Source organism: Pan troglodytes, chromosome 18, assembly GCF_028858775.2.
Source record: "Pan troglodytes isolate AG18354 chromosome 18, NHGRI_mPanTro3-v2.0_pri, whole genome shotgun sequence".
NCBI lineage: Eukaryota > Metazoa > Chordata > Mammalia > Primates > Hominidae > Pan > Pan troglodytes.
In genome coordinates, this window is record NC_072416.2 from 68,962,054 (window position 1) to 69,538,769 (window position 576,716).

The 576,716-nt window shown below is 42.1% G+C and overlaps 3 long non-coding RNA genes and 1 other non-coding gene across 4 annotated transcripts; 2 read left to right on the forward strand and 2 right to left on the reverse strand.

Annotated features, from left to right (window-relative positions):
* Window positions 1-22,978: 22,978 nt before the first annotated feature.
* On the forward strand, window positions 22,979-446,158 carry LOC112205884 (uncharacterized). The gene is made up of 4 exons (XR_002940002.2): window positions 22,979-23,042; window positions 246,661-246,916; window positions 384,880-384,976; window positions 446,075-446,158. It is a non-coding gene; the product is annotated as an uncharacterized LOC112205884 (long non-coding RNA).
* TRNAK-UUU (transfer RNA lysine (anticodon UUU)) lies at window positions 224,488-224,560 on the forward strand. The gene has a single exon. It is a non-coding gene; the product is annotated as a tRNA-Lys (tRNA).
* Window positions 281,791-316,402, reverse strand: LOC100615821 (uncharacterized). The gene is made up of 3 exons (XR_128945.3): window positions 315,953-316,402; window positions 282,956-283,093; window positions 281,791-282,520 (listed from the first exon to the last, which is right to left on the reverse strand). It is a non-coding gene; the product is annotated as an uncharacterized LOC100615821 (long non-coding RNA).
* A 39-nt stretch (window positions 446,159-446,197) lies between the features above and the next one.
* LOC104002673 (uncharacterized) lies at window positions 446,198-471,502 on the reverse strand. The gene is made up of 4 exons (XR_675056.4): window positions 469,959-471,502; window positions 449,970-450,158; window positions 446,930-447,020; window positions 446,198-446,497 (listed from the first exon to the last, which is right to left on the reverse strand). It is a non-coding gene; the product is annotated as an uncharacterized LOC104002673 (long non-coding RNA).
* Window positions 471,503-576,716: the final 105,214 nt, after the last annotated feature.

A 576,716-nucleotide genomic window follows, 5' to 3' on the forward strand; every position in this document is an offset into this window, starting at 1 on the left:
AGACATACCTCATTTGTACTGTCCTGAGATTTATGGAGGGATAAGGAGTGGGGGCGGGGGGGCGCACCCTTCCAATTTATTACATCTTAAACGAACTGCTCCCAAAGCAAAAACAAAACAAAGCAAAACAAAAGAGGCAGGAAAGCAGCCTCTGCATTACTGTTTAGTTTGATGTTTATTGAGCTGCATAGGGGATTGCTGACTAGTCTAAGATTGGATGGCAAGACGTATCATTCCATTTGAATCACTTTTTGGTTTTCTGTTTGCTCTCAGCTCTTTCTCCTCTTTCACTATCACCACCATCACTATCATCGCTGCCTCTACTGAGCCATGGTAGTGTTCCTTCCATAATTATACCGGCACCATTAGGTAGTTATGAGGTTCATTTCACCATCACTTGAATTTTTTGGTGGAAACAAGGTGAAAGGGGACTCTCTTTATTTCATACAGTTCGGCACAGTGGAATTAGCTCTTAGATACATGATCTCAAGAACATCTGTAATTTAAAAGAAACTCTTTGTCTTCCCCTCTTTTTGTACAGGTATTAGAAAATTCAATTGAATTTTCCACTGAAGTCCTACCTTATAATCATCTATGGGACCCAACCCCTGAATTCTGCACTGTCTCATCTTTTCAGGCCACATATAATGAGGAATCCTCCACCAATCCCACAGACTTTTCACCTGTGCTGTGGCCAGCTCATTGTGGAGGGGCCGATAACTGCACAGGTGATATTTCGGGGCACTAATCTCATGCGATTTTTATTCCCCCTCATTTGGGCTTAAAGAGTATGTCAGTTTCGAGGAAGGTTCCAGAAACCTACAGGGACCTGTTGTTTGCTCTTGTTTACCTGTCTGTGAATCCTGGAAGAAAACACCGCCACTCATCACAGTTCTGAAACACTGCTGGGGAGGTCAGGATTGTCTGCCGTGTGTCCCATCTGGGCTGTGCTGATGCTGCCAATCAAATGTCCCCACACCTGCAGCCCCCAGGCAGCCCCTTCTCTTTGCTGTGTCCTTACGTTTCAGCTCAGGACTTTTCTACTTGGTCACTTGGGTCTATCCTCCCCTTTTGCTATGGCAGTCTTTTGCCACCCAAATTCTCCCATAGTGAGTGTGAACGGGGGGGTGGGGGGTGCGGTTGTTATTACCCATAGTACTAAAGCAGACTCTGAACTTAAAGAAATTGCTGCTCACGGCAACACTGCACTCTCCACCTCCTTGATTTGGGAAATGAGGCGTTTCATTTCTAACCATGGTTTGAAGACTATATAAATGCATTTCACACAGTACAAAACATCAGCTGTGTATAGATTCTAATATTTTTTCATTAAAAACCCTTTTGCTTCTCTTCTCCTTGCTTTTTTTACGGGTGCAGTGATAGAAATCGCCCACATACTTAAGATTTCTTCTGCTTTTTTTTATGACTCAAACTTCAGAATATTTTCAATATCTGCAACATTATCTTTTGAATAATAATTACCTCTTATATTAAATTATAAGACAGCAGGATTCAGGATTAGATCTCTCCATATTATTCTAGTGAAGGAAATTATGACAGGGGTCATTTTTTAGAATTATGTAGCAGGGTAAAAGGTCCCAGACAGCATTAGAAGGCAAAGGCGTTTATAATTAAATTGTAATTTAGGCCAGTGATTTATCGTTTTCTCAATGAAAAATTTGGTGCTGCCAAGAGATCCTAAGAGGAACTTTAGTGAGATACAACTTAATGAAATAATAAAAAGAAAAATTATTCTGGAAGAGATTGTATTACAGTGGCAGAACAATTGCAGCCTGCCTTCTGTGGGCATTTTCATTATCAATCCTCTGTTTCATGATTTTCTAATTTAACTCTAATTTTCTTTTGAGGGTAAAACATGGTACAGGAATTTTGAGTTTTATGTCTAGGACATTTTTGAAGACTTTAAACAATATAATTAAAATCTTTCGTTTGTGTTGTTAATGTTTGCAAATACATTTAGAAACATTTGCCAGTTTGCTTAAAAGCTACTGAAATTGAAGGAATACTGTCTTATAATAACAATAACAACAAGAAAACCAACATCACTTGATTTATTTATTTTCAAATAACAGACGACTTTGTTTTGCTTATTTATTGTCGAGGCTTATGCTCATGAAGGTGGACCTCTGGTATTTGTTCATTATTTTCCTTTCCATTTAAACTTCTGCATCTCCCTTGGGTGTGGTATGGGATCTGATCTATATGAACACACAAACCAGAAGAGAAGCTGCAGAATAAAACTCATTATTCTGTTGTGAAATAAATAAGGGCAAGTTTAAAAGAACAGAGTCCTTTGCTTAAAAAAAGACCTTTCACAAGCTTTTGGTATGAAATCAGCAATTTTAGAAAACTAATTTTGACCAAAGATGTTGCTCACAATAAGGCCAATTCAGCTGGTGTTTTGAGGAGAGAGATTAAACATTTGAGTTACTAAAAAAATAAAAGTACATCTTGCACTTGTGATGTGATCCTTACATGTATTGGAATTCAAATTGTTTACTTATTGTTACATTTTAATTATTTCCCTAGAACCTTGATTGCTTTAATAATCTTAGTGGTGTTTCTTTAAAAATAATCACGCTAATAAACTTTTAATGGCATGTGTTTTAAATAATTGATTGAAAATGGTTTAAATATCTGTTTATCCAATAGTCTGTAATAGCTTCTTCACTAAACACCTAATCTATTGGGTAAATAATGTGTGTTTCAGAAAATCTACTGTGAATTTACATAATAGACTTTAGGTGTATTAAGAAAATAACATGTATTCTACAAATCCTTTAAATATATTTTCTTTAATAGCAGAAATTGTTGCCATTCATTAAGTAACACACGCTTGAGGAATTATCTAAATTTATAATTGTATGAAAGATCATCGTGTCTTGCAAAGCCCTATTAAGGTTTGTAAGTCTCTGATTACTTAGTAAGTTTTGTCTTTTTTACTTCTTAAAATCTGTCTGGCAGGCTTTGGGATATAATTTAGGTGAGAACAGGGTTCTCAGTAACATCAACTTTTTAGAAGAAAGGAATTTTCTTTTCTTTTTTTTTGAGACAGAGTCTCCCTCTCTCTGTTTCCCAGGTTGGAGTGTGTGGCATGATCACAGCTCACTGCAGCCTTGACTTCCCAGCTCAAGTGATCCTCCCACATCGGCCTTTCAAGTAGCTGAGACCATAAGTGTGTGCTATCATGTCTAGCTAATTTTTAACTTTTTTGTAGAGACAGGGTCTCACTATGTCACCCAGGCTGGTCTTGAACTCCTGGGCTTAAGTGATCTCCTGCCTTGGCCTCCCACAGTCCTGGGATTACAGGTATGAGCCACTGCACCCAGCCAGGAATGCTTTTTAATGTTCAGTATATGCCATGTAACAATATCCTTGTTATCATTTTAATATGAACCCCAAATTTCTTATCCTGTGGTCTTTTTCTGTCTCCCAAACTTGAGGCAGACTGGAACTGTTACGATGGCCCTACATTGTTGTACAGGCACGGTCATTGGTGTGTAAAAGTACAAGTAAGAGGTACCACCTGGGGAACTATCAGTTAAAAGAAGTGATTTAACTGTTTCTCATCTGTGAAAATAGGAATAATAATAGTGTCAGCTTCATAGGGTTGTTGAGCAGATTAAATGAATTAATACACTTACAATGGCATTTGGGAGAGTAAGTACTTAATAAATGCTAGCTAGTGTGTTTGTTTTCTTAAATACAGAATATGACTGTTTTCCCTGGATAGATATTGACAGAAATTTTTAATTAAAGTCGTGTAATAAAAAACTTGGCAATCTAAATTTTGCCCTATATGAAAAGCTTTTCAAAGTAAAAACAGTAGAGAAACATACACCACTGGGGACGTGACTGAGACAGACAGGCAGTCCACAAAACATTGCTCTTTTATTTTTGGGAAATATGTCCATCTGTCATTTTATATTCAGTTTTATATCTATTTTTTCTTTTTCTTTTCAAATAATTTCAGACTTAGAGAAAAGTTTTAACGTAGCAGAGAGAGTTTCCTTACACACCCCCACTATCAGCTTCCTCTCGATATCTTGCATAATTGTGGTAAATTGCCAAAACTAAGAAATTGACATTGATACAATACAATTAACTAAACTTAAAACTGTACTTGATTGGGAGGCCAAGGTGGGCGGATCACAAAGTCAGGAGACTGAGACCATCCTGGTCAACATTGTGAAACCTTGTCTCTACTAAAAATTCAGCAATTAGTCAGGCGTGGTAGCGGGCGCCTATAATCTCAGCTACTTGGGAGGCTGAGGCAGGAGAATTGCTTGAACCCGGGAGGTGGAGGTTGCAGTAAGCTGAGATCATGCCACTGCACTCCAGCCTGGCTACAGAGGAAGACCCCATCTCAGAAAAACAAACAAACAAACAAACAAACAAACAAACAAAAATAAAACTGTATTTGAATTGCATTGGTTTTTTCCACTAATATGCAGAACCCAGTGCAGGACCCTACGTTGCATTAAGTTGTCGTGACTCCTTAGTCTCCTTAGTCTCCTTCTATCTGTGACATTTCCTCAGGCCTTAACTTCCATGACCTTGACAGTTTTAATGAGTACTGATTGGTTACTTTGTAGAATGCCTCCTCAACTTGGATTCTTCCAGTGTTTACCCATGATTACATTGAGGTAATATAATTTTGGCAGGAATACCCTGGAGGTGATGCGCCTTCTTAGCCTATCATATGATAAGGTGTGTGACAGCAATATGTCTTATTACTGACGACGTTATCTTGGTTTCTTGGTTAAGATGGTAACTATTGGGTTTCTTCCTTGCAAAGTTACTAATTTTCCCTTGGTGATATCAAATATTATGAGTTCTTGAGACTCAAATTTTCACCCACCGATATTAGCATCCATAAGTGGGCCTTACCTCTAACAATTCTTACTATGGTGTTCTAATGGTAATTTTCCATTTCTCTTATTTCTTCCACATTAAGTAATTGGAATTCTTCTGAAAATAAGAGCTATCTTTTCTGTTCCATTTTTTATTCAGTTATTAATTTATACCAATATGAATTCATGGAGGTTTATTTTGTTCTATAGATACTATTAATTTTTTTTCTCAAATTGTTCCAGTTTCAGCCATTGGGAATTGTACCATAACCATGGTACAATGACCAAAACTAAGAAATTGACATTGATACCATGCAATTAACTAAACTTAAAACTTTATCATTTCCTATGTTTTTTTGATATGGCTCATCCTCTTTTTGAGTTGTCTCTTATGCTGTGGCACTACAAAGATACCCCACACTCACCTTGGATTTAAGGAGCCCTGGTTCCTTTCATTGGATAAATGATTTTGTAGAAAACAAAATCTGGGTGGGCTCTAGGTGTGTTCACTACAGTAGTGCCATTGCTTATAGGCTGTCTCCACAAACAGAGCTTGGAAATAAACATACGTTTTCCAGCCCATGCATACAACCATACCAGGATTTGTTTATAGATCCATAAATGATTTAGAATTGTTTCTATTTTTTTTTGTGACCACAGAATAAAAGTGGTGAAACATTTTTAAGAAGACAATTAGTAGGTAGACAAATAAAGCAGAAATATTTTAAAACTGGAATTTAGCATATATCCAGGTCAGGACTGTGAACTTAATGTAGAATTTTAAGCCAAGTCTTGATTCTTGGGTATATGAAACAAAAACAAGAACTTCCTCACTGTATTTGCATATCAATGACTTGGAGACCTGGGGATGACTCACCTTGAATTTCATTGTCAGGTATATAGCAACTTGGGAACAATGTTGAATCAGTGATTTATCCAGTAAAAATGTAATTAATAATTGGGAAGATATTTTAATAATTGAGTGACAGGTCAATATATGTGCTAAATGAAACAGTCTGCATCTGTGTTTTGAAACTGTGATTCATTTCTCTTTATACCTGAATTTATGACAAAACTCTTTATTTTCCAAAACTTTGTCCATTCCAAATACTTTAAACACCTTATATGTGTCGTGACACTCACATGATCTCTACTTTCCAGATTGTTTACTATTGCTAAAAAAAAGAAAAAAGAGGTTAGAATGCATGATAGATGTTTTCCTAATGCCATGGAATCATTTGTCTTGAAATAAACCAGAAATAAGTGATATCAGAATTGGTCTTTCTAAGAGCTAATTCACTTAAAATATTTTTTCCATTCTGCATTTCTATAATTTCTCCAACAAAAAAATTTGTAAATAACTGCCACATTTTCTCTTTTTTCTACATTTTCCCCTTTCTTTTCTAAATTAACTATCGTGTCCCTTTTTGATGGTCTGTAAGCAAACAGATGCTATTAGAATTAATTGCTACATCCTAGACAAAATGCTCACTATTGATTGTTATATAATTTAAGCTTGGAGTTCATCAACACTTTATTTCTACCTCACAACCTATGTTTAAATAGCCTCTTCACTTTCCAGAAGTCTCAGGGAAGACCAAAGATATGAAAGCCACAGCCAAGCAGATGGAATGGAAGTTAAGGAAGGATTTTTGTGTGGGGATTGCTGTGGAAGAAGGAAAAGGGCTAGAGAATAAATCAGACTGCCACTTACCAGGGTCACAAATCTGCTGGCTTTGACAGGGCTGACATTACATACAAACCCACACAAGGGAAAGCAATGAATTTGGAGCTGAGCAACATGCCACTTTTAGGCCCTGTTGGTGCATCTTCACCTCCAAATTGTATGAAGAGCTTTCTAGGCTGAGTGGTTGTGAGTTAGAGATAGCTTAATATATCTTTTATGTATGGCTCTTTGGTTCAGAATCGTGACCCAACCCAACACACTGTTTCCTTGGCTCAAGGTTATCCCAACAGTCTACACAAAAGTATATGTGTCACAGTGCCAGCTTCAGGATGAGTCTGTAGGTATGACTCTTAAATCCACCTCTTTACTACTTGAAAGCAATCTTAATTACTGTGGCAGACCCTGACAGTGTTCTGACCATATCTTATGGGGAACTCACCTCTCTATACTTAAGGCTGCTCATTACTAACTCTCTGCCTGACTTGTTCGTTTTTGTTTGTTTGTTTCTGGCTGCAGGTCCTTGGCCAGCATAGGACAAACCTGAATTAGCAGAGGGTTGATGCCACTGAAAGCCCTCAACCAATGACAAATGAAGGTTTAGTGGATACACCCTACCTCTGCCCTTGGCTGGAATTACTCTGGGCCATGTAATATTTCATCTCTCAGAGTCCCCAGTGGGTTTGAGCTGCAATTTCCCTCTTACTCTGTTTTGTGGAGAACCCAAATTATAGTCAGGACAAGTGTAAGTTATCTCTTGGCATAAGACAGTTTCCACCTCCCTTACCCCCTCTCCTTTGTTGCTCCTACATCTGCTTTGTTCTTTGGGCCCCTTACCCAGCTGAGTCCTTCTTGCCGAGCCTGGGTGTGAGTGGGAGAGAAGGCAGTGGAGATACTGAGGCAAATGGGTACCCTAGAGTCAGACAGGGAAGAGGGATCAGGCACTTCCTGAGCACCTGCTGTGAGCCAGGCACTGCCCTGTATTCGGAGCTTCACAAAGGCCATCTTCTCGCATTCTCTTGGCAGCCCTGGGAGGAAAGGGTGAATTATCCCTATTTAGGAAATGAAAGAAGCTGAAATGACAAAGCTGCTAATAAATGGAACTAGGTTTGGAGCCTAAACGTATACCCTTTTCTCCCTGTTCTTTTCCTTTTCTAGAGAAAGACCTGGACTCAATGCCAGAAAACCTCACTTTGAATCCCAGACCTTCTGTTGACTAGTTCTGTGGTCTTGGGCAAGCAATTTGATTTCTTCAAAGCTGTTTCTTCATCTATCAAGTGGGAAATGACAAATGAGAGGAGATTATTATCATAAAACGTTTTATTTAGTCTCAGCCAGTTCGGTGCCTATAATCTCAGCTACTTGGGAGGCTGAGCCGGGAGAATTGCTTGAACCCGGGAGGTGGAGGTTGCAGTGAGCCGAGATCGCACCACTGCACTCCAGCCTGGCTACAGAGGAAGACCCCATCTCAAAAACAAACAAACAAACAAAAAACACACACACAAAAACTGTATTTGAATTGCATTTTCTGCAATTTTTAAGCAAAGAAGAAAAATAGTATAGATATATTTGGCTAAAAGGGCTCTTGAAAAATATTTACTGACTGGCACCACCCCATCGGGGTATAGGAGGAGTGGCTTGCCCTTAAATATACAGCTCTTTTGTAATCCCTTGTGTGAATAGGTCTGCAATAAGGAGGCAGCGTTGTGCCTCTGAGCAAGTTACCCTCGCCTGGCTTGGAGTTAGCCACACCGTGGCTCTCAACTGCCTCAGCTTAGTGGAGTACTTGGCTTTTGGAGTTCTTGAGTCAATCATGGCTGTTTTTACCATTGGTCGGTAAATGGTTTAATCATCATGTGGCCTTTTGCTTCATATTTGTCACTGTCAGGTTGACTTTGTATTTTGGAGAGCTTCCAGCATTCGTTACCATAATGAAAAAGGAGAGAGATGCGGTGAAGAGCAGGCCAATGGCCATTGAGAGACATTCATATTCTCAGCACAAAAACTTGGAAAAATGCACAGAGGGGCCATTCTTGCTATCCACTGTTACCTGTTCAACTAAAAGAAACTGAAAACACATGTTTTTTAATAAAAATTTTTGGCCAGGCACAGTGGCTCACGCCTGTAATCCCAGCACTTTGGGAGGCCGAGGCGGATGGATCAGGAGGTCAGGAGTTCAAGACCAGCCTGGCCAATATGGTGAAACCACGTCTCTACTAAAAATACAAAAATTAGCCAGGCATGGTGACATGCGTCTGTAGCCCCAGCTACTCAGGAGGGTGAGGCAGAAGAATTGCTTGAGCTCGGGAGGTGGAGGTTGTAGTCAGCCGATATCGCACCACTGAACTCCAGCCTGGGTGACAGAGCAAGACTCCATCTCAAAAAAAATAAATAAAAATAAAATAAAATAAAATAAAATTTTGAGATAGCCTCGCTCTGCTGCCCAGGCTGGAATGCAGTGGTGTGATCTTGGCTCACTGCAACCTCTGCCTCCCCAGTTCAAGCGATTCTCCTGCCTCAGCCTCCCCAGTAGCTGGGACTACAGACATAAGCCACCATGCCTGGCTAATTTTTATATTTTTGGTAGAGATGGGGTTTCACCATGCTGGCCAGGCTGGTCTTGAACTCCTGACCTCAAGTGATTTGCCTGCCTTGGCCTCCCAAGGTGCTGGGATTACAGGCATGAGCCATTGTGCCTAGCAATTTTTTTTTTTTTTTTTTTTTTTTTTTTTTTTTTTTTTTTTTTTTTTAGCTAAAACGAAACACCCCATCATGTTTATTTGAGTCAGCAGAGTTGGAGACAACTTTGTCCAGAATTGGACCATAAAACTGACAGGCTTGAGAGCAGAGCTTATTTTGGTACTAATTCTTGAATAGTTTTGTTTCTTCTTACCCCGAGAGCCATTTGTAGGTGTTTGATAATCCATCATGAGATGTGGAAACGCACAGGTTACTTTCTTTAGCAGTTGTAAGGCAGGCAAAGGATTTCGAAGTCAATCTTGTAAATGGAAGGTGGATATTTTATTTTGTGTAATGTAATTGAAATCCTAACTGAAGGGAGGGACTGTTTACATTGATTTGGAGGGCTTTCCTTTATGGTACTCTAAGAACCCGAGTTGGTGCTTATGAGACAGAGGCCAGTGCTAAGCCCTTCTTTTCTCTCGTTCCCGTGGCCTTTATGTAGTGGAAAGAACCCAACTTTCCTCTTATCCTTCATGAAAGCGCAGGACATAGATTGGTCTATATTCTCACTTGTCACTTTCTTGCCTGCCGCGGTGCTGGGAGCTATCCGGGAACACTTCTCAGTGCAGCTCAAACGCAAATGTCTTGAATGTCTTGAGAAGCCCTAATCCAAAGTGAATCTTCTATAAATAATAAACAGCAAATAGGCTCCATTTAGTTATATTAACCCTCAAATAGGTCAGGCACATTGTTTAAAAATGCAAACATCACAATAAAACAGATTCCCCAGATGCAGAGTTTGATGTGTATGTGCAAATTTTCTGGACATGGTACCGGAAAAAATAGCCCACACCTATATTTGCTACTTAAAATATTTATATATTATCTCTGAAAAGTGCTACTTTTGAAATGCTATTTATTATAAGCTGATGAAGCCCAAGGGCCCTCTGTCCTTGTATAAGTCCTTCTTGTTTTTCCTGATTGCCAAGTAGTTACTGCTAACTTTACTTTTAGAGGCCTGTGGTATCCCCTAGAGAGTCATAGCTGCTGCCAAGTTTTTCGTAATTTCTTGTTGAACAACTTGGCATTCATCTGCGATCCTATTTTGTTTCTTCAGTGGGTCTAATTTCATGTGTTAAGAATCTTATTGTTTGCCAGCCAAAATAAAATGGTATAGTTCAAAACTATTTATAAAATTTAAAACATTTGTTTCATTCGGAGCTCTGTTGGCTCCTCTTTCTGCCTTGATTGGATGTTAACTTTGTTTCTTTCATGCCAGGAATAATTAGACGATTAAGTGTCAATGCTCTAGAAATGAGATGGCATATTTTCATTGAAACTCTCACCTACAAAAATACCTACTTTAATTCACGTTCCCCCTTAGAATTGGATGGGTAAATTGTTCCATCGTGAACTCTAACGTATCGATCCCAAAGTATTTGCACTTGGGCAAAGATGCGACACCATAATTCAGTTGAGAAATGGCAGTAATTTCTTTTTCCTAGGGAAGAGTAATTCTTGCAATTAAAAATATACAGAGGCAACCTTTGTTACTGTGTTGGAATCTCTTGGCTCTTTAAAAATAGTTACCTCCTTTAATTCTTCCTTTAATTCCCTCCCTTCTCTCTAGGAATGCCATAGTTAAGAAATAAAATAGAAGCCCAGTGTCATTGGCATCTGGCTGTACATCTGGGTGTATTCGTTTATATAAAAAGGGTGTTAAACACCTCCTGGCCTGGTCCTTGGGTTCTCTTCTGTAGCTCCCCATCTGAAGATTGTACCGATTTCACATTACAAATGAAACTCTTAGAGTTTCATTCAGGAGAGACATCCTACCTCCTGTCCACACTTTTGCCCTCCTACGCACTATCATTTCCACCTCAATCTATTTATTAGAAGTGTCACTAAGTCCAGGACAGAATCAAGGAGAGGAGAATTAAGGTCCGCTTCTTGAAGAGAGGAATATCGAATAATCTGTGGACGTATTTTTCAAACCACCAGAATCCTGGAGGAGGATTTCAGACAAAGCAGTGACATTGATCTGCAACAGGAAAAGGTCAATCTGAAAACAGGGTTCATGGTGTGCTGATGTAGGGAGAGGCTGAGTTATTTGATGATAATCTCCTTTACCTTCTAAATTTGAAACCCTATGAAGTCAACAGCAATATTACCATTGATGTCCCCCAGCTCTTCAGATCTTTCGCATAGAGGAGGTGCTCCTTAAACATTTTTAGAAGGACTGAATCAATGAATCCGTATCTCAATAAATTTTAAAAATTAATGAAGAACAAGTGACTACCTTATATAACTTGAAAGACAGCATGCTGAAATATTGTAGAAGATGCTTTCTGGAATCATATTGTCTGGGTTCAAATTCAGGCCCAGTGAGTGTTTTTCTTGGGAAGTTACTTAATCTCTGTAAGCCTGATGTAAAATGGGAATATTTATAGAATCTATCCCATGGAGTTGTTGTAAAGATTATATGATATCGATTATCGGGTACAATATTTGATATATGATAAACAATAAATGTTAGCTGTTATTACAACTATTTTGAATACGGAAGTTCTCCAGCTATAAACATGGTAGAGCCAGGATTTAAATCCATATTTGTCTTATTCTAAATAAAGCCGATGGTCCCACCTTCTGTTCCTTCAAGGTTGGAGATAATATTACTCTTTCATGGACAGCAATGTTGAAGCTCTTTGAGTTCCTTCAGTCAATATTTTGATAGCAGTACTATAATACTTGTTTTTTTCTTTTTACCAAATCTTAAGCTTTTTATTCAGTTGTAGAGGAAGAGTGTGCGGCTTCTGGAGGTTTGCTGATTTAGAAGATTTTTTTAGACTAGTTCCTAGAAAATGGTAGAAAATAATACCACCAGGACTGTCTTTAGAAAACACTTGTTTTGATTGGTGAACTTATATAACAAGAACAGTGGCAGCAGCAAGAGCTCACTCCAATTTGTTGTTAATAACCAAGAGACCCTGTGTAATCTGTGTTGATGAGCTAGAGAGAAATGTTTAATTGCTTATGGACAACAGTTCCTTTTGTCCTTTTACAATGTCCAGTCTTATGCAGGTGGAAAAATTGGTCTGTCTCTTATCTCTTGATGAATAACAAACTACTCCAAACCATAGAGGCTCAAAACAATCACCCTTTAATTTGTTCACCAGATTTGGGCTGGAATTGTCCAGGCAGTGCTATTGGTATCACCTGGGGCTGGATGGCTGGAGTGCGAGCAGATGGTGTAAGGTAACCTCCCTCATTTGTCTGGCACTAGGGGTGGCTGTCGGCTGGGCCACTTGTCTTCCAGTATTTAGCAGGGCTTATTCACATCAAGTCTTCAGGATTCCAACAGCAGCCAAAAGAGGAAAACTCGCAATGCACAATTTATTTTCAAGCTTCGAACTGCATCACGTTTGCTAAAGTAAGTTGCATGGTCATGCCCAGATTCAAGGGGTGAAGAAATAGACACTACTTCTTCTTGATCAGGAAGCTGCAGAGTCACATTGCAAAGGGTGTGCATGAAGGGATGGGAGGAAACTTTGCAGCAGTCTTTGTAAATAATTGCCACAGTGTGAAAGATAGTTTCAAGTTCATGTTTGCAAGGTGTTAAGCAATTCCTTGAAAAGTTTTTGATGAGTGTGCAGCTCAGGATTGCATGTGGCCCAAAATTGATTTGAAATGTTCTTCTTACCTAGTTGCTTCAAGCAGATTCCTAGGGACCATACCATGTTAGTTGGTAATCACAGAAGCCTGAATGCATAGGCCCCGTACATGGATGCTAAGATACGAACAGATCTGAGTCTGCAAATCTAGTTTGGGATTCTTGGGATGGATGTAAAACCTTGTTTGTGCTTCTTAAATAGTGTATGTCCACATGTAATCCCAGCACTTTGGGAGGCCGAGGTGGGAGGATTGTCTGAGGTCAGGAATTCGAGATCAGTCTGGCCAACATGGTGAAACCCCATCTCTACTAAAAGTACAAAAAAATTAGCCAGACGTGGTGGTGTGCACCTGTAATCCCAGCTACTCAGGAGGCTGAGGCAGGGCAATTGCTTAAACCAGGGAGGTGGAGGTTGCGGTAAGCCGAGATCGCACCACTGCACTCCAGCCTGGGTGATGCTACTCAGGAGGCTGAGGCAAGAGAGTTGCTTGAACCTGGGAGGCGGAGGTTGCAGTGAGCGTACACCACTGCACTCCAGCCTGGGCGACAGAGCGAGACTCCAAGTCAAAAAAAAAAAAAAACAAAAAAAACCAAAAAACAAAAAACTGTATGTCTTCAGAGATGGGTAAGCTTTGCTAATGAAACCTGATAGTCGTGTTTTCCATGGTTTCTTAAGAAAATTAATAACCCCATGAAACTTTCAAAAATTTCATTTATTCTATCTGACTTGTAACACAGAACTGCCTATATGGCCTTCTCAGGGACCTGCCATGCTGCGCCAACCCTTCCCTCTCTGACTTCACATTCCCTTAGCCCTCCCTCTAAGTCAGGCAGCTGTTTAGATGTGGAATGAGTGGGGGGAGGGGCAAGAGGAAGATGGGAACAGAGGTCTAATTTTTCCCACAGCGAAGGAAGCACCTGAATGGAGCCTGGGCTGCTCCTTCACTTGCTGGATCAGAAAATGTAGCTTTTACAGCCCCTCTCACCCCTCTTTACTTTGAGCACATAGCTCAGGCATGATGCAAAATCAATGACTCCAGGAAGTTCACCTGAGGGACCATGTGGCTACTTCTCTGGGATGTCTTGGATGAATTTAGAAATTTGGGGGCTTCCTAAAACCCCCCTGTCCCCAGAGCATAATGTGAAATCATAGCAGTGTCCCTGATAGTGACATAGAACTTTAGAGGTTTCACATAACTAGATCTTATTTTGATATTTTGAATTGAAAGACATACAAGATTATCAAGAGAATTTAAGTTCAATCAGTATCAATCCTTTGGCAAGTATTTATTGGATCATTTTAAATGGGTTGGTTTGCATTAAACCCAGTAAGTTTTGTTTGGCCATTGTGTTTGTTTGGGCTTGTATTAGTCTGTTTTCACGCTGCTGATAAAGACATACCCGAGACCAGGCAATTCACAAAAGAAAGAGGCTTAATGGACTCACAGTTCCACATGGCTGGGGAGGCCTCACAATCATGGTGGAAGGTGAAAGGCACATCTCACTTGGCGGCAGACAAGAGGAGAGAAATGGTGCAGGGAAGCTCCCCTTTATAAAACCATCAGCTCTAATGAGACTTACTCACTATCATGAGAATAGCATGGGAAAGACCTGCCCCCATGATTCAATTATCTCCCACCTGGTCCCTCCCACAACATGTGGGAATTATGGGGGCTGCAATTCAAGATGAGATTTGGGTGGGGACACAGCCAAACCATATCAGGGCTGCTATGAAAAAATACCTTACACTGGGTAACTTCTAATCAACAGAAATGTGTTGCTTACAGTTTTAGAGTCTGGGAAGTCCAAGATCCAGGCACCAGCAGATGCAGTGTCTGTTGAGGGCCTGCTTTCTGCTTCATACAGGGCGCCTTTGCACTGTGTCCTTACATGGTGGGATGGGCAAGGCAGCTCTCTGGGGTCTCTTTTATGAGGGTGCTAATTCCATTCCTGGGGGTGTCCCTCATGACCTAATCACCTCTCAATGGCTCCACCTCTTAATACTTGCATGGGGATTAAATTTCAAGATACAATTTTTTTTTTTTTTTTTTTTTTTTTGAGATGGAGTCTCACTCTGTCACCCAGGCTGGAGTACAGCAGTGTGATCTCAGCTCACTGCAACCTCTGCCTCCCGGGTTCAAGTGATTCTCCTGCCTCAGCCTCCTGAGTAGCTGAGATTACAGGCATGTGCCACTATGCCTGGTTAATTTTCGTATTTTTAGTAGAGACGGGGTTTCACCATGTTGGCCAGGCTAATCTTGAACTTCTGACCTCAGGTGATCCACCTGCCTCAGCCTCCCAAAGTGCTGGGATTACAGGCATGAGCCACTGTGCCCAGGCTCAAGATGTGAATTTTGGGAAGACACAAACATTCAGACCATAGCAGCCATAATGTCCCATGTTCACTGAAATGTGCCTGCTCTATTGTGAATTTGGGTCTTACGTTGGAAAAAGAATTATTGTCTTAAAGATAAAATTACAAGTATTATGGAAATTTTGGGGTAAAGAGCACAGTGACTGTCAATATTAATAGCTACTAAATCTGTTTTTTTTTTTTTTTTTTGAGACAGAGTCTTGCTCTGTCACCAGTTTGGAGTGCAGTGGCACAATCTCGGCTCACTGCAACCTCTGCCTCCTGGGTTCAAGAGATTCTCCTGCCCTAGTCTCCTGAGTAGCTGGGACTACAGGCATGTGCCACCATGCCTGGCTAATTTTTGTATTTTTAGCAGAGACGGGGTTTCACCATGTTGGCCAGGATGGTCTCGATCTCTTGACCTCATGATCCACCTGCCTTGGCCTCCCAAAGTGCTGGGATTACAGATGTGAGCCACCGCACCCGGTCAATAGTTACTAAATCTTAAGAGGATGCTAATGATGGCATTTCCCTTTCTGATGTACACCAACAGAAGATGCGCTGTGGGGCCACTTTGTAGCTTAGCTTTTATTTCTCCACATGTAACAACACAGGATAAATTTATCTAGTAATAAATGACCCATCGTTTGGAAACTTTTTTTTTTTTTTTTGAGACAGGGTCTCTCTCTGTCACCCAGGCTGGAGTGCGGTGGTGCTCACTGCAGCCTTCACCTCCCAAGCTCAAGTGATCCTTCCACCTAAGCCTCCCCAGTAGCTGGAACTACAGGTGTGCGCCACCATTCACAGCTAATTTTTGTACTTTTTTTTTTAGAGATGGGGTTTTACCATGTTGCCCAGGCTGGTCTCAAACTCCTGAGCTCAAGCAATCTGCCCACCTCTGCCTCCCATACTGTTGGGATTACAGTTGTAAGCCACTGCAACTGGCCTGGAAATGTTTTAAAATAAAAAATAAGACTTAAAGCTGCAAATATATATATATATATATATATATATATATATAGCTGCAAATATATATATATTCTCTCTCCTTCTAAATGGTGGTGCTACCGGTTAAGCTCTGCCTCTCTGGAAGGTGTACAAAAAAGGGTTCCATTCTGGCAAGGGTGGTGAATACAGGGTGAACCAAGACCAGTGCACCCCAAACAACTTGGCTGTGTTATACTCCTTTCCTTTAAGCTTAGTCTGTAAACTTTATAACTCTCCTAGATAAGGTTTCAATCCAGAAACATGTGCTACAAACTGAGTAGCTATTCTAGTGGGTCTCACACAAGTCTAGGCCTGACTGCTTTTATAGTTAGTACAATGGGTTCAGTCTGTTGAGGGGAAACCCTGGAGCCCACCCTAACCAGAGGGAATACAGCCTGCGTGCTTGGATCATGGATAAGAGGCTGAGACAATTATGGACTCATCACGCTGGGCAGCTCCAGAGACCAACCTCTTGACTTCTCTGAGCATGAGTTTCCTTAGCATTCAGAGAACATGCAAGAATTCCCCAAGGGTCAGTTGAGTTTTTTCATCACTATAGGTCCAAGTTTTGCAAAACGTGTTATGCAAGACACCCAACTCATGATACTTCAGGAAAAAGAAAAGCACTCACAGTTAGAAATGTCTGAATATGACCAGGCGTGGTGGCTCACGCCTTATCCCAGCACTTTGGGAGGCCGAGGTGGGTGGATCACGAGGTCTGGAATTCAAGACCAGCCTGAACAATATGGTGAAACCCTGTCTCTACTAAAAATACAAAAAATTAGCCAGGTGTGGTGGTGGGCACCTGTAATCCCAGCTACTCAGGAGGCTGAGGCAGGGAACTGCTTGAACCCAGGAGGTGGAGGTTGTAGTGAGCCGAGATCACGCCACTGCACTCCAGCCTGGGCAACAGTGAGACTCAGTCTCAAATCAATCAATCAATCAATCAATAAATAAGAAATGTCTGAATATACTATTACCCTCTTGGAAATTCACATAAGCATGTTGAAGATTCGGAGAAGTTCAACATAAAGACAACTGTTTAATTTTGCTTAAGCCACCTTTTCCTACACATACATGAACACATTTCTTTTTCTTCTGAAACAGAATAACATCCCACACTTCCGAGAATGTTGATCTAGATATTCTACATTTTATTCTCACATTAAGCCAGACTCTTAGAGAACAGCCTATCTGGATCTCACATTGTCGGGTGCTCATAAAAGAGCATTTGCTCTTCTGTGATTTGCTGTTTGCTCTCAGCCTGCTCAAGGGTTGTTTTAGGGAAGAGGTACAGGAAACTTGCCATTAGAATCATTGTGGGCATTTTGTTGATTATTACATAATAGGCTCATTATAAAGACCCACAAAGAAATTTCTACTCTATGTTATGAACTGATATAATAGATTCCTATGGTTGCTGATGCATGCTACCGCAAACTTGGTGGCTTAAAACAACACAAATCTATCATCTTACCATTCTGGCTGTCAGAAATCTGAGAGGGGTCTCATTGGGCTACAATAAAGAGGTTGGCAGGGCTGTGATCCTTTCTGGAAGCTGCAAGGGGAAATTCGCCTTCTCACCTTTTCCAGCTTTTAGAGGCTGCCTGTCTTCCTTGGCTCATGGCCTGCTTCAGTCTTCAAAGCCAGTAATCACCTGTCTATCTTCATCATGATTCCAACTCTGGTTCTCCCTCTTCTGCCTCCCTCTTACATTTTTAAAAGACACTTGTGGGCTGAGCGTGGTGGCTTACGCCTGTAATCCCAGCATGTTGGGAGGCTGAGGGGGGCGGATCACGAGGTCGGGAGATCAAGACCATCTGGGCCAACACGGTGAAACCCTGTCTCTAGCAAAATACAAAAAAATTAGCCAGGGGCATGGTGGCATGCACCTGTAGTCCCAGCTACTCGGAAGGCTGAGGCAAGGGAATCACTTGATCCTGGAAGGCAGAGGTTGCAGTGAGCCGAGGTTGGGCCACTGGACTCCAGCCTGGCGACAGAGTGAGACTCCGTCTCAAAAAAATAATAATAAATAAAATGACCCTTGTTGGGCCGGGCACAGTGGCTCACGCCTGTAATCCCAGCACTTTGGGAGGCTGACATGGGCAGATCATGAGGTCAGGAGTTCAAGACCAGCCTGACCAACATAGTGAAATCCTGTCTCTTCTAAAAAGACAAAAATTAGCCAGGTGTGGTGGTGTGTGCCTGTAATCCCAGCTACTCAGGAGGCTGAAGCAGGAGAATTGCTTGAACCCAGGAGGTGGAGGTTGTAGTAAGCTGAGATCATGCCACTGCACTTCAGCCTGGGTGACAGAGCAAGACTCCATCTCCAAAAAAAAAAAAAAAAAAAAAAAAAAAGGACCCTTGTGATTGCAGGGGCACATGCAGATAATCTGGGATAATCTCTTTATTTTGAGGTCAGCTGATTTGCAATCTTAATTCCATCTGCAACCTTAAATCCTCCTTGCCATGTAACCCAACATATTTGTGGGTTTTGAGGAGTAGGATATGGATATGTCTGGGGAGCCATTATTCTACCTACCTTAATCCAATATGCACATTCCTCTTTTTGATTTGGCTTCTAGGATGCTCAGAGTTATCTAGCAATTGTACAGGACTTCATCTTATTTTTTTATCCCAATTTTCCTTTATTTCCTATAGTCTAATTCGCTCCTAAAGTTCATGTCATTACACACATACACACACACACACACAAACACACACACATGCCATATCAAAATATAATCAAAGTAATCATATTAATAATGGACCCCTAGAGCAGGAATTGGAAAACTACAACCCATAGATTAAGTCTGGATTCCCTTGACCTCCTGGGCTCAAGAGATCCTCTTATCTCAGCCTCTCGAGTAGCTGGGACTACAGGTACCCACCACCTCACTCAGCTACTTTTTAAATTATGTGTAGAGACAGGGTCTTGCTATGCTGCCCAGGCTAGTGTCAAGCTCCTGGGCTCAAGCTGTCCTCTGGCCTTGTCTTCCCAAAGTACTGGGATTATGAGCATGAGCCACTGTGCCTGGCAATGTTTTTGTAAATAAAGTTTTATTGGAACACAGCTACTGCTTTCCTTCTACAAGCGCAGAGTTGAGTAGTTTGGCACAGACTGTATATGTGGCCCACAAACAAGAAATATTACTACATGGCCCTTTACAGAAGAAGTTTATGACCCTTCTCTGAACAACAAATAACATTCTATTTTACTACTCTGTGGATTTCCTTACTGTGTATCTCATTCATTTCTAGAACAATGAGAATCCAGAGTTGCACTCAGTTTCAACTCTGAGGCTTAATGGCTGCTGCTGTCTTTTGCTGCAAAGGGAGATGATGGGTCACCTAAAATCCCTGAAACATGTAATCCCAGCTACTCAGGAGGCTGAGGCAGGAGAATCACTTGAGTCCAGGAGGCAGAGGTTGCAGTGAGCCGAGATCACACCGTTGCACTCCAGCCTTGGCAACAAGAGAGAAACTCTGTCTTAAAAAAAAAAATCCCAAAACATGTCGCATGGTTAGGTCTTTTGTCACTTTTAGGTTTTGGCTTTTATAGAGGGTTGGAAAATTATCCAGGGGATTTGAGACAGTATGGACCTAATCACAGTCACTTAAAATACAATGTTTATTAAGACAGACTATGTCTACATATTTATAAAAGGTTATCTCGTGGCTTAAGGCTCTGATTAATTTTATTTATCAGTAGTTACCAACCTGACTGCCCCCTCCTCTGGCCAACACACATACACCCTGCTCTCTTTCACTCAACCTCTAAATCTGAGAGGGAAGTGAACGGGCTTTGAGCTAGTCTACTATTTCACAAGACTTGTGGTAATTGTACACTCACCCATTATATACATCGCTGATGGTTTTTAAATAGAACTACATTTTAACAAACACCATTTCTTTACTAGACAAAAGTATAATAAAAGGCATGTGTAAGAGTAAAAATGTTGGAAATATCTGATGTATAGTCTATCTTCAAAAATCATGCAGTTGTTATTTCCTTCCTTCTCCCTCCCTCCCTCCTTTCTCTTTCTTTCTTTCTTTCTTTCTTTCTTTCTCTCTCTCTCTCTCTTTCTTTCTTTCTTTCTTTCTTTCTTTCTTTCTTTCTTTCTTTCTTTCTTTCTTTCTCTCTCTCTCCTTTTCTCTTTCTCTCTTTCTTTCTTTCTTTTGAAATGAAGTTTCACTCTTGTTGCCCAGGCTGGAGTGCAATGGTGGGATCTCAGCTCACTGCAACCTCCACCTCCCGGGTTCAGGTGATTCTCCTGCCTCAGCCTCCCGAGTAGCTGGGATTACAGGTGCATGCCACCATGACCGGCTCATTTTTTGTATTTTTAGTAGAGACGGGGTTTCACCATGTTGGCCAGGCTGGTCTCAAACTCCTGACCTCAGGTGATCCACCCACCTCGGCTTCTGAAACCGCTGGGATTACAGGCGTGAGCCACCGTGCCCGGCCTACCTTTCTTTTAGATCAGTGTGCAATAGATGCATTATGATTTGTCTAGATGGTGACATTCTTGACCATTTCAAGGGACGTGGATTTGAATTTTCTTCTTACTTCATTTTGAGTAATCTTTCTCCAAAACAACATTCCCATGTGCCTTATGATTAAAACCCCTAATTTTTATATAAGAAAATTTATTTTATCGTCAAAATATATATAATTTTAATAGAATAAATACAAAGATTTCAGGATAATGATAATTGAGCATGGCAAACTACATTTATTTTGAATTAATTAGTAGAGTGACACTCTGCTAAACAATTTCCAAATATTACCTTATTTTATCCTCATAAGAGCAATGGCAAATGATTTTCAAAGCCAGATTGCCTGACTTCAGAGCCTAAGTTCTAAATAAGTACACTACTGCTTTGCTGTGGCAGTTTTCTGTATGTAATATTAGCCTTTATTTGTTAAGCATCCATTATGCGTCAGACACTCCGTTAAGGGCTTTATGTACGTGAGCTCACTTGATCCTCATAGCTAGATAGGTATATATCATTATCCCTATTTATTAGATACCCTCTTTGGGGAATCGTATTTATTGGAAATTTAAAATTGATGATTACAAATAGAGGAAGTCACTAATACATAGATACGATTACATTTTCCAAACAGGGGCTTATCTTAGGAAGAAATGCAAGCCTACCCTTCCATTGTTATAGTTTTCAGATTTTCTAGCAACAATGCATATGCTTACAAAATACTGTAAAAACCATAATTTTGAATGCAGTTTGCACATGGAAGCACAGGATATTAAGTCCGGAGAACAGGATCAGGTGCCTTTCTTTGGGCAACTCCTGTCTTAGGGAATGTATGTTAGATGATCCTAAGCCTTGCCAGACTTAGCCGTTAGCAAGGTGCTTCCCTTGCTAGAATGGCTTAGAAACGCTAACCAGAAGCCCAAACCTCAGGGTGCTCTAGACTCATGACTATTCGAATGAAATTTCATTCTTTATCTCTCGGCTTTCTCCCCATTTTGGATTAGCCCTGCCCTTTCTCATGGTAATCTTCCCATGTTTCCGATAACTATAATTTTAATAAGAATTCTTTTAAGGTTCACCTTTTACTTTCAAAATTTACTCTATGCCTGCTGCATTCACTTGGAGAGACACTTCTGCCTTCGCTTTGGATGATCATTCTTAAATCTGGCTTGTAGAGTAACCAGTAATTGGATCAATCACTATTTATCACTCTTCTAAAAACAATTGTCACCTATTAAAATGCCTTTCTCTCCCATGTTGCCTTAATTTGTTTAGCCATTATAGTCTGGAAATAATAGCAAGATGCTTATGCATGCAACCATCTTCTGTCATTTTTGACCACCTCAACTTTCACTTTTTTACTTAAATAATAAATAATAGGTTATTCTCTCCCACAAGACCAGACATCCACTGAGAGGTGGTCTAACATTGTATAAAATAACTAAAATCTTTCTAATCAGTTTGTGCTGGTGCTGTTCTTGCTAGATTTCTGGACTTTTAATTTCTTCCTTGGCATTCAGGCTTTGCATATAGTATCTTTCCCCTATACTCTGTGTGATCCTGCTCACTGGAAGCTAGTAATTATGTATGAATAATGGTTTCCACACAATATCTAAGGCACTTACTCCACTCACATGCACAGATGAAGCAAAGGTACAATTAAATCCAAATCATTTGCCAAAAAGATATAGTTTAAGATTCACCATTTTTATATAAAACTTTCATATTAGGATAAGACGAATTCCGTGATATACACCTACCATTCAGTTTCATCCTTAACTTAGGACCTCTGTCTAATTATTTTGGGAGAAGAAATTTCCTGTCACTTTCTTTGTACCTTTCCTAGATGCAGACTGATGAGAAAATCCCAAATTCCTTTCAGTCATTTCCTAAATAGTGTTTAGTGATAAATTAAAATGTAACCGGTTAATATTAAAAATGTATTGGTTAATGTGAAATGGTTTTCCGTTGCCATCTTCTACCACTTTCTTGGAAGGGGAGAGCACAGGCTTTCTTTGCAATTGGAAACAGTGCTTCTGTTTTGAGATGAGCTGAAACAGTCAACATTCATTCGAGCCGTGACCTCCATGACTTTGAACATTTTTTAGCAACTTTCCACTCAGGATGTGCCTTATTTTTAGCCAAGCACACACGTTACCATTTTCAATTGCCTTTGATCATCTTGATTGATATTTTTCTAGATCTTTTCCTTAAACTTTTTTTTTTCATATTTACAGGCTTCTGGACTTTTTGAATTCTGAAACCAAAAGAAGAATAAGTCGAAGAATTCTTACTTTGGTATGTAGAAGCGTTCCAATTTGTTTGGTCTAAAAGTTATCCATGGAATTTTCTTCAGAGTGCTCTGTTTCATTCAATGTAGTTAAAGGTTGATTTCAGGTAATTTCTGAGATGTGATGATTTGGAAAATGTAAGACATAAAAATGAGGAACTTACGCGTTAATGGCTTTACTTTCAAAATGCCTATGTATCTTTCTGGCATGAATTTGACTTGGCTCATCACAGCTCTGATATCCTCTGCACATTGAGGTGTTGTAGTTACTACTTAATATTTGGTCTGGAAAAAATGAATCCAGTTGCTAAAGATTTTGTTGGTGGGTAGTCCGCAGCAGAACGATTGCTACGGGAGGTGCTGGCTGTATAAGTCATGAGCTTTGATAATTTCAGTGCTTAACGTACGGCTGCTGGTCTTGATAAAGTACTACATGATGGCTCATAGTTGCATTCCTAGTTGAAACTCAGCACAACTCTGGATTCTGATTGTTCTACAAATGAATGAGATACAATAGTAAGGAAATCCACAGAATAGTAAAACAGAATGTTGTTTGTTGGAATTCATTTCTGTGGCTGTAGGTAGAAGACGATATGGCAAATTCACTCACCAGAAAATTGTACTGTGAGTTTTTTGTTTTTGTTTTTGTTTTACATAAGAGAAAAGAAGGTAAAAAAAAGAGAAGAGTTTGAATGTCAAGTTTTGTTGGACGCAGAACCAAGTTACCATTTGCTGTTCCGGAGCCTCTTTGCTGTCCCCATAGGAAGAAAGTGTTCACAAAATGCTTTTAATCCTAGGAGCATTCCGTTGTTTAGCAAAAACATCTTTCTCACTGGCCTGAAATATACAAGGCAATTTTTTGTATGGCCATAGAAATATACTTTTCAATGCTCTGATTTGAAAATGGCGACATTGTTAAAAAAGAGCAGGGACTTGGGTACAGTGGTGAATGCATGAGACGTTCATTTTGATGAAGTGTTGAGTAGACCAGATGCTTGGTATCAAATGCCTTGATAAAATATTTTGGAAATGAGAGCTGGTTTCCATTAAAAAAAAAAAAAAAGCCCCCCTGGAGGGATTGACTTATGACTTTCACCATTTTGTTTTCATTTACTTCAAGTAGTTTTTAAAATTAAGTTTATCTATGAGCACGAGCCAGGCTTGGACTATAGATTTTCAGAAGTCAGTGTGCTTGACCCTAGATATTTGATCCCTGTTTGTGATTCTTGGTCATCTGGTGTTGTGATCCTCGTTAGCAGAACCACATCTGCATAGATAGCACTTTGATGCACATCAGAGCCCAAAACACTTGAATTTTCCAACAATGAGAACATTGGGTGTTTCTCTTGGTGTGTGCTAATGGTATGGACTGATTTTGCAGAATCACTGCAGCAAGCTGTAAATGATGTATGAAATGAAAAATTCCTGTCCAGTGCACAGAGCGAATATATACAGTTCTGTGTAATCACTGTGGTGCTGGGCTATTTGTTTTAATATTTCCTTCAGACATATAGCAGTTTTTTTGGTGAGTCATATCCAGACACTTGCCATTGGCACATAGCTCAGGTTTCTGTTACATATATTTTAAATAAATTTCAATGTTGTATAAGTGTACTTGAATTAATGCAATACCAGATTTTAGAAGACTTGACCTTTATAAAATAATATTTTTATGAAAACAATATCAACATTTTTGTTCTGAAAAATTTGGAAAATACTGAAGAGCCTAAATAGCAAAATTGGAAATCATTTTATGCCATTATGGAGAAATAGCCATTGTTTACATTTTGTATATATTCTTTAAGGTATTTTTTACCCACTGTAATTAGAATATACTCTTTGAAAAAATTATCCTATGCACTTCTTTTACACTTTCATTCCCAATAACCAATAGGGCTTGAACATCTCCCAATGGTCTTCTACAGTGTGACTTTTACTCACTGCATGCTGTTCACACATGCGCGTAACACAGAGAAGTTATACTCATTCCTATTATCGAAAAATGAACATTTAGTTTTTTCTGATTTTGCTAATATAAATAATTTCCTGTATCACTACTGTAATGTTTATGTGATTTCAGTAATTTTGGTGTATATTTGGTAATGCCAAACTTGTCTCTGTTCTCTTACAAAATTTTCTTTACTTTTGCATTTGTTTTTCCCTGTTGGGTTTTGACAATGACTGGATTATATTTATAAATTATTGGAGTAGACTGGTATCTGTGTAATATTGAGTCATTCCATTGGAGGACATAGAGTGTCTCTATTTATGGGTAAATTTTCTAACATGAATTCATCCTTGTGTACCAGAAATAAACCTCCCTAAGTCACAAGAGTATTTTATTTAGGGTTTCTGCATATTATATACCAGTATAATTCTTTTTTTGTGCCATCTTTGTTTAGGAGGAGAAGTTGTTTGAAGCCTCTAATTTTCTTTCAAGATTAATTGACCTGTTCAGGTTGTTTTCTATTTCTATTTGAATCAAGTTTGATGATTTATATTTTCCTGTTGAAATAACAGTTCATTTAAATTTATTTTTATAGATGCATACAAAATATTGTTATAGTTAAAATAATTCTAGAAATCTATTGTTAAATCACTTTTCTTATTCTTAATATATCTTTTTTCTTGATTAGCTATGCCAAAGGTAGTGTGGAAGAGCCAGGTCTAAAGTTTACTATTTCCAGTTGTTCTGTTTTCCTACTAGCTTTTAAAGTTGCATGCTTAGTTAATTCATTTTTTGTTGTTGTTGTTTATTAATAAAAATATTTAAAACTATGAACTTTGCTATGATTTTTAGCTTAGCTGCATCATATAACTTTTGCTGTTATATTCTTACTTTATTCATTGTTTAATAACCTAAAGTGATATTCTGATAGCCTCTAAGATCCAAAATTCTTTTATAAGAGTAATTTTAAATTTTAAAGTGGTTGATTTTATGACATCATCTGTTATTATTAATTTACAGTTTTATTTAATTGCCTCCTAAAATATACCTGTGATGACTTTTACTTAAATTTTGTTGACATATTTTGGGGATAGTATGTATAAACATCTTTGGAAAAGAATCCATGGTCACTGGAAATGAAGGCTATTTTCCTTAAGATAGAGAATTAACTAATTATAAAGCTCCACTATATCCTTTGGTCTTCTTTGACCAACTGTGAGGAATGTTAAAGTCCTTTATGAAGTTGGTCTTACTATTCTTTAACTTTTACTTCTAGAGATATTCACATTCTGAGAGTCAGTGTTGCGTTATTTGACACATGAAGATTGCATATTTGTGTTGAATTGTATTCCCTTAATATAAAGTCTGTCTTTGCCCACTTCATGTGTTTTGCCTTGCATTTTTTTCTCTAATACTAATATTAAAACTCTTTTTTTAATTTGTATCTCTTTAGTGTATGTTCACTCATCTTTTTACTCATCCTTTCTGTACTTGTTTGTCTTAGGTGTATTTCTTCTAATTGATACATAATTGGATTTGGTGTTGCGACTCAGTCTTCTAGTCTTTGTCTTCTCACAGGGAAATTTAAGCCATTTACGTACATTGTTATAAATAAAATATTAGCCTTATTGCTTTCTTTATATTTTCTTTTTGATTCTCTGGGTGTCTTTTATTATTTTTTGTTCTCTGTCTTTGGGCATATAGACTGTATGATTCTTTATTAGTATTTTATAAAGTATATGTTGGTATTCAATTTTTTTGGATCTAATTTCTCAAAACCATTATTTAATCTCTATATCTCCAACTGTCAAATTTAAGGGGAAAAAAAGTCATTATGTCTTTTATTTAAATGGAAGAGTTTAGCATACTTCTCATCTCCCCCACCCTGCAACATACATTCCATTGCTCTCCCCAGCCCTGTGTCTTGGTCTTTGTTTATAACCTCAGGTTTTAGAAAAAGTGTTATTTAGTAAAAATCATTAGTCTTAATGCATATGTTTATTTTTCAAAAATAATTTATAGTCAAAAATAATAGAAAACAGTTTATAATTTCTATTTAGCTTTTAAAATTTTTGCTATAATTAGTTATTGTTATGTTTAATTGGTTTCACTGTTCTCGATATGATTCTTATACTTTTTCCTTATTATTTTTGAGTTCTTAGTTATTTTTAAATCTCTCAGTGAGTTTGAGTATGGCTTTAGATAATTTTTCAAGAAAGATGGATGGTTGGTACGTTTTCTGAGTTCACACATTTGTGTGGATTTTTTTAATTCTTTGTTTAGATGTGCAATTCTTGAGTTGTACCATTTCCCCTCAAAATTTTATAATTTTGTTGTATTAATTTTCATATCTGAGGCAAGGCTGATTTTTTTTTAGATAATTGAAGGCTGTGTCAGTGTGTGTGCATATGTGCGTGCGTGTATGTGTATTGTTATTTTTCTATGCTCAGATATTTGTGAGACTTTATTTTTGTGTAACTCAGAATTTTTGGCCAGATCCAGGTATGAGTTTGCCTTGATAATGGTCATTCTTTTTATCTGTTACATGGAACTTTTTCAGTTGATAAGTATTTTCATCTGTTTTAGCTTAAGTTATTCACTTGGTTCCATTTATCCTATTCTTCTTTTCAGGAACCGCAGTAATCTAAGATGCTAAAACAATAAGTTCTATAAAGGCAGTGAAACTAATAGGGAAATCCTATCAGTTTCATTCACAGCACTTTACTGGGGTATATAGATACAGAGCCCAACACATTCTAGACCCTCAGTAAATCCATTTGTAATGGATAGATGAATGAACAAATGAATGAATGAATGTAAGATAAACCCCATATCTGATTTTATTTGTGTCTTTCTTCACTGATAATTTTTATCTTACATTTTTTTCTTCTTTTTAGGGAGGTTTTGGGAAATGAGCTCTCTAATTAACCATAAAACTGAAGGCTAAGATACTGCTTAGAGGGTACTTGGGCTGTGACTCTGCTTCCCTGGTCTCCCTCCCATGCCTTGTGAGAATATGGCTTTAATACTGTCTTTGCTTGAGAACCAGGAAAGTCTCACAAGTCTGAAACATTCCCTCTTAACATAAAACTAGCTCAAATTCTTTGCAAGGAATGCTTACTTTCAAGTATAAGGAGGAGGTGTTGGGGCTGGAACTGAGCTCAGACCCAAAGCTTCCTCTTGGGCAGAGTATCACTGACAGCTGGCTTGCTTCTGTGTCCATGAGCTTTACTGCATTACAAACCACCAAATGTAGCAGCTTATAACAGCAATCATTTATTAGGACATGCATGGTGCTGTAGGCCAGTAATTTGGGCTGGGTTCAGCTGGGCAGTTCTTCTGTAAGTCTCACATATGACATATGTGTCATTCCTGTGGTTATAGTCAGCTGAGAAGTCAACTGGGGCTGTTTTTTTCCTGATAGCCTCCTGCACATGTCTGGTGTTGGAGCCACATATCTGAGGGTTTCTAAAGCAGCAAGATAGGGCAAATGTCAACATATAAGCACTTTTCGAGACTGATTTAGTCACTTTGCTTAGATTCCATTAGTTAAAGGAAGTCACCTGACCAACCCAGATTCAAGAGGTAGAGAAAGAGACTCTAGGTCTTAATTGGAGAAACTGTCATGTCCTATTGCAAGGGCATGGATACAGCAATGGGGCAAATGTGAGGCCATCTTTACAATTCACTGCATTCCCACTAGGGACTCTGAAAACCAAAGGAATTCATGCTGAGTGTTGTCTATTCTTGACTGTGTTGCCCTCTTGGCCAATTAAATTGAAACTTAATCTAAGCTTACACAGTGTGTTTGATCTCTTCCAATTGATTTTTAGTCTTCCTGAAATGTCACACTGTGCACTTTCTACCTTAGCATTCTGTATTTACTGCCTTTAATGTGGATTTGCATTCTGCCCATGCATTTTTGGTTGTGCACAGCCTCTCTTCTCATTCATCTTTCTTTTTTCATTCTGTTACTTTTTTTGTATTCTATTTTTTTATAATTTTCTATGCCTTTTATAGTGAGGTCTATTTTACACTCTTCTGTATATGCAAAACTATTTAAGAATATTCATCACATGCTTATTTTGTGCAAAGTACTGCTTTCATACTAGAAACACAATAGCAAACAAGATTTGGCCCCTTCCTTCGAGGAATTAGAGTTGAGTACATTTTCTGATTTCTTCAAGTATATTTTCAGAGGCAATGATCTGTCTCTGAGTTTGGGAGATGTTTTTGTTTCCTTTTTGTGTAGTAGTCAATCACAGATGCTTTGTTTGGTGTTCGTCACCTGACTTAGGGGTTTGCTCTCATACCTGTCTCCTTGTGTGGTGGTCAGATTTCCTTCTTGGATCTGTATCTGGAGGGTGTATTGATGTGCATACGTTCTAGATCAATTCCTAGTTTTCATGGAGCTTCACTGCCCCTATAGTCTAAATCTCCATTCAGGTGGAATACATAACAAACTCAGGTTCCAGCCTGCCCTGCTGTTATCCCTGTTCTGCCCCAAGTCCAGCTCAGCACTTCAATTTTGAGGCTCTTTTCCAGGCAAATGCCATACCCTCTTCCTCCTTTAATTTTTCTAAGGTTGGTGTTTCTGAATGGATGGCAGGTAACTCAGTAGATATATTTTTGTGGAAAAATAGTCTAGTTTCTCATGAAATAGTTCTTGCCTAATCTTGAGACAGCTGCTAGCTTTTTTATCTCGGGTGGCAGACTGTGGGAGCCCAAGGAATCTTACTTCTTGGTGATAGCCTGGGAGGGGGAAGAGAATGAGGTTCCTTTAACAGCAGGATAAATATAAGGCCTTTTCCTATCTTCTCTCTGTGTGTGATTTTATGATTTTGGGGGGACTATTTTTATTAGTAATATTTCATACATATGAAACAAACTATGTCATATATATGTAGGTAACACAGCATAATAATGAAATGAATACCCATAACTTACGACCCAGCTTAAAAGTAGGAAAATTAATGGGACAGTGGCCTCTACCTGTGTGCCCCTTCCCTATTCTTATCTTGATATCCTCCTCCCCACTTAGAGGGGACCACTATTTTGAATACTGTGTGTTCACTGTTCCCTTGCCTTTTGAAAAACAGTTTTATTTAATATATTAATTTGAACTAAACAATATGTTGTTTAGATCTTTCTAATTTTTGAGTATTATAAAAACTGTGTCACAGCAAATGTAGACTGATGGGAGTGACAAATTTTCACTCAATATGATGTTTCCAAGATCCATTTATGTTGTTGCAAGTAAATGTATTTCATTCATTTCCACTGCTGTATAATAGGCCTTTGAGTAAATGTATCATGTTTTTGTAATCTATCAATTAAATTTAAAACAATCTATCTAATAAAAATAATGTCACTTTGAATATTTGGGTATAGTTCTCCCAGTTTTCATGTGTAAGAATTTCTTTTGGATATACAGATTCCTCATATTCATAAAAGTGTAAAATTATAAATGTATAAAATATAAGGTATAAAAAAGCATATAGTCTTTCTTCTGATCCTTTTAATGTCCACAAAACCTTAGTGTTGATCCTATGTGCCTTCTCTTTTATTATTCTCTCATTATTCTTTTGAAAAATAATAACTTTTGATTTTTATGATCATTTTTTATGATGCTCAGTTTCTATATTACTAATTTCTGTTCTTTATTATTTGATGTTGGCTCTGAATTTGGAAGGGTAGGTACAACTTGGCCAATCAAAAATGCTTAAATATTTGTCAGACATGAAATGTTCTTGAGAGCATTCATCAGAATATAGGAAATGCTGTTGTAATGGCGTTTTTGAAGTAGTTAGTCCTATTGGGTCCCCTGGAGTTCAGAAATGGTAACACGGAAGTCTTCAAATCTTCAGATCATTTGATTTCATTTAAGGGTTAATATTGGTGATATATTTTGGTTTTGTATATCTTGCCTTGTTCCCAGAATGATCTTGTTCCTTTCTCTTTTCCTGGTTGTTGATGAAATCTGATTCTGAGATGGGAATATGCTTCCTAGGGGTGTCAGAGTAAAGATTATATAATAGATGGTGTTTTTCTAATTGATTTGATCTGCTATCTGAATCTGTCTTATATACACTACTCTGTCCTTAAACTATCATTGATTTTTATTTGCTTTGGTTACCTGTGTTTCCTTTTATGTATTTTTTTTCCCCTCAGATCTGTCCCTCATTCTTGGGTAGTGTCAATTTTCTTTGCCTGGTATTTCTGTTTTTGAAAAAAAAAAAAGCAGAAAGATGACACTCTTCAATGGGCCATTTAGCTGAAGATTGGCAAGTGAGACATGCTTTTTCTATATATATAATGAGAGAGATGTATATAGGTTAATGTATGTATTTATAGAGAGGAATATTACAGCTATTTTATGATATTTAAAACTAAATGCCACAGTTGTATTTTTTCCTAAGTAAGTCTAAACTCCCCTTAAAGGAAAGCCAGGAAAAGTAGTAATTTGGAACTAGTTGGCTTAACTTAAAAAGCTCCCTTGTGACATTGGAGTGTGTTTCATGCAATTGCTTTCTTAGACTTCCTCATTAAAATATTGACTACTCCTTTTCTTCAGTAAATGCTAATCCCAGCTCCCATGTACATGTATTTACATTTCACTGCAGGCACCCTGCCAGGTTAGAAATAAAACCAATTTGTTAATATCACTATTTCCTTTTCAGCAAAGAAAATATGCATTAAATTAAAGGTTTTCTAAAAATAATCAGAAAAGGCTCCTGTTGGTACCAACCATGTATTTGTCTCTCTGGCTGAGGTGGTGATGGTTCATCTTTATCTGCCTGTGTTTCTCTGCTCATCTCAGCTCCGGCCGTCTCTTTGCAGAGCTCTGGATTCTCGAAGGCCACTGATGCTGGCTTTGCTCCGCTTTCCTCCCTGTTTCCGTTGCTGTTCTTTCGCTGGTCCCTGCCAGCACCCATCCAAGGATGCAAAACACTATTTTTAAAAGAATGTGAGCAAATGTGGTTAATCCTGGCCAATAACACGCTGCTGTGCTGGAGCATTCTCCCCAGAAGTCTTGGAAATCTTCGAACTGCAAAAGGGTTCCCATTTGATTTATGATTCATAAGTGGATCAGTGTTATTAAAATCCACAGGAGTCCTTTGTTCGTGTAGTCATTGTGAGGACCACCCATCATGCACTTCCATACACTGTTTTGAAAAAGAACATCCTCCTGGAGCCCATAGCTGTTTCTTAAATAATCCTTCTGGAGAAACCAACTAATTATGCAACTGAACATTAAGTCATATTAGTAACTGTAGAATGTTTGTGCACATCGGGTTATCTAAACTTGCAAACTTCAAGTGAATTTTCAATAAAAGCTAACCTTATTAGCATACTTTGCCTGGCTGGATGCTACTCTTTACTTTGTGGAATATTTTATTTATAAAATGGATTGATTGACATTTACCATTATTCCCATAATCCTTAAGGAAAAAAGAGTCATTTGCAAATGTCACAGTATAGTTTGGTGCTGGGAGAAGTAAAATCTAGCATCTAAAAATTTGGTGCATATGTTTTGTTAGTTTTTCCTGTTTTTACTCCTTATTTCATTACGTTTTCCCCATTGTTTTTTCCTGCAGTCAAATAACGGTCTTTGCTCTACCAAGGTTAGAAGAACAAGGTCTTACTGATAATCTTCATGCTACATTTCTACTTTGGGGAAAACGCTAAAGTAAAAAAGATTAAGCTTAAAGTAGTCGATTGATGACTTTTCTTCTAATTTTGTCTTAACTGGATTTCAGATTTGGAGCTCTGAGTGTTTTACTGCAAATAATCCATATTGGCCAACAAAGTTAGGAACTGTTTCCCTCCTGAGCCATTTCATCTTTATAATTTTATACCATTTTACTCCTATTCCTTGTGAATGGAGGTGTTGGCCTCTCTCTTGCATCATGATTTTCAGATTTCAGATTGGCGTGGTATCATACACTTTCTAAATTCTGTAAAAACTTGGGCTGGATGCAAACCAACAATGTAAAGATCTTTCTGCTGTAGTCTTTGGTCCTGGAAGTGGTCAGCATTGAGATACTTCTCAGGAAAGCATATTTAGCAGTGCAGTGTTGTTCTGCGAGGGAAACCACCTTATCCAGCTGGTAAGCAATTTATGCCCTGAAGCATGAAGATTTCATAGCCCTTGTAATTTTATCCTTCCTGGTGTCGCTGCAGGTGCTATTTTTATTCATATAAATATTTAATCTTCTATAAAACTTATTAAGCTGTTGGCCTCAATAATATTTTTTGGCAGTGAGTTCCCTAGGTTAAAGGGACACAGTCAAGTACAACAGCTTAGCTCAAGATCAGTTTTAAATAAAGGTATAAAAGGTGATTTTCTGAGATTTAAAAAAAATACCCCAGCAAAGCTGTTTGGGGTTTGACTAGGACATTTCCCAGTAATGCTGCCACGGTCTCAGTAGCACTGAGCTGGCATCTGAGAGACCAGGAAACAAGCTTAGTTGAAACTAAAGTGAAAGCACTTTCTGTACATCCTAGAGCTAGTGAAAAGAAAAAGCAGGCAAAGCCTCTATAAAGAGTGTTCTTCACTTTCATGGCCTCCAGGTCTTCATGTTCAGATTTTTGCATGACTTTTAATTCACAGAAATAGTTCTGCCTATCAGATTTTCCTAACCCTTTTCAGGTGGTTGGCTTCTTTTCATGGATACCCCTTTTTATCTTAAAAACTTACAAGCTTCCCTGAGTCTTTTGGTCGCACAGGAGCACCAGCCAGGAATATATGGTGGTGTGTTCTACTTCCCTTTAGAAGGTCATCTAGAGATCACATGGGGGTTTCTCCAGTTGAATTCAGTTAAACCAGATCCACATTAGAAAATACAAAGATCGGCCGGGCATGGTGGCTCATGCCTGTAATCCCAGCACTTTGGGAGGCCAAGGCGGGCGGATTACCTGAGGTCAGGAGTTCGAGACAAGCCTGGCCAACATGTTGAAACCCCATCTCTACTAAAAATACAAAAATTAGCAGGGCGTGGTGGCACATGCCTGTAATCCCAGCTACATGCAAGGCTGAGACAGGAGAATTGCTTGAGCCCAGGATGCAGAGGTTGCAGTGAGCCCAGATCGCACCACTGCCCTCCAGCCTGGCCGACAGAGCTTTAAAAAAACTAGAAAATAGAACAGAAAAAAAAATAATAAATAGAAAAAAAATAGAAAAGAAAAAGAAAGAAACAAAAGAAAATACAAAGTTCACACTGTCTTCCACAATGGTTGAACTAATTTATACTCCACCAACAGTTTAAAAGTATTCCTATTTCTCCATATCCTCTCCAGCATCTGTTGTTTCCTGACTTTTTAATAATTGCCATTCTAACTGGCATGAGATGTGGTTTTGATTTACATTTCTCTAATGACCAGTGATGATGAGCTTTTCTTCATATGTTTGTTGACTGCATAAACGTCTTCTTTTGAGAAGTGTCTGTTCATATCCTTTGCCCACTTTTTGATGGGGTTGTTTTTTTCTTATAAATTTGTTTAAGTTCTTTGTAGATGCTGGATATTAGCCCTTTGTCAGATGGATAGATTGCAAAAAAAAAAAAGGATGAGTTTATGTCCTTTGGAGGGACATGGATGATGCTGGAAACCATTATTCTCAGCAAACTAACACAAGAACAGAAAACCAAACACCACATGTTCTCACTTATAAGTGGCAATTGAGCAATGAGAACACATAGACACAGGGAGGGGAATATCACACACTGGGGTCTGTTGGTGGGTGGGGGCTAGGTGAGGGATAGCATTAGGAGAAATACCTAATGTAGATGATGGGTTGATGGGTGCAACCAACAACCATGGCCCATGTATACCTATGTAACAAACCTGCACGTTCTGCACATGTATCCCAGAACTTAAAGTATAATTTAAAAAAAAAAGAAAGTACAAAGATCAGCAGCTTGAGGTATGTGCATTTACTGTCTAGGTAGACATGAATGAACTCTAGAGTTGTACATTTCTTTGTCTTCCTGGATACTTACAATGGCTAGTACATTTCCCTTTCTCTTGACCATGATAGACACTTGTGCCGCAGAATAGTCTGGCACACATAGATCTGCACTGGCTTAGAGGGTGGTCCGGATGAGTCCATTCTTTTGGCAAGCTTCGTAGAGGTGGCTTATCATTTTCAAGAAGGAAACATGAATATGTTAATATGTGTTATAAATAGAACACAAGCCATTGCATATGTAATGAAACTTTAAATGAGGAATTGTAAGTGCTGTAGGAATTCAAAGAAATTGCTAATTGGCCAGAATGCTCAAGAGAAGGTGGCACTTGAACTGGTTCTTCAGGAAACCTGAGATTTGGACAAGGGAAGTGGAAGTGAGGGAAGATGAGATGGTGCAAGTCAAGCAAGGCTACCGTCCAATAATGGCAAAACTTCAGTGCAGTAGGTTTTGTGGCTTCTCAAGTAAGTTCTCACCTTAATCTCAAAATGAGATTATGTGTTGGTTCAGTCTATATTATGTGCAACTAAATTTAGTGCTAAACTTTTACTGATTGTTATCCTTCCTATTGGTATAGTTCTTTTAAATGTTCTCATAGTTCCAAATATTAGGGACCAGTATCTTCCTGAGCATTTTTAACTCATTCTTACTTAGCAGGTCTTTACCTTGTGGCAAATAAGCAACCGAACTGTCATACACGCTGGTGGAATACAAAATGGTACAGCCACTTTGGAAAAACAGTTTAGTAGTTCTTAAAAATAAACTGAAACATATATGTATCATTTGATCCAGCCAACCTACTCCCAGGGATTTTCCCAAGAGAAATAAAAACTTATGTTCACACAAAAGCGTATGTTAACATTTACAGTGGCTTTACTCATAATCGCCAAAACCTGGAAACCGTCCAGGTGTCCTTCAACTAGTGAATGGATAAATAGTTGCATATCCAGCCGGGTGTGGTGGCTCACGCCTGTAATCACAGCCCTTTGGGAGGCTGAGGCAGGTGGATCACAAGGTCAAGAGTTCGAGACCAGTCTGGGCAACATGGCAAAATCCCATATCTACTAAAAATACAAAAATTAGCCGGGCATGGTGGCGGGCACCTGTAATCCCAGCTACTTGGGAGGCTGAGGCAGGAGAATCGCTTGAACCCGAGCGGTGGAGGTTGTAGTGAACCGAGATGGTGCCACTGCACTCTAGCCTGGGTGATGGAGTGAGACTCCCATCTCAAAAACAAATAAATAAATAAGTTGTATATCTGTACAATGGAATATTACTCAGCAATAACAAGAATGAACTACTGATAAACTCAATAACGTGGATGAATCCCACAGGCATTGCGTTAAGTGAAAGAAGCCAGACTCAAACATCTCCATGCTGCAGATTCCATTTCATTGCATTCTGGAAAAAGCAAAACTAGGTAAAGAGAACAGATCAGTCGTTGCTAAGGGCGGCACAGGGCAGAGAGATTGACTTGAGAGTACAAGGGGATTTGGGAGGAGTGATGGAACTTTTCAGTATCTCGGTTGTAGTGGTGGTGGCATGACTGTGCATTTGACAAAACTCATACACCCGTACACTAAAAAGAGTGAATTTTATTTCATGTAAATTATACTTCAGCAAGTGTGACTATAAAGAGAAGGGTCCAGCAGTCTGGGAATTACAGATCTGACGTGATGTCCTCACGTTTCCTGTAGTAGAAACTTCAAGGCTTCATATGGGAGCATTTTCTGTCTCAGGAGGTTTTGTTCAGAAACTTTCCATCATCCCTTCAAGGAATCTTTAAAACTCCCTTAGTATTTTTGTGGAGATGCCCAAAGACCTTATATTTGATAATAAGAGCTCTCTGAACACAAACATTTTGTATATGAAAAAAGAAGCACAATTTTAGAAGGTTTAATTATTTCATATCGGAACAGGTAACTCTTTTGAGACATGAATATGACATGGTGTGATCCCATGTAACTTCTCTGCTATGTGAGTAATGGATCTGCTGGCTTTATAGGACATGGAGATTTAAATCCTTTAAACCAATCTGTATGTCCATTTTTCCATATCCGATCAAACTCTCCAGCCCACAAACTGCCACTCAGGTCGCTTAAAAGTTATTGAAGAAAAGTCAGCTGGGTGCGGTGGCTCACGCCTGTAACCCCAGCACTTTGGGAGGCTGAGGTGGGTGGATCGCAAGGTCAGGAGATCGAGACCATACTGGCTAACACGGTGAAATCCTGTCTCTAGTAAAAATACAAAAAAATTAGCCGGGCGTGGTGGTGGTCTCCTGTAGTCCCAGTTACTCATGAAGTTGAGGCAGAAGAATGGCGTGAACCCAGGAGGCAGACCTTGCAGTGAGCCTGGGCGACACAGTGAGACTCCACCTGGGTGACAGAGCAAGACTCTGCCTTAAAAAAAAAAAAAAAAAAATAGTTATTGAAGAAAAGTCACAAAACTGGTCATGTGGTACAGTAAAAAATCATTTGGTCCACAGTGATGCCAAATCATCTCTCTATTTATGTGGGGTTTTAAAATTTATTTGTATCTCATCTGCTTTTAAAATGAATTATCTTAGTAAAGCAGATATCCTGGAATTTGTTCATTTTCTTAGGTCACAATCCCACTGCCATATCCTTCACTTTGGTGGAGCAATCTCTGTATCACCCTGGGCAAATCACTGCCATCTTCCTGGGTCTCAGCATCCTCTTCTTAAATGTACAATGATCAGGCCAGGCATGGTGGCTCACGCCTGTAATCCCAGCACTTTGGGAGGCCGAGGTGGGTGTATCACTTGAGGTCAGGAGTTCGAGGCCAGCCTGGCCAACATGGTGGAACCCCGTCTCTACTAAAAATACAAAAATTAGCTGGGCATGGTGGCTGGAGCCTGTAATCCCAGCTACTCGGGAGGCTGAGGCAGGATAATCACTTGGACCTGGGAGGTGGAGGTTGCAATGAGCCAGGATGGCACCACTGCACTCCAGCCTGCGCAACAGAGCGAGACTCTGTCTCACCAAAAAAAAAAAAAAAAAAAAAAGTGCAATGATGATCAGAAAGATCATCTCTTCAATGGTCCCCAAGCACCTGTTATGACTACTTTCATTGCATTTGTCACACTATATTTAATTACTTACTTTTGTATTCATCCTCTACATTAGACTGTAAACTCCGTGAGAGCAGGGACAATAGTGCTCTTAATCACTCTGCACTCTTCAGCAGACAAGAGGCACTAACACAATATTTGTTAAATAAATGAATAAATACATCTGCCTTCTCTAATGGACCATGACTGTGCTGCTGACTATGTTTATCCCATTACATATTTTAAATGGAATAAAACTCCTGTGGAAATGCATTAACTAAGTGTTAGCTATGTGCAAAAAAATATTGGTATATGGAAAGGAAAAGTTATTGTCCTTTATAATTACTTTCCTCTGGGTGTATCTGAATGCTCTGTTAAAATTTCCTCTTTGGTACACCTTATACATGTCTGCCTCTTTTGGTCCTGCTGTAACCAGGTGGTAGCTCTTCCAAAGGAGTGTTTTTATAATTTGTGCTGTATCTCATCTTAATGGACATCTAAATGGCACCGGGTATATTGCTGGTGATCTCTTGGTAGATGAATGAATATGGTTGCTCCTTGTGATGGGAAGTCCAAAATGGCAAATACTATGGGATTTCAAATTTCAGTATTTGGTGACTATTTGTGGATATGGATTGATTTTTTTAAATCACTTGCAATCACTGAATCAGGGACTAGCATTATAAAAAGCAAGTTTCTGAAAGAATATAAACATGTGGTTGTTACATAGAACGAATATATGTACTGCATATAGCACTGTGCTGGATATGCATCCTTTAACCTTAAGCCATCTTCGATTTTTGTATTAGATATTGATGCAATTGTCAAAGCCCAGTTTCTCCATTTATGGTAGTTCTTTGTTTTTCGTGGGAATTAGGTCAGCACTAAATAGTGCTAGCCATCTCAAGATTTCCCTCTAGAAAACAAGGCTTCTAGATGTGCAGAAAAAGGTCAGCAATACTGTTTGGCAAAGTTACGTTGCCCTCCTAGGTGACAGCAGTGCCTGGTTCAGTTTGGAAAACTGACTTGCAAAAGAGTTTTCTTTTTCTCACACTTCTTTCCTTTTCTTTTTTAAAAATGACATTCCCTTCCCAGAGTAAAATTATTTTATATTCAGTTCTCTTTGAAAACAATTTGTCTATCTAGAGAAAAGTCTGAAGTTACTCTGCTGCATCTCTAAATGGGTGGTGTTCCCCAAAGTTCCTCTGAGCTCGATGGCCTGCTGAGGCTTTGAGTAGGTTGTAAATGTGTCAGTGCATGAGACTGAGGTGGGGGTGGTTACAGAACATAGAGGTTAATTGCTCCAATGAGAAAGAAATACCTGCCATATCCTAAAGTCAGTCCATTTCCCTCTCAGAGATAGTGGATTCTTAGCACTACCCATCTTGGTTTTGTTTTAATATCTACTATGACAGTTTTACTCTGATTTTCATGGCTTACGCTTCCCCAGATGCATTCATTCCTTAGTTAACAAACATTTATTCAGCATCTCCTTTGTCCCAGACACATTCTGGGTCTTAGGGATGCATTTATGTACAAAATGAGCCAAGGGCTTTCAAACCCGTGTTGCTTTCTGTTATCCTTGCTATCTTGGAAAGCCAGTAGGACTTCTATTTTTTATTCCCACTAGGAAATGAGAGCGAGTTTGTGGCTTTCCTTTGGATCATACAGGAAGTTGTTGGCAAAATTGGAACTGGAAACTAGATCTTTGTGCTCCACATGAACTGTGCCATTCATTGTACCAGGCAAGACCTGCAGGGTGGGGAGTGGAGGTGGTCAAGGTGCCCTTGGATGAATGCCTGTTGCATTTGTCTTTAGATCGTGACCTGCTAAAGGGCTACCTGACAGCTTGGCTTTGAGAAATGACCTGCCATTTCCAAACAGCATCACGGAGAGTCAATTAGACAAAAAGATGGGAAGCAAGCTACTGAGTTTCAGGATGTTCTTGTTGTGTCTTTGGAAAGGAAAAATAGTCAAGGAGAAGGTATGAAATGCAAACAGTTTTCTCAAACTCATGTCTGTCAAGACGGTACAAATCAGAATGGCTTTCACTCCTCCCCCACTCAACCCAACCTCTTTTCTTTTTTATTTTATTTTATTTTTTTGGAAGGGAAGAGATGACCCTGCTGAGTTTTGGAGTATGCCTATAGCAGCTTTTAGCAAATCACGATCCCAGCAGTAGGTTCAGCTTTGAAGAAAGATTTACAAATCTCTCACTGCTTTATAAATATCTGCATTTATATCTTAAAGAAGAAGAAAAAAAAGCCCCTCACGGTTGGCCTCTGCCTCCTCACCCCTTCTCCCCCGCCCACTTCCCCTTTTCTTGCCTTCTTCTTTTAGAAATTAAAGATTGTGATGTGTGCAGGAAATGAGGGTCTATAAAATTGTGATAAAATGTTCTTGCAAAATTGCCTTTGAATTTTCGCCTTGAATTGCAGGCGAAATGAAATTGTTCGCTTTCAGCATTGCTTTGTTTTTGACCCCTTTTTGTGAATTCTCAAAGGAAAGAAACATATTCCCATCTTTTATAGTAATCAAATTTATCTGGCATCTCTCAGCCTCTTGAATTACTTATGCTAGAGTTGGCCAGCCTCAGGAAGGCTGTGGCTGGTTTATTTATTTATTGTTCTAAAGTGAGGGTTTTTGACATAAGGTTCCCACATCATCCTAGGGGGGTATGGAAGAAAAATCGAAAGTGTTTTCTGACATCCCATATGTATGTTATGTATATACGTGCATGTGTCTCGTCAAGGTAAGAGATATCCATCTAATGAGAAATAAGGGAGAAACGCTGTGACCGTGGGTCATGGATATTTAATATTTCTGCATGAGAGAGAAAAAAAAATCTCATCTCACAGATGTAAAATTCTGTGTATGAAGCCAAAAAAATCTGGGAAAAGGCTTTACACTTGCGCAAAAGTGCTAATAATTGGTTGTAATGCTATTTAGTAACTAGTTGATTTAACAACTATGTCTGTAACAGGTGATTATATCACCTTGTAATATCAGGGTTTTAACATAAGTCTCTTTCACATAATAATGCATGATCAGAGAGTGCACCTCAGCTGTCACCTGCCACAGCATTTTATCAAGTACAGCCTGGCCTGGCAACCCTGAGTTCTTGTGTAACATGATTCTTTCTTAAAAAAAAAACAAAAAAAAAGAATGACCTACGTTATAGGTGCAAACCTGCAAAAATCAGATTTGAGTTTCTAAATGAAATCTTTCTTATGTAGAGAAAACAGAGTAATATACAATCATCTGGGAGAATACATAAATAGTACTTTTTATTGTCTGTGACCTTAAACTCCATCTGGCTCAAGTTAAAATTTAGATAAGAGAAATTATTGTTTGAAACCATTACTAATGCCTCACACATCCTTTTTTTTTTTTTTCTGAGATGGAGTTTTGCTTTGTTGTCCAGGCTGGAGTGCAGAGGCAGGATCTCAATTCACTGCAACCTTCACCTCCCAGGTTCAAGTGATTCTCCTGCCTCAGCCTCACAAGTAGCTGGGATTACAAGCACGCACCACCACGCCTGACTAATTTTTTGTATTTTTTGTAGAGACAGGGTTTTGCCATGTTGGGCAGGATGGTCTCAAACTTCCAACCTCAACTGATCTGCCTGCCTCTGCCTCCCAAAGTGCTGGGATTATAGGCGTGAGCCAGCACACCCGGCCATACATCCTTTATTTAAAATCTGTGCTTGGAAAAGTATATGATGTATCCAACTGTTGAACTCCTTTCATGCTTATATGTTCCAAATTACAGTGAGTTAACTCTGCAAAGCTCCAAGCAGGTACTGTATTTTCTTTCTGTTTTTTGTTTGTTTTTTACAATTTAGGCAAACTGTGTTTACATCATAACCTACTCTTCATACTGATTTTTCAAAGGCTTCTTTGCTTCTGGTTTATTATTTATAAGTTTCTGAAATAGGAGCTCACACAAGAAACAGGACCCTTTATTTTCAGATATTCTTATTTAAGTCAGTAAAATGTCCATAGAAGTTTAAGAAAATGTTAAATGAAGATCCTTAGGAACAGCTGTGTTATGTGCAATTTAAGCATCTCTCATACAGTCTTCACTTTTGTGACACTGTGAGGATTTTAGAATCATTGGAGTAGATATGGGTATGCAATTCACCCTCTAACTGGTCAGTAGATACATGTAGATCAGCATATTAGTAGAACAGATAGATCCTAGGATTAAAGCAAAAGGTCAGCAAGTTCTATGCAAGTGGGAAGGTTTGCATGAAGTTAACTAACAAAATTAGGTTTAGTTTAGAGATGTTTATTTTAACAATCATTATCTATGACTTAATTTCTGATTAACTTATGCAATAAAGGAATTAACTAACCCACCTGTCACATTTTGTTTTTGATGAAAAAGAGAAGAAAATGGGTTTTCAAGAAGATTTAAATGCAAAAGCACGTTTTCATTGTGTTTCTCGTGGGGCTACAGATTTCAAGAGGATGTAGTATCCCTTATGAGCCGTATACAACAGATCAGCAACTTGCATTTCAGTTTCTCCTTTTTCCCTTTTAAAAAAATCTTTAATGTTTATGTAAATGGTTTAATCCACAGAAATGCAGATTAACATGATTCTTAATTGTGGCAGCAAAGGAGCAGGAAGGATTGATATTTATTAGAAATAATTTTAAAAACCATTTTCTTCTGTGCCCTCAGAGAAGGCAGCACAAATATTTTTCTGGTTCATACACAGTAATTTAAATGTGTCCAGTTTTGCAGTTGTGACTACAAATCAATTTAGTGTGGGTTTGTTCACATCTAAAGGAAAGTTAAATGCTGACTTTAAAAGTAGAGAAGCGTTCCATAGAAATCCTTTGCTTTTAAAAAGCACACGTTTGACTGTGATCCTTAAAAGCTTTTTATTGAACTATTTTCTTTTTCTGTTTGCAAAATTCACAAAGGGCTGTTCTGTAAGCCCTCCTTGTATTTTCCCTAGTTCATCCTAAATTTTGCCTCGGGTGAATAAACAGCAACAGTGTTCAATTTCCCGTTCTGAATGTATATGCCAACACAGAGGGCTTTTATTACAAGGAAAGAAATCAAATCATTGTCATCTAAAGTGCTAATTATGTCTGATGTATGTATGGCATACACTTAATTCAAAGAGAGCTTAGGAAATGATACACCTTCCGTAATTACAGTGACCAACCTCGCTCCATCAATCTAAATTTTTTTTTCAATCCATGTTCATTTGAGTGGCTCTATTTTTATTAAATGGCTTTCTTAAGCTTCAACAGACCCACTTGCTGCTAATAAGGAAACTTGAACGAAGTATTTTGGAACCGCATGCAATAAGAAGGCATGTACACGATATACGCCCAGATGAGTATACACAGATAAACCACAGAGAATGCAGTTATACTCTTCTCCCATTGGGGCACAGAACTGCAAACGGAGGATAGACTTTGCCATGCTTTGCTTGCTTAATGAATTTGTGTATCCAGTTAACTAAGAATACTGTATTTCTATTTCAGGGGAGCCTGAAAGCTCTCCATACAGCTGACAACAGAGCCTGTAGCCACCTCCCCAGGGACATTAAGACCTTGTGAGTGCGCATGGTGCCTTGGGAATCTCTGAGGGTAACATTTAGGAATGACTTCTCTTCCTTTGTTTTTCTTCATGAGAGAAAGCTACCGTTCTTCTCAGAGCCAAATTGTACGTGGCTTCTAATCGAACCTGACACCCTTATATAAATGAAATAAAAGTAGGTTTTAATTAGAGTGAAGGATGCTGATGTTCTTTGAAGCTACTTCAGGGTCCTTCTCTTCCCTGAGTCCTGCAGCAGACAAGGTTGTTTTTGCACGTATGTACATTTTTGGCTGCAGAGATGTTGTGTGAATCCCTGCCTGTCATAAGGACCAATTGGCCAAATGTGATGCTCGGTTTTGTCCTGTCACCCTTCTGTGTCTTTCTTCCATTAGTTACATATCCATCCAAAGTGCATACTGTGGGAACCATATATATTTCGGTAGATTTTCTCAGCAAGAATGAAATCCAACCACATCTCCTTTCTATTGTTTTTCCTTTTTTGCCATCTCTCTCCATCTCTTTCTCCTTAATTCCTATCAACTCTTAATTTTTCCGTTTCTCTTTGGTTACCTATCTTAGAATCTGGGTGGATTTGGTGGGAAAGTTAGTGCCACCTGATTATAGTAGTTCTTGGTAAATAATGCATCCATTATTTATGTTTATTTTTAAGTCAAAATGGTAATACCAAAATTGGAAATTTTGGTTGTTATACTGCTATGCAAATAGATAAATCTCGAACAAAGATGTAGTTTTACGGAATACTTTTTAAGAAAATCTTAGTTAATAGTTTTGTGCTAAATTTTCAAATTATCCATTTGTTTTAGCCTGCTTTTAAAAAGCATTTTAAATTACAGAAGACTTGGTATTATTAAAAAATAATAACCATATTTGGAGTTACGCAGTTGGGTTCTGACTATACAAGTGGATGATACGTCATAAAATTTCTATTTCTGGCCAGGCACGGTGGCTCATGCCTGTAATCCCAGCACTTTGGGAGGCCAAGGAGGGCAGATCACCTGAGATCAGGAGTTTGAGACGAGCCTAGCCAACATGGTGAAAACCTGTCTCTATCAGAAATACAAAAATTAGCTGGGTGTGGTGGCGCATGCCTATAATCCCAGCTACTCGGGAGGCTGAGGCAGAATTGCTTGAACCCAGGAGGCAGAGGTTGTGGTGAGCTGAGTTGGTGCCACTGCGCTCCAGTCTGGGTGACAGAGCGAGACCCCATTTAAAAAAAAATTCTATTTTTAAATAAAGAAAATTAGAAGGATTTTTATTTTAGCCTGGAGAATTCTCAATAAATGAGAAACATTTTTTAAAATTTCCATGAATTTAAAAGGCTAGTATTTCCTGAAATTCATATATTCCAGTCGAACAAATTTGATTATAGTGGTCACAAGAATAAATGTAATGTTAATTGTAATGTATTATCACAGTAAAAGCTATATGTACTTCCAAGTGATGTGATAATTAGCTTTAGAAAACTAAATAGAAATTTATTTCACAGCATCTACTCTCTATTAAAATGAAGTATTATAATTTGTCTTCTGACTTACAGTCAAATATTAAAATATTAGCATTAATTCCATTCGTCAACATATACCCAAGAGAAAAATAAGTGTTCATAGAAAAACTGGTACACAAATCTTCATAGCATCATTTTTCATAGCAGTCAAAAGGTGGAAACAGCTCAAATGTCTGTCCACTGATGAATGGATAAACAAAATGTGGTATATCCATACAACGGAATACTATTCAGCCATAGAAAGAAATGAGGTACTGACACATGCTACAACATGGATGAATCTCGAAACCTTATGCAAAGGGAAAGAAGCCAGACAAAAAAGACCACGTGTCATATGCTTTCACTTACATTAAATGTTCAGAATAGGCAAATCTATATAGATATAAAATAAATAGTGGGTGCTTGACTAGGACTGGGGGAGAAAGGAGATGGGGGTTTGAGAGGGTGATTGCTAAAGGGTACTAGGTTTCTTATGGAGATGATAAAATGTTCTAACATTGATTGTGGTGATGGTTGCATAACTCTGAGAGTACATGAAAATCCAATGAATTGTACATTTTACTAATTTTATTTTTGAGATGGAGTCTTGTTCTGTCACCCAGGCTGGAGTGCAATGGTGCGATCTTGGCTCACTGCAACCTCTGCCTCCCGGATTTAGGTGATTCTCCCTGCCTCAGCCTCCCAAGTAGCTGGGATTGCAGGCATGCACCACCACGCCCGGCTAATTTTTGTATTTTTAGTAGAGACAGGGTTTTGCCGTGTTGGCCAGGCTGGTCTTGAATTCCTAACCTCAGGTGAACTTCCTGCCTTGGCCTCCCAAAGTGCTGGGATTACAGGCATGAGCCACTACACCCAGCCAAATTGTACATTTTAAATGGGTAAATTCTACAGTATATGGACTACATTTCAGTAAAGCTGCTACTAAATAATTAGGAGCCATTTTTGTATGTTTGTATACTAAATGCTAATAAGCAAAGGAAAAATATGATTACTTTTAAAAAGGAAAACTTGTTTTCTTAAAGCTATTTTGGCAAGAGTGGAATTTCTGTGTTAACACTAGCTAATATGTTATACACACTGGCATTCTATCCCAGGATTTGCATTTCTAGAAAAGAAAAATAGTTTATTATGTGACTGAAGCTTGGCAAACAATTTTCTTTGCATTGGCTGTTCTTAACATTTTGATATAAATCATGTTTGAAATTTAGAAAGAATGAGAAAAGGGTAATCAGAACTTGAGTCTATTGTTATTTTTATGTATATAGGACTAAGTCTTTCTTGTTTAAATTTGAATATAATTGAAACATTTTACTTTACAGTTTGCTTTAAAATTATAAACTAGATAATGGTGGAAGTACTTTATTGTTTTTTACTTTAAGTGAAAAATTTAGCATACAACCAGAAAATTATGTAAAACACAGGCACACCCCCACACACACTAAGGTTATTGGATAAAGTTCCTATGTATCTCCTGCCCAGATTAAGGAATGTCATTGTTAGCTCCCAATTCCCTTTGATTTCTTCTCCCATACCAACCCCTTGATCCTCCCTAGAGGTAACTCAGTTCATTCCTTTTGAGATGATCATTTCCTTGTGTTGCTTTAAAATTCTACAACATATGTATGCATCCCTAAACAATATAATGTAGTTTCATCAGGTTCTTAATGCAAATGAAATAATTTGGTATATATTCTCTTGGTTACTTTTTTGGGGGGTCAACATTATGCTTGCAAGATTCATTTAAGTTAGGAGTTGACATCTCACTCTGTTAAGGGCCACCTGGTGAAAATTTTTGGCTTTGTGGACCACATGATTTCTGTGGCAGGTACTCAGTTCCGCTATCGCAGCTTGAAAGTAGCCACAGACAACATGTAAATGGATAAGCATGGTTGTGTTCCACTAAAGCTTTGTTTACAAAAACAGATCAAATTTGGGTCTATAGTTTGCCAACCCCTGATTCAAGTGACTGAGTAGCTATAGTTTGTTCATTTTCGTCATTGCATAGTACTCCATTCTATAATTATACCAATATTTATTTACATATTTTATTCTCGACAGACATTTGGGTTGTTTTCAGTTAGGGATTTTGCAAAAATGCTTCTATGTATACATTCTTGCATAAGTATTTTGGCGCAAATGTACAATAATTTCTCTAGAGTGGATGTACCCAGGAGTAGAAATAATGGGTCTTCATGAAGAAGTCATGACATCTTCAGCATGACTATTAAATGTCAAATGGTTTTGCAAGGTGGTTTTTTTGTTTTATACTCTCACTAGTATTGTTTTAGAATTCCTGTTACTCAGCAGCTTCCTCAATGCTTGGTAATATCAGGGTTTTTAGTTTTAGCCAATTTAGTGGAAATGGTATCACTTGCATTTTTAAATTTTACATAATCATAATTGTTTGCATAACCATAATTATTAATGAGATTGTTTGTATTTTCATGTATTCAATTTTGGAATAAATTTTTTGTTAGATTTATTCTTACTCAACCCTTTTGACGTTAATGTAATCAGTATCTTTTAAACGTTATTTTCTAACTGCTTTTGCTGATGTATAGAAATGCAATTGATTTTCATATGTCAATTTTGCATCAGGGGACTTGGTAGAGTCTCCTATTCTAATAATTACTAGATTAGTTTGGATTTTCTACATGTACAATTATATAAGAATAATGGCAGTTTAGTTTCCTTCTTTCTAATCCTTATATTTTATTTCTTCTGCTTTGCCTTGTACTGGCTGTGACCTCTAGAACAATGCTCAGTAGAAGTGAAAATGAATATCCTTATCTTTTTCCAGTCTCAAAGATGGAAAATCTCAAAGATGCGAAATGAGGAAATCTCAGTATTTCATCATTAAATGTGATGATTACGGCCGGGTGTGGTGGCTCACCCCTGTAGTTCCAGCACTTTCAGAAGGCAAGGCGGGCAGATCATTTGAGGTCAGGAATTCGAGACCAGCCTGGCCAACATGGCAAAACCCCGTCTCTACTAAAAATACAAAAATTAGCCAGGCATGGTGGCTGGCTCCTGTAATCCCAGCTACTGGGGAAGCTGAGGCAGGGGAATTACTTGAATCCAGGAGGCGGAAGTTGCAGTGAGCAGAGATCACGCCACTGCATTCCAACCTGGGCGACACAGTGAGACTCTGTCTCAAAAAAAAAAAAAAAAAAAAAGATGATTACTATTGTTTAGAAGAGAGATAACCTATTGTTTTTTTAAAAAATTATTTTAATTTCTAGTTTGCTAAGCTATCTCTTTTTTTTAGTAAAAATGAGTTGTTACACATTTATCACTTTTTTACCTCTTATTGAAATAATTATGTTTTCTCCTTTAATCTATCAATATAAAATACATTATTTACTCATGTTTAATTTACCTTGCATACAACAATAATTTGGTTTACAACCAAATTATTCATGCTGTATTACCTTTTTAAATTGCTGGAATTGTTTAAGTAATAAATTTTTTAGGAATTTCATATCTTTGTTCATGAATGACATTGACCTATAATTTTTCTTGTGTGTATGTCATCATTAGGGGTTGGTATCAAGGTAAAGTTGCCCTCATAAAAAGAACTGAAGAAGAGCTCCTTTGTTTTTCTATTTTGGGGGTTAATTTTTATAGGATTGTTTTGTTCTTGAATGTATAATAGAACTCACTGGTGAAGCTATCTGAACCTGAACTTCTATTTGTCGGAAAATTTTTGAGTATCGTTTCAATTTTTCTCAATAGTTATTAGACTACTAAAGTATCTAGCCAATTTTGTTAAATATTGTACTTAAATACTTAAATGTGTTGAGAGGAAGTTTTTTGTAACATTCTCTTTTTATCTTTTTTTTTTTTTTTTTTTTGAGACTGAGTCTCGCTCTGTCACCCAGGCTGGAGTGCAGTGGCACGATCTCGGCTCACTGCAAGCTCCGCCTCCCAGGTTCATGCCATTCTCCTGCCTCAGCCTCCTGAGTAGCTGAGACTACAGGTGCCCGCCACCACGCCCGGCTAATTTTTTGTATTTTTAGTAGAGACAGGGTTTCACCATGTTGGCCAGGATGGTCTTGATCTCCTGACCTCGTGATCCACCCACCTCGGCCTCTCAAAGTGCTGGGATTACAGGCGTGAGCCACCGTGCCCGGCCCTCTTTTTATCTTTTTAATGATGGCACCATCTGCAGTCATATTCTGTTTCATTCTTCATATTTCTTTCTTCAATGCCTTTTACCTTTTCTTTATTCTTTATCACTAAATGTTTTACAATTTTACTCCTTTCAAGGAACCACCTTTAGTTTTTCAACACATTCTGTTTTATTAAATCTAGCTTATATACTATTTTACTTTCACTCCCTTTTGTTTGTTTTGGGTGGGTTTTTTTTCTATTTTTACACATTTTAGAAATGGGAAAGTAGTCATTGCCCTTCATAACTTTTCCGAATTTTCACTAATAAATTTGTATTGCTTTAGTTATATCTCACAAGTTTTTATATGTAGTGTATTTCATTACCATGTATTTTTAGATGTGCAATTTCCATTAGATTCCTTTGTTGAGCCATAGTTATTTAGAACAATATTTCTCTAATTTCCAAACTGATGGGAGATTTTCTAGTTTTATTTTTGTTTAATGATTTCTGTTTAATTGAGGTCTGATCAGACAAAATGCTCTGTATAATTTCAGTTCTTAGAAGTTTTTTAAAACTTGCTTTATGGATCATCATATGGTGAATTTTTGTAAGTGTTCTGTGTGTATTTGGGGAAGAAATCTGTTGTGTAGTTGCTGAGTATAATGTTCCACACAGGTTATTAGGTCAAGTTTGTTAATCATGTTATTTAAATCTTCTTTATTCTCATTGACTTTTTTCTGTCCATCCAATAATTAGCAAGACAAGTGTAGATTAAATCTTTATTACAATAAAGTAACATTCTTTGTCAATACTTTTTGTTTTAAAATCTATACTTTTGCTAATATAGCTACAGCACTTTTCTTCTGGTTGATATGTTCAAGTTCTTTCTTTTTCTATCTTCTTAGTATCAATATTTTGTATCTTTATTTTGTAGATATGTCTTTTATAAACATCATTATGAATTGATTTTGTTTTTATTCAGTCTGCCATTTATTTTTTAATTGGAGAATTGGGGCTGTTGGTTCATTTACATTTGTGTTTAATGCAATCAGTGTTAAATTTGCCATTGTATTTTGTATTCTCTAATTATTTTTCATCATTCTATTTTTTGTATTCATATGGAAATAATACACTTTATTTTCATTCTTTTATTGATTTTTCCTAGAAATTACAGGAGGTATACTTATCAAAATCTAAAGCTGATCAATACCTTTACAGTTTCCCCAGACACTTTCTCCAGCTAATCAATACCTTTAACACGTTAACTTCATTTACTCCCTTTCAAACATACATAATTTTGTCATACATGTGTCTAAATTCTTTCCAAGAATTGTCATTAATTGCGTGTCAATGTTCATTTGAATGAGTCCACATATTTAGCTCTTTCTTTTATCTTCTTCTTGTATCTGAGAACTTCCTCTTGGGATTCCTTCTGCCTTCTCAAAAAATTTTATTTTCTTTAGTGAGAATATTCCAGTGGCAAATCTTCAGTTTTTATTTGTTTAAAAGAAGTCTTCATTTCCTCTATTACTCTTTGTAATAAGGACTCTAACTTCATTTTTTGGTGTTTAACTGCTGACTGCTTTTAAGCCTGTTCTTATTTTTCTTTCCCTATGATCCACAACTGGGCAAGCTTATAAAAAAGCCAAAGTGTTCTCTCCTTGGTACAAGTGGTAGCACATAAGCTCCTGCCCACATGTGGGAGCCCTCACTTTGGGTCCACCTCCTTACCACTATAAAAGCCCCATTCCAATCTCCTTTCCTTGCCCTGTAAGCTCTCCCCAGAAAAGACTCAATTACATAAGTAATACATCTTTTCACATCTTCTTGGTGTGTGTATGACATCATCAGTCTCAACATCCAAACCAGATTTTTGGTGAGGGTCTATCCTGTCCCTGTGTAGAGGGTTTAAAACACTCTTAAAAGATGTTTTCTCTGGATATGGAATTCTAATTTTTTAAGTATTTTATTTTACCATAATGAAGATTAAATCTACTGTCTTTTGACTTCCAGTGTGGCTATCAAGATGTCAGATGTCCAGTCAATTTGTCTTTTTTTTTTTTTTTTTTGAGACAGAGTCTTGCTCTGTCACCCAGGCTGGAGTGCAGTGGCATGATCTGCGCTCACCGCTCGCTCTGCCTTCCGGGTTCATGCCATTCTCCTGAGTCAGCCTCCCGAGTAGCTGGGACTACAGGAGCCTGCCACCACGCCCGCCTTTTTTTTTTTTTTTTTTTTTGTATTTTTAGTAGAGATGGGGTTTCACCATGCTAGCCAGGATGGTCTCGATCCCCTGACCTCGTGATCCGCCCACCTCGGCCTCCCAAAGTAGTGGATTACAGGCGTGAGCCACCGCGCCTGGCCTTGTCTTTTTATTATGTTATTACTGTTCTTAAGATTGTATATATTGTCTTTAGTATTCTGTAGTTTCATTGTGATGTTTCTTAGTGTGTGTTGCTTTCTTCCTTTTTTATTTAATACTGCTTTGGATCTTAACAGCTTCTCAAACTGAACCTGTGGACAGTTGTTTCTTATTACTTTCTAGAAAACACTCATTTTCTCTTTAAATAATTCTTGCCAATTCTCTCTATCCTCTTTATAGAACTCCCATAAAATAGATTAGGCCTTCTTACTATATCATCCCCTGAGTCTTAACTTCTTCATTTCTCTGCTTTTTTTTTTCTCTCCTCTGTATTCTGGATAATTTCATCTGACTAACATTCCCATTTGCCTACTTTCTCTTTGGCTGTTTCTAATCTGCTGTTATATGGATTTATTGTGTTTTTTATTTCAATTTCTGTATTTTTTATTTCTAGAAGTTCTCTTTTGTACTTTATCAAATCTGTTAGAACATATTTTTATAGTGTCCTGCATATATTTTAAAGCTTAATTTTTATTCTTATTTTGTTTATTACACCTTGATAATCGTAAGTGTCTTATAAACTGTGCCTTATAATTTATGTGTATAGGTCTGTTTTGGTCATTTGTCTTTTTCTATTTTTCTTCCTGACATAGTTGTTCTTTTGCATTTTTCCCTAACATACTTGCATTTCTTTTTATTCTGAGCTATTTAATGTCCTTGAAAATCACTATCTGTGGGTTTTGAGACCTAGGATAAAGGTACTCCCTCCATACAGGAGTTAAATCTGCTTAGCCAGGCACCTAAGAGAATTACCTTCAAGACCACCCTAAATTGAATTTGTCACCTTAATTTTTGTTGTTATTGTTGTTTCGTTTGTTTTTGATTACTTAGCTAATGTGATTACTTAGCTTTAAAAAATGTTGAAGGGCAAAATTATCCATCCAAAGGGTGGAAGTGATTTTGGAGGAAAATAGCTGATTGGTAAAAATAAATTAGACTATTTCTAATCAAGGAATTATTATTCTGCAAATCTAAGTGAGGATAGCTTTTTGATGTCATTTTTTTCTCTCTGCTCTATTCAGTGCTCAGACAACTTTCAGTCAGTCCCCTGAGAGTGAAGGAGGGCTGGGGGTAGCACTTACTCTTATTCTGAGGGTGTTAAGTCTTTGAGATCCCATTTAATTTAGAGAAGTTTGCTTTTTTTTTTTTTTGGAAAATGCGCTTAGGGCAAAAAAAGCTTTAGTACTCTGCTTCCATCTTTGGGCTTCTTCTGCTTTCTCTGATATTTTGAGCTAATTTTTTTGCTATGTTTTCAGATCTTTGATAATCTTAAATAGCTACTTAAAGGTTCTTATTTGAACCATGATTCAGGTTATGAATAACAAGTTCTGCTATTCCACTTTGGGAGAAAATTGAGAGTTATGGACAGAAGGTATATGATCAGAGCCTGCCATTTTAAGATCTTGACTCCAACTTTTTGGGAACCATGGTCTTCACAAGACATGGTTACCATTATTTTTCTCATTTTAAAAATGAGTAAACTGACGCACAGATAAATAAGTTGTTTATCCTTATACAACTATTTTTCTTCAAGTGCTAGAGCCGTGACTCACATCCAGATCTATCTGAACCACACCTGTGCTTTTGATCAAATGCAGATTTCCTCTTGCCAGGGTCAGAATTACTCTAGCTACCCTTTTGATTCTACCTCCCTCCTTTGGCCTTTGGACTCTTATGAATTATTGCTATGTTGAGTACCATTAGGCATGAGATATTCCTGAGGCTTGCCCAGCTATCTGCCTCTGGCTTCAGAAATTTCAGAACTCATCATTAGATAAGCTTATTTATTTTCCAAAGATGTTATAAAGAATCTAACTGGCTAGGAAGCACAGTGCACTGGATTTGCTGACCCAAACTCTCTGTAAGTCTATAGGTAGAACAAAAACGAGTTTATTAAAATTTTTTAAAATATAAAACTCATACATATTCATTATAGAAAATCAGGATATATAAATAAGCAAAACCAAGAGACCAGAGAATACCTATAATCATACCCAAAGACAATCACTTGAAAATCCTTCCAAACTCTTCATGCATATACACACACTCTGTATTTACATTTATGTTCTGAAAGGGAATCATGCCATACCTGCTGTTTTATAGCTAGGTTTTGGCTGCACTGTATCACATGCCTTAATGATGATTACATGTTGAGTAGGGAACAATAGAGATTGAGACCAAAGCCAGAAACCAACAGGAAGCCAAGCCAGAAGTCTTTTCTAAGACATTGCAAGCTTCACTTTGGGAAAAATGAGTATAATGTGACTTATTTTCCTCACTATTTTCTAATATTATGCAGTAACTCATTACTTGCCTATGGAACTTCATTGTAAAGAAAAAACACTTGTTCTCTCTGAAGCAGAAATAGTTATGATGGTTAACATAGAAAGTATTATCCCATGTGGTTAAGGCTATTGTGATATTTTGTTCCTGTTGATCTCTTTCTTCTGAGTAGTTGTTTCAAAGCATGTAATATTGAAAATGATAACCGTAATCTCTAAATGTAAAGATATCTGCATCTAGAGGACTTTTTAACATAGCACTTAAAAGCCCTAGAAAATTAGTCTTTATTTCCATTAAACATTTGAAAATCAACCCATGTTGAAGGGCAAAGTTATCCATCCCAAGGGTGGAAGTGATTTTGAAGGAGAAGAGCTGATTGGTGCAGAGAAATTAAGATATTTTTAATCAAGAGATTATAAACAACTGTGGAAACCTTAGACTATCAATTGTCCATCAATGGGGCAAAGCAAATTATAATATTATTTTAAAATTAGCGAACTGGGGTGAGCACGGTGGCTCACACTTGTAATCCCAGCACTTTGGCAGGCCAAGGCGGGCGTATCACCTGAGGTCAGGGGTTTGAGACCAGCCTGGCCAACGTGGTGAAATCCAGTCTCTACTAAAAAAACAAAACAAAACAAACAAACAAACAAACAAAAATTAGCTGTGCATGGTTGTGCACGTCTGTAATCCCAGGTACTCAGGAGGCTGAAGCAGGAGAATCACTTGAACCCAGGAGGCGGAGGTTGCAGTGAGCCGAGACTGGGCCATTGCAACTCCAGCCTGGGTGACAAGAGTGAAACTCTATCTCAAAAAAAAATAAAAATTAAAAACTGCAATTAGCAAAGTATGTTTTTTAAAGCTCAGCTTTTTCTAGTCCTATAAACCCAATTGATAATAATGTGGACTTTGACAAATCATTTAATCTCTCTGAGTCTGTTTCATTACCTGAAAAATGAGTAATTTAGATTATTTCTATTTATTCATTATAATTAAAATAATGTATCAGTCGTCATCCATATACATATATCCTGCACATTTGCTCAAGTGTTTCTGTAGTATAGATTCCTAGCAGGGGAAATAAGTGTATCATAGGGTGTGTGTATTTTAAATTTTGGCAAATAACTGCCAAATGATCCTCCAGAATGTAGCCCCAATTTACATTCTCATCAACAGTGCATGAAAGACCACACTTTTTGACGTTTAATATTAACATTTTTCTAAGCAGATCAGTTAAAATTTTTTTTTGTTTATGCATCAGTTGTATTGAGCATATGTTTTATATGCTTATGGTTTGTTTGTATTTATTTTCTATAAACTGATTTTGTATATTTTGACCCATTTTTTCATTTGGGTTGTTTCTTACTGATTTATAATTGACATTTAGGTATGTGTATAATAAATACATTTTGTTTATTTGGGAACATGCGTCAGTAGGCATAGAATTTTCTTCCTTCTTTTTTGTTTTTTCTCTTCTGCTTTTCTTGACTCTAAACTGGAAAACCCTTAATCTCTTTCTAAACTACGATACAGTTTTCATAACTTTAATGTATAGTCTGTTTCCATACTGCTCTAAAGAACTACCTGAGACTGGGTAATTTATGAAGGAAACAAGTTTAATTGACTCACAGTTCCACAGGCTTAACAGGAAGCATGACTGGGAGGCCTCAGGAAACTTAACAATCATGGCGGAAGGTGAAAGATGTCTTAACATGGCAGTAGGAGAGAGGCAGTGAAGCGGTAAGTGCCGCATACTTTTAAACCATCAGATCTGACGAGAACTCACTATCACGAGAACAGCAAAGGAGAATCTGCCCCCGTGATCCAGCCACCTCTCACCACGCCCCTGCTCCAATCTGACATGAGATTTGGGTGGATACACAAATGCAAACTATATCACTTAGAATTATTTATCCTTTAAAAGTTGGTACAGCCGGAGGCTGAGGCCGGCAGATCACAAGGTCAGGAGATTGAGACCATCCTGGCTAATACGGTGAAACCCCGTCTCTACTAAAAATACAAAAAATTAGCTGCCTGTGGTGGCAGGCGCCTGTAGTCCCAGCTACTCCGGAGGCTGAGGCAGGAGAATGGCGTAAACCTGGAAGGCGGACTGTGCAGTCTGCCGAGATCGCGCCACGCACTCCAACCTGGCAACAGAGTTCCGTCTCAAAAAAAAAAAAAAAAAAAAAAAGGTTGGCACAACCAGTACTGCCATTTGTCCTAATTCGCCTGAAACGTCTCCTGTTTCTCAGATCCTCCCTGCGTAATTACGTTCTTTCACTCTCCAAAGGGTTCCAGTTTGGAGGATAAATTATACAATCCCTCCAAGACGAGCTCACTTATAAAACTGGCTGAGTTTGAGGCATTTGGCAGTCTAGATCTTTTACAACTTTTTCAATTTCCCATATGATTATTATCTATTGAAATTTTTTGTTTATTTTTGAGCCAACTTAAAAATGTATTTATTTTCTTAGACAATCTTTCATTTCACGGAGGTTTCGAAGTTTGTCAATATACAATTGCACAAGCTACTTCTTTCAAGTACCTTGTAAGTAACATCTCATTTTGGCTCCTGCATATGAACAGATAAGTGCCTTTTCTATTTCCTAATATTAATTGTCTTTCCTTTCTTTTTTAGGAGACATTTATGTATCTTACAGATCTTTTCATCTATTTTATCAAATTTAGTGTATTTTTATTTTCATCAATCTCTGCTTTCTCTGGAGTTATTATTGTTTTCTCTTCTCTTTCTATCTTTTTAAATTGAATGTTCAGTTAATTTGTCATTCTTTCTTATTTTCTATGAAATACAATATAAATAATAAATTTTGATCTGTGTATCATTTTGGTCATATATCTTAGATTATGAGGTGGGTACCCTCATTGTCTCATCTCTAAGTAGTTTTGATTTTGCAACTGTCTTTACATATCAGTAAATGTGTATCAATCTATCATAGCATTCCATTGTAAAGACACATCCTACTTTCTTTAATCTATCACCTCATGTTGGAAGTTGTTACTGTTCCCAATTTCATTACTGTTATGAATAATGTTACAATGAATATATTTGTTCACCAGTTCACTTATTTCTTTAGAATAAAATCTGAGAAAATTTTGATCAATGTATATGGTCACATTTTTAGTCTTTTGAAACACATTTCAAAATTTCCCATCCAAAAGGCTATATCGATTTTCAGACTGTCATCAGCAAAGCATGAGAATTCTCATTTCCTCACATCTGCAACACTAAGAATTCCTAGGGTTTGGCTTTAGGAGAATGAGCTACACAAGACTAAGATATGGTCATCCCTGTACAGTTACCATCACCTCCAAGGCTGATAAGATTAAGAAAGAAAGAAATGAAATCATGGGACCAAAATGTTGGACCTGGAAGGACCCCAAAAATCATGTCATTTAGCCACTTTATTTTTACACGTCGGGAAATTAAACCAAATGGCTTTTTATGCTTTTCAAATTTTTCTACATTAAGAAATTCTTGATTAAATGTTCTCAAAGCATTATTAATAAATGCTTGTTAAACTATCCATGCTATGTATTTTTATAAAGAAGGGGAAACATGACATATGTATAATCCTCTCATCATCAACATATTTATTAAGGGCTAACTAGGTAAAAGATTTAAATGCTTAGAATAAATTTCGTCGTTAAAGATGGTCCTTTACACTTTGGGAGGCCAAGGCGGACAGATCACGAGGTCAGGAGATGGAAACCATCCTGGCTAACATGGTGAAACCCCGTCTCTACTAAAAATACAAAAAATTAGCCGGGTGTGGTGGCGGGCGCCTGTAGTCCCAGCTACTCGGGAGGCTGAGGCAGGAGAATGGCATGAACCCGGGAGGTGGAGCTTGCAGTGAGCCGAGATCATGCCACTTGCACTCCAGCCTGGGTGACAGAGTGAGACTCCGTCTCAATAAAAATAAAAAATAATAATGATTTAAAAAGATGGTCCTTTAAATGCTACATTTGGAATCCCCAAGAAAAATTTTTAAAAATTTATTGTTAGAAAATTAACCAGGATTTTTAGCAGTGAAAGCCTTTCTGTTCACCAGCTTTCCCTGGTAATATCTGGTTGCTCGACTAAAATCCATCACTGTAAGTCCCATGAGATGCTCTGGCAAATTTAACATGGACCCCATTCCTCTCTCCTGCCTCCCCTAAACTGTGTTCAGTCATGCCAGTGAATCAGGTATTCAGCACTATTTCCTCATCAGTGCATTCATTTCTTCATCAGATAGGTCTTGAGAATCTTCGTGTCAGCCTCTGCTGTGGCTTCTATGAAGAACAACATTAAATATGTTGTGGCTTTGAGGGGGAAGTCACACACGGGGGCTCACTTCTTCCAATGACATGAGAAGTTGTATGAGGTGCCGCAGAACACACAGAAAAGGGAGCCTCTACCTATTTGGAGGAGTTGAGGGTGCTTTGTAGAGGGTAATGCATGCAGTCCTGGAGATGTGCAGGGATGTGTCTTATACTGGAAACTGCTGGGGTTTTTTTGTTTTGTTTTGTTTTGTTTTGTTTTGTTTTGAGGCAGAGTCTCGCTCTGTCGCCCAGGGTGGAGTGCAGTGGCACAATCTCGGCTCACTGCATCCTCCATCTCCTGGGTTCAAGCAATTTTCCTACCTCAGCCTCTGGGGTAGCTGGGATTACCGGCACCCGCCACCAGGCCCAGCTAATTTTTGCCCTTTTAGTAGAGATGGGATTTCACCGTGTTGACCATGGCTGGTCTCGAACTCCTGACCTCAGGTAATCCGCCCCCCTCTGCCTCCCAAAGTGCTGGGATTACAGGCATGAGCCACCGTGCCCAGCTGGAAACTGCTGCTTTCAACCGGTGGGTGGTTAGAGAATGGAAAGGAAATGCAGTCTGGGGATGTCTTAAGTTTACAGTAGCTGGGAGATAACCAAAGGGAGATGTGCAGGGAACTATGCCGTGGAGCTTCAGAGCAAGGAAAGGAGGACTCGGAAGTCATCAACATGTGTTTGCATTTTAATGCCTTAACCAAGAGAGAATGGGTATAAACCGGAGAGAAAGGGATTAAATCAGAATCCCAGAACCACCTAGGTCAAAGACCAAGCAGAAAAAGAGAAATAGACATGTTATTTGTGGTGGGTGGATGGGGTGTGTGGTCCATCCTGCAGAAAGATGAATGAACCTTAAGTCTAAAAAACAGGCCATTGGATGTGGCAATTAAGAGGTTGTTATTTTCAATGTGATGATAAGGACAAAAGCTGATAGCAATATTATTTTGAGTAGAAGACTTAGAAGGAGATGGTGTGGATTATCCTTTCAAGAAATATGCAAGCAAGGAGAGAAGGGTGGAATGGGGTATGACTCAAGAGGGAGATAGAACTGAAAAAGAGCTTTTGTTTTTGGGAGAATTTAAGCTCATTACCAGTCAAAGGACTGCAGAGAAAAGAGGTGCTGAAGAGATACGGTGGGGAGAAAAGACTTGGCAGAGTGAGCATTCTGTTAACAAATATAAGAAACACTCCCTCAACTTTAGCCTGGACTTCATGTCAGTGGAAACACTGGAATTGCTCAGAAGGAACACACTAGGATGACTTTTCAGGTTGAGTTTTGAAGCAGTCTTCAGCAGAGAGAAAAAGGTAACTTCACCTTCATGGAACATGAGTTTAAAGCATAGTTCAAGATGTCACTGACTGCAAATGTATATAGCATTTTTTAAAAAGTGTGCTGTGCCTAATATCGTAGCCACATCAGTAGGTAAAATAATTTTGTGCATCAGATTCTGGTTCATTTATTAAATTGGTGGTTGTCTTTGGATACTGGTTATAAAATCTCCTGGCATACATTTTGTGATAATTGAGCTGAGGGAAATCATCACCCTTAAAAATATCTCCAGAAAAGGGTTCATTCGTATCTGTAATCCTGAAGGGCTGATCTCATTTGCAATTGTATTTTAACCAATAGCCATTCCCAAAAAAATTCTGTGAGGAATTAAATCTCTTGATGATTTCTTCACTTACTGATAAAGACTTTTAGTGTGTGCTACAGTGCAAATGACTTCAAACTGTTTTGCCTAAAATATTGTTTTAGTTCTTTTGCACAAGGTGCTGGCAGAGCCTCCAGATAGCAAAATCTCTTATGCTTAGCACTCCTTTTATGTGACCCTAAGAGTTAAACTGCTACACTGGGGGATTTTTCTTTAAAATTAATTTAACTGAAAATCTCTTCAAATTCTATTGTTGGCTTTGGTGCAGGGCATGAAATAATTTTCCATCGTACCCCACCATTCCTCGAAGGTCAGACTTCGAATTGGGCTGTTACTGTCTTGCCGCGGAGTTTCCAAGCTACGTTCATTTTGGGCCTGCCGTTGATGGATGGAGCAGTTTGAATTTTGACATGTAGCAGGCTGACTTGAATGACCTTTAGAGGCAGATGTCAGCCTGTTATTTCATGCCCGTTTGTCAGGAAGGAAAAACAGCGTCTATTCAGGCTGTTCTGTTCTATGGTGCCTATGTGGAAGGGTGCACATATGTACTATGCTTAATATAGGTTGTGGGGGCAGGAGGTATGTGGTATTTATACAATGTGTTAACACATAAAGGAACACACCAGTGGTGTGTGTGTTGCATTTTTATATGCTGTTTTATATTTTGGTATATGTAAATATTTCAAGTGGCTGTAAACAGAGCTGTTTATCTTTGAATATATGCGTGATAAAATTGCTTTATGTATTGAGGAATGTATCCATTGATTGTGGACTCATGCATCCTCCCATGATTATATACCTTCCCCATGGAGGTCACTGAGCATGTCAATATGACAGAAGTAAAAAGAGAGCGTGGATCCTAGACAACAAGAGAGGCGGTCCTCTGAAGTCAGGAGCCTGAAGGTGGGAAGGGAGGAAGTGGGAAACCAGACAGACTGCAGAGGAGAGGCTCCATCTGTATCCTCTCAAAGACTTAGAGCAGAGCTGCAGGCAAAGAATCCATCGTAGAGTAGGAATCGTCTAATGAACCATGTGCTTGAGTAAAAGAAAAAGAGTTCCACTGGGAATCTGAGCTGCTTTCACGAGAGACTGGGAATTAAGTCTGAGTTCATGAACCAATGTGACCTGATGTCCTCGAGGCCACAGACCACCTTCCCTCTTTAAGCAGCTGCCTTAAAGAGAAACAAATTTGGTGGAAGGGTCCCTCACACTGCCTGAATTCAGTATTCTCTGCAGGGAGGAGTCGGAGGAGCATGTGGACCAGCGTCTCCATCCCTGCCCAGAGCTCGCGTCACCTATCTCGTTTGCATCTGAGAATTTCACAGAGAGACCAATTTGCAGAGACTGATGTTTGCTTGTTTACTAATTTCTATTTTTGTAAAGTAATGCAGGCATATACTTTTAAAAAGCCAAGTAATACTAAAAGGCTTATGATTACCAATAGCAGTTCCCATAATCCATCTCCCACCCCAATCCTATTCCCCAAAGGAAGCTGTTTTCCATTCACTTACCCATGTCTTCTGCTATTTATATATTTCTAAATAATGCTGCTTTTACTCATTGTGTCCATTTTATACATCTAAGGGCTTCTATTTTAGTAGGTAAGAATCAACTCTGTCCCCCCTCCCATCTTCCCTACATCAGTGTATATCTTTTTGCTGTTTATCTTTATGCTGAATATAATAATGTATTCCATAAAAGTTATATTGCTTTTCTGACACGTCTTTTCGCCTGCTTAATTTTCTCAGAGATTTTACCCATATGCTCCAAGACCTTCCCAGTAGAACCTTCCATCGGGTCAGATCTATGGGACAATATGTAAGCGTGCACTTCAGGGGACCGCATGTCTCCACTCCAGCATGGGCAGTTACTTTCTAGGTCTGCTCCAAGACCACTTCCTCTTGTTCTCACTCCTTTGTCGTCACCTTGAAAGCCCCATTTCCTCTTTCCTGGTTTTGTTTTTCCTGAAGTTTTTTTTATTGCTTTCCCTGGATTTTATGCTTTCTTGCTTGTCTGTTTCTTCTCTCATTTTGTTAGCATACTTCACTGGTAGCTTCCTCAGAAAACATGTGCTGGGAGGTAAATGTCTTGAGAACTTAACTGTCTAAAAATATCTTTATTCCAACCCCAAACTAGGTCGATATTGTGGGTGTAGAATTGTAGCTTGAAAATTATTTTACCTCATATTGTTTAAGGTACCTCCCTGTTGTCTTTGAGCTTCCAGTGCCGCTGCTGAGAAGATCGATGCCATTCTGGTTCCGGCTGCTTTGTATGACCTGCTTTTCTCCTTCTGGAAACATCTAGAAGCCTCTCTAAGATTCCAATATTTTGTGATTTTGCAAAGCTGTGCCTTCATGTGGGTCTGTTTGCGTTCACTGAGCTGGGTACCTGGTTGGAACCTTTTAATCTGAAGTTTTTGTGTCTCTTAGTTCTGGGAAATTTTTCTGAAATAATTATCTGATAATTTCTTTACCTCGGTTTTCATTTATTCTCTCTTTTGGAGATTTTTATTAATTAGATGTTGAACTTGCCTGGATATATTCTCCAATTTTCTTATCTTTTCTCCTCTATTGCCTTTTCATTGTACTTTTAGGGAAACTTCTTCAATTTTATCTTCCTACCATTCAGTTTGATTTTTAAACAATTCTGAGAATGTGGTATTCTAGTTTTTATTGTTCATATGTGTATAATGTTCTGTTCATGTTTTCTAGAGGCAATGTCCTCTGTTACCTTTCTAAAAATATTACTTCTACTTGAAGTTTTTCTTTTGTTCTCTGCATTGTTTGTTTTTGACTGAGTTCTTTCTCTTTTTTTGGCAGTTTATTTCTGTCCCTGTGATTCAGCTTCCTCCAAATATCTTCCGTTATTTGACTTGCTGTGTTCGAGAGCAAGGCACTAAAAAGTTGATTGGGTATGTTTGTCTACTGTAGGATGAGGCAGGGAATGACTGTTTTCACTGGGAGACCACCAAGTGATAATTCTCTTTTTGGATACTGTTGAGTTTCCCTAGAGAAACCTCCTGTAATCTCTTGCCTGGGGAGCATCACTGTCCAGCTTGCAAACTTTTACTGAATGCTCCAGTTCCATTGCAGGCCCCAGGATCTCTGAATCTAGAGTCACTTCTGCTTAAATACTTCCTAAAATAAGCCTTCTGTCTTCTGAAGAAATGAAACAGGAGTTGTCTCCTGGCTTTGAGGCATGGAGGAGAGAACGTAGAACTCTAAATGCTCTTTCCACGAACTTTTGGCCAATCCTACAATTTTTAGCCTCTTTCAGATCCTGCAGGGAGAGTCAGTTTCCTTCTCATCCCTCTGCAGAAACTTATTTCAGTTTCCTGTGCTCTGCTAAGGCCATTAATACTCTTATCATGGCTTTTTTTCCTTAAAGATTTGTTGACATTTCTAATCCATTGTTGTCTTTGTTCCCAGTTTCCTTTTCCTTGTGTGTTTGTGCATTTTTTAATCTTTTTACTATTATTCCTTTTTTATTCTCATTACTTTGGTGGGATTGGGAGAAGAAGAAGAGATAAACACATGTTCAATCTACCATGTTTAACTGGAAGTCTATGAGGCTTTGAGTTTAGACTTGCTTTTAATGCCATTAAATTTATACAGGGAAACTCCTGCTTTAGGAGAAAAGAAAAATCCTCATTTTTCATTCTGCCCTTGCCACTGACTCTCAGTGCAACTCAGTAAGGTGGCATGTTTCTGTTTTAATATTAACTTTCATGAAAAAATATGATTAAAACCACTCTGCTCTCAAGAGCATGTCAATAAAGATCTCTTCAATGACTATTTAACCTCATGGGGCTACTGTAAACCCACGGTTTAGAGATTCTTGGTTTGGAATTTTCTATTTGTGGACAAATGGGTTTATCTTCTCCAAAACATATTAGTGGATTTTCTTGCATAAACAGTAAAGAATAAAAGCAAGAAGGAAAAAAAATACTCCAGTGCAATATATCTGAGCAGGGAAACTGGTACTTGCAGATTCAGACAGGACCACAGCAGCAAATGCTGCTGTGGACTTGATTAAGCTGTGGATAAAGGTTCTAAGATGTTCTACAGTGGGTTCTTGGGTATGAAGAAAGAAGAGTAGAAGGAATAAAAGAAATAAAATAATGTTTTCCCTTTTCTTACTGCAAAGGACCGTTGCATGGTATTTTTTTCTGTATGGCTTCTGTTAGACAGACCACTAGCTCATCTATTTCTGTGTCTAGAAGTCTAACACAATGCTAACATATAACTCTTCCTTTGTTTTTCTTTTGCTTCTCTCTTCTCTTTTCAGTAGGTCTCAATGAAGCCTCAGTATCTCTCATCAAGATTAAAGCCATACCCCAAGACCTACTTTCAGATGCCTTCATTTTTAGACTAGTGTTTTGGAACATAGATATTTAAAAAAAAAAAATTTAGCAGAAAGAAACAGGGTTCTTGATTCCTTCATTCAACAAACATTTGTTGAATACCTTTTATATTTGTGGCACTGTGCTTTGTAATAGGGATGTAGAGATGAGTGAATGCTTGACCCTGCTCTCAAAGAGCAATCAGTCAAAGAGAAACACAGACACTTGGCCAACAAAAACACAATGTAACAGGTGCTATAATAGAGGTTTGTTTATTTAGCATATGTTTATTGAAGGCAAACTGTATGTAAGCATACAAAGTACTAACATTCTTTCAAAGGATGATAACATGCTAACATGAACCCTTCAAAGAGGTCACAGTCATTTGAAACTCATTTGAAGTCATTTAAATACTTAGGGCAAATTCAGGTGACAACCTTTATACTGTATGTCTAAATATTGAAAAGTGACAAGTAAGAACCAACCTGTTAAATAAGGTATTTGCAATTTGCAATGCCTAATTGGGCTGATTCCATTCGTGCTCCTTGACAATCCATTCTGTACAAAGCAATAAGAGCTCCTAATAAATAAATATATGTATATGGTTAAATTAGTTACCTGCCCAAATCAAATCCTCGATTAATTTCCAAGTTGAGAAAAATTAAATTAAACTATCATTGAGCATTCTTATACATATATCTTTACTTTACATTCAAGATTATTTCCATGGAATAAAATTCTCTAAGAATGTGATCATTTTGTGACTCTTGAAAGATATGGCTACACTGCCCTCAGGATGTTGTATATAAATTTATACTCATATTAACAGTGTAAGAAAATATCTGTTTCCCTGTATCCTACCTAACACTGGGTATTCTTAGTTCTTAAAAATATTTGACAATTTGACAGATTAAAATGACACATCATTGTCTTATTTTCAAGCCTTTATTTACCAGAGAAGCTGAAAATAATTTTATATTTTCTGACCCTTTTATTAAAATTCTTTTTACAAAATTGCCTAAGTCAGTTCTTGTCTTATTTTCTAGTGGGGGATTCACATTTTGTACTGTTTTTAAGTACTTTTTATATTTTGCAGATTTTTGTGTTTTATGCAATATGCAAACTTTTTTTTTCAATTTGTTCATATAATATTTTCTAATGTGTAAGTTTTATATCTGAGTTAGTTAGGCTAATCTATAAATCTCTTGCTTAATGGAATCCTTTAGTTTTTAATTGTAAATAGTGATATATTTTAAACATTTAAAAAATAACATAATAGCTACTCATGTACCCAACACTATAACATTTAATAAACACATACTCACATTCTTTTCAACCTGTCTTTTTAAAACACAAAATAGTCCGGGCGTGGTGGCTCACACCTGTAATCGAAGCACTTTGGGAGGCTGAGGTGGGTGGATCACCCGAGGTCAGGAGTTCAAGACCAGACTGACAAACATAGTGAAATCCCGTCTCTAGTAAAAATACAAAAAATTAGCTGGGCATGGTGGCAGCCACCTATAATCCCAACTACTCAGGAGGCTGAGGCAGGAGAATCACTTGAACCTGGGAGGCAGAGGTTGTAGTGAGCCAAGATCACCCCGTTGTACTGCAGTCTGGGCAACAGAGCAAGATTCTGTCTCAAAAAAAAAAAAAAAAAATATGGTTTTAACCTCATTTTCTCCCAATTAGTCTGTGGTAGTCAAGCATTTATTAAATATTGGCCCAGCTTTCCTATTGATTTGAAATGCCACATTAAATTATACAAATTCTTATATATATTCAAGTATATTTTTATATATTTTTTTTCTGTTGATCTGCTTATTTCTAAACCAGAACTTCACTGTTTTAATTATTGTACTTGTATATATTTTAATATCTTCTAGGATAATCCTTCCTTATTATATCATGTTTGTTCCCAAAATTTCTGGCAAACCTGTGTATTTTGTTCAGTTAAGCTTTAAAATCATTTTATTAAATTCTACCCCTAGCCCAAATAAACTTAGAGATTTTTATTGTAATGGTATTAAAGTTATAGATTAATTTACATGAAATTGATAGCTTTACTATTGCATATCTTTCCATATAGCTACAAACATGACTTTGTCTATTTATCTTTTTAAACCTTCCTTTATGTTCCACTGTGAAGCATTGTAGTTTTCATCATATAGGTGAAACACATTTAATACATTTTAAATACATTTCTAATAATGAAATCTTTTAATCCCCATGGTGAATGAGATTTTTTTTTTGAACTGGTTATTGCTAATATATAGAAAAGCTATTGTGTTTTTTAAATTAACTGCATTTTACAATTTCCCACCTTGTTGAACAGGTTTCATTTTCACAGCTTTTCAGTTCATTTTGTGATGTTTTATCAGGTAGACAATTATGTTGTTGGTAAACAATGATACTTTTGCCTCTTTCTTGCCAATATACATTACCTCCTAGTTATTTTTCTTATCTTATTGCTTTGGCCGGAATTTCTAAAACAAAGTTGAATATTAGTAATACAATAAAATTAAGCATCCTTGTTTTATTTTTGTTGCCAGGGTTTCATCATTACAGTTATATTATTTGTCAGTTTCTGATAAATATCCTTCATTATGTTGAGCATGTATTCTTCTCGTTTGTTGTAATGAGTTTAGTTTTGAAGATAATGATCTTGAGGAGTCTAGTAATACACAGTTGGAGACGTCAAGTTAAGGAAAGTGATCTGCTCAGGACTTTCATTACCTATATGAGAACTGAAATTATAGGAGCAGATCTGAAAATATGGGAATGGATAAGTTCGCTCATGCAGAGTATGTTAAAGGGTGAAGAAAGATCAAACAGGGTGAGGAGCGAAAATAAGCTGCCCTGTTTCAATAGTCTGAGGTCAATGGTGATGCTAAGAGGAAATGACTAACCCTATCAAGAACAGATTGAGTGCCATACACACTAAGACCTGAAGCCAAATTACATGAAATCAGGAAAATGCATATCCAGAAAACAGAGATGCCAACATAAACAACTCTTTCAAGTAGTTTTATGGTAAAGGAAATGAATGAAATAAGGTAGTAGCTTCAGTGGGAAAGTCAAAGGAAGTGTCTATTACTGGAAAAAAGGTTGAAGACAAAGGAGAATATTTGATGGAGATGGATGGTAGATGGGAGTAGTGAGATCGCCAGTGGTCAGCAGGAGACAATCAGGATCACAGGGTGAGAGGTTAATGAAATCAAGATCACAGGGTGAGAGGTTAGCTTTGAAACCAGGATCACAGGGTGAGAGGTTAGCTTTGAAAGGAGAATAGGGAAAAAGAGGAAATATTTTTCTGGGATAACAGTAGAGGAAAGCTTCTTTCACTTCCAACCCACCATTACAAACCTATTACAAGCCTAGGACATCAGCTCCCCTCACAAAATCTGTTGGAACACTGAGTTGCGTGTGGGTGTATACGTGTGTGTGTGTCTGTTTCAAAAGGGGTCACTTCTTGGGCTGAGAACTTGAGTAACATGCAGCTCTGGCAGATAGTTGAGTAGTTAATAACCCACTAAATAATCCAATGTCTTTTGGCTTTGGGAAAGAAGGGACATCAGTGAATTATGCAGTAATTTGATAGAATACAACGTGTGCCTCTTCCCACCAGTAAAAATCCTCGGGAGTTTCTTACTTTCCCTTTGTAATTATACCATATAAAGATCTTTGCCTGAATTTCTTTTTAGTGAAGAAACTTTGACAAGATTACCTAGGAAAAATACATGATAGTTTGCAAATTTGAGTTTTCTCCTCCACCTCTTCCACCTCCACCCATCACCTCAAATTATTACTTTTCCAGTTAAATTGATCTTTAATGATAAATGACTCGACACATTGTAACATCATAAAGGAAATAATTTTGGAAAGCAAAAAGCAGATGGATTATTTTATTGCTAAGGTTTTGGTAGACCTGTACTTTCACTTTTTTGCTTAGAAGTAATTTTAGAAGCTCATAAATACACACACACACACACACGCACACACACAAACACAAACACCTCTCTTTTCAGTTAATAGTTATACAGATATCCTGGAATAAAATTTCAAGATTTTACGAAGGAGAAGGTAGTCCTGTTCCTTTATCTTTGTCTCTAATTTCTTTGTCACCCAGTGCTATTATCATTCGTGACTTGGAAGGTCTTGCTTCCTCTAAAAACTATTCATTAATATCCAAACAGCATGTATTTCTATACTGTAGGCCCCTTCTGTTGGCTGTCCTCAAGAGACACTATGAAGAAGATACTGATGTGCCTGTCTTGCTTGGAGGACCCATAGGTGCTAAATGGGTTAAATAACCTGCTGATACAAAATGCTATGAACACAGTCTATACTTTGTAAAAACTGTATCTGTAAAATATCTGGGGAAATAGGCCAACAATGAGTGTTAATGGGGTTATGACTTTTACATATATATTTTATATATATATATATATAATATACATAATAACTGGTTGAGTTGCCTTCTCCATGACTATATATTTCCCCAGTAAAAAAAAGACCCTAAACTCATCTCTTAAATTTCAGCTAATTCTTCATATAAGTCACATCGACTTATATGTGAAAACTTCTCTGAGGGAAAGGAGTAGAATTCATCCCTTTTTTCCAGAGAAGAAAATAGCAATGTGAAATTGGAGTTCACTGGTAAAACATGGTAATTTCCCAATTTTATATTACATATACGTCTCCTTTTTACAGTATTGACATGATACAGTGTGTGTGCATAATTATGTATGTATATGTATGTACACATAGATAGATCTTTGTATCCTGCTTCGATAATATATTTTGTTCATTTGTATAAATAAAAATGTCAAGAATATTATTTCAGTCATTTAATAGTTGCTCTTAGATGTATTATAATTATTGTACTATTCCTCTTTTGTTGTACATTTAGGGTATTTTAAATATTTTACTATTAGAAATAATACTTTGCCAAACATCACTGCTCTTAAATAAGCCTTTTTTTTTTTTTGTGATGGAGTCTTGCTCTGTCGCCCAGGCTGGAGTGCAGTGGCGCAGTCTTGGCTCACTGCAACCTCCGCCTCCCGGGTTCAAGCGATTCTCTCGCCTCAGCCTCCTGAGTATCTGGGATTACAGGCATGTGCCACCATGCCCAAGTAATTTTCGTATTCAAAAGCCATTTTTAAGGCCCTTGGTGCATGTTCCTGATACTCTGAAGAAAGTCCATGCCAATCCATGCCACAATCACAGGCACTAGTACTGAGCAATATTATGTTTTGTTATTTCCTTTTTAAAACAAACTCCTTCAGTTATAGAGAAAAGCTAGAGAATAATGTAGTCAAACCCCATATACCCACCACCCAGCAAAAGAAATAAAACATTACGAATAGTCTCGAAGTCCTGATCATTGCTCCCTCACTTTCCGCAAAGATTACCCCGGCCTGAGGGTGGTTTTATCATTTTTGCATGCATCTCTGTACTTTTACTAAACTAGTGTTTCTTACACATTTATTAATCTGACAGAGGACAAAACAAGATTGAATTGCTGGTTTAATTAGAATTTCTATGGTGACTTGTGGGTTTGAACATACTTCATATTTTTTGGCCAGTCATACTTTCTTTGATGTGAATTATCTATCCCTTTTAAAATGGGCCTCTGGTGGTTTCTCCTTCTCAATTTCGATCTCCTTCATATATTAAGTAGATCAACCTTTAGCCATTTAGGTGGAAAACACTTTTCTTTGTTGTCTTTTAATTTTAAGATGATGTTTGAAACATAGAAATTAAAGTACAGCAAAGATGTCAGTCTTTCTTATTTTTTTTCTTTTTGAGACGGAGTCTCGCTTTGTCGTCCAGCCTAGAGTGCAGTGCAAGCTCACTGCAAGCTCCCAGCTCACTGCAAGCTCTGCCTCTGGGGTTCATACCATTCTCCTGCCTCAGCCTCCCGAGTAGCTGGGACTACAGGCCCCCGCCACCACACCCGGCCAATTTATTTTTGTATTTTTAGTAAAGACAGGGTTTCACTGTGTTAGCCAGGATGGTCTCTATCTCCCGACCTTGTGATCTACCTGCCTCGGCCTCCCAAAGTGCTGGGATTACAGGCGTAAGCCACCGTTCCCAGCCAAAGCTGTCAGTCTTTTTATGTTAACTTCGTCCATTGCTTTTATGCTCATCAAATCTTTCTATTCTGGAGTCCACATAATCATGACTTTCTTTTCTTTTTTTTTTTGAGACAGAGTCTTGCGCTGTTGCCAGGCTGGAGTGCAGTGGCGCGATCTCAGCTCACTGCTACCTTCACCTCCCAGGTTCAAGCAATTCTCCTGCCTCAGTCTCCTGAGTAGCTGGGACTACAGGTGCGCGCCACCATACCCAGCTAATTTTTGTATTTTTAGTAGAGATGGGGTTTCACCATGTTGGCCAGGATAAGTCTCAATCTCTTGATTGACCTCATGATCCGCCTGCCCCAGCCTCCCGAAGTGCTGGGATTACAGGCGTGAGCCACCGCACCTAGCTCATATGACTTTCTGTTAACTTCTTTTGTAGAGTTTTGTAAGGCCAGGCACCTATCTCTTTGGGCTTAAGTTTTAGGTACTGATGGGGCAAGAGTGAGCTTTGATAATCCAACATATATTCATCTTTACCAATTAATATAACCACTTCAAGGGTAAGAACCATTTCTTATTCCTTTTTCTAACCCCATGCCCAGAACAAGCCCTCCAAGAAGACATAAATTGCTCAACACATGTATATTAAATAAGGAAATGACCATTATATTTTGCGTGCAGCCACTTTAGTGAAAACATTTTATGACTCTTTTGATAATCTGTCCTAGGCCATTTTCTTTCTTCCCAGCTCCTCTTTTCTTTTTTTAATTAGATTTGTAGTTTTAAAGAAAATTGCTTACTTGCTTTATTTAAAATAAATGTTACTTATAATTAGAGATGCAAAACTTTGTGTGTGTGTGAGAGAGAGAGAGAGAGAGAGAGAGAGAGAGAGAGAATCCCACTCTATCACCCAGGCTGGAGTGCAATGGCATGTTCTCGGCTTACTGCAACCTCCACCTCCCAGGTTCAAGTGATTCTTCTGCCTCAGCCACCCAAGTAGCTGGGACTACAGGCATGCACCACCATCCCTGGCTAATTTTTGTATATTTTTTATACAGACGGAGTTTCACCATTTTGCCCAGGCTGGTCTCAAACTCCTGGCCTCAAGTGATCCACCTGCCTCGGCCTCCCAAATTGCTGGAATTATAGGTGTGAGCCACTGCACCCAGCCAGAGATGCAAAGCACTTTTATTACAGAAAAATATAAAATATAAACACAAAGAAAAAATTAATGTGTTGTTTCTAACCCAGAGATGATGACTTCTTGTTGTCATCTAACCCCAATTGTGTGCATAGATTTGTAATTTATATATAGATAGAAATGATCTCTAGCTAGATGACATATTGATGAAAAGATAAGATGGTAGATACATGGAGATTAAATATTTTAAGTTACAGAAACTACTGGTTTGAAGCTTGAATTTCCTTGCTTTTGTACCATTTATTTTCTCTTGAAATCAGAAGCAGTGTATGCTACATTTCGAGTTGTTAAAGAAAATACCATTTTTTAAAACATATCTGGAGGAGGAATTAATATTCTCATATAACACTGGGTATTGTGGGCCATGTTAGTTTCAGAGCCTTTACATATAGATACTCAAGGAGGTGGGTAAAATTCACACCTAAAATTCATACCTGACCTAACAGCGTACTTCAAGTTTCTCTTTGGTGTCCTCAACAACTCTTACTGGTAATGGCCCATTTCACCCATCTCAGGAATCAGGCCTGTGGTTTCTTACCGCTGCTGCAAGTTGAAACATTCTCAGGGAAAGCACTGATGCTGGAATGCGAACATCACTTTTAAGTCAGTAAAGCCTTGTGCATCAGCAACCAGGCTCTTATTACCGAGTTAAAACAAACCAAGGAAAACAAAAGTAGACATTCATGTCACCTCTTTCTCTGGGGAATGATTCCCGATTGCATAGCTACCCTTTCTCCCAAAGAAATGGCATTGTCAAAAACATATTTAAATAGCAAGATTGTCATTTCTCCTGAAAACAACCAGGAAATTACAAGTTGAGCACCACCATGCTTTGCCCTTAACCTGGACTTTTCTTGCTTCTTTCTCTGCCAGTTTATGAGTGAACAGTGAAACGCCAGCTGAACGTCCTGTTTCCTGACTGTTGTTCTCTTATGTCACAACTTGGTGGAAATACAACTTTAAAATATCATTAATGAACTGTTGTTTTGTTGGTAAAATGTGGTGGCACGTCCATTCCTCAGATTTGGTCTCTTCCTAATTTATTGCCACTCTTTCCTTTCCTAAGTATGGAGTTGCGTGAAACCCTGTTCCCTGAAAGGTACTGAGCAGCACCTGAAATCATTGGTTAGTGTAAAATTGTCTTAAGCTGCTCCATAGCAAGGTGAAGTTGACATTTGAAACCCTATCTATTTAATTTTGCTTGCTATCGCTCTAGAAAAGCAATGTACATGAAGTGAGATCCCCAGATAAAACTTGTTCCTTCTGAGAGCAGGGTCACCCTCTCCAAATGATCAAATTAATTTCCAATTTTCCTGTTGATCCTCTAAAGGGCCTTTTTGGAGGCGAAGTTAAATCTGGAGATGTTTGTTTGTCTTTATTTTCTTGTTAAATGCAAACTGTTTCAAAGAATGTTGAAATTAGACTAACGTTTTCCAAAGTGTCTACCTTTCAGTCTCACTGAAGAAAACCTCTGGAATTTTTTTTTTCAATGTGCTGAAATATCATGACACCTGTCTAGACCAATTAGAGAGAGAGAGTGGTTGAGTCTCTGTAATAGAAATGATGGATGGGCCGGGGATGGTTTTAGTGACTCATTAGCCAAATGCTACAAGGATATAAAAGTTGTTGTGGTTTTTATTTTCATTTACATCAAGAGCTTGCTTAAATCTGCACCATTCTCTCCATTACCTCTTTCTTGTGCGGTTGAAAGAGACTATCAGTTCAAACCACCTTGAATTTTGTATGCAACCTGTCTTGTTGCCTGTGCCTTTTTAGTTATCCCAATCATATTTTTAACTAGTAGGATTTCCAAGCTAGAGGAGAAAAGTGTCAGGAATTTAAGTGTGCCTTAAATTCATCTCTTTATGTCCATCTCCCAAGCACAGGTGATGGACATGCTGTAGGGTTTTTCCCCCTTTCTTTTTTCTTTCTTTCTTTCTTTCTTTTTAACTTCATGTCACTTTATGGCATTTGGGTTTGCTTTTGTCTTTCATTACCTTCCCAGCGTCCATCTTCTTCTCATTCCCTCCTGTGATTAGCTCCGTGGCAGGTGCATCTTTCTTTGGTGCCTTGGAAAACACTAGACCTTGGCCTTTATTCACATTAAGTCCACAATATCATAAATGAAATTTCGATTTGGGTGTAGAGGTTGCATTGCTTGTAATATGAATCATAAACACCAGCAATGTAATTTTAAGAAGCTGACTTTTTTTTTCCCTAAGAAGGAGGGAAAATAAAATCTCTGAATCTGCTGGAGTCAGACTCCCCTGCTTACTTGCTCTGAACAAAAGGCTGGGCAATCTCGATCCTTCTGAATACCATATGAAATTCCAGGCAACATACAGGGCAGGGCTGGAAGCGAGTGTGCAGCAGGAGATGGATTACACTTCTCTGAGTATTTACGTATCAGCGGCCTTGTTTGTGCACACACACAGATGACACACGGAAGGTGGGAGGAATGGCTGGCTATTGATACAGATTTATAGTTTCCATCACTGCTCTCTATCCTTTGGGATCAACTTTGTCACGGGCACACCGGCGGGGGTTTATTACAGTGTGTGATAGCAGGTGTGGGCTGTGTGTGCATTGTGGATTCATTGTCCTCCTGTATCAGGATTTATACAGCCACACACCCCTTCTTTCCAAGGGCCTGCCTGGTGCACAGACATTCATATATCTGCAGGACTGGGTCCTGGTGGTGCCCCTGGAGTCAGTGGTTGGATATCACCCCTGAATTCAGGTTGCTTCTATTACATTTAAACTTCATCTCAGCAAGGGCTGGGAGCACATTTTAAAAGGTCTGGTTCCAAACGCTTGCTGCTTTTAGTATTATATTTTAGATTATTTAAGGAACATAAACACAATGGAAAGAAATAGGGGAGGCTTACCATGCAATATGAAACTTGGAGGTTTACCAATATGATTCAGAACAATTAAAAGAGACACAAGTGCTCTCTAAAGCTACAAATTTAGTCAAATCTAGTGTTAATTTACTGAGTATCTACTATGGGCAAGGCAGGTCCAGAGCGTGGTAGTAAAAGGAGTGCAAGATAATTTCAATTTGAGAAAATTCAACTTCTCAGGATTTAAATGGTTCAAGTCCCTTACCTTCCTGCTGGACTCTTGTTTTCTGGTGAAGAAATCTTATTTAGGATCAAATATAAGCTCATTTTGGCTGGAGCCCTTTTCTGCAGACTATTTCTGTAAGCTTGAAAAATAGGGTTGCTTTATGAAATGGATGCTCTTATAGATCCATACATTTGAACTCTAGGAATCATCTACTTTTTAAAAGTCTGCTTAAGGGAAGAATTTGAAAAGAAACATTTGAGGGGAAAATTAGGGTCACCTAGTAATTTTTAAAAGATTACAGTACCTCTCAATGATGTGATTATTAATGAGAAAGCTTATAGACTGCATTCCTTATCCCCAGGTATGTGATAGAAGGAGTTAATGGGTTGGAGGTAGACACGTTGGGCAGTTACTGAGTACAGTGATTAAATAGATACCATTGTGCTAGGATCTGGTTACTAAGAAAAACAAGATGAATCTTTGATCTCAAGGAAACTGTAATTCTGGGGATACTTTGCACTCTACCCCACTAGCTTAACCTGCCTCTTCATGCTGCTTCTCATGCCACTTCCCATTAACAGCTGTTTTCTTTTCTTTTCTTTTTGAGATGGAGTCTTGCTCTGTCACCCAGGCTGGAGTGCAGTGGCACAGTCTCGGCTCACTGTAACCTCCACCTCCTGGGTTCAAGTGATTCTCCTGCCTCAGCCTCCTGAGTAGCTGGGATTACAGGCACATGCCACCATGCCCAGCTAATTTTTGTTTTTTAGTAGAGACAGGGTTTCACCATGTTAGCCAGGATAGTCTTAATCTCCTGACCTCGTGATCCACCTGCCTCGGCCTCCCAAAGTGCTGGGATTACAGGCGTGAGCCACTGCGCCCAGCCCAACAGCTGTTTTCTTAAAGCACGTCAAGACTTTCCCCTTGTGATCATTAATATGAACAAATAGATTAGAAGGGTACCCACTGCAGGTTTTTCTCAACATCCTTCATTCAAAAGAGTTTAAATCATAAGAATTAAAAAGCAGGTTTCTCTTGACAAGCTGATCAGTCAGTCTTTGAGCTGTTCCTGTCTCTGTGCCTCAAACTTTCCGGCTTGCAAAGGACATGATGAAGTTTAGGATATTCACTTCCACTATATCAATAGTATCTGCAAATCTGATCCTATCTGGCCCGGTTGACACCTTTCCTGAGCTTAGCAAATGGGACTCTTCATAATATGGCTGCTGCCAACCTCTTCAATTTTATCTCCTCCTGCCTCTCTCTGTCCCCAAGTTCTAACAATCACAGACAGTTTGGAGCATGTGGATTCAGTTTGCTATTGCCTACATCTGTGTTTTTTGCATGTCTCTTGCCCTTTACCCTTTAGTGAAATTTTCTTTGCTTAGGTATTCTTCTAACTTGGAAGATAATAGGAAAAATCTATCTTCTTCAAAACTTTGCATATGCCTCTACTTTATAATCATAACAATATATTATTTTTGTTTCCATGTCAATCTTCTCTACAATATAATGATGGGTGTATTTTTGACATACAGAACAATAGTATTTATGGCTACAGTAGAAGTATAAGTCCCTCTTTATCCCAGATGCTAAGCAGAGAGTCTGGCACAAAACAGCTGCCAAATAAATATTCACTGGGCTGAACATTGAGGGAGATTATACAAGTTAAATGAAACGACTAGAAAGCAAAGCAAAGCAATAGTATAATGAAAGGTTTAGAGCCCCAGATATGAGTTGCGAACAATTTAAGGAGTGCAGAGTCAGTGAAAAATGGGGGATGGGAGGGATAATGAGTCTTCAAGGAAGCCTCAAGTTGGACATTAAAGGTAGAAAGAGTGTTTGGCAGATGGAAAGAGGGACAGCATTCCAGAGAAAGATGGTACTGACAGCAAAGGTCAGTAGACCACTCCTTGGTGATCCTATGGCTAGGTCTTCTAGGTGGATCTCATCTCACATCACTGAGTTCTTTTTACTGGAGGTCATTGATCAAATGAATGTTTAAATGTAATTTAATTTCCATACCTTTGTAAGTTTTTTCATATCAATAGATTTGCAAATCAAAATATATATTCCAATATCGATGAGGAAATATGGGTACAAATTTCCTATGAAAATTTGCATTTAGAGATGAAAATCTCCTTTGGCGGGGGGAGGGGGCACACATGGATTCAAGGAAACCAAAGGCGTGGCATTTTCCTTTGTGGCTTTGCTTTGGTTCACTTTCTCGTCAACTGCTTCCATCCTGGTTACGGAAGATACAGAGAGGTCCCTGCCCAAGACAAAGTGAAAACCAACAGATTTGTCATAAAATGTGTGAAATTTATTATGTAGTCCTATGTTAATATCCTTTAAGAATTTTATTTCGGCCGGGCGTGGTGGCTCACGCCTGTAATCCCAGCACTTTGGGAGGCTGAGGCAGGCGGATCACGAGGTCAGGAGATCGAGACCATCCTGGCTAACACGATGAAACCCCGTCTCTACTAAAAATACAAAAATTAGCCAGGCGTGGTGGTGGGCACCTGTAGTCCCAGCTATTTGGGAGGCTGAGGCAGAAGAAGCATGAACCCGGGAGGCGGAGCTTGTGGTGAGCAGAGATCGTGCCGCTGAACTCCAGCCTGGGCAGCACAGTGAGACTCCATCTCAAAAAACAAAAACAAAACAAAGAGAAAAGAATTTTATTTCACAGAGGACAGGCAGCTTTTAGAGCTTCGCTGCTCGGTGGTTCTGGGACCACCAACATCAGCATCACTTTGGGAGCTTGTTAGACATGCAGATTCCTGGGCCCCACCCTGGACCTAGTGAATCAGAACCTGCATTTGAACAAGCTCCCAAGTGACACAAATGCCGCTGGTCTGCAGACTGTACTTTAAGTAATGAGGCTTGCCTCCTTTTCACAACCAGCCATCCTTATCTAAACCACAGAAACACAGAAGGTGATTTGAGAGGCTGTTTTCTCACTCTTCCAAAAATACACGAGTATTACACTCTAGGTGCAGGGGTAAGAAGTTCGTTCATTATATACATAATGGATATCTTGGAGGATGACGGCTTAATTCTTTCATAGAATCCCAGTTGAGAAAGGCACCCAGAATCCTGAACTTGAAGATAATTCAGGTTGCTTCTATTACATTTAAACTTCCTTAAGTATGAACGCATTGAGTTAGGCAGGTGTGAGCTGTAATCTTACTGTGAGATGTGTGCCTTCCCATTGGTGAAGTGGCTGTTTTTTATTATTCTGAATGATCAGAAAACATAACCAGCTCACTACAAACAGCAGCATTCTAAAAATTTAGCAGACTTTGCATGCGTAATTTACAAACCCAAATGGTGCAGATCTAGCTGAGGCTGAGTTGAGTAAATAAAAGTATGATATGTTTTTTGCACAGTTCCACATATATATTGTATTTAAATAATTTTAGAATCCAAAGACATTTTTCTCAGACACCTAAAATAAAAATGACTCTTTTTCCTCTAGAAAGTGTAGAACAGCCACTGGAAGTGTGGTAACAGGAAAAATGAAATTTGTCCATCTTCTGGGCCCATGAAAATGGGACCATCAGCAATACATTTTGGCGACTTTGTCCATTAGCGTTCATTACTATAGCACATCCGTCCTGTGCATGGAAGTATGTGTAAGATCAGATTTGGGGAAAAATGAAGCATCTTTGAGCATGAAGCAGCATCTGGCCTCACTACCTGGAGTAAGAAATCAGGGAAAGCGGAGGCACATTAACAGCCAGGGACTTCTTACGGTGACCTCCTGCAAAATTGGATCAGGCTTCTCCCTGGCAGTTGTATTAAGCTCACACATTTGATGAAATGTGCTTTATGAAGTCGGCATATTTTGCTGCTTTCTTTCTTTCCTTTTTTTTTTCTGGGGGATAGATTCTTTATTATCTGCTGAATTCATTTCACTCTGTCAATATTCTATAGAAAAAATGATGGACATTCTATAATTTTGACTTTGATCTTAATTCATAATGTTGATGGTTCTAGCTTAGGGCTGCTTTCTCTCTCAAAGCCTTTCTTTCTTTTCCTCCCTCCTGCCCCTGACTCTAGGTCTCAGGTTGTTCCATTCAGCAGCTGAGTTTATGACAGCTGCGTCTCTCCTTATTGCCTTAGCACACGGCAGGTCTTTTTTCATATTAAACTCACGATAACGGCAATGAAATTCAGATTTATAGCTTGAAATCAGCCTATTTGTAATATAAACATAAACATTGGTGCATTTGAAACAGCTAAAGAATTTTTTTTCCTTCTTTGTATTTTTCCTTTCTTGGAACTTCATGACTTGAGTCTCAAACAAGTGCTATTTTAAAATTTTCTGGCACCATGTAATGTAATTGATAATAATGTTTAAGCAGCATCTAATATCATCCAGCACAGTGCAAAGTGAGCCATCCTAGGATATGAGCTTAAAAAATTACATTAACACTTAGACAAAATGAAATTTTTATACTTGATTTGCTCATGGTTGGACGGATGCAACTAAACACAATTTGAGCTGTCACTTTGCAAAGGGGAAAAATATATGCAACTTTGGAATGTTTCAAATGAGCCCAATATTAGATTCTATAACTCAGAGTGACACAGGAAATACTATTTGCAACATGATTGGTTCATTAATATTTGGTAATTGTAGTACATCATTTTAAGGGGGAAATAAAGTGCAAACAAATGTTCCTAGCTTCCAGTCAGTCACGGCTGCTCAACTGCCACCACCAGGAAAGGTTTGGAAGCTAAAGGATACATGGATTGGGGGATGTTATATTTTCCCCTCCCCATTTTCATTTTGGAAGAATAATTTTCATCATAAACCAACATGTCAGACAAAGCATCTACATTTAAAAAAATATTTTTTCACGATTTTTCACATGCACATTTGATGTAAACCCTGGAGGTGTATTCCCTGAGTACCTATTACCTCCATTTTAGGGAAATTACATTAAATTATTAGTGACAAATTTACTTGTCTGCCAATGTATTTTTCTGGAATTTTACTACAACATCAATACTTGGCTGTTTTATATGGGCCCTCATTTACCTGTCTTTAAAGGCAGCCACCCCTTGGGGAGCTCTGTCTGTCACTAACAGAAGCTGGAAAGAGTCTTTAAGTTTAACATTCACAGTTTTGAATTAGATGGAAAAAAAAAAATATGTTGCACTTTAAAAATACAATGTGCCCGGCCGGGCGCAGTGGCTCAAGCCTGTAATCCCAGCACTTTGGGAGGCCGAGGCGGGCGGATCACGAGGTCAGGAGATCGAGACCATCCTTGCTAACATGGTGAAACTCTGTCTCTACTAAAAATACAAAAAATTAGCCGGGTGCAGTGGCGGGCGCCTGTAGTCCCAGCAACTCGAGAGGCTGAGGCAGGAGAATGGTGTGAACCCGGGAGGCGGAGCTTGCAGTGAGCCGAGATAGCACCACTGCAGTTCGGCCTGGGCGAAAGAGCCAGACTCTGTCTAAAAAAAAAAAAAAAAAAAAAAAATACAATGTGCCCTTCTGAATTTTACAATTAGGCAACTTGTTTTGTAATCTATCGCCTCACATTTTGGACGAGGATAAAAACAACGTAGCTCACCCCCAGGTACTAGGGTAGAAACAACAGGCATTATTCTTAGGTGTGAAATATGTCTGCTAGGTAGCGACAAGACAAGACAGGAAAGATGTTCACATTTCTCCGGTTTATTTTAGGGAAATTCTCAGAGCGAGTTTTCCGTGATGCAAATGAGCCGTAGACTTCAGGGTCCCTCTTGCAGGGTGCCCTTAGAGCTGCTGGGAGTCATGAAGGCTGTAGGTTGGGGGGCGATACCAGAGTGTCACTGGGAAGCTCCCAGAAATCTCAGAAGAGAGGGACCTAAGTGTCCAAAGCCCTAGCACCTGATTCTGATTTTCTCATTTTAAGTAAATGTTAATGTTGGAAGCTAATTCCAAATTCTTTCTTTCTTTTCTTTTCTTTTCTTTTTTTTTTTTTTTTTTGGAGACAGAGTCTCACTCTGTCGCCCGAGCTGGAGTGCAGTGGCACGATCTCGGCTCACTGCAAGCTCCACCTCCCCGGTTCACACCATTCTGCCGCCTCAGCCTCCCGAGTAGCTGGGACTACAGGTGCCCGCCACCACGCCTGGCTAATTTTATTTTTGTATTTCTAGTAGAGACAGGGTTTCACCTTGTTAGCCAGGATGGTCTCGATCTCCTGACCTCGTGATCCACTCGCCTGAGTCTCCCAAAGTGCTGGGATTACAGGCGTGAGCCCCTGTGCCCGGCCCCATATTCCTTTCTTACAGAGAACTCTCCAAATTCTGTAAGCTTCAGGCCTCCACAAAACCTGGATCTGTGGCTAAACAAGGATGCTATTTTTCTTTGCATCCTGGATTATAACAGAGTTCTGGTAAGCAGAAGATGCCTGTCTGAGTCATAGAACAAAAGTTACATGTTAAACTGTAAAGTCCTGTTGAAGGAAGTTTTGGGTCAGGTGAGCCAGAAATACATGGAAAGCTTGAAACAGAAACAAAGGGGAAAATGAAAAATAATAAGCAAGAATGTAAGTTTCAGGGAAGGGCTGTGTCCATCTCTCCAGTTTCCTGTTGATGTAGAATTCTCCTCCATTAGAATTTACTGAAGCAGTGCTTGGCCCTGATGACATTTCATGTCCTCCTGTCTTGTGCTGTTCCTGGTTCTCTGGTTTGCATATCTATTTTTATGTTTGAAACTCCTAAGCTGTTCGGTGGAGGATTTCGGTGCATTTTTAATGGAAGATCTGGGGTCTTCAAGCTGATCAAACCTTTCTCTCTCTTGGCATTACCAAGAATATGCTAATAATTTGTTATTGTAGATATATAACCTGGAGTTGAGAATTATGCAGACTCCTTTTTTCCCCCTAAATTCTCAGGAACTATTTTTCTGAGACGTGTGCAGCTCCCTGTGGTTCAAACTTTGGTGAGTTACTGTTCTCCCTCCCCGATGCTGTGCTAGCCAGGAGCCACTATTTGTAAAGGCCTTTCCCTTCCTTCCTCAAATAAACACAACCATTTAGATCAAATTAACTAGAATATCTGTTTCAACTGACCTAAATCCATCCTCTGCTATGGCTTGGGAGATTTGACCTTAATTAAACCTCTATTTTGCCAGGGAATGAGACTGCTGGAGGGAAAGACCATATGAATTTCTACTTTCATTTCAGGTGAAACATTTGTAGCACCTGGGGACAGATTGTTAATGAAATATTTGCTTTATCCAACAGCATTTTATCGAGACCTAGAAATTTGGCAGTTTGGCAAATTTTAAATGGGGGAGAATCGTAGGTAACGCTGCGGAAGGGAAACGATAAGAGGCCAGTACTCCTGAAGGAGTTAAAAGGGATAAAGACTCAGGATACAGTGGAGGGAGACTTACAGATGTTATGACAGTAGGATTCCCTTTCTAACTTCCTCCCCAAGACCTCTTCCTCAGTAATGGCCGTTGGTGCTAGACCACTAAAATTCAGTACGATTTTAATAATTACAACCCCCTTGGAAGATGGATGCTACGATCCCCATTTTTCCCACAAGGAGACCAAGGGGCAGGAAGATGTAACAGTTTGCTTAAAGTCATCTAAGGGTCTGGCTGGGATTCCCACTAAGCTGTGTCTCACCCAGAGATCTGGTCCTTTTCTCTTCTGCTCAACCATCTCTCGTGCATCTACTAACTTTGAATGTTGACCTGTTTTGAAATGTTTATTCTTGATTTTTTAGCCAATTTTAGTATATCTTGAATGGTACTTTGTAGGATTCAAAGATATTATCAGAAGTGGAACAAAAAGAAGTTAATAAATAAGGATGCACTTCAACTAACTTTGGTCCCTAAGGTATTGTCGTCACTTAGGGGAAAAGAATCAATTCTGAACTTGGGAATGAAATTTCTCAGAAAATTGGACAAACTTGTACTCACCATCTTAAACTGCATCAATTCTGAAAGTATGTAATAAAGCACTGTGGGTTCACGTTTATTCAAACCAGGAATGCTGCCCTAAGTGTTGAGACATTTTTGCTAATATCTCCTGTCCCTCCACCCCTGACAGCCACTGAAGCTTCATGATTACTTTAAACCAAAGGTTGGAATTGGTGAATGACAGCCACCTGGTGGAAATGTCGTCAAAACCTTTTGTTTTTTTCCCCCATTTATTGCCATAAGAACAATATTTATGTTCTTTGACACTTGAAATCAGTGCTTCACTTTATAAGTCTCAACCTGAGAAACACATGTGTACTATTATACTGGTGCTTTTGTGCTTTTGTCCTTAAGGTGTTACCAAAACAGAACCTTCTTCTTTTGCTACCTCTAGTATCCTGGGTGCCCCCACCCATCAAATGCAATTGTAGCTCTGGGACTGAAAAGGTAGCTTGTATGCATAAAACTGGACCATGACTAAGTATTTATTAAAGCCTACTAAGAGCCTGCATGGTGGTGCACACCTGTAGTCCCAGCTACTTGGGAGACTGAGGTGGGAGGATCCCTTGAGCCCAGGAGTTGAGTCCAGCCTGGGCAACATAGTGAGAGCCCCCACTCTTAAATAAAAAGCCTACTAGGGTGCTAGGTATTTTGGAGGTACAGAAAAAATATAAACCACATTCCTAAATTTAGTTAGAGAAACAACCAATAGTAAGGTTTATGGAGACTCACATGAGAAAAACTTGAGACGTGGGATAGAGACTGTTGTGCATATTCAGAAAAACCATGTGGGAGCCAGTGATAGTTTTGTGGAAGTGGGTGGGAGTGGGGTTTGGTAGGCAGGAAATGGGGTAGGCTATTCCTGGTGGGAGGCACAGTTCGGGCTGGAGGGAAGAATGTCTGCATTTAAGCCTGGGCATCCAGAAAAGGTAGAAATACACTTGGATTTGGATAAGGAAGCCAAGGACCATAAGCTTTGCAGGATGTCCATCATGAGATATTAAAAGAACATTGACTCTCTGAGTTCAAAAAAGGCAACGCTATTGAAAGAAATGCTGATAGCTTACAGACATATGTATATATATAATTTTTTTTTTTTGAGACACAGTATCGCTCTGTCACCCAGGCTGAAGTGCAGTGGCACGATCTCCGCTCACTGCCAGCTCTGCCTCCCGGGTTCACGCCATTCTCCTGCCTCAGCCTCCCGAGTAGCTGGGACTATAGGTGCCCGCCGCCACGCCCGGCTAATTTTTTGTATTTTTAGTAGAGACGGGATTTCACCGTGTTAGCCAGGATGGTCTCGATCTCCTGACCTCATGATCCACCTGCCTCAGCCTCCCAAAGTGCTAGGATTACAGGCGTGAGCCACCGCACCCGGCCACAGACCTATATTTTTATTTTCTCCATAGTGCTTATTTTTATTAACATTTATATAGCTTTGGGAAGAATTTTGAAAGTGTCCTTGTCTTGCATCTTCTCAGAAGACAGCTTTTATATTGAATTTTTCTCATCTTCCCATCTTAAACACCCATTGATATGAGAGCTAATCAATGTTTTAATAAACTAGAATGTTCCTGACTTAAAATATGCTCTTCTTTCCACCTCCCTCCTCCAGAAGTACCCTCTAAATTATCCATGGTAGTCAGCTGTGACAAGTCATGGTCCCATCACATCTCATGCCCCTTGTCACAAATTAGGCCAGGATTCTAGTTCAAAAGTGCGATTTTCTAAACTACCGAGGGAGAGCAACAAAACATGAATGAATGTCCAGGATTGAATCAATTGGTACCAAAGATCTAACGTGTCCACCTGGCCTCTCTGGGGTCATCCTTAGTTTAGGTGCACTGCTTCACCTTCAAAGAATTATCAGAGCTTGTTTTGCCTTTTTCAAAGTTCAAATCTGTTTCCATCAACAGGAGACTTTTTCAGATATAAACTAAGGGAGCTGGAGTTGCAGCCATCTGTCTCTGGTTTGAAATCCACATGTGAGTCTTGACAAAGCACTTCTCAGCTCTTTTATCTCTCCATAAGGTGATAGAAATAAATCTAATTTTGAATATCAACCTTGTCATTATGAGCTGTGGAACCTTGGGTAAGTTACTGAAATTTTCTAAGCTTCAGTGTCCTCATCTGCAGATAGAGAATGACAATAATCCTCCCAGGCTTATTATTTAAAAATTACATTAAAAATGTCAAGAACCTGGCCAAGTGCTTGGCTCTTCAGAAGATCTCCTGAATCTTATCTATCTTTGCATTTGTGGTGAGATAGAATTTTCCAATCACAGGATGTGTTACAGTTTAAGTTGGTGGAGAATCACCAGCGGGTTTTTAAGGGCACCAGAGGATGGTGATGGTCACCTAACCTCTTACAGTCTGGCATCCTCAGATAACTCAAATATGAGGAATTGCCCTGAATGTTGAATACTGTAATAATGATCATTATCGACTGGACTATAGACGCCGGACCACACTGCTGGTGTCCAGTTGTAACAAATTCATTTGCCAGGCGCAAGAAGACCCTGTGGATTGCATGGATTTTCCATTATGAGAGATCTGACAGTGCCTGAACATTAGTTAATGATGTAGAAAGAAGTGGCTCTATTGCAGTGTAGGCCAATGTGCAGAGCCAGAGGTTCATGGGTAGCACTGCCTTGGGAGTCAACGTGAGATGACAAGGACATTATTTAAGACACTCAAGGGGGACTGCATGAATAGAAAGGATAGCATCTGGGTAGCTGAAGGGAGGCGTTGTCATTTTCCTACCCAGAAAAGATGTCAATTCTTATGATTTGAGTGAGATTTTAAAAAAAAAAAACAAGTTAACATTTTGAGAGCCCTCCCTATGGTATACTTTTTTATAACACAGTTGCCTATCAAGAAGGTTTCCTCCGTGATTTTCTCCTGTAAACACAGTCCTAACAAAGACAATACCTTTCGCTAATAATGGCTCAAATGACTGTATTTATTTTCTTCCATAAATTTTAATAAAGAAACAATTTTTAGGCATGTACATCTCATGGAAATATCTGTTAAGTAAATTGTAGAAATGTATCTTACTGGTAAAAAGCATTGAAGTAGATGGTCAGTTTTCTTGATTTTGTTTTGTATATTGTATCATATAACTGCTAAGCTATCAGGACTACCTATTTAGTATACAAATAATTATGTCGTAGATACCTATGTACCTGCACGATCCCCAGTGTATATTTCAGCAACTTCTCTGGGAAGAATTCACATCCTGAATTGGTCTTAAATATTCAGTGCCTTTGATTTGCCCTTTTCTATTTCCCTCACCTCATTGTCAGAGCTTGATCAGAAGTCAGCCACCGCGTGGTCTGCAGCTAGATTCCCACCTTATAAGCAGCCCGTCATATCAATTACAGCTGATGATAGGGCCCCTTCCTCCCAGTTGCAGGACTTCTGTACCTTTCAAGATGGTGGAGAAATAGGGGTTTAGTTTAGAGCAGAAAGAACTCTGTGCATTTGCTGTTTACGAACTCATCTGCACCTAATCTCTCATTGCAGCTCAAGATGGAGGGTTTATGATTAATACAGTTGACACAGAAAATGGCCGAGTGCTTGGCTTCTTTTAAATATATCATGCTCAGTGCACACAGACCTTGAGCATCCGTTAGAGAGAAGTGACAGCAGACTTGACCTTTCTCTCTGAATCGCATGTGGAAGAAGGGAATTAGCTTGCTACAATAGCACTTGAACTTGCTTTAACTTATCGCCTTCCTCTTTAGAAGGAGGAATGTACGTTAGAAATGTGAAATCACCTTCAGGCCTCATGTTGTTTAAAATGAAACTAAGCTTCTTCATAATATTAAATCGGATGTGTCTTTCAAAAGAATTTGCTAAGGGGATCATAAATAACATCCAAGATTTCTTTTCCCATTCTTTCTTTCTTTCTTGTGAAGTAAACCAATATTTACATTTAGTGTTGACATGCGTTTTATACATGTGCATATATGTACACACACACATTGAATTTTGCAACGGCCATTGAGCTTCCCCAGGAGAACACAGGAACAATAGGTCCACTAGTGAGGTGTGAGTTACAAAAGCTTTTAAATTGGCTTCCATGTAACTGGAAACCAAATAAATGGCTATGGAAAATGCAAAAGGAGACCTAGCAGCAATGGTGTTTTTTTTTTTTCCTCCATAGTTGCCAATTACTGCTATTAGATCTAGTATGCTCCACTTAGACCCGAAACAGCTGTGACTGACACAGACTTCAGCCAATCATAGTGTTTCCTTGTCAGCTGTCATTAACCTGTGATCAATTACCGTGATTTTAGACTAACTTGAATGGAAAGTAAAAGCACATTGTTACCCAAAAGCTCATCAGGTAAATATGCCATATAAAGAAATAGATCTCTGACCTCTCTGACATTTTCAAACTGTTTAAAAGCTGAAGTTAATTCTTTCTGATGGCCTTTCATCTCTAGTTGACAACAGAGAGCCCCAGAGTGGTGACAGCCCTTGTCAAGTGGGACCGTCTTATCAAAAACAATACCTTCCGGATCTTTCAATCCAAATATTCTAATCTAAAATAATTGCATTTAAAATTTCATGTTGCTTTTATGTCTCCCCTGAACCGTCCTGGTATGAAATCACACAAATCTCTTCCTTTAGCCCACGTGAAGCTTCCGTTTTTCCATATGGCTAGTTTAAAAAAGCATCATAGAGGGGAACAGGCGAGTGTTGAAATTATAAAACTGTAGCTGGAGTGAACGGTTACAATTTGTTCTGCTGTGTCTTTTATTTGTATCTACATGCTTCCAAGGTGTTTCTGCAAGTGTCAGTCCCTGTTCTGTCTCTGTATCACTGTACTTCGTGTGCTCAGCCCCAGCAGCATAAAATTACGTCTCTGCAAATATAGCAGAGATCCTGGATTTAGTTGTGAGTTGCTGTGAATCATCCACTGAGTATTTAGAATTTTAACACTGTGTTTTAGTTATATCTTCTGAACTCTCTTCAATTTGGGATTTGGAGGAACCCTGTAATTGACATGTAATTGTAAACAAAGTGATTTCAGTGCACAGCTGCACTGGATCCCAAGTCACTTACAAAAGGATTTTGCTAGTTTATAGATTAGATGGCAAGTACCCCTCACCTGTTACCAGCCCCTTTGAGAAAGATTCCAAAGTTGCAAAGGACTGGTTTATATTTTGGTTTCAGAATGTTTCTTTTTTGACAGGATTCTGCCACAGCCCTGTGCTTGTCTTACCTCCTGAGAGCTGGAATCGCCTTTCTTACCCCTGACCAAGCCCTGTCACATCCGTCATCTCTGGCTATTCTAGTTCTGGTCTGCCCTCAGCAGTTGTCTCGGGACATGCACGGTTCATTTGCCTGTTCCTTCCCCTCCCTCCTCCTTTCTTCTAGGCTAAACTCCTGCCCGGGGCCCCTCGTTGTGTCAAGCTTTCTTTTTTTCTTTAATAGCTTTGCTCCCTTGAACATGTTGTTTAGTGAAATTTGTTCAAAGAGAGAATCGCATTTTAGATTGAAAGAAAAAAAGTGGCCAGGCGTGGTGGCTCACACCTGTAATCCCAGCACTTTGGGAGGCCGAGGTGGGTGCATTGCTTGAGCCCAGGAGTTCGAGATCAGCCTGGGCAACATGGCAAAACCCCATCTCTACCAAAACTACAAAAATTAGCTGGGCATGGCAGCATGCACCTATGGTCCCAGCTACTCAGGAGGCTGAGGAGGGAGGATCATCTGAGCCTGGGAGGTGGAGGCTGCAGTGAGCTATGATCATGCCATTGCACTTCAGCCTGGGTGACAGAGGACACCCTGTCTCAAAAAAAAAAAAAAAAAAAAGAAGAAGAAGAAGGAAAAAGTTATCCTACTCAGATCCGTTTTTATCATGAAAACATAGCCGACACACTTTCTATTCATAAAGATGAGGCAGGGCTACCCAGTCTTTTCTCCTGTAGAGCGGTCAAAGGTTCCAGATTCCAGCAAAAAGAGCCAGGAAATAAGATCCTTTCAGATCTTCCCTGATTTCAACACTGAGAGAAAGCAATAAAAGTGAAGACATGTATTCCCTTCAGTGTTAGCTCTTCTCTTAGATATATAGTGCCCGTGGAATCTTTTCATTTTTTATTTTAAGCTTTTACTCAAGATAAAAAAGGAGAAAAAAGGGGACCAAATGGTATTTACATCTTTCAAAAAACCAACAAGAGAAAGAAATGATGTGTTCAAAATAAGAAGCTCTATTTCAGAGCTGGAAGTCTGTCCACTCCTGGGAAAACTGCATTCCAAATCTGAGCTGTTTCCATATCACATGCAAACTCCTGAATTTTATTTGTAAATGGCTGGATGACCAGTCAGAGATGTTCCTGACCGGACCAAGGCTTTCAACACCAACCTCACTTTTGCCCCGTACACATCACATACGTTCACGTGTGAAATGTTGCTGGACAGCTTCCCTCTGTTCACACCTATTCTTTTTCCTTTCTTTTGTCAGGAAGAATGCTTCATCCTTTTCTTTCCAGGCATAGATATCACCAAGGATATTACCTAAACCTTAACATTTAGCGTTACATTTCAGGCGGCAGAAGATGGAGGTAGCAGAAAGCTCGGATTCATTGTATTGCTTGATCTTTGGATCTAAAGAAAAGTTCTAATAGAAAACAGCAGTGTGCTGAGGGTGTCAAAGAGGTTAGGGTTCAGATGCCAGAGGCTGGTGTTAGTAGGACATTGGTAGCGCTGTGACCGCGCCCTCCCCCTGCCGCAGCAGCAGGAACTCGGTTCTTGACTGTTTCTGCCAGATTAATGGGCCTAGGGTTATTTACACAATACTACTTGTGAAATGCGCAGATGCCGGCACCAATCCTGAGCACCATGCCCGGTGAAACGGGGCACACAATCTCTATAGAATAGACCCTCCAGAAACATTTCAAAGTAGCCATAATACTCCGTTTAGGACCCTGTGAGGTTATTTTTAGGGAGGACCAAAGTCTCATCAGGCCTGTGCTAGGGCAATTTCTTTCAACTTTACTTTCATATAAATCAAGTCACCTTTGTTTCAAAAAGAGCAAATCACAACCATCCTGCTTCTGGAAACTTCCACCTGTTTTCCTAGTAAGTGCACTGTTCAGTGTGAATCTCAGACTTCTGCCTCACATCCAAAAAACAAACAAAAAAAAAAGCAAAAGCTAAAAACAATTTTGATTTTCCTTGTGTAAATGAAAATAAATAATGAGTCAATATTTTTTTCTTTGTTACTTTATCCAGATGTTTATCTCTCTTACGAACATTAAGGAAAAACCCTGAGTGGGGGCCCTGGGTGGATCAGAGCTTAAGGAATGGCATTATTTATGTTCCACATGAGCCTCAACTACTCCAAAAGAGGATGCAGCTCTGGCGGGTCCAGGTGAAATTGTTTTGACCCATAGACGACAAGGGAAGTCTGGATTTGTTTTTCTGTATAACAAATTACCAATATTAATCTTCTAAAATCTAGGTTTAATTTTCACTATATAAATAAAAACTTGCTTTCTATTTCATCTGTTTCCCAAATTCAAATAGAAGGAAATCCTCCAGCTTGATATCTTATTAGTCTTTCCTCTTAGAGAATTTTCTCCTCTAATTTTTTTCTCTCAGAATGAATAATAAAATATATGGAGTTTCATTGAAATATGCCCTCATCTCCTCCTTTTTTTAACCATCCTAAATCCCTACTTCTTTTTTTTCATTTCATCGAAATCATTTTTTTCTATTATATCGAAAGCTATCAAAAGCAAATGATTTTGCCACGTTTGCAGTGTGTGTTTCTCTGCTTTCAGAATGCAGCTAATTTCATGTAATATTTGCAAATATTGGCACTATTTTATGAGTTTTCTTGTAGTTTGAAAATCCCTCATCACCAAGTAATCCTTGTTTTCTGATCACTGATAGGATGGTCCTCACACTCTCTTCAATTCTTGTTTGCCCCCAGTGGAAATACACCTCGTTTTGTTTTGTTTTTAAACAGCTTTATTGCAATGTAATTTACATACCATACATTTCACCCATTTTGAGTATTTTGAGGAAACAGAAGCATTCCTTCTCATTCAACTGCATAAGTTTATTTATTATTTGAAACTGGAAAAGCTACAAAACATGATCAAATAGAAATCTTAAAACATTCTAGGAACCCCATTCTGTTTTAATGCATAATTTTCCTATTACAGCAGCGTGTTTGCACCTCTGGAGTTAAGGTCATGGCAGCGTTTGCATTATAAACCCTTTTTTCAAGGGTTTATAAATGCAGCTGCTATTGTTTGCCTAAGACTGAAGCTTGCCTCATGAGGTTTCAGTGCAATAGAGCAGCTTTTTGGGGTTGAGTTTTCTTTAACTAAATTAAAATTTTAAAACACCACATTGCCCTTTAAAAAAAAAAATCATTGCAAGTGTCAAAAAGCCTAGGTAAGAATTTCTCCCCAAATAACTTTTTTATGTATCTGCAGTTTTTAATTGCCTTTAGTTTCCCAAAACTCTCCACCATGCTCAGTTTGTGATTAGTTATTTGCCTCAAATATTTACAAACCTAAATCCAACTCAGTTTATAAACTAAAAAAACATGTTATGTACAGTTGCTGTCTTTCAGCATTATTACCAGAATTATTTTATAGTGTGTAATATAGCCCAAAGATGGTTTCAAAAGATAGATACCCTGTCACATCTTGTGAGAAGTTGTGTGTGTGTAAATGGATATTCTCTGGAAGATTTAAAATATTTAGAAAGAAAACCATTTACATTTTTAGGATCATATTTTGCCCTTTTCAAAATAATAAAAGTGGGTGGTGGAGGGTGCAGAAACAACTATAAATTATTAAATTGGCTTTAAGTGTTAAAGAACAAAAAAAGATTAAACGAAATACAATATTAGAATGGCAGCTTAAATGAAGTATAATTGAGAATCCTGACTTTGTTTGCACACAATTGCCAGAAACTCCTAATTAGACCTTCACTGGATAATTTTAGGAGGTGTTTTCTTTTCAATCACAGAAGAGTATGTGGTTGCTTAACTATCACCTTATGCTTCAGAAGTTGAGATTCATCTAGTTTAATTTTATTTAATTTCAAAAAATATTTTACATAATATTTTTCCAGCAAATTTATATCTTCTGTGGAAAAGATGAATAAAATCAAATAGAAAAGATAATTAATGAGTATTGTGTTCTAACATGTATGGTTTCATGAGAAACAGCTTTCTCCCCCAAATCATCTACAGTGCTCAAGAAAAAGCATTTTTTAATTCACGTCTGTTTTAGGGGAAACTAAAAGCCCTCAGGAGTCAGTGACCCCCTTCTCCCCCACATCTATGTCTTGCCCATCCATGGTCCCAGTGCCTTGAGGAAAGGTTTGTTGAATGAATAAATGATTGTCCTGCCTATCTGAGAAGAACCCGGGAAGCTTGTGGACAGTCATCAAAAACTCAAAAAAAACCAAAACTGCTTTTCTAACCCTCTTTCTTCCTCCTGCTTTTCAAAAACAAAATAAGATCAGCAAACAGAAAGGTTTAATCTGGATTTATGAGACCTATCACAGGGGTGACAGCTTGAGTTGATGTTTCAGCTGTTTCTGCTCGAGTTGAGGTTGCAGCAGCGGCTGACAAAGCCTCCATCAGATAGGTGCAAGAGAAAGGTTGTCTCAGAGTCTTCCTGTTGTCAGAGGCTGCGGTGCTGTCCTAAGCCCTGAAATACAGTCGCTCGGCTTCCCAAGCCCCTGGCTTTTGACAATCCTTTGAATTCAGAATCTATGTATCTAAGCCAAAATTGTTGTCACCCAATAAACAGAATCCTAAACTAGTGTTGAGAAAATAAACGTATTTGTTCCTTGCTAAGATATGTAACAATCCCTTTCTATCCCAGCCTGATCATTTTTATTGGGAGGTTCTATTTATCATCCTGTTTCTTTAACAAAGTATTGTTTAATTTAATCATACTCTAAACTCAGGAACATTCGAGGAATGGGAAAGATAATTTTGTAAATTCAGTGCTAAGAAGTTTATCCTTTAATGTAGTGTTTCAGTTAACAGACTGTTTGTTTTTCCTGTGGGTAAACAATAACAAAAAGGTGCCTTGGAGTGCTTTTATCCCTAGCAAAGCAAAGCATTTTCAGAGCAAGAAATGTATGAAGCAGAGGGGGAAAATGCACAGTGTTTCTGTATAGTGATAGCTTGCGAACAAACATGCCTCCCTATACCCGACATTCATGTGTGTGTGAAGAAAAGGGGCACACAACACCCGGAAAGCAAATACGACGATGGAGGTGTGAAACCATCTCCTTTTGTGAGTGATTGCGTCAGATTTTCATTCTGGAGTGAAAATAAATCCATCAGGCCCGGCCGCTCTCCATTTCCCATTAATCCCTGAATCGCTATTTTTTTTTCCTCTAAAGTAAACGCTTCTGAAAGTGCATACTTTGGCTCTTGAAAAATGCAGAGTGCAGGGCTCCCTAAGAAAAATTAAAATCCTGCTTTCTGTTTTCTCTAATGCAGTGGGACGAAATATTTTCGGGTCTGGCTGAGATGAAGAGGAACGAGGGACATTGCCCGTTTGAAATCTCAACTCTACTACACAGAATCAGTAACAGCCAGGAGCCATATTGCCTGACTGTCCCCACCATCCACCCACACACACACCTGGTCTAAATATGTATTTACAAAATATACATACATGTTTACACATTTCAGATTGACCAATTGGAGTAACAACTCTGGAATTTTCACAGCTTAGGCAATTTGAGAATAGCGTCTCTTCTTTCTATGCCATGTGCTAGAATGAAATTAGGATTCAACTTGATTGGGTTTGAATTTTTGGAGGTAGCTGTTCTTATCTGGCATGTCTACTGAGTTTTCTTAAATGAATATACATATGCCTTCAACCAATTACCCCTCCTTCCTTCCCTTCCTTCCTTCTTCCCTCCCTCCTTCCTTCCCTCCCTCCCTCCTTTCCTTCCTTCCATCCATCCGTCAAGTTACCTACGATTTTCCTGCTAAGTCATCCCCCAGTGGCTGAGGGTAAAATCCACAGTCTGAATCCTTTTTAAATTTTAATTTAAAAGTAAAAATGTGGGTGCTTCCGATTGTGTCCGCTGATACCCTTTGTTTAAATCAAAGCATTCTAAAGGAAAACTCCTTTCTATTGTTGACAACCCTTTCAATTTCTAGTCCGCTCTTCTTAGGGACAGTAATGAAGGGCTTTAAATTGATCCCTTTATTTTTTTGAAATGGAAGAAGTGTCAAATATTCGAATTTGTCTTGATCATTTATTTTCCACGAGCAGGGAGCAAACACTGTGTGAGTGATACGTGCACATTCTGTAGGTGGTTATGATGAATAAATTGGTTGTACGATGCAGAAATCAAATGATGGAGTGATGATGATGATGAGCAAGTCAAATGTATTTGCATCGCCTTCTCACTTCTGAAATGGCGTTAAGTCAGGGATTTTACTAGAGTGAATCCACACGTCTGCATTTCTACCAGAATGAAAGCTGCAGCTTGTGCATATAGAGACTGGGAAAAGCAGAGGGTTTCCTGCCAATTTAGAGGAGGAAAACATCAGATTGTTACAAAGTTTATGAGTAATTGAAAGTCAGTCACTACTGCTACAACGTGTAGAGTCTGAGCACCCACAAATAGTGAGGAGAAAATAGACGGAAGATAGAACCTAAAGACTAAAAAAGAGTAATTAGAAATGCTAATAACTCAGTGGTATGTATGTTCATTGGGCAATTTTCATGGCCAAACTCTCTATTTTGTTCGTTTTAAAGGTTGTTGTTTTTTTAAAAATACCTTTGAATACTTATTAAATCTGGATCTGGATGCCATTAAGCAAGAGCTCTGCTTATGGACCAAGGCTGACAAACATACAGTATCCTTTTGAAGATACAGCCTGAATCTATTGGCGGGTAATTGCCATGGATTTAGTCATTAGTTAATATCGCATCACATCAAATAGAGGAAAAGACACGAGAACGCATTTCTCCTGAAAAAAAAATTGTTGTTTTCTGCTTTTGAATAAAAGCATTAATAAATATTGAGCTCCAGAGAAATTTTTTCAATTTCATCAAGATAAAAAACAATGTTGTTGTTATTGTTTTGTACTTTTCAATAATCTCTGAAACTGAGCCAATAAGTCATTTTACCTGGTCTGTATTTGTAATCTGTTCCTTCAAAGCAGTCAGCTGAATTATATTCCAACACACATGTTTTTAGTGCCTGCTGTGTACAAGTAATATTAAGCCAAGTGTGAGTTAGAATCTCTTATGTACACTGTCTTGCCATGGTGGGACGCTCTGAGCACTTATCTTTTGGATTTGTGGTCAGAATATGGGACCAGCTTCAAGAAAGCACATGGGGAAATGGGAAGGAAGTGTGGGGTTTGTGGACAAAGAAGTGCTCTGGGGCTTAAAGCCAATTTCCACACATTCTGCCCATCTCTAATCCTCAGTCTAGGTGGGGATTGCAGTGTTATTTCTCAGGTCATCTTTATGAAATACACCCTTCTCCTATTCTCTTTTTTTTTTTTTTTTCTTTTGAGACAGAGTCTTGCTCTGTTCCCCAGGCTGAAGTGCAGTGGCATGATCACAGTCCACGGCAGCCTCAACCTCCTGGACTCAGGCAATCCACCTACCTCTCAGCTTCCTGAGTAGCTGGGACTACAGGCACAGACTTCCATGACTGGCTGAATTTTTTGTACTTTTTGAAGTGACAGGGTTTTGCCATGTTGCCTAGGCTGGTCTCGAACTCCTGGGCTCAAGGGGTCCATCTGCCCACCTCAGCCTCCCAAAGTGTTGAGATTACAGGCATGAGCCACCGCACAGGACCTTCTCCCATTCTTTATGTGAGAGTGTTCAGCATATATTTTAATCTTTTGTGATGATTGCCAGTTAAGAGGACCCATGTCAGGATTTTTATGATGAAACTTGCCTGTGGGTAAGTAGTAGTATTCATAATAATACCTTGTGTTGATATAGAAATTTTAGATCCATCACAGTTTTTTTCACATTTGTTCCCTCGTTGGATCTTCAAAAACAATCATGTTGGATAATTAGGGATACCTAGTATTTTCCGCATTTTATAGAAGAAAAATGGGCATTTGGGTTGATTCTATGTCTTCGCTACTGTGAATAGTGCTGCAATGAACATACGTGTGCAGGTATCTTTATAATAGAATGATTTATATTCTTTTGGGTATATATACCCAGTGATGATAGACTGGATAAAGAAAATGTAGTACATATACAGCATGGAATAATATGCAGCCACAAAAAGGAATGAGATCGGCTGGGCATGGTGGCTCACGCCTGTAATCCCAGCAGTTTGGGAGGCCAAGGTGGGTGGATCACGAGGTCAGGAGTTCGAGACCAGCCTGGCCAACATGGTGAAACCCCATCTCTACTAAAAATACAAAAATTAGCCAGGCATGGTGGTAGGTGCCTGTGATCCCAGCTACTCAGGAGGCTGAGGCAGGAGAATCAGTTGAACCTAGGAGACGGAGGTTGCAGTAAGCCAAGACTGTGCCATTGCACTCCAGCCTGGGCAACGATCAAAATTCTGTCTCAAAAAAAAGCAGAGAGAGATCATGTCCTTTTTATTTGTTTTTTGTTGTTGTTGTTGTTGTTTGTTTGTTTGTTTGTTTTCTGAGATGGAGTCTTGCTCTGTTGCTCAGAGCTGGAGATTACAAGAATGAGCCACTGTGCCCAGCCGAGATCTTATCCTTTGCAGGGACATGGATAGAACTGGAAGCCGTTATCCTCAGCAAACTAACCCAGGAACAGAAAACCAAACACTGCATGTTCTCACTTATAAGTGGGAGCTGACCAATGAGAACACATGGACACATGTGGGGAAACAACACACACTGGGGCCTGTCAGGGGAGGGCGGGAAGTAGGGGGAGAGCATTAGGTAAAATAGCTAATGCATGCTGGGCGTAATACCTAGGTGGTGGGTTGATAGGTGCAGCTAACAGCCACCGTTTACCTATGTAACAAACCTGCACATCCTGCATATGTAGCCCAGAACTTAAAATGAAATAAAATAAAAACTCATTTACATTAAAGTGACACTGAGCTGGGGGTCCATACACTGAGGCCCTAGGACCAAGACAAGCATGGATTTTTTTTTTTTTTTTTTTTTTTTTTTTTTTTTGAGGCAAAGTCTCACTCTTGTCCCCCAAGCTAGAGTGCAAAGGTGCAAACTCAGCTCACTGCAACCTCCGCCTCTCGGGTTCAGGAGATTCTCCTGCCTCAGCCTCCTGAGTAGCTGGGATTACAGGTGCGCACCACCACGCCTGGCTAATTTTTGTATTTTTGTATTTTAGGCTGGTCTCGGACTCCTGACCTCAGGTGACCTGCCCACCTCGGCCTCCTAAAGTGTTGGGATTACAGGCGTGAGCCACCACGCCAGCCCAGCATGGATTTTTTTTTTTTTTTTTTTTTTTTTTTTTTTGAGACGGAGCCTCGCTTGATCCCCCAGGCTGGAGTGCAGTGGCGCAATCTCGGCTCACTGCAAGCTCCACCTCCCAGGTTCACGCCGTTCTCTACCTCAGCCTCCCAAGTAGCTGGGACTACAGGTGCCCGCCACCACGCCGGGGTAATTTTTTGTATTTTTAGTAGAGACGGGGTTTCACTGTGTTAGCCAGGATGGTCTCATCTCCTGACCTCGTAATCCGCCCGCCTCAGCCTCCCAAAATGCTGGATTACAGGTGTGAGCCACTGTGCCCAGCCCCAGCATGGATTTTTTAAATGGCCCTGTGAAGAAAAAACGTTTTTTATATTTTTAAGTGGTTACATTTTAAATGGTTTGATAAGTACCCATATGATAGCTTTCACTTTACCTCTTGGCCTAGACCGAGAAAGCCCCAGGTATTTACTGTCTGTTCCTTGAAGAGAATGTCTGCTGTTCACGACATCATTCTTTCTCTCCAGCCCCCCAGTTCTATGCCCTAGACCAGCCTTCCCCCATAGCCTACCCCAGACTCTCCCCCTATGTTAGATTATTGACTTTGTAAGCAGATATCCGCTTGCTTTTTCCTTAGTGTTTGGCATACCAGGTACAGGACTCTGTAGGAATTTGGCTAATACTATTTGACCATTTAACTTACCCAGACAAACCCAAGTATGCCAGCTATGCCTGGAATCCTGACTTAATTTGGGGCTAAGGTTAGAAATAGGGATGTGGTGGAAATGTGAAAGATTAGCTGATTTAACGTTAGGATCTGATTTCCAGCGTAAAATGTGTTTCAGGCAAACCTAGGATCCCAGAGATAGTGTTTTCTCTTGCGCACTTTTATCCTAAAAGGGAAAATGCTTGTCGTGTTTAATTTCTTACTCCTTCCACGATGAGGTTTTCAGCGAGCTTCTTTTAAGTTCCCTTGCTGCCGTGAGTGTTTTGAAATAAAGACACCAGAGGAGACAGTGTTACTAGACATGGTTCCATTTTAAGAGTGTCTTGAAAGTGTTCGAATGACCACGTCCGCCACCGGTAGATGTTTCTTAGGATGAAACTCTCAGGCCTAAATCATTCCTTTTTTAGTTACAGCAGAGCCCAAGCAAACTTTAAAGCAGAATGTGGTCTTGTTGGGCAATCAGAGCTGGGGTATAGCAGTTAGTCTTGGCTCAGCAGTCCACAAGAAGGGTAAATTCAGCTAGGCACATTTAGTAAATTAAGTGGAATTTTAAAAGAACAGAAAACACATAGGTGAAAAAAAATGGACTTTCTTCTGCCTCAGTCTACCCCAGTAGAGATTTTAAAAAAGGTCCAGACATGGTGACCAAAACTGGTATCTTATAGGAAGCCTGGAGCCAACCATTCTCCCTGCACTGTTTAGCACGGGGCACAGAACAACCAGCAACTCCTGATCATGGGAGATTTTTTTTTTTTTTTTCACGGAGTCTCCCTCTGTCGCCCAGGTTGGAGTGCAGTGGTCCCATCTCTGCCCACTGCTACCTCCGCCTCCCGGGGTGAAGCAATTCTCTGCCTCAGCCTCCCAAGTAGCTGGGATTACAGGTATCTGCCACCATGCTCAGGCTAATCTTTTTGTATTTTTAGTAGAGACTAGGTTTCACCATCTTGGCCAGGCTGGTATTGAACTCCTGACCTCATGATCTGCCCACCTCAGCCTCCCAAAGTGCTGGGATTACAGGCGTGAGTCACTGTGCCTGGCCCATGGGACATTTTAACATGGCAACTTGCTAAGCTAAGGCGTATCTGATTAGTTGACCCATGTTTCCAGTGGATTAGATTTGAAATTGCCTGGGGAGGTGATTTTGGGCAATAGCGACTTCTCTTTCTCTTTTAAAAATAGTGTTTATTTGGTAATTACTGAATTATAAAATGTAACCCAATATAGAAAACTAGGGGGAAAAAATAGGGGGGAAAAAAAAAACTATTTAAAGCCATAATCCCTCTATCCAGAGCCACTAGAGGTACTATTCCAGCACATTAAATTTTCTGTTTATATAATATATCTGTATCTATCTATCTATATAAACAGTGTTGAGATTATACTGCATTTGGTTTTCTAGTCTACTATTTATTTTAATTAATAATATAGAATGGCTGGGCTTGGTGGCTCATGCTTGTAATCAGCACTGTGGGAGGCTGAGGTGGCAAATCACCTGAGGTCAGGAGTTCGAGAGCAGCCTGGCCAACATGGAGAAACACTCTCTACTGGAAATACGAAAATGAGCTGGGCGTGGTGACACATGCCTGTAATCCTACCTACTTGGGAGGCTGAGGCAGGAGAATCACTTGAACCTGGGAGGCAGAGGTTGCAGTGAGCCGATATCATGCCACGCCACTGCACTCCAGCCTGGGTGAGAGAGCCAGACTCTATCTCAAAAAAAAAAAAAAGCATATTTTTTTCATGAGTATTTTTAACAAGCATATTGATCGCAAAATATTCCATTTCATAATGATATAATAATTAATGTATTCATTCTCCGAGTGTTGGCCATGTAACTGACTTTTGTGTGTTCATTTGTTATAATAAGTAATGTTATTTTGAATTTTTGTAGGAGGGATTTCTGGAGGTGGGATTACTGGTTTCAAGGTTCTTAGAAAGTTTTCGTCAACTTACATTCTTATTAACTGTCATGGGAGCACGTCTCACCAACTTTCAGTATTCTCATATTTTTAATCTTTGCCCATCTTATTGTTTAAAGAATGCCTCAATGTCTTAATTACATTTAATTTTGTTATAGGCTTATTAGCCAGTTGTATTACATCTGAGAGTTATCAATTCCTGTCCTATGCCCATTTTTTACTGACATGTTTATCTCTTTTTCTTTTTTTCTTTTCTTTTCTTTTCTTTTCTCTTTTTTTTTTGAGATGGAGTCTCGCTCTGTTGCCCAGGCTGGAGTGCAGTGTCGCAATCTTGGCTCACTGCAAGCTCCACCTCCTGGGTTCATGCCATTCTCCTGCCTCAGCCTCCTGAGTAGCTGGGACTACAGACGCCTGCCACTGCGCCTGGCTAATTTTTTGTATTTTTTAATAGAGACAGGTTTTACCGTGTTAGCCAGGATGGTCTCTATCTCCTGACCTCGTGATCCACCCGCCTCGGCCTCCCAAAGTGCTGGGATTACAAGCGTGAGCCACCGCGCCTGGCCTGTATCTTTTTCTTATTGACTTGCAGGATATCTTAAGGCTATCAGATGGTGATTTTTTTTTTTTTTGAGTCAGAGTCTCGCTGTTTCACCCAGGCTGGAGTGCAATGGAGCCATCTCGGTTCACTGCAAACCGGGTTCAAGCAATTCTCCTGCTTCAGCCTCCCGAATACCTTGGATTACAGGTGCCCGCTACCACGACCAGCTAATTTTTGTATTTTTTTAGTAGAGATGGGGTTTCACCATGTTAGCCAGGCTGGTCTTGAACTCCTGACCTCGTGATCTGCCCCCCCTGAGCCTCCCAAAGTGCTGAGATTACAGGCTTGAGCCACCGCGCCTAGCCGAGATGATAATATTTTGAAGTTATTTTTCCATAAAGTGTGAAAGAAACTTAGTGGAAGTGGTCAGAATTAGGAATTCATAGAGGTTGAGGCTTTACATGGAAGATTTAAATACGTGCACACAGTTCTTCCTAAAAGTACTTTTTGGGGATGTGGCATATATGGACAATTAAGGCAGGATAAAGGCCTTGCTTGGTTTTCTCCCCTGCCCTTTGGAGGAATCGTCTCATGAGACCAAAGAAGTTCTCGTAATAGAAAGACGTTGCTTCCTTGCACCTACCTCACATTCCATGGTAAAATGGAAGCTGTTCGTTCTGCAGTATTCATACGGTCTCAGCACTGTGTGATATACATTTATCTCTAGGACTAAATTTTTCGTGGCCTCCCAAATTAAACAACTGAAACATCATTTTAGAATAAAATATTTTAGAAAAAACCCACCAGCCAGATTTTAAAATGTTTCACATGTTGTTATAGTTGCTTCAGAACATGTTTTTTCTGTTCTTCTTTTCTTTTCCTTTTTCTGTTTTGTTTTGAGACAAGGTCTCACTCTGTTGCTTAGGCTGGAGTGCAGTGGTACCATCACAGCTCACTGAAGCCTCAGCTTCTCAGGTTCAAGCAATCGTCCTGCTCCAGCCTCCTGAGTAGTTGGGACTACAGGCATATGCCACCGCACCTGGCCTCATTTTCTTTATTACAAACAAAAAAGTCACAGCCCCCCAGCCCAGTCCCGTTCCTCTCTCCTGAAGTTGGTGTGTTTTGTTCCTGACCATGTTATACTTTTGCTACACTCAGATGTTATTTTCCAGCATTTCCTTTATTCTGTGTTCCTAAATGTTATTCTAAGCATCTATTTCAGTAATGTGCTTTCCATTCACTTAACATTATTTTCTAGATGGCTTCACCTTTTAAAATATTAAAGTTCACATTGGAAAAAGCTCTAGAAGTCAGGGAATATCTGATGGGGTAAAGGTGGAGAAAGTGACAAAATTGAAGGAAGAACAGTAGTGGGCTACACAATCAGAAATCAAAAGAACTGTATGTTAAATGCCCATTCTGTTGGATTACTATGTAGGATGTACAAAATCATAAACATATTTTCTGCCCTCAATGAGTTTTAATTGAAGAAAAAGGAAAGTAAAAGTAACCACATGATGAGTTAAAATAGAGCGCCAAACAATTTTTTGTTGTTGTTGTTTTTTTGAGATGGAGTCTCAGTCTGTCGCCCAGGCTGGAGTGCAGCAGCGTGATCTCGGCTCACTGCAACCTCCGCCTCCCAGGTTCAAGCGATTCTCCTGCCTCAGTGTCCTGAGTAGCTGAGATTACAGGCATGTGCCACCACGCCCAGCTAATTTTTTTTTTTTTGTATTTTTAGTAGAGACGGGGTTTCACCATATTGGCCAGGATGGTTTCAATCTCCTGGCCTTGTGATCCACCCGCTTCAGCCTCCCAAAGTGCTGGGATAACAGGCGTGAGCCACTGTGCCTGGCCCAAACAATTGTTAAATAACAATAACAGTACAAGTATGTTTACATGTCCCAAGGCAGTATATGCTTCATTATCAGGAGATGAATTGGGTTCTCTCACACTTCAAAGCCAGACTGGAAATATATTTGCTAATAAAACGCTCAACATTTTTTTTTTTTTTTGAGAAACAAAAAAGGCTATCACTCATGGTGCTGAGGTTTTCCTCAAATATTTGCTGACCACCTGCTTTGGGCAGGGCGTTATGCTAGGTGTAAAGAATAGCTTGTGGATCTGGAGTTAGACTGGGTTCCAATCCCCATGTTCAGGGCAGTGGTGTTCCATGACAAACCAGATTTGGGTATGTGCCTACTCTTCTGGAAGGGATTGGGTGTGAGTGGTAGGCTAAGCCTATGTTGACAAAGACAAGCCTAATGGTGTAGATTTCAAAGATCCATGATGCCATTAGAAGAGAAAATGGCCAGGCATGGTGGCTCACGCCTGTAATCCTAGCACTTTGGGAGGCCGAGGCGGGCAGATCACGAGGTCAAGAGATCGAGACCATTCTGGCTAATATGGTGAAACCCTGTCTCTACTAAAAATACAAAAAAACATTAGCCGGGTGTGGTGGCGGGCGCCTGTAGTCCCAGCTACTCGGGAGGCTGAGGCAGGAGAATGGCTTGAACCCGGGAGGTGGAGCTAGCAGCGAGTGGAGATTGCGCCACTGCACTCCAGCCTGGGTGACAGAGCGAGACTCCATCTCAAAAAAAAAAAAAGTAGAGAGACCAAGGTCTATACACAGAGCTAAAAGATACAGCAGCCATGGAAATATGGGGCAAGGAGCGACAGAATGGGGAAGAACAAGTCCAGTGCCTTCATATTTCTTGGTGATGTCCCAGGTACCATCTCTTGGGAAGTTTCTCATGATTTCTTCCCAGGGATGAAAGGGATGATGCTGCTTCTTTAGAAACAGTCCATTCTGGATCCTTCTCTCTGGCCTTTAGTCTGATCTTGTTAATACAACCTTATCCAGATTTGGAGGTTACTTACAGTTTGTGTGCAACTGCAAGGCATCCTACATTCTGATACAAAGAACATCTCAGAATTCCCTTACAAAATGTTGGCATGGTCCCGTGTACAAATAAGATGCTCCATATCCAAAGTCCAGCAACTCCAGCCCTCCCAAACTTACCCCAAAAGTGGGTGGGGAAAACGAAGAGACAAGAGCCATCACCATCATCAATAGCTTTAGGCTGACATCTGCAGCAAACTCCAAGCATAAAACAGAGTAAACCATCTATCTAATCAACAGTAACTGGCCTAAGAATCCACAGAGTAAGAATTCTATTCTCCAAAGAGAGGCCTCATCTTTTTCTGCCCTGAAAGTGAGTCTCATTATACCGGTAGAAGTGTATTCACCAGTGGGCTGTTAAAGGTTTAGGTTGTTTTTTTTTTTTAATGACATTTTAATCTGGAATTTATTATTCATTGTGTAAACCATTTATATAGTTCTCAATCAGCTGCCATCATTTTTGATGATCTCTCCTAATGGAGGGAAGCAGTGGTGGAGAAAATCCAAAGCAATTTGCAATCCAAATGCTGTTAGTGTTTGCTTGTGAAATGTAACATCTGGTTTTCAACTGGAGACAGGTCGAGCTTCATGGGCAGGCAAGCTGTGCAGTGGCATGGAGCCCTGTGCCCAGAAGGGCCCCACTTCTGCTGTAATGCTGTGCAGTCATTGCCTTGAAATCTGAATCATTTTTGGACAAGGAGCTCCACATTTTCATTTTGCACCAGACCTTGCAAATTATGTAGCTGGTCCTGGTTTTAGATTGACTTTTCTTGGATAGATTGTAATAAGACTTTGCATCTCAGAGGACATCCACACTGATGGAAGAGACTTCCAAAAGGCCGGTTGAGTGGCTGACTCCAACTTATGGCTCTCCTCTACTGACACCCCCATGGCTAATGGAGGGATAACAGACATGCAGTGAGATCCACTGAGGGCTTAGACCAGGAAGCTGGGTATTACCTGTATCATCAAACTTGAAAGATCACAGAGAACAAACTCATCCTCTATAAGAACTATGATAGTATGAAGAAACCCTCTCTTTAAGATAGTATTCAAAGGCCGGGCGTGGTGGCTCACACTTGTAATCCCAGCACTTTGGGAGGCTGAGGCAGGTGGATCACGAGGTCAGGAGTTCAAGACCAGCCTGGCCACGATGGTGAAACCCCGTCTCTACTAAAAATACAAAAATTAGCCAGGCGTGTTGGCAGGCTCCTGTAATCCCAGCTACTCGGTAGGCTGAGGCAGAGAATTGCTTGAAGCCAGGAGGCGGAGTTTGCAGTGAGTGGAGATTGCACCACTGCACTCCAGCCTGGGCAACAAAGTAAGACTCTGTCTCAAAAAACAAACAAACAAAAAAGAGAGTATTTGAAGAAATGGGTGATCAAGAATCGTGTTCTAGGCCAGGCACAGTGGCTCATGCCTGTAATCCCAACACATTTGGTGTCTGAGATGGGAAGATTGCTTGAGCTCAGGAGTTTGAGACCAGCCTGGGCAACACAGAGAGACTCTGACTCTACAAAAAATTTTAAAAATTGGTCGGGCGTGGCGATGCGTGCTTGTGGTCCTAGCTACTCAGGAGGGTGAGATGGAAGGATTGCTTGAGCCTGAGAGTTTGAGGCTGTAGTGAGTCAAGATCACGCCACTACGCTCCAGCCTGGGCAACAGAGTAAGATCCTGTCAAAAAAAAAAAAAAGAGAAAAAGAATGGTATTCTAGTATCACAGTGTGAAATTTACAGCCTACTCTTGGCCTACAAAAGAAAATACATATGAACTGAGATTTATGGAGTAGAGGTGATATGGCTTGACCTAGATAAACCAGAAGAATTTGTCCTGGAGAAGGCATTTGATGGAGAGAAAACAACAGAGAAAATAAAAGTAGATACAAGCTGGTAAGCTCTCTGAAATGCAGAAATTTGTTATACTGAGAAGTCTTATATCTCTCATAGAACCTGCCTTCCCCAACTGTCCTGTCCCTCCCTTCTGAACTGCACTGGAATCCAAGGCTCCTGGAGTTCCTTAGCAGCCTAACAGGAGCCCTTGGTCCCCTCCCTCATATTGAATCACATTTGAAGTACCCCCCTCATGAAGAGATATTTGGGAGCCATTACTGACCATCCCAAATCCCTACAGTCATAGCAATAATGTCACTATGTGCTCCAGAGTCATGCAATGCCAGCTTCAACTTTTATTCATTTTTTCATACAGCAGTTACTGAACTTCACACCCAAGGGCTATACTGAACTCCAGTGGGTGCACAGTGTTAGCTTCCCAGGTTTGCTGTACTACATCAGCATGAACTATGTGATTTAAAGCAATAGAAATTCATTTTCTCACAGTTCTGCAGGCTAGAAGTCTGAAATCAAGGTGTTGGCAGAGCTGTGCTCCCTCTGAAAGCCTAAGGCTAGAGTCTGTTCCATGCTTGTCCCCTAGCTCTTGGTGGCTGCTGGCAGTCCTTGGCCATCCTTGGCTTGTGGATGCATCATGCCAGTCTCAGCCTCCATCTTCCCGTGAGGCTCTCCTCTCTGTGTCTTCTCATGGCCTTTGTCAAAAGATGCCAGTCATTGTATCTAGGGCCAACCCTTATCCCATATGTTCTCATCTTAACTAATTACATCTTCAAAGTCCCTATTGTCAAATAAGGTCATATTCTGAGGGGCTGGGTGGACACGAATTTTAGTGGGACACTATTCAACTCAGTACACACAGATTTTCAAAAAGATACACTAACTGCCCTTGAGGAGCTTGCCCTCCTGAGTGAGAGAAGGCAAACCTAAATAGATAGTCTACAGAGTGATGAGGCCCATAAGAAATATACAGACCAAATGTTATGGAAGGTCAACAGAAGGGGAAGTAATTTCCAGAGGGTAAGATCAGGGAAGGCGTCATGGAAGAGTTGACGTGGTTGCTGGGTTCTGAATGAGAAGTTAAGTAGGACTGAGATGCACAGAGATAACGTACTGAGAGAGTTTGGAAAAGAACCTGAGCCAGGGCAGGGAGGTGCAAATCGGTGGTGCACACAACCTTGAAATATGAGTCATTCAGGTTGACTGGAGAACAGTACATATGGTGATGAACAGTATCCAGAAATGTCTGGTGGAACAGACTGTGGACACCGTCAAGGCCTAGCTAAAACCTCTGAACTTTTGTTTGGCATTTACTGAGGAGTCACTGATTTTCTTTTTAAGAGAGGTGCTTTAGGCTTTAAGTAGAATCAATATGGCAGAAGAGTGTAGGATGCCTTCATTCATTTCTTCATTTGTACAGCACATATTTATTGTCTACTAGACACTAAGGACTATAGCAGATCTGAAATAGCATAGTGAGTTATAGTGACATTCCTTACCCACTAGAAGCTTACTGTTCAGTAGAGAAGATAGAGTAATAGATCATGGAAGCTGAGTGTCATGATTGAACGTGCTGTGATGGATGCTATGGGAACATAGAGGAGAAATGCTTATCCTAACCATGGAAAGCTTTTTGAAAAGAGTAATATTAAAGCTGAGATGGGAGCACAGGTGGTGAAGAGGGCACTAATGTTGCCCTGGGCAACATGTTTGGAGGTTCATAAGCTAGGGCCATCAGGGAAGGCTGAAAGAAATCCTCTTGCAGGAGGAAGAGTGGTGGGTGGGGATGACCAGCACAGTGAGGCTAGAGGTGCAGGAAGAGATCAGAAAGGAAGCTAGAGAGAGACAGGAGCAGGCTGAAACTCCACCCTGGAGGCAATGACAGAGCTATAGTTTAGCAAAACTCTCATGTGGAGTCTTATGCAAAAGAGATTAGAAAGTAATGGTCGAGGCCAGGTGCGTTGGCTCACGCCTGTAATCCCAGCAGTTTGGGAGGCCGAGGTGGGTGGATCACGAAGTCAGGAGATAGAGACTAACATGTGGCTAACACACTGAAACCCCATCTCTACTAAAAATACAAAAAATTAGCTGGGCGTGGTGGCATTTGCCTGTAGTCCCAGCTAACTCAGGAGGCTGAGGCAGGAGAATTGCTTGAACCCGGGAGGCGGAAGTTGCAGTGAGCCGAGATTGCACCACTGCACTCCAGCCTGGGTGACAGAGCCAGACTCTGTCTCAAAAAATAAAATAAAATAAAATAAAATAAAATAAAATAAAATAAAATAAAATAAAATAAAATAAAGTAAAATAAAATAAAATAAAATAAAATAAAATAAAGTAATGGTTGGGAGAGAGAAAACAGTGGTCTGGTATAGGGCAGTGGAAATAGAAGCTACCTGATTTGAAAGCCACTTCGGAGTTATAATCTACTGGGATTTGGGATAGATGGGATGCAGAGGTGAGGGAGAAGAAGGTGCCATAGATGGCCCTCAGGCATAGGTAACCAAATGCCTAGTTTGGTGAGTTACAGACCAGTTCGGAGTGGTGAGTATTGAGGGGAAAGATGGTAAAGTCAGTTCAAGTGACTTCGTGGCTCTTGGGAGATATTTAAGAAGAGATACCAGTAAAGTGACACAAATTTAGGTATCAGTCAAGATAATCTGGGAAAATGTCAAAGCCATCAGTATATCTGTGGTAATTGATACCATGAGATGTATCACACGCAGAGAGTGTGAATAGAGTCAAAATGGACAAAGGCCCAGCCCAGAACCATGGAGCCTGAGCAATTATGGAATGAGCCCATGAAGGGAAGCAAAGGCTGTGGCCAAAGAAGTAAGGTAAAAACCAGAAAAAAAGGAGTCATGGAAGCCAAGGGAAGATACTGTTTCGGGAGGGGAACTGTCGATGCTTTTGATGCAGCTGAGAGGTCAAGGAAGTTAAGGACTGAAAATAGTCCATTGGATTTAGCAAGCAAGCAGTCCTTGGTACACTTTGCTAGAGGACATTGGAGGCCATCATCTGGCCCATGGGATGTGCTGACCCGGAAGAAGAGAGTGGAGGCAGAAATAAATATGATGATGGACAGTCGGGTAAGCAGTCTTGAGCTTGGGTAACAGGGATGATGGTGATGTGATTGACAGAAAGAGGGATACAGAGGGAGAAGTTATTTATGTGTGGGAAAGGAGAGATAATGAGCTCCATTACTCTCAGGGAAAGCATCCTGTGTAACATTTTCCTGCTTTTGCAAGCAACCCCATAACAAAACCCCTCATGTTACTCATCCTCAAGGGACCACGTTCCCTTAGAGACCTGTGCAGGGACTTCTCCAGGATATTGACAAGAAATGGAATTGTGGGGCCATACCTGAGTTATAAGAACACTGGCTTCCCACATGGTTAAAGATGAAATTGGACCCTGTACTCAGACCATACACAAATATTAACAACAAAAGACGATAAGAAAAACATGAAAACCTTATCTTGGAAACAAAAGCACATTTCTAAGTATTTCATGGCTCAAAGAGAAACTATCATGGACATTAGAAAATATTTGGAACTACACGACAAAATATCGCATGCCAATGTTAGGCTTGTGGGCGGCCAGTGGTTCCAGCATCATTTATTGAAAAGGTACTCCTTTCTGCACTGATTCTGCAATGTCACTCTGTTACCTATCTAGAGCTCTATATTCCCAACTCCACCTCTAGACTCTATTCTGTTTCATTGGCCAAGTTATCTTCTATCAATTAGTGTCACACTGTTCTGATTAATATGGCTTTATGAAAATTCTGGCAAGATAAGTCCTATCACCTCCCAGTCTTAATTCTATCTTAATTACTCTTGTAAATTTGCACTAATAAAATCTCTATTGGTTGCGATTTTCATTGAAATTATCTGCAAGCTACACATCCATTGGAAGGTAATTGATTTATTTTTATTTTTGTATTTTTATCTATTAAGCCTTCCCATTTATAAATATGGCATTGTTCTCTATGTAGATCTTTTAAATTATTCCAATAAATGTTTAGATTTATTTCTAGATGTATTTTATGCTATTTTACATGATATCTTTTTAAAATTTAATTTGATAACTCAATTTAATTATAAAAATATAACTGTTTATTGTCCATTGATTCAGTATATTGCCAAACTCTCCTATTAATTCTAATTTCAATTTAGATTTCCTTTATCATATTACTTTCACAATCATATCTTATATAAATAGTTTTGTTTCAGCCTCTCAATCATTTTTACCTTTCACACCTCTTCTTGCACTGGCTGTGACCTCCAGTATAATGTTGAATAGGAGTAACAAGAGTGGGCACCCTTTCTTAATCCCCGTTTCACATAGGAAGCTTTCAGTATTTGACCATTAACAAGAGTTTGACATGGGCAAATATGTTGTATCAGACAAAGGATATTTAACACTATTTCTAATTTGCTAAAAGTTTTTATGTTGAATAAATAGATTTGAGTTTTATCAAGTTCTCTCTTTTTTGATTTATTGGGTAAACTGTTATCATTTTTCTTTTAAATGTGCTAATGTGGTGACTTACAGTACAGTCATCCCTCAGTGTCCATAAAAGATTGGTTCCAGAATCCCTGCAGATACCAAAATCTGCAGATGCTCACAGTCTTTATATATGTCATAGGATTTGCATATAATTTCCTTCCTTCTTTTTTCCTTCACTTCCCTTCCTTCCTTCCCTCCCTCCCTCCTTCTTTTCTTCTCTTTTCTTCTGAATACTATATTTCAATTCATGCTTGGTTGAATCCACAAATATAGAACCTGCAGAAATGGAGGGTCAGCTGTAATTAATTTTCTAATGATAAATAAACTCTTCATTTCTGGGATAAAACCTGTTTGGTTATGACATATTATCATTTTTATTTGTTGCTAGATTTAGTTTGCTCATCCTTGAGTTAGAAATTTACACCTATTTTTTGATCGATGTTTTCCCTAATTTTTTTTTCTCATAATGTACTTGTCAGGGTTTGACATCCAGGTTTTGCTAGCCTCATGAAATCTGTTGGAGACTGTTCCCTTTTTTCCATTCTTCAGAATAGTTTGAGTAATATTAAAAGTGTTTGTTCCCTGGTTATTTGGTGAAACTCATTGGTGAAGCCATTGAAGGCTTCAGTTTCCTTTGTGGGAGGATTTTTGATTACTGATTCAACTGGTTTTTAAATGTTCATGATGAATATTTATATTTTCTTTTTCTTTTTGGACCATTTTTGGTAAGTTGTATTTTTTTTAGGAATTTGTCCTTTTTATCCAAGTCTTCAAATTTATTCATATAAACTTATTTATGATATCGTCTTATTTTTTACATCTGCACATCTGTAAGTCATTTTCATTCTCATTACTAATACTGTTTTCTATCCTTTTCCATTGTTTTCTTGGTTTGTCTTACCAGTAGTTTCTTTGCTTTTATTAATCTTTTAAAAGTTAGAGATTCGAGTTTTGTTGAATTATTCCTCTGCATTTTTTTCAATTTCCATTTGTTTCTGCTCTTTTATTGTTTCTTTCTATTTGTCTCTATTTAAAAAAACCTTTTTATTATGAAAAATTCCAAGCATATGTAACAGTAGCAAGAAGAGTAAAATGAACCCTAAGGCCCCCATCATTTACATTAAACAGTTACTGACATATGGTCAATCTGTTTCATTCACATTTCCTCCTACTCTCCCCTGCCTCAGGATTATTTTCAGGGTATAAGGCCAGCCAGCATGCCATTTGCTTCATAAATATTTTAGTATATATCTCTAAATAATATGGAAAGTTGGTAGTTTTTATTTTTTATACTTTATTTTGGAACTTTTTAAATATATATAAAAGTAAAAGAAATAGCATAATGAACCTTCATGTACCATCATCCAGTTTTAGCAACTGTCAATCATAATATCTTATTTCTTCCACATCCCACCCCCTTCTCTCTCCCACAGATTATTTAAAGAAAAAATCTGTACATGTTTTTATTTGCAACCATCTGAGTATCTCTGCAAAAGCGAAGAACTTCTTTTGTTTTGTTTTTTTGTTTTTTGTTTTCGTTTGTTTGTTTTGAGACAGAGTCTCACTCTGTCGCCCATGCTGGAGTACAGTGGTGTGATCTCAGCTCACCGCAACCTCCGCCTCCTGAGTTCAAGCAGTTCTCCTGTCTTGGCCTCTCCCAGTAGCTGGGATTACAGGCATGCACCACCACGCCCAGCTAATTTTTGTATTTTTAGTAGAGACAGGGTTTCACCATGTTGACCAGGCTGGTCTCGAACTCCTGACCTCAGGTGATCTCCCCACCTCAGCCTCCCAAAGTGCTGGGATTACAGGCATGAGCCACCATACCCGGCCAAGAACTTCTTTACAAAATATAGCCACACCAACAGTTCATACCTAAAAATTATTAACAATAATTATTTAATATCGTCAAATATCCACTAAGTGTTCATTTTCCCAATTGTCTCAATTTTTTTTTTTACCATTTCCTTGAATCAAGATCCACATCCATTACATTCATTGATAGATCTCCTGAGGCTCTTTTGATCTGTAGATTCCCCATCCCTCCGTTTTCTTTTCTTTTCTTTTTTTTTTTTTTTTTTTTTGAGACAGAGTCTCGCTCTGTCGCCTAGGCTGGAGTGCAGTGGCATGATCTCGGCTCACTGCAACCTCTGCCTCCCGGGTTCACACCATTCTTCTGCCTCAGCCTCCCAAGTAACTGGGACTACAGGTGCCCGCCACCATGCCCTGCTAATTTTTTTGTATTTTTAGTAGAGACGAGGTTTCACGAGTTAGCCATGATGATATCGATCTCCTGACTTTGTGATCTACCCGTCTTGGCCTCCCAAAGTGCTGGGATTACAGGCATGAGCCACCGCACCCGGCCCCCTCTGCTTTATTTTCTGGGTTTTTTGGTTTTTTTTGTTTGTTTGTTTTTTGTTTTTTGAGGCAGAGTCTTGCTTTGTTACCCAGGCTGGAGTGCAGTGGTGCCATCTTGGCTCACAGTAACCTCTGCCTCCTGGATTCAAGCAATTCTCCTGCCTCAGCCTCCTGAGTAGCGGGATTGCAAGCGCCCACCACCATGCCCGGCAAATTTTTTTGCATTTTTAGTAGAAACAGGGTTTCACCATGTTGGTCAGGCTGATCTCGAACTCCTAACCTCGTGATCTGCCCACCTCAGCCTCCCAAAGTGCTGGGATTACGGGCATGAGGCACACACTTGGCTTATTTTCTAGTTTTTGAGGCATTTGTTCTGTAGATTTCTCCCAAGATTTGGATTTTGCTGTTTGCACCCTCTTGTCATTTAATGTGCTTTGTTCCTGTATTTTGTGTAAATTCATAGTTAGATCTACAGGCTTAGCTGGATACTGGTTTGATTTTTTTTTCCCAAAAATTACTTTATAGGGGATGAGATATCGTCCCCCATCAGGAGATGACACATGATTCTCATTTTCCTTGTTGTGACATTATAGCCATTGGTGATCATGACCTTGATCCGTTAGCTCACTAGTGATTGTGAAATGGCAATATCCTATGATGTGCCTTCTATATGTTAATTGGAAAACTTCTCAAAACAAAACTAAACAAAATGATTTCTCCCCAGCAAATATCTCGTTACAGGTAAAATTTGTATGCTGACAAATACTTGATTATTTCCCTTCATTTACCAATTTTCAAAATAATGAGTTGGTTCTCTAGAATATTCTAATGATGGCTAGTGTCATCAAAAATGTTACTGTGAACTCTTGGATTTAAATATATTGATGTGTTTCAGTGTGCTCAAGTTATTGTTACTGTTGCTGCTCTTGACCCACTTGTAGCCAGTGGGAATCCCTTTAAATTGGTTCCTGTGTGCTTTTGATTTAGCCTTTGTCATCAATGGCACCATCCTTGTTTTCCAACATGTCCCATGCTCATCTTGTACAATTCCTGTCCCAGATGGGGAATCAATTATTTTTCCAATGAGCCCTGGTTCCTGTTGGTTGGAAAGAATAATTAGAGACACAATCTGGATGTTAGACTTGCTCATTGGTAGCAGGCCAGTTATGGTTTTTAGGAGTCTTTAACAGACAATGTTGGAAAATGTTTTCTTTATATCATGAGTTCACACAGATACTCCCAATTCAGATTCAGGGCTGCAGGTTTTTACTCACCTACATCACCTCTACGTCTGCTGGTCCTTTTTCCCATGCCCAAAATTCCCATGCCAATAGGATTGCTTCTTTTCTTTATCCTACAATATGTGTACAAAAGTCTCAGCATAACAATACTAACACTACCACCACCAATACAATTATTGAAAACAGTGAATTTTTTAGAGTGCATTCCATTTAGATGTACTGTCAACTTGTTTTTTAAAAACACTTTGAATAGTTCTTCTCTGAGAGATAATGTTTCCAACTAGTTACACAGTTAGCGTCCCTTGTTTCATTTTACTTTCAGTGTTTAGGCATTGCATTTCTAGTTTATTGCTGTTTTATACTTTTACCAGGTTCCAAAGTCAAATGCACAAGGCAGGGTATATTCCTTTTTTTTTTTTTTTTTTTGAGACGGAGTCTCGCTCTGTCACCCAGGCTGGATGGAGTGCAGTGGTGCGATCTTGGCTCACTGCAAGCTCTGTGTCCCGGATTCATGCCATTCTCCTGCCTCAGCGTCCTGAGTAGCTGGGACTACAGGCACCCACCACCATGCCCAGCTAATTTTTGTGTTTTTAGTAGAGACGGGGTTTCACTGTGTTAGCCAGGATGGTCTCGATCTCCTGACCTTGTGATCCACCCACCTCAGCCTCCCAAAGTGCTGGGATTACAGGCGTGAGCCACTGTGCCCGGCCTTTTTTTTTTTTTTTTTTTTGAAAGAGCGTCTTGCTCTGCTGCCCAGTTTAGAGTATAGTAGTGTGATCATAGCACACTGCAACCTTAACCTCTTGGGCTCAAGTGATCATCCTACTTCAGCCTCCCAAGCAGCTGGGAATACAGGTGCCTGCCACCACACCTGGCTTTTTTTTTTTTTTTTTTTTTTTTTTTTGAGACAGAATCTTGCTCTATCGCCCAGGCTGGAGTGCAGTGGCACAATCTCAGCTCACTGCAACCTTCCCCTCCGAGGTTCAAGCGATTCTCCTGCCTCAGCCTCCTGAGTAGCTGGGATTACAGGCGTGCGCCACCACACCCAGGTAATTTTTTGTATTTTTAGTAGAGATGGAGTTTCACCATGTTAGCCAGGATGGTCTCGATTTGCTGACTTCATGATCTGCCAGCCTCAGCCTCCCAAAGTGCTGGGATTACAGGCCTGAGCCACCATGCCTGGCCAAGGTCATTTTTTAAAATCAATTTTATTTGAACCAGACTCTGGGCTCTCTTGTGTTCTATATGTTTCTCCTCTGTCTCTGTCTCTCTGTCTCTGTCTAGACCTCTCCATGTTCTCTCTCAATCTTTCTCTCTCCCCAACCCCAGCAGTTCATTTGTTAAAGAGAAACTAGTTGTTATAGAGAATTTTCTACAGTCTGAATTTTGATGATTGCATGTCCTTGGGGGTGTTGACTATATTCCTCTCTCGTTTTCTTGTTTTTTTTTTTTTTTTTTTTTTTTTTTTTGAGACCGAGTCTCACTCTGCTGCCCAGGCTAGAGTGCAGTGGCTCAATCTCAGCTCACTGCAAGCTCGGCCTCCCAGGTTCACACCATTCTCCTGCCTCAGCCTCCAGAGTAGCTGGGACTACAGGCGCCCACCACCACACCCGGCTAATATTTTTTTTATATTTTTAGTGGAGATGGGGTTTCACCGTGTTAGCCAGGATGGTCTCGATCTCCTGGCCTTGTGATCCACCTGTCTCGGCCTCCCAGAGTGCTGGGACTACAGGCGTGAGCCACCGCACCCGGCCTCCTCTCTCTTGTTTTCTTATACAGTCATAGTTAGATCTAAAACTCCAAGCTTTTTGGACATACTATATTCTTTTTTTCTGTTTTCTTCAGATAGATGTGTATTCCTTTGTAAACATTTCAAGTGGTATCATTTCTTCTACATACAACTTTATCTGCATTCTTTAACTTTTAAAATATAGTTCAGCATTTTCATTGTCATTCAGTTTTAATATAGTTGCTAATTTGTTGTGATTCTTTTCTTTGATCTATGGATTTTCTTCTTTAGGAATGTTTCCTAAAGTCCTAATTCATAGCGGTTTCCCTAGTTACCTTTACGTTGTTGATTTTTAGTTTAACTGCATGTATTCAGAGAACATTGTCATTGCAGTCCTTTGAAATTTGCTGATATTTGCTTTACCGTTTGTGGCCCAGTGTGTGCCCCATTTTTGTAAATGTTCCATAAGTACTTGAAAATAATATATATTCTGTTCTGTGGTTGATAAGTTGTACTATGTTTATTTAAGTTGTATTATATGAAATTGCTGTTTGTACAGGTCAAAATGAAAATTCTGCATTTTTTTGAAAAGGATGTTTTGTTTATTTAAAATGTATGCGATTAGCACTGATAGTTTTTCTTGGAATGGACTATTACATGATATATTTCATTTTAATAAAATTTGACATTTTTAAACTATAAATTACTCAAACTCTCCAATTACTATTTCTCCATTGGGTATGTTTTCTTTATTGGAAAGTGCTCCAAATCCTGAGAAAAGTGGCAACACATTGGATGCAAGTCTGGTGAGAATGTTAGACACATGTCGTAGCCCAGTTCTGCTGCTTTTGCTATGGGAATTTATGATGAGTGTGGTGGAGTGTTGGCATGCAAACGTTTGGGAATGTGTCTGGTAACAGCCAGTGTGGGTTGCTTTTTGTTCAATTTCTGTTGCTTAAATGCAGTCAACTAAAAGCCTTTTGGCAAAAATTATGGTTTTGGTCATGTTTGGTGCAGCTTCATCAACATCTAACCATTGTCCAGGTCATTTGCAATTGTTGTACAGCCAATTTTTGTCACTAGTTATGGTTCCCTCTGAAAAGTAATATGTATACCTCTAAACATCTCAGTTTTTTAAAAAGTCTTTTATCTGCTGGTATATTTACTTGCCTAAATTTTTCACCTTCCCTATTGCCGATGTTAAGGCATTGTCATAAATCTCAAATTGTAATTTGTGAAATAGCTTCTATCATGGTTCTGAATTGATGTTTTGAAACAGAGTTGGGCCTCTCCCAGGCCTTTGAGAGTCAGTTCTTCGAATATAATTTTTGAAGAACCAGGCAAAAATTTCACTCTTTCTTTCACAGAGCCATCTCCAAAATTGATGCTCCAGCCTGTTTCAGTGGTCTTGTGCGTGTTTACATTCATATTTTTTAAAAGTATTCAGCATTCTTTGGAAGACATCAGTATTTACATAGTGGAAAAAATAATAGCAAAAACAGCCCAATTAACAAAGAAAATTAAGGAATAGAATTCTATTAAAAATGCTAAACAGACTATAGAATATATATTAGATATGAATTTCACTAACCTCAGACAATTTTTAAGTCATCTAACACTAACTGTTTCATGTGGTAAAACAATATGTCCGTTAGGTCAATTTTAGTTTTGTGTTTTTCAGATCCTCCATATATTTGTTGATCTTCTGTCTGCCTCATCTGCCAATAACATAAATGAGTTAAAACCTTCATCAATGACCGTTGATTTGCTTGTTTCTCCTGGTAATCCTATCAATTTTTATTTTATATATATGAGGCTGTGTCATGAAGTACATTTTATTTTTTTCAAAAATCTTTCTGAGGAACTGATATTCATAGTACATTTTTAAATTAAAGTCGATTTTATCCAATAATAATAGTATAGCTGTGGTAGGTTGTTTTTTCCTCCCAGAGTGTTTCATTTATGGTTTTTTTTTTTTTTTTTACCTCCAACTTTTCTGTATGGTTTTTTGTTTGTTTGTTTGTTTGTTTGTTTGTTTGTTTGTTTTGAGATAGAGTCTTGCTGTGTCACCCAGGCTGGAGTGCAGTGGTGCGATCTCAGCTTTCTGTAACCTCTGCCTCCTGGTTTCAAGTGATTTTCATGCCTGAGCCTCCTGAGTAGCTGGGATTACAGGCATGTGCCACCACACCCGGCTGATTTTTTTATTTTTAACAGAGACGGGGTTTCACCGTGTTGGCCAGGCTCATCTTGAACTCCTGACCTCAGGTGATCCTCCTGTCTCAGCCTCCCAAAGTGCTGGGATTATAGGTTTGAGCCACCATGCCTGGCTTTTGTGTATGTTTTAATATGTCTATTAAAAACAATATATAGTTGTAGTCTGTGTCTATTTTCTTAGTTTAGAATTTTCTTATTTTGTGTTATTATCTTATTTTGTATTTTATATTTGTGTTTCCATATACATTTTATTTCCTCTCTTACCTTCTTTTGGATTAGTTGGCTATCCCATGTTTATTTTTTTCTACTACTACTTTGGAAGTTAAATGCCTTTTTTTCTTTCTTTTTGTTAATTAGATATAAGTTAATCAAATTCTAAAATTAATCAATACATTTTCCTACTCCTGAATCATCCAAGACCTTGAAACATTTTAACTGCACGTACTACCTACCAACTGCTCCTGCCATGATTTGTTTCTACTCATTTCATCCCACAAGTCATTACATATCAAGTCAATGTTTCTTTAGTTTCACACACATAGTTTTCACTCCCTGTGCCTTTCCTTCCTTATCACATCTTTTTGTTGTTTGTTTTTGCTGTTTTTTGTTTTGTTTTTGTTTTAAGTTCTGGGATACATGTGCTGGATGTGCAGGTTTGTTATATAGGTAAACATGTGTCATGGTGGTTTGCTGCACCTGTCAACCCATCACCAAGGTATTAAGCCCCGCATGCATTAGCTATTTGTCTTTTATACTCTCCCTGCCCCCACCTCCCGACAAGCCCCAGTGTGTGTTTTGTTTGTTTTTTGAGATGGCGTCTCGCTCTGTTGGCAGGCCAGAGGGCAGTGGCACCATCTCAGCTCACTGCAACCTCCGCCTCCCGGGTTCAAGCGATTATCCTGCCTCAGCCTCCCCAGTAGCTGGGATTATAGGCACCCGCCACCACGCCCAGATAATTTTTGTATTTTTAGTAGAGATGGGGTTTCACCATGTTGGCCAGGATAGTCTCGATCTCTTGACCTCATGATCCGCCCACCTCAGCCTCCCAAAGTGCTGTGATTACAAGTGTGAGCCACCGCACCTGACCTGTTTGTTTTACCAAGAGTGTAAAAGTGATCCTGTCTCTCCACAATCGCACCAGCAGCTGTTGTTTCTTGACTTTTTAATAATTGCCATTCTGACTGGTGTGAGATGGTATTTCATTTTATGATTTGCATTTCTTTAATGATTAGTGATGTTGAGCTTTTTTCATGTTTGTTGGCCACATGTATATCTTCTTTTGAGAAGTGTCTGTTCATGTCCTTTGCCAACTTTTTAATGGGTTTCTTTTCTAGTAAATTTGCTTAAGTTCATTGTAGATTCTGGATATTAGCCCTTTGTCAGATGGATAGATTGCAAAAATTTTCTCCCATTCTGTAGGTTGTCTGTTCTCTCTCATGGTTGTTTGTTTGCTGTACAGAAGCTCTCTAGTTTAATTAGATCCCATTTGTCAATTTTTGCTTTTGTTGCAATTGCTTTTGGCGATTTCATCATAAAATCTTTGCCCACGCCTACGACCTGACCTTATCCCGTCTTCATCTTTGACTTTACAAAAATTTTCATAATGTCCAAAGTATATCCTTTAGACTTTCCTTTAGTAATGCCCTGATGTTGGCAAGCTGTTTTGGGTTTTCACCTTTGTTCTTAAAATATTTTCCCCCCACTATCTGTTGAAGTGTACACTTCTAGTTACTTTCTCTTAACATATTGCTGATTTTATTCTGTGGGCTTCTCACTTCCATTGTTGATGATCAGCAGTCAGCTGTCTATCTGTTTCTCCTCTAAAGATACATTATATACTTTTAAGGTCTTTTCTTTGTCTTTGCTGTTCTGAAATTTCATTATGAGAGGTTTAGATATGGATTTACTGTTATTTGTTCTACTTAGGATTTACTAGGCTCTATTAATCTGACTTCCATTACTTGTCTATTATTTTAAACATGTCCTCTGCCTCATTCTCTTTCTTTCTCATCATCTGGGACTCCAATTAGATGTATGTTAGAACTTCTTCCTCTAAATCTTACTTAACCACTTTTTCACATTTTCTGTATTTTTGTCTTTCTGTACTATGCTCTGCATGAGTTATTCAGATAGATCTTCCAATTCACTAATTCTGTCTTCACCTATTTCCAATCTGCTCTTTAGCCTGTTTTTTGAGATTTTAGAATTCAATGTCTAAGCATATTTTTAAAAATTTGTAAATGTACTATTTATTTTTTATTTGCCCTTTCATGTTTCATAGTGAGTAATTTTTTCCTATTCTTTTTATTATTTCTTATATAGTGTTAATCATTTTGTATACGTTCATATTACAGTCTATCAGAATCTTATCAGAATCTGTCCAATTTTACTAGAAGTTCTAGAGGGTCTTAATACTCTGTTTATTGGGTTTTGCCGATTCTCTTTCAAGATAGTTTTTTATGCTATATTTTGTCAATTGTGAGTTTATTTACAGTGGGACATTTGTTACATGAATTGAATTAAGCATGATAGAATTGAACATGTCTATCCAGAAAGATTTTGTGGTGCATTAATTTCTGGGATTTGCCTTGCCTATATAAGTAGAACTTATTTTCTACCCAAATCCCAGGTAGTGATAAATTTCATTGTTATCTCCCTGAGGAGAATGGCAAAATATCTTTGATGATCCCAAATTATGTGGGCGTTATTTTAACTCCACAGCACACAGGACACACAATCTTATTTTCTATCTCTACCTAGTCATTAAAACTGGTATCTCTGGGGTCCTAAATTTGAAATGCATGCCCTATTCTTACTACACTATCCACAGTGTCAGCTCATGCAGTTAACTCTCTGGTTTTCAACCTGTTTTTTCCTTCTTAGTACCACAGGTTTCTTCTTTTTTAAGATTAGTTGCGGATTTTAAAAACTTTTATTTAGATTTTCTAGGTTTGTTTCAAATAGGAGCATATTTATCTGGAATAGATATTATAGGCTCATTTCTTGGGGAAGAGGGATGTACAGGAATGGGAGCAGATGAGAAGGAAAGGAACCTGATTGGCCCAGATATTGTCAGTGCAGGTTGAGTTTTCTGGAAGTATTTTCCAAGGCCATGTCAGCATCTCCATAGCTGGGAAAGCTGTGGTTTGTAGACACTTCCCACAACCCTGCAGTTTTAATTTTCTTACATCCTAAGACTAGTGCAAAAAAAATGAATCTTATAGCCTTTTATGTTTAGATGAGTCAAATGCTACAGTATACTTAAAACAAGGCAGTACAACAATGACCAGAGCTTCACAAGGTTGTTACTACTTGGAACAGACTCCCAAATCTGAGCATGTAGATTTTATATGGCTTCTTGAGCACTCTTGCTGAGTATCATCTTATATAACTCCAATGCAAGAGTTGGGTTCAGATGGGAAGTCTAGATAAAAAATAGTTAACGGCCAGGCACGGTGGCTCATGCCTGTAATCCCAGCACATTGAGAGGCCAAGGTGAGTGGATCACCTGAGGTCAGGAGTTGGAGACTAGCCTGGCCAACATGTGAAACCCTGTCTCTTCTGAAAAAATACAAAAAATTTGCTGGGTGTGGTGCTGGGCACCTGTAATCCCAGCTACTCAGGAGGCTGAGGCAGGAGAATCGCTTGAACCCAGGAGGTGGAGCTTGTGGTGAGCCAAGATCATGCCATTGCACTCCAGCCTGGGTGACAAGAGTGAAACTCCATCTCAAAAATAAAAATAAATAGTTATCATTAGATTTAGGCTTAATTTTTTTTTTCTGTCTTCCTATATCCTAACTGTGAAGAACGTTAGAAGTATGTAGCAATGAGATGTTATTTGTCCATTTGGGGTTTTATGGAAGTGAATACATCACAACTTTAGGTTTATAAAGTTTAGACAACCCCATGGAAGACAAATGAAAGCTAGTGTGAAGAACATATTCATAAGGGTTCCCACTTCGCCATGGTAGACTTCTCCAGAACTCCTTTAGGGAAAATACTCTTGCCTGTCGTGTTTTGTGCCACAGTTTTTCTCACTCTGACTTCTCCAGTAAGCTGAGACTCCATTTACTTTTTGTATTCCAGAATTTCTAGCCATTGTTTAGGTCTGTATCATCTCTTATAGTATAATTATGCTACCATGCTTTTGAAAAACAGTAATGTAGTTATTTCAATGGAAACTTGAAAGGAAGGGGAAGCATGTATACGTACCCAGTTCACGATTTTGAATAGAAAATATGTTCTAAGGCTGGGTGCGGTGGCTCATGCCTGTAATCCCAGCACTTTGGGAGGCCAAGGCAGGTGGATCATGAGGTCAGGAGATCGAGACCATCCTGGCTAACACAGTGAAACCCTGTCTCTACTAAAAATACAAAAAAATTAGCCAGGTGTGGTGGCACATGCCTATAGTCCAGCTACTTGGGAGGCTGAGGCAGGAAAATCGGTTGAACCCGGGAGGTGGAGGTTGCAGTGAACTGAGATTGTGCCACTGCACTCCAGCCTGGGCAACAGAGTGAGATTCCATCTCAAAAAAAAAAAAAAAAAAAAAAAAGAGACATTTGAAGTTTTATGCTTGACCAGTGATATGGATGTTAATGCAAATGTTAGCCATTTACAATTCTTGTAATAGAATTAATAACTATTTAAATATAACACTTCAAAAAATCACTGCGGTACTTAAACCCTTCAGCTTGATTCTTAGGACCTATCTGAAAGTAACAAGCATCCATTTGTGTAAAACAATTTTTATTCCTGCAAATGACAAATCTGGTTTCAAATGTGAATAAAGGAGTCAGAAGAAAACCACTTATACAAACAGCATATGAAAGTAGAAACAAGTAAGTTTTGTTTACAACTGCTATAGTTGAAATTTTAATGTAGATAGGACTTTGGAAGGAATTAATATATTTCATATGAAATCATATATATAAACAAAGGTGAACCATTCTTTCATTAATGCCACTAGTTTATTGTCTATGTTGGTGGGTTTCTGCCTATATTATAATACAAAATTTTCCTCTCTTGAAAATACTGGGAGAAGGCCAGTAGTTTGACCGTTGCTTAATTGGGAAAGTTAAAAAAAATTGAGAAAATAAAGAACATTTTTCTAGAAAAGGCAAGACGAGCATTTCCTAGATCTGTCCACTGAACAGGCCTAAAATAATGGCAACCCCAAAGTAATGAACACACCTTGTGTCCAGATTGTGATCTCTAAATACCATTCCCCACTGAAAGGAACTAAGGCTTCTGAAAAGGCTGACTGGGTTCAGCCTGTGGCAAGAAATATATAAGGTCACAGCAAGATATCTTGTTGTGCCAGGAAACAAAGAAACTATAAAGTCTAATGGGTCATGTCAAAAGAACACAAAAACACATGAATGGGTTCCTATAGGCAATAAATGGGACACTGTGAGCATCAAAAAGAATAAGGAGTGGAAATACATTAAGCCCAGTGACCTTCAAATAAAAGGTGGCAGGGGAGTGCTTGACAGAGAGAGACAGAGAGAGAAAGCAAACCCAAAGCAACCACCACCAATGCATCACTAATTGAATACCATTAGAATTAACTCCTTACCCTGAAAGATAGGCAACTAAAAGAAACCAAAAAAAAAGCATTTATCCTGTCTTTCTTATATGAGTGGTATTTCTAAGTAACTAGATAGTCCCAGTTAGCAAAGGAAATTTCTCTGTTTTTTTTTTTTTTTTTTTTTTTTTTTTTTGAGACGGAGTCTCGCTCTGTTGCCAGGCTGGAGTGCAGTGGCACGATCTTGGCTCACTGCAACCTCTGCCTTCTGGGTACAGGAGATTCTCCTGCCTCAGCCTCCCGAGCAGTTGGGACTACAGGCGTGCGCCGCCGCACCCAGCTAATTTTTGTATTTTTAGTAGAGATGGGGTTTCACCATGTTGGCCAGGATGGTCTCAACCTCTTGACCTTGTGATCTGCCCGCCCTAGCCTCCCAGAGTGCTGGGATTACAGGCATGAGCCACTGCGCCTGGCCAGTAAATTTCTCTTACAAAGAAAAATTCCAGCTAACACATAGAGAGGAAATTATAAAATTATATGATCACTATTTTAAGACACCTAATAGAATAATTATTTCTTCATAATACTAAAGACAGGATGCTTTCATTTAATATTTATAACAGGTAAATTTTTTATATACTGTCCAAGGATAATTTTTATACATTTATATATTTAAAAATATATGTGTATTATAATACATTATATATTATAATGCATTATATTCTACATTATAATATATTACATTATACATTATACTTTATAATACATTATATTAATACATTATATGTGTGTGTATGTGTATATATATATATATAATCTGTATAATATATATTTGTGAACCCAAAAGTATTTGAGAATTTTTTTACATATATAGGAGAATATTTTTATAATTAAAATTTATACACTTTGGGAGGCTGGGGCGGGTGGGTCACGAGGTCAGGAGATCGAGACCATCCTGGCTAACGTGGTGAAACCCCGTCTCTACTAAAAATACAAAAAAATTAGCCAGGCATGTTGGCGGGTGCCTGTAGTCCCAGCTACTCGGGAGGCTGAGGCAGGAGAATGGCGTGAACCCGGCAGGCGGAGCTTGCAGTGAGCCAAGATCACACCACTGCACTCCAGCCTGGGTGACGGAGTGAGACTCTGTCTCAAAAAAAAAAAGATTATAATAATTAGTAATTTATATATTATACACATTTTATTATAATGTGTATGATACGTATTTGTGAACCTGAAAGTATTTGAGACAGGTCTCAATCAATTTAGAAAGTTAATTTTGCCAAGGTTAAGGATGCACCCATGACACAGCCTCAGGAGGTCCTGATGACATGTGCCCAGGGTGGTCAGAGTACCGCCTGGGTTTATACATCTTAAAGAGACATAGGCATCAATCAGTACATGTTAAGATGCACATTGGTTAGGTCTGGAAAGGCAGGATAGCTGGAAGTGAGGGCTTCCAAGTCATAGGTGGACTCAGAGATTTTCTGATTGGCAATTGGCTGAAAGAGTTATCAATAGAAAGTGATGTCTGGGTTACGAGAAGAGGTTGTGGAGACTAAGGTTTTGTCACGCAGATGAAGCTTCCAGGTGCGGGCTTCAGAGAGAATAGATTGTAAATGTTTCTTATCAGACATAAAGAGTCTGTTCCATCAGTAATTCCAAATGGGAGGAGAGTGTAATGAGGCATGTCCGGCTCTCCCTTCTCATCACAGCCTGAACTCGTTTTCCAGCTTAAATTTGGAATGCCCCTGGCGGAGAGGAGAGGTGCATTCAGATGATTGGGGGCCTTAGAATTTTGTTTTTTGGTTTACATAGACATAAAATATAAAGCAAAGAGTGAAGCAAAATCTAGAGAGTTATTGAATCTGATTGATGGGGTTATAGATGTTGCTGTCTATTTTCACTACTTTTAAATATGTTTGAAAAGTTTCATAATAAAAATAAAAATAAATGCATTTGCCTCAGTCAAAACGAGTAGAGTGGGCATCTGGAGGCCTGGATTCTAGTTTAACTCCTTATAAGTGGGAGTATTTTTAAAAAAACACATCACTTCCTTGGGTGTCTGTTTCCTTGTCTGTGAAATAGTTTGTATTACATCTTAGTGTTTTTGTTGAATATAAGCTTGGAAGAACCTGCATATTATATTCTCCTCTTTTAGAATCATAAAGCCTCTTAGCATTTTAAAGCCTCTGAGCAAACTAGGAACCAAACAACTGAATTTCTTTGCTCAAAGTTTCCCAAACATATTTAATGAAAATATCCTTCCCTTTGTTTTCTTTTTTTTCGTTTAACATCTACGAAACTTGAGCAAAAGCCCTAGACCATATACGATCTCTAAAGACATCTCTAATGCTAAAATTTTATGTATCTATGATTCTATAAGTCTTTTCAATGTGTATAGAAAATCCAAATAACCAGTTAATACAGTGGGAAAAAAATCAATCTAATCAGTTGTCTGACAGAAGTACGTATTTAACTCAGTCCAAATGTTTTATCAAGTAACCCCAGGTAGACCGGCTTGAGTGTTTAAAAAAATAATCTTGGCAGCATCCTATGAATCTGAGCTGTGTTATATTTGTGAAATGCTGGGCTTGAGCAGAGCCACACATCCATTTGGTTTGTCGTAGTGATCAGTGCTGATTGTTCAACAACCAGTTTGGCCGGAGTGATTGACGTCAGTCAGCAAGCTCAACATTAGAAAAGTTTTAGAGTCTGCATGTTGCTGAGAATCAGTGAAATGACCACTGTAGCCTAATTTGGAATGGGTTTGATATTTGACCTGGAACGTGTTTGTAACTATGATGTTTCTTCCATACAAATGATTTTGCTACTCTTCACTCAGTTATTAAATTCGTAGGGTAAAAACTATAAAACTATGGCGGAACATAAGGAGAAAACAAGCTGACTACCATTTAAATCATTAATTTCTTCTAAAAAATTTAGATTTTTCCTTCTTTTATTGAAGATAAGTTCAGAATTTTAAAAACAAAAGTATACCTTCAGTCCCCTGATCTTGAGGAAAGAGAAAACTGTTGTCCACAGTCTCCTAGTGTTTGCTCTTTTTAGAATTTTTTGGGAGGTTGGGAAGTGGGGTCTGAGGGACAGGCAGGTGAGCGAAAGTGATTAATTAAAACATAAGAAACAGCCTGCTCAGTTCTGTGTCTATTCTATAGCTATACAATTTATGAGCTTTTAAATGTAACTTTATATATTTTGAGATAATTGTAGACTTGTATGCAGTTGTAAGAAATACTACAGAGAGATATGATATACTCTTTAGTCAGTGTATTTTGTAAAACTATGCAGTACAATATTAGAACCAGGACCATGTGCCATTTTAAAGGGTTTACAGGAGACACCAAAAGTAAAGAAGAAGGAAGTGCCTGAGATACAGTTTCTACCTGAACTTCCTTTCAATTGCGTACCTGTCTCCCATATTTTAAGGGAAAAAATATAAAGTATTTTTTTTATCATTAAGAAGACATCTTGATGCTTTCTCTGTCTGCATTTGTGTAAGTAAATAATACATGTTTTTGCTGGTAGAGACCTGTTCACATACTCAGCAATCACACCTAGAAATAAGCAGAGCCGGTAAAATTTTGTGACTGCTCCTACACCCTCCTCCCCTACAAAATACATTGAGTTCCAAAGTGTCTCAAGGTGCAAACCAAAGCAAATTTATTAGAATCTAGGTCTAACTAAAAGATCCCATGGATTGAATCTGCTGTCTTATGAGGTTTTAAACATGTCATTTATTTTGCACTGGGGCCTACTTGAGGGTGGAGGGTGGGAGGAGAGAGAGGAGCAGAGAAAAAACTAACTGTTGGATACTAGGCTTAGTACCTGGGTGACGAAATAATCTTTACAACAAACCCTCCTGACATGAGTTTACCTATATAACAAACCTGCACATGTATCCCTAAACCTAAAATAGAAGGTTTTTTTTTTTTTTTTTTTTTAATGTTCTTTAGTTTGAATGTTCTAGGGAGGATTACACAGAACAGCTCTCTGCTTTGGGACATACATGTTAAAACAGAACTGTCAGCACGGTGTTGGCAGGTCCCCATCCGTTTACCTTTAAAAGACTTTTACTTCCGTGCGTGTCTATGATGACGGAAGAATCATTTCTCGTTTTTCCTCCCTTTGTAATAATTATCTGTCCACATACTTGTGCCAGGTGAAACGTGCTGCAGCCATAGGTGCATTATCTATTCTTGACCATCACTCAGATCCTTTGGTGCTGCATACGTGTGAGTGTGCCCAGGGTAAATATTTGACCACTGTTCCAGCTACCATTGCACAGCCCTCAAGTGACCTCGCATTAATTAGCTGAGAATTTCAAGGCTTTGAATCTGATTGAATCAAAATATTGTTTTTACAAGTTGATGAAGGCTCTTGATTGATGTGGGCCCTGCTGATTCTTTAAAGGATTAAATTGTATGTACAGATTACGGAGTCCTGGCTGTCATTGCTTAAATGGGGATTGTTTTTTAACAAACGTTAAAAAAAAATAGTGCCATGAAGTGTTTTCTTCCCAGTGGGTGCCATGCTCATTTTAGTGAGTGTGTATAAGTATTAAAGATAATTAGAAAAATTGAGGGAAATGGTCAAGAAAATTATCAAGAGGCAGAAGAGAAAGACAGAAAAATGGATGAAGGAGAAAGACGGGGCTTGGCTTCCATTCATCCTGAAAATCCGTTTTGTGTGTACATCTCCCATGGTAAAGCCTGCCATATTTCTCCCTGGGTACAAGAGAGAAACACAATCATCGTGGTGTGAACTGGTCAGGGCTTAGAGGAATTGAATGGCACAAAGCATCTCCAGTGAGATAGACTCACATGGCCCCAGGTCACACAGCTCTCTGCCTGCTGAACCTAACAGCCCCACGGCATGAGTGAGATGTGACAAGACCCAGAGTCAAGCCCTCGTCCAGAGAAAGGGCAAGACAAGCAAAGCTCAGGAGGGAAACTGACACAAATAGAGATGGAAGAAGAAGGAGCACAGATTTTCTCCCCCTGAAAATCCTTCCGTGTGAATGAGAAATATTCACATGCCCAAATAAGACAAGTCTTAATATGTTGCCCTGGATATTTCTCTCACTCTAGACCCCTTCTATCGGTCCCATGTTGATGTTTTTTCCACCTGCAAATTTACCAAACTTTAATCTAATTTCATCCTGCACCTGTTAACTTGAAAAATGACCTGTTCTCGTGGACCCTGTGTTGTGTAATGAATCAAAACCAATCAACATACAGAGGAAACAAACAAAGGACAAAACATCATGTGCCCGGAACAGGGAGATTGTGAAAGGTCCTAGCCAGCAACTCCTTACACAGCTTCTGAGAATGAACCTTTGGTTTTTAAATACTTTTGGGAACCTGTCGCTTTCCATAGGTGTCTTCTGGGACAAATTAGTTGGAATCCTGGATGACTTTTGAAGTTCTATTCTCACATATTCCAGGAGCAGGATTCTGAAAATTTAATGCATAATATGTTATGGGGTGGGTAGGAGCCCTCAGTAGATAACTGTGATGTGGAACATAGGAAGAAGGCAGCTGTAAGAAGTCAAACTGTGCGCCACTGGCTTAGTTTTTAAAAACTAATCAAACACACAAAACGGCATGAGGACCATTTAAAAGAGCATATGGATAAGTGCAAAGTGATAGCTTGAAAGTTAAACACTTAAAGATGGAACAAAGGAGAGTGCTGAGTAGAACGTCGTCGGTGGGGAAGACTTCCAGGGGGCTGTGGGTCATTAGAGGTACCTTGAGGTACATGGTGGATGTGAAGGCAGTGAAGCAGAGGGAACTGTCCTGCATGACAAAGAAATCATGGCAGTTGGTGGTGGTTTGATTTAGTTGAAGCAGGAGAACGACGTGGATGAAGGAGCAGAAAGATAGTTCAAGGCGGTGGCTCTTGACCGAGGACCTTGACTCTCAGACTAAGATGCAGAAAACAGAGGTGATGAAGACCCGCCGTAGAAATCCATGCAGAGGGATGACAGGAGGAAACACCCCTGTGTTAGGAATCCCTTCACCCATTGTCACTGTCGCTGTAGAAACCACACAATTCAAACCTTCACTGGGCACGTTTTCAATCTGGAGGGTTATCAGGTCATCTGGGGAATTCTTTAAATGTACAAGTACCTGGTCTCTACTCCCAAAGAATTTGATTTAGAAGATCTGAAGTACAATCCAGAAATGGGCAAATAAAAATCCCCTAGGCTAAGTCTTCCAAACTAAGGTATATGAAAATGATCTGAGGATCTTGTTGAAAAGTAGGCTCTGATTCAGTGGATGCTGGGTGGGGCCCAAGAAATGATACAAAATTTCACCCGGGTCCGTTACAATGGAGGCATAGTCACATATCCGGATGAAATTTTGCATCATTTCTTTAAGCAATGAGAAATAAAGAGGTGATTTCTTTAGAGGGCTTCAAGCACATCCACAAAATAATGAGACCATTTCTTTTTTGCATCAACATATGAAATCAGTCTCATTGTACTTTAGCCTCACATTTAGGGGAAAGGGATAAGAAAACAGAAGTCTTAAAGTTTCCCTGGAATTTATGAATAATGGATTACCCTTCTACATTATTCTTCCTGTTTTAAGGACAAAGCTGGCATTATTTCAAAAGAAAGGAAAAAAGGAAGACAGAAAAGAAGGGAGGAGAGGGAAGGGAGGAACAAAGAGAGGATACAGGTAAGCGGGCTGGAGAGTCACGGTAGGTATGGGTGGACCAGTGAAGAATATAGCTGTGGTGAGAAAATGGAGATATAAAGCTATACGTAAATTTTATGTAAATATGTACACACACATATATGCATTTATACTGTGTAATAGATCATTACATTGTGTATGGTTTTCTGTTCATATACACAGGCATAACAGAAACAGAAACAACCACACTAGTGGAAAATAAACCGTTTGATTCTAACACAGTTGTTAAAAATATCATAGTTATATACAGCATCTGTATTAACATAGGTTAATATAATTTAATAAATTAAATCATCATCATAAAGTTAACTTTACTTGATACCTGCCAGTGGCAGCAGCACTGTATGAACCATGACTGTAACGCACTTGACCAAAACATTTTGAGTCCAATGCAACTACAGCTAAGATCACTGATCACTTTCACTCCCATCTTCTATTCTAAGCATATGCTAGTTCCGTCCTCTTTTTTTTGCAGGCAAAACTCCTGCTATTTTCCTGTGAAGGGCTGGGGGTTTTCTGTGCTGTGGTTTCTGTTGGTGCAGAACCTGCATCCTCTAACCCAGAACAGCGCAGGAGAAATGACATTTGACCATCACCAAGAAGTTCAGATCCTCCTCAGGTTAACTTGCCATCCCTTCACATTGGGGAGGGTGGTGAGGTTCACATTGGGGAGGGTGGTGAGGGTCTTCTGTGTCAGAGCACAAGTGAAAGCATGGGAGTGAGGCAGGGACTTCTGGGGGCGCCTGCGGCAGGTTAAATATCATTGCAGAATAGCAGTGCATAAAATGCAATAAAACGCACCCTGTCCCCTCATTCACTATAACTCTCTTATTATCTTGGGCTCAGGTGTGTTGTACGAATATACAATAATGGAGCTAACAAGATGGTTTGGGGTCACGGAGGGATAAACCATGGCATAATCCAGCTTCGAAAGCTGTTCCGATAATGAAAATTGTAGAGCGGTCTTGTGGCTAGTTTTGTAATAAAGATATACAAAGATGAATATAGGTTTCCAGGAATTAATCTGAGAGCATTTGATCCAATTTATACTGGAGTGGCCGCATTGAAGGCAGCTCAGTAGACAGGATTCCAATTTAGGTTGATAGAGTGCTTTGGGATCCCAGGGAGGAAGGGTTCCCTGTAATTGGGAGATGATTTTATTTTTGAAATGCCCATCTCCTGGCTTTGTCAAAGGCCACACATCTGTCTGCCTTGCCTGTGAATACAAGCCAGGCACAAGGCATCGAATCCCGTGGTGCGAGCTTCTGGTTTGGTATTCAGCATGACAGACAGGCTTCCAGTTTTATTCTTTCAGAGGGGACCCCAGGACACACTGCATTTTATTGTTGTGATTGTTCTGTGGACCAAGCAACATTAGACCCACGGAGAGGGGAGGCTCAAGACAGCTTTATGTTGCCTTCTGCTTCCTCCCTTTCTGTTTCTGACCTGCTTAAAGGTACTCAGGTTTAAGGCTCCTAAGAGTTTTCGCTCTGAAGCCAGGAGCTTGGGTCTGAGAAGTGTGTGGAAAGCTGTTCTTACTTTGTCCTTCAAAGTATGTCATTCTTTGGCAGATGGCCAGGTCGGGGACAGAACTGAAGACAGCTGAATGCAGGCTGTGACTCTTTAAGAACTGGAATTCCTAGCACACTCTTAAAAAAACAGCCCCAAACCACCCGAAGAATGTTGACTATGCCTACCTTATTGTAATGTTATCAGTTTGATTCTCTGAGCTGCCAATTCAGAAAAAGTTTTTTTTTTTTTTTTTTTTTAAGAATATTTAGATTCAAAATCCATTTGATGCTTTCGGTTGACTTTTCTTTTTTAAGTGGCATTAGGGAATTATTCTCCTCAAATCCTGCCTGGGTAGCTGTTAAGAGAGGCTTGTGTTAAAACTCCTGTTCTGCTTAAGATGAATCAGAAAGCATTTTGACTTCTGGCATTTTCCCTTAGAACTTCTGGGCTGCTTATTTGTAACTGTATTTAGTCCTTTTCACTGATTTAATTTTTACTATATGGGTGATCTTATATATTTTATCATATTAATATATGAATTATGTATTTACAGTTCAGCCAAAAAAAGTACTATGGTTATTGGAATGCCCTTCTACACTCAATTTGAGACACCCCTTTCACGACAACCAAAAAGAAGTTTGTGCAACACATTTTGATTTGTGTCATGAATTTCAACTTAGTGTTTTCACACCAGTATTTAAGAAGTAGGCTATGTAACTATTGGTTGCAATGTGTGGGGATGAAATGTAATTATTGTAATTATTATTGAAGGTTTTTTTTAAAAAAATTAATTCTATTTTAATACTGACCTAAATTATGTGTGTTGGTCTGTATACCATACACCAAAGGTGGTGTAAAACGTGAACTGTCTTTAATAACAAAAAAGCAGTTTGCATTCAGCCGAAAATAGCCCACAGCTAACATGAAGGATATAGTTCTACAGCCAAAGGACCCAGAGAGAGTTTAATCATTTAGCCTGAAGATTACAACTTAAGGCATTTTTAGAGGATTTAAAAATACATATATATCTCCATACTCTGGAATTTGCTTATTACTTATATAAATCACCTTTTTGTTTAGCACAAAAGAACTAAGCTTTTTCGTTCATTTTTACTTTAATACTATCTGAGCTTAGATTATCTTTGATGGGAGGTAGGAGCGGTATATCTAGATGCTGCAAATGAGGAAAAAAATGCATTTTCAATTGTCAGTAATGTTTAATTTCTATCAACAATTTCTTAATTGTTCCCCTGAAAAGCAAAGCTTTAATGTGTCAGCCTAAATTATAATACAAAAGAAATAAAAAATTATGCTGTTACCATTTCCCATTTTTAGAAATTACTGATTAGATTAGAGAAAATTATTCTTTATAATTTTACTATAGAAAAGCTATATGTCTAGTCATATCACTCCATCGAAACAAAATTAAGGAGGAATGATGTCTTAACACAGTGTTTGCAGATTTTTTTTTTTGAGAAGAAAAGATTGCAGCATCTAATTTTAGTTATGATTTGTCTTTATTAAAAGCTCTTGTCAGGGAATTAAACTTTTTAGTTCTGGGCATTGCCTTAAAAATACTAAGCCTATCATGATGTTAGTCTTATAATAAAAATTAGACTGATTTTAATTTAAAGAGATTTATAAGTGACTCTCTCAGGAATTTGTTGTTTTATTCACCAAGTCAGTACACCAATAGAAACATACCAATGATGTTTAGCTTGCAAGTAAATGAAAAACAAATCCCCTATTGAAATAAACTAGATTTTTTTCTTTTAATATAGAAATATCAAGCTCATGCCCAAGAAACTTTTCAAAGAGAAAACTCAACTAAATTTCTTTCTCATGTTTTTAAGATCAAATGCCTTCCATATCATGAAAGTCGCCATTTTGGAAAACCTGCCTGCTTAGGATTTATTAATGCCATTCATTTGATGAGATGGAATTTTTACAAGTGTGATATAAAGGTCTAAACTAGAAAAAACTAAGAAGGAATCAGAAAAGCATTTTAGTCTTAATTATTCACAAATAGACATCTTAAGAAACATGTTTATTGTGCCATGAGAAAACCATCCCCATGTTGTAAAAGAATGCTAAATCAATGTGTATTTAACTTCAGATGAAAGTTGCAAAGCAGAAACAAGCACCCATTAGGGACACATTATATGGGGTTGCATTTGTGACGGGAATCCTAAGGATTTTTCTGAATATGTTAACTTTTTTTGGGTAACTCAGTGATGAAAGCTTACAGCAGAGCAAGTGTATTTCTTAACACAAATTTGTAAGGATGGCTTTGATATCTTTATCTTTAATGTTTCAAAGAAGCTTTGTTAAAGTCCAGTTCCTGTAAAATGTATACCCGGGAAGTGTCAGATCACAGGAAAAGAAGACTTTTAATATTCAAGGAATAACTGTTTTTTAAGGAAAGCTTGGGAAACTGCCCCGGCAGCCTATTTTTAGGACTTCACGCCCTCTGCCTTCTCATGGAGGGGGTGATTAAGGGAAACGGGTGGTTGCCCTTTACAGTAAATGATCAGTTTGTTCTTTTACTTTCCAAATATGCAGATTAAGATAATAAAGAAGCGACAGTGGGTTCCTTGTGGGATTAACTGTTCTTGAGCTCCATTCTGGCATCTGTGTGCTCTTCCGGCCCTGCCCAGGAGTACGCATGTTTGTACATCCAGGTTTCACTGGCAGACCTAATTTCAGAATACATAATGCATGATTTTGAAACCAATTTGTTATTGTAATAAAATATTTTTTAGGAATGCATGGAAGTACTCAAGAGGAGAATGTTAAATTATACATGCATTGTGGCCGAGTGGATTCATTTAGCTCAGTCTGCAGGTGAATCTCCCTGTGACCTTGGCACTTGCTGGCTAGTATAGAATAACAATCAAAGCTTGGATTGGAAATCTGACCATTTCCAAATATTAACAACTTCTTTCAAAGGAAATGCTGATTTCAGCATTTATGTTAATGGGAACATCGGTATCTCTTTCAGAGTTTTTAGGGCAGGGGAGAGAAATTAAAAAAAAAAAAAAAAAGCAGCCATGATCTTAATAGGATTAAAAGCCAGGCTTTTTATTTTCAAAATGCTCATTTGTTTTCTGCATTCTGTTTTCGTATCAGGGCTGTTATTCACTACTCTAGGATCCACAGCCCACGGAAGACTCACAGAATTGCATTGGTAACGACAGGAAGGTGACATAAAAGGTTTCTGTCTGAAAGGAATTCTATATTCCTTCCCATCCCATTTTCTCCTTTCTTATAAGTCAGCTTGGGAAAGAGCATTCTGAGATAGAGGGTGGAGAGGACAGACATGCTAAGGTCCCTGGCTTGACTTCTCTCTATTCCCCTTCCACATTAGGGCACACACTTGAATCATTAGAGAGGCATTAATTGAAACAGCCTGTGACCCATGCGAATCAGATGAACTGCCTGGGCTGGAGAAGTTTAGCTGTGAAGTTGAGTCGCCGGAGGCACATGACATTCTGTAATCTTCTTATCTCGGAGGCTTTCCACCGGCAGCTCACCCAAGGCTGTCTGTCGGAGCCGGACAGCGGGGCATGGAGAGTGGCCCAGAATGGAGACGATAATTTACCATGTAATTTGTTTTGAGATTCCTTTGATAGATTTCTCCACCAAAGAAATTTGCAAGAGGATGAGACCCCGGAAGCCCTGAAGCCAGCTCGATCCTGTGGCTAGAGGGGGGCCAGCTCCATGCTGCAGCCTCGCGCAATGACGGTGGTGAATGGGACTCACGTGGACTTACCCGGTGGGAAGAGGGCTTTTCTCCCTTTTCTCTTTCCTTCCCCTTTCTTGTCCAACTATGGGAGGAAGAGAGGACGTCGAAAATCAAGTTCCACACGGGTTGATTTCATCAGTCAACGGGTTGATTTTTGGGTGTAGCACTGCAAAAAGGAGGTAATTTGGGAGCTCTGGTCTGTTTGGCAAATCACCCATCCCATTTTGGGGGAATGCATGTTCCTGTTTTGGCATAGCAGGTGTGCTAAGACAAGGCAGGTTTCCCCTAGCTGCCTTATTTAGGGGCTGTTATAAATGGAAAGATGACGGAAATGCCCACAAAGACATTAACAAAAATATTCCAACTCTTAAAACTGTTTTCTGAAAACCAGGGAAAAGAATATCAAAGGAAAAAGACCCACGCTTTGGGTTTTCTCACTTGTGTTTTTAATAGTTGCTTAATGACCTATAATGTCACTTTCCTAAGAAAACAAACGTAAAGGAATTTAGTAACTTAAAAACAAAGGGAGACGGGGGAGAAGGATGTTTTCTTCCAGCCTCTGAAAGAAACCAAACTGACTACTTTCTGCGGTGCTTTGAATGGTGTTTGTGACATTCACTTTTCCTTCCTGACCGACTTTGTTGAAGAACGTAATTTGAGGCTGTTTCTTTTTCCTGCCAGAAGAGTTGGTTGGTTGGGGTGGTACTTTGTTTTCTGTTTGAAGGAACAGCAGATAAAAGGAGAGGCATCATCTACATTTTGCTTAGTATATTGGTTTACGTTCAATGTCCTTTTGAGAAAAAAAAATCTTTCAATTAGCATTTTTCACTGAAACAAAGAGTTTGTTCTGTTCAAGGCTCGTTATTGAAAAAATCGAAGGCATATAATATTGTTGCCTGTTGACATGAAGATGATCTGTGAGTCATGTCTTAATTAAAAGGGCTCTTAAGCTACAAGGGACGCAGGCAAATCCAGACTCGGAATGAGAACAAAATAAATGGATGAAGTCAGTCAACATCCCTTCCAACTCAAAAGGATATTCTCTGTCTTCACATGGAGGTTGAGTATGGACTGTGGGATCTAAGGAAAGAGAAGACGCTGGACATTGGTTCCATGGAATGACCTTGGCAAACGAGAATGTTGTGTGTAGAGAAAAATGCAGTTGAAGAGGGCTGGTGTTATCCTGGTAGAGAAAGCACTGGCAGGATGTCCCAACTAAGGGAGATGAGGAGCTCTTCTGGGGATGACAGTGACCATTGTTCTCCATCTTCTATAAGTTCAGAGGAAGAGAACTTGGAGGATTAGTTCAAAGGAAGAAAAGTTGTGAATGCTTGAAATTGAACAGTGTTTCCCCAGAATTCATGTCTACCTAGAATCTTAGCATGTGATCTTATTTGGATATACGGCCTTTGCAGATGTAATTAGTAAGGAGCTCCAGATGAAATCATCCTGGATTTAGGAGATTAGTGTCCAATGACTAGTGTTCTTATTAAAAAACAAACAAACAAAAAACAAGAGGGACCCATCTGTAATCCCAGCACTTTGGGAGGCTGAGGTGGGAGGATCGTCTGAGCCCAGGAGTTTGACAACAGCCTGAACAACAAAGGGATACCCCCACATCTCTACAAAAAATTTTCAAAGTTAGCTCAGTGTTGGCTGGGTGCAGTGGCTCGTGCCTGTAATGCCAACACTTTGGGAGGCCAAGGCAGGCGGATCACCTGAGGTCGGGAGTTCGAGACCAGCCTGACCAACATGGAGAAACCCCGTGTCTACTAAAAATACAAAAATTATCTGGGTGTGGTGGCATGTGCCTGTAATCCCAGCTACTCTGGAGGCTGAGGCAGGAGAATTGCTTGAACCTGGGAGGCAGAGGTTTCAGTGAGCCGAGATCGCGCCATGCATTGCGCTCCAGCCTGGACAACAAGAGCGAAACTCCATCTGCAAAAAAAAAAAAAAAAAAAAAAAAAAAAAAGAAGTTAGCTTGGTGTGATGGTCTGCACCTATAGTCCCAGCTACTCAGGAAGCTGAGGTGGGAGGATTGCTTGAGCCCAGGAGTTTGAGGCCACAGGAATATGTGTGACACACAGAGACACTGGGGAAAACCACATAAAAGCAGAAAGATTGGGATGATGAGTCTACAAAGCCAAGGAGTGCAAAGGACACCGGAGCCACCAGAAGCTAGGAGTGTGGCATGGAATGAATTCTCCCTCGGAGCCTCCAGAAGGAATCAGCCCGGTTGATACCTTGATTTCAGACTTCTGCCTTCCAGAACTATCAGACAATGCACTCAGTAAGCCACTGAGTTTGTGGGAATTTGGTATGGCAGCTCTGGGAAACTCATACAGCCAGAAATGTACCACCCATTGTGGGTATTTTAGGTCTATGAGGAGATCATCTCAACAGGAGAAGCCATCTGATTTTCCCTTGCCATCTGCAGAGGCCTCTCAGTCTGGCTTATATAGCACATGGCTATGAAGGCATTGGTGGGACCAGGGCCTTCCTGCCCGCATGTGGAGACAGACGGAGAGAGATGAGGCTGCACCAGGAGAGGGTGCTCTGGGAGCCTCAGGCTAGTGTTTCTACAGCATTGCCACAGCTCTGCATGAGCAGGAAGCTTAGACCAGGGGTCTTCTACCCAGGTGGATCTAAATCCAAGTATCGTCAGAACTCATCTTTTCTCCTTGGGATCACCCCCATCCCCGCCCAAATTTTTATGTGTTACTTTTTAAATCCTAGAATTTGGCCAAGGATTCTTGAGAACACAGAGAGAGTCACCAAGACCCCACTGGTCCCCTGACTAGCAACACAAGTGAGGCACAGGATGTAAGTTGCATCAGTGCATTCAGAACTCCCTAGCTTGGCAGATGTTGATGGAAGCCCTATTGAGAATTCTTACTTCACATAAAAAAGGGACTAACCTGTGTAGGAGAGTAAAAAAAGGCACTAAACCTAGACTTAGAAGGGAGATCCAGATTGGGCTGAGTTATCTTGGACAAGTCACACAACCTAAGGGGACCTTATTTTTCTCATTTATATATTTAGAACACGAGACTAGCTGAGTCTGAGGAATAAACAGGACAATGTGTGTGAAAACATTTGTAAACTATTAAGTGCCCCGAAAACCTTGAGTATTCAAGGTAACCTTTCGGGAAAAGGACGCACAGTTAATTTTTTACCCCTTAGCACCACCTTGTGTCCAAGTTACTACTCTTGAGTTTTAGAAGTTCTGCGTTACAGAATGGACCAGAGGCCATTGAAGAATTCATCGGGGTTTTCTTCCTGATGCCATCAATGTGAAACTAAAGAGTAAAATTGATAAGTTTTGTAGAACCTCACTACTTCCTTAGAATTATCATCAGATGCAAATATTTGAGGGTAATGTCTTTTTTTTTTTTTGAGATGGGGTCTGGCTCTGTTGCTCAGGCCAGAGTGAAATGGCACTATCTCGGCTCACTGCAGCTTCCACCTCCTGAGTTTAAGCGATTCTCCTGTCTCAGCCTCCCGAATAGCTGGGACTACAGGTGTGTGCCACCACACCCAGCTACGTGTTTGTATTTTTAGTAGAGATGGGGTTTCACCATGTTGGCCATGCTGTTCGCAATCTCTTGACCTCAGGTGATCTGCCCGCCTTGGCCTCCCAAAATGGTAGGATTACAGGCATGAGCCACCGTGCCTGGCCCCATAATGTTTCTTACTACTCAGAAAGCATGACGACTTAGAGGCATCCCCAAACCCATCTATTCCAGTTTGCTTTTTTCCTAAGAGAACAAAGAGACACCTCAAAGTTAAATACATTGCATAGCTACCAGCATTTAAGAACATGACGTGGAGATGACAGCATTTTGGAAAATTTACCATCTAATTTTTATAACCTGAGCAGACTTGAACACTAGGTGTAGAGACCTCAGTGGTACAATTTTGAAGTATAGGGAGTAGGAGTGGGTCAGGCTGGAAAACAGAGCCGGTGGAAGTTCTAATGCTCAGGGTGGCCAGAGGGCCTGATTATAGAATACAGGGGGATGTTGGGTCTGAGCTATGCCCTTGTTTGTACGGAGTTTGCTCTGGCTGGGGTAGGGATGAAGGAAGATGGGTGGAAGAGAGGCAGTCAAGGAGCCAGAGTCTTGAGATAATGGTGGCAATAACTGGAATCCCATGTAGTGATGCTGGAACTTACATCTTAGGATGCTTGATATAATTTGAGCGTAGAGAAAGCAAGGCCCATCTTGAAGGGACAGAACCGAGGGATAATGGAGATGAAGCAGGGGCTAGCATTTTGGATGAGAACTGGGATGTAAACCCCAGTGTGGGGTCAAAGCATGGAATCGGTGGAAGCTGTGGCTCAGCAAGCCTGCAGGCACCAAACCCTTGGCCCAGGGCACCTGGGGTTATGCAGAGAGCGAGGATGATGGTGACCATGATACATGGCCGTCTATTTCCCACAAACTCAGAATAGGGAGAGGTTGAACAAAACCCAGAGGTCAAGTGTTTTCTACACATCTAGATGGAGACTTGTGACAGGTAGGAAGCAAACACTCCCTCACCCTCGCTAGTCCTTGCTCTGACCTAGCGACAAAACCATAGTTAGGCTTGGCCTATGGTCTATCCCTAGTGTGCGTCCTGCTTTGGATTTCAATTGAAGCCATTTTTGAATTAACTCATTCACTTGCTTCTTTTTTATGAAGAAATTTTAAAGAAATGCTTTGAGTCCCTTGAGAAGTTGATCTAGCAGTCTTCATCCAAGATGCTATTATTGCATCATTTTTCTTTGGGTGTTTTGCCTTCCCACCTACATTACAAACTCCTCAAGGATATTGTCCATACTTAAAATTTTTTTTTTCTTGAAAAAAAGAATCCTAGGACTCCAAAACAAAATGTTCTAAGAACGCAAGGCTAGGAGCATAACCTGTTCCAGGTGGTAATCAGTTTCCTTCTGCATTTTGACAGGTAGAAGGGCAGGGATGGGGGACGGCAGGATGTGGAGGGTGGGAGGATAGGAGGTGATGTTGTACTTAGATTATTGCTGTTTCACGCAACACAGAGCCAGGCAGGAACCAATCACATCCCTAATACTGTAGATTATTACATGTGATATTAATGAATGTAAAAATTGGACCTTTAAGACTGCACTTTCAGGGAGGCTGAGGCGGGCGGATCACGAGGTCAGGAGATCAAGACTATCCTGGCTAACACGGTGAAACCCCGTCTCTACTAAAAATACATAAAAATTAGCCGGGCATGGTGGCGCGTGCCTGTAGTCCCAGCTACTCTGGAGGCTGAGGCAGGAGAATGGCGTGGAGGCAGGAGAATGGCGTGAACCCAGGAGGCGGAGCTTGCAGTGAGCCGAGATCACACCACTGCGCTCCAGCTCGGGTGGCAGAGTGAGACTCCCTCTCAAACACACACACACACACACACACACACACACACACACACACACACACACACACAAAACAAAAAAAGACTGCACTTTCAGAGGCTGCCCACCTCCTTTAGCACCTCCTCCCTTGACAAAGGCTTGGTCTTTGTTCTCGTCTGTAAAGACCCTGGGTACTGCTGGTTAACTGAAATTTTCCAGAGCAATATTTTGAATCACTGGCTTTAGAACTGCCACTGAATGGTTTACACGTATTTCAAGCAAAGGTTTCCTTTATGGGAGGCAAGGATTTTCTGCTTATCTTCCTGTAATGGCGCAGTAGCCTTGCTAGGGGGTGGATTCTGAAGTATCACTTAACAGCAATCCATTTCCTTAAGATCCTTGATAGCATGGTTTGTATTTCACCACTAATAAATAGGACCAGTTTCATAGAAAGGCTTTTAAAAACATGGGAACATTTGATTTGCCTGTACTCTTTTTTATTTCCAAATAATTTTGTCTGTTCTTTTTTTTTGACCCTCTCAATGTCATTTTAAAGCCATCTTTCAAAAGGGAGACATCATCTCTGTCTTCTCTGGTGAGACAAGTGAATGAAGAGAGGTTTCTCACAGCCACTTTTTTTTTTTTTTGAGACGGAGTCTGGCTCTGTCGCCCAGGCTGGAGTGCAGTAGCGCCATCTCGGCTCACTGCAAGCTCCGCCTCCCAGGTTCACGCCATTCTCCCGCCTCAGCCTCCGGAGTAGCTGGGATTACAGGCGCACGCTACCACGCCCAGCTAATTTTTATGTATTTTTAGTAGAGACAGGGTTTCACCGTGTTAGCCAGGATGGTCTCGATCTCCTGACCTCGTGATCTGCCCGCCTTGGCCTCCCAAAGTGCTGGGATTACAGGTGTGAGCCACCGCGCCCCGCCTCTCATAGCCACTTCTTAAGATGGACACACCACTGTGGCCCTTTGCAATTCAGAACTTCAGGGCACAACCTTCAGTCTAGAACATTTTAGTGACGACTTTGACAGAGAAATTCCTAGGGTGGGTGCTATCTTGGCAGAACCTAGGGAATATTCAGATCCAAAATGCATTGCCCAAATCCCAAATATTTTGCTGCAGCAGATACATTGACCAGACTATCTTTGAAGGAGGATGTTAATGACTATATCCCACTTGGATGCTAAAAAATGTATTCGCTTGTCTCAAAAGAGTTGCTCTGTAGATTTTTAGAGCTCTTTTATTTTAAACAAAATCTATTTCAGCACTTTCTTCCCAAGTTAGGAACCTAGGTGCATTCAGGTTTTTCATTTTTCAAAGTTGAAATGCAAAACTGCTCCAGAGTGGAGAGGAGGCCCCCACAGCTTAGCCCAGTCATTCTGATGCCCATAGAGACAGATCAAATACACTATGAGGGCCTGGAACAATTAAAATGGACTTTCGATTAGTATTATTGTCATAGAACTCGGCAGTTTTGTTTCCTTTTGAGGAATAAGCCTATTTTAGGTAGCTGGATTTTTGTTGTAATCAGAAGGGAAAAGAGAAAGAACTCACTGGGAGAGAGTTAGTTGTCTTCAATAAAGTATAAGAATAATAAACCCTAGTTATTTTGAACTTGAAAAATTCCAAATTTATGATAAGTTGACTTGTTAAGAGAAAGTTTAGGTGTCTGTTACCTTTCCACTAATTTTCTAAATTTGGACTGTGGCAAAATATGGTGGAGCATTTTAAAGCGAAAGTAATTAAACTGTTTTTAAGGGTTTGAGCTAATTAAATTTGATATGTAAGTATTTAACACTTGTTATCTGCATATCTTTTCTAAGGCCTTCTACTTAGAAATGGTTCTTTCATTTTTGGAGATTTAGATAATTGTATATGCAGTAAAAGTGGTAAAACAATATTTTTTTAAAAAAATTCATAAATGCAGATATTTCATGCAGAATGACCTTAATGCATAGTTCCCATCTGCACACGGATGGAAACTTAAAACGTTACCTCCCTAATGTCCACTGTCAGTGGAAAATTCTAGAATTTCAGTCTCCTGTCTCTGAAAATCATACTGGTTCAAATCTGGTGCAGCACTGTCAGATTTAGCAAATAACAATGCAGAACACCCAGTTAGGTTTGTATTTCAGATAATCAGCAAATAATTTCTTTTCAGTAGAAGCTTGTCCCAAATACAGAACATCTTTTTACTGAATATTTTAACATATTATTTCTTTATATAATACTTCCTGTATGTTATGTGGTAGCCCTAATTAGGGATCAATTTAGATTATGTTTGTTCCCTTTCACTAATCTCATACTTTTTTGCCTATTTGGCTAAATCTTCCAAGGTCTCTGTCTTTTAAATAAGGAACAGAATACCACCTCCTAGTCTCACAGAGTGTTTTAACTCGGCCTGTCTTTGACCTGAGGTGCTATTAAGTAGCAGCGACTCACACAAGTGAGATTTCGGAGGCTCTGAACCAGAACACAGCTGTATCCCCTTCCCATCTCCTGATTATGGAGATCTTATCTTTAAATCACAGATAGTACTCGTGTAGTCCACGTGCTATTTATTGATCAGGTAGTTCACAGCCTGCGGCTGAATCCCCAATCTGGGCCACTCCCTTCGCACCTGGGAATTCCCCAGGGATTTTATCCTCCAGACCTGGATTTACACCCAAACCCGCCTAGCAATTAAGATGATAGTAATGATGATTCAGGCTTTATGAAGTACCAACTTGATGGGGTAACATAAGAGAAGAGCGACAGGGCCCTAAGTGTAGAAAACGATCATGAAATCCGTGTGAATCTTGGCATCAGAAGAGCATTTAAAAGTCAGCCCTGACAGTGTCTTTAGGATAAAATGGCGTTGACTTCTGAAGGGAGCCGGTAGCCAGTCCGAACACAAATGGGCCTTTTTTGCTTCCTCCACTACCTGTATGTCAGCGGCGGAAGGAGGAAGATCTGGATTTTTAGTGTGATATTTACTTAGCAATAATAAACTGAGCATCTCTTGCACATTGTGGTCTCTGAAATAGTCCTTGAAAAGATTCCTGTAACTGGGAAATCTTCAGCATCTTATGACTTTAACATTTGGTGCAAAAACCAGTCAACGGAAAACAATGAAAGCAAAACAGAGAAGGAACTTGACAGACAAGCTCCCGATCATCAGGCACTGGGGTTTTTTTTCCCCCCTCAGGTCTTTAGTGGATGAAATGTCAAGTGAAACAAGCCCTTTTAATTCTTCTATTAAATCCAGCTTTTAATAACAAGCATCCTGGAAGAAGAACAGATAATATTTGTCTTATAAAATGTAACAGCCGGTTCCCTTCCTGAACACAAACCTGCTCACAGGACTTTGTCCTAGGCTCAGGCCTGACACGTTTGCAGATGCTCCAGCTAGTTAATTAATCAGGTCCAGATGCTGCTGCTTAAGGATTTTCCCACTGTCCCTACCTCCCTTACCAGGGAGGGGACGGTGGCAGAGAGAGAGACAGGGTAGAGCCAGAGTCCGCCAAAGACCTCTTTATTCCAAGAAGTTCTGCCATGTTGTCTTCTATGTTTGACTCAAATGTAGAACATTTGCACTGGCCAGCAAGGAAGCGTGTGTGAAAGGGCAGATACCCATCAGAGACAGTGGCTTATATCAGATGCAGCAACCGGACCCGAGAGAGGGATGTGCACCTTCATTTCCATTGTTCGCTCTTCTGACAACTCATTAGGTGGCCCAGTATCTTCTAAGCTGAACTTGGAAGGGATGAACAGGCCTGAGAGAAGATCTGAAAAAGGGTGCTTTCATCAAAGCCCAGTGTTGCACAGCTAATGCCATCACCTAAACGCAGTGTCTTTCAGTGAGCTGCCAATGGAACCCTTGACTTGTACTTGGAAATTGCTGGGAGACGGAGTGTGGTGGCTCATGATCATAATCCCAACACTTTGGGAGGCCGAGGCAGGAAGATCACTTGAAGCCAGGAGTTTGAGACCAGCCTGGGAAACATAGTGAGGCCCTGCCTCTACAAAAATTAAAAAAATCAGCTGGGCATGGTGGTATGTGTCTATAGTCTTAGCTACTTGGGAGGCTGAGGTGGGAGGATAGCTTGAGCCCCGGAGTTCAAAGCTGCAGTGAGCCGTGATAGCACCACTGCACTCCAGCTAGGTGACAGAGTGAGGCTCTGTCTCTACACACACACACACAAAAAGAGGAGTGCTTAAGGAGCAGAGAAGGGAGAGGACGAGGTGGCTCATGCCTGTAATCCTAGCACTTTGGGAGGCTGAGGCGGGCAGATCACTTGAGGTCAGGAGTTCGAAACCAGCCTGGCCACCATGGTGAAACCCTGTCTCTACTAAAGATACAAAAAAGTGAGCTGGGCATGGTGGCAGGTGCCTGTAATCCCAGCTACTCAGGAGGCTGAGGCAGGAGAATCACCTGAACCCAGGTGGCAGAGGTTGTAGTGAGCCGACATGGTGCCACTGAACTCTAGCCTGCACAACAGAGTGAGACTGTCTCAAAAAAAAAAAAAAAAAAAGTCATTTTCTTCTGTGTATGTGCGTGTGGGGGGAGGGGCTTTAGGTGAATGCAGAGCCCATCCTTGGAGGTTTAGGTTTCGCCCTTCACCGTGGTCCCTCCAGCCGTCATTGCCGTGCTGATACTGCTTAATAACAGCACTGCAGCTTTCTGTGTTTAATCGACTTGTCCCCCATCTGCTTTGGCTATGAGAAATAAGAGGCCCTGACAGTTACTCCAGGCGTGGTGGTAGAAACAGACCTCAAGCTTCAGTACCATTTGACAAGGCAAAGCATTGCCCTCCCACCACATGGTGCTGGTATTTGGAGGTGCTTTCCTTTAGAAAGTACCAGGTGCCTTTCCTCTCTGAGCACATGAACTGTTTACGAGTCAAAGTTGTCCTCATTTATAGGGGATCTGTTTTCTTTCTTTCTCTCTTGAAAAAACCTGTTATTCAGTGGGCTGTAAAATGGAAAATAAAGATCAGAGGTAGTGGAAATAATATAATGTACGTGGGCACACACATTAGAAATCTCCCATAAAATGTAGGCATTTAGAAATTTGCACTCTATTATTTCACTGTGGCCTGTTGGGAAGCCATTCTCCCTACTGGTGCTTTCAGTCTTGTCCTGGGACATCTTCATAAACTGCTGTTCTCTCTTCCTTTAACTCTGCTAGATTTCCGAAGGAGGGAAGGCCCATTCGGGACCCCTGTAGATGATGGAATTTGGTTTTCTGAGGTATAATTGCTTTGATGCAGACTGAGATGTCGTGCTTCCACGGAGAGGCTCCAGAATGGTGTGCTTTTGGGGGTTTTGGTTGAGCAGGTAGATTTCATTTTTTAGCCCATCCAAGTGTCACAGGTGTGTGAACCAGAGCAACTCCATCTTGAATAGGGGCTGGGTAAAATGAGGCTGAGACCTACTGGACTGCATTCCCAGACAGTGAAGACATTCTAAGTCACAGGATGAGATAGGAGGTCAGCACAAAATACAGGTCTTAAAGACCTTGCTGATAAAACAGTTTGCAGTAAAGAAGCTGGCCAAAACCCACCAAAACAAGATGACGACAAGAGTGACCTCTGGTCGTCCTCACTGCTACACTCCCAACAGCACCATGACAGTTTACAAATGCCATGACAATGTCAGGAAGTTACCCTATATGGTCTAAAAAGGGGAGGCATGAATAATCCACCCCTTGTTTAGCATATCTTCAAGAAATAACCATAAAAATGGGCAACCAGCAGCCCTCAGGCTGCTCTGTCTACGGAGCAACCATTCTTTCATTCCTTTACTTTCTTAATAAATTTGCTTTCACTTTATGAACTCGCCCTGAATTCTTTCTTGTGTGAGATCCAAGAATCCTCTCTTGAGGTCTGGGTCCGGACTACTTTCCTGTAACACAAGGGTCTAATAGTACAGTACTAACAGATTGTTTATTTTCCCAAAGCGCTACTCTCCTTGGCCTTTCAATCTTGCTTCTTTGATTGTACCAGGCAACCTTTGTTGGCCTCCCATGACAGAAGACCAGGCAAAAGGCCCGGCCACACCATGGGCCTCATTCACCCTGCCTGTCCTGGGGTCCTCTGCTGTCTCAGCTCACTGAGGCCTTCTTTTTTTTTTTTTGAGACGGAGTCTTGCTCTGTCCCCCAGGGTGGAGTGCAGTGGCCTGATCTCGGCTCACTGCAAGCTCCGCCTCCCAGGTTGATGCCATTCTCCTGCCTCAGCCTCCTGAGTAGCTGGGACTACAGGCGCCCACCACCATGCCCAGCTAATTTTTTGTATTTTTAGTAGAGATGGGGTTTCACCGTGTAAGCCAGGATGGTCTCGATCCCTTGACCTCGTGATCTGCCTGTCTCGGCCTCCCAAAGTGCTGGGATTACAGGCGTGAGCCACCGCGCCCGGCCTCACTGAGGCCTTCTTAAAGCCAATCTTATTTTAAACCACATCCTCTAGTGGAGGACGTTGAGTAAACAAGACCAGGATGGGTAAGCCCCCCACTCCACTCTAGACATCACCTCAGCTTGAGCTAAGTCACCCCCCAGGACTCCTTCCTTTGGTCCCCCTGTAACATCTATCCTTTTTATCCTCTTTCCTAACCCTCCCCATGCTTCCCTGCCACCCTGAAAACCCCAGTTGATTTTTCTTCAGAGGACAATAAGCTTCCATCTTTGGTGCCGTCCAGAGCTCGGAGGGAAAGTTGAGGTCAATGTGGCAGGCTGTACCGCTTTCTTTTGAAGCAAACAGATGGTGAAGGTTAAATGACAGCTCTCTGACTGCCTCTTTTGAAGTAATTGGAGATAATTTGTATTTTGAATCAGAACTTGACCATTGTCAGAAGGGAAGAAGGTTAATATGGAAACGATTTTACATTAGCCCCTGTTTCTTCCGCCACCCCCCTCCCCACTCCTTTCATTCTCTCCTTCGGATCCTTGTTGCTTTAATCCTTGCTCCAGGCAATTGGTAAGATTGTCTCTGGGCTCGGTGTGCCTCATTTTAGGCAGTGGCTGTTATGAAAGCCAACAACAGCTTATTAAGGCCAGTGATAATCTCTTCCACTGATGCATTGTTGCTTTCCAGAGGTCCAATTAAGGCCGCACATCGGAAACAAGATCTTGTAAACCTTACCTAGAACGGTTTGCAAACAAATGCTCTGGCTGCTTCCTCATCTCTGCTTAGAAACACAAACTGACTTCACATGACAGAAAACACTGTGTCTGCATTTAAGAAAGGGACATGCTTGTCTTTCACTGCCTGCCACCCTCCCTCTCTAGACACTTAAACAAAATGTAATTTAATTTCAAAGCCTGGCTTTGGGCCCCCTCCCATATGAAGCATGGTATTGTTTACCTCGTAACTGCATCCTTTTTCTTTCTTTTTTTTTTTTTTGAGATGGAGTTTTGCTCTTGTTGCCTAGGCTGGAGTACAGTGGCGCTATTTCAGATCACTGCAACCTCCGCCTCCTGAGTTCCAGTGATTCTCCTGCCTCAGCCTGCTCAGTAGCTGGGATTACAGGTACCCGCCACCACGCCCGGCTAATTTTTTATATTTTTAGTAGAGATGGGGTTTCACCATATTGGCCAGGCTGGTTTTGAACTCCTGGCCTCAAGCAATCCACCCATCTTGGCCTCCCAAAGTGCTGGGATTACAGGCGTGAGCCACGGCACCTGGCCAACTGCATCCTTTCAAAGAGTTTACAGTACTTCCTGAAATCCCACTGGGGAGGGAAGCGGAGGGGCAGAGAGCCCCTAAAAAATACAAAATGGCGGCCAGGCGCGGTGGCTCACGCCTGTAATCCCAGCACTTTGGGAGGCCGAGGCAGGCGGATCACGAGGTCAAGATATCGGGACCATCCTGGCTGACACTGTGAAACCCCGTCTCTGCTAAAAATACAAAAAATTAGCCGGGTGTGGTGGCGGGTGCCTGTAGTCCCAGCTATTCGGCAGGCTGAGGCAGGAGAATCGCTTGAACCCGGGAGGCGTAGGTTGCAGTGAGCTGAGATCGCGCCACTGCACTGCAGCCTGGTTGACAGAGCGAGACTCCTCCTCAAAAAAAATAAAATACGAACTGCCTTCAATGTTCTAGAAGAGTCTTAAGAGAGTGGCATGTGGATTCCCCCACCACCCTCTCCCTTCATAAATTCTCCCAAGGCTAGCAGATTCTTAAAGAAAAAAGGGAATAGGGAAAGAAATTGGATATGACTGTAAGTCTTCACTTAGGGGGCATTGGGTGGGAAAGATGTTGCCTTCTGGAGTTGGCCGTGATAGTCGTCTAGCTAACTCATACCCGTACCAGCAGGGTATTTCCAGGTACAGAGACACTGAGGAAGGTCAGCCCTATTTATAATATCCCGGCCTAGTAGACATTGGGCCTAATGGAATCAGGTGGCGAGAATAAGGGAAGCTGTACCTTCCTAGGTGAGCAGAGTCCCTGCGAGGCTGGCAACTGCAGGGACACCGAGTAGCAGAAGCTGTCACCTTCTATCCCACGCCTCCTGAGTGTGTCAGCCACCGCAGGAAAATATGACCACCAACGGGCTGAAGATGAAACTCAGTCCTTCCCATTCCGAGGTCTGTGAAAGCCAGAAATTAGCCACAGTTTGCCATAAAAGGAATCTTAATAACTAATATTTAAAAATGAAAGTTTTATTCTATGCCACCCTGAAAAGTCTGAATCTGTAGAAAGCAAAGAGAAGGCGGGAAAGTGAAGACTGAGGTCTGTCTACAGCGCGTTTAAGTGCTATTTGCAACTGAAGTGCTGAAGGCAAGATGGTATTTTATTCATATACATCTGGTTTATTATGAAGCACTTTTTTTTTCACTAACTTGGAGAAAGCAAAGAAGATATTGTCATGTTATTCCTGGCTTTTTCTTAACCATCCAGAGTAAAGAAATGGCTGCAAACCTTTAGAAGCAATTCAAGTACCTCAGTGGCTTTCATCAGATGTTCTCTGTACAAGGAAAAGAAAAAAAAAATCGTTCTATCTTTTTATTTTTACTTTGCTTTAATCTTATTTGATGATGTCTCAACAGGCTGGGACATGCTTTCTTGGATGGCAATTTCACTGCACCATATGTGTCTCTCACAAGATAGCAGAGTGAGATGAATCTTGGCAGGAAGAGAACTAAACACGTTGACGAAGAAAAGAAAAAATTTATTTACTTAACTCCCTGTTGCCTGCATACATTTCCCCCCTTGTACTGCGACTCCCGGTGCAGCAGTTCAGACTAGTTTGTTATAAACAACCGTGTGAAATGCAGCCGCCATTTATCACTTTTTCTGATCATCTGCCCTACTTTTTCTGAAAACTCACATTAAGCATTTCAGTGATCAGATGATGAAATACAATGAACAGAAAGAGAAAATCCATTTCTTCCTTAGACCCCCTAGGTGGGAGAAACCCTAGGCCTGGCACCTAGAAGCAGGAAAAGACCCTTCTTCCCCACCCTACACTTGGAGGCAGACCTGGAGTCTATGGTGCTATCTAGCCAGGTGGGATCCCCATCGTGTCCTCAAGTCGGCTTTGAATTTTGGGTTGCCATTAAGACATCATTAACAGATTAACATGACCAGTCTATGCTGTCCTTAAATATAAAGAGGTTGTGACCAGTGACATTGGAGGTGACCAGTGGTTTGGACTATATTGGAAAATGGCTCTGAGATACCAATGTTTCATCACATTCACCACAGGGACCAAGGATTATTTCAAAGGACAGACCAGAGCCCTGGTCTGGACTCTGCTCACCTTTTAGATGGAGAAGGGAGATCGTTTTCTGTCACACATTGGTGTCGTGGGGGCTAGAGTTCCTGATGACAGTGTTGAAACTGTGGAATCTGTATATTTTTATCTCATGTGATGCTTTCAGAGAATATCCTAGCGACCTTCTTGTGACCTCTAGAGAGCTAGAGCTCAGAGAATGAAGTTCAATGAGCCATTTCAAAATGTGTTGAGATTAAGGTGAAATCCAAAACTAAATAAAAAATATAAGGGATCTCTTTCATCAGACACTATTTTGAAAAAAAAAAAAAAGGAGTTACACGACTTCTTTTCCAGGTAGCAATTTAAAACATTGGGAAACATTGGTTTATTGGAGTAAAATGTCCATGTTTGATTTTTCTCATGGAGCCAATGAGCAAATGGCATACATAGTGCTTGTCTCCCCTTGGATCCAATTCACAGGCGATGTGATTAGGACAGTTAGCAGAGCCCGGCAGAATGTGACAAAAGGTGCTTGAAGGATAAAGTTTCCTTGGAATACTCAGACTGTGGATGTGAATGAAAATCCCGAGAAGGAAACTTAGGTCACAAGAAGAGTTAAATTCAGAATTAGCTGCCTTCAGAGGTGTTACTGGTTGCGTGTTAACTGGTATGTTATTTTCCAAGAATTTTACAGGCAGACGTATCAGTCTAGAGCAGGAAAATCTAAGGTTTTTTTAATACATAAAAAGCAATATAAATGCAGCATGACAAACAGGTACCTAATGTTCTTTTGCTACTGAACAAAATGCCTTTCTTCCCTCATTTATACTCATGTCCTCTGAGAACAGAGTTCAGAGAAAATTTAGTCTTCTAGTCCTCAGAAAAATATCTAAGATTTTGTGGTTGTATAGAACCCATCCCAAGTCTACTGATTTTTTATTTGGAATGCTAGTGGTGGTGAGAAAACAAGAGTGTAAATGTGGAAGTGCAGTTTCTAACTGTTTTAAAATCAAGGTGATTTTATTAATTTCATGGATTCTATGTCTTACACCTTTTGAGCTTCTGCCCATTTGGATCAGGATAGAATGATCATTTTTGAATGAAATGGCACGATGTTAGTCAATATGGATTTTATGGCTAATTTTTCCAATTACTAATGGTATACTTTTTAGGTGCCAAAAACATGTACAGGGCATAATAGGTATGTATTTCTCTCCATTATGCTCTTGCTTGACTTTGCAAATTGAAAGGAAGAGGTGGGAAAAATTACCGAAAGCAGGGTGGAGAGAGAAGGTTACTGGCAATGATGTAATTTCCCTTTGGTATCTCGTCCCACTAAAAACTCAAGATTGCCCCATTATAAATACCAGATCAATGCAATTTATTTCTTGAGTTAGGGCTGTAGTTAGAAGTCTATTTGGATGAGATGAGTAAAAGATACATGACTGTGTGCTTTCTCTCTCTTTCTCTCTCTCTCTGTCTCTCTCTCTCTCACACACACACACACACTCACTCATTCACTCACAGACACATCTATGCTAGAATTATCTCTATCCTTTCAACATAAAACATCAAGATGGAGTTAGTAAATGTTGATGATACTTGTTTATATGTATGCATTATACACACAATATTAATAGCACATGGAAAGGAAACAAGTTACTCTAACACCTCTTCCAAAACCATACCAAAATATAAACTCCCTGAAATCATTTGAAGTCTCTGAATCTATAAGTCTTACTTTCAAGCTTCAGGGACAGGATGTAATCAAGTGGGCTGTGGGTACATGTTCTAATTTATCCAATTTCTCTGGAATGAAGCTATGTACATTGATATGAAAATGAGATGTAATCTTTATGGCTTGATAAACTGACACCTTTTAAGAGAAACACTTCTGAATTTTAGCCAGCTCTAAAGGTTCCAGACTGCATTAGGAAACAAAGAATATGAACTCTGGAAAAGTCTCTCAGGTTTGGATAATGCAAAGTAGGCAATGAGAACCTGAGAGTGACTACACCTCCCTCACCCTTGGTTAAACATAACCCACAGCTGCTTCCTTATTTATCAGAAGGACAGTTAATAGTTTGGTAACTAGATTATCTTTTTAATTAGATATTTACTTTTAAGACAAAACAGATGCATAATTTGGTCATATTAGTTAGCTCATTTGTACTTTTTTTTTCTTCATGCTAATTGTGTACTTAGTAACTGGTATTGTTTGAAGAAGGGAGGGTTGTTTCTGTTGAACTGAGTTTTTGAGTGTGGGGGCCATTTGAAAACCCCCTCGCATTTTCCCTTCTCATGCAATATCAGTTAATTCTCAAGAGGAATTCAGACAAGGTGTTAAAACTAGGATAAAAGCGTTTTAATACCAGAAAATCTGCTCTGTCAAACCAGAGGCCGTTTTGCTGGTGGGAAAGCAGCAAAAGTAAACAGTAGCAATCTCTCGTGTAACAGAAGATTTAGGTATAATTTGTTTAAATAGTAGCAATAATGATTATTAATTCACCCTTTGAATGTTAACAAAGACTTGGTTTTTGTTAGTTTGTACTTTAGATTCATTTCCAAGCTCAAGTTTGTTTTAGGCTAATGCTCCCATCAATGGGAAATGCAATTAGCTTTAGATTCCTATTCCCCTCTCTCCCCAAAATATATTTGATGTTTGGTAATACAAAATAAAATAATTCCCTTTCAGAAGACTGCCTTGGAAACCTTATGATCACAACAGAGTGAATTTTTGTTGAATTCTTCTCTACTTCCCTGGGAAACAATAAGGAATTCTTTTTGTTCTTTGCCACAGAAGGTATAACAAATGGATTTCAAAATACCTGCACTATATAAGCGGTGCTTAGAAGAAAGAGAAAAATCAAAGCAAGAAATAAAAATTACAAAATGGTAGAGCCAGACCACTTCATCCACAGTTTGTATCTGACCTCATTGTTGAAAAACTTTGCGAAGGATCACGGTGGCTTGTTTTTCTCCCTTTGATGCTGGAACATTAAAACTAGTTTTAGTTCTGTTTTATCCTGTGTGGTGTAAAAGGGCCAGAGTCCCTAGAGGACCTGGCCACAGGGACGGCGGGCGTTCTCCAAAGGCCAGCCTCACACTGGGCCTACTGTAAACATAGGCAGACTCAAGTGCAGGGTCCAGCTTGTCCCGTCAAGTTTATCGTCCACTCCATCAAAGGGTCTAATGGTCAGCAGAGGGGGCTAAATGTGTCCCCCGTGACCTGACATTAACGGAGTGGACTGGTTTAAGTGTTACTGAGGGTGTCTCAGAATGATTTGGACGCCAATACCCGTTTGCCTCAATGAGCCGTCATCTGGGTCATGACTCAATACAGCTTTGCCCTGACACGGCCCAGTCCCAAAGTACTCCTGGGGGACCTGGCCTCACCTCGGAGACCAGCAGACAGCAGGGCTGATCAATGCCCTCTGACAACAAGTGAAACAATCACCTTTTCCCTCACCCCTCCACCCTTCGCACCTCCTACCCCTCGCCCGTCTGACCAGCTTGAAAATGATAAAGATAAATTGTTTTATCTAAACATAGAGTCTGACACTGAGAAAAGACAGGAGTGAGGGGACCCACCCAGTTTGTCTAGAGCCTTAGATTCCAGCTTTTTGCTTCTCATGTAATTTTGATGGGAAAAAAAAAAATCAGTCTCTATATCAAATGTAGCGCTCGTCAGATCCAGAAAAAGAAAGAAAGAAAGAAGAAGAAAAAGAAGAAAAAAAAGCCAGGAGTTGTGGTGAATATTTTCTGCTCAGATTTAAGCTGGCCTATAAACATTAGCTTTGGAGGTGGTAAGGAGACCCGGGGCATTTTCTGTGTTTGGACTGGGATTTTGACAAAACCATATGCATAGGAAATACATTTAAATTATAAGGTTCTTTAAGAAGCAGAGTGTTTTTCAAAAGGAAACCAACAACATAATACTGATGTGAGAAATCTTTAGAAAAGGCTTGAAATAGTTTTAAAGAGAAGATTCCCTGCAGAGTTCTAAAATAACCATTTAAACCATTTTTACATTCCTATTTATTTGGATTTGAAACAAAACTAAAGAAGATAGAAAAACGTAAATATTCTCTTCCTATCATGACTGCCGTTTTCTTCCTGACATTAAAGAAAAAAAGAACCTGTATTAACACCCAACAAGAATTGTGATGTGGATAAAAATATATATGAAAAATATTTTAAATATATTTGAAATACCTGAAAATAAGTGGACTAAAATGTTTAAGAATTATGTTCCACTTACTAATAATGCTATTTTTCATATTGATTTCCATGCAATATTTCTTCAGAAAATAATTTTAAAATCATTTTCCTTTAGGCAGAAAAGGAAAAAAAACATTTCTATTAGATTGAGACGATCCTCACCTAAGAGGTGAATATTTTCAAAACTGTGTATCTGAATATTTTTAAAAGTGTATCAAAAGAAAATTTAATCTCAAAGCATCACCTTGTGAACAATTCCTAAATGTCCCTTTTGTAATTTCTGAGAAGTAACTAAAATTGCATATACATTTTTTTAAAAGAAAAACAAAAACAAATGCCTATTTTCATATTTTAGCTGCTGAGAGCCGTCTCCACTCATATTTTTTCATTTGCTGAAGTGAACTGGGAAAGTAAATCAATGGGAAAAGTCAAATAGTTTCATATTTTTTATAGAGAATCGTAATTTACTAACTGTGCTTTTTATCATTTGATGTCTAATTTGTTTACATAGCTATTCAAAGGCACGTTTTATTTACATAATTATTTATACAAGTTATCTTTCCTTCTTGGCTTTATTAATTTTTTTTATATTTTGTTTACACCTTCTAGTGGAGTGAATACGTTGTATATACCATGTTTCTGTGTGTTATTTCAAAAATAGTTTATGCCATTGTTTAAAGATGATTTTTTTAAAAATGTACATATTTATGTGGGTTATTTCTAACAAAGAGTGAAGTACATTTTATTCTTTGTATACGAGCATTAATAACAGATGAATGTCTTCCTTTCTGGAAGCACAAATATTTATTATATAATTGCACTTAAAAAAAAAAAAAAAAAAAGGCTAAACACCCAAAGTGTCAGAAGTCAAGCTTAACAAATTTAAAAGCAATGAAATGAAAACCCAGTTAAGCACAAAAGGTCTTTTTTGAATTTAGTGAAAAGCTGTTGCAAGAACTAAAGAAGACGAGATCTGTGCCTCCAGTGTTCGGTTTATTAGGTCCAATGCTCGTCTTCAAAGGAATATCACAGCCGTGTGGCATTTAAGGATTTAGAGGAATTCTGAGAATTTGAGTGCTTTTTGCCAAAATGGATTCCGTGTGCACTTTAGCCATGAAAACTGATTTAGGATCTTTTCCTCTGGCTATATTTGTCCATTTAGATAACTACAAAATTATCAGTCTGCAAAGGCAGAAAAATCAAGGAGGGATGGAGCTAAACAGAAATCATACATATTTGCAGAAGAAAAACCAGACTCGTGTGTTTATAGCAAGGACTGTGTAAGTGTGGTTACAGAGCAACCAAAATGGGGTTCTGCAAGTTTTCAGATGCTAAAGCAGCATTTGGGTAAATCTTTATTTGCTTCAAGCATATAAAGATGTTAGTAAATGTGTTTAAAGTAACATTGAGCATTGCGTCTGTGTTCACAAGTTCCAAAGTAATCAGGAAAACCATATTTTTCCTGCACTTTTGAAATAGCAGTAGCTACAAGAATATGGTTTGGAAGGATCCTGAATGTTTGAGGAAGGCGCACAGCTGGGAGGGAGCCAGGATGTGTCACTGGGGCAGACTGGGTTTGTGTCCATCAGGGACATGTCCCTCTCTTGAGTCAGGTTTAAATAAGGCATTTTAGACCTAGTGTTCAGATAAAAAGAGCACAGAGTCGACCTTGTATTATGAAAATCAAGCCCTACTCACTATCAAGATTTTTGCCAGTGAAAGCTGTCTCTCCCCTCTTGACAAACCCCCCATCCATGGTTGAAACCTAGTTCTAGGATTAGCAAGGAAAGTGGCAAGGATCTTTAGAGACCTCATTTGGGGACGAGGGCTTCCTGTCCCTGGAACTAAAGGAAAAGTCAAAGAAAAGGAATGTTTCAGGAGAGAGGCTGAGATAAAGAAATTCTGAACTTTGAACAAAAGGAATGAAGTAGGATTTAATTTAAACCAGGGTATTACTTTCTTTTTATTAGCTTTGATTGTACAGGTTTTTTTTTTTTCTTTCTTTCTTCCTTTCCTTCGCTCCCTTTATATTTAATTTAAAGCCAATTTGGTAACATGGGGCTTGCTCTGTAAATGTAAAAATAGAATAGTACCATAGCCGATGTGCAGGAGGGGAGGAAATGGGGCATGTACCCTAGCTAGGAACATCACTGCATTTTTACACAAAGAACAAATCTCTCCATCCTACATTGTCATTAGGATGGAGAGATTTCTTTTTCTTTTCTTTTTGTTTTTCTATCATTTCAATGTAAGAAAAGGACCCCTCTCAAGATGAGGTGCCTGCTTTTGCAACGTTGGATATGTTATTATTACAAAATGTGGTTATATTCTCTGCCTCTTACATTAACAATGGGGACAGGGGTAGGGGGTGGGTCGGAGGGGCCTGAAATGACAGAATGAGGGACACACAATAGGATGGCCGTGACTCTGAACAAATAAATAAAACATGTGAATCACAGTCTCTGCTCTGCCTCCCTCCCCCCTCACCCCCCAACTGTGATTAAATTTGCTGTGGTCATTTCCCAAATGTCTGCCTGATTAAAAAAGGAGAAGAAGAAGCCAAAGAAGAAGCAACAGCAGCAGCAGCAGCAGCAGCAACAGCAGCACCCAAAGCTTTTTCTCACACCATGGCTTAAAGCGAGGACCCTTCCTGGGGCTGGCAATCTCCACTCCTGCCAATCAATCCTACGAGCACAGACACGCATGCCGCTTTCATTAGCAAAAATGCTCCACATCTGATTGCTGTCCTCTTCCTACCCGCCCCCCCCCAAAAAGAAAACAAAACAAAACAACTACCGACCCTGTAATACCAACTCTGCCCTCTTAATAAACAGCTACCCAAACTACCTCCAGCATCACACTGAAACCCTAGCTGCCCGGGGCTCAGTAATGGGATTTCTCATACCCGGTCCTACAGCCTCCAACGCAGCTTCCCAGAAACCTATTGGATGCACAGGGGGAGAAAAAGAATACATTTTAATAAATCGAGGGGAAAAATGATTTGGGTTCTGTAGCCCTGTTCTTTAGTAATAGAAAAAGGTGAGGCTGTAGTGGGGGAAAGGGAGGGGGAATTTAATATTGCAAGAGATAATAGCAACTATGTTAATATCCGGAATTTTCGATGTACCATAAGTACATTTTGTTTTTCCTTTTAGCACGATTTATAATTAAAGATTTTAATCTGGCTTCACATTGAGTTAATAAGCCCTTTGATTGATTAGGATTCATAAAATTGCCATTTCCCGCTGATGCTTTGTGTTTCTGGGGATGTTCTTTTGAAAAGCTGGGTTAAGGTGAATAGGAAGCCGTCATTGTTTAGGCTGAGCTGTGCCAATTCTGGGAACTCGGAACTGCTTTATTCAGAGTTTGTCCCCTGCAATATCTTGTTGTTCAGCCAAATTAATGCGGGTAGGATCTGCTGGGCTGCAGTTTAGTCATTTTTTAGGGGAAAACTTTTTTTTTTTTTTAATTTCAGCAGGTGTTCCACCCAATTTCTGCCTCTGTTTCCTGACCTGTTCTTTGGCAGCACAAAATGAATAAGTAAATAAATAACAACCAGGAGGAAACAGCATCAAATTGATAAATAGAATGTCATAAACTGTTTCAAAGATAAAGGCAAGAAGAAGAGCACAAACTAAAGACAAGTGAATGCAGCAAACCTGGGGAAACTGGGCTCCGATTTTTCTTTTTAAAAATTCAACTTCAGAGGCTGTGCGGCCAATAAATTATCCTTTTGCGTGAATGGCCTATAGTGCAATATGTGGGAAGTATCCTCCTTCAGCTAAGGGGATGTCTTAGAAAAGTAAACACAAATGAAAAAATAGGAGAGAGACGCCGAAGCCAGGAGGCGGCCCAGCGCTGTGCTAATGCTGTTTATCAAGTTAAATAATATACCCTGCCACCCCCTCCCTCTAAAACCAAACCAAAATTAAAGGCAAAATCAAGAAACGACGATAAATTCTGAGAAGAAAAGGAAAGAGAGAAAGAAAATGGGAGAAAGAGCCCGTGATTTGAAATGTCCTGCCAACAGGATAGGTTTATGGTACCCTGGATGTCATTATGGGGGTCTGAGAGTGCCCCCCACGCTTATTTTTAGCAGAGGTGGGGGTCGGGGGGAAGTGACTCTCTTTAGCTTCCGAGAGGCCTCACTGTGGAGACTGAACCAGAGCAAATTCCCTTTGTGTTTCGTGCTCTGAAGGGACCTGCTATTGTTGTATGAGGGGCCTCGTGTAAGATCCAGTGGAGCTGGGGCTGTGGGCAAAACCTTTCCAGATAGCACTCCACTTGTTTTGGAATGGATACTGACTCTCCTCCCTCATCGACCTCCCCCATTGACTTGGCACGACTAGCACTTTAGTATCTTTTTATTCTCATTTGGATCCTCTCCAAAGGCAAATGTTTTTAGGGCTAATGAGGAAAACAAGAAGTCATGTCCACGGCCGGGGAACCCAGAAGAAGTGTCCCCCAGGTGGACTGGGAGGTGACTCCCAGCCTCGCTTGTCTCCCACACCTTTACCTGGCATTCTTCTGCAACCCGAAAACCCCGTCTCACTCCCTGGATTGCCGAAACCCTCCTTCCCACAAGCATCTTTGGTCTCTTTATGGCTAGATCCCCATCCCCTTGGCTGGATCCTCAACATCCCCTTGCACAGTGATAGGTCCCCGTTCCCCAAGCTCTGTTTCCCTCGAGGTTTCTGGGGTTTGCCCCGGAATAGCAAACACCAGCACAAAGCAGATAGCGGCCAAACCCGTGGAGGGAAACGAGTTTGGGTTTACAGCCTGCCAGCAATGCCCCTACCCTTCCCAAAGAGTTCCTGCTTGGCTGTCGCTGACCTCCTGAATTCCGGACCCGGCAGGCCTGATTGGTGGGCTTTTAAACGTGACTAATGAAGAAAATTTACCCTAAGCGGGGAGGGCCCCCCTCCTTACATCCAAAGAGACTGTGCTCTGATGGATTCTATTTTTAAAAAGAAGAGAAGGAAAAGAGAAGCCCCGACACATGCATTTGTGGCGATGCGGCAATAAATGTAAAACAAACTCTCCCCTCCACCCCACCTTTTTCTTTTCCTCTCCCTAACCCAGGTCCTAGGCAATGACAGCAGAGAACGAATAATTCCCGGTGCAGTGTCTTACAGTTAAAGGTACCTTTGAATGAATGTCAGCTCCTTTCTACCTTACTGCAGTCGATCGATGCTTCATTAGGGCCGAATTGTCTTTGCCCATGCAACCTTGAAAATAGTCCTTTTAATTACCTGTGAGGAAGTCGGGGACCCTCCTTTTTCGCTCTATCTCCCTCTCTCTCTTCCCTTCTCTCTCTTGTACCTTTCTCCCTCTGCCTCTCTCCCTCTGTCTCTCTCTCTCTCTCTCTCTCTCGCTCTCTCTCTCCCTCTCTCTCTCTCCCCCCTCCCCCACCCCCTTCTCCAGCAGAAGGCTCTGGGAAGTGGGGGTGGGCAGATGGGGGTCACTCGCATTTATTCACAGTCTGAGTACATCATTCCTTGATAGAGAAGCTGGGAGGAGAAGAGCAGGTGGGGGCGGGGGACTTGGGCAGAGGAAAAAAATGGAAAAGAAAGAAATATCGGACCCTGAGGTGAGAGGGCAGGGTTCAAGCCCAGACTACAGATCTATTGAAGAGGTTTCAGCCAGGCAGGCCTCCACTTGACTTTCTCATCAGCCAGCTTTATGGATTCCCAGCTGCTCCCTTTACACCACGGCTCTTACATCTCCCCGCTGCTAATTACCGGGGGTTTCTAAATAACACAGAGCCAGGCCCTGCCGGTGCCTCCAAAGGATTCCGGACAGGCTTCCTCCAGGTCACAAGGAAAGGGGGGGACCAGGCCGAGATGCACAGCTCCAATTAATCCCTCCCATTGAAACTGAAGGCGTTCCATATAATTGTAGGCCTGGCAAGTTGAGTACTGGAAGAAAGTGCATAAATAATCGTATTTGTTATGCACTATTAAAAATTCAGAAAGATTTTAAATTCAAGTGATAATCTGGTCATCCTGAGGGATAGACTTGTATTTAATAGCCAGGTATTTTTTACCTATTCAGTTATGATGAGAAATATTCTAATGAAGTCATAAACCTCAGCAGAGGAATGTTAATCACCTGTGTGCGCTCTGTTACAGCCGTGTTGAAAAACATACCTGCCCGAGCCCAGCCTCCTCCTCACGTGGTGATTCAGGATCGCCTGTGCAACCCTTCTCCTTCCCGTGGTCCCCAGGCACCTGGAAATATACGGTTAAAAACTACAAAGCTCATCTGATCTTCTCTTCAGTGGCCATATTTCTATCCAAGCAAGGAGCCAGGGGTTAGGAATACATTTCCCCCAAAATTTACACAACAGAGTGAAGTTCCATTGCTCTAACCCCTTCCCAACACACACACACACGCTCTGAAGGTTTAGGGTTCCCAAATAAAATACAACATGCCAATTAAATTTGAATTTCAGATACATGATATTTTTTTTTAGTATGAGTATGCCTCAACTATTGCATGAGACATATTTATACCTAAAAAAATTGTGCATTGTTTATCTAAAATTCACATTTAACTGGGCATCTTTTTGTTTTAACTAGCTAAGTCTGGCAACCCCATGCAGATTCCTTTTAAATCCAGATATTTCCTGCTATATCAAATGAAGATAATGATATCAAGTCACTTACAAAAACGCCTTATCATGAAAAGATTTATTCAGTATTTTAGGGTCTAGTTTGTGACACTGAAAAATGAGAGGTTACCCTGTAGACAAATACTCCTGTTAAGAGTCATCTCATTCCACCTGGACATATAAACTCCACCAATTCAAGTGGTCACAATGGACAGGTGTCTGTCCATTTAGCTCAGTTGTATAAAAATAAGGACGTTGGGGAAAAAAAAAATTCTGCATGTTTAGAAATGCTCCGGTCGCACTGACATCACCATACTGTCATTCAAACATCTCAGCCCAGTCCCGCCCTGTGCAGCCCCCGCCCCAGGCCCACCCAAATGTTCTGGTTCCACTGTGAGCAATCAGCCTTCCCACAGGCTCCATTAAGGCCACTTGAAAGTGTGTGGGAGAAAAACGCTTTCTGCATTCGTGCAAGGGATTTGACATCACTAAGGGAGCTGTGTTGTCACCACATTAAGCTAAAAGAACCACCAAACAGGGCCGGGCGCGGTTGCTCGAGCCTGTAATCCAAGCAATTTGGGAGACCGAGGCGGGCAGATCACGAGGTCAAGAGATCGAGACCATCCTGGCCAACATGGTGAAACCCCGTCTCTACTAAAAATACAAAAATTAGCCAGGCACGGTGGCAGGTGCCTGTAGACCTAGCTACTCAGGAGGCTGAGGCAGGAGAATGGCGTGAACCCAGGAGGCAGAGGTTGCGGTGAACCTAGATGTGCCACTGCACTCCAGCCTGGGTGACAGAGCGAGACTCCATCTCAGGAAAAAAAAAAAAAAGAGAGAACCACCAAACAGGAGGGCAGGAGGACAGGGCTGGGAGGGAAGACAGAAGGAGGAATGGCGACTGCACTCCCGTATTTGCCTCGCGAGCCGCCTCTCTCTCATCCAAGCGTCCCATGTAAGGAAAAGGGGTGATGGCAGGACCAGGCGTCCGTCTCTGCATGCAGGGACCAAGCACTTGCTCTTGGCATTTTTGGAGCCTCTAGGTCATCTGCCAAATAAATAGAATTGGATTCCTAGTTTTGTGTGTTTGATAGTATGGCTTTTTCTGTTTTATTTTTATTTTTATTTTTTTGAGACCAGTCTTGCTGTGTCCCCCAGGCTGGAGTGTAGTGCTGTGATCACAGCTCACTGTAGCCTCGACCTCCTGAGCTCAAGCGATCCTGCCACCTTAGCCTCTTGAGTAGCTGGGACCACAGGTGTGCACCCCCAGGCCTGGCTAAGTTTTTAAATTTGTCGTAGAGATGAGGTCTCGCTATGTTGCTCAGGTTGGTCTCAAACTCCTGGCCTTAAGTGATCCTCCCGCCTTGGCCTCCCAAAGTGCTGGGATGATAGCATGTGTTTAATACTTCCTGGGGTCTGTGGAGAGGAGAGTGGGAAGGACACATCAAATCTCACATGAATTTGCTGGGCCCAAAATAAATATTCATAAAGGTGGAGACATGCTCCAGGCTGCAGATGGACGGGTGGAGAATGAGGCTCTGGGTCAGGCTGGCCTGGTGCTTTGGGGTAACTCCTGCTGGGTAGGCAGGGCCAGGGCTGCTGTTTCTGGAAACAGCTGGGGAAACTGGGTCTCTGAGATGACCCCTACCATCTATTCTAAAAGAGCATCTCATTTTCCTGGGTCCGAAATCCCTACATTTAGGAAGCATAGCCCAAGCAGTACGTGCCTGCATCTCTCTGTGGGCCTAGGCTCAGCCCAGCCCTCACTGATGTCCTCAGAGGCCTCTGACAGCGAGCAGGTTGATGGCTTTGCGTGAGACTGACTCTGGAATTGGCAAATATGGTGTTCACAGTCTTGGTTGCCATTGAGGAGTATGTTCACCGAGCACAGTATCTCATCTAGAAAACAGTGAAGGTGGTGGACAATGAGATGATTTTCAGGCTGGTATTATTTAAAGAGCAAGTGGTTAAAAAATACTTGAAAAAGTCAAAGGAAACTGTGTATGCAACTTCTTAGGAGCCAGGGAATGGAATTTTCAGCATAGGAGAAAATAACTCTTGTTCCTCTTCCTGCTTTTACTTCTAGTCAAATGATTGATCTTTTTTCTCTGTTAAGGCTGGACAATGGAGGCATAGACTAGATTCTCTTAGGAGATTTTGATGAGACTAAAAGTTAGGAGCTGGGATCTTTGGGGACCTGAAGAAAAAAGGGGTTATTTCCTTTGCAGTTTCTTACTGTGAGAGCAAATATATCTTCCTTGAAAATAGATGATTAAAGTGACTTTAACTATTTGGAAAAAAAAAAAAAAAAGAGTTTCACGTGAAAGCAGGAGTGTTCTGTTTCATTTCTACTCATCTAGGACTTCGCCTAGCCCATATGGTTGTGGAAGCAGTTATTCCTAAGGGCTGCTAAAGACATTTTCCTCTTGGACCCATATGACATGAAAACCAGCAGGCACGTCAGGCCAAAGAAACATGCATTTTGTTTCAACATGATGTGTCTTCATGAAACATTATGACAATGAGCTCCAACATTCTCCTTCTAATACTAATCACCAAAATATATAGCTTATGGCAGCGTAAGTACTGCCGATTAACAGCGATCATATTTGGAAGACAGACCTCTGCTTTCATAGCACAGATGTCCTTAGCAGAGTCTAAATTCCTACCGATATTCATATGTGTGAGTGTGGGGAGAAAAACAGTTTGTCTGTATATACTGGGCGTCGAAAAGCAATTTCTTGCTGCAGTGAGTTTAATGTATTCAGTAACCTTCTATTTATTTGGGTATTATTTGCTGAAAACATTTGGAGGGCTTTGGCATAGGAGTGTAAGAAAACCCAGACCAAGTGTTGATACAGAGCTTCCCTCTTCACACACCGATGGCCCGGACCTACACGGGCAGGCGGTGGAAGAGCCGTCTCTCTTTACTGAACAGCATCAAATAAGGTCAGTAATGCTGCTTGTGCGCCCTTCTTCTTTTATTGTCCATGTTATCGAGGAAACCTATAAAAGTTCCCTCTTTTGATATCTTGACCCACGGTGTTGCTGGCATGCTGCTTTGTGGTTTAGAGATTTAAAGAAACAGAGAGGGAAAAGGAGTGAGAGAGAGAGTTTGCCTGAGGTAATAAACAGCGGTATAAGGCCAGAGGCCTTATAAAAAAAAAAAAAAAAAAAAAAAAAGAAGAAGAAGAGGAAGGGAAAAAAATTTTAAAAAGGAGAAGAAGCAGCCATAGCAACAAGGAAGTTTAGAAATGCTCAGGGGGTTGGGGGCTTGCAGGAGAGGCGGGTGGGCGCGTAAAATCAGTTTCACCTGATAACAATGTGGAATCGAATTCTGGACATTCCCAAACTCATTTACACCCTGGCTTGAATGCAGGGATAGGTGTACTATGCACGTGTCCACCAGGCCACACAGTCACAGAAGAAATACTTGGAAGCCCATAGATACCCTTGTTCAATTCTCCTAGTTTTCAAAGACAAAAAAAAAAAAAGAAAGAAAGAAAAAAAGAAAGCTGTTTGATAACATAGGGTATTAGTTTCTGTTTTTAGTGGGAATTTAAAATTCAATGCTGTCATTTCCCCCTACATACAATCTTCCCTCTCTGGATCATACCTGCTTAGGGGACACATCGCACGTACCTCCTGCCTCATGTGTTACAGGTGTTGTTTCTGCCAATAAGGTATCTCAGAGACTTTGGATTTGACTAATGCTTTTAGGTTAGTCCACTGAGGTAGTCACTGTACAGTCTGTATGGTTTGCACTGACCTATCCAAGACATGTTTATTGAAAAGATGGCAGAAAATGGTGCTGCTTTGTTATTGTCGTTTGCCCGATGACTAAGGAGGGCAGATCTATCTGTTCACTTTTTCTGATGGCTTCCATATGAGGTGTCAAGCTTGCGAAGGTGGGATTTCTAAACTCTCATGTCTCCGCTGTATTAACCAATGGGCATGTGGCAGACGTGAGGAATTAGGGGCTGCGCAAGAAACAAGGCCACTTGCATGGGAGATGGGGACATTTGTGTGTTACTTTCCCAGATCTTTTGTCCAAATGTCTCCTCTCATCCTTGCTTTGGTAGGAGATAAGATTATTTCCTTGGCAAGGAAAGAAAACTTACATGACTTTTTCAGGGAGATGTCATTTTAGAAATAAATATTGAAGCTTTTTTTTCTAAAATGCAATTAATGATGTACTTCACGCAATTAATGATGATACCTTCAGAGCTGAAATTGAGGTTGATTACTCAAGTAGAGGGTGACTTTTTTTATTTTTCATGGACTTTTAATTATATTTTATTTCAATAGCCTTTGGTGAAATTTTTTTCCAAACTCTGTGTAGCAGAGGAAACAGAAGAGGGCCTAAGATGAAAAACTGGTGACATGAAGTCTTTTCCATTTTTTTATTTTAGGCTGACTAGTGTTAAAAAACACACACACAATGATATAACAGTCATTGACGTGATATGTACATGTGCTGCCGTGATGACGTGCTGCGTGATGACTTGCTGCTCATATTCATTGCTCAGAATGTTCTTATATGATCACTTGGACATTCCATCTGTTTATTTGCACAGTTTACTCAGAAAAAAAAAATCAGAATGCAAAAATGACCAGTCAGCATGACTCTAGAAAACATTTAAAGCAGTGAGCCCCATATATGAAGAATGAAGGCAAGGGTAAGAGTTACTTTTAGTAATGGCCTTTTCAAGATTGTATCGATAAGTCAAATTCCAAGATACTACTTTGTGGCTTGATAGTCCATAGGATTTCAAAAAAGCCACGACCCTAAATGGTCAGCTTTTGTCCCTTCACCACATGTCATATCTTCCTGGTTAGGTATAAAAGCATTCTGACTTGTGGCACCAGCATCTTTTCATGGGACTCCTGAAGAATGAACTGCTTCAGGTGTGGAGAGGGACTTGGACTACTGACTCATCTTTGGATCCTCAGGCTTCGCCTTCCCATTAAGCACAATTGTAGCCTCTATATTTGCTGATCTTACAGTCTACTTGTTTAAGTCATTAAGAAGTGATCTGTAATCCCAGCACTTTGGGAGGCCGAGGCGGGTGAATCACGAGGTCAGAAGATCAAGACCATCCTGGCCAACATGGCGAAACCCCATCTCTACTAGAAATACAAAAAATTAGCCGGGCGTGGCAGCACGTGCCTGTAGTCCCAGCTACTTGGGAGGCTGAGACAGGCGAATCACTTGAACCCAGGAGGCAGAGGGTGCAATGAGTCAAGATCGCACCACTGCACTCCAGCCTGGGCAACAGAGTGAGACTAAAAAAAAAAAAAAAAAGAAGAAGAAGAAAGAAGTGACTTTAGATTTAGAGCTGGAATCAGAACACAAGAAAACATTCCTGAGCTTTCTCCTCTTAGGGCTGAAAGTGGTATTGGTGATGCTGAACTCTGAGCCATCAGCTGCTGAAGTTTTAAAGATAAGCATCAGCCCAAAGCATCATGTCTACTTAGGACTTGGATACTCTGTGTTGAGAGAATAAATTCAATTGGTCATAACTGAGACAGGTCTCTTATTCGCCCAGCATGTGATGAAATAGATAACTTATTGCTGGTATCTCTTGGATGCTCAGCTCAGATAAACCCTAAGGCAAATTAACATGAAGTTGAAAGGTAGGATTGGCCGCTGCTCACTGTGTGAGTTTCTTTCTTTCTTTTTTTTTAATAAAGAATGTCATTGAATTAACCTATGCAAATACATCTTCCCAAATAATAAAACACAGATCCCTTAGTTAAATGTGTGCCTACCATGTATTGCTCTCATTTTAATAACAGCAGATTAGTTCCTCCTGTCCCGGAGCCTGGAAACATAGTCCTCTGACAAATCCGGACTCTCGTGGGCTATGCAGGAGTGAGACGGAGAAAACCTCATGTGCCAGGAACAGCTATAGAGAATCAAGCCTAACTGATGTGATGTTTTCCTGGGTGTGTCCTGGGTATCATTTTAGGTGGCACACACAGCAACATTGCTTAAAAATAGCTTATTTAATCGAAAGTGTATGAAAATATGATTAACATATTAAATCCATGATTTTATAGATACTTTGACTTAGGTTACGATTAAATGAGGTTATACTTTATGCAGATGGAAGGAATTGCATTTCTTTTCTGCAGTGCATTGACTTTGGTGGCACACTGTTGCGGCAAGAATAATGAAAGTGATGTGTCTAAAGTTAGCGAATGATGACTTTTTGGGTAACACTGGCCAATGTAAACTGAGGCTGTAGCTCCCAAAATTTTCACTACCAAGAACCTGTTTTATTATTTTTCCCTGGTGTGAACTTCATATTTTGAATGTTTTTTAAAATTATATTTTTTCTGATATAAACTTTATATTTTGAAAATGTTTTAGACTTACATAAATGCACTTATTATGTAGTAATTCACTTTTCTATTTAAAGATAGCTATACCTGTAGAGAAGCATCAAGTAATCGGTGTGCCTGACTGCACTGGTGTAACTCCAGCCAACCCCAATCAACTAAGCATAATATATGCTGAGAACACTTGTTTGCAAGTATCTAAAACCATCTCCAGCTTACACAGTGATAGAAAATTTGTATTAAAGATGGGGGGCTTGGCCGGGAGCGGTGGCTCACACCTGTAATCCCAGCACTTTGGGAGGCTGAGGCGGGCGGATCCTGAGGTCAGGAGATAGAGACCATCCTGGCTAACATGGTGAAACCCCGTCTCTACTAAAAGTACAAAAAATTAGCCGGGCATGGTGGGGAGCGCCTGTAGTCCCAGCTGCTCAGGAGGCTGAGACAGGAGAATCGCTTGAGCCCAGGAGGTGGAGGTTGCAGTGAGCCAAGATCACACCATTGCACTCCAGCCTGGCTAACAGAGGGAGACTCCTTCTAAGAAAAAAAAAAAAAAAAAAAAGATAGGGGGCACATAGAACCCAAGGGCCAACCCTCTGAAATAGCTGGAGTCAGGAATTGAAAGGTGATGGGCACCACAGGCAGAATTTTTTCTTGGTCTCTTATTGCTGCTTCTCTTTGCAGATCGTTATTCTCTCAGTAGACCCTTTTCCTACTACCCTGTCCTCATGGGAGATGGAGAGTGTCTGTCCACAGTTCCCAACTTCATACTCCAGCAATGTGGAAAAGTGGTTCTTGAAGGTTTAACTCCCTGTCTCTAGGGGAGACCCTGATTGACCCCATTTGGGTCAGATAGCCACTCAGATCTCACCAGTGGTGCACTGAACTCTCCTCATACCAGCTCCCAAGAGTGGATTGTTAAATTCCTAAGAATTTTGATGAGAAGTTTGTTAAACACAACATTTATTAAAAATGAAATTAAACTTACGATTAAATAACAATTACTCAAAACTGATCGCTTCCTAATTATTTTAATACATTTTACTCTTATTTGTGCTTTTGAAGTTATATATGCCTATTGCATTTCTGGTGAAATTAGGCTATTATGGGGTGCTACTTATTGTACAACTTTTGAGCTCTCCATTCAGGGACATAGTGTTGGAAAGTTGAAATCAACCACAGTGGGAGAATTTACACCAGGGAAATCGGCTAACACTACAAATCAAAGTTTTTTGCTTTTTTTTTTCCTCAAGAGTTGGTTGTCAGGCATTTACCATCACATCGCTTAATCAAATCCCCTCTAGGTGGCTATGGGGCCTGCTTCCTCTCCCCGTGAAAAGGGCACTAACAGCATCCCACTCCATGCATGGGTCATGAGAGTGAGATGATTGGGGAGTCACTGTGAGATGGATTATACCCACCAAAATCTAAAGGTTTCCTTATGTACAAAGAAAATATCCTGGTGATTATTCATTTGTCTTTACATCTGATGTTATAAAATGCCACAAGAAAGACTCAGACACACAATTTGGCAACTGTGACGATTACGATGATGGCGGTAGTGATGGTGTGGCAGCTAACATTTATTGTGCATTATTTTGAGAGCTTTATGTATATGAAGCTCATTTGATCCTCAGAACACCTATCATTCAAACCAAATGCAATTTAATTCAGCAAATATTTATCAAGTACCTAATATCTGCCAGCTACTGTTCTAAAAGTGTGAGGTCTATCAGTGAGCAAAATAGAGATCCCTTTGTGGTTACATTCCTTCTGGGGCAGACAAACGATAAACACCATAAAGTTATACATTATAGCATGTAGTAGAAGGTGATGCATGAGATGGAATAAAGCCGAGAGAGACAGAAGGGTAAGAGAAACTGAAAGGTCTGGAGTTGGTGGCAGGTTGCAATTTTAAATGGGATGGTCAGGGTAGAACTCATTGAGAGGATATTTAAGCAAAGAGTTGAAGGAGGCGAAAGCATTGCCTTTGTGGATATTTAAGGAGAAGAGCATTCCAGGGAGAGAGAACTGCAAGTACAAAGGCCCTAAAGTGGAAGTATACTTTGTGTGTTAAAGAAACATCGAAGAAATCACCATGGCTGGAGCTGAATGGGCAAGGGGAAGAGAAGTAGGAGGTCATAGAGGTAAGGGAGGTGGGTGTTAGATCACCTTGCAGGCCCTTGTAAGAACATGGGCTTTTACCTTGAATGAAAGGAGGAGCCATCTGACGACCTTGAGCAGAGGAGTAACATGATCTCACCTGGGTTTCAGATGAGATCAGAAGGATTTCTCTGGCTTTTGGGTTGAGAATAGGCAGCACGAAAGCAAGGGCAGATCAAGGGCTATTGCCATGATCTAGGTGAGAAATGCTGTTAGCACTGACTAGGGTGGCAGCAATGGGGAGATAAGAAGTGGTTGGGGTTGGATTCTGTGTACATTTAGGAGGAAGCACCAAGAAGATTTCCTGATGGGTTAGAAGAAGGCTGTAAAAGAGAGGGAGTTCAAGATGACCTCCCAGTACTTTTTTCTTGAGCAAATGGAGGGATGAAGTTGCCATTAACTGAAATGCCTAAGGCTGAGGGATGAGCAGATTTAGAGGAGAAAAACAGTTGGACTTAATTGATTTTCAGGTGTCTATTAAAAATTCAAGTGAAGATGCCGATTAGCCCATTGGATATTCAAGTTTGGATTTTGGAAGGGACGTCTGAGCTAGGCATACAAATCTGGGACTCCTTGGGACATAGATGGTATTTAAAGCCATGAAACTGGATCTGGTTACCAAGAGAATGAGGATAATGACCCGTAGGAGAGAGAATTAGTGATGATGCAAGAGAGGAAGGGAGAATAGATGGAGAGAGAGCCTTCTGTTGGCACGAATAGGATCTAGTATGAAGTAAAGTGTTTCACTTCAGATAAGAGGATGAGTGGTTTATGCATGGTAACTAGAAGGCAGAATATGAAAATGCAGATGCTGGTTGATGGGTACAAGTGATAGTCAGGAGTCCTTGGAAGTTCACTTCTGAATCCTTCATTTTTCTTGGTGAAGTAGGAAGCAAAGCCCTCCGCAAAAAGTGAGGATGGGGAAGAGGCATTGATGGTTTGAGATGAAACGAGAAAATGTCATAGTCACTTTGGAGTGTGAGACAGTACATGAATAGATAAGTACACTGATGGCCTGGCAGAGTAACAGCACATTTGAGATCCTTGAACATGAGGTGGTGCATTAGTCCATTTTCACGCTGTTATGATGAAATACCCAAGACTGGGTAATTTATAAAGAACAGAGGTTTAATTGACTCACAGTTCCACATGGCTGGGGTGACCTCATGAAACTTAAAATCATGGCGGAAGGCCCCCCCTTTACAGGGTGGCAGGAGAGAGAATGAGTGCTGAGCAAAGGGGGAAGACCCTTATAAAACCATCAGATCTGGTGAGAACTCACTCACTATTATGGGAACAGCATGAGGGAAACTGCCTCCATGATTCAGTTATCTCCACCTGGTCTCACCCTTGACATGTGAAGATTATAACAATTCAAGGTGAGATTTGGGTGGGGACACAGAGCTAAACCATGTCAGGTGAGTACAATTATTATTCCCATTACAATAAGGAAATGTAGGCACAAAGAGATTAGGTTAGTTGACTAAGGCTACACTTCTAGTAAGTGGGGAGTGAGGATTCAGATTCAGGCAGCTTAGTTCCAGCCCTCCTCTTATGTACCAGAGATATGCTTTCAGAGTTAAGTAATGAATGACTGATTTCTGCTTCTGGTGATGACTACTATATTAGTCCATTTTCACGCTGCTGATAAAGACATACCTGAGGCTGGGTAATTTATAAAGAAAAAGAGGTTTAATGGACTCAGTTCCACATAGCTGGGGAGGCCTCACAGTCATGGTGGAAGACAAAGAAAGAGCAAAGGAAGGTCTTACATGGCCACAGGCAAAGAGAGAATGAGAGCCAAATGAAAGGGGTCTCCCCATATAAAACCATCAGGTCTCATGAGACTTATTCACTACAATGAGAACAGTATGGGAGAACCACCCCCATGATTCAATTATCTCCCCCTGGGGTCCCTCCCATAACACATGGGAGCTACAATTCAAGATGAGATTTGGGTGGGGACGCAGACAAACCATATCAACTACTAAGATAACAATATTCTGTCTTTGTTTTTTTTTAAATCTTTTTTAGAGACAGGGTCTCACTCTGTTGCCCAGGCTGGAATGCAGTGGCACAATCATAGCTCACTGTAACCTCCAACTCATGGGCTCAGGCCATTTTCCCACTTCAGCCTTCCAAGTAGCTGGGATTACAGGTGCATGCCACATATCCAGTCAATTTTTAAATTTTTTATAGAAGCAGGGTCTCACTATGTTGCCCAGGCTGGTCTCAAACTCCTGGTCTCAAGCAATCTTCCTGCCTCAGCCTCCAAACATGCTGGGATTACAGGTATGAACCACTGTGCACAGCCTAAAAATAACAATATTCTATCAGTAGGACATAGCAAATCTGCAGTTCACATCCATCAAAGGAAATATTCTTTTTTTTTTTTTTTTTTTTGAGACAGGGTTTTGGTCTGTCACCCAGGCTGGAGTGCAGTGGCATAATCATAGCTTACTGTAACCTCTAACTCATGGGCTCAAGCCATCCTCCTGCCTCAGCCTCCTGAGTAGCTGGGACAATAGGTGTGTGCTGCCATACCCAGCTAACTTTTGAAATTTTTATAGATATGGGGTTTCACTACATTGCCCAGGCTGGTCTTGAACTCCTGAGCTCAGGCAGTCCCCCCACCTCATCCTCCTAAAGTGCTGTAATTACAGGAGTGAGCCATTACACCTGGCCAGGAGATATTCTTAATTAAAAAAACAAGACAAGTCCTGCATAAAAATTGTCGCATAAGAAAGGCAGAGAAGTAAGTTCTGGATTAGTGTTTTTTGAAGGGGAAGTTATTATTGAAAGGTTTTCAAAAACATATAAATAGTAAAAGACGTTGACCTGAAAGCTTAGAAGAGAATCATCTGGACATACTGAGCACTGGGGATATATTTAGCAGCACTGAGGGCAAAGAAGGGTGGCCAAGGCTGTGGCTGTGCCAAGACTGAGCCCAAAACCAATTAGACTGGCAACAAAGATTTATATTAGGAAAGGCAAGACATCTTGAATCTCTAAAAAGCCATGCAACTGGTAAGTTTCCCAACAAATAATGACAGCTTGGAAGAAAAAAGCTATTTGGCATGTTTGACCAAAAATACTGTATACCCCTGTTTCATCTCTCCCGTTAGGAGCATAAAAACAACTTTTAGGTTTTCAGCATGTTGGCATGTTTCTCCCGTGCAGAACTGTCCCAGCTGGCAACTGGATGTTTAGCCTTAACCAAGGGGCAGAATTCAATTCACGTCCACACCTGGTTGTCAAGTATTTTCTGGGCAGACACTGGGGTTATGAAGACAAATAAAATGCAGGCATGACCTCATAAAGATTGTAATATAAAGATAATATAGATAAGCACACAAACAATCATGTTGCAGTGTGAAAAGTGCATGGACAGCAAAATGTATAAAAGACAGCACCTCAGAAGGTGTAATGAGCTTTTCTTAATCAATGAAAGCCTGCAGAAAATTGAGGAATGTTGATAGGGTTAAAATCATAGTGTAGAATCTTGCTCCTTAAAAGGAGTCCCAAAAGGGGTCCACAGACCCCTTTGGCATCATTTTGGGAGCTTCATATGTGTATTACAGTCTCTGAACTCTAATTTGGAAACCTGAAATGCCTATTGTAACTTTTGTAACTATTGTAACTTTTGGAATGAGAGAAGTAGTTTATCAGACGTGGAAAACATCTCTGGAAGTACTGGTCACACCTGAGCTGCTTAGAGGAGGTAATTAACTTCCGTTTGGCTGTGTCCCCATATTGTTTGGCTGTGTCCCCACCCAAATCTCATCTTGAGCTGTAGCTTCTGTAATTCCCAATTTTTGTGGGACAGACCCAATGGGAGATAAGTAGGGGGGCAATTTCCCCCATACTGTTCTCATGGTAGTGAATAAGTCTCACGAGATCTGATTATTTTATAAGGGGAAACCCTTTCACTTGGTTCTCATTCTCTCTCTTGCCTGCCACCATGTAAGACGTGACTTTTGCCTTCCACCATGCTTGTGAGGCCTCCCCAGCCACGTGGAACTGTGAGACCATTAAACCTCTTTTTGTCTGTAATTTACCCAGTCTCAGCTATGTCTCTATCAGCAGCGTGAAAACAGGCTAATATGTTAACCAAGGACACAAGCGATACATTTCAACTATCAAATACAATGGAGTGGTTCCACCCCAACACACACACACACCCAAAATACTTCCTCATAGAGCTGAATTTTGCATATGTGGGGAATTACTTTCTAAGAAATTTCTGCTGCCTGGTTGCTACGCGTCATCACACAGCCTATGATCCCCTAATGAAGCCACGGAGAAACAGGTGCATCAGTTGGGATGCTTGCAAATGACACAATTATTTCGAGCACTCTGAATCAGGAATTTGGAGGGTGAACGTCATTTTCCACCGAATTACTATCTAGGTGAAGGTGTAAATTTACAGTGCCATTGACTTCCTCAGAGGTATGACTCTTTCTGGAATTATTCCTTAGATTCTGATGGATATTTTCCCATTTGTCCCCTGGACACCGGGCACTGGCCAGAGAGTAGTTTCATCAAGCCTACTAGCTGACCTCAGCAGGCTCCCAGGAGGCAGGAGCCAAGCAGGTCTTTGCTGTCTCTGAGTGTCACCGCTGCCGGGGACCTGCCAGTAACCTCCCTGCCTGGGTGGGTGCCATGCTAAGTTTCTCTCTTTGGGAGGCTGTTTGAACACATCACATGAGTGAAACCCGCTGAATTGGCTTCTCTAGAACGGACACAATGTTTTTTATTAATCCTGTTCCTTGGCACCAAACCCTTTGATTTCTTGTCCTTTCTTATAGAGGCATTTTAAGAGCATATCTGAAATTAATAGCAAATCCTTTGACCAGGGCAGCTTTTCCCTCAGCAGCCACTCTGTCCACTGGGCAAAATTATCACAAACATACAAGGGGTCTAACTGGCGGAATGAAATACAGGACTGACCAACGTCCAGATAATTTAGGTCCTCAATGTATTTCACTCTATTTTCAAAGTAGAGGAAAAACTGCCCACCTCTAGCCTCATCACGAGCATTGTTTTCCTAGAATGTATTTATGCTGTGTGACCTCTTTCTTGGCAAACTCATATTTTATTCTTTGTTGTCCTCAAGGAAACCCCTAGCTTATTAATTGTTAAACATGTTATGGAACTGGGGATTCATTACAGGCTGTTCTCAATTCAGAAGGTTGGACAGCCAGATGCCTGTCCTGCATCCAGGAGGTTGATGTTCTGTAATGTATCATTATAATGTAGCTGGTGTCATGAAGCTGCAGTCCTGTGTGTGATTCCCATGGTGCCAGTTACCTTGGTTCTCTGGCTACAGACCATAACTCCATCCTGATACTGTGCTTCAAATGTTTGGTGTTGGTCAAAACAAGACTGAACAAGATGCTATGGCCGACACATCGTCACTACTTCAGGAATAAGAGTTCATAGCACATTTCCTTAGCATTAATGTATATTTCCAGGCTTTCTTCAAGCCTTCCCCAGACAGCTGAATTCTCCCCCTTCTGACTCCCTCCTGCACTTTTCTACTCTAATGATTGCTTATCCCATGCTACTTTAGATTTCAGTAATTAGTGTCCATGCATTAATTTCCCTGCTGGGATTGTAAACTCCTTGAAGACATAGACCATATTGAATACATTTTTCTACCTCTTACGGTGTTTTTGCATCCTCAATAAATAGTTGTTGAAAGCATAGATAGAAGGATGGATGGTTGGAGAAATGGATGGATGAATATGTGTGTAAGTTATCTTTGCAAATTTGTTGGCTAGTACTGCTATTGATATCCATCAAGGACAGATAACTCAGAGATGTAAAATATAGTGTAATAATCATGCCTGATAATGATGCTACATCTTCCACAAAACTCATAAATCTGATAAGGTAGTGTACATTAAATACCCATAATACAGTGATAATGCATCGAATTTCCCTTCCCACGAACAGAACCAAATCCTTGCAGATGTTTCCCATATGTCAAAGCTCTCCAGGAGGCCGCTCCCATTTTAGAGAAAAGGATACTAAAATGTAGAGCAGTTGAATTGTTCTGCATCACACAGTACATCATAGGATCAGTGGAATTAGTGGGTGTATTAGTTGTCTATTGATACATAACAAATTACTCCAAGATTTAGCAGAAACAACAACAAGCATCTATTATGTCAGTTTCCCTGGGTCAGGAGTTTGGATTTATATAGGTTAGCTGGGTGCCTCTGACTCAAGTCTCTCTTTAGGCTGCTATCAAGAGGTTGGCTGTGGCCATCATTTCAAGGCTTGGGTAGGGAGGATCCACTTCCAAGTTCACACACGTGACTGGTGGCAGGTCTTGGGTCCCCACTGACTGTTGGCTGGAGCTATGCATTCCTGGCCTTCTGGGCCTTTCCATAGGGGCAGCTAACACATGGCAGCTTGCTTCCTCCAGAGTGAGGGCCCTGACAGAGTGAAAGAGAGCAAGGAAGACAGAAGCCACAGCCTTTTAGTAGCTTAGCCTCAGAAGTGACAACCCATAACATTTGCCATATTCTATTCGACTGAAGTGAGCCCCTAGGTCCCTCCTATACTCAAGGGGAGGGAGTGACATAAGTGCCCAAGTACCAGGAGACCGGACTCACTGGAGAAGTTCTCAGACATTGTCAACTACAGTGGGTCCCCAAGGCTCTCAGAGGGACCATCAGTGACCTGCCTCTTGCCTGTCTGTATGTACAGTATTTAGTCAGAAGGTGGTGCCAAATAGGAGTTCATAGACACAACCTGTCTCAAAAGTACAACCTCTTTTCTCTTTTTTGACAGAATGCAAGGTAAATGGGGCCTCTTGCTGGGAAGTTCTGTCAACAACCCTTCACATCCTGAGTGTCACCTAAGCGTCCTACCTTCACCACCTGAACTCTTTTTAATAGACGTTGATGGATTTCTGGGAAATCAAAAAAACTATATAGTATAGCCTTGCTCTGCATCCACAATGAGCAGCCAGGCTGGAGCTGCCTGAGATGGCAAGATTGCTTTTCCAATGGGATCAGTGATCAAAATGGTGAATGTGTGAGTGGAGAAAGGAAAAAGCCCTTCTTGATGGTTGGTGGAAGTGAAACCCCATTCTCAAACTAGTTGTCTCTTATATTGGAAAGGAATGCTTCAAATTCACTAAATTCTCTAGGAGTTTATTCTTTTGTGTCTCTTAAAATGAGGATTGTATAGTAAATGTAATCAAAGAGATACCGAATACTAGATAAGAAGTAGAGGGTATGTTTAAGCCCCTTTTGCTTCGAATGGTCATTTGCCCTGCAAGTCCACTGCTACTGCCAAATCTCCTTAACTCCTTAAGCAAGATAATGACATTTTATTAAAGAGCAATTGCTAGATTATTAGCCACTGGGCTTAAAACACTGGAAGTGTCATCATTCTCCTGCTTCCCTTGGCTCAGATAAACATGGTTTAAGCTGCTTCTGAGATGTGAAGTTCACAGCCAGCAGTTCTCCTCATCCCCGCTCAGAATTAACCAATAAATTAGAATAACTAAGTGAGAAAGGGTGAGACAAAGACAGTGTCAAAACTGGAGGCCAGGGCCTGGGTCATTTTGAATATGAAACGAAGCATGGTTTATGTTTTGTATTTTATAGGTTTTAAAACTAAGCTAAAGTATAACATTAAGGATCAAGGTCAGGGTGTTATCTTTTGTGGGGTGAACAGGGTGGGGGTGGCGAGGTCACAGCTTACGCTCAAGACTTGGCCCCTCCTTTCTCTGTAACATTTATTTTCTGGAGCTTCTGTCTAATTAATATAAGGCCTTGCTAGAGCACACTGGCCCTCATTGGGCCTGTCACTCGTTAATCAAGCGACCCTTCTAGCCTTGGGTAATGACCTTGAAAGAATATATCAGCCCATGATGGCGGAAGTGAGGAATTAAATTGTTTCTCTGAGTGCTTATGGTCATTGCTGACAATTTATATCTCACAGCTGCCCTGGACTGGCCACGCTGGCCATTGTGCAGCAATCATTTTCCTGGCCAGGAACGGATTTGTGCCGGACAGGGACCAAGCTGGCTTCCTGCACGTCCTCATCTTTATGTTATTTCCTTCCCCGTCCCCATCCACCTTCTTTTAATCATGTCTTTGTTTGAGAGGCAGGGATTGTACAAAGTTAAAAGCTTTGTCATTAAGGCCACCAAGAGGCAGAAGCTTGGGGTAAATCGTGTGTCTGGCTCTCACCTGCTTTTGTTTCCGAACACACTGCTTTCGCCTCTGCTGATGTAAGGCTTAAAAGGGAAGTGTCTTGAGAATTATGTTAGCTCAAAACTCATAAGAGAAAAATTACTAGAAATATTAAAAGGTTGCAAGGGGTGTATTTTGTACAAGTGATTAAGCCTGAACCCTTCCTGGGTCTCTCTAGGAGGTCAGGGAGATATTGGCTGCTGGTCCTGAGGGGAGCAGGCAACGATAGGGACTTCCATCCTTTTACCTTTTATGGTGGTATATTTAGACTTAGTGGTATCTTGGGGTACGCTGGTGTGCAGCTAAAATTGTACCCTCGTACCAAGATAAATGTTATCTGTACCTGAAATTAAGCACTGTATGTCCACGCGGAGTTTATGCACCCCTTCTCTTCTGTTTATTTTTCTTGAAACTAAGTAAGTGAATTTTAAGACCTCTTTTCCGTGAGATCCTCTTTTTCATCATTTTATTAGATAGGGTTGAGTTTGCACAAGAATTAAGAGGGAGGGTCTTCTCATTAGCTAAACTCCAGCAAACAAATTGTGTCCCTTTCCATATCTACTTTTAAGCTACATGTTACTGGATTTTGTGTGGAAAGCTTTATAAATACAGTGGCATGACTTTGGCTTGTCCTGGGTTTTGTCTTGTATGTAGACATGACTTAGTGATCACTAAATGTAAGTGCTAAAATCTGAAAGAAGAAAAATCACCAACAGGAATCTCCCCAGGTCGGGAAAGAATTAAGTGTACGTAAAACCAAAGCTTGACTTGTAATGCCCTCATGTCGCTGGTTTGCCCTGGTCTCTTTCTCCTTATTGAGCAATGCCTTCCATAGGCAGGGAAATTTTTTTTTCCTTGTGTCTTTACGGCATGGGGGTTTCTACCAGTCACAGCTCACCCTCGAACCTGGAGACAGTCCTTCTTACGTGACCATGTTGTGTAGAGTGTTTAGCTGAAGGAAATGGACAATGAGAAGAGCTTCTGTTTAATTGCTCAAGCATATTGGCCCTCTGTGAAAATAGAGCAAATATTCATTCTGCCCTCAGCCCACCTGGGGAAAGACTGTGTACAAATATGGAAAACGAAGACCTCTGACCACACAGATGACTCTGAAGGCAGAAGAGCAGAATACCAGCTGACCACTTGCACACTAACCCTAATAAGAGTCGCATCTAGAGGTTTGCTCTTTAAGCAGGGAGCTCACGGAAGGCCAGGGCTGCATCAGTTTGATCTTTGAATTCTTTACCACAGCAAATCTAGAGGCTTCCGTAGAGTAGGACACTAGAGAAAAATGAGATGCGTTGAGTGCTGGAATTAGTTCATTCATTCCAGAACATGAGAATCGAGAATCAAGAACATGAGAATCAGAACATGAGAATCAAGCTGTTTTCACAGCTCTTTGGGAAGTGGTAGGGACAGAAGGGCCACAAAGATGATTTCTGCCCTTCTGCCTTTCTGTTTTCATCCCGTGCATATATTGTCATGGAAAGGCCGCAAGACTTCAGTTGATGTTTTACGATGCCTCCCTTAATCTCCAACTTTGCAAGAATCACCCGTTCAATGAAGGGGTTGGACTTGCTAATCTCTATGGTTCTTCCTAGCATGGCATTTCTGTAATTCTAGTGGACTTCCTGTCACTTTCTGAGGGAGAAAGCCAAGTAATAGGAAAAGAATGTGTTTATGTATAAAAAATGGCCAGTGTTGCTTGTATGCCTTGCACATGGTAGGTGCCCAGAGAGATGGCTTGGACTGGCTGGTGGAAGGAATCAGCTGACAGATGAGAAATTACTCTATTTAAATCACCCAGCCTACTGTCCTTCCCTCATGCGAACATTCATGCCAACCCCTTACTATGGTTCCTGGCACAGCAGAGCTGCCAGGATGGTGTTTTTCTGATATATACTTCTAATAATAAGGCTACTATTTACTGGAAGAGTTTACAAACTGAAATGACAGAGATTTTGAAATTTTCATTTGCTTTTCTTCTGAAGTTTTCAAAATCAGTTGACCATCGCCTTTTGCACAGTGAGTTGGCTGGAATTTTTTTTAACCACCTCTGCTTCTATATTTTCAATGGTGGATGTCTGAATTGCCACATCTAAATATTGTAAGTTTGTTTAATAAAGGATAGAGTTTCATCAGAACAGGAACGAGGTAGATGCAAGGACAAAACAAAAGGAGGGGAAATTCAGGAAGAAGTGAAAGAGAAAAGACTTTATCCATCTCCTTTATTTTCTTTATTTGCCTTTCTTTCCTTCAGAATACACATATGAAAAAAAAAAAAAACCCCAGCTTCCGTTCCTTGCCCCCTACCCCCAGCACTGTGTAAATTGTAGTGAAATATGCCAAGCATCCAGGGTGAGGGGCCATTTGCAAGGCTGATTTTGCCATCTGGGCATGTGAGAAAATGCCACTGGGTGTAAAGCATACCCCCATGTATGTCAGTGAACTCAGCACATGGGACAGGGCCAGCCTGCACAGGAAGACAGCACCAACCCCGCCTCTAGGGTGGCACATCACATGCTGTCAGCAGAGCATATAAAACCCAGGGAGGTCACATCTGGTCATGAGTTCAGAAAGCATGTAGTAACTATGTCAGGGCTGAAATTGGAGTGGGAAGAGATCTCGTTGTACCAAGCAGGTGCTGTGTTCCAAAAGTTCTTTGCTAAAGAGCTTTCATGTGTTTATTTGCTCGTTTAGCCTGAATAAAAAATTTGCCAAATTATAATAAATCCCAAATCATTTCAGAAGAAGTCGTGTGTTATGTTCCCATATTATGGGAGAGAGGAGGAGAAATAAAGAAACAGTGAGACTCCCTTTCCTTGTGATATGGTTTGGCTGTGTCCCTACCCAAATCTTATCTTGAATTGTAGTTCCCATAATTGCCACCGTGTTGTGGGAGGGACCCAGTGGGAGGTAATTGAATTATGGGTGCAGTTACCTGCATGCTGATCTCCTGATAGTGAGTGAATTCTCAGGACATCTGATGGTTTTATAAGGAGCTTCCCCATGCCCCGCTTCACTCATTCTTCTCCTTGCTGCCACTACATGTAGAAGGATGTGTTTGCTTCCGCTTCCACCATGATTGTAAGTTTCCTGAGGCGTCCCCAGCCAGGTGGAACTGGGAGTCAGTTAAATCTCTTTCCTTTATAAATTACCCAGTCTTGGATATGTCTTTATTAGCAGTGTGAGAACAGACTAATACACCTTGGCACAGAGTAGACACAGGGCACAGCTTGACAGTAAGGGAGGTGGTCTTTAGGGCACCCTCTCCTCAGGATCCCTAGGCCCTCTTGCCCTAAATTTCCTGCCCTGTTTCCTGCTCTGGGATTGGACATGGTCTGGGCTGCTTAGTCAACTAAGTTCCCCTCTCCCAAGTAACCTCCTCCCTCACTGCCCCAGATCATTAACCATTTTCCCGAATCCCAGTTCTGTACCAGATACTGGGCTATGGATAATGGCATATGGGATACACAAAATGCCTAGGAACTCCCCCCATTCCTTGGCAGACCCGATTTCAAGTTAGACAAAGAGAAACCTCTGTGGAAATCAGAATCCAATTGAACAAGCGTTTCCTGAACAAGAAGACCAGAACGTATTTCATCTTCACAATAATGCTTCTAAGGAAGTTCATTATGTCTGTTTTATGTCTTTGCTTTTTCCAACCATGGTTGTAATATTTTAAAGATGCTTTTAAATTCAAATGAATTTCTGATTTATCAGTTCCCAATTTTTCACGATTAATTTTTTAAAATCTGGTATTTGTTATGCTCAAAATCAATGGACATCCATGCTGTGATGTCAAACTTCATTGATGGAATAATAATGAATTCTCTTTCCTATATTCATTGAGTAAAGGCATATATAACTGACAATCAGAGCTTCTGTGCATCATTAGATAACCAAGGCTGCCATGCAAACTTGCTATTTTTTTGGCAAAAGGGAACGGAAGTTGACATTTTCATCAAGGCTTGTGAAATCTTTCTTATTATGGGAAAATAAATACTACCTCAGCAGAGTCAGAATTCTAAGGACCCAGGGCTGGAAATTGCTACTTTCGTTGGTGGAATTTTAGGTATTATAATAAGCAAAAGTGAAAAAAATGTGGTGATTATGAGTATCTGCCATTTTGATCAGAGTTCCAAGTTTATTGTTTACTAAAATTCATTTTAATAAAATTTAAAATGCTATTATATAAAAAATTATTTTAGATTTAAATTTTTTAAATTTAAATTATTTAAAAATTCTTCTTAAAATTCCTGGAGTTTTCCCAGATTTCCACCTCTTTCTACGTTCACTACATTTTCTCACAACGGCCTCTATGAGAGCCACCGGCGAACAGGAGAGTGATGTGGGGCTTGGGGACAGAACAAGTATGGGAGTCAGTGTGAGACAGAGACACCACCACCCTACTTCCTACCCTGCCCACCCTGTCTGTAGGGTTTATCTGTTTATACAAGTGAGAGATTACCAGTACTATTGTGGTAGGTTCAGAGTTAGTGGCACAGTGACTAAGTGGAACAAATGATCATTACTGTCATTATTATTATTGCTATTATCAATGGTAGCTCATATTCCTCAAGCTTATTATGTGCCAAACTCCATTCTAAACTCTTTACAACAATCCTTTAAGGTAGATATGATTGTCTGCATCTTGTGGATGAGATTGCTCCACAAGAAAGTGGCAGAACCTTTTGAACATCTGAGCTCTAAATCTGCTACATAGGGGTAACCAACCAACTAACCAACCAGCCCCAACAAGACATAGTTTAAGCCTGATAATTGAAGGCTGGGATTCCTTAACTGCTTTAAAAATCAGGTGGCTATTTGAGATTTTTTCGTTCATTTGTTTTGATTTTGTTCTTTGGATGATGATGTTCTGAAGTATTGAATCCAGGAATCTGGAATTCTGAAGGGTCCGAGGATTATTTTGTACACCGTGTTTTGTGATAGTTTTCCTGGTCCCTCTAACTTGCTTGAGAGTTTATATCTTCACTCTCTTCAGAACTATTAGCTGTGCCAACATATTATCAGTATCACTTTGGTGTAGAATGATCTCTGTCCTTTTTTTCTCTGTATTATTTTATAAACTCTTCAAAGGCAGAATCTATGTCTTCATAATCATCTTTTATTTTTCCAGTGTAAATAGTAGGTGCTAAATAAATATATGTTAAATTAAATTGATTTTGTCTAAATTTGCATTTAACACCATAGGTGACTTGGTTTATTCATTCAATTAACATTTATTTCATATATGTCTACTATGTATGCTTGCTAGACACCAGATGTTTGTACAAAGAATGCGTGAGACAGTAGACTTCTTCCAGAGCAGACAGGGCTTGGTGGTGAGAGAGCCAGATGGAGAATTTGAAGGTGCATCAGCTGTTCCTCTAAGCCCATTGAAAGAAGCCCAACATTTATAAACTGAAATTTACCAAGACAATTATTTTATAATTACATAATTTTTCTAAAAATTCCTCATCTGGTAAAAGCTCACAGTTAATTTTTACTTAATACATGAATTTAGAAAAACTTAAGTTTGCTAGGCTATGCGTTTGTAATTTTAGTTTTCATCTTAGATGAAGACAAAGGATTATATAATTCCAATTTTAATTTATAGAATTTGGTGCAATTTATGGAAAGTTTCAGAAAATGAGATTTCAGGGATTAGACATAGTCATAAAACATCACAATTGTAGAAACACCCAAGTATATTCCATTAAATCTTTTTAAGAGTGAGATTTGAAGCAACACTTTGAAAATGGGTTCATTATCTTAAAGAAGACCTCATTTTTCTATTTCAAACTTGAGTTTGTGAAAAAGTGCCTGGTGTGAAATTAAATCAAGTTTACAATGAGTCTATTTTAACCAACCTCAAATGGCAGCAGTTTCCATATATTCTTTTATCTTTAAATATGTGATCTGCCTCATATTAAAATACCATAATTTTAATTTCTAAAAAAAAGGCATAAGTTTTCTTCACTCCAATTACACTGCTAGTAAACATACTTCATTTCCTAGAAACTTTTGTTTTGAAAAATGAAATGACCTTAATTCCTAGTAGTTTGTGAGCAATGCCACTTCCATATCTGAGTACGGTTTGCTAATCAAATGGTGTCTTGGAGGCAAGTAACCCCTGGTAAAGGAAGTAGAAGTCAGTGGAGTGGTAACACTTCAACCCCTCTAGTGGGAGTACTCCTAACAGGAGTATTGAGGCGCCTTCTGGAACCTTCAACCTTTGAAGTCCCTGGGAATAGAGACTGTGATGAAGCAAGAATAAAAAGACAAGACAGGTGGCATGTGACCAGGAAGAACCAGGGACAGAGAACGGTGGTCTCCTTTGGGAGGTAGAAAATGGGACGGAAAGAAATTCCAATCAACCAAGGTACAAAGCTCAAAGGTACATCATTCTGAAAGTAGGACAACTTATGAATGAGAATGAATCACGGGCCCAAGGTAGGGAAGAATGGGAGGAAGTTAAGAAGGAAGAATTTTTTTTTAAAAAAAACAAGGCAGATAATAATTGATAAATAAACAGGTATTTTAGAGATATGTAGAAAAACATTTTAAAAATTTATAGAATAATCCTAAAAAGAGACTGATTAAATGTTGAATGTTTAATCCCAGATAACTGAAGAAGAAATGGGTTTATAACCAATAATGTAGAAAATATCTTTTTTTTTTAATGGAAAATTTCTGTCTTCTGATTTACTGGCGGTTTAACTGTTTGTCATAAATAACCATCAATTAGAAATACTGGAGAAAATTCCTGGGCTTCAGATCAAGAAGGATGGGTCATTTTCAACCGTCTGGAATTCAGCAGATCTCCCCTTTATTCCCGAGAAGTTGATGAGCTTGGAAATGTTTACATCTATCTGCTTACTTAAATGACTTGGGAAATTCACATTTTCCATTAGCAGACAGTGAATACCACTTAGTGCCTTTGAGACATTCCTGGACTTTGCAAAATCTCCTTGCCTTCGCTGCTTTGCCTCTTATGTGCCACGAATCTCTCTTGGTGCTTTTCATTCCATGGCATAATAGCCACTGTTCTGTTTAGCTGGGAAGACATGTTAACCTTTTAATGGCAAACTGGTCACCAAGTGCCTATCCAATGCTTTTTGAAGACTTTGTTGGACTCAGAAATGAATGCAGGCAATACGGCAGAATGGGGAAAAAACAGCTGAAGGATAATTTAGGTTAGATAGATGGGTTTCTTTTTTTTCTTTCGGCAAAACCTGAAAGCATTTGCTCAAAATTGTTATTAGAGGAGTTTGCTGTATCTCCCTCTTTGGAGGTCTTTAAAATTCCTGTGTCTGCATAGTGGTTAAATATGTCTTGCTCGGGGCAAGGTCTTCCCCCTGTCAGACCAGGAGCTGACTGTCCCTCTCTGCTGAGGTTTGGACTGACACGTCTCCTCTCAGTCCCCTGAATGGGAAATTAATGATGATTTCTCCTCATGAAAGGTTAGGGACCTGTGGATAAGGTGACTTCCCAGAATCTGCCATTTGGCAAAGGCTAATTGAACCAGGCAATAAAAAAGGAACTAATGGGAAAATAACAGAAGTAAATCCTAGTTGTATATGTCCTTATTCAGGGAAATAAGACCTAGCTACATGAAAAAATAAATAACATTTCTAAACACTGTATGCTGAGTCTTAGATCAGCACTTTAAGTAGTCCAGCGAAAGAAGGCGATGATCTCAGTGACTAGCAATGATCCATGTTTAAGTGACCTGCCTGTATCCCTGAGACCTGTCCAATATGGTAGACCATAGTCTCTGTGGCTAACGAGCACCTGAAATGTGGCTAGTCCTAACTGAGATATGTAGAGTATAAAATATATTGCAGATTTCAAAAGCTTAGCACCAAAGAAAGTTAGCATCTCAATAATTTGTTTACGTTGATTATGTGTTGAAATAATAGTAACCTGGGTAATATGCTGGGCTGAATAAAATGTACAACAATTAATAATAAAATACATTATTAAAGTTAATTTCACTTATTTTTTTATGTTTTTTAATGTGGCTACTAGAAAGCTTAAAATTATATATGCAGGTTGCATTTGGGACTCACGTGATATTTCTGTTAGAAAACACTGCTTTAGACCTGAGCAACTGAGGATGTACATTGCTGTACCTGAGGGCTGCTTCTGGTGTTATACCAGATTAAAGTGATTGGGAATTTATATTCTCTCCTTTTTCCCTCTACCAATAACTGTCAGGAGTTGGTGTATAAATACCCCAGCTCCCTCACCTCATAGGTGGGATAGTTGAAAGATACTATGTTTGCTACATTTCTAATATTTTTCCTACAGTTCCTCATTGTGGTTTCACTCTTTGCTGCTCCTCCCTGCTCCTCCCAAATAAATTTGATGCTCTCAGATTTCTTGCCTGGTGACTGAAACAACTAACTCAAACTGGGGTAGTGAGGGAAGAAAACTGTAGTGTTAGAGATGGCATTTGAAAAGTAGATGGGATTTGCAAAGGTCAATGAGAAGGGACATTCATCTGTACATTTATTCATCCATGAATTTTGTAGATGGATATGGAGAAAAATATGAAGGTAGAAATGGCCAAGTCTGTTGAGGGAGCATGAGATGATAAATATTTCTAGTGCAAAGGAAATGAGTGAGCCATAGAGGTAGAAAAATGCAGAGATCCCCAAACAGGGATGGCCTAGATTGCTTTGGAATTTAGTAGTCCACAGGAAGCTTCTGGTTGAAGGTGATGGATGGTAGAACAATACAGTCACTACGGCGCTTTGGAGGTTATCACTTTAATGGGAATATGGGAATGCAGTAAAGCGAGACTGAAGGAAAACAGACCCGCTCAGCCTGATGGATTTGTTATGGGAGGATGAAGACTTCAACGAGGGTGCTAGCAGGCAGAAGTTGAAAGGAATAATTACCCTAAATGTGCACCGTGTTGATCATGCGTTTTTCTGTACTTGATCTCATGTATCAACACAGTGAGGTAAACAAATGCAAAGACACCTCTTAAAGAAAGAAATGACAGACATTGATGTATAACTAGACAGAAAAGTATTCAAGATGAGCCCCACGGTGGGGAGAACAGTGACTTCAATGTCCATCCACCCAAACTATTCAGCACATACTCTCTGTGCAGCTACTGTGTGTCAGACACTGCTCTGGGCCTTGGGAATACAGTCAGGAGCAAGTCAGACAGATCTCCTGCACTCCTGGGTTCATGTGATGAAAATCAATGGAGAACGAAGGAAGAAGAAATCGATTTGAGGAGAAAGGGATGGTTTTGGTTTGGGGTATATTGGTTCTGAGGTTCAATTTTCACATGAAAATACCTAGTTCCCTACATATTATTCCAGAGAAGGGGCTGAGCTGGAGGTATGTCTAAGCCTTACATCCAATGAGGCGATACTGGAAGCTTCTAATCACCACCCTATTGCAGCCACATGTCATGTGTCACAATATAGAACATTTAAACAATCAAATTTGCATACAAGGTAAAGTGGATAAACTTTGGGTACTTGAATATATTTTTGTGTATATGTGAGTTTGTGTATCTCTTATGTGTGGTTAACATACACGTGTATGCATGCACACACAAACTCATATTTTCTTTTCTAACTCTACAGTTCTATGGACATCAGCCACGGTAGGATGTAAGCCCTGGTTACAAAGAACATGCTGCTCTAAGTCCCGCTGTGCAGCCCCAACTCTAAGAGGCGATTTAGTGTGGTTCTCTTTTCTCGCAGTGATTATACTTAGCGTTAGCATTTCGTGTGACTTGTGTAGCTTTTCAAAATGCATTTGTATAGCTCATGGAATGGTATTCTTAAAAGAACCCATGGGTCAGTGTTCAATGATGATGGTGAAGAGTTAGCGACAGAGGTGCTGACATGGTTTCCCCTATTCTCTGTCTTTGAATGTAAATGTATTTCATAGGGATTACTTTGTTCCATGTTATATTCCATGAATGGCAATGACCAATGGAAACAATGTGTTTGCATTTGCACAGAGAATATAATATCTTGACTGACTCTACATCATCTTCCAGATGGGCTTGTTTGACTGAGTTAGCCCATCAGTCCAGCCACATAATCATTGCATTTAAACAGCTGGTCAGATGATCAAAATGGTGAGATATAGATACGGCTCCAAGAAACGTCTCCTAAATAGAGTCCCAGATTCCTCTATGACAGATTTTAAATGATCCCAGATTCCCTCTAGCCATAAATCATTTCAAGGAATTATTTTTCAGCCTCTTCAGTATTACGTACTTCTAAAGAAACTATATCCGTAGGTTCTTGAATTTGTTCTCCTTCAACTCTTTCTCTCCCTCTCTTCCTCTCTCTCTCTCCCTCTTTCTCTCTTTCTTTCTCTTTCTCTCTCTCCTCTCTGTTTCTTCTTTTTCCTCTCTCTTATCTATCTCTCTCTTTCTCCTCTCTCTTCTCCTCTGTGGTCTTCTCCCTTCCATCTGCTTCTCCATCCTAGTTTAAGCCCTACCACATTGGCACCATCTTTGTGACTAAGGGATCCCTTTACATATTTGACTTGGTCATCCTTAACCAGTACATCCTGTTCCTATTGAAGGTGGTGTGTCTTGCACATCCCCCAGTGCACAGAATTGGTAATTGGCAACTGAGGAAGTTTAACAGAAAGATGAGAAGACTTGTTAAGTTTCCATTGGGCTGCCCTTCTGCACACAAAAATACAATTTAGGTCAATGAAAGTTATGCAGATAAAAGTGTGGGCAGGGGTCTTCAGGAAGCACATTTCCTGGCCTGTGCAAGACTCTAAACATTCTGGGAAGGAGCATTCATACCTTGTAATGAATATGCTAGAAATCTTTTTATTTCTTTATTTCTCAAAACTTAAGTCCTTTTGTTTCATGAGAAAAAAGAAATGGAAATATCAATATTGTAAAAATGGCTAAGGCCAGCTCAGTTGTTTATCACCACATACGTGGGAGAGAGAGAGAGGAAAAGATGGGAGGAGGGAGGCTGGGATAGGGATCCTGGTAAATAGTTCAGGCACATTGAAAGTTCATGTCAGCTCGTTCACTCGTAACAACCTTACCAAGCTCAGCGGCCCACCCACCCCTCACCAGCCTTCCTCCTTGGACTTTTAGGAAGGGAATAGGACAGACACAGAGTGCTTTAGCAGGAGGTAGTCTCAGATCAAGGAGACCTTGGTCACTAAGGCAGAGGTTCGGCTTCTTTGAGCTTCAGCTCGTCACTTGTAAGATGAATAATCATCTTAAAGAGTATCTCAAAGAGTTATGATGGTTACATGAGACGATAGGTGCGCAGGTTCTTTTTAACCAATAGTAACTAATATCAGTATTGGAATTACAGAATGAGAATAGTAAAAATAGTAGTTCAGAATATTCAGCTTCCTTATATATAAGGTAATAATAATAATAATGGGACCTAATTCATAGTTATTGTGAAGAATAAATTTGAAAATATGTATAAAATGCTTAGCATAGTGTTGGCATATCACATAACCACAAATAAATGAAAGCCACTATTATTAATAGTAGCAGCAGCAGCATTAATAATAGTATTCACTTAACAAATACAGACTCATCCTTCACTGTGGCTCTTGTAGCTCCAATATCACTTTTATTTTATTTTATTTTATTTTTGAGACGGAGTCTTGCTCTGTCACCCAGGCTGGGGTGCAGGGGCGCAATCTTGGCTCACTGCAACCTCTGTCTCCTGGGCTCAAGGGATTCTTCTGCCTCAGCCTCCCAAGTAGCTGGGACTACAGATGCGTGCCACCATGTTCAGCTAATTTTTTGTATTTTTAGTAGAGACAGGGTTTCACGGTGTTAGCCAGGAAGGTCTTGATCTCCCCACCTTGGGATCTGACCGCCTTGGCCTCCCAAAGTGCTGGGATTACAGCCACTGCACATGGCCTCCAATATCACTTTCTTTGTGCAACCTTCTTCTGCGTTACCAACCCTTTCTGCCTCTCTGAAACTAATCATCTGGCATAGCCAAGAAGCAAGGAAAGCTGACAGTCCATGGGCTGCGTCCTTCTGCTTGTTCCGCGTCTTCTCTGTGGTGGGCATGAGACAAAGACCCCCATAGGCTTTGTGCTTATTCCCATAAGTCCATCCGTAAGTCTCTTTTTCAGACCTCCTCCTTTTCAATCTTGCAATCTTCCTCCTTCCAGGCTCCTGACCAATGAGGCATTTGCCACTGCTCAGGAGTCTTTGTAAATCTTTATCTCAGACCATTTTATCCTCACTCCACATTGAGGACCCAGTGCACAATTCAGAGCTCTGCATTATGAAAGAATTACCCATCACCATTATCTTGTGGGCTGCCCTTGAGGGAGGCTATCAGATCCTGTATAGTTCACATCAACATATTGCCAAACTATCTGTAAACCAGCCCCAAGTTATTTTCTCCATCAGTTGGTCATAGGAAAATGCTCCTACCTTGGGACAATTAGTGTGCATTGAGAGAGGTGTCAGTGCAACAGATTCAGTCAACATGAGGATCTGGCCTCCTGTTCTGGACCTTCTCAGGCCTGATCCTGAATATTCCTACCATATCCATTATATGATGATATATTGGTTTGCCTACTCAACTTTATGACTCAAGGGCTCTAATAATATCCAGCTACTGAGTGGTAACTCCAGTCACATCGTCACCTAGAGCCCCATGGTCAGTGTTCAGTTTCACACCAGGGACTCCTTTTCAAAGAGCTGTCCATCTGTCTCACCCATCAGAACATGCTTTTCATCTATGTGCAGAGATCTCTGGTTGCCAGCTGAGCCTTGCCAGCCATTACAGTAATGATAACCACTCTGCCTTGAGTGATTATGTACCACTATCTGGCCTGTGCTATTCTAGAATTCTATTATCCTCGTTGAAACTAGGGAACCCTCTTCTATGATGGCATTTCCATTTGTCCACCCTGATCTACAGAGGTCAGCCACCGATGGGTTTCACACAGATGTTAGTGCCTGCCTGCTTCACTAGTGTGGTCCTTATTGACTTAGTGAAGGGAGTGTCCTCTGGGCCCTCCCAGGCAACATAGTCAGGTAGTGGGTTTCATGTTCTCAAATAATAAATTTATTCTAACATTCCCACCTCCTGACCCTCTGACACTTTCCTGAATGCAAAGCAAAAGCAGTTCTTCTTCTCTTGCCTGTTTACTACAGACCATTGCCGTGGCCAAGCTTTTAAGATCTAGCCCAGGCGGGTACTAAGACTGGCTCCAGGTATCTTTGCCAGACCATCAAACCCTGAGTCATAATGGAACCTTATTTTTCCATTAAATTCTTTGCCCATCTGCCTCCTTTTCCAACTGTTCTGTTCCAATACCCTTTAGATCCATTCTGTAAAAAAAAATTTTTTTAATTACCTTTTTTCTTTTTTTTTTTCCACAGAAGACTTCTGTATAGATCCATTCTTTTTTTTTTTTTCTTTTGAGACGGAGTCTCGCTCTGTTGCCAGGCTGGAGTGCAGTGGAGTGATCTTGGCTCACTGCAACCTCCACCTCCCAGGTTCAAGTGATTCCCCTGCCTCAGCCTCATGAGTGGCTGGGACTACAGTGAGTGGCTGGGACTACAGACATGCACCACCATGCCCAGCTAATTTTTTTTTTTTTTTTTTTGTTTTGTTTTGTATTTTAGTGGAGACAGGGTTTCACCATGTGGGCCAGGATGGTCTCAACCTCCTGACCTTGTGATCCACCCACTCGGTCCCCCAAAGTGCTGGGATTACAGGCATGAGCCACCACGCCAGGCCAATCCATTCTTATGGAAGACTCACATTCCACATTTCCCGTGTCCGGCTGTTCCTGCAGCATGTAAGCTATTAATTCGCAGGGCAGACACTTATTTCTCCACTTGAGTCCTCCTGAGATGTAACCCTGGTATCGGGTTGCAGGCAGTGAAAGGTTGTGGGATGAGCCTTGGGGACCACAAGCATGATCTTACGGGAACCTGGCTCACGTTGGGTATTTGCAGGTGAGTCTAGGTGAGGGGAGGTTGCTTTTGCCAGGTTTAAAGGTTCAAGGAAGTCCAGAAATTCAAGATTCTTAGGATCATCTGCCCAAATTATTGAATTTCAGGTTTCAAAGTCTCATTCTTTTTCTTTCAGAATCCTGACTTGGGCATAGGAGCCCTGCTAAGACTGTGCATTTCATCTCCTTTGCCACCCTTCTACCCTCAAAGTGAAATCCTTGGCCTGGTTTTTTGCTCTATCTGCCATGTTGGAAATGAAGGCCTCCTCAAATGCTGCCCTAGAGAGCCCCTGGTTTTCACAGCTACCTTGGATTGATAGTTATCCAATCTGAGTTTATCATTTTTTCAAGGTTTTCAAAAACAGTTAACAGAAGTCATTCAACTCCATATTTGTAATGACCGTTTCCTAAGGCTGTGCACATTTCACAGAGAGCACAGAATTTCATAGTCTACCTTCTGCTCATGCTTTATCACTTTCCAAGACAGGTGAGGATCTTAGGACTGGGATGCTACTGCATGTCAGGGTTTTCACCATGCCTGGCACCAACTGTCTTGGCCTAGATTTCCCTAGAAACAGAGCAGGGGGCTGATATGGGAAGTGATCTCAGACGATAGGAGTGAGGTCATGGTGGGAAAGAGACATAGAACAGAGGAAGGCCAGTGCCAGGGTGGATTGTTGAGTTGGCCACTGCTATGAGTGATTGGTACTGAATCCTACCTGGAACTTGCGAGGAACTTTTCAAAATCAGTCTCAGAGCTCTTTACCCAGATAATAAAAGGTAGAAGCAATTTTTCATTAACTTCCATTCTCAGCCAGCCAACTTATAGGTGACCATGCCTGAATGCAGAACAGGTTCCTACAGGTACCTCATCTGACAACATCAAAGAAGCACAAGGCACAAAGCCAGAGGTATGAGGCACATCCAAAGGCAAAGCCCTGTCTGGTTGTACCTGCAAAAATCTGGTCAAAGCCTGTGCATAATTAGCCATCACATTAATTGCTAGAATAGACTGTAGGGTAGAGGAGATGTGCCACAGCACGTGTGAGTTGCCCTATACGAGTCCACTGAGGTCTTTCTTTAAGGATTTTGTTACCCTAAGGTGTGGACTTAGGGAGAAGTTGGCCAGAGCAAGGACATGGAACACTGAGTTTCTTCCTAGAACAAGAGGTGAAAGAAAAAGTCTTCCTGATTTACCTCCTCGTTGAAGAGAAATCTGAGCTGCTGTATGGTTGCTCAGGTTGGATACTGCACAATACCACATGCTGCTATTCACATCACAATGATACAGATTTCTCCCTTTGGAGTTGTTCAGTGTATCACCTACATATCAGTACATGGTGACCCTACGTAATTTTCCTAACTTTGTAGTAAATAGTTCAAACTGAACAAAACACAGTCTATATCCTTCAGATTTCATGGTTTAGTTGAAGCCTCGGATGAAAAATTAGGATATGTGATTTGATTGATGTTATAGTTATGGTCCATATGAAATGTCATAGACAATGAATAGCAAGTAATAAAGTATGCTGGCATTAGGGTTGGGGCACTCATTGAACACAAATATATTAAGCACTTTTATCTAGGTGCCAGGGACACAGTGGCAAACACTGTAGACAAGGTTTCTGCTCTGATGGAGAAATGTAAAATTCTAGTGAGGCAAAAGACAACAAGAAAATAAATAAACAGGCAAGTGTCAGATCATGATAAATGCTATGGGCAGAATTAGAAGAGAGTGGTGTAATTGCAAGTGGCTAGATGATGCCTTTAGATTTGCTAATCAGGGATGTCTTCTCAGAAAAGGTGACATAGCCAAGATGAGAATGACTAGAAGGAGCCAAACATACCAAGCTCATAGGAAAACAGCATTCAATGGAGAGGGAACAACTTGTGCAGCTGTCCTAAAGGACGATGCTGAGCATGTTTGAGACAGGCAAAGGCCAAGCATGATGGCTCACGCCTGTACTCTCAGCACTTTGGGAGGCTGAGACAGGTGGATCACCTGAAGTCAGGAGCTCAAGACCAGCCTGGCCAACATGGTGAAACCTCGTCTCTAGTAAAAATACAAAAATCAGCCGGGCATGGTGGTGGGTGCCTATAATCTCAGCTACTCGGGAGGCTGAGGCAGGAGAATTGCTTGAACCCGGGGGGTGGAGGTTGCAGTGAGCCGAGATCGCGCCACTGCACTCCAGCCTGGGCAACAGAGCGAGACTCTGTCTCAAAAAAAAAAAAAAAAAAAAATCAGCCGGGCATGGTGGTGGGCGCCTATAATCCCAGCTACTCAGGAGGCTGAGGCAGGAGAATCGCTTGAACCCAGGGGGTGGAGGTTGCAGTGAGCCAAGATTGTGCCACTGCACTCCAGCCTCGGTGACAGAGTGAAACTGTCTCAAAAAAAAAAAAAAAAAAAAGGAGAGGGAAAGAAAGCTAAACTGTCTGGACCAAGGTGGGAGTGGTAAGAAGGGAAGTGGGAGATGTAGTCAGAGCCCACATCATGCAGAACTGTGCAGTGTGACTTTTATACAAAAAGGCCAGGAGACATCGAAGGGCCTGGCTGATGGATTGTTTAGGGGGTGGAGGGGGAGAAGGGAAGTTGGTAGGGAAACAGAGTGAAGAAGAGATGAGAACCGGGTACATGGTAGTGAGGTGGTGCCATTTTCAAAACAGAGGGATCTGGGTTTTAATGGCTATAGGTGGCAGAGGAGAAAGGGCATTTTAAAAAGAAAGAACGTAATTGACAAAGCCAAAATATGAAAGCATTCCATTCCAGTAGTCACCGTTGTGATCAACTTGCTTCTATGAGAATCAAGGCCAAAGACAAAGGAGCTATGCCAAAGGAGGGAAGACCTTGGAAATTTCTCATTAATTACTATCAACTTTGTGCACACGCATTTCTCTATGACACTGCATTTGGGATGGGTTTGGTCCATTGCCATTGAATTTCTCTAGCCATCAAAGAGTCTAAAAGTTGCCTTAAGTATTAATATTTGAGGCTTTGTAGATTCAGTACAGGGGTATCTTTTTCCTGAGATTGATTCAAAAGACATCACAGACACTCAGCACAGTTCTTATGTTGGTTGAAGTGTCAAAGACACAGCCTCCTTTGACAAAGAAGGAGAAGGACACACTGCTTCTATTTTTGCCTTTTAAGGCCTATGTCTCACTAAGTCACAGTATTCATTCATGTCTGGACAATAATATATACCACTGCATCTGCTCATATTTCCAGTGTGTACTATTCTCTCTGGGCTGTGTTTTGCCTGTTTTTGATGATGGCTTGTTGGATGACGGAGAATCAATTGAGTATGATTCAGAGTTGTCCAAAGTTCAGCTCCCACTATTTTCCCTAACTGGTTCCATGTGATCACACAAAAGATTTGTTTTCATGCTCTGCTCCTCCTAACTCACATGTGTGTAATGACAGTGCTGAAGAGCTGCATGTCTGTGCTTGAAGCATAATATCCTTTCACTGGCATGGAGTATTCCATGGTGGTATACCCAGATCTTTTTTCTGGAACATGCTTATTGCTGCTCCAGAAATAAGCATTTCCTCCTCCTCCTCTTCCTCCTCCTCTTTCTCCTCCTTCTTTTTAGATGAGTAAAGAGGAACGGCAACAAAAAGGGCAGTCAATACTGGATCTAACTTTATTTCATAGTTAAACATTTTCCCCAGAAGCAAGTTAATTACCCCAAACCTTAATGCTTGCACATAGCCTATCATCTCACCCCTTTCACAGATGGCATTGAGGCCTAGGAAAAATAATTCAGCATCCCAGTGGCAGAACAAATTCACTAACCTCTCTGTGAGCCTCGAATTGATATTCCTGGAGTGCCACGTGGATTGCAATGGATTTGGTTTGCTAATAGGATCAATGAGCATTTGAGGGAAATCATCTTATATCAATACCATGTATCAATCTTAAGCATTTTCAAGAGGATCACACATGTTGTCCTTGCCCCCCTGCCTTGGTCCTAACATTTGTTAAGCATCTTTTATGTCTAGGTACTAATCGAACCTAATCTCACAAAAATTGTGCAAACTCATTGTGATTATTCCATTTTATTGATGGGGTGTCCAAGGATTGGACAGGTTAAAAGTTTGTCTGTAATCTCCCAGGTAAAAAGTGGCAGAGGCCAGGCACAGTGGCTCTTGCCTGTAATCCCAGCACTTTGGGAGGCCAAGGTGGGAGGATTGCTTGAAGCCACGAGTTCAACACCAGCCTGGGCAAAAAAATGAAAACCTATCTCTACAAAAACATTAAAAGAAAAATCAGCCAGGCATGGTGGCATGTACCTGTAGTCCCAGCTACTTGGGAAGCTGAGGTGGAAGGATCACTTGAGCCCAGGAATGTGAAGCTGCAGTGAGCCATGACTGCACCACTGTACTCCAGCCTGGGAAACAGAGTGAGACCCTGTCTCAAAAAAAAAAAAAAAAAAAAAAAAAAAAGTGGCAGAGCTGAATTTCACACATTTTCTGGTACAGACTCCAGTACACTTTCCACTGTGTCCATCCAAGGGAGGGACACAAAGTACCTGGTTTAAATGGTTCTTCTAGGAGTCACTGTGGGGTGGGAGGTATTTTGTATTGAACTTAAAGGAATCTGGCCTTCAGCCCATTAAACTCAGTATCTATCCTATGCGTATACAGTAAGCACAGTCTATTCTGGATGTTCTATATTACCTCGTTTTTCTATTTTATTCCCTCTTCCTCTTTACTGATACAGTTTCATTCTTCTCCCCACAAAATAAAACACCTGAATCAGGGTGTGCCTATCTAAAGGAATCAGAAAAGCTATATAGGCAGCCATTAGGACAAAAAGCCTTGCTAAAACTGGACTGGGTATTGAATACGTCCCAAGAGTGTCAGTAGAAAACAGGAGAACCCAGAGACAAAGGAGGTTGTGTGAAGGAAGACGCACTCCACTTATGCGTCGGTGGAAGAGACCAGATGAGAAGGGTCAGGTTGGAGCCCTTGAGGTAATACCGTCTATTACACGCCGTACCATTTAGAATGGATTTCTAGACACAAAATATGCATTATCGCCTTGGTTCAGCCAGGAAGAGGGCTCTCTCAAGCAGTATGCATATTAAAGTGTGTAATCTTGCCGTTACTATGGGGAAATAATTTACAGGATCATACAACCTGCTGTCTCCTGTCATCTGCTGGGACCCTGTGGTTGCCGTGGTTGCACATGGGGACTCAGCTACCGAGTTAATGTCACCTACTGTGTAAAATTGCACCTAAGCGGAAGGAGAAGGCTGATTGGTCGCGGTCAGGGCTACATGTGGTGAAGGCTTAACTAAGAGAAAAGCCATCTGAACCCCTGTGGTTCTTGGCCAGGGGGTGTCAGAGCCAGGCTTGACACGGAGACCTGCTCTGGTCTTACAGAGTAGAATCATTCTGGCTAATATACATGAACTTTGTGTTAGGTCTGGTCAACTTTTTCCGTGGGACTCTATTAACCTAAGAAGGTGATTATTCAATAGGGGAAGGAGATCTGGAAGCCAAGACTGTATTTCCCACCATATGCTGTTTATCTTAGTGGGGACAGAGTTAGGGAAGGAAAGGGAAGTAGAGGGAGGTGAGGCAGAAAAATGGGGAAGAGCTCATCCTTTAGATTTCTTAGGCATTCTTACATACTGGGTCCGGGCCAGGTGGCAATGTGGGAGTTTTGAAACTAGTAGCATTTCCTGGAAAGATAGATAAACTTGCTGTTAAAAATCTAGGCATTTCCGATCTGACCAGGTGCATGACTTAGGAGACTGCAAGATCTAGTCTGCAGTGAAACAGCTGCGGACCTTAAGCAAATCCTTGGTCCACTCTAGGTTTCTATTATCTCTGTCTGCAAAACGGTGAAGTTTGAGCGAGGTGAATTTCATGGTCCCTCTCTCTCCGAACCCCAGCTTCCGCTGTCGTGTGAGCCCCTGAGTCTCTCAGTATCCCAAACCCACTGTTCAACAGGGTGCCTTGCACACAGTAGGAACTCAAGAAATACTGAATGGACGGAAAGAGAATGTCCAAGGGCAAAGTACCAATCCTCGTGCATGGAGCGGGAAAGATTCTGCTCTCATGAGCCTATTCACATTCATGTGTCTCTGCTCCTTGGCTGTGCTCTGCAATGCCTCAAGTTTTTCCTGGGAACAGTGACAGCACATTTCAAGGCAGGCAGGACAGTCTTACAGTGTCAGCTGCTGGGAGTAAAGTGAGAGGCAAAATCTGGGATCCTGAGACTGAGAGCTGGCGCAAGAAGGCAAGTTTTAAGCCTGCGGAGTCATTAAGTGTCGGCTCCTTTAGACCAGAATTGTTTCATTCTTACCCTGACTTTGCTGGGCTTCTGATTTTATTAATATGTAATTTTTGTCTTTTTTTTTTCTCCAATGTGTTTCAGCTTTAGTCATCGCCTAAGAGTGACTGTCTAAGTAGTTAACGGACAGGTTTCTTAGGAATAAGGAGACGAATTGCCCCTTTACTTTGCAATCAAACCAGGCAGGATGGTTCATCATTGAAGGGGGTAGGGGGAAAGAGATCAGCTAAAGAGAAAGTGAACAAGTGGTCAGCCCTACTGTTCACGCCCTGCTTCTTGTAAGTGACGTAAGCTTTCTCAGGGAGGCGAGCATTTTGTTATTATTATTTGTTTATCTCCACTATCAGGTGGTGCACTGGCTGACGTTCTGCATTTAGACAGCAGAGCGGGGAGGATATACATATATATTTATATTTATTGTATTTTTTCAAGCACATTGATCTGAAAAGGCTTGGGTTGATTAATATTTTCCGCTGTCCGGTAACCATGGCAATAGGGTCAGCAGATATAATACTTAATTTAATCTTCCAGCTGCCTCAGTGTGCTTCACCAGTGCCCCAAATCATAGAAAGCTTTTTGCCTCTCTCTCTCTTTTTCTCTCTTCCTTTCTCTCCCCCCTCTCATCTTTGCCAGTGGCTCTCTCACATGACCCAAAAGAAATACACTGTTTTTTTTTCTTTTTTCCCTCATTTCATTTTGTTTATGCACTTAAAATAAATTCCTGTGTGATTCCACTTCCCACCAGAGCCAGTCTCCCCTCAACAACCCAAGCATCCTCTTCCCCTACCACCTCCACTCCCCACTGCCCCCCCCAACCAAGCACTCCAGCAGCCAATCTCCACGGAATGACAGGAAACGTGGGAAGATCCTGATAGCTTTCATAGCTGCACCGTAAGGTTTATGAAACACACTCCTCAGCCAAATGAACCCATGCGGACTCTCCTCCCCGCCGCAGACCCAGGCGATTGGCTGAGAGCGCCTTGCTGGGCCGATGTGCTCTCCAGGTGGATTAAGTGCATTGCTTTGTCTTTATCTGGTCCAGTTCCCTTGTGTCATCTCTCTTTATTTCCCTTCTCTTTCCTTCCTCCCCCTTCCCTTTGATAATTGTCTACTTCTTCTTTTAAGCTACCATGTTTTTGCACACACTCCATATTTGGCTGGTTCTAGGAAAATGGAAAATTGGTTTTGAAACCTAGGTAGACTCTGATGCAGAAATAAACCAAAAGGAAAAACAGTTTGGGGAAGAAGAAGGGGGTTGAGGCTTGCAATTGACGTTTTTGGTTTTCCGCTTTCAAAAAAGCTGATGTGAATTCTTTGATTTGAGTTCACTTGTTTCTTTCCTTCTTTGGTGTATCATCCTCCAGCCACTGTTTATTCTATAGCTATTTAAAAAAAGAAAACATTAAGATTTTTAAAAATACATTCTTTCCAAAGCTGGGGACTGGGATAGGGTGGTGGGGAGCATTTAAAAGAGAGAGAGGGAGGGAGAAAAAGAGAGAAATGGCGGTAGTATGGGTTATAAAAAAACTGTAGCAATTTTTCCATTTCTGTTTACTTATTAATCAGACTTTTATTAATACCATCATTGACTCAAACAGTAAGCGTATTTCTCCCTTTATGCCCCTTTTCCACCTTTTGTTGTTGTTTTTGGAATACAAAACTATTTCTAGAGCAAAACAGTATTTTTTAAAAAGGAAGAAGTGAATAACTATCACCCTAGTTTCTTCCTCGGAGGAGCACAAACCTCATTTCATTCCTTCAGGATTTCTTATTTTACTTTTGGAAGAAACAGGTCAAAACTGTTACCGAAAAATGCCAATTGTGAATCCATTGACATTGGTCTAAAATTGACCCAGTTCGGTGGTTACATTTAACCAACATGGAGGAAGCCTCCCCCACGTTTCTCTGACGAAATGTTTTGCGTAGATATGCATTTGATATCTTTGCTCTTCCAGGGCCATCCTGCGTTCTTTCCCCCATTCCCCTATTCAGGAAATCATGCCTCCAGGTAAATCAAAAAACACTGTAACTGACACAATGGTAATTGAAGGCCATGGGAGCCAGGTCAGGAACTGGAGGAGAATGGATGTGCAGCTGTCAATCTCCTCCAGGAGGGTAGGTGCCGCCATGGAGTACCACCCCCAAGAGCAGACACGTGCGGTCAACTCCTTTTGCAGGCAGGTCTCATGTTAAGCCATGTGACATTTCTCAGACAGATCCCTTCTATGTGAACAGTTATGACTGAAAGCAAAAGGAAGCCCCTAGTTGTCAGTGTGCCCAACACCGCAGACATCCTCGGAGACAGATACCTGAGGATTTACCCTGGGCTGCAAATGCTATTTACCTAAGTGGCTGTGACATATAGATGTTACAATGTGACACATGCATACAGCTAAGTATGGATATTTAGATAAGTGCCTCTAGCTCATCACCATGGCTACAAACACCTCGGAGATGAAATTGTGGATATCCACAGGCCACCTATCGTGTGGTGTGAATGCTGACTCCCATTTTAGGGATGCATCATCTAGCTCTGATTAGAGCAGCCCCTGAGAGAGCTGGAAAGGGGGCCTGCAGTTCCGAGTGAACACAACATAATGGGACTGATCATCCCATCTCGAAGCCACATGGCACACCAGTGAATGCACCATGAACAGGGATTGCCATCGTGGTTAGAGTTATCGTGTTGGTGAATCAGGGAGGCACTTTTAGGCTACAAGGAGCCAAGACTGAGCTTGCCTCAGTTAATAGGCACTGTTTTAATAATACCCAGGGAAATGAGAAGAAGTCCTTCTGCACACAGCTAGGGATCAGAAAGAACTGGAATATTTGGGGGCATTCAGTAGCTCTAGTGGGTGTGCAGCCTGTGTTCATTGCATGGGGATACCAGGTCATCTTCTCACTCTTTCAGCAGCTGATATCCATTGCTCCCACCCCAGCACATCCACTGAGTCCAAGACTGGGTGTCCGAGAGATCCACTGATCTCTTTCTCTGCTTCCTTTAGTGTGGTTCTCAGCTCCGTACTGTCTACCATCTTTGGAATCCCTGGGTAGATCTGAAGGCCACATTCTCCACAAGTGAGGATTGGAGTGGTTAGACACCATGCAGGGCAGGACAGCATTTTGGGCCAGACCACTTCATGGGCCACTGTCCCAGTACCTATGATTGACTTGGGATCAGGGGCCCATTTCTGACCCTATTAATTGTGGTCAATTACTGGGGCAAGGAGTTACAAGGACAGCATGGTGACCTCGTCAAAAAGAGAATGTAGGCAATGGTGGCCTTTCCAAGTTTCTTAACCAATACCTTTAATCATTAAAGTTTCCATGGTCCTCAATCTGACACTGCCTGGCAGGTCTTGTTGGCACAGGTCACCAGATTTTGTCAAAGAAAACCAACGGAAAAGAAGTATGCATTTCCCAAGCTGTGTTCCTTAACCTTCTTTTAGAAGCTCGCATTTACGTTCAAGATGGCCTAACATGTTTCTTCATCTATGGGCTTTTTTCCCCCACCGATTAGTAACTTTTAATGCTGTACCTTTAACCACTTTCCAGTGGGTTTACCTCCTGGTGGAGAGAAACAGAAAAAAAAAGAGACAACCCGCTGCTGTGGGAGATACAGATTATCAAAGTAAACAAATAGCTTTGTTTTTAAAAAAATAAAAATCCTCTATAACATTAACCAAACCTTTCCTCTGCAAAGTCCTTCCCCAGAGAGGTAAGGAGGCTACTTTCGGCTCCTCACCCCCTTACAGAAGAGACGTTGGGTACGACCTGTCATGCCAGGAACAGCTTCCAAAGGTGGAGAACCAGCTGCCTCACTGAGCTTCCATCTTCTCCACACAGCAGCTTTTCTTTCAGGGTTCTTTTAATTTTTCTAATTAATTTTGGGAGCTCTTTGAGACATTTTCCATTTTGTTCACAGTTTGAGTCCTGCTCTAAGATGTTCTCAATAAATGTTGTGGTGTCTTCAGCGGAATTCTTCCCGTGTAATGGATCCTTCGAAAGAGACTTGTATTCCTGTTTAGTTTAGATGCCTGATCTGATTGTCAGTTTCAATCCAGCAATGGCTTTGATTATTGACGGTGACCCATAAATCATAAGGACTCAAAACACATTCAGAGTAGGGAGGGAGGCTACTGGTTAAAAGTTCCGGAATAAGGGAGAGCCTGTATGGTACGCTTTTTTTCTTGAGATGTGCTGGGGTAGCTTTTCTTCTAAAACAGTTGGCTTATTTAATATCGAAGTCCCACAGTCTCAAATTGTCTGTACGTGAGTGTGTGTACAACCATGTATCACTTAACAATGAAGATATGTTCTAAGAAATGCCTCATTCGTCAATTTTGTCATTGTGTGAAGATCGTAGAGTGTATTTACACAAATCTAGATGGTATAGCCTACTACAAGCCTAGGCTATGTGGTTTAGCCTATTGCTCCTGGGCTATAAACCTGTACAGCATGCTACTGTAGTGAATACTATAGGCATTTATAACACAATGGTAAACATTTGTGTATCTAAGCATATCTAAATATAGAAAAGGTATATACAAAATATCGTTTAAAAGATTAAAAATTGGTACCCCTGTGTAGGACCCTTACTATAAAGGGAGCTTGCAGGACTGGAAGTTGCTCTAGGTGTGCCAGTGAGTGAGTGTGACAGCCTAGGCCATTACTGCACACTACTGTAGACTGTAAGCATTGTACACTCAGGCTACGTTAGATTTATTACAGTATTTAATAAATATTTAATTTCAGTATTCTTTCTTCAATAATATATTCACTTTAGCTTACTATAGCTTTTTTCCTTTATAAACTTACTATCTAAAAAATTTGGAATAACACAGCTTAAAACACACATTGTGTTTAAGCTATACAAAAGTATTTTCTTTATATCCTTAGTCTGTGAGGTTTTTTTTGGTTTTTTTTTGTATTTTAAAACTCTTTTTTTTTTTTAACTCTTAAAACTTTTTAAAATAAAAACTAGGGCACAGGTTTGGTGCAGTGGCTCACACCTGTAATACCAGCACTTTGGGAGGCCAAGGCAGGCTGATTACTTGAGCCCAGGAGTTTGAGACCAGCCTGGGCAGCATGGTGAAATCCTGTCTCTACAAAGGTAGAAAAATTAGCCAGGCATGGTGGCATGTGCCTGTAGTCCCAGCTACTCAGGAGGCTGAGGTGGAAGGATTGCTTGAGCCCAGGAGGTCTAGGCTGCAGTGAGCGGAGATCACACCACTGCACTCTAGCCTGGGAAACAGAGTCAGCCCCTCTCTCAAAAAACAAACAAACAAACAAAAAAACAAAAACCCAAGTAGGGCACAAACACCACATAAGCCTAGACCTACACAGGATCAGGATCATCGATATCACTGTCTTTCACCTGCACATCTTGTCCCTCTGGAAGGTCTTCAGGGGCAATAACACGCATGGAGCTGTCATCTCCTATGATAACAATGCTTTCTTCTGGAATTCCTCCTAAAGGACTTGCCTGGGGCTGTTGTACAGTTAAATTTATTATTTTGTAAGTAGAGGGAGCACACTCTAAAATAATGACACAAGTTATAGTAAATACGTAAATCAGTAACATAGTCACTATTACCATTATCAAGTATTAAGTACTGTATATAATTGTATGTGCTATACTTTTATATGACTGGCAGTGCAGTAAATTTGTTGGTACCAGCAACATCACAGACACATGAGTAGTGCCTTGCACAGTGATGTTTTGGTAGCTATGATGTGACTGGGCCATAGGAAATTTTCAGCGCCATTGTAATCTTACAGGACCATTGTTGTGTATGCAGCCCCTCCTTGATTGAAACGTTGTCATGTGGCACATGACTATATTTTTAAAAAGACAAAACTTTGCAGTTTGATTTAGTGTAGAGTTTTGTGACAGTTGGATATTTTTCCTGTTTACATATTTTCTTCTTTTAATTATTAAGATCCCCTCATACATCTGTAGTCTCCATTCCTAAAGAGTTGGGTTTTCTCAAATTTGCTTTGATTGGTTCTAGTGTAAAGCTGCGTCTCTCATGTTTGCACATCAGTTGGGTATTTGTACCATAACAGGAGGAACTTGAAGGCAATTCAGCTGTCTTCCCAAATGTGTGACTTGGAAAGATCCAGTGTTCCGCAATATGGAAAACACAGATGTCCTTCTCCACTTCAGAGAAAGCCTGTCAGTCAGTTGCCACCTGTTCGGAAAAGGAACCACCAAATGCAGAGTGGCAGCTTGTTACCAACCTCTCAAACCCACGTGCACTAATTAACTCACGTCCCCATCATGCGGACTCATTTGCAACCTGTGGGAAGTTGCCGCTCTCTCTGGCATGGTGGCGCTGAAGGAAATGCCCCTTGGGTGGGTGAATCTGCAGCTTCCATTGTCTTTGTTGTCTGTGACCCAACAGAGGAGGCAAAGGACCTGAGGGACTGAGAGGATGCCTCTCAGTTTCTCCCACAGGCCATCCAGCTCTCTTGAGATGCATGGTATTTGCAGGCTCCATATCCTTGCTACCTGGGATGCTAAATGAGATCTTTATTTGGATAAACTTGTTCTGTAGTTTTGCCCATGAGTCCAACCCCACTTCAGGTCTCATAAACACATAGTTCACACATTTTGGGGAATGGGTTATGGGTGAGAGTGGCACCTGTTCCTCACTTCTTACCTTGTGGAATCTTCCAGCACCATCCAAGTCCATCTCCCACATCAGAACCGAAGCACTCACTCCCTGCCCCGCCCAGCTATTGGAAATATTGGAGGCTGACTGCTCTCAATAAGGTCCTCTTTTTAGTAGTTGCCCCAGGTTAAACCCCCTTCCCCAGGGTACAGCCTGCATTCCAGCTTGAGAGCTCCCCGCTCAGATGAGGCCTTGGTTTTGTCTGCACCGTAATTCAACTTCTTCTGCTACCCAATCCTGCTCCCTTTACCCCAGCCCAGGAGGTGTTGATGAACTTGGCTCTCTGCTAGCCAATAATTACTCCCTGAGTTCACTTGTGTGTCCACAATGATTGCCAAATTCCATAAAAATGCTCCTTCTTTAAAAAGATGCTGTTGCTATTGCTTTTCCATAAAGAAATTCCTTCTTCAACTCTTCAGGGGCCAAGGTTCCAGGTCTTTTGAAAAATGATTATTTTGACATTTTTCATTGATGTGTGCAAACATATAATAAACAGTGCAGGTCTTGAGTGTACAGCTTACAGGTTAATTTTTACATATACACATATGCGCACACTCACGGAACCAACTGACATCAAGATGTCAAACATGTCCATCATTCCAGAAAGCTCCCACATGTCCCCCAATGTTTCCCTACCAAAAGCCGACACCATTCTAACCTCTATCCATGTGAATTAATTTGGAGCAAATATTTTGCATATTTTAAGTTTCTGTCTTTCATCTATGGTCTTCAAAATTTGGTGAGTGTTGATGGGGGGAGTCACCATTTCTGTTACGCTTTTACAAGGGGATAAAAACATTTAGAAGGCAGCATGCCTAAGAAAGGAACTCACAACTCAATGTTTACATGAAGCACCAAAAAATATAAGCAATGGCCATTGTTAATATTGCACAGATGTATTATTTTACAGGCATTTATAGTTTGCAGAGAAGTGGCTGCAAAATGCTACACCACCAAGTTGTCAAATTATTTATAACTTAGGTTGAAAGAGTAATTAGGCTGGGATTTTGAAGTTGAATTAGGATAAGCAATTTAAGCTCTGGATCTATTCAACTTTTTGTTTTCTAAAAGAGTGATAACATATTACAAGGCATCACCTTGTAATCCTTATAATCCTTTCTCCTTTCTCCAGCACTATTGAAGAACTCCAACTTTTTCTACCCATATCTTTGGGAGTGTTTCAACCTTTGGTCCCATTCCTTCTTCTGGTGTTCCCAGGATTCCCAGGGAGTTTCCAGTTCTTTTTTCTTTTATCTTTTTAAGACAGGGTCTTGCTCTGTTGCCCAGGCTGGAGTGCAGTGGCATGAACATTGTCCACTACAGTCTCGACCCCCTGGGCTCAAGTGATCTTCCTGCCTCAGCCTCCTGAGTGGCTGGGACTACAGGCATATGCTTCCACACCCATCTAATTTTTAAAATTTTTTGTAGAGATTGGGTGTCACTTTGTTGCCCAGGCTGGTCTCAAACTCCTGGGCTCAAGCAGTCCTCTTGCCTCATCCTCCCAAAGTGCTGGGATTACAGGCGTGAGCCCCTGCACCTGACCTCAAGTAGTATTTCATGAGACCCACAACCGAGTCTTTCTCCAAGAGGAAGAGAAAATCAAGCTATTCTGTAATCTTTGGTGGTTGCAGTGATTTTGTCAGACAGTTTTTGAGTGGCTGAGGACTGGTTAAAGCTGGAAGCAGATTTGTATTTTGCTCCTTGTCCATAAGCTTGTCAGTCGGAGACGGTGGAATAGCCTCCAGGGTCCCCCTGAATTAGTCAGGCCCTGGCCAGGAAGGCAGAACCTATATATAAAACTTTCTACAGAAAAGTTAATATGGGTTTAGTTTAAAAGGGTTAGGCACTGGATGGGCATGGTGTGGTGTGGCGGGGGAGGAGGAGACACTGGAGAGACTAGTAACAGCAGGAAGCTGTGACCACCCTCAGCCTGAAGGAACAAAAGGAGGAGATGGTGGGACAGAGCCCAGAAACCAGGGCTACCTGTTGGAAGGTGGAATCACAAGAAGGCTGTCTGACAAAGCTGGGATCATGGAGGAGAAGCAGCAACTTCCGGTGAGGCCACCCAACTCAGAGGGAGGAGGCAAGGGGAAGCCTCCTACCTGGCTCCTCCCTCACTCCCACCCCCCAGACTCCTTCCAGTGCCTCCCATTTGGCAAATCCCAGGCAGAAGTCATTTGGCAAGAGAGCTCTTGGGAAATATAGTTTGCACTGGGAAGCCCCGCCCCACAGAATATGGAGGAGAATAGAAGGCTAGGGAGGGTTGAATCTGAGAGCAGAGTCCAACCACCAACTAACTTCCTTACCCATCCTTCGTTAATTGGTGAAGAGCAAACCTTCCCACCACTTTGGTATATGGCTAATTTTTAAAAATGTGTTTCTTTTTTGTTTGTTTGTTTAAGATGGAGTCTCGCTGTGTCTCCCAGGATGGAGTGCAGTGGCACGATCTTGGCTCACTGCAACCTCTGCCTCCCCAGTTCGAGCGATTCTCCTGCCCCAGCCTCCAGAGTAGCTGAGATTACAGGCATGCACCACCATGCCTTGCTAATTTTTTTGTAGTTTTAGTAGAGATGGGGTTTCACCATATTGGCTAGGCTGGTCTCAAACTCCTGACCTCAAGTGATCTGCCTGCCTCGGCCTCCCAAAGTACTGGGATTACAGGCGTGAGCCGCCACGCCCGGCCACGATGTGTTTCTAAGAAAAGCAAAAGGCCAAGCATTGGGTGCGTCTTTTGTTTTCAGGGCCTAGGGGCTTCCAACTGGAGTTTGTGCTAAGGGGCACTGCCTCTTGCTCCTTGGGAGTTTATGGATGCAGCACCTTACTTTAGGATTTATAGGCTATCTCAGTTTCATAAATCAGCCATGTGTGCTCCGTGTGTGCGAGTCTGCAAATTCTAAACTAATATGTCGCTCTCTTTCTGTCTAGCATCATATTTATGTTAAGGCTCCATAAATCGTGCTCTACGTTTCTGCAGCACGACCGTGATGAAAAGTGATGTAACCCACAATAGGAAAGAATAGAAATTAAAATGCAAGAAAACAAAATGAAATAAAAATTCATGTGACCTGCAATTTTAAGCTGTTTATTTCAGAAATGTGCATTGATGAGGGGAAGGATATGAAGTGTTCTGTCTGCATTTAGCCACTTGGCCACTAAGCCATTTGGTCCATCTTTGCCATGTCAAATGGGCCTCTTGTCAAGGTCCTAAGATTTGTTTCTGGGTCAGAGGTGATGGTGGTAAGCTTCTGAGCCTTAACGTCTTTTCAGGGGCAAAATTTCCAGAGGGATGTTAGGGACCAGCGTGTTGAGGTGAGATTGTAAGGGCAAAACTGCCATTTTCAAGGGCCAAATCTCCAGCCAGCAGGTGAAGGCAGAAGCCATACCCGAGGAAACACTTTCTCAGGTTTGAGCCTGGAATTTTGCTATTTCCTGGCTAGCTTAGCAGACCAGAACAAGGAGGATTTCAGCTGTTCCATTTTAGCCAAAGCATTTTTGTCAGACAGATTTGAGTCTATTTCATGTGCACCAATTTCTTTCGTTTGCATCCAACTCCTAGATGGCTTGACTGGATCAGAGCTAAAGAACAACTCTGCTAAGGAGTTCACTTGGCTGGCAGAGGGCATGATTTAAAATGGAATTCACCTCTGATACAGAGCATCTTCCTTTTCTTTAGGGTTATTCGCTTTTCAAATTGTTTATTACATTTGAAAACTGACTGAAACATCAGGTTATGCATTAGATCAGGGAATAAAAGGTAATATTTTAACATGCTAAAGGAATTCTGCCAGCCAGTCATAAGTATCAATCCATCACAATTATTAGAAACAACGTACTCTGCAGCAGTAAAGAGATACAGCCAATATGCAGACACACACTAAATAAATTCCCTGTTATGCTGTTTCCTCCCCTGCCAGGGCAAATGCAGAAATGATTGATACAAAAGATAAACAAGGTGAGTGGAACTCAACACCACTCATTTTTTTCTTTCTGGTTTCAGTCATTCCTGTAAGACTCTGAGTGGAACTTGTATCAGTGCCCCAGGTTCCCTCTTAAACACGTAGTTTTGCCGGGCGCAGAGGCTCACACCTGTAATCCCAGCACTTTGGCAGGCCAAGGTGGGCAGATCACCTGAGGTTGGGAGTTTGAGACCAGCCTGATCAACGTGGAGAAACCCCATCTCTGCTAAAAAAAAAAAAAAAAAAAAAAAAAAAAAAAAAAAAAAAAAAAAAATTAGCCGGTCATGGTGGTGCGTGCCTATAATCCCAGCTACTCTGGAGGCTGAGGCAGGAGAATCGCTTGAACCCGTGGGCGGAGGTTGCGGTGAGCCGAGATCACACCATTGCACTCCAGCTTGGGCAACAAGAGCAAAAAATTCCATCAAAACAAACAAACAGACACCATAGTTTGTCCCTGGGTTGGGGAGTTTTAATACACACAGAACAAGATTATAATACTAATGATTAGGTCTGTGCATCAACAAGGAAAGAAGGCCAATGGGGAGGAAGAAACAAGGGGTAAATGGAAGAGGCAAATTGATTCAACCTAGAAAATAGACCTCGCCTGAGTGTTTATGCACAAATGGATGCCGACTTTTGTTTCCACTCGCTTTCCTTTCTTTTCCAGCCATATCTTCATTAGCAGAGAGAATGCTGGAGGCTGCCCCCTCTTTCCTGCAGCCATTTGCTTTACGTAAACCAGCTAGCAAACCGCTCCGTCCGTATTGATGTAGACATTACCACAAATCGCCACTTAGGGACCTGAACGAATTGACTAACTGGTTTCAGATCCAATACACATAACTTGATCAGACACAAAGTTTAAGTACACTTGCAGTCGTGCCAACTGCACCTACCGGGAAGCGACTCTTTGCCTGCCAGCTTCAAGAGGCCCTGAGGGAGACCGGGGAGGAAGGCATGCAGACCTAGGCAGGGCCAGTATGGAGTCTTCAAGGAGAAGGTGGAAAGAAAGAAGCCACTCTGGGGAGGAAGTGAGGCCATTTCAAAGGCCACATGGCTGCTTCAGTCTAGGGTGCACTTGATACAACTTTTAATTTGGCTTTTTATCGTGCATTCTAGCAGCTCTGAGGTCTGGGGACAGAGTGCCAGATGACATGGAAGATGGGGAACTCAGATCCAAAAAGCGTGGGCTAGCCAAGGGTCAACCGTGTGTGCATGTGCCCACCCATGAGCCTGCCACACCCAGGAACAATGGTTTTTTTGAGTTCACTGTCTTCTCAACAGCTAGGAAATTACCTGAGTAGATCCAGGGAAAGACCTTGGAAGGAATGAACAGGTTGACCCTAGGAGCTCAGGACTGCTCTGCTGTGTGGCTGGACCCAAGCACCATGTGAACCTGTCCTTCCCAGGTACAGTGGGCCAGCCTGGCCCTGCCCATGCTGGAAGCAGCTGTTCATTTCTGACCCAATCTAGCTATTACTGAGTTTACTTCATCTCACTCATTTGGATTATAAATTTTTGTCTTCCTCCAGTCAGCTTGGGGATAGGAATGCTGTTTCTCTGTGACATGAAGCTTTCTTTCAGTGTATTATGTGATAGAACTTACAAGCCTGGATGCACAAGTGAAAAATTGGTTGGCCATGTAGCCATGGAAGTTTCTGGAAAAAAAAGAATAATGAGAAAAATCTGTCAGTTCATCTGATGTGCGTGAGTCTGTGTGCATATATGTGTGTATATTGGAGTAAGGGAAATACTGATAAAGGGGAACCAGATAGGTTCATGGCAAGAAAGTGATGCATAGTCTGTTGGAAGCAGACGAGACCAGCTGCAAAAAATAGGTGACACAAGACAGACTGAAAGTTAGAACAGAGAGGAGACATTAATTACAGAGAGAGGTGGATACGGGCAGACTTCAGAAAGGATTGTATTAGAAAAAAAAAATTGAAAGAATAATTCCAGCTTATACGTAGAGCAAAATATTTCTTTTATGACAGTATATGTTATATATAATAAAATGTATATAATACTTTATTATTCACTTGATTAACATTTATTTATTTATTGAGCACCTACTATGTACTCGATGCACAGTGGTTACAGTGAGAAATAATACAGTCATGGTTGGTCACCAACTAGAATTTACAGTCTCACCACAGTCCTCTAGGAGCAGTTTATTGAAGGTTTAAGGCATTTGGGAATGAAAACTTAATCCTTACAAACTGCAGTTGTTTAATGTTAAGGGTGACTTTAGAAGCAATATAATAATGACAAAGATAAATAACGGTGAAACATATGGAGCAACCATGTGTGCCAGGGGTTAGGCTGGAGGATTTTTATATGTGATATTTAACCTTCAAGACCACTTTGTAAGGGGGAGGCTTTTAGTCCCATTTTACATTTGTGGTTTCAAGAGGTTAAGGTGCATCCCATGCGTTATGGAGGAAGACCTGGGTTTGAAATGTAGGTCTATTGATTCTAGATCCCTCACTTTTTCTATGCTGCCATGCAGCTTCCCTGGTGGCAATGTGGAAGTTGGATCAGGGTGGAGAGAGACTGGTGTTAGGGATACTTCCTAGGAGAATAGCAGTAAACCATTATTATTATTTTACGTGGATTCCAGTCAACACAGCCGTACAAGAGGAAACAAAGGAGACAGAGAGGGATATCAGAGTCCGAAGTCTTGTGGGAGCTAAAAATCTACAGAATTGGGTGGTGTGTGGAACTGTGAAGGGGGAGGAGTCAGGAGTGGCTTGTTTAAGGTTTCGAGCTTGGGTAACTGAAAGGTGAAGGCCAATGGCACTAAAGAAGGTGGGAAAGAGGTTGGAGTCAGAGGCAGGAGATGGCAATGAATTTCATTTTGCACAGATTTCATGTAAGGAGATGGTTGGACATCTCGATAAATGTAACTGATAGACAGCTGCATAGGTATGTAGCATTTGGATATACAGATTTTGGAATCATCAATGAAGGGACCGAGGAAGCAAGAATATGCAGCTGAAAGGAAGCAATTGCTTCTGGCTGTTGAAAAGCACTCAATGGGCATGATGGGGAGATAGCATTTCCTGGATCATCTGGTAGACCAGAGTTTCTTAGCTTCACCAACATTGACAATTTGGGCCAACAACACTGACGATTCACAGTTGAGATGGGTGTCTGATTTGTGCATTTAGGATGTTTAGCAGCATCCGTGGCCTTTACCTACTAGATGTCAGTGGCACCCCCACCCCTTGCCTCCAGCTGTGATAATCAAAAATGTCTCTATACACTGCTAAGTGCAATTTTGTCCCTAGTTGACAAGCAACGAGTTAGACCAAACTAGTTTCATTTTAGACCATATCATTATCTATAAGCACACATATTATACATAGTATGTACACCTGTGCCACTTTGCCAGCCAATGAGACTCAGTGCTACCCATGTAAACACACACATAATGAATATTGACTCTGTTATGAAGTAGTGAGAATGCCACGGATTTCTGAATGGTTTAGCACAAGTCACATGCCTACAGTTTGAAATCTTTTGAAGCGTGTTCAAAATAGCTTCATTATGTTTATTTTAATGCCTGTGGCAGACAGTTGGTGCTTTCCAGCTATCTGCATGCTCTGTGATATTTCTGCAGCAGCTTTGCAGTGAATTGAAGCCATGTGACCAATTCCAGTTAATGGATAGGGAGAGAGAAAGTGACATGTATCACCTCTGGGCTGAAACAGGTAAAAGCCAGGTCCTTTTCCATCTCTCTGCCCCCGACACAGTAACAGCCAAGGCCATATTCCAGATAACTCAGCTTCAAGAGGAAGGAGGACTTCCTAAGTCATGTCAGCTTTTGTGTGGATGTGATATGTCAAGCCACTGAGATTTAGGGGTTTATTTGTTACCACAGCAGAGCTTAACTTTATCCTGACTAATAGAAATCTCATTAGTGTAAAAAGCAGGGTGACCAAGAATATTTCGATGACATTTTGTCAAAGGTATATCCACTTTATAGAAATATGACAACCATATATAAAAACTGCACCCGACAGAGTAATGAGATAAATATTAGTCACAGGAGAAATCTGACATTGTATTATATATTCATTCAAGGAAATATCAGTTAGCTCTCACCTCTGCAGTTTCTTAGTTTCATTGGAGAGGCGGTGTTTTATTTTATTTATATTTTGAGAGACAGGGTCTTGTTCTGTTGTCCAGGCTGGAATGCAATGGCACTGTCAGGGCTCACTGTAGCGTCGACCTCCTGGGTTCAAGTGATCCTTCCACCTCACCCTCCTGAGTAGCTGGGACTATAGCACGTGCCACCACGCTTGGCTAATTTTTGTATTTTTTGTAGAGATGGGGCTTTTCCATATTTCCCAGGCTAGTCTCAAGCTCCTGGGCTCGAGCTATCTGCCTGCCTCAACCTCCCAAAGTGCTGGGATTATAAGCATGAGCCACTGCACTGACCTATTTTATTGTTTTAACGCAAAGGGATTTGTTAAATGGGGTTGCGTCAGTGAAAGGTGGAGTTACGTAACATAGCAATTCAATTTTTATTTCAGACGTATCAGGTCCACCTTGAAACTAATTTCCACATTGGTTAAACCAAAATAAAATTTTTAGTAGCATGAACAATGAGAGAATATTTTTATGCCATTAAAAAGTTTTCAATGGGAATTGGGCAAAAGTTCACAAACCTGCCTTGGAAACACTATGGAAAGCTTCCCATCTTTGGGAATATGTTAGTGGAAATACTGGAGTTAGTGTGATGATCCTTGAACTGGATGTCTCAGTAGATGAAGCAGCTGATGTTATTCCTCCATTCTGAGCTGCAGCGGAATTCTTGATAAAACTGTCAGTGTGTCTACTGATAGTATTTCCATTAAGTTAACTTTAAGACGTGAAATGTAAAGGTTTTAAGATATTCTTCCACAAGTATTTGAATAGCTGCAATGGAATTTTGTAGAAATTGGTTGTACAACAGAAATTTGTAACAATTATATAAATGGCACATCTCATGTTTTTCCACTTGATTTGATGTTTTTCATATTTATATAGCATGAATGGAGACACTGTTATCATTTTGTGATTTTATTGAAGTGCAGTTCAGACAAATTTTGACATTGTAGAACACAAGATTTCAGTGACTAATCTCCACTCTTGAAAGAGTGCTAATGTTGTTACAATTACTATGAGCTTTGTTTTATTCAGTCAGAAAAAAAACTATCAGAGAAAAATTGTTTTAAGCATTCTGAGTCAGAATTTTGTTTCTTTTTATAAAGTGATGTTACTGATTTTTTTTCTACATAATTCTACTCTTTAAAAAAAGTAAGGAGAGATTATTTTGAAATAAATTATTTGTGAATATTTTTTCTTAGAACTGAATTTAAGAAGAAAGATTTCCAAGATAATGCTGCTTAAAGTAAGCAAGTTATAGGAAAAACAAATTGCTAGCATTGGTATTTGTTGCAATTTGGATCTAATGCATCAGGTAATAAGAGTGTATGATGTTAATTGCTGAATTATTCCAGACCTTCGAAAGGCAAATCTTAGTGCTTCTATGAATTATGCTGGATTCAGTTGGAAAAAAGCCCTAAATGGAATGACCTAGAGAAGCTATGGAATCATTTCTACGTTGCTCATCTCACTTTGTCATGAAATGATCTTTTTAATGAACTTTCAGTTCTTAAATCATATCTTAATGAGAACTTGCTAGTCAGATGGGATAAAAATAAAGATCCAATACAGTTGAATGTGCATCAAGATTTTCATCAGGAATACATTAGAATGCCAAACATAAGGAAAGTATAGGATTATCTTCTCTCCCTCCCAGATTCAAATGCTGGGATCAAGAGGGCATTTTCCCTAATTAATATATTTTAGGTATCACGGAAGGTACTGATGATATTCAGATGATGAAATTTTTCTTGATAATCCAAATGAATTGCTCAGAAAATCTGGAGTTCTAAATAGCTATCGAAAATAATCATAGCAACTTTAAGAGTTTGCTATGTATCTGATACCATGCTAAACACTTTGTATAATTCCATTTAATCTTCACAACAGCCATATGAGATAGGAACTATTATTAGTTCCATTTTACAGATGAAGAAAACTAAGGTTAAATAAATTGCCCAGGGTCACTAAATAGTGGGTGGTTAAGCTGGCATTTGGTTCTTTCTAGAACAAACGCTCTTCATCTCCAGTCTGTCTTAGCATCATAACAACTGGGTATATATTGGACCTCAACTTCAATAGCAATGGGGTCATGAAAATAGAAAAGTAATGTCTGGGATGACAGACGACTTTTGCTGGATTTTGTACATCTTGTCCTACAGTTTTATTTTCCAGGGATTCTATGGCTTCCTAAGTCAGACAATTGCCTGGAATGAGGGAAACTTGATAAGTGAAGCTTTTCCCAGTGTAATCAAAACATCACCCCCATCCCCAATGTTTATTTGCCCAGGATCCCAGGAGGCAGCCATTGAGATCTGCCAGTTGTTTCCATCCGTGTCAATACCAACACCTATTTTCATATCCCTGTGGTTTCTCCAGATGGGCTGACAGTGCCATGGCCTGCCATTGGGCCATGAGGTCCCTGCTGATGTGGGCTCTGCTATTCTCTCCATCACTCTGGCCTTCCTTTACCCCTACCCCACCCCGTGCAGGTCCATGTTGCTCTTTTCATCAGCACTATAGTAGGCTGTCCCTCCTTCCTTTGCCACCCATATGGCTGCTACCCTCAACCTGCCATGGTATTGCAACACTTCTGATCAGCCAGCCCTAAAGGATGGCACCATTCCTTTAGCTTTCTTCAGTGTTTGCAGCTCTTACATTAGCTCCCAAAGGAGCAAATTTGTTCTCTCAAATTCTTCTAGGCTCCTTTTGTGAGGACCTTGTAGCAGTTATTTATTGCCAAGTGAATAAATCACCCCCCAAATTAGAAGCTTGGAACAAAAATGATACAGTTGCTCACTACTCTGCAGGTAGAACATTTATGCTAGACATAGTTGGGTGGGTGCGTTTCTGTATCACATCATGTTGGCTGGGCTTGCTTAGATGTCTGGGACCTCAGGTGAGTCAGCAATGACAGGTGGACCTCTCTTTCCATGTAGGTTCTCATCTTCAAACAGGCTAGGCTCAGCTTTTTGCATATGGTGCTAGAAGGAGTCCCAGCAAAGAGCCAGAGAAGGCAAACTCCGATGAATGAGCACTTTTCAAACTTCTGCTTGCATCACATTTGCTAAAGTCCCATCAGCCAAAACAACTCACAAAGCCAAGCCCAGAGTTAGTGCGGGAGGAGGCTAAGAAATCACATGAGCTGAGCGCAGTGGCTCACGCCTGTAATTCCATCACTTTGGGAGGCTGAGGTGAGTATCACTTGAGCCCAGGAGTTGAAGACTAGCCTGGGCAACATAGTGAGAACCCGTGTCTACAAAATAATAAAAATAAAAAATTAGCTGGGCATGGTGGCATGTGCCCGTGGTCCCAGCTACTCAGAAGGCTAAGGTGGGAAGATCACTTGAGCTCAGGAGACTGAGGCTGCAAGGAGCCATAATCATGCTGGCACTCCAGCCTGGGCAACAGATCGAGACTCTGCCAAAAAAAAAAAATCACATAGATACAGAGAGATGTGATTTATTGGACCCTTGCTATAACGGACCTTAGTAAGAGGCCTCCTGAGATGGGTTCAGAAGACATTTGAGTAACTGCACCCTACAGCGCCACACCCAAGCTGCCCACCATTAACTAAACTCTTTCATTTGTTATTAACGTCTCTCACCTATGTGGTCCCTATCCGAGCTTAATTTTTTATGAACCTCCACTCGGGAATCCTCTGCCCTAGCACTCTCCCTATTGATAGTCTTTTGCCATTTCCTCCAGGTCAAAAACCCTCACTTTTTCTAAATAGCAAGCTATTTCAGCATAAGGAACACTATTCTTCTACCCAACTCCAATCTCTCATACCATTTTCCATCGTTTTAGTTCTGTTATTGCTGTCCATTTATAAGTCTTATTTTTCCAAGCAGGTTTTATGCCATAACACATATATACCTAAGATATAAATACCCAGTAACCCAAATTGCCTTGGCCTTACAGTGGAAAGAATTCGCCTTAGTGTTACCTGTGAATTTCTTGCAAGAGTTGAAGTGGTCTTGCTCCAGGTTCTGGGTAAAGCCTGAGACCCTAAAGTGCAGAGTGGACCACAGTACATTGAACGATGGATTCTTTCTTAGCAACATTTGCAGATAAAAGCAAACTTCATTCCTGAAGAGAAAAAAAATGAGCAAGAGAGACCCTAGATTTAGCAGGAAACCAGGAAAGTCCTGGGCTAGAATAAAAACTGCATCACACCTGTAATCCCAGCACTATCCAGTTAATTTTGGTGTTTGGAATAAATGCAGGTCTATCTTTATGTGGGGGACCCTCTGGGATTCTGGAATTGACAGGTATTCCTCAAAGGCAGAATTCCTCAATGCAAAAGCCAAGTGTTAGAGACCTGTTATCAAGTGATACTGTTACTGGTGGAGGGTGTCCAGGTTCTTGACATCTTGACAAAGAATTGAACAAAACACACAAACAAAGCAAGGAAAGAATGAAGCAACAAAGCAAAGATTTATTGAAAAGGAAAGTACACTCCACAGGGTGGGAGCAGGCCTGAGCACAGGGGCTCAAGAGCCCCATTACAGAATTTTCTGGTGTTCCAATACCCTCTAGAGGTTTCCACTGGTTACTTGGTGTATGTCCTATGTAAATGAAGAGGATGAAGTAAAGTTACAAAGTCATTTACTCTGTGTATGCCCTGTGTAAATGGAGAGGATATTTCCTGTCATAGCTGAATCGAATCCATTTGATTTAGTTCTAGGAAGTCAGCATGAATCAGCCTTATGTTCCCCGCCTTCAGACCCATTCTGCTGCCTCAATACTTTAGGCCCTCAATTAAGCTTTTGAATAATCAGATGACATTCACTCAACATATGTTTATGGCTCAACTGCTATGTGCCAGACACTGGGCTAGGAACTTGGGACACATTGATGAACAAGAGAGGTGGTCCCTGCTCTCCTGTTGCTCACAGCCTTGGAAAAGTGATTAGACAGAAAATTCTGTCATAAGTTCTGGCACTAGGCACTTGAGAGCAGATGGTAGGAGGAGTTTTCACCCAGACTAAGAAAGTCAGACAAGGCTGGAAGGCTGTGTGGGGGAAGTAGTATCTAAGCAGTGACCTGAGGAAGAGGATGAGGATGAGCCAGCCTAAGGGATGTGTGCATACCTGTGTCACATGGTAGGGCAGTACACAGGGACATCCAGTGGGCAGAGGGAGTAGCTTGTGTGAAAATAAGAGATGAGAAAAAACATACTGGGTTCAACACACAGAAAGACACTTAGTGTGGTTGGAACTCTGAGAAGGGAAGAGAGAAAGGTCGAGCAGGGTACTGGACACTGCAGCCCTTATCAGCATGTCAAGGGGTGGACCTAGAACAAAAACCTAAACACAGTCCCTAAATGGTAGAGTATTTTCATCAAAGAATATTTTTTTCTTAAGAAAAATTATTGTAAATGCTAGAAAGTTTTTTTTTCTTTTTTTTTTTTTTTCTCCCTCACCCTCAAATTTACCTTGAAACAGACTTGAAACCTGGACTGTATCTAAACAGCTGAATGTTCTTCATTTAAAACTAACAAGGAATGGGGGCCAGTATTCCCTTGTCTACTGAAATGGGATTTGGACATTACACAAAGGAAAGAAACCAGTATCATGGTTGGCTATTTTCCTCCTCACTCCATTCCTGAGGTCACCCATTGGTCCCACCTGCACTGACATTGTGCAAGCAAGTTGCCATTTCCTCTTACTCATTTTTCAACCCTCTATTTGACTTTGCTATGACCTGATCTATTTTCAGTCCTCCTCCTATTTTTGTTAATTTCCCAAATGCATGCAACTAGCCATTAGTTCTTTCTTTACCCTTTGGAGGACAAAATTGGCAGTATCCTTTTATAGTCGTGTCTCTGAGGACACTTCAAACCTTATGAAAATTCCATTTTTTTTTCCTTATGGGAAATTCTGTCTGGTTCTAAAGGCGAGTATGTGGTAGTATCCTTTCAGTTATCCAAGTAGATTTATATTCCTTTCTGTGTTTTAACATTGTACACTTGTATGAAATACAATGTAAAAATAAAATGCGAACCAATGCATGAGATGTTCCTATGTAACTGGAGGAACATAGATGAAAGACATCGTATTTCCAGAGAGCCCTTTCTCATCGAAGGTGTTCCTCTGGCCAAACCAACAGATGCTAAAACATAGGAAATTGGAAGATGATTGTTTTAAAGGAGAGAATGCTTTGGGAAGTATTGGTCCTTTGCTCCTCACATGGGTATGCACTGTAGGCATCACAGTTCCCTGCTACCCTGGTGATACTGTGTCTCTCATCTGGGGCAAACTTGGCCCCGAACGGACCATTCTGCCTCATTTACTCATGCCCCACAAAGGGCTGAGCTCATCATAGCGTCATCTGATATGCCGGTGGCCCATCTGGTCACCAGGCATCCAGCTCCCAGGGACATAGAATTAGGCCATCTCAAGGGAATGCCAAGGGCAAAAGTCTGCAAACCTTTTCGGCATGAGTTCGGGGCTTAATGCATCATGACTGGAGGTTTTTCAAGCCCATGTCTGAATTGTTAAGAGATTAGAGCCTCAATCAAGCCAGAACTTTAGACTCTTTGGGAGTGAGGTGGAGGATAAAGCCCAGCTATGCTCCAGGAAGAGATGTTCTCTGCACCCTTACAATACGGAGAAGATGCTTCGTGGAAAGAGCGTTTTCTTTGAGACGTCAGTTTTTAGGCTTCTCTCTTCACCTAGGACTCTGGGCGGGAAGTCTTTACTGCTGCACAACTGCGCCTTTCCTACCTGCAGCCCCTGGGCTCGGGCAACAGAAAGCAGCTCTTCCCCCCGGACCCTCCTGCAAACTTGACATTCTTGCAATCAAGTCCGTGCACTGTCTAGTGGGGGATTTCAGACTGTTTTCTTATTACTAAATGGAGAGGTATTAACAACACAATGCAGAAATTTAAAAAAAAAAAAAAAAAACAAAGGCAGAGGGTGGGGAACAGGGGAAGAAAAGAAAAGACAGCCGCCTGCGCTTTTCTTCTTGGTATTATTATTTGTGACAAAGCCCTCGGTCCATTTTTCTTCATAATTTGCAGGACTCCTAATGGGAACAGCACCTCCCAATTACCATGGCTGCCAAAGGCTAATTTGGTTACCCTCCGGATCCACAATAGCGAAACTGTGTCGAGCCTTTGTCGATATTTGCATACTATACATACCAGGAATGTAAAACAGCTGCTTGGCCCCTCTCCCACTATCATGGCAATTATGGGTCATTAGCTCCCCCGCCCCCCACTCTCCCTTTTTCTTGTTCTCGTCTTCCAGGGTCTGGTAGGCCCTTGTAGGCAGCTGACGGATTTGCAGAGACAAGAAATGAGAACGCGGAGCTACGTGGCCTATTTGTTCAGCGTCGAGGCTGACGGAACTGCCATTTGAATTGGCAGAGCACAGCCCCCATGCTTTTATTTCTTGATTACCTCCTTCTCATCTTTTCTTCCAGCCCCTTTGGTCCCTACCCTGGCTCCCGGCTCTCTTGAGGAACACTCTCTCTCTCTCTTTCTCTCTCTCTCTGTCTCTCACTCGCTCGCTCTTGGTCTCTCGCTCTCTCTCGGAGGCTCCGTGCACGTGTCTATGCGTACGCATTTGTCCTGGCAGCCCGATGGACCTCTGGGCCAGGCGTGCGCTGGCACTTGGAGCAGGGGCCCACGCGTTCTCTTCCTCCGGGGTCACCCTCGGAGGGATCGGGCCTCAGATGTGCACAGCCAGCCCCCAGACCCTAAGCTGATCCACATTCAGAGGAGGGGATGTTTCACTTTCAAGTTTGTTCATTGAATTCTAACCCCATGGAGGGGGAAGAGGGGGCGGAGGAAAAGAAAGAACAAGAAAGGATTTAGCTACGAAGCTCTCTCTCTTTTGCAACGATGTGTTGTGTCTTGCGGTAGTTAATGGGAAGTTATGGTTTTGAATATAATTTTTTCCCTTCAAGCTGCTAATTTTATTGACAATATGGATAGATTGAAAGACCCAAAGCTTTTGTGTTGTTTTGTTAAAGCAAATAAGTGAGGCACAAATGTAAATTACATCTCCAGGTTCACATTAGAGGTTTGCAAATAATACTGAGCTAATGGTTATTGCAAACGAAAATAGCGCCGGGATCAATATTCTATACAGTGGAAGGCGATACCTCTCTCTCTTTTAATCACCTCATTGCAGAAATGGCATTGAAATTTGAAATCTCATTTTCTCCATTTGTACAAATTGAACATAAATCACTATGAGTGAGGGGAGGTGGCAGGCAGCTTCACTCTTTGCGGGATTGCATTACTAATTAGTGTTGGGCTAAAGCCCTACACAGCCTGGAGAGGCTTCCCGAGACCTCTGGCCAAATGCAAGATGCTTTGGAGAGTCTGGATGTGTGCAGGGAGGGGCCGGGCCCCTCTAGCAGGGAGTGGGTGAGGCGGTGGTCAGCCCTGCAAAAGAAGGGATGTGAAGGGCCGATCCTCACACATGATGCCATTTTCTGGGCTGGGACAGCAGATCTCCACCAATTCTCTTAGATTTCAGTGGGATCAGAATGGATAGGACCTCACTGTTCCTAGGAAGGGGCAAGGTAGATGTTGGCTTGCAAAATTTGCCTTTCATCTGTGGCTGCAGGAGTAGGGACTGGGGTGCCGAAGGATGGACAGCCTAGCTTAACACAGGCACTGCTGTATCAGCTCCCAAGGCCACCCCCTGTGTCTCAGCACCAATCTCCACTCCCTTCCCTCTGCCCTTCCCTTTCCTTCATTTTTCCACTCATATACACTTGCGCTGAGTGGCTCTCACAGCTCTAAGCTGGGCAATAGATATTATTTACAAAGGATATTCAGAGATGTCAAAGGGCCTCTGATATGTACCCACTTCAGTTCCATTTTCTCCAGTTGCTCAAATGTTACTTACACTGGACTTGATTTATTGGCTATGGGGTCATCATGACAACAGGGCTCAAGACCTTTCTCACCCTCCCTGGGCCGACATAACCCATGACCATGCATTTCTGGGCTGGGCAGATATGGGAGAGTATGCCGTATTTTAAACAAAAGGGTGAGGAAACTGACATCTAAAATATGGTAGGCAAGCTGGGCACATTGATTCATGCCTGTAATCCCAGGACTTTGAGAGGCAGAGGTGGGAGGATCACTTGAGGCCAAGAGTTTGAGACCAGCTCGGGCAACATAGTGAGACCCTATCTCTACAAAAACAAACAAACAAACAAACAAAACAAAAACAAAAAAAAACACCACGCACATTAACCAGGCATGGGTGGCATGCACCTGTGGTCCCAGCTACTCTGGAGGTTGGGGTAGGGGGGATCACCTGAGACCAAGAGTTTGAGGCTGCAGTAAGCCGTGATCATAGCACTGCACTCCACCTGAGCAATAGAGTGAGACCCTCTTTAATTATTTAATTAATTAAAAAGTAATACTAAAATTTGGTAAGGGGAGAGGAGAGGACAGGAAAGCAATGTGTCAACTTGGCTGGCAGAACTTCTGGATTTAGGACTTTGTTCTTTTTTTTTTTTTTGAGATGGAGTCTCACTCTGTTGCCCAGGCTGGAGTGCAGTGATGCGATCTCAGCTCACTGCAGCCTCCACCTCCTGGATTCAAGTGATTCTCCTGTCTCAGCCTTCCAAGTAGCTGGGATTACAGGTGGGTACCACCATGCCTAGCTAATTTTTGTATTTTTAATAGAGTCAGCGTTTCTCAATGTTGGCCGGGCTGGTCTCAAACCTGACCTCAAGTGATCCACCTGCCTCAGCCCCTCAAAGTTCTGGGATTACAGGTGTGAGCCACCATACCCAGCCCGGGATTTAGGACTTTGTTCTTAAAGATTTGGGAAGACCTAGCACAGGGAAGAGTTGCCGAGACCGAGTCCTTGACGTGTCTTTGCAGAGGCCACTTACCCTTTCCCTTGAAGTAAATAACATTCTGTTGGGTGATTAATGGAGGCTATTTAGTTCATTAAACTTGATACCCTGAGGGCAGGATGAACTGGTAAAATATTTATATATTTATATGTGAGGCTGCTCCCATAAGGGCCAATGTGTGTAGATAAACCAAAAATGGAACAAGCTAGTGTCTGGCAATGTGGGCCTCAGCAACAGCTACTGACACTCACATCTCCCCATGAAGCTTAGGGGTCCCTATAAGATTGGAGGAAGACACCACTTCACTCCAGCCAGAGTGGCCATTTAGAAGGCCACCATGCATCCTGCTGTGGGGAAACAGGATGGCCAGGCAATTGCAAAGCCAACAGCACTGCACACATTCCAGGCACATTCTGCCCTCGCCTGCCTGCCACTCCATCCCCACACCTGGGGAGAAAGGCAGAGTGACTCCCAGAGACTTACCACCCAGGGAACTTTTCGTCCTTTGCCTCATCCTTAGCAGTGGCAGGAGGAGTTAAAAATAGGGGAGGTGAGGGGGAAAACTGGAAACAAGGTTCATTACCTAAGGTTCCTCTCATCCATTTCAATAGATGAAAGCAAAGAAAATAAAGCAAAACCCATCCAAACAGTAAGCAGGTGGTGGCCGCTAATAGAGAAGAAATAAAAACCTTTTAGAAATCGGAGCCAACTACCAAACACACTGACAAAGTGGAATGAAAGTTCTGAACAATCAGTTCAAAGAAAAGGGTGTTTGAAATAAACCCTTAAAAACATTTCAAATGCTGAAGGAAAAAAAAAATAGCTGCTTTAGATATCTGAAGCCAGGATGATTTAATCTGGAGAAGGGACTTTTTGGATATTACTGGAGGAAAAAAGAAAACAAAAAGAAAGAGATTGAGAGAATGAACTGAGGAGTCCTTGAAAGTAGTGAGGTTCAGAGAACAAAACCGGCATCAGGTCCCCACGACTGCCAATCACAGCAGGTTCATCACCAACTCCTGGGTTGACCTGGGGCTTTTAACCTCCCCATGCCTCCATTTGCCCAGCCATAAACGGGGGTTACTAATAGGCATGTCCTCTCACCCTCAAGGTCCCCAAGGAGGTTTAATAGGATAATGGACTTGATCCTATTGATGGAGAATGTGTAACTGCCACATTGTGACCCCTACATTTACAGGCCAATCAGGTATCCTCCTCCCAGAGGCTTTCCGGGACCCTCCCCTATTTGGTGAGTTTCAACATTCATTCAATCATTTCCCATTACATATGCCTGCTATGTCGCCATATAGGAGGCATGGTGGCACAGGATGACAGACTGAGAAAGAAAGAACACACAGTGCCCTCCCTCAAGCTGATCACAGGTTGAAGGAGGCAGGCGTGTTAACAGGTGATCATATAACAGGGTGCAGGAGCATGCCTGGGATGTCTCAGGAGTGCAGCCCAGAGAGGCTTCCAGGAGGAGGTGATGACTACGTTTGTTTCTGGCAGAAGGGCAGAAGTAGCTGGATGTCAAGGCTGAGAAAGGTATCTCCAGCCAAGGTAATAGCATGGATGAAGGATGAGTGGAATGAGTTTCGTGACTTGTATGGCAGGGGTTTGGGGTGCAAGGACAGAGTGGAGGCAGAAGAGCCTGGAATGGGAAGCAAGAACTTCAGCAATGTGTAATTGTTTAGGTCAAGAATTGCAATCAGCTGCTGGGTATGGAGGTTGGTAATGAATAAATATGGCAGCTCCCCAGTCACTAGCAACTCTTATTTTTCTGAACATCTCTCTTGAACAGGTGGCTTCCATCTTCAAGCTCATGTCATTGGTAAGGAAGGGAGGGTGGATAGGGCAGAACCACTCTGCAGGCTCTAGCACAGTCTTTTACAACAAGGGAGGGGTGAGTCTGGTTTTGTTTTGTTCTGTTTTTGAGATGGAGTCTTGCTGTCTTGCCCAGGCTGGAGTGCAGTGGCATAATCTCGGCTCACTGCAACATCTGCCTCCCAGGTTCAAGCAATTCCCCGGCCTCAGCCTCCTGAGTAGCTGGGATTACAGGCGCGCACCACCATACCTGGCTAATTTTTTGTATTTTTAGTTGAGACAGGGTTTCACCATGCTGGCCAGGCTGGTCTCGAACTCCTGACCTTGTGATCCTCCTGCCTGGGCCTCCCAAAGTGCTGGGATTACAGGCTGGAGCCACCGCGCCCAGCTTGAGTCTGGGTTTTATCTGGGGAGTGGTCTGTGACCTTAATCATGATGGGATTTGCAATCATCCTGTACGACACCCTATCAGATATTTGCACCTCAATTATCTGTTTATACAAGAGCTAGAAGTCCTAAGGGATGGGCACATAGGAAAACACTTTGAAGAGAAAAGGATAAGAAAGTTTGGACATTTGCTTAAGTGAAAACAAAACCCAAGACTCTTAATATATAGGGTACCAATAGGTCCCAGTTTGCCCAGGGGAATCCTGGCGTATACCTATTATCTCTTCATCTTGTCCACTTTGGATGTGTCACAGATTATACCTTTATTATTTTTAACAAAGTGCTGTTATTTATTACTACATTAAAATAGACTAGCAGGGAAGAAGCCTGGATAGCTCAGTTGGTAGAGCATCAGACTTTTAATCTGAGGGTCCAGGGTTCAAGTCCCTGTTCAGGCATGTCATATGGCTTTTAGTACCTAATTCTGACTTTTTTTTTTTTTTTTTTTTTTTTTTTTGAGATGGAGTCTCGCTCTGTCGCCAGGCTGGAGTGCAGTGGCGCAATCTCGGCTCACTGCCACCTCCGCCTCCTGGATTCAAGCCATTCTCCTGCCTCAGCCTCCCGAGTAGCTGGGACTGCAGGACCACCATGCCCAGCTAGGTTTTGTATTTTTAGTAGAGACGGGGTTTCACCATGTTGGCCAGGATGGTCTCGATCTCTTGACCTCGTGATCCGCCCGCCTCGGCCTCCCAGAGTGCTGGGATTACAGGCATGAGTCACTGCGCCCAGCCTCTGACTCAATTTTTAAAAAAGAAAACAACAAAAACAACAACAAAATAAGCCAGGAGGGGCAGGTAGAGAGAGCTGCTTTTTGTTCCACCAGCTCCTGCCAAGATCTTATATAGCTGTGTGTGAGATGCTAGTTCAGAGTTCTCCTTTGAACTTGTGGTCAGGTTTGAAAGACGACCAGTGATACCCAAGCCCTTTTGTTACTCTGTTCCAGACACAAGGTAACTGACACCCCATTCTCAAGGGATGTGAAGTGTACCCAGATATAAGCACGTGAGATCAGCCAGGTTCTCCAGGTGAGAAGTGACTGCTGCTGCCCTACCGGCTACCTGTGCAGAGTGCTGGGGCCCATGGTGTGCAGCCTGCCACCATGATGCCTGTTGGCAGGGTCCGCGGGAACTGTGGAAACCAGAGGGTAGGTGTGCAGGAAAATATTGGTCCATGCAGGACACAGAGGCTGAGCAGCCCCACCATAGAACATAGAATAGTCTGAATGCTCTTACAATACCAGTTTTGCATTTATTATATAATTGACATTTGCAACTATTGATTTTATTATTTGGTAACATTTTTATTTTGAAGTAATCCCTTTTGGCAGCCATCAGCTCCAAAAACCACATGTACATGTTTAATGAAAAATTAGGTACTGAATTTCCTTACTCACAAAAGCCAATGTACATGTAACTTGCACAAAAATGTTTATCAATATTTACCATTTATTGTGGCAGATGACCACATAGAAAACAAGATTTGCTAACAGAATATCAGCATTTAATTTTAAAAATCAGTAGTTATTTTAAGAAGACTTTCCTATAGATGAATTCATTCACATGTGAATCTGTAGCAGGTGGGCTTACAGATTCTTCTACAAAGCATGATTTTTCATTGTTATCAAATGACTGTTTCTTTGCTAAATTTCTAAAATTTTTTTCTTCCAAGTTTTTGTTATGCAGGTGCAAAACATGTAGTGCCTACACTTAATGTATTGGCATTTGACACAGAAGAAAAATTGCAAACAGTTCAAAGGCTATCTGTTTTATCGGTGCTATTGGAGACTTCACAAAGAAAATGCATAAGTTTTAATAATTGGTTCAAATTTTCACTTCCAATTCAGGAAATCAAATTATTAAAATTTCTGAAAGTTCATTCTAAAGAAGGTGAAACATCTGACTTATTGTTAATACTAGTAATACTCCATTTTTAATGAACTTGTTAGTTTAACATTGAAAATGAAGTTACTAAATTTTGTGGTGATAACACCCACCCAAAATTTGGTGAAGCACAAATTCATGGTAAAAAGCAATGTCAATATAAAATTAAGAAACTTATGAGACAGAAATAGGTTTGGAATTTGTTTTGATGTTCGTATAATTCACAGCTTCCTCCCACTTGCTGCAATGTTAAATCAATTAAAAATTGTAGTGCTTTAAATTTACAAATATTTGTGTATACTCCATTAGAGCAACCAAGCCACAATATTCTTGTGATGAAGTTGATGTTGAATATTAAAAAATACTTTAGCGTGGCAGTATGGACTTTTTATCTTTTTGCTGCTTGCCATCAATGGAGTTTTTCAAGAGTTTGCACCTTTGAAGAGTTTCTTTGTAAATCAACCTACACGTTCTGCAGTGGTTTTGAACTTCTTTTATAAATAAATCTGTAAATTGTGGTTATATTTTATTCAACACCAGTTGGATATATTTAATCAAAATCTCGAAAGAACAGAGTGCTCAAAAAAACTTTACGTTAAAATATTTAGCTTTTATTCAACACCAGTTGGATATATTTAATCAAAATCTCAAAAGAATAGAGTGCTCAAAAAAACTTTATGTTAAAATATTTAGCTAGTTGCAACTGTTGAAAATGAAGCTTGCAAACAGGAAAACAATGAACGTTATCCCTATAACAGAAAGAAAAGAACCGAACAAATTAAAAGTTGAGAGTTCAAAAATTATGCAAGATTTCCTGTTTAAAATTATGATTTCTTTTTGGAATACCTTAACCTCTGGGAAGAATCTTTTGATATTTCTGTTTTTATTTGGATACATTTATATTTTTATTCAATGGAATGAAATGGAAAGACCTATGATTTGGAATCATAAGTTGAGACAACTTATCTAAAGAGTTTTTCTCTTTAAAAATACCTGCCAAAGTGCTTGGGAGGTAAAAAGACAGTATATGAGAAAATATTTGGGCTAAAGTATATATATATTTTAATCTGAAAAAATAGTAAATTGGAATATACTCTAGCAGAGTTTGCTCTGAATTTATAAGACATCTCAGTAACTTCGGAGAAAGTATTTTCTCAATTAGAAATGTTATTATAATCTTCAGTAACATTCAATTGAGGAAGTTAACAGTTTCAAATTTATTAACAACAAAATGCAACTTTAGTACTTTTTATATGTAATACTTCAAAAAGCATTAAAGTGCAACTTTGAAGAAGAGTATATGATATGCAACTTTATGAAAAAAAGATTAAAAAATAATGTTTAAAATATACATTCTTTAGGCAAATACCATGATATAATAATATTAGAAATAGATATGACAAAAAAATAAAATACATGCTAAACAGTATTGTTCTGCTAACGGTATTGTTTAGCATTCAAATAAGAGATTCAATAAGATAAATTATTTTCATTTTGCTTTCATGGAAACAGATATATGTTATATTTATTTGGTAGAAGGAATTTTATTTTTGAAACTAGGTTTTAAATAAAATTATTTTGTAAGTCCACGAATATCGTAAAGTCAGTGTATTGGTGAATACGTTAATATTTTAAATTACATAATTTTGATTATTCCCAGCGCTATCTTTTATTCTAAAAAATGTGAGAGTGGCCTCCCTATAATAGAAATAAAAACTGAAGAACTACTCAGCAAAAAGAATTAAGAAATGGATCGAAGAGTCAGAGAGCAGAGGGAAGGCAGGAAGACAGAGGGAGGGAGACAGGATGAGGAGTCCCAAGAGACAGTAGTGAATCCCTGAAAATGGCCCAGTGACCTCATCATACAGGGTCCCTCTGGTGGCAATTACCCACCCACTCCTCCCAGCCCCATTTGGAAAGAAATAATGTATCAACTAGAGAGACAGTACTGTCAATGGTTGATTCTTTCCTTTACCCATTCATCTCTTACCAGCTGGCTCCATCATTCATAGGTTAATCGACATAACCAACCACGAAGCATTTGTTGAGCATTTACTATGTGCCAAGCACTTTCTTAGGCACTGGTGATGTGCAAAATGGAATGAGACTAAAGTCAGGGTGTGCATAGTCTAGTTCCAGAGCAGGGCAAGGAAGCTACCAGCTGGGATGGAGACCCGGAGGGGACCCAGAGGAGCATCTGCTTGTAAGAGGGGACTAAAGAAAACTCAGGGGGCTGATGCCAGGTTCTCCACTTGAGTGAAGCTGCTGCCTCCACTGCCACCCCCACCACTGCTTCCTCCTCCTCCTCTGGGAATGCTAGTTCACCTGTTGGAGTTTTATATAAAAATGCAAGCAAATGCTCTCTGCTTTTGATATTTTTTAATAGTAAAAGAAGAGGCTGGGTGCGGTGGCTCATGCCTGTAATCCCAGCACTTTGGGAGGCCAAGGTGGGTGGATCACCTGAGGTCAGGAGTTCGAGACCAGCCTGGCCAATATGGTGAAACTTCCATCTCTACTAGAAATGCAAAAATTAGCTGGGCGTGGTGGCACACACCTGTAATCCCCGCTACTCAGGAGGCTGAGGCATGAGAATCACTTGAGCCTGGGAGGTGGAGGTTGCAGTGAGCTGAGATCATGCCACTGCACTCCAGCCTGGGTGACAGAGTGAGAGAGAGCGAGACTCTGTCTCAATAAATAAATAAATAAATAAATAAATAAATAAATAAAAAAGAGCGAGAATCCAGACCCCAAAGAATTTCCTTTGGTGTGGTTTCCAACTCTTGTTTCATTCCTGTCTGGTCTCAGACAGTGTCCTGGGAAGACTTTTAGGACCCAGTAGCCATTTCCTATCTCAGGTTCCTTGTGTGTTGTTTCTGGGCACAGAAACAAATCCAATTCAAGCAAATAATGCTGTCATCGGGATCTTGTGCAGGCATCAGAAGGGAGCAGGCCTGGCCAATGGAGTGCTCTGTTTGAAATATCTTGCGATCTTCAGAAACATTTGTTTTTATTCAGAAGTGTTCATTTGATGCTTCCCTGACCCACACAGTTTCCCTATGGGCTTAAGCTCCCATTTGTTAAAGAAACAGATGGGAAAACCAGTTCAATTTGTGTTTGTTTTAGCATTTAAGACAGCTTACCATGAGATGGTAGAGTTTGGATATTGCAGGTAGCAACATGTTCTTTTCAGCAGGCGTGCAAGGGAACAGAATCATACAGCTGCTTCAGAGAGGTGGAAGCAGGAACCCACCCAATTCCACGGAATAAGTCAGTGGGTGGCACCGAAGTGGAGCCCTGTGATTCTACTCTGGTCTCATATAAGTCGAATGAGTCGGTCAAACATAGGCCAGGACTCTCAATCAAGCGTTGGGCAGATTTTGCCAACTGCTGTTGGTTTTCTCATATGTCTCCTACCTTATTTTCGCCTCCCCTCCCATTCAAATGGAAGTGATTCCATACACAAGTCAGCTCACATAGCTTTTTTTTTTTTTTGCTTTGAGACAGTCTCGCTCTGTCTCCAGGGCTGGAGTGCCATGACACAACCATAGCTCACTGCAGCCTCAGCCTCCTGGGCTCAGGTGACCCTCCCACCTCAGCATCCTGAGTAGCTGGAACCACAGACACACACCATCACGCCTAATTTTTGTATTTTTTGTAGAGATAGGGTCTGGCTATGTTGCCCAGGCTGGTCTTGAGCTCCTAAGCCCAAGTGATCCTCCTACCTCAGCCTCCCAAAGTGGTGGGAATAGAGGCATGAGCCACTGTGCCCAGCCCATCTTATACCTGATACAGCTTCATCCAGGGGCCCCTGTACTAGTCAGGGTCCTGGCAAAAAAAAAAAAAAAAAAAGACAGCACTCTCAATGTGTTAGTTTAACAAAGAGAGTTTAATAATGGGACAATTTATGGAGGTGAAAGGGTAATGGGAATTGACAAGAGATGATGAAATCCCTCAGTGGACCAAGGTGGCAATAGAAGGAACCATGCTCCTGGGCTGGGCGAGACCTGCAGCTGAGGGAGAGAGGTGGTGTGCCAGGAGCTGTGACCACAGGGAAAGGGACACAGCTACTGCCCAAACCATGGTGAGGCAGGAAGGAGCTGGACTAACCAATCCCCTGATCACTGACCTCCTTCTGGGCCTTCCCATTGGCCAAACCCAGCTGAAGACAAGCAAATCTAGGTGATGCAGTCTGGAGAGGCCAGTCTCATGGCACAGACGGTAGGAGGGAGAAGGAGGGAAAATGAAGGGTGAGTCTGGAGTGGTAAATAGAATAATACCCTCCTGACTCAGGCACTCATGATCCATCCAAAACTCAAGAGGCTATGTCTCCCACTTCCCACTGGTGGCAGAAGTAGAAAATTCTCTCTTCCAATGTGGTAGAGCTTTTTGGCAGTGAACTTGAAGCTTTGTGGCTTCATCAAAATCCAGCATGGGCAACAGCCTGCCAGTACTGAGTTTCTTAGTTTTACCAAGCCAGCTAAGTGTGACTTCACATCGTGCCACCATAGGCAAGAGAATCCAAGAGCTATGTCTTGGGGACTTTAGATATGCTGTTTTTTTTTTTTTTTTTTTTTTTTAAAGATTTCAAAAGTAGAATCCTGACCTGAGAGTCTGAAAACATGGGCTCATGTTCCAGGCGGCTGTGGGACTTTTGATAATTCTCCCTGGGTGTTTTCTCATCTGTAAAATAAGGAACTTGGGGGTAGAAGTTGGTTTAAGCCCCTTTTGGTTCTAACATTCAGTAGATCTTTAAATCAAAACCAAAAGACTATTAGGAGGAATGATAGGCTTCTCCAGGTGAAGTGAACCAGCCTCAGAAATGAGTCCGTGGGGAGGAAGAGGAGGTTCTGAGGTGCTCAGGGCACTGCATCAATTGAGCATCACCTTGTCAGGATCAGAAGGTGGGAAGGAGGATTATCACCATGCGGCGGGCTTGCTCCTGTTTGAAGTGCTAGCTCCTCTCAGATGTCTCAGAATGCTGCAGGGTTTTTTCCAGGCTAAGACTAACCCTAAAGATTCAAGCAGCTTCCTCATTTTCTCCTTTTCCAGCAAGAGGAAGAGAGATACTTGAGTCTCCTTTATGTGAGTTCTTCTCAAGTGAGATTGTCAATAAAATTCTTTTCCTGTAATTCCTTTTGACCTAGTCCTTGAGGGTATCCTGACCTCTAAAGCATCCCCTGAGCCCTCCTTTTACTCCTCTCACCCAAGTCAGTTGGATGTGCAGTGAAGTGTAAAACTGAAGATGAATGATGTTTAGAAAGAAAGAGATTCATGGCCAGGTGCGGTGGCTCACGCCTGTAATCCCAACTACTTGGGAGGCTGAGGCAGGAGAATCACTTGAACCTGGGAGGTGGAGGTTGCAGTGAGCCAAGATTGCACCATTGCACTTCAGCCTGGGTGACAAGAGTGAAATTCTGTCTAAAAAAAAAAAAAGAAAGAAAAAGAAAGAGATTCACAAACTAGAGGTCTCTCTTGCCCACATGTAACCAATGTAGGGCATGAATAGCCTACCTTGGCTAATCTCTTTACCTATGACTTGCAGTGGCACAGTGGTCAATCACTATGGTCGATCACCTCGGAAAGGTACATCTGTGCTCCACTTGCCTTTTTGTAAAAACAGCCCAAGAGCAAAAGCTGTACCAGTTACACATCCTAAGAGCAATCAAGATTCCTACACGGCACCGTTAATTGTTGACTATGATAACACATCTTGTTATCAGCTTTTCTTTAATGAATTCCTGAATAGATGTCATTAGACATTAAGTGCTACATTACTTCCTCTAAAGAGAAATATTTAAAGAAAAAAAAAATCATGTCCTGAATCAGCCCTGAATGCCATCCTTAGCAATCTCAAACCACACTGTAGAATCCTGTTCTTCTTAGCAAGATGCTCACATTCACTTCTTTGCCTTCTGAGAATATGGATCTTTGAGGATAGAAATGAAGAGTAGATGTTCACCCCAAAAAGGGGTAAGAGAGTTTATATTCTAAGAAATTGACTGGATCCCCCAGGAAACAGGTAGCCGTGATGAGGTATAGATAAACAATCTCAGTTTTTCAGCACCCTGTGTAGGGAATTAAACTCACAACTTCCATGTTAATGATACTTTCACATTTAATTTCCTGTGTGCCATGCTGAAAATGTATCTGTTGAAAGTGGAATTTCACTCCATAGAGCTGTCTTATTAAGTGAATGCGTGTGAGGTTGTACCTGTCACAACAAGATTCTGGAAGCTCATTTAGAACTATAATTTGGGGTGTGGGGGAGGAAGCAGAAAGGTTTGTGCCTTGTAGGACTATCACTGTTTTCTCGATGACATTATTACTATTGGTAATTGGTTACTCATTAGCACTAAGCATTAATTATTAATATTAATAAAAGCTGTGTTAAGCACCAGTGGTGTGCTTTCTGCTGTGCTCAACGTGGGACACTCTAGATCAACAGTTTAGCAGACAACACGCTAAACGTGAAGGCAGATACAGACCAGGACTGTCTGGATTTCTGTCTGGGATGGTCTTACTTATTATAGGACATGGGCTGGATTTCTGTCCGGGACGGGCTTGCTTATTACAGGACGAGACAGCTTTTCATAAGTAGATGATGCGTTGAAGCCCCCGTGAATATAGGAAAAGTGTACATTAGCAGGAGAAATGAAAGCGTCAAACTCGCTACTCAGAGTGTGTTCCCAAGGTGGGCGGTATTGTCATCCCCTGGGAAGTTATTAAAATGTAGAGTCTTAGGCCCCATCCTGGACCTCATGAATAAGAATCTGCATTTCGGTGCCCTCCCAAGGTGACGAATATACGCATTAGAGTTGGAAGACCATCATTCTGGAGCAGTGATTCTCCAGCTTTTCCGCACATTAGAATCATGTTGAGAGTTCTGAAAAATCCCAGTGCCCAAGCTTCACCCCAGACCAATAAAATAAAAATCTTGAGGCTGGGCACAGTGGCTTATGCCTGTAATCCCAGCACTTTGGGAGGCTGAGGTGGATGCATCACGAGGTCAGGAGTTTGAGACCAGGCTGACCAAGATGGTGAAACCCTGTCTCTACTAAAAATACAAAAATTAGCTGGGAGTGGTGTCAGGAGCCTGTAATCCCAGCTACTTGGGAGACTGAGGCAGGAGAATCACTTGAACCTGAGCAGCAGAGGTTGCAGTGAGTCAAAATCACGCCACTGCACTCCAGCCTGGGTGACAGAGTGAGACTCTGTCTCAAAAATATATATATATATTGGAGGTTGGGACTAGGTACCAGGATGTTTTTAAAAGACCCAGGTAATTTCAATGGGCATCAGCTTTGAGAACTTCTGCTCAAGAAGACAGTGACACTAGGTTAACATGGAATTCTTTGAGAACCTGCAGAACTCATATTCTAATCCTTAGAGTAGATCTAAGACGGCAGTACATATACAGGTGCTCTGTTCTGCCCTGCACACCTCCCTTTGACAATGTTCCCCTCTCCCCACCGCACCCCTGTTCATCATCCTCCAAGAGCCCCCAGCTGTTCAAGGAACCTTGGCTGGCCCTTCTTGGCTCTATGTTCGCTTGCTGCTTCCCTGAAGTTCTCTTGGAACAGTGTTCTCTTGCTCTATTCCAGCTTTTGTTGCTTGTTCTCCCCTCCAGGTGAGATCCCTTGTCTAGGATGTCTTGGCTCTCCAGCAGCCTCTGTCCTTTCCAAGGTTCAGATTATCTATCAAGGTAGAGGGGCTGGGTGGTGGGAAAGACTGGGGAGCCCCACTCTGCATCCTCCTGCATTTTAACAGTGGCCTCTACAGGTAAGGACCTTACCAGTCTTTTGAATTGTTGGAAGCCTCCAGTTCTTATCTCTATCATGAGGATGCTAATACCTATGTTACAACTTTGCTTGTTAAATTCTAAAGCACTTATCACACAGCTTCTTATTTCCTTCTCCTCCTCATTATGCAGTCAATCCAGAAAGGAGACCATTGTTGTGGAGGCCAGTTGATAAAGTCAGAGCTGACCCTATATGAAGATAATGTAGAAAACTGTACATTTGCGATTGGAGCATTCTAGGGAGACACTCTCTTGACTTTCGAGAAAAACTCAAATCTTTTCTCCTCCCAAATCTTTTCTCCCTTTTTTCATAGTAGTATAATTTTTTCTTTGTGCAGTGGTGCAATCTCGGCTCACTGCAACGTCTGCCTCCAGGGCTCAAATGATTCTCATACTTCAGCCTTCCAAGAAGCTGGGATTACAGGCATGTCCCACCATACCTGGCTAATATTTTGTATTTTTAGGAGAGATGGGGTTTCGCCATGTTGGCCAGGCTGGTCTCAAACTCTTGACCTCAAGTGATCCACCTGTCTCGGCCTCCCAAAGTGCTGGGACTACAGGTGTGAGCCACCACGCCTAGCTAATTTTTTTCCTGCTAGGCACATTATTGCAAAGAATAAGGACTACATATTCCAGCCTCCCTTGCAGCTGGGTGTGAAGATGTGACTAAGCCCGTATGTCAGTTTCCAGGAACCGTCCTTAAGCGGGGGCTTGTGCATGCTGTTGCCCCCTTCTTTCTTCCTTCTATCATCCTGCTGCCTGGAAGATGAGGACAGTCATCCTGGGCCAGGAGGCTGAGGACTGTCCTTAGAGGTGTGGGCGATGAGCAGGAAAGGACCAGAGCTCCTGAGATGTTTGAGGACAGCATTTTGGGCCACTTCCATTTGGACTTGGTTGATGTGAGCATGAAATGAGCTTCCATCTTGTTTAAGTCAGTTGTTTGGGACTGTCTGACGTTTGTAACCAAATCTAATCCCAACTGATGCACCACCTAAAGTTTCTTCTCCACTGGCCAAAACTCCACTTCTGAAGATCTATTTCACTGGGCATTAAAGACTTGCATCAGCCTTTAGGAGAGCTCTGATAAATTACAGATTCCATAGGATGGGTTCATAGCTTAAATCCTTACAAGCATTGTTCTTAGCAGGTTGCCCAGCCCCAGAAAGGTAGACAGACAGCACTGAGGAGCTGGAAGGCACGGGGAAGAGCAGACAAAAATCTATTCCTTCACCATTCTGCCAGCTGCTCTTTTGGGATAATTTGTCTCAGGGCCCATGAGGACGAGGGTTGATGATCTTGAATCTGTTTCCTAACTTTTTTTCAATTTTCTATTATGAACATTTTCATACATATAGAAAAGTTAAAACAAAACAAAATAAAACTTTTCAGTGAATACCCATACACTCACCACCTACGTTCAATTGTTAACAATGGAATATACTTGATTTATCACAATCTGCCCATCTGTTTGTCCCTCTGCCTATCTGTCAATCCAGCTTTTATTTTTATTGTATTTCAAGGTAAATTGTGCCTGTCGGTGCACTACCCCCTGAATACTTCCCTGCTACCTACATCTTGTTCATTTCTACACTTTCTTCTCTGTTTCTGTTCAACCCCCATTTCCCTGCAAGTAAGGAGAGCAGGAGCTGTGGAGCCAAGAATTGTGACCTAGAGTCCACATAGGTAGGGCTTCTCTTGTCTATTCCAACACCTGAAGTTATTGGGCAGTTAATGGAAGTGGCAAACAAAGTAAGACAGAGACATTCTTTTGGAGCTATCTTGCTTCCATTCTCTCTCCTCTTCAAGATGCTCCAAGGCTGTTCTCTATGTTTCCGTGAGCTCCATAGGTCTCCCTCTTTTTTCCTGACTCCTGATTCATCCCATTTTTATGACTTCTTGAGATGCAAAGATCATTCAGTTCCCTTTAGCCAGAATCTTTATAACAACTCCATTCCTTCTCCTCAAGTAGCTCTTCCTCTACAAAGCTCTGCAGCATAGCCTTCCTCCCTTTGTCCCATCCTTAGGGCAGCTGGCCAGACATGTCAGGTCTGTCACGCTCAACCTTTGTTACCCTAAAAAAATCATTTCGCCTCCTCTTTGCTCAAAGCTCATGCTTTGCTCTGTGTCATCTTTCTTAGTGTTCCCTGTGGTTGCAACTCAGCCCTCATCAAAGCTGCAGTCTCCTGAACATCCTCCTTCCCACATTCTGAAAATTTCAGAATATGAGATCTCCTAGCTCTGAAGAGGAAATGAGATATCTACTCAGGATTAGGTTCCTGAGCTTTCTAGTAACAACATAGGTGCCTACTGGGGTTAGTTTGATGAACACTGCCATGGGTTGAGAACAGAGAATGTGCCAGGAGTCATCTAAGTACTGTGCACACATGCATGCTACATCATTTTATCCCCGCAGCCACCCTTCCAGATCAGCTATTTTGTTTCCCTTTTCTGGATAAGAAAACTGAGGCATAGAGAAATTAAGTAACTAATTCAAGCTTGCCTGGGTAATAAAAGTCTTCTAGATGTGGGGTTTTGGTGGTGGTGGTGATGGTGGTTTTGAAACAGGGTCTCACTCTGTTACCCAAGCTGGAGCGCAGTGGTGCAATCACAGCTTACTGCAACCCCATCTCCTGGGCTCAAGTGATCCTCCCACCTCAGTCTCCAAAGTGGCTGGGACCACAGGTGTGTACTACCATGCCCAGATAATTTTCCTACTTTTTTGTAGAGACAGGGTTTTCCCATGTTGCCCAGGCTGGTACCGAACTCCTGGGCTCAATGGATCCAACTGCCTTGGCCTCCCAAAGTGCTGGGATTACAGGCATGAGCCACCGTGCCTGGCCTAGGTGCATTTTTTTTTTCATGCGATTGAAAAGAATGATTTCTGTGCAGAATGTGGGCCTCCTGCTTTGTAGAGCTGTAATTAAGTTCATGTTTTCATGTTGCTGGGTTTTTGTTTGTTTCCTATGACAATGTTTTTCATACTGGAATCTTCAGACCCCAAGGGTTCACCGACATTCTTGTGTTTTACCACATTTTCTTTGTGAAGAGCTCTGTGCATTCTTCCAGTTTGAGAAACCGTGGCTTAGAGATGAGGGGGTGGGGTGGGAGTGGGGGTTGTCCCTCGCAGCCTGTCATCTCCTTACCGTCACAGCATCCTAGACTATAACCTGGGCTGTTTAGATAGCTCTGCCCCTGGAACTTAGTCTCACAGTCCATTCAGAGTAATTCATTTTCTTATCCACCTAATCTGTATTTCGAGTTAGAAGCGGAGCCAAGAAAGGAGAGAAGAACTCAGGGGAAAAGGAGAAAAGGAAGCAGTTGTATTCCAGGTAGGGGGAAGACGTAAGCAAAGACCCAGAGCTGAGCATTCGATGATGTGTTCTGAAACAGCAGAGGGGCTCCTCACCTGGGGTGCAGGACTAGGCAGGGCAGCAGGACTGGGCAGGGCAGCTTACCTGCAGAGCCTTGAATGCCGAGCTAGCGAGTGTGGACGATGCTGTAGGTGATGGGGAACCGGAGAAGGAGCAGGTAAGGAGGACCCCATCGGGGTTCCAGTCTCCAGTGAGACCTCAGAGGCACCAGGAGGAGACAGGCGAGGCAGCTTTCCAGGTGGCGGGACGTGAGATGAGGGTGGACAGGTCCCTCCTGCCTGGCCCACCAAGGAAGTGATACAGAAGAGATTCCCCTGGTCTATTCCTCAGCCATGAGAAGGAAAACACATGCCCTGAAGACTTGGCTTGGCCCTCAGACCCTCCATCTAGATTTTAGCCATTCTGCCTCTGAAAGAAACATGTTTAATTCTGTGTTTTGAGCTGTCCTCTGCTTTGGCGCAGCACGGGCTGGAGTGAGGGATAATAACTATGAACTCCAAGCCTTGAAATCAGGGAAGTGTGCTGAGGGGTCTGCTGTGTCTCTCTCAAGTACTGAGACCATTTCTGACCTCGTGCATGAGCTGAGGAGACACAGATGAGCAAGCGCAGCTGGCCGGTGTGCTGGGTCCTCTCATCTAATGATCGTGCCAGCCTGCTTAGGGCATGCGCACATCCAGCCTGCCTGCCCATGTGAAGGCGAGGCTCTCCCCTCCCGCCCAGCCTTGGTGGGCCCCTGTGATGTCATCACCATGTGTCCAGGCCTTCCAAGGGACCTGTACAACATCAACCATGCCATAGCCTTCGATGGTCAATGGACATACTAGGAAAATGAACTTTCCCATTTGACAAAGGAACGATAAAGAGAGAAGGACCCAAAGGCGGGTCTGGGACTAAGTTGGACCCCAAGCCCCTCGGCGTGACCGAGCCCCAGCACAGCTGTGACATTGGCAGCCGGCATTTGAGGCACAATAATAATTCTTCAGATCAAAGCAGCTCCGTCTTTAGACAATTATAGTAAAATTGAAGCTCTCCTCTAAAAGAAACACATGCTTGTGTTGTGTTTTCCCCTCTCCCCCCCGCCCCTTATTTTATTCTTTATGAACAAATTGGTTTTCAGGGCTATAGAAAGAACCGATTGGAAGCTTAAATTCTCACTGTCTGCCCAGGGCTGGATTCACAGGGGTGAACATGTAACATCTGAAAGCTGACTTTTTTTTTTTTTCTTAAATTGATATCCAAGAATAAAAGAGAGAATGGTTGGAGAAGCTGATCAGGAATGAATAAAGTCTCCTTTTAAGCTGAAATAACCCCCTCCCCCATCTTCCCTCCAGAAGAGCCGGACTGTAATTGCTTGCAATCACTCGGCACAAATTGTCTCCTCGTATTTGCTTTTTAATTTTGTATAATCTGGTCCATTTCGCTCTCTCTGCCTTTGAGCTTAACCTCTCTCTCCCTCTCTCTCTCTCTCTTTCTCTCTTTCTTCCACTTACTCATTCCCTTTCTCTCTCCCTTTAATTCTTCAGGACTGTTTACAAATTAGTAATAATTCCCAGTAATATTTGATGGCTTTTACTAAGCAAAGGCACTTAGGAGAAAAAAAAAATACAGAAATACACACACACTCAAAATGGAATGGATCTGGTTTGCATCCACTTAAATGTTCATTTCTGCATCCACAGTATTGTTTATTTTAATGCATTAATGCTGTTTCTTAAGGCATGGTAGACGTTTTAATAAATAAGTTGACTGACCCCAAAGTGAGCAAAAAAAGGAGTCAGAACAAGAAAGGTAATTTCTCAGAGTCACTGCGGACCATTTTCTTCTGGTTTCCAGCAGGTGTGTGTCTGCTGCACTTGCTCTTGCTGTAACGAACGCCCCTTCTGTTTAGTGCACTGCACATCCGTCCAGCCACCTCCCTAGCCAGGGCTTGCCCTTGTTCTTACACTGGTGCTTCATGACATGAGGGCCAGCGAATCTGGAAGAATACACACCTGTGGGTCTGATTCACTTTCCAACAGTATAAAAGGTGATAGGAAGGTGGGGGGAGGGGTTCGATGGGGAAAAATTCCAGAGGAAACATCCTCAATGAGCAGAGAAAAGAAGAGATAACGAAAAGAAGGGAAATGGCAGGAGGGTATAAAGGGAAAGCAAACAAAATGAAAAGCACAGGTTATACCAGAAACGATGAATGGGATCCAGGCTCAAATCTATGCCTTCTATCGTATCAGCACCATAGGCTCTGGTCTTCTGAGAGAAATTAGAGGTCAAGAGAAAGAACGTTAGTAGACAGCCTGGCTAAGAGTTTGATTTCTGTCCTGCTTCTGATCCCTACTGTGTGACTGTTCACAGCTTACTTAACTTCTCTGTACTTCAGTTTTCTTTTCTGTAAAGTTGAGGGGACAATATCACTTTCTTAATGGGATTACTTACATGAAATAACAATTGTAAAGTGCTTGGCATGTTTTAAGTACTCAGTAAATGTTAACTATTATTCCACTGTAATAGCAAATGATTTTAAGGTATCAGGGTTCAATCAGGGAAGCAGAAACTATGAGTATTATGGACTAAGAAATTTATTATAGACTTCAGACCTTGCATAATTGTGGGAGGAGTTGGGGCAGTAAGATCTGGAAGGGGAGTTGGAGTATCAGAAAAGTCACTGGAGAATTCTAACAAATGTATAAAGAAGCATTAACACCAATTCTACACAATTTCAATATCATCCAGAAAAGAAGCACTTTCCAATTCATTTTATGTTGTTAACACTATATTGATGCCAAACCCAGACTAAAATAGTACAAAAGAAAACTACAGACCAGTATGCCCCATGAACATAGAGGCAAAAATCTTTAACAAAGTGTTCGCAAATAGAATTCAACAATATATAATGAGAATGATACACCGTGACTCAGTGGCATTTATTATAGGGATGTAAGACTGGTTAGATATTGAAAAATCAATCAATATAATCCACCATATTAACAGGCTAAAGAAGAGGAATGTATAATCACATGATTATATCAATTGATGCAGAAAAGTGTTTGACAAAATTGAATACCTATTCATGATAAAAAACTCTTAGAAATAAAGAAATAGTAACTTCATCAACTTTATAAAGAGCATCTACAAAAACCTACAGCTAGTGTTATACTTAATGATAAAAGACTGAACACTTTTCCGCTATAACCAGGAACAAGGCAAGGATGTCCACTCTTAACACTCTCATTCCAAATAGTACTGGAAGTTCTAGTCAATGTGTTAAGGTCATAAAAAGAAATCAAAGGTACACAGATAAGAAAGGAAGAAAAAGAAGTATTTTTATTTGCAAAATACATAATTGTCAACATTGAAAATCTCAAGGGATAAGGAAATTTAGGATTAGAATAAAAATGTTTTTAATCCCAAGGAATCTACAAAAAACAACAATGACAAAGCTTTTAGAATGAATAAGTTACTTCAACAAAGTCACAGGGCATAAGATAAACTTATACAAAAGCAATTGCACTTCTGTATACTAACAATGAGCACATGGAAACCAAATTAAAAATACATCATGTACCATAGCTAAAAAAAAATACGCAGGTGTAAATCTATCAAAACATGTACAGGACTTGTATATTGAAAACTGCAAAGTGCTGATGAAATAAATCAAGGAAGACCTGAATAAATGGAGAGACATTCAATGTTGATGATTTGGAAGACTCAGCATAGGAAAGATGTCAATTTTCCTCAAAATTGATATATAGGCTTAGTCTAATTCCTATCCGAATTCCAGCAAGTTTTTGTAATATGGGGAAATTATTCAAAAATACTTATGGAAGGACAGAGGAACAAGAATAGCTAAAACAGTTTTGAAAAAGAAAAATAAAGTGAGAGTAATCATCTAGCCAGTTTAAAGACTAATTAAATAGCTATAGGAATCAATGCTGTGTGGTATTGTTACATGGATAATGAAGAAGAATAGAAAACCCAGAAATAGACCCACACAAATACTCACAAATGATTTTTGACAAAGGTATAAAAGCAGTTCAGTGGAGGAAAGCTAGCCTTTCAGTGACTGCTGCTTGTATACGTGGACTTCCATGGGTAAACAAAAGTGAACCTCAATCTTGGTTTACACCATACATGAAAATGAATCCAAAGTGGATTGCAGAATTCAATGCAAATCATAAAACTATACAACTTTTAGAAAAAAGAAGAGAAAATCTTCAGGATCTAGGACTACAAAAGATTTGTTGGACTTGACACTAAAAGCATGATCCATAAAAGCAAAACTGATAACTTAGACTCCAAAAAATTTAAAAACTTTTACTCTATGAAAGGCCTTAAGAGGAAAACAAAAAGATAAGCTATAGACTGGGAGAAGATACCTGAAACCCCATATCCAACAAAGGACTAGTATTTAGACTATATAAAGAACACTTAAAACTCAACAGTAAGAACATAAACAATCCAATTAGAAAATGGGCAAATGTCATGAAGAGACATTTCAGCAAAGATGGTACACAAATGGCAAATGAGCACATGGAAAAATGTTCAACATCATTAGCTATTTGGGAAACATAAATTAAAAGGATGATGAGATATCATGACAAACCTATTATAATAAATAATTTAAAAACAGTGACAATGCCAAATTCTGGCAAGGATGCTGTATTAGTTTGTTCTTGCATTGCTGTAAAGAAATACCTGAGACTAGGTAATTTATAAAGAGAAGAGAGGTAATTGGCTCACAGTTCTGCAGCCTGTACAGGAAGCATGATGCTGGCATCTGCTGGGCTTCTGGAGAGGCCTCAGGAAACTTACAATCATGTTGGAAGGCGAAGGGAGAGTAGGTGTATCACGTAGCCAGAAGAGGAGCAAGAAAGTGGCAGGGAGGTGCCACTCACTTTTAAATGGCCAGATCTCATGAGAACTCACTGTTGTGAGGACAGCACAAAGCGGATGGTGCTAAAGCATTCATGAGAAACTGCCCTCATGATCCAGTTAGCTGCACCCAGGCCCCACCTCCAACATTGGGAATTACATTTCAACATGAGATTTGGTCAAGGACACACATCCAAACTATATCAGATGCAGAAAAATCAAGTGACTTATACATTGCTAGTGAGAATGTACAATGACACAGCTACTTTAGAAAACAATTTGGGAGTTTCATAAAAACAACAACAACAACAAGCAATTACACCACCCTACAACTGCACTCCTGGATATTTATACCACAAAGATCATTTATGGAAATTTGTGTTCACACAAAATACTGTACATGACTATTTATAACAACTTGATTTGCAATAGCCCCAAACTAGAAACAATCCAGTTGTCCTCCAGTAGGTAGATTGTTAAGCAAACTGTAGTATATCTATAACATGAAATACTACTCAGCAATAAAAAAGAGCAAACAATTGATACAGGCGACCACTTAGATGAATCATGTGAGAATTACGCTGAGTGAAGAAAGCCAATCTCAAAAGTTTACAGACTGTAATATTCAATTTATATAACATTCTTGAATTGACAAAATTATAGATATGGAGAACAGAGGAGTAGTTGCCAAGGGTTAAGGAGAGAGTGGGAATGGGAGGGAAGGGGGTGTGGCCCAAAGGAGAGCTCCTTGTGGTGATGGAACCATTCTGTATCTTGACAGTATCAAGGTCACTATCCTGATTGTCGTATTGTACTGTGGTTTTGGAAATGTTATCATTGGAGGTGATATGGTTAGGCCTTGTGTCCCCACCCAAATCTCATCTTGAATTGTAATCCCCATAATCACCATGTGTCAAGGGAGAGACCAGGTGGAGGTAATTGAATCACGGGGGTGGTTCCCCCATGCTGTTCCTGTGATAGTCAGTGAGTTCTCAGGAGCTCTGATGGTTTTGTAAGGGGCTCTTTCCCCTTAGCTCAGCACTTCTCCTTCCTGCCACCTTGTGAAGAAGGTGCCTTGCTTCCCCTTTATCTCCTGCCATGATTGTAAGTTTTCTCAGGCCTACCCAACCATGCTGAACTGTGAGCCAATGAAACCTCGTTCCTGGCTGAGCGTGGTGGCTCACACCTGTAATCTCAGCACTTTGCAGGGCCAAGGCGGGCAGATCACTTGAGGCCAGGAGTTCGAGACCAGCCTGGCCAACATGGTGAAACCCCATCTCTACTTAAAAAAAACTACAAAAATGAGCTGGTGTGTTGGCATGTGCCTGTAATCCCAGCTACTTGGGAGGCTGAGGCAGGAGAATTGCTTGAACCCAGGAGGTGGAGGTTGCAGTGAGCCAAGATAGTGCTACTGCACTTCAGCCTGGGCGACATAGTGAGACTCCATCCATCTCAGAAAAAAAAACAACAACAAGAAGACAACCTCTTTCCTTTATAAATTACCTAGTCTCAGGCAGTTCTTTATCGCAGTATGAAAATGGACTAATACAGAGGAAATGGCAAATGATACATATACATTTACCTCTGTATTGTGTCTTCAACTGCGTGTGAATCAACAATTGTCTCAAAATAAAAAGATTAGTTTTTATAAAAAGGAACTCACCACATCCAGGGACTCCATGAACTTTTCCATTTAAAATTAACTTTTTGTGTTTTCTCTGGTCTGTTTGGAGGAATTACTCAGTATGTCTCACATACGTGTCTACTCTTTGCTATTGCCCATCTTACTGATACCCACAAACAGGGCAGACAGGTGTGATAGAAAGTGAGACGTTGAAAGCAGATGGAAGAGTTTCATTAACTCCAGTAATTAGGCAAATAAGCTTCTTGGGTAAGTCGTTTAGAATGCTATAGACAGGGATGTTTATTCTCCATGTCATCGTACGGAGGTTTCAGTTGTTACTAATATGAAGACTTACTGATATGTTAAAATGATATTGATTCCTTAATTATTTAAAACAGGGAAAAGAGTTTACAGAGCAGGCAATCAGAAATCATTTTAAATGTTTTTACTAAAAAGGAAAAATATCATACAAAAGCATAAGAAAATGAGATAAAGGTTGGGGGTGACCTGGGGTAGGGGGAGGTGACTGAGGGAGCCAACCCGCATCAAGACAAAAAGCAGGGGTCTAAAGAGCAGTTCAAAAGTCAGGTGTAAGCCGAGGTGAGTGGATCACCTGAGGTCAGGAGTTCGAGACCAGCCTGGCCAACATTGTGAAATACAAAAATTAGCAGGGTGTGGTGGCAGGTTCCTGCAATCCCAGCTACTCAGGAGGCTGAGGCATGAGATTTGCTTGAACCTGGGAGGCGGAGGTTGCAGTGAGCTGAGATTGCACCACTGCCCTCCAGCCTGGGCAATTGAGTAAGACTCAGGGAGGGAGGGAAGGAAGGGAGGGAGGAAAGAGGGAGGAAAGGAGGAAGGGAGGGAGGAAGGGAGGGAGGGAGGAAGGGAGGGAGGAAGGGAGGGAGGAAGGGAGGGAAAGAAGGAAAGAGAGAGAGAGAGAAAGAAAGAAAGGAGAAAAGAAAAAAGAATTCTACTTGGGTGTCTTGGCAGGTAACCACTCTGGGGCTGAAAATGTGTATAGAAAAGGAAGAAAGAAAAAGAGAAAGAGGCATAATAAGAGAGAGAAGGGGGTTTGAAAGCAATTTCTACAAAGATAGATGTTTCTGTTGACTAACCAGGAAACAGAGAAATGAAAACCAAGTCATTTCAAGAACAGGTGTCTATTGTGGGATGGTGCAGGACAAAATGGTTCAAGTGCCTTCCTGTGAAGCCAGCACCTATAAAGTGCTGGAGAATCTGTTAAACACCTGAGCTTAATTGCCCCTTATTTAGCTAGCTAGTGTCTCCATCTTCCTGGGAAGGAAGTTGGGATGGAAAGGAACTCCAATCAAGCTTTTCAGAGCTAGGCTGTGTGCTGAGAACTTCCCATGCATTCCTTCACTGAGTCATCACCATGAAGTAGGTATGCCTCTCTCATTTTTATTTTATTTTATTTTATTTTTTGAGACGGAGTCTCGCTCTGTTGCCCAGGCCGGAGTGCAGTGGTGCAATCTCGGCTCGCTGCAACCTCCGCCTCCCAGGCTCAAGCGATTCTCATGCCTCAGCCTACCCAGGAGAGCTGGGAATACAGGCATGCGCCACTACGCCAGGCTAATTTTTGTATTTTTAGTAGAGACACAGTTTCACCATGTTGGTCAGGCTGGTCTTGAACTCCTGGCCTCAAGTGATCCACCCACGTCGGCTTCCCAGAGTGCTGGGATTACAGGAGTGAGCCAGCATGCCCGGCCGACTCTCTCGTTTTGTAAGTGTCTGAATGTGATTCAGAGAGGTTCAGCAGCTTATTCAAGGCCCTTCTACTAATAATGCAGATTTGCATAGAAGGAAACTTTCCAGCTCACGTGATGCAGTCAAAGCCAGGTGCTCTGGGGCTGCCACCGATGGGGGAAACTGTCCATGAAAGACCAGACCTCATGGTCTCCATTCCTGATGCCAGCATTTTCTCTTTCATGGGGGGCTCTCATCATTATCGCTTTGTCCACCAGGATGGTTTCCAGAGAGATGCCACCTCTTGGAAGAAAACTGTCACTTTCCTCTATAAAAATTCTCCAAAATAGGAAGAGGGTTATGCTGGTTGGGGGAGGTGGTGCAGGAAAGGGAAGACAGTGGTTCTACCAGTTTGCTCAGAAGCACAAGGCTCCGCTACCCTCTATATGTAGTGGTTTTACCTCCATTTCTAACCAAAGTAATCAGTAGATTTCCTTCCACCTGAATGTTATCTCCAATCTGTCCCTTTCAACAGCCCCAGACCCTTCTATTACACCTTGCTGAAGCGGAGTTTTGGGGCAATCCTCTGACTTGGCTGTTCAAGTATTTTGCCCGGAATATAACTGCAAGATTTAAAGGGGAAGCCAGCAGAGAATTATCAGTTTTTAAAGGGCATGCATATGGTTTTCAGTAGTTGATGCTTAGGAATTCTGTGTCCAATAAATAGTCAGTGCAGCTTGATTAAATCTTTTCCATCCCGATAGAAGGTACATCTGGATCCCATTCTCCAGGCCTTGGAGCGGCACTCTGTTAATTTGGAGGTTGTAATTTTCATTTTGACATTGGAGCAGCTACCCTTTAGAACTGAAACAGGAGAGAGAGAGAAGCTTGTGATTCTGAGTAGCACCTTCTTTCTGCCAAAGCTGGCTGTGGTCTTGCCTATCAGAACATAGTGTCGTATGTTTTGCAAGTCGTTAGTGGTAAGCGTTCTGTGTAAAGAAAGTAACATTCACCAAGGAGGCCCAATTGCTGTGGATGTTTTCCTGTGGATATAGCTGCTGTGATACTTTGTCTTTTTGCTTTGGGTAGTGTGGAAGGTGATCTAGGTAATCACATGGGCCTTCTGTGCTGCAGAAGAAGATAAAGGAGGAAGGAAGGGAGGGAGAAAGCGGGGAGGAATGTATCTCTTCTATTTGAAAATTAATCTCAGTTTAAGATTTTTACAAATTGAGAAATCTATTTCTTTTCTTTCCAGGGACTTGGAGAACAAGGAACAAGTATAAAATATCCCTGTCTCACGACCTTGTCAAGTTCTCGGGGAGATAAACATATGAGGGACTGCGGGACATCCTCGCAAGAGGCGAAAGGCTCCTGACTCCTGAGGAGGACTCTGCTGCCCGCTGGCCCCGTTAGACGGACGGCTCCCCTGGCATCCTATTCTTGTTTGGACGTTTTCAAAGACCACATATGGTCTCCAGGACTGGAGGAGTCTGAATCGCAGTTCTTCCCAGGTAAGGGATATTTCTGCTTCGGGTTCTAAGAAATCTGAAGAAGAACAACAACAAAATAAATAACGCAATGTGGTTTGTCAAGGGACACCCAGTACCTGGATAGTAGGGCATGTGCCACAAATCGGTATAATGCTGGGAGCGCGTACCAACCCAGCTGAAAGGATTGCTCCAATTGGGCCCCCTCACTCCAACCAAAATCAGATTCCTTCTGTAGAAATAAATTGGTAACTGCTTCTTAACAAACAAAGCTTTGAAGTTAAAAAAAAAAAAAAGCAATATTTTAAAAAAGGAAGAAAATTACAAGTGTATTTCTCCTGACACAGTTTTAAAAGCTGTTTGTAGCTGATTTACAATGCTCATAGTATTCAGCTTTTCATTTGAAATTCTAATAAGTCCTTTGAATGGGTTGGAGCTTGTTAGAAAGTAAAGGGAATGAAATGACTTCATTGAATTATGAGCTTTTGCTGGCTTCCACATACACATCCTGGGTCTCTCTTCAGCATCACCTTTCTTTTCATGGAATGTTCTTGAGTTGAGACAGGCAACAAAGGGACCTCTGGGGTGGGAAGAATGTAGAACCATCATGTACGTTCCATTTTGTTTAGCCCCCTGGGTCTTTATTTTCACTCTTTAGTTTGCATGTTCCTATGATGCACTAAGGAACTGGATGAATGATCTCTATTCTCACAATCAATTTTCCACTTTTTCCAAACTCTGAGAATGCAAATGTAAAGTTCCTGGGAAGCATTTGGACCTCTCAGATAAGAGGTGCTATTTTTATGAACTAAATGCATTCACCTTTGTTCCAAAAGCAGGTGTGGCTGGTATGAAAACCAGGTCTGTGTAGGTCTTGATTTCTATCAAGGGGTCATTCTAATTTTATGAGCTACTCCATCTGTGATGGACACCTGACAACGTCATGATGGTTCAAAAAAGAGTCACATCGGGATTTGTAATGACAAGCTTCCATTTGTAAATCGTGTGAAAAATAAGTAGCATGTTCTTGGCATAAAAAGTCTTCATTCTCATTTGGTCTGAACTTGGAGAAGATAAATCAAAGCCCAGGTTAGTTTTCTATTGTAGTTTTTTTTTTTTTAACCGTCTTATACTTGAATATCCTAGCTTTCCCAACGCTGTTATCATAAATGATGGAAAAGTCTTGAATATTTGCATAACATTATAGAAGATTTGTGACTGAAAGGACAGGATGTAACTTATGCAAAGCAGATGTATCGTTGCTTTTGTGTTTGTAGTCTCGCTCCTCTCCCTGAGCCACACACACTCTTTATTGGGCGGGTGGCGGAGAGGGGGGTGATACCCTTCTAACTGGGAAAAGGAAGCAGTGATTGTGAAGACTTAAAATGGACTGGGGAGTGAATAGAAAAATAAAGAAATTGAGATCTGTGTAAACGGCTTTTATTTTTTTTTGAAAAATTTGGCTGTGAGAGTGAGGAAACAGAGCCTCACTTTTGCTAACTAACCTAAGTCAAATTTCTGAGGAAATTGCTGAATTTGGTAGCTTGAATGGTCCCATTACTGTCTTAGGGAATTCAAAGAACATGAATGAACTCCTCTTGAGATATTTATTCCTTTGGGATCGGCATCAGGTTCAAAATTTCCACTAAGTCTGTCGAGTCTACTTCAAAGAACCTACCATCTTTGTATCATCTGTAAAAGAGATTCGGGTGGAACATGGTTCTGTCTGGATTGTCTCTCTAGAATAAAATGTCATGGGTACCCAAGATTGAGACAAAGACATGGTGCATACTGTAGACTCCTAGAATGTTTCTCTTATCTATTGTTGCCATGCACACCATCCCAAAACACAATGGTGTAAAACAGCTGTGATTTTATTATGCTCATGGATTCTGAGCATAATAAAGAATCAAGAATTTAGGTAGGATGCAGTGGGAATGCCCTACCTCTGCTCCCTGATGTCTAAGGCTGAGTTGGGATGCCTCAGGGTGACAATAAGATGGGCAACTCACTCCAGAGCCTCACTGATACGGTTTGGCTGTTTCACCACCCAAATCTCATCTTGAATTACAGCTCCCACAATTCCCACATGTTGTGGGAGGGACCTGGTGGGAGGTAATCGAATCATAAGGGTGGGTCTTTTCTGTGCTGTTCTGGTGATAGTGAATAAGTCTCACAAGACCTGATGGTTTTATAAAGAGGTATTTCCCTGCACAAATTCTCTCTTGTCTGCCGCCATGTAAGACATGCTTTTCACCTTCCGCCATGATTGTGAAGCCTCCCCAGCCATGTGGAACTGTGAGTCCATGAAACCTCTTTTTCTTTATAAATTGCACAGTCTCAGGTATGTCTTTATCAGCAGCATGAAAACAGATTAATACACTTGCCTTTCCATATGGAATCTGTGGGGTTGGACTGTCTGAAATGTTTGAGACGGTTCCTTCATTTGCATGTCTGGCTCCTGGGCCAGGATGGTTAAAACAGCTGAAGGTGGCTAGTGTTACACTCTGTTTTCTGACACCGTCTCTTTAGGTGACCAGCTTGAGTGTCCTTCCGGCATGGAAGTTTCAGGGTAGTGAGACTTCTCACAAGGCAGTTAACATTCTCCAGAGCAAATGTTCCATGTTGAGGGAAGAGGAACCTGCTGGTCCTCTTAAAAGCAGGGCCCAAACTGGCACAGTCACCTCTTCCACATCCAATTACACAAAGCAGTCACAGGCCAGTTCAGATTCAGGGGGATGGAACAGTAGACTCTACCTCTCAATGGGGAATCAACTAGTGACAACTTTTTTGGAAACAACCGATCACATTGGATTTCATGCCCAGAGGGCCAACCGACAACCCCGTAATTCAATCAGTCAACACATATTTATTGTACCTATTACAAATGGCCAATTACAGTGATAAGTAACTCAGATGTGGGACTGTCCTCTTAGAGTGTATAATTTAGCATGAAAGACACACATTAAGTGGGTGGGTGGGTGGGTATGTAGGTAGGTAAGTAGACAGATATCTCATGGTCAGTCCAACCCAACGGAGAAGGACTGGATATGATTGATGCTTGCAGCAAAGTGGACCAAAGGTAACCTCTTTGAGAAAGAGAGATTTAGGTCAAGTCTTAAGGAGTAATAAGAGACTTAATGACTTAATGTCTGGTGCGTTAGTAGAAATGGTAATCATTGGTTGGAAGGCAGCACTTTGTAATAACTTCAGTACCAAATGAAAATTTCTTGCTCCCAATTCCTCACTTCATTTGAAATCCTGTTGTTCTACCTTGAAACTAGACAGGCACAAGCCTCTCCCTTAAGGTAAGTAAATCCAACAAATGGAAGGCCCACCCACATTTTGGTCTTCACAAATGTCTTAGTTTGGGAGTAGGAATGGTTTTCCTAGGGTCACCATTTGCAAGAAATTCTTACCTATCAAAATGCACTGATTAATTGAGAAGAGATTCTTGGCTGAGTTGAACTAAACCATTACCTCTTCGCAAGACAATATTTTTGGCTCCTGAACAAGACGGAGAATGATTTAACTACCTAGGACTGCCTGCCTGCATCAGATTTTTTAGCGTCTTTCTGCCAGCTAGAAGAGTTCATTATATTTTTAATGTGATTAAAAAATTAAAATAAAATGGTGATTTTTATATACAGACGTTGATGAAAGATGTGTTTTTAAAGCAGTAAATTAAAATCTCATTAATATTTCAGTGAGAATATTTTGTGCTTATCTGTTTCATCTCTATTTTTGACCTATGGCTTAGAGTTCACAGCATGAAGGAGGTGGTGAAATCTGTTCACCATAAAATGTTAATTATAAGTAAATTACAGCACAAACGTTCAATCAGACACATTAATTCTACATAAAGTGAGTTATTGTAGCAGAAAATTTTGAAATGTGACTGAATTGTGTAATCTTTAGTCTCCTTTTTCTGCCTCTCCCACTGATTCCCATGTGTTTATCCCAGAAACTCTCAGCTCTTTGTGTACTGCTGAGCTCAATCTACTTACTGTGTTTTGAAAGTTAAATACAGTATGTAGCCCTCATCTCTCCAAATGATTCTGAATTGTCTATAAGTCTGTTTGTCCATGGCAACTTAAGCCAAATCTTTGATATTTTTCAAGCAGAAAGTTGGGCTCAAAATGAAGGTGTTGTGTTTATCACATGGAACCGTTCTCCCCTAAAATATGTTCAAAATATGCACACGTGTATGTTATTGTTATAGTCATTTTCTGCTGTATTTAGTTCCGTTTTTTAAAAAAATTCTTTTATGCCCAAAAACCTAAGGATCTCCCATCTGGGGTCATTTCCCAGTTAACAGAAATACTAAAAGAGGCAAAAATCTTACTCAGAGAGTAGTAATAACCAAAATAATAATTTAGAAAAATGCTTAAAACACCCAGAGTGCAGGTGGCTCACTCCATCAACTATGTTAATTGTTCAGTAGTAGCAAAAATACCGATGCTTTCTTGAACAAGAATGCCTTCATATATTCATCTGGTAATTAGAAATAAGGATGCTTATCAATGTTAACAGGATATTTAGTGCATTGACTAGATGCCTTCAGATACTGGCTACAGGAGAAGCCACAGGTTTTACAAAATACTAGGGAGAAAAAAATTTCATTGATTGGTGCCACTAATAGTCACCTCAATTCAAGTAACAAGTAGTCTAAAGGAATTGCATCGTAGGGGCTCTCGATTCGTAGTTGCCCTTCATTGTAAAGCATTTTTTGATGGATCTGGCCTGTGTCCTTCCACTTACCAAGTCTAGTATATCCCCTAGTGTAAGCTGAAAGCTTGGGTCACATTCTGGAAACACCCCAGTTCAGATCATGTGCCTGTTGTTTTCCAATCAGAAGCTGCAGGCCCTTGACTGATCTCATCTCACCCACTGAGGCAGCATCATTGCTCCAAACATGTATCCTGTGGCCTCATGAGAGCCTTATGACTTAGTGGAACACAGAGCATGACCCATGTACTGTTTGCCTACCAGTGTCTTGCTTCTGTATTAAAGATCCGTCTTCCCGTTAGTTGAAAGGAGAGTTTTTGCTTTGCTTTGTTCCCTCAGATAAGCCATTCCATTTAATACTCATGAAGCTCAACAGAAAGCTAAAGCAGCCAAGAAAAATAAAAATGCTCTATACACTACATTAATAAGAAAATGCAGAAATGGGAATCATAGTACTATTAGGAGAAAAAGACTCCCCCTGTAAGAAAGATGAGGGAAGGAATTTCCAATTTGCTAATGGCAGAAGCTGTTAATCTGCAAATGCATGCAGGCATTGGTGAGTTCTCCTTCGACATGTTCAGGAAACCTTGAGGATTAAAATATGAAAGATTCAGAGTTAGGGATCTGGCAGCATCAAGAGAAAAGAAGCATCAGTTTCCAAGAGGCTAGCTCTTCTAAAGAAAACAGCAGAGTTTTAAAAAATGTAGTAAAGTCAAGTGATTGCTACTTTCGTTTGATACCATAAGCAAAATTATGAAAAACATGAAGATGAAAACCACAAACACGTGTTAAAAGCCTATATTTTTTCTTTTATGGAATAATGACTTTTTTTATAAAAATGACACATGTCTGCTACATAAAATTAAAAGTGGTAGAATACAAAGAAAGCAAAATTTCATCAAAACTTCTACCACCTAAAAAAGTCTTTCAAATCTGGTGAATGTCTTTCTAAGCATTTGTTTACCATGAATACGTGAAAGAAAAGAGAACAGTGAGACAGATACAGAGAATAAAAGATTCAATGAGGTTAAGAAAAACAGATTTTTAAAAAGGGATTATGAAGACTGTAATGAACAACACTGTGTTGTTTACCTGAAGTTTGATAAGAGTGGATTTAAGGTACCTTCACCCCCAACAAACACACACAGTAATGGTAACTATAGGTGGTGATAGATATGTTAATTAATTTGGCTGTGGTAATCAGTACACAGTGTATATGTATATCAAATTATCACATTGTACACCTTGAATATGTACAATTTTTATTTAAATATTTTAAAATAGGGTTATGCATGACAAATATCAGAAGTATTGCATTTAATGGGTAGACATTGTTAGGTTAGAATTTAACAAAAAATATAGACTTGAAATTGAAGCATTTCTGATCCTCAGAAGAAAACATTTTTTTTTGCCAGAATATAGTTCTGAAACAATCTATGATTAAGAGAAAAAAAATGGAAAAAACCTTTTTCTAGATCGATTACTTTAACTTCGTGCTTCAGTATTAGACAATATTGACTGACTCCTTGCTTAAAAGATGAGAAAATTAGCACACAGCTACTCAATTTCCTTCCCTTACCTCCTTTTACTAGTTATTGTTTTACTTCATCAAGGTTTGTAATATTTGTCATCTTGTTCTCAAGCCACATTCATTTTGTCATATTTTATACTTCTATATTAAATAATTAAGTGCTCAAGTTTTTTAGATTCATGTTCTTCATTGTTTTTTATTTACCTTTATTAGGCGAATTTTATTTTTAAGAAGAGTTTATATTATTGTTGTTGTTGTTATTTTTTGAGATGGGGTCTTGCTATGTTGCTCAGGCTGATCTCTAACTTCTGGCCTCAAGCAATCCTCCCGCCTCAGCCTTCTGAGTAGCTGGGACTCCAGCCACAAACCACTATGCCCAGCTTGTTTTTAAGAAGACTTTTAGAAGATCGTTAGATGCTCTATTCTAATTTCTTGCGCATGCCTAAGAATGTCTATTACCTTTATACTCAAGGTGCACTGTGAAGGCATAGGAAATAAAATAAAAATAAACACACAAGGATAAATGAATAAATGAAAGGACACATTAGCTGGGTATAAAATTTGAGGAATCACACTTTCTTTCCCTCAAAATGTGTTAGACCTTTGTGCATTGTCTCACAGTACTGAATACTGTCCTTTAACTGCACAGTTGTTATATTTTGTTTGATTAATACATGGACTCATAGGTGTCATACTCCGAGTTTGAGAACATTTCAGTGTTGCAATTATATTCAAACATGAACCTGACTAGATATTATATTCTATGAAACATACTTCCTTGTTCTTTAGAACCTTGTAAATATGGCTTTCTTGTCTTTTGGATGTTATGGAAAAGACTGTGGCGTATCTAAATTTCCTTTTATAGAGTACATGAGTTTTCTTTCTGAATAAATACAGAATTTTTTCTTTGTTCTTTAAGATATACTCAGGATCAAACAATTCATATTAGTTTCTCATAGAATATACTGTGAATAGAGAATGCAACAGACAGAAAAAATTCATATATAGGAAAAAATGAATGTGCCTTAAAAGAGGAAGATACACACACACACACACACACACACACGTATATATATACACCTTCCCCTTTTAAGGCACATTCATGTTTCTCTTATACGTGATTTTTTTCTGTCGCAGTCTCTACTCCAGGAACATCTATTATTTTCTTTTTCTATTACCTTCCTTATTTTTTATCTTTTCCGTTTCATTCACTAAAGACTTTCTCAAGCCTTTGCCCTGTAGCAGTTTTTCTATTTTCAGTCTTGTCTACTCCATACTATCTGTGCTAATTTATTTATTAGTTCTATAATGACGTTTTAGTCCCCAGTTTTTTTCCTAAGCTCCAAAGTCTTTTTAAAAATCATTATGTTACTTTAATAGCTTACCACTTAGTTTGTATTTTGGTAAATGTGTGCCATATTTAACTATTCTACGGCATAGTACTAAAAAAGATAGTTGTTTTCCCTTGGGTTGTATTTTCTTCCAGATGGGTGTTTCGTCTCTTTTGTACACCTCATTCCCTTTTTAAAGTTATTATCCTCAACCTTAATGTATAATCTTTTGGCATCCTGGCTTAATGTGAAGAAGTTTCTTACTAGATTCATTACCCTGCATGGGCTCTGAGCATTAATATCTGCCCCTGCCCCCTGCCCCCACAAACACACAGCAAGGCTGTCAAAACCAACATCCAAATGTGCTGATTTGGCAAATGTCCTTATTGGCGACTGCTTGTGGATAAAGAATGTTTCTCCTGTTCTTTTCTTTCAGGGTTCTAGCAGGCCCTTCAGTTTGACCAACTCCTTTACCTCACATCAACTCCTCAATGCTTTTAAGGTGTTTTTACTATTTTTTACAGCACGATGAAGTTGTTTTCAGCGAAGCTTTAGTCTGAGAGGACAAGTTTGCCATTATTAAAAATAGAGTTCCCTTCATGCTGTTATTTATTTTGTTCTTGCTTAATATGTAGAGCTCCGTGTAGACCTCTTTGTACTAACAGATACTAAGTAAATTCTTCTTGACCAACTTCCTGCTTTACCTGAGACCCTTCTTTCCTGTTAGCAGCAGTTTAATGTGTTCTACCTGTTGTCTATATTGGGTCTTTAGTGGGAAGAGTTGCTCTGATGGGCTGTGTCTCAGAACCGGGGACTCTGCTCCTTTTCATGAAATTCTGTTAAATGTCCTTATAGAGGCAATGTTCCTGCCTCTAGCAAGAGGTAGAGAGCTTCTAATCTTGAAATTATGTTCCTGACTCAATCCAAGATGCCTATACACCCCTTGGCTTGCTTTTCTCCGAACTGTGGGGTATTCAGGGAACATGCTAAGTATTTTCTTTACTTCTTTCTACTCATTCTGGGATTCAGGGTATGGTTAAAAGCAGCATTGTGGTACACCAAAATCATTGTCCTACTCTTCCCAAGCTGACTTTTTTTTGAAGATTATGGCTTGTAGTTCTACCATTTTCTTTGTTTGACTGTTGCTGGTGTTTTCCTGATTTTTTCCACTACTTCTTGTTCCTTTTATTAGATGTTGGAGCAGAGAGATTCTTTTAATGTTTTACATTTTTTGGGGGGGGGATGGAGTCTTGCTCTGTTGCCCAGGCTGGAGTGCAGTGGCGTGATCTCAGCTCACTGCAAGCTCCACATCCCGGGTTCATGCCATTCTCCTGCCTCAGCCTCCCGAGTAGCTGGGACTACAGGTGCCCAGCACCACACCTGGCTCATTTTTTTGTATTTTTAGTAGAGATGGTGTTTCACTGTGTTAGCCAGGACGGTCTCGATCTCCTGACCTCATGATCCACCCACCTCGGCCTCCTAAAGTGCTGGGATTACAGGTGTGAGCCACCGTGCCCAGTCTTTTTTGTTTTACTTTTAAGTTCAGGGGTACATGTGCAGGTTTATTATATAGGTAAACTTGTGTCATGGGGGTTTGTTATACAGATTATTTCATCACCTGGGTATTAAGTCTAGTACCCATTGTTGATTTTTCCTGATTCTCTCCCTCCTTTCACCCTCTACTCTCCGGTAGGCCCCAGTATATGTTGTTCCCCTCTATGTGTTTATGAGTTCTCATCATTTAGCTCCCACTTATAAGTGAGAACATGCAGCATTTGGTTTTCTATTCCTGTGTTAGTTTGCTAAGGATAATGGCTGATATGGTCTGGCTCTGTGTTCCCACCCAAATCTCATTTTGAATTGTAATCCAAACTGTAATCCCCACGTGTTGGGGGAGGGACCTTGTGGGAGATGATTAGATCATTGGGGAGGTTTCCCCATGCTGTTCTCACGATAGTCAGTGGGTTCTTTTATGAGATCTGATGGTTTTATAAGGTTCTTTCCCCAGCTTCACTCTGCACTTCTCCCTCCTGCCACCATGTGAAGAAGGACGTTTCTTTCCCCTTCCACCATGATTGTAAGTTTCCTGAGGCCTCCCCAGCCCTGAGGAACTGTGAGTCAATTAAGCTTCTTTTCTTTATAGATTACCCAGTCTTGGGTATTTCTTCATAGCAGCATGAGAAAGGACTAATACAATGGCCTCCAGCTCCATCCATGTTCCAGAGCAGGAAGATTCTGTGATCCAAATGTACTCCACCATTTCCCCCTCAGACTTAAGATTCCACACCTTAATAGACGATAACTTTGTGTTACTGAGGCTATGCCAAATGAATGAGTGCATTGTCTTCATTTCAGAAACAGATCCTCAGGAAAGTATTCAAGTAAAATTCATTTATTCGTAAGGTGATCCCAGGAACTGAGAGAAGCATAAGAACAAACAAGAAAAGAGAAGGATGATCATAAAGAGAACATTATCCAGCAAGTTTCAACTGTGGGCAACAGGAACTTCATTTCAAGACAGAACTCATGGAAGAGTGTAGAACTCACACCTCACAGTTATTCCACCTCAGGGGAAAGGGAGCTGGTGTATTTTATTTACACACTAACCCTGCTGTGCATTTGGACACCTGCTCCCAGGTGTTAATTCCCTCTCACTTCCTGCCTACTGCAGGCACAGGCAGTGCAGCAGCCTCAGAAGGTCAAAGCTCTCAATGAATGAGACTCCAGAAGTTGGAAGTTGGGTTTCTGTGACCTGAAATGATCAAATCCAGAGGAACATTTTACCATTTTTTTCCCCTATGCTGGGGCACACTATGTGGTTGTGAATTTCAGGCATCTTGCATCTGGGTAGAGCAGGCCTGGGAGGCAGGGAGATCTTCTCAGGGCTGCTCAGATAGTTCCATTTGGAACCATCCTGCTTGATAACAAGTAGAGACCTTGACCATTGATCCCTTCTAGTTTATATGGTTATAAAATCTCTTTAAATCCAATGAAAAAGTCAGGGGAAATATCTTGGGAGGCCTGAAAAATGGTGAAGGGGTGCTATTTTGGTCAATAAAACTGGGAAAACCATGGATGCTCTCTCTCTCTCCCCCCCAATATATATATACACACACACATATATACACATATATATACACATATATACATACATATACACACATATACACATATATATACACACAGACACATGAATTATATATTCGAATTATGTATATACATATACAGAACTACATATATACATCTATATTCATTGTATGTGAAAAGATTTTTTAAAAAATTTTTCAGACAGTCTCGTTCTGTCACCCAGGCTGAAGTGCAATGGCGCAATCTCCGCTCACTGCAACCTCTGCCTCCCGGGTTCAAGCGATTCTCCTGCCTCAGCCTCCTGAATAGCTGGGACTATAGGCCCCTGGCACCACAACCGGCTAATTTTTTTTTTTTTTTTTTTTTTTTTAGTATAGATGGAGTTTCACCATGTTAGCCAGGTTGGTCTCAATCTCCTGACCTCATGATCCACCTGCCTCAGCCTCCCAAAGCGTTGGGATTACAGGCGTGAGCCACCGCACCCAGCCATGAATAGATTTTTCTAAGAGGTGAGCACAGGTCAGGTGGCACATACAGAATAAACACGCATGGTGTTACATGCTGCACGGGTGCTGCACTTCACTTGAGAGCTTTGAGTGTTGCTCAGTTGCATCCCCATCAGTTGCTATCTGACATGCACCAAAGAGAGAACATGTTTTTTGGAGGCCACTCACATAAATGTGCTCACCTGGAATTCAACTTTCAAGTAATCTCCTTTTATATTCTACTGATTTTAATATTAGAAGGAGCATAACTTTTGGCTGCTGTACATGTCATATATCTGAATGGAGACTTACAAATGCATCCCATTTATGCTGTGTGAACTATCTGACCTTGTGGTTAAAAAGTGGCAAATTACATTAAATCTAAGGGAAAAAAACTTAAAAGATTTCCAGACTCATTGAATAAGGTAGAGAGAAATGGTAGAGAAAAATGGTCATTTTAGATACAATACAGTCCAGGGATTCTGATCAGCTGTTTTGCACAATAAAGTGTTTATACGGAATATTCTATTTTAAAAGGCAAGTATACTTCAGAAGTCCCACCCAAGGGATCAGATCTCTATGTATATTCATGGTAGAGGGAACAGCAGCTTGTTCACTTCATGGTACTTGACAAAATTATCCATACTAGAAATCATTATTTTAAAATGTAGGAGTATTTTGTCTAATATTTTATTGAGGAAAAGCTAAATCTAGGATGTCAGGTGGCAGTGGTGGGAGAATATGTAATATTTATTTGACCAAGGGAAAGCGAAGGACTTGGCGTGGTGGCTTACGCCTGTAATCCCAGCACTTTGGGAGGCCAAGGTGGGATGGTTGCTTGGGCCCAGGAATTCAAGACCAGCCTGGGCATCATAAATAATACAAATATTTTATTATAAAGAAAATAAATTAGCTGGGCATGGTGGCACACACCTGTAGTCCCAGCTACTTGTGAGGCTCAGGTGGGAGGATCACCTGAGCCCAGGAGGTAGAGGCTGCAGTGAGTTGTGATCACGCCACTGCACTCCAGCCTGGGCAACAGAGCTAGACTGTCTCCAAAAAAAGAAAAAAAGCCAAGGAGTAACTTAACTGGCTAAATATATGGTGGAATTTTATGTGGATATTTTTGAATCATTATTCTCCATATCCATAGAGAGAGAAAGGGAGAGAAGGAGGGAAGGAGGAGAATAGATTTGCAGGGAATGGGAAAGAGAAGGAATGCACCAAAGTCATAAGGCTGAAAATGCTGACCTTTGGCTTCCATTAGCAAGAGATTTGGTTCAGACATAAGGAATAACTTTTTGTCAGGCAAAGTGATAAATGATCACCGTGGATCTCCAAGGGATCTTGTGGTGTGTCCATTGGAGGAGACTTTCAGAGAAGAAACTACCATCTTTTGCAAAAACTTTGCATGAAAGATCTAGGCAATAAGTTGTACATCGTTATCATGTCCGGGAAGTCTGATTATTCTCTGAGGGGAATTGTCTATTTTTTAAGAAAAATGTACACACAGACGCACATCTCCGTAACTTCCATCCACAAAGCTGTTTTCTTGCTCTTCAAATCTTTACAAGTATGTCGTAAACATTTGGGCTGCTCCCCACGCTTGCAATTTTGTTTCTTTCCCTTCTTTGTGTTATTGTCATATAAAGAAAGCTTCAGATCCAGCCATGAATTTACATGTTGTTCTGGGCTGAATTCTGCCCTCTGAAAAGTCATGTGTTGAAATTCTAATCCCCATACCTCAGAACATGACTGCATTCAGAGATAGGATCTTTAAATGGGTAATAAAGTTAAAATGAAGTTGTTAGGGTGGGCCCTAATCCAATATCACTGGTGTCCTTAGAAGAAGAGGAAATTGGACAGCTTGAGCAACATGGTGAGACCCCGTCTCTACAAAATAAATAAAAAATTAGCCGGGTTAGGTGGCACATGTCTGTAGCTGCTCGGGAGGCTGAGGTGGAACTCACTGCAGCCTCAAATTCTTTGAGCCCAAGAATTTCCCAAACACCCATTGCCAAAGCCCAACAGACAGCAGCCCTTATGCCTGGATCCTGCACTCATGGTGCTCCCCTTTATTCAAATCTGGCCCTTTTGGCAAAAAATTAAGGCTGTGAGGAAAGAGAAGAGGGGCATGGCCCTGAGGTGGCTCAGCTACTCACCTGAAGAAACAGGTCTCTTTTAAGATTACCATATACTGGGAATTCTATTCGGAATTCAATACTGAGACACTAGTTGTTTTTCCACTTTTCTATTATAATCACATATGTCATCTCATGGGGTTTTTTTCACTTACATGGTTAACTACGCACACAAAAGATACTAAAGATATTGTTCACATTTTTTTTTAATTTAAAAAAGATTCCTTGAGCCTAGGAATTTAAGGTTGCAGTGAGCTATGATCGTGCTACAGCACTCCAGCCTGGGCAGCAGAGCAAGACCCTGTCTCAGAAAAAAAAAAAAAGGGGGGAAATGGGATACTGATGTGGACAAAGGAAAGACAGTACAAAGATGCAAGGAGAAAAGGTTCATCTATATAAGAAGGAGAGAGGCCTCAGAAGAGACCAACCCTGCCAACACCTTGATCTCGGACTTCTAGCCTCCAGATTATGATACAGTAAATGTCTCTGGTTCTTTAACCCATTTATGCCTAGTGTTCCATTATTGGAACGCTAAGCATATGGGAGTTATTTATATCCTACTGCTCAAGGTCATTGCCAAAGTCTGATTGCAGAAATTCAAAAAATTGCAACCTCAGGCATGAATGGGTTTAAGCCACCCAGCCTGTAGCCCCGTAGCTACAGCAGCCCTGCAAACTAACATGAATGTCCTTTCCCTTCCAGGCTCCTCCTTCCCTTTGCCTTCTCTTGGGAGAAACTTGTCTCAGCTCCCTAACATTTCTTTCATTCTGGTCATCTGTAAACACACCCACCCTCCCTTCTTCAGGTTTTGGTACTGAGAGCCATCATTGCCTGACTGCCTGCCTGACCCAGGTCTCTCTGGAGAAGGGGAGAGACCCGGAGTCCTGTTAAGAGTGAATCCCAAGACACTAACTGTTGAGAAAGTTCTCATCCGCACACGATGTCGCATTCCACCATTTTCATTTTTCACAAAACGGTACACGTTTCAGGGAGGCTTTTTGTATTTGTGCTTCTGTAGCACATTTCAGTTTACAAAGTAGTTTTGCAGATTTGACTTTGCTGAATCTTCCCCACATTTCAAGTCAATGGTTTTTCAAGACTCTGAGACTCAGAGAGGGTAAGTAACTTGATGAAAATTACTCAGCCAGGAAATGGCAGAGCTGGAATTTGAACCAAGGAGAAGATACATGTTGTCACTGACTCCCAGCTCAGGGTGGTTGGCGATGGGTGCTTTATAGGGTGGCTGATTCCTCTCTCCTCTGAGCTGGACTTGCGTGAACTTCCTATTGGTATGCGTCGTTACCCCTGGCTTGGAGTTTGCTTGTGAATCATTATTACCCCAACTAAATTGGAAGCTCTTGGGAGGCAGGTTTTGGGCTGTGCTTGCTGTTTAGTTACAGTGTTTAGGGAACATCTGTTGATTGATTGGTTGGCTGGATGGGCTCTTTTACCAAAGGATACAGCACATCTCTTGGCATCTGGTTTTTCAAAGACACATGCAAAAATGACAGGGAGTTCAGGATGTTGATCTGGTCTTTTAGACAAAGGTTAGGAGGGGGAATGTATAAAAATAACACCATGGATTGACATTATATTACAATAATTATAATTATTATACCCTTTATTTATACAGCATCTCTCTCTCCCTCTCTCTAAGGGGCTCATAGTCCATTTGTAAGCAGTGGGCCTTATCCTGCTGCTAAATAGAAAATAAATTGCTTATCTCTTGGAAAAGAATTAACTCTTTCAGGGCACTGGGGTACCATTTAGTAAATTAGTAATCCTCTAAATGGCACTCTAGATATGTAACAACCCCTATAGAAACCTGGAAAATGAACGTGTTCCCAGTGCTTAAAAGAAATCAGGGCATGCCAAACAGAAATCAGACAGCAAGCTTAAAATACAAATAATGTGCTTATCTCTCTTCCCTAATAACTTTGTGTTCATTCTCATGGAAATCTGTTTGTGACTAAAGATGAATCTATTTGCTAAAAGCTGGCACTTCTGATCTTTTAATCTACTAATATGAGAGCAATAAAGAGGAAGGGGCAGATGATAGGAAAAGCAGAGTGGTGGTGTTTATACACATGGGAGCTGCGGGAATTTGTTCAGCTAACCAGATTTTGAGAGACTGATGGATTTTTTCAAAGCCATTTGAAAGGCTGGCCATGATGGTTCCCTTAGGTCCTGAAAATGTTCCTCTTCTTCCAAAATAGTGGCTGGTGAATTGGAATTAGCTGCATAGATCTCGTTGGAACCATTACTAAGGTAGGTAGAGGCAGGCACCACTATGAATCAATAGTAGCTATTTCCAACTTACAAATCCAACTCTCAATCTGTCAGAAATGAAGCTGATGAAATTAACACAAAGTCGGAGCTTCTGGAGACTTTCCGTGGCAGGCATGGAGAAATGGGAATGGTTAATTGGTGCCAAATGGGTCTATTTTTCAAAAAAGCAGATTGACTACAGTTTTTCTGTCTTGTGTTCGTTTTCTGTCTCCCAAATTGATGGTCTGATCACCTCATCCCATGTAAAATTTCTGGAGTTCACCCATGGACTCAAATGCCTCTTGGACACACTCGTTTGTCTGGATGTTGCTCCACTGAATTCTGATTGTAATTCAGTAACACGGTATTGATTGTTGAGACTTTCAGTTTATGTGCAATGAGATAGAATTTGGAAACTGGAGGTGTCTTATTGACTTTCTGATTTGCACTTCTGGGAAAGTCATTGGATGGTCAGATGGGGTGCTGCCAGGCAGTTTGGCAGTTCAGTAAATACTCTGTGGTTATTCCTCCGAATTGTGTACTGTTTCCATCAATGAACCCTCACTTAGTTCCCATGTACTTATGAACAATGCACTTGACTGCTAACAGCCATGCATGTTCCTCCATCTCAACCCCGTGCCTACACCATAACCTCTTTTGAAGCCTTGGCCCTTCTCCTTGTTTTTTTTTTTTTTGTGGTTTTTTTTTTTTTTTTTTTTTTTTTTTTTTTTTTTGTCCCTCTCCCCTTCCTGCCCCACTGACAGTCAGCTGCCAGGGGCCTCTTTATACAAGCCTCAGCCTTTCAAGGCAAATATGCCACATAAGTCCAATTTCAGCAATCCACACACCTCTGAGCCCCTCAAACTCCAAGGAGCACCCGTAAAGAGAAGAATCAGCAGGCTGCTAAAAAGACATCAAAGCAGATCAGCAAAACATCTTGAAAGGGGGAAGGAGGGATGACCACGTGGACTAACAGCCTCCATTTTCCAGGAGGCAATCTGACTGGCAACAAAAATAAACACTAATGAGAAAAATGTATATTCAGTCTAATTATATAATTGCAGCCTGCTTTTCATACATCACACAGGGAGTGAAAGAGTGTAGCATCGGGAAGTAGCTCAGTGATTTCCCTCATGCATAGTATGCATTTTGCATTTAGTTGTTCTTTGGCACAAGTAGAGGTCCAAATACACTGGGCTGGAGGATTCCATGTCCGTGATTCCTAAACGCGCACTTCATCTCAAGATGAAGGTCAGTTGCAATAGCACGCTGAGCTCAAAGGTAGCAAAATCAGATGAACAAAGCTGGCATGAAAAAACAGAGCCACTAATCCATCTCCCAGGTGGCTCTTTTAATATTCCAAACTGTGTTTCATCATTCAGCAGCCTGTTCAACTAAGAAGCCCGGTCAGCATCACCCTTCTGCCGGCTGACTCTTCTAACTTTCTAGCAAGTAACACAGCTGATGGATTTCTCACCCCGCCTCTATCGCTGACACTAGACCCTCAGAGAGTTTTCCAGGAAAGAGAAAGCCAGATTCTATTAATTTGCTTTGGTTTAGGGAGGAAGGCAAAAACCCCCCAGGTTGTATCCTGTGATGGTCTGAGACAGATGTGCTGCTCTTGTCCAAATCTGCATCCTTTCCTTTTTGGCATTCTATCACTCACAGGTTTGCACTCTCAGTGCAATGGGAGCTGCTGGCTTCACTGCTTTGAGCCTCTGTCACCTTTGTCTCTGGTCCTGGCTGTCGCTTCTCTTGCTATTTTGTGAGTCTGATTTTCTCTCCAATGGAAAACACTGTCACTCTCTAGGTAGGTAGGAAGTTTCCAAAAAGAAAATTGTTGGGGCAATTACCACACATTTTATTCTCAAATTTTCAAGAGGATGCTGAAAATATGGAAAGACTTTGGAGGTTCTGAAATTCTAATTTAACACAAATTTAGTAATAATAATTAAGGGTTATCATTAATGTGATTATTCCTCTACTTTATCACTGTATCAAGAATTTTGCTTCATTCTTGAACTTTGTACAGTCCAGAGGCAATGCATAGATGCGTAATATAACTTGCATTTGATGTTTATTGTTTTTCCCTGTCAAAATGGAAAAGTATTAATGCATTACAGTTCAAAATACATTTGGATGATTATTTCTTTTATCTAGTTATGTGCGTTTTGTAACTTGCTTCACATGCTCTCTCTTTCTGATTTTTGTTGCTTTGGTTCAAATGCCCAAGATTGTATTTGAGCCATTATGAGTTCATAGTGATTGATGGACTTATCCCAGTGACTGCATTATCAGCATCCACCCTTCTGCAGAGAAACATCTCTACCAGGGAAGAGCCCATTTTTGTTTTCCTCCATTTGCTGTTAATCTGACTTTGTGATAATGTCATCAAGCCTTATTCTGTACTTTTTCTTGATGAGCTGAAATTCTCTGGAGCTACGAGCTGCAGGCATGGGAGAGAGTGATAAACTGGAACCAGAGAATTAGGCAAATACACTTTTGACATTCCTCTGCCTTGGACATAAAATTGATGGACCCACATTTGCCATTTTTTTGGGGGGGTTTAGAGCAATCCCAGAACCACTTGACATTCAAATCAAACTCTATTAGAACACCCAACTCAAGAAAAAGATGCCAAGTAAAAAGTTGAACATTGATGTTGAAAGAGAATATCATCCTTATTACAGCTGGTGTCCAACGGCTTCAGAAAGTAACATGATGATAAGAAAGACTACAGAAGAGTTTGCAAGGACCATTTTGGTTTGCAAATATTTTGAAAACTTAAAACGCATTCATGCATAATGGGGAAACTTTGCAAACAGGGCAGACCTGGAAAATAGTGAGATTTGACTTTCTTTTGATTAATATTTCCCACTTGGAAACAGTTTTAGCCTCCACATACTAGTAAACATAGACTTGTTGGTGAAAATACCAATAATAATAATTATGTCATTTATGTAGAAATTATATATAGTAATTTTGACTATTTGGAATAAAATGTAAATGTCAAAAGTAATGGGGGGAAATGTCTTCTATAGGAAGAAAAGGATGTAACACAAAATGCACACACTAACACTGATGAGGTAAAAATCTTTGGGGGAGTCTCGTTTAATGTGTCTTAGGAATATTTCATTGAAAATATTTAAAATAAAAATAATGCTTTGAGGCATGAAGGGATACGCTTCAATTTCCCACCACAATAACATATGAAAACCCCTTATTCCAATGTCAGATTAAAAGGCATGTTATACAAAATCCCTTTCCTAAAATTAGTTAATTGGTATAATACTTTTTGTAGTTTGCTAGTTAAATATAGACACCAAAAAGGGAACTGAGCATTTTGTCCTTGCTTTTGTTACTAGTTAATTGTGTGACCTTGAACCAGTCATTTAATCTCTCTGGCCCTAAGTTTTTTCATCTGCAAAATACAGTATTAGGTTGGTGCAAAAGCAATTGTGGTTTTTGCCTTTGAAAATAATGGCAAAACCCTCAATTACTTTTGCACAATGCTAATATTACTCCAAAATTAAGTTTCTACTATTTGTAAGAAGTCGTGTGCTTCCTACACATCAGAGCTTCCAGATTAGGGTGTCAGGCAGACTGCTGAGCTCCAGGCCTCCCCAGAGCCTGTCTAGCCAAACAACTGAAGAAGCTTCAATCTAAGAGAAGCAAGACCAGCTTAAATCAAGTTCAAGGCATCCGTGGAGGGAAGAAAGGTGTGATTTAGAACTCAGGGGAGTCTGTGTCACTGGAGGGTCTTAGGAAGCTCTATGCCTCATCCAGGGAGAAGACGGGATCACTTTGGTGTCCATCTACCAGAGCATAGAGACAAACAAACAGGAAGGAAGCCATTCCCCACCCCACCCTCCCCTGACTTCAGCCAGGATGTCACCTGGCTTCCTTGCATCAAAGTCACAAAGAACAGCACAGCCAAAGCAAGGGGAGGTCCTGGTGAGTTGATGGTAGCAGAATTCATGGCTTCTTGATAACCCTGGTAGCAGTGGCAGTGGGTGGGTAGCTGATACGGTTTGGCTGTGTCTGCACCTAAATCTTGAATTGTGCTCCCATAATTCCCACGTGTTGTGGAAGGGACCTGGTGGGAGATAACTGAATCGTGGGGGCGGTTTCTCCCATACTGTTCTCCTGGTAATGAATATGTCTCACGACATCTGATGGTTTTATAAGGGGAAACCCCTTTCACTTGGTTCTCATTCTCTCTTGTCTGCTGCCATGTAAGACGTGACTTTCACCTTCCAGCATGATTGTGAGGCCTCCCCAGCCACATGGAACTCTGAGTCCCTTAAACCTCTTTTTTGCTGAGACGGAGTTTCACTCTTGTTGCCCAGGCTGGAGTGCAATGGTGTAATCTTGGCTCACCACAACCTCCACCTCCCAGGCTCAAGCGATTCTCCTGCCTCAGCCTCCCAAGCAGCTGGGATTACAGGCACGTGCCACCATGGCCAGCTATTTTTTGTAGAGACAGGGTTTCTCCATGTTGGTCAGGCTGGCCTCAAACTCCCAACCTCAGGTGATTCGCCCACCTCGGCCTCCCAAAGTGCTGAGATTACAGGCGTGAGCCACCGCACCGGGCTACCTCTTTTTCTTTATAAATTACCCAGTCTCAGGTGTGTCTTTATCAGCAGTGTGAAAACGGACTAAAACAGCAGCCATCCCTAGTGTACTGCGCCGTGGGAGAACTCACTACCCATTCAGTGAGCCTCAGCAGGTAACAGGGCTCTGGTGCAGACACCAGGGAGGATGCCCTTGAGGTCTGCAGAGGCCGCCCAGGCTTCAGCAGCAGATACCCCTGACCCCAAATAGCAGATTCCTAAGGTCCTGAGGGTGACTCATTGGTGAGTACCTGTGAGCCCCAACTCAGAACGGGGGAAAACTTGAGTGGAGGCCTTGGTTCTAGGATAGCAGGTGAGACACGAAATGGGAATTGTGACTCCTGACCATGGCTTTATCCCAGAGCTTCTCACCCCGGGCAGTTTTGCCCTTCAGGGGACATTTGACAATGCCTGGGAGGTAGTTTTGGTTGTCACAAATGAGGGGAGAGAAGTGCTAATGACATCTAAGGACACAAGTTGCTATGGAGTACAGAACAGCCCCACCACAAAGAATGAATTGGGCCAGGCGCTGTGGCTCACACCTATAATCCCAGCACTTTGGGAGGCCGAGGCAGGCAGATCACCTGAGGTCAGGAGTTCGAGACCAGCCTGCCCAACATGGCAAAATCCCATCTTTACTAAAAATACCAAAAATTGGCTGGGCCTGGTAGTGGGCGCATGTAGTCCCAGCTACTTAGTAGGCTGAGGCAGGAGAATCACTTGAACCCGGGAGGTGGAGGTTGCAGTGAGCCGAAATTGCATCACTGCACTCCAGCTTAGGTGACAAGAGCGAAACTCTGTCTCAAAAAAGAATGAATTGGTTCAAAATATCAAGAGTCCCAAGCCTGAGAAACCTACTTTACCTCCTTTGTGCCAATCCATCATGCAGGTGTGACCTGGGAAATCTCTGCCTAGGTGCACCTGAAAGCTGAACACAATGCCAGCCAGCCAGCCAGCCAGTTCAAACAATAATGAGGATGATTCCACAATCCTAATAACATCATAATATCACTGATAACATGTATTGAGTCCTATTTACTTCCTGCCAGGCACTATTGATGCATTCCAGAGGTATTCATTCATTTAATCCACCCCACGACTCTAGTAGGCAGGTGTGACTCTTACCTGCAATGCCCCGTGTAAATAGCGATGCCGGCCACTGACTGGACAGCGTCAGCCAAGCTGCTTGTTTTCCCAGTTTGAGTGGGTACCTCAGTCAGACCCACTTAGAGGACTGTTGAAGTCACTGACCTTCCTCACCTCCGCCATTGTCCCAGCAACTGGAGAACAGAAGGCCAGCCCGGCACTCCCAGCCCACTGTTCCACATCTTGAGATCAACCTCAATGATGTTATCTGATCACCTCCAAAAACACATTGTTATTTTCTGCAGGAAAAAGCAACAACAACAAAAAAACACCATCCATAGATGAGTCAACACAGCACAAAGTCAAGTGGAAAGGGGTAGGGAGAGAAGCCAGGAACTTGAAATTTCTATTAAAATACATCATTAAAGCCTCCAAAGTCTGTTTTTGCCTCAGTTATTCAAGCAGATGCAGTTTGTTTTTAAATGAAGCAGATAACTGGGGCAGGGTAGCCCTAGCCTGTTTCCACAGGACCTTAGTAGATAAACTTAATGAGATGGACTAATTAGTCCTCAGTCCCTGCTTCAGGGGCGTTGGTTTCCTTAGAGGAACACCACAGACCTCCCGTTCACCTTTCATCTCAATCAATCCTCTTGTATTTACTAAGGGCCCCAGGAGTGGGGCACGAGAAGTGTAGATCATTCAATTTGTCGCAGCACATATTTTCAATATTATGATAAGAAGACAAGGGACCCTGCATTTTGTCAACTTTCGAGTCCAAGATCGATCAGCAAATAGATAGGCCTCCCCGTATTCTGAATTACAGTGTGTGTTTGGGCGGTTTATTGACAGTTGATAACTACTGACCACTAGTCCTGATAGAGTTACAAAGGTCAGGTCAAGGGAGGTCAGAGCCACAAAGGACGCCTCCTTCTCTTCCAGCTCGCCCCCCTCCCAGAAGGGACACACAAGTCAATAACTAAGCCACCTGTAGGGTCTGAAGGCTTTTCCAGTCTTTCTCCCTCTGGCTGTGCCATGACATAACCCCAGTGCAGCCTCGTCCTCTCTGGCTTTTACTCTGGCCACTGCCCTGGGAGTCACCCAGGCGGCCAGGAAGCCACGGCTCACCCAGTAGGCACCGTGCAGCCGCAGAGTGGGCTCAGCTCTGTCTGCCGCTGCAGGCTCACTCCCCAGGCCCTTCCAGAAGCATCATTGCCAGCACAGGCTGGGCGTCTGCCTCGTAACCTCAGAGAGTTAAGGACACACAGAGGCAAAGAAAGTGGCAGGCTTTATGGCTCCCCTAGGAGCATGGTCCCCCTGTGTGTATGCAAACTGCTCTTGGCAAGCAAAAGTTTAATTAAAAGCCTCTCAGAATGCCTCTCCAGCTGGGGTGGGCGTCGGTTGCCAGGAGGGGCCTTATCAAGTGGATTTGAAAACTTATAAACGATAGTCCTTGTTCCCAGGAAATGTCATCTGGTCTGCCTCATTGGGCGCCTTGCTGAGGAGGGGGTGCTGTGCATGTTTTTGATGCGGTATCTATTGTCTACCTGCAAGATGCAAATGATATTCAAATTTGGTTCCAGTGTACAGGCTGCGTGCATATACCCCACAGCAGCCCTCAAGCAAGTGACTAATGGGAACATGTGTTCTTCCTATTTTTATAAGTCTGGGAGAACAAGGGGGTGGAGGGCTGAGCTTGTGGGGTTTCAAATCTCTCTTGCAGGGGACATGCCGCTGTCTGGAGTGATAGTAATACTCAGTGGCAGCTCCATGGCAGCAGGCCCTGACCTGCCTAGATGCTCTGCTCCACGGAGAACCTTGAGCTGAATAAATAGTCCTGCCTGTCCCTTCCATCCACCCAGCCAGGAGAGAAAGCCGGGGACACAGCAGGGCTCTTAGGACAGTGGCGAGGCCCCACCCTCTCCCTCCTGTGGCTTGGCCAGGAGTTATTCTCAGCAGGACCTCATTGGGAGCTAGTAGAGTGATTATCTCAATATGATCTAGTTGGTACTGCAATGATCTGTGTTTTTAATTAGATGATTCTTAACTGTCTCTGTCAGGTCAGCTGTGGGGAGGCAGGGGAGCTTGAAATGACTTCAATAAAACCCATCTATCCGGAGCCTTGTGTAGCCTCTTGCAGCCCAAGGTAGAAAAAAAAGAAGAAAAAAAACACCAAGAACGATTCTAAGATGCTCTTAGGATCACAGACGGTTTCTGCTGCTCAGTCCCTGATGCTGACATTGCTGTGGGTGCAGCAGTGGGTCTTTCTGTATCTTAATGGCTTCTACTTATACCTTGATCCAGTGAACAGGAATTACATGGCAAAGAGGCATGAGGTGACAAACAACAGCTCTTGCATATGGAAACATTCTCTTCATATGTGAATAACAGAATGCATGAATCTTGAAGTGCTGGGATTTGGAGGGATAAGAACAGATCAACTAGATCAGTGGATCACATAGGATTCCCAAGAGTCTTTTCAGAGGGGAAGGAAGTGGGTTGGGCTCTGGACTCCTCACCCCTTTGTCAAAGAGTCTCACTCCAATTGATCTGCTTTATATTGTCTGTTTCAATATCCAGTCTATCAAGTGGAGTTATATGCTAACTCCAGCCACCTAATAGGGGCTGCCTAGATTGCTGTGTGGAAGACCCCAAGGCCAAGTCTTGGATGTATGAGAGAGAGAGCACTGTAATCAGTAGGTACAGGATGGGAGAATAATGGCCTAGAAACCATGCATTTGCTATCCCTAGTATCAAATTTCTTTTGAAAACAAGGCTCTGAGACTGTAAAAAGTTTGAAGACCACGAGACTCTATTTCTTGTGCTTAGACAGAAATCTTCATCCATACCTAGGCGGAGACGCATTTTGATTTTAAAGACGAAAATTTCACCTGTGCTCAGGGTAACCTCGGAACTCAGAACTCAGCAGTTCTGAAGAACCTCTTGGTATAAGAGAGCAACACGCTGCCTTCATAAACTCAAACCCAAACATTCCCCTTGTCAAATGGAGGAGAATCTCGGGGATGAAACTAGAGTCCCAAGGTCTAGTTGCTTCTCCAGACACAGAGACTCACCTCCATTGACACTACTGGGAGACCCCAGCTTGTCCCGTGAAGGCCATCGCCTGCCTCCTTACACTTGGTTTGAGGATTCTTGGGGGCCGGGTACTTAATACATTTCCAGTATTGTAATCAAAGTACATCCCTTTGACCAAATTGCTGGGATTTTCTCTCCCAAGGAAATAAATCATGGAATTGTATATAAAAGATATTCAGTACATCATTATTCTAAATAAAAACTGGGATTAACTGCATGTCTAACAATCAGTAATTAAATTTATAAATAATGGAACATTTATGGAATATATATGTACTTTTATAATCAGAAGACTGTTTTTTTTTGAGACAGCGTCTCCCTGTGTCACCCAGGCTGGAATGCAGTGGTGTGATCTTGGCTCACTGCAATGTACACCTCCTGGGTTCAAGTGATTCTCCCGCCTCAGCCTACTGAGTAGCTGAGATCACAGGTGCATGCCACCATAGCCCGGCTAATTTTTGTATTTTTAGTAGAGATGGGGTTTTACCATATTGATCGTGCTGGTCTTGAACTCCCAACCTCAGGTGATCTGCCCGCCTCAGCCTCCCAAAATGCTGGGATTACAGGCGTGAGCCACCGTGCCTGGCTGACATAAAAAAAAAAAAATCCAAAAAAACAGATTCCCATAAAAATTAGAGTGCTTTATTTTTAAGAGTATCCCTAGAAACAGACTACCTTAGCATGTATAAAGGAAAAGCAAGGTGAATTTTCTGTCAATGCCGTTTAGGGTTAATAGACAAATTGCATAATTCAGGCTAAAAAGAAATCCACTCTTTCTCTGTAATTAGATGTTTGTCCTTCTTTATCACAAAACTTGCTTCAAATTTCCATTTCTCTTTACTTCTATGGAGACAGTGAACATCCACACCTTATGTTCTAGAGCAGGCACAATTGTGACCCACTAGCTGACCCATTTTGTCCCCAGTATGTCCCAACAATGTGCTGGGCACTGGAAACACAAAGGTAATTAGCGCAACATCCCTTCCTTTGAGGGACTTTTTGGGCTAAGTGGGTCACAGAAATGGAAACGATTAAGAAATAGTGCCATGTGTCACCTGGTTCAATGCACTGGCCACTTACTTCATGCCAGACATTGTCCTAAGTGTGTATGTGTCACCTCCCCTGTTCATGACCTGCAGCAAAGGCACTGTTGCCCCATTTCAGTGATGGGGACATTAATACCCCACAGGCTCAGCAGCACAAATGACAGGCAGAAGAGCCAGGGCTCCAACCCAACACTTCTTGTTCTTACTCCTGTTATAACTCTTGAGCCAAAATGATGTTGGAATAGAAGAGGAAATCCTCTCTTCTGCCCGCAGAGCAGAAGCGCCATGTGCAAAGGGATTTTCTTTTGATCTGTTTTGTTTCCTGCTGTATCCTCAGCACCTAGAACAGTGCCCAGAAAGAATGTAAGGTGGGTGTGGTGTAGCTGAGGTAGCTTTGCCAGGTTTAGCGGTGGAAATAAAGGACACCCATTTACATTTAAATTTTAGATAATGCATCATTTTTAGTTTAAGTATGTCTGATGCAATATTTAGGGCATTCTTTAATTAAATGGATTCATTGTTAATTGAAATTCAAATGGCACTGGGCATTCTAGTGTACCTGGCAACCCCAAGCCAAGGCAGTGGATGGCAGGTTGTAATGAGTTGAGTGGAGGAGAGCCAGCAGGGTGACCCGTGCCTGTAATCCCAGTGCTTTGAGAGGCCAAAGAGGGAGGATCACTTGAGGCCAGGAGTTGGAGACCAGCCTGGGCAACATAGCAAGACCCTGTCTCTACAAAAAAAATTTTTTTAATTAGCCAAGTGTGGTGGTGCATGTTATATTCCAGCTACTTGGGAGGCTGAGGCAGGAGGATCGCTTGAGCCCAGCAGGTCAAGGCTGCAGTGAGCAGAGATCACACTACTGCGCTCCAGCCTGGGTGACAGAGCAAGGCCCTGTCTCGAACCAACAGAAAAGAGTGGAAGAGAAGGCTCTCATCAGTTACACAAGTCAGGGAAGGCAGAGCCCCAAGCCATCTGTGGGGGAGCGAGGATGGTTTTCCCAGGGAGCTGTGAGCAGCCTGGTAGGGACAACCAGACTAGAAAGCAGAGTTCCCACCGGGGGCCTATGGGTCGACATGTTTTGTTCCATCTTCAAATTTTAATTAGTTCTCAACGTTTAAAATCTGGCAATTTTACATTTTTAAAAATTGGCTTAAAAAAATCCGAAGGTCTTGGCGGGGTGCGGTGGCTCATGCCCGTAATCCCAGCACTTTGGGAGGCCAGGACAGGCGAATCACTTGAGGCCAGGAGTTCAAGACCAGTCTGGCCAACATGATGAAACCCCATCTCTACTAAAAATCCAAAAATCAGCCGGGCATGGTGGCGGGCATCTGTAATCCCAGCTACTCAGGAGGCTAAGGCAGGAGAATTGCCTGAACCCTGGAGGCGGAGGTTGCAGTGAGTCGAGATTGCACCACTACACTCCAGCCTGGGCAACAAAGTGAGACTCCATCTCATAAAATATATATATATATCTGAAGGTCTTTATTTGCAAATGACATTTGATAGGAGGTGAGTAGCAGCTGTCCCCTTGGGCATGGGGGAAGGCTGGACTCTATCGGCTTCACTCTCCTATAGCTTACTTTACCTACTTTGCTCTCTTGAACCATAGAACTTCCGTGCTGCTATCCCCAGAGTAGGGTGATTGGGAGAGTTGCTAGATATGGCCTATAAAAATTGACAAAAGATGAAAAAGGAAGGAGGGCCGTGCCCCGGGTGTAAAGAGCCTGTAAACCATGCTAAGGGTTTTCCTCTAGACATGGAGGGGTCCACAGGGTGTTGTGTAAACCAGGCCAGTGGCATACCTGGATGTCCTTTAGAATATGACTTTGGTGGCCTCGTGAAGGAAGAATGGGAGCAGGCAGTGGCTGGAGTCTGTTGGAGGCCCCTGCAGTATTCACTGGATATTTAACATGGTGAGGCTGACGGGAAGAACGCAATAGAGAAGACAGTTCCAATAATTACTGTCTTCAGATCCTTATAGAAGGGCCTCAGACCCTCTGGAACCCGGAGGATTGGATTCAACTCCTGAGCAGGTTGTAAATGTGTGAGCTTCAGTGGAGAGCGTGGCAGGTTTAAGGGATAATGACATGTAGTGATCCATATTTATTCTATCTCTCTGTCTGTCTATTAATTTCTTTACGGTGGGGAGGGAGGAGGAAGGCAACAGATGGAGTTATAAATGGACATGACCCTGCATTTGCTCTGCTAACTCCCCTTGGTTTAAGGAAACATGGCTATTCCTCGGCCCTGCATGCCTGGCTGACCCAGGCTGTCCTCGCTGGTGGCTGGTGGCTGGGGGCAAATGCATTTGTAATGGAAGAGGTGAACTCACTGTCGGGGGTTCGAGGGAGCGCGGGGAGGTGTTTTCTTCTGCGGTAATAAGATTGTCAGGGCCCCTTCCTGGCTCGTGCATTGCATGGACCGATGCAGGCTGCCAGAATGGGAAGCTCACTCTTCTTAATTAGTCCTAATGCAGTTGAGGCTGTTTTCTTAGCCTGACCAGAGGGAGTAGTAATTAATATGGTGGGAGAGACAGACGGAGAGTTCAAGGCCGGCATGTGTGCCCCCGACCCTGGGGTCACTGGGGAAGGGGAACCTAGAAGACAATAGCCTGGCTCCCGCAGGCCTGGACAAAGGCTGGTTCTGGTTCTCAAACCTCAGCTCACTGTGGCCTTCCCATTAATGAGAAATTCTGTCCTTTCATTCCTGGCAAAGGGACCCGGCTTAGTAGACCTCCCAAATAATATGTGTGTGTCTACGTGTGTGCATGCATGTGTGTGTGTTCTAAGGGATAATTTGTGTCCCACTTAAATAAATTCACGAGGCCTGGGGCAGTACCTGTTTTGGTTTTTTTTCTTTTTGAGACAGAGTCTCGCTCTGTCGCCCAAGCAGGAGTGTAGTGACACAATCTTGGCTCACTGCAACCTCTGCCTCCCGGGTTCCAGTGATTCTCCTGCCTCAGCCTCCCGAGTAGCTGGGACTCCAGGCGTGCGCCACCACGCCCAGCTAATTTTTGTATTTTTTTTTTTTTTTTTAGTAGAGACAGGGTTTCACCATATTGGCCGGGCTGGTCTTGAACTCCTGACCTCGTGGTCTGCCCACGGCGGCCTCCCAAAGTGCTAGGATTACAAGCATGAGTCACTTTGTCCAGCCAAGTACCTATCTTAATGCTAGTCAGTGGCTACTGTTGCTGCTGGTAGGGCTGGATTTGTACCGCCAACATGCAGGGCACAGGACTCATTTCACCCTAGGTCTTGCACAGCATCCTGGAGCTAGGAGCTTGGAAATGAGCATGGCCTTTTGCAAGCTGGGAAGAGGCTATCTGGGTGGGAGCAGGTAGCTGGTGCCCAGGTACTGCTGCCGTTAGCGAGCTGGGTGGCAGGCAGGCTGCCGATACACACACAGTGAGGACAAAAGCCAGAGGCAGTGATAGCTCCACCTCCTAGCAAATCCCCACAGAGAGAGGGAATGAGGGCCCCAGAATGATGGTGAATGGGATGCAAACAACTGTCTCACTCATTACAGGTGACCTTACCACTCACAAATGACAGGTAGACACAGAGCCACAAATAAGTGACAATATATTGCATTTGTAGTGCCTCTTCCTTGTTTGGAGATGCTGATCTTTCCAGCAACAAAATTTAGTTCTTTTTAGGTTTTGCCCTCTACTTTCCTTTGGCTTATTCTTCTTCTCCTCTTTTTTTGCTTTAATTAAATATTGCTGCCTAACTCTTTCAGGTCAGCAGCAATGTCACCAGCATCAGCCATGAATCACGGCTGAGCTGACATTTTAAAAATGGCATCGTCAGGGTAGCAAGTGCAGGCCAGACACCCAGGCACAATGACTGGACCCCGTAAATTACACTAAAAGTCTAATCAGAATAATCAACACGTTGACATCTTTATGCATGTGGGCAGAACTCGGGGAAGGAAAAGGCACTGACTTGGATTGCACTGAGATTTTGCTTACAGCAGATTCTGGCACTTTCTGAGGATGCAAAAAGAATCTTCAAGGTGTGTCTTTTGAGTATGCAGTGACTGCTTTCCCCACATTTACATGTTGTGATTAAAAACAGATGTAATGAGTATCTCTCAATAGCATGTTGGTTTATATGCAGCTCATGCAGCCGTCATATTTTTTTTTCCTGCAAACCTCCCACATACACATATTTCTTCATCAGTGCACATACGCATGAATGGCTCTCTCTCACACACACACACATGCACACACACACCCTATGATTATAATTTGAAGACATTATTGGGTACTCTGGCTACAGAACTGCATGCAAACTCTGTCATTATGAGAATGGTTTTCATAATTCTGACCAGTTCTGTACTGATCCCCATTAATGTGATTTCTTGAGGCCAAACAGGATAGCCACCCTCCAGCCCAGGCCATTTATCACCTTTCTTGCTCCATTTTAGTTTTTGACCTTTACTTTTTTCTCTCTCAAACCTCCCCCTACCCTTGTCACCTCCTTTTTGTCTCTCTAGTTTGCAAACAAACAAACAAAACCTCCTAAAGCTTTGTCCTCCCTGACTCCAAGGGGTGCTCTTGGCCATATATAATACAGAAAGAGCACCTCCCGTGATTAATTGGCCCCACCAGGTCACAGGCACAGAGAGCCCATTTGTCACCAGTGAGCTCTGACCATCACAACCAGGCTGTCCAGGGCTCATGGGCGGCCCAGTGCACACCAGCTGGGACTCACCAGTTAGTACCCACTGAGGTGTGGCCAGCCAGGGCCCAAGGGTGAGTGCTATGGCTTGGCTGGAAGGAAGAAGGGGGACACAAAAGGAAGAAAAAGTGAAAAAAAGAGGATCACCGTTGACAGAGGAGAAGCAGAAGCATTTTTTTTTTAATGGTAAGGAAGTAGGCTTTGTTTTTCTTTCACGGGTTTCTCATTTATTGAACACTTACTGTGTTCCAAGAGTGAACAAGATATGGTCCCTTAATCTGGTAGTGGTTTGATAGATTAGACCCATCTGATTTTCGCAATGATCTCAAGAGAAGGATATAGCTGATATCTGTATGCTATTTTTTCAGATGGATAAACAGTGCCAGGATCTCTGTGATCTGCCCACAGCCAGATGATTATACCTCCTCCCCTAGAGCTTCTTTTGTTCCATCACACACGAGAGGGGTCCATCAGCTCGACCCATCTGCCATACCCTTGAGTCTTCCTGCAATGCCCTGACTATAGAACAGCCATCAAACCCATTAACTCCTGGATATAAACACCTAGGCTCTGGTTTCACTTTTGGCTCTTTCTACATACCAGCCATAAGGCCTTGGACAAATCACTTTAGCGCTTGGATCCTTAGTATTTTCATCTATAAAATAGGTTTCATGCCCTTAGAATTGTGACGATTATATGAGATTATAAAACTTGGGGTATTATGCTTGGCATAGATTAAGCAATTCATAAATTGCTAGGTGTGTAAGGTACCTATGTATGTATTTCTATAATCATTCTGTAAGGGCCGAGCTGTCTGGGTACCTGCAAGTGGCCCCAGCATCAGCACGCATCCCAAGACACAAGACTGGGGAGAGAGATAACCAAAGAGATAGATGTCTACAAAGTACTTCCCAGGAATATACTTCCCCAGCTTCTCCCTCTCCACCCTCCTGCTACAGTGCTTCCTGCAGCCAAGCATTTGCTCAAGAAGTACTTGCTGATCATTCCATTGGAAAGCACTATATTAGGTGCTATGCGCTGGTCAGGGCAGAGAGGGCAGGAAAAGGGCAGTGACAGAAACACAGAAGAAGAGAGGGTGGGGACAGGCAAGACGCACTCCCGCTGGTGGTCTTTGGCCCAGTTATCAGACCCCCTCATGGGCACGTCCTGCTTTAGAAAGCTCCAGATAAGAAAGTCCAGCCCAGTGAACAATTTCAGGAAAGGGAGATTTCTATAGAATAACGAACTCTTTTGCTTTAAACAAACAAACAAAAAAAGATGGTGAAAGATGGTGATTACTTTTAAGTCAGTAGTTCATACTAGTTCTTTTTTTTTCTTTTCTTTCTCTTTTTTTTTTTTTTTTTTTTTTTTTTTGACACAGCGTATCACTCTGTCTCCCAGACTCAAGTGCAGTGGCACAATCATAGCTCACTGCAGCCTCAACCTCCTGGGCTCAAGTGCTCCTCCCATCTCAGCCTCCCAAGCGGCTGAGACTATAAGCATGGACCACCATGCCTCACCATGCCTCACCAATTTTTCATTTTTTGTAGAGACAGGGTCTTGCTACGTTGCCCAGGCCAGTCTCGAGCTCCTGGACTCAAGTGAACCTCCCACCTGGGCCTCCCGAAGTACTGTGAACAAAACCATCAGTAGCCCAGATTGTTGAGTTGCTCTGCACTGTAGCAGGAGGGTGGAGAGGGAGAAGCTGGGGAAGTATATTCCTGGGAAGTACTTTGTAGACATCTATCTCTTTGGTTATCTCTTTGGTTATGCAGAAGGTACAAGGTGAGCCATGTTCAAGCTACCAGAAGCCCCTGGAAGAGCAAAAGCTAGAAATGGCCTCTGTGTATCAGACACTTTCTCCTTATGAGGCACTGAGTTGGGCACCTTGCATGACAGATTTCACTCAAGTTACACAGTGATGCCACAGAGTAAGTGTCATTACCTCTGTTTTACAAATGAGTCAGGAAGCATGACTAGTGAGAGACTACTAGTAAGTGGTCTGAAGCCTTTCTATTGGTCAGTATGCTTTCGGGGTGAAAGTAGTAAGAATCTGTTTCAAAGTGGCTTAAATAATATGAAACAGTTTTGTCTCACCAAACGACAAATGTAGTGGTAGAGTGGGCTCTCAGATGGGTGGATTCAGTGGCTCATTGATGTCATCAAGAAATTTTTCCATTTCTTCTGGATAGTGCTCTCCTTGATGTGTTAGCTGGCCCTTCTTTCAGGTCCCCTTTGAATGGTAATCTTGGCACAGAAATTAACATCTCACAGAGACCCAATATTGTCCAGAGATACAAAGGAAGCATCAATTTCTAGATCTCTCTCACTTTTTTTTTTTTTTTTGAGATGGAGTCTCACCCTGTCTCACAAGCTAGAGTGCAGTGGTGTGATCTCAGCTCACTGCAACCTCCACCTCCCAGGTTCAAGCGATTCTCCTGCCTCAGCCCACTGAGTAGCTGGAATTACAGGTGTGCACCACTGCGCCTGGCTAAGTTTTGTATTCTTAGTAGAGACAGGATTGTGCCATGTTGGCCAGGCTGCTCTCAAACTCCTGACCTTAGGTGATCTACCTGCCTCGGCCTCCCAAAGTGCTGGGATTACAAGCATGAGCCACTGTGCCCAGCCAATTTCTAAACCTCTTAACAGCAAACTTTTCCCCAGAATCCTTCAGCAGGCTTTCCTTCCATTGGGACACATTACCAGACCTAAACGCATCACTGACAAATGCATGAGATCACAGTCTGCCCAGTCTCACCAGCACCCAGCGTGGTGGAATGTGGAGGATAAGACCCTAGGGCAAGTCGAAAAAGGATGAAGGGGAACTGGGAGTTGAGGCAACAGTTACCTTTGTCAGCTGCAGCCAAGACTCCAACACTGTCTGAGAGCAAAAGAGGAAATGTTAGTCGTCTAGCTATAAAACTGTGTCTGTCCAATGCTCAGCAAAATTGAAGGAATTCTGATTTTTTTTTCCTAACAGCTCTTGAATAACAAAGGGTGGTGTTATAGGATGAATATTTTGTCCCTCCCCAGCCCCTGCAAAAAATCATATGTTGAAGTCCTAACCCTCAGTATCTCAGAATGGGACTGGATTTGGGGATGGAGTCTTTGAAGAGGTAATTAAGTTAGAATGGTAAGGCCTGATCCAATTTGACTGGGATTCTTATAAGAAAGAAGGGGAGATTAGGACTCAGAGGGAAGACCATTTGAAGACACAATGAGAAGACAGCCAAGGAGAGAGGCCCCAGGAAAAACCAACCCTGCCAACACCTTGATCTCAGATGTCTACCCTCCCAGAACCTGTAGCCTTCTTTCTCACAGAGAAAATGAATTTCTACAGCCTGAGCTATTTTGTTATGGAAGCCCAAGCAAACTAACCCAGGAGGATTGTCTGTTTCACAGTTTCCTTCAAATCCGTAGTATTCACTGGAGATTGGGAATGACATAGATGGTAGAGGGAGTTGGGAGGATGACTGCAATTATTAAGAGGAAGGAATAGAGCAAAGAGACCGAGGAAGGAGGCACATGAGTATTTGAGAGGAAATGTGAATGCCTTTGGAAATTTGACCCTTTGGGCAGTAAATCTAGACATAAGTCTGGGTGCCAAGAAGTCATGAGGCCACTGACCTGTGGGAAGTTGGAAGGGAAAGTTGCTTTGGGGAGAAAAATGACTTTGATTTGGGGAAAAGTCTCTTTATTCTTTGTTAACTATGAAATCAATAATTTATGCATTTTCTGTGTGCCAGTCACTGTGCTTGGGCTGTGAAATGGATAGACAGGGTGGCCCCTGACTTCAGGGAATTGGTATTACTAAAAAAGAATAAGTTTAGCATGAGTGGTGGGAGGAAGATTAGTTTCAGACATTTTATTGCCAACCTCCAAAGCTCTGTTGTCAGGACGTTTAGGATATGCTGGAGCCATTGATTTGTAAAGACAGATGACCCCATCCAAGGGTTGAGCAGAGGAAAGTATCTGCAGAGGTGGCCTCCCAAATAGAAAAAAAAAAATCTTCTGAAAACATCCTCTTTTATTTCCACGAATTATCTTCTTGGGCTTCTTAAATGGGAGAAGAAAAGAAAAAGATGCTTGGATTTAAAGTAGAAATAGGTAGAAAGCAAGAACATCCAGAAGATAACCTGTGCTGCCTGTTTGCCCCGGAAGCGTGGTAGAGGAAATGTACCTTTTGCATGAGGAAGCTCCAAGCAGGTGCCAGGTCTTATTGTATCTTGTGATTTGTCCTGGAATCTTGTAGGCCTTTGCTCAGATGGAGGAATCTAGGTGGGTTTCATGTAGGCTTTTCTGAAGTTCTATGCAATCTAGGGCTTTATTCCCTCATCATAAGTCAAGGCAGGGCTTTGCCTCAAGTTTTGTCCTGGGCATGTGTGCTCCTGAAGAGAAAACCAAATCCTGACCAACAAACCCATCCCCCACCCAGACAGAAGCCCTGGAGAGATGAAACTAGGGTGGCCCATCCATCGACAAACCTAGGTTCTGCCACAAGTGCAGATTCTGTATCAGTCAAATGAAACAGGAGGTTTATGGAGATCCACAAAGATGACAGTTTAGGTTCTCCTGCCTAGGATTTCTTGTCTTTTTTTCTGTTGATTTTTACTGGCATAAAATGTTGTACATTTTGTACATTTATCACTATGGTATGGATGTTTAGACGATGACTATAAATGAAATACGGATGTATCCTAAAGATATTTATGTAATTTAGCAAAATTATTTTGCAAATTCATTCAAAAGAATCTGCTCAGTTCACGTCTTGTTAGCATCACAAAACATTTCACAAATCACACCTTAATGTGGGAACAAGTACACTTTACTTAAACATACCAAATATGTGAATGTACAAATAGTGTTTAAAATATTTTGTACAATAGATTGTGATCACTCTGTTAAAATACCAATTTGTAGACAAAATTGATTTAAGAAAAATATCTAATCACAGTGCCCCGTGAAAGCTGCATTTTTTCAGTATCATTTAATTTTCAAGCCAAGAGATTTGGACGGTTGTCTCATTTTGTTTTCCTTTTATTTTTTTTCCATTCATTTGCTGAACAATCATCTTCTGAAACATCCCACTTCTGCTGTGGTATCAACTGGCATGTTACCAAAAAGATGTAAATGATTTAATTGAATTAGTTTAATTAGGTAAATTAACAGTTAAGCATATCACACACAAGCTTGTTCTGTTTATACTACGTTATGGAGTTAATTTAGTGCAGAAGGAGAATGGGCATGACCAAAATTCCAATGAAATGAGCCAGATTAGCTGGCAGAGGGGAAAAAAATACAAAGATAACAGTTGCTGGAATTAAATCTGAGTAAATAATTTATGTGCTGGATTCATTGTGTAATTTGAGTCATAGACAACCAGTTGATAGTCAATGAATGTGCAAGACTGAGTGGAAGCGTGAAGACGACTGAAGAGTTTCTGACCTTTCCCGAAACATATTCCCAGGAAAATTCCAGCGGTCCTTGGTAATTTAGACAAACTGAGGCGACACCAGCCAGCTTGGTTAATCAAAAATCTGAAATAAAACAAAAAAACAAATGAACCATAGTTTGACTGGCTTCAAGTATATGCCATGTCATTACATCAAACAAAGCAGGGTTATTCCGTCTTGGCAATATGCGCTTTGTTTGAGAGGACTGGCATTGGAGGGAGTTTCTAGGGCATTGTAGGGTGCTTAGCAGCATCCCTGGCATCTACCCGATAATGCCAATAATGCCAGTGACACCGCCTTCCCTGCAGTGGTGATAACCCAAATGTCTCAAGACATTGCCAGATGTCCCCTGGGCAGGGGTGTCAAAATAACCCCGGCTCAGAACCACTGAAATAAAACCATTAAATACTATCTAATATGAATCTTTAGGAATTCTGCTTTAGTAAATTATTCACAATGAGTTGTAACATTCATAGCACTTACATAGAATCTTACATAAAATTTAAAAATATTTATTACCTCAAGTATTTGAAACATTTTCTGGCTGGGCACAGTGGCTCCTGCCTGTAATGTCAGCACTTTAGGAGGTTGAGGCAGGCTGATGGCTTGAGCCCAGGAGTTTGAAACAAGCCTGGACAGCATAGTGAAACCCTGTCCCTAGAAAAAGTACAAAAAATTAGCCAGGAGTAGTGGTGCGTGCCTTTAGTCCCAGGTACTTGGGAGACTGAGGTGGGAGGATTACTTGAGCTCAGGAGGTCGAGACTTCAGTGATCTGTGATCACGCCTCTGGACTCCAGCCTGGGTGACAGAGTGACACCCTGTCTCCAGAAAAAAAAAAAAAATTATCTATATATACATATATATATATATATGTTAATTCTCATTCATTCACTCAGCAAGAAGCAGGTATTAACCACTAAGCACATAGTATCATTAGATTCAAAAAGTATCAACACCCTTATGGACAAGGAGTTCCAGGCAGACTTGTGAATGAAGAAATCACATAGCCAAAGCTGGGCACGGAGGGGCGCACCTATGATCCCAGCTATTTGAGAGGCTGAGGCAGGTGGGAGGATGGCTTGAGCTCAGCAGTTCAAGTCCAGCCTGGGCAACATAGTGAGACCCCATCTCAAAAAAAAAGTCATATGGCACATAGTAAATGCTAGCAAAGGTGGGAAGACTGAGGGCACCACATTTTTAAGAGAGCCCCAGCCTTATGTAAATAGCTTTTAGTTCTGTGGGGCAGCAGGGGCGACCACCAAGGCATCAAAGGCTGAGCTGAGACATTCACTGATCTAGTGGCAATGAGAGAAATTGGGAGGTTTTAAGCAAAGGAATGTTACATACAGTCAGTGTTGACTTCTGGAAATAGCAAAGGTTTTAAAGTCACACTCACATGAGTCAAATACTGATGTTGTCACTTGCCAAGTGAGGCAAATTGCAGATTTCTGAGCCTCATGTCCATATCAATAAATAATAGCTACCTCATTGCAAATGGTGAGTGAGACAGTGTCTATGGCGCACTTAGCATACTATCTGCCCCATAAAAGTCACTCAATAATTATCAGTACTTCTTTCCTTCATTAGCCAGTCTGTCTCACTCAACATCTTGCTTGTACAGAACACAGTGGAAAGCTTACGTTTACAAGGTTTGCACTCCCCAACATCTGGGTTGTGTTGTCAAACGTCGCTGAAGTTGTCCAAAACCTTGCCACTGGATTTTGTTTACTCTAGAGCTGAGTGTTTAAATCCCTTAAATTGGTAACGTCAGTTTGACGTCCATGTTAATCTTCCACGAGATTTCAGGATCTGGAATTGGGAGGTGGCTTTCTCTACCACATCCCCAGGTTTGGAGCCAAATGTGGTCGTTATTACCACAGAAATCAGGGAGGACGTGAAAAAGTATCCATTGGAAGAAGTGATTTTTTTATATATATATGTACAAAGGAATGTAAATGTTTTGCCAAGCAAGTTTCTGGCAACAGTGCCTCCAATGCCAGTATTTTCATTCTGTAAGGAAACAGCCACAACCAAACAGAGGGGATGGGAGACCTGTTTTACATTTGGAAATACGGACAAAGCCACATTCCCACCCCTTCTGCAAATGTATCACTAATGTACACAACACTTTGTATATATAATGGAAGGCAGGGCTAAGCTGTTGTCTGTGGGATTCTGACATGTCTCTTTCTTTTTCTCACACATACTCTGCAGTGATACATCTATAAATGAAGGGGACATTTCCAAGAACACATTTCATTGTCAGAAACATATACACACTATGTAGAACAAACACAGCCTGAACAAAGATGTCCTCTTCCCCCCACCACTCCTTCCCTGGGTACCCACTTCTCATCCTTTCCCGTGACAGGGGAACTCCCTATTCCAGGTGATCGGGCCAGGTAGCTTCTGGGAGTTGAGCCTGTAGGGCGGCTGCCCCAAAGTCACTCAACAGCAGTCCTGGTACCACCGTCTACCAGCTGCAACTGATGAGGAAATCGGACTCTTCCTTAATCCCTTCCACGCCCTGGGGCTTATTCTCAGAAGTTTATCTAACTTGTGAATGTTATGGCTATAATAACGTACAAGTTCTGATTAACCCAAAAGGGAAATAGCGAATTCCCAGTTGCCTCTGTCCATCTTTTAGGATTTAGAAGGTTCTAGAAGGAATGGTCAGCTGCTGTGCTTTATAGCTCCATCCCATGACTTATACTGTCTTTCCTTGCATCCCACAGCCTTTTCTTTTTCCTTTTTTTTTTTTTTTTGAGATGGAGTCTCGCTCTGTTGCCCAGGCTGGAGTGCAGTGGCGCGATCTCAGCTCACTGCAAGCTCCGCCTCCTGGGTTCACGCCATTCTCATGCCTCAGCCTCCCGAGGAGCTGGGACCACAGGCGCCTGCCACCATGCCCGGCTAATTTTTTATTTTTTTATTTATTTTTCATTTTTTATAGAGACGGGGTTTCACCGTGTTAGCCAGGATGGTCTCGATCTCCCAACCTCGTGATCCACCCGCTTCAGCCTCCCAAAGTACTGGGATTACAGGCGTGAGCCACCGCACCCAGCCTCTTTTTCCTTTTTAAAAAATTATTTTGAAATTATTTTAGACAACAAAAAATTTGCAAAAATTGTTCAGAGAGTTTCTGTGTATTCCTCACCCAACTTCCCCAATTTTAAAAATCCTAGATAACTGTGGTGCAACTATCAAAATTAGGAAATCAGCTGGGCATGGTGGTGCATACTTGGAATCCCAGGTACTCAGGAGGCTGAGGCAGGAGGATCACTTGAGCCCAGGAGTTTGAAGACAAACTGGGCAACATAGGAAGATCCTGTCTCCAAAAAAAAAAAAAAAAAAGAAAAGAAAAAAATTCCTTTTCTTAATTAATGGGTACAATACTAATACCAAAGTATAGATTGTATTTGGATTTCACCAGTGTTTTCACTCACGTCCTGTTTCTTGGATCCTATCCACAATCCTAAATGTAGGACAGCTTTTAGCTATGTTTCCTTCGTCTCCCTTAATCTATGACAGCCTCTCAGTCCTCCCTTGTTTTTCACACCTGGACACTTGAAAAGTATTGTTCCATGACTGGATAGAATGTATAGGAAGGTTCTCATGATTTGATTGAAGACATGCGTATGTTTTGGGCAGCAATAGCAGAGGTGACATGCCCTTCTCAGGGTATTATATGGGGGGTGCGTGATGTCAGTTTGGCTTATAACTGATAGTCCCTTTGGTCACTTGGGTAAGGTGGTATCTGCCAGGTTTTCATGCCGTAAAGTTACTGTTTTTCCCTTTGAAACTGTTAAGTGTATTTTGGGAGATAGTTGAGATGATGATAATATCCTACTTCTCAACTTTCTTTTTTTTGTTTGTTTGAGACGGAGTCTTGCTCTGTCGCCCAGGCTGGAGTGCAGTGGCGCGATCTCTGCTCACTGCAAGCTCCGCCTCCCGGGTTCACGCCATTCTCCTGCCTCAGCCTCCCTGGTAGCTGGGACTACAGGCGCCCGCCACCGCACCCGGCTAATTTTTTGTATTTTTAGTAGAGACGGGGCTTTCACCATGTTAGCCAGGATGGTCTCGATCTCCTGACCTCATGGTCCACCCGTCTCGGCCTCCCAAAGTGCTGGGATTACAGGCGTGAGCCACCGCGTCCGGCCGACTTCTCAACTTTCGTCTGCTAAATTGAGTACCCCTGGCAGCACCGGTCTTGCCTACGACATTTATGACTGTGGTATCCTCACAGGGACTCTTCCATGTTCTCCCTAAAGTTAGAAATTAATTTTCATAATGAATGAGGAGTCCAATACTGGTTTTCTAGTCCTCCCATTCCATCTACCTTTATTCATCAGCACTCCCACAACCTTTGGGCTGTCTACAACATTTTTATTCTCACCTTGTAGAATTTCTCCTAATTTCCCACCCTGGTCCCTATAAAGGATTCTGTAAATATTTTCAGAAGTGGGAAAGAAGAGGAGAAAGAAGACAAGCAAAGGAATAAAAATGCCTGCAGTGATCCCAGTCTGTGCTCACTGTGTGACTTTGAACAAGTCACTGTCCTTTGAGCTTCTGTTTTCTCTCTGTTTTTTTTGTTTGTTTGTTTGTTTTTTGTTTTTTGTTTTTTTTTGAGATGGAGTCTTGCTCTTGTTGCCCAGGCTGGAGTGCAATGGCATTATCTCTCGGCTCAGCACAACCTCCACCTCCTGGGTTCAAGCGATTCTCCTGCCCCAGCCTCCCGAGTAGCTGGGATTACAGGTGCCCATCACCTCACTCAGCTAATTTTTGTATTTTTAGTAGAGATGGGGTTTCACCATGTTGGCCAGGCTAGTCTTGAACTCCTGACCTCAGGTGATCCACCAACCTTGGCCTCCCAAAGTGCTGGGATTACAGGTATGAGCCACTGTGCCCAGCCCCATTTTCTCTTCTGAAAATGCCATCTCTAAGCCCCTTCCAGCTCTAAAATGCTGTGATCCTATGACAGGCAGCTGGGTTGTGATGGAATCTGCAACTGCCGTCACCAAACTGCCCAACAGTGAGATGAACGAACATGGGGCGGTGACGGGACAGACAGGGGAATTCAGTAAGGGGAGGAAATGGTCTATGAATCTTTTACAAGCACTAGGGATACTGACATTAATAATACTTTCCACACGGAGAAATACATTGGAGGGAATGCTAAGGTTTGAGGAGGAAGCAGCTCCATTTGGGATGAAGTCTTTTATCTTTGCCTGGCCCTTGAAACAGATGAATCAGCCCTTTTCTCCCCAGATTGAAGAATCCATAGTGTGTGTTTCCACCATCTGTTTCATTACTTTGAATCAGGCTTAATACCCATTTAAGGCTTAATGGTTGCAGAATTATACTGGATGTAAATATAGTTTTTAACAGCATGGCTTAAAAGCTGAAGTTTCACTTTTATCCTCTATATAAAGCTCACAAAACATGCAGACCTCAAGACTAAAAATTTTCTTAATGTCTTATAAGCCAAGTCTGTTTCTTCTGGTTTGCAGCCCAGAACCACTTCGTATTGATATTTTAAATATACAATTAGAAATTACTGATTATTTTGCCTATCTTGCTAGCTGATTTTAGAACATCGGTCATTATTTTAAAAAAATAAAATAAAAAACTGAGAGAGAAACATTTGGAACTACAAAAGGGAACTTTGGCTCCCAGGAATGAACTGTGAATGCTGGATTGGGCTAGACACCCAGGAATTGATCATGGGTAGTGGTCTTTGTTAAAGAGAGAGAAGAATCCAGAGATGAGGAAAATCAAAATTTGTCCCCAGCTGGGGTTATTTGAGCCAGTTCTTGTGAAACTCCTTTCCTAGCTAGTCTGTTCTCACATCTGCTGGCTAATAGAGGAATGTACTGGTTTGGGATCCAGCCTCTTGTTTTGTTTTGTTTTGTTTCAGACGGGATCTCACTCTGTCACCCAGTCTAAAGTGCGGTGGCACAATCACAGCTCACTGCAGCCTCGACCTCCCAGGCTCAAGTTCTTCCCAGCTCAGCCTCCCAAGCAGCTGGGACCACAGGCACGTGCCCCCATGCCTGGTGGATTATTTTAAATTTTTGTAGAGATGGGGGTCTCCCTATGTTGCTCAGGCTGGTCTCAAACTTCTGGGCTCAAGCAATTCTCTCATCTTGGCCTCTCATTTCCCCCAGTGGGATCCTACCTCTTAATTACCCTTTTTAAATAAAGAACTTTTGAAATATCACTGTAATAAAACTGCTTTGGTAAATATAAGTTGGAGAATCACAGGGAAAGTGAGGGTAGGAGAACGAGTGGCCAATTTGTCCCACCTTGTAGTGAAGATTTGGTGTTACTGATTAAACCGTAAGTTTAGTTCTTTGCAGACAGGGACAAACATCTCTTAGTGATTGCTGTACTGTGAATTCCATACATAGTGCCTGGCACATAGTAGGTGGTCGATAATCTGTGATGCAGCAATAAATGGTTAAAAGGTAGAAATTATCTCTGTGTGGGTTATACCCTGAATTATGGTCCCTTTCATTTACCTTTCAGGTAATGGTTGGAGCTAGAGGTAACCTAAAAGGAGTAACTACACTTGAAGGTCTATGCCTTAAGTTTATATACTACTTTGTAACAATATTTTTCATAATGTGTTTCTTGGAAGGTTAGTAGATATTATTCAGTAAAAGAGTCCTGTGGTCAAAGTGTGAACTGCGAAAGGTTAAACAGTTTTTTTGTTTACTTTTGTTTTTAACTGCAGGACTTGTCAGGGCCTTTGATCATTTGCATGGGTGTTGGGATTTACCAAGGGAGGCATAAAAACTTTGAATATTGAATCTTTGTTTTCTTAAAGTATCCTTCATTCTAATAATCCAATGATCACAATTTGAGAAACATTGTTTATAATATGCAGAGCATTTTTACTTGGGCAAATCATCTTAGAACATTTGGTTTCTCCAGTCTTTGACCTTGAACTCATTACATACGTGTAGAAAAATTTCCAAATCAAATGCATAACCTGAACAATGCCCCTAGGTATGCAAATACTTGTTCAGTGGATGGATAGATGGATGGATGGTTTAGTGACTGTATCAGAATAATATTGTTAGATAAATGACATCATCAGCACCAAGATCTGGGAGAGTTCTTGAGATTTCCCCAAAACCACAATGTTCTCACTTCGATTGCCTCTCTCCTCCACCCCAGCCCCCAGCATAGAGCTACTGATTGCCTTTTGCTAATTGTAGGAGCTTCTAAGTGCTGTTTCCACATCTGGTCTCACTGCCCTCCAATCTGTCCACACGCAGGCCTGCTATGTCTTGGGGTCAATTACATGGCAGTCCTTCCGCAAGGTGCCCGGAGCCCTCTCCAACACAGTCCCAACTCACTCTTCCAGCCTCATCCTCCTTCACTCCCTTATGTACAGGTCACATTTCACCCAAACCAGCCTCCCCGCTGTTTCCCAAGTTTCCTTTGAACTTTCTCACTCCTGTGCTGTTCTTTGCTCTGTTCTGTGTCTGGAATGCCTGGGGAATCCCACGTTATTGATGGCAAGGGCCTCTTGAACTATTACCTATTTTTTCACTTTCATTCCAAACCATCTTCTTCATAAGAATGTCTCTAGCCCTGCTATTTTCTGAATCTCTGTGGCCTTCTCTGATATCATTCATAATCGCCAGTAATCCATCTATTTGCCCCATTTCCACCTTCCTGCCCAACACGCACACTGTATTGTGAACTCCTGCAAGGCAGCATTCTATACATTTTTCCCCCAGTACTTTGCACACAGTGGGCCCTTAGCTATAGTTCGTGAGTTGATCGCTCCTGTTAAGATCCATAAATGCATCTGTATTATTGCTCTTCAACAGCGTAGCACAGAGAGACAGATATAGATCTTGCCCTAAGAAAACATGTTGCAAATAAGAAAGCCCAATTATCTTCTAGAATTTGGAAGAATCAAATGTATTAATAGGCTATGATGTTGCAGAAGTTCATTTTAAGTCTGTTGTTCGGAACCTGGGTGAAATATTCCCCCAGAAACAGTATCACGCGTGGTAGTTGTATCTCCCGCCAGCCCACAAAAGCCTATTTAACTTGTAATGTGTCTAAAGTCCGATACTAATAGCAGCCCAAGGGGTTCATCGGCCTCTTCTCTCAGGCCATCGGCAGTCTTAACACTACAGACCTTGCCCTGAGGCAAAGTATGAGGCCGGGATGGAAGAGGATAAGGTGGATGATGGAGGGAAAGGAAGGGGAGGGGAGGGAGTTGTCTACTGTAAGCAAGAATGAGGGAAGCACAAAGAACATGGCCATGACAAACTGAGCAAGGGTCCGGTCTGCCATGGCAATTCAGGTGGAATGGGTACAGTGTGCACTAGTGCAGGGACTTCAGGGGACAAACACATTCTCTGACATTTACTTTTTTTTTTTTTCTTTTTTTTTTTGAAACAGTCTCTCACTCTGTTGCCCAGGGTGGAGTGCCGTGGCGTGATTATGGCTCACTGTAGCCTTGACCTCCCAGGCTCAGATGATCCTCCCTTCTCAGCCTCATGAGATAGCTGGGACTACAGGTGTGCATCATTATGTCTGGCTAATTTTTGCATTTTTTGTAGAGACTGGGTTTCATCATGTTACCCAGGCTGGTCTCAAACTCCTGGGCTCAAGTGATCCACCTGCCTCGCTCTCCCAAGTGCTGGGATTACAGACGTAAGCCACAGATCCTGGCTGATATTTATTTTTATTGGAAAGTCTTTGGAAGACTGCCTATCTGTCTTAGAGGTCTTTAATTGCTCTTCCTTAAGTTTTAGCCCCAGTAGAAACTAAATACATCAACAAAGGAACCAAGAAAGACTTATTTCCACACATGGAGGCACCTGCTGTCATGTAGACTGGAGGTCACACACTCAAATGTCTAAGGAGACAGGCAGGCCATAGAAATTCATGAAACACAACAGGAATAAGGATGCTGGGCGTGGCAGTAACCTGCAGGGTACATGTCCCATAAAAAGGACCAGCTTGAACTAAGCTTCAGTCACATGTCCACCCAGGGTTCAAAATATTCCATGTTTTCAAGAGAAGCCATCGTTCTGAACTTTTATGTACTATCTCCTGGATTTTATATGCTGATAGTTAATTTTAAAATTTTAAAACAAGGTAAACTTATACCCCAGCACCCTCACAGGCATACAGATACACTTATGGGTCCTACCCATGACATCTTTGCTGTATATGGTCATATTTCACTTAATGTGATCCTGAAAAAAAATAAAGAAATATAAATGGAATTTTTGTGGAGAGAATCATATATTCCCATTTGATGGCCATTAAAATTTCAGAAAGGTATTCCCACAGATAAAGATTTTTGTTCAACAACCCTCTTGAAAAATCATACTTCAGGGAATAGTTTATGTGCATATTTCAAAGGGCAGGTGCCAATTTCTGATGAAATTTTAACAATAATGCACCAATCTCCTATAAAATTTAATTGCTAACCTCTTTAAATCCCACTGTACAAGAAGTCAAAAAATTGAGGACATTTTTGGCCAAGGACTGAGGTTCTGAAGACGGAAATTCACATCAGCATTTCTGAAGTCAACTCTAGCTTGTGGTTGTTCCCAGTCTCTTCGGATTCTCTATCACAGGGCCCTGTCTTTAAAATTCCAGCAGCATGAAAGCTGTCCAGTTGGTGGCCATCCGTGACATATTCAGAAGTGCTCAATGCCATCGGCAGCTCTAGGAGAGCAACCCATATCCATCTTATGTATCAGAGCTCTGTGCTATGTCGGTGGGATGACAACTGGATATTTATAGCCTGGCATTTTGATTATTCGGTGCTGGGCTGTAGTTCTGCACCTGCCACTGTGAACCTGGGCCAGTTACTTCGAGTCTGTGTGCTTTAGTTTCCCATCACCCATGGGTTGTTACGGGAAGGAGATGGAATCATGCTTGTGTGTGTAACACACGTGTTTTATACTCAGTAGATAGTAAATGCTGTGATTGTTCGTTCTTAGGAATACCATTAGTATCATCAGAGGATGCAGCCTCTCTTGTTGGGTCCTTCCTCCATCTACTGGATGTTATCCTTTCAGATCACACTGGTCCAAGAGCAGGAGATGGGACAGCCCTCATCTGGGCTGTGGCTACAAACTGAAGACTTTTTTCTTAATTGTGGATACACAGTAGTTATATATATATTTTTGGGGTGCATAAGACACTTTTATACAGGCGTACAATGCATAATAACCACATCAGGGTAAATGGGGTACCCATCACCTCATGCATTTAGCCTTTCTTTGTATTACAAACAATTCAATCGTACTCTTGTAGCTTTGTTTTGTTTTGATTTGTTTTGTTTTGAGACAGAGTCTCTCTGTGTTGCCCAGGCTGGAGTGCAGTGGTGCGATCTTGGCTCACTGCAGCCTCTGCCTCCCGGGTTCAAGTGATTCTCCTGCCTCAGCCTCCTGAGTAGCTGGCATTACAGGCAGCTGCTACCACGCCCAGCTAATTTTTGTATTTTTAGTAGAGATGGGGTTTCACCATGTTGGTCAGACTGGTCTCAAACTCCTGACCTCAAGTGATCCACCCACCTGGGCCTCCCAAAGTGCTGGGATTACAGGTGTGAGCCACCATGCCCGCCTCTTGCAGTTATTTTTGAATGTACAATAAATTATTGTTGACTTTAGTCACCTTATGGTGCTGTCAAATACTAGATCTTATTTATTCTATCTAACTACATTTTTGTAGCCATTAACCATCCCCACTTCCCACCTGCACCCACCCCCCTGCCCCACCCACTACCCTTCCCAGCCTCTGGTAACCATCAACCTACTCTCTTTCTTTATCTCCGTGAGTTCAATTGTTGTTCATTTTTAGCTCCCACAAGTAAGTGAGAACATGTGAAGTTTGTCTTTCTGTTCCTGGCTATTTCACTTGACATAATGTCCTTCAGTTCCATCTATGTTGCTGCAAATTATAGGATCTCATTCTTTTTATGGTTGAATAGTACTCCATTGTGTTATGTACCACATTTTCTTTATCCATTCGTCATGTACCCTTAGGTCACTTCCAAATCTTGGCTGTTGTGAACAGTGCTGCAATAAACATGAGAGTACAGATATTTCTTTGATATACTAATTTCCCTTCTTGGGGATTATACCCAGCAGTGGGATTGCTGGACCATATGGTAGCTCTATTTTTCGTGTTTTGAAGAACCTCCAAACTGTTCTCCATAGTGGTTGTACTAATTTACATTCCCACCAGTGGTATGCAATGTTTCCTTTTCTCCACATCCTTGCCAGCATTTGTTATTGCCTGTCTTTTGGATAAAAGCCGTTATAACTGGGGCATGAAGACAGTTCTTAAAAGGAAAGGTGCAAGCGTGTTCCAGGAATCAAGATTTCTTACCATGTATATCCAAGGCATGGCTGTCCCCAGACCAAATGAAACCATATTTTCTTGTCTTTGGCCACACCCAGGGTTGAGGACTCAGCCAGGATATCTCTTCTCCTTGCTGAGATATGTCACTGGGGTCTCCAGGGAACCCTAAGCTTTTAAAGGTCAGGACATTTTCTCCTGGCTTATTCTCTGCAATGCTGTATCTTGGTGCTATAAACCAAAAGGTATTAATAGTTGGCTTGGTAGCAAGTAAGCTGCTCATTTGGGTGAATGCTAATATAGCAGATAAGTTAACACTTCTACTTTACTGTGGCTGACCTTGACCAAATGAATGAATCCCTGGATTGAATGCAGAGAACGAAGTGTTTAAACTAACAGTGGGAGTCCCTTGCACAAGGCCATCCTGAAATGAATGGGGAGAGAGCCAACATTTTTTTGGCGGGGTGGGATAATCTTTGGCGTTCATGTCTATAAAGTTTGAGCAGGTCTAGAAGATGAGGACAACTTTGGTTGCCTCGCTGGAATTTGATGCCGCTTGTGGTCCTCTCCCATGGGAGAGGACCAAACACCTGAGTTCCATGCAAAGCCATGCCTGTCTCTTTTCTGAGCAAGGGCTCAGACCCTGGCACACAGCAGCATCTGGCCAATGACCCAACCCTGTGGGCCACTCCCTGGAAATGTCCAGGCCACCACTGTCCTGACTTCAAGCCTAGAGGGCCCCAAGTTCAGCTAGCTGGGAACGGATTTCCAAAGCCCCGCTCTGCTCATGTTCCTCTCATTCCCAAAGGAGTAAGTATTCCCAGCCCAGAGGCTTCCAGACAATTGACACATATGGAACTGCAGCACTTCCAGCTGTTGGGATTCCAAGGTGCCTTTATTTCTTGGCTGGACTGCACTGGGGATGAAAAGGAAGGGTGGACGTGTCAATGAGGAACCAGTAGCAGCTGCATCTGCTGCTGGTTACAGTTATTGGCTTCCAAATACCTTTTTATGTCACCCCATTGGCTTGAGACCTCAAGACCTTGTCAGGGACTCTGGCTTGTCCGAGTTGATTTCTTCTGCCCAAGTTCACCCTCTCTAGTCGATTCTGCTCCAAGATCATTTCATCCACATGTCAATTTTTATGGTGGACACAAAAATAGACTTTTCTTTCTCCTGTGTCCACTCTGATATCATTTAATGCAGAAATGCCTATTGGGGGTCAGAATGAACAACCATCTGTTTGGGTCCCAGGCCAAATCCCTCCACCCAATCAAAAAAAAAAAAAAACAAGTTTCACAGGTATCTGCAACCAGAGCTTCTTCCCCCACCCACCCCCATCCACTCCTGCAGCTCACCCCTTTTCACTCCCCTCCTCTTGGCCTCCCCAGGGGTCCAAGTCTCCTGTTTCCATCACAAGAGAAGGTGGATGCACTTCCCCAACTGCTGTTTGCTTTCCCCAGCCTGTAGGAATCAGAGGTTGGGGTAGGAATTGATAAAAGCCAGCATTTTGCCATAAAAAGAATCTAAGAGGGCAATGGAAGGCCATTCGCACGATTCCCCAGGCTGTCTGTCTTTGAAAAGGAAGATCTGGCCAAACCTACAGAACTTGCTGCCTCTGGAGTTTACTCTTTATTTCACTCTGTGCTGCACATCCTTGTGTATGAATTAAAGATTAAAGTCAACTTAACCTGCATTTTGCTATATCTCTATATGCAGGAGAGGAAGGGAGGGAGCGAGTGTGTGTGTTCAGTGTGATCTCCTGGTTCTAACACCAGCCTAGGAGGTGGGAGACTAAAGGTGGAAAGCTCAGTGGTCTCTTCCTGACCCTGCCACTCCCTCATGCTGTGGTCTCTTGCAAGTCATTGAACTGGACTGTACCTCCATTTCTCGAACCATGGAATGAGCACAGTGACACCTTCTTGGACTACTGATGTGTCCTCTGCCAAGCTGTGTGGGTCTCAGAGCATTGATGATATCATACCACAGGCCATGGAACAAAGGACCCAAGGGGTGAACCACCATTCAGTGGAAAACCAGCATTCAGGCCCCTCCCTCATTTTCCAATGCAATGGGTTTTGGATTGTACACAGCCGAACTGTCATTCCAGCTACTTTTAGTCACAAAGCATAGCGGCCGCATTTACAGTCCCTTAGAACAAGGCTTCTAACCTCTGCACGACTGACATTTGAGGCTGGATCATTCTCCGTGGTGGCTGGAGGTAGGGAGGTCCTGTGCAGTGTAGAATGTTTAGCAGCATCCTTGGCCTCCACCCACTGAGTATCTCTAGCACTCCCAAGTTGTAACAACCAAAAATATATGTAAACATTGCCAAATACGCCCTGCAGGAAAAAATCACCCTTTCTTTTGAGAACTGCTGCTACAGAATCAGCCACCCTTGGAGGAGGGCATCACCAAAACCCTGATTCAATTAATTGTTACTCTAAGAAACTGAAACATGAGTGCCTAGGCTAATTCAGTGCCATATTTAAAAATGGGAATGTCGCCAGATAATATAAACCAGCCCCAGCCAAAGCTCAAGATGATAAGGCTGCAAAAAGAAAATACATACCCAACTCTTTCTTTCTGTTCTTTTGCAGACATCTTCATGCCACTAATATCCTGTTAGTGCAAATCACAGATCATTGACCTGAAATAGACCATCCTTCGGCCCTAAAATTGTAGTAACATCTTCTGAGCACTCAGAGTGTTCCAGATACAGGCAGGATTTGGGCAGGAGAGTATTTTACAGATGCATATGGGTTAGGTGTGCCCATTTGGCTCTGAATCTGTAGCTAAGTATCTATGTAACAAATGTTAAACAGAATTTATAGCATTCCATATGAATTGTTGAGCCTGGAGCAGCTACGCGAAGCTGTCAGTATCTGCCAAAATGGGTATGTCTTTAGGATGAAACTTACTAAGTATCAAATAGTAAAGAAGCAGAAGCAGGCCCTAAAGGTGCACACTGTGATCATCTGAAATTGTCTTCAGTTTCAGAAAGGTACCCATTGGTCCTGCCTCGACTGTAACTCTGTGACAGTTCCTGGGGCTGTAGAAGCTCCAAGGAAGGGCTTTGTAGATGGATGCAGTGATGCCTCCATCATTTACAAAGGATAGGAAAACCCACATGGTCAATAAGTTCTACGTCCACAACCAGAAATGCTTTACAAATGTGTCAGCACAGAAGGAAACAGCTCCTGGTGCCAACATGGGGGTGACTGTGAAACGGAGGTGTTAGTTCAGGGCGTTCTTTGCAGCTGATGCACAGGCATCTGATGGGGCATCCTGAGGCTGGCTTCCCAGTCCAGATGTTTTTGTTCTGCTCCCTCCTCCTAGAGACGATGGAATGTGTGTTCCCTCTACCCCTCCTTTTGGCGTGTGCCCCTACGGGCATCTACGCTGATGCTGCTTAGAAACCACACATCCCTAGGAGGAATTGTTTGTGTGGCACTCTCCAACCTTCCCTGGGGCCAAGAAAAGATTTACATTTTGCTGTGGGTGTTCCACAAGTCCCAGGCATTTCCGCTCCTTTCAAGAAGATTCCAAATGAACATAAATCTTACTGCGGCTCTGACAGCCTCCAGTCATCTGTTTACCAAAATAAACTTTAAGCATACATTGAAAAATAATTCCTAGTGAAATATGCATCCCCATGGCATTCAAGCCTGGTATTTAATGTCTTTTTTATGGTTAATAATGCATCAAAAGCATCCCTAGTCTGAAGCTGTCATTACATTACATACATGATGTGCAGGGCCCCGTTGCAATGTCTAAAAAACTTGGAGTTAGTTTTTATTTCTTAAAAAAAAAACAAAAAACAAAAAAACTAATGTATAAATTACAGTGGTCTGTTTCCCTCTATCTGTGTTTCTTTTTAATAAATCTGTGTCTTGATGAGATCAATCCACTGAAAATACCTGGAGATGTTCTTTGCTTTATACAGATAAAGAGACATGCTATATAAACAACTCCAAAATCCCCTCATTAGATCTGGGTTCTGTTTGGAGAGCACCCTGGCCTTCCTTTTTTATGTTATTCTACTGAAAAAGAAAATCAGCCAGGATCGTAGAAAGCAGTACAGCTAAGCCTTAGTCCTTCTTGGTAGATGTGGAAAAAAACAGAATAATTTCCATTCTGGCCCCTAAATTTAAAAAATTCAGGAAAGCCCCATTTGCCTTTGGTTCATTGCAAAACACACATGACTCTCAAAGTCCTTCTTTATTTCCTTTCCGGCTTTGGTCGCTGATGCTGAGAACAACACGGATGGTTGTAATGATGAGGATTAAAAGTTTCCTTCCTGAGTTATCTAGAGGCTCATATCAGCCTTGAAGAGCAACAGCCCCAGGTCCCATCACGGCCATTGGTAATGACCACATTCATGCCCAGAAGTGATTTCTCTGCCACCTTGGACCATTGCAAATGGTCTAAGGATGATGTGACTCCGTGGGAACAACAAGCTCATAAGTGCTTGGAGGTTGGGCAGTCTGCTTAGCTTGATTTGTGGCTCTGAGGACCAAATGAGATAATTAGATAATGTATGTAAAGTGCTTCGAATGGGCCTTCCACCTGGGAAACACTTAGGAAATGGTAACAGGACTTGGAGGGGTAGCAAAACAAGCTGCTAAGAGCATGGCTGTGGACTCAGGTGGTCTGGGCTCGCGGGGACATCCTGAACTCAGAGACTTGGTGTCCTTATGCGTAAAATGGGGATAATAATAGTACTTGCCTTTTTCTATTACATGCTTATAATGAAGATGAAAATGAGACATGTATAAGATGTGAAGTATCAACGGATGGCATCTATTAACAATAATGATACCAACAACAATAATTGCAATTAGCTCTGCCTATCTTCATATATTTGCAAACCTGCAGGTGATGTGATTTAATGGTCTCTTTGCGGCTGCTTAGACTTGTAATTTCCTAATAACACTGCAAGAACTTGGAGCCAAGATGCATCCTAGGAGGTTCTATGAGTTTTCCTCTGCGCAGATAGAGTGCATCCCTGTTTTAGGAAGTAGAAAAAGCACTCAAAGATGGTCACTTTCATGTCTTGCAGGTTTTACATTTTGATTGTTCATTCCAGGAAACCATTACAAACCACAGAACAGAGGTTGAAGTCCAGCCCTCTTCTGTGCCTTAAGGGGATCCTCTGTCCAGAGGCTACAGGCCAGGCTTGTCCAGGACTGAGCTAAGTGGGTTGAGGGGGTGGGAGGGGCTGGCCTCCTTTAGATGGCATTAGCTTTCCCCCAGCCCCTGAAGCTGGATTCTTGGCTAACCCAGACAGGCAGAGCACTTAGGAGACTGAATCCTCAGATTTCCCACTGGTGCAAAAAGCATTTTTGGTTTTTTCCTCAGTGCTTTTCTAAGATCTGAATTTATGGGGTTCCCAAAGGGACTCCTACCCTTAAAATTCCCCACAGGAGTCTTTCTTCCATTTTTGCCTGGAAAAAAAAATCCCAAGATCCAAAGACAGAGCATCCGTGACTCCAAATGCCACCAGCACCCAGACATTGTGGGCAGTCTGCACATTTGGCAAATTTGCCGATCCTTCCTTCCTGGCTCTTGGCCTGAACTCCAGTTTCTGGGCCCCTGTCTCTTAGGGGTTGACAGGCCTCACAATCCGGAGACAAACACTGCTCACTGTCCCTTTCAGGGCTGACTTAAGAAGTTACCATTTGGATGTGTTCGCCACCGGCCAGCCTTTCAGTGCTCAGCTCCCTCCAGCCCGCCCAGTTCAGACCCTTTCTTAGTTTTCCTGTTGTTCAACTCCACGGTACTTTTTAAGTGTCACAGCAAATTTGTGTTTCCAGTAAGAAAGCACCTTTTGCTTTTTGCCTTTAAAAAAAAATTGCATGTGGCCTTCATGATTCTAATTCCCACGGAAAACTTAACTGTATCCACAAGAAAAGGTACAAACGTGCACACAGACCCAGCCCGCAGATGCTCCTGCGCCTTCACACACCCTTGCAGATGCACAATTGCATACCGCAAAGCGGGCTAATGTTGATGCATCCAGGTTGGAAATGACAGGATATGGTGGAGGGCCAGTCACTTAATGAACCCCTGCGGGACCAGTCTTGGTTACTAACAATTTCTCTCCAACTCATCAAGCAGGGGAATCGCAGCCCTCGGTGTTTCACTCCATCACGTCCCCCACTGCCCCTTCTTCCTGCTCCACACAAACAAACCAATTACTGCAACGGATATAAATTGGACCCCCTTTCTGAAAATGCTCCCTCAACCTTTTTTCCACCCTTCCTTACTCAGTTCCAATCGACCGTGCGCCCACACGTGCACACACATGCACACATGTACACATGCACACACGTGTGTGTGCCTATTTACACTGTTGTGTATGTTCTCTGCTTCCAGTTCTTTAGTCCAGCCTGGTGTTAGCTCTCTCTATTACCTCTTAATCTACTGTCTTATGGAATACAGGTTAAGAATTACTTCTCTGTAATGTTTTGTTTTTTTTTTATTTTCCATATGTACGACAGCCACCCCCAAGCCCTCCCCTCCCTCTGCCATACCTTAGGGTAACTTCCTGATTTATTCTTGGACAATGCTTTGTGTAACTCATATTGACATTAACAGCCCTCCCTCTCAGTTATCAATTGATTACTTAGCTTGCAGGCTTTGTATACAGACCTGTCCCTGCTTTAAAAAAGGTATTAAAACATTGGATTGACAAACTCTTATAAGTTAAGGAGTGAGCAGTTTCATAGCTGGAAAATGAGCCACCGTGGGTAAGATGGCAGGACAGCTGTCTCAACCTCAGTGCTACTCAAAGCGGGTCCACAGGTCGTTCCTGGTCTGTTAACCATTTGATAGGGATTCTCAACAAGTTAAGTACAGAAATTCAGAGTTAAGAGTTTAAAGACTTTTGTAGCCGTATGACATGACTGCAACATTCAAGCGACATTTTATTTTTCTAGTAATTCAACTGTTATGTATTTTACAAAAGTATCAGGCCATGGGGAATTGGATATTAGCAACAAAAACAACTACCAAGTTGCCATTCGTGCTAGGTTATTTGAGAAGCAAGCTTCTCTATCATCAATGAAGACGTTCAAATTTACCTGAGGAAACAAGGGTTCCCTTTGGAAGTTAGATCATTTTGGCTCAATTCAAGCTTTGTTTACAGATCCTTAACTGAGCGGATGGTGTGATCAAGAAAAGGCAGGAAAAGTTAAAACTAATATGTATTTAAATAACAATCACAAAGAAACAAAGATAACCCAGTCTTGAAATGCAGATATGCGGGGAAAAAATCATATTTTACAAAGATTCTGCTTTGAAATAAGTTTTGGCCAACAAATCTATCATGTTCCTTTCCTGGACTAGTATTTTGACCACATTTCCATATAGAGGGTGACTCTTTTAAAATGCTGGAATCAGGTGGTCCTATTAACTTGCCTATGAAAAGCTGGATGCAGTTATTTTTTGGAGGAGGTTATTGTTAGTCTTTTGGCATCTACAAATCTCTGTGGAGTCAGACCCTTGTTATAACAGGGCTCTCTATGTGTAAGCCTCCACACACATTTCAAAGAGAGACGTTTGTTCCCTCTGGCATGAGGAACAATTACCCAATTATCTAAGCAGAATGATAGGTGTTTATGACAAATCGTAGGCTGGAGACATTTTAGAAATAATAATAACTTTGAATTTTTAGTACACTTTCCAGTTTTTATAAAGCACATGTACCTCTGTTAATTCTCAGGATGCTCAGAGCCGGCCAGCCAAGGGGACAGTGCTGGGCTTTGTGCCTCCATTTTAAGGCAGGCATCTGTTACCTAGAACTCAGCACGTCCCCTGTCGCTGCATGTCCATCCAAATGCTGCACAAGGCCCAAGGAGATTTCCAGGGAACAGAGAGAACCTCCCCTTGCAGCCATTTTTGCTCTGTGTGCCAGGAAAACCCACAAGGGGACACCGGTGGAATCTGACAGTCCTCTGGGCTTTTGAGGTGTGTGTGTGTGTGTGTGCGTGTGTGTGTGTGTGTTTTGTTTTTTGTTTTTTGTTTTAAATGTATCTGTGGGTTTTGTCGGCTGGATCGTGACTGGAGACAGTGCGGGAAAAAGGGAACATTGGGCATTAAAAATGACAAAGCACTTTCATTTGTGAGGGCCATCTGAGGAAGGTGGAAATGAACATATTTTTCTGAGGGAAAAGCAATTTCACAAGCCCTGCCTGCGTACAGATGAGCGGGACCACAAACCAGCTCAAAATGGCCACCGACATTCCCAGGGAAAGATAGATGATGGATGTTTTCTCATTAGGTGGCTGGGGACGGAATTTTATGCAAAATTCAAAGAAAGAAAAAAAATCCCAGTTCCGCCCTTCTTCCTTTCATGAGGGCCTTCCTGTACCGGAGCCAGACAGAACTGGCCATGGAAGTGACCCAGAATTACTCGGAGGTGATGGGAATGGCTTCCGGGGCAGGTAGAGAAGCCAAACACCAGCAGGCCTGGTGGCTGGGAAAGACAGTGTGCCCTCTGCGGAAGAACACAAGGTAATAAGTGACTTTTGCAGCAATTAAACACAAGAGCAAAGGTGAACTGCCAGCTCCTCAGTGTTATCCCTTTTTTAAGGACAACAAAGATGACCAAGAGCCACCAACCCGGAAAAGCCTTGCCCCTAACCAGGGACACAGGCAAATGTCTGTTTGTTTGTTTGTTTCTATCAGTGAACTTTTCACTGCAGCTCCTTACGGGTTTCATAGATCAGATGTTCGGGAGCAGCCGGGGGAGTCCCATTCCATCTTGCATTTGCTAAAATGCATTTGGAATCACATTATTATAGATTATGCAAGATTGGAAGACGGCGAAGATGAAAATGTAGCCCGGGATGCTTCTGAGGGAAGGAAGTCAGACTGACCCCGTGGAGACCGAGCTGTGGACTCTTTGTTTGCCACAGACCTACTTGCCTGAGGGAATGGTTCAGCTCTTCCTTCCTTTTCATTCCCGTCTTGTGGGAGATGTGAAAACATGTAACAGGGAGAGAATATCCCCGCAAACTCCCGTCACACCAATAGCTCATGTACACACATACATGTGCACAAACAAAATGGGGCCACAGTTTTAGCATTTTGCTCAGACCTGCCACCTTGTTCATGCGGAAACTTGCTTATGAGAATGGGAAGTAAGGAAGGCAGGAACTTATATCTTCTCTGGTTAGCTGTGTGGCTTCAGGGCAATCACTTAACCTCTCTGGGCCTCAGTTTCCTCATCTGAAACAACAACAACAACAAAGCTTTGGGTGTGATAACCTTGGTGATTTTTTTTTTTTTTTACAGATTTGACATTCTCTGATTCACTAAATTCATCTCTAAAGAAAAGCCTCGCTCAGGAAAGCTCGTGGGTTTTGTACATATGCGTGTGAGCACCTATGTCAGTACGTCTGTTACTGTGCATGCAGGCTTAGCTTTGCACAGGCAGTAACGCAATAACTCCATTTCATTCTTAAGCCCAGCCTCTGGGGGTGTACCCTCTGCTATCTACACACACACACACACACACACACCACACACCACACTCCACACACCACACACACACTCTTTCCACACACTTTTGATGGCCCTGTTATATCCAGACAGCTACATCTTCTGAAAATCATAATTAGGGTGATGCTGGAATGACACATCTCTCCAGTCCCCCAGCATGGAGACAAAACAGCACTCGATTCCTGTTGGAGGCAGTGGAGGTAACCACGGCCCACTCAAGCGTGCAGGGAGATTGGCTGCATGCTCCAGTGCACCGTAGCATGTCAATACTCCTGAATAAACTAATCAACCCATTTGCACCTTTGTGAAAACGCATCTTAGAGTCAATGAAATAGGTGTGGTAGAGAGAATACCAAGACTGAGTGGAGGAAAAAGAAGGATTATAAAAAACAAACTTGCTATCATGGGGTGCTGCGTGTCCCCAAGGTTGGAGAGATGTCTCGAATATCCAGGAAACTGGAGTCCCCTCTGCTTTCTTTCATGGGGCAAAGTATTTACCTCAGTGTTTCCACCCATGCCTCAGAGGAAAGGAACTCCCCAAGTTCCCATATTGTTTGTGACTATTGTTTAGTATAGAGAATATTCTACCTTTCTAAAAATTAATTCCACAAAAATCCAGATACTCAGGTTCCCATCCCTTCCCTTTAACATTTTTGTAGGGCTGCTTAAGATCCACTGCCAGCCGGGCACAGTGGCTCAGGCCTGTAATCTTAGCACTTTGGGAGGCCAAGACAATTGGATCACCTGAGGTCAGGAGTTCGAGACTGGCCTGGCCAACATGGCGAAACCCCGATTCTACTAAAAATACAAAAAAAAAAAAAAAAATTAGCGGGGGGCATGGTGGTGCATGCCTGTAGTCCCAGCTACTTGGGAGGCTGAGGCAGGAGAATTGCTTGAACCCAGGAGGCAGAGGTTGCACTGAGCTGAGATTGTGCCACTGCACTCCAGCCTGGGCAACTGAGTGAGACTCCATCTCAAAAAAACAGAACAAAACAAAAAAAACCCACTGCCACTTACAGTGTACTTGTGCTGGCAAGAGAGCAACACTGGATGGAGGTCACAGTGTTATAGGAGTTCCCAGACAATGGGATCATGCCATCATGTACTACAAGTGATGTGCTTATGGGTCGGCTTATGTAAGAAATGAGTCAGATGGCATCTGGGGATCCCATGGCATTTCTCTGATAAGTCTGGACACAAATTATGTGGGGACCAGTGGTGTGCTTATAAATAGGCTCTCAAAAATTTTTAGAGATCCTCCTATGGAAAATCTGCTGGTTTCTGTGTTATAAATGCTCCACCCTGACTTCCACAATAATAGCTGTATTTAATAACTGGCTCACACAACTCCTGAAAATTTAACAAACAGCTATCATGAGCCAGTGCAGGCCGGCACCAGCACTCACAGAAATTCTCATGGCGCCAGTTGGAATTACCAACAGTGCGGGCTCTTCCCCACTTCCCTAGAAATGCTGATGTGTTGTTTATCCTAGACACTGGTGAGAAGATGCCTAAATGTCTGCTAGACACTTTTTCCCTGGTCTTCTCCTCTTTTTCTCCCATTTCCCTTTCCCTAAGAGGACACATCTAGGTCTGTGGCTTTAAATTCTGTTGATTTGCCGAAGACTCCTCAGTAATCTCTCCTGAACCCCAGACTCTCCATGTCAACCTCTAACAGGCATCTCAAGCTTAGCACTTTTAAAACAGACCTCTTGGCTGGGTGCAGTGGCTCACGCCTGTAATCCCAGCACTATGGGAGGCCTAGGTGGGTGGATCACCTGAGGTCAGGAGTTCAAGTCAAGCCTGGCCAGCGTGGTGAAACCCCATCTTTACTAAAAATATAAAAATTAGCCGGGCACGGTGGCCGACACCTGTAATCCCAGCTACTCAGGAGGCTGAGGCAGAAGGATCACTTGAACCTGGGAGGCAGAGGTTGCAGTGAGCCAAGATTGCGCCACTGCACTCCAGCCTGGGAGGCAGAGGTTGCAGTGAGCCAAGATTGCGCCACTGCACTCCAGCCTGGGTGGCAGAGGGAGACTCTGTCTCCAAAAGAAACAAAAGCAAAAACAAAACAGGCCTCTTGATGTCCCCCCCATTTCCAAGACCCCCCAAAGTCTTGCCCAGCTTAACAAATACCACCACTGCCCACCTGCTCAAGATAAGAACTGTTTTTCACCCTCCACTTCCAATCTGTCAGTCAGATCCATTGACTTTCTCTCCAAACGCATCCCTGAATCCAGCCCTTTCCCACATCCCCACTGCTAATAGCCTGGTCCAAGCCACCATCACTGCTCACTGAACCACTGCCATTCTGTCTTTGCTTTTCTCATTTCTATTCTTGATCCTTGCAGTCTGTTTTCTATGCCATCGCCAAAGGTGATCTTCAGTATGCAAATCAAATACTATCTCTTTCCTTCTCTCCCTCTCTCTCTACACACCCATGCCTATACCCACTTTAAAACACCCTAGTGGCTTCACATCACACTTAGAACTGCCTCCACTTACTCTTCCTCTGCCTCCTCTCAACCTCACCCAGTGACCCTCTGACCCCATCACTGCCTTCCAGTCATGCCACTCTTCTATTCCTCAGACACAAGTTAATTTCTGCCTTTGCATTTGATTTTCTGTCTGCCTGAGCGCCCAGATCTTTGCATGGCTGATAATCCTTACTCTTCAGGTCTCATCATAAATGTCACCTCCTCAGAGAGGCCTCCCTGATTATCTTTGGTATTTACTGTCTGTCTAGATTATGAACTCCATGAGTGCATAGACTGCTATTAGACATCCATGTAAGTAACAAAGGCTATGACAAAGATGCCCCCAAATAGAGCAGCTGGATAAGTGAAGAAGTGAATTTCTTGCTCACAAGAGAGCCGCTTAGGTTCATTTCCCTATGCTGCTTCCACACTGCAGGGGGCATTGCCACCACCTACAGGATCAGTGTTAAGTTCTGGGCGGAGAAGTAGTTGGCGTCACTTAGGCTCATCTGTGCTGGTAAGAACTCATCCACATGGCCACACCTCACCACAAATGAGGTTAGGAAAGGTAGGCCATCTGTGTACTCAGGAGGATACCCTGGTGCTTAGTGATACGGTTTGGCCCTGTGTCCCCACCCAACTCTCATCTTGAATTGTAATCCCTACCTGTCGAGGGAGGGACCTGGTGGGAGGTGATTGGATCATGGCGGTGGTTTCCCCCATGCTGTTCTCTTGATAGTGAGGGAGTTCTCACAAGATCTGGTTGTTTGATAAGAGTCTGGCACACTTCCCCCTTCTGTCTCTCTCTCTCCTGCTGCCATATAAGATGTACTTGCTTCCCCTTTGCCTTCTGCCAGGATTGTAAGTTTCCTTTCCAGCCATGTAGAACTGTGAGTCAGTTAAATCTCTTTCCTTTATAAATTACCCAGTCTCAGGCAGTTCTTCATAGCAGTGTGAAAACAGACTAACACACTTAGTATGTGTTGAATGAATGAATGAAAAAAAATAAATGAGTCTTCTAGTTAACAATTAAACATGTCAATTCCCCTTTGAAAACTTTCATTAAAGTTGCAAAAGGAGGTTAGGAGGGTAAAATACAGCCTTCTCCAGTTTGAGCCTACATGGTATACTTGCACCGTGCAAGATATTCATAAATAAGCCAATCTTCAGTTATCATGGGTGTGACCTAATTCTCTGTCCTCTCCTCCGCATAAGCCTCTTCCCATCATACAAACTAAAAAGGCGTGGAGAAAGATGCCCACTGGGAGGCTAACAGGGAATATTGTGTCTTTCCATTTTCTAACTCCCCAACTTCCATTTAGGCCCTTCAGCCACTTTCCCCTAACTTCAACAGAATTGCTACATTCCTCTAAGGCCCTGGCCTATTTATTCCAGGTAGGGTGATGATTATGGAATAACAAAGGGAAAAGAAAACCCAAGAAGTGTATAGTAAGCATTGTTTTCTTCTAAACCTTGTTAAAAGTATAACTCTAAGATGTACATATAAGCATACTTAACAAAGTCCTGTGGGACAACTGGTGTGTGGGGGAACAAATTGGTAGATGTCTTATATATTGGCACTTAAGGTAAGTAATTAGGGTCTATTCATGGGACTTGTATACCATCCCTGGGGAGTTTTACACATCAGGGCCCCTGTTCCAAGCACCTGTGGTGAGGTTCAAGTCTATAGGCCTTTTTAAAGTATTAGGCACATAATCACTTATGAAAGAAAAACAATTGGTGTCTTTTTATGTAGCCCTATAGGGGCTTTAATAATTTCAGAAAAATAATCCATTTGCTAATAGTTAGGAGACAACAGCCTACTATGTGCCAGCTACAACTCTAGATGCTGTGGATAGGATAATGGGCAATTAGTTCAGAATTTCTTAAAGAAAAACAAGCAGAGCACGGTGCAGGGTGACCCTCTTGGCATGGGGGCCAGATGATTGGTTTTGGGGGGTGTTTTTGGAGACGGATCCTCACTTTGTCACCCAGGCTGGAGTGCAGTGGTGTGATCTCGGCTCACTGCAACCTCTGCCTCCCAGGTTCAAGTGATTCTCCTACCTCAGCCTCCTGAGTAGCTGGGACTACAGGCAAGCGCCTCCACACCTGGCTAATTTTTGTATTTTTAGTAGAGACAGGGTTTCTCCATGTTGGCCAGGCTCATCTCAAACTCCTGACAGAGGTGATCCACCTGCCTCAGCCTCCCAAAGTGCTGGGATTACAGACATGAGCCACTGTGCTCAGCCCAGATGATCCTTTTTTGTGAGGGTGTCCTGTGCATTGTAGTATGTTTGGCATTATCCCTGACATCTCCCCTCTAGAGACTACCCTAGATTCCAGATGCACTCCTAGCCCCAGGCATGGCCACTGAAAATGTCTCCAGATATTGCCAAATGTTCTCTATGGGGTAAAACCACCCCTTATTGAAAACCACTGCTCTAGTGATAAAGAGCATGGTCTTTGGGATGAGAGCTGGGTTCAAGTCCTGGCTTTACTAATGTGAACTTTCAATCCCAAGGCAAATGTCTTTACCCTTCTGGACCTTGGTTTCCTTATCTGCCAAATGAGTTAATAAGAATGTGACATAATATGGTATATGTAAGATGCTTAGGTCAGTGTCTGGCACATAGAAGTACACTGAATATGTTATCTAAGGGGTACAGAGTTCAATTTACTTTGGGACCATGTCAAAGCCTCAATTAATATAAAATCTAGAAAGTTATTTACCATACCAGTTTTTATAATTTCAGTAGGGTTTTCTGTACCATTACAAGCATATCTCTGTCCTTCTGTCTCTGTTCATGTAAAGTATTATTTTAAAATATTAAATAGGGCTGGGTGCAGTGGCTCACACCTGTAATCCCAGCACTTTGGGAGGCCGAGGCAGGTGGATCACTTGTGGCTAAGAGTTCAAATGCAGCCTGCTCAACATGATGATACCCCATCTCTACTGAAAATACAAAAAATTAGCTGGGCGTGGTAGGGGGCACCTGTAATCTTAGCTACTTGGGAGGTTGAGGCACAAAAATCAGTTGAACCAGGAGGTGGAGGTTGCAGTGGGCCAAGATCGCACCACTGCGCTCCAGCCTGGGCGACAGAGCAAGACTCTGTCTCAAAAAGAAAAATATGTATATATATATCAAATATGTATCAGATATGAGACAGAGACTGTCTCAAAAAAAAAAAAAAAACAGAAAACAAAGATACGCTTCTGGAAACGCTCTTAACCTGCCTTATTCGACGTTTTATCTGTTAGAAGGTTGAGACAGCCAACAGAGAAACTGCTAAATCTGGTCTTAATCCTAATAAATCAGAGGAACTGGTGGTGAAATCAATTGATGGGATCCATTTCGATAGGAATTTTATTTAGTTTTACTGTTATCAAAGTTACTTATATACACAGTTTTTAGATTCATACAGATATATGTATACATATATCACATATATGATATATATGATATATGATATATATACTTTATAATATATAATACATATTTTATATATATCTTATATATATCATATATTCACATATATCATATATATGATATACATGAGATATATATATATATAATAGGATATCTGTAGTGTTGGCATACAGGTAGAAAACCACTAAAGAATTAATGTTCTTAATTGAACAATTCAGTGTTTTCTAGCATTTTTCCTTTTGAAACAGTGCTTTTACCCACTGGATACTATGGTGACTCCCAAGAGAATGTGTTTTCCTGCAGGAACCATTGTCCTCTCGTTTTGGAGATTAGGTCCCAACTTTCATAGTTTATTCAATGTGATCAGAGCTAGGAAACAGCACACAGCATCAGAAGGAAGATTCACGTGAGAAGGAATGCATACGTCCAGTAGCAACTTGATTTTCTCGCCAGCGACTTTGAAGTTGTGAACAGCACAAATACCTTTGTTATGTGCTCATCTCTGCTTCAAATCTGAGTTCATAATTTTGATCTCAAAGGAACTAGCATATGAACAACTGTCTAGATTGGGAGTACTGAATGTAACATTTGTATGGAGGAAGGGGGAGGACCAGGAACTGCAGTATCAGGAACGGTAAAATACTGTCAGTGATCATGGGGGATGTCATGGGCCCAGTCATCAGCCCATTGAGACTGACAAGAATGTACTGACAAGCAACATACTGATTTGACCAAAGAAATATTCAGCTTAAATTGGAGGGAAGGGCCGGGTACAATGGCTCCCATCTGTAATCCCAACATTTGGGGAGGCTGAGATGGAAGGATTGCTTGAGCCCAGCCAGCCATGCTGAGCTGTGAGCCAATGAAACTTCTTTCCTGGCCAGGCATGGTGGCTCATACCTGTAACCCCAGCACTTTGGGAAGCCGAGGTGGGCAGGTCACCTGAGGTCAGGCGTTCAAGACCAGCCTGGCCAATGTGGTGAAACCCCATCTCTACTAAAAATACAAAAATTAGCTGGGGGTCATGGCAGGTGCCTGTAATCCCAGCTACTCAGGAGGCTGAGGCAGGAGAATGACTTGAACCTGAGAAGTGGAGTTTGCACTGAGCAGAGATCAGGCCACTGCACTCCAGCCTGGGCAACAGAGTGAGACTGTCTCAAAAAAAAAAAAAAAAAAAAACACAAAGATACGCTTCTGGAAACGCTCTTGACCTGCCTTATTCGACGTTTCATCTGTTAGAAGGTTGAGAGAGCCAACAGAGAAACTGCTAAATCTGGTCTTAATCCTAATAAATCCAGAGTAACTGGTGGTGAAATCAATTGATGGGGTCCATTTCAATAGGAATTTTATTTAGTTTTACTTTTATCAAAGTTACTTACATACACAGTTTTTAGATTTATATAGTCCTTCCAGCTTGTTGCAAAAATATATATAATTTCTCCCCCAAAATCCCCTATCTAGCTCCTACTCCCTTATGGATAAACTCTTTTAGTGCTTTAAACTGATTCCTTAGAACTTTACCTCCATATCTCTCAATAAAATGCTTTTGTTGCTATTTCTCTTTTTCACTCTTTTTTTTTTTTTTTTTTTTTGAGACAGGGTCTCATTCTGTCACCCAGGCTGGAGTACAGTGGTGTGATCTCAGCTTACTGCAGCCTCCACCTCCAGGGTTCAAGGGTCCCATGCCTCAGCCTCCTGAGTAGCTGGGGCTATAGGCACACCCCACCACACCCAGCTGATTTTTGTGTTTTGGGGTAGAGATGGGGTTTTACCACGTTGGCCAGGCTGGTATCGAACTCCTGACCTCAAGTGAACCACCCACCTCAGCCTCCCAAAGTGCTGGGATTATAGCCGTGAGCCACTGCGCCTGGCCTTGCTGCTGTTTCTTGATTTTTATTTCTAGGCATTATCTACTGACTTCCCACTGTGAAAAATGAGGGCCCAGCTCTCTTTTAAATTCCCCTTCAAAAAAACCTTCATAAAATTCCCATCTTATCAATATCGTGATATTGTCATTTTTATCAGATCAATATTTAGCCTAGCTGAGCCATGTAGTATATTCTGTTTACTCTTCTTTTCCGGAATGACTCTGTTTTCAGTGGTTCTGTTTTTGCTTTTCTTAGTCTTCTGTCATTGACATATACCTGAAGTCTTCCCCGGTTGTGTGCATCATCTCTCAATGTATCCAGATATATTGGGCATTCTACTAATTTCGTCTTCTTATGAAAATTCTTCTAGAGCCTTCTGATCTGCCCCCTTGGGCACTGGTTGATCTCTAAGCCTGGAGCCCAGCTGTTGCTTCCAGATGTCCCTCCCTGTCCATCATCCTGTAGATTCCTTTCTTCTCTTTGATATGTTAGAGTCTGTGTTCTGCATCCTATTTAATTTTGTCTCCACCTGGTAGTAGGTACTATTATGGGTTCCATTTTACAGATGAGCCAAACCAAGGCATGAGGAACTTAAGTAAAATTCCCTAAAGTCATAAGGTTTTGGCACAAGCAGCACAGCTAAGCCTCAAACTTAGAATCTAACACAAAGCCTAGACTTTTTTTTTTTTTTTTGAGACAGAGTTTTACTCTGTCACCCAGACTGGAGTGCAGTGGCATGACCTTGGCTCACTGCAACCTCTGCCTCCTGGGTTCAAGCAGTTCTGCCTGAGCCTCCTGAGTAGCTGGGATTACAGGTGCCCATCACCATGGCTGGCTAATTTTTAGTAGACACGGGGTTTCACCATGTTGGCCAGGCTAGTCTTGAACTCATCTGCATGCCTTGGCCTCCCAAAGTGCTGGAATTACAGGCATGAGCCACCGAGTCTGGCCAAAACCTAGGGTCTTAATGACTCACTGGACAGTCACTGCACAAGCTGGGCCTGTCCGCCCAAGGTGGCTAAGGGCCTTGTGCAGGCTGTGCCTCCCACGCTCAGGTCAGTCTATTGCCACAGTCCTCTCCTAAAGCACTTTTACAGGCCCTGACTCACTGTCCCTCATGGCAGTTTCTTATTTCTGGGATTAGCTGGTTTAAAAAAAAAAAAATAGCTTCTGGGCATGTGACACTATTCTCGGGCCTTTAATGTCAGAAATAATGATGGCGTTAAATTGGAGCTCATTACCACGGAATGAGACCTCACTGAGCCCTCTTTTGGGGGGGTTGTTTAATGATTTTTTTTAAAACCTCCTCAGTAACTCTGACATGGTACACCAGGGGGAGAAGTGGGTGTTTGGAGAAGCAAATTTTTAAATAATAAGAAAGATCTCCTTTCATCGATGAAAGAAAAGGGTCCATCCTCCATTGTTCCCACCAAATGCTGGCTGTTCCTTTGTTACGGTCTCATGGAAATTTCCTGAGCCCCTTAAGCCACTAATACCGATTGTATCCCCAGCAGCAACAACACATACTTAAGGCATTATTTTCAGTGCAGCTTTTCCCGTAATGAGTCTGACAATCCTGCTTTATGATTTGTTGAGTGGTTAATTCAAAATATACCATTCTCTAGAACCAGATTTCCAGTGGAATCCCCGCTAGGCCTCCAGCCACCGGTGCAAAGCTTGGCATATCCAGCTTCAGAGGGCATCTTGGGACCCGATGAGATGATGGGGCTACCCTGTGCCTGCTGCTCCAGAAAGACAGCAGCAAGCCTCTGCTCCTGCCCTCCAGAAGCTTCTAACACTTCACTGGTGAACTCTCAGCACCATGGTGACCAGGAATGAATGCTCATCTTGAGAAAGCACCTGATATCTTCACAGTACTCATGGCTTTCTAAGTTTAAGAGGGATATTAGCCACCAAGAGATGCTACAGAGGTGGTGGGGCCTTGAGACCACACCACCTGAGGAACAGGTAGAGGGACTGGGGTTATTTTTTAACCTGGAGAAGCAAAATATAAAGGTGAGGCATGCCAGTTACCTCCAGATACTTGATGCTTTATTTTTTTATTTTTTATTTATTTATTTTTTTGAGACAGAGTCTCGCTCTGTCACCCAGGCTGGAGTGCAGTGGTGCACTCTCGGCTTACTGCAACCTCCGCCTCCCAAGTTCAAGTGATTCTCCTGCCTTAGCCTCCTGAGTAGCCGGGACTACAGGCGTGCGCCACCACGCCTGGCTAATTTTTGTTATTTTCAGTAGAGATGAGGTTTCACTGTGTTGGCCAGGCTGGTCTCGAACTCCTGACCTCAAGTGATCCACCCGCCTCTGCCTCCCAAAGCGTTGGGATTACAGGCACTAGCTGCCATGCCTGGCCGATTTTTCAAAAAGGATTGTCCCCCTTTTCCTGACTGGCCCCAAAGGGCAGAATGGGAACCAGTGGGTGGAAATGATAGGAAATCAGATTTTCACTGCAGATAAAAAAGAACTTTCCAATAGAGCTGTTGGGAAACATCACAGCTTCCCTGTGAGCAGCTGTGTGTTGCCTTTTGCTGGAACCATCAAGAGAGATGAGACGTCCACAGGTATCCTAGAAGAGAATCACGTACTGGCCATAAGTAGGACTAACAATCTAAAATACGCCTTCTAATTACATGGCTCCATGACTCTAAGAGGTACAGTTTTATGAATCACTTTTAAGATAAGAGAAAGACCTTTTGACAATTTTTAAGGAATAGATTTTCTAGATATAAGATGCTGCTTTAGACTAGGGGGCAGCAAACATTTTCTTAATGTGCCAGTGAGCAAATATTTCAGACCACATGGTCTTTTTTTGTGGCTACTCCACCCTGTTCTAGTGCAAAAGCAGCCAGACGATACACAAACGAATCAGCAGGTCTGTGTTCCAGCAAAACTTTATTTACAAAGCAGGCAGTGGCTGGATTTAGTTTATGAGTGGTAGTGTGCCACTGCCTGCTTTGGAGGATGCTGGGTGCTGGGAAGCACAAGAGGGACTCGAGGGGGGAAAGGCCATGCTAACACCACACGTATGTGTGAGTGTCACACTGATATACAATATACATATGCGCGTCTTTGCATATGGGGACGTGTATTTGTGTGAGTGTGGTTTGGAGAGTGGTGAGGAGGGAAAGAAACAGAGCACTGGACGCCTGCAGAGAAACAAAACTTCTAAAACGCCGTGGCCATAGTCTGTGCAGGCCAGCTTTCTGTCGTCGTGATGTAAAGACGCCAGCCCCAGAGGTACCCCAAGGGGAGTTGTTCACAGTGTCTGAAATTCTGACTGCCTCACTCTTTTTGCTTTGGGCATCTGCCTTGGGAAGGAAAAGATCGAACTAAATGTAACCATGTCCTGAAGGAGGGAAAACAGTTACTCAGATTGGTGCACCGGATTGGCTAGTTGTCACAGAGGCCTTCTAATAGGGAAGTTGGGCCAGATTGGTGTCTGATGCAACCAGGAATATCAGGAAGTCTTTGACTCTCAGGAGGAAAGGAGCTAGCAGGGGGAGGTTGGGGAGGGCAGAAACTTGCCTGCCTGCCTGGCAGGTTGGCTTAGGGATAGCTCTCCATGGAGCCTCCAATCCCCTGCCAACTTACCCGTGGTGGTGAGGGGGTCATTTTAAACAGGATATTTCAAAAGCGGCTAGTGCAGGGACTAGGATATTTTTGGTTACTTGAGCTGGCATGGTTATATAGTTTCAAGGTGGCTAAAATACTGTAAATTCTAAGTTTCTTGGGGTCAACGTACTTTCTTGGAACCTTGGGTTTTCCCAGATCATTACCCTTTGGTGCTGTCTGACCACTTTCTTTGTCAATTGTCCATTCCTTCTAAATGCCTCCCTTTTCTTCACCCTGACTTTAAAAACCTGCTACCCTAGGAATACTCCACACAGGCCTGGATACACATAGACACTTCCTCAAGCATCCAAGAAGACCTGTGGCAGCCATTTGCTGCTGCTTCCTGTTTCCATGGTGGCCATTTTGTCACATCCAAGGAGAGGGGAAGAACAGCCTGCCGCATTGCTTCTCAAGTGCACTGTGTGGCACTGATTTTTTCCAATCATCTCTAAATAGAGGTTTCTCTCCCCCTCCTCCCAGCTCAGCATCCGAGGGCACAATGAGCGTGCCCTGCATTTGAAATCTGACATCTCCCTCTCTCACTCATTCTCTCCATCTTCAGCTTGGCAGAGCGTTTAAAAATTGGTATCCCTTTAACTAGGCGAGCTATTCTTCTGCTGGGAGATGACCTTTTACACAGAAGATAGGACTGTCATACATGATCTCTGACATATGGGAGTTTCCTGGGTGTTCCAACAAGGAACAGTAAGTACCACACCAAAAGCAGTGGGTGTTTATGTGCGACTTGTGTATGAAGATATATTATATTACTATACATGGTTCTAAATAAATTATTACCAGTTCTTAAAAGTACTGCCAGCCCTCTTGAGGCACATCTGTTCAATTTTTTGTTTTAATTGAAAAGAAAAATTTTGTCAGATTTAAAGACTCTTGGGGAAAAAGATGGGGGGAAAATTATTGAAAAGAGGCTATTTTTCCGTGGGTTTTGCAGAAATTAATTGTCGTCTCAAAGTTATGAGAATAACCTTTAAAAAAAACAAAACAAAACAAAAAAACCCTGCCACAGACTTGGGGAGTGAACCACTGAATGGCTTTTTCTTCTCCAAGATATGTTATCCTGAAGTCTTCAACATGACCCCTTGTTTCTTATAAGAAGCCTAATGTCTGATTTTCCCTCAAGCAGAACATTATTTGTTATTTTTTTTGCAAAATGTTAATCTATCTTGTCATGAAGTTGTGGGATTCACAAAGCAGAATGAAATGTGGAATTTCCACAATGGGAGATGAGAAGGATCTGCTCACCTGCCACAAATCCACTGGGTGCTGCTCTCAGCGTTCGCGAACCTGAACTTCAGAAGCTTGTCAGTTGCTCAAATAATGCAGGGACCATGGGTTTTTAGTGCACCGTGGAAGCAGCACTCACACAGTCTCATATAATATGCTGTGAGAGAGAATGGACTGTGCCAGGGATGTACTGAGTCCTTGCAGTTCTCTCTAGTTTGTCAGTTAAGCAAGATGGCTGCTCTTGGAATGGAAGAACTACTCTTTTTGCTGTTTTTGGTCGCTTTCTCAAAACTACTGGAAAAATGGATCTTGAGAGAATTCCTAGGTTATGCTAGGGAGATCACTAACAGATTTACTCACTGGATGATGCTACCCCTGACAAAATAGAAGGAAATCCGATGTGGCAGGAGGCGTATGTAATCCCACCCTAAGCCAGTTCCAGGTAGCCCATCAGAATTCAGTGATGACAGCCTGATTGTCACTCAGCAACTCCTCCAATCTCTAGATTCTTTTTTTTTTTTTTTTTTTTTTTTTTGCTTCCACATATATGGCCTGAGTTTCTGATTCTCAGGGTCATTGCCTAAGGACTGTGTAGGGCTCTTGAACACCTTCTTTAAGTAGCCACCTGTCAGATATAAACCTAGCAATAGGTCTGTCGCCAAGGCTGAAATTCTGACTTTACAGTTCCTAATGTTGGGTTAAGAAAGGAATTGCTCCCTATGAAAATGCAAACACCTCCAGGAGGCTAAAACAATATTAATGTTATGTCCGTAATATTATTTTTATGGCTTGATAATAGTCTTACACGCAACCACTATATGCCTTATCTCATCTCCCTATGATAACTCAGCAAAGCATACATTTAAAAAAATAAGCAAACGGGGATTCAGAGCATTTAAGTTGCTTATTTATACATGCACATCTAGTAAGGGGTGAACCTGGAATTCAAATCCAGATCTATCTCGTTAAAAAACTGGTGAACCTGACTCCTGTGGGTTGTTTAATAAGGTCCTTTCCTATCTGCTTACTAGTTGAAAGTTGTTTTGGTAAGAGAGTTAAACAGACAGAGAGAGAGAGAGACAGACAGAGACAGGGGGAGAGAAACAGAGAGAGAAAGAGAGCGAGAGTGAGCATTGGTTACTTTAGGGTCAAGAAGATGCTAAGAGAACATGGAATGGTGCTAAAGAAAACATTACCTGGTATAGTTTCGCCTGAGATGACCTACCCTTCGGTAGGTTCTTTAGTGGTTCTTTGTGTTAGACCAAACCGCATCGTTTTGTAACCCCCCCACCCGCCACCATTTCACACATCTTGGTCAAGTGAAACATTCCACGGGGGTTCGGGGCATGAGACACATCCTGCCCAACCACCTGACCACAAGGCACAGAACATCCTTATCATACCCTGCTGGGAGAAAGTGCAAGGAACATCACCTTCCGTGGGAACAAAGGCCAAACTGCCTCATCATGGCAATGTCTTATCAATATCATCCCAGGCAGCAAGCCATCCTGCCCAGGCCCCTCCTGCCCATACCTGTGAGTACCCCAGCCTGTAAGCAGAGGTGGGCACTGGCATTAGGCTGGTCCTCCACCTCTGGAGGTCTTATGCTGGACATAAAGCCTGCATTTGCTGTATAGCTGCCACTTCCTCTCTGTGTGTGTCTTTCTTTAACCCTCACCTTCCCTTCAAAACCTAACACGTTGCTCAGTTGACTCGTAGCAGGATTCCTGAACCCTTTCCCAGGATCCTTTTTCTTGAAACTGCGGGACTGTTTTGACATGAGCTGGTTGCAGTTGGAGAGATTGGAGCTGCCAGGGCCTATAAGTGATAGCAGCCTTGGTGATGGTCAAGGCAGCAAGTGCCTCAGCTCCAAGACAGGCAGCCGTTTATTCATGCTCCTCCTGCAGATGTGCCAAAATGTGTCCAAACATGCAGGAGTGTTCATGGCCCTAATTGCTCAGCCACAGTCAGACGGAAAGTTTTAGTAATTTTTCCTATCTGAATTTTTTTTTTTCAATTGCAAAGCACAAAAATTGGAACTCTAAATGGCAGAAGCAAAAAGGGATGTGTGGGCTTATATAACTGAAAAACCCATGGGAACATCCTGTGGCTAGGGGTAGCGTTTGATCAGGAGCCTAAACAAAGTCACCAAATTTCTTCTCCTTTGTGTTGCTTGGAACTGTCCCCTCCATGCTTGTTCTTTTCCTTCTTAGTGTCCCTTCTTAGCGTCATGAAAAGCCTACAGCAGCTCAGATTCTATGTTGTCTCACTACAGATGCTCTAGGAAAGAGAGAACATTGTTTTCACAGAAGTCCCCGCAAAAGTCCCGTGGGAACCCAGTGGGTCACGTGTTCACCCCTGACCCAATCAGGGTAACTTAGGAGGGATGCAAGATGCTGATTGGGCTGAGCCTGGAGTCAGCCCTGCCCAAAGCACATTAATGGAAATGGGAAGAGAGAAATATTTCAAAATTGCTGCCATCGGGTGAGGAATGAATGGATGCTGGAAGTCAAAAGGCAATGAATGTCCACTGAGCTGTCTGTCTAGATTTGTGGCTGTTGATGAACTAAACAGGAATGTTCCAGTCTCTTCCTTGGTGTATGCTGCTAGGCTCCTATCAGTAAGTGAGGCCTATGAGGTGAGAAACAGGGATGTCCAAGACTTTCTTTGATTGCAGCTGACTCAAATTATGTGATACTGCAGGGCCAAGTTCATGCTGTGTACAGGATTGGTACTTAATGTTTAATGGTTCATCATACTTTTGTTTGTTTTGGAAAAAGAGTGCCTAAAACCTTGCTTCGCAAAGGGTGGCTCCAAGACTAACTGCATGAACTTCAAGTGAAAGCTGCTTAGAAACATGAAATCCTTGACCTCACCTCAGACCTGCTAAATCCAGGACGTTGCCTAGAGCAAGAGTCTGCAAATTCTTCTGTGAAGAGCCAAATAATAAATATTTCAGGCTTTGCAGCCCACATGATCTCTGTTGTAACTACTCAAGCTGCCCTACTGTTAACAGCTCAAAAACAGCCCATAGACTATATGTAAACACAGGGGTGTGGCAGTGTTCCAATAAATCTTTATTTATAAAAACAGGGTGCAGGCCAGATTTGGTCCTTGGGCTGCAGTTTGCCAATTCCTGGCCAAGAGCGTCTGACATCATGGCAGGAATTGAATTCACATGGTTGTTGCCTCTGTTTGGGGGTCTACATATCCAGATGGATTATTAGAACGTGATTCCGAAATAATCTGCTCATTCATTCATTTATTTCTTTGAAGTGTGTTCGTGGAGCACCCGCCATTTGGGAGGCTTTTAAAATGATCGCAGGATCCTGAATTTCCTGAGTGTCTACCACATGGCAGATACTCTTTGGAAGGCATGCATTCTTCTGGGTGTGCAGAAATGTGTGTTTGTGCAGAGCACGAGGCACCGCTGTTTTGTTAAAGACCAGCATCGTTGGCAAGCAGGGTCCATTGTGCCCATCTCCCTGGGAAACCAGACACAGGCTCAGTCATGGAGAATAGAGCATCCTCAATTTGCCCGGATGCAGCTGTGAGGGGCAGAGTTGGAGGGGAGCTAACACTGCCCACCCCCCACCCCTCCAGTTCCTTCGGATCCACTTTCTTGTGCTTGCTCCACAAGGGATTTCGGGCAACAGAGAGGCCTCCACAAAGATGAGCCGCAAGAGCTCTGTTGCTGGATGCGGGGTCCCTCTGCGGCGATGCTATTCTCTTCCCTTTGCAGAAAATGTCAGCTCCGCTGCCTCTCCCCGGCAGCTCTCGTCTGTGTGCGTTCTTTCATTTTTCTCCAGAGATCCCTCCTGTCCAGGATGTTTTTTATTTTACATTTGAAAAAGCGGAGGCTCTGCACGGAGCCTGAGTTACCAGCTCCAGGCCCAGTGCCGCTCTACAGCCTCGGCTTTTTGCCTCGGGCTTCCTAAACCTTGCAGAGGGAGGGAGGGACATTTCTTTGTGCTGCCTGTCACTCCAGCTGCTGTTCCTGCTGCTGGATGGGTGGCCAGAGTTTCCAAACCCACTTCCTAGCTGAGGAGAAGCGAGTCGTTACTTCGTTTTGACCACTGATCACTTGAAAACTGTTGGCTTCACGTGCAGACAAATGACTTGCAGTTAAGTCATTGGGTCCCCAAGCCTTAAGAGAAGAGATTATTCAGTGCAACCCCCTCCTCCCCATGTGGGGATGTGGGGAGCGGCCAAGCATGTGCTCTCTCGTCTCCTGTGTTAGTTGAGGATCCCCCTTCCTTCTCAGTTTCATCCCCTGCCTCCTGTGTCCTGCCTCATTTAACTAAGAATTCACCAGTTCCTTCAGACTGCAACAGGTCTTCTTGCCTCCCCTTTCCATAATCAGAGCCAAGAGGGGCAACAGCACTGAGCTGTGGAATAGTATGGCAGGATTTCTCAGGGGTAGCCCTCATCCCAGCTCTTGGGTTTCATCAACCAGAGACACACATTTGTTTCTATTGAAAGTTGAAAAGAGTCCTACCACGTTCTGAACCTCACATACCCTCAAGGGAAGGATCAAGGAGTCAGCTCAAGGACACTTGGCCTAGATGCCATAGCGGGGCATGGCATAGATGTCTTCATCAAAAATCAGCCTACATTTATTGAACATCTATTAAGCCTTCTCTTGGGGGAAGTGGGATAGTCTGCAAAAACATTCCAGCCAGCCTCCCTGGTTTCCTGATTACCTCCTGCCCCCCCACAATCCATTCCCCACACAGCAGCCTGAGTGGGCTTTTTAAAACATAAATCATATTATTCTCTTGCTGGAAACCTCCAAGGGCTCCAATCGCACTTAAACTAAAATCCATACCCTTTGTTCATTTTTCTGTTGGGTTGTTTGTCTTTTTCTTGCCAATTGGTAAGAGCCTTTTGTAGATTAGAGATATCAGTCATCTGTACTGCAAACATTCTTCTCAAATCTGTTATCTTCAGACTTTGTGTATAACATCTTCGTCGTATAAAAGTTTTACATTTTTATAAATTCAAATAGGTCCAGCTTTTCTTTTATGGCTTCTGAATTTTCTGACTTATGATGGATACCCTTCGTAATATAATCATACCTTATTGCACCTGGATTTTTCTTCTAAGAGGTTTATATTTTACATTTAAGTCCTTGCTCCATCTGGAATTTATTTCTGTATTTGGTCAGAAATGGGGGACTACTTTATTTTCCTCTAATCCAGAGGTTGACACACTATGGCCCACAGGCCAGCTGCCTGTGTTTGTAAATAAAGTTTTATTGGAACACAGCCATGCCCACTCATTTATGTATTGTCTAGCTCTGCTCTCACACCATAATGGCAGAGTTGTGTACTAGCAGCAGAGACCATAATATTTTAGACCAAAGTCTAAACAAGCTTGTCCAACCCGCAGTCCACAGGTTGCATGCGGCCCGGGATGCCTTTGAATGCGGCCTATCACAAATTTGTAGACTTTCTTTAACCATTTTGAGATTTATGCATGGACTTTTATGTTTTATTTATTTACTTATTTTTAGCACATCAACTATTGTTATTGTTAGTGTATGTTTTGTGCGGCCCAAGACAATTCTTCTTCTTGCAGTGTGGCCCAGGGAAGCCAAAAGATTGGCTATTCCTGGTCTAAAATATTCACTATCTGGCTCCTTATAGAAAAAGCCTGCCAATCTCTGCTCTAGATGACTAGCCATTGGTGCCAGCCCATTTTTTAAAAATAAATCACTTTCTGCCCTCTGAAATGAAATTCTGTCTTTGTAATAGATGAAATTCCAATGTATCCTAAGATCTTTCCCAGGATTTTTCCATTCTTTTCCACTCATCTCTTTGTCTCTCTCTCTCTCTGCCCAAACCACTTAGATTTGATTACTATGGCTTTATATACAGCTAGTCATATCCCTCATCACAATTTTTATTTTTCGTGCTTTTCATAGCTATTCATGAAATTACCCTACCAACAGAATCTAAGATATTTTTATCCGTTTCCAAAAATAATGAAAATCTTACTGGAATTCTGATTAGAATATTGTTAAATTTATATATGTTTTCTGGGAAGAAAAGCTATTTTACAATATTAAGTCTTTCTATCTGAGAAGATATCTATTTGTTTAGTTCTTGTTTGGGGGGTCTTTCAATAAGATTTTATAGTTTATTCATATAGGTCTGCATCAGTCAGGGTCTGGAGAGAGAAACCACACCAGTAATTTAAACAGGGAAAATTTATGTAAGATTTTTAACTAGTAAAATAGTGGTTAACTACTAAAAGAGTTAAAAGAAGACTCTAAGGAAGATAGGAATAGTAAATGCAAGAAGCAGCTACTGTATCTAGGACTGAAAGAGAGCAAGCAAAGATAGAACAGAGAACCTAGGGTTGAAATTCAGACCTCACTGGTGAGGATAGAGTGACCCCAGGAATATATAACTCTGGGTCCAAGTTCCTCTTGTAGAGATGGGGTCTCACTGTGTTTCCCAGGCTGGTCTCAAACTCCTGGGCTCAAATCATCCTCCCACCTTGGCCTCCCAAACAGTTGGGGATTACAGGTGTGAGCCCCTGCACCTGGTCACTCAAGTTCCTCTTACATTAAATTTCTCTCTAAGTATTTTTAAAGTTTTTTAAACCTCTTAATCTCTTGTCATTTTTTCCCATTCTCGTTTCTGGGTGCTTAATGCTAGTAGAGAGTGAAGCCATTGATTTTTGTGTATTTATCTTTACTATCTTTACTAAGTTGTCTTATTTATTTGACTAGTGTTTCATTAGAGTCTCTTGGGCTTTCTAGGTATTCAGATATATCAACACAAAAGTGATAATTTTATCTACTTTTCTCAATATTGATGGCAGTGATTTTATTTTCTTGTGTCAGTGCATTTCACTAGTTCTGCAGATAACATAACTTTAGCAAGTTACCTATTCTACTGAGTTCTTTAAAAAATGTTGGATTCCCTCTGTTCTTATTTTTTGTCTTGTAAATATGTCTAATTCTGAGAGATGTCTATGGATACCTCCAACTCTTATTTTCATTAAAATCTTGTATTTTAAGCTCTTTTTTCCCCTATATACTTAACTGTTGTGTTGTGTGGTGCATAGAGGTTTATGGATATTATATGTCCTTTATCAGCTGTGCTTTCTAACATTATATAATGTCATTCTCCATTCTGTTTTATACCTTCAACCTTAAATTTCATTTTTTTCTGATGTCCACATTGCTACTTTTGCTTTCTCTTTTGCTTGGTTATGCTTCATCTGTACTTTCCGTTTTCACCCTCCTTTGCCAGTTTTCATTGTAGAATCAATTAATGTAGCTATACTCTAGAGTTCCTCCAGGAGTGTCACAGTTACTGTGCTTTTAGTCTCCAAAATTTCTGGTGGTTGTTTCCAGTGACTCTCAGTAGCCCTGGATGCTGCCTTCGGTCAGAAGTAAGCATTGCACGTACACTCAGCAATTTCCATCCTCATTTACCCCTGAATTGGCACAGGAATTAGTGCCCTGCAGAGTAGGATAAGTGCTTTAGCCGTGGACCCCAAATAAGACTCCACCCTTTGTCCCTTATTACCTTGGACATGCCTGACTTTATTTTTTTGCTCATGTTGACCCAACCTCTTGCTTCATGCCAAGACAGAAAAGACCAGCAGGGTCCTCTTCCTTTCTGCTTACATTAATAGCTTCCATGCATTGAGTTCTGGCTCTGTGGAGATAACTTTGCATACTCTATACACATTGTCTTACTTCATTCTCACAAGAATCCTGGGGAATATATTACTGTCTCTGCTATGTGGGTGAAGAGAGTTAGGTAGCCTGCCTATGGAGACACAGCCTGTAAGTAGCAGAGGTGGAACTTGGCTTTTATTCCATTTTATATTGTATGCTGCTTTTCTCTTGTCCAGAGTCTGCCAGCCCACAATACAGCACTGAGATTGGGGCTTGTGGGGTGATAGATTGGAGCCTGTGCTGAGATTGGGGCTTGGGGGTCAATAGAAGCAAAAAGCCAAGGCATTCCAGAATGACCCAATAATGGCTGCTTACCAACTTCAGCAGACTTCACTATAACCTCTACTTGCCCTTAACACCTTTACTCCTCCATGACTAAGAAATCAGGTATTATCGTTAAACATCTGAAAATTCAGTAAAAACATCCTAAAAAATATTTGGGATTATGCAGATACACGGGTATAGAAATCTCATCTCCCCCTCCTCAACATGCCATTGACAGATCCTCCTTCGTGGGATCGTCAGAATCATCCACACACTGAGTTCTTGGGACTGTACGAAACACTAGCATAAAAGAACCTCAAGGTGTACTGTCTTCTTCCTTGAGAGTTTTACACTTCAGTTAGAACATGTGCCCCCAAAAGGACAATCTTAAAAAGGTAGATGGCATGAAGCATGGGAAGGTACTACAGTAAGTATCTCGGAAGGTCAGAGGTGATATTCTCCCAGGGAAAGATTTAAGGGGATAATGCACTTGAGCTTGGCATAAAGGGAGATAAGAAACTGAGCAAGTGAAAAGAAAATTCTGAGATGAGAGCAATGAGAGCCAAAGCATGGGGGGAGGAATATGTCACATGGAGAAGGAACAGAGAGCAGACCAAGTTGGTCAAGGACGAGGGTTATGGTGGAAGAGAATACTGAGGTTAGTTTGGTGCAGATCAACCTCTGGTTAAAGACTTTGGCCCTTATCTTGCGGGAAGCAAGAAGCATGTCTTTTATCTTAAATTTATCTGTACGTATTTTTATAGTTTTTTTAACCTTTAGCATTTAACCTTTAGAATTTCTTAGAACAGCGAAACCAGGTACACAAGAGTTACTTAGAGATAGTAATTTCACAGTGTCATACCTGGTGGATTGGAGTGGTGTGAGAAAGAGCAGTTTAGTAACCATATAAGAACAAAAACAAATATTTTACAAAAGAAAAACCTTAAAGGGCCAATCATTTGGTGGGGATGAATGATTAGCTTTATGTGTTATCAAGTAAATGCAAATTAAAACAACTATGTTACCCTTCCTTACTCCTGAAATGCAAAAAGATTTTAAAGTAATGATATTCCATGTTGTCAGAGGAAGCACGTTGACTCTTTCATAGGCTGTTAGTGGGAGTAGCAGACCTTTCAGGAAAGAAATGTGGACCATGCTTTCCCAAAATATCTGAGCCCTTTGACCTATTAGCTCCATCTGATGAATTAATCCTAACTAAGGATATAAGAATGTGTATAAGTTTTTTTTTTTTTTTTTTTTTTTTGAGACAGAGTCTCTCTGTCGCCCAGGCTGGAGTGCAGTGGTGCAATCTTGGCTCACTGCAAGCTCCGCCTCCCGGGTTCACGCCATTCTCCTGCCCCAGCTTCCTGAGTAGCTGGGACTACAGGCGCCCGCCACCACGCCTGGCTCATTTTTTGTATTTTTAGTAGAGATGGAGTTTCACCGTGTTAGCCAGGATGATCTCAGTCTCCTGACCTCGTGATCTGCCCGCCTCAGCCTCCCAAAGTGCTGGGATTACAGGCGTGAGCCACCCCGCCCGGCCTGTATAAGATATTTAAATACGAAAATCTCCATCGCAGCATTGTTTATAATAGAAAAAAAAAAAAAAAAAAAAAAAAACAGGAGTCACTTAAATGTTAAGGGATGGGGATTGGTTAAATAAATGGTGGTACCATGATGGTATGTTCATACGGCTGAGTACCAAGTAGCTACTGAAAGTGATGTCTGTGAATGGCAGCTGAGATGGAAAGATGTGCAGAGACAGTGATGCTCATCTTTACACATTGATTTCCAATACCACCTCTGTCATGAAGCAAGCATCTAAATGTGCAAGGGTCTGTTTCTGTGATCTCAGTTCTGTTCCATTGATCTAGTTGTCCATCTCTGTGCTGATACTGTCTTAATCACTGTGGCTTTATGGTAAGTCTTAATACCTGGTAGGTCTGAGTCCTCCTTGATGGTCACATGTGGGGGACAGAGTGAAAGCAGGGAGACCACTGGGGACACTGTTGCAGCAATCAAAAGTAGCCATGGGCCAGGCATGGTGGCTCACGCCTGTAATCCCAGCACTTTGGGAGGCCGAGGTGGGTGGATCACTTGAGGTCAGGAGTTCAAGACCAGCCTGGCCAATATGGTGAAACCCTATCTCTACTAAAAATACAAAAATTAGCCAGGCATGGTGGCACGTGCCTATAATCCCAGCTACTGGGGAGGCTGAGGCAGGAGAATCACTTGAAGATGAGGGGTGGAGGTTCCAGTGAGCCAAGATGGTGCCATTGCAGTCCAGACTGGGCAACAGAGTGACTCTCTCTCTCAAAAAAAAAAAAAAAAAAAAAGCAGTCATGGTAGTGAAAATGTTTCTGAAAAAATTGGAGTTACTGTTTTGCAAAGCCCAGGATATTAAAGGGCAATAATTAGAAGGTCTTACCATAATATATTGGCAGCTTAGTAAAATGTCTTAGATCGTGGAGCAACTCTCTGACCAGTTTTATAATTATCAAGACAGAGAAATCAGTTACTCAGCAGGACATTGAATGTAAGGTGGGTCATCTACTATGTCGTCCATTGACACAGAAGTTGCATATCCTCCTCCTCACGACTGCCACATTCCATCCGCCTCTCAACCACGCCTCCTGGAAAGCGTAAATCTTCCTGTACAGTTGTTGCCATTATAAACACCATGAATTAAGATTTCAACATCGACTCCAGCCAATGATGCAAAAAGCATGACATGGCTGCTCACACAACAAACATGAAAAAGTCCCAGATGGCTGTGCCTTTTTAGAAGAACTAATAAATGATTTCAAGGGATTTCCTTCCTTTCATGAAAATGAAATGAATTAAAGTTCAGCAAGTAGGTGGTAGAAGCCTTACTGACATGGCTGAAAAATTCTATGGACGAGCTGAGTGAAGGTCAGAGAGAGAAAATGGTCCAGAACCTAAAATAATTTTTCAAGCATTTTCTACAATGTTAAAGAATTGTAACAAGTCAGTAATGACCTTCTTAAATTTGAACTGCTCTAGGATTTAAAACTGTACTTCAGCAATTATGATCCAGCAACAGTTTAGAAAACTTCATTCTATAATATATAAAACTGCTGATTCTATAACAAAAAAATTATATAAAGTCTAACATAAAAAGGCAGCTGTCTATATTGTTAAAAAGAAACCAAATGAAGAGTAAGCTATAACTTATCTTAAAGTTACCTGTAGTGGAAAGGAGGAGGAATAGGATAGCCATGATGGCAAGGAGATAGACTTCTCTGAATATACCTTCTTTTGTACATCTGACTTCAGACGTATGTAAATATTTATAGAGGTATAAACCAAAAGTAAAATTTAGAAAGCCATCCTTCAAATCAAAATCAACATGAAATAAATGAACCCAACGGTGTATCCAATGGATGGCATGATCACAGACAAGGATCCATCTAAATTATTTTAAAGCATAGTAGTTTGATGTACATCCTTAAGGACAAAAAGACCTATAAAAAAATAGTAAGCTGTTTTCAGTAATGATATTGCTGATGGTTGGATTTCTGTTTTTCTGGGACTATTGGGTGTCTAGTGTGGGATAAAGCAAATAAGTATTTAGATTATTATCATGGATAATTGAGATTTTTAGCATGAAGAAAAGGAGATACAGCTGAAGGATCAATAAAGTTAAATAAAAACTTGTAACTGAATTTGAATGGGAAGTATCAGTATAAACTTATAATGTATTTTATCTTAAATATCTCTAAATGCCTATATAGTTATATCATGTTATATATTATATGGAGTGTGTGTGTGTCTACAGTTTTTGCTGTGTTCACTGAAAAGGGTGACTAACCCATTAACAGTGACCAACCCTAACATCCAAATTATGGCTTCTAAATACTACTTTTCACTAAAAGGACCCAGGGCTTTTTGGAGAAATGGCTAGTTTCAAATCTCAGGAAGGAAACATACAAGATGAGGCCAGAACATTTTGTCACATCAAAAAGGAAGGATGCATGAGTCAGCTTGAAGTGCCATCAGCCAAAGACGACACAAAATGATTATCAAAAATAACTACCATGAATTTCAATCGATTGAAATGCACAGATCAAATATGTTTAAATCCATGAGTTTATAATGATTCAAAATGAATGAAGGAAAACCAAAACCTCAAGGTAACCAAATGGGGGGAAAATTCATGCAATAGAATTATTCCAGCTTTATTAAAAAGGAGGAAGAAGAGAAGGAGAAGGAGGAAGAAGAGAAAGAATGTTAGAATTAAGATGCCCATTTTGTGAACCTTAAAGAATTAACGGATGTAAGCAATTATTATAAATAACTATTCACATCAAGAAAAGAGATCAAAGCAGGCAATGAAATCCCTTGATAGAAATCCATACCACCACCTATGACACAGTCTTGCCAAAGAAGTTAACCTGGTCAAGCCATTGGATCTAATCACCAATTTACCAGAGAGAAAGGAGACAGCAGAACATGTAAACACCACCATAAGAATGCAATCTGCAAAATCAGACTGTGTGAAACTCTATAGCACTAATGACCCAGTTTCTTCAACAACAATTTTTTTAAAAACCCAGGACAAAAAGAGATTGAAAGTTCACCACATTGATTAAAGAGACTTAAAAAGACCTATCGACCATTGCAATGTAAGGACATTATTGGATCCTAATTCAGGCTTCAAAAGTAAAATGTATAGGACAATCAGAGAAATTTGAATATTGCCTGGATGTTCGATGACATTAAGGAAATCTTTTTAGGTGTGATCATGGTATGATAGTTATGTTTTTAAACTGTATCATTGTTTTAGAGATGCATGCTGAAATAGTTACAGATGAAATGGTAAGTCTGAGATTTGTTTCAAAATAATAAAGTGAAGGACAGTGGGAGGAATAGATGAACCAGGACTGGCCTTGAATGGCCAATGACCAAGCCTGGCCTTGAATGGCCGATGACAAGACTGGCCTTGATCATTGTTGAAGCTAAGCAGTGAATACATGGAGGTTTGTTATTTTCTGTAACAAAAAAAACTAAGTCATAATTTATATAATTTCATATACTATTACAAGTATATATATATGTCTGTATATATGTTTAAAAATTCCAAACATGTCATTCTTTAAGAAATAACCCACCTGCTCTCTTTTGCTTCACGTTTTTCCTGTCGCCGGCTCCCTCATTTTCTGCGCTAACTGCTTTTCTTGCCTCTGCGTCGATAGGTGATTCTGATGGACCTGCAGAAGGGCTGGAGGATCTGGCAAATCTGCCGCATCCCAGTTTACCCCGTGCATGCTGCATTCCATCCCCGTTCTCATCCCAAGAGTGCACATACTATGTAGCTTTGATTTTTGCAGATCCTGTCAATCTCGTGTGCAATAACATAGCATTTATTTTAGCAGCATAACTTTCTTCAATAGCTTTGTAAGTGATTTGAGTCCAAAGTTTGCACAATCATTAATAGTCTGAAGGGTTAACTCAAAATTTCCAGCTACACTTTCTTGTATTGTGTAGGGAAATCATACGTCATAGTAATGTCAGAGATGGGAGTTTGTGAAGCCCTCTTTGTAAATTTCTGAACCAAAGACGTGTTCAGAGGCATGGCCTGAGGCACAGAAGGATAATTTTATCATGTACCGCCTCATTTTATTCTTTGAACACAGATAATCTCATGCACCTGTCCTTAGCAGAACCTATACTTTCTGCTTTCATTTTTCTTTGGCAATCCAGTTCATTTGGTGGGTGGTAGCTCGGTTTTCTGGCTAGCAGGAGTTGAACTGGAAGGGGACAGGATCCCCGGGGAGTTTTCACATCCTGATCTGCTAAGACTCTTTGGGGTCACCCCTGAAGGAATCTCTCATGGACAGGACAGTATTAAGAGGCTCTTCCATATTGCCCCACAAAGGTCCATCTCCTGAGGACCATTTGCCACTGCATGCTCGTGGCTCCTAGGTCAATGGGGGTAGAATGCATTTGGTCTCTTCCTATTTGATCCATCTCACCCAAAATTCCTGACCTGAGAGCGATGCTTCATGAAACATAGCACAATTTGGCCAAAGGGCTAGGAAATGAATAGCCACCCAATTGGTGAGAAGTGGAAGGTGAAAAGCAGTCGACAGTTTCTCTGTCTTAAAGAAAATGGATCTGGAGACTTTGGAACCACCCCCGCAAACCTCCTCACCAGCGCCCCACAAATATAAGTCCCCAGGCCCAGGTGTCTCTAATTCTTCACACTGGAAAAGTTAGAAGCCTCAGGACCAGTGGCAACTACAGGTGTGTCTCTGGATGTTCAACTCATTAAACTCTGTGAAAGCAACTTGACAGCATCTGGGATGTGTTTTGTCATTAGGGGTGGGATTGGGACTGTTATTTATTTTAGCCAGGAAGAGGTGTGTGTGAAGGTGTCTGCATGCGAGGGTGTATGTTTCGGATGTAGGTGTCACTGAGTTTGTGTTAATGGATGGCTGCGAGCTTTTCGAGGGTTTCATTACTATTTTTGTTTTGTGTCGGTCCTACTAAAGAAATGCCCCTAAGCCCCAGGACTTTGATTCATCTGGAAATTCTGTGCTTCTCTCTAGTGTCACCGGAATCATCCAAGGTCCTGTCCTTCCTCAAAATCATGGGCCATCTTGGCCATGGTTATTCTGAGCAGCCAGAGAAAATCATCTCTGAAATTTACATTTCCCTTTCCTTTTACCTAGAGGAGCAAGTTGTCATTCTAATTAAACAACAACTTCATTACAGGATGCAAGGAATAAAACCTTTGAATTAACTTTGACTAAATTCTAGTTTAAATAAAGTCTTGCAAATAATTACTTGAGTATAAATTATTTACCCATTAATTCTTTATTTGAATTTGGGGGAATTCAAATACGTTTTCTGGCAAGAGCTTCGTGACAAATGACTTGTGTAATTAGTAGTAAACGTGTTATTCTTATAATTTCTGATGTATAATAAGCAGAGCGCAGATATTTCTGTCTCACATGTTCCTTTTAAACCCTTTATCGCCCTTAAAAAAAAACCTTGTTTAATAGATCACAGACATGATCTTTTAAACTGTTTTCAGTAGTTATGCAAAATCTTCACAAAAGTACTGGTAGGCGGACTACAGGGACTTCTGGACTTTAATCAGCCATGAGAGTAGACAGGATTTAGAAGTCATTTCTCAACTCGGGATCACCTGCAGAAAATGAAAAAGTCCCAGGGAAGACTGCTGAGTATAAAATGCCATTGTGTACATAGACTTTTATGGACTCTGAAAAGCCCTTTGACTTCTTGGAAATAGAAGCTATGTTGGAAGTGGAAAGAGTAGAAAAATTCGCGTGACATGTGCATGTGAACGCAGCACTGATGTTTAGGCTTGAAAAAGAGTGAAGAGGTCCAGGAAGGGGGCTCATAGCCACTGAAAATCTTAACTGCTTGCCCAGAGGGGCTGGGCCGAGACCTTGAATGGGAGGGAAAGGGCATCGCGATCAGCAAGAGAGACTTTGAACTATTTACCAGTGACATTGACTTCAGGGCCCCAAACCAGGCAGCAATAAACCAGGAAGTGGAGCAAGGTATGGAAAATGGACTTAGCATGAGGATGAAGAAACAATATTTAAAGGAAGCATGATAAAGGGAAGCTCCTGTTCTGTAGAAGCTGCCTCTGTGAGCCTCACTGGTGCTTGCTACAGCAAACAAAGATGGGCTGAGGGGTACACCAGGTGCACCAGTTCCTGTTGGTGGATGGAGCTTCCTGCAGTGCCTGTGCCACTTCTTATCATTTAACACTGGGAAACTCACTTAACTTACCTGGTACTCGGGTTTTTTACCTGTAAAATTGGAGGTTGGCAGGAAGTGGAGGTTGCAGTGAGCCGAGTTGGCACCACTGCACTCCAGCCTGGGCAATAGGGCGAGACTCTGTCTCAAAAAATAAAATAAAAAATTGGGAGTTGGAATGACTGACCTTAAGAACCTTTGCATATGCAACATTCTACAATTCAATGATGAGGTCTTTTGTTTTGAGATGGAGTCTCGCTCTGTTGCCCAGGCTGGAGTGCAGTGGTGCGATCTCGGCTCACTGCAACCTCCGCCTCCTGGGTTCAAGCGATTCTCCTGCCTCGGCCTCTTGAGTAGCTAGGACTACAGGCACGCACCACCACATATTTTTAGTAGAGACAGGTTTTCACCATGTCGGCCAGGCTGGTCTTGAACTCCTGACCTCAGGTGATCCACCCACCTTGGCATCCCAAAGTGCTGGGATTACAGCCATGAGCCACCACACCTGGCCAATGATGAGGTCTTAAGAGAGAAAAACTTGGCTTCCCAAAAGGATTCCAATCAGGAGAGCATTATCTCAAAGAGCTTCTTTGCTCCCTTCATTCCCAAGTATCTTGCACCTCTTGGTTGTCAGCCACCCATACATCCATCACAGATTGTCCAGAAAACGGGGAAGAACCCATTATGTCTGAGATGACTGGAAAAAGAGAAAGTGAAGGACAGACCTGTGGCCAGTGAGGCATATATTGGTTGAGTTTTTAAGCATTCAAGTGCCAAAAGAAAGGAGCCAGCAGTGTCCATGACAGTCCAAGATGGCCCTTTGATTGGATCAGGATGGTGAGCTGTTCATGGCACCATGGGGATAGAAGCCTCCCGCAGTTGACCGTCATAACCTGGTAATCACACTGACAGCCCCAGTATATATAGTAGGGGGAAAAGTACAGCCTGGAAATTTGAGTTGAGCTTGCGTCGTATTATGGGGTTAGCACACGGGCTTTACTGACCCCCAGCTAGCCACTCCAGGGAGCTCTGAGCTTCCTATTCGTGTTTATGTGCCACCCAAATGACACCCCATTAATGGCACATGTATGTGCCAGCTTTGCCTTGTCCCCACTGCCCTGAAGCTCTCACATGTCTTAAACCTGCCTCCCACATGCTCGAACCTTCATTAATACTTTTGTTCAGGGAGAACTCAGTCTGCTAAAAAATAAAAATAAAAAAATCAAATGGCTTTGATGAGAGGATGCATGTGACTTGTCAGATGTAGCCATTCTGACTCCCGAAGCTGACACCCAGGTGAAAATGCAGCTGAGTTACAGCAGCATGTGCCAGGTGGCATGAAAGCCATCACCATATGATGATCAGTTTTCTCCCTTGACTGAAGTGTTTCCAAAGAAAGGCTGCTGTGGTTTATCCATTCTCACTGGCACTGGTCTGTTCTAGTTATTTGGCAGCGGGAAGCCGGAAGACTCGGGGTGGGAGGCACTGACCTCAGTGTGAAAACTTTGGCCTTGACATTACAGTTGCAAGTGAGGAATCATCCAATGTCTGATGGTATAAAAGGGATCTTTTGTGTGTCCTGGAGCCATATCACAAACAGTCTGACCAAGCAATATATTGAAACAATTTCATAGGGTGAGTTTCAAAAGATTGGCTCTTCAAATATGCTTTGACTGTAATCTTGACAGAGAGAGAGAAAGGACCATCCTAATTCTAAGTAATTAAGCTTAGTCTTCTTACACTAAAGAATATCTTTGGCTTGTTAGCACAATCAGAATCACCTTGAACTTTTTAATATCACAGAAGCACAGCCCTGCCCTCCTGATCCAAATCTTCAGTAGCAAGAGCCGCCAGCATCTACATTTTTAGCAGGCTCACAGGTGGTCCTGGTGCATGGTTAGGATTGAGAAGCACTGGCATGCTGTTTTGTGGTGGAGCCGGACTTTTTCATCCAACAGCTTGTTTGGTTCTTCCTATAACCTGTGAGGCAGGAATGGTCTCCATTTTACTGATGAGCAATCAGAGAGACTCAGAAAGTTCCACTGCACTCCCCAAGACCACAGATTGTAGCTAAGGCAGCCTCGATTCCCACCATGGGTGCTGGCTTCACGGGCATTCGATTTGTGCATTTGGAAAGATTCTGATGCTTAGAAGCCCGGTGCTCTGTTCAATGCGCTGCCATCACCATCTTGAAGTCCTTAATGTTTTTTGACAAGGACACCACATTTTGCTTTGCAATGGACCATGGAAATTATGTAGCCAGTTCTGCTGCCTAGACCTGTGCACTGTATTGTTTCAACCCTACTAAATCCATGCTGGCAAGTAGAAAGTATTTCTCTCCAAAGCAAACCCCAGGCCTGGAGTTGTTAGCTTAAGCGTGATAGAATGGCATTTTAGGAGACAAGAATGACAATAGAAAGTAATGCTTTCGTTTACTGAGCACTGTGTTCTGAGCTTTTCTCACTCATCTCAATCCTCACGAAAACCTAGTATAATTACTGACACCATATTATAGGTGAGGACACTGAGGCAGAGAAGTCACAGAGGTCACATTGTATCTGTCTGTGACAGTGGATTCTGGAGACGGCTTTCCCAGATTCCAATCTCAGCTCTGCCATTTATCAGCTGTGTGACCTTAGGCAAGTTACTTGACGTCTCTGAATTTCAGTTTCCTTACCAGTAAAATGGGGCTGGTAATAATTGCCTCCACGAGTTAATTGTTTAGAGAATTAAATGAATTAATGTGGACAAAGTGCCTAGCACATAATAGATACTCAGTGAATATTGGGTCCTTTAACAACCTTTGCACTCAAGAATATTACCCATTACATACCGAAATAGGTATTTAAATGGTACCTTACTTAAGGATCTGAAGTGTTTTCACAGCACTGGATAATATAGTCAAGGTGCAATTAGCCATACATTATAATATTTTTAAGTGATTCAAGTGACACTTCTTATGTCTAAGTGTAATCTTTCCCACTTTAGCATTTATCGTAGTTTAATAACTACTGAATGCTGTTGAATTAAAATACGATTCTGTCTGGGGTTATGTTGACCCTTAGCATGATAAAGCTCATCCAAGGCTCAGCTAGAACCTAGAAAAAAAGCTCACCACAGCAACTGAATTCACACTCTTTGGAAGCACAAGAAAAGACCATAAGTAAAATGGGCAGCCTGCGACCTTTGGAAAATGAGGCAGCTTCACACCTACACAGGCTAGGAGCTTACTCATATCATGATATTTCTGTAACATTTTACAGAGGCTTTTTGTTTTGCAGCTCTTCCATACTTCATTAATTCATTTAATTTGCTCAACAGCCTAGGTGATAAAAGGGGATGTAGTGTTACGACCTTCTTTGCAGCTGGGTGCAGTGGTTGATGCCTGTAATCCCAGCACTTTGGGAGGCCAAGGCGGGTGGATCACTTGAGGTCAGGAGTTTGAGACCAGCCTGGCCAACGTGGTGAAACCCTGACTCTACTGAAAATAAAAAAATTAGCCAGATGTGGTGGCACATGCCTGTAATCCCAGCTACTCGAGAGGCTGAGGCACAAGAATTGCTTGAAAACCCAGGAGGTGGAGGTTGCAGTGAGCTGAGACCATGCCACTGCACTCCAGCCTGAGAAACAGAGTGAGACTCTGTCTCAAAAAAAAAAAAAAAAAAAAAAGACCTTCCTTAATCCTCTATGTATATGTAAGAGTAGACCTACTACGTGCTTGTGTCTTGTGTTTGGTGCCATACATACATTCACTCACGGAGTTCTCATATGACTTGCATAATAAGTAATGCCATCCATTTTACAGATGAGAAGAATGAGGCTCAGAGGATACCGTTGATTTGACTGGTGACAGAGGTATTCAAGCCCAAGGTGGGCTGGACAGCACCTGTAATCCTTAAGTCCCTTTCATTCTTTCCACACCCACAGCCACATGATTTTCTTGTTCTTTGATGGAAAGGGAGAAACCAAGCATGTGGGAGGTGGCCAGTAAACATTTGGTGACTGAAGGACTATAAGCTGGATCAGAACAGCACCAGAATGTTTTCATGTCTCTGTGGGCCAGCTTGAACACATGACCCAGTCAAAGGTACCATCATTTTTAATTATTCAAAAGCCGTGAAACATGTGTTTTTCTAAGTGGTTATTTTTCTTTTCTTTATTGCACACTGTTCTTCCTGCTCCACGCTGTGAAGTGTGCCACCTTGATATAAGGGCATGTGGTCTTCTGGGCGGTGAGCCATCTTGGTTCAATAGCCTCATGGGATCTCTTTCTGCCTTGAGTACCTCAGATTGGTTCCAAAGCCATGGAGCTCGATTTTCCCATGACCATGCATTGGGTGGCGATTTAATGTTTTGTAAAGCCCTATGAGGTCCCTGAAATGATTTTAGTAAGAGATTCCTTCACTCCTCAGAAGAGTTCCCTAATGAGGGAGAACCAGGAAGGAGAACTGGGAGACCAGATGGAAATTACTCACTGTGGGAGAGAAAGTGTGTGTGTGCCTGTGTGTGAGTGTGTATGAGTGTGTCAGCGTTGAATCCTGCAGAGCAAAGTCCTGGGCCCGCACAAAAATCATTTGTAATGTGGGTCCTCAGAATGTTGGGAGTTAAATGTTAGGCAAAAATACTTTTCAGCTATATCAAAGAACTTTAGAATCCCAACCAGAAATGAACATTCTCTGTGGTACAATGATTTGAACTTTCCTCTATAGTCTTGATGTGATCATAGACCCATTTGGAAAGTAATGAAATCTTGGAGCTCTCACCTCATCTCAGGAAAAATTTACTCATACAGTGAGTGTGCACGCACACACACACACATGCATGTGCACACACATACTTTTGCCAACAATATCACGTAATTAATGGAATTTGTGGGCTACTCTGGAACCATTGCTCCGTGGACTTGCTTATCTGTCTCTCTCTCTCTCTTTTTTTTTTTTTGGTTTTGGTTTGGTATTTTTGTAGAGAGAGGGTCTCACTACATTGCCAAGGCTGGTCTCAAACTCCTGGACTCAAGCAATCCTCCTGCCTCGGCCTCCCAAACTACTGGGACTATCAGTGTGAACCACCATGCCCAGCCCCTGTCTTTCTCTTTTCATCTATTTGTTTTTTTCCACTTAGGAATCAAAATAGAGCAGATTTTTATTTTCTGTAGTTTTCCCCCACTGTATTACATCATGAGCCTTTTAAAAATGGTGCTACAAAATCTTCATAATGATCTCTATTAATAGCTACATAGTATCCCATCCAGTATCCTTCTCAGAATTTTCCTAAGTTCTCCCCTATTGCTGGACACTGAGGCCGTTCCACTCTTTTGCTATTTTAAATAACATTTCAGCAAATGATTTGCCAACATCATTCCCATTCCCTACTCAAGCTGCCAAACCTTTTCCATTCTCTTAAAGTATCCTAGTGATCATCACTTGCCTTTATTTAATTTAAATGTTCTTGCATCTAACCTTCCTGCCTGCGCAGAAAACATCTTTATCACTTCAGCTCGATGTTTGGTTTGATCCCATCTTGCCACCATCAATTATTCCTTTTTGTTTTCTCTTGTACCTTTGATCTTTCCCTTTCCTGGACTCTTCCCTTTTCACCAAGCAGACCCAGGTCCGCTCTTGTAGATACATCTCTGTTGTTTCTGTGAATTGGTTTGTGCTGGTTCCGTTGCCTGGAACATTCCTCTTGCCTGCACCTGGGAATCTCTATCAAGCCTGAGCCTAAGAAAGACATTTTTTAAGAAGGTGGCTCCAGGATCAGGAGGGGAAGAATGTGACTTTCTACAGGCTGTGTTTATTTTGGTGAGCTGGGGGCCAGAGGGCTGATACAGATCTGTGCCCACGTTTAAGGATCTCAGCTTCTGTAGAGGTGGAGATCTTGGGCATCTTTGTAAGTTCCTGAAGCAGAACTAGAAAGATCACAGTGTTTAGAATTGGGCTGACATCAAACCAAGTCTCAGCTGCACCATTTAACTAACTCTGTGCTCCTCTATATGTCACTGAACAGCAGTTTCTTCATCTGTAAAGGGATTACTGAGATATTATTTGGCTTGGTGCTGAGCCCCATAGCTAGCAAGTCATAAACAATTTCTCTCCTCCATTATAAGCTTTCAAGCCCCAGCAATGTCTAGACTCATGTAAGGGCTCATAGTAGACACTCAATAAATATTTGTTGAATGAATAAACATGGACCGATAGCTCAGAGGTGTGGGCACCAGCTCTCGTCTGCATCCCCTCCTGTTGCCTGCTGCAGCCCCAGGCAATCTGTATGTGAAGCAGAAAAGTCTGTGATTGCAAGTGCACGGGCAGCCAGGCAGCAGCTGTCTCCAGATAAGGGGGTGGCACCGTGCCAAGTACCGGAGGTCTCTCCACAGAGGCTCAGTAATCATCACAATCCCTCATGGAATTCCTCTGGAGAATGCCTCTCTTCTCGAAACATGTGGCACTTCACAAACATCGTCTCAGTGATCTTCGCCACATGCCTGGGTGGGGGGCGAGGCGCCACAGGGCACCCCAGATGCCCCAAGGGCACATGGCAAAGGAGGGCCGATAATGAAAAAGGAGGGGGCGGGGTGGAGGCGACGTGTGTCCTCATTCTACAGGTGGACCATGGCAGAGAGAGGTTTCAGTGGCTCACCCGTGGGAAATGGGGCACAGGAAGCAAATCCATGATCTCTTGTCCCAATATCTAGACTTTAGCTATAGCACTCCCATGAATGGAAAAATGCCCACAAATGGCAACTGTGAGATGGGAGACAAAGGGAGATGGAACCACACGGTCCCAGGGTGCTTACAAGCCAACAGTTCAAGTCCATGGACTCCATAAAACTCAGTCCCAAGTCCTCAAAACCTTATATAACAAGAATGTCCTAAAACTCACCAGCTAGAGTCGTGATGACATCATACCAAGCCACTTGCTGTGCCTTGGTTCCCCGGCCAGACTAGGCCATGCTACCCTGTGATCATACTGTGGGACTTTCCTTTGTGGCACTTGGCTAATTTGTAATTATTTGCTTAGTAGAGTGATTATACATATAATCTCCGTCTCCCTGACCAGACCGAAAGAACTATGAGGTCAGGAAATACTTCTGTTTAGTTCCTCTTATGTATACCTACTAATGTATTTGTTATATACTATTATTACTATTATTATTGTAATATTACTATTACTATATTATAGTAATATTACTATTATTATTGAATTTATTATAAAATGTAAATAAATAGGAAAAAAATAAAGACACCAGTCAGAAATCAAATCACAGGCAAGAAAATACCTGTACCAGGATGAGACGGCATTTGTTATGGTTATATGTACCCATGACCTTACTTTTTCCTACTTAAAGTTCTTTTTTTTTTTTTTTTTTTTTTGAAACAGGGTCTCACTCACTCATCGCCCAGGCTAGTGTGCAGTGGTACCATTTCGGCTCACTGCAACCTCCGCCTCCTGGTTTCAAGCAGTTCTTGTGTGTCAGCCTCCCAAGTAGCTGGGATGACAGGCATGCGTCACGATGCCCGGCTAATTTTTGTATTTTTAGTAGAGATGGGGTTTCACCATATTGGCAAGGCTGGTCTCAAACTCCTGATCTCAAGTGATCCACCCTCCTTGGCCTCCCAAAGTGCGGGGATTACAGGCATGAGCTGCCGCGCCCAGAACTGTAGCTACCTACAGTTCTAACATGAAATTAATTCTGTGTTAGGCAGAATTAATGGTGTACATTTCTACAGCTCCATGAGGCCAGGGATGCTATCCGTCTTGCTTATCTGTTGTATCCTGGGGGTGAGCATAGTGCGAAATGCAAATTATGTAGTAAATAAATATTTGTTGAAGGGTGGATAGAAGGAGCTCACAGATGCTTTAAAATTCATCAATCCATGCCCCATTAATTAAGAATGTTGCATAATTAAGACATAGTTTAATTGTGTTTTTCCTTTCTATTTTATTTATTTATCTTGTATTTATCATTATTCCCTGCCTCATTTGGGAAAAAAAAAATTAAAGTGCCAGCAAGAGAAGTCTATTTCACTCTGTTCTTTTACTCAACAAATCTACATTGAGTGCATATTCAGGGGTATGCACAGGGTGAGGAGATGGAGATAAAATGGGAGAAAAACAATGCCGAGTGTCTTTCTTCATAGATCGCAGTATTGAAATGATGTCGGCTAAACAAGTCAATAGAATTTGGAATTGTTTTTAAAATACGTAACAGTTAGCTTTCGGTGCATAACAAACCACCCCAAAACTCTCTATTTTGAAACAACAATCATTTATTTAATTTGTGATTCTGTGGGTCAGCAGTTTGATCCGGGTCCTCCGAGTTGTTCTTCTGCTGCCCTGAGCCAGGCTCAGTCAATCACGGCTGGGCTCATTTGTGAAATGGTAGGTTTGCTGGGGACTGGCTGACCATCAGCCTGGTGCCTCAATTCTATTCCGTGTGGCCTGGCCACCAGGACTCACACAATGTCACTTGTGCTGTCCTCTATGGCTGAAAGAAAGGCATGAGGCCAGCCCAGATCCCAGAGAGAGAAATAGACTCCACCTCTTCATGGAATGAGTTACAAAGTATTGTGATCATTTGTTTAATCAAATATAACACCTTTACCAAAAATGTTTTAGGTCCTATAGGTTACTTTAGTAGTTCTTACTTGTATATAAACTAAGCATGATAACTAAAGAGATACAAAGCTGCCAGGAGTTTTGTTTGACCGTACTCTGTTTGCTATTTTAGCTTCCTAATTTAGACAGCCTAACTGCCCTCCCCCTAATTTCACATTAGAGTGACGTTATTATTCATTTTCACCTCCAGGAGATAAGGATGGCTTCATAACTATACAGTCATGAGGACAGTGCCACTGGCTGGTGGGCAGGTGCCCTGTTTGCCCTGCCTTGTCTTATATTATGCCACACATTCTGCTCACATTCTAGGTATTGAAATATTAGATGAATTCATCGGTGGTTCTGAATGTTTCTTTGTGACTCATTTGCAGGATGTTCACTGATCCTTCTTTACACTCTGTGAAGTGTGTGGTGTGTGTCTGGTGAGGCCTAACACCCATTAGACGCTCCTGCTGTAAATTGGATGCACCATCCCCCGTGAGCTGGTGCCAAGGTGTGAATTAGATAGAGACACTCTCAACTGTTCCTCTGGCCTCTGACTCTGTTCCTGGGCCATCCCATGGGTGGTCAAGCCCCCAGGCAGCAAGCCTGACCTTGGCTGCCCCAGGATAAGGAGATTCCAAAGTAGATAATGGGGGAAACTCCGGAAGCCCCCATGTCCCGTTTGCAAACTCAGACAAAACATTGTGCCTCTCAGAGACCTGAGTTTCTCCTGATTCCTCTCCCCAGATACAAATATTCCTTACGTAGGGAATGTAGCAGGGAACAGAGGTACTGGGTGGGGGTTGGCAAGGAAGGCAAGGAGGCACGTGGCCCGGGTTGGAAAACCAAACCATTCTTGGCTGTCATCCTCCCAAATCATGTTGGAACAAGTTGTCCCAGATGGAGTTCTTCTCCATGAGGATATGAGAAATGACAATTGGCTCCTAAATTCCCTGGCTGATTGATTTAGGTTCATGACAAGCATGAGAGCAGACAGATGGGCAGCATGATTGGGGCAAGTTGATTTTTTTTCAGACAATGTCAGTGTTGAAGAAGAGAAATCCCTCCTATTAGCCAAACTGTACCATGTGTTATGGGGGAGAACTGTCACCTTCATCTTCAAATACATCAAGGCGGTCACTTACAATATTGCCCCAAAGTGGCAGTAGGAAGTAATCTCAAAAACCGATATATTATCTATGAGTACATATTTGTGTATGTGAAAGTTTCTTTAAAAATCTTGGTTTGATGGACACCAGACCCCTAATTTGCTAACTTTTACAGTGGGGGGAAGGAGACCAAGATTGGGGATGGAACTTCGGCCTTTATCTGTAGTATTCTATTTTTTAAAAATGAGGAGATTCCTATACATTTTGTGTAATTGAAAATTATATTTAAGAGAGAAAATAAAGTCATTGATTCTGTTATTTATTTCTGCATAACCAGACACCTCAAGATTTAGTGACTTAAAACCACAACAGTGGTATTCCGCATGATTTCAGCTGGGCGATTCAGCTGTGAGCTAGGCAGGAGCTTTGTGGTCCCTCTCCACGTTTTCTCTCTCATCGCTCAAGCCAAAGCATCTTTGCAGGATGGTGGCTGGCTTCCAAGGGGGCAAGCCCCAAGTGCAAGCACCTATCAAGCCTCTACTTGCCTTGAGCTTGCCACTGTCTCATTGGCCAAAGCAAGTCACACAGCCAAGGTCAGAGTTGGTATGGGAGGAGGCAAACAAGGGCACGAATCCCAAGAAGTGTGATTCACTGGAGGCCACCAATGTGCCAGCCTACCGGAGTCCTATAGTTATTCCAGACCACTTGATGCTCTTGGGAATGGGACTTAGGCATGCAATGTGGCATTTGCTGACACTTTCCAGGCTTTGATGAGCTTTCCTAGATCCTCAAACTCAAAATGCCAAAAGTACCCCCATTTCCTTATTTGCTTTTATGTGTGTGTTTTTGCTTTTTCATTATCTTTCTTTTTCTTTTCTTGTCTCCATCATCCAGTGTGGAGGCTGGGGTGGCTCATGACCCCCCATTACTTTTTTTTGCATGGATCCCTGCATGGTTCCATCAGAAAAACAGTGAGGCCCTCCAGAATCACAACTATGATTTCAGCAGCTTGCAAAGACTTAATGTAAGAGACAGCATGAACTTCTAGGTCTCCTATCAACATATATACTGTCAATTATTAAGTAGCTATTTAGTGTCATATACCAGACACTGCAGTCTTATGTTAAAACTGTGTTCTCCAGAGTTAACAGTGCCAGCTCTGAACACAGACTACCCAGCTTCAAATCCTGGCTTTATACGGCTGGGCACGGTGGCTCATGCCTGTAATCCCAGCACTTTGGTAGGCCAAGGTGGGTGGATCACTTGAGGCCAGCAGTTCAAGATCAGCCTGGCCAACATGGTGAAACCCTGTCTCTACTAAAAATACAAAAATTAGCTGGGCATGGTGGTGGGCACCTGTAATCCCAGCTACTCGGAAGGCTGAGGCAGGAGAATCACTTGAACCCTGGAGGCAGAGGCTGTAGTGAGCCCAGATTGCACCACTGCACTCCAGCCTGGGCAACAGAGTAAGCCTTCGTCTCACAACAAAACAAAAAGAAACGAAACGAAACAAAACAAATCTCAGCTTTATGCTGTGTAAGCTTTGGCAAGTTTCCTCATTGGGTGGTTGTGATAATTAAATTAGTCTATACACAACTCACTGTTGTGTTGTTGCAATTATTATTGTACTATTATTGTCACGTGTATCTTGCTGTTTAATTCTCACAATGACTTCTTGCTGTAGATATTAACTGTCTTATTGTCCGTGTAAGGAACCTGAGGCACAGAGAATTTGGCTAACGTATCTAATGCCACCCAACTAATAAGTGATAACTCAGGATTCAAACCCACATCTCTCTGCCTTCAAAGCTGTGCACTCAATCACTGCATTATGTCTTACTCAGGTTTACAGCAACTCAAACAAGGTAGGTTCAGGTGGGTAATTCTTACTTAGTTTTCTACCAATAGTTATTTGATCATTTAAAAAAAAAATCCCATCTAACATGAACCACCCCCCATGATCAATACCCATCCACACTGAATCTTTAATGTTCTGTCTTATCAAATTAGCGGCTTCTCCCACAACTCAGGGTGGAAATCAATGTTCCCTTGACCTTAAACATGCACCAACTTGCAAACACTCATGCCTCGGGGCTTCAGTGGCTTGTGGGTAATGGGAGCTATTCTCAGACTCACCCACTTCCAGAGAGAAGATAGCTCCAGACGTTCCATGCCACAGCTGGTCCGGCAGGGGTGGCCTCTCCATCCCCACGTGGGGCCTTTCCTTCCCAATGCCTCTGGGCTCACAGACACAGCCAGCCAGCCTCTGGTCTCCAGTCCTAAGAACATGGCACCTCTCAGCCTTCAGGTTCTTCCGCCTCTAAACTCTCCTGTTTGCAGCACTTTTCGCAAATACTGAGTTAGCCACAGAGTTCCCCAATCCTACAGCGTTGAGACTGAGCCTTTGCCAATGGTGTGTAAATTTCTACCCTAATTGATGTCATTTTCCCCCAGTACTCACCTTCCACTCCAGCCAAGCCTCTTGCCCTCTTATTCACCCCTGTGTCCTTACCTTTGTTTCTCTGCTCATGCCATTCTCTACTCCTTCCTTTTGTGCCCACTTCGAGTCTAATAATCTTTCTTGCCTAGGTAAATCTTCACTGTGAGACATTCCAGGGGAGTCTAGCCCTTTTTGTTTAAAAAAAAAAAAAAAAAAAAAAAAAAAACCTCTTCTAAACTCCTTCTTTTAGAACCTAAAGAACACAATGTAGCACCTAATTGTCTATTACCTTGTATGATCTTCCTTTATGAGCTGTGGCGTCTCCCTAGGCAGAAAGCAAGATGCTCAATTTCCAAAAATTATATTATACCCTCTCTTATCATCCTCATAAGAATGATAATAGGCAGCATTTATTAAATACTTATTATGGACCAGGTACTGTTTGAAACAACTTTCAAGTGTTATCTTGTTTAATCTTTGCATCCACTTTATAAGGTGACTCTTATTATTACCTCTGTTTTGTAGATGAAGAACTGAATCCCAGAGGTCACATAACGGACACAGGGTCCTCTGACTGGCAAGGAATAGAGCCAGAATTCAGATCCTGGTGGTCTGACTTCAGAGGCCCTGCTCTTGGCCACTAGGCCATTGTGCCTCCCATAGCTGGACACAGAGTTGTTTTACAGTCCATATCTGTTGCAAAATTGTCCCCTAAAGCGTACACTGTCTGCATATATGGATGAGAGGTCATCTGCATTAGTTATCTGTTGCTGCCTAACAAGTTACCCTAAGACCTAGTGGCTTGAAACAATGTACCATCTTAGCTTCTACAGGGCAGGAATCTGGGCACAGCTTAGCTTGGGTTCCTCACAAGGTTACATTTGGTGTCAGCCAGGGCCGCCATCATCTCAAGGTTTGAATGGGGAAGGATCTGCTTCTGAACTCACTCGCCGGGTCATTTGCAAGATTCAGCTTCTCATGGGTTCTTGGCCAGAGGCTGCACTCGGTTTCCCGCCAGTAGCCACTTCACAGTGCAGCTCACATCAGAGCAAGTGATGGAGGAGAGAGCATGGAGGCTGCTGTCCTTTGTGACCTAATCCTGCAGGTGACACGCCTTCACTTTTGCCATATTCTATCCATTAGAAGTGGTTCACTAAGTCCAGCCCACACTCGAGGGGAGGGGACTGCAAGAGAGTGCAGATGCCAGGGAGTGGACGGTGCTGGGGGCCATTTCCGGAGCTGCCTAGCACAAATCCGTACAAAGCAAGGCCTCTCAAAGAAGCTCCTAAGCTGACACTTGACAGATACAGAAGAGTTAGCCCAGGTCCATGCCCAGGGCTGGGAAGCCAGGCAGAGGGAGGAAATGGTGGGAGGCCCTGGAAGGAGCAGGGCTGATTCACAGAGCAGCAAGATGCTCCTGAGAGGGGATGGGGGAGGGTCACAGGGAGAGATCCAGACGTTGCTGGGTGGGCCCAGGGTACCTTTCCTTCTCCTGAGAGCAGTGCGAAGTCCCTGAAGGATATTAGACAGCAGTGGGTGGGCATGGAAAGTGGGTTGGAGCAGACCAGCCTGGAAGAGGGAAATGGGCAATTCCAGATGGAGCCGAAGGAATGTGAGGAGTCTGACAGAGTGACCCGGAAGAGGAATCCACTCAAACTACACACCTCCCGACACAGGCCACGGTTCAAATTCTCACGCCCTAAAAATTCCTGCCAGGTAGAGCCTGAACCCTACCACTCCTCTGTCTGCTGGTCCAAGGGGAACCTGTCATTTTAGGCTCCTTTTAGAACCTGGAGGAATGGGGCCTATAGGGTAAGCCCTCTGGTTTTCTGGCAAAACCACAGTGACATTGAAGTAGCTCATCTGTAACAGGGCCCAGTGTGCCTCCAACAGGGTCTTTCTGTCTCTGTCTCTGTCCTCTCTCTCAATTCTAGAAGGCTCTGGCCTTCCCTGTACTCTTCTTAGTTGCCATCTCAGTTGCCCTAGGTTACTTCTGTCACCGTTTGTTTGCTCCCAGAAGACGTTACCATTGCTTCTCCATGTTCCTGTTTTCTCTCTCTCTCTCAATTTTTGTTATTTTTTGTAATTAATTTCATTTTAACCTTCTTCCAAGATGCAAACCTGCTGATGCATTTTATGCCCCAAATTTTCAGTCGAGTAACAAGTATTCTCGCTGGGGTTTTGTGGTGGGGGGTATTATTATTATTATTAAGATCTATTCTCTTAGTTTGGGTTTTCCCAGAAATAGAACCAGAGACAAAAATTTGAGAAATCATCTATTTGGAAGGTGAAACACTAGTAGAGGAGTGGGGAAAGGGAAAGAGGGGAAGGAAAGAAGTCCATAAAATGTGTATTATCTAGCACGTTTCCACCATGGCCAATTGGAGCTGAGCTCTGCTGGGTAACTTTGGGAGGTGGTATGGGGCACACACTCAGAGTTGTCCACCCGAGGGAGGAGGAAATCCCAGTCAGTCTCTGGTTAACGGCTGCTTCCCACCCTGTTAGCTCTTGGGCACCTCCCAGCACAGGCCTAGTGTACTCCCATGGCCAGGAAGAAAAAAAAAAAAAAAAGCCCTCAGGTGAGCATCATAGGTGTTTGCAGCAAACAGCCTTCATGTATAGGATGAATGTTGAAAGGACGTGAATGAAACCGAACAAAATCTAATGATAATATTGATAGCCACAAATACTTTCAGGTAATTAGTCTACTTAATCCCCATGGAAATGCTGGCTCCGTCCTTGACACAAGAAGGTGCTCAGCATATGTTAATTAAACTTGTTAGCATTGCCATTGTATTGTCCAAGGTCGCTCAGCTTGTAAGTGTCGGAGCTGGGACTCCCACTGGATGATCTGTTGCAGAGTCCATTGGTCTTTAGCATGTAGAACAAGGCATGTGTCACTGCTGTGAGGGGTCCCGTCTCAGCGTGGGGACAAGTTGAAGACAAAGCTGGAACTGGTATTACAGAGCACCGACTTTGCCAACATCACCGTCTTGCTCTAGGTCAGTCCAATTAGCAGGGTTTGTCTGATAAAATTATGAAGAGGAAAACCCCAGAATGACCCGTGGGGCTGTACATGAGACTGCAGGAAGAACAAATGAGGGTGTTACAAAGTGCATGCCAGCTGTCTTCATCAGGCCAGCCGTACCAGGCTGAAAAGCAATCAATTAGGTCCTGTCTTGTGTTTGTTTCTGGAGACCCAATAGCTTATCCAGTGGGTTGGCAATGGTCGGTGGGGGGTGAATCCGCCATTCAGAAAGTGCCCATTCAACGAAAACCTGGTTGGTTTCTTGGCTGTATTATTCTTGGCCTGGATCTCTTCTTTAATTCTGAAGCCTTGATGTTATTTCGGAAACTTAGGTCTCTGGGATGAATTCTAAGCAGAATGGAAAGTGTGCAGTGGAAAGGTTGCTGGAGAGGCAGCGTGAATGTGGGGGAGGAAAAACCCTGGACTCGGGAAGGACAATGGCTCCAGGCTCAACTCTCTCAGTAACGAGCTGTGTGACCCTGAGTAAAAGAAAGGGAGGGGAGCAAACCTAGCAACAAATGCTCCTACTATGCGTCAAGCCCTATGCTTGGTACCGTCGTGCTCTGTTGGAACAGATCAGCAGCACAGCCCTGGAAAGTAGGCGTTATGGTCACCTTTGTACATAGTCTGAGATGTGAAGCGACTTGCCCAAGGTCACCCAGATATTAAGCAGAGGGAGCAGTTGAATTCAATTCTGCCTGACTCCAAGGTCCTTGATCTGTCCTCCCTGCTGTGCCTCAGTTTCCTTATGTCCTTTATGGGACTCTTGTATCACAGAAAGTGCCTTTTCTAAAGAGTCATTTCCTGTACATGACGATGTTGAGGATTGGATGAAGCAGACCATCCCAGCTCCTGCCCTGCTCTTTAGTGTCCCTATTCAGGAAGAGGTAGCCACCAAAAAGCTCCATGGCACCTGCCTTTTCTGCCCCTAGTTGAAGGAGTCTGTGGCTTGAGAGAAGAACTCCTCGGTGTGTGCAAATCAAGGGGACAGGATCTGGTTCTAGTTACAGAGTTAGAAAAAAACCCAAATGGAATTTTTTAAGCCAGGTTTCCTCTTATTATTATTATTCATGTCAGGAGTCCACTGGGAAATCTTTATCTGCATTAAAACATACATAAGAAGAGAAGAGAAGAAAAGGCAGAAAAGAGTCTGTCCTACAAAGCATTTCTTTGAGCCCAGCTCTGTTCCTCTGTAAAGTTCTTTGCTGCACTCTCCACAAAGATGGAATCAGGGTTCAAGGTTGAATGGAAGCTGGCTCCTAATGGAACACGTATCCCCCGAACACACCTCTAGGAGATTAGCCCGTCATTAAATATTTGTAGGATAACAGGAGAAGCCTAATTTAGTTTTTGTTTCTTTCTCTCTGTGGTTTAATCACAGATGAAAGAGACTAATAGCACTGCAGAGCTTTCTGGTGATCAAAGGCCAATCAATCCTCTTTGTGGAGTAATTAACTATTTGCTAAACTTGCAGAATTGATTTCCATTTAGGGCTAAGAGAGAGGGTTTTAAATGAAGACCGATTCACCAGGCAAGAGGAGGGAATCTTGGGGCTGATGCCAGGAGATACTCAGGGTGATGAATTGGAATCTGCTAATTAGAGACTGAAAAACGCAGCCAGAACCTGACCCTATTCAGGAGGACTTTAGGGGAAGGACAGACAGGAAGAAGGGTGGATGAGGTCGCTGTCTCTGGCTGCCAGGCAGCTGTGCACACTGAAAGCGGGAAAATTCTTGGCCTCCTGTTTGGGGCAGAAAGAGCTTGCACGCAGGCAGACGCTGGACTGGGGAGGAGGTCAAATGCACGTGGTCCAGAGGCCATGCTGGAGTCTGCAGGTAACAGGGCGTGGAAGGGAGACCTCGTGAAATGAGGGCCCCATATGGGCATGCCCCCCAGCACAGAGCTGGGCAGTCATTGTACATACCTGAGATTCTACTCGGGCACTTAAAACTTTGGATTTGCAGCCAGTTAAGAATTTGGATCCTGTTGGCGTCTATACAGATGCACTGAGAATCTGATCAGATGAATACACTCGGGACCTTACATTTCAAGTTCCTGCCAGCTTAAAACTATAAAAACTTGAGACGACCTCATAATGCCTCTGTCTAGGGATGCCAGATGAAATATAAGATGCCAGTTCAGTTTGAATTTCAGATAAATGGATACTTTTTTTTAGCATAAGAATGTCCTAAATGATTCTTAGTTTTAGTGTAAGTGCGTGCCAGATGATCTGGGGTTTCTTTGGAATTCAGATTGAACTGGGTGTCCTGTATTTTTATTTGCTAAATCCCACAGCCCTACTCTGGTTAGATTTTGGTTCCATACTGACTAAGTTATAACCTCTCTGAGCCTCAGTTTCCTTCTCTCCGAATGAGATTTGTAGTAATAACTGATTGCTTCATTATGAATATTAAATAACTGAATGTGAAGTGCTTCATACAATGCAGCCCATGGCGTATTTTATGCTCTCCATAAATGTTACCTGTCGTTATCATGAACACTATTTATTTGATAAAAATAACAACATTAAGTATTAATAATGTATTTATCTTTTTCCTATCTCCTCCTGTTCTTTATGCCAAATGTCTTTCTTCCTTTCTCCTCCTGCCTCTTTTTCTCCTGCTTCCTTTCATTTTTCACCACACACTGGGTCTGTACTAACAGCATTCACGTGATTTTGTAAACTGCAGCATCTCCATCTACTTTCCTCTCTGCAGAGGGGCAGGATGGCTAAGTGGCCATGAGCTGGTTCAAAGTCCCAAATCTGTGATCTCAGCCATGCTCTTTAACCTCTCTGTGCCTTCATTTCCTCAGATGAAATGACAGTGATGTTACCTGTCAGATTAAGTGAACTGATAGAAGAAGAGCACTTAAATAGTATCCAGCACATTATCAATCTTATTGCTAATAACACTAATGTGTTAGCTTGGGCTTCAGAAATGATCCAGTGTGTGCTCATTTCAGTCAGGTCGCTTGAGCCAAGCAGGATCCTGGGTCAACCCAGAGTGAGTAAATGGATGGGAGTCCTCACTTTGGTTTTCATAGCTCCGCTCTGGCCAGGGGAACTCGGTGAAAACCAAAACAGCTTTGGCGAAATGAGCCCATGGGGGATTTTAGTGTTTTTAAACAAATGGGAATATTTTTCTTGTCTCTTGCAGACGGGTTCTAACTGTGTCTTACCATTTGCCTGAGCAGAGCCTCCCAGCAGGTCAATCATGAATGCACAGTGTTTCTTGAGAACTTAGATGATCAATTTCTCTCATGGTCTCTGCCACCATGAATTCATTCATTGTCACTGCCTGTGTGGATTCCCCCTGGAACTAGGGCGGGGCAGGCAGAGACACGTCTCTTCGTGTCCTGCCCCACATCTCCTCATCAGCAACTCTCTACCCCTGGACCATGAGGCTTCTGGTCAGGCACACACAGGCTTGGGACCCCGGCCCTGAACCAAGCCAGTTTAGGGAGGCCAGGCTGGATAGCACGGCTGATTGACCAGTGCAGCTGAGGATTTCACAGCAGATGAAGTCCCATATGAAGAAAAGCTTCAGGAAGGCTGTTTCTATTGGACACCCCTTGTACTACCCTGTAAGTGGCTAATTGTGTCCCTTACTTAAAGCTTCTATGTGTCCCAGGTGCAGTTCCAACAGCTTGATGAGTATTGAAGCCTGGGCAACATAGCAAGACCCCATCACTACCCCAAAAAGCTTTTTTAAATCAACCTGGCGTGGTGGCACATGCCTGTAGTCCCAGCTGCTCGAGAGACTGGGATGGGAGGATTGCCTGAACCCGGGAGGCAGAGATTGCAGTGAGTCGTGATCTTGCCTGGTGCCCTCCAGCCTGGGTGACAGACCCTGTCTCCAAAAAAAAAAAAAAAAAGAGAGAGAGAGAGAGAAAGAAACCAAAGGCTTGACAAATAGTGACTCCGTTTATCCTTATAACAACCTCATGCCACAGGAGCCGTTATCCTCATTTCAAAGATGAAGAAATGCAGTCCAGGCACAGAGAGGTCAAGCTATTGCCCATGCTTACCCAGCTATTTGATTGTCCTTTTGTCATTAAAAATCACTTTAATTCAACTCCACACAGAGTTGCTGAGTACCGCTTTAGGCCATGCAGTGCACTGGGTGTCAGGAGGACAAGGATGCCTCAGACCTCACTCCTGCCCTCTCTGCGGGTGAGGGGCATGAGCTAAAAGGCTATGTATAAAAGATAGTACCAGTATGGCGATTCCCCAGACTGAAAGAAATATGTAAGTTTCTCTCAGTCTGAATGGAAGTGATGAATGGGAAGGAACATTGTGGTCTTTGAGGCTTGCCACTATTCCTGCATCCAGGGAGAAGTTATTTTATTTGGATATCCTAGAAATGGTATAAAAGTTCTCATACTCTTTATAATGGATCTCCCAGCTTTGGGAACCCATTGACATTTAGATACTTTTGTAATGTTCAGCTGAAAGTTTAAAGGTCATACTACATTTGACAGACAAGGACCTGGACCAGAGGCTTTGAGTGACAGTCTTTTGGGGGAGGGCACTATTCTGGGAGGTCACCCCCATGGACCTGCCCCCCTGGAAGGCTGGAGACCCAGAGGTAATGGAAACCGTGCTGCCAAGAAGGCTTTGAAGAAAGGAAGAGGTTAAACATTGAAGCGTTTTAAAAGGATTCCATTTGATTCCTTATCTTAAATTGAATTCACCTATCAAACAGCCAGGACTTGATATTCATTGGCACATGAGACCAAGGCCTCTAAGACAATGCCCACTTAAGACGGAGCTGCGCAAAATCCCCATCGCTCTTTAAATTATTTAGGAAGCCGGGAGAAAAGCAGCTGGGGGGAAAGAAACAGGTTCCCAAGTGAAGTTCGGAGAAGGCCCCTCTGCACAGCTGTCCCCTCTCCCAGGCTGACCAGCAGCGTTTAAATGCAGGGGCCGCCGTGAACTGACTCACTGCTGGATAATTACGTTAGGGACCAATACGGCCTGTTGAAAATCAATTCTGTTGGACCAGTGTGTTTGTTCGGAAAGCCACTCAGCCAATTCAGGAGTATATTAGGCAGCAGGCCCAGTGCGGTGACCTCTTCCGGATTGGGGTTGACACTTGAACGAAGGCGTTTGTCCAGTTAAAGGACAGTACTAGCAGCAGGCTCTTATCTCTCCTAAATTGGATTACTCAGATCTGCTTGTTCTCTTTAAAGATAGCTACTCTTGGGTTTTTTCCCCTCTCTTTCTATCTGTCTGAGATGGTTACCTGGTGATTACTGTTTAACTTGCCATCCTTACGTATTCTTGGACAGTTAACGCCAAATGCCACCAGTGTCACTTCCCTTTCTTATGCGGGGAAGGTCATCGGATGCTGACACCTCCATTTTTCAAGTCACTGGTTGGACCGGTGCATGGGTTTGGATCCCGATGAGCTGGCCCACATCCTCCCTTGAGGAGCTTGTGATACACTTTCCAGGAAGCAGAACTCAGGCTCTGGGATTGCCCAGACTTCCTTGCACACATGCTGCTTCTCTACAAAGAGATTTCTCCCAAGAGACCGTCTTTGGCTTGCAGACTCTCAAAGCTGCTCACCAGCCAGTGTCCCTTGAGTAGCAATGCCTCTAGCCACCGGGACCACAAACAGCAGCCAACCATCTCATCTTCTGGAACATTCCAGCACTTGACCGAAGGGTCAGGATGCAGGAGAAGTGATGAGTGAAACATAAGCCTATATGAGAAGCCCGAGAAATCCCACATAGGGCCAACTCTCTCAGTTGAGTCTTCGCTACCTGAAGCTGCAACAGCTGCCTTCACCATGCCTGAAGTTGTGTAGGGTGTCCAGGAGACACTCAGGAGTCCAGGGAATCCCAAGTACCACCTCTTGAAAGAATCCAGGAAAGATGTATGGCCGGAATTATGGGTCTTTTAATGACACATAAAATGAACCACTCCACATATCCATTTGCTTTGACAGCTGAAGATTTCACTGTGATAAAAGTAGGGCCGTGCACACTGTCAGCAATTTACATTTCACATCCCAAACCCTGTCAGCCAATTAGACTGCAAGAAGGAGCGGCCGCATTTTCTAATGAGGCTATCATCAGGCTGCTCCCTCACCCAGAAAGAGCAGATATTCTTGTTCAGAATGGAGAAGGTAATCATCAGGGAAAAGGGGTTGAATAAATCAGATGTGATTTCAGTGCAGCTTGCTATAGGTCCATTATAATTGGAATCTAGGCTGATGAAGACTCAGCATCCCCCCTCAAACTGTTTTGCTTAAAAGAAGGCAGATTTCTCTGTGTGGAGAAAGGCGACTTTCCCTACACAAGGAAAAAGGCTTCTGCCTTGCCAGTTCTTTATTTCAGAATAAAGAACTGGAAAGGCAAAAGCCATGGGTATCAGGCCTGAGTTCTCAAGGATCGATGGAAAGGGGAGAAAAGGAGAGGAAAGGAAAAAGGAGGGGAAGGGAGGGAAGAAGAAGGGGAATAAAGAAGAGAGGAGGGGGAAGAAAGGAAGAGATGGAGGGAAGAAGGAAGGAAGAAAGGGAGAAAGGGAGGGAAGGAGGGAGGGAGGGAAGAGGGAACAAGGAAGGAAGAGAGAGAAAAAAAGGGAGAAAGGGAGGGAGGGAAGGATGGAGTGAGGGAAGAGGGAAGAAGGAAGGAAGAGAGGGAGAAAAAGAGGGAGGAGGGAGGGAGGGAGGGAAGGGAGAGGGAGAGAGGGAAGAAGGGAGAGAGGGAGGGAGGGAGGAAGGGAGGAAGGGAGAGAGGGAAGAAGGGAGAGAGGGAGGAAGGGAGGAAGGAAGGAAGGAAGGGAGAGAGGGAGGTAAAGCGATAGACAAGCTCTCTACCCAAGCTTCCTCACTTACAAAAACTGATAACATCTGTACTCCTTATCTCTTGAAATGATTGTGAAAATTAAACAAGATCACCCCAATGAAAGGTACAGTTACAATCACCTTTTATTCACACAACTGCTACTAACACCTCCTGCGAGAGCACACTAAAGACTGTATGGGATCTCACAAATCCTGCATGAGGCTGCTGACTGTGCACTCGGCTAGAGGAAATTCTTCTGATCAGGTGATCAATCTCCAACTAGGTGTCAGGGTTGCAGTGTGACTCCAGGGGAAGGGTGTGAGGATGGTGTGTGACAAGCAGCTGGGGGAATTCCCGGGGATTGTTGCCTTCCAAGCCTTTGCCCGGCCTCCTTTCCAGATTTTAAGATGTTTGATACCTTTGCTGTGGCAGAACAAAAGTCTAGAGGTACGAGGAAGCCACAAGAGATCCCTCAGGAGATCTCTGAGTGGGAAAGTGTGAAAAATACTCCTTGGGAATCTGTTCTGTTTTGATCTGTGTTATTAATTGATGCCCCAAAAAGAAGGCTGAGACACACGAGTTCCTGTGGACCCCCAGGATAATAAAACCATCCCCATTCTTGCTCCAAATTCTTTTAAAACTATATTTTCCCACTGTTTTAATGAAGTCATTGATTTTCCACCGAACCAAGGTGTTGAAATGCCACAAGACGGTATCTGATTCCCTACATAGGCACATAAGACTTGCCTCCAGTGAATGAAAAGTCCCTGGGCTTCTGGCAGGCTGAATTTGCCTCTACACCTATCTTGGTGAGGGTTGGTCATCCACAAGGAACTTTCCCATCTTTAACCGGGAATGCGGGTCCCACAAGAGCCTCCCAAATGAGCACCAAGGGTTCAGTGCAAAGAACGTGTGAGTGTGTTGCTCGTGCCAATTGGGCTTGTGTGGCTAATTGCACCGTGTGCAGAAAATAACACCTGCGAAGATCAGTCCATCCTCTGAACGCCAGACTCTCAAAGTCAATGACAAAGCTCTCCGGGTGAAGCCCATCAGTAGAAACGCCCGTGGAAACATCAAACACGGCTTCAAGTGGAAGGTGACTGAGAGTGAAACTTTAAAGATGAATGAGAAGGCTATATTGAACGGAATTCTTTCAGGGTCTGAAGAGGATGGAGGCTGGGGTTGGGGGGCTGGGAGGAGGGTAAATGACCCACCCCAAAGGTGAAGGACCCTTGCCAGAGAGGTGATTAACAACCCATCGCAGGGAGACTTAACGGAGCTGCTCCCAGTTGCATGGAAGATTCCAACAATGCTAGGCTTTTCCTTAGGACTTATTTTCTCACCAATGTCAAGTAAACTTGGAGAAGCCGAGTGCTTCGGATGTAATTACATGGAGTATGTCTTGGTGGCCAGCAGAAAAATAAACCGTGGCTTTGGCTGGTTGGAGGCAGTTTCCTTTTAAGCAGTCGGCCTGCCCAAGTTCAAGAAGATTAGTAAACAGAGATGGAGAGGCCTTGTTTATAGTGAGAATGAAGCAGGTCACACAGTTCCTTTAAAAGGTATTTGTGAAGCTGCTTTTTTCCCCCTTTAACCAGTCAACTGCCTAAGGAACAAGCTTGATATTCTGCCAGCTTTTTAAGAAAATACTTAAATATCAAAAGTTTTCACTCTTTCTGTGTGTGCAAAATATCAGCTTCAAGTCCAATGGGAATCAAAGTTCTTGCTTAGCATATAAAGGCTTATGAGTTTTATAGTGTTCAGGACTTTAATCTACAAAGTATAATTTAATCCTCTTTGAGCTATCTGCACCATGGAGCTCTGGTTGTAAATAAACCATATGGTTACAGTGGATGCAGCCACAGCTGCCTGCCTCCATCACTCACCCTTAGTAAATATTTCTGCAAAACAGATGAAATTAACTACTGTAACAGACAAATAGAGAGTGTAGTTCTCAGCGCAAATGTGTTACCACAGCAGTCATGCTTAAACACAACTGATAGCTCCAAGTCAAGCCTCAGCCACCTGCCAATACCAATGACTTTCTCTCTCACTGAGCCTCCCTGCTCCTGGTTGCTGCTATCTACCTCTGAGAAGGGTGAGGACGGTGCAGAGACACCCACTGGGCAAGGAGATTATGCGTGAGGAACAGGCTGAGTCCCTGATGCCCCAGATGGAGCAGATGCTGATATCACGAAGTGTGTTTCCACGACTGGGTATCCCAACAAAGCTGTGGACACCATTGTGGGCTGCAGGAATACCTGTTACGGGGCATCCAGGCCTGGAGAGCAGACAGCAATGGAACTAAGAAAAGGTAGCAATTCCCTCCGGGCTGAGGATACTCCCAGTAAAAGGAATGGTTGCGATTGTGGGCCCTGCTGTGTCAGGAAGTAGAATCAGATGGAAGAAGTTTGTTTGGGATGACATGAATTGGGGACTTAACTGTGTAAACATAGACTTTGCAGTAATTTGAAAGAGCAAATATTTATTTGTGTGTCTTCTATATGGCTCTGGCCTCACAGAGACCTAGATTTGAATCTGGGTTCAGGCACCTAGCAGTTCCAGGATCCTTGCCGGTTATTTTACGGCTCTGAGGTTCAATTTCCTCCCCTTGTAACACAGGAATGACCATACCTCCTTATAGTGAACATGAAGATTAATTGGAATCATCATTATCATTCTTAAGTGAAATAATAAGGATAATTACAACAGTGGTAAATAGTTAACTTCATGGTTTAGGGAGGAGAGAAGTCTCCTCTTCCTTGGCCTCTTTAGGTCACAGGTCTCTTTGGCTAGGTCTGTGGTCCCCATTCTCAGTGTCCAAAGAGCATGACAGGCTGGGCACAGTGGCTCACGCCTGTAATCCCAGCACTTTGGGAGGCCGAGGTGGGCAGATAACTTGAGGTTAGGAGTTTGAGACCAGCTTGGCCAACATGGTGAAACCCCATCTCTACAAAAAATACAAAAATTAGCCAGGCATAGTGGCATACACCTGTAGTCCCAGCTACTCCAGTGGCTGAGGCATAAGAATCGCTTGAACCAGGGAGGTGGAGGTTGCAGTGAGCCGAGATCGCACCTCTGCCCTCCAGCCTGGATGACAAAGCAAAACTCTGTATAAGTAAATAAAGTGCATGACAACTTGGGGTGACCCATTCCATAGCTGTTTTGGCCAGTGATTCTTCTTCACCTTGGGTATCACAGGGCTGGGCTGAGTGGGCAGATGCTGCCTGCCCAGACAAAGGGGGCCCTGTGCATCCATGGTGGCGAGAGGACAGACGGTGGGAGAGCCCAGAGTGTTCCAGGTGCGTGAGGCTTTCAAAGACAAGCTGTCAGTGGTCTGGGAGGGACAGATGTTTCCCAAATGCTGGAAAAGTTCCAAAAGGCAGGCAAAGGATGTATCCATTGGATCATCACACTTTGTCTTGGCATCTGAATGTGATATTGAGTTGGGGACGATTTGACTGGGGGTCTCTCAACACTCACAGCCAGGAGAGGGGCTGATCAAAAGGTGCAGGGTCCCTGAGCCTTGAGGAAAATAACCTAAGGATGAGAAGGTGAGAAGGTTCTCAGAGGGACAGCTCCCTCATTCTGGCCTGGGAGCCCTCCCCAAGGAATAATACATAGCCCAGAAGGTAGAGAATCCCAGCATCTTTATGGCTTAGTTTCACAACCCAGAACCAACATGTTCTAAATTCTGGCCACAGCTGAGTCAGGGACCCATCTGTGCCCTGGGGAAGCAGGGCCCTGGGCTGGCGTCACCGAGCACCACCGAGCACCACAGGTGAGAAGAGGACTTCTCACTCACAGATCAACGTCATATTGAAAATAGCTGGGTCTCAGCCATCCCATTACTGGGTGTATATACCCAAAGGAATATAAGTCATTCTATTACAGAGATACATGCAACTGTATGTTCACTGCAGCACTACTCACAATAGCCAAGACATGGAATCAACCCAAATGCCCATCAGTGATAAAGCGGATAAAGAAAATGTGGTACATATACACCATGGAATATGATGCAGCCATAAAAAGGAACAAGATCATGTCCTTCGCAGGGACATGGATGGAGCTGGAAGCCATTATCCTTAGCAAACTAACGCAGGAACAGAAAAAGAAACACTGCGGGTTCTAACTTATAAGTAGGAGCTGAACAGTGAGAACACATGTACGCAGGGAGGGGAACAACACATACTGGGGCCTGTCGGGGGGTGGGGTGGGGGGAGGGAGAGCATCAGGAAAAATAATGCATGCTGGGCTTAATACCTAGGTGATGGGTTGGTAGGTGCCCCAAACCACCATGACACATGTTTACCTATGTAACAAACCTGCACATCCTGCACATGTTCCCTGGAACTTAAAAACTCAAATTAATCTTAAAAAGAAATAACAAAATAAGACTTTTTATTGTCTGAAAATAAAAGAAAATAGCTGTGTCTAATTGGATAATATTTCCGTATAAAAAGGATTTAAATCCAGGGCTATGAAAAAAAATGCTTTTAACTAGGAAAAGATTTTGCTCCAAACCATTCACATTCAACCCCTTTAAGCTGAGTAAGGCTGAGAAGTTCCATGAACAGGACAAGGGATACAGGGCAAGTTGGTGCAGCTTGAAAAACAAAGGCCCAAGGGACCCAGGTTCTCTCTGCAGCTCCCCAGATTCACAAGCAAGTGTCAAAACTGAGATGTAGCAGTTGCCCACTCTCAAAGATCTGTGAGCAATGCTTTCTTGACTTTTCATTTTTATTGTCAAAGTTACAAAAAGCAGCTAGTAGAAAAATTACTGACATACTCTTCATCCAGCTTCCCCAGCAGTTTACATTTTGTCCCATTCCCTTACCATTCATGCCTTTTCTCCTCTTCCCCACGTCCCTGTCTCCCTGTCAGTCTGTCTTTCTCTCTGTCTCTCTCTGTCTCTCTCCGTAGATATATAAATTTTCTCAGTCATTTGCGAATAAATTGCTGGCTTTGTGCTTCTTTATCCCTAAACATGTTGGTGTATGTTTCCTAAGAACAAGAACATTGTTTTACCTAATCACAGTACAATTATCTAAATCAGAAAATTGAACATTTATACAATACCATCAATGAATCCACAGTCCAAATTCAAATTTTTTCCATCCTTCCAATAATGTGCTTTATCTGGAAACACATATTGCCTTTCGTTGTCACATCTCTCTAGTTTCTTTCAAACCAGAACAATTCCTCATTCTTTATCTTCACCCATTCTTTTGCTTTCTTTAACCTTGACATTTTTGAAGAGTACAGACCATTTATTTTGTAGAAGGTTACTCAATTTGGGTTTGTCTGATGTTTCCTTATGATTAGATCCAGGTGATGAATTTTTGGCAGAAACACCCCAGAAGTGATGCTGTGTCTTCCTCAGTGAGGAAGTCAGAGGATATGATTTTGGGTCAGTGCCATTATTTGTGATGTTATCTTTAATGACTTGGCTGAGGTGCTATGTGCCAGGTTTCTCCATTATAAGGTTGCTATTTTTCCATTTGCAACTAATAAGAAATTGTGGAGAGATATTTTGAAGTGACATAAATATCCTGATCTTCATCAAACATTCACCTACTAGTTTTAGCATCCATGGACACTTCTTATTTGAACCAGTTATTACTGTGATGTTTGCCCAGTGATTTTCTAATTCCATCATTTCACATTTATTAGTCAAATTCTACTGCAAGAAACAACTTTCCCTTCTCTCCATTAATGATATATTTATGCATCCATTTATATCAGTATGAATTCATGGATTCTGATGGATTATTCAAGGGATTGTAATCCATTACCATCATGATTTATTTTGATACCCAAATTGTCCCAGAGTTGGACAACAGGAGCCCTTTCTGTTCTTTTCACATGTCTTGTTGTTTTTATTGTTGTTTTAGAGATGGGATCTCACTCTGTTGCCCAGGCTGGAGTGCAGTGGCATTATCATGGCTCACGTTAACTCCTGGGCTCAAGCAATCTTCCCACTTCAGCTTCCTGAGTAGCCAAGACTACAGATAGGCACCATCATGCCCAGCTAACTTTTTAAATGTTTTAGAGAGATGCGGTCTTGCCATGTTGCTCAGACTGGTCTCAAACTCCTGGGATCAAGCATTCCTCCCACCTCGGCCTCCCAAAGAGCTGAGATTACAGGTGTGAGCCACCGCATGTGGCCTCCTCTTCATGCTTTGAGCACTTTCTTGTTTTATGGAGCAAGATGTTCAGGATCAGCTATAACTTACCTGAGCTGGAATTCAGCCATCTCTCCAAAGAGTCCTGGATTCTTTTGGTGAAGAAGAGAATTTGCAAGATCTGAGCATCAGGGCTACTGGGATATCATTAATTCAAGACTCTTTTAATGGACAGAATGTATATATGCATACATACACACACACACACACTATATATATATATATATATATATATATATGAAACATACTGATACTTTCCATTTCAGTCCTACAACATTTTAGCTTTCCCCTTCCTGTATATTTAGGGGAAAAAAAAGAAAAAGAAAAAAACATGTCTTCACTAAAAGAAACTAGACACCTAGCTCTCATGTTTCTCAATATATTCATTCATTTGTTCAATCCTGAAATACATAGGAAGTTGTTTTGGAATTGTTCATGCATACCACTGTGAAAAACATACCTGCTAACTAGACTTCAATATTTTGTTTAGTATTTAGACTGAGGGTACCTGGTCAGAACTCTCTGTTGGAAGGTCACCTGGGCCAGTTCCCCAGCCCCCACACAGTGTCACTGTGTTGCTCATCTGAAATACTGTTTGGTTCATTTGTTTCTATTAGGGTTGTTCTCCCCATCCCTGTGGATTTTTTGCGTATATAAAACATTAGCATGATCATAAAAGTCAACATTAAGTAAAAAGGCAAATTCAGAGAAATGCCACTTTCCTTCCTAGCCCTCCCACCTGTACCCTACCCACCTCTTGCAGGAAACCAATCTCTTCCATTTCTGATTTTCTTCCCAATGTTTCCTTTTGTTAAAATAGGTAGATACCCGTATAGTTTATTTCCTCTTCCTTCTTATAAAAAATAGAGAATACTAGAAATGATCTTTTGCACCCGTTTTCTTCCCTCAACACATCCTGGAAATCATTCCTCATCGACTCCTGGAGCTCTTCCTCATTCTTCTCCAGCCGAATGGTACCGCACTCTCTGATTGCACCATCGTTTATCCAACCAGTCTTCTATTCGTGGCCATTGAGATTGTTTCCAATATCTCCATTGTGAACCATGCTTCAATATGTAGCCATGTGAATATGTATTATATTGTTGGACAGGTATCTTCAGGGTAAATTACCTAGGTGAATTCCTAAACGTGACATTCCTGGGTCACTAGGTGTACAAATACGTAGTTTTGTTAGCTTTTGCAAAGGCCCCATCCTTAACTATTGTACCGATTTGCATTCCCTCTAACAAGTTATGAAAAGGACTGTTTCCCCCTAGCCTCACCAGCAGAATGTATCAAGCTTTCTAATATTTATGAGTCTAATAGGTGAGAAATAATATTTCGAGGTAGTTTTTCAAAAACCACTTTAGGTAGATATAATTCATGTACCATACAATTCACCCATTTTACAGTGCACAATTGAGTGAATTATAGTATATTCACATATATCTGCAACCATCACCACAGCCAATTTTAGAAACCTAGTACTATTTACCTCTCACTCTCCTAATGTCCCATAACCCCCAGCCCGAGGCAACCATAAATCCATTTTCTGTCTATAGATTTGGCTATTTAAGACACTTTGTATAAATGGACTTATACAATATGTAGCCTTTTGTGACTTGCTTCTTTACCTGAGCATTATATTTTCAAGCCTTATCTAGATTATGGTATATGTCAGTACTCCATTCCTTTTTATGACCCAATAGTGTTCCATTGTGTATATATACCATCTCTCGTTTATCCATTTATCTGTGGAATTTATCCATTTATCTGTTATCTATTTAAGTTGTTTCCACCATTAGTCTATTATGAATAATGCAATTCCAAGCATTCATATATGTTGTGTGTGGACAGATGTTCTCATTTCTCCTGGGTGTGTACATCTAGGAGTAGAATTTCTGGGTCATATGGCAACTCTGTGAGTAATCGTTTGAGGAACCATCAAAGTGTTTTAATGTAGTTTCACTGGCATTTCACTTATTATGTATGAAGTTGAACATTTTTTTCTTATGTTTAAAGGCTACTTATATATCTTTTTTGGAATCATCTGTTCACATCCTTCATCCATTTTTTATTGGCCTTTTCCTCTCTATTGTTATTATTATTATTTTGAGATGGACTCTTGCTCTGTCACGCAGGCTGGAGTACAGTGTTGCGACCTCAGCTCACTGCAACCTCTGCCTCCCAGGCTCAAACAATTCTCCTGCCTCAGCCTCCTCAGTAGCTGGGATTACAGGTGCCTGCCACCACACCCGGCTAATTTTTGTATTTTTAGTAGAGACTGGGTTTTACCATGTTGTCCAGGCTAGTCTTGAACTCCTGACCTCATGATCCACCCACCTCGGCCTCCCAAAGTGCTGGGATTACAAGTGTGAGCCACCACATCCGGCTCCCTCAATTTTTAAGAAGCCTTTGTATATTTCAGAAATTAGCCTTTGGCCGGTGATACAAATTGCAAACAGTTTTCTCCTGTTTGTCATGCATCTTTTGATCTTGCTTATGATGTTTTTTTCATGCAATTTTTAAAATGTTATATAATCAAATTTATCAATGTTCTATTGACTGTGGATATTTACTCAAGTTAGAAGTCATTTCTTCACACCCAAGAATTCACCCATGTTTTTTTCCAGTACTTGTAGGGTTCATTTATTCATGTAGCTCTTTGATCCACTTTGGAAGACAGTCTTTTTTGTGGTTGGAGGGATAGATCTAACTTTACTAACTATATCAAAAAACTGTCTAGCCAGTCGTCCTAGCACCACCAAGTAAAAAGATCAGCCAGGCACGGTGGCTCACGCCTATAATCCCAGCACTTTAGGAGGCCGAAGTGAGAGTGTTACTTGTGCCCAGGAGTTCAAGGCCAGCCTAGGCAACATGGTGAGACTTCATCTCTACAAAATCAAAAAACACACACACACAAAAACCAAAGTAGCTGGACGTGGTGGCATGCACCTATAATCCCAGCTACTCAGGAGGCTGAGGTGGGAGGATTGCTTGAGCCCAGCAAGGCTGCGGTGAGCCATGATCATCATGCCACTGCACTCCAGCCTGGGTGACAGAGCAAGACCTGTTTCTGAATAAGTAAATAAATAAATAAGATCATCTGCACCCCAGTGACTGCCAGTGCCACCTTTATTATGTCCTAAATTTTCATATACACTTGGCTGTATTCCCAGACTGTCTGCTGTATTCCAGTGGTCTGTTTATTCAGGCACCAACACCATGCTGCTTTAACTCTTGTGAGCAAGTTCAATAACCTCCTCTGAGCACCTCTTCCTCTGCTAAGACCCTAGTTCTCCGGAAGTTCTTCCTTGTTTCTGAGCATCAGTCTTCCCTACTGCAACGTAAGCCTGTTACCTCCGTGAGTCTCCCTGATCCCAGAGTTCTACTTGCTTACCTCTCTCTGAGCTGTCAGGTGCTAGGAGCTCTCTCTTTTTATGCAAATGTGGCTGCTGCTTTCTGGCCCAAAGGTGACTCTCTCATTGACAGCCCTGACGGCCAACTTTACAAGTAATTTGCTGGGTTTGTCGAGCACTGCTGAATCATATAAACGCCATTATCGTTTTTGTCATCATCGTCAGCAGCTGAAGCATCAGCTGCTACCTTTCTTTCACCTATTGTTTAGACCAAATGAAGGAGCCGCTGATGCCCCAAAGAAAGGCTTTATTTGTGGAATATCCAAAGTCCTAAGCCCTTGTATGTCAGTTCATGTCTGGAACTGACCAGGAGAACATCCTGCCAGGATAAATATTACCATAGGCCTCCTACTTTTCATGGTTGATTAGTTGGCTTATCTCAATGGTTGAATAAGCAACCCGCTCCCACCCCAGTGAATTTTCTCTCCTACTATTGGTGTGGTGGCAAAACGTCTAATAGAAAAATATATTAGTACTTTAAAATTGTTGTGGAACAAAAAGACAAAATAGACTTTATACACCTATTTCTCCCACTGTTAGATGGTAGAATATAAGGTTACATGCTTGGAACAATTAACCACTATTTGAGTTCATTTAACAAATACCTGTTGAGCAGCTCCTCTGTGTAGAGCTTCGTAATAGAACCTGTGAGGGACTCAAAGATGAATAAGACAAGATGGTGTCTTCAAGGAGTTCACTCACAACTGGAGGAGATAATGAGAGAAGAGAGATAGGCACAAACAACTTCATTACAAGGCAGAGGAGAGCAGGTGAAGAAGAAAAAGTTGCACAGTGCTTTGGGAGGGGAGGAGAAAAGCTCTACATTCAGAGCCTCTTTGGAAGAGATGAGACTTAAAATCAGATTCTGAAGCCCAAGTTGGATGGCCTGAAGTGTATTGGTCCATTCTCACATTGCTATAAAGAAATACCTGAGACTGGGTAGTTTAAAAGAAAAGAAGTTTAATTGGCTCACAGTTCTGCAGGCTGTACATGAAGCATAGCACTGGGATCTGCTTCTGAGGAGGCTTCTGGAAATTTACAATGATGGTGGAAGGCAAAGGGAAACAGACACATCACATGGCGAAGGCAGGAGGAAGAGAGCAAGGGGGTAGGTGCCACACATTTTTTAAATGATCAGATCTTGCAAGAATTCATTCACTATGGCAAGGACAGCACCAAGGGGATGGTGCTAAACCATTCATGAGAAATCTGCCCCCATGAGTCAATCGTCTCCACCAGGCCCCTCCTATAACACTGGGGATTACATTTCAGCATGAGATTTGAGCAGGGACACACATCCAAACTATATCACCCAGAAAGATAATCTGGCATTTAAAATGGCTTAAGCAAAATCAGAGAGGCAGAAACATATATTGGCAGGGGTGGGGGTGCATGTGAAATTGCTGTTTTGTAGGTCAAAGCAGTCATATATTGGCAAGTTTGCATGATTCCATCAAATCGATCATATTTCGGGATACTGTAGTCTGTTTGTAGACCTAATAGAACTGATAGACTAATTTGAAGGGGTTAAGAGGCCCCATATAGGAGATGTGGCTGAACCAAGCTGCAGAGGATTTTGACTGTTAAAATGAAAAAAAGTTGACCTTTATTTAGTGTGATTCATTTAATTACTTACATATCAAATATTTGCCAAGGCCCTATGATGTGCCCAGCCTCCCGGTTGGGGAAGCTCTGAGAACACAGTCATGTTTCAAAGGGATAAAACTGTCAGTAGTGTGTGTGGTGGGCTGGAGACAGGGGAGACAGTGGGTGACAAGACTCCTTAGGGGCTGCCTAGCATGGTGTGGTGGGGATTGCTAGGCAGGGCTGAGGGTCCACGTGACACTTGTGGTCATACATTTAAAGTGAGGTCAGGCAGCCTGGCTGTGCAGTTTTCTTCAGCACGTTCTGATGCTCATCTGCAGATTAGGAAACAAATTAGTTTATCAGACGTAGGGTTTTGATGAGCAAGATCAGTTAGGGTTTTGATTGAGCAACTTAGGGTTTTGATGATCAAGGAGGCTGACAGTATGCACGAGTTTTAGTTTTAGTTATGAACCCTGGAATCTAAACTGTGTAAGAACGGAAGCAAAACATGAGGCAGAGGATGGGCATAAAAAGGGGATTAGGACCCCCACCAAGGGAAGATGAAGACTTATTGAAATTGGAAAACTAGAAAGAGTAAGCTGGGAAGATAGAAAGTTTAAAAAGAGAGGGATGTTTCTAAAAGAGCATTTTAGAAGTGATGACGTTGCTGGTGATGACAAGGTCCAGGGTGTGACCAGTACAGTGGGGACCTAGAAAGGGTAGGAAAAAGGGTCATGAGAAGTGAGCAAGTCAAGCAGCAGAGAGGCCAGCACATTTGATGGATTGTCTATGGATACTGAAGTCATCAAGAGTAATGGCAAGCAGGGATGGAGACAAAGACGGTGAGTCAGGCATTAAAAGATTCCATGAGTCAGCAGATGTGCTATGCAAGGTGATCAATGGCTGCGATGAGGAGGAGGATTCAGTGCACAGTGTGATGGGATGTGCCTCAAAGGAGGCTTTGGAGAACAGTAGCCTGGAAGCAGTAACGGGAGGTGATGAAGACATCCACCCACTTCCTGGCACTATGGTATTTGGGATGTGGAAGTAACAAAGCTCACCACTGAAGGGGCCTCAGAGAAAGCAGTGGCCTCCAGAGAATACTGGGGCAAAACAGTCGCCAGAACGTGTAGAGGGAAGGTTCAGGGAGAGGGGGTTTTGGTGATGACAGAACAGGAGTCCCACAGGACGTAGGATAAGGATTTGGGAGATTAGGAATGGATGGAAGGTTGGGTCAGATTAGGAGCACACAGCCATGAAGGATAAGCATCTGGGAACATATGGATGATTGAAAGCCTGGGACTAACAGGTAAATGGAAATAAATGGGGATTCTGAAATATGATGATATTGAGTCTAATGGTCTTTTAGGGGAAAGTTGTAAATTATGCCTCACTTTTGGGAGGTCCCTTTGGCAGGTAGTGGTGGTAAGAAGTGGTGGTCAGACCAGGAGTCCAGGGAACCTCGTAGGTCTGCCTTAAATCTTTCTGAGGGTGATATTAAGGCTCGATAGGGTGCTCTTATAGGTAAATGGTAGAGGTTTGGGGAAGTGGTGGACGGGATCATGAGAAGGAAATTTGAAATTGTGATTGTTTTAAACTTGGTTAAGGGTTGATGACCCTTGAGAGTACAGGGGATGCGGTTGCAAAGATGGCAGAGAACGGATTCTGCTTTAGTGGATGAAAGGTTTGAACCCAGAATTGTTAAGAGGCTTCAATGATTGTACCCTAAAGACACATGTGCACGTATATTCATCGCGGAACTATTCACACAGCAAAGACATGGAATCAACCTAGAGGCCCATCAGTGGTAGACTAGATAAAGAAAATATGGCACGTATACACCATGAACTACTACACAGTCATAAAAATGAACAAGATCATGTCTTTTGCAGCAACATGGATGGAGCTAGAGGCCATTATCCTAAGCAAACTAATGCAGGAACAGAAAATCAAACACCACATGTTTTCACTTGTAAATGGGAGCCAAACATTGAATACACAATGACACAAAGAAGGGAACAATAGACACAGGGGCCTCCCTGAGGGTGGGGGGTGGGAGGAGGGTAAGGACCAAAAAACTATCAGGTGCTATGCTTATTGTCCGGGTGATGGATTACCCTGTACACCAAACCCCCGTGACACACCATTTACCCATATAACAGACCTGCACATGTACCCCTGAAACTAAAATAAAAGTTAAAAATATAAGAAGATTCAATGAGATAATTAACACCCAGTGCCTTTGCACAGTCCCTGGTGCTTCGCAGGTTAATAATAGGGTTAGTTCCCTCCCTCTCCACCACCTTCCACTGCCTGCACCTGCCGCCCCAGATACACACAGGTGGACACCCCAGAATGAATGGGAGCCTGGGTGTGGAGCAGTAAAGATCCATCTCCAGCTGTTAACACAACTTAGAACATGTGCACTGCTGCGAATGGCTAGAGGCAGAACTGGGCATTGAACTAGAAGAAAAACAATCTGTGATGTGCTGTTTGTAGAAATGTGGCCTACACATTTCAAGACATGGCGAGGGCATGAAGGCAGTGAGAGTCAAAAACTCATTAACTGCCCAAACTGCTGAGGACAAATAGAATAATAAACTTCCAGGCAAGAATGAAATGCAGTTTTGCTTCCAGGAGACCATTTCTGCTCTCAGAGCTGAAGGCAGTGGGACTCTGTGCCTTCCCCCACTGTCAACTTCCAGCCCCTTTCAATTCAAATCACAAAAGCTCATGATGTTGAATCTAGTTATTGGGAGAATCAAATGGCAGGACCTTGGGGACATTCAGGGACGTTATTATTACGTACATGAAATTTAGCCCAAACAAAGGTGACTGATACCCTGATCATGAATCTTCATTGGCAACGAACAGTAGAAATAGCTGTCAGAGTTGTATCTGAGTTTGTTTTGATGGCTTTAACTATAAAGCCGTGGATGGTTACATCAGTGCCTTAAATATATCAAAGGAGAAAAATATTCTGCAGCGGAAACTTCACTCCCGGAAATACTGGATATATTCAGCAAAGTTACACAGGGTAAAAGATAAGTCCTTTACTCAGTTGTTGGGTTCTTTAAAATCACTTTTTATCTTTTAAGTTCTAATTCACTCCAGTGTTTGTTTAATTCAGAATTGTAAAATTTCTGGAAAAATCGAAGTCATAGGGAAAAGAAACCTGTCTTCATTTGTTTGATTTCTTTGTTTTCTGAGGAAAAACCCAGGGCCTAGCACGTAACACTTGGTAAATATTATTATAGCTGTCACTTCAACAGTTTGGCACCCTTTTCGTACTAAAATGTATCTTCTTAGCCTAGGAGAATGAAACTCTTTATGTATGTCTTGGTTTTTCTGAAAAGGACTCACATTTTTGATGTTGAAAACTGTGTTTGGTCACCTAATAATTGGTTCTACATTTGGTAATTGAATTTACCTTTAAATGTTTTAAATTGGCCATGAATAGAGCTGCTGAATTCAGTTTAGTTTTGAGGATATTTTTCCCCCTTTGTGCAAAGCAGGCAAACTCAAGAACAAAACAAGCCATCAACATTAGGGTGGAACAAAGAAAGTTCTTATGTCAAGAAGATTCAGAAAGCATTCATTTTGCAAAAAAAAAAAAAAAAAAAAAAAAGGAATGAGAAAGAAAAGGAGGAAAAGAGACCTCCTTATCCAATTTAATGGAAGATCACAGGACTGAGAGGAGGAGGGGCCAGGTTCAAATTTGGGGACTCTGAAACGCTTCCACTTGCCCCGAGCATCTGTCTTGGAGCCTCTTGAGCTTCCGTTCTTCGTTTCTAATCTCTCCGGGCACAAAGAAGAGTGACTGCGAGTGGCCACTCGGCTGGCGGTCCTTTGAGGAGCGGGCAGAACAATGGCCCCTCTGCCAACCTCGGGGGCTGCAGCAGACAGGAAGTTGACAGCGGGGGAAAGCACAGAGCCCCACTTCCTTCAGCTCCAAGAGCTGAAGTGGTCTCCTGGAGGCAAAACTGCATTTCATTCTTGCCTAGAAGTTTATTATTCTATTTGTCCTCAGCATTTAGGGCAGTTAATGAGTTTTCAGCTCTCACTGCCTTCATGCCCTTGACATCCCCTTCCTCCTTAACCCCCTGCAGTCTGTCCTCTTGCCTACCTCCGTGAAAATGGCCCTCCCACGGATCAGCAAATTCAACAGCCTCTTCTCCCTGCTCAGCCCGTGTGGCTTATTCTCAGCAGAGAGGCAGCGATGAAGCTGGTGACCCTCCATGGCCCCCTCTGCTTTCCTAGAACGCTGTCCTCCTCTGGCCCTGGCGACTCCATTCTCCTGGCCCTGCTGCCTTTGGGGCAGACCTTCCTGTCCCCTTTCTCCTTCCTCTTTCAGCACATAAGCCATGTCCTTGACCCCATCCTCTTCTCTGTCTGATTGCATCCTGGACATTCTCCCTCCTTCGTGAGTGGGTGCATCACCCATTCTCAAACCAGCATCCCAGACTTGACTTACCTGAGACTGCACCAGCTCAACACTTCTACCTGCATTGGCAGCAGGATGTTCAGCGTGCCAGATACAAGGTGGAAGTCAGCTGTGGTCATTAACCTGCTCCTCTTGTGTACCTTCTGTCTTGTGAAGGGACCACCTTTTTTTTTTTTTTTTTTGTCACTTGGGGTGAAAACTTCCTGTGACCTCATCCCACATCTGATTTGTTGCCAAATCTCAGTGTTTCTGTTTGAAGCAGATCTCACATCTGCCTTCTCCTTTTCCAGTTCCTTTGCTGGTTATGCCTAGTATAGAGCCCTTGTTACCCCTAGAAAATCCAAATGCTTTCTGACTACCCCACACATCCACCCTCATTATTGTCCCTTGTCAACTCATCCTATACCCCACCATCAACTGAATAGCTCTTCAACAAGATTATAATCAAGACACCACTAGCCTGGGCTGGCTGACTGGCTTGCTTGCCTGCTTGCTTGCTTTCTTGCTTTCTTTCTGTCTGTTTATCTATATGTCTATGTATCTGTGTATCTACCTATTTACGTGTCTATTTTTGTATCTTTCTGTGTGTCTATGTATGTATGTATCTTTCTGTCTATTATGTGTCTATGTATCTATCCATCTATGTGTCTGTGTATCTTGTGTCTATATATCTATGTATTTATGTGTCTGTCTACTACGTGTCTGTATAACTGTATCTTTCTGTCTGTGTCTGGGTATCTATCTATATATTTATCTTTCTATTTATGTATCTGTGTGTCTATGTGTCTATCCATCTATGTGTCTATCTGTGTAACTATCCATGTGTCTATGTATCCATGTATGTGTCTATCTACTATGTATCTATGTAACTATTTATGTATTTACATGTCTATGTATCTATCTATCTAAAATCTTTGTCTCCTAAAACTGTATAGTAAGTAAATGTAAGAGGGAAGACAGAGAGATGGAAGGAGCAAGGGAAGGAATAAGGAGGGAAGGAAGCCATAAAGGAAGGAAAGAGGAAAGAAATGAAGGAAAAAAGAAAGGAAAGAGGGAAGTACAAGAGAGCAACCATAGATTTCTAGGTTTGTTGCTAATTTGGCCTCTAGAAAATCACTAGTCTTCACTATGTCTCAGTTTCTCTCTTGGAAACTGTACAAACTCTTGCCACCAGTCTTGTTGCATGGAGTACGTTCATTGACTACCTTGAGGGCTCTGTGAGCTCTTCATGGAAAGAGATCACTATGTATTTATTCATGCCATTGCCTCATCACTTTTGTTCGTGGTTTGAATTAGTCCCAGGTCCGCATAAGTTTTTGCTGGTCCAGTGGTCTTCCCATATCCAGTACAGTTAATATTCTTACACGCCAGCAAAGGATTTAGTTTCTTCTCCTGACTGGATGAAAATCTTGAGAGGACTTTATTTGCTAAAGGAAATTAAAAGAGGCAAAAAGAAAGTAAGTAAGTTTTTCTCTGGGTGGTAGTTCAGCCAGAGACCTGTGCTGTTGGGAAGATGTATAACCCTCTGTAACTCCAGGTGCTCAGAAACATGTGCAGCTAGTGGACATGGCCAAGTTGGGCATCCTGACATCCTTGCAGGAGGAAAGGGCAGCTCAGGCCCCTACACTGTCATGTAAATGATTTAATCACTCACAAACACAGGTTAGGTTCTTTTCTTTTTCTCTCTAGTAGATATAGAGCTTCGTTGTATAATTTTTTTTCTCCCAGTGTGTAATCTCTGTTTCTCAATGACTTCCTACTTGTTTAATAGCTCCAGTTTTCCCCAAATTTCATTTTTATCATCATCTGGTTTTATTATGTAGTCAACTTTTTCAGGATACTGGAAATGTGTCCCAGCCAGCCCTTCCTTGAGAAGGAACCTTGAAAAAGAGAGAATCGATATTACGTTGATGGATCAGGCTTTATAAAAGCCACGTTGTCTGAAGCCACTTAGCATAAGGCATGGAGTTGAACATGGGTAAGAGAATCTCAAAAGATCTTCTTTTTTTCTTCTGCCTTGTTTTTCTTTGGGTGTGTGGTATAGGACTTTTAACCACTGATTTCCCAACTCTTCCTGTGTGATGCTAGCTGTCCTTTTTTAGAACAAGGATACTACGGCAGATGAAAGCTTTACTCGTGGCACGTCTTTTTCTAACCCCCAGATATAAGTTATTGAAGAGAAATGTCATCTCTTAAAATCCAACCCCTCTATTGTTTTTAAATGTTGACATATTCTCTGCATAAGACTCAAGTTCCAGGTCCCTGGGAATGTAGCAGAACTGGCATACAAATGTGTTATTTTAGTATACTATATCAACAGCTCATGATCTTCTACAGAAAGTACCAAGATTTCTAGGCATTCTCACCACTGCGAATGAGTTACTCCTCTTAACTACATCTCATGAGTAAATCATGACACTTAGGAAAGCACAATTGTGGATGTACTCTCTGCACAGACCAGGTAGCATGGTTTTGTTCTGTGGCAACAGAAGAACAAAGGACTCTAGGCATAAGACCAGGGATGTCTCAACTCAAAGCATGGCTCTTGTCACACTGAGGAATAGTTAACACATTCTTGCCAATCATCTCTTTGGACATTTTCTACTCTCAGGATGCCCTTTCTACAAATGCTGCTGATATGGTTTGGCTGTGCCCCTACCCAAATCTCATCTTGAATTGTAGTTCCCATAATTCCCACATGTCATGGGAGGGACGTCATGGGAGGTGATTAGATTATGGGGGCGGTTCCTTCATGCTGTTCTCATGATAGTGAGTTCTCACGAGATCTGATGGTTTTATACGGGGCTTTCCCCGCTTCACTCTGCACTTGTCTCTCCTGCCACCATGTGAAGAAGGGTGTGTTTGCTTCCCCTTCCACCATGATTGTAAGTTTTCTGAGGCCTCCCTAGCCATGTGGAACTGTGAGTCAATTAAACCTCTTTCCTTTATAAATTACCCAGTCTTGGGTATTTTTTCATAGCAGTGTGAGAATGGACTAACACAGCTGCCCACAGATTTTCCCCTGAGGATCACTAAGCTAGTCCATGAGCAACAAGAACACTAGAAGCATAAGGATCATCAGAACAAGGCCATCATGGAGAGAAAGGAAGAAAGCCACCAATGAGTATAGGGTTGATGTTACTCTTCCTTTCAGAAAGGACAAAGCCAGACCACTGGGAAAATCATCATGTCTTAAGCCTATTATCTTAGTATCTGTCTTTTAATTACCTCCCTGCCTCCACCAAACCACAATCATAAATATTTGATAATGACCCATCCTCCCCTCAATCTCAGCATCAACATGCCCTTGCCTCCCCCTTGTTCAGTGATCACAGTAGCTGAACATATCCACATCCACCCATCAGCCTAGAAGCTTTTTCTTGCTCAAGCCCACTTCAAAGTTCAGCCAGGCCATCTGTGTCTTAAAGAAGGCCCTTAAATAAACAACCAATGCAGTTTCTGACTACAAAATCCTGACGTTTGCCCCTATTGCATTCCCCATGTGGCACTCAGTGCAAAAGACTGTCTTGCAGCACATGCATGAATTGTTGCCTTCACTTTGCGTGATCCTCTAACAAACACAATCTAAAACTACCCTAAACCACACGTGTAATCAATCCCCTTTTTAATATCCATATTAACCAGAACCTGACTGATACCATCCCAATAACTATATTCATTAACCTGCCCAGATTAATTATGAAATCCACTTTATTTGCCACTCCTACTTTCCTTTCTTCCTTTCCTTCCTGGTCATTAGCTACTACCTGGGCCACCTGGGCTATTTCCCTTGTCTAGCAGTAGGTGGCTCAAAACTCTCTCCTCTCTTCCCCCATCCTGCTCTAAGTATGAGGCTCCTTCTGCTGTTGGAGCGCCTGCTCAGACTGACTCTACTTGATCCCTGTCACATTCCTCTGGGCTTGTCAAAGGTCTGCATTGTGTCTCTGAGTAGCTGGGGCATGCCATGAAGAGTGAGCCCAGCCCAGCCCTAATCATGACAACCCAGCCCCTGTGAAAGATGAATAATAACAACTGCTCTAGCCAGTCCCAGAAGAGCCCACTGAGGACGTTTGTTTTGGAATAATGAATATGGAAATTTGGAATCTGTAATAAACTGCAAGCAGTCTTTCAACTCACTCGTGCCGAAAATTCACACTCGCCTTTCCCATAACTTGTCACTTGTGTTTTTTATTGTTCCATATGTAAACAAGGCCGGGAAGGCCTTTGTTCCTTGGTGCCTACTTAGATTTGCCCATTAATCCCAACTCCCCCCTTCTCCGCTTTCCCACCAATGCATGCAGGATTACACAAAGCAAAAGTCATTAATTTTTATCTCTGACTATCTGTAGGGTTTTTAATGTGGCCTGGCTTGCTTATGCACCACCAATTACATGTCATAAGTGCTTGTAGATGCTGGAGCAGTATCATGGGCTGATGAATCACTGCCTCCTCTCCTGATTAGTATGCAAGGGGCCGTGTTCCTCTTGGAGCAGCTGGCATGCCAATGAGGATCTGGCTGCGCCGGTCAAGGCATCTGGACATGAATTCAATATGGATTGCTTTAATTAAATGGCTAAGCGCACAAGACGCTAAGAAACAACTCCATCATTGAGTGAGACTCAAAAATATAGTCGACACAAGCAAGAGGGTGGAAAGGGTAGGAAGATATTTCATCAACACCGCCCACTACCTAAAATCCTTGAAATCCCTCCCCCCTGCTCCCCACCATGTGAAGCACAACCACTTGCTAAGAGCATGATGAATTGTGGAATCCACAGTGAAACACCAGAGGTGAATCTAGTTCACCACCCTTACATTTAGAAATCAAAACAGCAGAGCAAAACCTACTCTTCTGCCCTTTGGAAAGGTTTTGTTTTAACTAGACACTTGCTTGCAAACTACCAATGAGGCTGATTTTGAGAAGGAAGGCAGCAAGGAAAGGAGGGTAAAAAGTCTGAACTGAATGTACCTGTGACCAACAGTCCTAGAGGAAAAGAATGAGTTCATGTAGCTTTGCAAATATAAGGAGGACAGAGAGGTCCTTCGATGTGCTAATTTACTGAAGAGGAGAAAGGAAGAGCAGCATGGATTTGCACTGCCCACTTGGGATGGGTTTTGCATAGATCAGAAAGATGAAGTATCTGCTTACTTATATTTGCTTTCAACCTATCCCTTGTTAGTCTGTTTCAAAAGGAAGCAAATGGAATATTTTCATAAGGAATAGATATTGCAGCAATCACCCTGGTTTTATCCTTCTGAGCACTTATCTTTAATTCTGTTACAAGTCTCCTCTTATGTCCACCACACATTGTATTTGGTTTGCCTGTTTATTTCATCAGGAGACAGGATCATATAACAGCTGAGAGAGAACTCTGGATACAGGTGAGTCTGAGCTCTCCTTGCAGCTTCATTAACTTCTAGCTATGTGGTCTTAGGCAAGTTATGGGGCTTCTCTGAATCTCCTGTTCCCCATATTTAAAACAGGGATAAGAATTAAACCTGCCTCATTAAAATGTCATGAAGATTGAATTAATCCACACCAAACCTATAACTCCCGTCTTAGACTCTCAAAAATGATGGCTACTACTAGTGTCTTGTGGAATGCAATCTGGTCAAGCAGTGATGTTTAATTGACCAAATACAGGGAATACTATTTCCTGATATTGACCAGATTTACCTATCTACAGCAATAGGTATTTAAGGAAGACCTTTAAAATGGATGACTGTGCAACCACCACCTCCCCAGTTTCTACCACTTCTCTGTTCCCCATCGAAGATCTGGTATCATCAGTTGATTATAATACGCACTACAGATGGATCCAAGAATCCAAGACTATTTTCTTTTTAAAACAATTTAAGACCTCATTGTTTAAAAGACCCTGAGTCGCTCTGCCTTTAAAAAATAAAAATTAAATTTAAAAAGCACAGGAAAATGGTCAAATAGGTTCAGTATTCTGGCTGGTGTTCCCCCCGATCCTGAGCTGAAAAGGCTGATGACCAGTAAAGGAAATTAAATGCTTGTGTCTATGTTCACCCTGAGTCTGCACAGTACATTCTCTGGGATTTTATAAATCCATGGAGAATTGAGGCATTCCAGGCCAGCAAGACCATCAAGGTCCTCAGAATCCCCTGGGGGCAAATGACAGAAAGAAAACTGTCTACGGTGCACAAAATTCAGTTAAACCACACATGGGTGAATGTAAGATTGCAGTTGTGATCAATCACAAAGATTCTATTCCAGGGCAACTCAACATATGACACTCCAGCCTGCTGGGTCTAAGCTTCTTGACATAAAGTTGGTATTCTTGAATGATAAGGCAAGATACTTGCTGAATCTTGTCATTGTCTTTCAAATTTTCAGAAAGAAGTCCAATTTAGGTTATCCTTGGAGCATCATTCATTCATCTGCCAGGTGCCACCTTTGTAAGGAAGTATGTTATTAAAAGTGGGCATCATAGGAGAAGGGACCTGAAGACCATGCTTTCATCCAACCATTGGTCATCCATGTTTTCAATATGGCAGGCCCAGATCTGCTTCTAGGGAAGTTGGGGAGGGAATAGAAGAGGGTTGTTTGGTTAAGGACTGACTCTTTGAAGGGTAGGAGTGGGTTTAGGGAATGAGTCATCATACCTGGTCTCATGGAATACCTGGAATATTGGGCAGCAGTTACTGCAGTTGTGGTAGGTCATGGCAGTAGAAGCCAGCATACTTAAAATCAGCTCACATGCCATAGATTGCTTCTCCCTGTTGTACGTGCATAAGAGGAATGTAGAACATACACAGAACTCAAGAACAAGTAAGCCAAAAGGCTTCTCAGAATACTACTCTCCCAGTAAATAAAAACAAAAATAGTTTGATCCTTAAGACCCATGACCATTTGTCTGGGCTTCATTTCTGCCAAATGTTCTGTTTTGTGTTATTTAGACAAAGCCTTTCAAAGAGCCTTTTGAGATACGGTTGCCTCAGGACTGAGAGTTATCTTATCCCCAGGAATGTTTATGTCATATTCTTTAGAACCACAAATATGTGTGGAGAGCTATCTAAGATGTCAAAATATGGACTTTGATGCGTTTGGCAAAGGAATCGATGGCATCGCCTCCAAGGTATGTTGATGTTGGGAGTTTCAATATTTAAATAAATACACTGGAGACCCAAATAGGGGCTATAGCTTCAGGTTTTGTTAAGAACTTTTCTGAGATATTATTCACTTACCATAAAATTCATCCATTTGAAGTACAGGATTCAAGAGTGTTTAGTATATTCACAGGTTTGTGCAACCATCACCCTAATCTAATTTGAGAATATTTTCATCACCCCAAAATAAAAACCACATCCCCATTATCAGTTACACCCTATACTTCCCTCCCCTCAACCCTTGGCAACCACTAGACTACTTTCTGTCTCTATAGGTTTGCCTATTCTTGGCATTGCAAATAAATAGACTCATACAATATGTGGTCCTTTGTGTCTGGCTTCTTTCACTTAGCATCATGTTTTTAAGGTTTGTCCTCTTTGTGGTATGTGTCAGAACTACATTCCTTTACAACTTCAGTTTTAAAACTCATGAGCACACACTGCATTGCACTGAGAACTGGAAAGTCGGCTCAGAATGGATTTCTAAACTTACTACTGTTGAACATTAGCCCGTTATTGGACTTAAGGCTTTTCGTATGTGGTTCAGTGTCTTCTGGTCTGTCCTTTAGCTGCCTTCCAGATTTCCAAATTCTTAAATGGCCGTTGCATATGATATATTGTTCTTTATGATTTATCTGTGTTAGGAAATACCAAGTAGCATTGAATAAATGATAAAGTATTTTGTCAATACTGCAGACCTTGAGACCATGGGCATGCCGCTCAGCCTCTGAGCTTCTATCTCTCCATCTGTAAAAGGACCATCCCTTTCATGGGCTTCAAACCTCCATGATACTTCCATGACTTGGCAATCAAATGCCACCTTCTTAGTGTAATCACATGAGGCTCTCACGATATAGACTCAGCTGACCTCCTCAGTACACTCTCCCCTGTGTGTGTGTGTGTGTGTGTCTGTGTGTGTGTGTGTGTTTGTGTGTATTATTAGACCAAACTCCATAATTCTGGGACACATGCATTTCTGTATATGCTGCTCCTTCTAATTGGCATGCCCTTCTGCCTTTCCCTTCTAGGAAAATCACTTCTCATTTGATATTGCTTTGATATTGCTGGATATTTTTTTTCCTAACGGTATCATTCTTGGAGGTGAAAAGGCTTAGCCCATGTTTTAATTGTCATGGATAAATTAGCAGTGGTATGTTTTCTGTTGTAGGCTTGTTGGATTGATCTTTGAATGTTGTAGACATGACTATCATTCACCAATACCCATTCTCCTCTACTTCTGGACACTTTGAAGAGCTACTTCCCACCTACCTTGAAGCAAGGCATGGCCATATGATATGAAATAAGAATGGATGTGATCCATGTCATTGGACTGGCCACCTCCCCTGTGGAAAGCTTCTCTAAATTCCCCAGGCAGAGTCACCAGACTCACCCCAGATCCTAGGGCACTTAGATTCATTAGAGCCATTCTCTTATTGTGCCATAGCTATTTACCCACACATCTGTCTTAGCACTGCCCACACCATTTTTAGGCAATCTTAATACAGAGCACCTCTAAGCACCTAGAACCTAACCACATGCCTGGGCCATAGTAGAGCCCCATAAATATTTGTTAAACTTATAAATTAATTATTTTGAGGGAACTGACCTCACATTAACCATCCACCTCTCCCCATCCTCATGGCACCATCCTGGACTGAGCTACCATATTGCCTCTTGCCTGGACTACTCCAGGGCCCCCTGTGTTCTTTCTTCTGTCCTATCATCCATTCTCTACTTCACAGCCAGAGAGGTTGTGAAAGAGTCAGATGAGCTCTAACATACACAAAAGAGATTTGTAAATTCCAAAAGCGCTATACAAAAATATAAGGTTTTTTGTTATTTAATTTTATGCCTGTCCAATCTTGATTTTTAGAATAAAAGTGATCAAGAAAAGAGCAAATGTTGATCCCCTTGAGATCATTGGAAGCACTCTGGGCTGTCACAAAACCGAGGCTGAGAACTTCAGGAGGCACGATTATTCTCTCAGGTCTGTGCTCCACACCCAGGGCCTAGAAATTCTAACTTGACCCTTCCAGTCCTAATGGATATCTTCCCCAGAAGTTCTATAACTCCTGCCAGAGGACCTGAAATCACAGAGTTCAGGTGAAGCCTCACTAATTTGTACAGTTTCTGAAGCCTAATACTCCCTTGACCAAAGGCCTCTCCTTCTGTGTGTCATGTTGCAAGTAGTGGCTGATGCCACACCCATTCTCAAATCACCAGGACAGCTTTCTTAACCCACTTTCATCATTGCATTCTCTTCTTGTTCTCCATCATGTAATGAGAAAGCTCATAGGGCCACTTTACTTATTTAGTTTGCTTTGTGAAAGCTACCATATCACTTCCTCTCTTGATGATCTTCCCACAAAAATGAATACCTTACTTCAAGGGAGCTGGGCAGTACAGCCCTTCATGTGTCTAGAAGTAGAGGAGAATGGGTATTGGTTAACTGTAGTCAAGTCTACCACACTCAAAGATCAATCCAATGAGCCTACAACAGAAAATATACCACTGCTAATTTACTCAGGATGATTGAAACATGGGCCAAGCCTCTTCACCTCCAAGAATGACACTGTTAGGAAAAAAAACAATCCAGAAATATCACAGACAAATCCCAGGTGAATTTCAGCAAGCCTCCTATCTGACTCAGTTGCAACTGTGAATATGAGTCCATTCCTCTCCATGTGGTCCACTAGGTCCAGTCTGGCTACACTTGGCTACATGCCCAGCTCAAAGGCTCTTGTCAGCTACTCTAGTTCCTTTTCACTCATGTGATAGATAATCCCATGGCCTCTACCATACACTCGGGCCCAAGGCAAAGACCTCTGCCAGGAGATGTTACCACAGTAAGCAGTCATGGCTCCCATGGAAGGTTTCTTTGATGCTTGAAGAGCCCTTCTGGCTCCTAAACAGATATTTTATTCACTTGCCAATCCTCTTAAGCCCAGATGGGTTGATCACTTTTGTTTTTCATCCTTTATGAGATGAAGGAGACCATCTGGGAACATTGCCTAGCTACCCACTGCTCTACCCAGAATGTCTGTTTGCTCTCTCAGAGTCTTCACTGGTCTTAGAGGCTGGAAGTGATCCTCCTCCTCCTCCTCCATTCCCCTGACTTTCTAGCTTCCTAGATCATCAGCCCCTTCCTATCTGCCCTCTTTTACCCAAAGACATGTACAGTCTCTTTTAACCCGGCAAATTCTGCAGTCGACTTTGCCATTTACTCAAATTATTAACCTGCATCTCTTCTTTCATATCTTGGTCCAACTTCTCTAGCAAGTGGTCCATACTTATTACTTCCATTTCTTTATTTTCCTTCGATTCCTTTATCTTCCACACTCTTGTTCTTCTGAATGATAGCACCAGACACTGCTTACCTCCCTTGTTCCCTCACTTCTTGAAAATCCACTTTTCCTTTGGCTTCAGGAATCCCATACTTTTTTGGTTTTCCTCCCACTTATCAGACCATCCTTCCTGCCAGCTGCTTTGGAATGTAACAGGCTGTCCTAGCTGGATGGTTATTCTTGCCATCCCTCAAACAGTCATGCTGCCTCTTTCCTTTGCACCTTTTCCTGTACTGTTTCCCCTACCAAGGATGCCTTCTTAACTCTGCTGGGTCTGTCCAGGTCCCACCAGGCCCTCCTGAAAGGCCATCCTTTCCATTATCCCTTCATGATTCCACACCCCCAGCCACGATGATCGCTCTCCTTCCCAACCTAGAGCAACTCTTGTTCTTGGCAAACTCTTTTGGTAAAAGGCCAGAGAGTAAATATTTTAAACAGGCCACAGGGTCTCCGCTGCAGCTCTTCATCCGCAACGTTGTAAGGAAAAAGCATCCATAGACAATATGTAAACAATGTGTCTTTGAACACATTGAAACTGTATTCCAATAGGACTTAATTACACAAAACAAGTGGCAGACTAGTTTGGGCCCATCCAGGCTGCAGTTTGCTGACCGTCAGCTAGACCATTTTATTTTCCAACTAAATTATAAACTCCTTGAAAGTAGAAACTCTTTTTTATACTTCTTAGCACTTTGAAATGCACTTGAAGAGATTTTATACACATTAGTGGGCGTTCAGTAAATAGGGAATGGTCAAATGTGGAGACAGACCTTATAATGGTCTATGTCTTTGGATGTTTCCTAGTTAGGTCACCCAGCATAGCTCTCACCACACATTTGGAGTTCAGTGTTTTCTGTTTGCTGTTCTCCCTACAAAAACACTTCCCAAGCCAAGGGCTATTGGGGAAGATTGGAAACCGAGAGCAATTCTGCCTACAAGATAAGGGCTATTCCTATGTTTGCTATTCCTGCATTTGTACTGCAACACCCGAAGCTAAACATTCTTCTCTAGGTGTCCTATTCAGATTCAATATCACAGCGTATTTCCATCACCATTCTACCTGATGGGACCATACATCAAGACATCCTGCATAACCTTATTATTCTGTTATGGCACATTTAAATGGGAAAGTTTCTTTAAACCTAGCTGCCTCGCCATTAAACGTGTGAAAAGTATATCATAAGCTGCAAAAAAAAAAAAGTCATGAAGATTCAAATGCGTTCTCTCTTTTCAGTTGCTTTCTGGCTGATTTCATCTGCCTCTGGGCTCCCCCACGGCCCCCATGCCTTCATTATGCAGACCAGACTGGTGGACCAGGCAGGTCAGGGGCCCAGCCTTCCTCCCTCTGCTCTCCAAGCTGTGTGTAGGGCTAATGTTGCCAGCTTACTGAGCAAAGTCAGATCGACGGAGGGAAGCAAATGAACTGTGAGGGCTGGGCTTTGATGCCTTTTGGTTGGGAAATCACGAGTTTTATTCTCAGCGTCTACCTCCGGGATTTTTATGTGCTTAACGATTTCATACACTTTGTAGTTATTTTGGTCCTCAGGAGGGAACATGAGTGCAGCTGTCATGGAAAGTTGATAGGCACCAGAAGGTTTCCCTCTTTCTCTCTCAATCTCTCTCTCTCTCTCTGTCTTTTTCTCTACATACAGTTTACCATGCTTAGGAAGAGACACCCGCCTACCCTTTGGGGGAGAGGGACAAAGCTGGTGTTTTGTCAGTAGTCAAAATATAAAACAAAAGGAAAGACATCTAGCAGAAGAAGGCAAGTTGAGCTGCAGGCCAGACCTGCCTCTCTCTGGTGGCCTGTAGCATGTAGAGAAGAAGGTTCTGGAATAAATATGTCCAAGCTGCATCCTATTCTGGACCCTTCCAAAATAGGCGAATATCCGTTGACCTGTTGTTCGGGAGCTTATCATCTGAAAGTCACGTTTTTGTCTGTTGCTAAAATTGCAATGGAAACAATGCTGTATGCTGCAACTGGCTGGGTCCAAAGGGAATAACAATAATTCATAAAATGTACATGCCCTGGACTGAGTTATGTCCCTTTATAACTGTTACCTCATTTAAATCTCCCAACAACCTGAGGAGGTCAGGTACTGCTGTGACCCCATTTTTCAGGTCAGAAAACGGGCTCAGAGAGGTCACCAGGCTAGCTAGTGACAGCAGGTCTCTACTGCAAAGTTTAGGATCTCGCCTCCTGAGCTATCCTGCTTCCCTGTACTGCTTACATGGACTCCTAAGGAAGCCAGAGCGTGTTATAGAACCCTAGAAAATTTTAGAGAGCAATGTTCTATCACGTAAGACTCAGGAGAAATGTGGGGATGAGAGTGGAGGAGGCAATTTATGAGTGGAGTTGGCTTTGCTCTCTGTCCTAGTATTCAGCTCCTTCTGCAGGTCTTAGAGCACTGTGCCTTCCCCCTTTTCTGCCACGACAGGATCTCCTGGGGGTCAGATCCCTCTGTTGGCACCAGGCATCTACAGCATTGGCACAAAGAAGGAACTGAGTCAGTGGCTCATGGTTAGAACTGAGCCCTGTGCTGGTAGGATCTCTGTCGTCAGAAACTATCACAGTCCCAAGCTCATCTTCTGCCATGTCTCCAATTCAAGAGACATTTGCCGGTGTGAAGGCTTCACTTCACTTTATGGTAAAGAGATTTTCAAATAAAGCACAGTCAGCCATAGAGAGGTGGGAAGGGGGCCAAACGAGTGAGGGGTGTGGGGATTTCGGGGCCTCAGACATCCCACAGATGGTTTATAGTACCACTGGGAGCCTTCAGTGGGATGACAGAGCCCGGAGACTTCTGGCTGTCTCATGTGTGCCACAGCAGTGCTTGCTAAATAGCAGAAAGAAACCAAGCACAGGTAGATAGGTAGGGCTGTTGGGATAATACCCACTGAAATATCACCACCCTTTCGACATCAGTAGGAGGAAAAATTGTCACTATGTTAAAGGAAACAGGAAACCCGATTTCCAAAGGAAATCTTCCCCACTAGCTCTAATGTGAGATGATGTGGATCTGTAGCTGTCAATGGACTTGTATGTTCAATAAATAAATGCCGTGTAATTTGCCACCCTCGCGGTTATTAGAGTATTTTATTTAAGTGGCATTCGTGCTTGGCTATTGGTTATAGCCACAGCTCATGGGTTGAGTTTTGTTCACTGTTGTGTTTTCTACAGCCAAGGTACAGCAGGTTCATCTGGAATATGTTTTTTTTTTTTTTTAAATAAGGGGTCATTAGTCTGATGGGCTGATTTGAACGATGAATTCCATGTCAAACAAAACTCATTGTCTACCTTCTGAATCCCAGGCCCTCGACTGAGACACAGAACTGAGGGTCTTTCTTTTCATAGTGATTGCATCCCTGCGGTTCTTCCCTCTTCCAGACCTCCAACCTTTACCTCCTCCTCCTTTTCTCCCTCATTTGTACTGGATGCCAGTCTCTGTCCAGCTCTCTCTGGAGATAAAGACTCGCTTTAGCATACAGCACACTCTCCTTAATGCAACCGAGTTCACTCTCATCATTTTAATAGTGGACCTAAGGTATGTTGCCATGTGAACAAACCATCACGTCGCCATAGCAACCAGCCAGATTGCAGCACACCAGTCTGAGGACTGGACCTTTCTCTCTGTCTCTCTCCTCTCTCTTCTTCTTCGCCTGGGCTCTTTCTTTTGTTAAATTTGCTGAAGTGCTCACAATAGGAAGATTCAGTCTGCTTTTTCAAGCGGGGTTTCGTTTAAACCTATAAATTGTTGTATAAACAGAAAGGCCAGTGTGGCACTAGACTTACTTTCAAAGCCAACTTGATGAGGACTTTGAATGTGGACCCCACCCCCACTCTCTGCCATGCCTTACAGTCTGATCAAAAAGAGATGATCACACGTATTGGTGGCATTTGGACTTAACCAACCCCCCGCCCCTGAGTTTCTTCTTAGCTTCCCCCAGCGGGACTCCATGACTCTCCCGTCTGGGCCTGGTGACCACAGCTAGCCCTCAACAACGCTCGGAAGCCCTTTACAGTTTCTGAGCTCTGTGGGACCCGAATTAGACCCAATTAAAGATGTGGATTCTCCTTCCCTATCCCCTATTGCCAAGTAACCTGTGCTGGTTCCAATTCCAACCACGTGGGGAGAGTGGGGATGTTGAAAGGATAAAATGATAAAGGGACATGTATCTCGTCGTCTGCCTGCCCATATTCATCAACGTTGCTTGGCCTTTGATGCTCCTAACCTTCTCATCTTTGTTCAGGGAAGCATAAAGAATCATTCTTCCAAGCCCTCACATCTTTTCCTATTTGATTCCCTGCTTTCTTGCACATGGCGCATCTATTACCTGCTCCGGTCCTCGTGCGTCCTCTGCCCCCCATCCCACACCTCCCCTCCCCTCCCCTCAGCACCTCACCCCCTCCATGGTATTTACTGCTGAGCTGGTCCTGAGAAATGCACCAGTGGGCCAGGCTGCGTGTGGGCCGACCGCAGGCTCAGCTGCAGACAAGTGTGGGGTGGGGTGAATAGCCCTCCACAAGCAAGAAGGGCCAGTTGGGCTTTGTGCATAAAATTACAGCAAACAAGCTTCAAATAACGTAGGACACTTTCATAATTGATTTATGCAGGGGCGCTGAAAGTTCTATTAACTTTTGTTTAGCTCAGGGGGCCTGACTCTATGCAATCCATTGCTGAAACTAATTACAAGATATAATTAAACTGTGACACAAAGATATTATACCGTTAGTTTACTAATGACACCGCGAAGCTGTACCACCAGCACAGGACAGTGATTACGCTTCATTTATTATTGATCCTTTTGCTAAATGAGACGCTGACATTTTCAAAAATTACTTTGAGGTTTCTTAATTGTCGGCAGCAGGATGGACTAGAAGGAGATCTCCTTCCTCTTAGTTACTTATCCAAACCTCAGAAGCATTATTAGGCAGAAGAAAAAGGAATAAAGAAAAAAAAAAAAGCAAAAACAGTCACCCAATAGTAATAAGTAAAGCCTAATTGCATCTTTGGACATTTTTGAATTTTTACAAACAGTGCTCTACACTGTATGGGGTTGCTGACCTGGGGTTTAGGTCCAGGGGAGAGAAGCTGTGTCGTGAGATTAAAGGTGACTCTAATTCTGTACCTGGACACGTGCAGGTGGCCCTGGATGTGTGTGGGAAGAGGTCGGGCCGAGAATGACTGGAAGAAAATTGACCCCATGGTTCCAGCTTTTTCCAGGAGCCCATTTCAGCAGGTAGGGCTCTGATATTATATTATGGTTGGGTTTGGGGTTTTATTCTGTTTTGTTTTGTTTTTGCAACTTTTCACCTTCTCCATTTCCCTGAGCAAAACAACTCACTGGCATTACTGACATGGAAACTTTTGCATGTGAGACACTCAAGTCTACCTGGCAAGGACCAGGACTAATGTGCACTTCTGGTTTGGCATTTGCATTCTTATCCTCTGTAGCTGGGAGGATTCCCTGTAAGGACTCATAACCCAAATGGATGCTTTTGCTTCATTGTAAAGGTTGTTACCCTCCTTTGCCTTAATTGTCGGTATCACTCTGGCTATTGGCAAGAAATGCTCTGGGAAAGATTGGGAATGGGAATTCCCTCTATCCACTTTTAGGACTGGAATTCTCTGGGCCCATTTATTTGCCATCCCTTCATCTCCATGCGTGAACCTGGCTTTATTATCCCTCTCATTTATCACATTCTCCAAACAATGAAAGATTAATTTACTGGCCGCCGTTTGATGAGTATTTGATGCCGCGCATGTGTATGTGCATGAGTGGGTCTCCTTAGGGCTCATCTGGGTCAGGCAACCTTACGAGGTACTGCTGGCCCACAATGGCCACTAACCTCTCCATAACCCCAGCAGTGATGCAATCACAGCAACCGCTGGTCGGCTTGAGACAGGGTTTAATTTCTTCTGAGTGTAATGGCATCCGGCATCTATAATTATGCTATTTTCTCTCCTGTGCTGATTAAATACGATTTACCCAGAGAGCTACATGATGAATATTTGAGTGTAGTGTGTTGAGCCAATAGCTGGTAAAATAGCCACAATAAATAGACTTAGAGTGGGGGAAGGGCCCAGCGATGGCTGTGACTCTGCCAGGTAACATTAGCAGGTGCAAGTGGGAAGAAAGCAAGATTAATACTGAAGCCAGAACAATACCATAACCACCACCACCGCCACCCCCACCCCACCCCCCGGCTTCTGTTTAAAGGGAAAGCGGCCCTGGAACATGGAAGTCTCATCTTGGGAGCTTCCTGAACCTCAGCAGTAGTTATACAACCAGACCTGCCCATCAATATCATGGTGGGTATTGTTTTCACCACCACCCACCCCCCTCTTAAGAATAATCTTATTCCCTTGTATATAGCTAAGAAATGAAATTCAGTATCACCTCTTCCCATCACCCTAGACCTGCCCATCTCACGTCTCCTGTGTTTATTAAAAAGAGGCCTGGCTAGTCTCCAAGTTCCTCTGTCTGTATCAAAGTTTCTCACAGATTGAGTAAAATGTCTTTACACATCTCACAAAAGGGCCAACAGCATGATACCAAAATCAGCCAGGAAACACTGGCAAGCATTTCCCTCCCCTTAGCTCAAGAAACAAATCAAGAATCTTGAGAAATGACAATTTCTTTCTCCACCATTTCCGGATTTTTCTGCAAAATGATGCCTTGTGTGTTTGCATTCACTGGTCAGGAGTGCAGCGTGAATGTGAAGGCCTAAGTATAGCAACCGTTTGGAAGTATAGGTAGGGAGGTGATAAAAATCAAGCATTTTATCGCAAGAATTTGCTGAGGTCACCAAAGTACTAGATCTAGTGGAGTGGGGGATCCCCAACAAGTATAAGACGAGATCCTTTCTTTCAAGGCACATGGAATATTATTTGGTAGAAAAGACCTGTGTACATGAAACCGTTGGAAAAGAATATCAAAGAGTATCTACTAGGTATTAGGTTGAATGGTAGAGATGACTTAAATCATCCGAGGTCAGAGAAGGAAGAGTCCATTGTGAGTTGAGAGCAACGGGGAAGGCCCAGCATAGGTGATGACCTGTGGACAGTCAAGAGTGTTGGGGGTGAGGGTGGGGTGGACATAAAGGGGCAGGTCTGGAGGGGCTGCCACCGCAAGAAAGGGAGGCAGCCTGTGCCTGGAAACAAAGCCTCGTGTCCTGTCACCTTTAAATTGTATTGCCAGAGACCCTGCTTTTTCTCTACATTCAGGTTGGTTTTCCTCAATGACATTCACTGACCTCAGGGTTATACTGCAAGATAGAGATATGCAATGGGGATTTTTCTCCTGCTGTCTTTGCTAGAACACCTGAGGTTTGGGTTAGACTAGAAGCTTCCGGATTTATTTTTCCTGTGGTATCAGCTTCTTTGTGATAAAACATCCAACAAAGGAGACACTGTCCTCTGAGAGCCTCTCCCCATGGTCTGGCCAGTGCGGGCCAGCAGTTTCCAACCCCCACTAAGAGGTCAGGGAGGGCTGGTCCAGGCAGGACGAGGAGGCTGATGGGTATGCGTCTTGGGTATCCTTGACTTTCAGGCTGAGCATTGCCTACTTTAGTAGCAACACCTTCTTCCTTGCAACTCCCAGGGGGGCTGAAAATAGAGTTAAAAGCTTCTCTTACACATAACTGAAAACAGGAAGTGAGTGGGCAATGACACCCTTATAGGGAAATATTCTTTGAGTGTATGTTGATGCATACAAAGAAAACACCATCTCCTTAGGCACTTTGCGTTTGTTAGTCATTTTGCTTTCCTTTCCTCTTTTGCTAACCTTGCTTTTTCCTTTCTTCTTTACTGCTGAAGGCTCATATAATAAAACCATTGTATTTCTATTTGGGTCTGTTTCAATGTCTTTTTTTTTCAATACCTGGTCCCATGGCATGTTTTTGTGCAGCTTTTGTCTGTGTTGTCTTTTTGTTTGGAAATTATGTGAAAGATAAGCCTCCAGAGGAGGATGGCTTTGGATGGTCCAAAGAGATACCGGTATTAATGGAAATCTGGCAAAAGTGAAATTAAACTGAGAATATCAAGAGTGATTTTCCTATCAGTGAGAGGTATAGTAAACTAAAAGGTAGAAACTTTACTATAGAAATTGCTGATATCAGGGCAAGGCTTCAAAACTTTGAAAAGGCAACAACGTGAGTACTTGTGCATTTCCACCACGTAGGGGAAGCTGAGGAGACATTGTATCATTATATGTCACTTGAACTATATTAAATGTTCTTTTTTCTTTTTTTTTTCTTTTTTTTTTTTCTTTTTGAGATGGAGTTTTCACTCTTGTCACCGAGGCTGGAGTGCAGTGGTGCTCACTGCAGCTCCCAGGTTCAAGCGCTTCTCCTGCCTCAGCCCCCTGACTAGCTGGGATTGTAGGTGCACCCCACCACATCCAACTAATTTTTGTATTTTTAGTAGAGACAGGGTTTCACTACGTTGGCCAGTCTGGTATCAAACTCCTGACCTTAGGTGATCCGCCTGCCTCAGCCTCCCAAAGTGCTGGAATTACAGGCGTGAGCCATCATGCCCAGCCTGAATTATTTTACATATTCTGTATTCAAATCACAAATTATCTAATGAGAATCAAGAGTCAGGAGACAAGACAGTTGCCTCTAACTTATGGGAAAGTGGAAGGTGCTCAGTAAATTCTTTCTCTGTTGAATTGAACAATACCAGGAGGAAGAAAAGTTGTTGGGTCTTTTACCCTTCAATCTGTCAAATATTAAGAAATGTCCTAATGTGGCAAGGGCTATCTGGAAGACTGAGTAAGTGGCCATTTGGTAGGAGGAGCAGCTCAGGGATGTCATTCTTTCTCTGTGAACAGCAACTTCCCTGCCTTGAGAGTTTACCTTTTTCATCCCCTCATTTCATGTCACCTAGATCATAACACACACAGCAGTTGAGAGGAAGGAGCTCCAGAGAATGCCATGTAGGAGCACGGACTACAGAGCCCAGTGGTTGGAGTTTCCATCCCGGCTCTGCCATTTATTAGTCATGTGACTTTGACCCAGTTCTTGAATGTCTCTGGGTCTCTCATTAAAATGAGGATGATAGTTGTACCTACCTATTTTAGGGTTCTGCAGAAAAACAGAACCAATAGGAAATGTACAGGCAGAAAAGGAGAATTATTGTAAGGAACTGGTTCACAAGGGGTGAGTATAGAGGCTGGGAAGTCCAAAATTTGCAGGGTTGGCCAGCAGGCTCAAGACTCAGGAGTGTTGATAGTACAGATGAAGTCCAAAGACAACCTGCTAAAAAATTTCCTCTTGCTCAGGGAGGCCTATCTTTCTATTCTATTCAGGCCTTCAACTGATTGGATGAGACCCACCTCTTAAAGAGGACAACTGCTTACTCAAAGCTCACCAGATTTTTTTTCTTTTGAGACAGGGTCTCTCTCTGTTGCCCAGGCTGGAGTGCAGTGGTATAATCTTGGCTCACTGCAACCTCCACCTCCTGGGCTCAAGCCATCCTCCCACCTCAGCCTCTCAAGGAGCTGGGACTACAGGTGTGTGCCACCGTGACCAGCTAATTTTTGTAGAAATGGGGTTTCCCCACGTTACCCAAGCTGGTCTCGAACTCCTGAGTTCAAGAGATCCACCGGCCACAGCCTCCCAAAGTGTTGGGATTACAGGTGTGAGCTACCATGCCTGACTGAAGTTTACCGATTTACATGTTAATCTCATCCAAACCTACTCTCCAAGCTGACACATAAAATTAAGCATCATACTACCTCCTAGGTCTGCTGTGTTTGCCTGACACATAGTGTGGGCTGTGTACGTGTTTGTGCCATTTTTATGACTGGGAAAATGACAGTGATGATGAGGATTCCTAGTTCTATTGTTACTAATACTGCTATGGAGTCTGAAGTGCCAGGTTTTAAAACCCAGGTGTATTGCTCATTAGCTGTGTGACCTTGAGCAAGATCTTCAACCTCCTCGAGTCTACATTTTCTCATCTATGAAATAGGGACAATAAGAGAGACATCTCCTAGGGTGTTATGGTAAATAAGTTGTATAGGTGCAGCATTCCAAATTGTGTTTTTTGACACGTAGTACATACTATACGAGCGTTTGTAGCTGTGGTTGTGATGATGATGACTATTACTCTTTTAGCATTACTACAGAATCTGGCTGTATTCGTCTGTTCTCACACTGCTATAAAGAACTACCCAAGACTAAGTAATTTATAAGGAAAAAAAGGTTTAATTGACTCATAGTTCCACAGGCTACACAGGAAGCATGGTTAGGAGGCCTCAGGAAACTTACAGTCATGGTGGAAGGTGAAGGGAAAGCAAGCATGTCTTAGTATGGCGGAGCAGGAGAGAGAGCGAGAAAAGGGGGAGGTGCCACACACTTTTAAACCATCAGATCTCGGGACAACTCGCTATCATGAGAACAGCAAGGGGGAAATCTGCCCCCATGATCCAGTCACCTCCCACCAGGCCCGTCCCCTGACACATGGGGATGACAATTCAACATGAGGTTTGGGATTGGACACAGAGCCAAACCATATCACTGACCCATTTTTGGCCTTGGACAAGATTCTTGACCTACCCAAAACTTATCTGTAAAATGAGGATAGAGGCATAGCATTTTGAACTCTGATGCATAGTACGCATTATACAAATATTTGCAACTACAGTTATGATGATTACTATTACTATTATTGGCATTGCTATAGAATCTGATACATTAACTAGCTGTTGACCTTGAGCATGCCCCTAAACTTCCCTGACCCTGTATTTCCTCATCTGGAAAAGGAGGCAAATGTAGAGTTGTGCCTTTCTTGCAAGGTGGCTATAAGGAACAAGTTGGACAGAGCGTGTAAAGCATTTGGCACCATTCCTGGTCCATGGCCCACTGAAAGCCCTCAATGAATGTTGACCCCTCTGCATTTGCTCATGCATTGAGCAATAGGCACCAGGAATGTATGAGTAGCATCGCTGCTCTCTCATTTTCCCAGCCCACCGTCCTCTCGGCAACAACCTTGACACACTATCATTAAGTCAGTGATCGGGACCGGATGACTTCCCAAGTTAGCCACTCTATTTTTGGACAACTCTAAGATTTAGAAGAGTTTTTTTTTTTTTCTTTGTGTTTGGAAGTTATGTGAAAGAAGATAAGTGATCAGTTCTCATCAGTGATTAGTGCCAGCTCTGTGGTCTGGGCCCATGCACAGCACATATGTCCCTCTCCTTATGACAGCCCTCCAAATATTTAAAGATAGCTCTCACACCTCTCCTAAGTGTTCTTGTCGTCAGACTAAACATCCCAACCTCCTTCATCCTTTTGTCACGTGACACAATTTCAAGCTCCTTACTACTTCCTTCATCCTTTTGTCACGTGTCACAATTTCAAGCTCCTTATTTTGGTTGCTGCCATCTGGACCTACTCCAGGTTTTCAACAGCCCCCTTAAAATACGTCACACACCACTGCATTCAGCAGTCCAGATGAGTGCCCCACAGAGGACTGCTGCATGCGTCATCCTGGTGCAAAATTTCGTTAAGGTGTCCTAAGTTTAGATCACTCTTTCAGCAACCTCATCGGTCTCTTCTGTTTGATTTTGAGCTTCCATTGACTCACACCCTTTTTACATAAATGGGTCATAAGCAAAAGCATCTTACTCCTGCCTTTGACAATTGATGCTTTGAACCTATATGTAAATGTTGCACAGTCCAATTATATTTCATCTTGTTAAGTTTGGCCTATGTTTCAAATCACTGAGGTGTTTTGAGAAAAAATTATATTTTATCAGAAAATTAATTCATGCTTATCGTATTTCAGAAATATAGAAAAGTTCAAAGAAGAGAACAAACATTTTTATCTACGAATCCAGAGATAACCATTGTTGGCCTTTTGGTGACTTCTTTTTTTTTTTTTTTTTGAGATGGAGTATGTCTCTGTCGCCCAGGCTGGAGTGCTGTGGCATAATCTCAGCTCACTGCAACCTCTGTCTCACAGGTTTAAATGATTCTCGTGCCTCAGCTTCCCCAGCAGCTGGGATTACAAGCGTCTGCCACCACACCTGGCTAATTTTTGTATTTTTAGTAGAGACAGGGTTTCACCATGTTGGCCAGGCTGGTCTCGAACTTCTGACCTCAGGTGATCTGCCTGCCTCGGCCTCCCAAGGTGCTGGGATTACAGGTGTGAGCCACTGCATCCATCCATTTTGGTTACTTATTAACAGTCCTCTGTCTTGGGGTGTTTGTTTGTGTATTTTTATTTATTTATTTTTTATTTTTTTTTTTTTTGTGGAGGGAGACGAAGTCTCTCTCTTGTCCCCCAGTCTGGATTGCAGTGGTGCGATCTTGGCTCTCTGCAACCTCTGCCTCCCAGGTTCAAACAATTCTCTTGCCTCAGCCTCCCGAGTAGCTGGGATTACAGGCACCTGCCACCATGCCCAGCTAATTTTCGTATTTTTAGTAAAGACAGGGTCTCACCATGTTGGCCTGGCTGGTCTCAAACTCCAGACCTCAGGTGATCCACCTGCCTCGGCCTCCCAAGGTGCTGGGATTACAGGCGTGAGCCACTGCACCTGGCTGGGGTGTTTGTGTTTATGACGTGTGTGTGATGCATTTGTTGTTACAAAATTGGGATTACATGTATACACAGCTTTGATTCTTTTTTTTTCATTTAATATTACAGGGTGAGCCTATATCAAGTTATAATTGAAAACATGACTGCAAAGTACATCCTGTGGACATATGATAATCAATAATTTTTAACGATTCTTTTATTGTTAGAAATGAGGATTATTTCCAGAATTTTGCTGTTATAAATAATGCTTCATTGAGCACCTTGGTATGTATCAGTTTCTGAGCCTCAGTACTATTGACATTTTGGACTGGATAATTCGTTGTTGTGAGGATGGTCCTATGTACTATAGCATATTTTGCCTCTACCTATTAGATGTCAGCAGCACTGCTGCCACCCCAGTTGTGACAACAAAAAAATGTCTCTGGACATTACTAAATTTCCCTGGGGATAAATTGCCCCCATGGAGAGCTACTGGTCTTTGTCTCTTCAGTTGCATATGCAGGAAAGGAGAGAGCAAGAGCAGTGACCCCGAGTGCAGACAGCAAAGGAATGCATTGTCAGTGGAGAGTTTTACAACAATCATAAAGCAGCTAAAAAATTGGTCACTTTTTATTATCATCCTGTGCTAATAATGTCAATAATAAAACTAGCTTTCCTGCCAGGGTGGAATGCTCCCATTTCACCACCACCACCACCACCACCTCAGATGGTTTTGCCATTGTCTCTGTTAGAAAGAGTCCCAAAGCAGGCCAGGTGCAGTGGCTCACACCTGTAATCCCAGCACTTTGGGAGTCCAAGGCGGGCAGATCACAAGGTCAGGTGTTCGAGACCAGTGTGGCCAATATGGTGAAACCCTGTCTCTACTAAAAATACAAAAATGAGCCAGGCGTGGTGGTGGGCACCTGTAATCCCAGCTACTCAGGAGGCTGAGGCAGGAGAATCGCTTGAACCTGGGAGGTGGAGGTTGCAGTGAGCGGAGATTGCTCCATTGCACTCCATCCTGGGTTACAGAGTGAGACTCCATCTCAAAAAAAAAAAAAAAGGCAAGAAAAAACAGAGTCCCAAAGCATGTTTATGCCTCCTAAAGTTTTACAGAATTTTAACTAAACTGCTATTTTTGTCCTCATAGGTCTCAGACCACTTGAGGATACTGAGGCTATACTCAGAATTATCTTGTTCCTCTGTTAAGCATTATCGTCCTGCTGGATCAAATTCAAAGGGCTTAACTCTCTCTTCTCTAGGTTCCTGAGAGTACATGCTTGAGACTCTGAGACCCTGCCCCAGTTTGTCAAAACATGTTCCCATTATAATACTCCTCTGCTTAAAAGTAACTTTCAGTATCTTCCTTTACTGCTAATCAAGGGCAAACCCCACTCTCATCTGTCGCTTCCCACATCATCAAATTTCATTTCCCACAACCCCCTCATAGGTTCCTTCCACTGCTGTGGACTAGTTTCCTTGCAGGAGTGCACATTAAACTCCATAAAGAAATTGTGGTTCATATACAGCATGGGATACAACACAGCCATAAAAAAGAATGAGATTATGGCCTTTGCAGGAACATCAGTGGAGCTAGAGGCCATCATCCTTAGAAAACTAACACAGAAACAGAAAACGAAATATCACATGTTCTCACTTGTAAGTGGGAGCTAAATGATGAGAACACATGGACACAAGGAGGGGAACGAGAGACACTGGGGCCTACCTGAGAGTGGAGGGTGGGAGAAGGGAGAGGATCCAAAAAAACAACTATGGGGTACTAGGCTTAGTACTCAGATGACAAAATAGTCCATAAAACAGATCCCCATGACACAAGTTTACCATATAACAAACCTGCACATGTAGCCCTGGACCTAAAATAAAAGATTAAAAAATCATAATAAAAAATAGTAAACTTCATAGCTTCCCATCTGTGTTCCACAATCTTGGAACACCCTTTCTTGTTTTCTATATAAACCCTACCAGGAGGAAGCCTGTCATGGGATCTAACTTCCTCATTGGTAATTCTGCTTCTCCAAATTCTTAGCTTGATTGTGTAGTCCCTATCATATCATGTCATGTAATTTTGTACTTAACTTACATATCTATATATTTTTAAGATATATTTTAATATAATATATATAATATGTTTTAGTAACTTAGTCCCATCTCAACAATTAAGAATGTAAACTTCCTGCAGGAAAAAAAAAAATCTAATACTCATATGTCTTCTCAAAAATGGTTCTGAAAACACTCAATAAATTGTTGACGATAAATGCATAAGTTGTTCCATTGTAACACTACTTAATCAAGTTCCTCATTTCCTAGCTTAGCACTACAAAATTCAATGCGAGAATTAAAAAATAGGCTGGGCGTGGTGGCTCACACCTGTAATCTCACCACTTTGGGAGGCCAAGGTGGGTGGATCACCATCTGGTGAACTCCCACCCGGTCAGGAGTTCGAGACCACCCTGGCAAACATGGTGAAACCCCTTCTCTACTAAAATTACAAAAATTAGCCAGGCATGGTGGTGAGTGCCTGTAATCGCAGCTACTAGGGAGACTGAGGCAGGAGGCGGAGGTGGCATTGAGCGGAGAACCCAGGAGGTGGAGGTGGCAGTGAGCAGAGATTGCGCCATTGCACTCCAGCCTGGGTGACAAGAGTGAAACTCTGTCTCAAAAATAAATATATATATATATATATATATATATATATGCATGCATATGGCTCAGATAACTCAATCTAAACTTTTAACTAGGTAGACAGCCAAACCTAAATCTCAAAATATGTGCTAGATTTTTTATTACTTATCTCTCCGACAAGTATTTTCTACAGAAATCAAATGATCGGTAACTCTCTCTAGTTCTAAGTGCCTTTTCCCCCTCTTTGGCTGTTTATATCCTTTAGCCTTCAAACCCAAGCCATCATTTAGCATAGGTGGCAGAAATCACGGGAGCTGGCAAATTTGGGGGTGAGTGCTGGTCCTACAGAATTAAGGAGCTTCCTGAACTTTCTGTTCAGTGTTCCTGTAAAGGCAATTGCTCATCTTCAAGGTACCTGGTGCCCATTTCCAAATGTCCTCCCATAGTTCATTTAATCTGAAAATAATGCCGAATACTTCTTGTGCCTTCCCCCAATTTTTCAAACTCTGAACTTTAGGAAATTATCATCACCTCGTGGGTATAAAATTTTAAGGAAAATTTCAACTGTGAATTTTAACAACCCAGGATAGTAAGAAACCAAACAGATATAAGAGAAGGAAAGTTTGCCAAGGGTGAGAAGGGAAGAAAAGAAAGATCTCCTCTCTGGGTTCCTCTTGAGAATGAGCCTATTTCTCTTGTTTCTCCAGCTGTGGTACCTACCTGTGTACACCAGAACAAAATGAAGTTAACCTTGACTTGGTTACTGGCATGACTGTTTTGAAGGACTATCCTAGAATATGTTTTTGCAGAAAGAAGCAGTTTTTCCCGTTTCAGAGAAACAAGAGAGTTCTTTTAAGTCCAGCCTCCAAAAGCTCCTTGGCCAACAACCTTCAGTGCTCACTATCCTCATGGGGTCAGCCCAGATTGATTTAGTGATTAACTCCAACATTTTTCTGGCTTCTCCACTGTACCAGCACATTTCAGTTTTCTAAATATAGGTCAGCCCAGGCAATTAGGAGAGAACTTCTGTTTTTCAAAGGTATTCAGCAGGCAGGAAGCCCAGTTTACAAATGAGTGATCATGTGTACGATGGTTGGCCTCAGATGACTTGATGGACAGGGGCTGCTATCTCCTCAGCTACTGTATTTAAACACGTTGGGATGTATGAAAAGCTTCTGCACTTCTTACTCCAAAGATCATCTTAACCATAAGAGACTTTATCATCCAAAAAGGCATTTGTCAGTGATCTTATCACCTCCATTTTATGTTGTCAGTTTTGTGGTCTTGCTGTTCTTGTTGTGTAAGAGATGAACTGGTCCCACTTACCAGCCCACCATTGGTAACTCGATCAGTGAAGGTTTTCATTTAACCTTCACCTAACTCTATACCCTTCTCTCAGTAATGTCTAAGCTGGGAAATTGATCATACTGCCCCAGGAGGCTAGAAATGATAATGTAGCATTGGCTGTGGGTAGAACATTGGCCACCACATGAAGCCAACATTCTGCATAAACCATCTGATTCCCTGTGGGAGGGTCTAGCAGCCTGTCACTGCTGGGCCCAAAGGTAAATTGGCCTTGATCTTACACTCACAGAGAACCTCAAATATGGATTCGTGTCATCATCTCCAAGTGACATGACATATTCCATTTGGAGGCATGAAAAATATTCATGCGGGCCAGATGCAGTGGCTCACGCCTCAATCCCAGCACTTTGGGAGGCCAAGGCAGGTGGATCATTTGAGGTCAGAAGTTTGAGACCAGCCTGGCCAACATGGTGAAACCGTATCTCTACCAAAAAAAAAAAAAAAACAAAACAAAAATCAGCTGAGTGTGGTGGCGGGCACCTGTAATCCCAGCTACGTGGGAGGCTGAGGCAGGAGAATTGCTTGAACCTGGGAGCTGGATGTTACAGTGAGCCGAGATGGCACCACTGCACTCCAGCCTAGGTGACACAGCAAGACTCTGTCTCAAAACAAACAAAAAACAAGTATTCATGTGTTAAATGCAGATATTCAAATCATCACAATTTTTAAAACTCTGTTTTGATATATATTGATTTTTTTAAGATATGAAGAACAAAGAACAAACTATTTGAGAACAGAAACAGACTGGGTTCTCTTGGGTTTGGAGCCACATATACACTCTAGGGCAGGAGAACAGTAGGTACGCAGTAGAAACTTGGTAGAACCTAAAACCTCATTCCTTAATGTGTGGTCCACAGGTCGCGTCAGCGTCACCTGAGATTTTGTAAGAAATGCAGACTTGCGGGTTCCACTGAACCAGAATCCGCATTTGAAGATCCCCAGGTAATTCCTGTCTGTTTCACAGTTGGCAAAACTTTCATTTAAAAGTCTGCCAAAGTTGTAGTCTGTGATTGTGTGGCTCTCCATGCACAGAGAAGCTAGGCCTATGTGCTTTTCCTGCCAGGATGCTGAACTGTACCCTCTCCAAAGAGGAAGTGGCCTATAACATAAAATATTCTACCATCATGAGATGTTAACATATCAAAGCCAGCTTTTCTTTCTTCCTTTCCTGGGCACCTCGCCCACCGTAATGGATATAGCTGGCAAGTTAGAAATGCAGAAACTCCCAGGAACTTGGGGCACTTCGAGGAAGCGGAAATTCCTGGGCATCGGTGAGTTTTGGCTTCAGGTCTGCTGAGTGGTCTCAAGTTGCAGGGCTGATAACTAGGAAAATGCACACGGCCATGTGAGCGCTCGCTTCTGGGTCAGCAAAGACATGTGAGTTAGTGAAATCTGGGAACCAACTGATTGTTATTCCTAAGCTGCAGGGGTGTCTTTCTTCCTCATCTTTCTGACCATAACAACTCACTTTGGAAGTCATCTCTGGGCTATTTCTGAATCTACCGTCCTCTTTGCATGGACTGATTGCCCGGTATCTTACCAGGGCAATGACCACCTAACTGATGTTTGTGAACAGATTTCTGTTGCTCTCCTTCATAATGATGTATTGACCCAAACTTGGGCTTTCTTCTTATCTGACACCATTACCTAGTAAGAGACCCCTTCCTCCAGGCTCCCCTGGTGAATTGCTTCCGTCTTGAGAACTCTGAAATTGCCCAGCTTACACCCGCCTTCCTCCCACCTGGCCACCCTGCCTCATGTTGGCAGCTCATGCCGCTGCCGTGAGGTGAGCTTGGCTCTTTCTCTCTGATCTTGGGCCATTTTTCCTAGGCTGTTTTTTTTTTAATTTTTTATTTTATTTTATTTGTGGTCTCTGTCATTCTGCTGGGGCAAGGGGGTAAAGAGATCTGGCACTAAGTGCAGGGAAATGCTGAATCTGGAATCTATCTTCCAGACGGCACAAGAATAAAAATTCATAGCAGGACAGCAGCTACTGACATGCTCCCAAAGACATATTGCAGGTAGCATTATTTATTGTGGCAAGGAGTTCATAGAAGTGCTACCTCAAAGCACCCTGAGAGATCCTAAAAAGCCCATCTCCCATCAGGTGAGGCAGATTTATGGAGGCTGCTCTTAGAGAGGTCAGGCGGTGCGGCTCAGGAAGCAGGCTCCTTACAGAACGCCTGGATTCCCTTAACATATTCAGTGCAGTTTGATTGGTTCAAAGGAGGGCTTGAGTCTGTAATGTTGACCATAAAATTGCAGTGACATGCTGCTTTAGATAAGAGGGCTGGAGGAAGGGGGCAGGGATGCTGTGGGCACTAGAGCAGCCAACACAGGCGAGACGGGAGCATGCGCTCATATTTTAGGTTAATGTGCGGGGAGAGAGTGGGGGATGGGACCGGGCAGATTAATACTTGCACAAAGGAAAGCTGAATCCACCAGCCTGGACACAGCAGACAACCCTGCCTCTCTGCGCATAAGACCACGTGCACACAAACACACAGAGGCACGCGGGGACCTCAAGGTGCTTATGTCTCCACCCAGATAGAAACAGCATGGCAAAGCCCCGCCAGCCAGTTTGACCTCACTATTGTTCCAAAGTCACCCAGAGGAAGGGCTCTTTTCCCATGACCCCTGTGAACTTCATCAGGCGTCTCCCAGCTCTTCATCTGCCCTATTTACATGACGTCATTTCTCATGCTGCTGGCTAACCAGCCTTGGAGGCACAAATTCCGACTCACACCCTGAACCTGGACACAGACCAGAAATGAGGCTCTTCTGCAAGCTCCGTGAGGCTGAGACTGGTGGGAGGCTGCCAGAGAAGGGCACTAAATTCCTCTCTTCCAGAATCAGTGACATCTATGCAGGACCAAGGGTAAAGCAGGTAACCTGAGGATACACAACACAGAGAGATGACTTTCCTACATTTCTTTTTTTTTTTTTTTTTCCACCTAGGGTTTTTGAACCTCCATCAGATTGGGTGAGCATCACTTAGTGATTCAGAGCCAATGTCTTCCAAATCAGTTTCTTAATCCTGGTCGGTTTCCACTGATCCTGTTTCGAGGGTACCACATTTGTAGTCCAAATCGGTGGCCTCCTGTTGGTGGCTTGGTTAAGAGACTTAATTGCTGTCGACTTTCCACATCCAGGTTAGAGAGATGGAGTATATAAGGGAATGAGATGGCCATCTAAATAATTGAGGTGATTATCTTTTTCTGAATTATTCAGCTAGGACCTAAATTGTCCTATAAATTCATAGGAAGGTAGGTTTTTGGTTTGACTTATAAAGATAATAGCTTTAATTCTTCACTCAAACCCAGAGATCCAGTTATAAAGTGACTTTTTCTCTTTTTGTTGAGACTGACATCATTGAGGCCTTTGGCTCCATCTGTTTTTAAATGAGTCTCCAACCAGGTGTCTTATTTGTGTGAGGAGTTTGGAATGTCCATGTCAATTGTAAGATCAGCCTCCGGAATGTGAACCATAGGAAGTAGGAACATGAGAATTTTTATACATTGAAATGAGCCTTCTCTCATTATATTCTCATCAAAGTGGAGAAGGTGTTAACATTTTTCCATTGCTCGGCCCAACATAATGCTCATACCTGTAATTCCAACTCTTTGGGAGGCTGAGATGGGAGAATTGCTTGGAGCTAGGAGTTCAAGACCAGCCTGGGCAACACAGCAAGACCCCATCCCTAATAAAATTTAAAACTTCCCCAGGCATGGTGGTGTGTGCCTGTAGTCCTAGCTACTAGGGAGGCCGATGTGGGAGGATCACTTGAGCCCAGGAGTTTAAGGCAACAGTGCACTATGATCACATCACTGTACTCCAGGCTGGGCAACAGAGCAAGATCCTGTCTCAAAAAAAAAAAAAGTCTCCATTGCTCTTTACCGTTTCAGAATCCTGCCCATTTAGAGAGTCCCCTAATCATTTGCATACTATGTTGATCCCTCCCATCCATGATTTTAAAAATGTAAACACCTGCCACTGTTTAATGCCACCTGCTCAAAGCAAATAGTCCAAGGCATTGCTGCTTTTCTATTTTGCCCTCAGTTCTAGCCTCCCTGCAAGCTCTGTCCTGATGGATGTGGCCACTGACTTCTCCACAGCAAGGAGGATGCTCAGAGCCTCTGAATGCCACTGCTCAGATGGTCATCGTCACCCACCGGCCTTGACAGTCGTTCCTCCAAGTACCACTGTTGACTCCCTGAGGTCCCACGCTTGACCTCATTAATACAAAAGGGGAGAAAGCTAAGTGAATGTTTTCACAGCCTCCTTTTTCTCCAGGCCAACTGGAGGTTATCAAGGCCAGAGGCTGCTCTCTAGTTCATAAACCTGTTAGGGTATTCGGAGTCATGATTCTCTTATTCAACTGTCTGTGCTTTTCCTTGGGACAACTAATCCCTCAGCGTGACTGGTGGAAGCCGCAGTATTGATTTCTGTGTCTCTCTAAACCTCAGTTGTGTTCAACGCTTGTTAGACATCTGAAGGAATATCCAGTGGGCTCTGGGGGCAATTTGAGAGCCAGTCTCAATAGGCTGCTCTTGAGAGAAGTTTCTGTAAGGTTGCTGGGCAAGCCAATTGAATGGATTTTTAAATGAGAGGGAGAGAGAGAGGAGAAAGGGAGGGGGAAGGAGGGGATGAGAGAGAAGAGAAAGAGAAGGGAGGAAGGGGAAAAGATACAAAGGAAAGAGAGAAACAAGACAGAGGAAAAATAGAAAGGGCATAGAAAGGGGGAAAAGAAAGAGAAAGGGAGCTTCCTTCGGCTAAGACAGATCTTGAAGGATTTCCATCTTCTGCTCCTTTTGTCTTCTGTCTCCCTTTGTTAATAAAAGGGGATTTTTTTTTTTTCCTGGTCAACACTACCTGGAATGAGAAGAGGGTGTCCCCGTGTGTGGCTGGTGCACAGGTTGGGGCGCACCTGCGTGGGTTTGTGGCTTGCGTGGACTCTGTCGGGCCTTGTGGTTGCCGCAGCACCCACAGCCCTTGTCCAGGTTTCATCTCTGCTTCTTTGCAAAGGTAGGGGCTTGAGGATGCTCTTGCCGGATCAGATTGAAGCCGTAAGAAAGGCTTATGCACACTGCAAGATTCTCTTTAGTGTTAAGAGAATCTTAAATGAGTGCTTGTCACAAAAAAAAAAAAAAAAAAAAAAAAAAAAAAAAAAAAGCTGGAATCAAGTTTCTTTTCCAAATATAATCATGAGGTGAAAGACTGGCTCATTGCATTAAGCCATGAGGGACTTGGCAATGATCTTTCTCTCTTTCTTGGTATCTGGACCTTGTTGAGGTGCCCACATTGCAAGGCCTCTAGGACGGTCTAGGCCAGTGGTTCTCAACTGGGGCTAATTTTGTATCCCCCTCACCCTGTCCAGAGGACATTTGGCAGTATCTGGAGATGTTTTTGATTGGCACAGCTGATGGAGGTTCCAGTAGGCATCTGGAGGGTAGAGGCCAGGGCTGCTGGTAAAAATCCTACAATGCACAAGACAGCCCCTACAGTAAAACATCATCCCGTCTGCAATGTCAGTAGATCCAAGATTGAGTGACCCTGATGTAAGCTCTGAAGAAGTTTGACTTCACATTTTTTTCTGTCCTATTTGCTCCACACTTTTACCTCTAATCCTTCTTTCTTCCGCCAGAAACATGATAGTCACCTCTAGGAGGTTTCTTTAAAAATAAGAGAATAAAAAGGAAAGACAAAGGATGTCCTTATGTCCAGGCCACAACTGCCCAAGTCCTCCTAAACCAACCTCTCTAGGGATGGCCCCAAGAATTTCTATTTTGAAGTTATCCAAAGGACTCTGATACACAACCAGATTTGAGACTTCTGGAAAAAGATAGCTGGTCCCTTCAAGATGCCATCGAGTGTCCAGATGCTGAACATGTCCAGATTTCTTTCAGTCAGAAATCTATTTCCTGACTTCTAGAATTGGAGGAGGGTCCACCCATCTGACACAGCCCACAGCAATGCAGGCCGATCTTATCAGCTCTCCAACATCAGTCTCCTTCTCCACCAAAGATCAGAGACTGCTCCAGCATCAATGTACTGGACACCTCCCAGTGTCACAGCTTTCGGAACCGGTAAAGCCTGGACCACTGGTCTGCAAAGTCAAAGAGGACTAGGCTGGGCATGGTGGCTCATGCCTGTAATCCCAACACTTTGGGAGGCCAAGGTGGGCAGATTGCTTGAGGTCAGGAGTTCGAGACCAGCCTGGCCAACATGGCAAAACTCCGTCTCTACTAAAAATACAAAAATTAGCCGGGCATGGTGGCAGGCGCCTGTAATCCCAGCTACTCGGGAGGCTGAGGCATGAGCATCACTTGAACCTGGGGAGCAGAGGTTGCAGTAAGCCAAGATCACACCATTGCATTCCGGCCTGGGTGACAGAGCGAGATTCTGTCCAAAAAAAAAAAAAAAGTCAAGGAGCACTCTTGGCTGTTAGACTCCCAACATCCCGTATCCTGGCACACACGGCCACCTGTGGGCCACAGCTGCAGGACATCTTTATGCCTCAGTGTCCTCCAGGTAGAGTCCAGAGGGGCTGCTGAAGTGTTCACATGCTATTTGAAACACATCAAACCTCATCCTTATAATGGCCTCATGGAATCTTTATTTTCTATAATGGGGCATTTCGGGGAGTCCTTTTTTTTTTTTTTTTTTAAGAGACAGAGTCTCACTCTGTCACCCAGGCTAGTGTGCAGTGGGGCAATCTAGGTCACCACAGCCTTAAACTCCTGGGCTCAAGCGATCTGGGCTCAAGCCTCAGTCTCCTGAGTAGCTGAGACTACAGGTGCACACCACCATGCCCAGCTGATTAGTTTACTTTTTGTCCTTTGTCTTGCCAAGTAGCCCTTGGAGCACATTTGGGAAGGAACAATAGCAAAGGAATCACACCAAACTTGTTAACTAAAAAAAGCCAAAGCAATTCATGGTACTATCCATCACAGTCAAAATAAAGTAGAGACTTCAGATGAGAACACAAATCATTCAGATTTGTAAAATGCTTTCTTTCTGCCACAGAAGAAAGAGAGAGATCATGAGACTACCCTAACTGTTTTTGGTAATTGTCATAGGTCTGCTTTGCTGGGCCAGTGGAGAATTGACTTAGAAGCATATAGCATGCTTCTCATTACCTTTTGTTTGCTTCCGTCAAATCCTGCAAACATGGTAGGCCCTAAAACTTGCACGGTGAAATATGGGGCATTTTGGGTAAATAAACAGGGCCAGTCAGCCTGCCCTTTGCGGGCCCAGGTCTCAGCCTGCTCCTCCTGGGCTGGGGCACGTTCTTGGTTTTCCTCTTCATCTGCAGCATGGGCTCTTGCCTCTTCCTCATGATCATTACTTTTCCAGAGACTCAGGCCTGCCCCTCATCAAGATTTATATCGCCACATTCATTAGGTGATACAATACTGTCAACAGAATCAGCGGTGGCAGCGATGGCCTCATTATCTCAGTGGTTAACCCCTGCTTCCCCAGTGTTGGGCCCTGTCAGGGATTTTAAATTCAAATTAAATTTTAATGCGGCAGCTTTGATGTTGGAGGTAGAACTGCCTAGTCAGGAGGTGGCTGGGGATAGAGATTCTATTGTTACATTATTTCACCCTCTTATGAACTCCAAGCAAAATGTCCCTGGAAAATGCTTTTTCTCTTCTAGGGGCTGAACAGCAATGTTCGGATGCTATAACTTATTTCAATACTGGCTGCAATAATAAATTAAGGAATGTTTGTTTCAAATGTATAGATTGTACTAGATTGTCTAAGGACTATTGTAGTAGGGCTCAGATGCTGTATGTGACTCTAGGGGCTGGTAACCGGACCCCAATCTGTAAAATAATCATCATCATAATTTATATTTAGAGAGAAAATTAGTCACTTTAGAGACTTTTTGACATTAGAAAGTAAGAACACCCTTTTCTGGAACTTCATCCCCTTGTAGTTCTCCCTGTCTGCACAGATACTGGTGTTGTTTGAGATCTTTAAGAAATACACATAGCTTTTGTTTTCATGCATTTACAAACTGAAGTGAAATTGTTCTGACTGTATTCACAGCTCTGCAAAGTAGAGACCTTACCTTACGTCAGGCATCACTATCAGTAACGAAACAAATTTTCACTGTGGTAACTGACATATGGTAGGTATTCCTGGAATGTTAGTTTCTCTTCTGCTTACAGCATCTCCCTTGCCTGCCCCCATGCCTGTCTAAGTGGAGATTCTCAGTAAAAGCCCATCAGTTCGCATTGCTGAGCTCAGCCTCCATCCATTGGCCTCACAATTAAGAGCATCACAGCTGGCCACTGCACCACTTAGTAAGGCCCAGAAGTCTAAAATATGCTCTGTGAGCTTTCTACCTTATTGCCCTCTACACAATCAACAACAGTCTCTCTTAAAATTGTTGATTAAAGAAGCAAAAAAAAAAAAAAAAAACAAACGACGACAACATAAATAGGTTGGGCGCAGTGGCTCACGCCTGTAATCCCAGTACTTTGGGAGGCTGAGGTAGGCGGAGCACCTGAGGTCGGGAGTTCGAGACTAGTTTGACCAACATGGAGAAACCCCATCTCTACTAAAAATACAAAATTAGCCGGGCATGGTGGCACATACCTGTAATCCCAGCTACTTGGGAGGCTGAGGCAGGAGAATCGCTTGAACCTGGGAGGGGTGGAGGTTGCAGTGAGCTGAGATCAAGCTCCATATAAAAAAAAAAAAAAAAAAATTCTGATTTTTGTTGTTGTTGTTGTTAGAGACAGGGTCTTGCTCTCTCACTCAGGCTGGAATACAGTGACTCAATCATAGCTCACTGTAACCTCAAACTCCTAGACTCAAGCACTCCTCCTACCTCAGCCTCCCAGGTAGCTAGTATTATAGGCACATGCCACCATGCCTGGCTAATTGTTATTTATTTATTTTTTTTAGAGACAGGGTCTTGTTATGTTGCCCAGGCTGGTCTCAAATTCCTGGATTCAAGCGATCCTCCCCCCTCAGCCTCCCAAAGCACTGTGATTATAGGTGTCAGTCACCAAGCCTGGACAAAGTCTAATGTGAATTGTGTTCTCATTATGTGCCAGGAACTGTGCTAAGTGCTATCTCATTTATTCAGCTGAACAACTCTACAAGATAAGGTTATTATCGCACAGACGCTTTCCAGAGAAGAAATGGAGGCTCAGAGAGGTTCTATAACTTGCCCAAGGTCACGTAATAAAAGAACAGATTTGAACCTGGTCTCCCTATCTCCAAAGCTCATCAGCATTCTCCTTACACTCCTTCTTGTTTCTCTTTTAAAATGAGAAGTCCACGAGGTATCAGGGCTACATGTGTCCTGTTTGACTCCTGCATGCTAAAGCAAGCAGGTTGTGGATAGAAGGATTTGGCTTACTTCTACCTTTAATAGTTTATCCTACATTTACCAGGTCTACCTACTCAAGCTGCATTATAAATAAGACTAAAAATAGGGGTTGGATATTTGTTGTAAATATACATGTTTGTAGGGCTCCTACTGTGTCCATGTAAGATAACAGGGTTACCAGCTGTCTGCGGAAGGACAGTGCTTTTCAACACACATGTAGGTTTGTCCTAGAGTCAGTGGTACAGCACCAGGAACATAAGAGGGCTCTTCATTATTAAACACGTGGGCTTTGAGACCTGGGTTTGCATCTTGGCTCCACCACTTGCGAGCTTGGCAACCTTGATCAATTACTTAGCCTTTCTTAACCTCAGTTTCCATATCTTAAAAAATGGTTAATAATCATTCCTGCTGGCTGGGCGCAGTGGCTTATGCCTGTAATCCCAGCACTTTGGGAGGCCGAGGCGGGTGGATCACGAGGTCAGGAGATCGAGACCATCCTGGCTAACACGGTGAAACCCCGTCTCTACTAAAAATACAAAAAATTAGCCAGGCAGGGTGGCGGGCACCTGTAGTCCCAGCTACTAGGGAGGCTAAGGCAGGAGAATGGCATGAACCCGGGAGGCGGCGCTTGCAGTGAGCCGAGATAGCGCCACTGAACTCCAGCCTGGGTGACAGAGAGAGACTCTGTCTCAAAAAAAAAAAAAAAAAAAAAAATCATTCCTGCTTCACATGGCAATTATAAAGTAAATGAGAGGATGCTTCTGAAGCCCTTTGAATAGTAGATGGCCCATGATAGGTGCTTTATTGTCACTTTGTTATTGTTTATTCCCATTATCATTGTCAATATCATTATTAGTAGTATTTGTCTTAGACAAATGAATGCAAAGAATCTACCTGTAACCATGATCCAATACATAACTGCCTATCTTAGGTAACAGATCAAGGGTATGAATTCTATTTATACATCTTTCTGAATAAGGGACTGGGGAATAGAGGAGTGAAAAGCAAGAAGGAAGCCATTAACGGAATTGTTGTGTAGTAAATTTGTTGGGCCTTGTAATGTACAAGTCAATCTTAAATATTGCTAAAAGAGAGGAATTTTCTAATTGTATTCACATAGATTATCATCATATTAGGACAGTACTGTCCTTGGATATATTTCCAGAGTGAGGCCTAGAAATGCTGCTGTTTAACATTCATTCCCCACATCAAGGGTATGGAAGGCCCATTAAAGTTCTCCCATCCTTCCTTCATGGACTTTATTTCTGCCATTTTCTTAATTCAGTTGTAACATTGCATTTACCCATTATCATACAAGGTCTTAGCTTGCAGTGATGTTTTTAAATGAGAGAGTTTGGACATTTTTATGCTTTTTCAGTTATGTATCTTAAATGAAATTTCATAAGCATTTAGCTGTTAATATGAAACAATTGCCTACATTATTTCCAAACAGAATATGCAAAAGTCAGGACAGTATGGTTTGAAACACAGACACACACACACACACACACACACACACACACACACACACGGGATTGTAATGAAAGGGCTAGAACTGTGAATTTCCCTGGGGATGATGCATGGACTGTAGCTGAACCATTAGACCCCATCCAGGGAGCCAAAAGTGGCTGGGGCACCATTCCTGCTGGTGCCATTGGAATTGGGGCAAGAGACACAGGCGGCTTTTCCACGGTAGGATTGGAGAAAGCTACTTCCTGCAGAGGAGGTGCCTGTTGGGTAAAGCCCAGCCAGAGCTGTGGTCTCCCTCTGTCCCCTATTCTTCTTGCTTATGCATCTCTTCCATCCTTACCATCCCTTGTCACCCCAGTCCCTTGACAAAGTGTGAAAGGGCAGCCACTGCCTTCTCATCCATCCCCTGTCCAGCCCAGGCCCCCACTCCCTTCTTTTTCCTGGTGACCCTCCATCAGGCACTTCACAGCAGCTTCCCATCTGTGCCATTAACTGAAAATCAAATGGACTTGCTGACATCGTAAACGTTCTTACCCAGTTCTACAAATGGAAACCAGGCAACCCTAAAAATTCTGCAGATTGCACATGCAAAAGGTTGTCAGTGTTCAGAAAGTGTGCTGAAATGTAGTTGGAGCTTAATTCTCAAAGCCAATGAGAAATGTTTAACAAATGCACAAATGCACAAATTAAACCTTTAAAAAATTCACACCTTACATTCGATACTCTTTCCAAACCAGCAAATGCCCAGCCACTACCAAGTTTCGTTTTCTAACACTAAACAATGAGGAAACAGGACATTGGAAGAGGGAGAAGCAGAGATTCAAAATCGTCCCCCAACTGGCTCAGTGCTTGAAAAGTCAAGAGTTGGCCATTTAGGAAGAGCGTGGCTGTGGATGTTTGTTTGTTTGTTTCTTTTGAGACGAAGTCCTGCTCTGTCCCCCAGGCTGGAGTGCAGTGGCGCGATCTCAGCTCACTGCAAGCTCCGCTTCCCGGGTTCACGCCATTCTCCTGCCTCAGCCTCCCTAGTAGCTGAGACTACAGGAACCTGCCACCATGCCTGGCTAATTTTTTTTGTATTTTTAGTAAAGACGTGGTTTCACTGTGTTAGCCAGGATGGTCTCGATCTCCTGACCTCGTGATCCGCCCGTCTCGGCCTCCGAAAGTGCTGGGATTACAGGCGTGAGCCACTGCGCCCAGCCGTGGCTGTGGATGTTGAGACTAATATCCATCCATGAAAGAAAACCGTAAGAATTCACATTTCTGCCTCTTCCATGGCCAATATGAGCTCTTCTGTTTTGTTTTTTGGTGTTTTTTTGAGATGGAGTCTTACTTTGTTGCCCAGGCCGGAGTGCAGTGGTACGGTCTTGGCTCACTGCAACCTCTGCCTCCCGGGTTCAAGTGATTCTCCTGCCTCAGCCACCTGAGTAGCTGGAATTACAGGCACCCACCACCACACCCGGCAAATTTTTGTATTTTTAGTAGAGACAGGGTTTCACCATGTTGGCCAGGCTGGTCTCAAGCTCCTGACCTCAGGTGATCTGCCCATCTCGGCCTCCCTAAGTAATGGGATTACAGGCGTGAGCCACCGCACCCAGCCCCCAGGCCTGTTTTTAAACTATGCTACTGAGCACCATCTTCTTGTATTCTACTGTCTCCAGAATAAGCACATTATCCAGCCCCCCACTTTATAGTTTTAAGAATCCTTGCCGTTGTTTGTAGAAAACTTAAATATGAACAGCATGTCCGTCCTGGGGGAGAGGGGCTGCTTATCTTGGGAGAGGCTTTGAGGCTTAGCGTGATGTCTGTCACCGGGCTGGTTTTATGATATTCCCAGATGTGGTTCTCAACCTTCTAGGCTAAGAAACCGATGACACCCACCTTCCAGGAACGGGACCTCCTCCTCTCAAGGACTGACTCACTTAACCACATTTGTGAAATAAAACAAGGACAGTTTACAAATGTACGGTACTGTATATATCCAATTGTCATAAATATCCCAACACAACAAGCTCTGTCACTAAAATCATAATCAAACTATAAATGTATTAATTTACAGTGAGAATAACTTTTCCAGAAACTAGATATTTCAGAGTTTCAATACTGAGCTTTGTGGTTTTTTGTTTTTTTTTTTTTTTTTTTTTTTTTTTGGCATATTGACTTAGAAAGCCAAGGAATAATGCAAAGGTTTTCTAGTGAGCGTCGAATCTGATCAAAGTAAAACGGATGAAACAGATGTACAATGGAAGGTCTTGCCAATGACCCCAAATCCTCGAGGTCTTTGGACAACGCTCACTGAACCTTTATCCACGTTGACTTTGCCAGTAATACTCCAATACTGCTTCAGCTCCAGTGAATGGTTCTTATTACCCGCCTCCGTGAATCACCTTGCCCTGTGCTGCCCAACCCTGACCCACCATGCTTCTGATGGACACGTTCTTCTATTACATCCAACAGGCATGGCCATGCTGGCCTGGGCTTTAGTCTGTCTCTTTGAAGTGACTGTGCCCAGAAAGAGTTAAACTTTAAAATCCACACTCCTTTAATTCATTTTCCTCATTCCCAGATCCATGGGGGAATCTTCTCACTATTGTCTTCATGCACCGATAGCAGAAAATAGAGGAGAATAGAAGATAGTGAATTAAACTACGGGGACATTACAGGCACCAAAATCTTGAAAGTACTATTTATGATGATTCCTGGCTTTCATTTAAATTTGTAATCCCCTTCCTAGAAATTTCAATGGAAACTCCTAGTTCTCCATTGAAGTCAGTCAGTCTTTACCCTCTTGGTGTTGGGTGCTTCATCAAGGGCTTTGTGGAGTTATTTCCTGGTCTAGTGGGGTTCAGAGTCTCCTTCATAGCCTCTTTCCCAAACTTTTACCAGCTGTGACTCTGGTATTGCCCAGGTATTCTCTCTCAAAAATTCTAATCTTGCAGTGGTTTCTCACACCTGCCTCTGATGTGATTCTTGTCCCCATCCCCAACTCCTCACGCAAACCTGTGTTCCTCTTCTGGAAGGTTGGTCTAAAACACACATCGCAGCCAGGTTTGAAGGTGGTTCTACCTTTACACACAGCACAGTGTCTCTTCCCTTTTGTTTCAAGGCAGTCAGGACAAGCTCTCTCTGGAGGCCACTTGCCCCCATGGTAGATGCCATCTCTGAATCCCAGATGTGTTGACTTGGCTTCTTCCAAAACTCTCAGCAGACTGTCTACCTTCTTCAAAATGCAGGTCCCCTATGGAACATACCAGAAAGTTTCTGCTTCCAGCCCGAGGAATACCTCCTAGCTTTAGTCCATGAACAGAACAAAGATGACTGATGTGTCTTGGAATCAAGCCTACCTGGGCTCAAGAGGCCACCCCTCACCATGGCCTCAGGCTCTCCCTGGTGACCCATCAAGAACCCCATCCCCTTCTTATGTGTAGCACCCCCTGAGGCCCGCTCCCGCCACACACACACACATCACACAATAGGAAGCATTCGCACCAAGGGAAGAGCTGGGCAATTTCTCTTAGAAGCTTCAGGAAAATGTTTTACCTCAAGATTTGAAAGGAGCTGATGGACATAAAAGATCCTTTTTCAGGTGATTGTTCTGTTACCTCCAGAATTTACATATTTTGAGTTTTCATTTTAGCCTCCTAGAAGTGTTCTACTGAAATAAAACCTGGCATTTCTATAAAATAACTCACAATGTTAAGGGGTTCTAGATTTGGGCTGGAAGTTAAAGCCACAGAATGCTGCCATGGGCCGTCACCCTGGAGTAGGGAAGGTCAGAACTCCTTTGCAGGCTCTGAGTGCCTTTACTTCAGGCCTGAGACATCCTAGCCATCTCCCTGGAGAAATATCTATACCCACATGTCACACCCTGTGCTGTGCTCGGTAAAGGACACTAATCACAGCCGAGGTCATTAACCTGCCCTGATTCCACTTCCTTCTCTTGTTAATAATAAATTTCCTTCTGTCTTCTAACATGGGCAGTGTTTCCCTTTGATTTGTTTTATTTTTGCTTTTAGGGTTTTCTCCCCAATCTATACAACTATGTATAAGATAAGTAACATAATGAACTTGAACATGGTCTTACATGGCATCTCAGAACCTCACTAATATCAATACTTAGAAACTTCAGTTCCAGGCATGCCCTCTGCTTACCCAGAGGAGAGGTACAGAGCGCTCTATCCAGACCATTTCTACAAATGTAAATAAAACATTATCAAACAAAGACAAAAGTGAGATGCTTGCCAAGTGACTAGCACCCAGAAGTTCTTCCCAGAATATGTGGCATACTCAGAGACAGCCCCCAAGCCAGGCCCTATTAACCTTGGCAGTTTATATAGATCTCTCATGTAGAATGATCAAAAGCATCTTCTCAAAAGCCTATCCAGCCTTCTAGAAATGGCCATATGGCTCATGACAGGTTCTAGGTAATGCATATAGTTAAAGGTACCTGCCTATTCCTTCAGGGGCAATACACCTGCTTACCAGGTGCTAAGACCTCTTCTGGTGGCTGTCCATTACAGAGAGGGAGAGGCGAGAGAGCAGATGCTGTTCACACTTCAGGCTTTCTAATCAGGGGTGAGCAGATGCTCTCCTGAGCAACTCCATGTTGAGATGTCATTAATGTAAAAATTAGTGTTTGTCTCTTTCTGCCAGAATGCGGGATTTACATGATCCTTCGCACGTATCTCTGGAGGACTGGGGTACAATCTCATAACCAGCAAGGAGCCAATAAACCTTCATTCCAGAGAAAATGTTCAAGTACCTGGAAACTCCGAGAGCTTTTTTTCACTGGCAGCTCCCCGAATTCCTCAACCCTGCCTTCCCTTTGATGATGGCCATGGGCACAGCTGTACCCTAGGCAGCCAGAGACATCAGTGGGGATGAAGATGGGGAAGGCCCGTGTCTAGGTGAACATATACAGAGCTGGTGTGGGGTTTGATTGTCAGGAAGCCTAAACCATGGGTACCGTTGGAAGGAGAATGGGATAACTCTACAGACACTGAGAGCACTTGGTCATCAGCTTCACAAACTGCACTTCTGTGCTGTGGGGTTTCGTTGGATTGGGTTTGTTGTGGCAGGCGAGGTCAACTTGATTGGCTGGAATGTGTTTCTAATGGTTTTACGTCTTCTAAGCCCTCCTGATCTGCTGCAGATATCACCAGCCCTGGTCAGAAGATTCTCATGATGTTTTTTCCCAAGGCCATGTTTTCTAGTTCTCTATGTTCTGCATTTCCCATTTGCTCCCAAAAGATCCTCATGGCTTTGCTCTGAATAGGAATTTATCCCACTAACCAAGGTTCCTTAATTCTACTCCCAACACAGCTAAGCCCCCAAGCTATCTGGGAACTTGAGAAATAGCCTGAGAGGCTGCTGGCTCTGCGAAGCACCTTTGTGGCTCTTTCCTCCTCTATCTACACTGAAACCCAAAAAGCACCAGGGAAGAGGGCAGGCCCCCAGTGAAAGACAAGCAGCTTTGTGACATGTAGCATAGTAGAAGAAACCCATCTCACCATTAGTCCCACACTCTGAGCCCACACCCACTTGGGGTCCTTTTCCACCTCTCTTCCCTGTCCACCTCTATTCCTTCTGGAAACCTACTAGGCTGAAACCTACAAGTTAGGCTTCAGGCTTGGAACATTTTTAGCTGAGGACCCCATGGCATCCTCCTGTTGCATTAAACAGGCCCCTGCCCACCCCAGGGCCTTTGCACAGGCTCTTCCCTCTTCCTGGAACACCTTTTCACCTGCTTCATGCCAACTCATCTTTTCCATCTCAGCTTTAGTGTGTTTTTTTCGAGGGGCCTTTCCTGACCTCCCAGATGAGCTTCCAGTCTCTCTCTCAGGTTCTCATGGTGCTGAACACTGCAGTTTTATACTCACTTCCCATCGTTTGGTTAGGGGCTGTCAGGGAATTCACGAAGCTATAATCTCCATCAGGGAAGGCACAGAGTCTATTTGGACTCCTTCCTGATTCCCCTGTGCCTAGCACTGGGGAATATGGCGAGCACTCAATGAATACTGTTTGAAACCTTGTGATTTACAGAAATGAGCTTATGTTCTTAGTTCACATATAAATGTCTATGTGTGTGTGTGTGTGGTTATTTCTCTCTAATTAATATCTATCACTTCCACATTATAATCTTCATATTAGAATTGAGGCTCAGAAACCACCTTTCCTCAGCACCCCTGAAGGGCGCATCCCAAAGGGGCCCCGGGTGACTTGACACAGGGGGCCTGGTGTGGACGTCCCACCCAACAAGGTTTTCTGCAGATCCCCTTTCTCTCACACTCCCTCCTGGATTCCTGGTTTGTAGCCACATTTCGGTGCACCTGGTAGGGTCTCCTGCTCCCCTGGGGGCTCACCAGAATGGTAAATGGGTGGTTGTTTTGTCTCTTTAGCCACCACTGACCAGTAGGACCGAGACCCGCCACACTGGCTTTGCAGAGCGGGTGTACTAGGAAAGGATGATGCAGCTCCTGCTTGGGGATGGCACTCAGGGTGCCCTGGGGACATGGCTTGGATTGCCAGCCTAGGACCTCAGCTGTGGATTAGAGAGCAGTACCTCTGAGCTGCTGAGAAATGTTTCATGTGCCCCGTCCCCTCTTGTTAGAGATACATATCTGGGGCTCTTCACATGGCGTGCAAAGCCAGGTTTCTTCCCCACCTTGAAAACACACAGCTGGGCTCCCCTGAAGATGCTGTTTTGAGTCACCCTCTTACATCCCCACCAAAAGGGTAGAGTAATTGCTAATGAGGGAACCACCTACCTCCCCCCACCCTGCCCTTGCTCTGAATGGCTGGAGCAGGAACACACACATATAATGAGTTACAGGAGCTTTAAATCACCAACTAAAACCACACGCTCGATTTCCCCTTTGGAGGGGTGTTCAGCCAGACAGCGGCATTTTCCTCCCCAGCCACACGGTTTTTAAATATTGCATTTCAAATAGGAACAGGCCAGCGATCGGAGGACCTCTCCCATTTTAGGAGAGGAGCCCCTCTTCAGTCCTGGCCTTCAGTTCATACACTTTCTGCTTTCCTTTGAAGGAGTCGGGTTGATTCAGTACTTTGGGGACTTGGTGACATTAATTTATCTGTTTTATGTAACACAAAGTCGTTATTAACAGCATCCTAGATCATAAAAAAGGTATAACAAGAGACAAAGAGGGTTTTTTTTCCCCTTGAAGATAATAGCAGTCTTGCTGAAGAAGAGAGGGGTCGCGGAGCCGCTCTCCGATTGGTGGCTTAGACCCCGCATTGACATTTCTGCAGTTTCATCAGAAATTCTAAATAATCCATGTGAAAACGGGCGGTTATTTACCAAAGATATACGCACTGCATGTGCCCGTAATGCACTGAAGACATAATCTTGGCTCTCGGAGCCGCCTTTTGTGTAGAGCGGCAGCAGCTGCTGCAGAAGCCTCAAACGAAGCAGTCCAAGACATCTGGGGGAAACTGAGTTTGGGGGCGACAAATAGGGGGGCTTGATAACACGAACGTTAAAGAAATCCATCTCCGCTGCGGACAGCGTGGGGAGTTGCTAAGTTGGCACATCTGGGCACGGCCTTTTTGTTTTTCCAAGCTGGTTCTCATTTTCTGTAGGTGAAGAAAAGCATCTTCAGCTATCAGTGCAGGGGCAGGTCTGTGCAATCTCGTCCCTTCCATTTTGTAAGTGCCCATCAGCAAGGAGGTCTCAGCACCTGGCCTTCCTTTTTCCTTTTTACGCTAATAGGACAGGATCGAGAAACAGAACCACATGGAGGGATGTCCAGCTTCTGTCTGGGACTGGGAGCCTGCAATCCCCTGGCCGGATTTTTATTTGAGAAATAATTCTGGCTGCTTTCATCTCCTTTTCCATCTCCTTCCCACCTCTCCACCCCAGCCCCCAAAGTCCCCCTTCTCTCCCTCCCTCCCTCCATGGGGTGACAGGCAGGAGAGGCTGATAAAGAGCCAGACCCCCACCCTCCTCCTTGGCTCCCTGCTGAGATTGAACGGCTAAGAGCAAATGTGCAGGGTCAGAGCATTAATGGGGGCACAGGCAGTCCATCTCCGCCGGCCCAGATGCTGGGGACGCTCTCTATCCTGTGAGAGGGAGGAACGGAGGGGACAGCAAGATGGCTTGGAGGAGGGCTCCTCCTGAATGGGGATGTTTGTTTTCCTGGATTTTCATGAGCCTGCTGCCGGCTCACACCCACACAGCCGTACACCAACCCACACATCCACACACTGACCCACACACCCACACAGCAACCCACACAGCCACTCACCAACCCACACAGCCATACACTGACCCACACAGCCACACACTGACCCACACACCCACACACTTACCCACACACCCACACAGCCACACACTGACCCACACAGCCACACACTTACCCACACACCCACACAGCCACACACTGACCCACACAGCCACACAGCCACACACGCACACATCAACCCACATAGCCACTCACCAACCCACACAGCCACACACCAACCCACACAGCCACACACTGACCCACACACCCACACAGCCACTCACCAACCCATACAGCCACACACCGACCCACACAGCCACACACTGACCCATACACCCACACAGCCACACATGCACACATCACCCCACATAGCCACTCATCAACCCACACAGCCACACACCGACCCACACAGCCACACACCCACCACCCACACACTGGCCCACACACCCACACACCGACCCACACAGCCACACACCCACCACCCACACACTGGCCCACACACCCACACACCACCCCACACAGCCACACACTGACCCACACACCCACACACTGGCCTACACAGCCACACACCCATACACTGACCCACACAGCCACTCACCAACCCACACAGCCATACACTGACCACACACCCACACACTGGCCCACACAGCAACCCACACACTCACACAGCCACACACCAACCAACACACCCACACGCTGACCCACACTCACACAGCCACATACTTACCCACACACCCACACAGCCACACACTGGCCCGTACAGCCACACAGCAACCCACACACTCACACAGCCACATACAAACCCACATAGCCACACACTGACCCACACACCCACACGCTGACCCACACTCACACAGCCACACACTGGCCCACATAGCCACACACCAACCCACACAGCCACACATACCAACCCACACACCTACACAGCCACACACCAACCCACACACCCATACAACCACACACCCACACACCGACTCACCAGCCACACACCGACCCACACAGCCACACACCAACCCACACAGCCACAAACTGACCCACACAGCCACACACCAACCCACTTAGCCACACACCAACCCACACAGCCACACAGCCACACACCAACCCACACAGCCACACATGAACCCACACACCCACACACTCACACTCACACACCAACCCACACATCCACACAGCCACACACAAACCTATACACCCACACAGCTACACACAGACCCACACACCCACACAGCTACGCAGAGACCCACACAGCTACGCAGAGACCCACACAGCCACACACTGACCCACACAGCCACACACTGACCCACACAGTCTTACCAAGGAGACCAGGGTCTGGAATACTCTTCCTGTACACCAACCACACAATCTGATTTCAGATCAAGTCTTGTACTTAAGGTCACAGCTTGGGGTATTTGAAGAACATACTTGACTGGGGTTCACAGAGCCATTTCCCTAATTTGGGGCCGCCCAATCTATAGGGTTCTGAATTGTTGCTTTTCACAAGGTTACTTTGCTTGATGATTTTTGTGCAGCTTTGAAAATCAGGTTTATTCCTAACAGAGCTTTCCTCTGGGGCCGTTGTTCCATTACTGTTTTTATTATTTATTTGTATGGGTGTGACGTGCAGGAGGAGGGGGAGAGGGGCATGTGTGTGAGAGAGAGAGACAGAGAGAGAGAGGGAGGGAGAGACCATGGGAGCTGTGGAGGGAAGAATTGGTTGGCCCCGTCTAAAGCATTTGTATGAAGTCCCTTCCAGAAATGTGTTTACGTGACAGACTGTCTCAGATCCAGCCAGGCGGAGGCTGCTTTTCTGCGCATATTATGAATTCCAAAATGTATAATAAATACGCGTTTTACAAAAGCAATATGTGTTTTAAAATATAATATATGCAAACAATCTTATAAATCACCAGGCTTGACACTAGTCAGCCAGAGAGGCTTCTGGGGAAATGGTGTTGTGCTGGAGCGTGTGTTTTTAATAATGTAAAAATATGTGTAATATGTTTGAAAAACAACAGCCAAAAACCCCTTCTACCTGCCAACTTTACAATACTTATTTCCCCAGAGCCTGCTGTATCCTAGACTCTCAGAGAAATAACAGGGGGCTTAAATAAAAAGTGTAAATATGAGTAAGATGTGAAAGCTCCGCCCATCTTGGGATATATTTCCCTGACGGACATGACCAGCCGAGGCTTCATATGTCAAAAAATATGCACTTCATGGTCTTTACGCAGAGGTTTCTGTAATATTAGTACATGAGGCAGAGCCACAGATGGCAAGAGAGGGGAGAGTGTGGTCAGATCCCCCGTCCTGACACACCCCACAGAGCCTCATGCTGTCATGGTGTGTTAAGGGCTAAATGTCAACCCAGAGTATGAATTTTGTGCCCTTTGTCAGCTGACGACACCCTTTGGATTTTTTTCATGCCACTTTTAGCATTTAATGGTTTAATGGTGCTCTCCTGGTGTTAGGTAGTAATGGTCCCAATGGGATTTCTGACTCACACAATTACCCTCTACCGATCCCTTAATCTCAATCTCTTCGAGTTGTTATGTGGACCTCATCACCTTGTGGGCACTGCCTCACAGAGCATGGATATCCTAATCCTAATCCAGGGTTGTCTACCTCTCCTCCCACCCAACCAAAACTAGCAAAGAGAACCACCCTTTCTCAAGGGTTGCAACCACGTTTTCAACACAGAATGAGGCCAGCTCCCAAATGAGGTAAAGCATGTTTGTAAAGAAGAATTCTTTTACGCAGTGCATACTGCTAGCCTGGGCAACAAAGGGAGACTCCTTCTCTACAAAAAAGAAAATTTTATAAAAGCATTAGCCAGGCGTGCTGGTGCAGGCCTGTAGACTCAGCTACTTGGGAGGCTGAGACAGGAGGATCCCTTGAGCACAGGAGTTAAAGGTTACAGTGAGCTGATCACACCAGTGCTCTCCAGCCTGAGCAACAGGGAGAGACCGTGTCTTAAAAACAAAACAAAAACAAAGCACCCTGGGAAAAAAAAGAATATATGCCTATTTAGGTGAAGGGATATTCATTTCAGTGTTGGTCATAATATTGAAAAAATAGAAGCAAAGTAAATTCCCAAACAAGGAGAGATTCTTTGAATAAGTTATGGTACATCTGTGCAGTGGAATACTATGTGACCATTGCAAAAAACAAAAACAAAACAAAACAAAACAAAACAGAGACTTATAAAAGTTTTCATGATATTCTCGTAAGAGCAAAAAGCAGTTTATAAAGCAGGCCAATTTGAGAGTATTTCATACTCGGTGACATATGTTATTGCTATCATGTATTACTTACTGATGGCTGCAAAGTGCTACATATTCAATATGAGTCCATTTTAATTTTAGTGTTTTAGTTTATAATAATACATTTCACATATATTAATCTTTTTATAGATTTATATTTTGAAGAATATATCTAGAAATGTTAACATTAGTCATCTTAGCATAGTAGATTCAGGATCATATTTATTTTCCTTCTTTCTTTTTTTTTTTTTTTTTTTTTTTGAGACAGAGTCTCACTCTGTTGCCCAGGCTGGAGTGCAGTGGCACAATCTCGGCTCACTGCAACCTCTGCCCTCCGAGTTCAAGCAGTTCTCCTGCCTTAGCCTCCTGTGTAGCTGGGATCACAGGCGCCTGCCCCCGTGCCCAGCTAATTTTTGTATTTTTAGTAGAGGTGGGGTTTCACCATCTTGTCCAGGCTGCTCTTGAACTCTTGACCTCATGATCTGCGCGCCTCGGCCTCCCAAAGTGCTGGGATTACAGGCATGAGCCACCGCGCCTGGCCAGGATCATATTTATTTTCTTCTCTTTGCCTATCCGCATTTGTTTCTGCAGTGAATAAAAACTTTTTTAAAATAAGAGGGCTTTTTTGAGACAGGGTCTCACTCTGTTTCCCAGGCTGGAGTGCAGTGGTACGATCATATCTCATTGCAAATTCGAACTCCTGGGCTCAAGTGAGCCTCCTGCCTCTGCCCCTGGAGTAGCTGGGATGACAACCATGCGCCACCAGGGCTGGCTAATTTTCTTCTTTCACTTTTAGTAGAGATAATGTCTCACTATGTTGCCCAGGCTGGTAATAAGAATTTTAAAATGTATTTTTAAAGTATTTTCGTGGCCTAGAAAAATAAGCTGACACTTAAATGTTTAAGTCTACCATGTTCATAAAAGAAATCAGGCAGTAGGAGCAGTACTAAGTCAGCAGGTGTCATTACGACATGCCTGTGACCTCTTACTCCATTAGGGAACTTTCATTGGTGGATGTCCATGTTTTCTTATTATCTGGGTCCCCCATTAGTTGATAGTCCCCCCAGTAGCGGACCTGGAGAGTTGCAGGATGAAGCCAGTATCAGATTCCAACCTTCACATTCTTATATACAGACAACCAGAAATGGATCATGGCCAGGAGAGGCCAAAATGACCCTTTCCCCTTGGTCTTGAAATAATTGTTAAGTGAAGGAAAGGACTCAACACGTGTCCCTGGGGATGGTCATCATCCTTTTTTCTCTTTACTGGACTTTATACCTCATTGTCATAACATCAGTAAGCGCAATGACCTCAGAAAGCAATACCAAAACGAGGATGAGAATAACATCGGTAAATGTAAATAGTTGCTGGAAAGCAGGTGTCAGCAAAGTTTTCTTGGAAGACAGCAACGCTCATTAGTTTACCCATTGTCTGTGGCTGCTTTTACGTGGCACTGGCAATGGAGAAGTTGAGAGTTGAGCAGTTAGCCAGGAGTTCACAAACCCAAAATACTGACCAGCTTGATGTTTTAGTATAGATTTATTTATTTGTTCTTTGACTTCTCTGTCTGAGATGTAATATCCATGAGGGCAGGAATGTGGTTTCCCTAACAGGCCTTTCCCTAACATTAAGAATAGTGCCTGACACATAGTAGATGCTCAATAACTCAATATTGAATGAATAAAACTGAACACAAAAATGACAAATGAAGGACTTAATCTGGAAGAAAACATAAGCCAAGGAAAGGAAGACAATTTTATGCAACCGCATCATGTTGTTAATGAAATAACATACATATTTTAAAGGAAATCAAAGATTATGAAACAATGAAACAAGAAGAAAAGACAGACTGCAAAGTTAAAGAAGAAACTGAGGGCTAAAACAACACTACCATCGAACTGATAAATTAGAATAGCAAAGACTGAAATACAATTAGCTAAATTAAAATTCTGATATAAAGAAAAGGCTTAATTTAATCGTAGTGAGTGCAGAAAACAAAAGACAAAGCAACAAGAGACAATGTAATCAATATGGAAGACAGTCAAAAAGTGATCAATATAAAGACAATTGATGTTCCTGAAGTAGAGAACCCACCAATGAAAAATCCATCAAAGACAGAATAGCCGAAAGAATTCCCTAAAACAAAGAGATAACAGAATTACAGATAAAAAGCAAGTTAATAATAGACTTGTAGAGAAATACTAACCTTAAGCTATATTCTGGTTAAAATTTTTAACCTTGAAAACAAAGAAAAATTGTTTAGATTTCTAGGCAGAAAATGCAAGTCACCAGCAAAGGATCACCATCCTTCCAGGATGAAGATCAGATAACCTCTTGGCTTTGCCGAACCATTGCTTACTGATGGAAAAGGGGGTAAACGCTACTTAGGACTGGGAACAAGAAATGCACCTGTGGAATGGGGGAAAAATACAAAGGGAAAAGTGTGTTAACTTTGCAAACAAATATCTGGAAAAATAAAAGACGCACACAAACGCGCACACACAATTCGCGGACTTCAGTTTTCTTTAGAATTGCAATTAGTTTTTTTCATAGTATGTGTCATTTTGGCGTTTTGGATTCCTTTGAGGTAGCTTTGTGCTGTGAGTCTTAATGAATTCTCATTTGGTTGTCCCTAAACTTGGTTTCTCCATGTCTGGCCCCAAAACAGGCCGAGTAATCAGGTATGCTGCCCCTGTAACCCCTGATCATATTTATATTCTCTGATTAGTGTGTTTCACAAGCCTTTGGTTTGTTCGTTTTTCTTAAACCGCTTAATTGAGGTATGATTGACATATAAAAAGCTATGCATATTTAATATATACCTTTTGATCAGTTTGTGGATAAATAAACATCCATGAAACCCTCACCACCATCAAAGTTATAAACATATCTGTGACCTCTCAAAGTTTCCTCCCATGCCCTTTATTATGACTGTTGTTTGTTTTGTTAAGATCACTTAACATAAGATGTATCCTCTCAGCAATTTTAAGTACACAATACAGTATTGTTAGCTATAGGCACAGGCACAGTGTTGTTAGCTACAGCCTTAGCTATAGGCACTAGGCTGCCACTCTGTACCCTGTAACCATCACTTCCCAGTCTTCCCCTTCCCCCAGCCCCTGCAACCACCATGCTACTCTCTGCTTCTACGCTTTTCACATATAAGTAATATCATACAATATTTGTCTATCTGTGTCTGGCTTATTTCACTTAACATAATGTCCTCTGGGTTCATCCATGTTGTCACAAATGGCAGGGTTTCCCTCTTTTTTAGGGCTGAATAATATTCCATTGTGTATATACACCACCATTTCTTCATCCATTCATCTATCAATTGACATTTATGATTGTTTTCATATCTTGGCTATTGAGAATGCTGCAATGAACATGAGAGTGCAGATATCTTTCCATCATACTGATTTCAATTCCTATGAATATATATTCAGTACTGGGATTGCTGGACCACATGGCAGTTGTATGTTTACTTTTTGGAGAAACTTTTATACTATCTCCTCCCCTCCCCTCCCCTCCCCTCTCCTCTCCTCTCCTTTCCTTTCCCTTCGTTTCCCTCTTTCTTTCTTGTAATGGAGTTTCAGTCTTGTTGCCCAGGCTGGAGTGCAATGGCGCAATCTTGGCTCACCACAACCTCTGCCTCCCAGGTTCAAAAGATTCTCCTGCCTCAGCCTCCCAAGTAGCTGGGATGACAGGCATGCGCCACCATGCCTATCTATCACTTTTTGTATTTTTAGTAGAGATGGGGTTTCTCCATGTTGGTCAAGTTGGTCTTGAACTCCCAACCTCAGGTAATCTGCCTGCCTCGGCCTCCCAAAGTTCTGGGATACAGAACTTTGTGAGCCACCGTGCCTGGCCACCTCTATGCTATTTTCTATAATGGCTGTACCAATTTACAGTCCCACCAGTAATTTACAAGGTTTTCCTTCTTTCCACATCATCACCAACATTTACCTTTTTTTTAAAATAAGAGTCATACTAACTAGCATGAGATGACATCTCATTGTGCTTTTGATTTGCATTTCCCTGATGATTAATGATGGTAAACACCTTTTCCTGTGTCTATTGGTTATTTGTATGTCTTCTTTGGAGAAATGTCGACTTAGTTCCTTTGCCCGTTTTTCAATCAGGTCATTTGTGCATTTTTTTGCTATTCAGTTGTATGAGTTTTTAATGTATTTTGGATATTAAACTCTTATCAGATATATGGCTTGCAAATATTTTCTCCCATTCTATAGGTTACCTTTTCATTTTATTGATTGTTTCCTTTACTGTGCAGAAGAATTTTAGTTTGATAGAGTCCCACTTGTTTATTTTTGCTTTTGTTGCCTGTATTTTTGGTGTTACATCCAATATCAAGGATCTTTCCCCCTATGTTCTCTTCTAAGAGTGTTATGGTGTCAGGTCTTACATTTAAGTCTTTAATCCATTTTGAGTTGATTTTTTTAGTATGGTGTACAACAGGGGTCCAATTTCATTCTTTTGCATGTGTATGTCTAGTTCCCCCAACATCATTTATTGAAGAGACTGTCATTTTCCTATTGTGTATTCTTGATACTCTTGTTAAAATTTAGTTGACCATCTATACATGAGTTTATTTCTGGGCTCTCTATTCTGCTCCATTAGTCTATGTATCTGTTTTTCACAAACCTTTCTGTCGTGCATAGTTGTTATCCCAGACTACAAGAGCATCTTAGGTACTTTTTAATTTGTTGCAGTGTCTTATTTGTGGAGCTACTGATTGCTTCATTTGCTCAGTTGCAGGACTCTGTTCTGAGAGAAGCAGGGTTAATATTCTGTGCAACCTCCTTCAAGCTGCAGCTGTATGTCCTCATGTCTTCAGCCTGTTCTGCTTGAAAGATGGGTTCTAGTGCCTGCCAAGCTTCTAAGTACAAAGAATAATACCATTGTTGAAAAGATCCAAAACCACATGAACAAAAAGACCTGATTGCCTTTACAATGCCATGTAAGACATGAGAAATGTACAGACAAAAGAATCACTCAGTACTTGACACCTTAGAGAGTCTACTAGCAATTTCCACTGGGTTCCTCATTACCTTTGTCTTAAAATTATTTTCTCAATATAAAAAATGCAATGTTCCCTTGAATATGAGCTCATTCTTTTTTTCTTTATAGCCATAAAATAGTATGTCACTTTCAGATCCCTAATATATGATAAAACGTAAATACACTGTATACTTCTGACCCCTAGTAGGATAAAATACCCAATAATTTATGGGTATTTTACTTACGACAGATATAGTAGTCTTTGGGATGTTTGATAACAAAAATCTGATTGCTATCTGGAACTCAGTTTTCTGAAAACTCCTTGGAGGGAAAAACCAATATCTTTGATGGGATCCTTGGGTCAAAACTTCTGTCCTAGCTTAAAATTTGTGCAAAATGAATTAACTGTAAGGTGAGAAAAAAAAAATCCCTAAGATGATTAGCATTGTAATTTGTAAAGATTACAAAAAGAATGCATAGACCGGAAGTTTAAGATTATAAAGGAAGTTGTATTACATTTAACTGAGAAGTATGGCGATGCCCCCCACTTAGTAGTAGAAAAAACAGAAGACAGGTGAAAATTTTTTGAAGCACTCCTGCTGAGAGGTGAAGCCAGCTGGACTTCCCGGGTCGAGAGGGGACTTGGAGAACTTTTCTGTCTTACAAGAGGATTGTAAAATGCACCAATCAGCACTCTGTAGCTAGCAGGGGGATTGTAAAATGCACCAATCAGCGCTCTGTAGGAAGAGGATTGTAAAATGCACCAATCAGCACTCTGTAAAACGCACCAATCAGTGCTCTGTAAAATGCACCAATCAGTGCTCTGTAAAACGCACCAATCAGCAAGATCCCAAAAGTAACCAATAGCAGGGAGGACTGAAAAAAGAGCACTCTGATAGGACAAAAACGGAACATGGGAGGGGACAGATAAGGGAATAAAAGCTGGCCACCCCAGCCAGCACCTCCTACTTGCTCAGGTCCCCTTACACAGTGTGGTAGCTTTGTTCTTTTGCTCTTCACAATAAATCTTGCTACTGCTCACTCTTTGGGTCTGTGCCATCTTTAGAGCTGTTAACACTCACCTTGATGGTCCCTGGCTTCATTCTTGAAGTCAGCAAGACCACGAACCCAGTGGAAGGAACCAACTCCAGACACATGACAAGCAAGCAAGCAACCACAACTTTCTTCCTCCATCGTTACACTTTACCAAAAACATGCACGCTGGGATGAACTCACACTTTTGACTGTCTGAGACTCTAATGATAAAATTGATTAACAAGAGATTTGCTACAACAACAGTAACAAAAACTTTATTTTAACTTAGGAGAATATCAGTATAATTATTTAGTTTGAGAAACTTCTTCCTTGGGTTTAAATGATCATTTACCAAATTAATGGAAAAGATAAAATTACCCAAAAATGTTCCCTTTTGGACACAAAAATTTAAATAGACTGGTATGGTTTAGATCTGTGTCCTCACTGAATTTCATGTCAAATTGTAATCCCCAGTGTTGGAGGTGGGGCCTGGTGGGAGGTGACTGGATCATGAGGGCAGATATTCCCCTTGCTAATATCATTGCGGTAGTAAGTGAATTCTCATGAGATCCTGTTGTTTAAAGGTATGTAGCATCTCCCCTGCCTCTCTCTCTTGCTCCTGCCTTGTAAGACACCTTGCTCCCTCTTTGCCTTCCACCATGATTGGAAGCTTCTCGAGGCCTCCACAGAAGCCAAAACCACTATATTTCCTGTACAGCCTGCAGATCCGTGAGCCAACTAAACCTCTTTTCTTTAAAAATTACTCAATCCCGAGTATTTCTTTATAGCAATGCGAGAATGGACTCATGCAGAGACATTTCTCTTTCCACCATAAGCAAGGCAGATGAATTCAAAGATGAGTGAATCAGAAAATATTCAGCGATGAATTCCCCAGCTTTATTAGGTACATTGGTGACCTACAGACAGAAATGCTTGCATTGGGAGACATCTACAAAGCGGACAAAGTCATGAGGATTTAATTCATCGACAATTTGGGGAGTTATTCTTCTCTATAAATGGTAGCCCCTGGGGATAAATACTATCATGCTTTCGGATTTTAATAAAGATTTCATCTACCCAGTAAGAAAGAAAAATGGGAGGACACCTAGAGCTAAAATCCAGGGAGCCTGGCCCTGCTCTGGGCCTCTGGAGACACAGTGCTGCCCTTGAGAATGATTTGTCATCTGAGGCAAGGTTGGTATTAAGTAAACCCGGGGTGACTTTCAGTTCATTCTGAAAATTAAATATTTTCATTAGGTAGAAAACAAGGACATCAACATGCAGTTTGTCAGCCCTGAGATTTGTCATGATTAAAATGCTGAGATCGTGCCAACCGTGTTTTGTAAGTCAACTTAGCAAGTGTTTGTCAAGCCCTTAGCAAGTCCTTTGGAGAACATTTTTTAAAGTGTGAGACAGAATCAGTCCTCTTAAGGATCTTGCCAGTACGTTTAATGAAAATAACTCAGGATACCCAAAAATGCGTTATGTAAATTAACCAGTTTCTCAGTTTCTGTAGAATATCTCCTTTAGAAAACATGGCATTTTGTCCATGTCTGACCTGTTCTAATGGGGAGAAATTCCCCCTAAACCTTGGAAGGTAGAAAGGAACATGGCAGAGGATAGTTTCAAGGACATCACAGTTTGACTTAGCCCACATGATGGAATGTTTGTCTCATCCCCAAACATCCTTTCCCCTCATGTAATCGACTATTTCCCACATTCATGGAAAATTTGATATTTGTCTTAAGTGGTTCCCTTGCAAGAATATGAAAGCATTTCTACTTTTGAAAAAATAAGAAAATAACCACAGCAGAAATATGACAAGATTTCACATTTAAGATCTCAAAACACCATTTCACTCTATATATGAAAACATCGTTTTGTACACTTTAAATACATACACTAAAAAAAGGAAATATTTTTAAAAGAACCAAAGAAATGGAAGAGTATAATTTTTTTACATTTTATTGTTTTCAATATTATGTAAACCTGTACCACGTAAGTAACAATACTGTAAGAAATACAGCCACTGGGGCTGGGCACAGTGGCTCACACCTGTAAATCCCAGCACTTTGGGAGGCCAAGGCAGGCAGATCACTTGAGGCCAAGTGTTCAAAACCAGCCTGGGCAAAATGGTGAAACCCCGTCTCTACTAAAAATACCAAAAATTAGCCAGTCTGGTGATGTGCACCTGTAATCCCAGCTACTCGGGAGGCTGAGGCAAGAGAATCGCTTGAACCCGGGAGGTAGAGGTTGCAGTGAGCTGAGATCGCGCCATTGCGCTCCAGCCTGGGTAACAAGAGCGAAACTCTGTCTCAGAAAAGAAAAAAAAAAAAAAGAAAGAAAAAGGAAGAAAAGAAATACAGCCTCTCCAATGCCCAGTTTTCTAAACAAACAGCACAACCAACTAGATCAGAGAATTCATATTACACAATCTGTTGTGTAGGAAAAATGATAAGAGTTTTAAAAATGGGGCATGGACGCTTCATCTTCTAATAAGTTCCCAATATCATCCTTCCCTGTCCCCACCCATCACTCTTGACCGCCCCTAACTTTCGAGTTAGGTGTGGAGCGAAGGATACGGTCTATAGACTAAAGCTCAAAAGTCTCACTGTAAGGCTGAGCAAAAATATATACCAGGATACCTTCTTTTATTGTGCTTCACTTTACTGCACTTCACAGATGTTGCATTTTTTACAAAGTGAAGATTTGTGGCAACCCTGCATCAAGCAAGTGTATTTGCACAGTTTTTCCAAGAGCATGTGCTCCCTTCATGATTCAGCGTCAGCATTTGTTAGCAATAAAGTATTTTAAATTGGGCTTTAAAACATAATGCTATGGCACACTCAATAGACGACAGTATAAACATTAACCTTTCTATGCAGTGGAGAACCAAAAAGATTGTGTGACTCACTTTATTGTGCTACTCACTTTATTGAGGCAGTCTGGAATTGAACTCAGAATATCTCTGAGGTATATAGTGGAAGTCTTGATTATGCATGGGGATTTTAACATATTGGAGTTTCTAGATGTAAAAACAAACCTCCAAAAAACCCCCTAGTGAAAGACGACCATGTGATCTTGTCCCTGAGCCCCAGCAGTCAAGACCACCCGAAGCTTCGTCAAGTGATGCTTCTAGATTCTGAGAATCTCCTTTTGAAAACCTAAGAGGGAAATACAGACACACAGATTTCCTATCAGGAGGGCATGGTAAATTCACACATTGACTCAATCCCTCTGTTCTAACATGTAAAATAGAGGAATAGAAAGGTAAATATGGAACTGGACTCAAAAGCATCGTAGATTTCCCTATGGGCCAGAAATGGAACACAAATACAAAGTAACAAGTGAGACTAAAGCCAGGGACCTCTAGACTCTCTGTCCAGAAACAGGCAATGGCAACCTGGAATCAGGCTACTGCACAGTGATATAGACTAAATGTGCTTCATAAAAGGTGGGAAATTAGCAGGCTCTATACATCTCTGTGCTTGAATCCAGAGGCTAAAGCAAGTTTTAAAACAGAAAAAAAAAAAGACAAAAGTCTTGCTTGCTTACTGCCTGTGGACATAGCTTTATAGGGAACTACAGTTTCTTAGACCGATAAAGGGTATCTATCCGAAATATACACCAGATGTCATATAGAATATTTACAGCATTCCAAGAGGCATTTCCTTTTGGTAGAGAAAGTTCAGAAAATAATACTGGTAATTACTGTGACATAAATATAAAATAGCAAGGAATCTTCAGGGAGGAGGTAGGGAAGTCTAATGGAGTAAGTTGTGCCTATTAGATTATCAAAACAGATTAAGAAGCAACAATAATTAAAGCAATTTGGTATTGCTAAAGAACTAAACAGACGGGTGGAATCCAGACGTAGACTTAAACATAAAAATAGGGTATCAGGTCAGGAAAGAATAGATGAATTACTTAATAAACAGTGTGGAACACCTGCCTAAACATTTGAGGAAAGATAAAGTGACATCAATAAACCCAAATAAATTCCAAATGGGTCAAAGACTTTAAAGTAACAAAAGCATAAAAGTTATAGAATAGAACATAAGTGAACTCAGCATACTGAAGAGGGCACACTTTCTAAAACAAAGATGAAGACCAGAAGCCACAAAGGAAAAGATTAGTAAGTTTGACTGTATACAAACCAATAAAGAAATGCTGACCAAACAAATATGAAAATAAGCAATGCAAAACATAGATGTCATATCAAAAGTCAACTAACAAATTGGAAAAAATGCAAAAGTGTGAGAACACAAATCCCTGGCAAAGAATTACACCACCGTTCTTCACAGGAATACAAATTTGTGCACTTTTTTGCAAGGCTATTTGGTAATAACTATTAAACTTTTTTTTTCCTGAGACAGAGTTTCACTCAGTTACCCAGGCTGGAGTGCAGTGGTGTGATCTCAGCTCACTGCAACCTCCACCTCCTGGGTTCAAGTGATTCTCCTGCCTCAGCCTCCCGAGTAGCTGGGATTACAGGCGTGCACCACCATGCCTAGCTAATTTTTTGTATTTTTAGTAGAGATGGGGTTTTACCATGTTGGCCAAGCTGGTCTCAAACTCCTGACCTCGGGTGATCCACCCGCCTCGGCCTCCCAAAGTGCTGGGATTATAGGCGTGAGCCACCGCATCCAGCCTACAAATTTAAATACATACATTCTTCTAAGCAGCATTCCACCTGTAGAAATCTGCAGATATACCTTAAAAGTACACTGAAATACCTATACAGAGACACTCCTTAAGGCATTATTTGTAACAAAAGACATTAAATATCTGGCAAGTGGGAGATTGGCTTTAAAAAAAAAGTATGGAATATCCTCTGATAGAATACTCTATAGCCTTTACAAAGAGGGGGCTAGATCTTAAAAAACTGTTGCAGAAACATCTCTGGGATATATTTTCAAGTAAAAAGCAGTGGAGAAGAGTGTGGTTCAGTATGAGTCCTTTGCGTAAACAAAAGAAAAAATGGACGGATTATGTATATTGTATTATATGTGTTTTATATATAAATTTTGATGGTATATGCATGAAAAATATGTCTGAACAGATACATGGAGCTGGCCTACTGAGCGGAGTCAGAACTCATTTTATGCCATCCTATTTTTAAGTTGAATTTTCTAGCCACATGAGGAAATGCTTTTTATTTTCATATCCAACAGGAGTTATTTTGATAGTAGGTTTTTGGTTCATTCTTTATATTTTAATATTCTTTATATTTTCATAAGTGTTTTTCAAATGATCCATAGCCCTTATATCTATGCTTTTTTGTTAGAAGTCTTATTGCTATCTGCACTTCCTCCTTGTAGCAGGTGAACCCCAAGAATGTTACCACATGAGGATTAGAACACCCTTATCAGTTTAGCCTCATTAGGGGCTGAAAGACTGGTGGAGAAATAGAAGCATTGTGCCCTGTCTAGTGGTATTTTTCTTCTAAGGGCCAAAAGACACCCTTGGCTGGGCACGGTGGCTCACACATGTTATCTCAGCACTTTGAGAGACTGAGGCAGGAGGATCACTTGAGCCCAGGAGTTCAAGACCAGCCCAGGAAACATAGGGAGATCCCATCTCTACAAAAAATTTAAAAATTAGCCAGGTGTGATGGCACCTGCCTGTAGTCCCAGCTATGTAGGAGGCCAAGGCAGGAGGATTGCTTGAACCCAGGAGGTTAAGGCTGCAGTGAACCATGTCATCGCCACTGTGCTCCAGCCTGGGCGACAGAGTAACACCCTGTCTCAAAAAACAACATTGCATTAAAGATACCCTTAACAAATGTTGATATTGATTGAATATTTTTACAATATTGATATTTCTGTTGAAATATTGATTGGTTATTCTAGCAGCAATGTTCCTTTTTACTTTCCCCAACCTCACTGTTGGGAATAATGCTAGGTTCTTTGAGGGCAGCGGTTGTGTTTTATTTGTTTTGTGTCCATAGACTCTAGCACAGTCCTTGGTACAAGTTAGGTGCTCAGTAAATATTGGTGGAAAGAAATTAAATTAGGAACTGAAAGATTTTCTCTTCCTTCCTTCTATTGGCAACAAGTTTGCATCAGGAGTTAATGTAAAATGTCGTATGTATTGACTTAACCAATACAGATTGAGCATCATTTTATATACAGCTGTTTTTCAGACTAACAGGTCTCAGATTTTTTTACTTCAAAGACCAATAACATTTTACCAGAAAAAAACTGGAAGAGAAAAATATAGAATACTCAATAATTTATTTTGCAATGTAAAGTCATTTAAAAAAATCTGCAACCTACTGTCACTATCACATGCCGTCAGTGAAAGAGCACTTAAAATTTTTTAAAAAGGGAGTAATATAATCTCCAAATAAAAGCTAGTCCTTTAAATAAATACGGTTAGCTCTACCTGCTCTTTTCTCATTTTTGCTTCAGACGGATGAAAACTTCGACATGGATGAATGTTATCCCATAGGCTGTGTGAACTTAGATGGTTATACAGCCTCCCTGAGGTATGGGTTGCTTGTCTGAAAAACAGACATTCAAAAAATGTTAGCTATTATTATTTTGTGGATGATGATATTGTTGCCTTGGAACAACCACTATGGAAAGAAGGGTGTAAAACCTTGTCTCTCCCCTCTAAGAACCCAGCATCTAACTGAGAAGAGAAGCAGGTGATGAGACAATGCCCCATCAGCAATGTGGCCAGTGGAGACAAAACATTGTCAGAGAAGGAAGGCAGTTCGGTGGAGGGCAGGAAGCATGGCATAGGGTGGACCAGAAGATGGGTAGGTGTCAATCAGCCAGGACAGAATTCCTCCTTTGTCAGGCACCTGCCATGCTCCTGGCCTGCAGCAGAAACTTAACCATCCTCTCATTTCATCTTCATTTGAAAGCTATGCAGCTGTTCCTATTATCATCCCCATTTTACAGATGAAGAAACTGAGGGACAGGGAGGTTAAGGAACAAGTCCAGGGGCACAAAGCTGGTCAGTGGCCGAGGTGGGATTCTGATCCAGTTCCCTCTGACTCAGAAGCGGGGCTGCAGTGTGGACTCAAGCATCTGCCCCAAGCTCTTGACAGCTTGCTGTGCTGCCCCTCCAGAGCAGCCTGGGCTTTCACCAGTGGCTCGGGAAAAGCTACTGGGGAGGAGTGAGCAGGGGGTGTGACCTGCCAGTGGGTGCCACAGGGAGATGGCCTATGGGACACACTGAAATCGGAGGGTCTCAAAACAAGAAGACTGACTTAGAAGAAAACAAAAAGGGCCCATGTGGTTGGAGAGTTGATGTTTAAAATGACAAGGGCTCACACATGACTGGGCTCTTTCCCGGTGGCTTGTAGCCTACACCTGGTCATTAGTGGACACTGTAACCATGTGGCTCAACCCTGGGGCATATTCCACTCAACCCCCAGCTCTAAAAATTGCCAGGGCCTGGGCCACACCCCAGACAAATTAAATCACAACCTCTGGGGTGACATCCAGCAGGGGCAGATCCAGGTATTGTGAGAACTTCTTAATGAAAAACAGAACAAAACGAAATCACCAGTTTAAAAAATTCCATGCTTAGTATTGCTTTAAAATGAGGGAAGAAATGTTACACATTACCTAGTCAGGTCCCTTGGTTTAGAGATCTTTTCCAGTGTTCTAATTGCAACCTGGCTTCTTCCCCTCCATACCTAGAACACTCTAGAACTCCGAGGACCTCCCAGCACCCAGTGGGTACCATGCAATTGAAGCCTTGAAGCTTGAATCTCATTAGTGTCAAGGTAAATCCACCTCTGGTCCAGGGCATCCATGTTTTTAAACTCTTTCCCTGGTTCTAATGAGCAGCCTGATAGGGGACCGCTGACCTCCATATACCATGAATGCCTTCCACTGGGCAGATCTTTTAGTAATTGGTCAATCAGCCCTCTCTAGGTTCTAACACCTCCCACTACACAGGCACAAACCCTAGTCATGTCCACTGGGAACAAGAGCCACCATCTTGCTTCAGTCAATCATCAAATATTTATTGAAGCACCTGCTGTTGTGTTTGACCCTGGGCTGGGTGCTGTGGGCGATGGAGAGGCTCGGTTCCTCCCCTGAGATGAGCTCAGCATGGAAGAAAAGTTAAATAAAGCAGTTCCTGTTCTCCACGCACATCAATGGTCATGGCTATGTTTTCCTCTTCCTGGGCTGCATGTTTCTAAGCACGTGGGAGAGATTTGACAAATTCCCACTAAAATAAGTTGCATGAGACCTGTCTTCAACATGAATTTGAGCAGAGTAGATTTAAAGTGATTTTTTAAATAAATTATAACTTGAAAAGAATCTCAGTATCATTAGTCCTTAGGAAAATGCAATCTAAAATCACAACTAGATACTTCTAGATCCTTATTAGAATGACTAAACTTTTCAAAACTTCCAATACCAAGTGTTGACAAGGATGAGCAATTTTAGTTTGCATATGTTGCTGATAGCAATGCAAGTTGAAAAATATATGGGCAGGCCGGGCACGGTGGCTCGTACCTGTAATCCCAGCACTTTGGAAGCCCGAGGTGAGTGGATCACCTGAGCTCAGGAGTTCGAGACCACCCTGGCCAACATGGTGAAACTCCATCTCTACTACAAATAAAAAATTAGCCAGGCATGGTGGCGCACACCTCTTATCCCAGCTACTCCGGAGACTGAGGCAGGAGAATCGCTTGAACTCAGGGGGCAGAGGTTGCAGTGAGCCAAGATCACACCACAGCACTCCAGCCTGGGTGACAGAGCAAGACTCCGTCTCAAAAAAAAAATAAAGAAAAGCAAAAAAGAAAAATATATGGGAAGTTTCTTGTAAAGTTAAATATATGATGAAGGACGAAGCAATCCCCCTCCTAGGTATCTACCCAAAAGAAATAAAAACATATACCCACACAAAGATGTACATGAATATTGGTGGAAGGTTATTAATAATAACTAAAAGTTGGAAACAGCCCAGGTGTCCATTTGCTGGAAAATAAACTACAGTACATCCGTGCCATGAAATACCACTTAACAATAAAACAACAAACTGCTGATACACAAGGGAACATAGATGGATCTCAAAGGCATTATACTAAGTGAAAGAAGTCGCTAACAAAAAAATACTGAATTATTCCATTTATATGGCATTGTGGAAAAAGCAGAATAACAGGAATAAAAATTAGATCAGTAGATTCCTGGGCTGGGGGCAGGGAAGGGTAACTGACGAGAAACGAACAAGAAAGAATGTTCAGGGACAGTAGAACCATCCAATGGCTCCCTGGTGGTGGTGGTGGTGAAGTGCCTGTTGACATTTGTCAAAACTCATAGATCCATACACTTTAAAGGGGAGAATTTTCCTGAATGTAAGTTATTTTTCAAACCTAACTTTAAAAGGAAAAAGCACAAAAATCAATAAATGATCAATACCAAATTAGGACAGAAGGTATATTCTTAGAATAAGCCCAGGTACTAGGTTAGATGATGAGGCTAAAAGAAAACAATAACCAAAGAGCTTTTTAGCTTGAAAGTGGAGGCAGCCCAGGTATTTATTCCCAAGTACTGCATCTGCAGTGACTTGTGAACAGTCTCCATTGGCGGGCACTGCTGTAGACCAAGCTTCTGCACTTCTGTGGAGTGTCCCCGGGGCCCACCCTGTCTGCAGTTGCCCACAGTAAATAGCTGCTTGGGTTCCCTGTTGCTCGCTGTGCCCCTTTGTAGGAAGCATGTCCCAGGGATGGCCACCAGGATGCACTCCAAGTCTCCCCTGGGTCTCCATGGTTATCCCTGACCAAGGAGAGAATGCAGTGTTTCGGGTTGCACCAACCCCTCATTTTAAAACAAAAGGCTGATGAAAGGGCAGGTGCGCCCCGAGCCCTCTGTGATTAGCTGTAATTCTTGGCGGAGTTGCGACAGGCTTATTCTTCTGAATTAGCACAGAGCACAAGGCATTTACCACGGTGCTAATTGCTATTGGATGAAAACAAGCAAGTCCCAGTGTGTGGGCTTGAGGCAAGACAAAACAGATGCCAGAGCCATTCAGAGCCATGCCCTGCGTCGGGCGCGGCGCCAGTGGCTGAGAACAAGTTTGTCTAAATGTCAGTCTCCTGTGGGTAGGGTCTGGGACGTGACTCTCGCTGGGTAACTGGGCAACCACACACCCTTGTCTCTCCCCTGCAATGCACTCAGCATTCTGTTCTGTTCTTCAGATTCATATAGAGTTTGAGGGGAATAGTGCACCACATTCTAAAGCATCTCCCCCAGAACTCTGCAGTACAGAGAATTTCCTACTCCATATGGGAATAATTGTGCTCAAGCAAAACCAATTGAGGCCAAGTTTAACTCATACCACCATGCTTCTTACAAAACCCTAGTCTAGGGAAAAAAAAAAAAGGAAGAAGAGTATGATTTCAGTCATTTATTGTGGAAAAAAATGGATTTATTCACATCCTACTTTGTGTTTCTTCTTGACTTCCCACTTATCACCATAGCCACACAGAGATGGAAATATTGGGTAAATCAAATCTTCTGAAATCTTCCAAGTATAACGATGGAGGTTAATAATAGCGCTAATATCACTTTCCATTTTTACCAACGGATACACTGAGAGGCGGTGATGAGGGGACATCACAAATTGAAAAAATAAATACACATCCTGGGGCCCTGAATTACTTCTCCTTTAGTTAAAAATCAAACTCTGGGGGGAAAAATAAAATGAGGAAGAAGTTCACTTGATGAAAATTTGCGTATCATCTTAAAGATGAATGGAAACAGCATTGCTGAGTCTTTGAGAATCTACTGGGATAAACTGGTCTAGCCCAGCGTCCCGTCAAGGTCTAGCCCAATCACCTCTCAAGGCTACCCCAGGCTAGACCAAGCTGCCCATGGAGGGCTTTGGCAGGCAGAGGGGTCACAGAATGCAAAGGTTTCATGGCAGGTGGTCAGGGTTCAAGAGGGAAAAGGCATCCTGTAGCAAGGAAACCACCACCGGATGTCATTGAGGCTTGTCCCTTTTGTATAAAAATGCCCCATGATTTGGTACATGTTCAATTTGTAAGACTGGGATGCTGTATAAATACAGATCTGAGCCTGGTTAGTCATCATCAGGGACGACTCCATATGCCCAAATTCCACTTCTTCAAACCGAGTCAGAAGTACTCTCCCCGCTGAAACCTAGCTGTTCCATCATAGTTGGGGGTGGCCATTTTGAAGCCTTGTGTTTCCTGTGTAAACAAGATGACCCCCAAGACCCTGTGCCCCAGACCCAAGATGAAGTTACAAAGGAAATGTGTATTCCACAGGCCCAAGGGAGAGATGGCAATTCAGTGAAGTGCTTGATGCAGCAGAAAGATGCATCAGAACCCCCTTCTCCTTCTGCCCTTCCGCTAATCCCAGGCAAATGTATCTGCCATAGATATTTTTCCCTCTTCAGTGACACCACAGCCCTGAGGCTGTCACGAAAGTGTAATCAAACCACAGGTCATGCTTGTGCTTTTTTATCACCATGCACTTGACTAAAAGTGTATCCTGAATGTATACTGGGATTTGGAGTCAATATATCTAGGTTCACATCTCCTTTCTGCCTTGCAGTACCCAAGTGTATTGGTATGTTTTCATGCTGCTGATACAGACATACGCAAAACTGGATAATTTATAAAGAAAAAGAAGTTTAATGGACTCACAGTTCCACATGGCTAGGGAGGCCTCACAATCATGGCGGAAGGTGAAAGCCCTATCTTACGTGGCAGAAGGCAAGAGAGCATGGGCAAGGAAACTCCCGCTTATAAAACCATGACATCTTTTGAGACTTATTCACTATCATGAGAACAGCACAGAAAAGCTCCATTCCCAGGATTCAGTTACCTCCCACCAGTTCCCTCCTATGACATGTGGGAATTGTGAAAGCTACAATTCAAGATGAGATTTGGGTGGGGACACAGCCAAACCGCATCACCAAGTAATCATGGCCAAGCCCCTTACGTGCTTGGAATCTGTCTTCACATCTGCAAAATGGAGACATGTGGATGAATATTACTCCTTCACAGTAGCATTGTAAAAATTCCAGATGCTAACACCTCTCATCATGCCTGGCACCTCCTAGCTCTTCATTTAGTTCTTGAATCTCAAAAGGGAAGTATAGATGTTATCTTGTATATAAGTTTGCTTTCGAAAGTAATACTAAATAGAAATAATATAAACTATACTAAATAGAAACTAAATATTAACTAATACTAATTATTTAAAATGTGTAGCATTAACATTCCATACCCACCCACAAATAAATGCAGAATATGTGATGATAGGTTTATAAAAATACTAGAATTGAGAAAAGAACCCAGTCGCAACTGCCCACTGGATACAGGCGGTGAGCACTGTCTTTGCCTATAGGACCTAAAGGTTACATTTGCATTTGTAATCACTGCCCTGCCACATTTTGATGAATGGGAGAGCAGCTAGATCTTTCTCCTGAAAAACTTCAGTCCCTTTGCTGTAAAGAGTAAGTGGTTTGTTTTCAAAACGGACTTCCCCATTGCTGTGTTTCCTCTACTCTCTGTTAGCAATGGAGAAAGTGATCAGGTTTGGGAAATTCCTGCTGGAAGATAAAATCGATCAGATGGCACCCACGCCTGGTAGCTGTTTACATTTTCCTTATTCTCCTTGGGGATGCTTGCTTTTCCCTTCAGGACCCTTTATGCTTTGACCAGCATACCTTAATGTCCCTATAGAATAGAGCCTGAACTGCTCTCCTCTATCACCAAACAAAACGTTGTGAATCGCTGCAGCCATTTTTATACAAATGCCCAGAATGTTCTATTAATGTAGGTGATCTGCATTTAGGACAGAAAACTGGCCAGGGAAATTCCAGGAGGGCTGTTGAGGTCATGGACCAGAATTTCCAGGCGATGACACAGATTTCCTCATTCCTCTTCTAAAGCATTTCTCAAAAGTACCAAATACCCGACAGGTGGATGGGAATGGGTGAAACCACTTTGCTCCAAACTGCGTGGTCAATGCATCTCAGCTTATTCCAAGAGACCTGGGTAGAAAATTAGCATTCACAAAAAAACAAACAAAAAAAACCCCACCATTTCAGAGTTCAAGGGTGATGGAATTCTGAGAACTGTATCCAGCACCAAGTTAGGCAGCATAGAAACTAGCCCTGGCAAGAAGAAAACTGCAGCAAAGCTGACTCCAGCTGGCTCCTCCCACCAGCATGGCTCCTCCCATCAGCATGGCTCCTCCTCATGACTGCTGCTCCGCCCCAGGATTTCCAGATCCCCAGCCGATTCCGCTCTTGTCTCCACAATCAGGTGTTCCCAAGAAGTCACCAGACGAAAAAGATACTTGCACATGTGTGTTTATAGCAGCACAATTCACAGTTGCAAAAATGTGGAACCAGCCCAAATGCCCATTAATCAACAAGTAGATAAAGAAACTGTTATATACACACACACACACACACACACACACACACACACACACACACACACATGCGCTGAGGTGCTATTATATATATGCGCTGAGGGTTATATATATATGCACTGAGGTGCTATATATATATAATACACACATATATATACACATATATACACACACACATATATATATATGTAAAATGGAATACCACTCAGCTATAAAAAGGAATGAATTAATGGCATTCACAGCAACCTGGATGGGATTGGAGATTATTACTCTAAGTGAAGTAACTCAGGAATGGAAAACCAAACATTGTTTGTTCTCATTCATAAGTGAGAGCTAAGCTCTGAGGATGCAAAGGCATAAGAATGATACAATGGACTTTGGGGACTCAGGGGGAAAGGTTGGGAAGGATGTAAGGGATAAAGGACTACAAATTGGGTTCACTGTATACTGCTTGGGTGATGGGTGCACTGAAATCTCACAAATCACGGCTAAAGAACTTGCCCATGTAACCAAATACCACCTGTTCCCCAAATGTATAGAAACAAAAAACTAAAAAAAAAAAAAAAAAAAAAAAGTCGGGTGTTCTTTTGTCCATGTGTCTTTGGTCTCTTCATAATAATAGAGTAGCAGAACTTCCTAAGATTCTGATTGGGAGAATCTTGGGGCATTCATCAGGAGCCTGGCATTTCTGGAATCTCCTATATGAGGGCAGTTGTGGGGAAAGTTGTAAAAGAGAAAAATGAAAAGACTCCTAAAGTTGGAAGGAAGGGGAATGAGTAGAGGATATGGGCATTAAATTTAGTGGAAACCAGGAAACCCTTCATTTATTTCTGGAAATGAATATGGATACCTTGAGGGAACAGGAAAGAAAATATTAATGGAAGCCAAGGAAAAGGGAAATGAGGGATAAAAAGAAGAGGGGGAATGAATACTTGGAAATCTGATACTCAAGAAACTCACTCCCAGGCCCTTTTTTCCCCCCAGATAGAGTCTTGCTCTCTTGCCCAGGCTGGAGTGCAGTGGTATGATCTCAGCTCACTGCAGCCCCTGCCTCCCGGGTTCAAGCTATTCTCATGCCTCAGTCTCCCAAGTAGCTGGGACCACAGGCGCCTGCCACCACGCCTGGCTGAATTATGTATTTTTGGTAGGGACGGGGTTTAGCCATGTTGGTGAGGCTGGTCTTGAACTCCTGACCTCAAGTGATCTGCCCTCCTGGGCCTCCCAAAGTGCTGGGATTACAGGCATGAGCCACTGTGCCTGGCCATCAGGGCTCTCATTTTTATAGGATGTTCTTTCCCTGTTGCTTAGCACCCTCCAGCCAGTGCCAGATAAGCACCTTTCCTTTTAATCCTGAATAATTTAATAATAGTGTAGTTGGCATACCCAGTAACAGGGGTCTAGAGTCTGTGAATTAAGAGGTGGGACAGGAGGACTCCTGCAACTAGCAGCTCTCTGGGTCCTGTACCAATCTCTCTTGCTGCTGCTGCAGAAGGACGATGGTCTGTGACTCTGGAGGTCATACATTTATCCCTCCATTTGTAGGATCACAGGCAGAAACAGAAGCTGCTTCTGGGAGGAGAGGGACATGGACCAGGCAACATGTGGGTAGGGAGAGACCGTCAATCTAGGTGGAGAATTGGTCACCCAAGACTTCCTAGAGGCTGGGCACAGTGGCTTACGCCTGTAATCCCAACAGTCTGGGAGGCCAAGGCAGGAGGATCACTTGAGGCTAGGAGTTCAAGATCAGCCTGGGTAACATACTGAGACCCCCATCTCTTAAAAAATGAAAATAAAAATAAATTAGCCAAGTTTAGTGGCATTTGCCTGTAGTCCTAGCTACTCAGGAGGCTGAGGTGGGAGGATCATTTGAACCTAAGAGGTTGAGGCTGTAGTGACTGCCCTCTAATCTGGGTGACAGAGTAAGACTCTGTCTCTAAATTAAAAAAAAAAAAAAGGACTTGCTGAAAATGAATTGTAAATGTAGTTTCATTGAAAAGAGGCTATCATTGGGTTTGTTATCAGTTAGCTTTCGCTGTGTAACAAACACTCCAGACTTAAAACAACAAGCATTTTATTGATTTATCTCATGGTTCCTTGGGGTGGCTGGGATGGCTGGATGGCTAGGGTAGCTCTTCTAATCTGAACCCACTCGGTGGGTTTCTGTAGCCTGCTGGTGGCTTGGTTGGGGCTGGGAGCTCTGGGGCCCCTCACTCACATGTCTGGCAGTCGGCCAGCTGATTGGCATGGGAGGGCTTCCTCGGGGATTCTTGTCTCTGCTCCATGTGGTCTCTCATCCTCCCACAGACTAACCCCGGTTCTTTTCACATGGCAGCAGCATTCCAAGAGTGAGAGGAGCAGAAGGAAACTCAAAGACCCCTTACAATCCAGGCTTGGCTCTCACACAACTTCATTTTCACTACGTTAAAGGGGTAGAGAAAAACACTCTTTTTCTTGATGAGAGGAGCTGCAAGGAATTTGTGCCTGTCTGCAATCTACCTCCTATGTTCTAGGGCCAAATATGCTTCTGGTTGATGATGCCACCTTGGGCAACCACTTTGTCTCCTCAAGCCCTTTTTTTACCTTGTCTCATCATCTGGAAAATAAGAGACACATATTAGATCACCTCTGAGAACCCTTCTAGCTCTAGAGGAAACTGAGGCAGATAGAGGTTGAATAACTTGTAACTTGCTCCAGGTCACACAACTAGTGTGGCAGAGTTGGACTATGAATGTAAGTTTCCTGAGTCTAAAAGCCATGGCATCAGCTGCTAGGCTGTGTTGCTTCCCTGGAGTATCACAATTCTTATGTGAAGTATGGGATCACAAAATGCATTAACACAATCTGTCTACCTTAAGTCTGCTCCTTAAATTTATTCCTGTGCTTTTAAAAGGTTTTTCTTGAAACTCAAGCAATTCAACCTAATTCTCCTCCCATCTTTGTTCTCCTATAACTTTACCCATCCATCCATTCATTCTTTCATTCACAAATATTGATTAAATTCACTTAAATGTGAAAATGTGGCATTATTAATAGTCACAGTAGCCTGGCACTTTGTGTTTTTAGACTGCTTCTCTTATTTCTACTGCTTCAGTTTCATTTTCTCTGCTATATGGGTTAGTGATGTTATTATACCGTATTACAGATGGAGAAGTTAAGTCATAAAAGAATCACAGGGCTGGGTGCGGTAGCTCACGCCTGTAATCCCAGCACTTTGGGAGACCAAGGGGGGTGGATCACCTGAGGTCAGGAGTTTGAGACCAGTCTGACCAACATGAAGAAACCCCGTCTCTGCTAAAAATAAAAAATTCGCCGAGCGTGGTGGTGCATCCCTGTAATCCCAGCTACTCAAGAGGCTGAGGCAGGAGAATCACTTGAACCCGGGAGGCGGAGGTTGCGGTGAGCCGAGATTGTGCTGTTGCACTCCAGCCTGGGCAACAAGAGTGAAACTCTGTCCTAAAAAAAAAAAAAAAAAAAAAAAAAAAAATCACAGGAATGTTTATATTTATACAAAGGAACAGTGATCAAATTGGAGTTTCACTTTTAGCTAGCCAATTTTCTTGGAAAACAGAATTCCCCTTCTGATATTTGAGTTATCAATGAATACCTTAGGTTAAAATAATGCTTTATTAATGCTATATTTATTTTATGTTTTATAGTATTTTATTTTTAATACTTCATATAGTCCCAAATTTAAATGGTACAACAAAGTTCATGGTAAACATCATCTTCCCTCTCTTCCCCATGCTACCCAATTCTCTTCCCCACAGTCAATGTTTTTGGCTTCTTGTGCATTTTTCCAGAGATATTTTATGCACTTATCAGCAAGCATATAGACATATACGTGTAACTGTATATATATTTCTCCTTTTAGTAGTGCACAAATGGTAACACACTAGACACAAAGTTGTATTTTTTTTAGTTTAACAATATATTTTTGAAGCAATTTATTAATCTTTTATGGATACATAATATTCCACTGTATGGATTCGAATAATTTATATAACCAGTCTCCTATTAATAGATCTTTAGGTTATGTCTAATCTTTTGCTATCCTATATAATGCTGCAGTTAATAACCTTGCACATAAATCCTTTAACAAGTGTGTGGGCATATCTGCTGCAAGAATTCTTGAAAGAGAAATTGCTAGGTTAAAAGTTAGGTGCATAGGCTGGGCGCAGTGGCTCATGCCTGTAATCCCAGCACTTTGGGAGGCCAAGGCAGGTGGATCACCTGAGGTCAGGAGTTCGAGACCAGCCTGCCCAACATGGTAAAACCCCCGTCTCTACTAAAAATATAAAAATTAGCCGGGTATGGTGGTGGGCGCCTGTAATCCCAGCCACTCGGGAGGCTGAGGCAGGAGAATTGTTTAAACCCGGGAGGCGGAGGTTGCAGTGAGCCAAGACTGCACTCCAGCCTGGGCGGCAAGAGCGAAGCTCCATCTCAAAAAAAAAAAAAAAAAAAAAAACAGATAGGTGCACCACTAATAAAGAACATGCCTAGCACCCGGATCTTGGTTTCTAAATATTATTCTCTACTTCAATGGAAAATGGCCCATTCCAGGACAGAAGCTGGAAAAACAGAAGATGAACCTGGGACATCTTATTGTGCCAGAAAGTAAGGAAATGCTCACGGAAAAATGGGGACATGTCAGAAGACACACATCAGGAGCAAGAATGAAGGGGTCCCCACTGGCCAAGCGTGGAACCATTTGGGCATCAAAATAAACATTGATAGTAGCACAGTATAACTCATTAAATCCATGAGTCCATGCTGATATAAACAGGATATTTCCAGAGTCTCAAAATATCTCCCAAAAAGATACTTACCAATTACAAAAAGGACAATAGAAACCTAGCAGACACCACTCTAACCAAGCAATCGAAATGGCATCACCAGTATTGGGACAAACTGACATATGGTGCACATAACATCAATTCCATGTTATTTTTGTCAAAAATGCATACCCTGAATCTAATCGTGAGGAAACATCAGACAAACCTAAAATAAGGGATATTCTTCAAAATAACTCACCAGCACTCTTCAAAAATGTCAAGGTCCTGAAAGAGAAAAAAAGGACTAAAGAATTATTCCATGCTAAATGAAATTGAAGAGACTTGACAACTCAGTACAATGAATGATCTTAGATTGGATCCTGGGAAAGGAAAAAAAATTTATTTTACGGTTAAGGACAATACTAAAGCAGTTGAAAAAATTTGGATAAGATATACAAATTAGGTAATGGTATTATAGCAATGTTAATTTCTTGATTTTGACAACTTTTCCATGGTTATTTAGCAGAATGTTTATAGAAAATTGTCAGAGTTAACATCACTGGAAAAATAATGTGTGTGCATATAATATACATGCACATAAATATTATAATTCAAATGTGATTAAAATGTTAATGTTTAGACAATCTGGGTATATAGAAATTCTCTTCACTATTTTTGCACCTTTTCTATAATTTTGAAATTATTTTTTTACGTTCAAAGAAAATACATGTGCATTTGAAATTTTGATAGATTTCATCAAATTGCCTGCTATAGAAACTGCACATTTTCTCTGCCACTGCCAGCAATGAACAAAAGTGGCACTTCATATTTACAAAATGCATTCGTATATTACACCAGGAGAATTTATTACTACTCCAAGAAATCGAAAAAGGTATTTTCTCCATTTTACATAACTGAAGCTTCAAGAAGCGTAGACAGTAAGAGTAGTGGTTAAGAACATAGGCTTTTGAAACAATAATTATATGCTATTTCACCCCAATCAGACTGGCAAACATTATAAAGTTTGAAAATACCGAACGTTGGCAAGGATGTGAAGAAATGAATAATCTTACAGTGTGTTGGAGGGAGTGTAATTTAGTACAATCATTTTGGAGAGCAATTTAGCAATATCTAATAAAGTTGAAGACATGCACATCCTGCAACCCAGGAATCCCACATCTAGCTGTGTTTCCTAGGGAAACGCTCACACGTGTGTACACACACACATACACAGTCATGTTCCCCGCACTGTGACTTGTAACAGTGAAAAACAGGAGACAACCTAAATATCAAGCCATTGTGGTATATTTATTCTCACACAGTTAAAATAAAGGAATTGAAACTGTAGCTCCCACATAGAAAAAACTCAAAAACTTAACGTTGAGTTTAAAGAAAACAGATTGCACAAGAATTTGTACTTTTATGTAGTTTTCTTCAAGTGCTATATATTATTTATGAGACTACTCAGGTACATGTAAGAAAATATAAACTCTTACCTGGGAACGGCATGGCAGCAATCTCAGTAGAATGGTTATTTGGGGGAAGAAGTGAGAGAGAAAGAATTGAGAAAGTCTAAAAGAAAGATCCATCTCATTTATACCATTTTATTGTCCAAAAACATAGATATAAAGCAAAGGGAGAAAATATTAGCAGTGATCAAAATGGAGTTCTAAGTATATAGGTCTTTATTAGGTTATTCTCTGTACTTTTCCAAATGCTTAAAATATGTCATAGTGGCCGGGTGTGGTGGCTCACGCCTGTAATCCCAGCACTTTGGGAGGCCGAGGTGGGCGGATCACGAGGTCAGGAGATCGAGACCATCCTGGCTAACATGTGAAACCTCTTCTCTACTAAAAATACAAAAAATTAGCCAGGTGTGGTGGTGGGCGCCTGTAGTCCCAGCTACTCGGGAGGCTGAGGCAGGAGAATGGCGTGAACCCGGGAGGTGCAGCTTGCAGTGAGCCGAGATTGCACCACTGCACTCCAGCCTGGGCGACAGAGCGAGACCCTGTCTCAGAAAACAAATATATATATATATATATATATATATATATATATATATATATATATATGTCATAGCAAAATAATAGGGAACGATGAATATAAGCCTTGAAGTCAAATAATTCTGGGCTCAAATCTTTTCCAATGCTTGCCAATTGTGTGATATTGGATGATTCCCTTAACATCTCTGGACCTTTGTTTCACCATGTTTTGAATAGAAATAAAAATGCTTGTTTGAAAAGCTGGTGTCAAGACTGAATGTGAAGATATATATTAAACCCTGGCACAATGCCCCTAAAAGGTGCTTAAAAAATAGTAGTTACTACTGTACTCCAGTGGTTCTTAACAGGGACATTTGGCAAAATCTGGAGACATGTTCGGTTGTCATAACTGGAGGGTGGGGAGGTGCTACTGGCATCTGGAGGCCAGGAATGCTGCTAAACATTTTACAGTGCACAGGACAGCCCACACACCCAAAAAATATTTATTCAGTCACAAGTATCTACTGTTGAAGTTGAGAAACCTTCCTATAGCCGAAGGTCTCCCAGAACTTGACCCAGGCCACTTTACTCCCACTTAAGTGCTCTTGCCTGTATAACCAACCTGTAAGGTTGTTAGGCCTTGGCCTTTCTTCTAAATTATTATAGGATTAATAACTAATGATGGGTATTTCCCCTCCTTTCAGCCAATCTGTTTCACATTGGGTAAAACCTACCATCTTACTGAATAGAAGAACTGCCTAGCTCACGAAAAGTTTTCATAAATCGTTCTTGAATGAATGAATGAGTCAATCAATCAAGCCATCAATGAGTACAAATACAAACTCTGAAATCATAAAGATCTAATCACTCTTCTTGGCTTGCCTTCTCTGACTTCCCATTCATTTGAAATGAGGTTGTATTCAGTTTTCGCTCTCTTCTAACAGGGGATCCAAAAAAATGAGTCAAAAGTTCTCAGAGCTTCATATCCCATGTCTGAGGGGGTCTTCTATTATAACAATTCAGAGTCAAGTCCATGGGCTAATCTTCCAATGGCCCTTGTCAAGACACATCTGAAATTTGCTGAGACACAGAACTCTTCAGCTTAAACTGACAGCGGCGATACAAAGTCAAGTGAGGTATTGACCTAGAAATGATGACCATATTTATAACACCTCAATCTAGTTTGACTCTAGAACAGCTTGTGGAAAGCATGTACTGTTGTTTTGATACAGTATCAGGAATATGTACCAAAAATAGTTTTTTGAAACTATTTACTTTTTGCTTTGTTATAGACTCTGATTTGGGGAACCCAGACGTTGTGCTTGTTAACAGGACAACTTTGAGTCCTTGCTATCTTCATCTTCACCATCGATTTGGAGAAGGTAGGTGCCGTTTCTTTCTGAATTCATTTTTTCTAGTGTTTGTTTTGGCAACACTGAAGTTCTCACCAGTTGTTTCAATGATATAAAAATTATCCACATCATTATAATTATATTATAATTTAGATAGTATCATTATAATGCATTTGGATGATAATCCAAATGCATTCTAGTTCCTACTTACTTGTGTACATGTCCAACAGGACTTGATGGAGAGGAGATTCACCAAATGAAATGGTACAAAGGGCACTATGATTAAATGTTGCTTATCATCCTAACTTTGTACTTGTGACTGAGTGACCTTGAGAAAGTTACTTGATCCCTCAATTTTTTCATCTGCAAAATAAGAAATTCAAACTGGATTATTTTGAAGGTATTTCCCTAAACTCTTTACATTGCACCCTTGCAAAGACTGAGAAACACTGATTTAAAGCAATGATTTCCAAAAGCATGGTGGACAGGCCATCTGCTCCCATCACTGGAGTGCCTGCTAAAAACTTCCTCATCCCAGATCTACCAAGTCAGAATCTCTGAGGTTGTAGAACAGAAATCTGCTTTTTTGAAGTCTCCAGGTGATTGGGATGCTCAGTAATATTTGAGAACCGCCATCCTAACCATTGAAAACATCCTATTGTTCACATGTACATTCAATTCTATAAAACGTGATGAGCTAGGCCTGCACCATGCAGAAACTGGCAGAAACTACAAATAGAACCACCTTATATTTGTAGAAAATGTAGCAAGGTCAGCATCTGATGGCTGTATTACCTTTTGATTCCTGGCTCTGTAGTCCTCTACTGGATACTTCATTGGCAGATCTAGTTGTCTGGTGTAGGCTCATTGGCTCTGCCTCCCTTGACTGCAATTGAATGACAGTAAAATTGTTTTGGAAGTGACCACTGAAGAATGGCATCTCCTCCTAGACGATGTTCGAGCGTGATCTTGTCAGTCTCTGTCACTCCCTGAGATGTCATGGTCATCGCCTCCTAATTTGCAATGAGCTTTGCCATCGCTCTTTTGCTATGGAAAGTTGGGCTTTGCTCCTCAGGGTGTCATCACTGTGAAATGACTAAGGGAATGTGAGTCCTAGGAAATCATGTTTGTATGTGCAACCAAGACGGCAGACTCCTAGAGAGAAGGGGCCATGCCCAGAGACCCCAGATCAAACAGCACCAGGCCATGTTCAGAGCTCTGGGCTGTGAATCAGAAAACCACTCAGACCATGCTGTATCCAGTTCAGTAGCCAGTACAGGATTATGTGGCATTTCAGGCTTTGCAGATTGTGTGCCTAAACCCTCAAGGAATCACAGGGACCCCTAAAAAGACTTACGTCTTTAAGGAAAACTAAATCCTGGCTTTGAAATACAAACAGTGTCTCCCAGTACTGCCTACAGAGACTCCCCGCCAGGATCAGTCTAATTGCTCAGTGGGGTGACTGTTACTCTTCTCCAGGGCTTCAGCAGACATTATTTTCTGGCATCAAATAAAGGGAATTGGAGCCTTAAGAATATAGTGTTGCTGTTGTCTACTGTGGACTTGCTGTTGTCTACTGTGGACTGGATATAAAACTCTTCTCCCAAATCACAGGCAAGGCATTGTGTGTGATCTGTCAGGTAAAATACTAACACGTGCCCCTTCATGAGATAACCACTCACCCATAAAGAGCATTCCATACAACACCCAGTGCTGGCTGGGGATGGATGTGGGCTTTATTTGATTTGGGGTTGATTTATTTGTTTACCTTGTTTCTAGAACAGCGTAACTTGGATTTAATGTCTCAAATACTGAATCCAATACTTCTAGGTTCACTGGCTTGTTATCGTTTAGCATTTATGAAGTATATGTCAATGCCCTTGGCACTTTACAATGACTCATAAAAAGGTATGATCCTAGCCGTTGAGCATAAGGTTGCTATCAGTTGAATTACTGCCAATGTGGAAACAATCTCAGGACTGATCTGGATATTCTTTGCCGGCTAGACACCCTGGTTCCTCATTGCATCTGGGCCCAAACAGAAGTACAATAGCTGCTGCTACCATTTTGATGTTCGTATCTCAGTGCAATAGAAAGTGCATAGTTCCTGACACTAGGGAAAGGCTTAGCAAACATGGATGGATGGGTGGATGGATGGATGGATGGATGGATAGATAAACAGGTGGATGGAGACCTCTTTCCTCAGTGGACATCTCTCATATTCTATTTCCCCTTCCACCTGCAGCTTTATTTATGTGTCTTACAAACCTTGTGGTTATAGAGCTAGTTTACTTAGAAATAAACTATTACTTAAGTGACTTTTTGCAATGAAGATGAGATCAATATTTCTATGAGACAAAAACATGATGAGAATCTGATTGCATAAAATCATATAAACTGGTTGTGAATATTATATCGATGTCAATTTCTTGGTTTTAATATCCTTCTAGACTTATATAAGATGCTGCCATTCGAGGAAGCTGGGTGAAGAGTATAGGGGATTCTGTACTATTTTTGCAACTTCCTGTGAATCTATCATTATTTCAAAAAAGAATCCCATGATTCTTTCCCATCAGCCTCACATCTTTGTAGTCACACCTCACTGACTACACTTTTCAGTTACTAACCCCTCCATGAATTATTAGCAATTCCAGTTGTGTCAGTTCAGAACCTCCAACAAGCAGAAGCCAAAACAATTAGACATGCAAGAGATGTATTGCAGGAAATTTACAGTGAATCATAAAGTGAAAGGGCGCTGGAGTGGGCAGGGAGAGCTTCAACCTGCTACGCAAGTCCAACACCTGTGAAAGGATAGCGGGAAGGATGGATCCGGTAAGAAGTGCCTCAGACCATGTGTATGTAATTCAGAGAAAAATCTCACCTGGGCCAATGAGAAGTCCCCAGACAACCATTGCTTGTTAGAGGAGTCCCACGGGGTTGGGAATGGAATGCTGCAGTTCTGGTACCCCCACTGTTCTCAGTCATTACCTGGAACAGCCTGGGAGTGGCGTGGCCTGGAATGAATGCTGGATGGATCCAAATGTGCAAAGACAACTGTAGGCTGCCAATCAGCTCTGCTTCCAGAGCAGGTTATCTTAGATGGAGATTTGAACCGGACACTTCCAAGGCCAGTATTAGCAGGCAATTTTTTTTCTCTTAGTCTTCTTGCATTTCTAACCTGCCTTTTAAGGACCTTAACTCCTTCTCCCTCTGTTGCCACATAATCAATCTGCCAAATCAGAGTGACATCCACTCTGTGTCTTCTGTCTCTGCTCCTTGCCTACACAGTGCATTATAAAGAAAATCATAGAACCGGCCGGGCGTGGTGGCTCATGCCTGTAATCCCAGCACTTTGGGAGGCCGAGGCGGGTGGGTCACGAGGTCAGGAGATCAAGACCATCCTAGTTAACCCGGTGAAACCCCTTCTCTACTAAAAATACAAAAAAAAATTAGCTGGGCGTGGTGGCAGGCGCCTGTAGTCCCTGCTACTAGGGAGGCTGAGGCAGGAGAATGGCGTGAGCCTGAGAGGCGGAGCTTGCAGTGAGCCGAGATCATGCCACTGCACTCCAGCCTGGGTGACAGAACGAGACTCCATCTCAAAAAAAAAAAAAAGAGAAAGAAAGAAAATCATACAACCAATCCAACTGATGCACCATTTGTGTTTTCTCCAAGATCAGGTGGTCCTCAGTGTTCCTTGGTGTATTTAACTTTCTCTTTCCTGTTGATTTCATTTCTCACAGTCTTTATTGCAACCCTGTTCTCCTTTTATTACACCCACACTCTTGCTGTTTTCTGGACATAGCCTTCCCTCATGAACTCCCTAAGTATTCCTCACCTTCCTGCTCCGTATCTGTAGGTTTCTTGATTCTCTCCTTCTTTCTTTACATCTCAGCCAGGCCACGGAGGAGTCCTTGAGCAAACGTTGCCTGTTAGAGGAGTCCCATGGGGTTGAGGGTGGAATGGTGCAGTTGTAGCACTTTGCCGTGTTCAGTCATTGCCTGGAACAGCCTGGGAGCAGCATGACCTGCAATGAATGCTGGGTGAATCCAAAGATGCAAAGACAGCTGGAGGTTGTCAATCAGTTCTGCTTCCAGAACTGCTTTCCTGCTCTGCTTTCTCTGCTGGAGAAAAGGTCATTCTCTCTAAGCTCCCCTCTCTTTGGACTCCGGTGGCCTTCCGCCAGCATACTTTGGTTGCATTGGTTGTTCCTTTCTCTCTCATGCATTTTCTTTCTCTCTGCTCCACTGGAGTCTGCCCGTTGGTCTATGAACATTGGCTCCTTTATCCTCCGCTATACTTTCTCTGGCTCCTTCCGCCCCTTTAACATGTCCTGACGTCTCTCTTCTTTCCTCATCGTCAGTCCATGTGACCGATGTTTCTACATTTGCTGCTCCTCCCCTTTCTCACCAAACACTCAGCCCCAGCCCGTCTCCTCCCACCCTGAGCTTTTGAAGCTGCTTCTGCATGGGGCTCTGACTTCCTTCTTGAACTTAAACTCCCAGTGCCCCTGTGCATCTCACCATGGCCTCATATTCTGTGCCTGCACTTCCGCCCCCATATTCCCTTCTTCTCCCAGCTTTCCTGTTTCTCTTCATGAGACCCCCACGGCCTGTTAGCCATTCAGGTTAAACTCTTGCAGTCAACTTGACTTCCATACCCACTGCTCTACCTGTTCTGCTTCTACAGGGTCTCTGTCAGCTTCTCCGTCCCCAGGCCACTACCCCAGCTCCAGCCGTCAATGCCTGCCCTGCACATTCCTGTAGGCCCCTCTACATTGGCCTTTCCACCTCAAGTCTTTTCTTCTTCCAGGCCCTCATACTCATGGATCACAGTTTTATTTTCCTAAAAGCATAGCTTTCATTATGTCCCTTTTGTGTTGAAATCCTTCAGTAGCCCTGCATTTTATACTCAACTGCTTCCTGCCCAGCAGCTAAAAATAATCTCTTCCCAGCTAAACTGCCATATTTTTTCTGGATGTTTTTGTTTGAGCAGTTATTACTGACTGGCTAATTCCCCAAGCTCCCTCCCCACCCCTCACTGACCCCCAAAGACATAAATATGTGTGTGTTTGTGTGTGTGTGTGGTGTGTATGTGTGTGTGCATGGTGTGTGTGTGTGTGGTGTGTATGTGCGCGTGCATGGTGTGTGCGTGTGTGTGGTGTGTATGTGTGTGTGCATGGTGTGTGTGGTGTGTATGTGTGTGTGCATGGTGTGTGCGTGTGTGTGTGGTGTGTATCTGTGTGTTCATGGTGTGTGTGTGGTGTGTATGTGTGTGTGCATGGTGTGTGTGGTGTGTATGTGTGTGTGTGTGTGCATGGTGTGTGCGTGTGTGGTGTGTATGTGTGTGCATGGTGTGTATGTGGTGTGTATGTGTGTGTGCATTGTGTGTGCGTGTGTGGTGTGTATGTGTGTGTGCATGGTGTGTGTGTGGTGTGTATGTGTGTGTGCATGGTGTGTGCGTGTGTGGTGTGTATGTGTGTGTGTGCGTGTGTGTGTGTGGTGTGTATGTGTGTGAATGTGTGTTTTACTCTTGTCCCTAACCTAATCTATCTGTTTTTCATTTGGAATATCCAGCCTTCCAGAAAGAATGAGAAAGTAGAGCATTCTTCTGGGTTCTACTCTTCATCTGGGGTCACGGTGTAGCGACTAAGACCAAGGTTCTGGGATTATCATGATTCACTTCTCTGAGCCTCAGTTTCCCCATCTATAAAATAGGCTAGTAATTGTGCGTATGCCATGGGATTATCATGATGACCAAATAAGGTAATACACGTAACAGATTTAGAGCCACGCTTGGCCCCTAACAGTGCTCCGTGCTCGCTGTTGTCATTATCATCATCGTTATCATTTTATCACACTTGTGTAACATTATCCACAGCTTAGTGATTCACTGTTTAGCAAGAGAGACTAACTTGGGGACTGTACACAGTTGGTGAGTTAGTACCCATAGTACCCTCACTAAGACTTTGGGCTAGTCATTTCTGGTACTTTGGATATCTGTGAGAGGTCTTAGAGGATTCTGAAACCAAGAGTCTACATTATTCCTAGTAAGAATGGACACTTTTTTGAGTTTTAACTGCCCATAGTTTAATGTAGCAACTTCTGCTACTGGACAACTGCAAGCCAAATTGAAGAAGAAAATAAATTCTTTTGACACAGAGATCGCTGGTCACCCAAACAAATAATAGTACACATGACTCAGATTGCAAATGAGACCAGGAGCTGGCAAAGATAGTAAAAGATGAAATGTAGGAGGAAGGAAGAGCTGTATTGAAGGAAGGGAAAAAAGAAGAAATTTGAAATATAAAAGTTGACTCTAACAATTCACATATTAAAATGAGGGTAGCTGGGCACGGTGGCTTACAGGCTCACACTTGTAATCCCAGCACTTTGGGAGCCTGAGGCGGGTGGATCATGAGGTCAGGAGATGGAGACCATCCTGGCTAATGCAGTGAAACCCCGTCTCTACTAAAAATACAAAAAAATTAGCCAGACATGGTGGCGGGCGCCTGTAGTCCCAACTACTTGAGAGGCTGAGGCAGAAGAATGGCGTGAATCCAGGAGGCAGAGCTTGCAGTGAGCCAAGATTGCACCCCTGCACCCCAGCCTGGGCGACAGAGCGAGATTCCGTCTCAAAAAATAAATAAATGAATAGGTAAAATAAAATGAGGGTTGACACTGGACAACTAGATGGTTATTCATTGTGATTGTAATTAATGCCACTGAATTGTACAATTAAAAATGGATAAAATAGCAAATTTTATGTTATATAAATGTTACCACAACAAAAAATAAACACACACACCCCCACAAAAACTGAACGGCTAGAATATATAGCAATTGATAACATCTTATTTCAGGAATGTTTTATTACATGACAGATATGCTTATGTCAACTTAGTGTTCATTGAGCATCTACTGTGTACAAGCACCATGCTTGGTATATCATGATATGTAGCTATTTTATGTATTAGTACTCAGGGGATACATTACTTTTGATGAAAACATGCTATTGTACCTGAAAGGGTAAGAAGCTATCAGTGCAACCATATCATAGACTTGTGGGGAAAGTACACCTGCCTTCATTGAAAGAAAAGAAAAATAAGGACCTGGTTTCAAAATCATTTGAAAAGTACCTTCTGCATTACATAGACAACACTGAAGTATGAGCCAACTAGCACCAACAGTGTAGGAAGTTGCTGTCATCCTTTACATCCATGCTGACACTTGTTATTGTGAGACTTCAATGTTGGCCAAGTTGGTAGTTGCGGGAATGGTCCCTCGTTATGATTTTAATTTGCATTTCCTTAATTGCACAGATTGGTCATTTGAATTTTGTGTGTGTGTTTGTGTGAAGTGCCTGTTCAAGTCATTTGCCCATTTTTCTTTGAGTTATCTGGGGTTTTTTTCTTACTTATGTGTCAGTACTATCTGCTGAAGAAACCACAGTAGAATTTTCACTAATGAATTTTTAAAACCTAAAGAAATCTTAGTATAGTGTGACAAAATCTCTGATATGGTTTGGCTGTATCCCCACCCAAATCTCTTCTTGAATTGTAGCTCCCGTAATTCCCATGTGTTGTAGGAGGGACCTGGTGGGAGATAACTGAATCTTGGGGGCGGTTTCCCCCATACTCTTCTCGTGGTAGTCATGAGATCTGATAACTTTATAAGGGGTTTCCCCTTTCACTTGGCTCTCATTCTCTCTTGCCTGCTGCCATGTAAGACATGCCTTTCACCTTCTGCCGTGATTGTGAGGCCTCCCTAGCCATTTGGAACTGTGAGTCTGTTAAACCTCTTTTTCTTATAAATTACCCATTCTTGGGTATGTCTTTTTTAGCAGCATGAGAACAGACTAATACAATCTCCTTTAATAATAGCAAGAAAAAGTTAGAGAATTATTTTGATAGCCCCTTTTTGCAAATGGCTTCAAAGAAAGTAAGTTAGGGACATTTTCTTCAAACAAGTTACTAACTTTAGAGGCAAAAACATGTAGGGGAATTATCAGCATTCCCCATACATCCACTGAAAATGTGTCTGCAAGTACAAGGCCATCTTTAAGTGGCAATAATGCAACTGAAATAGATTATTCAAGGAAAGGAGGTGTATTATTGAGGCCAGTGTGACCACTGACACTTGTTAGCTTGTCTCTGAAGAACAAAACACTGAGCAACAAAAGTTTAAAGTGAATGAAAACGTATCTAATTCCCAATCTAATGAAAATGCCTTGGGCGCTGGGCCAGAGAATAGATTTGGACCACAGACTGGACAGTTTTTTTAGGGTCTTAAATTTAAATTACTTGAATTATTTTTAAAATACCATCCTACTCAGTCTTTTGGAATAAAAACATGTTTTTCAATTAAAAAAAAACTTCAATATAAGGATCAAATGCAACTTCTTTGACGTCACTCATGTGGTCTAGAAAAGCAGACGTTCCATTCTAGAGCATACTCAGCACATAGGGGAGACATCCAGTATAGCCTCCATTGAGCCACAACACACACATGCACACACACACACACACACACATACATACATTCTCCACATACAGGCACGTAGACACACAGACACATACACAGGACATATACACACATGCACATATACACACAGACACATTTTATACACAGTACACACACACATGTACACACAGACACATATACACGGTATCTACACACACACATATACACATAGACACATATACATAGTATACCCATACACACATACACATATACTCCACATACAGGCACATAGACACAAAGACACATTATATACACAGCGTACACACACACATGAACATATACACATAGACACATTTTATACACAGTATACACCCACACACACATACACACTCTCCACATACAGGCCCTTATACACACAGACATATCATATGTACAGTATACACACACATATGCAAACATTCCACATACAGGCACATAAACACACAGACATATTGCACAGTATACACACACACATATATACACACAGACACATTATATACACAGTACACACACACTCCACATACAGGCACATAGACAAACAGACACATTTTATACACAGTATACACACACTTATACACTCCACATACAGGTACATATACACAGACGCATCATATACATAGTATACACACACTCATACACTCTGCATGCAGGCACATAGACACACAGACACATTATATACATAGTATACGAACACACACACTCCACATACAAGCACATATACACAGACACATCATATACACAGTATATACACACTCATACATTCTGCATACAGGCAAATAGACACAGACACATTATATACATAGTATACACACATGCGTATACTCCACATACAGGCACATAGACACACAGAGACATTATATACACAGTATACACACACCTACACATATACTGCACAAACAGGCACATAGACACACAGACACATTTTATACACAGTATACACACATGCATGTACTCCACATACAGGTACATAGACACACAGACACATTTTATACACAGTATACACACACATGTATTCCACATACAGGTACATAGACACACAGACACATTATATACACAGTACACACACACTCCACATACAGGCACATAGACACATTATATATGCAGTACACACACATACACATACACTCCACATACAGGTATATAGACACACAGACACATATGCACATTATATACACACACGCATATAGACACACAGACGTGTCACATACACATATATACATACACATCCACACTGGCACTCAGTGCCTGAAAACCTTGAAGCAAATACACACATACATGAAGGAGTATAAAGGGACATAACTTCCTCTGAGGACACTAAATGTTACGTTACAAGACTTCTACAACCCTCAGTTTCTCAACCAGTCAAGAATGAAAGAATCATTTTAGAATTACTAGTTTGTATAAAACTTTATTATATAGGAACCGAAGTCAGTTGCAAGTTTTAAAAGTGAAAAAGTGTACCCTAAATTGCTGCTTATTTTAAGCACATCGTTATCTAAAGAATATGTAGACTTGCTTTAAGATACGAGCATTTAGAAGGACATTGTGTTATCGTGGCTCTCTCCTTTTTTAAATACATATAGATGAACAGCAAATAGAGATTAATCAAGAGATATGTTCAGCTGGGAAAGACCCCCTTCATTATGAGGCTGTGGTCATGGAGGAGACAGCTTCCAAAAGCCTGGCCCACCCAGCACCTCGGGGTTCGATGGCTGGCGATGACCCAGCTGGCTGTTTAGGAGCGCAGTCAGCCTGGATTCTGAACCATTACCCACAGACTTCTGATCCTGAGTCTCGTGTTCATAGCTCCAAACCTGGATGGGGACAGAGACCTCATAGATATGTGACTTATGTGCATTTCATTGGCCAAGCCTCATTCTCCCAAGCTCCTGGCCAGGAGGGGAGAGCTAGTCCCCAGCACTGACCTGATGCTGCCAGCTATGCTTGGTGTTCAGGATGGTTCACTCCTGGCTCATAATGCCTCGGCTCTCTCCTAAAAGGTCACAACTCTGCGGCTTGGAATCAACAGACATGTAACTGCCCTGTCATCTAGTGAAGCTCCTCTGGCCAAAGTGCCACACTTATTGGAAGCATAACCAAGAAACCTTGGCTGGGACCCTGGGACTGCTCACAGGAGTGGAGCTTCCTTACTACATCCTAAGAGAAGGAAACAGGGGAATGGCCTCTGTCCTGTGGAATAATCTCTGTGCACATCCCACAGCAGCCCAAGGCCCACATCTCACTGAAGTATAGCCTATCGTGGTCCACGCCCAAGGACTCAACCCTCTTAAGGTTCGCAGACCTAAAGAGGCAGGACAAGTTCATCTGTCATCTCTTCTCACCTTCTAGGACCCTTACTCTTACGCTTTCACTTCTTCAATTACTAAGAGTTTAAAGTAGTTGAGGTGTGGCCCAGCTACCCTCTCTGCTCACCTCAAGGACACCTAGATCAGTACTAGGGGCTACAATCTGATGAGTTTCCATGGGGTTCTGGAAGGGCCCAGGTAGGGGCCAGCTCTGGACCATACAAATTCCTCCTAACTCCCCATGACAGCCTCCCCAGAAGGAGCCCTACGTCTTTGGAACAACATCCTTGGACACCATCTTTGCTTATTTACATAACCTACCTCTCATTTGAGGCCATCTCATTATTATGACTTATTCATCATCTATTTTTTTAAGGCATCATCTATTTATTCATCTAACATGCCTGGATTGAGTGTCTGCTGTTTGCCTGACACAGTGTTGAAAATTTGGGATGTGGGCCCCATGCAGTGGTTCATGCCTGTAATCCCAGTGCTTTGGGAGGCCAAGGCAGGAGGACTGCTAGAGCCCAAGAGTTTGAGGCTACAGTGAGCTATGATCACACAACTGAACTCCAGCCTGGGTGACAGAGTGAGACTGTATTAAACAAAGAAACAAACAAAAAAACAGAAAAGTGGGGATGTGAAGATGAATAAAATATAGTTCCTTTCCTCAAGGAGCTTACACCTTGCAAGAGGAGACAGATGAGTAAATCAACAATGAGAGGGCAGTGTGGTGACTGCTATGAGTTTTGGGGGAAATGTAAGCGCAAGGTTCTAAATTAGTTATCATTGTCCATACAAGTGGAGTTTGACCACCCATCCTCCCTTCACAGAGTTTCCAAGAATAGGTTGCTGAGATCACCAGCTTCTCTGGTCACAGCTGTATAGAGCTGGGCCCTGTTAATATAGGTGGCTTTGACCTCCACCTGCAATTGTAAGCCCCCACTTCTGCTCCAAATCTCCCCCAGGTACTCTGGGGAGTGAACTGGGAAAGGGGACGTCACATGTGTTCACGTCAGTCTTCTCAACCCCTGCTGGTTTCTAAATCCTCTGCCATGTATCAGTCTTTGTGAGGGTGCCCCATCCTGCTCTGTCCCTGCTGCTGGGAGATATCCTGGTTGCTGTCCGTGCAAAGGCAGTCTCTCCTGTCCTTCCTCAAGCTGGTGGCATCACTGTGTGCCAACATCTCCCTGCTGCCATAGTTGGTGATATCACAGGTTCCAGTCACTAAGGGATCCCGCTGGACATGGGGCTGGTATGGCCATGAGCACAGGTGTCTGCTTCGGGTTGAAATTCCCTCAATTCCACTTTGTCATTTTCACCTTTGGCATTGCCACAGCCTGGAAACTCCTCCATAGCTGGGAAAGAATCTCTTTCCTTGACTTTTATGCCATAATCAGTTGCCTTGTTCCCAAAGCCCTTCTGGCCCCCATGTCCTGTCCCTCGAAGAGGCTTTGTGTGAAAATCGTTCTTGAATCTTTCACTTGTCACTGGGATTCAGCCTGTGTGCTGGGATGTGGCTTGGAGGATGGAGGAGAGAAGGATAATCTGTCTTCTTCACAGTGGAAGGCGTCCTGTACCCCAAATCCGCCCACCCCTTTGATTACTGTGTCACCCTTCTTAAGTCAAGCCTGTGTGTCTGACCCTCTCCTCAGGATGAATACTTTTCTAGAATCCTTCATCTGCCACTCAAAAATATTCCCAAAAACCCTCCTCCGATGGACCGGTGCTGCCACTTCCCATCCTTGCAAAGGCCAAACTTGCTTTCCTGCAAATCCCACACTAAAAAAGATCTAAGATCCCAAGTCCTGATTTCACAAGCCTTTCTTTGAAAGGAGGGCTGCCTAGCATGGTGCATGATCCCCAAGGGCTCCTGGCCATCAGTGTACCATTCTTAAAACAGACCTCACATCCAACTGAGACCAAGCACTTGAGGCATTCTCTACCGGCATTCTCTACCATCTCTGAACCTCCATGATGTCACTTCAGTGACAGCTTCTCCAGCTTCTTAGAAAACATTTATTATTATTGTCAATTCCAAATAAGTAACATGGTTGCTGAATAATTAGATTCTGGGTGGGTGATCTGTTGCGTAAGTCCAAATTAAGCCACTGAACAGACTATACACACACACACACACAAAACGTGTTGGATACTTATGTGTATTTGTTGTGATTTTTTGTCTATGTCTATAGGGTGGTGAAATCACTGAGGCAAAACCCCGATGAAAGCAATTCACAATTTAGCATTTACCATCATATGGAAATGTCAGTTCCATCTAGCAACGAGAATATTACAGGGATGTTCAATATAAAATGCAAATATAATAGCTTAGTGGGTTGGATATGTCAGCTGTGTTTCACTTAAACCTATTACCTTGGCAGATTAAATATAGTTACAGATCTTTCACAAGGAGGATATTCTGATGAAGTTACATCTGATATCAGCCTTTGTGGATCCTCAGTTCGACTGGCTATGAGTACGATGAGGACAAAAATGGGTGAAGAATAGAGAGTGAGTGGGACACAGCAATGGAGAAATAGAATTTGCCTGTTGCCTCCAGACCTTCCAATACCCACTAAGAAATATTGTTCTTTGCTGAAGCATGAGCAATTTATAGCAAAGATTTATCTCTTACATGATGAAGTGGGTGAAGGGACACCCATCCCACCAGGCCTATATAACCACTTCAAAATGTTGATACCTGCTTATATAACCCAACTTAGCTGAGCAGAGGTGAGCCAGCCTGAGCTGTGCCACTAGCTCCAATCTTAGTGCTTCTGTAGCTGTCTGGACCACTCAGCTCTCCTGGCTGACCTGCACAGTGGTAGACCCTACTCATTTAACCACACACTCCAGCCTCTGACCTCCTTTTCACTGTCAGGACCCACTAAGTCCATTGTGATTTGTCTTGCTATTGCCATGTCCTTCTGGTTATAACTTCTTGCCCAAATGCCTCATGATTCATTATTCCATAGCACGGCCCAGTTCTTGCAATGGCTTCCCCAGGACTATGCTATCTTACCCTCTACCCCACACCTCCACACTGATGGCAAGGTTGCTGGCACCTTGAAATGGCCCGTGTTAAGCCTGTACTCCACTAGTTAAGACAGGCTTGTTGGAAATTAACCAGTCTCATCCAGTTTGTCCAGCATAGCTTTCTTGTCTCGTTATTGCATGATCAGTTATAAGCTTTAGGGTTTATATATCCAGCAGCATTTCCCTGTGGGCTTTTCCAAAGGAGCATCTTGCAAATTGCTACAGAGAACTGAAGAAATAATTGATCTCTTTTAAAAGGAGCATTCCTTCTGTAGCTTCTGTGATCCGTTTTGCTTTGTCTTACATTAATATGCTGTGAGTATTATCTGTTCATAGCTATTTTTATGTATAGTCAAGAGACACGAAAAACTCACACTCAGTGGTTCCTGCTCTAAAAAATTCTAACTTGGCTGATGTAGCACCAAGTCTTTCTGCCAAAGAAGACACTAACCCATGGAGCAGTAGTTACCAGGCTAATGGGGCGGGTGTGGGGGTGGCAGACAGTTCATAGTTGTAGAAGGAGGATCTGGAGTGGAAATCTAGGCACCAGGACCCTACTGTATAATTGTGAACTGGGCTTCAGGGAGCTGGGTTCTCCTTCTGATTCTGCCCTAACTACCTTCGTGATACTTGTGCTGGTTGGACCCCACTCAGCCTACTTTCTCCTCTATAAAGTAAGGAAGTTGACCCAGAGCAGGTCTCTTCAACTCCAATCTTCCATATCTTCATGAATATGCCCAAAAAGTCAGATGGCTAGTTAGGAACCCAGAAGATGCTAGCAAAAGCAATGATTACCAACTTTCTGCTGGACTTAGAGCCCAGCACTTGACATGTATTATCTCATTTAAGCCTCACAGTGATTCCAAGAGGTTGGTATTAGGGTCCCATTTCACAGAAGAGAGAGCAGTTCTCAAAGGGGTCAGTCAACGTTTTAGGATCACATTGCTAATAAGAGAGCAGAGATTCTGATCCTGATGGAACTAACTCCAAATACACTTTTAATAAGACGTAGTAAGAAGTGCCCAACCCTCCTTTTTTTTTTTTTTTTTTTTTTTGAGATGGAGTTTTGCTCTTATTGCCCCAGCTAGAGTGCAATGGCACGATCTTGCTTCACCGCAACCTCCACCTCCTGGGTTCAAGCGATTCTCCTGCCTCAGCCTGCCAAGTAGCTGGGATTATAGGCATGTGCCACCATGTCCGGCTTATTTTGTGTTTTTAGTAGAGACGGGGTTTCTCCATGTTGGTCAGGCTGGTCTTGAACTCCTGACCTCAGGTGATCCGCCTGCCTGGGCCTCCAAAAGTGCTGGGATTACAGGCGTGAGCCACCGTGCCTGGCCCCCAACCCTCCTTTTATTACTCTTAGTTTCTGAATCTCACTACATTTCTCCTCTCAGTCCACTCTGCATGCCTGAGTGGCCCCCTTTCCTGACATCTAAAACACATGTACCTCTGTGCCTTTGGTTAGTGTGAAAAGGGTAGCATTGCGTTTTAGAATTCTGTATCCATTCTTTGCAACAAGATGGGAATCAATAAGCAAAAAGCAAAAATGAGTTTCTAAGCAGCTGCTTTCCATATGAAATGTCATGACGGTATAATTCAAAAAGGGCAAGATTTAGCTCAAAAGAATACTTTTCAGACTATCATGTATAATCCTCTGTATATGGGCACAGGTGCCTAACGTGAGTCATCTGTCACTTCGCCAAGGCCAACTTTAAATCATAAACAGCAGGAGGTCCTTCAGCTTCCAGTGGGGTCTCATCAATTGCCTAGTCTTTGCCTCTCCTGGCAGCAAACCAGTTTTGTTTCTTTGAGAAAAATGCACCACCCCATCCCCAACAGTTAGACAACTTCTGGTGAGTGCCAATTATTTATATGAAAACTTCTAAGAAAGCACAGATGAACTTGGCCAGAAAGTAGATGATTTGTACAATTTAAAGAAGGGACTTCAAAGTCAGAAATGCCCTGTGAGTTTGATGATCCTTTTCTCTATTGGAAATAAGGAAAACTCTACTCTTTTGTTAGTATATCTTGATAGTATGTATTACCTCATTATTCACAGATTCCGTATTTGCAAATTCACCTACTCATTGAAATTTAGTTGTAACTTCAAAATCAATACTTGCAGCACTTTCATCATTATTCACAGACACATGCAGGGAGATGAAAACATCAAGTCGCCCAATGTGTGTGTTCCCAGCTGAGGTCAAATCAGGGTCTGCTTCCTGTTTTATCTCTCATACTATAAACAAGTGTTCTTTTCACAATGCCATGTTGTTGACATTTCGTGCTCTTGGTTGGTGATTTTGTCATTTAAAATACCCTGCAACGCTGGGCACAGTGGCTCACACCTATAATCCCAGGACTTTGGGAGGCCGAGGCGGGCAGATCACTTGAGGTCAGGAGTTCGAGACCAGACTGGCAAACATGGCGAAACCCTATCTCTACTAAAAATACAAAAATGATCCAGGCATGGTGGCATGTGCCTGTAATCCCAGCTACTCGGGAGGCTGAGGCTGGAGAATCACTTGAACCCGGGAGGTGGAGGTTGCAGTGAGCCAAAATGGTACCCATGCACTCCAGCCTGGGTGACAGAGCAAGACTGTCTCAAAAAAAAAGAAAAGAAAATACCCTGCAAGCATGATGCACAAGTACCATCTGGTGGTCCTAAGCACAAGAAGGCTGTGGTGTCCCTTACAAAGAAAACACACGTGTAAATTAAGCTTCATTCAGGTATGCATTATAGTGTTATTGGCCATGAGTCCAATGTTAAGTAACTATATATGTAGATATATATATATATATACACACACACACACACACACACACACAAAATAAGGTTCTTAAATCTTCAACAGGAACACACATAAAACGAGGCTCTGTATTGATTCATTGATGAAAACATTGTGACCAGAGGCTTGCAGGAACCTAATTCTCTATTTCCCCTAGGAGCGATGGTTCGGTATTCACTAACTCATTGTCTGTGGCAACTTTACAGAGCATAACTACTGCAAATAACAAGAATCAGTGCATTTCCAAATTTAGAAATTGCTCATAGTATCTTGAGATATTTCTAGCACTGCCAGGGAGGTCTGGTACTACTGATCTCATGCCATTTTCTGCTTTGTGGAAAATGGGAACTTAGGAAATCATCCCCGTTCCTTCTTCTGTGATGAGCAGATTTTCTCACTATTTAACTCCACCAGGTACTAATTGAGTGCCCCAGAATCTACCGCTGCTGGAAGATAGGCAAAGAATCAGTCCCTGACCTCAAGAGCTTTCACCTGTGTTGGAATGACTGGGCTTAGGGTGGCAAACGTACCCAGGTAAAAAGGAAAATGGAAACATCTTAGAAATGGCAGAGAGAAGAACAAACTCTCTGAGGCATAACATAGGGAAACAGGCCATTTTTCTAATAGTAACCTTGAACTGTTAATTTAGTGTTTCCTCCCAGGAACTCTGCAAAGGAAGTACGGCCTTAGCCAGAGCTTCTAATTAACTCCAAAGTTTCTACCACATCAGCAAACACCTAAAGACCACCCCACTGCTTGTCTTTCGCCTGACAGAAGTCAAAAAAGTGATGTAGGTGAGAATTGCCCAATAGGAAATCCTTTTTTCTCTATGGGAAATGGTCGCTGTATTTCCCTCAGCTTGATTATTTTGGAGGCCTGTAATCTTACAGCTGGAAAAATACTATTTATGATACTTGGAATAAAAATAGTAATATTAATTTATTAAGCACCCAGTTTATGTTGGGATCTGTGCTGGGTGCTGGGAAGACAGGGATGAAGGGCACGGTCTCTGCCTCTGTGTGTCTCATGGTCAAATGGGAAAACTTGGTCATTGTGAAAGTGGAGTCATGCTGTGGGAGAGGGAAGCAGGAATAGGGTCTTGCAGTAGCACGTAACCCAGCGTGGGAGGTTTCGGTCGGGGGAGAAATGCTTCTTGCTGGAACAGTCTTGAAAGGGGAGGAGGAGTTGGTCAAATGAAGGAAGCCGAGGTGAACGTTCCAGGAAGCAGGAACCTCATATGGAATCCTAGAGGCATGAAAGAGTTATGGGGCATTTTATGACCTAGAAGCAGAGCATGGGCAATGGACGAGTTAGAAGAGAGCAGGCGAGGGAGAGGCAGCACACAGGTCATGAACAGCCTGGAAGGCCATGTAAGAAGGTGGGATCCTTAGAAGGATCTCACAAAGGCGAGCAAGATAATCACATTTGCACTTTCTGTAGGTCAATTAGACATAGTACAGAGAAGGCATTGTGGGCAAGGCATATCTGAGAATGATGAGAACAGTTAGGCCTTTGGAAAAGCCACTAGGAAAATAAGAGAAGAGTGGTAGGAATACAATAAAAAAGAGAAAATAGAAATAGGGAAAGAAATGAGAGAATTTGAAGAGCAGCTGGGAGAGAAAGAGAAGAGGGTGAAGGGAGGCAGGTTTGGGGATGATTTGGGGTGCCCTGAATTGAAGGGCTCATGGACCATCCCAAGGAGGTAACAGCAGGGAGCCAGAGATCCTGGGTTGAATTCAGGAGAGTGGTTTGGGATGGAGATGATAATTGATGATCAGTCTATAGATGATCATTGAAGCCAAGGCTTTACATTACACAAAACAAAGTGTTTACAGTTAAGAATAGAAGGTGGCCACAGAAACCCTCTTCAGAAACACTAATATTTAAGGCATTAATAAAGGAAGATAAGTCTGACATGAAGCTAGAGAGGAGGTAACCAGAAATGAAGAAGGAATAGAATGATGCCAGGTATGACAGAGGAGACGTCTTGCGAGAGGGACTGGTCACTGAATACAATGATTCAGAGAGGAAGGCACAGTGGAATTGGTTGTTAATGACCTAGAGCAGTTTTAATGGGAAAGTAGGAATGAAAGCAGATAGCCCTGGGTAGAGATGCAAAGCGGAGTGAAGAAGTAAAAATAGTACAAACGTAGACCAGCTCATGGGTAAACTTGACTTTCAAGGAAAGGAGGAACAAATAGAGGAGAATGGGAAGTTAAGGATGGCTTCTGCCTTTGCCAGTGGAAATTAGCTGTGGTTCTTCCTCACTGGCAGGATACAGGAAGTATTTTCAAAGTGCACATAACTACAAATAACATAGGCTATGAGAAAAAAAACCTCATGGTGAAGAAGTGAGGCAGGGATGAGCATGGATCAAGAATCAAGGAAGCGGGTGGGCATGGTGGCTCATGCCTGTAATCCCAGCACTTTAGGAGGCTGAGGCAGGAAGATAGCTTGAGGCCAGGAGTTCAATACCAGCTCAAGCTACAAAGTAAGACCGTGTTCTCTCCGAAAAAAAAAAAAAAAAAAAAAAAAGCTGCCTTTGGTGGCTCACACCCATAATTCCAGCAATTTGGAGGAGGATTTGCTTGAGGACAGGAGTTTCAGTCCAGGGTAGACAACATGGCAAAACCCCATCTTTTAAAAAAAAATTAGCTGGCCATAGTGGTGTGCACCTGTAGTCCCAGCTACTTAAGAGGCTGAGGTGAGAGGATTACTTGATCCCAGGAGAATAAGGCTGCAGTGAGCTGTGACCACTCCAGCCTGGACAACACAGCAAGACCCTATCTCTAAAGAATTTTATTTTTTAAGAATCAAGGCACCTTTAAGTCACGGGTTCTAAAGAGGATGTTTTTTATAAGAACCTATGAAAAATACTAAAATGGCACCAGATTAAGACCCAGAAGACCTGCGGCTGTCTCTTATTATCTTTCAACCTTAGGCAAGTCCTCTCTCTGTGAGCCTGAGTACCCTCATCTGTAAAGTTAGCTAAAGACTATCTGTCTCGCCGATATCACTGGTTGTAGTGAGAATTAAACAGGGTAATATGTGTGAAGAGCACCGTGGAAATTGGAAAGCCCTGCACGATTGTGAGATGTCATGGTGTGAGAAGAGGAGCCTTCTTGCTGCCTTCACCATTTGCTGAAGTGCCCTTTGCTGTTGAAGTTATCTCAGGCACCGCGTGGCTTCTTCCAAACTACAGGCAGGATCTCTCTCTTCTGGGGATTTCTCTCTTTTTTTTCTTATTCACTTGAGATGAAGAGTGCTGTGGATGGGTAAGAAGAACATTTTTTAAAATGAAAAAGAAAAATGTTGAACTGACACTAATCACTAATTGTTTTTAAAATGGATGTAGATCTGCATCAAAACTATGTGAATGCATTTCTTTTTAGATATTTAAGCTTCCCAGTTATGACCCTTTGGGGGGGAAAAACCCTTTGTAGAGATCACTACTTTTTTTTTTTTTTAAGGTGGAGTCTTGCTCTGTTGCCCAGGCTGGGGTGCAGTGGCATGATCTCAGCTCACTACAACCTCTGCGTCTCAGGCTCAAGCAATTCAGCAATTCCCGTGCTTCAGCCCCGCAAGTAGCTGGGATTACAGACATGTGCCACCATGCCTGGCTAATTCTTTATAGAGATGGGGTTTCTCTGTGTTGGCCAGGCTGGTCTCCAACTCCTGATCTCAAGCGATCCACCTGCCTCGGCCTTGCAAAGGGCTGGGATTACAGGCGTGAGCCACTGCGCCCAGCCAGAGATCACTACTTTAAAGAAAGATGGCATTACATCATGCCTGCTAAAATGATGTTGACCCCAGGGCATGCAGGCCACACTGACATCCATTCCCTTCCTCTCTTTATTGTTTTAAATTAGCATTTCCCTCTTAGTCCAGCAAAACACATACTCCCTTGACGTATGCTGTGTCCTTGCTAATATCTATATTTTAAAATAACACAAAATAGAATAAAAGCCAAAACACCTGTGCTAGGAACTTTAGACTAACACAAAGACTACAGAGTAGTGTCTGTAGGCTAAAACTGTCTTTGCGAATATGTTTCACTTAACTCATAGATGGTTTTTAAAAGATTGATATATTTGGGCCAGGTGCAATGGCTCATGCCTATAATCCCAGCCCTTTGGGAAGCCTAGGTGGGCAGATTGCTTGAGCCCAGGAGTTCAAGACTAGCCTGGGCAACATGGTGAAACCTGGTGGCTTCAAAAAATACGAAACTTTGCCTAGCGTGGTGGCGCATGCCTATAGTCCCAGCCGCTCTGGAGGCTGATGGGAGGATTGCTTGAGCCCAGGAGGTCAAGGCTGCAGTGAGCCATGATTGCACCACTGCACTCCAGCATGGGCGACAGAGCGAGATGCTATCTAAAAAAAAAAAACAATTGATATATTTGATATTTACACATACCAATCTCTACCACCTCTTGGAACAGTGGAAGATCAGGCAACACATGGCACAACTTTTATTCCCCCAGGTGACCAGAGGCGAGTGGCTCTCCGGTCCATTTCGTCCCAAGCCCCACTCCTCCTCATCATCTCTTCAGGCTGGTGTGCACAGGTCCCTGGAGATTTCCGAGTTATGACCCCTGGTTTAAAGCCAAATCAGTGAAGTACAGTGGGAAGAAAGAAGTTTGTTTCTGAGGATAGAGTGGTTAAAATAAAGAAAAAGTGGCCAGGCATGGTGCCTCACCATGTAGGCAAAGTGCCTGTAGTCCCAGCACTTTGGGAGGCTGAGGCAGGAGGATGATGAGGTCAGGAGATCGAGACCATCCTGGTGAACACAGGGAAACCCTGCCTCTACTAAAAATACAAAAGATTTGCCGGGCGTGGTGGTGGGCACCTGTAATCCCAGCTACTCGGGAGGCGGAGGCAGGAGAATTGCTTGAACCCAGGAGACAGAGGTTGCAGTGAGCCGAGATTGCACCACTGCACTCCAGCCTGGTTGATAGAGTGAGACTCCATCTCAAAAAAAGTAAATAAATAAATAAAGAAAAAGTAAGTAAACATTTCCCAGCTTAAGTACTGGGGCTAATATGCCTGATTCTCAGCTTCTAGACAGCATTGTCTGCTTTAGGATGGGATTCTCTAAAAGTGGACATCAAATCTTTTTCTCTGTGTACTTCTTTGTATGATAGAGATTAAAATAAAAGCAAGTACTATCTTTGGGGAAGGCCTAATGCACAGCCCAAAAGAAAAATTTCTGTCACTTCAAAGGCTGAGGCAATTGGCCAAAAAAGTCCAGAAGACACTTCCTACCCCAACAAGGTCAAGAAACTTTGATAACCTTGAGCCCAGTGGAGAAACATCTGGTAGACAACACTTCTCTTTTACAGTTAGGAAGATAAAGTTCATTCTCGATATTATTAACACAGACACACCGGTCATGGCCGATCTGTGCCACACAGAAGAAATATTCCCAAGCAAAGCATTCTTTGGATCTCCTCAAGTGGTCTGCTGTCTGTGGAATTTCCTATTCTCCAACCCCAGAGCAGAAAGCAATCCCCGCCCGCCTGGCTTTGGCCGTCATGAGGTTTAAAGAGGATCATTTGTTTTCATTACAGCCCCTTGAAGCTCTTCCTTCCCTCCTCATTAATGAATTTCCAGTCTTTCATCAAAAAATAAAAACAAAAAAACAAACACAAAAAAGGATCTGACAGGGGACATAGTTAAGTGGCTGGCGCGCATGGCTGTGCCGGCTTTAGAGAGAGGAGACAGCCATTTACTGATTGTGAGGAGGGGTTGACATCCTTGGTTAGTATGCTAATTTCATCTCCTGCATTTAACATTCAGATCAGGTCTGTACAGGCCCTCCACAGCCACAGAGTCCAGGGATGGGTGACTGTCTGCCTTGCAGCATTGAACATTCTCTGCATGAATTACATAAATACCCAAACATTCCGCCTGTTCTGACTTCGCTCCCTTTCCCTCCCTCTCAGAGAGACACATAGACACGGAGCCACACTCATGCAAGCACACATTTGCCACGATACCTTCACACACGCACACACACACACTGCAGACACGGGTCTCTATGAATGCCAAACACATGCGATGGAGGGTGCCCAAGTCATCCACAGCTGGTTTATTTCCTCCTCATTTGGGTCTCCGCGGCTCACTTCTGCAAAATCTATTTCTCCTGCTCAGGAAACTTGGAATGTATTGGGGAGTCCTAAATAAGGAAGCAATGTGAAATTAAAACCTCAATCAGAAAAGAAGGAGGATATCTTAAAAGGGTGACCTTCCAGTCCCAGAAATCCTTAAAGAGCCCCAATTCCACTCAGGTGAAAGAGAACCATTTAGCTCAGTTAACTGAACACCCAGAAAGAAAGAAAATCCAGCTCACTTTATTACTTGAGGTCCCCACTTTGTCATGTGTGTTTGGAACACTGTATTAAAATCACCAAGCCAAAGCTGGGTGACAACAGAAGAGGAATCCCAAACTGGCACCCCCATGGCTGTCCAAATGGCAGACGATCGCCTGGCACGTTTGCCAGAAACCCAACCAATGGAAAACTTAATTTCCTCAACCTCCTTTTTCCAGCGTCTTTCCGTAACCTTGCAGCAGCTTCTGCAGACAAACAGAGAATCAGCAGCTCCTACTATCAGAAGGCACATTTGGGGGTTGCTTTTAATAAACTGAAGCAGAAGCCTCCCATAAAAAGGAAAGGACACAGGTTGGTTTTTATTGTTTTGGTTTGATCTGTTCTGGTTTTGGGGTTTTCATTTTTTTTCTCAATGTATGACATCACTGTATACCCTGGCATACCGTAGCTCTTTCCTCTGGACTCTGGTGGTCCCTAATTCTGTCCCCTTGTGCTCACACGATATTCCGTACTTGGCTAAGGAACATCGAGCAATTCCTGTCGGAGCTTCCCACCGGAGCGACGGGTGTTTTCTCCGAGCTGCAGACTTGATTTGCCTCGATTTTTTTTTTTTTTTTTTTTTTGGCTCTGGTCCAAGATGTTTTCCTGTCATCATTTCACTGTCTTTTCCAGTAATCCCTTTCTTAAACATTGCCAACAATTAGTCGATCTAACTCTACCACCACCACTACCCCCCACCCCCATATCCACGCAAACACACCCTCCACTGAACCCATCACTGTCTCATCTTGCCTTGAAGTATAAGAAATTACAGCTTCTCATTAGCTGGAGAGCACGATTGGAACGGCTCTGTGTTTACTCACTTAGTAAGTGATGCTGGCCTTTTTAATTATTCTCCCTCCGCGTGCCATCAGAGAGCAGCAAGCTGTTCAAGTCACACCGCACGACTGCGCCTCCTCCGCAAGGCAGTTGGAAGTAATCGTGTTTTACCTCACTGCTGCCGCTGTCTTCCTTGCCTGTCAGCAAGCCAAGGAATCCCCCCAAAGCTCTTACGTAGGAGATACCAAAACTGTGAGTCACTTTGCACTCCCAGAGCAAAGTCCATTGCGTCCTGCACGTAACAGCAGACCCAAGATGGGGGTTTCCTCCAAGCCATCGAGATTCCCTGGGACCAGATGTCCAGTCATCGATTCCTTTTTTCTTGCTATTGCTCCCTCTTTCTCTTCCACCCGTGTCCATTCCTTGGCTTTGAGGTGCTTTTCTCTTTTTCTCTTCCCTTCTGTGTTGCCGACAGCCGCAGACCCAGCAAGAGCTGGGTCCCTCTCGCCTTCTGTTATTTTTCTCCCCCGCAGCAGCCTTTGCCTGCTACCTCTGCAAGCTGGATCACCAAAGACACACGACTCACTCACAATGAATAATCAATACGGATATTGATCTGGGGAAAATGTTTGTAAATTCCTGAAAGGGAATCAGGAGCAGGGGCAGGGAGGCTCGTGGAGGACGACACTGCAGTGCTCCACGGCCGGAGGAGGCAGAACCACATTTGGATCCCAGGTCTCGCTGGCTCCGAGGTGACGGGTACCGGAATGCGTGCGAACCAGGGTGTGCGCGTGTGAGGAGGGGGTCCTGTATTCTCATTTCTCTACAGCTGCTTTCCCCGAAGAATCAAGAGCCAAATGGTCGGGGAGCTCCCGTCAGCGCCATGTCTTGGCTGCGGGCCAGCACTGTTTTGTTTTCATTATCACACGCTACTTTGCAATTTGCATAAATACAGGGTTATTTTTTATCGTGTCGCCCAAAAGATAGAAAAAAAAATAGAAGTCTTTGTTGTGTGCAAGAGGGGCTTGCTGCCTACTCATCGAGGCTAAGGATTTACCTCCAAGGCAGGGCTTTGGAGCCTATGTAGAGAGCTCCAGAAGAAATACGCAAAGAAGGGGTAATCACAGAGAGAAAAGAATACAGGAGACAAAGAATGGAATTTAACGAGAACTGAAGGGCACTCGGCGTGGTGAAACCCAATATTAGGGATACATTTGCTTCTTGGAGAAGTGGCGTAGACTTAGACAAGCAAAGTAGAGATAAGGACCACCAGGATCTAACCTGTGTCCCTGTTAGACACATTTCACGCTCTCAGCTGGAACGAACTGTTGATCCCTGGAGGAAAAGGTATGCAGGACAATGAACACGAACTTGCCTTATCACCCCCTCGCTGCTTCCAAAATGTAGAAAGAGTGAGCACAGATAGAGCGTTCCCTCTCAGCTGCTATGCGCTGATGGTTTTCCAGCAGGTGAGAGGTTTTAAATGTGGTCTTTTCCCCTCACTTGCCCTACATCTTGAGCAGTTCAGCTAAGCTCCCTGAATTGCACTTGCCCTAGTATTGAATGGGATTTGCATTGTCCCCTCGGTTCTCTCGTCTTCAGGAAAGTGAACGCAAGAGTGTGTTAAGCTAAACGACAAGATATAGATGGCTTTCTCCTGCAAGCGCCTCTTGGCTTTGGGGATGAGGCCTCAGATTCCTGAAGTCATATCCCAGAGTGATGCTGGGCATGCACCTGTGTCCCGGGGAGTGGTACCTCGTTTCAGAAAAGCCTTCCAGCTCTCTCAGGCCATTGGATGGTGGTCCCCGCTCCCAGTCTTGGTCTCGGCTCCTTTCATCTCTCCCCACTCACTCCGTTTTTGCAATTTGGTAATACAGTCTCTCTGGGCTCACATCACCCTTTCTCCCATTGCCCTATCTGTCTCCTCCTGGCCTGGTGACAGAAGGGCTGTGTCGCCTTTGAGATAGCTATCTAGAGTGAGACCTCCGCATGAGGATTCAATTCCAGCTCCCCCCGCCCTCCTGTCCTGAAAAGAGCTGTCTGCTTTATCAGCCAGCAGCAGCAGCGGCAGCAGGAACACTGATTTTTTTATTCCTTTTCTGGCTTCTGATTAGCTCTAGCAATCCAATTAGCAGAGGAATTTCTATCACACGGGCTGAGGTGCCCCTACTCATCACAGTAGCTCAAACCCACTCATAAATTCTGCCAATCTTACATCTGCCTGTGACATGGATTAATTACAGCACCAGGCCTTCCCGAGTAGGTCTACTGATGAAGGTACATGTGAATATCAGAGTTAAGAAGAGGCAAAAAGGGATGACTTTTGTGTATCACCAAGGATGCAGAAAGGCTGCCCAGTGAAGTCACTTTTTTCCTCCATTTGCATGGTGTTCTAAAGAGGCCAAATGGGCCAGAATGGGGCACTAGGGAGGATTCAGAAGTGGCCTAATCATGGCACACTCATGTATTTTTTTTATTTCATTGAGACACTTATTATGAAACTTCAGGGCTCTTCGAGACGGACTAATTTTCTGCCACCAGTCCATACGTTCCTAAAACAGTTAAACTATTTAAAATAGTTCCATGAAAAGAAATGTCATTATCTTCATTGGTATTCCATTCCAGTTGGGTACAATCATAATATTGTCATACCCTTGCATCTATCTGCAATTTCATTCCAAATTCACCCTTACATTCATCAATCTCTAGCATCTATCCATTCATCTACCAATATTCATTTATATATCAACTATTTATTCTGCTTCCAAGTCATCTATTCATCCATGTGCATCCCGCTACTCATTTACTAACCATGTATTGATCTATGAATATCTTTCTATTATCTGTCATCTCCTTGTCTATCCATTTGTGTCTCTATTAATTCATTCATCTGTATTATCCATCTATCTGCTTTTCTATCTATTCATTAATCCATTCATGTATCTATCCACTCAATCATCTATCATTTGCTTATCAGTTACCAATCCCTTTTTACTTTACTTTGTGCCTTTTGTTAGCTGTAATCTTAGCAGACTCCTAGATTCACATTCTCAATCATTTTTAAGGTAAATAATACCTAATTTCCAAATGAAGTCTATAAAGACTATATTATTTGGTTCTCTGTCCTCTTTCAAAGAGTCTTATGAACTAAAGTCACTAGAATCACATGATTTTAAATGAATTAAAAATTACAAGGAAACTATTTTATCCTTTATTTCTGCGATATTTTCCTTACTGAATAAAAGCATGAGTTACTAGTCCCTTTTGAACCATGCTGCCCTTAAAAGAGGGGAATTTCGGATAACGTCTGCATGTAAATCTCATTCTGTCTATCTACCACTGAGAGACTTTCATGAAAGGGACCCAATTCAAGCAGACCTTAATTGAGATTACTTTTATCATAAAACATATTAACCCTAAAACTATAATGTAGTTATACATTGTAATGTTTGACTTTCTCCTATATCCAGATAGGAGTCGAGGAAAAATTTGGAAACTAAAAATAGATAGTTATTTTCTCCCTCATTACTTTTATTCAAAATATATTCAAGTCTGGACCAAATCTTATGATTCAACACCTTCTCAGAGTGACCTCAAGTCCTTTAGCTCCAAGAACAATGGGTCAAGCAAAGTGTCACTGGATTGGGGAAAGATTCTAATGGATAAATCATATTTCTGTTTAAGACAGAATCCCCAGTTTGTTGCTGTGAGCAGAGAGGGCTGGGGAGCTTGGTTGGGCTTTCTTTGTGTTTCCAGAGAATCACTTCCCAAGCAGTAGCACAAGTCAGAATCCTAGGTGAGCAGCAGATCTTGTTATCTCTGACAATACTGACCATCTCTAATATTCTATTACTTGTAGGCAGGATTATCAGTCAAGAATCCTGAACATATTGAGTATATTGAGTATATACTGAGTATATTGAGGTAAAGTCCATGGAGACCACATCAGTTCTGGAGTTGTAGTCCTAAAATAGCAGGCAGGGACCCAAGCCACGACATCTTCCAAAAACACAAGGGAGAAGGAAACCAGCTGTTTCCTTATCTCCTGTTTATTACGCTTACTCTGTCACCATAGTTTTCTAGATTCCATTGTCATCAGAAATGAGACCACGTAATCCCAGGTTCTGGTCTTGGCTTTATCTGTGATGCTAACCAAGGCTGACTTCTCCATGAACTACAGTAACTCAGTGCTTCAGGCCCACAACATTTTTAAGGGCCCTTGAAAGTGGTTTTCATTTGGTCTTGTTTTTTGAGACAGGGTCTCCCTCTGTCACCCATGCTGGAGTACAATGGTGCAGTCACAACCAACTGCAGCCTTGACCTCCCAGGCTCAAGCAATCCTCCCACCTCAGCCTCCCAAGTAGCTGGGAATACAGGCACATGTCACTACACCTGGTTAATTTTTGTATTTTTTGTAGAGATGAGGTTTCACCATGTTGCCTAGGCTGGTCTGGAACTTCTGACCTAGAATGATCTGCCCACCTGGGCCTCCCAAAGTGCTGGGATTATACGCGTGAGCCACCACGCCTGGCCTTGGTTTCTTTTAAACTCATTTTAAGAGTAAACTTTTAGGTCAAAGAAAATGTTTTAACACATAATATTTTTAATTTTAATATTTATCTTTACACCACTGCAGTCATAAAATACAAGTTTAATAATTTTTAGAAAGGAAGGGGCCCTTGTAGGTAAAAGCACATAAGGCCTGCAAAAGCCATATGTAATGTGGCTTCAATGTTAACCAGATTATCAATAACTTAGTTGTTATGCTCCAAAAAGCATGATGGCTAAGTACTTGTATAGGAGCCAGACTGCCTGGCTTTAAGTCCTGATGGCACTACGTGCTAAAGTCATTTACTTTCTCTGGTTCTCATTCTCCTTATCTTTAAAATGGAGATAATAATAGTGCCTAATACATAGGGAGGTTGTGAAGGTTAAATAAAGTTATAGGTGTCAGTTGCTTAGTATAGAGTCTATACATAATGAAGGCTAAATAAAATTTGTTATATTAATTGTTGTTATTGTTGTTTCAGCTTCGATGTCTTTTTTTTTTTTTTTTTTTTTTTGAGACAGAATCTTGCTCTGTTGCTCAGGCTGGAGTGCAGTGGTGCAACCTCGACTCACTGCAATCTCTGCCTCCCTGGTTCAAATGATTATCATGCCTCAGCCTCCTGAGTAGCTGGGATTACATGCTCACACCATCACACCTGGCTAATTTTTGGATTTTTAGTAGATATGTGGTTTCACCATGTTGCCCAGGCTGGTCTCGAACTCGTGAGCTCAATCAATCCACCTGCCTCAACCTCCCAAAGTCCTCGGATTACAGATGTCAGCCACTGCACCCGGTCTAGCTTGGATGTTTTTGCCTTATAAGCCTCCCTCTCTGTAATCCAGCAGCTATGACCAAATCAATTCCTTTTCTTAAAAAAAATTAAATCATCTTCTAGTCACCATGGAAGGAAAAAAAAGGTGGTAATTGAAGTTTCCTTCCTACTCTGAAAATCAGAAAATTTTCTCTCCTGTAAGTAGAAAGTTCTGCACTCTACCTGGAGCTTGGTCTTTATTCTGTATTATAAAACTCCTTTAATAAATCAGCGTCATCTCTCCTGGTCGGGGATTTGATTCTTTGCTAACCTAAAACAATCCTGCAAAAATCTTATTAAGAACCACAGGTTAAAAAGAATATTGTCAAAACTTTCTCTCTCCTTTTCTCTCTTTACTTTATTATCTCCTCATTTTTTTTTGTCATTTAACTCCAATTATGAGATGCTAAGTGCTTTTGGAAATTCATTGTTAATATCTTCTTACAGTGCTATTAACGTAAATCAAGTTTAATAGTGTCCCAGAAAGTGTAAAAGCAATCAAAAATTCAGTACTCACGAATCATTCTGTAATTTCAGCATAAAATGTTAATAGAAATAATATCTAATACCATAAAATATCGGTAAATTCACCTTTAAATACACGTGATGAATTACTTCACTATCCTATAGCATTCGTGGAATATTCTAGTATGAAATACTTCATTGGCCAAGCCATACCTCAGTCACGCGAAGGCGCTAGAAGACCCCTCCTCTGCTTCACACTGACTAGCCAATCCTGGACGAATGAACAGTGCAATCAAAGCCATTTCCTTATCCCAAACAGACTGATGTCATTGGCAATGAGAAAAAAATATGTAAGATTAAGGTGGGACGTACCATCAATTTGGAAGAATTCAAATACATGAAAACAAAGACACTGTAGTTCAAGTGTAAGGACACAGATCCATAACTACAAGGCCTTATTCTCTGTGCAATCAGCAAAGGTGGCTACAATACACGCTCTGTCTTTGGGGAGCTCACATCCCATGAGACAGGCCAAGGCCAAGACACATATGCCTAACATTTCAGGCCCAGCAGTGAAAACAGCTTTCATACGTGCTCATAGGAAACCTCTCATGAGCCCGTACTTGCTCAATTAATTTTAAATGTTGACTAAAGCAGGAGCGCACTTTTTAAAATAGCATACGCTTTAAACATGTCAGCTTAGAACAACATGTGTACATTCACTCTCAGATTCTTAGATGTAGGACGAAGCCGTTTCTGTGAGTGATCCACTTAGAGTTCCGCACTGTCTTATTGCAGGAACCAGCTCCCTGTTGCTTGTCTACAGTTTCCTGTTTCCATTTCTTTGACAGGAAGAGAGATTTTGAGGCACCTGGGAGGCCCTGAGGGCAGAATCCTTCAGTTACAGTTGTCCTGCCTACATGGCTATTTATAGTGACTGACCTGAGTGTTTTCACAGAGCTAGTTTAGCTGTCACAGAAGCAACTCTTTTTGTGCCCCTATGTCCCCAGTTTATATTTTATTTCACTAAGTCGTGTATTTTATGAACAAGAATTACTTCCATGAAGAGGCTTGGGGGCAAACACATTGGACTCCTAGGAAGGATACATCTCAGCTTCTGGGACCAGGAGCTCAGGTGCTCGAGAGTGTAGGATATTACCTGGGACTGTGTGGAGTGTAGTAGGTGTCGGTCAATAGGACTTCCAAAGGGAATGGACGGTGACTGTCAGTTCAGTGAGTTAGTGAAGTGGCTGTTGCTTAAGGAGCCCACAGACAAGCAATGCAACGTTAGGTGGGAGTAAAAATCCATATGGGCCACTATTCAGCCTGTGTTCAGATGATACTATGCAGAACACAGTGTTCATGGGTCATGACATCACATCAAAGGACCAAGTTAGTATCTTCAGTACCCCTACCTGAACAGCTTGTGGCGGATATGCCCTCTAGACATTTATTCAAATCTTTTCAATTTTTTTATTTTTTTATTTTTTATTTTGAGACAGGGTCTTGCTCCATCACCCAAGCTGGAAGGCAGTTGTGTGATCACAGCTCACTGCAGCCTCAACCTCCTGGGCTCAAATGACCCTCCCACTTTAACTTCCTGAGTAGCTGGGACCATGGGTGTGTGCCACCATACCAGCAAGATCTCCCTATGTTGCCCAGGCTAGTCTCAAACTCCTGGACTCAAGCATTCCTCTCACCTCGGCCTCACAAGGTGCTGGGATTACAAGTGTGAGCCACCACACCAGGCCCTCAAATCTTTTAAAACCTGACTTGATTTATAGCCTATAAGGCTGTTCAGAATAATAAGCCTCAAATGTTTACTCTCTATTGTAGACAGTCATATTTTCCGTATCTGTCCCAAAAAAAGGATTCTTTAAACTAGTACCTCTCCAAGTGTGTAATACATACCCATGGTGATGTGAAAGACAAGACTTGGCAGTACACTAATAATTTTTTAATTTTAACATGTATGCATATATAAAAATATATAGCCAGTACATAATCTCATGATTTCATAGATATTATCTCTTAGGATGAGGCTAAATCTATTTAAATGAAAGTGTGAGTCTATTGCAAGAAAAATAATCACAGTGAAGGTGACACAGAAATAGGGCAAAATCATGAAGGTGATAGGCAGGTGATTGAAGTTTAGGAAAACCAGCTTAAGCTTTAAGAGGTATCTCTAAATCAGAGCATTCTGCAATTCAGCCACCTCCACCATTCAGCCTTTCCAAGCAGAAGATCGTGGAAGGTAGTCTGTGTTCACGTCAAGCAACTTTCCTTTTTGACCTTGTGCCAGTTACTGTTACACCCTCATTATCTTTGTCCATTTGGTTGAAATATTCAGGTTTCCATACATGAGCCTGTGTTTGAAAAAGACACCTAATAGACATCTTTTTAGCAAACAATTCTACATGGCTACTACAGCATTTCATCTGTCAGGAGATAATAGAGTCCTTTTTCCTATAAATGAGACTCTTTTGGCCACGTTTCTGCAAAATCTCTAGAAATATGGTGCCAGGCACTTACTCAGAAACAGCCTTTGAGACATGTTAGCTTGTGTTCCTTGACTTGTCTTGGTCAGATGAGGCCCATCTGCTTTTCATGATTTGTCCTTGGAAAACTCCATGTCAAGCAAAGAAATATAACCACATAATATGGTAGCTGGTTTGAACAAGAAAAACCTCCAACTATTTTATGTGTACATTGTGATGCTAAATCTACTTTTTGTAATACACTTTCGAGCAGTGTAGGCTCACAGCAAAATTGAGAAGCAGGACAAAGAGTTCTCATTTACTCTCTGTCTTCACACGTGTGTTGTCTCTGCCATTATTAATATCCACGACCAGAAGGACACATTTCTTACAACTGGTAAATCTACATTGACACATCAGTATCACCCGAAGTCCATAGTTCACATCAGGGTTCACTCTTGGTGTTGTATATTCTATGGGTTTGGACAAATTTATAGTGACATGTATCTACCACTATAGTACCATACAGAGTACTTTCACTGCCCTAAAAATCATGTATGCCCTGCCTACTCATCCCTCCCTCCTCCCTAGCCTATAGCAACCGCTGATCTTTTTCCTGTCTCCACAGTTTTGTGTTTTACAGAATGACATGTAGTTAGAATAATGCAATATGTAGTCTTTTCAGACTGGCTTTTTTCACTTAGTAATACACATTTATGTTGATAGTGTGTTCCTTTTTAGCACTGAATAATGTCCCATTGTCTGGGTGTACCATGGTTTATTCATTCACCTGGTGAAGGACATCTTGGTTACTCTCAAGTTTTGGCAATTATGAATAGACCTGTTATAAACATCTGTGTGCAGGTTTCTGAGTAGACATAAGTTTTCAACTCATTTGGGTAAATACTAAGGAGAATAGTTTCTGGATCATGTGGAAGAGTATGTTTAATTTTGTAAGAAATGGTTAAACTGTCTTCCAAAGAGGCTACACAATTTTACATTCCCATCAGCAGTAAATGAGAGTTCCTATTGCTCCATATCCTCACCAGTATTTCATATGGGGTTGTCGTTATTTTGGATGTTGGCCATTCTAATGGGTGTGTAATTTGCACTTTCTTGATGATATATGACATGGAGCATCTTCTTATATGCTTGTTTACCATCTATATATCTTCTTTGGTGAGGCGTCTGTTAAGGTCTTTAGCCCGTTTTCTAATTAGACTGTTGTTTCCTATTGTTGAGTTTTAAGAGTTCTTTGTATGTTTTGGATAACAGTCCTTTATCAGATATTTCGTTTGCAAATATTTTCTCCTAGTCTGTGGCTTGTCTATTAATTCTCTTGACTATGTCTTTGGCACAGCAGAAAATTTTAATTTTTATGAAATCTAGTTTATCAATTCTTTCATTCATGGACCATGCTTTTGGGGTTATAGCTAAAAAGTCATCGCCAAACCCAAGGCCATCTAGATTTTCTCCTATGTTGTTATCTAGGAGTTTTACACTTTTATGTTTTACATTTAGGTCTGTGACACATTTTGAGTTAACTTTTGTGATGGGTGTAAGGAGGTTTATGCCTAGATTCATTTTTTTATATTGGATATCCAGTTGTTCCACCAACATTTGTTTAAAAGACTATCTTTCCTCTATCACATGTCCTTTCCTTCTTTTTCAAAGATCAGTTGACTTTTTATGCAGGTATATTTCTGGGCTTTTTATTCTGTTCCAGTGATCTATTTGTCTATCTTTTTACCAATACTTTACTGTCTCAATTGCTGTGGCTTTAAGGTAAGTCTTGACGTTGGCTAGTACCTGTCCTTCAACTCTTTTCTTCTCTTTCAATATTATGTTAGCTATTCTTGGTCTTTGGCATCTTCATATAAACTTTAGAATCAGTTTGTCAATAAACACAAAATGACCTGCTAGGCTTTTGATTGAGACTACACTGAATCTATAAGTCATGTTGGGAAGAACTGACATCTTAACAATATTGAGTCTTTGTATCCATGAACATGAAATATCTCTCCATTTATTTGGATCTTCTTTGATCTTCCATCAAAGTTTTGTGGTTTTCCTCATCTAGATCCTGTACATATTTTGTTAATTTTATACCTAGGTATTTCATTTTGAGGAATGCTCATTTAAATATTATTCTGTTTTTAATTTCAAATTCCACTTGTTCATTGCTGGTATATAGGAGAGTGATTGAGTTTTGTATATTAAGCTTGTATCCTGCAACCTTGCTATAATCACTTATTAGTTCCAGGAGGGCTTTTTGTTGATTTTTTTCAGATTTCCTACATAGACAATATCATCTGTGAAAAAATCCTATGATATAAGGCAAAGTAATAATACTTTAAAGCTAAGTGCTTTAAATGCACAATTTTGCATTGTCTATCTTAATGTATAACACTCATATCAGGAGAGATTATTCACACTTAGTATCTTACTCATCTTTAGGAAATAATTATAACTAGAAGTGACTACATCAGGGTTAGCAGTATTATAGGAGTATGAAGAAAAGATGTAAGAAGCTCTGAGAAACAATCAGAAATGTGAAAAAAAGAGTTCATCGTTGAGTTATGTATAATAGGGAAAATTTTTAAATAACCTAAATGTCCAATAATGTATTAAATAAAATACAATTAAATATTTAACTTTATTAAATAAAATATGGTATGTCTGTATAATAATACATTGTGCAGCCATGTTGTGAAGTGATACTTAAAGGTATGGAAAGTATATACAATATATTGATATGTGATTTTTTCATTTTTATTTTTTTAAGAATGAGTACAATAGAGGGTCTTTTTATTTGAATAGTACTTTATAGTTTATAAATCACTGCTACCAAAAGACTTTGATCTTTTTTAGGACATGATCCCTTTGAGAAGGTGAGAAATACTACAGACCTTACTTTCAGAAAAAAGAAACAGTACGTTATGTACACAAACACAATTTTACATACAATTCAGAGAAGATGGGAGTTCCCATACATTTTTTTTTCGATAGTTTTTGGGGAACAGGTGGTTTTTGGTTACATGAGTAAGTTCTTTAGCAGTGATTTCTGAGATTTTGGTGCACCCATTACCTGAGCTGTGTACACTGTACGCAATGTGATATGTTATTTTTTAAGAGGTTACAGATTAGTATAGATAGGAGATCACAATTTTATTTCAAAACCTACTAAAAGATTGCAACTTTTTAAAATAAAATACATACTCAAGTATAAATAATCTATAACAATAAAATATATCTTTATATTTGAAGATGTATAAAATAGATACATCGAAATTATAACCATGAATAGAGGTATTAACAGTGACTTTTCTTTGTATTTTTTTGCAGTTTACAAATTTTATACAATGGGCACACATACCATTTGTAAGCAGAAAAAATAAGACGTGGTATAATATATAGAAAAGCACATTCTCAAGCTCAGTCTTCTACAGAGGTCAGAAGCAAGTCAAGTTCAAAACCTCAAATATGATGACTTGATTACAACAATACGGTTATGCTATGCTTCCCAAGAGTCTTTGTCCCTAATGAATTCCATGGCGCAATGCCCCTAGAGATCAATCTTTGGATTCCTTTGCCCTTGATAACAGTGCTTCTCCCCAGCTCTACAGCTTTCCCCATATAGGATAAGCCCAGAGATTCCCTGGACCACTGTTGTCCCTGAGCACACCTCCCTCCCATGCACAAAAACATCCATCGCCCGTGCTCCACCAAAAAGGGTTCAGGGACTTCACTATCCTATAGAGCATCCTTATGAAAATTACAAAAAGGAGGACGTTATTGGAAGACAAACTTTAAACACACACACACACAAACACACACACACACAAAGAATGCAACCCCTCTGGGTGAACACAGCCCCACAGACCCTTACCTTGGCAAGCAAAGTGCAGGGTACATACATTTCAGCTCCCACTAGCCCCCTTCACCAGATGCCTTTGTATAGCACAAAAACTGTGCAATGAACATAGCAGCATGAAGGGATTCTACAGTCAAAGAATTTTAGAAAATACTGCACACTGTGCCTGGTCTATTGGAGTTTTAGGGTGCACACTGGAATATTAAAGCCTCTGAGAAGGCCTGTAAACTGCATCTATTTAACATCCTTTGACATAGTATTTCTGACTTGTCAATGGAAACCCACTCCTTTTTTTTAACTGGTTTACATTTCACCTAGCTTTCCCCATATTTTCTTTTTTAATATCAAAATTTTATTTTATTGTTTTATAATTTCAACTTTTATTTTAGATTCAGGGGTTCATGTGCATATTTGTTGCATGAAAATATTGTGAGATGAGGAGGTATGGGATACAATGGATCCCATCACCCAGGTAGTAAGCATAGTACCCAAAAGAAGTTAGTTTTTCAACCCTTGCCCCCTACTCCCTTCCTGTCCTCTCTAGTAGTCCCCAACGTCTATTGTTGCCATCTTTATGTCTATGTATACCAAATGCCCAAACATATTTTTCTTTTTCTTTTTCTTTTTTTTATTTTTTTATTTTTGAGAGGGAGTTACGCTCTTGTTGCCCAGGCTGGAGTACAATGGCACAACCTCAGCTTACTGCAACCTCCACCTCCCAGGTTCAAGCAATTCTCCTGACTCAGGCTCCCGAGTAGCCAGGATTACAGGCACATGTCACCACACCTGGCTAATTTTTGTATTTTTAGTAGAGACGGGGTTTCACCGTGTTGGCCAGGCTGGTCTCAAACTCCTGACCTCAGGTGATCTGCCCACTTTGGCTTCCCAAAGTTCTGGGATTACAGGCGTGAGCCACCATGCCCAACCTCCAAACATGTTTTTCAAAAGAAGTCTTGCCCAGTTTCCTGGGACCCTACTGACTGGGGGAGGCAGCCTTCAACTCTCACCAACCTGATTCCAAGATAGGACCAGTCCAGAAGAAGCCATCACAGTACTCTCTACTCACTGCCTGTGGGCCAATCCTTTATTTCAGAATTGCTTATCAGAGAACCATTTGTCAAAATACTGATAGGAAATTGCAGTACCCCTCAGACAGCAGGGTCTCATAGATGCAACAGGGCTTTGACTGTCAACTGGGCATGCCTCAGTATTATCCTGCCCCAGTTGTAGGGCATCTCTACAGTATGATATGTTCAGATACTGCCTGCACCATTGCTTAATATTTCCTGTAGTTCTGGCTTTATTTCTGGCCTGCCCAACCACAGCCCTAGAGGCAAGAATGTGAACTCTCATCAAGCAACATGGGTTGAGTGCCTGTCATGCTAGTACTTATTAATGGTGATTGTAAGTACAATCTGTTAATAACATGGCGTGTTAGAAACAATCACAACAGCATAGGTCTGTATGCTGTTTCTGTGAATTTTGGTTGCCATAAGGATAAGCAAAAACCACATCTAAGAACCTAAATGTCCATTGACAGAAGAATGGACAAACAAAATGTGATCTATGCATACAGTGGAATATTATTCAGCTATTTAAAATACGAAGTTCTGATACATGCTTCAGTATGAATGAACCTTGAAGACATTAGGTTAAGTAAAAGACCAGACACAAAGGGCTACATATTGTAGGATTCCATTTATGTGAAATATCTAGAATGGACAAATCCATAGATTCAGAGAGTTGATTTGTGGTGGCCAGAAGCTGGGGGAAGAGGAAATGGGAGAATGACTGCTGATAGGTATGGGGTTTTCACCTCGTTGATGAAAACATTCTGGAGTTAGATGGTGATGGTTGCACAACATTGTGGATGTACTTAATGACACTGAGTTATATGCTTAGAATGATTATAATGATAAATTTCATGTTGTATGTGTTTACTTTTTTATTTATTTATTTTTTGAGACAGGGTCTCGCTCTGTCACCCAGGCTGGAGGGCAGTGGCACAATATCAGCTCACTGCAACCTCCACCTCCCGGGTTCAAGCAATTCTACTGCCTCAGCCTCCTGAGTAGCTGGGGCTACAGGTGCACACCACCACACCCAGCCAAGTTTTGTGTTTTTAGTAGAGACAGGGTTTCGCCATGTTGGCCAGGCTGGTCTCGAACTCTTGACCTCAAGTGATCTGCCTGCCTCGGCCTCCCAAAGTGATGGGATTACAGGCATGAGCCACCACACTTGACCTGTATTTATATTTTTTTAAAAATCAAACTAATTTTAAGAAAGCTCTGGCATTCTTAAGATGCTTAAAAGAGTTAATCGGGTCGTCCCTGCAGCCAGCTCAGCACTATTCTGCATAATCCTGTGTTTCCTCATCCAAGAAGTTTCACTGGACAGACTAATCATCGCATCTCTGTTATGAGATTTTAAGACTAGAATTTCTTTTAATCATTCAGGCCAAACTGAACCTGAATGAAAAAAGGAGTTTCCTTTTTCTTATTTAGGCATGGTTGTGACACACTACACAATTTTTCTGATGTGCTATCTCTAGCCTCCTAATGTCTATAAATATCGATAAGGCCATACCATGTACTGGGCTCCATTCTGGGTACCCCATTCTGCAGGATGGGCGGTTCCACAGTACACTAAATATGGAATCACTGAAGGCCCGTTAGGTTTGGAGGGAGAGGATGGAGTGACAAAAAGCTTTTACTCTCAGAATAAAACTGGAGGACACCAGAGCTTCTATACTCTAGAAATGACTTATGGACCATATCAATCCCTAATAAATATTGTTTAGTTTTGGCTTTTTTCAATCCTGGTGTCTGCAGGTTAAAAGAGTTTAATTTTTTTTTTTTTTAGGTTAACTACAAAGCCACCAGCAGGGGGAAGTGTGCAAAGAGAAGTCTGGACTGCCTTGGAGCCCCAAAATGTCCTGGGCTCCTCTGTAAACAGGGAGGCTTCTTTTGTGCCTTGGGTAGAAAAAAAATAAATAGCCCTATTGTGAGGCTGTGAGAGAAACAACCTTTAATCCTTGCAAAGCCCAATAATATTATGTATATTGACTGAAACCCCGTGGAGTGGGCCTGACGGGGTTTTTTCATTACCAGGGTACATTGTAACCTAGCTACCTTTGAAAAGTAACCAACATCGAGAGGCACTTGACATTTGCAAAGTATTATGGGTGTCCTCTCTATGTCTTCTCAAGTTCCCAAATTTACAATGGTCTTAATTTAAAAGTTAAGCCAGGGGATCAATTGCTTAGTGTAGGGCCAGGCTGCCCTTTTTAAAACAAAACAAAAAATACCAAACCCCTGTGGGCCAGTGTGACCTGACTTCCTTATTTGACTCAGATTTTGGTGGGTTGCATGTTGCCTTGTGTTGAATTTCAAAGGAAGGTGTCTGAACTCAAATCGGACAGTCATGTTCCATTTCTCCAGGTGTTGCTGAGGCATACGAAGGCTGCAGCAGCTGGTAATGAGTTGGTGAAAATGAAAAAGGAACATAAGTAGCTTCTTTAGCAAATCCCCTGGAAATGACATGGAGCCTTGAGGATCGATAACATCGACCCATCTGAGGGCTACAGCCCTGCTCCCTCTGACTCATCTGTAACAGTTACAGCCCAGGGAAAACAGCAACATTATTATGGGCAAAACTATGACCAAATCAACTGGGAAAATCAAACTTCAGCCTGCTTTCAGCTCACTCTATTTGGGCAATGGCAGTGGGTCAACATTAGAGCAAGGATCAGGCTGAAATCCTAAGGGAGAACTTAAGTGGACCACGGCCATGCTTTCGGAACATGTCTTTACGACCTTCAGGGTTATTTGCACCACTATCTGTCTCCTACTGAAACCCAGACCGTTGTTCAGGAAGCTGAACTCCTGAATTAGAAAATTAGAGGAAGGGGAGACAGAGTCCTAGTTACTTTTTTGAAAGTGTTCAGATAATATTTGAGTCCTTTTTTTTTTCTTTTTCTTTTTTGAGATGGACTCTTGCTCGGTCACCCAGGCTGGAGTGCAGTGGCGCGATCTCAGCTCACCGCAAGCTCAGCCTCCCGGGTTCATGCCATTCTCCCGCCTCAGCCTCCTGAGTAGCTGGGACAATATTTGTGTCTTTTGTAGTCAAATGATCTATCAGTGTTTCCTATCAAAATCAGGCAGGCTGTAATCATAGCTAAGTAAATTCAGTTTGTTTACCATAGGTTCATGCTGAGACTACAAAGATGAATGAGTTGACTCTTGACTTTGGAGTTCACAGTCTTTTGAGGGAGATGGATATAATACTAGTGATATCCAGTTTGACAAGTACTGTTGCAGCAGATCACTGGTGGACTCTGGAAACCCAGAGGAGGGGAACCAATTCAGTTGGGGAAGGATTTGCAGAGAAACTGATGCTTAAACTAGAGCTGGATTGCTGGGGACCTTGAATGACATGGCACAGAGTTTGGACTTGACCTGTAAGCAGCAAGAAGCCACAAATCAAGGGACTAACACAATCCCATGGCAGTTTTGGAAAGATAACTTAGGTGGCAAGTGTATCTGTCAGCGACTGCCACAATAATGCTGTGTAACAAAGCTTCCCGAAACTTAGCATCTTAAAACAGTAAGCATTTATTTTTCCCTTGTGTATCTATAGGCCTGCTTTGGTTCTTCTGTGCTTGACTGGAATCAGCTGAGCTTGACTCCACATTGCAAGATGGGTTCAAGTTAGCTGTGCTTTCTCATTCTTCTCAGATCAATCACTATCTAGATCATATCATTCTCATGTGAGATCATCTGAGTATAAAAGCATGAACAGAAATATGCAGTGTTTCTTGAGGTCTCAATGTAGACCCAGCATACACATACACACGCGCACACACACACGTCCATGCACACACACACACCTCTCTCTCCCCATTAGCCAAGTCAAGTCATGTGATTGAGCAACAGACCAACACAATGAGGAAATAAGTTCCACCTTTAATGCAAAGAACCACAAAGTCACAGGCAAAATGTGTAATGAATAATTCTTATGCACAGAGGACATGATCAGTTGTGAACAGTGATTCATTCAGCATCGGGGGGAGGACAAGCTAGGGGTGGAGAAAACACAGCAGTTTGTGATACGTTGAGTATGGGGCCATGTCAAACAGAAGGAAACAATCCATTGAGCAACCCAGAGAACTCTTCTGAAACTGCAGGGTCCTACCAAGTTGGCCTCACTCATATATTTAGAACAGGGAGAAAACTCCAGCTAGAACATTATTAAATGGCTGGTTGAAACATTTAGAAATTCCCAGTTGAATTATAGTCTTGGCAGCAGCTGCCTTTCAGACCCATCTGGTTTGAATTGGCAAAACTGCAGCTGTGCTTGTTGGTATGGGTGAGCCTTTCTTTTGAGTAATGGGCCTGCATGGAAGGGGTGGAGAAAGGATGAAGCCGTTGTCATGAAAAATGGGTAGAGAGAACAACAGAGCTACTACTGTTTTGCTTTGTAACATGGAAGTAGGCCTGTGGTTCTGGGCTGGAGGACAGATTCTTGCAGGATTACTGGGTCTCCTCGGCTTCTCTAGAGCTGTCATACCCAGTAGATGCTGTCACATCACATACTTTGGTTATGAATTGGTTGTTTTGCTTTTATGGGACTGGTATAATTAGTTTCACATTTTTAATTTATAGCATCAGCTAAGCTTTTTAATCAGTTATTTATGGCAAAGAACTAAGAACTAAATTGCCCCCTGCCCCCTCTACAGAAAGCATTGCAGTTCCATACTTTGTAATCAGTTGTTTGGCTAAGCCTTGTGGCCTTCTTAAAGGAAAAGTTTTCCCACAGAGGAGTTGGTGTGGTTTCTTTGGATTTCTTCAGCCTGAATCCTGGAAACCCTGAACAACAGAAAAAAAAAAAAAAAAAAGGCCTTCAGCATTTCAATGGAGTAATGTTTCTCCAAAGCCCTGCTTTAGAAGAAAGTGAAGCTGGCAGGGATGAGAAACTCATGCCAGAAAATTTCCATTTGAAGAAAGCCTCTTGTGTTGAGTTGTATTTTCTGTCTTGAGCTTCCCCCCATGTAGTACTCAGGTGTATCATAACTGAAACCACTAAGAGATCTCAAGCACATGGGAAGTGAACTCAGATGTCTGGGATATGTGTGAAGAGGTCAACACCACGAATCAAGGGTCGTGAAGATTAGACAAGTGAAGAACGAAGCAGAGGGATAGACTCAGAGAGCATCCTGGTCTATATCTAGTTTATTTAACAGGGCTCTGATGCATCTAGTCTAGTTTGAAAGAACAGCTGGGAGATTTTGGAATCTTCCTCCTTTTTTTTGCAATGAATTGTATTGAAGGCCACACCGTAAGTCACCGAAAAAAAAAAAATCACAGTCACACTGTAGGGCTGGAAATACAGGGCACCCCATAGCTCACACTTGGCTCTGTTGCTGAGATGGCATGAGGAGAACGTGGACTGCATCCAGCCTGGTAGCCCCAGTGGGAGCCTGAACTGTGTGTAAGCTACAGTTTAGGCTTTCATCCCGACTTTGACTCTTGGCCCAAGCCCATTTGAGCTGGAGTGTTGAAGGGTTAAAGATGAAGCACTGGGCTGTGCGGAGCAGTTTCTATAGGACAAAGGGGCACACTGACACTGAGCTGGGGTCCTCCCCCTTCCCCCTATCTAGGCTGAGGGGTCTCCGTGTTTACTGGATGTTAAATAAATACCGATTGAATCATATGTTTAATGAGGTGTATCAAACATGTAATAAGATACGTATCTATTAAACAGTTGTGAAATCTTGGTAAATATGTTCTTAATAATAAAGGGTGCAGATGGCTTACAGATTGGAGCGGGGAACAAAGACCAAAGCAGCTTATGGAAGGAATAGGAGAGCCATCTTCTGAAAACTGAGAGGACAGCTGATGTTCAGCCAGAATTTGAGACATGTATCTGCACTCAACTGGAGCAAAAATGGGACCCGGGCCCATAAAGGAGAAAGCCAGAAACTTCAAAACCTCAAGACTAGGAGAAACAGCAACTAAAATTAAAGACAGAAAACATGGCTATTCACAAAAGCATCACCCGTGTTTTAAATACACCTTCAAGTTTCAGCAGTAAGTAGTTCTCATTATCATGCACTTACCCCCTGAATGTCCCCAAACTGCGGGGACCAGCCAAGTATTAGAAAACAAAAGAGTTACATGAGATGTAGGTAAAGGATTATTAACGTGTTTTTCTTTCCCTAAAAAGTGGTAATTATCATATTATATTGCAAAATGCTATTGAAGTTACCTCAGCAAACTACTATTGAAAACCGATCTCCTTCTCCTTGCACATGTGGGTCGAGCTAAGTTCTGGTTAGTTGTGATTGTTTGCCAAATAATTGGTGCTTACAGTTGAGAGAAAAGAGAAGGAAAGGAAAACTTGGCGAGGCAGGGTGTCAAAGTAAAATCTGAAATAAACACAAAGCCCATGACCGCGTTTCCCAACCTTTCTCAAGTCATTGCACACAATAAAAGTGATTCTGTTTGTTTGGCACACTGGAGTAATCAAAGGCTGGGTGCTATCAGCCCAGGGGCTCGGATCCCTCAGGCCTTTCCAGATGATCTTCAGGGCAAAAGAATCCCTCTCTCATCATACCTTTTGGGAAGCTATGTCCTACGCCATATGGAGAGACACAGATCTTCAGGGACAAAGGTCACATTCTGTCTTTCAGATCAGAAACCATCCCAGCTCGGAAATAGTCAAAAAGAGTCAAGGACACTAATAATTAACATCTTGATTACTTCCTGCGTTTCTGACGTTGTTCTAAGGGTTTACACGCATGCACTTTTTAAACAATACAATTACTAGAAGGCAGATATTATAATTACTTCCACTTAAGAAATGAGGAAATTGAGGGACACACACAAAAAAGTCACTTACCCAAGATCCCCCAGCTGATAGAGGGTGACCCTGAGACTCAAAGTCTGCTGGGCTGGCTGCAGAGGGCATATTTGTAATGCCAACTCCATATCAATACTCTGCAAGAATTTTAGAGTCACGGGTCACATAGACAAGCACATGTGTGGAGTATATTGAGGTAAACACTAGGGACAGCTCACAGCTCCAGGTGACGGTCATGAGCTGGGGGCAGATCAGCAAATGATCCAGGTGGCTCCATATCTCCACACACGTGTGACCATTTGCAACATATCAGTATGCCAGAGCACAGCAGTTAGAAGCTCTGCTCTGTATAGCAATCTAGAATGTTCACAGCAGGATTGTTTATGATAGCAGAATAAATATCTTACCAGAATGCAATGGATAAACTGGATGTATGATAGGAATGGATCAAGTCTACATGCTAACATACTACACAGCCTTTATAAAGTATGAAGTCGAGGTATATTCGTTGACATGGAAATATGTTCATAATATACATTTAAAAAATCAAGTGACAAACAGTGTGCTAGAGTATGTAGAGTTTTTAATCTCTTTTTTATTTAAAAAAGGGTGTATAGATATATATGCACAGAAAGAAAACAGGCTAATAAGTTGTCACCAAAGTTTATAGCTGTGATCTCAGGGTAGTAGGATTAGGATGGGTGCTTTTATTTTTTTTCCTTTTGCTTATCTGTTTTCTCTGTACTTTTTAAAATAATGAATATGGATAACTTGAAACTTCTTTAAAAAGAGAGAGAGAGAAGTCACCAGCTGATTTCCTACAGAAGAATTATTAATGTTCAGGGTCAATTTCAGTCTAAACATAGTTTCCCCAGATCAGGGACTTTCAACCTCTCATTGTCATTGTTTTTAGCAGCAAAATTCTTTTTCTAATAAAATCTTACTCCTAGCCTCAATATATAAAAACAGATCAAATAGAACTGTGCTGATTGAAGCCAGGTGTGAGGCCCAGGCCCACTACTCACTTGCCACCCCCCTCCCTGCCATTCCATCCCCAAGACTCCTGGTTCACAAAACACCACTCAACCACTGCAGGAGAATCATGCTAGCCCCCAAAAAATGTGCTTTGCAGGAATAAATCTATTTAAATAATCAAAATCATAATAACCAAGAGAAAGAACAGAAAACTTGATTGGTTAAAAAAAAAAAAACATAGATTCTTTGGAATTTAAATACAAATGCATGGAATTTTGCCAGATCCTGCACTGTGGACACTAAATAGGCTCCACCAGGGGTTTTCTCCATCTAGCAGCCTCACTGGTATCTACCAGGATGCCTTCATTAGTGATACAGGTATATTTCTCCCTGCTTTGTATTTTTACTTCTCTTGGATTTCTGCTCATTTCTATATTACCCTGTGCTTTGCCTCTTTTTTTAAAAAATGGATGAATTTATCTGAATTGATACATTTAAGTGATAAATTTGAGTGACAAAACTAAGCATATAACCTCTTAATAATCACTCTTAAGTGTCATTGGGCGTTGACTTCAAGAAAAGTCCAGAAAGAAGCCCAGTGCCCAGAAACCCTATTTTTCCACACTTTGCTCAAGCTTGCTTTCATGATATTCACCTACTTCTTAAAGAAGCAAGTCAATTGCCATGGGTAAAAAATGATTGTGAAGAAAGTTGGGGGGCTTTAAGGCAATATGGTCCTCATCAACCAACCATTTGTGGCTGGTAAGTAATGGCAAAGTGAGAAAGGTCAGAACCAACCCACAACATTGTCCTGATGTGGACTTTGAATGTAAAGCCAGGGGTCATGGGCCTCATCCTCTATTTCTATCGAATGGACCCAAGAGTCAACTAAAGAGATACCTTCCTGCTTATCTGTACCATTCAGTCTTAATGGGAAAGTTGAGTAGAGACATAATGTACAAGACTATCATGAGTCATCATTCAATCATTGGAAGGCTATGGTTTTGCTATCTGTGCATCCTACCTGCTCAGGAAACCAAAATGACATTTGAAAAAATCTTTTGGGAAAAAAAAAAGAAGCTAAGATGCTTCTGCCTCTTTCCTCTTTCTGTGGTTTTCTTGTCTGCCATCTCTCTTGTTCCCCCACATTAGAGGAGCCTCATGACTCTGAGAGAGGATTAATTGTGACACTATAAGCTCAGCTCTGCAGAGCTGACTTGAAACCTTGTTCTGTATGCTACAGGTTATTAGGGTTAGCTGAAAGAATGTGCATTTATTTACTGAAGGTACTTTATAAATCAATACCTTGTTTTTGAATTCAGGTCAATAGGAATAACTCTGAAACACAACCAACAACTACAGCAACCCTAAAACAGCACTTTCAACATATTGATTTTTAGAAAAGTATCTTTTCCTGGCATTATTCACACACTCTTGATAAGCAACTCAATGCAATCAAAAAATTTAATGGATTTTTTTTACCCCCAAAATATATATTTATATTTTTTCAAACTGTCTTTGAATTGCAGCCAGTTAGGTTCTTTGAAAAAAGATGTTTGGGAGAGAAGTGAAAGATGGAGTTTGCCCTTATCCCTTGCCGTTTGTATGGGGAGGCATTTTGCTGACTCAGTGTTAGAGCACAGCTAACCAGATCCAGCAGTTATTTACCACTTAATTTTATTTAATCTTTTGGCGATTTTAGACATTTCTCTAATTTTGCTGAGAAATTTTTATTTCATTTTATGCTACAGTATTTATCAAGCACCTTAACTGAGCATGGTCTTCACCTGGGAACTTCAGCATGCAAAAATAGCCAGAATAATTCTTACCTTCCTTCCGGGCCAAGTTCTTAATCTGGGGTATCCATAAACTTCAGGGTATTAGTGAACCCCCAAAGTTATTTACAAATGTGTGTACATATGTGTGCATGCTCATTTCTTAGAGAAGGAAGAACATGTATAGCTTTTTGGGTACCCATGACCCTGAAAAAGTCATGAACATTGATTGGTTCTCAACGTGTGGTCTGGGGACCCTGGGTTTCTGTGGTCTCTGAAGTCAATACAATTTCCATATTAATATAAAGGTATTATATGCTTTTTTCACTTTCATTCTCTCACAAGTGTACAATGGAGTTTTCCAGAAGCTACATGATGTATAATATTGCAAAAGATTGAATGTCAAAGCAGATCAAAGAATCTAGCATCCTTCTCTTAAACCAAAGATTTACAAAAATGCAAAACAGTACCAGCTATAGTTTGAATGTTTGTCCCCTCCAAAACCCATGTTGAAATTTAACTCCCAACACAACAATGTTGGGAGATGGGACCTAATGGGAAGTGCTTCATGGATTAATGCTGCTATAAAAAGGGCTTGTGGAAGTGGGTTTGCTCTCTTTTGCTCTTCTACCATGTGAGGAACAGCATTCCTCTCCTCTATAAAAGGATGCGGCATTCAAGGCAACATCTTGTAAGCAGTGACCAGGCTCTCACCAGACACCAGACCTGCAGGTGCCTTGACCTTGGACTTCCCACCCTCCGGAACCATGGGGGAAAAATTCTATTGTTCATAAATTACCCAGGCTATGGTATTCTGTTCTAGCAGCACAAACAGACTAAGACAACGCTATTCCTCTCCTAAATTATTTTTATTTGGGAAATACAATCATTTTCACTGAAATATATTACTTATATTAACATGCAATGGGCTTAGTTTTAAATGAATTTTTTAAATATTTCTCCATTTCAATCTCTAATATATTAGTAGATATAACTCATGCAAACAAAAACTCTTGTTTTTGTGTTGTTTGGCCTTGGCTTTGTGGCTACAAAAGTAGAGAGTATGATAATTAATTTTATAAGTGGCCATTTCTTCCTCATATATTGGGTTGAACTGTATGAAATTGCCATTATTTGACCATGATTTGCTTACAAAAAGAATGGCAATTGCATTGGCAAAACCCAATAAAAGGATGATACATATTATTAATCTACCAGATGAGTTACTGCCACGTGGCATTTCAAAGTTGTTTGGGGCAGTACTGATAAAAAGACTTTCACTGTTTTATCTGCACACTCTCACTAGATTCATTTTGCAAAATAACATTTTCTTTCCCAAATATTTTATTCATTATTTCCTATTATAAAAGTAATACATGGCTTGGGGGAAGTACAGAAAAGTAGGCATCTCTAATCCTACCAACCAAAGATAGCTACCTATGTAGCATTCTTAGCAGTGTATTACTTTCAGTCTGTTTTACAGGCATATTTGCCTGGATAAGAGCATATTGTGCCTTTCCATGTTGACTCCTACTTTTGTCACTTAATGCTATTTTATAAACATTTCTCATTTTGTTTAAATTTCCTTATTTTTAAAGATGTAAATATGTTTCCAACTATGAAAATTAACATGTTATTTTCATTTAAATCTTTGAAAATTTAGAAAACTGTGAAGAATTCAGTCACTCTTCCTGTCACCATCTGGTATAATCCTGCCTATGATGTTGGTATATTTTTCTCCATCTACACATGTTGTTTGGCACCCATGATATATTGTGTACATGGTTTTATGTTCTGTTTTTCATATGAGAAGCATGTATTGTGTCAGTGGAAAACTTGTCACAAACATCAGTTTCTTACAGAATAATATTTTATCACATGGATGTAACATAATTTGCTAACTATCCCACTGTTATTATATTGCTTATACTTTTTCAAAAACAAATAATGTTGCTAGGAACGTTTTGGGGCAGACATAAATCTTTTTTTCTTTACTAGAGGCTTTTTGTGTGTTGTTTGCTTGCTTGTTTGAACCTTGTTTCTCAAAAATGGAACCGTCCAGCTTGCTCTTGGAGGCTTTTGTCATCCAAACGCCACTCCTGATGTTAAAGTCTAGGAGATAGTGCAGAGAATGTTCTGGAGGAAAATGACAGCTTCCACAAGTCTGTAGGATAGATTCCTTAGAAGCAGAAAAGCTGAGACAAAGGGCACGGACATACATTTGGCTCTTCTGTTGCCAATTTTTTTCTTCCAAAACGTTGGCGCAATTTACACCTGCCATGTTAGAGTGGCTATTTCACTTCTCCAGGCCAGTACTGGGTTTTCTCTCTGTCTCTTACTTATTGTTACTTATTACTGACTGTTTCCTCTCCTCTCTGCCCTCACCTTCTCTTTTCCCAAGTAACTTAATGGACAAAATGTTCCCTTATTTTAATTTGCATGATTCTGATTTTTACTGATGTCAAAATTATTTTCCCAAATATTATTTGCTGGCCACTGATACTGCTTCTCTAGTGAGCCACTTATTTTCTAGATGGCTAACTTGTGCTGGAGTCAAACCTTAATGTCTACTCTAGTTATTAAATGAGTGAAGCCAACTGGCCCAAGGGGTACTGCTGTCGTTCTTTTGGCTTTATTATTACCTATTTACTAACCAAATGAACCAACTGGTCACTGTTAGAAATATTGCTGGCTAGAAATACAGAATGTTGAAACCACAGGTAGCCTTCTCATTATATCCTACATTGGTAAACACCCCGCCACAGTCTAATTTTGTGCCCTGTAATTTAAGAGGAAAGTGAACAACGTTTACTTCATAAAAGAGCAGTAACAGAAGAATGAACTTGAAACTGCCCTTATTTAATTGGTCAAGAAGCTCTAGAACCGTGTGTCGTCTAGTGCTTGCTGGCTCTTTCCTCTGGGTTTAAGTTTCATGAATGTTCTTGACAGCCTTTATAAACGATCATCAATATATTTGAGATAGTAAACCTTGGAGTATAGGGACTGAGTCAATTCCCTTGTTACCATTCTGCATAAATAGGTACTTTTTTTATTTTTTATTTTATTTTATTTCATTTTATTTATTTATTTATTTATTTATTTTTGAGATGGATTCTCGCTCTGTCACCCAGGCTGGAGTGCAGTGGCGTGATCTCAGCCCACTGCAACCTCCACCTCTCAGGTTCAAGTGATTCTCCCACCTCAGCCTCCCAAGTAGCTGCAACTACAGGTTCCCACCATCACACCTGGATAATTTTAATATTTTTATTAGAAATGGGGTTTCACCATGTTGGCCAGGCTGGTCTTGAAATCCTGACCTCAAGTGATCCACCCGCCTCGGCCTCTCAAAGTGCTGGGATTACAGGCATGAGCCACCATGCCCGGCCTACAAATAGATATTTTCTGAGCATTCTGTTTAATTGTATATCGAGATGGTGGCCATGTGTAGTGGGGAAAAAGAAAAATGGGTGGGAGAATTGTTGTAAATGTATTTAATTGGAAAAAAAATACTGAATACATGTTGATAAAGGAGAAGACTACAGATGCCAGTATGAATCTCTGAATGAGAAAATATTGAGAAATCTTACTATGATGTAACCAAGCTCTGGCCTAGATAAGAAAGGCAGTAGCAAACTCTAAGCTTCCCTAGGGATATAAAGAGATCAAAATTGAAAGGGAGACACCCTGACATAAATGTCTAAAACAGCAGACTCCCTGTTTTCCTGTGTTTTGTTGGCCAGATCTCTTCATTAACTATCTCCCATGCCTCCCCAGTATCAATAGTGGTTCATAATGATGACCTGGGGGCACAGCAAGATCTTGAAGTGCCCTCTGACTCATCAAAGAAATATTAAATTAAATGTATTTTCTGGTGGCCTAATTCTTTTAAAATTGGTAATCCATGTGTGGTATATATGATAATTCCCTATTAATTCAATCTTTGATTCAACCAGAGCAATATTTGAGTTATCCATTTCCCAACCACAGGAAAGAGTTGACGGTAGTTTTTAAAATGTAGTCAATCGCATCTCTATTGTATGTTGCCCAAAGAATTTACATAAGCACGGCAGAATATCCGTTGTTTTCTTGCTCTGTGATAAAAGTTCATTTTTAAAACCTCAAATTGCAATTTGTCAAAGTCCATTTGCCAGTTCTTTAACAATTTCAGCCAAATTGTAAATTGTATAACTGTCTGCATCATTTGCATACATAATCATGTTAGAGTGATGGTATAATCTGGGCACATCATTTATGAGAAGAAGGAACAATAGAAGCCAGCTTTCCATTCTTGGGATACTCAGAGTAATTTATTACAAGGCTGATGTTTTCTTTCTAATTTCCACCAAATGATCTCTTTTAGAATGATGAGCGCTAAGGACTGCTGTCCCTTGTGTATTATTTTTACTGCTTTCCTAATCTTGAATTGAAAGCCAAAATGAGCACCATGTTACAAAGCTGCTTCATTCACGCACACACACACACTCACAGCCACACGCGGTCATTTCAGTCCAAATAATATCACAAGAGTTCAATGAAACATCCTCCTCAAATGGTGCCCCATGTTAAATTAATTTAATCTCTGGATCTCGTTATTGAGGATTCTTTTTTCTGTGCATTGACAATTTGCCAATTGCTCGCTTCCTATTTTTAATCAATCTTGCAGATAATTTACCAGCTAACTAAATCGTTTTACTGGCCTATCATACTTCTGAACCCGACAGAGAGCAAAAGTAAATACAATCAGTCTTGTGTTGCGCCATCAGAAATTTATGATGACCCCAGGCAAGTAGCTTTCTGCAAGACTAATTTATGTATAGTCATATCTGTCACTGTGGCACTTGGACATGTCCTAGGCTTTTTTATTAGTTATTTCTAGTAACAACCCTGTGAGATCTCAAGGTGGGTTAGATATACCCTTTCTCGAGAGGCCTCTGAAATTGCATTAGATACCTACATTTTGGGACTCAGCCCTTCACTCAAGAGTATGGTCCAGACCATCAATCAGGGTCACTTGGAGTCCTAGGACTCTGAATCTCTGAGCAGCCCACACTCGTTATTCCACTTGCTAGTTTCTTACCCCACAATAAACACTGCAGCCCAGAGAGGAAATCACCTTCCTGGGGTCATAAAACAATTTAGTAGTAGTAAGATTAGGCTCCCTTGTAAGTTAATGGTTAAACAGACTCAGATAAGCATGGATTGAAATCCAAACTCAGCAGTCTACTCATGCAACGACTATGGGCAAGTTGCCTAACTCCTTTTGTAGCACTTTCAACCTCTTTAAAATGAGGAAAGCCGTGACTACCCTGCTGAGGTTATTGTGAAGGTTCAACTAGCAACAGCTCCCCATCCAAGTGTTGTGCTAGGCTATTTATGCTCTTTACTGTGTTTAATCTGCACTATATCCTTGCAAGGTGGAAGGTTCCTGATACAAGGGGTATAGAGCTCCCAAGACAGCAGGGTTCCCTCAGGGACTGGTACCAGTCCATGGCCTGTTAGGAACCAGGTGACACAGCAGGAGGTGAGTGGCGGGTGAGCAAGCAAAGCTTCATCTGTATTTACAGCCATTCCCCGTCACTCGCATTACCACTGGGCTCCGCCTCCTGTCACAAGAGCAGTGACATTAGATTCTCACAGGAGCACAAACCCTATTGTGAACTGCACTTGTGAGGGATCTAGGTTGGGCACTTCTTGTGAGAATCTAATGCCTGATGATCTGTCGCTGTCTCCCATTACCCGCTAGTTGCAGGAAAACAAGCTCAGAGCTCCCATTGAACCTACATTTTGGTGAGTTGTATAATTATTTCATTATATATTATAATGAATATAATAATAATAGAAATAATAATTTCTATAATAATAATAGAAATAAAGTGCACAGTAAATGTAATGCGCTTGATTCATCCCCAAACCATTCCCCCTACCCCCGACCCATAGTCCGTGGAAAAACTGTCTTTCATGAAACCAGTCCCTGATGCCAAAAAAGTTGGGGACCACTGCAGTGGAGAAAACCACCTCAATTCTCTTTCTTTCCTGTCTAAAAACCAACTGTTTATTTACTAAAAAAAAAATCTTGAAATTCGGAGAGGAATCTTTTCCATTCAAGTTGTAAAATCATAGGTTAACAGAATTCAAAGTAATTTTGGCTTAACATACTCAAGTGCAGGCAGACAGCAATTGATGAAGCTCTCTGCTAATTCTTAGAACAATTCCAGCTTTCATATACCAGTCTGAAACTCACCAGACCCAACTCTCTCCCCTGAGGTATAGATGGACAATTGTCACTGGCTCAAATGGGAGTCATGCCCAGGTACCACTGAGCATTTGTAAATTAGTGATTTGGTACACATAAGTCTCTTAGTACAGCCTATATACTGCAGTAAGTGCTCGGTAAGTGTTAGCTAGTATTATTACTATGAGCATTCACCTATCCCCAGCCCACCCAGCTCAGGTTAGATGGACCAGCTTTTTAAATATCCAAAGCTAGGAAGAGTCTCCTGTCCAGCTCAGAATTTGTTTGAATGGTTTTCACATGTTTTCTGGCCTAATGGTACCAAATAATTTTCCATTAATGTTTATGGAACAGAAACAAATATGCACCCACTAGGAACAAGGCATCTTTAGGGATATAAAGATGGAGATTGAATTCTGACCTCAGAGAGCTTACACTCTATTGAAAGAGAGAAGCAGGGCCTATCCATAATGCAAGTCAAATTGTGGGAATTTTAAAAAATAATGTCTGTATGTAAAGTACAAGAGGACTGGATGGGCCATGGAACTTTCTAGAGGAAGTGACATGAAAGCAGGGCCTTGAAGGATTAAGTCATCCTTCCTTCCTTCCAGCCATTTATCTCTCCACCCACCCTTCCTACTGAGTGCCTGGCAGTAAGCAAAAGGAATGCAAAGTCAGTTGATGCATAGTCTCGACCCTCAAGGCCATTCCAGGCATATGGAAGAGATACACGTGTGGGTCAGTGACTCCTGGACGACGGAGTAGATGCTGATAAAATAGGCACCGAGAGGCTGTATGAGCATGGGGGAGGGTCTTCTAAATTAAAAGGAGAGATCAGGGAAGGCTTCCAGGAGGAGGTGATGCTTCAGCTAAATTTAGAAGACTAGGCTGGGAAGATCAAGAAGAGGGTAGAAGATAGGAACGAAAAAGAAAAAAAAAAGTTATGTCAAGGCGTGGAGGCAAAAAAAAAAAAAAAAAGAAAGAAAGAAAGATGAAGCCTTGTGGCACCCCAGGTAGTTCAGAGTGTGCAGGAGGGCTGGGGATAAAAGCACAGTAAGGTGGGTGGGATGGTCATGACTTTGATGGGGGTGGAGGAGAGCAAAGGAGGTGGTCGTTCCAGAGAGAAGGACCCGCATAATCAAAGGCAAAGAGATGTGAAAAGTGCATCACATAAAAGAAGGCCAACGAGCAGTGGAGTGTGGCTGGAGCAGAGGGTAGCAGAGAGGTGAGCCTGGAAAGCTAGACTAGGGCCGAAGTCCATCTTCCTGCTGTGGAATTCCTGTCTGGTTCCCTCAGCACCATCTGGTTGGCCCAGTCTCAGCATTACAGTGTAGTCATTTCGACTCCAGCAGCCCGAACATCTTCCCCTGCCATAGCGATGGTTTTACGACTTTGATTTTGATTCTGGGCCAAACTGGCCATATGGCTGGGCTGCCTTAGTACAGAAACTCTTTGAGCTATTCACCCTGGGTGAGGTTCATATTTTCTTCTCAGGCTTCATATTTCTCTTCCATGTGGCTTTTGATTGGTATTCTATTTTGGCCAACAGTTAATTTCAGAAAGAGATGGTTAGGAAATAACTAAGAGATGGGTGATTCAAAATGAACACATTCTTTTAATGGTGTTCATTCTAGAGAGTTTCAAGGGCTCAGAAATATTGAGTCTAGCCCAGGTTTTGGCCACATTTATGAATTCTAACAAGGACAGTACTCTTACACATCACCCAGGGACAAAGAATGGGTGGTTGGCTACACAGACTTATAGTGAATAATATTGAGCTCAGATCTTTACATTTAAATGCCTTTTTTAAGAAAATGATTGTGAGTCACAGTTAAAAAAAAAATGTTCTTCCCACTGATTTATGTTCTTGGTGTTTTCTGGGAATTTTGTCAATCTTCAGAGAAGTCTGGTCATTTGTGGATTGTGTTAAATTCCTGAGAAACACTGCCACGCCGTAAGTGGCTTTCATTCATCAATACGTAGGAAGCATGAAGGACAGACAGCAATTCTTTCTAATAAGTTTAGTCCAGTAAATGCCTACTGTGCTTCTAGCTCTTTGTTTGGTATTGCAGATGCTAAGGAAATACAATGACTATTCTTAAGGAGATTTCATGTAATTCAGCATTACCTGAACCAAAACAAAACAAAAATAGTGAATCTTCATCTTCATTATTATTTTTAAGGATTTTTCAGCATCTCTCTTCTTGCTCTAGTAGAGCGTTTCTCATACCAAAGCAGTTGCACAGCCAAGTCTAAGATGCTTTTGCAGCATTTTCCTCTCACATGGACAACAAAATTGTTGAAGCCCTTTTAATTTAGTGAACCTGCCTAAGCATTCCAAATTTATTTCAGAATAAGTTTGAAACATGCAGATTGTTCACAGATAAAATTGTCCTAATTAATCAAGCCTCTTTGGGTTGAAACTAACTATAACCAGATTCACATTAGCTTAAGTAAAAATGGCAGTGTTTTAATTCATAGACTAAAATGCATGGGGTTGGCTGCTTTAGGCTTAGCTGGATTCAACAGCTCAAACAGTAATATCTGACTCCCCTACTCTCCCCACACCTACTTTGGTTCTGTTTTCCTCTGTGTTTGCCTCATTTCCAGGTGGGCTATTGGCATGTGGTAGCCCCTGGCAGCCCAAACTCACATCCCACCAGTATAAATACCCCAAGGGGACAGAGCCCCCCATTGCCAATGGTTTCAGCAAAAGATCTTGCTTTGGCTTTCACTGTCTCAGCTCATGTCCGTCACTGTAGACAAGGTGGTGTAGTGTCCAGCTGGCCTGGCTTGGATCAACCTAGAGCCAGGGAGTAGGGTCTGCCCTGCCCAAACCAAATGAACTGAGAGCAGGGAAAGGTGCTTCCCCATAAAAGAAATTTAGAGTGCACATTTCAAAAGAAAGGGAAGCAATACAGAGCAAGCAAGCACCATGTTCATTACAATTATCTCAGTAAGTCCCAAGGCATTGGAAAATTGGGTGGTTTACATCAGGTGAAGGATGAATAATCATGAGCGTAACAGGTAATACATAATTAAAAAGTAAAATATGTCATCAAAAAATTGGCTTTTAAAAAATATTCAAATGCTAAATAGCTCCTTTGATAGGATTATTTTCCCTGATTTCAACAAATTAACTATAATTGGTCCAGATGCTTTCTAAATTCACTTTAAGCTTAAAAAAAAAAAAGTCTGTGATTTGTGAATTGGTTAGGTTCATTGTTTTGGAAGCATCCAGAAATGGTTTTCAGGTCACAGAGTTAGGTAAGCTACATGATACTGTGTAAACAGTCTGACATTTATCGGTTTTTTCAGACTATGGCTTCCTCACAGGGCCAATCTAAAATACACTTCTTCAAGGGATCTTTTATTTAATATCATTTTGTAGTGGAAGCATCAAGAGAATTCAATCCTATCTTTGGTTGAAAAGATATCATTTTTCATATGATGATTCGATAATCTTAAATTTTCCTTCAAATGTATAAATCACATTCTCACCATAATTCTAAATATATAAAATAAAAATTCATGAAGGGGTTTTATGGCTGAAACAAAAAATATTTCCTAGTAATATATAGCAAAATAGCTGAGTAATTTTTTTAATTATAAACTTTTGAAGGCCAAATAATGAAGTCTGGATAGGAGACTTTAGAAATTCCACCAATTTAATATGATTTATTACTATTAATCAGAATTATACCTTTCTGCATAAGATATTCATTTTTTAGTTTTTTTTCTTCTTCATAACACTGGTATGTTTTACTCAAAAACTCTCCAGAAGACACTTATTTTCTTCTATGTTTTTTCATCATGCTGACATTTTTCTTTACTTCCATTTCTTTTTTCCATGTGGAACCTTGATTACAACAAAGGAAAACACATATTTACAAATTGACTAGAGTGGTGATTAATTTTTTAAAAGATCATAATAAATCCAATGTTACCAGCTTTCGGGTTACTTCATAGGCTTTCTTTTTTTTCACTAAGAACTGCCAATCTATAAAACTCTGTATTTCATTCTGGAAATAAAAGTTGCATAGACTTCAGTAGCGTAACAAGAATGTGACAACATCCATTTTGGAGTTGGCCTCGTTCACCCTCTCACTGTAGCACCTGGAGGACTGTGATGTTACTTTCCATCCACCATGGCCTCCCAAAGGAGCCTGTGTTAGCAAGGAGACTCACCAATTTTTCATCATTCCAGAAAAGAATGTCTCTCTCTAGTGGACTCAGTGATCTTACCTTGAGGTGTTAAGAATCGCTAAGGGCTGTAAGGACTTGTGTAAATTACAGCCATGCAGAGAGGCGTTGAAAAATCAATAAGTAATGAAATAGTACTGGAGTGAAGTAGCCAAGAGAGCAATGGGTGGGAAACTCCCAAGGACGCAGTTTCATTTTGTCAAAAGGTAAAAGAAGATGTTCTGATGCGTTCCTATAAAACCGGCTTCCTTGGAAACAAGAGGCTTTGGGCATAGATGGCAGCAGAGTCACTTTCATGGGCCATGGACTTGGTGCTACCGTTTCATTTTAGACAACCACGCATTTTATCCCACTAAAGCAATAAATATGGCAATTTCTTTGTCACCTTAGGTGTCTACCTGTCAGCAGGTTTTCTGTACTCTGGATACCTAAGTGTACCCCGTTACACCCCATTCTATGAGGGACCAGCCACGTTGTCTACACAAACCATCTTCTTCCTTTCTGATCATACATTAGCAATCTTCTCCAGAATTTGATGGTATAGTTGAACCTGGACATCAGTTTCCAAAGTTTCCCCCCAATTCACAGATGACTCTAGAAATATACACCTGGAAGGTAAAACTCTCTGGTCTCAGCCTAATAGTCAAAGAGCTTTGTTTTGAACGGGACGTTCACAAAGTCGAGAGTCCCCGAGCTCACATTTGAATCTGTTTATTTCTTTTTCTTTTTCATTTAAAATGACATCCAATGTCATTGTTTTTGATGTTGATGGTTTGCTTTGAGAAGGCAGAACTGATTTTTTATAAAAAGGAGAAGCTGAAGTATTTGAATATAACAAGTAGTTTGGGGGAAAGAATCCAGTGCCGTTGGCTTTGCCTGGGAGAACTTGCTTCCCTCCTGCATCTGAGTGAAAGTCCCCTTTCGTTTCTGCCCTTCCCAATGATGACAGAAGCCCTTCGCTTCCAACATGTCCCTCTGGCATATTAAGGAAGTTTCTGTAGCGAGGATGAGCCACCAACTGAATCTGGAGGTCTAGATATAGGAAAAGGAAACCACAAAGATGTCACCCAAGAACTCATCTAAATGATGGGATTACATTTGCCTTTTGTGCCTCTTTGTTTTACACGCAGTTTCTGGCCTTTGTTTCTCGATAGATCAACGAAAGCTAGAGAAGAACCCCAAGCTCTCATTTGAGTCTTAGAAATTCTACCGATTTATTTTGATTTATTACTATTAATCAGAATTATACCTGTCTGCATAAAATAAGCATTTTTTAGTTTATTTTCTTCTTCATAACACTGGTATGTCCAGCAATGGGGTTAAACTTCAAAAAAAAAAAAAAAAGATACCAGCATGGAAGAGAATAAAGTAACCAATGGTATTCATGCAGTTAAAAGACTTACAGTCTTTGTGATAACGGTGACATGATTCTTCAAACACCAAATAAGGGGCTGGGCATGGTGGCTCACACCCGTAATCTTAACACTTTGGGAGCCTGAGGCGGGCGGATCACTAGGTCAGATGATGGAGACCATCCTGGCTAACACAGTGAAACCCCGCCTCTACTAAAAATACAAAAAATTAGCCGGGCGTGGTGGCACGCGCCTGTAGTCCCAGCTACTCAGGAGGCTGAGGCAGGAGAATCACTTGAACCTGGGAGGCAGAGGTTGCAGTGAGCCGAGATCGTGCCACTGCACTCCAGCCTTGGCGACAGAGCAATACTCCATCTCAAAAAAAAAAAAAACAAAAAACAAACAAAAAAAAAACACCAAATCACATACTCTACTTATCTTCTTTTTCTTTACCGACACCCAAGTACATTTGGAACACTGACAAGAAGCATCTTTTATACCTGAAATAAAACAGGGTAATAACCATAAACTGAAAAGCACTGGGATTTGAACCAACGGCCAGCCCATTCCCAGCCCACTTAGTCTATGTCAAGTAAGGTTTGTGATAATGAATGAATGAGTTGTAATCATTGTTTTTTACCCTCAGGCTGTGTCTGCCTATAGTATGTAACATTAGAAATAAAGACATCTATCATGTTTAGTAGAAATACACATGATCAAATCCCAAAAAGAAAAATACTTTTCTCTGAAATATCCAGATAAGTCATGGGGAAGTGGTTTAGGTGGTTTGAATTATCCGCTTAGTTGACTGTCCTCACCTCCTTGCATGAGCATATACAATCCAATTGCTTTATGTTTCCTCATCATTTGCTACAATGTCTGGAGCAGGGTACTAAGATGAAAACTACAACAGACAACAGACACGGTACTTGAACCAATCACCATATCCACCTTGCTAGCTTGTCCTCTACTTCATGTGCTCATAGTAAATCCTTCCTAGTCACGCTCTCATGCCGTGGATATAGCAATACCCAACTCCTCCAACAATTCATCCATTGATGCCATTATCCATTGTTTATGACATTGTAACCACAGTAATGAATTGATATGTCTTGATCTTTGAAATGCTTAGACAGGAGGCCACACATTATAAGAAAACAACAATGTCAAGACTCAATTCTATTCAGCAGGGGTTAGAAGTGGATATTGTACAGAAAAATGCATTAAAGTTGAAGGGGGGGGGTTGTTTAACATGATGGTTTTAAAGACATAAACAATTATGGTGGGCAATAATTCCTTCCATCAGAAGATGGTAAAGACGCCCTACTTAGGCCAGGGTTGCTGGTGGTGTTCCAAGTCGTGCTACCAACAGGAAACACTAGGGGTCACCATGTCAATACCAGTGTCCCAGCTCCATGGCCCTCCAGAACGCCTACCATCAAGAGTCCTGGGCTCCCTGCTCATCCAAGGAATGCCACTTTGTGCCTTTCATGTGGCATGGGACCATTTGCAGTTATTTCAAGCATGGCTGAAATAGTGAGGTAGAATCCTCTCGAAACCTCCTTCTGGTGAATGGTATTTTTTAAGTGCCACCTACACGTATGGGTCCATTATTTGGGCTAGATGTCATTATAAGGAGTGGACAGACCAGTCATTCAAATATGGCACATTTTCATTCCATAGCTACATGGGATTCCAACTCAGATGTTCTGCTAAAGCCAGATTCTCTCAAACCAGGAGAACACTTTTTTTTTTTTTCTGGCTAGGATGGACACTACTGTTGAGTGTTAAGCACAAAATTAATGTTTCCCTTGTCCTTTTTTTCTCAACTCTATGTTTTCAAGCCCCAGTTCAGAATTATTTTTCAGAGAAGAAATGTAAGCAGTTGTCTATGATCTACAGATATGGCGTCACTAGGCTGTATCGAAGTCCGTAGCCATCAGGATGGGAAATTGCTAACCCAAGTCCACAGGGAGCTCCCAAGCTCACCGTGATATGATTTCTGCGCATTCCTATTGCAGTCTTGAGGAAAATCTGGCCCTCCCCACCACCCCAAGCAGGAAGCTCTAGATATCCCATTCGGGTTAGAGCTTCTGAAGCTTGGGATTAATTAAAGCAATTGAAGACCTGTGAAGAGCATTTAAACTGCACCAACCCCCACTCACCCCCCCCCTCCAAAAAAAAAAAAAACTATTTCAAGAGACACAGATGGCACTTGATAATAATGGTAAGATCACAGCCTAGATAAAGTACACTTCTAAGTCAAAATTAATTTTACAGCTTCTGGTGTTTTACACATTCTCTTTGTTTCTGTTTCATTAACTTACTGAGTACGTAATATGTACACGGCATGTGTGTTAGGCAATGAGGGAGATACAAAGATATACACGTATAAAGATGGTAACTAGTGGTTGCTACATTATCTTTCCTCTCTGCACCATTGGTGTAACTGCCTGACCCAAATTCATCTCTTCTGCAACCACCGCTTCTCTCCCACCTGTTCAGTCAGGCCCCTCACTCTCTCTAGCACTTCCTGCCGTTCCTGATTCCTCTTCACCAACCTTTACCTGTCCTAATTTTTTTTGCTTTCTAGCCACTTAAATTGGATATAATAGTAAAGACACAGGCCAGGCGCGGTGGCTCACGCCTGTAATCCCAGCACTTTGAAAGGCCAAGGCAGATGGATCACGAGGTCAGGAATTCAGGACCAGCCTGGCCAATATGGTGAAACCCCATCTCTACTAAAAATACAAAAACTAGCTGGGTGTGGTGGTGCATGCCTGTAGTCCCAGCTGCTCGGGAGGCTGAGGCAGAAGAATCACTTGAACCCAGGTGGCGGAGGTTGTAGTGAGCCCAGATCACACCACTGCAGTCCAGCCTGGGTGACAGAGCAAGACTCCATCTCAAAAAAAAAAAAAAAAAAAAAAAAAAATAGTAAAGACGCAACCATATTTTGTAGTATTTCTGTATCTTCTCTGTACTTAATTTTCAAAACAGGTATTTGTTTCCCTAAGAAAAGAAAATGCAGATATTTGATTTTTTTGGAAAAAATCAGTTTTTCCTGTGGGTTATCAGCCCTTAATAGAAAAAACAAAGGGTCCTCCCCTTCTCCCTTTTCCAAACCATATTCATGGTTTGGTGAGAAAGTGATTTAAGAAATTTCCATGTGGCAAATTAATTTTGCAAAGCCAATGGTATAGAAGTAGAGAAATAAATCAAGAACATGCAAAAGGTGGTATTTGTTAAGTAGGTATTTGGAGAGACTTGAAATATGCTTCTGTCTAACCTGAAGATGAAACTCTTGTGGGTCTAACCCTTAATTCCTACCAAATTATAATGAAGTCATCCAGGTAGAATCCTAGCGAAGGGTGTATTTGCCATTATTTGTTTTTTGATTCAGGTTCTTGCAAACCCTAGCCTATAAACACCATACTTAAGAGAGTTCTTCATAAAACTTAAAATAAGAAAACTTCCACTATTAACTGAGAGGTTCATGACTTTGACCTTCCATTTCTCCAGAATTAGGAATTCTTAACAAAGTGACTCTTGGCTATTCACAATTGCCATGGAAATAGAGGCAAAGAGAAAGTTTCTCCAGGATTCTCTCAGAGCAGTGTGAATTGAGTGTGGACAAAAATTGCAATGACATGCATCAAAGGCATACCACTCAAGAAAAAGATTTATGAAGCCTAGCTTGGGTTCAATTATATCATACATTTTCTTTCTTTTTTGGACCTCTAGTTGACGTAACCATAATATAATTTTATTATACCAGATACTTTTCCTTACTATATCCAAAACTGTACTTGGATGATCCTGGTGACCTAGCAAGTAAGAAGGCAATAAGGTTGGATGCAGTGGCTCATGCCTGTAATCCCAGCACTTTGGGAGGCCAAGGTGGGAGGATCACTTGAGCCCAGGAGTTTGAGACCAGCCTGGACAACATGGTGAAACCCCATCTGTACTGAAAATACAAAAATTAGCTGGGTGTGGTGGTGCACATCTGTAGTGCCAGCTACTCTAGAGGCTGTGGTGGGAGGATTGCTTGAGCCTGGGAGGTTGAGGCTGCAGTGAGCCATGATTGCACCACTGCACTCCAGCCTGGGTGACAAAGTGAGACCCTGTCTCAAAATAAATAAACAAAATAAAGGAAGGCAATAAAATAAAATAAAAAAGAAGTTCCTAATCCGGGGTCTATGAACCCCAGCAATTCCATGGATGGGTTGGAACACCCTGAAGATATATGTGAAGTTTAGGGGCATATGTTAACTCTTCTGCAGAGAAAGTTCATAACATTTATCATACAAGCCGTGGCCCTCAGAAGCTTAAGAACCCACTGGACTAGAGGGTCCTAGCGAGGTCTTTCAGAAGCGAATCAGGCTTCATCATTGCATGGACCACAAACATTTGACTCATGACGATTATACTCTCACTACGTCTTGAGTGTATATTGTGTGCCAGGGCATGGTTTAAGCATGTGGTGCATACTTACGCAATCCTTATCATCAGATGGGAATTATTATCCCCACTGTACAGCTGAGGATGCTGAAACACAGAGAGGTAGGTGGCTTCCCAAGGACATAGGAGGGAAAGTGGGAGAGTTAGAATATGACCAGGGTCTGGCCCCATAGTCTGTGGGGTTTAACAAACTGCTTCACCACTATGCAGTACTGCCTCTTGACTAAAGGCTCCTCCCAGACAGGGGTTGTCCCCTTTCAAAACAAACCAGAACTGAGGGTCTAAGGAACTGTGAACGCTACAAAGTGAGTCAGATAATATATACCTTAACTTGCTTCACTCCAGTCCTTACCCCCAGGATACTGGAAATTCAGGGGGATCCCAGCAAACTGTCAACATGTTCCTTGGTGCCAGGGAACATGCCAGGGGTAGCAGCAGAGCTGGTTGAGCATCGACCTTCAGGACTCTTCACACCTGACATTTGACTAGCACTTTCTGTTGGCAGTTCACCACCCCCATCTCTCCTTTCCTCAGTTGCTCCCCAACTCCCCTGCAAAGCAGACAGGGTGGAGATTATGTTACAGGCTAGAAAACTGAGGCCCAGAGAGGTGGTGCCTTCCTGAGTGAGGGTCACAAGACTAGGTTATAGCAGAGCTATGAATAGGACCCACATCTTCAGGCCCCCAGTAACAATTCTCTTTCCACTGCTCTTTGCTGTCTCACCCACCAATATCACTTGGCATTGAAGAACAGGGTACCCAAAAAAGCAGGAATTCCACGTGCATCCAACTTTCCTGCAGAGGGCACATTTTTGTTTGTGAGCCTGTAGGAGGCATCACCCTGAACCCACGCAAAGCACTTTCCTTCCATTATTTCATTTAATCCTCAAAACAACCCAATGAGGTGGCTATTATTCCTCCAGTTTCACAGACAGGGAAACTGAGGCTTAGCAGCATAGTTAGGAAGTTGCAGACTTTAGACCCACATGTGTCCAGCTCCCCACCATTTGCTCTTCCCTGTTGGGCCAGTCTATCGCCCAAGGAGACATGAAAAAGGAGAGGGAAGGAAATGAATGACCCCATTTGTACGATGAGCAGTGCCTTCCACCTTCTCTGAGGACGGACAAATGGAAATCTGTTTAAAGCACCAGCGCATGAGGTTAAAATTAACGAGGACAATTACGAGCGATTAGTCACTGGAGTGGGGCTCCACGGGCTTCTTCAAAAACAGGATCAGCCCTCACTCACTTGGACCTAGCACAGAGGAGCCATCCAAGAAGTCTTTTTCTAGGCCTGTGATTCTGTGATTAACTCTTTTAAAGGAGCCAGACAGCTCAGACGCATTAGAAACAAAGACTCCATTTCTCAGGAGCTGTCGAGTCCAGCGGATCCTGAGTAACTTTCTTTGGCACCCGGTGATCATGAAATTAACACCAGGGCCGCTGGCACCGGATCACTCTCCTCTGTTGTGTCCCGGGGAGGGGAGAAGTCACTCAACCTTTTTTGTCCAGAAATCCCAGGAAGCCAGGGCGGCGGGTGGTTTGGGTTTCAGCACCTCTCAATGCCTCATTTCAAACAGTCACTCTTCCTAAATTTTCATTCATTCCAAGGTCCTAAGAGAAGCATCCTGAACAGACGCAGAGAGGCAGGGAGGGCTTTGAAACGGCGGTGGGATAGGGTGTTTGGGGAGGAGATCAGTGGACATCTGATCCCAGGGGCTGAGACTTCCAGAGCTGGAGGGAAGGTAGCAAGTGAGGCTCATGTGCTAGTGCCAGGGAGGAAGGCACCCCCCTGTCCCCAGATCCCCTCGGGATAAGAAGAAAAGCAACCTGAACAGTTTTGCGTGAACCCCCCCACCACACAGCCAAGTAGGGCGACTGAGCTGCTGCCAGCAACACTTCTAACGGGGGAGGCCCAGGGTGCTGCATGTTTGATGTGTTTGGTGGGTCAGATTCTTCTTTGTGGAACCTTCCCTCTGCTCCCAACATATGTCCACTAAAGCGTGTTTGCACAGCATGAGGAGGCCTGGCCCCACCGCGGCTACAAGCCAGAGAGGCCAGCTTTCCTCCTTCCCCTCTTTTAAGAGATTCCCAGGGCAGCCCAGGGCAGGTACCTGACCCCAGACCACAGGGAATTCAGGGTTCTCTTCCCGCAGAAAAAAAAAAAGAAAAACAGCTGTGTATTGTCTCTGAAAGAGCCGTGGGTGAGAGGGGACCAGAGAGAGATCAGACTTACTGCCACTGTAAAGAAAAGGTGAGAATCTGGGGGGGGAAAATCGAGTAGGATGGAGGTGACGAAACGGGAGGGGTTTGGTTTGGTTTTTTGTTTTTCTGCAGCATTTCCTCTTTTGGAGATCTAAAATCTGCAAGCGTTACGTCAAAGCTTTCTCCAAATGACTTGATGAGGGTTTTTGTGTTGTTGGGTTGTTGTACCCCCGGGACTCATTGGGATGGCAGGATAAAAATTAATTAGAGGCAGTTTGGAAGGGGCTTTGCAAGACAGCCTGAGGCTACGCTTCAGTCTGGTTGTTAGAAGCAATATCATCACCGCCTCCTTGCCCAGCAAACAGACCTGTGCTGGGGCGGCCGGGGGGAGCCACGGAACGTTCAACACAGACATCAGAGCCGAGACTTCCTCCCAGAGAGATTACTTACCACAAACCAGTGGATCTACCTGCTGACAACCTCAGAAATATGTCTTGTTTCATTTTCAGATTTTTAAGAGGAGTTGCATAGAAAGCCCACAGAATCCTGATGAAACAGCTCCTGCAGGAGGGGCTCTGCCTCTCCCACGCCTCTGAATATGACATCAGGCTGGGCAGAGCCACCACACAGCCACCAGGAAAGCAGGATCCTTTTCAGCCATGGATTTGGTCCCATTTTTAGGGGGTAGCAAACTAAAAAGGGTTTTTAGTAAGCCAACACGTTTCCCCTAACCAATGATTATTTCAAATTCAGGCAATTTACAAAAAAAAAAAAAAAAATCCAGTCCCTCTTCACCCTGGTCTCTATCCTTCTCCCTTTTCTTCCTTCGCCCTGTAGTCCCTCATGTCCCCACTCTGCTCTCCCCCACACATAATCCTCCTCTACCTGAGACACTGGTTCGGTGAGTGACCTTGGAGTCTGATTAATTGGAAACTGGCTCCTTAAATCCGGATAAAACGGTTCAAAGCATGATATCAGTGCTGGCATTTCATCAGCCACAACAAGTAGCTTTTCCAGCTGTGTATCTCACCCTGGAAATGGAGACAGAAAAGTGAACAGATGCCTGGGTCCCCTTCTTACGCACACCTTCACTGTCATGAAAGATCCTCTTCACTTATGTAATAGAGTGCATCTGCAGGCCAGTGTAAAAATGTAAGCTAGTTTGTCCTTATAACATTTTCTATGATGCAAGCAATCATTAAGTTCCCTGTTTTATGGCTGGAAAAACTGAAATTGTTCTTCTTTCCCATGTCCAGAAAAAGGCAATCTATGTGTGAGCTCAAAGAAAACTTGGAAACTCCTAGTGCCTGTCCCCATTCTCTCTAAACTTAGCTGTGTCTTTTTTATTCCTATAATTGTTTCCTTGCATCATAGTGGGGATGGGGGTGGGGGAAGCCAACGGGAACAATTACCAAAGGAAAAACAGCAACTTCTTCCCCCACACAGCCACTTCCAAAATGAATTCACCAGCTGTGTAATACGAAGTCACACCATTACACATGTCAGCAGCTTCCTGCTTCCAAAGGTGTGTTCCTTAAGGTGAGTCTTAGTCCCTTGGCCTCAGATAAGGAATGGTCAAGATGCTCACTCTATCTTATGAAGAAACAAAAAGACTTCTTCCTAGGGAGGCTCACCACTGACGCTGAGCGCTTGGCTTCTTTCAAGAGTGGATGTGAGTTGTTGGTGAGCCCATAACATCACCTCCATTTCTCAATTGTGTGTCTTAAGACTTTTAGTTTTTAATTTTTTTTTAAATTTTTTTAGAGGTGAGGGTCTCCGTATGTTGCCCAGGCTGGTCTTGAACTCCTGGGCTCAGGTGATCCTCCTGCCTCAGCCTCCTAAAGCACTAGGATTACAGGCATGAGCCACCATGCCTGCCCAGTCCTTACACTTTCACCATACAGACAAGGAGGAGTTCCCGGTACACGGAGATGCTCATACCTGGTTGGTGAGCTCAGGGGGAATGCCCAAGACAACTCCTTCCCCGTTTGCTCCCTACCAAAGAGAGGTGAAAGGAGAGATGCCAGGGCTGCCCTCAGAAACCACATCCAGCCTAAAGTGGGCATCAAGGAACATGGCTGCAAAAAGCGAAATCCTCTCCACTCACTGCTTCCAAAACTAACCAGTCTGCCTCAAAATCAATCTTCTGCTTTATAAGCAGCCAGCATATTTAGAACCATGGAAATTAAAGACGGAAAAGACCTATTAAGTCTTCTAGATCATTCCCTAGGGTCCCGTGCCGGCTCGTTCCCTGTAGTACATTTGTTATTGCTACGTCAGGCCTAATTTCAAGTGTCTCAAGCAATAAACGTAAAGGAAGCAATGACAGTGGCGTCTGCCCACCCCAGTGAACAATGATCATGTGATTAGAATTCTGCTAGCTGCTCACTGGCCTTTGGCATGCCCGGAAAGGGTTTGGAATCCCTGGGGTGTGGCCCAGCAGCTTCTAGAAGGTAGAGACGTTGGAGAATGTCTTCACCCTTTTATGTTAAGCAGGATAACATACTGCCTCTTAGAAATAACCAGATGTGGGCGGGCACGGTGGCTCATGCCTGTAATCCCAGCACTTTGGGAGGCTGAACTGGGTGGATCACAAGGTCAAGAGATCGAGACCAGCCTGGCCAATATGGTGAAATCCTGTCTTTACTAAAAATACAAAAAGTAGCCAGGCGTGGTAGCTTGCGTCTGTAATCCCAGCTACTTGGGAGGCTGAGGCAGGAGAATCGCTTGAACCCAGGAGGCGGAGGTTGTAGTGAGCCAAGACCACGCCACTGCACTCCAGCCTGGGCAAAAGAGCAAGACTCCATCTCAAAAAAAAAAAAAAAAAAAAAGAAAAGAAAAAGAAATATCCAGACGCTAGCCTCCCTGTAAATAGCCATAGGGGAAAAAGTGAGAACCTAGGTGTTTCAGGATTTGTTCTGAAACTTAACAAATCCTACCCCTGGGAATCTAACATTTTCTCTCTCAGGTTTTCTTCTGGTTTGGTCACCAGTCAACAAAGCCACCTTTCCAACCAGTAGCAAAATAGCGGAAATATTTTCAGAGATGCCAGGGCTTTATTCTACAACATGCAGGACCAAGTGATAGGAAAATAAGGGCAGGTGACTTCACAATAGTTTAGTCAGGGTTTTCTGAAAAAACTATTTCTCTCTTTGTCCCTGTTACCCCGCTAGAGAGGAAGCAAGTCAAATTCACCATCTCAGGTGATAGTGTCTTCACAGGAAGGTGGACCGAAGCTCATCAGCTCGAGAGGACAAAGGGATCCAAACAGAGTATTGGCAAGGTTCTTTCTCCTTCTCTATTTTGAAATGGCTGCAAAAGTCCCTTTAGGGACCCCTTTTAAGGGCTAGGTCTGGTGACTCATGCCTGTAATCTCAGTGCTTTGGGAGGCCGAGGCCGGAGGATCACTGCAGCCCAGGAGTTAGAGGCTGCAGTAAGGTAAGATTGTGTCACTGCACTCCAGCCTGGGTGACAGAGCCAGACCCTGTCTCTTAAAAGGAAAATAATAATAATAAAGATATCCCTGTTAAAAATTCCAAACCTGGCCGGGCACAGTGGCTCATTCCTGTGATCCCTGCACTTTGGGAGGCCGAGGCAGGTGGATCACAAGGTCAGGAGATCAAGACCATCCTGGCTAACAGAGTGAAACCCCGTCTCTACTAAAAATACAAAAAATTAGCCAGGCATGGTGGCAGGCGCCTGTAGTCCCAGCTACTACTTGGGAAACTAAGGCAGGAGAATGGCATGAACCTGGGAGGCGGAGCTTGCAGTGAGCCGAGATCACGCCATTGCACTCCAGCCTGGGTGACAGAGCGAGACTCCGTCTCAAAAAAAAAAAGTTCCAAACCTTTGCATTATAAAGCCCAGCTCCGTTATGCAACGTGGGTGACATGAAAAGGAGTGCTTGGTCCAATGTAGAAACCACGCCAACAGTTTCTCTACACCAAGCATTATGAAAATGTCACCACTTCACGTGAACAAAGCCAGGATCACCCAAAGAGGGCAAATCGCTGTCATCCAAAGAGACTCGCCTGCTCCATTTCTGGTCTAGAGGATGAGACCCGTTTTCTTTACCAGATACTTTAAGCAAAACTGAACTTTGAAAAGCCTGAAGTTTAACTCACAGGCCAGCAGCACATTCACTTCTGAAATGCCCCCATCTGCCGCAGGAGTCTCACCACACTCCTTTTCTCTTTCCTCTAAAACATTATCTCATCTCGGCATTGCAGTTTTTTTAAGTTCAATGTCAATAGCTAGTTAGGAGAGGGCAGGGAGGTCAGGGATTAGGACTACAAACTGTCCTTGACGTTTCTCTGTAGGCTGATCTGCTGTTTGCATCAGCCCAATTAAAAAAAAAAAAAAAAATCCCTCTTTACTATCTGAGAAAAGATCAGAACAGGAAAATGTCAGCTTGAGAGCTGACAGAATTCTGATAAGAATGAACTGGAAATAAGAAAGAAAGGAAGAAATGCTGTCACTCAAAGAAGTTGTTAATTTAATGTTTTTAGACAAATACATTTCCCACTGAGTGAGTGTGTGTGTGTGTGTGTGTGTGTGTGTGACATACAACTTGTCCATCCCCCCGCCTCTCTTCCAAACCCTCTTCTTGAGAGAAAGCCTGTCTATTTTGACTTGATTTGATTTGATTTCCACAGTCTTTCCACAACCTTTGAAAGATCTGGAAGGGTCAACCTTTCTGGCCTGAAAGCTGTGAGCACATTCACTCCCACAGAATTTCTTCTAAGCCCTGAAATAGTTTCCCGTTTCAGTAGTATCTGTACATATTTTTAGAGTTAGAGAGATAATTTAAATTCTTAGGCTTAATTGAACCGACAGAATGGAGAATGGAGTGCTACAGATGGAAACATTTTCCAAGAGTGACGACCTCTGAGGTCAAATTTAATACCTACATAATAAAGACTTGACAATAATATAATGGGCATTGTTTCTGTTGCCCTATTTTTTTTAACTTGTGTAACAACTTTATCGTTAGAAGAAATGGCTGGTGTTTTTAAATATAGGATGGATGAAACATCGAAATGCGACCCCCATTAAAAGATATGTTTTTCATGAAGAAAAGGCCAAGTTCTTTGATGCATAAAACACTCAATAGGAGTTAAGTGTTTTGAGTGAAAAAAAAAAAAAAAAAACTTTTCCTGGAAACTACGGAATTGGCTGGTATATCCACAAAGTGTTTCTTGAGTACCTACTATATACCTTGCACACTACTGGGTATTTTATGTCATCTCAGTTCACCCTCTAATAACTCTACGAGGCAAATGCTATTGTCCATATTTTGCAGTTGCAGAGAGTGAGGCTAGGTGAGGGGGGTTCTATTCACGATCACACAGCCTAAGGTGTGACAGACCCAAGGTACACACCTGGTAGGGCAGCAGTCCCAAATCTTTTTGGCACCAGGGACCAGTTTCATGGAAGGCAGTTTTTCCACAGATGGTGAGGGGGTATGGCTTCGGGGTGATTCAAGCATGTTCCATTTATTGTGCACTTTATTTCTATTATAATTACATTGTAATATATAATGAATTATACAACTTACTATCATGTAGAATCAGTGGGAGCCCTGAGCTTGTTTTCTTGCAACTAGATGGTCCCATGTGGGGGTGATGGGAGACAGTGACAGATCATCAGGCATTAGATTCTCACAGGGAGTGTGCAACCTAGATCCCTCGCATACGCAGTTCCCAAAAGGGTTTGCGCTCCTATGAGAATCTCATGCCGCTGCTGATCTGACGGGAGGCAGAGCTAAGTTGGTAATGAGAGGGATAGGGAGCAGCTGTAAACACAGATGGAGCTTCACTCGCTTGCGCACCACTTACCTCCTGCTGTGTGATCCGGCTCCTGACAGGCCATGGACCAGCACTGGTCCGTGGCCCGGGGATTGGGGAGCCCTGTGGCTGGGGATCTAGGGGGCCCATGGGTACAAGTCATGTCCTGTCCTTAATAATTTCATCTCGTGTCATTATTCACTTTGTCAAAATGCCCAAATTGTCCTGCATTCAGCTATTTTTAATACATTACAAAAATTCATTAGAGCGAATCTTCAAATTTAACTGGGAGTCAGTTTTGCATTTTTATGTGCTAAAACTGACAGCCCCAACCTCTGAGTCTCACGCTCTCAAATCCAGAGGTTTGCCCATTCCACACAAAAGGAATAGCTTTTGGGGGATACTTGCTTACTCCTTGATAAAGCAAACACTGTATATATTAAGCTTGATCTATAGTAGTTAAGAGTGTGGGCTCTTGACTCAGTTAGACTTGGGTTCCGCCCTTTGCTCTGCCACTTGCAAGCTGTGCAACGTTGGACAAATGTCTCAACCTCCCTGAACCTCAGGTTGCCATTTGGTAAAATGAGGACAGGAATAATGCTTACCTCATACGGTCACATGGGGATTTTAAAAGAGACTGCATATAATAAGACAACCCACTTCCCAGCACATAGTAGGTGTTCAAGAAATATTAGCCATCACCTATGCCCTTAACATCATTCTAATATGGCTCTTAAAAAGCACAGCTCTGCTCAGGTCGTCCCTTCTTTAAAATATTGACTGCCTATAAGAGATGGTACATGTAGTCCCAGCTACCAGGGAGGCTGAGGCAGGAGGATCATTTGAGCATAGGAAGTCAAGGCTGCAGTGAGCTATGATGATACCACTACACTCCAGCCTGGGTGACTGAGACGCTGTCTCAGAAAAAAAAAAAAAAAAGAGAGATGGTGCAAGTTCCTTAACTTTGCACACAATATCTGCTGTGCACCGGCCCTGCCGATCTCACCAGCCTGGTTCCTACTTTCACACACGGGAGATAATCAATGAATGTTTCTCAGGATAACCTGTTGACTTTCAGGTCAAAATTGAAATTCACTCTGAATTTCATTAAGGGAACAATTATGTTTTCAGGTTTACGTTTGAAATTTTTTTTCTCCCAAATAGGGTTTCACTGACATTGAATCCTTGGGCCTCCTCATCCTTGCAAATGGATTTCACTTTTAATTAAAGATGCCAGGCAATCAAGGATGTTCTAGGACCCTGCAAGCAAGAACCCCACACTGGGGTGGCTGGAATGCTAGGGAGAGTGTCCCTAGGAAGGTTTTTCCCAGGAAGAGTCGAGATTTTGACTCTCCACCTGCCCTGCAGGCTCACGACCTGCCTTTCCCTCTGGCGGAGCCCATTTGAAATAAATCCCCACTTGGGCAGTGGCAGAGCACCTCCTGGCTTAGAAGCAGCCAAGCCATAAACACAAAGAAGGAATTTTACTGGCTCATCCTCACCTCACTATTTTACTGTCTGTCTGGCATTTCCACTTCCACTGCCTTCTCCTGAAAACTGACAAAAATGTCTTCCATGAAACCCTCGCTTGGATTCACATTGGCTGCAAAGGTCTGCAGGTGGCTGCATTGCTGTCTCTTGATCACTCTGAAAGTAGAGGTGTGGGCCCCTGCCTGGACGCATCCATCACTGACTGGAGGAAACACTGGTGACACCACTGAGCCACGTGGCAAGCCCTAGCACCCCTGGAGGTGGGACAGGGTAGATGGTGAGGTCAGAAGGGAGAGTCTGGTCACAATCCGAAAGAGCCCATATACCTCTAGGAGAGAAAAGACGCAGTAGACCAAAAGCCTGGGGTGCTCAAAGCCAAGGACACAGACCAGGCCTCTTTAGAGACACATGGCCCGCATCCCTGAGGCCCTGCTCTTTACAGATTCATGCGCTGGCAAAAGTTCTAAATTGCTGCCAGTTTCACAACTGTTTTTAATTTAAAGGGCTCCAGGCCATGATATTCCAGGGCAAAGAGAGATTTTTTCAGCAAGCAGAGCATAAGAACGAGATCAGAGCGCCCCCACGGTTCGCAGGAGCCGACCTCACCTTCCCAGCTCCCGAAATCGTCATTAATTTCTCCCCATCTCCAAAACGCACTTCCGCTCACAGATAAGGACGCACCCTGGAAACCATTCAGAGGAGGCTCACAGAGGGCAGAGCAGTCAGGCGCAGCAGCTATAAACATAACTTCCTTTAGGAAAAAAAGTAATAAAGGATAGCGCAGAGTTTTCCCAAACGTAAGACAGCGTGTGAAGTCTGGGCTGTAGCCCCAACCATCTCCAGAGGCTGATGGAGAGAGATGGGTTCAGTGACAGCCGTGAACAAGGAGTTCACTCATTCAGACAGGGAACACTGGATGGATCCCTTCAGGGGGAAAACACAAAGAAACACCCACCTCACTTTACAGTAATCCAGTTGCAAAAGGACCAGAGAGCCAGCCAGGATCATTCTCCAGACATTTTATTATCCACTGCTGCCTTTTAAAAGGCAAAGGGTGAACGTCTATCTTTTTTTATTTTTATTTTTTGCATTTTTATATATTTAGAGGGTACACATGCAGGCTTCCTACATGCATATATCACATAGTGATGAAGTCTGGCTTTTAGTGTCCCCATCACCCAAATAGTGAACACTGTACCTAAGAGGTAATTTTTTTTGTTTTGTTTTAGATGGAGTCTTACTCTGTTGCCCAGTCTGGAGTGCAGTGGCACGATCTTGGCTCACTGCAACCTCTGCTTCCTGGGTTCAAGCAATTCTCCTGTCTCAGCCTCCCGAGTAGCTGGGACTACAGGCGCCCACCACCACACCCCGCTGAATTTTGTATTTTTAGTAGAGATGGGGTTTCACCATATTGGTCAGGCTGGTCTTGAACTCCTGACCTGAGGTGATCCACCCACCTCGGCCTTCCAAAGTGCTGGGATTACAGGCGTGACCCACCACGCCCGGCCCCAAGAGGTAATTTTTCACCCCTCCCACCCTCCCGCCTTTTGCAGTCTCCAGTGTCTGTGATTGTAATCTGTATGTCCATGGGTACCCATTGTTTAGTTCTCACTTAGAAGTGAGAGCATGCAGTATTGGACTTTCTGTTTTTCAGCTATTTCAGTTAGGATAATGGCCTCTAGTTCTATTCATGTTGCTGCAAAAGACATGATTTCATTCTTCTGATGGCTGAATATTATTCCATGGTATGTACACACATTTTCTTTATCCAGTTCTTCATTGGATAACACTTAAGTTGATTCCATGTCTTTGCTATTGTGGATAGTGCTGTGATAAATACATGAATGCACATGCCTTTCTGATGTAACGATTTCTTTCCCTTTGGGTAGATACCCAGTAGTGGGATTGCTAGATCGGATGGTAGTTCTATTTTTAGTTATTTGAAATCTCCATACTGTTTTTTTTGTTTTGTTTTGCAACAGAGTCTCGCTCTGCCACCTGGGCTGGAATGCAGTGGCACGATCTTGGCTCACTGCAACCTCTGCCTCCCAGATTCAAGCGATTCTCATGCCTCAGCCTCCCGAGTAGCTGGGATTACAGGCATGCGCCACCACACTCAGCTAAGTTTTGTATTTTTAGTAGAGATGGGGTTTCACTGTGTTGGCCAGGGTGGTCTCGAGCTCCCAACCTCAGTTGATCTGCCCTCCTTGGCCTCCCAAAGTGCTTGGATTACAGGCGTGAGCCACCGCGCCCGGCCCTCCCTACTGTTTTAGAGAATGAGCTTCTGAATGCTCTAGTTGGGATTTTCTTCACCTGCACTTCCTCCCAGCTCTGAGGAAAAGGTCAGAAGATTCTGAGCCTTGTCTAGCCTATTCTGTACCCTTGTATCATATGAAACAAGCTGCCCTCCTCTGGAGGAACAATTAGAGAAAAGTGCTCCCACTCAGTAAACAAAACCCAAAGGACTGCTGGCTTGAATAACCAACTTCTCCTCAGTGTGAAGAAAAAGTTACCTGTCCCTCTTGGTGGATGCCACCCTGAGTCAGGGCTTGCATGGCAGATTGGCAGGTAGAACGTCAGCTGCTTTCAGCCCACAATTGTGCCTTCAGCTAGTGCCTTTACATAGTCCACAGAACGCCCAACCACACACAGCAGCCCTAACGGGAACTATATCCCCAACAGACTTCTGTTATTTCCTGACATTGCATAGATGATCATCTCCCACCTCCCAATCATTAAAGCTCATTTGTCCCAGAACACGTTTGCTCAGTTCTCTTTAAGTGATGATTGTATATTCACAGTCAAGGGCACAAGAAGAGGGGATAGAACTTGGGTTACATGGGCAAAATTTAACCCCGAGACTACTCATGAATAATGAAACCAGTGGTGACATTAAACAGCCTTTTGCGAGTTTCCCCCATTCATGAGACGTAAACCTATACTGCCCTTTATCAGGATACAGTGGTTTGGGGTGATGGTCCTAATCCCACAGACAGAGCTGGCAAGAAGAAATCCATGGGGCTCTAAAAACTAGCTGCAGCTGGCTGGGCATGGTGGCTCATGCCTGTAATCCCAGTACTTTTGGAGGCTGAGGCAGGCAGATCAGTAGGTCAGGAGATGGAGACCATCCTGGCCAACATGGAGAAACCTTGTCTCTACTAAAAATACAAAAATTAGCTGGGCATGCTGGCGTGTGCCTGTAATCCCAGCTACTCAGGAGGCTGAGGCAGGAGAATCGCTTGAACCAGGGAGTCGGTGGTTGCAGTGAGCCGAGATTACACCACTGCACTCCAGCCTGGCAACAGAGCAAGACTCCATCTCAAAACAAAACAAAACAAAGAAACAAACAAAAAAACTAGCTGCAGCCTTGCTTCTAAAGCCCTGCCTACACAAATTACTCCAAGACATTCCCAAAAGGTATTTCTCTTACTCAAGGAGAATGCCATTTAAAGAAGCACAATGGGCCAGGCACGGTGGCTCACGCCTGTAATCCTAGCACTCTGGGAGGCCGAGGCGGGTGGATCATTTGAGGCCATAAGTTTGAGACCAGCCTGACCAAAATGGTGAAACCCTGTCTCAACTAGAAATGCAAAAATTAGCTGGGTGTGATGGTGCGCACCTGTAATCCCAGCTACTCAGGAGGCTGAGGCACGAGAATCGCTTGAACCCGGGAAGCAGAGGTTGCAGTGAGCTGAGATAGCACCACTGCACTCCAGCCTGGGCTATAGAGTGAGATTCTGTCTCAAAAAAAAAAAAAAAGCAGCAGCAGAATGACAGTAAGCATGTGATACACACTGAGGGACTAGGGTGGCAGAGCAGAGATTCATTTCCCCTGGGAACACCAACATGAGCACCCCAGAGAGGGTAAACACAGTGGATTGGCATAGAAAGTTGGTTGGCTACACATGCAATTCTTGAACCTCTGATGGGCATGGCTTCGTGCCCACTCACGTCTCCTATATCCGCCTCCCTTCTGTATTTGTAGCCTCAGCACCTCTGCTGGCAGGTAGAGTATACAGAGCAGCTTTCTGGGTCTTTCTAGTGAGTCTAGACCAAACTTCAGAGTAAAGGCAAAAAAATAATAATAAAATAAAGAGAAGAATGAAATAAGAGGATTCCTCGTGAATGGATATGAGCCCTGAATCTCTTCCCAACACGCCTTTAAATTTTCCCTACAAATATTTGGATCTGTGTACAGCAAGCCTGCGTTTCGTGGAGCAACTTGCTCTCTCAGTGACCCCTGGGTCCAAGAGTTGGCTGGAAACAGGAACGACTGGCCAAAGCCTGGATGGATTCGGCTGGGCTCAGTCCCTGCAGGCTTTGTTCTTCAATCTGTTTATACAGTTTCCCGTAGGAGTCTGTAATTTTAATCAGTAAATATCTCCCTTGATTTATCACCTTCTATTGACATAGTGGTAATTCAAGCAGTGGAGCTAAAGCTGGGCCTGCTGTGTGTTTTTTCCCCTCATTGTGCCCGAGCTCTGTTTGATTTTTCTCAGTCCTGTTAGGTAATTGGACCGCCTCTGACACTCTCTGTATGACAAGGCTGTGGTCAGGGGTCAGTGGGTCCCCCTTCTGAAGGGCAAAATGCTCTAACCAATCACGGCGCAACCCCATCTCAAGTTTGCTAAAAGCGGAGCAGACAAACCACAGACTGATAGGGCCCAGTGGATTTCATTTAAAAAGCAGAAATCCAAGATGCTTATAAAGGACCCTGTTATTCATTCCCTCTAGCCCCAGAGACAACTTGGAGACTTAATCTCCTGATTTAGTATCTCTGAGTTGAGCAGGGAGACCCTCTTTCCCTAACCTTCTAGAGTTGCCAATTTCCACGTGAGCAGTTTGAGCCCTCTGCAAAAATGGGGTTGGATAAGGCCTGGTACTTAGTTCTATTATTTTTTTTTATTAATGCACTTATTTATTTGGTACTTGTGCTAGTAAATTTGTAACATTCTTTGGGCACTCAGCATCTTGATTTCAATATAACCTTTGACCAAAACTGTTCATGAGCTCCTTGATGGTCAAAGAAATGAAAACTTGATAGTCATGGAGGGGAGTGGAGTCAAAGCTGTCTTAAAAGGCCCAAGGTTCTGGGCTAAGCTACTTGTGTTACTTGTAGGTGGCCCAGAAATAAAAGGAATGGTTTGATATCAGAGGACAGGATCTAGATTCCCAAAAGATCTCAATGAAGTAAACAGTTGACTGAAACTTAAAATGGTAAAAATCAATGTATAGTGCTGAACTTTGGTTCCAGAAATCAAATGCCAAGCCACCAAACAAGGGCAATCTGTGTAAACATAAATTTGGTGAGAATATATTAGAAGTCCAGGTATCCACAAGGTCAGTAGATGCTAACTGTATGAGTTACGGCTGCCAAAAATACTAATAAAATCTTTGGTTATGTTGGTGTGAGCATGGTTCCCTCCAACCATTATCTCACTCAATTTGACTTTCATTTACAATTTTCATCATTGTATCCCCTGTAGTGACTAAACAGTGCTTCATATAACAAAAGCTTATTTACGTATCGTTGGGTGGGTAGGTGCATGGATGGATGGATGAATGGATAGATGGGAGGATGGATGGACGGATAATGGGATGGAACTGACTCACTAGTCAACACATATCTAAAATATTATATTGCTTCTGCCATGCTTCTGTGCCTGTAATCCCAGCTATTTGGAAGGTTAAGGTGAGAGGATCGCTTCAGGACAGAAGTTTGAAACCAGCCTGGGCAACATAGTGAGACCTGGTCTCAACAAAAATAAAAATAAAATAAGCTATTGTGTAGAATTTTCAATGCCATGTTTAAGGATGAACATGAATAAAGTGGAATTTATCAAGAGAAGAATGCTAGAGAGTGAAGTACTGGGGAATCATGCCATAGACAAATGAGTTGAAGAAATTGGCACATTTAATCCAAAAGAGGAAAATGATGAAGGAGTCTTTGGGGTAGGGGCACTGGGGAGAAGGAAAGAAATGTCATCTATGGTCAGGCGTGGTGGCTCACGCCTGCGATCCCAGCACTTCGGGAGTACGAGGCAGGCGGATCACTTGAGGTCAGAAGTTTGAGACTAGCCTGGTCAACATGGTCAAACCCCATCTCTACTAAAAATTCAAAAAAATAGCTGGGTGTGGTGGCGGGTGCCTGTAATCCTAGCTACTCAGGAGGCTGAGGCAGGAAAATTGTTGGAACTGAGGAGGCAGAGGTTGCAGTGAGCCAGGATCATACCACTGTACTCCGGAGTGAGACCCTGTCTCAAAAGAAAAAGTCATCCACATTTAGAATTTTGAAGGATGGTATGTGGGAGAGGGATTAAACTAATTTACATTGCTTCAGAGGACAAAGCTAGAAGCACCTGGTGGAAGCTACAGTTAGGTAGATCTCAGCTCAGAATAAGGAAGCTAGAAGGATTCCCTGATGCCTGCAGAGAGGTAGCCTGCCCCGACTGATGGGTCTTTCTGTTTCTCACGTGAGGCTGACTGTCATAGCAGCCCCTGTTCGCAGCAGCTCTTTCCCTACCGCGCCTCCACAACTAATTGCCAGTGTCCCTTGCTCAATGCTTTATTTAACAGTGCTTTGCATTAAAGTGAGCTCATATGTCTGTCTCCTCCACTAAGCTATAAATTCCTTGAGAACAAGGCCTATCCCTTTCCTACTCTTTATATGTAGTAGAAACACAATCAACATATACTTTCTTTGTTCAGTTAAATAGGAATTGGCTGCCTCTTCTATTCAAGTCCACTACCCAAAAAAATGCATTTGGTCTAGTCTGAGATCTGTGGAAACACAGAAACTCCTGAATGGTAATATAACCATATTGGCTGTATGCCAGTGTTCTGTGTATTTTGGGAAAGATCACATCTGTGAATCTGTTCTTCCCATCTTTAAAGTAGGGATACCTATGTTCTTGCGGCTCACAATGCTGTGCACATAATGTTTCATACGCTTCCAAAGAAAAGTAATCTCTAAATGTAAGGTGCCATTATGACGATATGTGTCACATTAAAGAAACATTTTCTCCTTCCCCTTTAACATTAGTATTCTCTTTTGTTTCGCAAGTTTTCACTATAAAATTCTAGAAAGTTCATTTCCAAAAACCCCATTTATCTGCTACCCATTCAAACAGCTACAAAGCACTGGAGCCTCTTTTGCATAGAATGGAAGATATTTTTATTTTCCCTCCAACCATTATCTCACTCAATTTGAATTTGACTTGGGTATTTGGTTGGTTGGTTGGTTGGTTGGCTGGTTGGTTGGTTGGTTTTGAGACGGAGTCTTGCTCTGTTGCCCAGGCTGGAGTGCAGATATTAATTTTAGGAATTAATCATTATTTGGGCTTTTTCTAATAACTCACATCATTGAGTATTTTGGTCTGAGGGATATACAAATGTCACCTTCAAGTCACATTAATTGGACCAAGTGCCTCCAATGTGCTGATGAAATCAACTTGCTTCCATGACTTAGTCATGCTGATGCTGCAAATCTAGGTGGGGCCGAAGATGAAATGATGAAGGCACTTTCCTTTATGCTTATTCTGTGGATGAAAAAAATTGCTCTGATGCAAGCCTTGTGCTTGTTCTCATTATTACATCATTGCATTCCCAGCATATTAGATGGCAGGATAGGGCTGGACCAGCACATCAAGAAGAAGACTTTTCTCCACTCTTAGCTCTTGTCTAGCCTACATTTTATCACACTGCCACGTTCCTTCCCAAAGGTGGCAGCATTCTGGAGAATGGTAAAGGGAAATGATTTCCAGAGAAGTAATTAGCAAAGTGCATGGAGGCTTAAGGAAAAAAAAAAAAAAAAAAGGAGAAGAAGAAGAAGGCTATCAATCAATAAATAATAAAAAATTCAGCCGAGGGCATTTTCCATCTTGGTGTTCTTGGCTAAGAGAGCAAGACAGAGAGATGCATGAGGACAGGTCAGGTTACTCCTCCTTAGCTCATGTTACACAGCTTCAGTATAATACAGTGTACTCACATAAAGGGAGGTGATAAGGAACAAAAATGGGAACTATGCTTTCACCTGCACTTGACTTCCTGTCATCACTTGAGACTTTCAGGTAGCACTGTAAGATACCTGATCTTGGATATTTATGGAGTAATTGCGTTGACATTGATCTCTTAATGGTAGTTGATGAGTTAATTCATCCCCAAACCCTTCTGACTTGGCAGATGAGGAGTCATTAGTCATTGAACTTATTCTGGGCATTACATATTCTATTATTTATCATTTACATATAAATGAAAGTGTGAGCCTCCTAGAGTGATGGGACGGTGCTAGATGGTTTAGAGGTTTTTCCATTGCCAAGAGACCAGAGAGTCAATAATGCCAAAGGATGAGAGAATAAGTAAATACAGGATTTGGAGAGGAGAATTGGCGTAGCCGACGAGGTGGGTTGGGGATGGCTCTGGTATTAGCAGAAGAAAGGTAAGGAGTTATATTCATTCATTTATGCATTCATTCCACAAATATTCCTTGTGCTGGATAAGATTATTAGACATAGCCCTGCCCCCCAAGTAAACAAATCATTTGTCATCCCACGTTGGAAAAAGTGCTTTGAAGGAAACAGACAGGGTGTTGTAGGAGAAAATAATGGGAATGGGGGTTCAAGGGTTGGGAATGTATTTGAATAGACTGGTTAGAGAAGATCTCTAAAGAGTTAACATGTAAACTTGAACCCAAAGGATAAAAAAGAGCCAGCCATATAAAGGGGAAATGATAAGTGACAGAGGCTTTTGTGAGGCCTTGAAGCGGGAAGAGTCCTTGGCAAATTCAAAGAAGTAAACTGTTAATGGCACTTCCCTTTATCGAGCACCTATCATGGCCAGACCCTGGTCTAGATGTTTTGTGTGTGTTAATGCACTTACTCCTCCCAGCCCTCTGAGCAGGCGTTGTTACATCCTCACTCTACTGGTGATGAAAATGAGGCTAGTGTGGCTGGAACATAAAAGGTGAAGGGGAGATGGCTCAAGACCAAGTTGGAGAAGCAGGCAGGGGCCACCAGTGGTTTTTGTTTGTTTGTTTGTTTGTTTGTTTTGGAGACATAGTCTCTCTCTGTTGCCTAGGCTAGAGTGCAGTGGTGCAATCTCAGCTCACTGCAGCCTCCACCTCCTGGGTTCAAATGATTCTCCTGCCTCAGCATCTCAAGTAGCTGGGATTACAGGCATGAGCCACCATGCCCAGCTAATTTTTTTAGTTTTAGTAGAGACGGGGTTTCACCATGTTGGCCAGGCTGGTCTCGAACTCCTGACCTCAAGTAATCCGCCTGCCTCAGCCTTCCAAAGTGCTGGAATTAGAGGTGTAAGCCACCACACCAGGCCAAGTGGGGTTTTCAGCAGGGAAATGGGCTTAATCTGATTTGGGTATTTGGTTGGTTAGTTGGTTGGTTTTGAGAGGGGGTCTTGCTCTGTCACCCAGGCTGGAGTGCAGTGGCGCTATCTCGGTTCACTGCAGCCTCCACCTCCCAGGTTCAAGCGTTTCTCCTGCCTCCCGAGTAGCTGGGATTACAGGCATGTGCCACCATGCCTGGCTAATTTTTTCTTTGTATTTTTAGTAGAGACGGGGTTTTGCCATGTTGCCCAGGCTGGTCTTGAACTCCTGACCTCAAGTGATCCACCCACCTCGGCCTCCCAAAATGCTAGGATTATAGGCATAAGCCACTGTGCTCGGCCCTGATTTGGGTTTTTAAAGGATCCCTCTGGGCCGCTCATTGATGAGCGGACTGCAATGGGGCAGGAGAAGAGTGTGGGGACCATTTAGAAGGCATTACAGGTTTCCAGCAAGAGGAGATGTGACTGGGCCAGGAGGGTTACAGTGGAGCAGATGACAGGAAATGGTGGGTTGGAGGCAGGTTTTGGCTGTGTGGAGATTTGAGAGGCAGCCCAAGCAGTGAGGATGCAAAAAGAAAACACATGAACTCAAACCTAATACCAGCCCCCTTCTACCACCAAAGAGAGGGAAGAGAGAGAGTCGCGGAATAGATTCGTTGAAATTGGAAGAGTTTCAGGCATCTGACCAGGATCCTGCCTCGATGTCAATATAAAACTTAAATGCCCATTGCCTGCATGTTGCGGTTTGGCGGCCCTTATTCCTCCTTTTGTTGTTGTTGTTGTTGTTGTTGTTGTTGTTTTGTGTGAACACACACACCACCCATTCCTGATCCACTGAGGCCTTAGAAGGCATCAGCAAGTGAGGTTTCCTCCTGTGACCAGGAAGGTCTCCATGCAGAGAAGAGAGATCTGCTACCCAGAAACTGAAGTTAAGGGAAAAAATGTGGCTCGCCTGGGGGAAACACGTCCAGTGAACCTCAAGCCGGTCATTAACTCTGCCCAAAGCCTTGAGGACGCTCACACACTTGGGAATTTTGGGAGCCCGGAAACTAACTGCAAAGTTTATTTTCAGAACAAGGCCCAGAGAAGGAAGCAAAAGATAAACAGGGACCGAATGTTTTAATTATTTTACATGGTTCCACCCCAACACCATTCCCTAAATCTTAAAGGAATGAAGGTCCGAAAGGGTTTATGGGAGAGCATTTTATTCCTTCCCCTTTCTGCCATACAGGCCTGCAACTGCCCTGCGCCCCCACTTCTATAGCGTTCCCTTCATGGGAATGGCTGGGTATATCCGTGGCTATCTTGTGACTTTGGCCAAACCTGGGTGTCAGAGTCTGGTGAGTTTCCTGGGCGGTTGTGGTCGTTTCAGAACAGTAGCCACATGGGATGCTCTCCAGGGACCGCCTCTGAGTTGCATGGATACAGTTCTTCATCTGGGTTTTATAGGGAACAGGGATCCTGACCTTGGAGTGCAAGAGAGCAGAGCATTGTTAGTAAACTGTCCGGGGAAGACTTTAAGAAAAACGAATGAGGTGGAGAAAAGGGAAACTGGGAAGGGCCAAAGGAATCCAGATCCTTCATCACGTTCAGGCACAAGCAGACTCCCTGGGTGTGGCCTTCGGACTCGCAAAATCGACTCCAGATATCTTGGGGAGAGCGAGAAGAGAGGACAAATATGCCGGGGCGGGAGGGGCGGGGGGAAAATACCTGCTAATGCAATTAACTGCAAGTGGAAACGACAAGCCGTCGCCCACGGAAGATCTCAGAAAACACAGCTCGAAAAAGTACAAAAGTCCTTCAGTGTGAGGTAATGAGGCGCATCTAATTATATTTAAGAAAGAAACAGCAAGAACTGCTTTAAAAGCCTTCCCTCAGTCTTCCCCTCTCAAACCAGTATGGATCCAAAACCCAGAGACATCGTTGCTTCAGAGAAAGTGAGGAATTGAAGAGTGCATCACAGGAAACAAGGTTATTTTCCCAGAACTGAGAAAAACTATCACATAAGCCCTTCCCTGCCTGTTCTCTTTTCCCCTCCCAAAAAAAAAAAAAGTCCCATCAGGAAACAGCAGGGGGAGAAAGAAAGAAAGAAAGAAAAAAAAAAACCACAGGCAGCCCCACCATGAGAAATCAAGGCAGTCGAAATGACATTTGACACCGCCAGGCCACAGCTGAAGAACAAGGGAAAAGTTTTAGGGCGACTGTCAATGACCCATGGTCCTTCACTCCTAACCTTGCTCCTAGCATATGTTTCTCATTTCCTTGCTTATAGCTGGTCCAAGCTAATGATATGTGTTTTGGCCGGGATCCCGTGCTTGGCATACAGCCGGTCTTGTTCTCATTGTCCGGGCTACTTACAGAAACCTCTTTCTCTGTCTCTTTCTCTCTCTCAAAAAACCGGCTTTAAAGAACAGTAAATATGCAAAACAGCCCCCACGCTCTATAGAGCTACCATCTTGAACACGGCCTACGCCATCCTCACACACCCCATCAATAAAGGCCTGAAGAGACTGCCCACAGGAGAGGGGTAAGTTCAACACAAAAGCAGTGGAAATTCAAACAAATTGGCCCATTAGAGTCTCACACGGCTATAAATACAGCTCGGCTGGGGCTATTTTGAGGGACGGTGGCATGGGAAAGTTCGGCCTGGAATCTTGAGTCTGTCAAAGGAGACGGATCTCTCCCAAGACATGGGAAGAACACGAAGCGCCTGGCGGGCAGGAGGAAGGAGGGCGTCGGAGCTGGTCAGTTTCAGGGCCAGATTACACGTGGATGGCAGAGACAAGGCCGGGCCTCGCCCCTGCACCCCGGGGCTGCCGGACTTGCTGTTGGAGGCTTGGGCTCGGGTGTCACTCAGAGTGTCCATAACCTCTAAAAAGGCCGAACATGCTCTTTTCCTCCTCAGGGGTCAATGGACCATTTCACTCTTCCTGAAGGACCCGGCAGGCTGGTGGAGGAGGGGTGGGAAATGGAGTGGCTGGCGAGTCTGGGCAGGACCGGGTCTGCAGTCAGCATCTCTGGCGGACCCAAAAGGGAATTTTTTCCCATTTTTTTATTGATACATAATCATTGTGCATATTGATGGGGTAGGTGTGATATTTTGATATAATGTGTAATGATCAAATTAGGGTATTTAGGGTAACCATCATCTCAAGCATTTAGTATTTCTTTGTGTTGGGAACAGTTGAGGAGGGCATTTTTGCCCATTCAACCCCAAAGGTTGACACCGGGTACGTGTATGTTACGAAATCAGGGGCACAGTAGCATGGATTTGAGGAAATGGGTCCCATAAACAAGAGTTAGTAAAATATGTAGGCAGAGAATATATATGCAGATGTCGAGAGCTGCTTAACATTCCCCCTCAGGGTGTGTCAACAGATGGCAATTAACTGCTAACAGTTAGGAATCAGTAAACACAGAATACACAGACGCTTATGCATCGTGTACCTGCCTGCGCTGCAGGAACACAAATTCCCCTTTGCGGCTGTGAAATTGCAAGGAACGTCTGGGTTCACTCTGCCCCCTCCCCATTTTCTGTTCAGAAGGCACACCCAGGACAACTGTGGATTTACACATTCACTGAATAAGTCTGAGCATTCACTGTAGACCAAGCACTATCCAAGGCACAAGAGTCACACAGACAGAGCTCCTTCTGCCTGAGGCTTTCAGCCCAGTGGATGCATTTGATCGGTGCCTGACCCTACAGTTTCCTTGAAGATACCTCGGCATTTCCCCGGAACAGCCCAGTTTGTATCTATTATCCCAGAGTAATTATTAATAGCACTTCTTTTCACTCTCAAAAGCGTCCCAGTTTGGATGATAAATTATATGGCTACTCTATCTAGAGTCCCTTTTTAAAAAGGGCTTTTTTGGGGGGATGAAATCTAATACACAGAGAAAAAAAGTGCAAAAATATAGCATCCTCTATTTGAGAGGCTCTTTGGAACTTGCTGAAGTCAAGAGAGGGTTCCCAAATGATGGAGAAAATGGCTTTAGCAGATTAAATTTTAATTAGTTCATAACAGGTTCCACCGCATTCTGGACTTGAATCCCTGCCGCACGCTGTCGCCGGTTCTGTAGTCCCAGACATTGTCGGCTCTGGATTTTCCACGGTGCGTCGGAAAACTCAAACTGACTGCCCTCTTCCACAAGCCTGGGGACAGCTGGGGCACATGAGGGCACTTGTCCCCATACAGCCTGGAGGGGAAGAGCCAATTCAGGTTTCCATGACAACACCCTTTCCTGAAAATCTCTGACTGACACTTCCTGGGGAGACAGGAAGTACAGACAGGAAGATCCCGAGGTCATTCTTTTCCTTTGTCCAGCTTTTCCCACCTCCCAGACTCTGATGATTTGACCTTTCCTAGCTCAGCATATCTTCTGCCAGCCCCATCAGCAAAGCTGTCCTGGGGGCAAAAAGCAAGCAACTGTTTCTGTCCGCTTCTTCCCAGCTGGCCAGTGAACACCCAAACTATTTCAACAATAACCTGCATCAAAGTAACTAGTGAGGGCTGGGCACGGTGGCTCACTCCTGTAATCCCAGCACTTTGAGAGGCCGAGGCAGGCGGATCACCTGAGGTCAGGAGTTCGAGACCAGCCTAGCCAACATGTTGAAACCCTGTCTCTACCAAAATAAACAAATTAGCTGGGTCTGGTGACATGTGACTGTAGTCCCAGCTACTCAGGAGGCTGAGGCATGAGAATCGTTTGAACCCGGGAGGTGGAGGTTGCAGTGAGCCAAGATCGTGGCACTGCACTCCAACCTGGGTGACAAAGTGGAGCTATGTCTCAAAAAAAAAAAAAAAAAAAAAACTAGTGAAAGGAAGATGCTTCAAAAAGTTACACAGCTGATTCCAAAGTAAATGAACAATTTATGGACTGTCTGCACTTTCGCAGTTAGCATCAGGACATTAATAATCATCCCACAAGTGTTACTGAGTGCCTACCATGTGCCAGGTGCTGTGCTGGAGATTGGGTATTGAGTATTGAACAGAATGGATATGGCCCCTGCCTCCATGGAGCTTACAGTGTCCTAAGGGAGACAGACATTCAATGGATAATCACACAATAAATATGCAACTACCAATTGTAATAAATGCAGCAAAGGAAGAGTACAGAGTAGGAGAGAACCTACAACAGGGGTACCTAATTTACAATTGGGTGGGTCAGAGAAAGCCCCCCTCAAGAAAAAGCAGCTTTGATCTAAGACCTGAAGGATTACTAGAGGTAGGCAAAGAATGTCTGTCATCCATTAATATCAAGAATCCATGCGTCTCCACCATACTGGGCATAACCTTGATACTTTACTGAAATATTTCACTTCTATGCCAAAAGACGATTTCCCTCACTAGTTACTTTTTTTTTTTTTTTTCCTTTTTTGAGACATCGTCTCACTCTGTCGCCCAGGCTGGAGTGCAGTGGCACAATCTTGGCTCACTGCAACCTCTGCCTCACTGCAACCTCTGCCTCCCAGGTTCAAGTGATTCTCCTGACTCAGCCTCCTGAGTAGCTGGGATTACAGGCACATGGCACCACACCCAGCTAATTTTTTTGGATTTTAGTAGAGACGGGGTTTCACCATGTTGCCCAGATACTGCCCAGAAGTGAAAGTCATACCGTGAGGTCATACCATGAGGTATGACTTTCAGGCCTACATATTTATAACCTGCATTAAAAATAATACAAGAGATTCATAATACCAACATTCTAGATTGTTGGTTAGCTCTGCTTGAAATGTAGGAAAAGTTCAGAGTATGCCCTTAGTCTATTTCAGCAAATCTCTCATATCTGAATCCCCACCACCTAGCATGACTCAAAGCATTGTTACCATGTAATCGTTTTATGTATTAGGCATTCAATATGCATTGAACAAATGAAGGTATCAATGAACAAATAAGTGAACTTTAGTAGGTGTCTTCTATGTACCAGGCATGTGCCAGGTACCCTCACAAATATCCTCCAATTTCAACACCCTAACCTTATTGCACCTTTCTCAAAGATAGGATTCTAATATGCTGAACCAAACAATAGTTCTAAAAATAATTCTGAAATATAAGCTGAATGAAGTTTGGAGTCGCAGATAAGGGAGAAAATGCATTTTCAGAAGCATTTTGAAGTAGCAAGGGAAGATGGCAGTCAGCAAAACTAAAGGGTGCCATGCTCTCAAGGGTCATAGATGTGGACAAGGAGGTGACTTGAAAGGGAGCAGAGGTGTAAAGCGGAGTGGACGGTCGGTATTGCTGAAACCCAGAGGGCAGCTAAGTGGAGATCCTGAGATGGTGCACAGAATGTTTTGTGGATGGAGATGATACATTTGTATTCTGTTGCCCTTGGAACAAGTGCTGAATACATTCCCAACAGTCTGGGGACAGATTGGGGGAATTGCGGGGAGGGACAATGTGGGTTTGGAGAGAATGGAGAGAAGAGAATTTGGGCTCAGTAGAACATTTAGGTACAGAGAAGCTTCCAAAACAGTAATGCTGGACCAGGTACAGTGGCTCACACCTGCAATCCCAGCACTACGGGAGGCTGGGGTAGGAGAGCTGCTTGAGGCCAGGAGTTCAAAACCAGCCTGGGCAAGACAGCAAGTCCGCATTTCCACAACAAAACAAGTTTTAACTTAGCCAGGCACTCCTGTAGTCCTAGCTACTCTGGATGCTGAGGCAGGAGAATCTCTTGAGTCCAGGAGTTCAAGTCTGCAGTGAACTATGATCACACCACTGCACTCCAGCGTGGATGACAGAGTGAGACTTTGTCTCGAAAGAAAAGAAAGAAAGAAAGAAAGAAAGAAAACAAAAGAAAGTATAATGTTAAAAGGCTGGCATTTATGGGGCAGGTGATAATAGAGAAGTCTTTGGAAACAAAAGTAATGAAAAGAACTATGAATTCAGAAGTAGCTCTACATCTCACTAGTATAAGAAAGAGCATTAGAAAAGGAAGGAAAATAAGCAGATGATTTTATATTGTAAGAGGTTCTTCTAGAGCTAAATGGAGCAGGTCTAACTGTGAACAATTTAGACAAAAGAACATTTAAACAGAGGTAGGAATTTATTTCAGCAAAGATGACAGTGGGAAGCATTGAGTCGTTTTAGGGTTGGAAATCTCTACATTTTAAAACCATTCACATTAGACTGGGGATGAATGGGAAACAGAAGTGTCTGAAAAGGTTCAAGGGGGTAGGCGAAAATCCGAAGGCAAAAATTGTTGCCCCTGGTGGGGACCTCTAATATTCAAGAGAATTTTCTGCAGAAAAGGATGTTAGTTTGAAGTTGCTATTCTTCTCTTGAATCTCTGCAGTTCCCTGAGCTGGTGACAAGTTCCATAATTGTTCTAGCTTTATTGTTTTTTTCTCCACAAAGCTATTTGTGAAAGAGCCATAAAATTGTCTTACCCAACGTTCTCAGTTTCAAGAAATATGATACACAGCAGATCGGAAGAAATTATTATTATTTTTTCTATTTCACAGCATCTTGGCACAAGTTCAGCACTGAAACAGTTAAAATATCAGCACATTTCACTAGTCTTGGGTTACTCATAAACATTCAGCAAAGCAATTTCACTCAATCGCACATATTAACTGCTTAAGTTCTTCTCTCTGAGGATGTGGACTGTTATTTTATGCCAAAAGTCCTGTAATTAAGTTTGACATAAGCACATGGATTAAACGTGTGGCTGGGAGGGAGGGGGGCTGGTCCAGAATGGAAGAGTTTCTCCCCTTGCCTTCTTGCCATATGGAAACTGTAACCAAATAATGTGCAAAAAATTTTAAGAGAATTTCCAATCCTATTACTCAGTGTTGTTTATCAGGTAAATCTCAAGGCCAATACAGTTACAAAGCCAGTTTTTCTTTTCCCCAATTTTGCAATAAGTACAAGAACAAAACATTAACCATCCAACAGCTGAGGAACCTCAGATTATCATCTTTGCAGGGCAGAGAACAGAACAGCTATTAGAAACTCTTCCAATGGGCAAGGGACTGTGGCTATAGTTTGGAGCTAATTTATCAAACTGATCTCATTCGGGGAAATCATGAGGAGGATGCTGTGTGTTGTGTTGTGTTGTGTTGTCAGTGACATTAAGGAATGCAACATTCTGATGCACTTTGTTCAGACGGCACTTTTATCTCATCAAGATTTTCCCTGTCTGGAGGGTCCTTAGGTGACTCTGAAAAGGCTCAAATCACTTAAGCAACGTAATAACAAATTTACTTTCAATTTCTGGCCATATTCATGAAGGTTTCTTGCGGTTTGAGAGAGGAATGCTCTTGTTCCTGCCTTCCTAAAAACAGCTAAAAATAGCTTTTCAAATGTTTGAAGGAGAAAACATCCTCCTTGAGTTTCCTCCAAATCAGAGGGAGCACACAGGAAATTAACCTGACAAGGGTAACCATGCAGCAGACCCCCTCCCTGCCTCTCTCCCAGTGAATGCTGCCCCGCGCTCTTGCCCAATCCAGCCCTTCCTTGCTTCTCTCTTACCATTGGTTGAGCTGAGTTGACTGCTCTCTTGGTGGCTTCGTCTAGCCATAACTTCCTTAAAGCATCCAGAAATGTTATCCAAATGCCTGCCAGGTTCAAGTTCTTTATACTTGAGCCATCATTCTAAAAAATCTCATTGCAACTGTTCCCAGCTTCCTTCTTGATTTGTCTCTGTTTGTCCAAACCCGACTCGGAATCTCTTCCTCTTAGAGGGCCACAGACCAGGCAGTTCATAACACTGGTGTACGAAGCCCCATAAATCTCCATGTCACACCAATTTCTGGCATGGGTTTCTGACCATTTTCACATATCCATTTGTATTTTATAATAGGTGGCTCAAGCTGAACCCAGCATTGAGATAAAGCCTTAAAAATCTGCTACACAGGAGTGAATAATTTACTTAGGCCCAATGCGACTCTCTATATTCCCCCTAATTTGGGGAGAATATCTGCCACATCTTTTAAAAGCCCATCCCAAGCCCTCCAGGAATATTCTTTTTTCTCAGTTTATCCTCCTGGTTTTGTAGTTCATATTTCTGCTCATTAAATTACATAAACCTGTTATTAGGCCCACAGTCTTAATGTATTCCAGGCATTCTGAATTGTCCTGCGCTCTTCTATATTATCCCCCAATTTGGTACAAAATATAATTACTACCTTCAACTCTACTATCCATGTCATTGTTGGGAATTGCCTGGTTCACTTACCCAGGGCTTCTTTTTCTTTGATATCCCAGGTAGTTATTTTTATTCCCCAAACTTGTTCTTTAGAGGGGCCAGCTCGTAAGAGTAGCCCAAGAGAGGTAATGGAACACGTACTCTACCCCACAGCTAGGCTCTTGCTTTGGTGGGGAGGGGTAGGGAGAAAAGACTCCAGCGATTTGCCATTTTCTGAGTCTAGTCCACTGACTTGAAGTTAATGGGATTGACTCAGGCCACGCTGACAAAGGTGGGCTCGGTCCACTTTCTGTGTCTGGTTACATTTTCCATAGACCGAGTTTGCCATTTTATTCTGCCAATATCTGATTCCTCCGCAACAACTCCAGAATGAAGCCACAGCAAAGACACATTGCCACAGGCGGGGCCCAGGCAGAGTGTGGATGGGGTTCCTTGCAGCTGATTGAAGTGGGGCAAAGTGTGGTATGTTAAGAACCCAGAGGCTTGAGCATAATCGTACAAGACCTCCTTGGAGTCCTGTTGAAACATTTTCTGCGCTTGAGCCTCTTCCACCTTTGTCCCCAAATATACTAACTTAGTCCAATTTTTCCTCCCAGCTGCCGGCGTGTTTTGCATCCGGGTTGGGGTAATTCCAGCTTGGACCTTGCATTCCTCCTGCCCTCCCTGTGTTCCCTCTGAGAAATCTGTAAGACTGAGAACCTGGTAGGATTTTTTGAGGTCCATGTTCACAGCTTTCTAAATCTGACCTTGTCATGTCAAAGAGCATGGACGTTTCCTGTGCAGTTTATGCATAGCGTCTTTTGGTTCCAAACTTCTTGAGCATGATTCAAAATTATGCATCCCCATGCTTGTCAATGAGTGGCAGTATGGAAGAATGCAGTAAATAAGGATGCAAGTTCTGACCTGGATTCAAATTTTGACTCAGACATTCATTAGCTGTCTAACCTCAAGCGGGTGAACTCCTTGCAACTCATTTGCCTCATCTGTGTAATAGGTACATAATAGTACCTACTTCTTGAAGTCATTGTGAGGATTAAACACATAAAGCGTTAATGAGAATGCTTGGTCCATGGCAAAGCCTTCAGGAAGTGTTGGCAATAGCCAAATAGATGGTGTGGATTCCAAATTGTCTTTTTTTTTTTTTTTTTTTTTTAAACAGAGTCTCACTTTGTCACCCAGGCTGGAGTGCAGTGGTGCAATCTCAGGTCACTGCAGCCTCTGCCTCCCCGGTTCAAGCCATTCTCCTGCCTCAGCCTCCTGAGTAGCTGAGATTACAGGCATATGCCACTGCGCCTGGCTAGTTTTTGTACTTTTAGTGGAGACAGGATATCCCCATGTTGGTCAGGCTGGTCTTAAACTCCTGGCCTCAGGTGATCCACCCGCCTTGGCCTCCCAAAGTGCTGGGATTACAAGTGTGAGCCATCATGCCAGGCCCCACGTTTCCTAAGGGCATCAGCCACATTGTTTTTGGGAGATGAGCTGGTCCTTGAAAGATCTGAGATGCTCAGGCTTTCAAGAGGATGAGTGACAAGCACATCCATGTCTTTGGGCTTCTCTTTGCTTTGCAGGATTTAAACATAGCCTTATATCCAGACCCACAGTCAACCCATGCATGACTCAGCTTCTCACAGCCTAGCATTATTGAAGGACAGAGAGATTCAGGAAATGGAAAAATTGGTATAAAAATTAATAAAAGGATTTAGTTTCAAATTTCTTATTGTTTCGTCTGCTGCACATAGTCACAAATTGCCAAGTTCTCCTGTGGGCTCCCTATAAAAATCAGAACCTTGCGGCAGTTGCAGGATCGGCTCAGCAGCTCTGCAAGGCTTTCCACCTACAGCCAGGCTTTTAACCAACCTCTCTGACGGTCATCTGCCAAACTGGGGTAATTTACTACCCTGCCTACCTCACAAGACTATGGCAAGCAAGCAAGAGAGTGAAAGTGTTTGGAAATATAATGTTATTATTAAACATACAGCTTCAGTTAAATAATCTACCTTAAAATTAACAATAGTATTTTTATTTATTTATTTATGTAAAATATTGATATGGAAAGTTACCAAATACCCTTGGATTATTCCATCTCTCTCATCTCCTTGTCCAAGTTCTACTTTTCTCTAATTCCTCACTTCCTCTAAAAAGCTACCCCCTCACATACACACACAAACATTGCAGGAAACGTTCACTCTTCTGAACTGTTAGTCCACTTACTATTGTCCTTTCACTTGCTTTAGTATTTAATCATCCACTTCCAAGAGTCAGCAGACTTTTTCTATAAAGGTCGAGAGAGCAAATATTTTCGTTTTTGCAGGCCATACTGTCTCTGTTGCAACTACTCTCAACTGTGCTTTTGTAGCACAGAAGCATCATAGAGAATACATCAAAGAGTGGACATGGCTGAGTTCCAATAAAACTTTATTTACAAAAACAAGTCACGGGCTGGATTTGGCCTGTGAGCCCCAGCTTGCAGCCCCTAATCTGCAGCCTGGTTTTGTTATTAAGTCCCTTTCCTAGTGCCTTTATATTTTGTCTACTTGATTATACTGTCAGAACCTTGGAGACAGGACTCATTGTTAGGTCTTTAGAATACCCTGTCCCCCAGGTCTCCGAATCCCTGCACCTGGCTCAGTATGTGCTTATTGGATTAAGCTGTCTCATGGGACAATTGTATATTTATTGTGAATAGATGGACTTAGGCAATCAAGCCAGGCAGAGTTAAACTAGAAAAAAATACATGTGTTGTCCCGACTGAATGAAAGACGGCCATCTATGTGTCAAAGACATCAGTACAGGAAAAATGCTGCCTACCAATCACTATCAAATCCTGAGGGAAAAGCTACGGAAAACACCTGAAGACCACATGTTCCTGGAATCTGAGCTCCGTGGATGAATCATGCCATATAAGACCAGCAGCATGGGTAGCCTGACTCTTTTCTGAGGACGTAGTTATAATTCTGAATTCACAGATGACCACCATTCTTTAGAGACAACTCTTTCATCATTATCCTTGAGTTTAGAAGAATTTCCCTTTTGTTTCTTATTTAGATTCACCTGAAAATAAATATTTTTATTTGTGGAAAATACGACATTCCAGGGTTAAGAGTGGTTAAGCCTGTAATCCCAGCACTTTGGGAGGCCGCGGTGAGCAGATTGCTTGAGCCCAGGAGTTCAAGACCAGCCTGGGCAACATGGTGAAACCTCATCTCTACAAAACAATACAAAAATTAGCCGGGTGTGGTGCATTACATTTACTGTGTGCTTTATTTCTATAATTATTACATTGGAATACATAATGAAGTAATTCTACAGCTCACCATCATGTAGAATCATTTTGTGCATTACAAGTACATTACATTTATTGTGTGCTTTATTTCTATAATTATTACATTGGAATATATAATGAAATAATTCTACAATTTACCATCATGTAGAATCAGTGGGAGCTCTGAGCTTGTTTTCCTGCAGCCAAACAGTCCCATGTGGGGGTGATGGGAGACAGTGAGAGATCATTGGGCATTAGATTCTCATGAAGAGTGCGCAACCTAGATCCCTCACATGTGCAGTTCACAGTAGGGTTTGTGCTCCTATAACAATCCAATACCACTGCAGTCTGGCAGGAGGCAGAGCTCAGGCGGTAATGAAAGCGATGGGGAACAGCTGTAAATACAGATGAACCTTTGCTCATTGACCTGTTGCTCACCTCCTGCTGTGTGGCTTGGTTCCTGACAGGCCATGAATTGATACTGGTCTGTGCGCCAGGGGCTGGGGACCCCTGCTCTATAAAGTCATTAACCATTCAGCATTCTTTATGCATCACACCAACAGAGATTTGGTCATTCTCCACTTGCCTGTAGCTTGTATCATTATAACAATGGGCTGTTCCCAAGTATAAATCATATTATTATCTCAAATGATACCTTTCAAACCCTGTTTCTTAGAGACACACCCCTCTTCTTCTCAGTTGAAAGTCACAATTCTGAGTTCTAGAAGGTTCAGTAAGTCTAGGATCCCTAGGTTTTGCATAAAGAAGTAAGGGGTCCACCAGGCCACCTATGGATTAAATTTGCCCACTGCAGAAAAGAAGGATTCTCACATTTTTATGAACCTAAAAATGACCTGTGCAGCTTGTTTACCATGCAGATTCCTGGGCCTTCCTAGCAGAAAGGCAAACTCAGTAGGTCTTAGAAGGGGCCGAGAGGTGGTGAGACAGTGTTTAACAAGCACTTCTCATCATGCTAATGCCGGAATACACAAACCACACTTTGAGAAATGCTGCTAGCAAAGGTTGGAAACCAGTGCAGTGCCAAATGTCTACTGAGCACCAACCTTAAACAATGCCCTCTGCTAGGCACTTTGGAGGCAAAAAGACATATAATCCCTTCCACAAATAGCACATAATCAAGTCTGAAGACAGTATGATAAATGAGCATGCACGTGGAATGTGATCAATAACCGTTGAGCGACTGAAACTCTAAGTCTGTAAGAATTCAGAAGAGCAAAGCAGCTCCATGAGCCGAGGTGGTTGGAGATGACTTTATGAAGGAGAGGGGTCATTCAGGTCTAACCTTAGAAAGTGACTGTGGGCAGGGCGGTGGCTCACACCTGTGATCCTAGAAGTTTGGGAGGCTGAGACAGGATTGCTTGAGCCCAGGAGTTCAAGACCAACCTGGGCAATATAGGGAGACCACATCTCTACAAAAAAATGTTTAAAAGATTAGCCAGGCATGGTGCCGGGCGCCTGTAGTCCCAGCTACTCGGGAGGCTGAGGCAGGAGAATCGCTTGAGCCTGGGATGTGGAGGTTGCAGTGAGCTCAGATGGTACCACTGCACTCCAGCCTGGGTGACAGAGCCAGTACCTCTAAAGGCCTTGTGTCACCTTAGCTATCAACCCATTGGCCAAAGAAAGTTATAGCCAGACCAGAGTGTCTGTGAGAGGGCACCACCCAAGAATGTAGATTAAAAGGGGAGAAAAATGTGTGACCATTTTTACCACCACAGCAGTGTACATCTAATATATTATGTACCTCTAAAGGAAACGGTAATTATCTTGTAAATCCTGTCCAAAAAATAAAATAAAATAAAGAAGAGAAAAGAAAAGAATAAGCATGATAAGCATGCCGTGACAGGATTCCTATTTTGCTTAAAAGGGTAAAGCAATCCAAATATCTTTTCTTTCTTGCACTCATGGTAAGAGAGATGCTACCTTGAACCAAGCAATTAAGGAATGTGATTATGATGGCAGTAATGAGGGAAATGCAGATGGAAGGAGGGTTAAACCCTCTATGTAGATGGAGGGAGGCTCAGAGTTTAGAAAACGTGACTGTGGGGTAGGAAAAAAAAAGGGGACAGAAAACTACACCTGCTAAGCCCTGTGTGGGTGTGGAGTTCTCATCCTTAGAAATTTGCTCAGGATAGCTAGAATGAGAAACACTGCTTCCTGTGAAAGAAGGTCATCAACATGCTAGAAACAACCTTTGCAAATCACCATACTCACTACTCAGGAAGACTCATCAGGTCCTTGGCTTTTTTTGGTTGACGGGCTATTTATTACTGATTCAGTTTTGGAGCTCATTATTGGTCTTTTCAGGGAATCAATTTCTTCCTGCTTCAGCATCAGAAGGGTACATGTGTCCAGGAATTTATCCACATTTTCTAGGTTTTCTAGTTTGGATAAGGAAAGGGAACAATGCTCTTACCCAGAAAGGGAGCACTGCCATTGCATAACAGCTAATCATCACATATCCAAACAATGCCTTATATTTAAGGAAAGAAGTCACTAATAATCTAGCTTAGGCCGGGCATGGAGGCTCATGCCTGTAATCCCAGCACTTTAGGAGGCCAAGACAGGCGGATCACTTGAGGTCAGGAGTTCGAGACACACCTGGTCAACATGGCAAAACCCCATCTCTACTAAAAATACAAAAATTAGCCAGGCATGGTGGCACGCACCTGCAGTACCAGCTACTCGGGAGGCTGAGGCAGGAGAATCGCTTGAACTTGGGAGGTGGAGGTTGCAATGAGCCGAGATCATGCCAGTGCACTCCAGCCTGAGTGACAGAGCAAGACTCTGTATCAAAAAATAATAATGATAATATAATAATCGAGCTTAAAGGACAAAAATAACAACTTTGGTTATGGCTTATTATGCAGCTTTTGCCATAATAACAAAGCATCCCAACACTTAGTAACTTAAAACAATCAATTATTTCTCACAATTCTTGGGGAAGCTGGGCCATTCTCCGAGTCTGAGTTGGCTTGACCGAGATGGATAAACAAGAATGGCCTCCCTTTGGTGGCCCGGAGTAGGCTCTGTGTCAGCTGAAGTGGTTCCTCATCTCTCAGCAGGCAACCCTGAGCTTCTTCACATGGTGGCCTCAGGGCTCCAAAGGACAGCAAGATAGCAAGCCCTGGTGCACACATACTTTTCCAGTTTGGGTTTGTGTCACCTTAGCTATCCTCCCATTGGCCAAAAAAAAGTCATATGGCCAGACCAGAGTCTGTGAGAGGGCACCACCCAAGGACGTAGATAAAAAGGGGAGAAAAATGCGTGACCATTTTTACCACAACGGCAGTGTACATCTAATATATCATGTTCTTCTAAAGGAAGTGGTAATTATCTTGTAAATTTGTTTGTTTAAGTTCCTTATAGATGCTGGATATTAGATCTTTGTCAGATGCACAGTTTGCAAACATTTTCTCCCATTCTGTAGGTTGTCTGTGTACTCTGTTGACAGTTTCTTTTGTTGTGCAGATGCTCTTTAATTTAATTAGATCTCATTTGTCAATTTTTGCTTTTGTTGCAATTGCTTTTGGCATCTTCTTCATGAAATCTTTGCCTGTTCCTATGTCCAGAGTGGTACTGCCTAGGTTGTCTTCCAGGGTTTTCATGGTTTTGAGTTTTACATTTAAGTCTTTAATCCATCTTGAGTTGATTTTTGCATATGATTTAAGGAAGGGATCCAGTTTCAATCTTCTGCATATGGCTAGTCAGTTATCCCAGCACTGTTTATTGAATAGGGAGTCCTTTCCTATTTGCTTGTTTTTGTCAGCTTTGCCAAAGATCAGATGGTTGTGGGTGTGCAGTCTTATTTCTGGGCTCTCTATTCTGTTCCATTGGTCTATGTGTCTGTTTTTGTACCAGTGCCATGCTGTTTTGGCTACTGTAGCTCTGTGGTGTACTTTGAAGTCAGGTAGCATGATGCCTCCAGCTTCGTGCTTTTTGCTTATGAGTGGCAACGATGTACTCAATCCTACCTAAAGAATCTAGAAGAATAAGGGTCAATGTTGGTTTATGCTGTACATGTCTAAATGTAAATGTTTGAACTCTTGTGAAAAACATTTACAAGTGTATATAACTGATAAAAAAAAGTTTTTAAAAGAAAGAAGAGAAAAGAGAAGGGAGGGGGAAGGAAGGGAATAGAAGAAGGAAGGGAGCGAGAAAGAAAAGGAAAGAAAAGAAAAGGACTTTCTTGTCATATTCAGTTTTATTACTTTGCACTGGCAGAATACTACCAGTCTTATAAAGATTTTAAACTATTCAGTTGTCATTACTTGTCTTGAAAAAAAGCTTCCTATCTCCTGAACTCCTGGCTGGGTTAGATTTCAACACTGTAGCGAGGTACTCATGGTATGTGTCCAGGAACCCAGGTTTCTAATCCCCAGAGTGGTAAATGCCGGGGCTGCTGTCCCAGCCTGGGAAAGAACAAAGATGCAGACCTGCAGTGTCCCATTCTTAGGACATAATTAATGTGCTGGTAATTTTTTTCATCAACAAAGGATTACCAAAATACCGCATGATTTCCTCCAAAAATGTGACCCTCCCTTTCCTGTCTCATTTTTTTTTTTCCTGGATCCAAACATGGTTTCCATTGGCCTCACAAAAACAGTCATTTCTGTTCATTTTCCTCAACTCATCTCAGTTCCTGCATCCCGAGAAGTCCAGAAATGCTAATGCCAATTATTAGCAGACTCTTAAGGGGCTGCTTCTCTCTCTCAGAGGCTCTTCTCTAAAATGCTTCTTCTCCTTGTGAGGCCAATGGCGTCCACGGCAGCCCACAGCAAACCTCGTGGCGTTATAAAAAGCCAACTAACTAAATAATGCCATAGGAATCTTAATGACTGGGGCCATTTGGCCAACAACATTACACAGTTTTTTCCTCTCAAAATTTAAGCATTCAAAATTACAAATATCCCATCCAATTCAGATTTAATTACTGCTGTTCAAACTTTAAGAACTTTCTCAGTTTCAATTAAGCCAAATTGGAAACAATGAACTGCTAAGGGATAGTGACTCGACCCCCTTTTTTAAGGAGGAGCAGAAAAATGGCATAATTATTATATCTTTCAGATAAAATGTCTATCGTGGACTGGCCTTTTTTTTTTTTTTACCAAACATTCCTAAATCACCCAGGACAATTTCTCCACATTGATCATAGCCAAGAATGAAGTTAACCTGTGGCAAGCCCTGATGTCTGATTGGGCCACAGAGACCATTGTTTCCACAACACAAGTCCATGTCTGATAGCTGAGCTGATGCAAGGTTTAAGTATGGCAGAGGGTATTTGAGGGAACAACTGTCACAAAAAACCCAGGACTTAAGAGGCACCATCTACCCAAACATACCTGGAGCTACTCTGTACCATCTGCTGGGTAAGGAAAGGGAACTAAAGGAGACAGCCCTTTGGGGCCTTCAAATGACCACATTCATGACTTGTCCTCCCTCCTGTGGGCGGCTAGACTTCAGAGGCAGGCACATCTGAGTGCGCTTTAGAAACGTGGCTTATATCCCGGGCAATATAGTGAGAACTCGTCTCTACAAAAAAATTAAAAAATAAGCCAGGAGGCCGGGCATGGTGGCTCACGCCTGCAATCCAAGCGCTTTGGGAGGCCGAGGTGGGCAGATCACGAGGTCAGGAGATAGAGACCATCCCGGCCAACATGGTGAAAGCCCATCTCTGCTAAAAATATATAAATTAGCTGGGCGTGGCGGCACGTGCCTGTAATCCCAGCTACTCGGGAGGCTAAGGCAGGAGAATCACTTGAACCCAGGAAGCGAAGGTTGCAGTGAGCCAAGATCACACCATTGCACTCCAGCCTGGTGACAGAGCTAGACTCTTCAAAAAAAAAAAAATTAGCCAGACATGGTGATGTGTGCCTATAGTCCCAGCTACTTGGGAGACTAAAGTGGGAGGATCACTTGAACCCAGAAGGTCAAGGCTGCAGAGAGCCAGGATCACCCCACTGCACTGCAGCTTGTGTGACAGAGTGAGACCCTGTCTAAAAATTAAATTAAATTAAAAGAAACATCTCTTATACAAAGCAAGACCAGGAGCGAAGGCTTAGTTTAAGAGAGCCCTACCTGTTTGGGAGATGTCTTCTTGAAATAATGACGGATCCATGGTAACAGTTCTCTGAAGATCCATTTCAGTCTGCTTTGCAATCTACCCCATTGTCTGTAATGATCATCTTTTTTAAAAACCACAGTTTTCTTTAAGTACCTCAAATCATTTTTTTTAATGGGAACTACCCACCCACCTATCAGCTAGTTCTTATAATAAGCCTGACTTTTGTGTTACTGGAAAAGAACACTTTATATATAGTCTTTTTTTTTTTTTTTTTTGAGACGGAGTCTCACTCTGTCGCCCAGGCTGGAGTGCAGTGGTGCGCCCTTGGCTCACTGCAAGCTCTGCCTCCCGGGTTCACACCATTCTCTTGCCTCAGCCTCCCAAGTAGCTGGGACTACAGGCACCCGCCACCACACCCCGCTAATTTTTTGTATTTTTAGTAGAGATGGGGTTTCACCGCGTTAGCCAGGATGACCTCGATCTCCTGACCTTGTGATCCACCCATCTCGGCCTCCCAAAGTGCTGAGATTACAGGCATGAGCTACCACACCCGGCCACTTTATATATATTCTTACATATATAACATATATGTACGTGTGTATGATATGCATATGTACTATATATAATGACATGTGTCATATGTATATACATATATACATGTAGTTTGTTTGTTTGTTTGTTTTGAGGCAGAGTTTCTCTCTTGTCACCCAGGCTGGAGTGCAATGGCACGATCTCAGCTCACTGTGACCTCCGCCTCCTGGGTTCAAGCGATTCTCCTGCCTCAGCCTCCCAAGTAGCTGGGGTTACAGGCGCATGCCACCATGCCTGGCTAATTTTTTAATTTTTGGTAGAGACGGTGTTTCACTACATTGGCCAGGCTGGTCTGGAACTCCTGACCTCAGGTGATCCACCCACCACAGCCTCCCAAAGTGCTGGGATTATAGGCATGAGCCACTGTGTCCAGGCTTCATATATATTATTATATCATTGTGTCATTATATCACTAGCACTTGTTTAAAATGTGCTGTATTTTGTCACCATTGGCTGTTCCACTTCCATGGAAAGCTGAGGGATTGGGGCAAGGGCTGAATTTCCACTCTGTTTCCTCTTGGGCAACAAGATCCTTGCTGTCTGGGAGATGCCCCTAGCTTCATGTAGGACCAACATCCTTTATATTGACTACTGAAGCCTAAAGCCCTAAGAATTATTTACCTTTAAGCATGTGCTATTTTGGTTTGGTAGATCAAGTGAAACTATTCAGAGTGTACATGCCAACTGAAAAAAAAATCTTTTTATTTTTTCCTTTTTTTTTTTTTTTTTTTTGTTTTTTTGAGACAGAGTCTCACTCTGTCGCCCAGGCTGAAGTGCAATGGCCCAATCTTAGCTCACTTGCAACCTCTGCCTCCCACATTCAAGCGATTCTTGTGCCTCAACCTCTGAGTAGCTGGCACTACAAGTGCAGCCACCATGCCTAGCTAATTTTTGTATTTTTAGTAGAGATGGGGTTTCGCCTTGTTGGCCAGGCTGGTCTCGGACTCCTGGGCTCAAGTGATCCTCCCACCTCGGCCTCCCAAAGTGCTAGGATTACAGACGTGAGCCGCCACCTGTAATCCCAAAAATATCTTTCTTTATCTTTATGCTGGAATCCAATTTATGCTTGTTTATTTTCACAATCTTTGCTTTTGATTTTTTTAATGGCCTTCACCACAAACATCTCCTCCTTTCTTCACCCATCTTTAGTAGTATGAAGCTCTTGAAGGTTGAGCATTTTGCATCTGATGTAATGTCCACTTTTTCCCCAGAACATATTTCTATTTTTCAAAGCCTCAGATTACCATAGTAACTATCAAGAGTCCCTAAAATGTATGTTGCATTCTCTGGACTTAAACCTACTGCAGAGTCACCACAAATGCCCTGAGGATTGTGAAAGAGCTTCATCCTGGGCTGCAAGAAAAGCCGCCCACCCCCAAGTCATTCATTTCTTTCCGTTTTAGTGTGTCTTGGGGGAGACTGAGTGACAGACCTGCAAGGATAACGGAATCATCAGTAGAGACTCTGGTTATTGCAGACAGGGAGTCACTGTCCAGTGGCCGCCTGTGCCCAGTCACTGGTGCAGGAGAAAGAAGAGGAAGTACAGAAAAACGGAACAGGAAACAGATGGGAGACATGATCTCTCCAAACTCCAAAACTTCTGAAAAACTTCAGACCAGCCTGGTTGCTTGAAGATTAAGACAACACTGAGATCTGTGCATTGACCGAAGAAAGGCCATCGGAAGCAGGCCTCAGCAAGGAGCCATGTCACGTGGATGCCAAATCCCAGGGGCTGCAGTTCTGCAATACCCAAGGGAAGTGAGAAAGCAAGACAATCACTGAGTCCATCTGGACTGAGATGCCGACCAAAGATTGCACATTTTCGCAGTGGTCGCCTTCACTCCAGCATCACGTTGACAGCCAGAATCTCTGCAGACATGTGATTTGGGGTTAAGAATGCTTGTTTTGAGGCCAGGCGCCGTGGCTCGCACCTGTAATCCCAGCACTTTGGGAGGCTGAGGCGGGCGGATCATGAGGTCAAGAGATGAAGACGATCCTTGTCCTTAATTATTAATAATTAAATTATTAAGGCCTGTCCTTAATAATTTCATCCTGGCCAACATGGTGAAACCCCGACTCTACTAAAAATACAAAAATTAGCTGGGTGTAGTGGTGCGCGCCTTTAGTCCCAGCTACGCAGGAGGCTGAGGCAGGAGAACTGCTTGAACCCTGGAGGTGGAGGTTGCAGTGAACCGAGATCACGCCACTGCACTCCAGCCTGGCGACAGGACTAGACCCCATCTCAAAAAATAAAATAAAATAAAAAAAGAGTGCTTATTTCTTCCCTTAAACTTAAGAGATATTTATTTACTGAAAATTAAAGCCCATAATGGTGACCAGAGGGAAAGGACCCAGTCTTCCTCACCTGCAGCCTTTAGGGCTCACACAAGGGAAGGAAGGGGACAGAGCCTGGAGTTAATGTGTTGAGGCCATTTTCAATGACTCCAGTGCAGAAAAATATCAAGGAATCTAAAGGGCTTCATTAAAATTCACCCCAAGGCTAGGTGTGGCTGTAATCCCAGCACTTTGGGAGACGGAGGCAGGAGGCTTCTTTGAGTCTTTGAGCCGGAGTTTGAGATCAGCCTAGGCAACGTAGGGAGACACCTTGTCTCTAAAAACATAAAATAAACTTAAATTACAAAATTCATCCCAAGGTGCAATTACTTATCGAAGATGATTCTTACATCCAAAGTTGAGAGCTCTGGGAGAAACTTTCCAGGTGGGAATGAACATCCAGGCTTCCATGTTCCCTTCCTTCACTGGTTTGGCAAGTGGTTTGGGGTGATGGGGCTGGAGGGGTAGGAGAGGGTCTCTCCCTAACAACCAGAGAGTTTAACCTGCTTCCTGAGGAGATGCTAAAATGTGACAACCCAGCTGACCTCCTCCTAACAAAGCCTGATAGCAAAACCATCCAAAAATTCCAGACACCCCTCCCCCTTCCCAGCAACTGCATTTCACTTGTGACCCGGCTCAGCCTGTGGTCAGGAAAGAGCCTTTGAACACATCTCCAGAGCTGCAGCGATTAGAAGGGCTTTGATTACCCGGCTCAGCTGGCCCTCTCTTCTCGCGATTACTCCCCTCCCTTCCCCCCAGCCCCCTTCTCTCCCCTCCTCACCCCGGTAGCCGAGGCCAGGGCTTTTTTTTTTTTTTTAAGCAACTCATTTTTTTCCTCTGTCTCTCTTTTCATTTTCCTATAGCATCCTAAACCTCAAGATGTGGTTAACACTAATCCTGATTTATTTAGGATTTATCTGCATTATTAATTCCAATCACGTGAGAAAAAAAAAAGAAAGAAAAATGCTACAGGCCCCTAGTTTGTATACAAAGTTTGGGTGTTTGTGAAAAGAGCCAGCAATCCCTAAGAAACATATTTTCTTTAGTTATCATTTAAATCTAAACAACTTTCTTTTCTACTCTGAAAATGTTCCTTGAAATGGGCCCTGTCCTTAATAATTTCATTTATTATTATTTCTCCCTCAGTCAATATCCTTTGAAGCTACTTCCTGCATTAATCTGGACTTAATATGGATTTAAACATTGACAATGGAAAATAATTTGGGTTAAAAAATAATCTTCCTTGATAAAGCTAGAAAACTCCCCACAACTGTCACCGTCTCTGACAGGTGGGAATAGAATGAGATTCTTGAATCTGCATATTGAAGATGAGGAAAAGCAGAACTAACAGGCTGTATATTATATTTTTTATTTGTCAGCTGTTATGACTGACTGGAGTTGAGTGATATCCAGGGTCTTGACTTGTTGTTTGAATGAATTCATCATCGTTCGGGACATATGAGCAGTTATTTGGTGCCTGGGATGTACTGAAAATATCTTGTTGGAGTGAGGGAAGTGTCTCAGGGATGGAAGCTTGCGTGTCTCCTCCACAGAGTGGCTTCTCAGTAACTGATAGGGCCCAGAGGTTCCAAACCCCCTTCCCAGCTCTCTTCTCTGCCCCTCTCCTTTTCTGTTTTTTTCTGTGTGGGTGGGGTGGGGGTGGGTCTTTTCTTTCTTTCTCTCTTTTTTTTTTTTTTTTTTTGTTTTTTGCATTCTTCTTTTAACTGATATAATGCTGGAAATAGAAAGTTCACTTTTCTTTGTGTAGCCCCCTGCAAGGTCAGTGTTATCACGTGAATTCTTCCTGAATTTGACTCAAGGAACCCATGGAGATTGGAATATTTTCATGGGAATTTAGAGGAATTCAGATTAGATCTCCAACTCTACTTCGTCAGACCTCAACACGTAGGACAGACCTAAATGTGTTTTTATTTCTCGGGCACCTGCAGAATGAAGGCTCCTGGAGGAGTAGAAAGTGTGTGGCATTGATTCATCACTGCCCACTCCTATGCCCGGGCAGGTATCACCAATCAATCACGACATTCTTTCCCACCGAGCAGGAGGCAGCCTCTGTATCCTGATATCAGACCCAGATCCTTCTCACAGTTCCTCAAGGCCTTCCTCCAACCTGCCTCTGACTGGTTCCCCCTTTCATTCCTGCTACAGAATGCTGTTCTCTACATGCGACATTCCTTTCCCAACGAGGAAGCCTTCTCCAACCCCCACACACCTTCCTTTCCCCTCTGAGATGCCTGACCTCAGTAACCAAGTCTCCCCTTCCCTCCATGTCCCTCACCACTTTTTGTTTGTGTTGTACGTTTTATTTTAATAACATTTACCTCCTTCCAAAGTAATATAAATTCATTATAGAAATTATATACAATACAGATATGCAAAAAAGTTGGGGGTTTGGTCGCCCTTAGCAATCACTCATCTATTTTCTGTCTCTATGAATTTTTGTGTTGTGGACATTCGATATAAATAGAATCATTCAGTGTGTGGTTTTTTGTGACTGGCTTCTTTCATTTAGCATGTTTTCAAGGTTCTTCTACATGGTAGCATTCATTTATTCCTTTTTATTGCCAAATAATATTGCCCATTCTGTGTAAGACTTCCTGTTTTGTTTTTGTTTGAGTGATGCCGGTTTCAACACTGTATTCATGTTTCTTATCTGCACGCACACTTGAGTTGTGCCAGTGATTATTTTTGGTAGAATTCTACTGAATTTACAAAGAAATCCAGTTCAACTTAGTTCAACAGACACATGTTAAGGGTTAAAATGTACAAGATTCTTTGCTAGAAAGTGCTGGAGATACAAAGATGTATACAGGCTCTGTCATCCGGGAGTTTGCAATTTATTTACACCAAATCATGAGAGCAAATCATGTCCACCAGTCACTCTGATACCCCTGGCTTTTAACTACTCTTTTAGTTTACATTATATAGATGAAGACGTGTAAATGTTTTTCAAGGTGATTTCATGCTTTTATGTTTATATCCTGTTATCTTCTAAGCCACTCCAAAACAGAAACTATGGGTTCTATTTCTTTTCTATTATAATAATATAATTACAACAGCTGCCACTTGCTGTGTATTTATTTTATTTGATATGCAAAACAATGTGTGAGGTAGTTATTGGTACTTTCATTTATTGATGAGGACACACTGAGGCTGACAGTGGGAAGTAACTTGGCAAAGGTCATCTGCTGGGAAGGGGCAGGAGCAGGACTTGAACCCAGGGCCATCTTACTTCAAAGAAGCTCACACATTTGATTACTGAGCCACACCAGCCCCAAACTACAGGGATAACATTCTTAGCAGCCAGTAGATGACATTGTCCACCTACCACTCTGGCCAGCCCCTATGCACCTTGGTCTGGACAACCTGAACCAGTCTGTGGTGGGGGAAGAGTGAATCCAAAGGGGCCTGGAGCCTCCATCCAGCAGCATCTGCGGTTGTGTCTGTTCTACTCTTCTGTTGACAGTGGTGGAAAATGTAACTCCCCCAAAAGCTCCGTCTGCTTGGTACAAGAAATCATTGAATGTCATCTTTGGAAACGACCATTCTGGAATCAAACTGTAGAAAATGCAAACTTAGGGATAACAAATTAGGAACCACTCAACCCAAAATGTGCCCTTTGACTGCGCAGGTGTCAGATGGAAGCATCTGAGAACTTGGGCCTCCAAAGCGGTCTGACTACTTCTCCAGACACACCTGCCTGCACTCTGCTGTCATCTTCAACAATAAGGCAGGTTACATCTGTGAGTCTACATAGCACAATGAAGACAATAAATATTAAATAATAATTATTGTTTCTTTCACATTCGCTGACAGGATAAAATCCAGGTAAAGAGCCTTTAAGGTCTAATTACTTTGTAAGCATTGAAACCAAACTGCTAGTTGAAAAATTAATTGTGGAGCAGTCAGAGATGGAGTAGTAGGAAGTTGTTTTGAGCAGTGGTGTCACTCTGAAACGCCGCAGAAGATGTAGAGCAATAAACACCAACGCAAAGTGCCGAAAATGACTGAGCAAGAGAGGACTAGACGTGCAGCTGGTAGCGCATGGACTTTGGTTCATTTCCTGATTACTTTGGCACACAACAGATGTGTGGAGTGAGTGGCCAACTGAATTAATTAACTAATAAGCGGAAATGTCATTAGGGATATTTAGAACAATATGGAAGTGATCTCTACAGCATGAATGAAGGCCCCACATGTTAATAACAATAATTTTTATTAATATAACAAAATATTATATTAATGACATTAATATTAACAAAGTATAATATCTGCTGATAATATTATGTAATGTCAATATAAAATAATATTATAATATAATATAAAATATAGTAATGACAATATGAATATAATTAATAGGATAAAATATAATATAATATAAAGTAAAATATATTGGCATTTATTAATAAAGTATAATATCTGTTGATAATAGTCTATAATATTAATGTAATTATATAAAATATCAACAATAATTGCTGACATTTACTAAGCACTATGAGCCAGGCCCTATTTTAAGTGCTCTATTTATATATATAGCACTTTATATATATATAAAATATATATATAATCTCATTTAATTCTTACAACAAATTGTGAAGCAAATACAATCATCCTCTTGTTTTGTTTTGAGATGGAGTCTTGCTCTGTCGCCCAGGCTGGAGTGCAGCGGTACCATCTAGGCTCACTGCAGCCTCCACCTCCCAGGTTCAAATGGTTCTACTGCCTCAGCCTCCTGAGTAGCTGGGACTACAGGCTCATGACACCACACCTGACTAATTTTTGTATTTTTATTAGAAACAGGGTTTCTCCATGTTGGCCAGGCTGATCTTGAACTCCTGACCTCAGGCGATCTGCCTGCCTCAGCCTCCCGAAGTGCTGAGATTATAGACGTGAGCCACCATGCCCAACCCAACTTTCTTTATTTTTAAAATGAGGAAATGGAAGCACAGAGAAGTTAAGTAACCCGCCCAACATCACACAGATAATAGTAAAAAAAAAAAAAAAAAACCCAGCATTTGCCAGATGAAGGCGCATTTGCGGCCATTCTCTAATCTCTGAAGAAATTACTGAGTTTCTAGGACCTTAAAGAAGTATCCAGAGATTATCCAGTTCATAGTTTTCAAATTGCTCCATGGAACCATGGAAATTGCTGTAGAATTTCTACCAACCATAGATTATTTCTGCCAAACAAGGAAGAGTTCAGCTTCCTGGGGAAATATTTGTTTCTTGAACCTGCTTTGCATATTGAATTTCCACATAAGATTTTACTTTTAAACAAAGGAAAGAGTGTTCCATTGTTGTAGGTCAGGGCTGGCAAACGTTTACTATAAAGGGCCAAATGGTAAATATGTTAGGCTTCACAAGCCATGCTGTCTCTGTCATAACAAGTCAACTCTGCTGTCGTGGTGCAGAAAGAATCATAGACAATACATAAATGAATGAGTGTGGCTGCGTTCCAATAAGACTTTATTTACAATAGTGGGCCATGGGCAAAATTTAGCCTGCCAGCCATAGCTTGCTAAGCTCTGGGCTAAGTCAGCTCCCTGTGGTCAAGTAGAGTTTGCCTAAACTTTCTAAATAGATACTAGACTTTCTTGCTCACAAAGAGAAGATATATTATCCAACACCTCATATTTAACAATGTCCATCATGGAAAAGCCCGGGCTATGGGTTTTTTTATTTTTGTTTTTGGGAGAGGATCTCGCTCTGTCACCGAGGCTGGAGTGCAGTGGCATGATCACGGCTCACTGCAGCCTGGAACTCCTGGGTGCTTAAGTGGTTTGCCCATCTCGGCCTCCGGAATAGCTGGGACTACAGGCACACACCATCATGCCTGGCTAATTTTTTTATTTTTATTTTTATTTTTCATTAGAGACGCAGTCTGGCTACGTTGCTCGGGCTTCAGGCTGTGGTTTAAGGCAAAAGGAAACTGCTGTGTTTTGAAGGTTGAATTTGTCTTACAGTCTAACAGTTCTACATCCAAATTCATCCCCGTTGTACCTGTGTTGGGTGGATGGCATGATCCCCTTTAACAATGAAGAAAACAGGCTTAAAGAGGTAGAAGTAGTACCTCGAGTCATGCCAACGTCTCCCCATATGCCATCATACCATATTGGCATGGCCAAAGCAACATGGCTTATCCTACAATGGAATACAGTGGAAGGTCGTTGATGTCACCTTTAACCTGTTCTTTTCCAAGAAAAACAATTCCAGTTCATTTCCCAACCTCACTTTTCTCCCTAGGATGTTTTACTACTACTATTAATAAGAGGCTTAAGAACTAGTACTACCAGCCAGGCACAGTGGCTCAACGTCTGTAATTCTAGCACTTTTGGAAGGCCAAGGCAGGTGGATGGCTTGAGCCCAGGAGTTCGAGACCAGCCTGGGCAACATGGCAAAATTCCACATCTACAAAAAATACAAAAACATTAGCTGGGCTTGGTGGCAGCGCCTGTAGTCCCAGCTATTTGGGAGGCTGAGATGAGAGGATTGCTTGAGCCTGGGAGGTCAAGTTTGCAGGATTGTGGCACTGCACTGCAGCCTGGCAACAGAGCAAAACACTGTCTCAAATAATAATAATAATTAATTAATTAAAAAATAAAAAGAAAGAAAAGAGTTTAAAAAACTAGTACTGCCATGTTCATATGGTTTTCTCAAGGCATAACTCAAGAGGAGAATAACCTTGCAATTTCAACAAGCCGTTCTGCCATTCATGCTTTCTAGTTGTTTATTGTCTGTCTTAGCAGAGGCTGCATTGGGGGTTTGTATTAGCTGATCCTCCATGGTCCATATGCCTTTCAGAAGATCTTTTTTTTTTTTTTTCTTTTGAGATGGAGTCTCGCTGTGTCACCAGGCTGGAGTGCAGTGGCTCGATCTCGGCTCACTGCAACCTCCGCCTCCCGGGTTGAAGCGATTTTCCTGCCTCAGCCTCCCAAGTAGCTGTGGCTACAGGCGTGTGCCACCACGCCCAGTTAATTTTTGTATTTTTAGTAGAGATGAGGTTTCACCATGTTGGCCAGGATGATCTCAATCTCTTGACCTTGTGATCCGCCCATCTCAGCCTCCCAAAGTGCTGGGATTCTAGGCGTGAGTCACCGCGCCTGGCCCAGATCATTTTTTATCTCTATACTTTGTTTTCCTCCTCCTGTTTTTGTCTCTCTTAAATTCATACTATCTTGGGAAATTTTGGAATTCTTCCAGTTTTGTAACCTCGTTTTCATCAAATATTTAATGGCACTACTAGCCTGGTTATATGCCACCAGTAGATAAAGAAATCTAATTTCTTCCACCTGCCTGAGATAGGTGGAAAATTTGAGGCTGGGCTATTGATAGTTAGAATACTAAATCTCTTCCAGAACACATTGATTGCCTTCTTTTTATGTTCGCCGAACTGTCTTGGACTTGCAGGACCTCTTATATCTATTTTTCAATTCATTCTGGATTGGTTTCATTTCAAGAACCAATCAGCCCCATTCAACTGACAATACGAGGTTGGTGCCATCCCAGAAGTCAGTGACGGTATCACTTCTCATAGCTCGCAGTTCCAGAAAAGTCTGTGGCCATGCGTCACTGCAATCCACCTCCATGACTGAACGGAAATCCAGCTGCATGTGAAACAGAAGAGAAATCCATCATAAGTGGAAAACTCAGTCATCAATAAGCGGCTCTGCAGGCCTTTCAGTTAGGGACCAACCACAGAACTGGCTCTCCATCAACAATCAAACAGTCTTTAGCTGTGATCAGCCACTTCCATCACCTCTGAGACTGGCAGGTTTCCAATAAAGCCAATCGCCCCCTCCCCCCAGGGTAAGGTCCTCCGCAGGAGGCCGCCATTGTCTTTTAGCCCAGCAATTTGACAACAGTGTTAGCTGACACTCTATTAGCCAGCAGCTACACCCTGACCTCTGACCCTGACATTGGCCCCTGGCATTGGACCCTGACATTGGCTACACCCTGACCCCTGACTTTGATCATGTGAGGTGGCCCGCCCTGCTGGTCAGCTTGAGAGAAAGCTGGCCAGGACCGAGCAGGGCTCTCTGGTCACCCCTGCTCCCCCAACAGGAGGCTTGAGCTTGAAGTACAGAAACAAGCCTGAGTTGAACCTAAGATGGCAAAGGTGAAAGTTCAGAAGTGTGTCCATCAGCAGCCTGTCACCACAGGACGATGTACGAACCATGGGGGCTTTCAGCACAGGGATAGCCGTTGTCACCAGACAGTTCTGCTCCTTAATGGAAAAGACGTGTCAAAATATGGCTTACAAAATACAAAATAATGGACTGAAATGTACATTATATGAGGGTGTTAGATTGCAATGTACTTTACAGTGGGGGAATTAGATTGAAGTGTTATGCCAGGGTAGTTAGGTTGAAATATGGATTATCCCAGGAATGTCAGCTTGAGATGTGCTTTATAACACAGTTGTTCAATTAAGATATGCTCTTCAGTGCAGGCATTAGCCAAGAGATGTGCATTATAGCCAAGTTTGTTAGGGGAAGATGTGGATTCCACTTTGCGGGGAGGGGCGGGTAGGAGAGAGGAAAACACCTTGGGTTGAATATTATTCAAGGTTAGGGAATGTCTTCTGCATTCGATGGATTTCAGGGGTCTGAATACGTGGAGTAGGACACAGCATGGTGTATAATGTTCCTTCCCGTCTCCTTTCTCCCCAGCCAAACAATCTGCCACTTTCCCCACTTTTCCTGTTAGGGACTTAAAGGCTTCCCCCATCAATAAAAACATTAGCTCACTAAACAGCCTGATGGCTTTTCCTTCCCTGGCTTAACCCTTCGGGAGCTGGGGTTTCCTTTGGATTTGTAAAGATATTGATTCCAGATAATGTTTGCCTTTCTAACTCTCTCTTCCTTAGACTTGATGGATAGGTTCAGGGCTACATCTCGGCAGCCAACTCACCGCAGCTACCCAGGGAAAGAGGAGTGGAAAACGAGGCAAGTGTTCAGTAGTTAACACCATTTGAATCCTTTCCCTGGGATGGACGGGCAGAAATGCGGTGGCCAGGAGAATTCAATGAGTACAAGATTTCACTTTCAATTTCCCTCATCCTTGTCCTGAGCCCGCTACCAATATTTCTTTAGTTCGACTTAGAGTGTTTTATGATTTTTAATTAATATCAGACGCTGTCTTGAGGTTGGCTGCCCTGAGTTTCATTTTTAAAAATGCCTTTCCCAGTTCAAGAATATGCTTTTCTACAGCCTAGGCAACATAAGTGAATACAGGGAACTGTGTCATTTGCCTTGATACTGGCCGACGAGGGGGTGACTTGAATAAACCCTCACCCTAGAAACAAATCTTATTTAAGAAAAATAAGTGAAAAACAATGGGAGAATCATTCATTAGCCACTTGGCCTGCGAAGGTTTGCCAAACATCTCCCCAACCGTGTTTTTGTCCTTTCTTTTCTTCTTCAGCTCGGAAGATATAAGTTACAACCCCCAGAAGTCTAGCCTAGAGCTATTGGATGGTGTCCAGCTTTGCCGGAATTAGAGAGGTGAGTTCCAGCTTTCTTGTTTCTCAATGAAAGAAAATGTTATACCAGGTGAGTTAACGCAGTCAAAAAAGACTAACCAGCCAGACAAGGACACCAAACAAAACCAAACAGTTCAAAGGAAATTGCAGTGTTACTAGACACCTCTGCAGTGTGCCTGGGGTTTCAAGAAAGAGATAAGCAGGCATTTCTGTGTGCATTTTTCGGGCCGTATTTCTCTAGTTAGAAAAGTGGGTTTGCTGCAAGACAACAGCATTTACCTTTCCTGGCTGAGCTTTCTGTGGGCAAAACACAATGAATGTGACAGAAATATGCTGTCCGGGTGAAGGAAGAAGAAAAAAGCAATTTCACCCACCCTACTATGTCTCTGCCAATGTTATCTTTGTCAATCTTCCCACTTCTCCTCTCTGAGCATTTCTTGGTGAAGGCTTCGTTAGAAGTTGGCCCTATTCTCTAGCCTGGTGAGTTCTCTTCTCTTCTCGGGGTCCATTTCTGCCTCATTTTCTAACGTCATGCTTTCCTTAAAAATAGGCTATGAGAGCTATTTCTAACCTCCGTCAAGGGATCCGTCCAACCAGACTCCCATGAGATGTGAGAATGAGCTTAAACCAATCCTGGAGAAGAAAGGGGGGAAACAAGGTTGGCTTATTCCCAGACTCAGTTAAAAAAAAAAAAAATCTGTTGGGTCAAGTGACCTATTTGAGGCCCCTCCCTAGAAGGGAAATGGCAATATGGTTCTCCTTAAGCACCACCTAAAACTCCACCTGAAAGAAGAGACCAAATTGTATCCTGGCAGAATCATGGAAGACTGGGGATTAGGAGCAGCTTTGGAGTCAGTTTCATCCCCATCACTTAATGGCCTTGTTAATATGGACCAATCACTGGGCCTTTCTGGACGTCAGTTTCTCCATCCATGAAATGGACATAGTAGTATCTGACCTATAAGGATATTATGACTCTCAAACAGGGTAGTGCATATAAAATGCTTAGTCTTGTGCCTATAATCATTCAATGAATAGTAGCTGTTAACTTTATCATTTTATTACCATATCAACATCTAGCCCCAGAGCATTGTGCCAATTCACACCAGCGCCTGCGGCATTGACTTATCACATTCCACACTACCCGTCATGCACTCATTAACGCATCTGGTTTTAAAAACACAATGTATCTCTTTGCCTCACTGCTTTATGTGACTATTGTTTATAAGGATTTTCTCTGTACAGGAAGAAGGGTAGCCCTGCCGATGGGGGGAGAAACAGATTACAAGGGCCTCGCTGATGGAATATAATCCCCTCTCTGTACTCACTGGTAACTAGCCATGATTGTATTTCAAAGGTAACAGTTCTTCTCTACGGCGGGTATTGGCGGGCAGTCCGCAAATAGGACCTAATGTGATCCGACAGCCCTGATTTCTCTAGATATATATTAAAACAACATGCCCAGTGCTGATGGCTCAGAGGTCCTGACCTTTAACAAGGACTTATGACGTAAGGCAACCTGCCCAGGAGAGCAGGCAGGGCAAAAGGCCAGAGGGACAAGGTCATCGGCTAATGAAGTGGTCAGCATTGAGTTTCTGTCACTCAGCTGGTTAAGAGGAAACAGAGGGGGAAGTAAAAGAAAATGGGAACATTTAAGAAACAAAGGGAGGGACCATGTTTGAGCTAATGCTCTGGAGGTGAATGATATTGTCAGAAGGCAGGGTGATGATGTGCAGCCCATCTGAGCCTTCATCGCAGCCTTGTTCAGTTTTACCTGTTCAACAGGGGCTGGTTGAAAGAGCATCTGCAAGAAGCCAACTCAGTATAAACCCTGAGTTAGAATGAAAATAAACAGGTCCTAAACCACCCTGCTCTTTGTTGCAAATCTGCTCCAGACACACAGTCAGGAAAGAGATCAAGATTACAGGCTGGGCAGTGGCTTCCAGACCTATTCTTTCTCTGCATGGGCAGACTACCTCCTGAGCCTCAGAGTCAGAATCTGAAAAACTGGAATGATAATGCCACCTACCTCAAAGGGACGGTGGTAGGATTAAATGAGAAAATTTATTTAGCTGAGCATGATGTGATGCCTTATGCCTGTAATCCCAACGCTTTCGGAGGCAGAGGCAGGAGGATTGCTTGAGCCCAGGAGTTTGAGACCAGCCTGGGTAACACAGCAAGACCCTGTCTTAACAAAAAAATTTAGAAATTAGCCCTACACGGTGGAGCACAGCTCTAGTCCCTGCTACTCGGGAGGCTGAGATGGGAGTATCCCTTGAGCCCAGGAGTTCGAGGCTATAATAAACTATGATCAAGCCACTGCACTCCAGCCTGGGTGACAGAGCAAAACCCCGTCTCTGAAAAAAAAAAAATTATTTAAAGAGATTAGCACAGTGCTTGGCACAAAGTGATCAGTCAAATGTCAGCAACTACTTTTGTCATTCCAAATACTCTAACAATCTCAGAAAGCGTGTGAGCTTTTTTAAATGGGTAATACATTGTATATTTCAGAGTAAGACAGTTCCATGAGTTCCACTGATACAATCTCTAAGGTATTTCACTGGTGGAGTACTTTGAATTTCTGAACCATTCAATCTCTAAGGTATTTCACTGGTGGAGTACTTTGAATTTCTGAACCATTCACCCAGTCGGCAAACATCTATTGAAAACTACAGTATTAGGTCATAGGCGTGGTGTTATATTGAATCAGAATCATTCTTGACTTTGTTCTTTCACAGCCGGACTGGGGAGGCAGAAACCTCAAGATGTACAGTGTAAGTGGCAGCATATTACAAGATTATGCTATGGGGTGGGGTGACCAGCTGCTCTTGAGAAGGCTAGAGAGAAGTCAAAGAGAGGGGCTTCTTATCTCTTCCATCACTTGATCCTCCAAATGATGCCTTGGGGAGTGTAAAGCCAAGGTTTCTCTCCCCATTCGTGTTTTTTTGCTTGTTTGTTTGTTGTTTTTGGGACAGAGTCTTACTGTGTCACCCAGGCTGGAGTGCAGTGGCACGATCAGCTCACTGCAACCTCTGCCTCCCGGGTTCAATTGATTCTCCTGCCTCAGCCTCCCAAGTAGCTGGGACTATAGGCACTTGCCACCACATCTGGATAATTTTTGTATTTTTAGTAGACAGGGTTACGCCATGTTGGCCAGGCTGGTCTTGAACTCCTGACCTCAAGTGATCCACCCACCTCAGCCTCCCAAAGTGCTGGGATTACAAGTGTGAGCCGCCACGCCCGGCCTCCCCATTTGCTTTAGGTATGAAAAGGTTGAGACCTAGTCAGGTTAACCCTTGCCTTTGTTTGCCACTATTAATAGTAGAACTGAAACCTTTAACCTGAACTCCAGACTTCCCTGAGAGCACTGTCTCAGCAGATCAGGATGAATCAGGACCAATGATAGCCATTAGAGGTCCAAAAATATTCCTCTTAATGAGCACTTTGATCACAGCCAGATTATAATCCAACTCTTGAACATCCCTACACGAGATACGGATGGTTTTAGTTTCGTTTCCTGAATTATTAAAAAGGTTATTTTATTTTATACCTTTTTTCTGAGACAGGGTTTCACTCTGTCTCCCAGGATGGAGTGTAGTGACATGATCATAGCTCACTGCAGCCTCAAACTTAAGCAATCCTTCCCACCTCAGCCTCCCAAGTAGCTGGGAATACAGGCATGTGCCCACCATGCCCAGCTAATTTTCAAATTATTTGTAGAGATAAGGTCTCACTATGTTGCCCAAGCTGGTCTCAAACTCGTGGCCTCAAGCAATTCTCCCACCGTGGCCTCCCAAGGCGCTGGGATTACAGGTGTGAGCCACCATGCCTGGCTCCATCTCACTTCTGAAAGTGAAGCACTAGGGGTTTGTGGAAGAAGCACTGAGCTGAGAGATTGAGAACCAGTACGCTAGTCTCAGCAGTACCATGGTCTCCCTCAAGTCCCATAGCCACTGATGTCTCAGGTCCTGAAACTTTTCTTCATATTCCCTACCTACCTCTGCCTTACAAAGATGATATGAGGATGAACTTGAAAGCACTGATCCAAGGAAGCACTCTGAGTGTTTAGTAGGGAGCATAAAGTTTCAATGGAAATGATTATCAAATTAGACTGTTGTAGCCTGGGAATAAAGAGTTGGAGCATCACAGCGTCAGCCAACTCCCTGTTCCCATCATGACCCAGCCAAAGCTCTTTCCCAGGATTCAATGCCTTGGGAAATTTTTGGGTTTGGAGACTTTAGGAGAACAGCGTAATGACTCACATACCATTAACCAAGGCTGTTCTTTTTTTCTCTCAAATATAGACCTAGCTTTAAGCTTTATTTTTCTGATTAAAAGATAATGTACAATATCTTGAGAAATGCAAGCAATTTATCAAAGCATAAAAATTAAAATCGCCAAAAATTCCACCACCCAGAAGTAAACACGGTTAACCTGGACTTCGTCCTATCAGATGTCTCCTATGCATGCACATATACATATGTTTTATTTCGTGCCAGTGGTATCATAGTATGCATACTGTCTGCAACAATATACCATGTCAGTGGGTTATACATTTTCAATAATTTTTGATGATTTTTCATAGTTTCATTGCAATGACTGCATTGCATTCCAGTGTTGGATATACCATCGTTTATTTAACTAATTCCCTATTAATGAGCAGTGATGTTGTAAACAATGATATGATGGACATCTTTGTGCTTAGTGAATCTGTCTCGTCTCATTAGGATAAATTTCTATAAGGTGGAATTGCTGGAGATGCTGTCCCCTTCAACCAAATGTTGAAAGGGATTCACATGGTGCAGTGAGAGAATAAAAGGGCAATGACCAGGCAGGGCGCAGTGGCTCACACCAGTAATCCCAGCCCTTTGGGAGGCCGAGGCAGGAGGATTGCATAAGCCTAGGAGTTTGAGACCGGCCTGGGCAACACAGTGAGACTCTGTCTGTACTAAAGAGTTTTCAAAAATAAGCCAGGCATAGTGGTGCGCGCCTGTGGTCCCAGCTACTTGGGAGGCTGAGGTGGGAGGATCGCTTGAGCCTGGGCAGTCCAGGCTGCAGTGAGCCATGATCATGCCACTGCACTCCAGCCTGGGTGACAGAGTGAGACCCTATCTCAAAAGTGAGACCCTATCTCAAAAAAAAAAAGTAGGGGGCAATAACTAGCCAAGCTGAAGAGTCCCATCAACCCTAGTGACCTGTAACAACTGCAGGAAGACATCCACTCATCCATGGGGAGTGGAGGGTAAGAGAAGGGGAATTTTTATATCCCTGGGGTTAAGCATCATGCCTTCATATTCTAGAACCAGATGTTTGTTTTCTTTCACTCCCTGCCTCCTACTCTTCTTGCCCTGGTCTTCAGAGCCCTGGCATATCTCACAGCTCTCTCTGCAGCGGACAGATCCAGTCTTCATCCCCTGACCCTCTGACCGTCAGCGGGTAGATTCCATCTCCTCTTGAATGGATTTCCTTCCTTGTTGCTTTTCTCTATACAGGGCCCAAACATTGATTAACTTCTTTGGGTAAAAGTAGGCACTGGGGCCAGCCAAGCAGAGAGTGGAGCTGGGTGATTACATTGCAATGTTTTAATTTGTCTTCAGACAAACTCTCATAAGCTTTCACGAGAAAATCTCCCATTAGATGTAGTCATTTAATTTAAGAACAGTTGGGAGAGGAAGATGAACTAAGATGACAGATGGAGGAATGCAGATGTATGTCTTAGAGGGACTCAGAAGCACTCTGAGGATTTGGCATCCAGCGAAATACAATGTCGGCTTCTACTGATTGTGCCCATGGACTTCAGAAGTTGTCAAGAAATCGTTAGAATACAGGGATTTTCTCCGATGACAAGCAATTTTCATTATTTCCTTCTGTCGGCAAAGTCATAGCAAGATCAACTAAAGAACTGGATATTCCCCCACCCCCCAATACCCCAAATCTAGCAAATACAAAAAAAATTTTGAGTAGCCTTATAGGACGGCAAAACAAAACAAAAGCATTATAACAAAGCTGCTGTTTGAGATAAGTTTCCTTTGGTCCTGCCACAAAGATAATTTTTTTAATTCCATGCTTTCTCTGGCTTCCTTCATACAGATTTTCCGAACATCCTAATTTGGTGTTTGTATCATTCAACATCTATTACTGTTTTAGGACCACAGTTATTATTTTAATTATAATTTAAAGCTGCCTAATATACCCGGAGGTCACTGGGCACCTAAAAGAAATAAATAAAAACAACTTGCCATTTTTAAAGGCAGCATGTTTATTTGCAAGTCCCACGAGCCACTCAACCAAGACATCATAAAACCTTCAAATAAACTAAAAGGGAAACAAAATAAAATGCCCGTTCTTAATCTCCTTAGAAGGCAAGCAGGAGAAAGTTGCAGCTAGCTGAATGCTGGCATGAGAACTGTGGGGGCGATTTCATTACTGGGTTCAGGAACTGAAGTGTGTATCTCAACATCCATATTCCATATTCCAAGCTGCGGTGGGTTTACAGTCCCTGAGCCTTGATGTAAAGTTTCAGTCAATGAGAGGCCAGTATAGCAATGAATCTGGTGCAGAAAAAGAAAGGGGTAGGTGAGAGAGGCTTGCAAATGCCTACCTACTGTCTACTTTATCCAGATAGCACTGGCTGGCTCTCTGCAGTGTAGGTATCTACAAAGCGGTATCGATCTCATCAGCTCTGATATTTTAAAATGTAGAATTGCTGAAATATCAAAGTCTAGTGATTTTATATTTAGAAGGCAAAAGAAATTTCAAGACAGTTCCATAATGTTCCTACATGTGAGTTTCCATAACAGAAAACAGTAAAATCATTTTCCAATCATTTACTGCTAGCATTTTCCATGTAATCAAAGCTGTTATGGTTTGTTAAGCAACAGAATTATCTAGTGGGCAGGAGGCTTATGCTGCTCCAAGACCTGCTAGCTACACAAGTATGCAAATCACCAAGTATTGTAGAAGCTGTTAGATAAACATTGTCAGAATCTCCAGCAGAAAGCATTTCTTCCCTGCACCCCTAGAATTGTCTTATTTGATTGGTGCAAAAGTCATTGCAGTTTTGGCCATTACTTTTTTTTTTTTTTTTTTTTGAGGCAGAGTCTTGCTCTGTCACCCAGCCTGTAGGGCAGTGGTGCAGTCTCAGCTCACTGCAACCTCTGCCTCCTGGGTTCAAGTGATCCTCCCACCTCAGCCTCCCAAGTAGCTGGGACTACAGGCATGCACCACCATGCCTGACTAATTTTTGTGTTTTTAATAGAGACGAGGTTTCACCATGTTGGCCAGGCTGGTCTCGAACTCCTGACCTCAAGTGATCTGTCTGCTTTGGCCTCCCAGAGTGTTGGGATTACAGGCATGAGCCACCGCTCCCGTTGGCCATTACTTTTAATGGCAAAAACTGCAATGACTTTTGCACCAACCTAATAGATAGTTTAGAATGAAGCTCTTTGGGAACCAAAGAACTGAACTGTCAAGTTTGGGTCGCCCCAAATTCCAAAAACAAGGCAGAAGAGTGATGTCCTCAGAGTGGCAAAAATGGAGTCCCCAAGATCTCCTTGTTTACTATGGAAGACATAGGAATAAAAGAAGGACAAGAAAAAGGAAAGGAAAGGAGTTAATTGATACTCAAGGTGGCAAACTCAAGTGGCTCCACGGATTAAGCAAATAATATAAATAATCACGCCTGTAATCCCAGCACTTTAGGAGGCCGAGGCGGGCGGATCACAAGTTCAGGATTTCGAGACCATCCTGACCAACATGGTTAAACCCCATCGCTACTAAAAATACAAAAATTAGCTGGGCATGGTGGCGTGTGCCTGTAATCCCAGCTACTCAGGAGGCTGAGGCAGGGGAATTTCTTGAACCCAGGAGGTGGAGGTTGCAGTGAGCCGAGATCGCACCACTGCACTCCAGCCTGGGCGACAAAGCGAGATTCTGTCTCAAAAAAAAAAAAAAAGAATATAAATAAGTGAAGTGAGCCTAGTATAAGGCAATAGGGAGAGGTAGGGACTGTGGAAACCATACCCAGCCTAAAAGGCAGCTGCTACTCAACTTTAGTTGAAGTTTCCTAAGCCCAGTGTAACCAAGGCTTTCAATTAAGAGAATCTGAAACTATTTTTTTTAACCTGAAATATCTCAAATTTTGATTGTTGGCAATCAATTTGATTCAAACATCCGCACATAGAATAGTGTTTTATTTGGTATGTGAAAAGACTTCCACAGGCCACATTCAGTTCATAGGTCATAAGTTTGCAACCTCTAAGAGAAGTGAGCGATTCGGAACTAAAAATGGCAGCAGGGTCGAAAGCTTGGAATGGATAATTTACATTGAAGAGTTCTTTTATTCTCTGTCCTTGGATAAGGGACAGTCTCATCAGGCCTTTGTACTAATTCCCATCCACAAAAGAAAATAAATCCTTTTTCTCTCCCATTCTATCCAATGTCCTGGAACCTAAAATAACATTTAGTCTGCTCCATCTGTTCTTTCTGTTTCTCTTTGTACATATTGAGCCGGTGAATGAACTCGATGTGTACTGAGCTAGGCAAGGGTTTATGATCTTTTAGCCTTCTGAGATGGAGATGGATAGACGCATAGAAAGTATTCACAGAGGGCAGAAAGCTCTATTGCAAGATTTCTTGGATAAGCTATAATACAGTTTATTGGTTATTTAAGAGTATGCTTATTGATTAAAGATATTATCCTTACAACAGTCCTGGCATTTCACTTAAATATATTGGTATTCAGAGAGTGTATCAGTCAGTTTTTACTAAGTAATGATGCAGTAACAAACAACCCCTGAGTCTCAGTGGTTTGCAACAAAGATACACTTTTGTTCAGTCAACACAGGTTGATTGCATCTTCCCTCTATTTTGTCTTTATTCTGAGACCTGAGCTGAAGTTGCTGCTTGGGCCTGGCTTCAAAGCATTCTCATGCTAGAAGGGAGAAGAGAAAAATCACATGATGACTTCTAAAATTTCTGCTCAAAAGTAGCAAACATCACCTCCTCTTACATTTTATTGGCAGCCAAAGCAAGTCACATGGCCAAGTCTGATGTTGATGAGATGGGAGAAGGATAATCCTCCCATAAGGAAGGGTAATATTTGGAAACAATTAAAAAAAAAATCTCCCACAGTGGGTACTATCTCAGGGACTTAGAAATAGAGAAATAAGAACTAGCAGGGAGCCAGGTGCAGTGGGGCACACCTGTAATCCCAGCACTTTGGGAGCCTGAGGCAGGAGGATCACTTGAGCCCAGGTGTTCAAGACCAGCCTGGGCAATATAGCAAGACCCCATATCTACAAAAAAAAATTTTTTTTAGTTAGCTGGGTGTGGTGACACGTGCCTGTGGTCACAACTGTTAGGGAGGCTGAGGCAGAAGGATCACTTGAGACCAGGACTGAGCCATGATAACGCCACTGCATGCCAGCCTGGGCGACAGAGGAAGACTGTCTCTTAAAAAAAAAAAAAAAAAAAAAAAAAAAGAGGTGGGGAGACTAACAAGGAAGGTCACTAACAGCTATTGTTAGAAAAACAAAGCTAGTCCTCAAAGTCTGTTCTGACCCTGCTAGGGGCCATTGAGGTCATCTGAGTTGTGAGTGGTTATAAGCATGGTACCTGAAGTCAGACTTGCTGGGTTCAAATCGTAGCTCTACCATTTACTATCTGTGAGACCTTGGATACATTACTCAACCCTTTTGTGCCTCAGCTTCCTCTTTTAAGCACACCTACCTCATAGGGCTACTGGGGGGATTCAACGAATGAATATTAGATATAGATGTAGACATAGTTATAGATAGACACAGAGCACTTGGAACAGTATTTGGCACATAATAAGTATTGGCTATCACTACAGCAATTATGACTGGAAAGCCATCAGTCCAAATGCATCTCAGCTACCTAGATTACTCCAGGTAAGAATCCCATATTAAAATGCAGCACTTGTGGGAGGGCTAAAACATTAAGTTCAGCTAATACTTTCTTGGGGATTACTGTGAGAGCAGCTTCTAACAGGGTATGTCCCAAGAAAGGGATCTAGAGATGAAGAAAACAGAAATTGGTGGACAGGAACCCCCAAAATACCACAAAGAATGTACCACAAACTAGGTGGCTTCAATGACAGAAATTTATTTTCTCATAATTCTGCAGGCCAGAAGCCCAAGATCAAGGTGTTGGCGGGACTGGTTTCTTCTGAGGCCTCTCATCTTGGCTTATAGCTGGCCATCTTCCTCCAGAGTGTTCACATGGTCTTTGCTCTATGTGTCTGTGTCCGAATCTCCTCTTCTTAAAAGGACACCAGTCTTATTGGATTAGGGTCCACCCATATGCCCTCAATTTACCCTAATGACCTCTTTTTTTTTTTTTTTTTTTTTTTGAGACAGAGTCTTAAGTAATTCTCCTGCCTCAGCCTCCCGAGTAGCTGGGACTACAAGCACTTGCCACCACACCTGGCTAATTTTTGTATTTTTAGTAGAGACGGTGTTTCACCATGTTGGCCAGGCTGGTCTTGAACTCCTGACTTCAGGTGATCCACCCACCTCAGCCTCCCAAAGTGCTGGGATTACTGGCAGGAGCCACCACGCCCAGCCCCGAATTACCTCTTTAAAGGTCTTATCTCTAAATACAGTCACATTCTGGGATACTGGGGGTTATGGACATAATTCCACCGTAACACTCAGTTACACATTAGAATTCCCAAGAGATGCCCAGACCATGCCCTAGACCAAAAGCATCAGAACTTCTGTGGGTGAAATACAGGGCTCTGAACTTCTTAAAACACCCCAGGGGCCTCCCATGTGTTGCCAAGGTTGCTCATCACTGGAGCAGCTGGCCTTCCGCTCAGAGCACTCTTTGGTGATCCATATTTTGCTGTGCCATGCGTCTTCATGAATTTCTCCATCACGATCGGCCAAACTGACCAGGAGAAGAACACTTGCTGACGAAGACGAGAGGGAGAGATGGCCAACATGGAGCATTTGTCTTCCCTCTCCTCCTGATTGATCACTTTATACAATAATAAAACTTTTAAAAGGTTGAACCTGAACTGAGGCTGTGACTGTGACACAATTAATCAAACTCTTGAAGAATCATGTTACATTATGTGCTTCAAGCATTGATCCACTTCACTAAAAGTTGGCCTGAAATACAGCCTAGACACAGGATATTGGATCTGTAAGAAACGGCCGGGATGCTGTCGATTGCTTTGTGTCTCTGTGTGATATGTGGTCCTATAGCAGACCAGACCATGAAGCAGGACAAATTCCAATGCATCAGAGAGGACATCATCCAGTCCCCAGCTGGCCCCAAATTGCTAGGAGTGGAACTACAGAGAAGAGAGAGCTGATTACGGCGTGTTCCTGAAACCTGCTATCATAATACCTTCATCCACGAGGCTCCCAGTCTCCTTCCCTCTTCTTGAATTGATTCCAGACAATACCAGGATCTCTGACACCATAAAGTTTTCTCCAGGGAGGTACAAGTTTGGGTCCTCTCTAAATCAAAGTTTTAAAGGGCCAAGTGCATCCCCTCTCCACTTTTTTTTTTTTTTTTTTTTTGAGACAGAGTCTTGCTCTGTCACCCAGGCTAGAGTGCAGTGATACAATCAAAGCTCACTGTAGCTTCATTCTCCTGGGCTCAAGTGATCCTCTGACATCAGCCTCCGGAGTAACTGGGACTACAGTTGTGTGCCACCTCATGGGACTAATTTTTAAATTTTTGTAGAGATGGGGTTTCACTATGTTGCCCAGGCTGGTCTTGAACTCCTGGCCTCAAGCAATCTTCCCACCTTGGTCTCCTAAAGCACTGGGATTACAGGTGTGAGCCACTGCACCGGACCCTCATCCCTCTTGCATCACAGGGAGGCATCAAGCCAATAATAATATCTAGCATGTCTGTGCAGTGCTTTCTAGTTAACCGAGCAGTTAAACATCCCCAAACATGTGAGCCTCACAACAGCTCCAGGAGGTAGGTGAGCCGAGATTTTTGATCCCCATTTCCCAGAAAATGAAACTTGCTGGGAAAGGAATGTGAGTTGCCGAGATCATAGAATGTGTGGTAGAACTGGAATACAGTACCTAGTTTTAGGACTCGGATCCAGTGGCTTTTCGTAACTCCCTGCTCCAGGCAACATTGGAGACCACAAAAGAAATCAGATCTTGTACTGGCCCTAGGCAAAATCAGGTAAAGGCAAAGCTCCTTTGATGCTTTCGCCCTCTCCTCTGGATATCCCTCCCACCCAGTGAGGCTCACTGTGTCAGCTCACACTTTGACTAGTATCTCTGCGTCCTAAAGTCTCTCTGTCTCTCTGTGTTCCCCTCTTAAAACTACCCTGTCTTACTTAGCTGGTCCAGTAGGAAGAATCAGACGTGCCCTCAAAGCCCAGCTTGACCTAGCTGCATGACCTTGGACAAGTTACATTTTGCTTTTGCATTTCCTCCTCTGTGAAATGGATTTTTACTAGAACCTACTTCCATAGGGTTGAATGAAAGATTGTATGAGTCATGTACATAAAGCACTCTGGACCATGAATTGTGTTTATTAAGTACTTCACAAAGGCAGTTGTTTTTTTAAATGATTTATATTTGGGCGTTCATTATATATAACAGGCATAATAGCTGACCTTTTGCAGGTCCTGCTATGTAATGCTGTGTGTTGACTTGTTCTCATGGTATTTTCATATGTTCTTTCATTGAATTCTCATGTCAACCCTAGAAAACAAGTCCTATTATTACTCCCACTTTACAGATAGAGAAACTGAGACACAAAGAAGTTAACAAGAGCCAGCAAGGGACAGGACCTGGATTGGAGCCCAGGGGTCTAACTCCAGAACCAGCACCACCAGCTCAGGCACAAAGCTGCAGTTGCAGAGGGGTTGGTGACAAATGTCTTATAGTGCCCCTAGCCATTTGCATTTTAAAATAAGACTGTCTGGGCCCAGCGTGGTGGCTCACGCCTGTAATCCCAGCACTTTGGGAGGCTGAGGCGGGTGGATCACCTGAGGTCAGGAGTTCGAGACCAGCCTGGCCAACATGGCGAAACCCTGTCTCTACTAAAAAAAATTAGCCAGGCGTGGTGGCAGGTGCCTGTAATCCCAGCTACTTGGGAGGTTGAGGCAGGAGAATCCCTTGAACCCGGGCAGCGGAGGTTGCAGTGAGCTGAGATCACCTCCATTGCACTCCAGCCTCAGAGACAGAGCAAGACTCCATCTTAAAAACAAACTATTGTTTTGTTTTGTTGTTATTTTCTTCCCTATATACTCCACACTTTAAAAAGTAATGAACATCATGTTTTAAAATGATAGTGTAAACCCAGTCTCTAGCTCCACGTCAGTGTCACTCTCCTTGTCCTCAAGTTGCCTACTGCCTCAGTGCAAAGCTAGACATTGTAGACCCTCTCGGAGAAGAGTGTATGGTGCCAGGGATCCTGGTATTGTCTGTAAAGACCAAAAGGATGAAAGCATTGGAGCACACAGCAAGATGGGATATAATTAAGTGCCCAAGAACGCAGAGCCATCTCTTGAGACTGTCGGAGTACAGCTCTCTTTCCAAACATGGTATTTTCCCTGATGTTTTTTTTTTTTTTCCCTCCACCAAAAATTTTCCACTTTAATTATGTGGGTTAGGTTAGAGGAGCTCACCTTCGGAACTTTACGTGCGCAAACAGCTAATCCCTTCCATAAGACACATTTCTGGGAAAGCCCAAAAATAAATGTTTACAGTCTGTGCTGGGATAACAGAACCCAGTGGAATTAGAAATGATTTAAGTATTATAGGTCCATGCCCTAAGAAACAATTTTGGGAGAGTTTTCGCCTCTGCATTCTGGAATTCTGGCCTTCATTGTCACAAAGAGTGGAATCACTGGCAATGCTCTCGGGTTAGACGCTTTCCCTGTTTTCCTGCTTTTGCCTTAAACACAAGGAGGATGGTTAATTAAAACCATATTTAAAATATTAAGTCGACTACCTAAAGGAATGAAGTTTATTAAAATTGCTAAGCGTTAAGTACAGAAACTTAAAATAGCCTGAGCACACTCTCCTTAGCCCACACCCAAAATATCGGTTGAAAGGAGCATGAGCACAGACACTGGTGAGAGGGCATACACACACACACACACACACGCACATACACATGCACACACATGCACATGCGCACACACGTGCACACACAGGCGCGCGCACACACACACATGCACACACGCACACGCGCACACACACATCTGCATGCACACACACGTGCACACTACACCTCAATACATTGATATATCAGTAAACGTAATGCATTTCTCAAGCAACCAGCATTTGACAAGCAGAGGGCAAAGACGATCTCCTAATTAAGGTACATAGAAGGCTGTTACACCTCAAAATTGTGAAATGGTCTCATGGGCTCAGAGAAAATAGAGACTGACACTAGATATCACTTCAATTCTGTGTGTGTATGTGTGTGTGTGTGTGTGTGTCACAGAGTCTCTGCCACCCAGGCTGGAGTGCAGTGGTGCGATTTTGGCTCACTGCAACCTCCACCTCTCAGGCTCAAGCGATTCTCATGCCTCAGCCTCCTGAGTAGCTGGGATTACAGGAACCCACCACCACGCCTGGCTAATTTTTGTATTTTTAGTAGAGATGGGATTTCGCCGTGTTGGCCAGGCTGGTCTTAGAAACTCCCGACCTCAAGTGATCTGCCCACTTCAGCCTCCCAAAGTGCTGGAATTACAGGTGTGCCCCTCCGTGCCTGGCCCACTTCAACTCTTTAAGGCTCAGTTTCTCCACCGGTCATCTGGGGTCAGTGTTATCCCCTTTGGAAGAGTGTGGGGAAGGTTTAAGGAGAGACTTAGCACAAAGTAAGTAGGCACTTGGTCAGTGTAATGCCCCTTTCTCCCCAGGATCTCTTTGGGGTTCAATTGATAAAACATCACCATTACTCCAACAACCGCATGAGGTGAGTGTTACCATCTCCGTTATATAGATGAGAAACTCTTCCGAAAGGTATTCTCTGATGGTCTCTTCTAATGCTAAGGAATTCCCTTGTTTGTATCACAAATGAGTGGGGAATTGATCTGGACTTTCAGAAACAACCAGGATTTGGGGAACAAGCAGAGAAGGATGTTTCAGACAGGATCAAACTCTACAGAGGCTTGTAAGAGAATAGGGAGTATAAAATGGTAAAAGATCAAAAGAAGTGCAACCTTTTCTTCTTCTCCTTCCATATAGAGTGCTTGAGTATGGGTCAGTCAGTGAATTTATTCCTGGGCTTATAGTACCTGTTATTTATTAAGTACCCAAGCTGAGAGCCAGTATAGGAAAATGGTTAAGAAAAAGTGCTCTGGAGTTGGTCTGCCTGGGTTTGGATTCCTGCCTGTCATTTATAAGCTGTGTGACCATGGGGAATTCTTTCAACCTCTCTGAGCACTAGGTTTCATGATTGTAAAATGAAGACAAGAATAGATTCTTCACATGGTTGCTTTGAGAATTAATCAAGTTAATATATGCAGAGCTTTTGCCATGCCTGCACCTGTGAACATTCAGCACATGGTAATTTGTTGTTGTTGCTGTTTTCATGTGCTTTATATAAATAAAACAAGATTTGGGTGGATTAAGAAATAGACCAAATCACCCAAATAGTAACAACTGGTAGAGACAGGATTCTAAAACCCAGCCCCCCTGTATCAGTCAGAAAAAGTTCAGTTATGCTGGGTAATAAACAAGCCCAAAAATTAAGTGATGTGACACAATAGAAGTTTATTCCTTATTCACACAAAATTCATTGCAGTTTTGGAAAACTATGCATCCATTTGCTTAACATTCCAGATAGTTTCACTCTTATCCATATCAACACTAGTAAGCAAGATCACAGTGGCAAGCAAAGAACAGGAAGGTTGTACACCAGTAATTAAATGCTTCTACCCAGCAGGGACATGCGTCACTTCTATTCACATTTCATTGGCCAAACAAGTTGCATGTTCACATCTAATTCAAGAAAAAGAATTACAATCCTTCCGAGGGCATAAAAGTTCAGGAAAATAAGTCATCAGCCAGTCTCTTAACTACACTATATGGCACCATTCTGCTTCTGTCTGTGATAGGACCAGGCATTGTCCAACTTTCTCTGCAGCCGTTAGTTTCAACAGCCCTTACTGAGTGAGGTTCAGGAAAAAGCAGTGGGGTTTTAAATGAACTAATTAATCAGCAACTGTTCCATAACATCCAGCCTGCACCCTGTTCCTTTCTTGCCTGTCAGCAGTGCTCCGTGGTCAGTGGCTGTCCTCAAGTGCCCCAGTCAGCTCAGCTGAGCCCAAAGCCTCCCATCTCTGCATTCAGGGGCTCTCTTCTTCCCCCATCCATCACCAGGGACCAGTGATCTTGCCTGTCGATGCCCGGCTCTCGCTTGATGTCTCAGTTCCGGAACAGAGATGCTCCAGCTACTACCTGGGAAGGCTCTGGCCCCAAAAAAATTTAGTTAGCAGCCATTCAGTTAAGTGGAATTGACTTTTTATCGGCTTTCCTCTGTACGGCTGCCACCAGCGAAGGCTGTTTCCTTCTTCCCTCTTCTCTGCCTGTCAGTTTCCTCCACATTCCTATCGGCAGCCTTTAGCTCTGATCGATACTAACCGCTGTGTAACAGCTCACGCACGACTGCTCTGGTTTGCATCGATCAGACCCTTCTTCCAACAGGTAGTCAGCTATTTGAGGCAATGACTTGAGATAAACACCTACTTTTACTTCAGGCTAATTCATTTCAGGTGGATTTCAAGGAGGCTCTGCACCCCGTCTCTTAGACAAGCTGAAATTGGAGAGTCAAGATCCACGCATTGCATGCTTGAGATCCTAGGAGACCTTTCTTCCTCTCCCGTTTTCTTTTTCTTTCCCTTGTATTTTGTAAGTGCCACTTATAAACAAGATACCAGGACTCAGGACGTTGAAAATACCACTTCAGAAAATGTGTCGGCCATCCATCCCTCTATCCTTTTAATGAGATGCATCCGGGACTGCAGGAAACCAAGACTGCTGCGGAGGCAGCATTGTCGCTGGGCAACCAAGCATCCTTCCAGCTGCCCCAGAAAGAATCTCACAATGTCCTGCAATCCCTGGTCTTCTCACCACCTCAGCGGGCGGTCCTTGAATCCACCCCCATCCTTGTTCCAGGCTCACAAGTGAAATTTACCAGGAGCTGATATTGCAAAATAGATTGCTATTTCGCAACTGACTGCAGTGTGTGGGAGTGGTACAACTTATTAACATGTGCACTGCAACCAAAGAACACACAAGACTGGCTGACGTACACTTTTTTTCCAACGTGTACACTAAGTGTGGCTGAATGATACATCTAATACTATCATTCACCTATCACCTGGCTCCCAAACCTCCCATCTGTTTCTGTTTCTTCAGTCCCCGCTTGACACATCCAGTACTTCAGTCCCCAGGTCCTGTTGTGCTTCCCCTAGCAGCGCAATGCCCTTGTCTCTTCCCTCCATCTAGGCTGCTATCACCCTCATTCAAGCCCTCATCACCTAGTGCTTGGACCTCTGCAGTATCCTCTCGCTGATTGCCTGGCTTCCAGTTGCTCCCTGCTTTGTTAGTTTGGCCTTGCACACGGATAAATTTCCTGGTGCCCCGCTGTGATTGCCTTTCTCTTCTCTGAAGTCCTCAGTGGCTTCCCAGAGCCTCCCACAATGGAGGACAAATTCCTCCACCCATCATTCTGGTCCTTGGCTCTCTCCCCAGACTGTCTTTCCCCATTCTCTAGCACAAACCCCATACTAGTCCCTGTGGATGACTCACTGCTTCCTCTCTGTGCGTTTTTCAGCTATGTGCCTAAGAAACAAATGCTGTGTCCCACACCCTCTTTGAAATTGGTTCAAATCCTGGCTCCATTTCTTATTACTGTATGACCTTGACTGAGTTATCTAACTTCTCTTTGCCTCAATTTCTCATCTGTGAAGTGGGATAATAATGGTACGGTATTAGGGTTCTCTAGAGGGACAGAACTAATGGAATAGATATGTGTGTGTGTGTGTGTATATATGCATATATATATACATATA